Below are 522,119 nucleotides of genomic sequence, written 5' to 3' on the forward strand. Positions count from 1 at the left end.
CCACCATTCAGCAGAGTCCTGATGGGAGGGGGAGAGACAGGCCAGCTGCCCTGCTGCTGCAGTGATGAAACTGTTAAATGTAGCCATGCATCTTCTGTGTATCAAAAAAGCAATAAATAAGTAGCATCAGGCCTTCCTGACCCACATTGCACTTAATGGCCAGAGAAATGTTTGGCGTGTTTGGTCTGCAAATACTTGGCATGGTGTTCAGCCTCTGTACTGCAGCTGTTGTGCTGCATTCGGGAACTTAAATAAAACCAACCTCAAAACTGTTTCATTTGGTTGAGGTTTTGTTTGTTTGTTTGTTTAATTCTGAGATTGCTGTATGAAGAGGTGTTATATGTGAATTGCTGTTTTGTAATCAATAAGCTGGTGCCTTGGACAAACTTTCTGACTTTGGACCAAGTAATTTGCTTGGTTGTGTTTTCCTCAATGTTGGCTTTGAGGGAGACCTCAATAGGTGGAAAAAAATTATCAGGCAGGTTGGTGGAGGGTTCCTGTTGTGGGTGCTGTCTTGCCACTAGAGAGGGTAGTGGGAGGCCGCGACCATATGAGCAGTAAATTTATGTTTGTCTCTTAGATTGTCACAGTAAATCTATTTTCATTGTTACTTTGTAAATCATTATATAGGATTAGGCCTTTTACTGGCATTTAAAAATTCGGCAGTCATTTTAAGGACTTTCACCCTCCCTGGCTCAGGCAAGCAATCCCTATTCTTGCTGGTATTCCTTGCTATTTAAATAATGCTGGGCCTGATTAGGAGGAAATGGTCTCTGGAAGGCAACCGACATTTTCAAAAGCACTGTTACACAAAGGAGACTTTGAACTGTGCTAAGACTTTAAAAGTTAAATAATATTTTGAATGTTATAGTTCTAATGTTTTCCTATTGTCATGGGAGACTTGGATGGAGTCCCAGGACTGTGGTTAACTTTGCACCATCCTAAGGCCTTATTTATTACCACTGTGGAGATGAACTTACAGCTACTTCACCTTTTTTTTTTTTTTTTTTTTATTTTGGTAACTCCTGAGATCTCTTTTTAAAAACAAATTTAAAGTTTGCTTATTTTTTTAACAGAGAGATGATGAAGATAATCCATCTCTTGGGGGGTGGCAGTATCTGTGGCATGGCTGCTGGCTCCTCAGGGCCCCTCACACCCCTCCACCCTGTGTGCTGAGAGTGTGAGGCTCTGCATGGCCACCTTCAGAGTGACAGCTGTGGAGGTAATTTGAAAAGTCATGTGGAAGAATCGGGTGCTGTATGTGGAGGTCAAAATTAGTCCCATGAACATAACAGAGCAGGAGGGCTGTACCCACTTGCCCTCCTGCCAGCAGCAGGGTTTTCACACTGTCCTGGCCAAGGCCTTGATCATGCACACAGCTGGCTGTGGTGATCATTTGTGGGGTGTTTGAGGCTTGGAGTGCCTCTGTCCTGCATGTGCAAATGACCCCTGCATCACTTAATGAATTGACAGAGCTGAAACTTTTAAGCTGCAGTGGGGGCAAGGCCTGGAGGGTCTTCAGAGGGATTTGCCAAGGGGGATGCAGCTCAGCGTCGTTGCTTTCACAGATGAGTTGGTTTTCGTCCAGGGGCCTACTTGAGGCATGATTTAAGGAGCAGTTTTGATGGAACAAGATTTTTTAGGAAATGAAGCTAATACTTTAAGGACATTCATACTTTTACTAAGCTCTCAGAAAGCTATATGAACTATGGTAATAAAGTTCACTATGCTGTTACATGCTGGTCAAATCACAGCCTTCATTGTGAGGTTTTTCCTGTCATCATCCCTCCCCCTTATCCCAGGATTTATTTGATGTAAGGTATGATTTATTTGACATCACATAATCTGCATGTGGTAGTCATGAACCCTTGCTTTGAGGACATGGGGTCCAGGGCTGCTTTTGGTCTTTTGGTCATTTGGTCTCCCAGGGCCTATCTTCTATTAGTATGTACTTCCTGCTTGTTCCCAGGAGCCTAATTATTAATATAATAATATGTAATAATGGCTTATCAGACCAGATTACGTTAGTCTAACTTGTTTTTACAATAAGTCAGTGTGTTTGTTGGTTTAAGTTGAAAGCTGGGTATGATCTCTGCTAAATAAATGTTCCTTTCCAGCTTCCAAAAGGACAAAAATCCCTTTCTACTTAACAATGTTTAGTGCCTGCTAAAGGCAAAACGAAGGTGGCTTCATAGCTGCATTTTTGGCCCAGGTGAAAATGTAATAAATAAAGCATGAGGCAGAGGAAAGGGAAGAACCTAATCAGATGCTGGAGGGACTTCATGAATATTAAGTAATTTCCACTTAAGCAGTCTTTTTAATAATCCAAAACATTAATAGGTGGATGACTGCCTGCAACTATACCAGCTGTATCAGAGAGATAAAAGTCCCAGTTTAACATGATTTTTATCAGCTTGCTTATGCTAGTGTTCAACTTACAGAAGTTGTCAATTTGCATGTTGGAAAACAGCTTTCTAACAAACAGCATCGGTTGTATGTGGAAATAAACAGTGTAAGTGTCACTTGGCTCTTGATCTAGGGAATAATGGAGTAACTGATGGTAATTTAAATAGTTTGGCTTTTTTGATATTCTTCTCCCCCTTCCACTCCCTTCCCCCTTCCTGTTCTGTGTCCCCCCCCAGGTATTTAATCTAGAGTTGTACTTGGTGATTCAATAATAAACCTGTAAATGCATATTGAATATTTTCTAGTAACTGCTTACAGGACCAATTGTTCCCAAGTTAATGAATTCCCTGTTGGAGTTGCCTGCATTCAGTCCTGTTATGTGTACTGCAAAATAATGATTGTGATGTTTTGAGTTGTTTTTTTAACGTGTGTTATGAATATGTCAGTAAAGTAAAAAAGGTGTGGTTGTGACTGTTCCCTAAACAGTCTGTGGATATTAAATTTAAGCTTGTTGCCATCAGAAAGATAATTGGAAAAATCTGCTTCCTCAAACGGTTCTGTTTTCCTTCTTGGTTTGCTTGTTCTTTTGGATACCCCAAAAGGCAATGCTGATGAAGTAGCTGTTACATTTGATGCCAGATAAAAGCATGGGTGAAAGTTCTATACGTGTTTGAGTGGATAACTAGGTCTGTTTGAAAACAAAACCCCCACACCAGCAACAAAAATCCAACGCACACTAAACCTCCCGCTTTGGGCTTGTCTGTTGAATTTCCTGCTCAGAAGGGCTGGTCTGCTCTGCCCCTTCCTCCATTTCTGCTCCTGTTCTGGAGCTGCTGAACTGTTTGCTGTACTGAAGTGAACCAGGACCCATTTTGTTTGCCCTTTGTGTTTGCAGGCTGTGATCTGTAAGGGATTAATATGAGCTAAATTGTCCTTCAGGCATGTGGCAGGTGGGCAGTCTGGAGCAGGATTTTGCCTCTGAACTTGTGAATCAGAGCACATTTCAGACTGGGATCCATTTTAGATGGTACAGTAATTAATACAGGCACTTCTGTCCAGATGTGTTTGCTATTTGCTTGGAGAGCAGAGCTTGGGAGTAGGATACCTGCATTTAAAGCCCACTTCATGTGTGTTCCTCAAAGGTGAATATGTTGCCTCTGAATTAGTGGACTACAGGAAAGCAAGAAAGGAAAACAGAACAGCATTTCCTGCCACTTATTTGTGTAAGATCTGGGCTGTATTGCACATCTGGAAGCAGCTTGCTACTCTCAGTGCATTCGCTAGTGATTAACTTTTTTCTCTCTGGTGCATGTAATTTGAGATCCTGCTGTGGAGTTAGGGAGGAGTTTCTATAGAAGCAGATACAGGACTTTCTTCTTTAAAGCAGTCATACTTTTCAGTTTGAAAATCTGTGTAATAACTCAAATTAATTTCTTAGAAAACTCAAAACCAATGAGTTGCTGTTGTCAAGTAAAAAAACAAGTAAATGGGAAATTATTTCACGCTACTTATGCGGCAGTTCTTTTTTCCATTTTTCCTCTTGTTGCTATGTTGCAGACCTTGTGTGTCAAAATAAATGAGTAAACCACGGTTAATACAAGTGCTTTAAAATACTTTGCTTACAACCTTTGGAAAAGTTGAAGTTAAGAGATGAAACACAGAGAAGAACTGCATTTTTCTCCTGCTTTTTTGTGGGGGAAATAGGGAACCTGAAAAGGTGGAGCATTACTTTTTTTCACTTTCAAACCTAAAGACTGCCAAAAATAATTCTCTGCTAGGTGTCATTACCAGGCTTACTGAAAGGAAAAACAAAAAGATGTAGTAACTTTGGGGACTGATGGGAATAGTTGCTGGATATTTCATGGAGATCTTTTCCCAGCTGATACCACAAATGTCATCTTAACCAAGTATTTCAAATACATATGTATGATTCAAAAAAGTTTGATTTGTTGTATTGCATTTGTATGTCTAGTTGGAGGCCTGTATCTAGTGGAGTCCCTCAGGGGTCAGTACTGGTACCAGTGCTGTTCAATATATTCATCAATGATCTGGATGAGGGCACTGAACACACTGTCAGCAAATTTGAGGATGACCCAAAACTGGGTGGAGTGGCTGACACACCAGAGGGTTGTGCTGCTGTTCAGTGGGACTTGGACTGGCTGGAGAGTTGGGCAGGGAGAAATTTAATGAAGTTCAACATGGGCAAGTGTGGAGTCTTGCACCTGGGAAAGAGCAACCCCATGTACCAGTATGGGTTGGGGACTGACTTGCTGGAGAGCAGTGACAGGAAAAAGGAGCTGAGAGTCCTAGTGGATGGAAGGTTGACCATGAGCCAGCAGTGTGCTCTTGTGGCCAAGAAGACCAATGGTATCCTGGGTTGTATTAGAAGGAATGTGGTCAGTAGGTCAAGAGAGGTTCTCCTTCCTGTCTGCTCTGCCCTGGTAAGGCCACATCTGGAATAGTGTCCAGGTCTGGGCCCCTCAGTTCAAGAAGGACAGGGAGCTGTTTGAAAGAGTCCAGTGCAGAGCCCCAGAAATTATTAAGGGAGTGGAACATCTTCCTTATGAGGAGAGACTGAGGGAGCTGAGGCTCTTCAGCTTGGAGAAGAGGCGACTAAGTGGTGACCCCTTAGTAAATATGTAAAAGGTAAGTACCAAGAGGATGGAGCCAGGCTCTTCTTGGTGATGTCTGATGACAGGACAAGGGGCAATGGGTAGAAGTTGAGGCATAGGAAGTTCCATGGAAACAGGAGGAAGAATTATTTCACTGTGAGGGTGACAGAACACTGGAATGGGCTGCCCAGGAGGGTTGTGGAGTCTTCCTGTCTGGAGATATTCAAGACCCGCCTGGATGAGTTCTTGTGTGATCAGGTATAGGTGATGCTGCTCTGGCAGCGGGGTTGGACTGGATGATCTCTTGAGGTCCCTTCCAGCCCCTAACATTCTGTTAAAGTAGACTATTTGCTGCAAAGAAAATGTGTACTCTATGGTACTTGTGGAAATAAATTTCAGTCTGTATGGCCATGTATTTTAAAGCTGCCTTCTCCCTTCCTCTCAGGTGATTCTTACCTGATGTCAGTAGCAGGGATTTATAAGACCTTGGGAAAACTGCTTTTTGGGGGGAGCTAAAGACATCACATGTCTGTCTGTGGTTTTCTTGGACAAATCAGTGAATATTAGTGGTACACTGTTCATTGTACCATAATATGTAAGCTTTTTTTAGTTATGGACCAATAACTCATGGGTTACACAGTGGTGTCTGAGTAATTTGAAGCTCTCCTGGAGGCAGAATGGAATGGCATGAAGCTGTGGTAACCATATTTTTCCCTAGAATTTTGTGTGTCAGCTGTGTACTGATTTTAGTTATTGCTAAAATTTGTGATAGGAAGCTGCCTGAAATGAAATGTGAGGAACTCTGTATAATAATAAAATCAATTGGACTGTTTCCCCGGTAATTCTAGAGACTGATGCATCATTAATGTTGGTAATACAGTGGCTGTCAGATCACAAACTTCTCAATAAATGTGCAGCTGGCAGGCTTTGATGGAAATTGGAGGCAAGCAGAGAATGAGATTTAGGGCTTTGATATATGGGGTGTCAGCCATGTGATGAAGTTTTTATCAATTTCTGTCACTGCTGTCTCTTACGCTCACTACATATGTGGTCTTCCTTGCAGTTTTTGGTGGTGGCTGAAATGAGAACTGCACCTTTTTAATGTTTAGTTAATAGGAACAGAGGTAAAAAGAAGAGCTAATTTCACTCTTAAATACATTGTTCTGTGTTTGGTAGCTTCATATCAGAAATGTAATGCCGTGATTGACTGTTACACAGCTTGTGATTTATTATCCATTATAATAATTCTGATGGAAACTGGAAGCAGAATTAGACATCAAGGAACTCACACAAATACAGCAGCAAGGCCGTTGTTTAATATCCTAATTAAAAACCTGTGTTGGGAAGGCATTAGCTTTTGCAGTCCTTCTGACTCTGTATTTCACATTTGCATTTTAAACTGCGTAGTAAATCAGGATTTGTCCATATCTTTATATTAACCCATTTGAAAGACTTCCTAGACCTAGAGCAGTTACTCAGGTATCAAATGGGTATGTTGCAAATCCCTGACAGTGTTGATTTAGGTCAGAATTACATAAACAGCTGGAAAGTGGCACAAATATCTGCAACAGGAAGGAAAAATGAACAAACTAGTTTGATAAGAGTAAATATTGATAAGGACATTTGAATTTGAGCACAGTCTACTTCTGTGCTGTGAGGATGTACTGTGGTTTTGTGATGGTCCACGCTGATTTGCATGGTCATTAAGTTGGAATGTGAGTTTTTCTTTCTTTTACACTCTTCCAACAAAATGAAATCTCCAGAAAGACAAAGGAAGCCCTTGCCTATTATAGGGATAAGTTAGTAACTTTGTCACATTAGCAATAGCTTTTTGTGGCTCTGGGCCAGAGTTGACTAGTTTCCCGATTTTAATGCCTTGCTAGCAGTGTAGGACAAGTGTGTGCACTTTGAGCTGTGCTGTTGCAGGGGAGTGCATGCCCTCTTGCAGAGAGATGTTGGGTTTTGATCTTGGCAGACTTTGGGAGAAAATGTTTTTCTTGATGTGAAAAAAAAGTGAGCATGCAGATGTTTTATACATAAACCTCTAAAGCCTAATTATTTCTCGTTTGTCCTACCTCCACATAGTCTTCCAGGGAGACTGTAACTAGTACTTCTCATTCCTGAAACCCCATGGAAATTATTAGTAATGTAATCCTGCATAAAATATATTACAAGAGTTTAGTTAAAAGAAATACACCTTAAAAAATGGATAGGCTGATTCTCTATGGGTGGATATTAGACTTAAAGAGGAATTTTTGTACAGTGTAACCCATCACTTTTTCAGTAGTTCAGAGCTGCCTAATGCCTTATCCACATTCCTGGATTTGCTGCCATTTTAGCTGTGATGATTTCTGAGCTGTGATCAACTGGGAAAAGTTGGAGATAAAGATCTCTGGCCCATTGTGCCCCCTTGGGATTGCTTGCAATTGTACAAAAGCAGTTTTGGGTTCTGAGCACCTGCAGAGAAGGCAACATAACACGTCTGCTGATGCACTGATGCCCAGTGTAGCTTAGTTGTGTTCATGTAGGTTGTGACTACTTAAGAATGTTTGGGCATGACAACAGTTTTGGGCAGGGTGAACAGAGGATTAGATTCTCAGCAATAACAGGAGTTGGTGCATCTCTGAGTTGTGGGTTGAATTACTCAAAAGTAATTTAGGTGTCCTGGGAATTTGCAGTGCTAAGCACCCCACAACAGTGTAAAATGAAGGACTGTGGTCCATGGACCACAGTAAACCTCCCCTCTCCCACGCATAAGATTTTTTTAATGTTATTTTTTCTCTAACTACTTTATGAAAGCAGTGATACTTGGCAAATAAAGTTGTTTGTTTCCTTGATTACAGGCCAAGTACACAAGAATCAGAGCAAATTTCCTGGGAAGATGTTAATTCCAGTGTGTCTTTAACTCCTGTGATCCTGAATCCATCTGTTCACCTCTCATCTGTTCTTGCTTTCCTTGAAGCCCTAAATCAGGAAGCTATGTTTAGAAAGCAAACTGCAACGCAGGACCAAACTTTTCTTGCAAATGCATGCATGTGTCTGATTTGCTACTTGGTTTTTAGACACCATTGCTGCTTTAAATGCAGGTGATTCCCCTTTTCTACTCTTTGATGACTATCTTTTCCCTTAATTTAGGAAAATTGGACACATAAATAGATGTGTGTGTATATATTTGATACTTCTCATGCCCTCTCTGTATTTGAGTTTCTTGAAATGATTCTGTCAGAGCTTTTTGGGAGGGTGTGATTTTAAATTCTTTCCCCTTTTTCTTTATCTCTGACCTTTCAATTCCTCTCTATACTTCATTCCCTGCAGAGGGTCAGCATTTAAGGCTTTCGTTCTGTGAATTTGATTAAAGGTCTGTAAGTACAGGTTTTATATTTTAATATGAGCAGAATTGCCTAAATAGAGCTCATTGCACATTAACCTTTTAGAAGGCTGGTTTGAACTAGCCGTGTATGCTAGTTTCCAAAGTTAGAGGTTTTGCTTATTTGTTTGTTGGTTTTGTTTGTTTGCTTTTGTTTCTTTTTTGGGGTGTAGAAAGTGAAACTTGCCTTTTATGGGTTAAACAGTGGTATTTGTGTAGGGGTAGACAATATTCATTTTACTGAAAAGCCTCTGCATCTGGCACATAGTCTCACAGGCAGATGAAATCACTAGGAAGAGCTGGTAATGTCAAGTACAATAGATGATACAATTATTAAATTATGTAGCATTGTCTAATCTGCACACACAGCTTTGCCTGTTACCAGTGACAAACTAATATGCCATCTAACTCGACAGCCCTCTTAGTTTATTGTAGAAACTTGACACAAACTGTCATTCATGTGCTCCAGAAGTGATGTTTTTCGGATAACAGGAAATGCATTCCTCTGGCACCTTATAAAACCCTACAGCTGGCTAAGTGTTACATGAAAGAAACCATGGAGTCCAGTTCATAATAAGAAATTCAGCTTAGACTGAATGCATGTACCTGTCCTCTTGCTTTTCCTTTCATGGAACCATTCGGGTCCTTATATGTACTCTGTTGTAGAGGTCTAGACCCAGAGCATGTGAAGTTATGCTTCAGCACAGTGCAATAATTTCAGTGTACAGTACTTGAATATTTTCATAAGGTTCAAGGCATGATGGGGCAGAGCAGTAAACAGGAGCCCAGGTTTCAACAGCTGTAATAGTTGTATGCAAGTTTGAGTTTCTTATTGTGTGGTAGGAAGGATGGGATGAACATCATCCCTTTGAGACAAGTCTAATGAGAGGTGATGCAGAACATGTATTTCTATTGCCTTGGCCTGTGTTCCTTCATCTGGTTACTTCTGTCCATATTAATATGCCTGGCATACTTCCTGGAAATATTGCAGGTGGTGCCAAGCCTTTTGGTGGTTTTGTAATGGGACTGATGAACATGTGACTGTTCAGCTGTCTTCCTCCAGTCACATCTTGGGAAGAAACTTTTCTTCAGAGGCAAAGTGATTTGCCTCTGTACTGACCCTTTGATATGCTGAGATAATACCAATCAGTTGAGAACATCCTTGCATCTTAAAATGTATCCAATTCAAATTTCTTAGACTAGAGTAAATTTGAAGCTCCTTTTCATGTAGTTGCTGATGATAGAAGCTGAGAGTATATGTGGAGTACAAAGTTTTGTATCTCATTGGCTTGAATACATTTTCTGCCAGCGAGATAGCTGCAATGGCTGAAATATCAAGAAAACCAAACTTACTCCAACAGGACACCTGTCTGATGCTCTTAATCTGCCGGTGCTATTCTGTAAACCACAACTAATTAGAAACCAGGTGTAAGAGTAAAGAGGGTCTCTGTTCTGTTTATGTAGTTCCTGAGTGCAGCATTTAAGAAAAAACTATTAAACAGTTTTGCATTGATACATATTTATCTCCTTTTCTAAGGTTAAAAACCAGCCTGTGCGCAGGACTCTGAAAGGACTTCTCTTTTGGGAAGAAGGCTTCTACACCTTGAATAAACTCAGCTGTTTTGTATGCATCTATTTGCTCTTGGGTGCGTTGTCACAAGATGATCTGATATTTGAAATTTCTTGCCCCCATACTACTTGTAATAAACTTTTTCTAGATGTGCTGACCCAGATTAGCAAGAACATGACACATCCATGAAGTATCCGACACAGTAAAAATTAGTTTTAACACATACGATCAAGGCCATTAAGTTTCCAAATTAATCAGAGACTGAATTAGCCTTGAATTACAACTTATTCTCTTACCTTTTTGAGATGGAAAGACAAAGTAGTAAAAAAGCAAAGAGACATAGCTTTTAAAACTTCCATTTTCTCTGAGAAATGGCTGGAATAAGTTGCCTTTGTCTTCCTTCTCTTTTGAAAATACATCATTTAATCATTGTTGTAACCTAGCTGTAGTTTTCTCTGGGTGTTTCAGCGATGAGAAATGCTGCTAAATGATCATTCTTGATAAGCAGAATATAAAACTTAGGTGTCTAAATTGTTTCACTGAGCTTTCTGGAACTGCAAAATGATGCTGTTGCCCTCCAGCCACCACATACTTTCATACAGTGTTTTAAAAGAGCCTATATGTGCATGTGTCTGAACTGTATTTCCAGATGTTTTGGAGGAGTGCATTAAGGGTATTTCAGTTACAGGCATCAGAAGATACATTGGGTGAAACTTTGCATTTATTTCTTCAATAAGGTTTACTGCGATTGTTAAACCAGTAAAGCTTACCTAGATTCTCTTAAAACTGCTTAGAATAATTTACTTGGTTGATTGAATTTGTTTCCTGTGGAAGAAATTTCTCACAGATTGTAGCCTTTGTGCTGGGTGGGAAGAATGAAGTGAGTATTGTTGCCTTTGAGCCATATGCTTGGAGATAAATCCTCAGTATGGGATTGTCTGGGGTGTGTGTGTGCTTCTCTTCAAAAACATTTTTACATTAAATCAGCAGGGGAAGTTGTTGAATGTCGATGGCGGTTACCTATAAAAAGACAGGAGAAGCTGTTTTTCTTACTCTAAAAACTGAGTAGGTAGAAAGAGCTGGAGTGTATTAAAATCTAGTTTGTGTGACTATTAACTCAGCCAGTTTTGAGTCAAGGTTCCAGTCTGTTGGAGCTCAAGTTCAATGAAGCACATGTTAATTTTGTCCTTACTGAGAAAAGGTCTTACATTGACCGTATGCTTAAATATCATCAGCTGCTGGATGAAACTCCAAAATCCCTCAGGTGTTCTGCTGGCTTGCCTTTATTGCAGTCTCTGTACCTCCTAACAGGAGGTTGGTATACAAGTATCTTCAGTGGCATAAGAATTTTAGAAGCAGATCAGAAAAGCACCCTCGGCAAGTTTGCCAATTACACCAATCTGTGTGGTGTGGTTAACTTGCTGAAGGGAAGGGATGCCATCCAGAGGGACATTGATAGGCTTGAGAGGTGGGCCAGTGCCAACTTCATGAAATCCAACAAAGCCAAGTTAATGGTCCTGCACCTGGATCAGGACTGTCCCAAGTACAAATACAGGCTGGGTGGAGAATGGATAGAGAGTAGTCCTGAGGAGAAGGACTTGGGTATGCTGGTTAATCAGAAGCTCAACATGAGCCAGCAATGTACACTGGCAGCCCAGAAGGCCAGCTGTATCTTGAGCTGCAAAAGATGTGTGGCCAGCAGGCTGAGAGATGTGATTCTCCCTCTGTGCTCTGCTCTTGTGAGACCCCACCTCGAATACTGGGCTCTGGAACCCACAGCACAAGAAGGACATGGAACTGTTAGAGCAGGTCCAGAAGAGGACCATGAAAATGGTCAGAGGTGCTGGAGCACTTCCACTGTGAAGACTGGTTGAGAGAATTTGGGTTCAACCTGGAGAAGAGAAGGCTCCAGGGAGACCTTATAGTGGCCTTCCAGTAGTTGGTGGGGAGGCTGCAGGATAGCTGGAGTGGGACTTTTTACAAAAGTAATGACAGCATGAGGGATAATGACTTGAAATGGGAAAAAGCTAGGTTTAGATTAGACATTACGAAGAAATTTGTCCCCAAGAGGGTGATGAGGCACTGGCACAGGCTTCCCAGAGACATTGTGGAGGCTCCAACCCTGGAATTTTTCAAGGCCAGGTTGATTGGGCCCTTGAGCAACCAGGTCCTGTAGAAGGTGTCCCCTGACTATGGCAGGGGACTTGGAACTAGGTGATCTGTCAGGTCTGTTCCAACCCAAACCATTCTGTGAATCTGTGATATCATGCTGTCTTGTTCGGGGCTTAAGGGAAGTCAGGGAATTTGATCTGCAGCTCTGCATTCTTCATGTAATGACTTAATTAGTGATATAAATATCAGGTCACTCTACAGTTCAATATTGAAGTTTTAAAGAGCACTATACAAAACTATTCTTTCTTTCTAAAGGTGCCACTTGCTATACTTTTCCTCAGATATTTGAATAGCTCTTCTTTGGAAGATCACAGAATCACAGAATGTTAGGGGTTGGGAAGGGACCTTGAAAGATCATCTAGTCCAACCTCCCTGCCAGAGCAGGATCACCTATACCAAATCACACAGGAATGCATTCAGGTGGGTTTTGACTATCTCCAGGGAGAGAGACTCCACAAGATCCAAAGGGTTAAATCGTAATTGAAAGCTCTTTCCATTTTTTTTTTCAGTTTTAAGAAGGCTTCAGTGTGTTGTACACTGCAAATGCTTTATTTTCCTCTGACCTGTTCAAGTTCTACCTGTTATTAATAAATTGTTATTTACATTTTTTAGCTTGACACAGTTTTGTCTTGGAACTTAAGTATGAGAATAGAAAGGAAGCTAGAATATTAGTTTTGTTATCTTAGCCAAATGTAAGATTAAGGTGCAAAAAAGCTAAGTGCCAACAGCTGCTCAGCATGACAAGGGGTACTTGGTGAATGCTGTTTTAATGATGTTCAAGTTAGAAAATATGTTGATGAGTATCTTGAACAAGATTAATTTATGTAACTTGTAACTTGCAAGAGGGCTTGAGATTTATATCTAATAAATATTGATGGTTCGTAACTGAGTTTGTTGTGCAGATAAATACCATCTGACAATTATTGTGAAGCTTGTTCTAACTTTTAGGAGAGAAATACACCGCAAAAGGTCTCTGGCAGAAAGTCAAGGACTGGAATTAGGTGGTCTACTTACAACTGCTACTTGTAAAAAAGATTGACAGTGTGGGGTATTTTATGTTTGTTTAGGGTTTGTTTGTTAGTTTCTTTTAACATATATAATCCTTCAGCTATTGATCCACACAGCAGAGCTTTCCAGTGAATGTTAAATTCTGCAGCTATCCCTTAATTTCAGGGAATACCATTGTGGCAAAGCACTGTTTTGGTTTGTTTTTTAAATCCAGAGCCATCTGAAACAGTATATAGTCCTACTTAAATAAGCTAGCTTTTCTTGGGGACCCTCAACCTGTTTACTGGTGCTACAGTGCTCTAAGATAACATTCGTGGAAGTTTCTGAGCAGGGTTAAAAAGTCTTCTGAAAAGTATGTTCTTTTAATATACTGCAGTGTTTTCGTGAGTGCAGGGTAGGGACATACGTCTGTATTAAAAAGTGTATGGAGAGCACACAGGTGGTACAAAATTTATCCTGGAGCCACCCTTCTTGCTTCAGTTATGGTTATCTGAGAATCTGCTTTCAGGAGAATCTGAAAAGCAGTAAAGGTTACCTGAAATGTGGGTTATGTGCACCAAAATGCTGTGTTCAAATCCAAGAGATTATTACGTTCTGTCCAGGAAAGTGTAAAATATAGTGCTGGATTCTGACAGCCATTAATATGTATGATACTATTAACATTGCACAGATGAGTGCAATATGAAGGGAAGCAGTGTGGGCAGGACAGTAAGGTGTGTGCTTGGTTCTGCGTGCTTACTTCTGGGGTGGCTGTTGCTAATCATGGTGATTAGATCTCTGCATCTTTCTTGTGCCTCCCTTTCAGATGAAAACTCTTCAAGAAAGATGCAGTTGCTTGATGGATTGTTGAACACTGTGAATTAAGCCTTTATAAAAATATAGGCTGACCCACTTTAATCAATTGGAATTACATGTAGTCACAATTAGACTTTTCAGAAAGTATTTTCTGATATGACCATTAGATGAACATTTTCACTGTTAGAATCAACAGTTTGTGTTTTCTCTTAAAGTCATGAATGTCAGGGCATCTTACTTGTGCTTTAAAAGAGTAGTATAAGAAAAAAACAAACCAAAAACAGAGGCCTTGAGAACTATTGATCTGATGCAGCCAAAGCTTGCAATGTGGGTTCTGGTGGTCAGTGCCAAAAAGGTGATTTGCTCCATTACAGCGGGGATTTTGCTTGTGATGTGATACGTTAATTTAAGTGTCTGTGTATTCAACAGTGTCGACAGAGTTTCCTTGTAAGGACAGTGAAGCTTGTTTGCAGTTGTTAAGTTGTATTTTTGATTAAAGGTTTTCTCAGGAGCTTAAAATCTTAATCATTTAAAAGCGAAACCCCTTAAACTTGGGAAATCATGGTAAAAGCTTCAAGGTCATCATTAGGCTCACATTTTCGAAGTTATGAATTCTGAAATTATTTTGTTAGGGTTGCTAGTCCGGTTACCTTCTGTCTGTTGAGCGAAGCTTACTTTCCTCACTTTCATGGATGTGTGGTTACGAAGTTTAGCTTCTATATAGACACTGTGCTTTGGCTTTAGCATTCTTGCACTAAGATGCTGTGTCAGAGTTATGAGCTTGGCTTTTCTTTGACATATGTGAGGCTTTTAGGTTGGAAACATCACACAACGAACACCCAATCTACTAAATGGTTAATTTAAAAAAATAAAATATTTTAAAAGTGTGATTGCAAAATCAGCTTTTGTACTTTCAGCATGAAATAGGAAGGAAAGGCTTAAGAGTTGTGAGAAACTATATTGTTTCTTAAATCTTCTCTATTTTAACCAACCTAATGCTTGCAGAATCTGGTTAGGAACTCTTGATTACTTTAATTACATATAACAACAAAACTAAAGGCCCTTGGAGGAACCCAAGGCGATTTCCAGTGGTGTTTGTGGATGAACTAATTATTTTAATACATTGGACTAATGACTCTTAGCTTTTCTTTTGTTTTTCTTCAGCATTGCTGTAAACAAAAACTTTCCTTGCAAATGACTTAATTGGTTGCAATTTGCTGGACAGATAGAAGCTGGGAAACAGACAACAGAGCTTTGTTGCATACAAGTTCTTTGTGGTTTTGATTTATTTAGGTGTTTCAGTCTTTCTCACAGGGTGTTGCTAAAGTTTCATCTTCTGAAATTTTGGTCAAGGAAACAGTCCTATATCTGGGTTTAAAATAATAACTAAAAAAGCTGGAGCAAGACCATTTCTCTTAGGGGACTGAGAACACTTCTAGAGACATGAATCCTTTAGAGAGATACCATTGCCTACTCCATCTGTGCAGCCAGAGTTGCAAGAAGTAGAGATAGCTTGTGAGGCCTCAGGACTGATGGATTAATGGACAGCTGTTAGCTTTTGAGGTGCTGGGAGCTGACACAATGGAAAAATACTGTTGACTTTCTATTACTAGGTTATTACCTCTAGCAATTTCCATTACAAGTTCCCCTTTCTTTTATTTCTGTGTACATGAACAAAATGTAAATTGCTGATAACTCCTCTGGTCAATATAATGATTATACAGACTGACATTGGTGGTGTTAGAATGAGTAAAAAAGGCCTTTTTTTCCTGATTGCAGCTGATGGAACCATAGTACTTAGATATGCATATACACGGAATCACTGTATTCATAATGCTGTGACACCTGTCACATCTTACCAAATCAATGCACTTGGGTTCTTTTCATCACTGATCTTTGACCTAGTGTTTGAACCTTAGATTTTGTGCAAGGATCCTTAAGAAATGGCCAAATACAAAGCTAAAACACAAAATCAACAAGGGCAATCTAGTAATATAAATTGATTGATGGTAACAGGAGTGAGGATGCCAGCTAGAAGTAGTGTCTTGTCAGCAATTTTAATACTCTTCCGAATAAGGTCATATAAGATACAAGTAAAAATGTTCTGCTAGAACTCAAGTCTTAGAACTAGAGAGATTAAATAAATAAATAAAATTTCAGAACTAAGTATCAGCCAAATTTGTATTGGCTCTGCTGGTTCATGTAGAAACAAAATTTCTAATGTCTTTATTAACTGTAGAAAGAGTACATCAACATAGTAGGTTGACAATGTCATCTCATTTTTGGGGAGATAAAAAGTGAGTTTAGTAGTCTACAGTTTGAATTCCTATTCCTTTTAGTTATCTGCAAGTGTTCTTATTTGAACCCCCTAAGCAAAACTCTGCCCATGTTTGCCAGAAGGTTCCACTGCCATTCAGGCAAGTCCTTGCAAGTGGTTTTTTTTGACAGAGTTTTGGTTGAAATTCAGGTATTTGCACAGTAAGCACAAAAGGAAACTTCACTGTGTGCACCCATATGTACCTTCAAAAAAAAGTTGTAACCATAATTTGACATAGCTCCAGTCATTACCTACTGCTCATCAGCTCTAATCTGTGCATAGCAGATTTCTTCTTGTTTCTTCTATTCTCTTGAGGTTAAACTTGCAGGGGAATGTGTTAACATTTGAGATCAGAAGGCTTCCAGAGACTTGCTCAGCAGAGCTGCTGGCGTGAAAAGGCACGCAATCTGGGTCTAGAGGACAGATGGTTTAAATGTGGGTACAGAGATTGAAACTGCTTTGTTTGCATTCTTTTACCACCTTTGCTGATCTAGAAAATACTTTATTTGGTCATTTGGAAAGATAAAAGCTGTCGTGAGAATGGGCTTTGTCGGTTGAGGCTTCTCCCTTGGCTCCACAGAGACCTGGGTCAGGAAAAGGCTGAGGAAGTGCATGGATGGCTTTGGCAAAAGGTCCAAACTGCAGGTGGGCTGCTGTTGTGAGATGGCAGCAGTTGCACGTGCGGAAGCAAGCACAGCCTTCCCAGTGCTTGTGAGTGGTGAATACAGCTAGAAAGCTGGAGAGTGGCTCTACCTTCTGAGATGTGATTGGCAAGCCTGGAACATAACTCATTACAGAAGCAGCAGAAGATTGGGAAAGATTTGTTTATGCCAATTCAAATTACTCTGGTCCCTAGAGACTTTGCACTTTGATTCACCACTATGAAATATTCAGGTTTTAATCATCATTGCTTAGTGCAAAAACTGTAAACTTGGTAGTTTTTAAAATATTGAGCTTTATTTCTGCATAAACAAGTGTGACTATATGTAAATGTATATGGAAAATGCATGTGAATAGGTACAAAGTATAGCTATATATGAAACTTTTAAAAGCATGGCTATATATAAAATGTACATGCATTTATATTCACTTGTCTTCAGGCTTAAAAAGGAGTGACTTGTCTGCTGGGAATGGTTTCTGTATGCTTTGGTGGTTGAAGAGTAAGGCACAGAAATGAGCATTGGGTCTGTTAGCAGACTAGCAGTGGCTCAGCATAAAGGATTTAACATCTCATAATATATTCTTCTCAGTAACTTAAATATGTATCTGACTTGCTCTTAAGATTTATTTAAAACAAAAGAAAACAAATCCTAGTTTTGTGACTGTATCAAACTTTGCTGGGTCAGAGGGTGAATTTCTGTGAAAGTTGGTATTTCTTTCAGTTTGCCCAGCTGTTCCTGTTTGCCATACCTAGTGCTGCAGAGCAGTATACTGCAGTAGATCACCCTTTTCCTTCAATTATTTTCTGGGAATCCCAAACCCTAGTGTTCTTCCTTCTGTATCTGGCTACTCCTACAGCCTGAAGTCATATGCTTCCTGTTATCCGAACAAGCTGTCCTCTGATAAACACTGACAGACCTTTCTGGTCTACTGCATTGTTACATCATCCCTTTTCTACCCTATCATCCAAGTGTGCAACACCCCTGGAAACACTGTCTTCCTGGCTCTCCCCTTCCACCTAGTCAGTGTGGCTTGCTCCTAGTTTATTCTCTTTGAGTGAGGGTTTGGTCATTCTTGTACAGCTGTGCCAAGAATTACTTAGTAATTGCAATAGGATTTGGAATGACGTTTTTAATAGAGAACAAACCAAATTTGAATACTTTCTCCTCCTTAAAGACAGATGAGTGAGGGCTCACAGCGTTGTTAGAACACGGGTTGAATGTATGGTTTTAACAGATGCCAGGGGCCCTCTGTTCTGCTTGATGGTCTTGAGGTCTCTGTTTTAATGCAGTACCAAAGAATACAATTGCATGAATGAGACATGGACTTTAGCTGAACAAAAAGATGTGTTAAAAACCTAAGCTAAGTAACATTTTTTCTGTGGGATTTTGGCTGTGTTGGGTGTTTTGGTTTTGGTTTGGTTGGGGTTTTTTTGTTTTATTTGTTTGTTTTCCCCCTAAGAACACCAAAGGTGGGGGGTTTTTTTGTAAGTTATTAAAGTTTTGGTACTACACTTTCCCCATGTAGAGTGTCATAGCTCTGTAATTCATATATCTTAAGAATATCTGAACTCACTGTGAAAGATAAGAATAATAGGAAAAACAAATCCTTCATGATAGTAATCCAAAAATTGTGTGTGTTTTGCTTTAAAATGCATTGCTCTTACTTGAATCCCTCTCCTCTATATTCATGTTAAGGTATTTTATGCACAGCTGAAGTGTGAAGTACAAACTACGTATTAAGACCCAAGTTGTTTGTACATATGTATTTTTCTTCCCAGAGTTTCATTGCAAAGGTGAACTTTGTGTTTTGGCATTTGGAAAGAAGAATAGGGTGCATTTTAAATCCCGGATAAGACTGATTTTCCAAAACTGTGGTGTCTGAGGGGTCTGTGTTGGACCACAAAACCTCAGAGTCTGGCTTGCTGCAGCAGGAAGGATTCAAATGCTGTCTGATTTTTCTTACAAGGCTTTAGCTTGTTGATTAGTATTGATTGTTGAAGGAATTGGCCACTTGAGTAGATGCTGAATCAAATAATCCCCAGTTCTTGCTTCGTAAATCCATTGTCGTGGAACAAGCTGCTGAGAAGCTTTGCATGCATTCTACAGTGTGATGGGAAATTCTCTAACAGTCCAACTAGTAAAAATGGCACTTTTTTTTTTCTTTTTCTTTTTAAAGTGCTATTGACAAGTGATATTTGTGCAGAGATTTTAGGGTAATAGTTTGTAGTTACTTCTAATAGAATTACAGCAAAAGGCCAGGAATAACTTTTTTAAAAGTGTATCTAAATGATTTAGTCATAGTGAGATTTAGCTTTCCAAACCACATAGGTAGTGTTGAAAAATTTCCCCATGTCTTGTGTCTAAAAACTCTTTACCACCAATTTGTCTCCTGACATGCAGACAGCATAAACAGAGCATCTGTAGCTAATGCAGCTTTTAAATGTGGTATTTGAGACTGATCTTAGAGATGTTGGTGACAAAGCCATCAACTCTCCCTGCACCACCTGCCTGAGACCTTTGCAACAGTGTGGGGTGTGTGGCAGGTATGTTGGAATGCTGGCTGAGGAAGCCAGGACCAGGTTGATAGAAAATAGCCAGGGATTTTGTTTGTAAGTTTCAGTGAAATGTAGTGGTTCAGTCTTGTGTTTTGGAGTTCTTAGGGTATAAATTCAGGGTGATATTTGTAAGACATTACTGCTGATGTGTGAAAATAAGGATGGACCAAATAGGAGATGCAGGATCTGCCATGTAAGCCTTGTTACTGTAACTGACTTGTATGAAGCCCAGAGAAATCAAGGATTCCTACTGTGGTTGCCATTTACAGCCTCTGGCTGAAAGACAGTTGGCTACCTGTTATGCACTTTGGGGTCTCACTGTTATGTTGGTTACTCATTTCTGTCCTTGATCCTGAATTTCCTTTGTGACCACTGCATTTTTGTTTATTCACAGAAAAAGCTCACTTGAAGTCTTCTTACTGGGATCCTAGTTCTGTTTTACATTAACAAATAGCTATAGCTACTGTGAAAATACTTAACTAGTTAAGTAGTTGTGAAATTACAAACTAAACCAAGTTCTTCTCACTCAACTTACTCATATTCTATTTTAAAGTACTTAATGTTTCGTTATTTGAGAAGGAAATAATTCACATGGCAATTAGGAGCTGTGGAAAAGGCTCTGAACTTGGTGGAACAAGGAAGTATTTACTGTAACTCATTAATTGTGTCAGGCATCCACATAGTGAAGCTATACTTTTGTGTTAGGAATAGCAGGATTGTAAGTAATAAGAATTTCTTTCAGGAGGTGATACTTGTAAAGGCTCCTTTGGAGACAGCTTGTCCTCTGCTTTGGTTTCTGATTAAGTTCCTGAGGATGAATTTCTTGTAATAATAAACTAGCTCTTGGATGAATTTTCAGAGGAAAAGTATTGATTAAGAGCAGTTTGTGACCACATGAGCTTTGGGACAAGCAGAGGTGTTAGAGGTGGGAAATACAGCCACATATATATGCACATCAAAATTATGGTTCGTTGATCTTTATTCTACTTCTGGGAGACTAGTATTCAGAGTCTCAGCAACTGACCACTGATAACAGGAGCCTATCACAAAGAAATACCAGAACTGTTGATCAGAACAATAGATTGGTTTTTTAAATATTAAAGTACCAGAAGCAGTTAAAATGTAGATTATTACAAAATAATATGAAGCATTAATGTAATAAACACTGGAAAATACATATACAATATAGAAAACTATAATCCTTAGCACTCTTTGAACATGGTGCATGAAAAATTTTCAGTAGATTATGTCTTCTATTTTTGATGTCTATGAATTTGATAGACCCTTTGGTTCATTAGCAGGTGTTCTGAAAATTATAGACATTACTTTCCTAGCAGAAGCAGCAAGTTGATACCCACTGCTAATGCTCTATTCTCTTTCTTGTGCCTACAATGTGCTGGTTCAGGGGCAAGTGGATGACCACCTGAAACTGGATGTCTTTAGCTTATTTTGCAAACCTACAACTAATCCATTGTCTTTAAACAGCTCTTCTGTCCCACATGTGCAATTCTTTGAATTCATAGTGCCACTGCATAAGTCTTGTAGTGATACTGTTGCCAAATGATCTCTGCATATTGATAATGAATTTTCGGTGTTATGCATGTAACTTTCCCTGATTTATGAGATGGAAACCTGTTTGAAAGCTCATTTTAGTAGTGCTTGAACAGTTTGGCATTGTTATTTTAAGTTAATTTTATCATAGGATCTGGTTGTAAGAAAAAAAGGGGAGGTGGTGGTGGTGTGAGTGGGGAGTATGCAGATCCTGCTGTATGAGACCCAAACATCCAATACAGAAAGGTCCTGTCTCTGAAAGTAACAGAAGTCAAATAGCTGAGCTATAAGTGTAGGTCTGTGATAGTTCAGTTAAATGTGCAATACTGTACTAGAAGATGTCTCTTTTTTCTCTGAGTCTTTGACAGGCTTTAACTACTAGTGCAGAGTTGCTTTCTATTAGACTTAGCTGCAGTTTTCATGAGACTTATATTTTGAGCATCTGAGAAAATTTATTTTGCAGCCTTTGCTTATGTCAGCTTATAACAAGCCTTGCTTTTGGTTAGGAAGAGGAAATACTAGGTATTTGTACACTCCCACCTCATCTTTAGATAGAGATTCAGATTGTGTTGTCAAAATAAAAAGTACAGATAATTTATTGGAAGGCCAATGTGCTTTACAGCCTGAGCAGAATTTAATAGCAATGGTAGCTTCTTGAAGTATGCATTCCTGGTGGGGGATGGGGAGGAGATGAGAATTTGAGCAGTTTAAAAAATAATGGATTAAATACTTTAAAAAAAAAAGGGGGTGTGGGGGGGGACACTTGTCAAAAAGGATGTGTTACAGGCAATTAAAAAGAAAAGGTAATTTCCATCAGATTCTGCAGGGAAGGTGCTTAAAACCAGTGTCAGAACTTCATGGACTTTCCATAAATGAATCTTGAGGAATGAAGAGCACAAATGAAAGCAGACCATTTTCCTTGATGCTGGTGCCTGGACCTGTGTAAAAGCTGATAGTGGCTGTGTGTTACATTGGTAATACAGACTATTACTCTTAGAATTCTGTATATAGATAAGGAGTAATATTACACTGAAATGATGGTGAATTACTTTGTTGATATACCATGAAATCAATTCTGTGATATACTAGCTTTTGTATTATTATTTAAAATACTCTACTTCCTTCTATTATTTAAAATACTTCCTTGGGACTCAGGATAATGAGATACAAACATGTCTTAAATGATTTTATTTAACATATGATATAGATTTGCATTAATGATGGTTGGAAATAGATATCTTTGTATTTTAAAACACTATTGTCTATAAACAGTCTAGAAAATGTTTTCCAGTGACAGCAACTTTTCCTGGCTACTTTTTCATCAACATTTGGCATTACCTAGTTACTCAGCTCAGTGCTGCCTTAAGTCATTTTCAGGAAGCAAAATGCTCCATAGGACTTAGATTTTGGGAGCAGACAGATTCTTCCTGTACTTTTTCCCTAGATATTTAACATTCAGAAGCTTGTTACATAAACAGAAATGTTCTTTTAAGGAATTTATGACATTGTGGGGAGAGGAACACTTTGATTATGAGGAGTTTTTCCTGCAAGTACTTTTGAAGTGGGCTCTGGGTGTGTGTATGCCTGTCTAGCACAATTCTTGGTATTGTGTTTGGCTTTGAATGTGTCTGCACTGTGCTTCAGAGCTATTACTGCAGCTCATTTAAACAAATGCAAGGTAGTTTAAAACAAATTAATTTGGGTTCCAGTGGGAGGGCTGCTGCAAGGCTAAGGTTTCACTGACTGAACATGGGACTAGAGCTGGTGTTTCAGTATTCCATGTTGATGCTTTTATGGCTATGGCTCAACTTCAGCCTCAGCTGAAGTTATACCTTAGCTGCTCTAAAGGTAGGTCAGATAGGTCTTTGCACGTTGCAATCATACCTGGTTTGTTGCTGAAGATTGTGTTCCCTCTTTGCTGCAATAAAATTGCAGGGGATGAAAGTTGAGAGAGCAGCTTTGTAAGGTTCGTCTTCTGTCTGTGCATAAAATGGACAAAAAAGGGATCTTACTTCCTTTCACTGGTAGCTGGCATATCACAGCCAGGCAAGGTGCCACCAACTGGCATCTGTCTCCAGATACCCCATATTGACATGAGTCAATCAGAGATGATAAAAACATTATGTCTAGTCATAATTTGCCCCAGTAAAGGTTCACAATAGCTTCAAGAGACTTTCTCAGTCTCTGTCGTTTTTCTGAGCTGACACTGTCAGTTTGACAGTTGGATTTTTCTACACATTATCTGTTTTACTGGCTCGCAAGCTGGTAAGCAGCTCAGAGTGAAATCTTCATCTTGCTCAAGCTGCTGGATGCTTTACTATTGACCTCAATGCTCCTTCCCCTCCTCACCCCCCGATGCCATTGAATTAACCTATATTTCAAATATATCAAATTTGTAAACACCATTGGGGGGGACTGGAACTGCTTTAAGCTTCTGCGTGTTGAAGGTAGTTGGCAGTATTGTAACTGGCCCTTACAGGAGATAAGAGGAAGTGGATGAGCCTTGGTCCGTAAAATTGCTACTCCCTTGCATTGCTACCTGTTTACTACAAAACACAGAAGCCTCCTTTCAGCCATTCTGCTTCATGTTTTAGCCTCTCTCCTGCTGCCAAGAATATTTTTACTCTGTGTCAAAAGAAAATGAATTCATGCCTTCCAGATTTCTGCTCTTTGCTCTGTGTTACATGATAGCAACCCAGTGAGATGCACAAGTAGAAACTTTATTAGTGATTGATAAAAGCTGAGAGCTGTTTAAATTTTTTCCTGTTTAATGACTTTCAATACTTTAATGCATTTATTGTATGTTTTTAAGAAATAACACCCGTATTACAGGCTTGGGTTTAATAGGCTGAATGATTCAAGCTTCAAAAAATTACAGATTTCAGACATGAAGTGTGTGCTTTTTTTAATTAAGACAAAAATATGAAATCAAGCTTGTGAGATGGAGATAGTTCTTGTGAAAAAAATGTTTCTGCATGCCCCCTCCCCAAAGCTTCTATCCTTTGGGCTGTTGTCTTGTCAGTACATGGCTCACCCACCGTGACATGTAGGAGCCTACTCTACCACTCCGGATGGGAGGCTCCTGAGGATGTTGCTCATGAGCATGCACCCTTATTATGTTCTAGATCCCAAATCCCACCATAACACTGCTGTTTTAATTAGTTTATTAGTATTGTGTCACATAAGTCATTTGGAGCAGTTTGAAGAGTGTGACTTTTGGAGAAAGAATTGCTTCCTTCTTGTTTCTTGGGAAGGCACCACATTTTAAGTGATGAGCATCTTCCATTGTGCTTGGGTGCACTGGATTTGATCTTCAAGGCTTTGCATATAAAATAATGAGGAATAAATTCTTACTTAGACTAGGTATGTGCATTTTTTGGTGATTAAGAGAAAATGTAATTTTTTTTTCATTATTGGTGGCTGTTGCATTTAAACTGGTAAGTAAGCATGCTGCATAGGTTGGTATGTTTTAATAAGCATATTATCTAAATGCATCAGTATGAATAGTGCTCCTGTAAACTTGGATTTTCACATGGACAAATGCCAGTTTGTGAAGAACTTTTTTCAGGGTCCAGGGAAAGCAGATGGGGAAAACAGACAGGCATAGCATTTAAGCTGCAGAAAAGAATTGTGCAAGCACCTCTAAATAAAGGTACAGAAATACAATGCATTTGAATTAAAGGTAGTTCAAATTAATAAAAAATATGCATCTTGTTTAAAAGTTGTTGATTAGGTGGTGTTGGATGATGGGTTGGACACGATCTTGAAGGTCTCTTCCAACCTGGTCTATTCTATTCTATTCTATTCTATTCTATTCTATTCTATTCTATTCTATTCTATTCTATTCTACCTTTCATGTAGGTAAAGCACAGAGTGTTGTAGTTAGACATTTGTTGATGGGTAGATCACATGACTTCACTAAGGTGTGGGTAAATCAAAGGCAAATTTATTTAGGAGATCTGTTTTCATTCACTCTTTACCCTTTGCACTTCTGCAACACTATCTTGATAACTTTTTTGGCTATTTGTAATAGATACTTGAGAAGAGCTTCCTATCTTTGTGCTGATATGGTTCTGGGAAAACAGTATCACAGTATCACCAAGGTTGGAAGAGACCTCAAAGATCATCGAGTCCAACCTGTCACCACAGACCTCATGACTAGAACATGGCACCAAGTGCCATGTCCAGTCCCCTCTTGAACACCTCCAGGGATGGTGACTCCACCACCTCCCTGGGCAGCACATTCCAATGACGAATGACTCTCTGTGAAGAACTTTCTCCTCACCTCGAGCCTAAACTTCCCCTAGTGCAGCTTGAGACTATGTCCCCTTGTTCTGGTGCTGGTTGCCTCTGAGAGGAGACCAACCCCTTCCTGGCTACAACCACCTTTCAGGTAGTTGTAGAGAGCAATGAAGTCTCCCCTGAGCCTCCTCTTCTCCAGGCTAAACAACCCCAGCTCCCTCAGCCTCTCCTCATAGGGCTTGTGCTCAAGGCCTGTCACCAGCCTTGTTGCCCTTCTCTGGACACATTCAAGTGTCTCGATGTCCTTCCTGAACTGAGGGGCCCAGAACTGGACACAGGACTCAAGGTGTGGCCTAACCAATGCAGAGTACAGGGGCACAATGACTTCCCTGCTCCTGCTGGCCATACTATTCCTGATGCAGGCCAGGATGCCATTGGCCTTATTTACATTTGGAGAAGTTTGTTCACAAATAACTTCAGTACAGTTGTTTGTGGTGGAAGTGCTTACCCTGTGGCAGAGGGAGGTGAGGTTCCTGGCTTTAAAACACAGGATTTAGAGTCCTGCCCTGAGAGTTAAGGGAGGGTGCCAAAAATGTGCAGGAGGTGCCACTGCTGTTACTGGTAGAGAGACTATAATATATTTTACTAAGGTATGCAAAAGATACTTCTGGTACTGTTCTGAGAAATGTTTTAACTACAGGTAGTACGAGAATGTACACGGAAAATGGTCTCCTTTTCCCAGTTTCATGATGATGGTTAAGAGCATGTTATTTTTTCACTGTGATATAAAGTTGACCTAATTCTATCAGTGGACAAAAGTGAACATATAATTCCCCTGAAGGAAAGTACATGTTTGTTAAAAGTAGATTGAAGAACTTTTCCCCTCTAAATTGTGTGAGGTTGTAATGAAGTACTGCCCCCCTCTTTAAGCCCTATTTTGCCTAACGTTATAAACATGTTTTGGCAAATAATCTAATACTTGCAGCAGTGCTTTGATCACATTCCTTTCTCTAGCTCTTGTTGTAATAGAAGTAATTAACGTCATAGGGATAGAAAATCCAGTAATCTAGAAATGCTTGCAGGCTGGTTGTGTATAATGGAGGCTTCCTTTAACAAAAGGAGATCCCCAAAGTGTTGATGGGGGCTTCTGGCAGGGGTTACTTTTCTAAAACTTGGTATTTCCTGAACTTAAAATTGTCTCTGGATCAATGAAATTAAGAACTAGATCCTGCAAAATGACATGCAGGATCTTTGCATGTAACCATCGAAAGTGGGTTAGATTTGGGTAATATCTGGGAAATTTATTTTCATTATGTAGCAGCAGGAATAAACCTGGCACTGATCATTCAGAAAGAAAAGTTAATTTTTAGTCAAAATCACATTTCAGAAGCCCTGGTCCAAGTATCTGTCTTCAGCTCAGGTACTGTCCAGAACCGTCGTGCATAGTGTGAGATTTAGTGAAAACCCAGATCTGGCTGGTGAAATAGAAAATTATTTTTATTAAGCTTGATGTATGAAAGCACCTCTGCTAAATCCAATGCAGAAGTTGACTCACACACCATCTGAGGATGTTTGTCTTATGCCTCTTCATTTATCTAATGTTGATGTCAACAATGTGTTGGGTTTCCATACAGTATTTATTTAGCAGCTTTCTGTTTGTTTCCTTCCTGTAGTGGCTGTATAGCCAAAACATTTTGACATTTTTCTTCTACAAATTATTTCTGGCTCTGCCAGAAATTTAGTCAGTTCTTTTGGTGTACTAAGTCATTTTGCTAGGTTTCTCCAATTACAATCTGACTTTTTTTAGTAATGCATTATTTAATTTTATTTTATGTTGGTGTGTTGTTTTTGCTTTTTTGGTGTTGTTTTTTTCCCCCCCCTGGGAATTTGAGAATGGGGCAATCTCACCTTTCATGGTGAAAGTGATGTTGAGTCAAAGCTACATCCGTAAGTCATGCTTCTGAGAGATTTTTCTCTTCCCGAGAATGATGTTAAATTTTTTTGTGTTTTGCACTTGGCCTTTTTTGCCACCTCTTGATTTTGTGTTTGATTTAAAAATATACTTCCTTCAAATCTTGTACACCTGATTTAAATTCTTTCTCCTATCAGTAAAAGGATGAAAACGTAAAATTGTTATGCACTTGAAATGTAACCATTATATCAAATTCTTAGCAGACTTCACCTGACATTTGTGGGGAGTGTCTCTTAACAGGAAGAAAAATGACACTTAAAGCATCCTTTTGATTTAATGAAAAGAAAAGCAGATAATGCATTTGATTTAGGGACACAAAACTAGTTTTGTGTGTGTAGGTTTTTGCAACCCTGTGTTGAGCTGTTCAGTAAGTATTGATTAGCACATAGCCTTGGGATGTACACGTGTCAGGAGCAATTCACTAAGGCTCATTTCTTCTCCCATCCCCACAGTTTCCCTCTTAAAGAAATATAACAATTTGAGTGCTCCAGCTGTTGGCTTAAGTTTCTTCGCATCAGTTTAGTACAAGAGGGCTGAAATCTGACAGAAAGCAGAAATGTGACTGAGTGGTGTAAGAGAAAGTTGAATTAAACAGTTCAGGAGGGTTTGCTGTTGGGGGAGGCAGATTTTTTGATCAGGTACCTTTTTGTGTCTGGATCCATTCTTTTGCATTGTCAGATTACTGCTAGGCCTATTTACAGGTAAACATAACAAGCCAGAAGAGATTTCTTTCTCTCTGTAGTGCACATTTCCTTTGTGTCTTCTTCTGTGATCTTTATTTAGTTTTTCATTGTTTATTTGCACTGCCACTGTTACTTCATGAATTCTTTAAATCATTGCCTATCCAGAAGGGAATCTGGACAGAATTATTCTTGCAGCTTTAAATCTTGCTGACAGGGTGGAGAGAAGAAGAGAGCTTTTGTCCCCTAGGGAAATGCAGGAACTGTGGCCATTTAGAATTGGACAGACGTGGTTGGCTTTGAGGGAGATGCTGCAATGGAAGTGCTACCTTTTATGTTGTTCCTAGCTGTTGGAGCCTCTTGTATAAAATCTCTTTAGGGAGACTAGGATCCATATGCAGTTGCATGCTGTTAGCATGCAATTATCTTTCTGAGAGATGGTAGAGGTGTGTGGGGAAATGTAAGGTAGCATAGACTTTTTTATCCTTGAGAATTTGCATTCAGCTTTTAAATGGGACAGAAAAGGGTAGAGATTTTTTTGGCTTCCACTCATAGAGAAAAGTGATGGAGAACAGACTGGACGTGTTTTCCTTTGCTCATTCCCCATGGAAAACCTTGATTGCCATTTCCTCAAATATGTTAATGTCTTGAATGCACCCTTTAAAATAATTTTCTACTTGATTTTCCTGCCTTTCATCAGAGGCAGGTACTGTGGAGGTAGGGAGGGCCCCATTATATCTGGATGTCTCAAAGTCTCTTTAAATTCATTTTAGGAGTAGGGCAGAGAGACATGCATGGTCTGAGGTAAGGGATTATGGTTTCATGGGTGTGAAGCTGGATTTCTAAATGGTATCTTTAGTCACAAGAAAGACCTTTTGGTTCCATTCCATTCATTCTGATACTTTTTTCTACTGTTATTACTGAAAGATTCAATATACCCAGAATAGGTTGTCTTAAGAAAAAAAAAAAGCTGTCTTAAATTGAAATTATGGTTAGTTGTATATGCCTCATAATTCTAAGTATGATCCTTGCAGGGAAGAGTACTTAAGCACTTGAATGCCAGAATATACCTGTATGTTCAGTATGCATGTTGGAGTTTGCTTTCTGCCAACTATTTTGATAGTAAATGTGGCTCATTTGAATTTTTGCAGAAGTGGGTGTGAGCTTGGCTGAAGCATATTTAGTTAATAGAATGAGTGCTTGAATATATTTTAGAGTGGGACTTCATCCTGTTCTAGCATGGGGCTTTATCCCATTCTGACATGAATCCATCTTTGTCTTTCTTAGTAGTATGTGACTTGATCATATTCCATTTTTTGATAAGGTAATAATAGAAGAAGAAATTACAGGACAGGTCAGGTTGGTACCTTGGAACAGGAGAAGAAGAGGTAGTTCTTGCAAGGAGTTGTAATCTGTACCCTCTTCAAAAAACTAAGAAAGCTAATACTTGTTTCTTTTGTTTCCACCCCTTAGGAAATTCTGTTGTGCTGAGGAGGAAAACAACTTCCTGCTCCTTCCCCCCACCCCCTGCACACCCCCTCCCCCTTCTTCTTGCCTGAATTGGAAGCTCCAGGAATGTGCTAATTGGCGGCGGCCTCTTCAGAAAGGTAAGAGGTAATTGTTATCTTCTTTCTGAGGTGTCTTGCCTGCTCAACTCCTTCTGGAAAGGAGGTTGATGTTAGAACAAGCTTGTCTACCTAGAGTTGAGGCAAGTCTTCTGGTTAACATGGATTAAGTGTGATGCAGACGAAAGCTTCGTGTGCTTCTTGCTCTACATGTGGCAATTCTTCACCCCTCCAGTCCTTTTTTAGTTTTGGACAGAAGCTCAAAATGTGGTAGGTGAGAGTTTAAATGCTGTGCCTTTTTTGTAATATTTCTAAGCAATTAGATACTGTAGTTTTCTTGTGATGTGTTCCACATGTAATCCATGGCTGTCTTCATGCTTCGAGACATTCAATTTAAGTGTCAGGATGTATAAAGTACAAAAAAATTAGTGCTGTGATTCATAGAGCATCCTGAGCTGCATGAGTAGACTCAAGTCAGTTGCTAGACGAATTGCATGTATATTTTAGTGACAAAACTTAATGTTTAGATTTGTATTTGCTTAGGAACTGGCTGCGGTGCTTTGAGATGTCATTTCTCATTCCGTCTTTGTGATAGACATTCATGCACCTTGTAGTGGAGGCAATATGTAATGTCCAGACCTCAGCCATTCCACTTCACAGTTGATGTCTTAAACCAGGACTGGGAAGGGGTTTGTGCTAAATTGTAGGCTCTGAAGGCTATGAGGCTAATGTGCAATACAAATTTTTTTGCTAGATTTGCTCTGTGGCACTAACCTTTGTGAAGGGTTTGGGAAGACATTGCGCTGTAATAATGTCTTAAATTACCCCAGTGAGATTTGTCAGAGTTCGATTGTCAGACTCCTCAGATTGACTAAGTATGGTAACTTATCAAGGATAGTCTGCAGACAGGTAATGTGCCTTCTCTTTCTCTGTCTCCATCTCATTCTTGATGGTGGGGAGGCAAGCTAAGTCTTTATGGAAACAGCCCCTACCAGCTGCCTGGCTACCTTCTGCAATAAAGCTAATGACCCAATAGGCAAGTGTTTCTTGGAAACTTTCAGCTGAAGCAGAGACAAGAAAAAACATACAGACCAGCTAAGGGGTTCTCAAGGAGTTTGCAATTTCCCCAGGGCTCCTTCTGTGTAATTACCTGTCTATCTCTTTGTCTCCTGTCTTTTAATGCAGGAGGAGTGTCAGACTCCAGGCGGCTAATCTTTGTTACTATGGAAAGGCTGGTTACACTCCTCTTCTTGCACTTCAAAAATGGCAATCGCTGGTCCCCAGCTGGTTCCCTGTATCTAACTTTAAAATAGATGATAGCTTTTCTCTTTGGTGCCAGACTAAATAATGCAGCTGCCTGTGTTGTTGCAGGCAGGCATTGCCTCTGCCACTGACGCTGTGGCGTGCTGAGAGGGCCCCACAGAAGGCCTCTGAACCTGTTTTCTCCCAGACAAATGAAGGCTCTAAAATTTCTTTGAAACACAGAATTTTGGGGCACACTGAGACATGGGAGGCTTGGCTGAGCTGCAGGTGTGGAGGAAAGCTGCTATTAAGATTCATAGCTCCAGCCGAGTTATTGTACAGTTTCTGAATGCCTTCGAACTCTCTAGGTTGGGGGCTTGAGGGAAGCACAAGCTTTGCAAGCTGGTTTGCAGGATCATGGACATCAATTATTGTTATTGTCTCCCTCCCAGCACACATCTTAGACAGTGATGTGCAGTGGAGACAAGTGCCTTGGGTCAATTCATAGGGTCAACTGATAGACTGTGCACAACCCACCACCATGTCCTTCTTGCTAGATGCATCCGTTTATCCCTTTTTCATGGCACTGGAAATTTGGAGGGGATTCTTTGCCTGCTTTTCCCTTCCTCCTTCCTCTGCATGTGCTTCCTGAGTTGCAGCACGTCAGAGGGACTGTCCTTCCAAAGCTGTGGTTTGGGAACAGCTCCAGCGCAAAACACTTGTCTCTATGCACTTCTGTCTGTCCTTGGGAGCAGAGGGATACTGTTGCTCTGTTGGACAGGGTCCCTTTCCAACTGCTGCAGTGACCTGTGCACCCAGGAAATCCATGTTGTTACACTCTTTTATGGTACCTTTGTAAAACATGCTTTAACTGTCTGCAAATGTATGGTATTTAAGCAGCAGAGTCTGTGTTATCAAATGCAGTCATACAGACAGTGTTCCTCAGGGTGAAAAGCTTTGGGAGGAGAGGCTGGATGCAATAGTGAAATTTGAGAAGCAAAGCAAAAGGAAATTCCTGCCCATGTGTGGGACTAAAACTGGTTCAGGAAAGGTGGAGGGAAAAGCGTATACTCTTTCCCAGACTGGAAATGTTGCAGGGGGACAGAAAGGAGGGCAATGGCAGGGCCGGGCCAAGGCAACAAAAGATCAGGCTGGCTTAGTGACCCACAGTTTGTTGTATTTTGTCTTCTGACTTCAATGCTGCACTTTCCTCCACAATTTCCTCTAAGTTTGGGCAAAAACAATGCCTTTTTTGGTGTGTGTTGTTTTGTTGTTGTTATTTGTTTGTTTGTGAGGATTTGGGTTGTGGAGTTTTTTGTTTGGCTAGCTGGTTTTGGTTGTGTTTGTGTGTGTGAGGACTGTGATTTGGTTTGGTGGGTGTTTATTTGTTTGGTGGGGTTTTGGGCTTTTTGTTTCATTTTCTTTCTTTTCTTTTTGCTTTGTTCTTTGAAAGAGCGAACATACATCTGTTCAGATTCTTTCAGAAGCTGTGTTTCTTGCCAGTGCATCTAGAATGGTGAAATTAGAACTTTTTTTCCCCCCTCATTATTTCCCCCTATTTTCCTCTGCCTTATTTGCACCAACCTGAACCATCTCCAAGGGAGAGGTTATACTGCTGCTAGCTAAGACTTCAGGTACATGACACTGTGTATGTTAAGCAGCATGCCTGTAATGACTTGTCAGTGGAAAGCTTACCCTGTTTGTAATTCTCTTTTCATATATAAATCAAGTTCATAGCTCCTTGTAGAGCATTTCTAGAGCATTTCAGCAAGGTGTTTGCTTCAAGTCTTGGAGGGTTTTTTCCCTACATGTCTGTTGAGATGAATTTGGGGTTAGGATTTCGCATTCACTGACTGCGTTCAATAATACAAAGTGTCTGTCAAAGCTGTATTACACCTCATGCGAGGGTGGAAGGTTCTGCAAGAGCCCTCAGTTTGCAAAGCTGTAACCATTTCAGTTTAAATCAGGTCTCTACCTCTGCTTAAGGCCTGAAAGTACTTAATTAACTTGATGTTAGCAATAAGCCCATGCTCCCTTGTACTTTAATGAAACTTTTGATACTTTTCTGATTGTCATTCCATGGAGGTTACAGGTTTAAATATTTTATTCCAATATTGTGAAGATTTAAATCTCAAAAACTTTGTTGGAGAAGAAAAACAATTTCCATCCCAGCAGTGCATTTTCCAGATAAATTTATGTTTAGAATCTGTTCACTATGCAGTGTTGAAAAATAAAATGAAAATAATTAGAAATCTAAATGCTTATGTTGTACATCCAAAAGGATGGCTTGGAACATTTGTTACAGTTTTAAATGCACAGTAAGCAGAGAATTCAGAGCTGAAATTAACTTCTTAAATCACTTATTTCATATACAAGGTCTGAAAAGCAGAGTAAAAATCTGGCATATCTAGGCACAATTAGTTAGGTTAAAATAGTAAGAACTGTGATTTTCTTATCCTTTCAGTTGTCTGGGGCAGTCCTTTTCTGAGGGCAGACTTGAAGTGTTTAAGTGATAAGGGTTGTGGGGATAGGTGATGAAAAGTCTGCAAGGGCTTGCCTCAGGCTATCTGTTTGTATGGAGGGCCAGAAGGTACTGTCATTCCCTGGTAGTGAAGCTGTAGCTGTGGCAATGACCATTTGTTGTTAAAACTCATCAGTTCTTCAGTGTTAGTACAACTATCTCTGGGTCACTTGGCTTTTCTTTCAGCATTTATGGTCTTCCTGGCTTAGCTGTCCTTAATGCAGTGGAGTTTTCATGGTCTCTGTGTTTAAGGTTTACAGACCTACTTATGAATATAAAACAGAATTTACTAATTTAAAAGTCCTGTGTGGAGTGTTCCCTGGTACTGGAGCCCTGCTTCACAGCCCTAGTGAACTGCAGTTAGGTCATTGGTCGACTCCTCTTTGCATTCACTCCCAGGGGTTGAAGGGATGCTTCTGGAGGCCAGATGTCTGTGCGCCATCACTCCTGGTGTGTAAGTAATTGCCCTGAGCATTGAATTGTCTTATGCTCTCTGGAGCTTTGCAGGCATGTTAGGAGGAACTCTGCCTTAAGTGACTTGTGGTGACTGATAAAGAGCACTGGGAGTACAAACCGACAGTCTGCAGTAAGGAGTTTTTGGCTTATTAGTGTAAGTGGCAGGTTTTGGTATTTTGCTTTTGCTTATACTACCCATCTGTCAGGAATAAAGCTAGAAGGCCCAGATCGAATTTGAAAGTTCTTGTTGAAGTTAGCAATGGAAAACGATCTGGTTTGTTGCCTGATATCCTTACAAGTGATGACTGTCCTCTTCTGCAAGGGAATGACCCATCCAGGTACATACTATCTCTCCATCAGCTATGCAAAGATGCCTGTGAATTCGTTGCAGGCTTCAACAATTTCTCCCTTCAAAAAAATTAATAACCAAAATTAAACCTAAACTTTCTCCTAAAACAAGTATTTTGTATTAGAAACTAAACATTATGAGTTGATGTTTCAAAAGCTTGTTTCCTCGCTTTGTTTCTCTTCTGCTGTGTCTGGTATACTTGTGGTTTAAAGTCTAGAAAATGTGGTGCTGCCTGGGTTGTTGAGAGGACTGAGTCCTACTTAGCTCAGGTGGCAGTGGCAGGGATCCTGCCTGTCTCACGCCTTTTAGCCTTACCCTATGGGAAAACTCCTGTTCAGTTAGCCCAGGTTATAGCAGGGAGCTCCACTAACATCTCAGCTGCAGAACAAAATATATTTGATCCTTCAGGGAGCCTTGTGTTATAAAGACATTTAGTCTAGAAAATAATGTGCAGATTTCTGTTGGCTGTTTATACTGGCAAGTGCTTGGTGGCATACAGTCTGAAACATGTTTGATACGGTGCTGATGACCTTACAAGCTAGATGAAGTGCATCAGTGGTTCATGGTCACTTACTGCCCTGCTGTGTGATGTAAAACAGATCTTCCCTTGGTGCTTTCCTATATACAGCCTTGACTGGCTGGACTGTGCATTTCAGTCTTGTGCTTATAGTCTTAAGTCTTGTGCTCTTCTCCTGAACGAAACATCTTAAATTGCTTGTAACATAAATACAATTTCCAGTCACTTGGTAATAATCTGCCAGTGGTCTCCCACAATTGAACAGGAATTTAGACTTAAATGTTAGGATGACCCAAGAACTTTTATTTCCTGTTCTTCTCACCTTTTTCTCTTCCATTCCTCCGTCAAATGATGAATTTGTTAGACTTTTAAGTCTAATGATCTTTCTGTGTGTGGGTGTTACAGCAAAAGAAGGGGTGCTTAACTTTTCAGAGAAGATAAAGGAAGAATAAAGGAAAGTGGGTGTTTTGGGGTTTTGTGTTGTTTGTATTTTGGTGTGGGGTTTTTTGTTTGTTTGTTTTGTATGTGTGGTTTTTAATGTTGTTGGTGATATTTTTCTTATTTCCTGGACACCTTTGTGTATTTGTGACATTCATCAAGTCTGTTGATTAGAGATTAAAATTTGGTATATGAAGTGAAACACTGTTTGCCAGCAAAATGAGCAGCTAGGATATATTTCAGTCTTCATATGCTTGGCTAAAGAATGGCAACATACGTCTTTTGCTGCTAGAAACTGAGATTTTGGCAGTAATGTGCAACTGTGAAATCTGTAGGCATATACTGTAGCAGAAGCTGTCTTTATTCATATACAGCACATGGTATTTGGCTTGAGAGAAAGTTCCTTGCTCTCTAAGTCAGGTTTTTGATGGAGCTGATTGCTGTTTGTGCTTCATATTTAAAATAATTTTATTCTGGAAAGACAAATGAATTGTATTTATTAATGGTACAGTTTTCCCACATCCCCTGCCTGTTCCAAGCAAGCTAGTGTATTTCCCTGGCTTCCTCTTCTTTCCATGCCATTTCTTTCCAAGCTTGTGATTGTAACTACAGCAAGTAGTAGATTATATCCATCTGTATATTCCAACAGAGAAATTGAGTCTTGGGTGAGTTTTGGACTGTGGAACCTTTCCTTTCTCAGCCTCTCTCTAGAAAAGTGTTTATGGTGTGCACAAAGAGTACTGGAGGTGTCAATTCATATGGCCTCATAAGACAAATGTTGGTATGGAGTTGGTGGAGAATAAAAGAAAAAGGATGGAATTATACAAGTGGTGGTTCATGGATGTCACATTAATAGAATCCTCAAATCAAGTCCTCATTCATTTTAAACAGAGGTTAATTAATCAGAGTGAGTAGATAAAATGATAAGCTGCTTTTAATGAAGTGAATCAGCTTTATTAGCAGTAAGCAAAATGCAAAATATTTGGTCTCCAGCACATGTGGTTTTCATGGGGACTGTGGTTTGCCGCTGGCTTTGGAGAGTGCTAGCCTTTTCCTTGCTGCACTCTGCAGGCCATGCTCACTGTGTGTGGCCAATTCAGAATGCAGGAGAACAAATCAGAAACCCCAACAGCATTTTAAAAACAGAAAAAAATGTTCTTTATAGATCTTTCTCTATGCCAGAGACTAGCGTTTGCCAACTTTTTTACTTAGGATGCTATTATTTTTTGTTTGGAGATAGGTGGCTTTATGCTTACATGACAAGCAAGCAAACAAAAACCTTGTTTGGATTTGCAAGTGTGTGACGCTGTTTGAAAGGCAGCAATACAGTACTGCCTGGTAACTGCTGACTTAGCCGGAAACCAGTCAGTAGTTATCTACCAGTTTGAAACTGAGGAACAGAAATGCATCAGGGAGGTGCTACTTGTGTAAATGTTTAGGTGGAAGGCCAAAGCCAGCATGTCACTGGCTATTAAACTGGAGTAGATTTTGTTACTCTTTTCAAATACAGTGTCTTTCTTGAAAAACTGTAGAAGAAATCAGATGTGTTATGATGTGCATGGCAATGCAGGGTTGTAATAGGAAATACCTAAAAAGTCATAGATTAAGTGAATGACAAAGAATGCACATGTAAAAAGAGGGAAGCTTTGTGGAATGATGAAATCACTTACTCTGGGCTAACTCAAATAATTGTGAACATCCACATTTAGGCTTGAAATTACTTTCACTTATGATCGTATATAAAGATCCATTTAGAGGTAAACTCAAATTGCTACTTCGGTCATAAAAGTCACCTCACAACAAACTCCTTACAAACTAGTGATATGATAACGTTAGTGTAGTTTTGTGAACTGCAGAAGCTAATCTGGTAGATGAACGTGATTTGAGAATAGGATGCTGGCAAGTAAATCGTCCCCCCCACCAGCCTTTCCTTGAAAGACTCTGCTTCCCACCGCCATTCAAATGTAAATCTCTTTGCAACAAAGGGGAGGCTGGCAGCTCCACCGGTTCAAGAGTATAAGTGATCTCGTATGCTTCAGTTGAAAGGTTGAATCCCTGAAACAGAATGCGGCTGTAGAGGGAAACTCTCAAAAGGCTGGTGAGAATGGTGAGGGGGGATAAAGCTGTCGAGATCCTTGAAAGCGCAGTTTGTGTCTTTACCGTAAAATGACCTACAGACAAGTTTCACAAAGGGAAAGCTGATGTTCAGGTGAGGTTCGAATAGCTCTAGGAGCTTGATTTTACTTACTGTACACCTTAACAACACTCATGCTGCTCCACTTGCCAGCACTGTATATGGTGCCAATATTTTGTCTACGGTATGTGCTGAGTCCCTCTTAGTTTTCCTGTTGAGATTTTTCGTTTTAACAACGTTGTGTTGCAAGTCTCAAAGCCTCAGTATTGTAACTTCTAGGTATACAAAGCAGAGAATGAAATTTTGGACTTTGTCTTTATTCTGAAATGGTGAGAATAATCTAGCCCTTGTAAATATTTGACTGGATGTGCAACACAGCTGAACTGGTTGAGTTAATGCTTAATGGGAGAGCAGTCCTGAAGTGCGTGGTTTAGGTGGTGGGCTGAGGGTCATGGGGTGAGCAGTAATTTCCTATGAAGACATCTGTACTCGCTTCTCCCCATCCTCTGAGGGCAGCCACACACCAAGATCTGCAGGCAGGAGGAGGTGTGAAATATCTCTGTCCACTCCAGGCAGAGAGAGCTGGGTGTGTTCAGGTGCTGTGAAATTGGTGTGTGCTGTCGGGTGTGACACTCTGTGCAATGATACTTTTGCTGGTCAAGCAACAGTGTGGTGATCTCTGATTTTCAAGTGAGGGGAGCATCTGAGGCTCTAATCTGAGACTTTCTACAACTATATCTGAATTTGGAAGAAGGTTTTTACGCATACATAAAAATAGCAGCAGCAGGCAGTTGTTAGTAACTGGTCACTGGAGTGGAGTAGCCTGGAGATCAGTGATAAATCTGGACACAAGCATGTTAGAAATGTAAGAAATTGTAGTTTCTAATAGCTGTCACATCTTGATGGTTTGAAAGTACTCTCTTCTTGTATTGTTGCAGTATTCTGGATGTAATGCTTTGTAGTGTTGGGGAGTTCACACAAAGATTACATGGCAAAATGTTTGCAGCTTTATGAACAAGTTGTTCATAAAGTTTATGTGACTAAGTTGTTCTTTATGTGAACTAATGAGTGTGAGACAGATCTTGCTTTTCTGACGTAAAGATTGCTCATTTGTAACATCGTATCATCTCAGTCCTTCCAAGTGGCAAGAACCTTAAATGTCAGTGCAGATGGGAAAAGATCCTTCCAGAGAACCTCAGTATCATAATAGAGCCAAAGCATCATTTAAAAGTAAGTAGGGGTTTTTGTTTTGTTTTGTTTTGTTCTGGTTTTTATTTTAGATTAGCTACTGATTGTTTAAATGTAATGACCATACCATATAGTATTTGTTGGTTAAGGATCCCTGCAATCTATTAGCAATTGCATAAAGAAGTAGCACTGCCCCACCTACTGCTCCATGAGATGGAAAGGAGATTAAGTTTGATTATTGAAAAAACCCCATCTTTTTACATGGGATTAAAATATATGGCCTTTACATAGCTGAGGAAGTTTTTAACTATTGTTTAGAAAATATCCATTTGTTAATTTCTGGCAATAATTTAGTAGGGACTGTACTTATTTAATTTACCCAATCTAGGCAGCTACAGAGGCTTTCAAAATACCCACAACCTATTTCCAGAAGAACTGCTCATGAGCATTGGCATTGGTAATACAGAAAGGAAGAAAAAAGCATGTAGCTATTTCCAGAGCAAGTACAGTGGATGATTAATGTATCTGAATGGCATAATTGAGAGTGATGGTATCTGGTTGTGTGACATTGTGCTTTTTTTTTGGTGGCTGCTCAAATGTTTTTTTGGCTCTTGGGGTTTCTTCAGTGTCTCACTTTAGGCCTGGCACAGAAGACTATGCATCTGTGGTTAGGAATCGAATTTAAGTTGATGCAGTCTTACAGAAGTCCCCAAGTTCTTGGTTGAAAGTAAATGACGATAATTACATATGGTGCTTTCAGAATCTGATTTTAATCATTATTCTCCCCCCAGCCCCCCTTTTCTATAAGGAATCTGAATAAAATATTTTCTTTTGGATGTCATTGGTCTCCATACACTTAGTGCACCTTAATTAATTTTGGCTACTTTATGTCTATTACTTGGTAGCAAATGTCTTTTAATTGTTTGTAAAATCATTTTGCCTTAGTATGACCTGCCTAATAACAGATTTTCAAGAGGTAAGTCTGCATATGGATAGTATTTGAAGACTAAACAAGTGCCACTGGAATAGTAGTGATGATGTGCAGATGGCTTTGGTGGTTAATCTCGATTTTTTAAACTGTTCCTTGTACACAGTGTGTATGGGCCTTCATTGATTTCTTTTATTACTACTTTTTTTTTACTTGCTGAGAAGTTACTTTGTGTATTCACTCACAGAGAGTTTGCTAGCCTCCATTTTCTTGTCAGCAGAGCAAAAAGTTCTGATGTTTTTGTGGCAGATACCTTCTGATTCCTGAAGATAAATGTTGAAAATAAAATATTATTGTCTTTTATGTCATTTAACAAAAAACTCTTGGGAAAAAATGAGAGTTCAGGAAGGCACTTGTGTTAGAAATCTGCTCCACCTTAGATCTTAGTAAGGAAGTTTGCCCTCATGCAAAAGGGACATTCAGGAAATGCATTTGACACCCATGCTTCTAATCCAAACAAGACATAATAATGGATGGCACTAGAGATTATAAAGTTTAAGGAAATGACATTTTCTCCAGATGTTATGTTACCTGTGATCAGAGCACCTCAAGACATAAGATCTGCTAGTGAGTAGACATCTTAGTGGGCACTGACCGCAGCTCCAGCTGACAGGTGTTTAGGTCCTTTTATAGCAAGACACAGTGCTGGAAAAGAACATAATTCTTTACAACCTGTTATCAGATGGGTAATTGAGATCGAAGCAGCGGTTCTTCTGAAGGACCATGGCTTATAATGAGTTCAACCGAGATTCAAGCAAAGCATTTGCTTCCTGAAAGTGTTCAGCAAATACCAATGTAAAATGAGAAAGTCTGTTGGGGCACTACAAATGTCAACCCTGTATTTCTATCTGAACACATGGATGCACCGAAAAGCAAAGTTATTTCCTTGCAGTCCCCTGGCAAGTAAATGACATAGCTAGAAACAGAGATTTCCGTGTGTCCATTCCCCTCTTATAATTGCCAAAGAGCACTTTATTCATCTTCATTGTAAACATGAATCAAGCCACATGAATCAAGGCATGCACAATTAGCTGCTTTTCCAGCTAAGCTGAGGGGGGAAGAGGAAAGGAAGAGGGGAGCAGAGCAATGATGGGGGAGGGGAAAGTCATTCAGGGACAACTATACCTGCTGCAGGCACAATTTAATAAGCACACAGAGTGGAAGGAGCAGCCTGTGCTGCAGATGCATTGTTATCTGCTGAGTCCCTGATCGGGGAGACTGCTGCAAAAGGTTTAATGCAAATCTGAGACCTCTGCCATTGTGTGAGACAGATTAGGGCTCATTTGCATTCTTTCTCCTATAATAATTACCTAGCAAGGAGTGACTGTTACCATTAGCTTCATTCTGTTTCCCTCTGATAATGCCATCAGCAATCTCTTCTCCACAGATTATGGACACTGTGAGGAAGGGCAGTGGGCCAAAAAAAAAAAAAAAAAAGGTAAATCTTTTGGAGAAAGTAGTAAAAAAATGTGAATGTTGAAAATTTAAAATGCAGATAATTGTAGTAATAACCTTAAGTACAGCTGGAGAAATAATGCCAGCTGAAGAGTAGAAGTCAATAGTAATCCATAATATCAATGAGGTGTAGGGTTTCAAATATCAGTTGAGAAAAGCCAGCAGAGGTTTTGAGCTGAGCTTTACCTATGGTGCTTTAGTAGTTTTGTTCTGTTTTCAGAATTGGTTCAAATTGTTCTAAAATTAGCACAGCTGGAGATCAGTGTTATCAGGATATGATGTTAACAATCTACAAATTATATGATACATTAGAAATTCTGCTAAAACTTATTCAGCAACCTTAGTGCAACTTTGGGTCCTGGAACTCAAGCAGATTGGTTTCTCTGATTTACAAGTAAGGGCAGATATTTGTGTTTTGTTGTGTTGGTTTGGGGTTGTTTGTTTTCTCCTGTGGGGTTGTTTGTGATGAGAGGAGTTAAGTAGGAGAAAAGGAATTCAACTAAATGTGTAAGACCAAAAGCATTAAAATCAAATGTTTTATCTACACGCTAATTGCATATAGAAAGAACACAAAGTCCTTGTGACCAGCAGTTGATGTTCTTATCATTCACTCTCCTCTTAGTTTCTGCCCTCTGCATCCTGCCAAAGAAGCCACTAGGGTCACTTGGAGATGGAGAACCCTGAAATGCCCCACCCATCTCTGATTCCTTGTGGCATCTCAGCTATATCAGCCAGGCTCCTACCTTGAAGCCACAACCTTGAGTCCTTAATGTGGCAGTTGATTGCAGATGCTTGGGATAGACCTGATGACCAATTTCAGGGCATTCTCAACTCACCACAGCGTGTGACACCATGGAAGGTCCTTTTTTGATGCTGATAGCACAAGGTCAAGGAGGGGCTCTATTTGGAAGAAGAAAACATGCCTGATACTCCACACACGCATGAACCTCAGAGGTTGCTTGAGCAACCTCCATTTTGGTGCAGATACCCCCTGCTGGTAATTTTAGAGTGAGATAATTCCATCTTTCAAGGTAGAAGCAGGAAGTTAAATCAAAGCAATGCTGGCTTTAATCTGCAAGCAGCCATCATACATATATTTAAGTAAATTTAAACTTATTTCTGATCTGGAGTAGGCTATCAAAATGATGTCATTTAGTTGGGTGTTTTTGGTTTTTTAAAGTGATCTTTTGAGGGCATGCTACCATATTTACTTTATCTTCAGTGTGGAAGCAGCAACAGCAGAACAGGGATGCAGCCTGAAAAGTTTGTCGTGGCTCTGTGGAGGTAAGGGTGTGAGGTTGTAGGGGGTTGTGTTGGTGAGCTATTGGGCAGGTAGTGAACTACCAGGGAAAGGCTTTAGTTGCTGTGGCTGTCACCACTTCTGACTGTTAAGGATTTGGGAGCATACTGTGTTGCCTGTCAAATGTGACACAACTCTGAAGAGTGTAGAGATCCTTGTGTGTGAGCATACTTAGTATCCAACCGAATTTTCTGGCATTTGTGCCTTGCTGCTGGATTTACATTTTAAAGATAAACATTCTCTCGTCTTCCCCCACCTTTTTCTGCATCATGATAGGAATACTTTGTTTCTTAATGAGAAAATAAAGGATAGTTACTTCTCTGTGAAATCCTGAACGCTTGAAACGCGAAGCTAGGAAAGTCCTTTACGTTATACAGTTATCCTGCCCGTCATTTCTGGCAGTGGGCTCCATGTAATAAATGTGTGTTGAATAACAAAGGAAAATATTCAAGGATTAGCAAGACTGACATTATGCGTGTACTCAGACCCTTCCCAGCTAGTGTTGGATTGCAAATGGAGGTGCAGGTCTGCAAATGAGAACCAGTATGGTCTTCATGAAATCAGTTTTGCCTGCTTGGTACTTTTTGGTGTTCTTTTTCTTTTCAGATTTGGGGATTTTCTTTAGCTGTGGTAGCAGGAAGAGAAATTTGGCAACACTTGGAACTGTCAAAATACATGTACTAGGGCTAAGTGCTGCCTTCAATGATATCAATAGATGTTTAGTGTTAACTTGAAGTTACATCACTCTAAATGATTAGAGGGAATGACAGGGAATGGGAGATGTTGACATATTTCTTAAGTCTGAATTCCCCCCCCCCCCCCTTTTTGTTTTCCTCACTATAATAATGATAAAGATCACAAACATGACAGGTACACAAACATAAAGGGAAATGAAATTTAAAAGAAAAAGTTGAAGAGCACATATTTCTTAAAGAAAACAGATACTTGTAAATTCTAAATACAAACTGAAGGATAACAGGATGTTTTACATAAAAGCTGCAGTTTAAATCTTGTTCGTCTTCAGACCTTTTTCAGACAATTTGGCACACGGTTAGCTGTATATAAATCATTGACAAGTTACGTAGGAATAAAACTACAGTTGATGTAATTGGAAAAGTCTAATGTATAGAATGTGTGGAGTAGGACAGGAAAGTTTTGAAGTGCTATCATGGAATAAAATCATAGAATGGTTTGGGTTGAAAGGCACCCCCAAGGTCATCTAGCCCAACTGCCCTGCAGTCAGAAGGGACAATTTCCACTAGATCAGGTTGCTCAGAGCCTGTTCCAGTGTTCCACAGTGTCCTCATGGTAAAAAACTTGTTTCTAACATTCAGTCTAAATCTACTCTTAATTTCAAACCATTGCCCCTTGTCCTATTACTACAGGCCTTCAGAAACAGTCCCTCTCCAGCCTTCTGTAGGCCCACTTCAGGTACTGGAAGGCAGCTATTAGATCTTCCTGGAGCCTTCTCTTCTCCAGGCTGAAGAACCCCAGCTCCCTCAGCCTGTATTATTCCTACAAATTATTTTTCTATAGTCCTTCTTTAATAATTAGTGTAATCACTGTATGTGTTTTCAGTCTTGTACTTTGATTCTCTAATGCTGCATTCTAAACATTTGTATTCTAAGCGGTATTTAACTTTTCTTTCTTTCTGTCTTTAACACACCATATATGTTACCGTTAGGGTATGTTACGGATACCAAGGCCTTCATAATATGTGAAAAATGCATCAGAAATTATTTTAAAATCCCTTTCTTTACTTCTGGTTGAACATGGGCATTGGAACCCTTTGTTAAAGATCCCCATAAAGGCAGGGAAATGTCACCACATTCAGTTCATTTTCAAGTGAAGACATGCTGAAAGCTTCTGCACTGTACGACCTCAGCAGAGCCCAGGGTGCTGTTGCTCATCCTCCTTAATTGGAGGCAGTGGCCAGTCACACCCAGGAGCGAGGAGGCATTCCTTTGCTTGGGCTGCTTCTGCTGAGCTATACAAGTTGGTCTGAGCTGTTTTCCAGTACTGCTGCATTTGAATGTAAATTTAAGCTTCCGTTACTGTTTTGGTGAAATGCATGTCCTCTACCCCTGGAACAGAAATTCAAATATCCATTTGGAGGAAGGTGAGCATTGTTGGGCAGATAAAGCCACTCTAGGAAACGGACATCTCAGCTTGGAAACATGCTGTATCTGAGATGAGTGTGTTTCCAAAAGAGTAATTAAAAAACCACCCAAATACAAAAGAAAGTAGGGGGGCTTTTTAGTACCATACACTGCATTCGCAAACAAAAGACTCACAGATTCTTACTATCACACATAAATGAATCAAAGGAAAACAGTTGTTTGCTCTTCAGTATCTTTAGATTGTCTATGACTGATTGGTGAGGCAATCCTTCCTGCTGTAGCAGAGTCCAGATGTGAACTACTTCATAGAAAAGGCAAGCAAAGTTAGCTTTCTGAATCATTATAAGCAAGGATGCATAGATCTCAACTGTACATTCATGCTTCCCATCTTCTTCCTCTCTCTTCAGCTAGTTTAATAGTATGAGGGTACTAGCTGAAAAACTGGCTTCGTTCAGTTTTACTTTAAAAGATTTCACAAGCTTTACACAATATGGCATGGTGATATTTTTTGTAAATATTGAAACAAAATGTGCACAGAAAGCATAGATATCCACGAAAGCATACTTAAACATATGCTTATAGAGTAATGTGGATACCTAAACTTACATAAGCGTAACCATACACCCACGCAACTTACAAGACTAGACTTATTTTCAGCTGCGTTAGTATCAAAATAACAATTTATATAATACAAATTATGTCAGTTCAAGAAATCTATGAAGGAAAATTCCCAAATTGTTTTAACTCTTCTTTATTTGCAGTGTGTTTCCATCTTCGTATCCACTTAGTATCCTCTTGAAGGGTTGTGCCTGTGAAAGTCTGGATACCTAAAGCAAAGCAGCACAGTGTGGTAGGCACAAGGCTCAGCCCTCCTGAATTTAAACCCCACAAATGTCAGTTTTCTGGGTGGAGCACTGTGCAGACTGCAAACATTAATCTCTTCATGTGGTTTTTTTAACTCAGATTTATTTCTTAATTTGTTTATAGCTCTGTTAGGCAAAAACACAGTGTTGCTGCACGTGGGTGTACATGTTCTTGGCTCAGTCTCTTCGTGGAAGACAGATGCACAGGAGCTGGGACTTGGGGGGTGTTGTGTTTGAGTGATACAGGCAAGCCTTAATCTGCTTTGGGTTAACTGCGATAGTAATTTTTTTAAGTTGCTATGTCCTCCCCCTGCTTAGTCCTAACTAAGGAGTTTGTGTTCAGTCCTTGTGACAGGAGTGGTCTTTGGTCAAAGATCATGCTCTTACTAGGTGGGTTACAACTCTAGCTGAATAAAGTGTGCTGTCTTCCCTTGTTCCAGCAGTGTGAAGTTAGCTGGGTATTTGAGTAGAAAGGAGTTCACCATTATGAAAGCAGGCAGACTGAGGGAGAATGAGGAAGCTGAACACAAGCCTACGAGCACAGCTTGTGTACATATTTGTTGAAAGCTAATTGGCAACACTGTTGCCTTTCAGAGTTGTTCTTTCACCTATCAGTAGAGCACAACTCTGGTACTTAATGTACTGTAGATTACGTAAACGCTACCCTGAAATATTTGTGCAGGCAATTAACTCTTGTTTTTGCATTACTTTGAGTTACAAATGGAATCCTGCTGTAGAGCTTGGAATATTTGTTATGAGATATATCCCATAATTAGATGAAATAATACTTTTGTCAAACTGGGTAGCATTAAGATCAGAAAAACAAAGGATTGATTACCCTGTGAGTAACTGACAGTCTTTTAAAATTCAGTTTCTAAAAATCCAGATACTGTGTTTGTACCACACTGTGGAGGAAAAACAAACAAGAGTTTTGTCTGTAACAAATGTATCTGTTCTTGGTTATTTGAAAACTGCAAATGCTTTTATCAGTAACAGTGGTATGGTGGTTTGGTTTTTTTGTGGCAATACAGCGTGGCATCACTGTTGCCACAATGACATCACCATCTAATGCGGTACTGATGATTCCAAGGGTACTTATATAGATGCATATTTATTTTTCTCCCTCTTGCTCTTTTCACACCTCTCTTACAAACATTTTGTTCCTGATGAAATTAAGTCACAGCTCTACAATTCAAACTGAATAATAAATCTATGAAAATGTAACCAATTGGTAACAACAGTCTTAAAGCCAGTCCTCCATCCTCTAGAGTTTATCCACAAGGACTTGACCTAATGCAATCATGAATTTAAATAAAATGTAATAGATTTTATTGCAATGGATAGTGTGACTAGCTGCCATGATAATAAAACAACATTTGTAATATCAGTGGCTCTAGTATTCAGGTGCTCATCAAACTGCCTTGTGCCTTTGCTTAACAGAAGTGTAGATAATATGTTCCCTAAAAGAGTAGCAAGGGACTAGTTAAATGAGTTCAGCACTATTTTACATATCATCAAACAGGCTAAAAGAGGTAGAAAATAACACTAATTAAATAAAAATCCTTCATACCTTTTGTGTATTGAAATCACAACTGGATTAGATTGTAGCAAATTAAAAAGTAGCTTCTTCAGAAATAGGAGAGTGTAACGTAGTAGAGTAGTGCAAAAATTTGTGCTAATATTGAAATGCATAATTGATACATATTGACTTCTTTTGTGGATGGGGAGAACTAGACTTGACCAGCATTTCCATTTTGAAGGCAGCTGATCATTTGCAGGTTTTGGATTTGTTCTCTAGATGGTCCATATTAATTGCTTCTGTAGCCAGATATCCATCTGCTTTTTCATGCATTTCCTTTCCCTTTGCCTAATTGTTTCTCCCAGAAAGAGAATTAATTATAAAAGCAGGAAATTTCCAACAATTTACCTGGCTTTTTCTTAGTATTTTGTAGATTGTTTTAGTAGCTTTTACATCCCCAGCTCCCTAGCAAAATGTCCTTGACACAGTTTGGCCTTTTTCTGTATCCTTTCATTTACTTAAGACTTTTTCAGCTTTATCCAGCTCTTACACACACAGAGACTAGTTATCTAGAGGGAAGGGGTAGGTAATGTGAAATGATCTTTGAAATTCCTGACATCTTGTACAACCACTCTTCCTATGTGACAGAGCATGCTAATGGTATGTATAGATGAAAGCAGAAGAGTGTTGCAATTATTGATGATTTTCAGTAGTGTCTACAAGTTTTTCATGGATTCCTTTAAAATCCCCTGTGGCTATAGGATATTAAAGATGTTTGAAACACTACACTCTTGCCATATAAAATGAAACAGGAGCAGATGTAATGGCTCCATCCAGTTGTTGTCTTCTTTTGGGGGCTATACTTGTTCATTAAAGTAATGATGGAAAAAAATCAGAAATAAATCACCTCAAGAAACAAATTTGGGTTTATGTTTCTCTACTTTAGAAATTTAAAACTAGTACTTAGTGGAGAAATGAATAGACAGAAGCATTTCTGTTTAATTGGCAGGACAATGTTTGTAGGTAGAGAGGTTTTAATTACATCAGCTGGTATGATTGGAAAATGAAACTTCTGTGGACGTGACCATTTCTTCAGATTTACATTAAATGTTTTGATGGATAAACTACATGTTGTTCATTTCAGGTTGACAGCCTAACCTATCTCACTTAGATTTCTCAATCCACAGTCAGGAGTCATTGGTTCTTAATGAGTGTTGCAATGTGTAAAATAAGCCAGATGGCTTGTTATCTGTTATTTGTGACTAACTAGAAAGGAGGTGTAACTTTGAAAGAAGTAAAAGCCTATTTTTGAATAAAGAAATGTGATTGCATCATTGTCCAAAATACAAGGGTTTTTTTTACATGTATTTTAATTTGATGTATTATTTAATCATGGTTTCTTGTGAAAATGTTGGCTCTTCTTGTAGGTTCAGTTCTTCCTTTCTGCAATATGCATGTCCCTCCATGGACAGTTGGTGCTGCCTGGCTACACTAACTTAATGCTTTCCTCTTAGCCTTTCTACTAGTCTGTGTTAGGGGCTTGGTAAACTACTGTTATTTGAACTTGTAAACAAATTGGTGTGAATTAACTGAAACTCTGATTGTTTATTATGACCCTGAACCTAATTTTAGTTTATCCATTTGGGGTTTTCTTCAGCAAATTTTACTGACTCTCACGTTAGAGGATCTTTTTGTTGGTTTTTGTAATGACTGTAGTAGAAATGGGTGACATTTGGTGCAGTATTAGCTCATGCAACAGGCAAATAACAGTAGCAAATTTTTATCTTGCAGACTTTTCACTGCCTAGCTTCCTGTTACTGGTGTCACTAATTCTTATTCTCTCATTTCCCTTACTTGTCACAAACTATTTGAGCAAGCAGTGAGGCCTATATGGAGTACTGTCTGGATAAAAGAATAAAACAGGTTTTGTGTTTGACCCATTCATCTCCTAACCAAGTGATTGCAAGAGTCTTAAACAGTATCTGTGGCAAGACCTGCATATTTTATGCCCATTTTCTGTGCTATCACTGTGCTAAGGGACTTGTTTGTAATAATTAGCAGACTTCATACATCAGAGACTCTCTGTTAATTATTCTTCTTACTCTTCACAGGGTATAGCTTCCATTAAGCTATAAGAGTTGCCTAAATTAATGCTTTTGGAGCTGTAGATGCATGGTTGGTTGTTTGGTTGTTTTTCATACTAATAATTTTGTAGTACATACCTACAAATGAAGGGTTAAAGGTGTTAACTTTTGGAAAAGCTTTTCCCTTTGTTTTTCCTATGGAGACAAAATATCTAAAGCATGTTAAGGTATGGTGGATTTCAAAACCAGGTAAACTCTAGGGCTCTGTCCCTGCTCCTGTTTTCTCCACCCCCACATCCAGAGAAAGTAACCTAGTATCTGAAGAATGCAAGTTATGCAGATGTTCAAAAGGCCAAATAAAACAAATAGATGGGCTACAGCTGCTAGAGCAGCACAAAGCAAGGAATATTTGACGCCATGATGGGAGTGCAGTATTTTAACATGTCACTAGCTTTTGCCTGCTAGAGGAAAACAGCATGGTGAATTAGTTGAACTAGGTTTTATCTTGCTTTGATGTAAATTGTGATTGTTTTCATAATTATTGAGATTTCAAAACCATCCCAGCCTTTCTCTTAATGAGGAGTCAAGAGAGTAAGAAGCAGTGATACGCTTTCATAGTAAGAGGAGGGGAGTTCTACAGAAGTACAAATGATGTGTTTTGTTCCTACTCTTTTGGTGAGGGATGACAGAATTTTAAGGAAACATCACAGGAGAAAAATAAAATCCCACAATTGGGAGAAGTTAGTATGTTGAAGATACTCTGAAATTAAAATGGGAGACCAGACACCCTGCAGTACAATTAAAATCAACTTTTCATCAGAAGTTTTGGGACTGGGGGAACTGAGTAAGTTTCACTGCTCAATATATTCTTCCAAACTGAATGGCATTTGGAGATAAAAAAGGTTAAAAAAACGATACCAGACTTGATGGAACCAAAACACTTCTAAGATTGAGTAAATCATTGATATGCAGATGAGTGAACTTGTTCAGCAGTTAGTTGATCTGCTATTTTAGAGCATTCCTAAGCAACATTCCTAAGTGCCATAGAGAGATGCCCAAGCAAATACTACCCTCCTCTGGTATATTCACATAGCACAACCTTTTGCAGAAACATTAGTATTGTCCCGGGAGGAACATGAGCATGTCACAATGGTGTAGCCTTATACGTAGCATCTACAGGAGGAGAACTTAACTTGGCTTCTGCCAGTATTTGGTGGTATTGCTACTTCTGCTCTCATAGCATGGGTAAACACACTTACCTAATGAGGAAGATAGTATATAGAACAACCTTTGTCCTGGTTTCACCTGTGGAATTGCATAGAGCTTGCTACCTACCCCTCTCCTGGTCAGAGATCCTGCTTAGGGTTTCCCATATCTTAAATGCTGCAAAATCCAATCTGACAAGTAGTTTCACTTCTCAAATAAAAGACAAGGTCATGATTTCAAGCATTTGTGTTCATAGTTTGAACTTGTTGCATACATGTGTGGCAAATATATAATTCAATAGCATTGTCAGCTTCTGTGTATTTGGGAATTTGGTTTTAGGAAGAAGTTGTGTACATGTATAGGGAGCAAACAGGACCCTGAACCACCCAGAGCTTTGAGTTGGATGTGCTTAGATCTTTCCCTTTAGTGAGCTCTTCCAAAAAAAGACTCAAAAGTGAGGTTTTATTTTAATTAGTACTGGAATAAGGAACTTCTTAAAATAAATTAAAAAAAAAAAAAAAAAAGGCAAAGCAGCTAGATAATAGAAGTGGAAATAAAAGGCTTGTGAGCAACTTGTGGTTTTCTTTTGTGTTTCCCGTTGACCTGGGAGCAGATTTTATCCAACTTGGTGAATTTCTGAGTTGCATAAAACTCTGTGCAGTCCTGTCTGTCCCTAAGAAACTCCTTCTATTTCCTCTGAGGCTCAGTTATGTTTTGCACTCTGTTCCTCATTATAGTTTGTTCTTGAGCTGTAGGCACCAAGCTGCTTGCTGTGACTCTTTACCTGCTGCAAGTACAGTATTTAAACCTTCTTTTTCTTAAGTATGCTTAAAAGCTCTCCATGAAAATTAATTTTCTTGCATAGGGGTCCAGTACTCCAATCACTTATGAAACAATGTGTAACATGGAAATTAAATAGTCTTGCATGTTTGTAACTTCTTTTGTTCCTGAACTTCTTGACCTAAGAGGCTATATGATATGTTTTGTGTATTTGTGAGTACATGTGTACGTATGTGCTTGTACCAATGAAGATGGTCTTCATAGAACACAAATTCCTCTCTTTTTATGAAGAAATGTACTGCAGCATGATTATTTCAACAGGCCACTAGTATCTTGTGGATACAGAAATATTCTCACTAAAGTATAATTAATGTTTAAAAAGAAATTAGCAATGGGACATCACAGAACACTTTTGCCCACTTAAAATTGTGTTGAGTCATACCATTATGGCTTTTACCTTGCTTATTTGCATTGCAAACTTGTTATGAAGTCTATAATTTTCTCTTGTGGAAGTATCTCTTGGGGAAATTGAACACCCTTCTTCACTTGATGACATTTGCATGGTATGTTCCTCATGTTTGGAGACTGGTGGGTGTGATTTTTGACCTTTACTAATGTGGTAATAGGAGGGAAAAATTACTGTAAAGCAAACCATTATGGTGGGCTTGGTCACTTTGTGACTGAGAAATGCTCTGAATCTCCTTATTTCATGGTAGTGAAGGCAAAGCTTGTGGAATGAGGTCATTTAATCTAATGAAACTGGACGGGTTTTGGTGTTGTTTTGTTTGTTTTTAACTTTTGTTGTGTAAGTAATAACTCATTATTTAACTGTAACACAGTATCTTCTTATGTAGTAAAGTTTCTACTGCTTCAGGTTAGGATTTGGGAGATCTAGTAATATAGTTAGTGTAAGAGGGTAAAATGGTATTTGATTCTTGTGTGATGATTTTTTTTTATAGATGTGTCTGGACTTGTACTTGTTTTTTTCTGTGAGGTGGATACATAGATGCCATTCAGATGCATGCTGTGTCTGTTAGTCGCATGCAGTAAATTGATGTGTGTGCTGTCTTGCTTCCAAATGGTGGAATGTGTCTGTACTCTTAGTGTCTGCTGTTTAACTGCCCTATAAATACATACACTAAAAGCCATGGAGTTCCACTACCAATGTGTTGTTTCCCTCAAAGAGCTGGAACCTGAGTACTCTTCTGTATGAAGGACAGATCAGAGGTCTAGTGCTTTAGATGACAAGCCAAATGACAAAACACCCATAGCGTTCATTCGTTACAGGTGGTATAACAACAGTGTTTAATCTTTGCCAGAGGGTAGACCCCCACTACGGTAATCTGCTTCTTCAAAGCAGCAGGCAGGCCGTTGCCCCAAAACTTCATAGTTTGAGTCAGCACTTGTGGAAGGAGAAATGGACACTTGGTAAGAGACATGATTTGTCCCAAGACATGCCAAAAACAAGATGCATCAATGATAGAAATATCTCTCAAGTCCTGCTCCAGTGCTTTGTCCATTGCTGGTGCATCCAATGAACCCACTAAGGAGCTTGCTCTAGGGTAGGTATCTTTTAGGATGAGCTACTTAACCAGTAGTTGTGAGTTAAAACGACAGCCAGCTTTTTTGTGCCTGTCTTTTCCATATTCCCGTTAGACTGTCTTTTCTATATTTAGTGTTTGAGATTTTATGGAAATATTGCTAGTAAAGAGCAACTTGTGAGAAGGTGAAATGAGGACAAAACACAGGGGACATGTCAGAATCTTTAATCTTTGCTGCTGCATGTAGTTTATAAAATGTATTAATCTGGTTTCATTCATTTAGTGAACCGTTCTGCACTCCGTGTCTTTGCTGCTTTGCCTTAATTTTAACTGGTCTGAAGCCAATTTTGTTTAATGAAAATACTTATTTACTTAGCATAGCAACAAGGTTTAGTCCTGGTATCTTTTTGTCTGAGCTCTTGAGGGTCTGTCCCCTAAAGTTGCAGGGGAGGCTAAGTAGACTTAAACTGGTGTTAGACTGAAACAAATCAATTTTGTGGCAGAGCTTTCCTTGTCATAATGATCAGTTTGCAGCACAAATCTCATTGATTTTTTTTTTTTTTTTAATGGCCCCATGGAAGGAAAAAACCCATACTGATGAATAGCACTGGGAGAGACTCAGAAGACACTAATTTCGTAGCTAGTGAGAGTAGCTGTGGCTGTTCCCCCACCTTTCTTGCTGTCTTCTGTAAGCCTTTTCCATTAAAGCTGGCCTTTAGTTAGAAACAGCCTGGAAATTTAGTGGTACACAAGAGAGGCTGTGAGCTCTTGAGAAGACAGAGAAAGTGCAGCACTCACTGTGATAGAATAATCTGTCTGGGGTCAGCAGTGCCCCATCAGCCAGGGCATTGTTGTCACCAGGTTTGCCAAAGAGCCCTGCTCTGGGTGCAAGTGCTGGTGCAAAAGCAGGGCTGTCTGTGCTCCTGCTCACAGCCCAACCCCATGGCTTACCTTTTGGAAACTCAGAATCAAAATGATTGGTGCATTACTGACTGCCTTCATTTTTATTTTTTTTTGTTCTATTTCCTACCCTGCTACAGATTTTTATAGCTCTTACCAGTGCCAGAGGTGGGAGAAATGAACTACATAGGTTTCTAGAAAAGTCAAAAAACCCACAGGCATTGGAAAAGCAAGAATTCTCTCTGTACTTCGGCTTCAAGCTGTCGGCTGTACTTTTACATTCTGATTCAGACAGTATTATCCCTGTACTGACCCCTTTTGGTCTACTCTTACGCAAAGTGTATCTAAATAGCTGGCTGGCAAATCTGGTTCTGGAAGACTTCCCACCTTGTCTGCCATTCCCCTTGATATTACCATTTGTGGGTGGCTTTTTTGGTTGTTTGGGTTTTTTTAGCCAATGTGGAGAGTTGCTGCAGTGGCACTGCGGCTGCTGTGTGCCTTCTGGCAACAACCTGTGCTGCTTTGGGACATTACTTGCTATCCACTATCGATTACCCACATATGTCAAACTTTTTTCTACGTGTTGAGTTTTTTATGTGCTCCATTTTCTGAGTCTGACTATATTTTTGAAGCCTGGTGCAGCTGTACCAGAAGCTACATACAGACAATTTGTCACTGGCAATAAGACTTGCAGTATTGTATGTTGTACAAGGAAAAGCTGTAATTGTGGAAGTACAGGAACATTAACAGTGGACTGTTGAAATGGGTAGTTGTTCTCAATTAAGTATTTGTTGGAATACCACACGACTTAAAAAATCATTATACTGCCTGTTAGAATGTCACCTTTTATTAAGTATTTTAAGAATTAACGTGAGGATTTGGCAGGAGAATTCTGTTCAATCCCACTTTGCAGTTTGAATATCCCAAAAAGAAAACCGTGCAGCGATTAACAGGAGTCAAACATTTAAGCAAAGAAAGTGGACAGAATTTGACATAGTTTGCAAACTGCAGGTTAGATGGCTTTATCTATTCTAAGTTATTGGTGTAAAGAAGAGTTAGTTAAAATAACTGCAAAAGAACATAATAATGGTGGGAAAAATATTGTCTGTTTTATTGTCAGTAATTTTTTTTTCTGACTGAAGGTGGGATACAAATGTGCAAGGTTATATATAAATACCTTACTCAGTGTTCTAATGCAGATCTGTGCTTTGAGGAGAGCTAAGGGCAGCAAACCTACATCCTTTCAGTTTTTATTTGTGTTTTGGAAGTACTTCAGGGCCAAGGAAAGATTTGTAGGATGATGATCTCCTAACATTAATGAGTGAAGGTTTTTAAGATAAGTGAAGCAATATAACGTTACCACCCGCAGAAGTGAGGATTAAACTCCTGTGTTTCCCACTGTATCCCTTGAGTAGGTTCAGCTCTCTTAGTTGGGAAAGGATTTAGCTACCCGCACTTAACTCCTACTGGGTAGGTATTTAGCTGAATCAGCTCACTGACCTGTTAGGAAACCCCAGCCTACTGAGTTGGTTCTTTGCTGAGATAAAGTCAATAGGTTTCTGTAGTCTGTCAAGTAGCAGAGCCAACACAAGAGCAGCAGAGTAGCATGGCCGGCAGTGTGATCAGCTTCTAGAACAGCAGTGAGGTATTCAACTGTCTCATCTGTGAAACCTCGCTCTTGTAGCTGGGTTTTGCATGCAGTCTTCAGAATAAGAGCTTCACGGTATCCTTTCTCTGCATTTTCCCATATATGTCGTGGTCTTCCAAGATGAGGTTAGCTGTATCACAAAGTGAGGACTTGCAGGAGAGCGAAGCACAGATGAGGACATGGAGAAACTCACTTTGCACACCAATCTTCACCTTCCCTCCAGTCTGCCTGTGGCAGGAATCCTCTGAATGCTCTCAAATCCCTTCCAGAGACAGGCAGGTTATTTTAAGCTGCTAGCAGAGATCACTGAGTTTGTCTGATTTTGCATGTCTGGCTCAGTACTTGGGTTTTTTTCTTCCCACAGAAGAGTGGAGAGTCAGTGATCACTGATCTCTAGCTGATGACTTGCATTAACTAGGGGTAGCACCACTTTCAACCAGCTGAGCTACACACTGCTGAAGATGGTAGTGTGAGCCCTGTGGAGGCATGCGCAGGGTTATCATCACTTGCAGTCTGGAGCGCATAAGGTCTGCTTGGGGATGTTAGATATCTGCTGAGTGTCTGGAGAGTCCTGGATTGCTGTTTCTGCACCTGCAGACGGAAAACTGGTTTTGCCATCTGCTGGAGGCATGAGGAGGCCTCCAGGAGTAGGATTACCTGATCCAAGTGCATCTGAGAGATCTCTTGATTTTTCCTTTGTATAGTTTGAGGGAGAAGGCAAGTCCTGTGCAGTGCCATCTAATGCTGCCTTGTTGTGTGAAGGAAACCTCCCTGCATGTTTGCAGCTGCTGCCGGGCTCTCCTGCGATGTGGCAGTGGTGTCTGTAAGAAAAGGCGGACTTGGGATCTGCAGAAGAGGGTTATTCCTGCCTTTGTGTTGTCAGGCTGGAAGGAGCACTGAGCAGTTTCTTGTTAAGGCCAGCCAGCAGGTTGAGAATCAGCCCCATACAGGGATCTTTTCTGTCCATCTGCTACGACCTGTGCTCTTCACAGCCTGGGTTTGGGAAGGAGCCCCCATCACTGGAGGTCTTCATGTGCAGCCAGGCCCTAGACCAGCAGCTGCCCTTCCCCAGCCTGCTTTGGTACAGAAATGGCACTAGCCAGTGGTAAAGGACTACATGTATGTGCCCTTTTTGTGTGTATGGCTGAGGATATATTTGGAAGTGAACTTGATTTAGAAATGAAGAGATGGAAATAAAGTGTCTGGTTTGGCAAGGATAATGTGAAGATGTGGTATCAATGTCTGTGCCTTTCATAGGCTGGAACTAATTGCTGCAAAAAAACCCTCTCAGGGCCTCAGTCTGTTTAAATAAAGAGCAGACATGTTAATCCGTGTTATTCCCTGCATCTCTTTAATTACTTTCTCCCACTAAATGTAAAGGATTTGAAATACACTGTGAGGGTATAGCTTTTGGAGACATGAAAGCATATGCATTGGTGATGGCTCTTTTTCTTTCACAAGCCAAGCATGCATTTCAGAGGATTACAAAATCTGAGGCGATAATGCACTTTGGCAATGTTGCCATGTCAAAAAAGCTACTAGTTCCATAGTAACTATTAATTGTCGGATTTCAAATGGCAGGGAGGTTTGAACACCATATGTGATTGCACGTGGTGAGCTCTGCTGCTGCTGGGGTAGGCGGATGTCAGCCGCTTTTGAAAAGAAGTTCATATTTGGGAATGACTTTGCCATTTGCATAGTCTCCCTTCTTAGTTTTGTATGTTAAGAATCAAATTTCTGCTCCTGTTAAGATGCTGCAGGAATTTTGCCACTGGCTTCAGTCCGTCAGTGATTTCAGTAACAAACTAAACACCCAAAAGAAAACGCAGTCTGTCCCTCCTGTGGAACTGATGGGAGATGCGTAATAGATGTGAAGTAAATGAGATGAGAAAGGTAGCAGATATTCTGGTTGTGTATGTGTTTCACTCTTCTGTTGCAAAGAGAAGAAAACTTTCTCAATATTCAGTGTGCATTTTATTCCTTCACAGTTTTTGGATTTCATGTGACTGTTGAGGAACCCTGTAGTTTTAACTTTGTAATTGGAATAAAATGAGGATATTAAGAAATACGCTGTGACATGAAATGTTATTGCAGAAATTCTCAATGTTTAAATTTCTCTTCACTCTTTTATACTATCTAACAGTACTATGATACAATTTGTGATTTACAGTGGTATTGAATAGAAATTCTTTTTATTAAGAAATATCAAAATGTTAATGAACACTATTACTTCTGATCAGCTGTGTGTATATACAGATATCTAAAATGCAATGTAAAATGTATCTAAAATGTAGTTTTAACACCATCTGTATGTATATCTTTTTACTGATTTTTTTTGTGATAAGAGGAGCAAAATTTTAAATTTTTATTATTCTGTTATATCACAAATTCCTGTTTTCTGATTCAGGTCACTGACAACAGTAATGAATATTGTGATTTGAAATTAGGGTCTAATTTAACACCTTACAATAAAATACAATTATTTCATACCTTTACAAACTGCCTCCAGTTAGAAACAGAGATTAGACTTAATCTAGAAGGCAATAAGGCCTCTCTCTGAGGTATTTTTGATGTAAATAATGAAAGTTTCATGCTGTGGTTTATATTCCAGTATCTTCAGGATGCAAGTACCTGGGAGTAGGTTGCCTTTGCCTGGAATGTTTGCTATCAAAATAAATTGGGAAGAATATTTAATGATTTATTGTTTTTTTGCAGGTGAATACTGCAGCTGCAAAAGAACACTGTAAATTATGTTATAATGTATGACAGCACTAGAGCCTGACACCCCTGTTTCCTGCATCAAAACAATTCACTAACTTACCTTTAAATTTTTTCTTGGAGGTGGGGGGAGGGGAGGGGGGGAGAAGGGAGAAATTCAAACCCTGAACACATCAGTTCCATCAATCCATGCACCAAAGCTGTTCTTCCTCTATCCAAAATTTCTATATGGATCTGCAACCCTCAGATGAGCATGAAGTGATATAATCACTTGAGCAAATGTCTACATCCTGCTCATCAGATAAATCAGCATCTTCTACATAGCTGTAGCTTGTGAAGTAATGTGTCCACTGTTGTTTGATGTGTCTAGAAGTTTCAAAAATACTCTATTTTTTTGGTAAAAATAAATGGCATGAAGAAAGTCTGATTTGAAATCTGTAAGCAATCTGCTCTCCCTTGATGAGAATTTAGTCATTATTCCTTCAGCCATAAACTTACTAAGACTGTTTCTATATCCTCTAGGAGTGTTTTTGATGTCTAAGATAGTTTCTGTTATTCAGGTTTTAAAGTAAGATTATAAACTATGTTTAGTTGGGCTATACAGGTACATAAATGTCTTGTGTCTTGTAAATACATACTGTCTAATACGTTTGTGGCATATCTTTTTGTACATGTTAGTGAAAACCTGTGCTTCTGCATTTTGGCTTTCTGAACACATTTCAGTCTGTTATTAAATAAATGGTAGCTGCCAAAATATTTTCTGATAATTTGGCATTGTTAAAGTTCCGTTGAAGTGCTTTCTGTATCAAATGAAGGCAAAAAATGATGGCTTTTATAGATACCATGCTTCCACATTTTAATCAAAATCAGAATTAGTCCTGTGTTTTTTCAGTATGCTTGGTATTTGTGTACAGGAGGGGTGTCAGTGACTTTTATTCTCTGTCAGGGTGAAACCGGTTTCAACAACTTTATTAACTGTGTAACAGTAAATTGCTGCTGTAAGTAGTGTTTTCTCCTTGGTTTGCTAAGAATGCATTCATGCTTATGCTTACCTTTATGCGCTGCTAGGCAGATCCTCCTCAGAGAGCTGTGCTGAGTTGCACCTTTTCTGGTGCATCAAGTTTGTGTTGGTTATACATGCAGTTCTTCACAGGAGTCTCTTTTCATGTTAATACATTTTTCCCACCCCTCAGAATAACATCATCCTCTCAGCTCTGTTATACATTTACAAAGAAATCTTCAAAGGCAAATGGTTTGTTCTGTTTCTGTTGTATTTCTAAGGGGGTACTTTAGCCCCTTGTAATGAAAATTCCAGTTGGGGCAAACTCTGTAATGCCCTCAGAAAGAGTAGAGGATTGTATGTTGTGACTCAGCGCTGGTCGTGAAACACAGCGTGGTTATTGTATGACTGTAGTGTGTTTGGTCCACTATCATGCAATAAATGTATCTGATGATACCAATATAACCATGCTTCGGGCATGGTTATTCCATGTTGCATCCTGGGATATGCTCTCCTGGTTGAGTGCTGGGAGTAGGTTGCATATGCCATTCATGGGATGGCAATCACTTCCGTTCAGATAGCAAGAGAAAGGGTTTGGGACATTGGGAGAGGTCCAAAGTAACTGGCCTGTCCTGTGGCAGAGTCTCTGTTGCAGGAAGTAGGTGTGAAAACTAAATCAGTTCTGGTAGGCCAAGTCTAGATTCTCAAAAGACAGAGCTTTACAACTAGGGAAATAAAAAGATTTTTGAAAAATAGACATCTAAAGCTTTGGTATAAGTCCTACAGCATACTATTCTGTGTACAGAATGTGGTTTTCAGTCCAGGAATTAGGCTGACAGTGAAATAAGTGTCTCCTGCATCTCACTAAATAATCAGTTATCTCTTTCTGTCCGGTTTGTTAAAAAAGCAGATGACTTCATGTCATAGCATAGCTGAAATACATTCTCTTTCCTGCCTCCTCTCCCATTTGAGGTTGTTACTAAGTCAAAAAGAGGAATATTAAAAAGTGATGCTTTATATGTTACAGAAAGTTCCTATGACTGTGCTGTTTTTTCCTCTCTTGCTTTTAAAAGGCATTGTGTCAAAAATCCAAGGTGCTGTAGTGCTTGTGGAACTGATTTGCCTATCCCAGTACACACCTGTGGGGAGCAGAGAGTTTTGGGAGTGGTAATGTCTCATGCTCTGGTAGAGAATTTGTGGAGAGCTAAACAGTGCTTGCCTACAAAATTAATGTTGGCGGCGTGACCCTTGTTCATTCTTGCTTTAACAGCTGCTTGTGCTGCTTGTACCTCTGGAACCAGGACAAAGTCAGCAATAGCTGCATGTTGAAATTGGTGAAAATTCACAAGAATTACATGGGTTAAAGTTTCCTCCCTTAAGTGATTTGATTTATCTTTTAAATACAATTAGGTTATGAGAAAGAGCATCCCTACAAGAAGTGGCTTTTTTTTTTTCTATGTCATGTCTTGCACTGCAATTTGTGTGCTCTCAGTTCACCCTGGGGTCTGCACAGTTGGTGGGGTTGTGGTGGTGATTAGGTTCTGCTCTCAGCACAGCATGCATGCCTGGAGGGATTAGCTGGTACCTGAGGCAGTTCTTCCCCGTGCTTCTGAGAGCTGTCCAGGTTTCTCCCTCAGGAAAGGATAGATCTTTAAATGCCGACAGCTGTTCTTTGGAAGCAAAAGTTTGTTGGTATTAGCAGGGGCCTAAGCAGGAATGCTGCTGCAGAATCTGCATTGTACTGGAATTCAAGTGTAGAGATTAGAGCAGAGGGAACTAGATGAAGTTGATTTCCAGGTTGTGGCAGAGGGTCTTGTGAAGTTTCGTAACCACCCTGAGCTCTCACTCTGTGTAGTGACTCTGCCAGGTTTTTTGGGGCCTGCCAGGTCATTTAGTACCTGATTGAACACTCACAGAAAGTTCTAGGAGAGATTTTCTACCGAGGAGCTGTCCTTTACCCCCACCAGCTGTGGGGCAAACAGAACCTGTGTGTACAGCCTGGAGCCAAGGCTATTGCCCTTGCTGTCCTGAGTCAGGCAAGTGTGGGTGACAGCAGGTGAGGGGCTACAGACTTCACTTGGCCTATTTGTTTCCTTTCCTGGTGGCTCTGACTGCCAGTCCTTGCAGAGTGACAGCTATAAAACTAGATAATCAGTTAATTACTGGTAAATTAGCCTTCTGTCTTTGTGGAGAACAAATACACTATTTATGTAAAAGTTGTTAGGAGGTGTTTGTTTTTTGGTGTTTTTTTTTTTTTTTTAATTAGCAAAAATAGATGCAAAATGAATGATGATTAGGCAGCTGATGAATTCAGTAGTACAATTATGCCTAAAGCTATGCCCCGGTACTTAATGATGGATGCTATAGGCAACCAAAGCAGCACATTTATATAATCTATTAAAAAGTTAGAAATAAAACAAGGCTGTGTATATTACAAGCATATCAGCTTCGTGCCTAAAAATGTTCTTCAAATATTTTGTTTCATTTAAAAAGAAGAAAACAAAACAAAAAAGACGACCAGAATTGCTACTGTAGTAACCCCTAACTTACAGGTTTATATGAAAGGCTGTTCTATAAAAATAGCTAATCAAATCCTGAGCATTCACTATAAATGAGTAAGAATTCTCCATGACCTAGGAATCATAAAAGTGAATGTCTTTTTTTTTTTTCTTTCCTCCTTTTGGGGCAGTCTGAGCTGGAGGAGAGGAGGAAATTACAGAGGCCTGGGTGTCTGTGGGAGGCTGTAAGAAAATGCAAGTCATGATGAGCAGCTGCCTCCTATGCAGCCAGTTGGGAGGCTAAACTGATTAGTCTGTAAACACTAGGAGCTGGTAAGTGTTGGTGTCAAAGGGACTGTGACAGTCATCAGATTGTGGTTTATCTCAGGCTGTCGTTTGAATGATGGCTCTCCCACACAGAAGCAGTTTTATGGCTTTGCAGAGGTATAATCTGAGCCTGGGCTGACAGATCCAGCTCTGCTCTAAGCAGCTTCCCGGTTTGCTCTTTTGCACTACCAACCCTGGGCTTTTCACGTACAAGCCTGTTATTTTCTTTTCACCAACCAGGCATTACAAACATAAAATTTACTAGTCCTGACAGAGTGAAAATTGGCACTTGCCCATTTGCAGAAGTGTAATAGCAACAAAGAGTCCTTTTGGGGGAGAGTGTGGGGGCTGCTCACAAAAGCAGCAAGCAGGCATTTCCTCTCCCTGTTTGCCTGGTGTGGTAGCAAGGTTACAATTCACCCTTTGTGCACAGAGATGGGTCACAGGAAAAGGCAGTCCTGTAAACAGATGGACTTCTAACCTACCGCAGACCTGGACAAAAGCATGAAGTGATTGTTTCTGCTCTAGCTCAGTGGTGCTCTCAGGAGGGGATGTGACGTGGTCAGTGAGCACGGCAGTTGGGTAGTGGGTACAGTCACCTCTGTACTGGGTTCATGGCAGGTGTTCTTCAGGGAGGCAGCTGAGGGCATATGCAGCCATGCAGGCAGGAACTATAGCTCTTCTCTGATAAAAATTCAGGAGCTGCACTGCAGTTGTATATCAAATCTGTGCTTAATTTGTTCAACACTATAGAGAGGAAAGAAGCTCCCATTCTATATGGACTTCTTGACTATTGTAAGTTGGGGGGGAGTTAGCACCTGTTGATGTAGTCATTGCTGTCTGTGCCAATAGGAAGTAGAAGAGATTTACTTGCAGAGGACTTCCAGCAGTCTCATACTTCCCAGTAAGGGCTGCCATTTTCCACAACAGATACCCTCTATTCTGAGTGATGAGTGAGGCCTACTTGCTAAAGCTGTTCAGGCAGCCTCTGAGGCACTATCACCTGGACACTAAATTATTATTTTGCTAAGGGTCAGGGGGAAGAGTCTGAAGCTCTGAAAGCCACTCATGGTGGAGCATCTCCATGCAATCCCCACAGCTGCAGACAAATCGGGATGGGGATTAGGGCAGCAGACCAGTTTCAGATGCTACCCACTAGGAGACCCAGCATAGGAGCATAAAGAGTAAATGTAGATAAGTTAGAGAAGGTAAAAAAAAAAAAAGCTGTTAACCCCTTCATAGCACAGACAATTTTTAAACCAAGCAAAAATGAAATTGAAAAGTGTAAAGAGGCTAAGGCAATATATAGATGTTACTAAAAGGGTTATTTTGCTTGTGGAGATTCTGTACTAAATGAGGAAACAGTTGCAAGTTTGCTGGGTTTTGTGTGGTTGGGTTGTTTTGTTTGCTTTGGATTGTTTAAATTAGAAAACAAAACAAAACAAAACACAACAAAAAACACCTTATAGTGAACCTGGCTGGAGACTGCAGTTTGGATGATTCAGCAGAGGACTAATAGAGAAAGAAAGGGAGTTTATGAGGAAAGCAATGAGATATATAGAGTACCATGGGTTTTTTTTTCATGTCTTAATTATAGGTGTGTTGTCTTTTCTGCTTTTTCTTCCTCTTCCCGCCTCCCCCCCCATGAGAGTTAAATAATTGTTGTATTTAAAAATGACACATAAATGTGCAGCACCTTTCACAGCTGGTCCTCTATATATTGTATATAGAACAGTAATTTTTGCTGCTGCCCTTTGAATTGTGTAAGAGTGTCTTTCTCTTACTTCCAGTTCTCTTGATAGTAAACCTTCTCTAGCATTTCCTGATGAGAGAATTTAAAATGCATATATCCCTGGTATGAGCTGTTTCTTGAATGAGGGCCCATAATAATTCCTTCTTACTTGCCCAGTGGAAAAGCATATTTAAGGACAGAGGATTTGATTTAAAAACTGTTTGGAGCTGCCTTGAAATAGGCATATTTAACTCTGTTTTCCTAGCTGAAAATTTGTATGAAATGTGACAAGTAAGAAGCCAGTTTTCCTGTTCGGGATGCAGTAGGCAGCACTAGTTGATCTGCAAGCTGGAAAGGTGGTGACATTGGCCTACTCATTTGCAAGGATAAGAGAATATCGATTTCTGGTGAATACATTATGATGTAAGGCAAACATTCATAAAAGCCATGGAGAGAGTGTAATAATACCCACCAGTGGAAATAACAAACGCAATTGATTTACCATGCTGTCCTAAAGTAGCACTCCTCCCTTTGCTTTCTCACTCCTGGTATCAGGCTCTTCCACACTGCTGCACCTCTACCCAGGGGCCCACCAGAGAGCCCAGGGTGCTGCTGACTCTAATTGCCTGCAGTTTGGCAGCCCAGAGAGGATGCTACTTGCCTTGGCCTGCCTCAGCTTGCAGCTATGCTGTCCAAGGCTGGCCTCAGTGTAGTAAACCCATCTGGCTGGAGAAAGCCAAGCTGTCCTCCCCATTCACAAATGCCCCCTTCCAGCTCTATTCCCTTGCCCCCCAGACCACGTGCACCTACTGCATCCTCCATTGCTCTGGGGAGGTCAGCAAGAAAATGCATCTTCTGCTGAGGCTAATGTTTCCTTCCATCCAGCTTGTGCAACTGGAAAAAATGAAATCAGGATTATTTTTTTCTTACTGGCTTGCATGAAAATTAAGGCATTGCTAGCAGCTGCTTGGTGTGTGATATTTATTTTTAAATTCAATTCCATGACTACTTCTTAAGGTGCAAGGCAAGGCGGGCAGTGTTTTGCCAGTGGGATGCTGTTTCAGTTTGCTTTTTGTATACCGACTCAGGAGGACTTTCTCTTCCACTTCCAGAAGGTGAAGATCAGTGTTGCAGGATTTTGTGGATGATGGATACAGTTTTCAGGGTTTTAAATAATTAAGTGCTAGGCTTAATGGGAAGGAAAGGACATAGTTTTTTCAGCTTGTCAATGAAAACACAGAAGCAAATGGATCTGGATATAACTTTGTAAGCTCAGAAGGTCAAAATTCGAAATTCTTACACTAGAGGTTGGGAGGCAATAGGTTTTTCCATCTTTTTGCATCCCTGGGTCTGCAGGGCTGTGCCTTTTAATGGCACAGGCTTTTTTAAAGAGTAAGTATTGATGCAAACATTTTCTTTTTGTCCCCCCCCTTTTAATAAGCAATCCAGCTTTTTGTGGTCTGTCCCATAGCAGTCCCTCAATCTGCTTCATCTCATGTGGCATTTCTGTCAATTCTGGTTTGTCAGCCTGACCTAAAGATTAGAGATGGCGAAACCAGGATATTATGGGATAAATAGCCCCTTCTTCTGTTGCAGCTAAGACTTACTATATCATGATGGTGCTCTGTTGCAATACACTTACGTAGTAATGCCTCTTAAGAGATTTTTGGCTCAGTCTGAGTTTTTATTCAGACTGCAGTTGTGGTGTTGCCTTAGCTAGCTGTATAACTGTTTTGCAACCTCAGTTCTAATTTATCTCATAACTGGAAATTATTCAGCTTTTCAACCAGATTTCATTTTGACTTGAGTACTAGATGATGTTAGATTTGGAATTTCTGAGCTTTGCTTTTTCTTTTTTTTTAAACAACCAACCCCAGCCAAACAGAAAAATAAACCCACCCAAAAAAAAACCCAAATACAAGAAAATTATCTAAAAAAAGTGTATGCACTGGCTAAAATATTGTATGGCTTCCACTGCACCTTGTTAAAGTGTGTGCAGTGTTATGGTTTGCAGGTAATTAATATTGTGGAAATACTCCTTAAGTAAATTATTGCTGAAGTTTTAATCTGTTGAAATACAAAACTGTAAAGAATTTAATGGGGCCTTTGTGTATGAAATTAAGTATAATTATTAGATTTGTAGAACACCTTTTGAATTAGCTCACATGTACTAACTCATAATCTCACTTCTCAAGGACTACTGAGTTGCTGTTATTTCCAGTAAGCCTGCTTAAAGTGGGAAGAGGTTTCTCCCACACCATTAACACATATTTTTCTGCTTAAGGGTTGTCTGAAGGAAATCCACACACGGTATGCATGCACTCATGTGCATAAATGCACACAGAGTATCAGTAAAAAAATGTTTCAAAACTAATTCTCACTGAGCAAAGAACTTAATGGCATGTGAGAGGACAGTTTTGGAGGTGATTGTTGGTTTGTGATGGTGAAACAGCAAATCTTTGTAGGCTCAACTAAAAATACTGGCCTCTCCCTCTTACAGTGACTAGCAGCTTCAAAGATGACAGATTACTCTTTGGTTTTCTTGCATGGAATTGAGCAAGTGAGTTCAATCAGTTTTCCTCAAGTTATGAAAAATTCTTAGCTGTGCAAGACATTAAATGATGCAGCTTGTGTGCACAGAAAAAGAGGTAGATCTGTGTCTTCTGAAGAAGCATTTTTTTGGGTTTTGTCATCACTTCTAACCTATAACTTCTCTTTTTTATAAAAATCCTTTTTTGTACATATGAGCAATTTGCTGTGTAAGATCAGTTCTTGATTGTTTTGCCAACAGTCTGGCAAGTGACTCAAACAGGTAGCATATTTCTAAATGCTGTGTGGTCAAAAAGTAAAGCCTTCTTTCTCTTCCTAGGAAAAAATTGCAAAATCACTTGTTTTTCACTTTTATTTATGTTCTGGTTTTCCACCTAGATTGTGTTTGTGGCTGCCATGACTGCTGTGTTGCAGCAGTATTGCTGAGCTCTTGGATTGCAAGGAAGAAAGAGCATTTGCTCTACACCAAGCATGGCCATGATTCAGGCCAGAGCCCCATTGTTGTAGTCAGGGTCTGTTTGAGGAGGAACTTTAGTCTTCAATTTCTGGTGTGCTTTTGTAAAGCTTAGTTTTGCCTTCAGATGTCTGGCTTGAAAAGACAGCTGTATTTAGGTGAGAGCTGGTGCTCACCTTGCCATTTACAGAATACAGAATTAACCAGGTTGGAAAAGACCTTTGAGATCATCAAGTCCAACCTATCACCCAACACCATCTAATCAACTAAACCATGGCACTTCCCCTGGTGCAACTTGAGACTGTGTCCTCTTGTTCTGTCACAGATTGCCTGGGAGAAGAGATTGACCCCCACCTGTTTACAACCTCCCTTCAGGTAGTTGTAGAGAGCAATAAGATCTCCCCTGAGCCTCCTCTTCTCCAGGCTAAGTAACCCCAGCTCCCCCAGCCGCTCCTCATAGGGCTTGTGCTCCAGCTTTGTTGCCCTTCTCTGGACATGTTTGAGCAACTCACCATCTTTCTTGAATTGTGGGGCCCAGAACTGGACACAGTACTAAAGGTGTGGCCTAACCAGTGCTGAGTACAGGGGCACAATGACTTCCCTGCTCCTGCTGGCCTTCTCGGCCACCTAGGCACAGTGCTGGCTCATGTTCAGACAGCTGTCAACCAGTAGCCCCAGGTCCCTCTCTGCCTGGCCACTCTTCAGCCACTCTATCCCCATCCTCTAGTGCTGCATGGGGTTGTTGTGGCCCATGTGTAGAACCCAGCACTTGGATTTGTTAAATCTCATGCCACTGAACTCTGCCCATTTGTCCAGCCTGTCAAGATCTCTCTGCAGAGCCTTCCTACCCACTTAACAGATCAACACCTGCTCCCAGGTTGGTGTCTGCAGATTTACAGATGATGCGCTCTATCCTCTCGTCCAGATCATCAATAAAGATACTGAACAGTATCACTAGTGTACTTGTGGAACTAGTTGCAAGGTGGCATCTGCAAAGAATTTTGACTGGATAAAGTGCTGTTTGCAGTGATGAGAACTAATTGTATGAGCCCAAGGTGGATGGGGAACGGATACACGACCAATATTCTGTGGACCCTGGCCACTACAGAGGCCTGACGAATTCCTCTGAAATTCTCTGGAATTGGTTGGTGTTGACTTAGCACATGGCTGGAGGTCCTCACTATTTTGAGCTGAATGGAGTAAATTGACAGCAGCAATACTCAGCCTCAGGAGGAGCCCAGGACTTGTATGGTGCACTTTATATTCTGGATTCTTCCCAGTTCACTGGATGAGACCTTTACATTTTATTTTGCATTTCTGTTATCTTCTCTAGGAATTAGCAGTAGTGGCTAGTGCTGTACTGCTGCAGGTCTAGCTACACTGCAACCTCATGTAGAAGTGCTGCTATCCCTGTCCTCATTTCAGATAGGCCATCTTTAAAACAAGCAAACAAGTGCTAAGAGTCTTCCTGGATGTAATAAATTTCCTGTGTGCCCAGGTCACTTCTGCTGTGTGGCCTTCTTGGGTATATTGGGGTTGTAGATCGTTCCAGGCTGCAGAGTTCATGTGTAGATGTTCATGCTAGGAGGTTTTCTCCCAGTCTGAAGAGGATAGAAAGCCAAAGTTTTGTAACATTTGTGCCAAAATTAAGTTTGGGGCGCATTTGGCTTCTGTTAGTTGAGTTCACCATGAGGGTGGTGAGGCACTGGAACAGATTGCCCGGGGAGGTGGTGGAAGCCCCATCCCTGGAGGTTTTTAAGGGCAGGCTGGATGTGGCTCTGGGCAACCTGATCTAGTGTGAGGTGTCCCTGCCCATGGCAAGGGGGTTGGAACTAGATGATCCTTGAGGTCCTTTCCAACCCTAGCAATCTATGATTCTATGAGTTTGTTGGTCTTATCTGGAAAATAGAACCTCCAGTGAAATTTGGAACTGAATTTCCATTGTCCTCACTGAGAAACAAGAGTTACCTTGAGTAAGGTCACCTCAAGGAGGGTAGCAGTTGTAGGATCTAGCCCATAGTGTCCTTCTGTTCATTTGTTCCAGAAAGCAGTTGTATAATTCTTCTCTCTCCTTAATCAGTTTGATTTGGAATGGCTTTAAGAACCAAGTGTGCTTTGTGTGGGTTGCTCAAATTCAGAAATGTAAAATTTACAATAGGACATTTAAGATGTGGGAAAACAATGTATCTTTGCAAATACAGCTGAGCTGGTTTGGTGTGAACAAATCCAGCTTTAGAAGTAACATGTGCTGTGGTACAGAAACTGTCTTGACACCTTACAAGCTTTATCCAGTGGTTAATGTTGGTGTACACCACAGCTATTCTGTTTTCAGATCAAAGGTAATGGTTTTACTGCAGTTTTTTGCAGGCCAGCATGGCACACCCTTTAAAAGGGGAGAAGGGGATGCACCTTCATTGTGGGCAGGCATTTTAGCTTTTGAGAAGCTTTTCATGCCATGTCCATGACATTACTCACATTTCTTCAGTTTCAAACAGCATAAGAACAATTAATTTGATAGATCTCATCCAAAGAAAAATATAAAGCTTGCAAGAACTTTACTGAGACTCATCTGTTGGTATATTCAAGGCATTCATATTTTTTAAGTAGCCTTAAAAATGCTCTTGGCCCTCTCTCTTTCTTTCTTGCATCACAAGTTTTTCATGTTCACGTTTTTATGGTGTGAAGTGCAATGGACTTGCAATCTTGGCTAGACCTGTAGACTGCATCACAATGTTATGTATGTATTTATTTGTTTTCATCACAAGCCCTAGTTACATCCTTTTGCCCCAAAATCCAGCATCCCCTTTAAATTACATATTCTCCTCAGGGTACAGCATAAGGCTGCCATAGAAAAGGCTTTTAAAAATGCATGCCTCCTCTGTGTCCTCTGTGATTAGTCTCTCTGACCTGGGTTGATAATGCAAGTGAGCTGCTTCTCTTGTGTATAAATACACCACGTTAAAAAAGGAAAAGTGCAGCTTGCTTTCTGGTGTGTCAATGCTCTTCTTGGAACTGATGGGGTAATTCCTTTCTCCTGAGCTCATTGCTTCTGGGCGAGCCTCCTCCCACCCTTCTCTGCCAGTTGGAGCAATCCAGCCTTGGCACAACAAGCTGAGCCCATGGGAGGGATCTATTCCACCAGGAGATTCTAGTGAGGTTTGTCATGTACCTTACAGCCTGACTTACCATCTACTTAGAGAGATTTGGGGCCTTCTCCATCTCACCTTTAAAGGAATTTTGTGATGCTATCTGCAGTTTGGCGTAACAGCAGAATGAGTGCAGATCTCAAGATGTGGGAAGGAAGATGACCATAAGTCGTTCAATATAATGGAAAAACTGGGATATGCATGCTGCAGGGTTGGTTGGGGTTTTTTTAATGTAACAATTTGCATTAAATATTTTAGATCTGGAAGTTATGTGCAGCCTTTAGCAGAGGAGCAACATACGATGACAGTTGTTAGAATAACGTCATTCATCGTTTTTCCCCAATAGCTGCTAGAGTTAAGGTGATGGGGTTCTTTTTCAGCTAGTTCTCTTATCTTTATGGTATTTTATTTGAGGTTGCTTTTCATTACAGTTAGCATAGGCTAGCATGTATCATCAGCTTTGTAGGCCAGCCATCTCCTTTCTACTCTGAAAAACCCATGTGGGGTAGATGACATTGGTATTCGTGGGCTTAGGCAAAGTAGAGTTGTTATGGCGTGTTTTGCCTTTTATTTGTTTGTTTGCTTGCTGTTGTTTTTGTTTGGGCAGTTTTTCCCCCTCTGTTTTTATTATGATTGTTATTATTATGTCTTTGGGCTTTTTAATGAAAATACCACAAACGGAGAAAAATACAGTTTTAGAACTTGAGGGTTTTTTAACAGAAAAGGTAACACTGCCATGATTTACAAGTGTTCAACAAATGCTAACTGCCTATTTTTCATCAAACAAAAGAAGATTAATCTCTCTCCATTCTTTTACTGCCATTCAGCAGCCAAAACAGGATGAAACACATTTGCTTGTTTTCTTTCTGTCTGACTTAAGAACCAAAAGAAACTCAATTTGATAAGAAAATATATCTCAGAAACTTACACTGTTCACATTTTTTTCTTTTTAGCAGTGTACAAAAATACTGTTCCCTAAAACACAGATCCCCAAAACTGGGGAGTGTGTGTGTGTAGACAATCTCTCAATGAATGCAGTAGACCTGCAATAAGCCTACAGTCCTTGTTTCTCATGTTTCAGAAGAGGTCCTTATTCTCCAGGATAGTCTGCAAGCATCTCCTTTGATTCCTACTGTTAGGGCTTGAGTTTAGGACACTTTGGGAAATGAATCACTTGGCTTATAGCAATTTCACTTAAGTCATTTTATATAAGCTAGAAACATGTCAACCAGAGAAATCTCTTTGCTCTGAATATCCTTAATTAAGGATATACGTTAATACCTTAATTAAGGTAGCATCAATTTCAACATCATAGTTTCATACTATTCAGTGTTCCTTTTCACTTGCAGTGCTCTGATGTCTGTCATTCAAAGACACAGAACTAAACTTGCTTGAGTTGGTTTTACTTTGTTTTACTAGATACTATTTTATAGTACCCAAAGCACACAATAGTTGCATGTGTGAAATGTATAAAAATACTTGTGTTGGGTCCAAAGGTTCAGGAGAATAAATTATTGTTTCTTTTTTATTTTTTGGGGGGGGGGGGGGAAGTGGGGCATGTCTTAATTATTTTTTTTTCAGAGTCACTGTTGCCTGGGATGGATGTTTTCAGTACAGAGAGGGAGAGATAGTAGCCAGCTGCCATCGAAGTGTTGAAAACCTAAATTAGTTAGAAGTTGCAATGAGAGTCTGCCTGCACCTGAAGGCAGCTTAATCCTTTTTTCAAAATATGGACTTTTATAATTTTGTTTGAAAAAGTAAAACCATGGAAAGAATACAGTATAAACTTCTCCATTGGTTATATGATGTGGATTTAAGCTTTGTTTTGGGTGATTGGAGGAGGTGACTGGATTTTTACTTTTTTTTAATAAAAGATGACCAAGCAGAGTTGTTGCCACAAGCCTGTTAAACTTTTAACAGAAAACTTTAAGCACAATACCTTCTTTAAGAAAGGAAACTTCAGGAAAAACAGAAATCCTGGTTCTGCTGAAATTGGACTGTGTGTTCACATGAAGTCAGAAGTCCCACGCTGAATGGGTAGCCCGGGGCTGGGTACTGGAGTTTTCGATGTAGTCAATTTATTACAAGAAGTCGTAGAGCATGGACCTGTGCTGAGTCTCATGGCTATAACCCACATGTGGTATTGCCAAAGACTGTTTGTGCAGAAATCTTAGTGATATGTGCAGAAATCTTAGTGATAGCAGCATCTCTTAGCAGCCATTGGAAACTGCTGTTACTAAAAACTCTATGCTTCTTGTTAGAACAGCTCATGTACAATAGAGATTACTAATGAAATGCATTTTTATTGGTTTCTCTGAATACTTCCAGCCTTAACTTAATTTGCAGCGTTATGTAAATTCTGTTTAACTTCAATCAAGTTTTTAATTATGTTTTTACCACAGTAATTCCCAGTTCATTTGTCATCTCCTGTTAGGTATTTAACATTGCACAGGGTTATTTTAATTTTTTTTTTTAATCTTAAATTTTTAAAAATTATTATTTTCCACCCCTTTTCTTCCCCTCCCCTCTAAGTTAGTCATTGATGTCATTGGGAATAGAGCTTCACTGTAAAGCTGGCTGACTGACTTCCTTTCATTCAGGTATGGTTTAATGAAGAATTACACAAAACCAATATTGGGAATACTTTACTGTTATAGAATAGAATAGAATACAATACAATACAATTAACCAGGTTGGAAGAGACCTTTGAGATCATCATGTCCAACCTATCATCCGACACCACCTAATCAACTAAACCATACAACCAAGCATCCTGTCAAGCCTAGCCCTGAACACCCCCAGCGACGGCGACCCTACCACCTCCTCAGGCAGCCCATTCCAATGGGCAATCACTCTCTCTGTGTAAAACTTCCTCCTAACCTCCAGCCTAAACCTCCCCTGACGCAGCCTGTTGTGGTTAGCAGGAATAAAATTAACCAGATAGAATGGCCAGTGAAAAGTAGTCCAGCTATTTCATTTGCTTCTTTCCTTCACCTTTCAGTTGCTCCAGTTCAGTGAACCTTTGATGCTGACAGCCCTTGGATTTCATTTAAAATGTCAGTTGCTGTTTAACACCTGATGACCACTCACTCTGTGGCTGCCTTTCCTAGATACCAGTTGTCCCTACAAATGTTTGCTTGCACACTGAGCAGATAAATGGACCCTTTTTTGGCAGATTGTCATCACATTAATCACTTAAGAGACAGGACTTGTTGGGCATCATCTCAGCTCTAGATAGATGTATTTCAAATATTTTTCTGAAGAAGTGAAGTGGAAATAGTTGGAGTCTGTCTTCAGAGGTCATGGCAAAAAGCCTTTTCCAAAAAAATTGTATGACATTTTATGCATTTATGTAGAAATCTTCTTATATACATGTGAAAAGATGGGGATTGTTTTGTACAACAGTGCTTTTCAGGTTTGTGTGTTGTTTGTTTGGTGTTGGGGTTTTTTGTTTGTTTGGGCTATTTTAATTAAAATACACAGTCTCTCTGTTTTCTCCCCCCCACCCCCGCCGAAATCAGGATTTCCTTGAACTCAGTAATGATTTTTGCGCAATGGTTGTTCATGCCCAAGTAGAATCTGTGTAAAGGATTTGTGGCCCATTTTAAATTCAGATACCCTTGAAGTAGCCCAGTGGATGCTCAAAATTAGCAGCAACATTTGAAGTCTTTGCCTTGGGAACATACTGTAAATATAAATTAATTGCTATCTTAAATTACTTTCAGGATGCTCACATGTTGGCAAATGTGTTTCTGGAGGTTGAGATTACAGAGAACAATAACTAACTGTCCGATTTCAGGCACTCACTGTGTTTATTGAAAAATATGGTTTGGAGTAATTTTCCAAAATACTGTTTATTCATGGTATGCTTGTATACTTTTCATCCCCGGTTCATGCTAGTTTTCCAGACCTGCTCTGATAATACCATGAATTTGCCCGGTCTCCTGTAGAAATGAAAGGGGAAGGAATAATCAGTTTTCACTCCTCAAAAATCACCTTTTATATGTAACTATTACAAAGGATTTGATTGAGATGGGAATTGTGTTAGTTTCTCATGGGAGTTGTTTGAATTCCCACTGTTTAAAGATCAATTCAACTTGATGAGTGGTGGATTCAAGCAGTGGAACCCATTAGGATGATTTCATATCACCAGTTGCACCCTATTTAATCTTTCTGTTGGGAGGTAATTAAACTGAACTCATTAATTTGCACAGATGCTAAGTGTTTCCAGCTAACTTGCCTTTCTCCACCCTCACCTGGCCTTTCTGCTTAGGTGCATTGCACTGCCAGCATCCCAAATGGGGTGATGCACAGGTGACTCTGATCTCCTTGCATGGGGTATAAATTCTTCCTGCAGACAAAGCCAAAAGGGAATCTGAGGCTCTGAGTTTTGTGTAAGGCTGACAGGCATAAAGATGACATGTTTTTCTAAGTGCGTAAACTAGAATGGCTCAGCCTCTAATGGCATGCTTATATATGGTAGTACTCTTTAAAGCCACATAGAGGGGAGTTGGTTTTGATTTGTTTTTCTGTAAACCCTTGACCTGCTAGATTTCTACAGGCTCTGAATATGTTTGGTACTTTATCAGTATGTCGGCAAAGAGATGCTTGCTTTTGGTAAGTAATTTTTCTTGGATTGCTTTTGATCTTTGGGTTTAATTTCCTTTGAAGCAATGATGCTTTCACAAGAGAATTTGAAGCTAGTAAAAAGCCCTAGTGTCCAGAGCTGACTGTATGTGTGTATATATATGTATATATATGTGTGTGTATATATATATATATATGTTTTCTTTTACATCTACAAAAGCCTACAAAAACAATAGTCCTCACTAGATCTAAAATGATGCTGGTTGTGAGAAGGTGCTTTCTGTTGGCCGTCTAGACTTTTCAGGAGAATGTACAGAAGTCTCTGATACACTCTTAAGTGCCTGATAGCCCTGAGTGTTGGATCAGTGATGCCAGTGGTGTGAGCTCTTCTGTGCATTGGACACAGAAGAGTGCATTTCAGTAAAAATCTCCGGTATTTCTGTGCCTTGTTAGTCTGTTTCATCTCCCTTCTTGTTGGCTGGTAAAAGAATGGTGTGTATTTTGCTGAATTTGCCTATTTTCTAATACTCAGGTGCCATAGCCAAATCACAAATAAACCTTTCTTTTCTTAGTCTATCAAAAAATTTGTTCCAGTTTAGAATCTGAAACTGAAATCTAGGTCCATGCTTAGATGATGACATCCAGAATTTACAAAATAATGCTCCCAGAACCTCCTAATTTTTTTTTGTCTGTTTGTTGTTGTTGGGTGTTGGGTTGGTTGTTTTTGGATGGCATTGAGTAAATTCTGTTGCAGAGACATGTAACCACTTGGAGAAGAAAGGTCTTTCAGCTGGTATTTTTAGCTTTTAATATCTTACTTGGTTGCATGGGTGCTCTAAGGAAGGAACTGAAGTGATAGGGGTGCTGGATCTGCCATATTATACTGGTATTGCAGCATAGTAAAATATGTTTTTCTTCCCTTAAAATTAATGTGAGATCTGTAAAATGAGGAGGCATCCCAGCACCATGGCATACCTCTGCTGGACTGGTACATCATTTCTAATTCACATTCTTGTGCTTGAAATTGTTCTAAGGCATTTCAAGTGTAAAAGAAGTGCACAAAATGCATGTAGTACCTCACCAAACTAGTTTCTCCAGTAAAATGTCTTCTCGTGGTCATGATAGGTAAAAACATTCCTCTGCTAGTATTTTCACATTATGATATTAATTGTTGCTATATGGGAGATGTAAATGCTATTTATTTCCTACACATTTTCCTTTGAAAAAGACCTTCATATGGAAAGGAAATAAAAAATTGCCACCACTTTTTACTACTGCAGAAATAAGAGATGCTTGGGTTCTTGCCATATGATCCAAGTTTTCTTGAATCCTTTCCAAAGTAAGTGCAATCTTGGCTAGTTGTGTGGCTGTTTTTCCTAAGTGAGTGGCTCAGTCTATGTGGAGCTGGAAGTGCCTGAATTTTTAAGCTCTTGTGTGAAGTGGAGAGATGAGGCCAAGCAGAAGGGAATGCCATTAGCACACAGTGACACCAACAGCAGAGCTATTTAGACAGCTGCACGTGTCATATCGTGTACTTGTGTCTCAGTCATGTTGCTATTTCTGTCTCGTTAGCACAAATCATAGCATCTAGTTTTTGTGTGTGTGCTCCTTTGCTTATCAAGGTGCACTTCCTTATTTGAGCAAGAGTTTTAAAAGGATGCTGAAAACTCAAAGTCCAGTAATGAGCTGTTTGTTTTACTGCACAGCTCAAGGCAGTGCCACCAAGCATACAGCTGGCCAGGAATTGGACACCCTGCCCCATTGTAGACATTTTGAAACACTACCTTGGTTCTTGTCTCAAGTTGGAGAGGCAGCATTCCTTGGCCCAAGAGTATTACCGATAGAAGATGCTTGTGTATTACAAGTCAAGCTATTGATTTTTTTTTTTTTTTTCAAGAAAGGTGTCTAAAGGAAAATCCTGTCTGCTGGCTGTTGTGACTTCAGTGGGCACATATTATACTCTCTGTAAATAGAAAAGCTTAAAATGTGCCTCTAAGACTGAAAGAGTGAAAAGAGTGGTTTTCAGATAACCACTAAACTCCAGGAAATGTAAACGTTGTTTACAGAGAAACTCATGGTGAAATGATACATTTGGTATGATAATTCAAAGCAACTGGAACTCATACTGTGCTGAATTAAGGAGCTTCAAGAATGATAATACAGGGGGGTTGGGAGTTTTTGGGTTTGTGAAAGGTTTGTTGGGGTTTTTGTTGGATTTAAAAAAAAAAAAAATTGTGCTTAGCCATCTTGGGTTTTGTACTCTGACTATATTCTCTGACACTGAACTGGATTGTCATTATTTTCCAAAAAGTCCATGTTTTCAGTACAGGAGGCATATACTATATTGCATAAATAGTGCTATGGAAGTATAAAGACAATGTATCTGTTTTAAACTTGTATTTTAATTAGGGTATTACCTGCCTAGCTGCCAACACTCCACTCTTCGTATGACACGTTCATTTCAAGACTTGTTGAATTCAGCCTGTTGTTGCTAACACTATCCTGTGTCTGTGAGCATGTGTATTTGTGTACATGTGGAAAAATCAGTCTTTCTGAACTGAGAGTTCATGTTGCCCAGAAATACCTCCCCAGGATTTTTAAATGCTTTTTACAAACATGTATTTCTTGGTTCATGACTTTGCTACATGTTTACTGTTGGAAGAATAATGCATAAGTTTACTTATTTCAAAAGTGACACAGTTGTAGGATACAATTTTAACAAAGTATGAGGCTCATAAAAGGACATAAGCCAATCATATTCAGTGTATTGATTTAATGTTTCACTTCATTCAAAATGAAGGAAATTGGAGTTCAAGTTTGTCTGTCCCTGGCCATCTGTCTTGTGTTCTGCAGGAGTACATGTCCTACTTAATTTGTGTTCCATCTTTTTGCATTGGTATAAGTTCTTGTGATTTATTATTTTCTCAATAAAGACAAGAAACAGGAGAAGTTGGGTTTTTGGTTTTTTGTTTTTCTGGTTTTTGGGGTTTTTTTAATGAGATAAGATAGAGCATGCCAGTGAATTGCAAGAGAAGCCTTAGAAGGAGACTAATTGATGTGGTCATCACAAAGACAGTTGGTGTTGCTGGTCTCCAGGCTTCAGCTGTCTATAGCAGTGTATGTGAATTGTTGACGCAATAGTGAATCCTACATCTGTTGTCACGCTGCCTTTGGGCATCCTAGTTGACTGATCCTAAAGGTGTCTGTTTAGCTCTCCCGGAATATTTGACAGTGATTTAATCTAGGAAACAGATACTTGGTAATGATCTCTTTTTTGATGACATAGTCAAATCATAATATGTGCTTTGAACCATGACTTCCCTTAATTCAATATTTGAAATTTTTTCATGCAGCAGCAGTATTGATGGACCAAAGTTGTGTATAGCATGTGTTGTGTTTACAGAGTGAGCTATGGGTTAAGATGGTTTGGAAGGAATTTAAAATTTGCAAAGTGAACTAGGCTGATGTCTTTTGATGTTGCTACCTTTACTACTGCAACAGTGATGTCACCTGCAGCCTATAAATGCAAGCTTATAGTGGGTCTTTTGCAGGGATGTGTGTGTGTATATGGATGTCTTGGCTAGCAAGTCACTGGCAGCCTCAGTGGAAAGGACTGGTAGCCAGACTCCTTGTGCTCTGTTCATACCCATTGTTTAATGAGACTAAACAGGAATCCAGCTCCTGTGCTCCATCTGCAAACAAGCAGCAGAGTAGCTGTGCCTTAGTCACAGGAAGGATAGTGGAAACATTCATAGTTGTTCTATGTAAGTGATAGAGTGGCAATGTGCAGAAGAGTCCTTTCTATGGAAATGGTAGTTTTTATGTTTCTGTCTTGGAAACCCCTGAAGCTTCCAGCAGGTATTGCGTTTCAGTCTTGCTACTCGCTGTGCAAGCAGGCAGTAAGAGCTAGTCTTAGTGCTGTTCAGCTGTGATTCATTGTGTCTTTGCCATTCCATGTCTAATATTGAATAGATTCGAAATCTTTGATACATCTTCCTTTGTTAGTTTGTATCCACAACTTGCTTATTCCCATCAATTTCCAGGGCTGTAGGGGTCTCTGGTTTTATGCTGCTGATGCTGGGCCTGAACATGCACGCAAGCATGCAGCCAGTTATGTCTCTGCCTGCCCTTCTGCACGAGTGTGCAACTAGCTCTGTCTTCTCGCCCCTGCCAGAATTACAGAGGTTCATTAAGGTCTCATACATGTGTGGTATTTTAGCTCAAATGGGCTATAATAGATTTCATTTGAATAAGCAGTGCCTTTTATATGTCATAAATTTTGCCTTTTCCTGTCCCCACTAATACATTTCCCCCCTTACCATTCCAGTTATATATTGATGAAATCCTCGACATTTAAATACTACTGCAGCAGGGTTAGGGTGGAGAAGTGGGTCACACAGAGCTATCAAGAGAACCATGACTTTTATAACTGCCTGAATAGGGAGCTCCCTGCTACTCAGATTTCTGGGAGGATGACTGGCAGCACTGAAAGGAGAGAAATAAAGCATGCTGTTGTCCTGAAAACACTTTGCACACATGAGTTATCCTATTCAGTGCTGTGGTGTGAAGTGGGGTAAATGTTATTACTTCAGGTAGGGAAACTGAGGCCGGAGGCCTGTGTGTCCTGTTATCCTGCATGGCTGTGGCTGGGTGCCGCCTGTGGGCTTTGCAGTGCCTTCCTGCCGAGCTTGGGCTCACAGCACAGCTGCTTAGTTACCTGATGTGATACTGCCAAGTCCAAGATCCTGTCAGCATAAAACTCCAAGTGTTACTGCATGGTGATTGGAGCTAGTTAAGTTAGGTTGTGTCTCAAGTTACCTGTGTGGGAGGGGGTAGGGTGTCCCGTCCCCCCACCCCCCCCGCCTTTTTCCTTCCCCCAGTTGTTGGCCCAAAATAGTTCTACTTGCTGGAAAAACAAACATACAAATAAAAACCAACCCAAACCCCAACCAAACAAAAAACAACACCAACCAGATTAATTTGATTCACAGTCCTCCAGTCACAATGTTTTCACTAGAAAAAGCAAGTACTTTCATGATGTAAAAGAGAGCAAAAATACTGTATTTTCTATTCCCTGGCCCCATCTTAGTAGGCTTCTCATTGCCTATATTATGCATATACTTAATATCTGTAACAATCTTATCAAATATATGCTGTATAATCCAAGAGTGACCCTACTGCACTATAGCTTAGATTCCTGTAATAATGACTGATTGTTAGAGTGGAAAAGTCCATCTGGAGGACTGCTGTTGTAATTTTTTGGGGTTCTTGAAATGCATTCAAGTATTTTATATGCATGCACTTTGGTTTTGTTTGGAGATTATTCTCTGATTTATCCGTAGAGTGCCTTTGTGCTTTGTGCAAATTCGGCTTGTTTATAAAGATACTTTGCATAGATCATTCCTCCATTTGAAATAATGGCACTTTAAAAAGTGCATGTGATCATTACAGGACTTTCTTACTTAATTTTGCATGGTAAAGGGAAGCTGTAAAGGTCATTTGGTGAGCAATTTTATCTAGGATTTTCTCCCACTAGCTGAGATCACATGGTGTTAACTATTTACATAATCCCTAAAAACCGGTAGTCCAATTTTGTGCACTTGGAAACACAAAAGTCAGTGTAAACAGGCCAGTTGATGTATCCTGAGGTGTGTGTGTGTTTTGACTGTAAAGCTGTGAAACAGAAGGCTGGGAAAAGGCAAAATTCCTCTGCATTCCTTTTGACTTAAGGAGCTGGTGAATTGAGAGTCCTAGGAAATGGATTTCTGTTACTCTGAGTGAGTCTGTAAAAACCCTTGCAATTGCTGTCTTTTGGCTGTTTGCCAGGAAGCTTAGTAAACAAGCTGGATTGATTAGCTAAACCAGTTATTTTTTATGTTAAAGTTGGATTTGTGATACATAGTGCCACATAACTCCCCTTCATATTTTTGAAGTTCATTCCTGTAAGCTGTATCTGTGACCTAGAGGTAAAGCAAACATAGTTAACAATAAGAATGTATGCTGGCATCTTCAAGCAGAAAATAAGCCAGTATAGTGCCTTCCATGAAACCCTAGTTTGTCCTTCAGCAGAGGTCCTGAAAATAAGCAACCAACAAGCAAGTATCATGCATGCTTTTTTTTTTGTTTGTACAGATGGTATTGAAAGTACAGCAAGTATTGAACTGTATTTCCGTTGCTGAGAAGGGAGATGTGCTTTTCTAGCCAGTGCCTAACCAGAGGAAAGCCTGGTTTGGAACAGGTGGCTGCTCAGATTGATAGCATATAGCTTAGTTTTTGAGGCAAAACCTCCGATACTGTAAGATCCCAGCCAAGTATAAAATGGTCAGAGAGGATTCCTTTTAGAATGAGGGAAAAGAACATTGTTGCCTCTTGCTGAAGTAGACAGTTAAGAAAGCGAACAGCAGCATAAAGATGGTGGTTGGGGGAGAAGTTTGTCTAGTTAGCCACTGTACTGATGCTTCTGGCTGTGGACCTGGCTGAAATATCAATCTGATTTATAACACTTCTGTGTTTCCTGCTAATGACAAGCAATGTCAGTGGAGGGTTGTAAGCTGTATAACTGTTACTTTGATGAGCAATGTATGCTGAAAAGGGATTGAGTAGTAGCAATGCATGTGAAAATAACAGTGGGGTCAATTCCCAAAGCTGGCTTTTGGCCTTGTGATTGTAACTGTATTTAAAACCTTGCCTTCTGGAACCAGCTTGATTGTCTAAATCAAATAGATAGAGTTGTTTTCTATCCCTAAAGTTCCTAGCAATATTAAATCCATAAGAAAGATGGAAAATGTAATTTATCAGAAGTTTAAAGAACAAGTAACATTATTCCATGGTTCTTGTGGCAGTTTAAATGGTTGAGCGATCATTGTTGACCATCTGTAGTTTCAAACACAAATAGCTAGTTATACTTGCTTGGTTTTAACTTACAGAACTTAAAAATAGTAGGAAATTACTATTGAAGGTTGTTTTCCCACCTACCATGCCATTTGAGAGTAACGTATAGAGCCTAGTAACAAAAGACAGAAAAATATATCGTGCTACTGCCTCATTGTATTATTTGCTGTATAAACATCATGACACTTGTACATTGCTGCCCTCTGCTTTTTTCACATTATGCATTTAATTTTTAAACCACTGTCTGTCTCCTTGCAATACCATGGTATTTTCAGGTTGCTGCAGAAAACAAATTTTAATTGTCTTTGTAATTAATTGGAGTGTTTTCTTTCCTCCTACATAGCAAACATGTTAGTTTATTTGGGCTTCTTTTTACTTAGATACTTTACAGGTTGGTTTAAAACAAAACAAATTTGAAAATGAAAATAAGAAAACCCAACAACTTCCCCCCCCCAAGCCCAAACCAACCTACCACAGGTGTTTACTGGGTACGAGTTGTACAATGACCTGAAAACAAAACTAGCTTCAGTATCTGACAACACTACCTTACAGCTTTTGGCAAATAACTTGACTTCTGTTGACCAAGTTAGCAGCCAGAATGTGTGAAGCTGAATCCTCCCAGGCCTGCAGAAGTGCATCAGGTTATTCTAGTCTTTGACTGACTCCTGGAGATAATAATTTTTTTTTGTGTGTCTAAAATGGGGATGGTAACACTTTTCTGCCAGTCTCAGTGTGATCTGTGAGGATTAGTTATGTTTCTACAGCAGCACATGTAAGTGGTAAGCATGATTATAAAGAACAAGATGTGCAATTACACTGGAGGGGCAGCAAGCTGCGAGTGTCTTGTTATACTTACATGGCAGAGCAGCTGGCTGATGAGCTGTCCTGACCTCTGCAGTCAAACCAGATTTCAGCACAGTTGGCCCATATGCAGACTACTCTGATTTCTCACATAGGGACCTCTGTTTTCTTAAGGTGGTACCAGGTTGGGAAATACAGATGACAGCTACTCACTGGAGCTGTGTACTATTCTTTCACTTGCCAGAGCAATCTGGGCGCAGCGGCTGTGAGCACTTGTAGGTGACCATGCTTGCCAGAAGGCTGTTTTTTCAGCAGTGTGAGGCTTAATGCTCTGGCCACCTGCTTCTCCCGTTGCAGTCTTCACACCTTTGCTGGCACCGTTTTGTGGACATCGGACATGCTTCTTTGTAAGATGTCCCTTTCCCTGCTTGCTCTGCTCAAATCCTGCCCAACAACTCAATACTTGTACAGTGTTTAGAAGAAGTCAGTCATAAATAACTTTTATTTATTTTCTTTCATGGGCTTCTGAGTAGACCCTATGTATTCAATTTTGCTTAGACTGTGAGCTCTTGAGTGCACAGCTTCCTGGGTCTTGTCTCCTGTGAGCTGCTGCTGCAGTCTTAGTGTCTTACCAGTATTAACCCCTGCTGGCATTGTGACAGCTCTATCTTGAAATGTATGGAAGTCTTGTTTTTAGAGTTAGCCTAAATTTGTTCAATGAGCAAGATCTCCTTCATTTGTACTCGGTGGTTTTTAAAGCCCTTTAAGCGGTTAAGTAATATAGTGGCTGCTAAAATTAATAGGTGATAAGAACGAGGATTTGCTTGTGCTTCTGTTAAGATCTATTAAGACTAATATAATCAAACGGGATCAAAATATTATCACTTTCTGAGGGATATTGTCAGTGAATGTAACAAAGTGATTATTCCAGTGTCTTGCCCTAGGGAAAATCACAGTGACTGGAAAAAAAGAAAAAAGGGTAAGAGGTGTGATGCAATGATTTTAGGTGTGTAACACTTGTTAATTTGAAATGGATGTTAAACAGTTTTTGTTCCTGTCAAACAACTGTGTGCTTTCATTTCGAAGCATTAAAAAGGAACTGTGGTGGACATAAAGGGCTAATATTTTCAATAAAAATAATGATAATTATTAATAATAGTAAACTGTGGGTGGTTGGTTTGCTTGGGTTTGTTTGGTGGTGGTTGTTGTAGTTTATGTTAAAAGTACAGGAAATAGTTACTCCAGGTTTAGGTGCTGATTTTTGAATTTATTCATTTACATCTCTTAAAAGCTTGATTTTTCAAAACCAAGGTGCTGTACCCTTTCTGAAAGACAGATATTAATGGCATTTGAAGTTGTAATCACTGCAACAAACATACTCTTGGGTGTAAATTGTCCTGTGGAATGTTTATGGACTCAACACTGCGCGTATGAACAGAGTGAAGTAAGTGGGAATCTAAACAGTTGAATACTGTAGCACAATTTCAGTCAAAAACAGTAGAGATGTTCATTAAAATTACTCTCTTCAGAAAAAAACGTTGAGATATATCTTTGTCCTTACTGGTGCTCTGTTCTGCCAGTATCTCTCATAAGCAACACTATCAGTCAGTGCTGGCAGGATGAAGCCCTTAAGGATATTGGAACAGCATGATTTTTATCTTGACTTTGTCCTGTATGATGAGATCCACTGCTTCGGACTAAACTGTCCTGCAACACTGTGACTTGATTCATGTTCCTGAAGTTTTGCACAAGGATTAACATCTCCTGAAATCTCATGCACATTGACCTGGGAATATACTCCATAGTTAAAGAAGACATAGTTAAAGTGACAAAGTATAGACTTAGAGTTGTCTATTTTAAAGCTGTGAATTACGGTGTTTTTCTGTTGAGCAAGAATTAAGCTACTTGTCCTGTCATTTGTCTGGTGTACTTTGGTTGTCCTTTTACATGTATTGAGTCTTCCACATTTTAAGGAATATTTTTAGAGTGAAGATGAGGGAAAAGTTTTCCAAAATATTATGTAAATGAATGCTGTCAAGGAAGAAACAAAACAAAATTTGACATCCCCATCATAAGAGGGACACAGAGCTGTTGGAACAGGTCCAGAGGAGGGCCTCAAAGATGATCTAAGGGCTGGAACACCTCTGTTATAAGGGTAGGCTGAGGCAGCTAGGATTGCTCAACCTAGAGAAGACTCTAGGGAGACCTTATAGCTGCATTCCAATACTTGAAGGGGTCCTACAGGAAAGCTGGAGAGGGACTTTTCATAAGGATGTCTAGTGACACAACACAGGGGAATGGTTTTAAGCTGAGGGAGAGTAGGTTTAGGTTGGATGTTAAGAAGAATTTTTCAATACAAGGGTGGTGAGACTCTGGAATACATTGCCCAGGGAGGTTGTGGATACCTCATCCCTGGGGGTGTTCAAGGCTAGGTTGGATGAGGCCTTGAGCAGCTGCATGTAGTTGTGAGGCATGCCTGCCCGTGGTGGGAAGGTTGGAGTAGATGATCTCCAAGGTCCCCTCCAACCTGAGCCATTCTATGAAAATCTCATTTCCTTTCTGTGATAATAGGGTTAAGTTTTTTGGCATGCTCATTTCTACAAAACTTAAGTACCCAAGTATTTTAAATGTGCGGATGACCTATAAAATCAGTACAAGTTCTAAATTATTAGCTGTAGTGGAGTAAGTGCTTAAAGTGTATGATCTCTGCATATTTCTTCCCTTTAATGTGCAATTATACAAAAGAACTTGAGCTCTATGGGCAGGGAAGGGAGAAACCAGTCTGTAAAACTTTGAAACTAAAATGTTAAATTACACTTTCTTGGTAACTTTAATACATCCATTAGGTAAATTTATTGTTGTTTATGTATTATAGTGGAAAATCATATTTGGTCTCTCAAGATCCCAAATGAAGATCAGGCTAAAGTTTAGGATTTCTTAGCTGCATCTGTGAAATAAGTAACAATTGTACCCTAACACTTTGTGCCTCAAATCTCATTTGTTTTTCTGGTAACATTCAGTGATTGAGGTCCTGATTTACTGTGTATATCAATCAGGTTTTTCCATCCATAAAATGAAATTGGTTTTTCACCTTTTCCTTAAAATGTTATGTTGTGATATGGCTAAAACAAGGGCTACTTAGAACAAGTCTGCTCTCTGTTTCTGTCGATAATAATGCTAGACACCTCTGGTAAATGGGGGCAGGAATGAGTAGTAGCTTAACCATTGTCATTAAGAGTCCTTCCTTTCATATGTTCACTACTGCCAGTCAGTCATGGTGGGTTCTTGGCAGGAAAATATCTACAATCTTTCAGGTTGATCATGAGGCTAATCTAAAACATGTGAATGTGTCTGATCCCTCTCATTTGTAAAGATGATTCCAGACCATCTTCTTTCCTGTTTTTCTTTTTTTTCCAACATACTTTTTTTTAATTTATGGAGGAGGATCAGGGTCTGATTTTGAGACATGGGAAGAAGCTATTATAATACTGATCTTCTGAGAAGCATCACATCACATCCAAGGATACTGTGACCCCTGGGAAAATGGCCTGATGATTGATAAAGCCTCGGTTTTGCTCCAGGTTTCACTTGGCCCTTGTTGGTTTGCTGCTGATGGCTCAGGATACTCCTGTCAAAGTTCCAATGCAGGAAGTGTCAAGGAAGTTTGTTAGCTACTGTAAATAATAAGCAGTAGTAGAAAAATAATTATAATATTGCTTAAGTATAATTAATTCTTCTAATAAAACTATGAATAATTAATTGGAAAATTAAGAACTCAGATCTGGGGTTTTCTGTCTATAAGAATCAAAAGGCATTTTTGCGCTCATATTTCATTATCAGTTTCTGAAGGAACGTATATTCATGATGTAGAATTACCTCGTATGTAGACTCCCTTGATTGAGTACTTGAAAACAAACATGGCTTTGTAGTAACTTGGGTTTTTTTCTGAAGAATTCGTGTGCCCTTTCTTGCACTCGGCATTGTACTGCTTCATGTGGTTTTGTCTTTGGTATACAACCCACTGTGATCCAGCTCCACACTTGATTAAATGGCATTATGAACTCACTAATTATAATACTTTCACTTTACTACACTTGAAAGGATTTGCTTTGGTGGAAGGTAGTATGAACAGTGTGTCATGTCAATGCACTGTTTTAGTCTCCTTTTTTTGTGTTATTAATGTATGCACTGTGATCGTACCTTCTGATCACCATCATGGAGTTAAATATGATCATGGCCCTATGCATAATGAAGCAATGGTGCCTTTCAGAAATGCTTTACTATCCAACTAATAGTTTTTAGTTTTATTACCGTGACAAAGTCTGTGCTGAAATAGGTGCATCTTACATGAATGCAATGTCCAAAATATGAATTAAAGAGCTGGTTTGGGGGCTTTGGGTGGATGTGAAGCAACCATTAAGGCATAGGTTTTTGAAGCCAGATTTTGTTAGGGAAGAAAAGTAGATAATAAGATGGTGTGGCTTTTGTAGCTAATCTGGAGTCTGGAGCCACAACAAGGATGTTTGGTGTAGTGTTGGAAGCCTGTCTTTGGTTTTACTTCCCTTCAGCTTAATTAACTGCTTGTACAGTAGTGAAGTTGCTGCATGGTCATTTGTGTCCGTGGATTTGCCACTTACGTACAAATTCTTCAACAGGAAATTGCAGAGGTCATCAATAGGGGTTCACTTCCTTGGTGGTGATGTTAAAGTCTATAAAACTGTTCACATGATGCTATCTTCAGACAAGGATTGCATCATTTCTAGTAGTATATAGCAATAAGGAGGGTTTATGTCCCTTATTGACTAAGGCTATCTTAGTTTCAGTCAAGAAAGTTTGATCAAGAAAGGAAAAGAACAAGAATCTGCAGAAACCAGACTAAGATGAAGGGTATAGTTTAGAGACAGAGGAACAATAAGAAAAAGTCCAACCTGTGGTGAAGAAGATGTTGAGAAGGAAATAGTGTATTGTAATGGAGATCCATAGAATGTAGAAAAAAAGAAGGAAAGAAGCCTAAGAATTGGAATATATGAGTATGCTCAGTAGAGGAGTGGGATAAAAGTGGATGAAGTGCTGAAGAAAATGCATAATAAGGAATCGCTGTACCCAAAAGCATGTAGTAGTTGCTCCAGCTGCAGGAGCAGTGTGGTCTCCTGCTTCTTGAAGGCAAAGAGCATTCTTTCCATTACTCTGCACAGATGCTCTTGCCTTTCTTTGAGCACACTCCTTTGGTAGTCTAATTGCAGGTGATGTGATTGCTCCTCCTGACACTGGTTATATCTAGTGTTCATGCAGCTGAGCTCTGGAAGAGTCAAATCTTCTTGTCACTTTCCCAGAGGTGGCAGTGAGCTGAAATGGAATATACATCCCAGGTATGCTGAGGCATTCTTCTGGGACAGCCAGCATGGGCTTGTGGCCTGCATCTGTACAGATGTTGCATGAGTTAAATGCTTTGCATTATCTTAAAACTGAAACAATGTCATTGTGGCACCCCAAAGTATAAAACAAAACTGAGAAACCTGAATGGCAAAACCCAAGCCATTGAGTTTATTTAGCCTTTCGTTCAGCCTGGTCAATGAAGTATCATCTTAAAGGATATTTGTCCTGCGAGTCAGAATTGCAGGCTGCTGTTTTGTGTGTTTCCACCAGTGATTTTTGTGGTAGGCTGGCACTGGCAGAGTGTCTGGGTTGAAACCAAGCGCTAGTGGGAGGCAGCTGTGGCAGCCAGCATGTGTAAGTGCAGTTGGGTATAAAGTGCATGCTGAGAAGACTTGAGACTATAAGTTTGAAGCTGTTGAAACTGTCCTTTGCCTTTGAGTTTGAAGAAATACAATTTGTTTTAAAACTAAGTTCAATATCTAGTTCAAGGGCTTTAGCACAGCTCGATGTATATAGGATGTTGTAGGAGGCACAGGGGGAGGTAGTTTTGGAGCAAAGCAGATCATTGGCAAATTGAGCATTATGTACCTGTGTACCAAGTTATTCCTAGAACAAGTGGAGTCCAGTCAAAAGGCTTCTGTCTTGGGTGATAGTCTACTGTATTTTAAACTAATGCTGTGCATAATTTGCATTAATTAAGGGGGAAATGTAGTGCTGTTTGCTTACATCATGCATGGTAAAATTAGTGACCAAATTAATAACAACTCAGGCACAGACTGGAAGCCAGTTGCATGGCAGTACTGTACAGGGAAGAACCAGCCAGCTTAGTTTTTATATTGTGCTCGTTAATGTTTTCCTCCTTCTTCTATCCTTTATGTTGACATTAATGTTAATTAGTTACTTGCAGCAACCAAAAGAGTATTGATAAACGCCTGCAAACTCGATGTGCTTTTGTAAAATTAGTTTCCTCCTTAAGCAGATATTTCTCTAGTAATTGACACAAACCAGCCTCAGATGGGAAGGCAAAGGCAAGCTGGCTGTATGATTAATTCACCACATTCTGTGGTTATTTCATGTTAATGGTAAAGAGAAGACTGTAAATATGGGGCCAGATGCTCCACCTGTGTCCTCCTCTGAAGATCTGGCCTGAATAATTTATTAAGATGCTATCATTTACATTCTCTTCAACTAGAGGTTTTACCATAAAACCAATATAATTAAAAAATGTTTCCCTTCTCTACTTTTACACTTGTTAAAATACTGGAACATTACATGCAATACTGATACTGGTGGGAAACACAAACCACCTGTGCTAATGCTACAGGATGTATATTGCAATATGGGGAAAATAACTGTTTCTTTGGAACTGTGTTCTCTTAAGTGTTTACTAATCTCAGGTGTTACAAAGGGGCTCATCATGTGTCCTTTTAAGGACACATTAAAGTGGTTTATTTGTTGCTTTTTTTTTTTTTTAAAGATTTGTAAATCTTGTTATTCCAGATAATTTAGAGGTAAGAAAATAACTTCAAATAAGAGCCATTGCCCAATAACATTCTCTCTTTGAGGGGGAAAAATAGTTACCTGATGCCAACCTTGTATCCTCAGTGTGATCTCCCAAATGGCACAGAAGTTTATTCATTAAAATACTGACTTTGAAACAGCTAATACTCCCTTCTGTCTTACAGAGTAGCTAATCCTCCTGATTTTCCCTCTGTTTTGTTTTCTGATTTTCCTTTTTGTGTAGGAATGTCTAAATATTATAAAAGGTCAGGTTGTTTCTGTATAAGTAATGGATTGGTTCAGGCCTTAAAAATGATGCCTATTTATGGTCCTGCCATCTGCAGGAGCAGCAGCCTATCATAAAGTTATTGTATTGATCTGTCACTAGTGCTGTCTTGTCTGCCAAATAAAAAATGGCTTAAACTCATAACCTGGGCCAGTGGTTTTCTTACTGTAAGTCAGACAAAAATGCTATTGATCTTCTCTGCTGAAGTATTCTTTTCACAGCTTGCTAGCATCAACACACTGTTGTCCTTACTTAGGGCTAATTAGCTAATAATTTAATGCAGCTGAGACAGCAGTCTCAGTTCAACTTAGCAGCAAGGGAATATGCTGTAACTTTTAAAAGTACGGGACCTTCATAAAGCGTGGTCATGATTGCAGTGCTTGTCTCAAATGTTATGCTCTGAATTCAAATATCATTTTCTCTGTACTAAAGAATAATGGCCTAGTTAGATTGAGGTGTCCTGTCACTTCAGGATTTGTAGGAAACAAAATCCAAAAGCAATGTTGGTACATGTGGTCATGTATAGGGCTCCTAGTTATGCTCTTGCACTTAAGCTTAATGAATGTGTCTTGAGTGAAGTCAAATAGTTCATTGAATTAACGGACTAGACAGATTCAGTCATGTCTGAGAAACAGGTAATTATACACTTTTTGTCAGGTAATTTTTTGGTAAAACATCACCCAAACCAAAAATACACTCTTACATTGTTTTATATGATGAATTCTTCTTCCTAAGAAATATGTTTTCTTAATCCTCTTACTGCTCAGGAGGACAGAAAGTTGCAAGGAAATTCAGCTTTGAGGCATGGGAAAGATGTTATATGCTCACACCTGTTGAAAACTCATCGGAGTCTTCCACAAGGTTTTTGAATCTTTTTTAATTCAAGCATTTGGGTAATTATGTGCATGAATGGAGATTGCCTCCTTCCAGTCCCTAGCTACACATAAGATGTGATTGACTACAACTTTAGATAGGAAGATAGCTTTAATGTCATTCAACCCATGTTTAATTTTTTGGAGGTTCTTCCACTGTGTCTCATACTCTTGTGGTGGTGAAAGGTACAGCCTGTACAGTGTTTCTTTTAGAATAAGCAGTAATGAAACCTTCTGAAACACAGTTATAGGCATTTTGCCAAAAACAGATGGCAGACATGATCTCTCAGTTTCCAGCTGTTATATAGTTGGGGTTTTTTTAAGTGCCTGACCAAAGACGGCTTCTTCTGTGTTCTTTGACCAGCTAGAATAGGCCATGTCTTACTTTGTATTTTAGAATTATGTGCGATTCAAGTTGTATCTTTGTTTTCTGTTTCACTTTGCTGAGCACGGCATGAGGCAGAGTACACAGGAGGCAGAACAAAACAGATTATCCTCAGGGAAGGATTCTTTAAATTTCACACATTAATTTCTCTGGAGTGTAGGTGCATATGTTAATTTCATATATGAAAAAGGCATTTAGTCTCTGAGAACACTTAAAATTTGCTTGAAATAAGGGAATTTTTTCATCTCTGAAAGCATCCCCAAAGTGCAATTAAGTATTCTGGTGTCCTGATGACTCAACAGATGCTTGTATAAACTAGAACACATCTGTCAGATTACAGAACTGATATGCCACTATATGTGATTTAAAATGACTGCCTATAAATGCACATATTGTGATAAATATCATATAGATGGCAAGGATGTTCATCTTTTTGATAGCCTTGTAATAACATTTTACAAAGCACTATTCATTGTCACTCTCTGGAGATTGCAACAGTCATGTGAAATGTCCAACTCTTCCTTCATATTCCTGTTAACTTGTTTGGGATTTTATGCATCTTCCTGGCTCCTTTTTAATCCCTGCAGGCTGTTGAGTGGTATTTTTAATAGAACAGTAGAACTAAAGATTTTTCTAAACCTTTCTGAAGATTCCCAGTAGCCAATTCAACTGATTTGAGACTGCACTCCATCTGCCTAGGAAAGAAAGAAAATACATTAGTAGTCCATACATGAGCAGCTTATTAGTTCATTTAGTGTGTGCAGTACAGTGATTCAGGACTGATCTAAAATATTCATCCACAATTACTGGCAAAGCACAGTTCTAAGTGCTTCAATTCTGTGGGTTTGACTGAGAAATTTAAGGAAAATAGCTGTAAATTGATTCTGTATGTAATTAATGAAACATTTCATTCTTATGTAAATATTAAATGCTTGGGTATTTTCTCCCCTTTTCTTTTTGCTTTTTCTCTTGCAGACCTCCCCCTCCCTCCATTTTATATTTGTTTGTTTTATAGGATGGTGGGTGGGCTGGCATGGGGGCATATTCTCTTGGGAGGAAAAATTAATAGCTGAGTCCTGTGACTCATTCATGGAGCAAACAGCTGTTCTCCCTCTAATTCACCCCTCCTCAGATGTCCATCCCACCCTCAGAGAGGAGCTGCCAGAAGACAATGTTTCCCTCTGCCTCAGTTGTTGGAATTCCCTGCCCGCTGTCTTAATGAAAATGCCCTTTCCTTGTCCGAGCCCCCTGCGCACTTGTGCTGCGGAGGCGTGGATGGAGCCCACTGGCCAGCTCTGCCGCGGAGAGCCCCCTCTTCCTGAGGGACACAGCGGGGTCTCTCTGGCAGCCGCATCTCAGAGCGTCTGAGCAAGATTTTCCAGCGCTCGCTTCTTACAGGAGTGGCTTTGCCACAGCAGTGCCTGTTTGGAGTCGGGGCTAGATGCTAGTGGATTGAATATGGGTTAAAAAGTTTCGGTGTGTTGGAGAGAAAGGGCTTTTGAGGACAAGAGAGAAGTGAGTGGATGTTTATGCAGATACAAGGAGTGAGGTCGGTGAGGCAGTGCTGGGGTTTTGTTTAGGAGGGATCTCTCCCTCCCGCTCTCAGTGTCACAGAAAATTAGTCCACGTTTTACAAATGCTATCAGTGAAAGAGTTTAGAAACAGCCTACAGTGAAACTTGAAAATCCTGAGGCAACTTCAGCTTGTTTTGAAATGACTGTCTTTCCAGCTCAAATGTCCACACAGAACACAAATTGTGCAACGTTGCCTGTTCTTGGCTGCCTCCCCGAGCTGCCGGTAACCTCAAGTTTCAGCGTGTGCTGCCTGGCAGGGATTGGCAGGAGGAGAGGCCTTGGCCCCTGCCCTGCAGCCCTTCAGGGGAACAGAAAACCAGGATCCAGGGATACCAGTTTGGAGTACTTGCATAACAGCTTGTGTGATAGCAAGGAGCACTTCTCTGTTGTGACCGGATGATTTAAAGGGAGGATGGGGGGGAAAGACTGCTTCTAGCTATTGAATCCCAAGATATGATTATTCTTCTGAGGCATCTGTGCAGTTATTCTTTTCAGTTCTTTTTGTTTCTGCGACATTAATTTGCATAAAAGGCTTGGATCCCTCAAATGGTGTTTGTCTGCATCTTACTTGGCTTGTGGTGTTGCAGCTTTTCTGCTGTTCTCTCCCCTGATTTTAGGGCTGGGTGTTTGTTTTTTTTCCATGCCACCAGCAAAAATAATGTAGATGCACTACATGCAGCTCTAAGATGCTTGCTCTGGTACTTTGCTTAAGTAGTAATGCCATAAAGATCTAAAAGAAATATTCTCCTGTCAAATGTATGACACTTGTTAGTCTCAGAGTTGATGGCTTAATTTTTAGTATTCCATGGTATTTTATGTCTTGACATTTCTTATGACCTACAATTAAAATTACTTTGGTGAAATCTCAACTTATATCCACACTGCTGAGCATGGTTGAGTGCCTCCGGGGAGAACCTTGAACTGCTCACTAAATCAGTTTGTTCTTTTCTCAAAACAGATTAAATATATTTTTACCACTTTAAATGAAAAAATAGCCTCATATAACATAACTGCTATATGTAAAATTAAAAATGCACACTGTGCGTTTTGAAGGGTAGTAATTTTTATGCCAATGCTGTGCTGATAGTATTCCACCAGAGAGAGAAATGAATAGTTAAAAACCAAGCATGTCTAATCCTGTTTTGCTATTCTGCTAGTCTCATTTGAGAATTAAGTTGATGGCACACTATCTGGGTGGGTGCTAACTGCTAGTTGTGGCAATAATGTCCTTTAGCAGAACCTGAGACATTCTGCTTCCACTGCAATGCCTGCCTGGAGGGAGATGATTTTTTTTTATTTTTTAATAAATACATCTTGTTTATGCATGCTGCTTACTTTTCAGGTCAGCCTTCTCATACCTGTTCCTTTAGCAAGGTTAGTTGCAGAACTTGCTTGTGACTCACCTCTACCCTTAGTTGATACTTGAAGTAAAATAAATTGTAGGCAGGAGGAGTCTACTAAAATTATGTGTCCAACATCCAGGAGAAGCGGAGAGGAAATCACTGGCTTCTGCTGCACTGTGGATCTGTGGAGAATATGGAGGCAGCTGTACATAGGGAGAGTCAGATGCACTGGCTATGTCAGAAGCAGTCTTTGTTCCTTTGAACCACTTCCATGGCTGTGCTTGAGTGGGTTATTGTTTAAGGCTGTGTCAGACATAAGACATAAGGGAAAGGCAAGGGGAAAACCTTTCTAAAACAAACTGGAAAAGTTGCCATGGAAAGAGAGGGCAAATGGTCACTAATAATGGAATTTTACAGAAGATGTCCAATTTCCAGAACAATGCTTCAGTTTAAGCCAAGGTTAGCAGTGTTCATTACTCTGTGCCTGAGAGTTGGCAACTCAGTCCTCTTGAGTCCTCCAGGAGGACTGGATGTAGTAACAATGTAATACAGCAACCACAGTTTTGAGGGCATGTCGAAGCAGCTACAGTGTTCAGCACAGCGAGCTTTGCCATCACAGCCCCCTGAGATCCACCCTGGGAAAACCTGCTCCTCTTCTGGAAGCAGACACCTATAGCATAAGGGTGCTGGCCAAGGGTTTGCCTGGGAGTTTCAGGGGGTCTGAAGAACCCAGGTGAGATGCAGGCAGGGTGCTGACGCCAAGGCTTATGAGGGCAGGGAGGATGCATTTGGTGGTGCCAGCTGAACACCTTGGGTTCCAGCACAGTACAGCCACTTTCTGGGGGTTTCTGCTGCTTGTGTCTGGAAGGAATGTTCATCCTTTCTATCATATTCATGTTCTCAGCCATGTGGCTGCTGCATTTTGATGTGATGTTTGTGTACTTTATGGTTCTTGTTTTAATAAGAATTACTGAGGACCTAGTCTAGGTGTAAGCAAAGCTGAATGTTTGAAGCTGCAGTCTCTTTGCCCACACCTCTTCCTTCACCTTCCATCTCTAGATCTTTGCTCTCCTTTGTTACCTCATCTCTGCCTACAAAAGATCTGCTTTGACCTTAGTCTCTCTCTCTCCCCCCCCCTATTTTGCAGTCTTTATTTTAGCAACAGTTTGCCTCCCTTTCATATATAAAGCTAACAGACTACTCCTTTTTCAGTAGATGATAGTATCTGATGCTCATCAGGCATACACTCAGTGTTGATTTGTGTTGCTTTAGAATTTCAAGAAAGCTCAAGTGTTTAAAAACAAGAACTGCAGGTAATATTTAAGCACTCAGTAGAAGCTTGTAAATTTTCCCATATAGAAGTATGCTTATTGACTGGTAAACTTACTTCAGAAGTGCAGCATTTTGTGTTCTTCACTTACTACCCAGTTGCAGCCCTGGATAAATGACGTTAGGGTTGCTGACATGCTGTGAGTGTACAGGAATTTTGATTTTGAACATATGCTGCAGTTCAAGGATAATAATACTGGAAAGTGGAAATAACTTGTAAAAGTAGAAGTGAAATGCACCTGCATTATGTATTTCTGTAAGAAGATTGTACTGCACACTTAACTATCTTTGGTCTTCCTGTTTTCCAAGAATTTTTGTATGTGTGTTTAGTATTTGCTATCTCTTAATTTTCGTTTGGGTATGTAGAGGCCAGGTGGTATTTTGTGTATGGAAACTGAGGTGTTTGCCCTTGGTTACCCTTAGAACTTTGGGTTTTTTACAGTTATTTCAGTCCAGCACAGGCTGAGTGCTGAGATGCTGTGGTCTCTCTTGCTTTTCTCAGAGGATAAGGCTGAGTAGGAGACATGGGAGTCCAGGAAGACCTACCATAGTCCAGGAAGATCTATAATAAATTAATCTGTAAGAACTGAAAGCCAACAGGTGGGGGATGATGTGATGAGAAAGCAGGGAAAGTTGTTTGTGCTTGACCCAAGTCTATTGCAATGATACTGCTGGGACTTAGGAGGCCTAGGGCTGAGCTCTGTGCTGTGTTGCTTCCCTGTTGGATTTGTTCCAGTTTGCCCCTTCATCTTTCTTGTATGCTTTAATTTTAAGACTTGCTGTGATGCACAGTTTGCTCTGGATGTTTCCCTTATGTATATTGACCTTTTCCATTGATTCATCTTGGCAAAAATCTCTAAGAACCAGAGCACTGTGCTAAAAGAAAAATGTTGCAGCTGTGTGGTATATTCTGCCTAAATTGCTGTGTTTGGTGGCAGGGGCTGCACAGTGTGAGGCATTGCCAGGGCTGCCCTTCAGGAATGTATCTGAGAAACTGACTGCCCCAGACTAGAGTTAGGACACCCTTGAAGGACAGGAATCAGTGGAGGAGTCCAGGCTAGGACTGGGGAGATCAGGTGAAGCAGCAAGGAGCAGTGGAAGGACAAATGAGAAGTGGGGAGGAGCAGATGGAAATCATTGCACATACAGCCCACAGCCTCCTATACTGCCTGCCACCTCACCAAAGGCATTGGGCCCAACTGAGGCATGGTGGAAGCAAGGGAAGTTAGGCTAGGAAAGGGAGGGAGAGACGGAGCTTGACTTAAGTTGAACTTTGGGAAAAGGGAGGAAAAGGGTTTCCTTGAGTGTTTGCTGAACTACTCAGTATTTTTTTTTACCTTAGCTCCTGAAAGAAGAATTAGAAGTGTATTAATCAGCAATACACAAAATAAATTTAAATTTGCTGAGTTCAGGTTATTTTGCCCAAAATGTTCAGACAACAAATTTGAAGGATTCTTTTACTACTGTTCCAGTTGTTGAGTCTTTGTAGTTCACCTTAATCACCCTTACAACTTCACTTTTGAACTTGGGAAGCCTAGAGATATATTCTTGGAAACTAACAATCTGAAAGCTGAAATCTTCGATGATGAGACTTTGGACAGCTGGCTTCAGGGAAAATTCCTGGTATTGCAGGAGAGATGATAATGTGGCCAGAGTTTGCAGCCCTGCTGTGAGGCCTCCTTCCTCCACTCAACTTCCACAGCCTTCCCTGCTCCTGCTGGTGGCTTCCGTCACCCTATTGATTGTTAGGGTGTTAATGTGCTTGGAGCAAGGGCTTTGTCTGTCATATGCTTGTAATGCACCACACATGCGCTGCTGTAGAAATAACTTTGTAGGAAGTGCTGGAGCCGTGGGGAGCCTCAAAAGCTTGGCCCAAAAAGGGACGTTTTTGTGCTCCCTCTGCTGGACCCGGCAGGGCAGGAAGTGAGCCCTGGCCCCAGTGTGACCCTTTCCCAGCTCAATCCCAGCAGCCCCCCTGCCGGGCACCAGTGGGTGTTTGCGGGAAGGGCATGGCACATTACAGTGTCTGCTCCGGCAGCTGAACTGGGGATGAATGTGAAAATGGTAGAGATTGTGTGGCATTGACCAGTGACACAGCAGGGCCATGGTTTGACACCTGGAAAGGGTGGCTGATTCTGGAGTTAAGATGTTTCCAGTTCCACTTATATTTTCCCATTTTCTGGTGTAGCCCACCACTCCCGAACTGTGACAGACTGTTTTGGGTATCTTCCTAGAAATAAGATTAGAGAACACATCCGTCTTCATTGAAAAGCTAATTTGAGAGCTGGCTTGAGGGTATGGGATCAGCTTAGGGCATCACTGGGGGAAGATGGTAGAGCCCCTGAGCAGGTTGCTTGGTGAAAGCAGGGAGCAGATGCTGGTGGGGACAGTGCCAGTGCCATTAGAATAATCTTGGATCTGGTTTGTGAAAGGAGTGGGTGGTCTGCAGTGTGAATTCACAAAAATGTTAATGGGATAGCCCTTTTAAGAGGTGCTTTATAAAACAAAGTGGGAATTGTGGTGCCAGTTTCACAGATGAGCAGAGCTAAAGCACAGAGGAGAACGAAGTGTTTGCTCGGTGTGTTGCAGCAGTGCAGTTTTAGCTGGTTTTAGCAGGTTTTAGCAGCCTCTGTTCCTACCCTTTGCCATCATGGCTGATCGATCCTGTATTGTGTTGGCACAGCTGTTTAGGAGGCAACACGCTGAAGGAAATTAGTTTCCCGGATCTGGCTAGCCATGAAGCTGCACAAATGCAGGGTTGGAAGCAAGCATCCTGGAGAGAGAAGCCAGAGGTAAAGTTTAAGCTGCCAAGTAAATGCTACAGCTTGATTAGCCAAAGTCTTATCCCATCACATGTGGAATGGTACCTAGCTCCAGAGGCAGACAGAACTTACCCTTTGGAGGAGCAAACTTAGAAGTTGGATAACTAACTAATTCCAACTTCATTAAAGATACAGTCTGCATTAGATGAGAAAGTTATGTTAGCACACACTACATCTGCATCAATTAGCATGTTTTTGCTGGCTTGTATAAGCAGAACAAAAGCCCTGGGAAAAAACCCTGAATGAGAATAAATATGTTCTGAGGGAAAATATTCACTATTCAATGAGGCCTTAAAAGCCAATCATTCACCCAGGGTGCCTGTCAATAAGTAACTTCTCTAAAGTTGCCATTTGTTTTGAGACCAGACCAGCAGAGTTCTGTCTGAAGCAGTTGATCTGTACGTGTTGGAGTAGGGTGACTACTTCTAACATACTGGTTTTAGACATGTATTTATTCCTTGTGAATTATCAGTGAACAGAATAAATATGACTGCAGAACAAATATTGAATGTGACTGGAAAGTTATGAGCAATAACTTGAGGTTTTTCCTTCTTCATTTGTTAAGTCACGTGTGACATACACATCATATGAGTTGTTATGAAAGTGTCTGCTTCCACAGCTGGTCTCTGGAGAGGAAACTGGACTGCCTGAAAATGGTGTGCTTTGTTTTTTTCCATAATACTTGCCTTTTTGTGTTTTATGGGATTTTTTTCCCCCTCACAAAATTTATCTGGAAGTTAGTCAAAAGAGAAGCAGAATGTAGTCATCATGTTCCTTTCTTCAAGATTTGCTGAATTTTGAAGCCTAGTAGTATAAGGCTGTAGAAATACCTTGCCTCTTCCTGCTGAAATGGTCTGTGACAAAACGCATACTGCTCATAAACATTCCCCTGTCTCCTTTGCAGTCTTTCTTTATAATTGAAGAGCATTTCCTAGAAGTTGCGGTGCTGTGCTAATGCAGTCCATAAACTTGCTTTGTTTTGCTACAGGCAGGATTGGGGGGGGTTGAGATATTTTGACATACTTGCTTAAGCAGAGTTTGGAGGTTGGTGTCTTTTTTTAATGGCACTTAGCTCACAACGGTCAACAGGTACCCTTTATAAAAAGATTAAAAGACATTTCAGCAAGACCTTTAACTGAAAAAAAGTATACTGTTTGACTCAGGAAATGTTGATATAAATCTCAACAGAGTCCTTACTATCTTTCCCTCATCTCATTGTTACAGGCAAGAAAACCTGTAAGACTTTAAACTGCTGAGTCTCAAAAGCTTCAGGGTGGAAAAGCTTGGGCTGAAACTGTGACCCAGCCTCAGATCTGATCCTTCAGGCTTGGTCTTGGGACTCCTGAATGCTCTTCATTCATTTTAAGTCTGTTCACTGAGCTTCAAATGCTGTTGTTGTATGCAGGAGAAAGGAAGTGTGATGTGTCTTTATTTTTATTGCAGGAAAATGGATCTTGTTATGTGAGGGCATTGAGGAAACAGTCCCCAGCTACTGAGAGGAAGAAAGGCCAGTGGGAGCTACTCGGGTAGGAAAACTTTATGCACTATCAGGCAGTAAAAACACTCGTGGTCTGTCAGTCTCTTTCCAGATGCTGGATCATGTTTTATGCTTTAATGGTTAATCTGGTCACTATCAAAGTTTATTTGCTGTTTTAAGAAGCAGTCCTGTTTGGTCAATTGATTGCAACAACAAAATGCTGCAAGCAAAGCCCTGAGCATAAACATTCCTTGGGCTATCCCTGGTGCAATATTGATCCTGATACAGAACACAAACAAATTACTCTTTGCATGAGCCATTCAAGCTATAAAACAGAGCAATAATATGTTCTCCTTGCTGCCAATAGCTGTGTGTTTATAATAAACAAAGTAGAAATCCCTGAGTACAAATGGACAGTAGTTTCAGTAATGTGTTCAGTAGCTCATGTACAGCTGTTGTACAGAATCTTTAAGAAAATCCACACACAGAGGGCACTCCAGGGTTTCTGTTGCCTCCCCACCTTAAGAAAAAGCATCTTTGCAAACTTCTTGGTGCTTTTGCATGGGTTTGGGGCGGGTTTTAAGATGGTTTAAGTATTTGATAAAGCAATTAATAGTGCAGTCCACACCTTAATATTCTTGGGTTGTCTCCACTTTCTTTCCTTGTCATTTTCTTATATTGGGAAACAGCATTAAAGGCACTTCAACGTGTTGGTAATGGTTTTGACTGCTGCTGAAATTAGGGGGGAGGAGGGGGAGGATTTAGTACTCTTGTATCCATCACTACCAAGGGTGTGTGGATGATAATGTAAGCCAAAGGAAAAAGGTTTATCATCATGAGAATGCAGATTTATTATTTTTTCTTTCAATTTGCTTTACCACCCTCTCATAATCCTCCCTCTCATCCATATTTTCAATGCTATGCTTCGATGAGCTACAGACAGCTGACCTGGAGGCTTTTCTTGATGGACATTTCTGTCTGATCTCAGTCTTGAAAAACTCAACCTTTTCAAGAGCTGTATGGGAGAAAAATGTGTAAGACTAATAGTTACAGGCTGAAAGAGAGGTTTGAGGAAACACTAAAGTGTAAAACTTGCTTCCAGCAGAAATGCCATCCCTTTTTTACCTCTGATAATTAGAAACATTTCTGACATGGCTACAAAACTTAAGTTAGTGCTGTGTGCCTGACCTTTGCTGTGCTTTTGTGCTGCAGGACTGTTTTCCTGTTTGTATGGTGGTGGTTTCTTCTGTTTTGTTTTAATACAAAACACAAATTTCAACTGATACTCAACTGTTGCAGTATGATTCATCCATACTCCTACATTTTAATTGATTGTTTGCAAGTATTTACACACAATGGCTTGTTATTCGTGTTCACATTTTCAGTACTTTTCCCACAATGTTTAGCAAAGCTCATGTGTATAAACCCTTTCATTAGTAGTTCTAATTGAAATCATACTGGAAGACTAGAAGGTGAGGTTTTAACTGTGGCCATTTTTTCCATTAAAAGGTCTTGGCTATATTAAAAAATAAAATAGTACTGATTGTAACTCTAATAGGAGTTCTAGAGGACATCACAGATAGTTTTTAGTAGTGCCTTAAAGAGTGTGCTGATTTTGTGCTCCCTAAATATAGGTCTAAGACTTTGATCTTTTCTTCTAAAAAGGATGTGTACAGACATAGAAATCAGCAAATTTTTTAAACACTGCCCTCCCCTCAAAACAAAACCACAAACTGCCACCAGCAGGAAAAAAACAACAAACACAACCAAACCCCTCCCCACACACACATGAAAGCAACCACCCTGTTTTAAAACTGTTCTTGGAAAATTTCCTGGAGATTCCCCTAGATTTGGATCCTGGTTTAAAGAATTAAAATCACTTTTCTGTTCTGTGAAGAAACTTGGGAAAGAAGTTCCTTGCTGTGCCTATGGGTCACATGGCCTCACTGCTGTAGAGCTGGAATGTTTGCAGTGGTATTTCCGGAGGCTTCATAAACACACAGAAAAAACAAGGGAGGCTACAAGTTTGTTTGGTGGTTGGTTTTTGTTTTGTTTTTTTTAAATCATTATTATTTTGGAATTATAATATTCTCTTCCCCACCAGCCCCTCCTTTTTGTTGTTGTGGGTTTGGGGTTTTTTGTTTTGTTTTCTGGGGTGTTTGGTTGGTTGTTTTGATATTTATTTATTTTTTTTGGTGGCAGCCTAAATTAATTGCATTTTAGATTTGGTTATTTTTGGGAATTCAGTTGAGTTTTTAATCTAATCAGTCCAATGAATTTTAAGAAGTCTTTTTTTTTTTTTTTTTTTTTTTTTTAAAGAAAACTGTTAAAATATATTTGGCACTTTTAAAATGGCTGAATTTGTCTGGAATTATACCTTACTTAATGTAATACCTGGCAACCTACATATTAAGCCAAATTCTACCAGTTAGATGGTCTTAATGGTTTTCTTTTGGCATGTGTCACCATGAGTGTCATTCAGTAATCTGACTTGATAGCTGTCATCTTGTAAGCTAGAGTAATGCAAACAAAAAATGAATACTCAAACAAGGTTACAGTGAAGAGCCATTTCTTAAGTCCTTCTGTGGTGATGTAGAATCCCCAAGTCAAATCAGAAAAGCTTGGAATTAGTTCTGGCTCCTGGGATGTGAGGGTTAAGATTATGCAGACCTCTTCTTTCTAACTGTATGAACGGCATGTGCTCCTTTTGAGACTTTGCAAACACCAGCTCAAACTAGGGTTGTGAGGACCTCTGGCTTAGTCTGTAATGTCATTGTGTGTTATGTCCTAGTGGCAGAGTGGACTGAAGGAGATTTTGCAATATGTTTTACATTCCTGGGCTGGCAGAGTTGCATCTTCTCCTCCTCCTCCCTCCCTCTTCCAGCTGAGCTGACCTGCCTTTTGAACAAGGACAGAGGACTGATCTGTTTTAAAAATAACCTGGTAAAAATGAAGAGGGAAGGGGAGGATGAACAAACCACTTTTAGTTCAATGAACTCCATTTGATACACAGTACCAGGAGGGTTGGGGAGAGGACAGTGAAAGGGGAACTGATGACATGCAGCCAGAGGTAAGAACTGCTTGTTCCAGCTTTACCACTGCAAAAATTCACTCCATCGTTGTGACTATGTCCATGAGGCCATTCAGACCATCGTGAGTTGTGGTGTGTTGAAATTTCCCCCCATCGTTAACTTTGCCATACTAACTCGGTTGGAAACAAATGGAAGCTGTATTTGCAAGCAAAATGCAATCTACAATGCAATGCAATGAATATGTACAAAAATATACAATATTTACAGGCTCAAAATCATATCAAGGTGGGCTTGCTTGGAGAGTTAGATTATCAATTACATCAGAAGTTACAAAAAGGCTGCGTATTTTGTTTTGGAGTTTTCCTTTGAAGTATGAAACAGTAATTTTCCCAAATTCAGGCATTGAATTGGTATATTGAGAAGGAGCATGGGTAAAGCTGAAACTGAGCAAGGGCATGAGTTCTGCACATTGACAGGGCTTCTTTGCTCCTTCCTCCTCTCCCCTATCAAACTTTTTGAAGGCCATCTTTAAGTGTGACTTAAATAGCATTCTCCTTGTGTGGAAGTGTAGCATGATTTTTTTCATTAAAGACTTATGTTTGGATTCAGTAAAATATGTAATATCTGACCACCTCAGGTGCCATAATGTCTGGCTCCTGCGAGTACACCCATGCACTGTGTGGGCACAGCAACACAAATGTTGGACAAAAGAATGGAAAGAAGGCGGAGCAGCAGACTTGTGAATTGAATAGCTGGGAAGATCTTAGGGCAGGAAGAATAAGGCAAAGGCACAGCAGGAGAAAAAGATGGAGGTTTCAGGAAGGAAAATTGTCCCGTGCAAAATTAGCTTTGTTGACAGAGCTAGATATAAGAAAATATGGGCATCTTTCCATCTAAAAGCAGATGGGAAGATAGGGTTTAGGTGGCTGTATTGATAACGCTGTAAGCGCTCCCATGCTGTAGGGGTGGGCATATGGAGTACAGTACTTGGTGTCTTTTGTTCACATTTCTGCAGTTTCCAATCCATAAAGTGGAGTTGAATCATGCTTTGACTCTGGAGGTAACAAGCTCAACAGGTAACACTCCCACTTTTTTGGGGGTGCTCTGCCCCTTGTCATGTCAGTATTGGGGTGAGGACCAGAGAATGGAGATTCCTTTTTTCTCTCTGCTTGCCTCAGTAGGTATTGGTAGAAAATTTTTTGATCCTGTGACAGAAAATACATGCTATGATAATTGTTTTTTTGGATTTTGTAGACTAGAATGCTGTTACCTAACGGTAGAGCAGTTGATTGAGTGTGAATAGTATGGAGCTAAAAAGTAGTCCTGAAGCTGTTGGGCAGCTATATGTGGAGAAGAACATACTGTTCCAACAATTAGCTTAAATACTAATACTCTAGTATTTATAAGTTCTTTGTAAGTAAGCCATGGTTCAAAGGCAAATTGTGTTTTATGTTGAGGATTATCTGCTTGTATGTTTTTTTTGCCAAGTGAATGTGTAGATATGTAAAGAAATACCCAAGAAATCTTGCACAGTGTAACTGAGTAAAATGTTGGTAGCTTCTTAATTGATTTGTCTTCAGTGCTGTGCTTTTTGGTAAAATATTGTAGCACCTTCAATCTGAGCTGAAAAAGGGACACAAATCCTTCTTTAGGTAGTGGAAACAGTGTACAAGAGCTTCTTTTCTTTGCAGATTTTCCAGTGTTCTGTCTTCCTTAATATGTCTCACTGATGTGTAGCTTCTGTGCTTCTATGAGAATGCGTGAAGACTTTTTACAGTTAATTTTACAATGATCATATATGTATTTGCACAATACTTTTCATACCAGTTGGATTTGCCCCTTGCTGCCTAAGACTGCCCTGGCCTTTTTAAGGGAACTTTGTTTAGGCAAGCCAACAGGAATTATGGTTGAAACTTGTTCTCAAAAGCTCTGTGTTCCTAATTGCCTTTGACAGTGCTTGGGAGAGAGGTCACTTTAGCACAGTGAAAAACTACCCCCAAAATCATACTGTTAATGAAAGATTTTCTACCTGGATGAATCAATATTGTCAGGACAGTGCTGGTTAAAAATAGGACCTTCTGCAGACATATCACAGTTTATCCTGGTTTTATTTTGTTTAAATAAAGTAGTGTATATGTGCTGAGTGTAGACAGACCTTTTAGTCTGAGGTGTTCCCTTTGGCAGATAGCTTCTGCTTCTGACTTTTATTTTTTTTAATCTGTTTGTGGGGTTGTTGTTTAGTTGGGTTTTTTAAGTATGGCTTTCAAGGGAGACCAAATAGAATCAGTGCTCACATATGCTGTTTATCATGTGACTGCATGGGAGATTGCTGTATCTTGTCCATACCACTGTAAAATAGGTTTAGTACAAGATCCCTACAGCCTTATAAAGGATGTTGGTGTGTATTTCTCTGTGCAAAGAACTATTTCCAAAAGAAATAACAAGATTATTGAATGGTTTTTTTATTCAATACAAAAGTATTTGCTGCTAACTGCAAATACTTTACTTTTCTGCCCTCCTTCTTCTCCTTAATCATCTTGGTATTTTCTTCCAACCGTTAGAAATGTGTTCTTCTAGGATATTTAAATCAGCAAATGTAAAGAAAGGGATTAAATGGTTGATTTTACTTGTATAGCTTATGTATGCTGTATATGTTCAATGTGTTTTAGATATATTGGATACTACTAGATATAAGTTGAGATCTTGTTTCAGAACAGTGTCTACCAAAGGTTGACAATAAGATATATTTTTAAATGACTGACAGACTTTAAATAAGGTTATATTCACCTCCAATAGCAATACTGTTGAGGATTTTAAAATACCTTTCATATTAAACAGTATTTAACTGAATTCCCCTATTTAATCTTACTGAAGTTTGAAAATTCAAGGAACAATAGGGAGGCTTTTTTCACACATTTTGTTTTGTCTTGTTTCAGATAGCATAGCTTTGTCAAGCCTTCAAGTGGAAAAGAGAGAAATTTATTTCCTTCTCAAGACAAAAGAACAATGCAAGTGTAATCTCAGCACTCAATTTTTCTTTTGTCTATAGCTAAGTCCATCTCTTAACCTGGTATGACTAATCCAATTTGATTTGTTCATGTTTTCAGAAGTTTATAAAGGACAAGGAAAAGGGAGGGAAAAAAATTCCTTTGTAGCACCTGCCAGTGGTTCAAATGTTGCCTTGAATCATAAAGATATGTATGACTGAGACCTATGTTTTCAGAGTGCAGGAAATAGTGTGAAATGCCAGCTGGTGTATAGCCTGAACTGATGATCAGGACAAGGTATTTAAGCTAATTGTACTGTGCTGAAAACCTATAGTCTGTACCACAGATAAAACTAGAGTTCTTCAAAGAAAACATTTTTATCTAACAAATTGTGGGAAACCTCCACATACACAAATGTGTGTGAAAATAAACCTACTTGAGCTGCAGAATGTGAATGTGTGGAGGGGCATGCTTGCAGCACTGCATGGAGTCTGTTCTCTCACTTGCATGTACCTGTCCTGTATAGCATGTAAAGCTCTGATAACTAAAAACTAAAAGTACTACTTTATAAACAGAGTAAGAAGAAAAAGAAAACAGACATGAATACCCTTTGTTAAAGGATGATGTTTTCTACAGCAGCAGTCTGGTGGCAGAGAACTTGACTAAACTGCATGTTGAACAGAATGTGTTTCCTTTTGGAGCCTTTGAATGGGGTACTATTTAATTTAATGGAATTTTGTCTTGCTCATGTGATCTCTTACTGGGTGGGCAGAAGCTCAGTAACTTCTGTAAGCTGGTTTCTGTTTAACACAGTTTAGCATTGACCATTCTGTTACCATTTTTTGAAATTTAAACATTCCCAGTCTCTTTAGGTGCTTTTCTCACAACATGATTCCCACCACACCACACACACACCGCACTAACAATTTCCATTGCTTCCCTTTGAATTTTGTGTCATTTTGCTTTGAATCCATAAGCTCTTCTTGCACCCTGTTACCAACTACTAGATTATCACTGCTTCTTTAATATAAACTATGGCATCAGAGGAGTGTTGTTTTCTCAGGTCCCAATTTGATAACAGAGTTCATTCTCTGAACACATTCTCTTTTGGACTGTTCAAGTGTCCACCAAATGCAGAGAATTCTTCATTGGTTGGACTTCTTGTGGGGACAAATATGCATCCCACCATTTAACATCTACTGTATTGTAATGTAGGGTTTGTAGGTCATTCTTACTGTGGACCTAATAAAAGCTGAGAAGCTAGAGGTAGAGTGCTCTTAATCAGTTCATAAGTCTTTTGTAGTACTTTGTGTTGCCTATGACTCATACCATTTGCAGTGCCTTTCTCCTGCCTGGTGCCTTTTTTCTCCTACTGTCTCTGAAGGTCTCACCTGGAGACCCCATTCCCTCCATCTGCTCACAACCCTCAGGGTCCTATTGGTTTGCAGTGAGAGCAATTTGGAAGCTCATGTAGAGGGAAACAAATAGTCCTTTTATTAGAGAAGTGTATTCCAAGAGAACATTTACCCTATCTCGTGGGCAGGCACAACCTTGATCTGCTCATCTTCAACTGGCCCCATTCTGTATGGAGCCAGACCAGAAGCCCCATATCCATCATTAACATTGTGTCGAGCTTATTAGCTTGAGCTCAGTCTCTTGGCAGGATGTGTTAGATCAGGCTTACTGCTGTGCTAATTGTGCTTACACAGCTTCCAGTTTGGAGCTGGCTCATTTACAGCTGGCTTGGATGGTGGCCAAGAAGGCTCGCCTCTGCCTGTGGTATGCCATGTAGACATACAGGGATCCAGCACTTGAACATGTCTGTCAATAGCAGGAAATTATATTCAGAGAAGGAGAAAATCCTTGGCCTGGCTGCAGCCATAAACAAGGACAATATTAATGAATGAGGAAGTCAGTAACAGTTTTAATAAAGAGAAGAATTGATTATTCCAAATGTAGACTAACTACCACAAGTTGGTTTTGGTCCCTATATTTGGCCCCATCTTGGTCCTTGTTTGCCACTAGTTTTATGTCTGTCTGTTGTGAGGGGTTTTTAAAACTGTATTTCTTGAGAATGTTTCCCAGATTTAAGCAACTTCATTGTAGGAGTAAACTGCTGCATATTTTCCTTGAGAAACTAATCTAAACACAAAGTTAAAAATGGGCAAAATTTCAGAGGGGAAAAGGTTGTCTTTAAAATTAGCCCATCCTTTGTTTTGTTTTCCCTTACTTCATATGCTAGCAAATCAGTTTCTATATAGGTTGTAATATACTGTACATCATACTGTTGAAGTGCTATAGTTGTACAGTTGTACAAAATACTCATTACGGTAATTACATAGGAAGAAGAAAGTGATAGCTGTAGAAAGCTGAACTTTGTTTATTTAGGTTCTGAAAAATGAGCACAGAAGGAGTAGAAAGCCACATCCTCAGATGGCATACACTGGTTTAAACAGTTACCACCAGTTGTGTTATTTGCTCCCCTCAAATACTAAGTCTTATGTCTGTGGAGTGTGATGGTGGACAGGAACATGTACCTGTATAAATACGGAGGAAACTGGCCTACTCTCCTTTGTTGTTGTTTTTTTAGTTGTAAAATAGTACAATGATTCATCAGCCTATCACTATGAGCTCTTTTAATATTTGAGCCCATTTTTCTCAAACTATTTTTTTGGTCACAAACATCCATGGACCACTGCATTAATTTCCTTGACAGTTTAGAGGCCGCTTTTGATGGAGGAGTCTCAAAGAGACAGTACCAACCTTTTAGTTTTAAAATCCCTGTTACTAAAACAACCGGGGGAATGTAGCTCTGTAAAGGCAGAGTTGAATAATCATTTAGTTCCCAGAATTAATTTGAAGTTTCAGCAGCACTAAGTAATATTTTAGTGACAGTATAATCCTGTACATTAGATATTAAGTCTGCAGACTGCACTGCTAGTGGAAGAACCCTGAAGTATTTAAATGACAGTGTAACACTATGGTATTATAGTTAGGTCATTAGGGGGCATTTTACATGATTGAAGTTATCTGGCAGAATGTCAAGGATAAATCATATAATCTGTTTCTTTGCCTCTCTAAATATGTAGATTAGGGTTTTATAAAAACAATAGTTGAGCCAAACTCCCTGTTGCAGCCCACTGTATCACCTGCGTGCCACTCGCACTGTTGACAAATGCTGAAAGCATATCTGAAGGGGAGTAATGGCTATGAATGGATCAAATGGCAATGATCTAAGTGAAGAAAAGTGTGTACAGAGGGTAGGGCTTTTTCTGTATGAATCAGAGCAACTGATAGCTATGTCAGCATAAACTCAAGTATTTGGCTTTTATGACAACTGTCAGTGGGTGTGCAGTGATGGAAAACAGAGCCTATGAGTGTTTTCCAGAGCAGCTTACCTTCTGAAGAGGTGGGGACACTCTTGCAATTTAATGTACCAAAGGAGTTGGACACATCTTTCCACTTTGTGGCTTAGAAATTCCTCCTAAATTAATGTGCGTGGCCCATCACAATTATTTTGATGCCTCTTTTTGAATGTATTCATCGTTCAGACACCTACTGCAGAATTCAGAGAGAGATACTAGGCTGTGAAAAGCATGTGTTCTAGCAGTTTATTGCTGCCTCTGGCAGAAGTTACTGCCATTCAGATCTGCTAGCTAGATAATTCACATGATTATTCTGTGCACCATTAGAGACAAACTGAGCTAGGTTAGTTTAGACATGTAAATGGTAGCTTTGGATTATGCTTTCTGCAAGAAACAGATAATCCTCACAGAAGTAGCCCAGATGGCTGATAGGTAGTGAGTTTCATCATGTGACTCTTCCTTTGTATTTTCTTCACTGAGTTTTGACTACAGCTTTTGGAGTTATGTGAACACTTTGGGGGGGGGGACACCCAAAACAATGGTAATAATTAACTACTAATTTTCTTTTTTAAAAATTATTTAAGACAAATGAACTTGGGGTCTGACTGCCAATTATGGCATACTGGTTGGTAAACTTTTCAACCAGCAGTGCCCATCACAGGGATAGGACACATAGCTGTACCTTCTCTGTTCTCAAAGCATTTGAGAAGGAAGCCCAACAGCAGTTTGCTTATGAGCCAAGTTCCTGCATGGTCGTTCCTGTTTTCTTCTTGCTGCAGTCTGTGTAATAGGAAATTCATAGAAAAGTCTGAGGGGCAAGAGGTGTGTTTGGCTGCTGCATACAAAAAATCCCAATCCCCTTAACTTCTTAGGGAATGGTGCGAGACCCATATTTGTAGGTGAGCATTTGCTGTACAAACGGGAGAACTGCCTTACTTGATGACCTGCTGCTGTGGAAGGTTGTGGAGCAGATCAGCAGGTAAAACACAGCTACAGACAAGTCCACGAACAAACTCCCAGAGGGATTATGTTTCCTCTATCATCTGACTGTATGCTAGGGAGTCAAGGCAATAAACTACAGATAATGGCTGGGCTCATGTACCCTGCCTTCATGGTATCTTCTGCTGTAATCCTTAGAGACAGAATACTGAGCTAGATGGATTCACCGAAAGTGGCATGTCTTCTGTTCCTGCTGCATTTAGGGGCATAACGTATTCTTCCATTTTCTACTTCTTTTAACATAAGAAAAGACTAAACTTTGATGTTAATACTTCTGTGGGTTTTATATAGCCTATAGAAAATAAAGTTTTGGGTTAGATTCTGAGAACTGTGATATCTTGATGTTGCTTTGGCTGTCACTAGCTTTTGTTTTAAATTGGACAGCAGTGAGCCACTTCTGCCATACTGTTACTGTTGGGTGTTTTTCCAAGTTAAAGGTAGGGGGCTTGCCTGAAAAATATCCATAGAAAACTCTCCAGACTGGGTTTCTGCTCATCTGTGCAGTTAGCAATTACTCCTGTAAGCTGTTATTTTAAAGTAAAAATAGAAAATGTAAAATATTGATTACATATGCAGGTACAAGAAATGTATATCTGTATACCAGCTCTCCAGAAGATAGTAAATAAATTTAAATGACATTTTCCTTCTAATATGGCACAGTAAATAATATTTTTGCACTTGAAAAAGTATGTATGAACCCATAAGGCTATGAGCTTGTGGCAAGAGCTTTATTCCAGTTGCACTGTTAAGCAAAGTAATATTAGAAATCTTCTGGGACTCCTTTTTCTAAATAAGGGATGTGTGCTTGTTATCATGGCACAGCAGCAAGCAACAGTATGAAGTTCAAGATGGGTGAGATCTTTGTTCTTTACCAAATACATACAGTATAGCACTGTTATGATTTTAGTGCCAGCCCCTCCCCTTTCTCCCTCCTACCTCCTCCCTCCCCTCTTTCCAAGGGGATAAGACAGGGAGAGGGGAAAAAAAAGGTAGGGAGAGTTTTCTAGTTGACTTACACAGAATATTTTACTTCTCCACTAAAAGAGACCAAATTACATCAGTGTGTATATATGAAACAGAAAGAAAGGGAAAGAGAAAATACGCTCCAGAACCCGAAAACAAGTGAAAAACGCACCCGCGTGCTCAGGACCTGGAAAGCGAGAGACCAACCCAGAATCCCCTGTCCAGGATGGTAACACCCTACAGTTGTAAGATGTTGTAAATTAAAGATTTCTGATAGTGGGGAATATTAGTCTTTTTTTCAAACCACTGCAAGCAGTCTGTACACACTGGCAATATGGTCTGGCCCTTAATGTTACTATGCCACTTGTACTATGTTGTCAATCTATTTTCTGAAGCCGTTAACACTCTTTTGCACTAAGGTTTAGATGATTCAGCATTTGCCTTTCTCAGCTGAAATAACCATGCTGCTCTCACCGGTGCTACATAGCTAAAGCTCGCTGAAGGTACAATTCGGAAGTAAAGGCTTCACTGTCCTTGGCTATTGCATCCATTCTGACTTTTTTGGATGTAATTAGTTTGAGCCATTGCCAGCTATGGTTTTAGTCCAGAAATGTGTCAAACCAACTTGTGACTACCTTCTTGCAAGGACTGGTCAGGGAGATATGAAGATGGTAGGACAATCTGCATTATCTTATGAGATGATGTGTATATAATAAGCTGTGAATAATTACACAATTAAGTAATCATCCAGCAAATTATTATGTTCCTCAGTAGGGAACCTCAATAATAGGTCTGGCATAAATAGAACTTTCCTTTTACAGTCATTGTCAAATGGCCTCAAATATTAGCAGTGTTTGTCTGAAGTTGAACAGATACCAGGTTCACTTTCCCGTTCTTTGTACAATGAAGGGGTTTTTGGTTAGAAAAACCCTTAATAATAAATTAAGGATGTTTTAGAAATAGTCTGCTGTGAAGTTTCATTTCAGTGTTTGTTCCCTTCCTCCGCAATGTGGTGCAGAATTGTAGGTGTTAGTCTCAAATTATGCCTTATTCAAGATAATGAGCAACCAATAACTACTCAGGTTCTTAATTTGATGTCATTATGAGTTCATACCCAATCCCAGGCAGTTGACAACATTTTCTCATTTTGTTGCAGAAAGATAGGTGGACTTCTGCAAACAGTTTTGTGGATTAGTCAAAAGTATAGCTGTGACACACCCATAATTTCTCGAAAGGTTTTGCTTTCATCTTCTGTAGCTGGTAATTTTATTTCTTTGGATCAAAATACGTGTAAACCCAATTTTCTACTTGTAACATGAACGTACTATGCAAGCTACTAGAACTGTGGTATTTGTAGATGTTGTGTTCTTTGATGGAGGTGCTGTACTTTGCAGTATGTCTGCTTTTTACTCAAGCTTACAGTTGATTTTCCATTTTTGTGGCAATGTGCATGTATGCCTGTGTGCACATAGAGCATTATCAGCTTGGATCTTCAGGCTAAATGTGTGAGTCTAGGTGTCACATTTCTAATGCCCTTTGTATGAAATGCGAAATAATTGCTCAAGAGTAGAAGCTGTACACATGTTTATGACATGTGAAGTACATGTGCAGTCTATGATGCTAAGTGTCTTACGAAAATGTTTGTGGTAAGGCCATGCTGTCTTCAACACAAAATTTTCATGTTCTTGAACTTTAGACTTCTCCATCTTTAAAAGAGGAGTGAATGGCAGAATGGCTTAAATACCTTTGTATGTGTTTATATTTAGTAGCTGTGAAACCACTTACAGCAAGCTAACTTGCTGCAAAGGAGAAACCTCTGCTGAACTAATTTACATGAAGTAGGTGGTTCTCTAAGTTTCTGCGCTGTGAAACCGTGGCCTTGCAGCTAAGAGGGTGAGAAACATGAGAGTATAGTAGTCTGTTGAATAAATGAATCAAATGAATTGTGGGTAAATAAACATGAGTGACAATAAGATGAGAGAGAGAGCACAAAACGCACTCATACGCTAATGATAGAATAGAATAGAATAGACCAGGTTGGAAGAGACCTTCAAGATCATCGCATCCAACCTATCAACCAATCCAACCCACCTAATCAACTAACCCATGGCACCAAGCACCCCATCAAGTCTCCTCCTGAACACCTCCAATGATGGTGATTTCACCACCTCCCCAGGCAGCCCATTCCAATGGGCAGTCACTCTCTGTATAGAACTTCTTCCTAACCTCCAGCCTAAACCTCCCCTGGTGCAGCCTGAGACTGTATCCTCTTGTTCTGCATGCATGCATGATGCCTATCTCTCAGTCATGGTCCCAAACCCCTAGAAGAATCTAAGGCCTCATCCTTAGTGGTGAGATTGAAAGAAGGTTGAGTTCAAAACTAGCTTTGGGTCAGAAAGGACTCAGAGAGAGGATAGTCACTAAGATGAATAATATCAGATAATGTTTGTGTGTCTGGGATGTTATTGAGAGAACTGCTACTTAGGAAGGGGCCTGCCTTAGCTTATATTTTCAGTATAGAACCATGAGAAATCAATACCTGAAACAGGCTGCTCTAGGTGCAGGTTGTCATTATAACCTATTTACAGTTTTCTATTGATCCTCTTCTTCTGTGTGCATGATGTTGGAACTTCTGGGGCTGCGTGCCCTGGTTGCCTTGTGGCAATAAGTCAAAGCTATTCTATAAATCTTTCCTAATGAATTCTGTAGGAAGAAAGCTGTTGTATTCCTTAACTGGTTAAGACTTTTAGTAGGACAGTGAAGCCTTTTGTATAATGTAACCCTTGTACTCACCCTCAACTGTGCCCTCAAAAAGCTACAAATTGATGTGTATGCTGAATGTATATTCTAATCCTTATCACCACTGTATCACATTGAAGTAATGAATGAACTTCTTTTGGTAATGCATGAATACAAAAGATGTCAAGGCAAATTGTACAAAATACTGAAGTTTTTCTATTAGAAAAACTTGTTTTGACTAAAACTTCTGGAAATACGGCTGTGCCAGTACTATTGCAAACATTTACGCTGTTTCTCTGTGTTACCGATTTCTCTGACCTAGGAATAAAGCCTGAGTCAGTGTGACAGCTCTTGGGACTAGATGTTCTGTCAGGTCTGGGTTGCGTTTGTGGTTTTGTGGGTTTGGTTTGTTTATGTTTTGTTGTTGATTTTGTGTGTTGGGTTTTTTGTTTGTTTTGGTGGTGGTGGTTTTCTTGAAAGAACATGACCATCTAGGAAACTTTTGTTTGTTTGTTTTTCCTTCTGTGTGTTACTATTAATTATTCAGTGCTGGTCTGCAAACTTGCTACTTGGGAGTAAGATTTTTGTGCCATTATTGTTGACTTCCTCGTTCTGCTTGCTAGAAAGAGTGCCAGTGTAGTCACACCAAGTCTAGTTGGAGGCCAGTAATTGTCAGTGTAACTCAGGTTTCAGTACTGACACACTATTCAGCATCTCCATTAGTGGTCTGGATGACAGAGCAGTATGTACCCTCAGCAGGCTTGCAGATAACAGAAAACTGGGAGGAGTGGCTGACAACAACAGAGGGTCATGCTGCCATCCAGTAGGACCTGGACAGGTTGAGAGGAATCTGATGAAGTTTATCAAAGGGAAAAGCAAAGTCTTTCACCTGAGAAGCGGAGCAACTCCAGTCACTGATGTTGGCTGCTGGAAAGCAGTTTTGCAGAAAAGGACCAAGGTGGACACCAAGCAGAATGTGAGCCAGCCATATGCCCTTGCTGTGAAGAGGGCTAATAATATCCTGTGGTGCATCAGGCAGAACATTGTGAACAGGTCATGGGAGGTGATCCTTCTCTGCTTAGTGCTAGTGAGGCCACACCTGGAGTGCTGTGGCCTCCTGGAGTTCTGGGCTCCTCAGTGCAAGTGAGATGTAGACATATTGGAGAGAGTTCAATGAAGGGCCATGAAGCTAAATAGGGGACTAGAGCACTTTGCATACAAGGAAAGGCTGACAGAGCTGGAATTATTCGGCCTGAAAGAGAGAAAGCTCACGTGGAATCTTATCAATGTATATAAATACCTGAAAGGAGGGTACAAAGATGGAGCCATGTTTTCAGCAAGGTGATTTCTCATGCACCAGGACCTAGACTGAGATAAACAACTGATTTTTGTTTTAGCTACATAGAACTGATAGTGAAATTGAATTTGTTAATTTCAGTGATTATCACAGAATGAAATCTGAAGGAAATTGTAAAGTGGACATCATGAGACAATTAATTTAGCTGTGAAATATGTGGCCTTGTTAGTAGTGGGACCTGAAGATGTGGGATTTGGTGGCAAGAAGTGGTTTGGTGTTGCTGAGGGTCTTTTTCTATATGCATTAAAAATAAGTGGCAATGGCCTTAATTTCAAACACATGTACAAGTGCCTTGACTAGATACACTCTGAATTTAGAAGCAAGGTAGGATCTAATATGCCAAGGAGAAAGGGTTTATTTAATAATTTTTAAAAGTAAACTTTTTTAACAGGTTGAGTTCCTGATAATAGTAGCAGCAGATACCTTCAGTTAAATGTTGAGGTCTTCTGCAAGCATCTAGTGTTTTAAAAAAGAAAAAGCGAGGCATAATGTTATCAAATGAGAAAGATGTGTCTGAAACCCCCTTCTAAATGAACCCATACATCAGTTCTTTGGGAAAGTGATGTTATATCAAAAGCTGTTTCTTTAGAGAGCAATCACTAGATTAGCTTCCTAAAAATGAATGCAAAATTTACACAGTGAGAGAAAGCTGTATCTGCTTAGAACAGTGCTGGTTTTGTATTCAGAGTTCTGGGCTTATCTTGAAAGGGATTCTGATACACAACAAAACTGCTGAAAACCCTTCTATCCAGTAGTACTTTCTTCTGACCTTAAGCATTTCTTGGTTTGGGTACACAAGATTAATTCAAAGATGATTTAATATTTTCTTTTTGGTGTTCATTTGTTTTGTTTGTTTGGGGTTTGGTTTTGTTTGGGGTTTGGTTTTTTTTTGTGGCTTGTGGTTTGGTGTTTGTTTTTCTTGGGGGGGTGTGTATGCTGTTTGGTGGTTTGGGGGTTTTTTTGGAGTGTTTTTGTGGGTTGGGGGCGGTGGGTTGCTGTTGGTGGTGGTGTGTGGATTTTTGGGGGTTTGGGTTTTGTTTTTTAAATGGCCAAATGTACTGGATGAAAACAGGTCCTGCAGTTAAAAGATAAGATACTAAACTGAAGCACATCCTTCCACACCAGAATAAAACATGAATTTATGTCGTTGTTTCTATTAAATCTTTGTGTACAATGCATAGAAGCCTGCCTTTCTAGTGGTGGCGGTGTTTTTTTTCTTTTAGAATAGCTGAATATTTTCTTCCATTAGTCTCTTCTGTGGCTAATCTGGAAGTCTTTGCCATGACTGCAAGGTACGTTTGATCCATTTATGGGTTGTTTAAAACAAATTTTAGCTCTTGAAAATGAGCATTCATAGGTTGCTTCTGTTAAACTAGAAGCTGCTGTTGCAAAGGGTGCTTTTCATTCCTAGGGATGCTTGTAAAGTGAGGCCTGTTGCTGTCCCATTTAGTGGGACACTAGACCTCTGGGGTCTTTGTGGACACAGAACTGCTGAACTCAAAAAATGACCCAGAAAACCTGAAAGCTTTGTGAAGCTCATGTTTTGAGATGTGGGTAAATGTTGCTTAGTCAGTCAGTGGTTTTGTGATTTTCAGTGCCTTTGGGACAATCTTGTATTTAGTATGGTGAGTAGCTTAAATGGGCATTGCTTGCCTGCCTCCAGTTGCTGCTCGGGTGACCCAATATGTAAGTGAGCTGATTTTTGCACTGAGCTGTGTTTTCACAAACTGGCATTGTTCCATTTTCATATCTATCTCATAAAATGAGTGCTCGTCAGTGTTTGCACATGATATCTTGGAGTCATTCATTATTTATCTTCACGACTGCATGTGTGTGAGAAGGGATTTGGTTATCCCTGTTTTACAGACAGTGCATGAATTGACTTGTAGACTGTGCCTACACCATTGCAGAGTGTGCCACAGAGTGTATCTCTTAAAGCTTTTCAAAAGCTGCAAGGAAGGGTGTTTCTCATTATGCTGTGCTTTACTTTTAGAAGATTCAAGAGCGAACTGCTGCATTCACCAGACTGGAAAGAGTATTGCCTCTGCTTAGTTTTTGATCTCTAAAGGTCCTTATCAAAAATTGTTAGTGTGTCAGAGTCTCATAATGGTTTAAGAGACTTATGTCTCGTGAAGGGAGCCCAAACCAGCTCAATTGTTTCCTTTGAGAGCAAGGTGCAGTGTGTTGTTTGTGCGGCCAGTCTTGGCAATGCCTTCCCCTCCCTAAGTTCTTTTGTCCCTCTTCCCTTCCCCCGCCTCCCCAATTATTTTTTCAGAGACCTTGGCTTGCTGCTTCTGGGGCAGCAGCAGCAGCTGCTAGTGCTGTCCTGTAATTCTTCCATCTCGGTCACAGGGGACTGGAAGGGAAAAGACGGTCTGTCTCAGCAGCAGTCCACCAGCTGCTGCTACAATCCATAATGCGTAAATTTGCAAAATACAGCTTTTAATTTTGCTTTGCAGTCAGAATGAAAAACTAGAGCGCACCACCACTGCCATCATTGATTGATTAATAGAAATTTATGTTCCCTGCTCCCCAGTTCAGACCCAAACAAAAAAATACTTGGGAGTGGCTAAAAATACAAGGTAAGAATCAACAGACTTTCACACTGATGAAATAATTAGCAATGCAATGTTATATATATGTATATTCTTGAAAATACACTCTAGAGAAAAGCTGTTGAGAAACACAAAAATAATTGACTAAATTAGAGTATAAAATAATGCTTGGGGTCATAATACTTTCTGAAGTACATGGATAAGCAGGGCTTCTTTGTTACGGTGTCGGTGAATGAGGAAGTTCTACAGATTCTAGCATATTTTGGGATTTGAAGCTTTTTTGAGGGAGACAGAAGGGAGGGTGAAGGAGAATAGGCAGCATACTTACTGTTCTTTCTCTGATGGCTGTGAAGTTAGCCAAGCAGTACTGCTTGGTTAGTGTCCAGTCATACACCTTGAATAAGGAAATACCACACAAGGTAAGCAATAGCCAAACTGCCATTGGAAATGGAGTCATAACATCTTCATTGTGTATTTATGAATGACAAGTCTTTATATTGGACTATTCAAGAAGAACCAGCCAAAGCATGGCTGGAATCTGTGAAAAATCTTGTGTGCACTAAATAGTTTGACTCAGTGGATATTTCAGAAGACTTGAACTATAAAACACTGTTCATCCATAAAAATAATATGCGTGTTTGTGGTATACATTGTTGGCCAAAGTAAAAGTGTTATGTGCATAGCTGAGAACTGATTTTATCATCAGTTGTTGTAGTTGACGTCCCTAGATATCTTTGTTTTTCTCTAAATGCCTTGAAGTCCTTTGTTGTCTAAGGTGCAGGAGAATGATAGTGCTTGAAGGCTAGGACTGAAACCTTTGTACACCAAGTCAGTATGGGGACCATGAGGTGGTCTCCTGGAGGAAGAGCTTATGGCAGCTGGCTATCTGTTTTCTTCAGTTGGTTTCAGTGGGGCAAGGGACTTGAAGAAACGTTCTGCCATGTTGGTGTTCCTGCTTAGGGGCTGTACTCAAGGGACATTAGTGATGGTGTCAGCTGCAGACTGCTGTCGTCCTGCATGCACTGCAGGTTCTGCATATTGGCCACAGCAACCCCATGCAGTGCTACAGGCTGGGGTCAGAGTGGCTGGAGAGCGGCCAGGCAGAGAGGGATCTGGGGGTACTGGTCAATGGTAGGCTGAACATGAGCCTGCAGTGTGCCCAGGCAGCCAAGAGGGCCAATGGCATCCTGAGCTGTATCAGGAACAGGGTGGCCAGCAGGAGCAGGGAGGTCATTCTGCCCCTGTACACTGCACTGGTTAGGCCACACCTTGAGTCCTGTGTCCAGTGCTGGGCCCCTCAGTTTAGGAAGGATGTTGACTTGCTGGAACGTGTCCAGAGAAGGGCAACAAAGCTGGTGAGGGGTTTGGAACACAAGCCCTATGAGGAGAGGCTGAGGGAGCTGGTATTGCTTAGCCTGGAGGAGGCTCAGGGGAGACCTTATTGCTCTCTACAACTACCTGAAGGGAGGTTGTAGACAGATGGAGGTTGGTCTCTTCTGCCAGGCAACCAGCACCAGAACAAGAGGACACAGTCTCAAGCTGCACCAGGGGAGGTTTAGGCTGGATGTTAGGAAGAAGTTCTACATGGAGAGAGTGATTGCCCATTGGAATGGGCTGCCTGGGGAGGTGGTGGAGTCACCATCATTGGAAGTGTTTAGGAGACTTAATAGGGTGCTTGGTTGCATGGTTTAGTTGATTAGGTGGTGTTGGATGATAGGTTGGACACAATGATCTTGAAGGTCTCTTCCAACCAGGTTTGTTCTATTCTATTCTGTTCTACTAATATCTTTATTTTAACATTTGACCAGTCAAACTTCCAAGCACAGCTTCTTTCATACAGAAATGGTTATCTTGGCTCTACAAGCAAGACCACTACTAGATACTGGTACTTTACAGCACGGGCTGTTTTACATCCATTCTGTAAGTACTGATTTTTAATGAGAGCAACATTAAATTCTCCATGAGAACCAACCTTTACTCATTTCTTTCCTTGTGGGTATTTGATCAGTCTCTGCAGCTTCCTGCTTAGACATTGTGTGGAAGAGATGCCACTTGTGGAGGCAAAGCTAACTTGGGAATAGTTGAAAGAGTGGTTTTGAGGAAATACTTCGAAATTTTCCAGTAGCTGCAGTCTCATTGCGTGTCTCCCATGCAGCTGTCAATATCAAAGTTACAAGCTGGCCCTTACCATTGTATCCTGTCTGTGAAACTTTGGTTATGCTCCAAGACCATAGTTACTCTGTTGATCCATTCTGGTGCTTAGAATAAAACATTTTGAGATTAGGATAATAGGAAATTGACATTAAAAGAGGATGCTTTAGAAAAATTACCTAAAAGCACACTCCCTGAAAGAATGTTGTATCTCAGCAAAGGGAAACTTCATTTCTTAATTCCTCAGCCAGAAAACTCTTTGGTAGTCAAACCTGTTAAAAATCCCTATTCCCCCAAACCTTTTCAAGAGAGAGAAAAAGAAAGAGGTAGAACAGAATAGGAATTCTAAGCTTGCCTAACACGTCGGTTGGGATAACATCACTTCTGTTTGTTTGTAGTAAACACAATGCCAGATCAGGAGCCAGAGGATAATCTTGCACTGTAAATTGTTTTCCTGTAATATCTGAGGCTGCACAGTATAAAATCAAGAATGGAGAAGGCTATTGTGAGTCGCCTTCTTTGCCTGCTGATACAAGCATGATTTCATTATACAAACATTTACTACATTAATTGTGATTATTCCTAATCCTCCTTTTTGCTTAATGGCAAAACATTTCACTGGAGGAAAATAATTAGATTAAAGGAAAGACTTTCAGACAGCAGAGGCTACTAATTGAAACCTGCAAGGGATACCCCCATCATGGAAATTCAAAATCACAGAAGTTATTAGTGAGATAACTGGAAAAGTGATTCCTGAATGTCTTCAGACATTCACTTTCGATTAAGCATCTGTATGGTTTTGGTGGTTGAAGTTTCCCCCCAGCATCAGCTTTGCCAGACCAACTCAGTTAGAACCAAATGAATCTGTATTTACAAGGCAAATCTACACTCTATGATGGAATGCAATGAATATGTACAAAATATACAGTATTTGCAATATTATACAGATATTTACAATTAGCAAACAACACAAAAACTTACCCCTGGTCACAGACCAGGGAAGCCATTCCACTTCCCTCCCCTATCCCCCTGTCCCAAGGCTGAAAGGAATGGAGAGAGAAGCAGTAGGCTAGACGTAGCTGAGGCCAGCCAAAGCACGTTATCTCTCCCAAGTGAAGCAAAACAGCTGAGATCAGAAGAGAAGAAGGGGAAAATTGTTATGGCACAGCTCGTCATCTTCTACATATTTATCCAATGAATTTCTTTAGAATAAGCTTTTGTTTTTCTTTTTCCACCCAGTAGTGATTTTTTTATATTTTTCTACTTTTCTGCTCAAAATCTGTAACTAAATTTTAAAGGCATAGCCTAAAACCACCACAGTGGTTTAATTCACTATTATTTTTTCTTGCTCTGTAAACCTAAGAGCATAGCTTTTATAAACACGCACATATATGATACGTGTGTATGTTTGTACTGTGTGGATTATTTTGGTCTCTTGTTGGAAAGTAGAGGAATTGGTTGTGCATGTGTACCGTTGTGGATCTCTAAAAGGAGATAAGTCACAGATAGGGACACTAACATATTTTGATTCTGTTTCTCTCTGCTCCTTCCTTGTGGTATTATTTTACTTCCAAACTTTGCACTGAGGTGTTTGAATAAAATATTTTCCCCTGTCCAAAGCTTGTGAGGGTGTGCATTTCAGGTTTTTCCTCCATGGGCTGTGGTATACATCAATGTAGAAGCCTTGCAGTTTTTGTTCTCTTAGGTTGGCAATGCTTTAACCAAAGGAAAACTGGGCCATGTGGAGGTTTCCTTACTCTCTTTCCCTCCTCCAGCTCCTGCAGGAAATGAGTGGTGAGCTGCTCCCAGAGCTCCTTTCCTATATGATAAACCCTCAGCTTGCAAGCATACAGATGGGTGTTGGGTGCATAAAAATACAAATGTTGATGCTTATCTGAGAAAGTCAGCAACATTGTGTGCCTTCACTGGGTGTCTGTACATTAGTGGGATGGCATTTCATAAATGGATTTTGAGGTTACACAGTATTTATAAGACTTTCAAAAAGAAGAGAAAATGGATTTAAAAGACAAAGCCTCCAAATATTTGCCAACAGTTCCTGCTGTTCTGAGGAGTTTAAATACTATATAGTTCTGAATCTTTGGATTACTTCTTGGTTTGTTGATTTAACACATTTTTGGATGCATAGTGTAGCACATAGGTGATATGTGTCATTAAGGAACCCCAGTAAAATATAAATTCATGGAGATAAAATTACTTTCCCTGAAATGATCTATTCTCTGTCTTGCATCTCCCTGCATTCCCCCACTCTGAAGTCCATTAGGCATAAGTTGGATAAGCTCAGTGACTCTTACCAGACTTCTTTTTCCTGTTACCCTCAGATAAATTTATGTGACTTGGAGTGAACTCCAGGCATAACCTTATTCCTGCTGGGGACAGGAGCTGCATTTGCTGAAGCTCTGTCTTGGTGAATAGTACCCCACTGTGATCTATATGGGAAAGTGTGTGGGTGGCAATTTACATGGTAAACAATGGCAAGCAGAAAAGGAAGATAGTTAAGCTTATGTTTTTAGTGCTTGAGACCTCCTTAAAATGTGTCTGTTGAAAATTAGTAGCAACAAATAGCACAGAAGGAAGATGGCTGTACATTCTGCTATTTCTAAGAATTAATCTTTAAGTAAAAGGATTTTCACATATGTTTCTGTAAAATTTATGATCTAAAATTACATTTATTAACATAATTTGTCCTGATTATGTTGCAATAGCAAATAGAGACCATACCTGCAACTATTCCCTCTCAAGATAAATGGAAACCTTTTATTTCATCTGCAGAATGTGCTCATAGTTGTCTGTGGGATCATCCCCCCCTGCTCCTGCCACCTTAAATAGGTTCTATGCTTGTTTGCCGCCAAAGGTGTAGGGAGGGAATGGGAATTAGATGGCAAGAGACTTGAGAGAGTGTCAGGAAGTATTGACATCCTTATTTGTGCCATGTTATCTACTGCGTGACCTTGGACAAGTCTCTTCACCTATGCCATATCCTGTTATTAGATTATAAATCTCTGCTGAGAGAATGCTTGTCACCGTTTGCTTTTGTATCTGGCGAAGGGTGTTATAGATAATATTGTAAAACAAATAATAGAAATAAGGGTAGGTTGTTGTTTGTTTTTTTTCCAGAACACTGACCTTCGATGGGGATATGGTTTTCTTTTTAACCTTGCTCTCCAATCTTGTGCCTAACTGAGCTGTGAAAAGGTTCCTTCACTGTATTGACTTCCTAGTCTGATTCCTGCTAGCAAAAAAAAAAAAAAGAAAAAGTCCCTAAGTCCCTAGCTTGAAATTTGCTATTTATTCAGAAACATAAATGGTGTGAGTTATTGCATAGACCTTGAAAACTTGCAAATGCATTCCAAATTACAAAAAACAACATAGGATTATTCACAGTATTTTCTCCTAGGCCAAACCAGTGATTTTTCTGTGGCATTGGTGTAAAAATTGTGTATTTAAATTGCAATCCCAATATGTGTTTTTTCTTGGGGGAAGGGTTGTCACTCAGAAGAAGCTGATCAATGTGCAAAGCGTTACCCACGTACATGCTAACAGGCGCAGCTCGTGCTGCTTCGGGAAGTAACTGGCCTTATTCCGTGTGACGAAACTCTTGTTCTAGTTCACCTCTTGTTTTGAACTGATATCCTTCATGCTTGTGTTGACACTGGAAAGGAACTTCACATGGGAGACTCTCCCTTCCAGTTCATTGACTTGCATCCAGGCCACTTGCTGATGCTGCCATGTGGAGAAGCTGCTGGTCCGCCTGGAAGGAGAGCTTGTTGTGTAACGTGGCGTGTCACAAGGGTTTTGCCAGTGCAGCTGGCCACAAACTGAGCTCTTTCCCTGTGCTGAGTGTCATCAGCAGTGTGGTTGATTGTGGGGATTCAGGTCTGTCTTTTGCACTGTTTGCCACTAGAAGTTTCATGGTATTGGAATGGAAAGCTTACAAAAGATTTCAACTCTCAGGTTTTCTCTGGAAGAGCCTACACATGGGGAGGAATAAATGGAGTAGTAGTTGTTGTTGTTGTTGTTTTGTTTGGCTGGTTTTCTAGAAGAGAGGTTTTGATTTTGGGTTGGTGGGGTTTGGGGTTTTTTGCTTTTATGTTGTTCATGAGGGATTTTGCTACTAAAGCACTAGCAAGTTTTAATGAGAGAAATGAAATCTCCAGGTGATAGACACTTAATTCTAGGCCTTGACTCTTTAATTACAAAATAACACTTTAATTCAAAATAACATAGGAAAGATTACTTTGTTTTATCATGTCAGGAAAGATAAATATGTCTGTCTAATCTATGTTCCTGCATAGAACTAAGAGTCTGCTTTGCAATAATATTTCTATCAAGCTGGTTAATTTGTTGAAGCTTTTAAAAGATGTCATGTGATGCAGTAATTTAAAAACTAAAAAATGAAAATGCTAGAAAGAGAACATGCCTGACACAAATACACCGTGATGTTCAAGTGGTTGGAATTGCTTTGTGCAATATTCCTGTGCTGTCCATGCTTGTTCCTTGGATGTGACTTTGCTAATAGCAGTCAGGGTATTCACTAAGGTCTTTGCTGATAATTACTTCTTAAGTACAATTAGGAGTCAAGGTGGCACTAGCAAGATGCTAATTGGCTTACTAACAAATTTGGGACTTTCCCCATTCCTAGATTAGAGCATTTAGAGCAGCAGTTCTTCAGCAGGTGATGCTGCCAGTTAGATTACTGAAGCCAGCAAACAGGGTGTCCTGGTGGACACTGGGCCTTTGTGCTTAAGCCACTAGTGAAGTACTGCTTCAAAAGTAAGTTACTTGGTCCCACTGTCTTAGAGAGGAGTGATTACACCACCTTTGTTTCTTGTCTTTTTAGATCATAAGCATAGGTAAGGTGGAGTTTTTTTTAATATTTTTGAAGAAAAAGTTGGTGGTTAGCTTACAATGTTGTTGAGATACAAGCAGGTGACTTAGAGAAAGGTACACAAGAGACTCAGGAAGTTTCTTGTATTATGCTTCTATTTCAGCGCTGGACACAGGTAGAATCATTTCAAAAGGCCTGTGTGTCTTCAGAGAGTTTGGGGCAAACTTTTATACAGAAAGTTATCTGTGGTATGTCAATACTTAACAGAAAAATCCAGATGCCTCCTATCTATACAAAGGTTATCTATCTAAAAACAGCAGAAGTATACATATCACCCAGGTGTCCTTTATCTAATGCAAAAGACCCTCTTGTCCAAGGCTAACAGAAGTAAATCACTGAAAAATCCTGCTATTCCTTATCTATGCAGAGGCTGTCTGCCAACTCCTCTCCTCCTCCCTGCATTCCAGCATTCAGCTAACAAGGAAAATTCTTATCTACTTGGTTATTCTGTTAATGAGAATTTTCTGTTCATCAGTTCCCCCCTTTCTTACAGCCAAGAGTATATTCCTATACTATATTTTCTTAAAATAATGTCCTGTTTCCAGCTCATGCCCGAGTTTATCATTTTTGTACTTCTGGTAGGATTCTACACTACTCTTTCCAGCACACATAATGATCTTAACCAAAACTAACAATAATATTATTAATAAAATAATCATTACAATTCCCAGCAACAGCTGTTTAAGCCAGAGAATATTGGGCATCCATGAGGTTAACTCTTCCCAGAGATCTGATAATCCATATGACGTATCATCCTTGCTCACCTCATGTAATACTTTCCCCTGTTCCCATATATTCTGTACATCAGTTTTAAGCCATCCTACCTTATTTTCACTATTTTCATTACTTTCTACAAAAAGGGTTCGTGAAGGATCTACAATTAATAAGTCAAACTTTGGACCCAGGCTTTCTGAGCTATCTTTCCCATGCTGACAATTGTGGAAGTTACTCTCAGATGTAGTCACCCAGTCTGATGGCCCCCAAGTCCAATTCATTGAGGCTACCCCAAATAAAGGGGTCCTCATTTGGCCTCGAGGAAGTTCAGTGCATATCCAACAGTTAGAGAGATTAGTTTGCAAAGCCAATTCTTGACTAACATTTAAGTACATATTTCCTTCCCATCCCTTAATAGTATCAATCAACAAACAAATCACAATTATCGATACAACTTGAGCTTCAGGGGCCCCTGGGATTCGAGTTTCCATTCTCTCGCTGAGGTCTTCTTGACTCTGGTGTGGTGAATCCAAGCAGCTTGCTCCTTGATTTTGATGGCTGTGAAGGATGTCAGTAACACCTGGTATGGTCCAGTCCACTTGGGCTCCAGAGGGTTCTCTGAAAGAGATCTGATATAGACATAATCTCCAGGTTCCACATCATGGACTGGTCTGTCTAACCCTCTCACATTGGTTCCAATCACCTGTTTGTTGACAATGCTCAGGTTCTTATATATTTGCTGAACATACTTGGTCAACATTTCCTCTCTAAATTGCCCTGGTTCAGAAGGGTCCATAGTGCCTACTACGTAAGGTCTTCCAAACAGGATTTCAAATGGGCTCAACCCTTCCTTTATTCTTTGCTTAGTTCGAATTCGCAACAGGGCAATTGGTAATGCTTGTGGCCAAGGCAGGTTTGCTTCCTGTCCAATTTTTACTATCTGATTTTTGATTAAGTGGTTCATTTTCTCCACTTGCCCACTCGAATGTGGATTGTAGGGGGTGTGGAGTTGCCAATCAATCCCTAAAATTTTGCTCACCTGCTGTACCACCTTGGCCACAAAATGAGGTCCCCTGTCTGAGGAAATAGCAGCAGGTACCCCAAAACGAGGTATTATCTCTTGTAACACTGCCTTAGTAACCTCTCGTGCTTTGTTTGTGCGGCAGGGAAATGCTTCTGGCCAACCAGAGAAGGTGTCAGTGAGTACCAACAGGTACCTGTATCCCCCCTTTCTTGGGAGTTCAGTAAAATCAATTTGCCATTGTTGTCCTGGATAATTTCCTTTGCTAATTTGTCCCAGTCTAACTCCTCTTCTTACTTTGGGGTTAGCCTTAAGACACACCTCACAGTGCCGGGTTACCTGTTCTACTGTGGTGTATAACTTCCGTGCTATACACTCCTGAACCAATTTTCGATACAGGGCTTCTGCTCCCCAGTGAGTCTTTGCATGTTCCATCTGAACAAAAGCCCAGAGAAGGTTAGTGGGAATGATTAATCTCCCATCCGGTGTCCTGGCCCAGCCCTTTCCTATCCTATTCCCCAAAAGGTCTTTGATTAATTTCTGATCCTCTGTGCTGTACACAGGTTCTGGCTCTTTTTGCTCAATTGACAGTTTACCATCTGGGATCAAAACAAACTCTGACACCTTCCTCCCCTTCCTGGCCACCCTTTTTGCTGTTTCATCTGCCAGTCTGTTGCCTCTTTCTTGATCAGTATTCCCTTTTTGGTGTGCTTTGCAGTGCATTATGGCTACTTTGCTTGGCTTCTGCACTGCTTCTAGCAGCCTCAGTATTTCTTCTGCATGCTTAATACCTTTTCCTTGAGATGTCAACAGTCCTCTTTCCTTCCAAATGGCTCCATGGGCATGTACCACCCCAAAGGCATACTTGGAGTCAATCCATATGTTTGCACTTTTCCCTTGGGAAAGCTCAAGGGCTCTGGTGAGTGCTATTATCTCTGCCTTTTGAGCGGAGGTGTTACTTGGTAGGGCTTCTGCCTCTATTACCTCTTCTGCTGTAGTTACAGCGTACCCAGCTTTTCTTTCTCCCTGAGTCACAAAACTGCTTCCATCAGTGTACCAGTTATGGTCTGCCTTTTCCAGGGGTTCTTCCTTCAGGTCAGGTCTGCTGGAATAAGTGGCCTCAATTGTTTCCAAACAATCGTGAATAACTGGTTCTCCATCACCACCCTGGAGGAAAGAGGCTGGATTGACAAAGTTAGCAACTTTAATTTCTACATCATCCTGCTCCACTAGGATGGCTTGGTATTTAAGAAATCGTTGTGGAGACAGCCAGTGTCCTCCCTTGGCTTCTAGAACAGCAGAGATGGTGTGTGATACCAGGACCGTGATCTTCTGCCCCATTGTGAATTTGCGAGACTCTTGAATGTTAATTGCAACTGCTGCCACAGCCCTCAGGCATCCTGGCCATCCCTTGCTTACCTCATCCAGTTGTTTAGAGAGGTATGCCACTGCCCTTCGGTAGGGTCCTAAGGTTTGTGCTAGGACTCCGAGTGCTATCCCTTGGCTTTCATGGGAATACAATAAAAAAGGTTTAGTGACATCAGGTAGGCCTAGTGCTGGTGCCCTCATCAATTCCTTCTTTAAGGTATGGAAAGCTTGTTCAGCTTCCCCATTCCATTGCAAGTCCTTATCAGTCTCTTTCAATAATTCATAGAGGGGTTTCACAAGCAGGCCATAATTATAAATCCACAACCGGCACCACCCTGTCATTCCCAAAAAGGTTCGGAGTGCCTTTACTGTGTTTGGCAGGGGGATAGAACAGATGGCCTCCTTTCTTTCGGGGCCCAGCACTCGTTGTCCTGCTGTTAATTCATATCCCAAGTAGGTTACTTGCTGCTGTACTATTTGGGCCTTCTGTGGGGAAACTCGATACCCATTCAGTCCCAGGAAATTCAGCATACTCACAGTCCACCTTTCACAATCCGTCCTGGTATTGGTGGCCAGCAGGATGTCATCTACATACTGTAGCAGAACTCCATTGCCTTCTGGCTTGTTCCACTTTTCTAATTCTTTTGCAAGCTGATTTCCAAAGATAGTAGGACTGTTCTTAAATCCTTGGGGCAAGACTGTCCAAGTTAATTGACACTTTCGGTTAGTTTCTGGGTTCTCCCATTCAAAGGCAAACAGTGGCTGGCTCTCGGGGGCCAGGGGTAAACAGAAAAAGGCATCTTTTAGATCCAAGACGGTAAACCATTCTAGTTCTGTTCTTAATTGAGTCAAGAGGGTGTATGGGTTTGCCACCACAGGATGGATATCCTTTGTTATTTTATTTATAGCCCTTAGGTCCTGCACTAACCGATACCCTCCAGCTGGTTTCCTTACAGGTAAAATTGGAGTATTGTAAGCTGATTCACACTCTGTTAGCAGCCCATACTTTAAGAATTTTTCTACAATAGGCAAAACTCCTTCCCTATCTTCTTTCCTTAAAGGATATTGTTTTAATCTAACTGGTTGAGCTCCAGGCTTAAGATCTATTATCACAGGTAGGGCATTTTTAGCCCTTCCAGGCTGCTCAGTGTCCCAGACTCCAGGATATACTTGATCTTTTATGCTTTCTCTTATTCTGTTTTTCTCTTGTTGAGGGCTCATTAATGCAAGACTTAAAACCTCAATCAACTGTTCCTCCCTTACTCTGAATTCTACCTTCCCCTTATTAAATTTAATTTCAGCTCCCAATGCTTCCAACAAATCCCTCCCCAGCAATGACTTTGGGGCATTTGGCATATATAAAAATTTATGTAAGCCCCATGTTTTACCATATTTATATTTAAGAGGTTTAAAAAAATATGCCTTCTCAGTTTGGCCTGTAGCCCCTATCACAGAAACATAGCTCTCATCCAAAGGCAGCAGTGCTTGATTTAAGACTGAAAAGGTTGCTCCGGTGTCCACTAAAAATTCCAGTTTATTTTCTTGTTCCCCTAGCTTCATTATAACCAGAGGATCTGCTAGGGTATTTATAGTCTCCTCCGGTCCTCCCTAGTCATCCTCTTCTAATTGTGCCTGAATTCTATTTTTCCTTTTCCTCTCTGGACATTCTCTTTTCCAGTGTCCCTTCTTTTTGCAGATCGCACACTGATCTTTTTCCAACCGTACTCTGTTAGTCCCTTTAGTCTCCTTACTTTCCTGTAACGCTGCTACCAACATTCTCTTCTCTTTTCTCCTATTTTCTTCTTCCCTGTTAGAGAATACTCTCCATGCTACATCCAAAAGCGCCTCTAAATCCCTTCCCTGCGGGGGTGACAACTTTTGCAACTTCTTTCTGATATCACTAGCAGATTGCCCAATAAATAGTGATACCAGTTGTTGTATACCTACTTCTGATCCAGGGTCAAGAGAGGTGTTTTTCCTCATGACTTCCCTCAGCTTATCTAAGAATTCCGAGGGTGATTCACTAGGTCCTTGTCTGACCGAGTATAACACAGACCAGTTAATTGTTTTCGGAATGGCTTTTTCTATTCCCCTGGCTACGAACTCCCGGTATTCCTCCAATCTAGCCCTTTGCAGGGCATTGTTCGTATTCCATTCCGGATTTTGGAGTGGGAATACATCTCCAATGTTTGCCCCCCCTCCCCGGGTTTGAATTCTTTCTGTTGCTAGCTCCAATCCATGTTTTTCAACTAACTGTTTCTCTGTTTCAGTCATTTGTTCTAATAGTAACTGGATATCGTCCCAGTCTGGATTGTGCTGCCTGATCATGAATCGAAAATGTGTAGCCGTGCCTGTGGGATCGTGACGATAATTTTTAGCCTTTTCTCTCCAACTATCCAAATCATGACTTGTAAAAGGCACCTTAATCCAAACTGGGTCCCCCTCAGGCCCTACTGCTTGTCGCAGGGGGGCTTGAATGAGTGCCTGGGAAGCCGGGGCATTTGCTTGCTGTCCTCGGGTCCTTCTTGCCACTGGGCTTCCCTGAGCATAGCTCTGGGAACTGACTCCGGTGTCACTGTCTGAATTGCTGCCACTCCCAGAACTTCCTGCATTATTTTCTGAACTCTCTGTCACTACCCCTTGCAATTTTCCTGGAGATTGATAAAATTCAGGCAGGTCCTTTAATTCCTCAAGTTTAAGACACCTCTGCCCTATGCTACACGCAGAGCAACACCTTTTCAATTTTGTCTGCCTCTTATTCTTGGCCTTGTACTCTTTTTCCAGGGCCAAAACCATTGGATCAGAGGGAGCTCTGATACCACAGTCCCTTTGAAACTCCGGATGCTCTCGGAGATAGAAAAACATGTCAGCATATATTGCCTCATCCCATTTCTTTTCTCTTCTTAAAAACAACATCAATTGCAGTAAAGTCTCATACTCCAGACTCCCATTTCCAGGCCATTTCTCTCCACCGTCTAATTTATATAATGGCCACCACCGGGTACAATATTTAATTAGAGTCTTTTGATTTGTTGACCCTCCTGGGGGGCCTCCAATTTCCCCCCAGTGGGCAATTATACAACCAAGTGGGCTATGTCTTGGGATCTCACTGCTTTGTCTCCCTCCCATTTTACACAATACAACACAGTACTGTCTTTTTACAGCACACAGAACACAAAACAAATACAATTACAACAATAATGACCGGTCCTTAGCACACAGTTATTGGCCACACACACTCAGCCACACATTCAAAACCTAAACAGTATTTCTAATACTTTGTTCTTTAGGGACCCTCTTGGCCCCTCGCACACTTAAACGATACTTATAGTTACCTTTGGGACCCCCCTGGTCCCACACTACAAACAATGTTCATAATATATAAACAATGCTTATAGTTCCCTTTGGGACCCCCCTGGTCCCAACCCAAGAGCTCTTTTCCCTAGGGGTGCAATAAATGCCTCTCTCCCGCGCAGGGCGTCCCCTCGCGCCTTACGGAGTTACCCCTTTCATAGAAGCATACCTTCTCTTAGCTGGCAGTCTTGTCTGTTCCTGCAGCGATCTGGTGAGCAGCGGAGCTCTCCTCGAGAATTTCTCGGCGGGCCCTGAGAGGTCCGGCTCCTCAGCAGGTCCTGCAGCCAAACAGAGTCGTCCTGCCGCGGTCGCCAAAATTGACTTAGAGAAAGGTACACAAGAGACTCAGGAAGTTTCTTGTATTATGCTTCTATTTCAGCGCTGGACACAGGTAGAATCATTTCAAAAGGCCTGTGTGTCTTCAGAGAGTTTGGGGCAAACTTTTATACAGAAAGTTATCTGTGGTATGTCAATACTTAACAGAAAAATCCAGATGCCTCCTATCTATACAAAGGTTATCTATCTAAAAACAGCAGAAGTATACATATCACCCAGGTGTCCTTTATCTAATGCAAAAGACCCTCTTGTCCAAGGCTAACAGAAGTAAATCACTGAAAAATCCTGCTATTCCTTATCTATGCAGAGGCTGTCTGCCAACTCCTCTCCTCCTCCCTGCATTCCAGCATTCAGCTAACAAGGAAAATTCTTATCTACTTGGTTATTCTGTTAATGAGAATTTTCTGTTCATCACAGGTTTAATGTGTTTGCCATCACACAAGACCTTCACCGTGGGTTGTCTGTTATTAGCAGGGATATGCCATATTGCTGTTACAGCTACTATCAGCTGTCTGGAAAGGTCTCAGATGCCAGCTAGACAGCCGACCTTATCCTTCCAAAAGCAAAAGCTTTCATGGAAGCAGCAAGTGTAATTTTCAAAAGCAGACTGGCATGGAAGCACTGTGAGACCTGAAAGACAAAAGGAAATGGAGGCTTTAATGAGCACCTTTGTAAAAGTTAGCACACAGCTGGCCCCTAGCAAAGCACACTGCTGCTCAAATATGCGCTGTTTGTGTTATGTAAGTGTGACTAATAGCTGTGATTCATGAGGAAGCATGGCTTGTCTTGGGATGGCTGAGCTGGTTTCACCTCAAGCTGTCTGGTCCCTCTCTCAGCTTGCTCTGCTGCAGCAGGTTTGGCAGAGCTGCTCACCAAGCAGCTGATGACCTGCTATGAATGACAAGCTGACATAGGAAGGTAAACCAAAAACCATTGCTGCTGATAGAATAGGCTTTGTAGTAGTGGTCTGTTGATCATACCCATTAGGCATTAAGCCTTGGACTGCTACACAGGGTGGTGATACAGTGATGGTTTTCAGTAGGAATGTGTTTCAGCAAAGTCTGAAATCACTAGAGTCTGCCAAGGAGTACTTGTGAATGGTTTAGGGGTAAAAAAATGTGAGTCATTGACAGCAAAAACCTCTAAATTTTTTTAAAGCAGTGTGGGTTTTTTGTTGAAATTTCCTGCCTTAAAACTCTTGGATTATTGCTGTTTTGTTGTAAGGTCAGAAAAAGTTCCTGTAATTTCTTAAATACAAGGCAGCCTGCATTTGAGGCCAAGCGTAGGACCATACAGACATATATTCAGCATGTATGTCTGCTGAAATCAGTTGCAATATAGTGATAATTTTTTTCCTCCCCCTGGCCTTGGTATTTTAAACCAGTTTGTTGGCCTTACTTAGAGTTTTTCAGATCTTTACATTTACCCTGTAACTGGTCTCAAGCTGATAGTTATCAAAGTTTCATTATATAAATCTGTTTCAGTCTTGGGAAGGTAATACATCCTTGTGCAAAACCTGCTTCTTGCAGAAATCAATGAACAGCAAGGCCCAGCAGCTTGCAGGGCAGTGGTGGTGGTGTGAGGCTATCACAAGGTTAAAGGCACAAATTGGCTATTGGCTCCAATAACTCCTATGAGGGAAATACAGAAAGATATAGCTTTTTCTGTAAGTAAGATAGCATGGCAGGTAACTCTGCTAGATTTTGACCTTTGCTGTATGAAGTGTCAGTGCAAGAAGATTTTCTGACTGTAGGAAGGGGATATTTAGTTGCTCCCATTTGGGCTGTAATGGGAGGCAAACTTTTGCAAATAGCATTCGTAATGCTTGTCATGGGTTACCCTTGTGTATCCTGCTGCAAAAACTGAACTTTTATCCAAAATTTTGATCCTTTTTAGGTGGTTGAGGAAGGGACAAGAGACATTTTGCAGCATTTTTCACATGCCTCTGAACTGCTGGGTTTATTTGGAAGAGGAAAGAGAAATACCACAGAAAAAGGCTATTCTTGAAATGTTTGTGAGCATTTGGTAACCAAGCAAGAATTGAAACTCTTCCAGGATTTCTAGACCGAAGAGATGCTGGTAAGTATATCAACTTCTGGAAGCCAGCCCAAACCTCTGACAATTTGGAGGTTTGCACCATGCTAGTGGCAATTAATGGGAAAAAAATATATGCACACTTTGAGTTTTGAAAAAGGAAAACTTGCTGTGATGTATAAAACATAACCCATTTTAAAGTGTTTTGTGAACTGAAGAATGACTTCAGCTTCTTCTGCCCTTTCCATTTCTATTCCAAATAAACCTCCAACACAAAAATAAATGTTCTACCTGTTGCACCATGTTTCACAGTCACTCTTTATTTGTTTATTATTTTTAAGCTCAAACCATTGAGAGGTAGTATGCTTCTACAAATTAGCTTGTACGGAGTTGTATTAGCTTATATGGAATTTGCATTTGAAAGCAAACAGATTACAGCTCAAGAAGAGCCAAGCCTGTCTTCCCTTTTGTTCTGTTAGCATTTGTTCTCCTTTTAAGGGGGAGAATAAACTGCAGTTTTGGAAAGTGCTGTTGTGTAATGCTTAGTGATAAAATGGCTGTAAGTTCTGGCCCCATCTGCATTACCTAAAGTTATGATATTGGAATTGTGTTCATCCCAGGACTAGAACAAAGAAATTGTTCTGGTTTTATGTAAAATAACTAAATTTTATGCATTGAAATAATGGTGACTGAAACAATAGGGATTAAAAGAGCTGGCCAAACATTTGAGATTTTGTGAGCTATAAAAGTATTTACTCATGTGTCACCATTAAGGTTAAAGTTTAGAACAATGCATAAACATGTTTAACTTTAGTCTTGACGTTATTTTGTGGGGTACTTAGTGTGAACCTAGTTACATTTTATTACAGAGTTATGATGTTAATCAAATAACTAAAAAAGAACTAGTTATGCCATGGAGATGAAGCCAGCTCCAGGAACTCTTAAGTATTGGAGACTTCTAAATCAAAGTCAAAGATCTTTATAAACTTCTCTTTTATGTCAAGAGCTAGAAGCAGTTATTTTTGTGATTGATTAGCCTACTCTGACCAGGATATGTAGGTTCGGTTTTGGTTCTGTCAGACTCACCTGTGTGTTTTTCGGTAAATCACCAAACCTGTCTGTGACTTAATATTTGTCCCACCAACAGAGGTGAAACTCCTCTCTCTCTTGCCAGTTGATAAGCTTAAAATTAAAGCTGAGGCCTGTAAAGGCTCTTACATATGTCTGAGCATTATTCACATGTGGTATTCCAGCATTGTTGTAATACAGGAAAGACTCTGTTATGCTTTGTTTCTTGGATGCCAAAAAAGAGCTAGTTCCTCTGATCCCAACTAGCCTGTTGTTGGCAATGATGCTGTTTCATCAAAGCTGAAGAGCTGCTTGTGTTGGGACAGGCACCACAGACTGCACACCTTTTCTCTTCTGAGAGAAGGTATTTCGTAAGGCAGTACATTTTCAGTGAGAAGGTTTGTTGCAGTCTCCTTAAAAAAAGGAAAGCAAACCTCCTGGAGTATCCAAGTTGAAAAAGCTACAATATGTGGCACTACTCTGTGTGCTTTTTTTATCACACTGGGCAACAACCCAAGAATGCCACTTTACCATCGCAATCAGCCATTGACTTAAGTAGAGTTTAATCCTGATGAGGATGTAGTGCAACATCCAATAAGGGTACTGAAAGTTACCTTTTTGTCACTTTCAGCTCCTTCAAGGTAAGAACTCCTTTCCCCAAAGGATACTTTGTAAAGTTGGAAATCACAACTCAATAGTGTTTTTTCCCCTCTGTCCCCACTGTTTTTTCTTAAACTGAAAGTTGTTTTTGTTTCCCAGCTAGTCCAAACCCCCTCTTGAGGCTGAGAGCAGCTGCAGGTGCTATCCATTAAGATCAACTTCACCTGTTTAGCCTTGGAGATTAAAGAAATCTACCCTTCCTCCCTCCCTGCAACAGTGATTGCCTTTTGTAAACCTGCTTCAAAACCTTCTTGTGCTGAAGAACATAGCATGGGATGGAGGAAGGATGGAAGAAAATGCATGAGGGAGGATAGCAGGCGGGAAATAAAACTGATTCAGTGTCTGATTGTAGAAACATTTCTCCAGGTACTGTGCAAAGCTTTAGATCTTTACAGGCTTCCTCCCAGTTGCCTTTGTTCTTTGTGTAGCTCACTTGCAAACCTGGCATGTGGAGTTGTTTTATTCAACTTTACTGAAAGACAGGATATACCTTAGAAATATGACAGGTTATCAGCTGCTTCCCCAAATTCCATCAGATCTCTATAGTTCTTAATAGATGAACTGACAGGTTATTAACCAGATGGTACAACAGGAGCTTCAGTCTGTTGTAAAGTTTCTAAACATGTTGTTCTAACAGGTGTGCAATTTATCTCCACCTCCTCTTCTTTGGGAATAAGAATTGAGTAAGAAAAACAATGCTCACCACCTAATTTCTGGCAATATCAATAAAGAATTTGAGTTATGTGTAAAGTTAAGATTTGATATTCTGCAGTAATACTGTCAGGCACTGAGAAATAATTTTGCTGCCCAGGATTAAGTGAAGACTTGGAGTATTGAAGAAGTTTAATGTTTGTTTTGTGATCCCTGGTAAACAAACTCTAACAGCAAAAAATTATCTTAATTTAGTTGGGGAAGCCACTGGATCTTAAATTAAGTCTCAGCCAAATAGAGGTCTTAGACCTTTTCATCACTAAATGATGCACTTGGTAAAATCAATCAGAGGATAAATAAATCAGTAATAAGTGAATGCTGTATATAGTTACACAAAATTGTATTTATCTTCTTCAAGTTGTGGTAAACTGTTAACATCATGGAAATTACTATCAAGAATGACTCCTTTATTTATCTTTTCACTTGAAAGGTCAGATATGAGTCAAGAGAATTAAGGGTTGCAGTGTTTTATCAGCCCACTACACAGCTGAAAACTCTACATGTGATTCTCAGAGAACTGGGAATAAATTGAGCTGGACTGGAAAGTGTTTCACATTTCATTGAAGGTACTAATCCATCCAGGCACACCAAGGGGGAAATGCCTATCCCAAATACAATGTTGTCTGTTGAGTTTTTTCCTGTGAGAAACCATGGAATACTTCATGAGTGAGATTTGAACTCTTGAGTGTGGTGGTCCCCAAACAATGTTTCTGTTACTGGAAAATTAGGAAGTGAAGCCTGGCTATGGCTTCTGTGCCTGGGCTGTTCAGCATGGTGCTGTGGGGGGCCTGGCCTGCTGTGCCAGGCAATGGGCAGTATGGGCACTTCCTCAAGCAGGATGCAGCCATCCATGCTGCCTAAGAAGTTACTGGGCTGACTGGCAGTGTTAGTTTGCATTGTAGTAAGCTGCCAGGGGATTAATAACCTACCCATGTGCACAGTTTATATTGAGCTTCATTGATATTTCTGTTGCGTTCCAAGTGTCTGTCATCTCTGGCCAGTCTTCACTGAAGCTACCACTAAACTATTCTTTGGGTGTTGCCAATCCATATAACCAAAATCTTTTCTGGGTGGTATGCGTATGGCAAATTTTCTACCTTGCTGCTTTAGATAGGTACCACCTTTATCAGAACCTAGCTGCTAGTGATAGCTCAGGTAACTTGCTTTGCTCCAAAAAGCATAGGAAGTTATCAGCTTCCTTCCAGCTGTACCTGGCTCTAGCTGGGAATAAAGCCATGTGAGAACTGAAGTGCTCTAAGAATGTGTGTGAGTGACAAAAACCAAAGTTTTTGTCTGGCTGTACACACTTAGGCAGTGCATCCAAGGGCTTTCTCTTAGGTGATTGAAATGACTGTGCTGGCATGTATCCTTCCAACATCTTGCTCTGGGGAAGCCTGCTGAGCCCTGGGTTATTCCCAGTGACCACAGTGCCAACCAGCTAGTAAATACACTTTGCTATCTAGAGTTTGAGTTGCCTTGGAGAGAGTCAGAAAGCTGCGAAATGGGGTTTGATGCCTTTCTTGACATTTGAGTCTGGTTTTAGTTTGTTAGGAGACAACTGTTAAGTATGTGTTGGTTTCCTTAAAGTTGCCATAGTGGAAAATAAGTGACATATACCTTGGGGAAAACAATAGTAGGCTGAATTACCTTTTTTTTTTTTAATTAATTTCTTCTTGTTTTTCAAGGCAGCTGTCTCCTTGCACAGTTGTTGGCAAAGCTGAATGTTAAACAGATTACTTTTGGATTGGGAGTCATGACTGATGGAGATCTTTAGATGCTGAGATGGAGAGGTTTTGCTGTAGAGATAAGAGACAGAGAAAGAGCAAGACTCATTTACCACAGTCAGCTGATGCAGGTTTTTATATTATTACTTCCCCTACACCAAAACATTATTTTCAATAGAAACATTCCGAGTTTCATGTTGAGACTCTCTGCTGCTATCCATATGTTTTGCCTTTAGTAGTAAGCGGGTTTATCCTAAGCAAAGCTCTCTTCTGCCCCTCCTTCATCTCTCCCTTTGGAAATTTACATCAAGACGTGAATCATTCCAGCATGTGCAGGCTCTAGTATAGTTCTTGAGCCTGACCCCGTGCCTAACTCCATGTGGTAATGTGCATTGCTATTGCATCCTTAAAGTTTTGTGCTAAAGTGCTGATTGCTTCAAGTAGTTACTTCATTGCATATGAATTTCTTCAAGAACCTTTGTAGTGTTCAACTGACAAGCAAAATCCTTTGTAAATGAAGTTAATTTTCATAAGAAATTTAGTATTATTTTTTCCAACAATAGTAGAAATAGTATTTTTAAATGTGATTTCTCCCACCAGAGCTTTGGACTGCGTCCCAAATGCTGGTCCTTTGACATGGTCCAAACCGAGTTCATGCATTTCTTAGGAAAAACTAAGAAATTAAGCATTATTTTTTTTTCACTGTGTTAAGTTAGTGATTCCATTTATTATACAGGGACAGTCACACAGATGTCCAAATTGTAATGTAAATTCATAATTACGTGTATAATAGTAATGTAGATTAAGGGTGGATGGAGTGGACAAATGGGGAGCACAAGAGAAAACACACACTAGTCATTATATACACTAGGAAAAATTATTACAAATTTAAATATTCCATAAACATATCTTTGAAAATGGAAATTAAAATCTAAACTAGCTTTTTTTTTTTTTTTAACCAGAGAAAGTTGTTTTCTGTGTAGGAGAACAAATGAATCACCATAATTTGGTCAATACTGTTAATTAGAAGAGGCTGAAATTTTTTTTTTTTCCCCTTCAAAAATGTTATGTAAACATTTTCCTGTTTTGAGAATAAGCCTGGGTATTGGACTATGAAAATAATGACTATACTTTATGCTATGGCAATAATAATATATATAGGAGAAATTACTATTGATTCTGAGTTACTAATCAATGACAAGGGTTGAGTATTGCATAGGAGTAATATAATTTTATTTTTTTTTCTTCTTTATAACCTTTTAATGTCCTTTCCTAACATTTGGTGGATGATAGCGAAGAAAATCACTTGAGTGACAGCATATGTTAAAGAGAGTAAAAACAAAAATGAAACTCTTGAGCACTTAGTTCAGTTAAAGTATAAATTTATTCCCTTTTGTGTCAGCAACAATTAGTTCTCACTAATTGATAAGTTCCTTTCCATGTTCATGTTCCATGCAAACCTATTATTCAGTGCTTTCAGATGGGATTTTGGTTCAAGGATCTCAGAAATATCTTTCAAGCGTTTCTAATAGAAAATATTCCACCCACAAGAAAACAAGGCCACTTACCTAGGGATGTGTTATGAGTGAGTGCAACAAACAGGTTTTGAGCTCACTAGTTCTTGAATAAAGAAATAATAATATAATCATTTTAAAATAATAATAATAAATGCTCTGAATTATCTTGTCCTCTACGACATAGCTGTCAGTTGGACAAGCTTTTTCTGATAGACCTCAAACCTTTTAAACCTGAGTTTTCTTTAAGTACATGAAAAACATTACATAAAAACTGTGTAAACAGTTTTCTTCTTGCTATGTGGGTTGAATGAGTATAAACATTTTTGTAGTGGATGAGTATGCTAGTAATACATACGCTTTACTAACCCTGATCTTAGTCTTTTAATTGGAGATGGCTGGATGGCTGGATTCAAACCCAATTTTTAGCTGGATGGGCTAGCAAATTCCTACTGAATCCTTCTGGAATTGGCAACAAGAGAATATGAACTCGAATGTTGGCAGTTAAGGTCTCTATTTACATGCTTATCCAGATATTTTGAGACATACATACTTCAGGCACCTCTTAGCCAGAGAGAGTTAGCCTTTACATTTTATAGTGGTGTAGCACAAACATATTTTCTGTTTATATTAAACCCCCCTCATTTAGATACATATCGGCCGGGATGGGGGGGAGAGAAGTTATAAGGAAGCTGTGTAAATATCCTTAATGGAAATTTCAACAGGGAGAACTTTCAATTTAAAAATGCTTCTCTGCATTCCACACTAACTGCAGAAATTCACAGAGCTTTTGTGTGTATTTGTTGGTAAATATCCATGTGGGCATTTTTTCAGAAAAGCAGAACACGCAGTGTTTTGTTAGACTTGCAAGAAATATCTTGGATCAGAAAACAGATTTTAAAAAGATAATATCTTTTACTGTTAGATCTGGGTATACACCTTTCTTGGAGTTCCTTGCAGATCTTGAACAGTATTTTAATGTAACAGGTGCACTTAAAGCAATTACAAACTCTTCACTAATATGGGTAACAGTCTGTAAAAATCAGATTTATTAAGTCCTGAAGCAAAACCAAAGTGTATGAAATGGAGTAGAAAGGGTTAAGGTAAGCTTTTTTCCCCAAACATAATCACTACAGGGAACCTACTTAGCCCAGCTTTATTATGCCTATTAAAATCTTAACCCCAAAATTTTAATAGGAAAAAAGATACATATTTAGTGCAACAGAACTTTTGTGGTGCTTCATAACAGGGCTAAATAGCATGTATTGCCATATAGGGGATGTTTACCTGTCTTGTGGTAACCAGCCCTAAGAGTCACCAGTTCAAAACAGCTGGTTTTCAGAAGTCACTGATGTGCAGCTATTTCAAAATTTAACATCCCTCCCATGAGAGATTCTATATTAAATACATTGTGATGAAAGATACTCCAGTGAATTAATTGTTTGGAAAACGATATTCAAAATTCTTTTTAAGCATTTATGGGTTTTTAATAATGTTTTACCCTTTTTTTGAGGTAATTTATTTGTTAAGATGCAGTGAAAAAATACTGCACAACTTCTTTTTTTAAAAAAGAGATTGAAGGTAAGACATTTTAACTTAGTTTTACTATATGTATGAGTGAAAACTACAGTAGAATCTTTCTGAGCAGGTGTGGTCATCTAATGTCACTGAAGACTAATAAGGGTGTATTTTATCTGATAATTTGTATATTACTATTACCTTACACTTTTGGTGTCCAAATCCCTGGCTAAGAATTTGACTTTTAATAGTCACTCATGAAATTTAAGATTTATGTGCTGTTGCCTGTCTCCATGAAGGAAGCATGCCTGTCACCATGTTGAAGGAGGTACGTCCTGCATGTGAACCGAGTATAGGCTGCTTGTTTTAATCAGCGCAAGCTTTTCTGATGGCTTCTGCTTATGCTGAAAAGATAAACAGTGCAACAGATAGCAAAATGTCTAGCTTTTCTTTGAATTAGTCTTTTGTAATGTAAGTAAATTATCCAGAAGGTACTCATCCACAACACTTTGATAATACAGGTGTTTAAATGGTAATAGCTATTGGAATTGGAATGGGAGTGAAACAATAAAGTCATTAGGGTGTTACAACATGAAATTAAGCTATCACTATTACCGAGCAATATTATTATCCTAAAGTCTGCAACTCACAGAGCAAATGAAAACAATGTAATACCACTCTAACAGTAGTTTACATTAGGATTTAGTTTAGCCATGATGTTTGCTAGTGTTGTAATATCTATATTAGACAGCACTTGTGAGCTGGTGTGCTGTGTTGTTACACAGAAGGAAAACAGAGAGCGCTACTGAATACCTACTAAACCCCATCCCCTACAAAAAAATTACCTGTTGCTCAAAATTATCATTATAATGGTGACTGTCATCTAGCAAGAATGTTGAATATTAAGAACCTTATGCTTAATACTGAAATTACTTAATTACCTACTGAAGACTTAGATACTGCTTACTTCTGTAGGAATTATATATTTTAAAAATGAAAATTCTTGCTGTTTCAATGAAAAATCTCAGCTTCCTATTTGTTTAGTAATTATTCCTGAGATGAGGAAGAACTTAAAATATGAAAATTACATCCATGTTTATGAATATGATGGAAAAAGTAATGCTAATTAATTTTCTTGAATGTGTTATATTTTGAATGACTGCTCAGGAGGACAATCTAGTGGTTCATTCTAACAAAGCCAGTGCAGGGCAAGTCCAATCATTTAAGAGCTAATCAAATTGCTTAGCGACAGTCAAAACTTCTTAAATGAAAATTCTAATTTTTGTCTGAATTTAAAATTTCCCTGGAAATTTAGCAGACATAATTTTGTAAACAGTGAATCGTCAAATGTATGCTGCTGCATCTGTTGTTGCTGCCATTCATTAGTGAAAGGAAAAAAATGCCTTTTCACTGTTCAGACTGTTTATGCTGAAACAATACTTCCAGTTATTTACGATATTACTAGGAGGCACCCCACCTACAACCTACCTGCAGTTTGCTAGCCACTATACATGCACAGATGATAAAAGCAAAAATAATTTGTAAACTACAAAGAAAATGTTTTCTTTTTCAAGAACCCACAGTGTTTCAGCACAGATTAAAAAAACTACTGCTACTTTGAGACAGATCATGAGACAATACACATTCTCACAGTGTCACAGAAGTAGCTGAAACAAGGGCATTAAACATCAGCTGATAAATTACTTCCTTTTGTTTGTATAAACAGGAAGTCTTCGGTTTCAGTATCATCCACACCAGGAATTCCTGGCATTTTTTTGAGGGGTTCGCTTCCACTTTTCTATCTAAGCAGCTCTCCATGTTTCCATGTTGCTCTGTGCCTGCCTCAGCTGCAAGGGACTTGAACGGCTTATTCAGATCCTGTGTTTCTGTTTCTTTGCTTCCCACTGCCAGCCTTGGAAAAAAAATTAGGAAGCATAAAAGAAGTTGGGAATCTAAAACATCTCCAAGAGCAGCAACCCAACTCTGCCCCATCTTGCATTGATTCCACTTCCCCTGCAGGGCATAAGGTGATAAGCTCAGAAGATCTTACTGGCATTTGTTTCTCTGTTCCTCACCTACTGGCAGTGCAGCATGGGGAGCTCTCCCTGGTGCAGAAGCCCAACCTGCTAACTTTGGCTCAGCAGCTATGCTGCATGCCCCAGAGTCCTCAGTTGGCAGAAGGAGGGGTACTCTGCATACGAGGATGTATGAATTAATTTAGACTTGCTTGCACTTAAACTAACCCAAACAGGGGAAATGTTAACGTTCCTGGCAGAAGGCTGGTGCCATCCCTGTGTCACATGGCTGAATATGCACACATTGTGTTACAGGCTGCAGAGCCACTTTATCCTTTCCCCCACCTTGCGTACAAAGACTGAGATGGCTGAACCATGGAGAATAATCCCTTGATGCTTGTGGAATTATTCACATTTACAGTCAAGGCCCCTGCAGCACCTCCTGTGCTGGTATGTTGGTCTGTGCTGAGAGCCTTGAGATGCCAGTGTGGTACAAACACTGACAGGCAATACTGAAGTACACCACAGATTTGTGGCTGAATCTTGTTGAAATTGCCTTTGTTTCTGAGAGAGTAATGTATGCTGCTGCTGTCTTGTCTGTGTGGATTAACTGAGACATTGTGGGTCTAGAAAAAACCAGCAAATTTTCCCTTTTGAACCCTCTACTGTTTCAAGCTATGCTCTTTTACAGCTCTGCCCCACTACAGTAGTTCTGTCTTTGGAGGAGAGAGGAGGAAAGAAAACAAATGAGTCCTTTAGTGAATAGTTTGACCTGAATGTTAGTGTACAGTTTATCTCTAATGCTTCAAAGGCTTCAGCATAACTTCATTTGCCAGTGCAGTTACTCAGCAATACAGTTCTTTGTGCGGACTCTGAAATTTAAAAGCTGGTTGTGGTTTTGTACCTTGTAGAGAATAGAAACATTTTTGTAAGAATGGGTGTTATTTCTTACAGTATTTTTAAGAAAGCTGTGTTACTGGACTTGAACAAAACCACCCTTTGAACTGACACTACAAAATGCTTGTGTCCATCGTTTTATCTGGGCAATTGTAACCTTGACTCTTAACTTGGCTGGCAGCAGCCATACAGCTACGTCTCAAGGTCTGAAGTGACAATGAATCTACATTTAAGTACTCCTGAGCTTGTCTTGATTTATATTGCTGTCTTCTTGCATAAATGATGTCTGCTTTTTTGGTATTCTGATGTGAGATCAGTGCAATAGCTAGTTGTTTGAAATCAGAAGACAAAAATGTGTGTGTGTCACTGCATGTACAACTTATTTGTTGCCATGCCTTAAAATTTGGTCTTTTCTTGGAGCCCAGTCAGGTTTTGTGACTGTATTTTTTTGATCAAGGCACAGACACACAAAAACCCCAAACCAAACAACCCACCCCACAAACAAACAAAACAACAACCCACGAAACAACCACCAAAACCAAACACAATAAACACCCACAACAACAAAAAGCCAACATTTTGAAACAAAGGTGGGGGGAGTGGAGGGAGAGAGTAAAGGGGTAGAGGGGAAGAATGAGAAAAGGCATGCCAGCTACTGCAGCTGCAGGTTTTGAACTTTGTAGAAAATGAAGCAAGGCTGTAGTCTGTCAGCACAAGTGAAGTGCCAGAAAAGATCTGACAGACATAAACATGACTGTTTTCTTCAGCTGTAGAAGTGCAGAGGAAGAAACACAGATCTTGATGTACATCTTCCTCCTCTGTAGACAGCATTACGTACTATATGGGTAGTCCGAAATTTTATAACCCATCAAGCACAGCTCACTTGGTAACAGAGTACCTGTGTAAGCCTTCTATTTGGAAGATAATTAGGAATATCAGATACGTTACTGTGGATATCTATGTGAAGAGTTTTATGTTTTGTTTTCAGAAATTTTAAGCAAATTGGTGGCACAGCTATTCAAAATTGTATGCTGGTTTCAATGTTGCAGCTGAATGTGCACAATTTCAGAAATTACTGTTATGCAAAGGCTGAAATCACCAAGAAGCCCCAGGATTTATCGACTTTGATTCCACAAGCTTTGCATGTGCAAAGAGAGCCTTCTGTGTGTTAAAACACGCTATCTCCTTACTTCTGGAAATATTAACTTCAACAATGCTTAAAAAAATTATGAAGGCAGATAAATGCAGGTCCAGCTTGATATTAGTCATATTAGTCTTTATTTTTGCCATTTACAAAAATGACATAAATGTGATTCCATGAAGAAAACTTAGTTCCAAAACCACACATGTACTCGGAGTGAGATAAAGAGAGAATCTTTTTAAACGAAGGACATGTCAGCTGAGAACGTGATGTTTCCTGTTTGAAGAATTTTAAAACATTGGGCTTACTTGAGTTTGGAAAACTGGCTTTCCCTTCAGGAAGTGTTTGCTCCCTGCTGCTCTGCAAACACAGTGGAAAAGAGAAATCTTTTCAAGTCACTGTTTCCAGTATAAATAGAAGAACTTATAATGCCTAGTTTCCATTTTCCTCTTTGTTGTTGTTATTGGTGGGTATCTCAAAAATCCCCTCTCCCTCCCTCTTCCCTCCCCCCTCCCCGCCCCCCAGCAAATTCCGCAAGGGAACCAGATAAAAAGTTACCTAAAAGCTTGGGACGGGGGGGAGACCCAGAGAGAAAAGAAGAGGAATAGAGAGGCCAGACTTAAAGGATCAAAGGAGTAAACAAGTTGTTGTGGCATATGTTTTTTGGAAACGTTTGTGCTTGTAAGACTCTTTCCCTGTTCAGTCATGGCCCTCGGTGACGATGCATAGCAGTAATTGCATGGCAAAGCCCAGTGGGTGAGAGGAGCAACCTTTCCCTGTTCATCTGCTTTCCAGAGGTCAGAGCCCTTTCCACTTCCTTTCTGCTGACACATGCGTAGTTACTGAGGCAGGAAAACTAAAGGCATAGATGAAAAATTTGAATCATATCTGTACTGAAAGAACCTTTTAATATCTCCGTTACTCTTTTTTGCAAGGAGTATGGATCTGCAGTACCACTGTAGAGGGACCCTCTCTGCCTGGCAGGTGTGGCCAGTACCCAGCAGATAACAGGAGACAGAGAAAGTTTTGCATTGATAATTCTGCCTGTCAGTGTTTATGAAAGCTTACTTTGAAAGCACAATGAAGATGTGGGGCTATGCACTTGGTTTTAAAGTATGCTTTTGCCTAAAGAAGCAGAGAAAGAGAGAAGGAAGCTTTTAGAAGTTTTATTAGCAGGTCAGTAGTGTCCAAGTTGCCACTTTGCTAGGAAGACCGATGAGCAAAAGACTTATTTCCAAATTATTATTGGTGTAGAAGGTCTTAAAGAGTAAAGAAATGCAGTCACACTATTAATTAATTTCCCCAGTGCTGTAATTATTGTGAAATAACGTAACTTTCCCTCTTTCAGTTGCACATCATGGTTTTACTGGTACTACAGAACCCCTGATTATATTACCCTGGCATTCTCAGGGACTGTTAAGCAGGAGTCTTCTCTCTTTTGCTCTAAAACTCATCTAAATGGAAAACACATTGCCTTCATTATATGCCAGTGTTGAATGAACAGAGTTGCCATAGCAACAGCCATCTGAGGCCTTGCTGATTTCAGGCCAGTGAATGGGGTAGACAAACAAAGTACCTTCAAAACCAGAAGGGAACAATTGCTATTCATTCAAGCCAGGTTTAAGATCAGCAAATGTCTTTAGCAAAAGAAATGCAGATAAGAAAGTATCAGACATGGCTAGAGAAGAATAACAGAAAATTATCATAATCTTAAACTTTTCTGCCTGGTGATTTAGCATGAAAGATGGGGGGAAAAAAATAGAGCTGAAGAGATAGACCACAATTTGCCCACAGCCTAGCGTGGTAGTATTATTTTAGGGAGTTGATGTGCAGAGCCTTCGCTGTGCTGGCAGTCGTGCTGTTGAACAAGCCAAAGGATGGGTCAGCATGAGAAGGGCAGGTGGAACAAGAGTGCCGAAGGGTGAAGGTGGCAGTGTCCCTCTTCAGGAGGCAGGCTTTACTGTAGCAGCTCACAATGAGGGGTAAAGAATGTTGTGCATGTCCAAGGTTATTATTGAAGAGCTAAATGGCATGATTTTGGTTGTGAGCCCCCACAGATTACTCAACAGTGCTTGAAGAGAGTCAGGAGCCCCTATATTTTTGTTTCACCATTTTGTTGTTCCTGAAAGGCTGTGATATGCAGCTTTACGTATGACAGGGTTGACATACTCAACATAAAACCCGGTTAGACTTAATTTATATTCACATAAAATGCCAAGAAACTGACTGTGAAATGTTTGCCTTGAGTTGGAGATCAGGCGTGTGTATGTGTGTGTGTCTGATATGTGTAACTGTATTTTCTTTTTCCTTAGTCCTACACAAAAATTTAAATACTAATTTATGACTGAACTACTCTTTCTGATTTTAGTATTGTCTAATGTGTAGAGCCACCAAGAGGCAGAGGCAAGAAAATGAGCACACACAGGTCACATACTGTGTTGGCAGTGTGATTATAAGGTTTCTTCTGAGAGTGGTGGGAAGATGAAAGGCTCCCTCTTGGCCCCTGCATCGGATTTGACAATAGCAGTCACGTGTAGCCAACACAGAAATGCAAGGAAAAGAGCAGGGGCAGGTTCAGAATGGGCTTGCTTATGGGAGGCTGCGTCATCTTTTACCTAAGTGAGCACTCTGGGTTGGAGGTTACCTCAGGTGATCAGCTGAATCCCTCTCTGGGAGGTCCTGGAGAAATACTTCTGTGTATTTCTTTTTGTGTGTTAGTTAGCTCAAAAAAAGGGAAGTTGCAACAACATGTAAGATGCACAACTTGCTATTGCCTAGGCCCATTAGGCGGTGTGATAATATAAACGGTGTGCTGTACCAGCTGGGGAGTTGGAGCCAAGGTGCCCAAGGTCAAACCCCTTGCTAATAGTAGGAAAATTGTTATCCTGGGAACCTAGTCTTGAAGATGAAGTCTGTTAAACTTCACCTGGTCTTGCTACTATATATTTTATATAGCATGTGCATGTGATGGAAGCGTTGTAATAGTCATTAGTTGCAAATCTCAAGGGGAACTCTTTAACAGTATTGTAATACTATCAATATGTATCACTGATACTACAGCATATTTTCAGACTGTTCACAACAACATATTCCTATGTTGATCATTCTTAAAAATAGGAATGGTGTAACAAAATGAAGTTCTCACCAGTAAAGCTGGCTATTTTTTTTCCAGAATGGGGAAAAATACTTAAAAGTGTAAGTCTGTTGCACCTAGAACGTACATGAATTTGGATTGAGGAAATACTTGGAGGATGGTGCTGAAAGCAATAGAAGATGAAACAGATCACCTCACCTTGAATAAAAAATTGTTTTCTAGTTGGTTATGAGTACACAAGATAGACAAGATTTAAATCCTAACAACAAAATTACTAGTCAGAAGGATGAAGAGAAAATAAAGACTGATGTATTGAGTCTCCCTCTCTGTAGTTATTCAAAACCCACCTGGATGAGTTCCTGTGTGATCTGGTATAGGTGGTCCTGCTCTGTCAGGGGAGTTGGACTAGATGATTTTTCAAGGTCCCTTCTAGCCCCTAACATTCTGTGATTCTGTGAGTTTAGAAGACAACTACATGGGAGTGTGTCAGGGAATATGAAGTAAGGAATAGTATGGAGGTGAATCAAGTATCTTTTAGTCTCTCTTCAAGGCATAAGAACAAAGATCAGTTTGCTGAAACTGTGAGGCAAACACATTTAACACAAGTGATGCATAACACAGAATGCTGTCATTGCAAGGCCAAGATGCTAAGCAAGTTCAGAAAATTGCAATCAATTTTATTTGTGTGGATATGTATGTCTGTATGTTATATATACACGCAAATCTAAGCTTCTACATGATCTTCATTAATGAAATTTGACTTCTTAGTAAAGCACAATTATTAATGAAGTTATGTCTAAATTGTAGATAGCAAAAACTTCTCATTTCTATAGTAGAAGCTACTGGTGGATCATTTGCTGTAGCCTTCAGTAGCTGTAGCTCTGATTACTCTGAAGATACCATGCTGCTTCTGTTTTTGAAAGTTGCCAAGAGGCACACACAAAGGAAAGCTTTTATTTTCTTGTTGATGATGCTATTATTATTCCTTGAAAGCACAGCACATTCTACAGGTTTGGACCCCCTCTTGTTTTATCTAATGCCACAGAGAGTGATCCATAGGTATCTGTGCAACACTACAAACAGACCAGTGTATGCTCTGTCTTTACAATATTATCTGTTAGCAGTCGGATGAGCATTATGCCTCATGGGATGTTTTGGAGGCTCATAGTGGGCGGCTTCGACGCGTACTTCAAGCTGTATTTTCTGAGAAGTTTGAAGGGATTTAATGGGCTTGTTGAAAATCATAGATGTAACGCAGAAATTTGTACACTTATCTTATTTAGACTGTGATTAACAGCATCTTTCTCTTCTACTTCCAAGGAATTTATAATTATGCTGAAAAAGCTGTTTTTCAACGTTAATGGGTTACTAGCAGGTTCTAGGAACAAGGTATGTAAGTTGGCGCATACAGGATTGTGGTTCTGTCCTGTCGCGGTAACTGGACCAGGGTTATAACTTTAAGGTATTTCTAGCACAACTGTAGGGTTTCTTGCTGGCCTCTCTCCACATCTCTTTCATAAAGAATTGCTCCTATGACAACCCTGCACTGAGAATCAGTGTGTACCTAATCCCTTTCATCATCATTTGTGCATCCTGGGAGACGTCATGCATTTAGTCTGTGAAAGAGAATTAGTTATGCATTTACTCTGTGGCAGGAAATTAAGGTACCAGATTCTAGCATGTTTTAGTGCTTTGGGTAATGAGCAGCAAGAATAGTCTTTAAAAAAAAAAAAAAAAAGAGTTAACTTGGAGCTGTTCTAGACACTAGAAGTTTCTCCTTCTGCTACATACGGCGAGAAGGATTAAGTCAGTGATTCTTTTTAGCAAGGCATGCTGAGTATGTTCGAAGAGACACAGCAAGCAAAAACAAAAAAAAAAATCCAAAACATTGCAGCAAGATCACTTTCATTTAGGTCAGACATCCTGTCTCATTTGCTTGCCTTATTGCTTCAGTAGGGTTTGGTAGTTTCCATGTTACTTTCCAGTGTGCTCCATTTCAAGGACACTCGGGAAGAGTGTTTAGAGAGAAGCTGTTTATGAAGAAGCATAATTGTCAAACTTCTTGGGGTGAAGGAGAAGAAAGTTGTTCCTGTCCCTTCAAAACAGATTCACAGGTTGCATTGATTGAAAGGGACCCTTAAAAAATCATCTTGTCCAACCTCCCTGCAGTGTGCAAGGACACCTCCAACTAGATCAGGCTGCCCAGGGCCACATTGAGTCTTATCTTGAATGTCTCCAGGGACGGGTCCTCAGCCACATGCCTGGGCAGCTTTTTCCAGTGTTTTACCACTCTAATTGCAAAGAACTTCCTCGTTATGTCTAACCTAAATCTACCCTGCTCCAGTTTAAAACTGTTGCTCCTCATCCTATTGCTACAACCCTTCAAAACAGCCTTTCTTCAGCCTTCCTGTAGGATCCCTTCCAAAATTGAAATGTAGCTGTGTCCAGTCTCCAAGAACTTGTGATAGGAAGGGATAATCCGGAAAATTGAAATTAGCTTTCTGCAGAAATCAGAAGCCGTATCTTAAGCATCAGGGGATTTACTTTATGTATTGTACTTGGGAGCCAGCAAACTGTTGTTATCACTGTATGATAACAGCACTTGTGGTTTCACAGATTCTGAGAGGTGCCACTGATGACATTAACCTGCAGGAACTTTTCAGTTCTCTTCACATATTGTCCCATTAATTTATGAGCATATTTTCTAATACAACAATTAATAGAGAACCTCAGGCTAGGTTTTATGTGTAGAACACAGTAGGTTTCAGAAAAGGTTATGGCTACATTGTGTCTGACAGTCTTGAAATACCAGATTGTTCCTCTTTCCAAAAGGGCAGTCTGAAGAGACCAGGTATGGCACTAAAATAAAAGGGTATCTCCAGGGTCTTATTGTAGCCTGGAGATGAAGGTGGAAGCATATCATGTCCATTCAACTGTAGTGAACGTGAATAACTTGGAGGCAATAATTTGTTAGGAAGCTGCTCGATATGTATGTTGTATCACAGAAGATGAAGAGTAAAGGGATGGGAATTCCTTTCTAATGGAAAAGAAGCTTTTCAGTAAGGCAAAACAAAATTACATGGTGGCTAAGTGATAAGCATGGCCTGGGCATAAATGATAATATGCTGTTATTCCACAGCTGACCTATTGATGGTTATCGTGACAAGCCATGAGTGGTCAGTTTTCTTGGAACAACCCATTTCATCCTGGAGCATGATGCTATCAGAATTAAGATGTTGCCCGTTACTGCAGCTACTCAGTTTTCTTTAGAATGTGGATAGTAATTGGTGAGAAATACTTGTCCAAAATATTTTCTTATTTGCTGGGACCTCTTCTAATTTAATGTATGGACTTCACCCTTCGATGCACTTGCACGTATGCTGTGCCAAACACAGGTAAAATCTATGAAGGACAGTTAATTCCCAGGAATTGCATTGCCACCTTCAATTGCCATGAAAGAGAAGAATTTCTTTCTTCCCTAAGAAAATATAGTTTACTCGAGTGTGTGTCAGTGTTGGGTGAGAACTACATAAGGTGTAATTTATTGTAACTTCATAAAGAGATTGACAAGTTCCTGCATCCTTCTCTTGTTATTTCTTTGTTGGGTGTTTTCAAGATGCTTTTTAATAATAATTTTTGGTTTGCTTTTTGTTTTAAATATTCATCTTTAATAATGTTAATGTTTATTCAATATTTCATTCTTCATATGAATTATGGAAAGCATCCAAAAGCATGCTCCAAATAAAATAAAAGTGAGAAACAGTGGGAGTTGCAGGGTAGAAGAGAGCAATCTCATGTTTCTCAAAGTGATGTTGAAAGCTGTTGTTGTATACTGTGGCAAGGAGAAATACATGATTGGTGAAAAGCAGAGCTTCACAACAGTTGTAGTACATGAACTGTTGGGCAAGTTTCAGTCAGCTTCTCCTCCTTGTGCTCATGTCGGTGTTCCCAAAGATACGTATGTGTGTACATGTTCTAAGCTGCAGAGCTCAGATTACTTCTCTTGGCAGGAAGGAGAGCCAAGTTACTATCTGTCCAGAATTTTAAAAAAATGCTTCATGTGATCATCTCTGGGCATCTGCATCTTCCTTGTACTGTGCTGACTCCAGCAAAACACTTACTGTGAGAATCAACACAAGGTAACTATCATCTGATTTCAGAGGGTCTAAGCAGAATTAAAAAACACCTATATGTATAATGGAAAGAAAAATATTTTGGCCTAAGTATATAAAGTCTTCATGTTTTGAGGGACTGTTAGCAATAGAAGTGTACATAAATGATTTTAAAGTAGGCATCAGAATAAAAGCTAAGGAGTGTTTCTTGTCAGTATCAATATAAAGAATTTAGTTAAGATAGTTGTACTGAGACTTTTTATTTGGAAATACCAAGTTCTGCAAGAACAGGGGAAAAAAATGGATTCTCTGTTTATAATATCAGTAGAAAACAGTGCACCTTCCCAGCACTGTCACTGCTGATCTCAAAACTTAAAAGCCTGCTTGATTTCACGAGCCTAATGCATGAAATGCACTAGCAATGTGTCAAATAGCCGTGGAGTGGGTGTAGCCACCTCTGCTATCTGCCAAGCAGGAAGAACTGGACCCCTCTGAACATTCAGAAGGCTACTGATATTTAGCAGTGCAGTTGTATAAGCCCAAGATACACATACATTTCTGTATATGTCCAGCTGATGCTAAAGAAAATGGGAACCAGCCTAATAGCTAAATTTAAATCCAATTATAAATAATTTTATTCAATTCTGTTTCCATTTAAAAATTAATTTGATTCAGTGATAGACATGCGACTGCAAGCCCTGAAGACTAAAATGCTTTTTATGTACACAGCAAGCACACAACTGCCTTGACTCTTATCTGGAGGGACTCTTTAATCTATTAATTCAGGTTTTATGTGCATTCAGTTCTTGACCTCTCTGATTCAGCTTCCAGTTAGTGACACTCATGATTGTTGTTTCTGTGATGGAGACACCTGCCTATTAACAATGGAACTGAACTGAACAACCTTTCTCTTTTCATCTAGGCTGCTAAACAGGCAGATGGTGGCACCACTTGGTCACCACTGATTGGGCTTGCGTTCGAACTCTTGACATAAAGGTGAAGGCCACTGCATCCTATTAGGCATATGAATCATCAAATTTAGTTTTAGTTGTGATACCTAGCCTGGGATATGCGGGAAGTCAAGCACTTCACAGATATGTGAGGGAAAGGAAGACATTTGTCCTCCATCTGTCCTTTCCTTTATTGTTATAGTTAGCTCTGTCAACTCTTCATGTTAGCAGCCTCTTCCATATAGTGTGTCTTGTGTTAGTGAAAATTAACTGTTTAGAAAATAGCCTGAGGCTTATGCTGCAAGCATTGCTACCAGGCACACTACAAGATTCAGAGTTGCTCTAAGTCTGATGGATCAGCAGTTTTTATAGTACAAACCAACAGGAGACACAATGTCTCAATCTGCCTGTTTTATCACGTGGGCTGCATTTTGTCTGCTTAGGTGATGTCTGGACCTGTTCATTTAGGTATTATTTCCAATTTTAGTAGTTTTATAAATATGAAAACAGAATAAAGCAGGTTGAAAGGCTAGAGATGAGCATTTCAAAGCATATAATAAGAGGGCAACTATGGTTAGATGAGTTTGGTTTGATGTCTGTTTATGAAACTTGTACTCATGTTAACTAATCCTGAGTCTGAGCCCAGGCATTCCCCGCTACTAAGCAAATAGCCCTTCTGTAGCACTACAGTGTATATGTGATGGGACTTTCTGCAATTGTGTTAGTCCTGGGGTTTCCCTAACCAGCCAGTCAGTGCCAGTTCCATGGCCTATCAGTGTTCCATATAGCCACAGACTGCTCTTGCTTTCTCATATTTGATGCTGCATTATGGGAAGCACATTATGGTAATTACACTCTCAACAGATCAGACCACCTTTGAAGATAAAGAAGCCCTAGATAACAAATGTTAGCCAGACTTGCTCCCTGTGGAATCTCACTAGAGGGCACTCCTGGTTTTAGCATTGAAAAGACTCTCCTATGAACTTTATTTTCTTTTCTGGTACTGGGACAAGCTACTGAAGTGTCTTCAGAGACTGTGGAAATGGATAAACATTTGAAAGAAAATTGTCTGACAAAAAAGAAAGTATTGGGAATTGTTTTGTTAGGAAGAAGTTAATTATCTTGAAAGATATGAGTGTAAATGTGTTGAGACATCCTAAGCTGGAGGATTTGGATATGGTATTTTGTGATTCAACTTTTATTTTAAATCAAGATCTGGAGTTACTAACTATACTTGTGATACAGATGCCTGTAGGGGAAGTGGTAAGGAAATTTTGGCTGACTTATCACACAGAGCATGCTGTCTGAATTGTTACATGTGCATTAAGGAAGGATGCAGCCTTACTACTTGGTAATTGTTACACACAGTTGAGTGACAACAGGAGCAACCGAAGCTGGGTCGTAGTGGGCAGAAATTATGTTTGGTGAGGAACCTAATACAAGAAGACCAAACTGCTAAATTCTGAAGGTGCAAGCCTGGCTTTGTTGATCATCTTAAATTGTGACTAAGGGGAAATGGGTTTAAGAGCACCATGGGTAGATATATGATTTCTCCAATTTGGAAACAAACTTTGAGCTTTCATATTCACTAGGACCTGCTAAACAATGGAACCTTCTTTTGTTTAATAACACAGCTCATCCAGATGTCAGTAATTAGGTAAAACAGTCTATTGTCTTGATTGCCCGGTAGTTGGTAATCAGCACAGAGCTGAAGACTGCTTTGTAAACAGCAGTTGGTGTATAGAAGGCTGCCTTTGCAGGAGCTGTGCACTATTTGAAGAGAAAACATGCACCAGGACAGGTAAACAGCCATCCAGCAGCAAATGAGAAGTGCAGGCATTATGTTAGCATAGGTGCGATGAGGTGATGGCCTGTCTGTTTCTGGGAATTCATTACATGCCTACATGTCCCGAGAAAGGTGATAAGGAAGATAAGTGGGAGAGATTTGCAATTCTGTTTACTTTCAAAGTTGTAAATCAGTAGCACTCTCCTCTATTAAGGTTATAGGGGGCAAGAATGTGCTAATGGTCTTACCCAAAGTGCTATGTTCTTCATGCTTTTGTCAAAAATTTGCACTAGAATAAACTCTCCGATAAGGACAAAAAGCCTAAGGAATCTCAGAGTCTTGCAATTTGTTTATTTTTCAATATCTAAAGGTCGTAATACATCTTATTGGACTCTGGGTTTGTTTTCTTTCAGGATATTCTTCTCAGTGAGCCTTTGTCATTTTGTTTTGTGCATAACTTAGACATATTTAAAGAAAGCACTTCTGTTTCAATATACTTAATTTAGATATTTTTGTTACTTGTGTGATTGTGCTAATTAAGTAGTTCATAATTTTTATGTATCCTCATAACAACCTGGGAGAGTTCATTCTCCCTACTACAGTACTGTTAAGTGCATAGGAAGACCCTATGTCTTGCCCAGGCTTCCATGGGAGGAATGACAGGCATTGAAGGGAGCTTCCTGGATCCCTTGACTAAGGCTCCATTTTATTTTATATGTGAAAACTATGAAATTTTGCATGTTAATATAGAGAATTAGGCTTACATAAACTACTGAATGTTACATAAAACATCCATATTGTACAAAACTCAAGCCCCTGGAAAGGTCTCTAGACCATATTTGTAGACATTTTTGGAAGTGAGTTTACTCATGTTTTCCAAATCAGCAAATAGAATGTACAGTGGCATATTTACATACAACTTACCACAAAATAGTTTTTATTGATTATGTAAGAAACACTTTAATACTTTTGTAGTGAGAAACCAACTCATGTAATAATTAAGGACTCTCTTTTTGGATACTTATAAAAGATAGGTGAATAAAAATTAATGCACTTTGTAACATTAGCACACAATTTCAGAAGAGTCGTGACTCATGGACTAGAGTCCGCATCATCCTCCAAGTCAGTGAAGACTCTGGTTTCTTAAGAAATAATCTAGACAGTGGACCAAAATAGTTATTGTGCCACCCAATTTGAGGTCTGTCATAGCAAGGGACAAACTGCTCTCTCAAAGTACTGCTGTCCATTCACTATTGATGGAACCTGGGATATTAGCTTAAGCTGAAGCCTCTCTGTGAGACAGCTCACATTAAGAATCCATACCTAAGTAATTTCTGAAAATGTGAAAGTTGGTCATTTTGCTAAGTCAGGCTGTCACTAATCAAACCAAAAATTTCTTTTTCTGTGAGGAAATCTCTAAAATACCTTAAAGGATGACTCAACCATTTAATATTCTATTAAAATACATTAATTCTCCTTTTTTTTATTAAAAAAAAAAAAAAAGAGCTTTATTTGTTCTTAAAATGTTTTTTACACCACCAGAAATGGAAGACTAACACTTTCTACCACAGGATTGAGTAGAATTTGAGCTGGGTTTTGTTTTTGGATTTTTGGGTTGTATTATCATATATCAGAAAACCAAAATGACAACAACAACAAAAGCTTTTTGGATTCTGTAAAACACAGAATGTAGGGATCTAGTCCATACTGTATAGTTTATAACAATACATGTGCTAGGTACCTGTTCCAAAAAAGAAGCCAAAACTGACAGCAGATCTGGATGATCTGTAACCCATTCCCTGCAGACCTAAATCAGTTACACAGCTCAGCAAGTACTAACTTTACATACCAAGTTAAATGTCTTGTGACTCTTTCTGAAGGGGGAGCAAATGCTTTCATTTTTATTAGCTGTTGTGGTACTTGTATATAAATTTGAAAGTAAAATTATTTTTTTTCACTGATTTGTCTTTTTCCTTTCATATTGGACGAAATATTTACTGTTTCCTTTTTCTAGTAAAGCTTGAAATTTAGTTTTGTAACTATGTTTCTTATTGCAAAATCCATGACCACAGCACTCAAGGAAAGAAAACTGGCTTATTTGTAGCTGAACCTACAGAGCACATAAAGGCTTGTATACAGATTTAAATTTAAAAAACCCAAACCAATCCAAAACAAACAAACAAAAAACCCACACAGAAAAGCCCCAAACCACCACAAAAAACCCAAAACAAACCCACAAACCACCCCAGTGGTGCATGTGCATTTTGTTCAGTCGTTATTTTTGAAAGTTTAAGGAACCAGCTCAAACCTATATATAGTTACATATATAATGCTCAATTTGCAGTAATATGAAACAGTATGCTCTTTTGCTGTGTTTAAATTTGCAGTAGTATCATATCATTAATTTGATTATACACACACACACCGAGGGAGCATTAAAGGTCCATATGATGTTTTACCAGCAAAGCTTTAAAAATTTGAAGGAGTGAAAAGCTTTTAGTAGTTTGACTGTCATAATTCACCTGTAAAATACAGATTCTTTATTTTTCTCAAGCAGCTACAAAGTGAAACTCGCTTAGCCCATGAGACAGAATTATGGGGCTGCTAAAAACTCAGTCATGGATTTGGTAATATATTGATACTTTCCTGGAGAGTTAGGGCTTCTTTTTGTTGATGCAGTCTGCCTGATCATAAAGGTTATGCGGTCAAAACACTGTGCAACATTTCACAATTGCTCATGATACAAGTCTTGATTGATTGATTGACTTTTTTTCAGTTATCAATCATTAAAGTAGCCTTGGTTTTTTGTTTGTTTGTTTGTAAGGGAAAATAGCTCCAAGGTACAGTATGTGCTGAAAAAAACAGACCCTTTGCATAGTTATTTTTCTATCTGTAATTTTATTTTAAGTGATTGAGCTGCCTTTTCCTTTTATCATGGGTTTTTAAAGTGCTCTTTATCATGGGTTTTATGGTGTTAGTTTTAGGAGCAGGTACTCCTACCTCTGACTTCTAATGTTACACAAAGAGCTTCATGTTGCATCTTAGTCATAGCTAGCGGAAGGAAAAAAGATTACAACTTGTGAAGAATTGGTGTTGAAAACCAGCAGTTATTGAAGAACAGTAAGCATTGGAATATTTCAGGGGGAAGGTTTAACAGCTGGAAAAGAATTCTTCATGACTAAGAGCATCTTTGTAAAAATTAGGTTTTGTATTTTTATTGATTGGAGTAAGCTGGGATAGTTCCAAGGATAATTAAACCTGGGACAGTGAGACAGCTTTATGGTGTTATGCTTAGTTCATTTTTCACCAAAACTCATTATCTCAAAAATAAATATTTACCCTTGTGTTCAATACTTCTGTTGGGAAACAGATCTGTAGTAACAGACTTATTTTGACATCTGCACAAACAGGGATCACATTTCCCTGCAAATTTTGGACATAAACCAGAAGTAAATTACCTGAGCATAGGTACTTTATGCAAACTGTCAGTAATGGAGAATTGTAAAAGCCTGTAGCATTTATCTTTGACTGTAGTTTATACTACTTGATGTCTCAGTGTTTAGATTTTTGAGGTGGAACATCTTCAAGAAATCTAATTTCAGAAAGCATTGAGAACCTATTTTTCTTGAGGATAATTCATGTCAAGAAGTATCAAGTTTGGATACTGGAACCCGTTAAGTATTTCTAATATTTTCCCAGGTCTAAGCAAGTAGTTTAGATGTGCACTTGGTTTTAGAGAAAGTACTTTACCTCGCTAATATTGCTACAACTTTTAAGGAGGAAATGTTTAAGCATAATTGTTAGTAGAATCACAATGAGCATTTTTGTAGGCTCCTTTAAGTGCAGATAATGTTTTCTGGTTAATATTCTGAATATTTGTTGTGAAAACGTAAATTAATAAAATACTCAGCATCAGGTCTTCCATTTAGCATTATCCTTTCACACTTTGGAGTAAACTAATGAATTACAGCATGATTACATAGCACATAATTAACTTTGTAATTAATATGCAACTGCCACTTAAACTAAAGTACTGCTTATAAAGATGTACGACAACAGTAAATCACAGGTCAGAAGTAGCACTTTGGAGTTTTCAAAAAAAATGAGAGTAAATGCAGAATCACTTACAGCAGCAGAGTAAGTTAATTAAAAAGCACATTAATTGTGAATGTCCTGTTTAATTTTAAATACCTTTGCTATTTATTTTCCCTGAAGAAAGAACAAGTCTAAAGCCTAACTCATTCATTGTTTTCTTAGATGACATGTTTTAAAATTAGCAATGGTTTAGCTTTAAACTGTCTGTCCTGGTTGTGATTAGGAGTTAGTATTCTTTTCTTGTCTTGCTGTGTAGGAAGGTAGTATAAAACCAGTGGCTTTTTTACTCTGACTTAATTCCAGCTTTCTGCCATGGTCTTGTTTTCACATCAAGTCAGTGAAACAAAGTTAGCCAAACGAACTCCATCCTTTGTCCTGATGATGCATTGTTACAGAAGATGAGGATTTGTGCTGTGCTATCAGAATCAATGAAGAATGAGGTGCGGTTTTGGTTACTTCCAGCTATTTTTTTATCATCTGTCCACAACTGGTAGTATTTCCATCAGTGGTGCTAATGCTCTTAGAGACTTTTGTGCAAACAGACCATGCATTTCCATGAGCACCTAGGGTAAGGCTTTTCTAAAACTGCGTGTCTTGCTGCAGGTTTGCAAAGTAGTAGTTGGAGTCCTGTCCTATCCAACACCTTTTTCCTTTCTGTCTCCATGTGAAGTGTTGTTGACCATGGCAGGGAATTTACATCCCCAGTGTAGGTAGGGCCATACTGTGTTGGTTGTGATTGTGATTGATGGTTGAAAGCATCATTTGATATAATAACAAGCATAGTATGACAAAGGTTTGGGGTTTTTGCAAAGTGTTGGGAATTTTTAAACATCTTCACAATTTGTTTTTGTGAAACAGCATACAGCATTATTACATACTCTTAACAGCCCTGGCGAGTATGTGTATTAAGAACATTAGCATAGAATGAAACCAGATTAGCTTAGTTCCCTGTCTCAGAATGTTTGGGGTTAGAAGGGACCTTTAAAAGTCATTTAGTTCAATGACCCTGCAGTGAGGAGGGACACTTTTAACTAGATCAGTTTGTTCAGAACCCTGTCCAGCCTGACCTTGAATGCTTCCAGGGATGGAGCAGCAACCACCTCTCTGGGCAACCTGTTCCAGTGTTTCACCACTGTGGAGAGGTGTTCCAGTCCTCTGATCATTTTCATGGCCCTTGTTCCAAATCTGTGATCATTTTTATGTCCCTAATATCTTCTTGAGGTGGCATTCACAGGAGGAGTTTTAGATATTGACTGACCTCAAGGTCACTCCTTTCTGTACTATGTGAGTCTAGAAGCAGAAATGGACACACCCTTGAGAGCTCTCAACTCAAAGGCCATGGGAAACTTTTAGAGTTCTTCAACACCTTTCTGATCATTTGAAGGTGATGGAATAGAGGAACTTGACCTTGCAAGTGCATCAGATGCTGTTGTATATCATTCAATACTTAAACATAGTCGCCTTCATTTGCTTGATCTGTTGTTGGTTATATCCTGCATAATGTCTGGTTAAAAGAAATCAAAAAGGATTTCTATTACGATCAGTAGGAAATGCCTGCCCTAAGCCTATAAATACATCTTTAAAAAGCATTAGCATGTCTTGTTAATACCTCTTTTGCAAACTAAACTAATTTTTTATGTTCATCAATACATGGCAAAACAGTTTTAACTTTTAAGTTTCTATGTTTCTGAAACACTTCAATTTGTGTATTCAGTATCCATGGTGCTCAGTATATTCTTGGTTGCTTCATCCACATTATGCTATTCTTTTTCTCCTTAGCTAGCTAGTTGAAACTTCTGACCTGAAACACAGAGTGATAGATTCTTCCCAGTTGCTCTTCATTCTGGATAAATAATGGTGTTGGATGATGGGTTGGACTTGATGATCTCGAAGGTCTTTTCCAACCTGGTTTATTCTATTCTGTTCTAACTCAGGCATAATTATGTGCACCTCTCAGTACTCAAGAATATCTGCTGCCTACTTGAGTAACTGTGAAGGAATATACACTGCCCTTACAAATCCTTCAGAATTGACTTCTGCTTACATTGTGTTTAGAAAACAAACAAACAAAAAACCCCCCCAAACAAATAGTAAAATAACCAATCAACAAAACAAAGTAAGTACAGACATTTTTGTTTTCTGTTTACTGACTTTGTTTTTCTTCGTTGGGACAACTGCTCAACAGGCTAATTACTATGAAAATTGGCATGTAAGAATAAGTATCCCTAATTACTCACCCAAGAATAAAAAAGTTACTGGAAGTAAGTTATGCACCGTAAGTGGAGTCAAACCTAATAGAATTTGAAGGGATTTTTGCCATTTGAGTTTCATGTGTCACTTAATGGGTCATAATAAGAGAAACATGTCACTTTTACAATCAGTGGAATTTTGCTGCAGTGGCAAAGTGGAGGAGTTGCTTTTTTCTGAAAATGATGCACAGTACATTCTTGGAGGTTCAGTTCTAAGCATTATGAACAGATGCATGAAAACTCCTCTCAAATGTCACATTTCATGCATAAACCCTGGGGGATTAACAATATCAGAATACCCTGAAAGTACTCCTGAAGGTTGAGCTTAATACTCTCTCTCAGGGAAGCATCCCACCTACTAACTTGATGAATAAATACTTCCAGGCTTTCCCAAAGGCCTTCTCTCTAATGCTGATCCAAATGAGGCCAAGGGAAAGATGACAAAAGCAATAAATTGCAAAGCAGTGGAGCTTTGAGATGGCAAGTAAAAATCACATGACCTCAAAATTTTGCAGTGGTCTCAACAGAAGTGAAGTCATAAGATTATTTTACATTAAAGATGGAGAGCCATCAACATCTGGTAGGAGAACAATTGCAGCTCCATAATTATGATTGAATTGTAATAGTTGGGGAAAATGCAAATGACTTAAAATACAAAACTTTGTTTCCTGTCTAGCAAACATCCACCTTTATTTTAAATATTTCAGTGACTATTCAGAAAAACTTTTATTTTAGAATAATAATAGTAATAATTTGTTGTCAAATTATAGAGCTGCTTGTAATGGATGCCTCACTGTAACTGTAGAGAAATTGGCAGTATTTTTTTAACATACTAACAATTTTTCTATCACTTGTAATAGATAACCTGCAGGATCAAATATAAAAAAAACAAACAAACAAATCAAAAAACCCCAACAACAAAACCCCACACATAATATTTCGTTGAGCCTCTGTTAGAGTGAGTTCGTGCCTAAAGAGAAGATAAGGGAGGGAGTTTTGCTGCTGTCCCCCTCTGTCTTGTACATGGATTTTTTTGCAATGAGGTTATAATATATGTTAACATAATGCTGACATGGACAGCTCTAGCCAATAGGTTAAAATTGTTAGGTAGTTTGTCTTTTTGACAGATCTTGTCTCCATGTCTAGCAATTTACATGACCTTCCAACTCTGATATTTTCCTTGCCAGTGTGTGTCCTAAATGGCTCCCTTCGATGTATTGGTCGCACTTCATTCTTAGAGACTGACAAGGCAGCCCATGCTTCACTGAACCTGTGAGGAGCCCAGTGGGTCATTGTGGGGGTTAAATTCTACTTTATTCTGTTGAGTGTTAAATTGCTTCTTCAATTCTGGAACATGTTTTGTTAAATTAATGTTTTAAGCCAGGTCAAAAATTAATTTTCTTGCATGCAAGAACATGGGCAATATGATACAAAATATATCTTGTTTCCCACTATTCAAAAAAATCCCACAAACATAGGCAAAGCAAATCATGTTCTGCATGACAGATGAACTAAACTGCAGAATAAAGTCTCTGTTTCTGGAACAAATCTGCTAAATATCACTTGTGTGAACTTTTCCCCTGTGTTCCATAACACTGAGGATTTGTTGTTCTATCTTGCAAGAAAGTGTTTAAATGAGTTTGTATATAGAAATTGTTTCTTCCCCAGCATTTCATCCTGTTATATCTGTGCATGTGTGCTTATGTGCATTTTGGCGTGTGTTAACTTAATCAAAGCCTTACAAATAGCAGTTCAGTTGGTTTTCACAAGGAAAGAGGCACACTCTAAAAAAATTTTATGCGGGTGAATTATTTTTCTCAGGCCAGTAAGAAATATCACAGGATCCTTGCTTCTTAGATCCATCAGGGATTTTCTTTTTATAGTTGCATAATAGCATTGCAGTTGCTCTGCAATCCATTAGTGATTCTCAACTCTAGAACAGGTGTGATGTATAAAAACGTTTGTATTAGATACTGAGGTTTAAAGAAACTTGAGTGGTAGGTAATATGAACCCATCCTTTCTAGAGTTTTGTATAAGTCTCCAGAATCTAAAATGGGGAGGAGAGCAAAGATGGTAGATCTGATATGCTGCATCCGAATGGGTGGCAGCAGTAAACTAACTTAGGCCCTTGGTTATACTGGAGAGATGTGAAAATGAGAGAGTCATACCATGAAACTGTTGTCTAAATTGTTCTAAGACCATTTTAGAGAATGAATCTGTACTCTTAACATCCGCTAGAAAGAGAACAGGACAGCCTACTGGATTTTTGTAACATTCTTTTTCATGTGAAAGACAAGAAACAAAAGACTGAGGTGTTAGCATACCATCTGGTGCTTGCATGAATAGTTCAAAATTACCTGTGTTGTTACCTTGGACAAGTCACTTAGAGAATATGCTGCTGGGCTCCTGCGATGCATCTCTGCTGTAGAACAGATGGGAGTATCACAAGTGTGGTAAACAGCAAGTTTGGCTCCCTAGACTAAAGTCAGCCTTTCAGTGAAACACCTTCTCACTTACCAGTTTTGAAAACCATGTAATTTTGTTGCTCAGCAGTGGAAATAAGTCACAGCATTGCTATATGATGTCAAACTCCTTTCCTTTAATTTTTTTCAAGCCTTTTGAAGGCAGTTTAAAAAATAATGGTGCAACTTTGAGCCCTCATCATGGAAAGCAAAATGTGAAGAAGCTTGTTCAACTATAGTTGAAACTGTAGTTAGTCAGCTATTTAGCCAGCCTGTTCAGTGGATTTGTGATACTTGCAGGTGGTAGCAGATTTCTCTGAAGCCAGGATCCACAGACTTTTGACTGTTATCTGTAGCATTATGGGATATTTTCAGGGACTGAATCAATCTTACAGGGAACTAATACATAGTATTTTTACAGTTACAGCATTGGCATTTTAGGTTTTCCATTTATCTGTTTCTTTGTTTATTGTCAATAAGCTTAAGAATGAATTAGGGTAGATGATTAATAAACACAGATTTCTACAAAAAATCTTGCAAAGATCTTTTCTTTGCAATCATTAAAGCATTATAAAGTGATTAGCTATGCTTAACTTACACTCTACAAGCTTTGTGGCAGGGCTGCTTTTGTCATTGTTATTTTTTTTTCCCTTGCTTGCTGATACAAACTATTTTCAACCCATGTCTTTTTGTTTTTCTGGGCTGGCCCAGGTCCCAAATTCTTCAGGTTAGGGTTCCATCTATGTATAATTAGCTTATTTCTTGCATGTGCATACAGGTTCCATTCTTGAACAGAACCTTCTGGAGACAGGAAAGGGTTTATGCCCTGATTCTGTCTTGCCACGCAGATGGTCATAATACCTAGTATTACAGTAGTACCTCTGATTTTAGCTGGTAAGAAAGAGGGAATGTTTTAAAGCTTGATTTATGTCAAGAGAAGCAAAATCAGAAAAGAATGAAAAGTCTAATGTCTGATACTAACTGTCTGAATTGATTCCCTTGTCCCAGATGGGACAGGAGTGAATGGGCTGCTACCACAGCATGGTGGGTTTTGTGCCAGACTGCCCTTTACTTCTATATCCCTGCTTGGGTCAGCCATGCAGTAGACAGGAGTCTTTTAACCCTGTGATATGGCATAGTGGGCAGCTAGGCTTTTAAAAAAAACCAAATCTTTCAAAAGCTAGGCCTCCAGATTTCAGATTTTATGAACTTCGCTTACTCAGGGAAATAACTGCCAAAATGTAGCCACTTGAGGATGACAAAAATCAAGAGCAAAGAATGAGAAGAAGACAGATAGAAGTAGTTTTATTCTCTTCAAGGTTTGAAATTGTCATACCTATCTTTGAATTCATCAGAACCTTTTCAAAGCAGATACTTATTTCTTTTGAGGGGAGCCGTGCATTGTTTCAAGTAAGACATTACTCTTACTCCTGCCTGCTGCAGGCTTTGCTGCATGGCTGCTCTGCCAGCTTTTTATGCTTGTCGCCAGCACGTCACATTCGATCAGAGTGAAAGTCGCTCCAGAGTATGTCTAATCAGGCAGGGCTTCAGAAAAACTTGAAGGCTATAAAGCTGACCTCCAGAGTCTGTAGTGTTGCTGTTGGGGACAAGGAAGAAAAGTGTGTAGCTTTTTGAGGTCTGTTACACTATGTCCTAATAACCATTGAAACAAAAAATAAGAAAGGAAGGCTATGAGTAGGAGAAAATAAAATGCTTTCTAGACTTAAACTGTTTTTATCCAGGTGCCATCTGGATGCACATTATACGTTTATCAGGTTAATTTCATTCCATATTTGGAAGTCTGAATGTTGGAAATTTTGTTCTGAAATTGCAGAAAGGCTAATAATTAGGTGGTTTATCCTTGAGTTGCAATAGTACATGCATTATATATCTTTTCATTGTTTGTATTAAACTAGCATGTAGTAGCCCCAGTCTGAAGTGTAATTTGTGTTAAGCACTTCACCTATACTTGGTGAAGATAGTATCTACCCAGAGGAGGTCTTGATGTAATTGGAAAGCCAAAGGAGCTGAAGAAGTGAAGTGTTTAGTGGTTCATCACGAGAAGAGCTCAGGTCTCTGTTCACTGTGTGGATTTTGCCCTGCAGTTATAGCAAAAAGCTTCTAGGCGGGCAGGTACTTTGTAATAATGGCAGTGGTGTGAAAAACACAAGACAGTCTAGGTGTCTTAATTTATGGCCCACACTGTAAATAATTCATTAGCCATAGTGTATCTGTTTACATTGTCAGTAATAAAAATGGGAAGTCTGCCTGCTTCAGTTTATAAGACAGTTTTCACTCATAAATTGTCAGGCTTGCTTATAGCCTGTACCAGTTGAAACAGCAGTGGTGATGGAAGTTGTGCTCTCCACTTCTTAATGGGGGGTTACCACATGGATTCCTAGTCCTTCCTATCATGGTAGCTTTTGTTCACGCCCAGTTTAGCATTGTATAGTTGCTGCTTTCAAATACTTCAAAGGATTTAAAAACACCTGCTTGATGTCTGTGTTGCATTCTGCCAAATGCCATTTCAGCTTTGCTTGTGCTATCACCTGACGGTGAGAGACCCTGTGGAGGTGCAGCTAACAAAGATCCATGCTCTCAGAAGAAATGCTGTTCCTGATTATCCCAAGAGGTTTGTGAACTGAGCAGATGAGAGATCTTTAACCACAGAATTCATCAATCCTTTGGGAAATGAATTGTCTGTTAAGACGCTTGGTAAAATGGAACTTACTTTATAGGATAAAGTGTAAAATTCTCTTTGTTTGCCTGTAAAGTAGGTCTGTGACACTGACAGTTCTCAGACACAAGTTTCTAGATATATAGAGGTCCTCTCAAGTGATAAGATAATGAGAAAACAGAATGGGGTGGTGCAGATGATCACTGATGTTTCAGTTAAAATCTTTTTTGAAGGCAGCAGACTTTGCTGTCTAAAAGTCCTGAAGTGTTTTGTAATTTATGTTTACAGGATTTCCACATTACTGGAATTATGGGCACTTAGAAAACAGGAAGAGCAAGGACCCCATTATAGACAGTGAAGCAGTAGGGATGTATGTAGCTTTGACTTTATCAGAATGATAGCACTGCAGCTGGAACATGGTTTTAGATGACAATATTTTCAAAATGAACTATAGGACATAAATATTTCTGGGCTGCTTCATAAGGTTTCAGTAGCAATGGATCTGGCACTTCGGTTGTGTTTCAGGTATTTGTTGAGACTAACAGAAATAGCAGTCACATTTCAAGCCTCCCAGTGCATTGTGCTTACAAAATGTTTCACTGCCTATGTACAAAAAAAGTTTTCCTTGAGGCATACACAGTCATTTGGTTTGCTTTTCCAGTTCTGGGTCATTTTACCTAGACTGTAAGCAACTTCTCTTATAATTTAGGATTTGGTGGCAACTTGAAATATCAGACATTTGTCTGCAGGACAGTTAAAGAAAACCAAATGCCTGGGGTTTTAATGTGTATTCTACAGGTGTGGAATGATTAATATGGATGGATCTCCAATCAGCTTCTTTAAAATAAAGATTGATAAAATAGTGTATAGAGCTCACCAAAAGTGTAGTTTTGTTGTGTCTAGGTGTCCAATATCTTTAGTTTTATTTTGTAGAAATGACAATCTCCAGCACTAAATTGTCGTAATTCAAAATAAGTGCAGAGTTTAAGAGAAGCCACATTTGAGTAGCACTGAAAGCACTGCAGAAAATACAGTTTGTCCGACAGCGACTGTGTTTCTCTGGATACAAAAATGCATAGCCATGTAATTTCTACTGTATTACTTCAGCTATATTAAACCTGTACAGGTTTTACTGATCCTCTTGGAATTTAACTTGTGTCCATTCTGAGAAGTTTGGTAAATCTTTAATTAAAGTTCATCAGAACATGTCAGGATAATGGCAGATACCAAAGTTTTCAGAGCTGTTCAGTTGTTTTGCTCTTTAAAGAATTTATTGACATAGGTATGCTGCTTTTCTTCCACTCCCTGAGTGATTTTTCTCCAAAGGAGTATCTTACCAGAAGTCATTGATGATGGGAGCAGTTTCAAAGTTCTCATAGGGTGAAAGAAAAGATAAATAAATCTTATGTTTACAGACCATAAAGATAAATTGCTATTGACTGTATATGCCTTCTTCACAATGCTCAATTCACTGAAAAAGAGGAGTCCACATGTATCCTCATTCCCTTACTGGGTGCTGTATAGTTTGGAGATAGATGAGTATTGTGTTCTTTCAGTTTCCACTCACTAATGAAGAATGTAAGCTGTGATGATACAGTATCACAAGAAGAAAGCAACAGACTATTTCTTTCAAATGGTGCAGTTCAACTTCCAAAAGATGCCTAGGTAGTTTCATCAGGTAAGAGGGCATTCAATGTCAGAATGCAAATCCTTCTCATTTCTAATTCATAGTGGGTTTGAGATGTTGCTTGCTGGGAGCATTTGTTTTGGCTGGCCCAAAAGGTTTTGGCCTCTGTTTGTTATATAGTAGGCTGTCTTGTTGAAGAGAGATGTTATTGGAGCATAGCAAATAAAAACTAGCACCATCACTTTTTGATAGGTTATTGTTAAATTATTAAAAATATTTGCTGCTAGTGCCATCTCTCTATCTTTCTCCTGCTTTTGAGACCCTCTTTGTAGAGACTGAGTGTTACTGTTTCCTCTGGACCTTCAGGAAATGTTTCTATTAGGTTATCTATTCTGGGTTGTCTTTCACATTTTAAGCAAATAACATGGATGAGTATGCCCAAACCAGTTGGCTTTCTTTAGTATCTGATAAATGTCTATCAAGAGTAGAAAAAAGTTGACAGTTTATGTACTTTTTTTTGTTGTTGTGGTAGCAACTCTGTAGGCTTACTTTACATCTTACCACAGAACCTCTGAAAGAAATGATCTTTCATTAGGTAAATAAGTGAGCATCACGTGCCAGAATGCAAATCCTTTTCAGTTCTTATGCTCACCTGATTTCCACTTCAATCCTCCCACTGAGCCTGAAAGGTGGGAAGAGGTGCTGGATTCTGTATCAGTGTAGGAATATGCAAGTTATGAGGGATTTTTACAGCACTGTTGTGTTGAGTGATCAGGGACACTGGTTATGACATGATTTGGGTTTAACCCTGCAAGCTTTTAGGGATGGCTCATTTGCTTGTAGCTGTCCTGATGAGGATTAGCATTTCTTACCTGCAAGCTGCAGTACATTTAATGAACCACTGGATCAGTGGATTCTGCTGTGGAGCTGTCAATGTTTGTTCTTGTAGATCTATCTACATTGCAGTGTGCAAAGCCTCTGAAAGCACTACAGCGAGTCTGTCAGCCCTGGCTCCTCAGGAACACACTTAGTGAACTTTTGCCTTTAATTTTGTGTTATTATCTCTTGCTGTTTTAAACTGCAGTGTCCTTTTCCCTCCTTGCTGTCCCTAAAGATAACAAGCTGAGAGAGCTCATGACACTAGGAGCTGGGTGGAATGCAGGGAAACCAACCTTGTAATACAAGCATGCAGCAGGGCAATTACCCGAAACTGGGCTGTGCATCTGCTGCTCTCGGTCTGAGGAAACCAGTCATTTCAGCTGGCGGGCTGGAGGTGAGGGCTGCCAGTGCAGGAGGCAGTTCACGTGCTTTATGGTTAGTGCTGGCTGGTGACCAACTTGTTCAGCTCAAAGGAGCACTCTCTCCAGCTTGAGATGTGATTTTTTACGTGCCTGCAATACCCCTCTTTTACGGTAGAAGGTTTTTTTAATATTTTTATGCCTATACTTTAAGCACAGGTCATATCCCAGTGCCGTGTGTGCACTTCCAGCTAGCCCTACCACCTTCGCTTTTGTAATCAGGCTGCAGATGTGCTTCATGATTGAACAACTTCTGCACACGGCTGCTCCTCCTCCCAGAGGAGTCCAGCAGGCTTGCTTATGCAAGCTGTCATGCTGTCTTTTTTTCAAAAGCATGTGTGGGTTTGCTTTTGTGTGTATCCGGCTGGCTGTTCATGCCTGCATGTAATAGGCTCTGTATATAAAAACCTTCCCAAGCACACGGCTGCAGAAACAGCTTCCTTAAACCCGACAAAGCTCCCAGCTCTTGCAGCTCAAGCCACCATCAATTACAAGAACCTGCTCCCACCTCACTGAAGCCCTGCCTGCCGACAGCCCACACACACACGCACGCTCGCTTTTCCTCTCTCGCAGTCAAAAATGATAGAAAGTCTTCTGGGGATTACTGCACATTTGTAGAGCAACAATGGAAAGCAGCACAGCACAAATATCTATTCTTCCTCACTCAGCATAACAAATGCTGCTTTGTCTCACATCTGGCCCTTTTTAATAGCTCAAAGCCAACAATAGTAGCTATTTAGCAGCTTATGGTAAATAAAGCTTTATTAAAACAACACCCTTTTTCAAATGTTTAATGATTAAAATGGCTTTTCACGTGGTATTTTATACATTTTGTTGTGTTTTTTTTAGTGCCATATCTAGCAGGACAAATAAAATAGTTGCCATTATTAAACTTTTTCCAGAAAATCATCTTTAATTACATCTTTGAATTTTTCTTTTTTATTGAAAAGCAGACTCAGACTTAAAAGACCTTTTTCTATTGTGTGAGCCCCCTAATTGTGCATCTGTGCCTCCATCAATGCTTATTTGCTGAGCTGCTTCGTACCTTTGCATTTTGAGGTCTAGCTGCAGGTCTGCATGTTTTGGGTTTACTGAAGAGAGAACTAGTGCAATCATATGCCATTATATTAGTATAGTATTAATCTATGCATACGCAGAGAGGTATGTTATAACAGTTCAAGGAACAACTTTTAGAAATATATTTAATATTAAGGAAAACGTCAGTTGTAATTAGATGGGTTTTGTTTCCGACTACCTCGTTTTACTGCCAGGACCGGGCGCCGAGTGAGCTGATGTTTCTTAATTTATCATTGGCGGTGACAGGCTTCCGAGTGCTGCTGGGCTATTTCTGACCCGTCTCCTCGGGGATCCGTGCTTGCAGGCGACGGAACGCGGCTTTAACGCCCCGCGGCCTCCCTAGCGCCGGGTAGCCGCCCGCACCCCGCCTCCCTCAGGGCTGCTCCGGCCGGGCCTAGGGCCCAGCGGCGGGCGTGCGGTGGCGCGGCCCTGCGGCGCCCTCTGCTGGTGCGGTGGGGAGCATGCTCCTCGGCCCCGTCTACCCTGCCCGAGCCACAGAACCCGGCGCTTGCCCGCGTCCTCGCTTGGTGCTTCCTGCCCTGCGGGCGGCAGCACTGCCGCAGGCGCTGGGCCTCCCTGCCCCGCACTCCCCCGCATTCCTTAAACCAGCGCAGTCTTCTGCCATTGCTGTAGCTTGGCTTGTCCCTCGGTCACAGTCACTTACTACATAAAAGTGGTCTGCCCTCTTGTACGGCCCTCAACACACTGGAGACGTGCAGAAAATTACTTGTCTTAGCTGACTGAAACAACGATATTAACCAACTTCCCTACTGTGGTGGGATGGGCCTGGGAGAAGACGGATGTTTAAAAGGTGCTATGTTGAATTCCTGCATAGGGAACAGTTATCCTCTTCTCATAGCTTCATGTAAGTAATCTTAAAAAAAGAGATTTCTTGACTGATAAGGGAGTTTCCTTTGCCCACCCCCCGTGTTCTTCCATTGGTGGTTCCAAGCAGGTCTAAATTAGATCTTGTTAATTATAGCAGCCGCAGTTCCCCAAAGGGTGACCATCAGTGCGCTGGTCCTCTGTGGAAGCAGAAATCCAGCATAACTGGTGCTGCTGGCTCCCTGAGCAGGTTTCCATGGTCCATTGTCCCAGGGTGGCAGAGCTCTTGCTGTGGATGGCAACCCTGGCTGTGAGGAGAGCTTATTTCAGGGCAGAGCTGAAACCACAGTTGCTTTCAAACTGCAGAACATTTGTAGGTACGTCACTGTTTTGAAGCAGTGCTGAAATGTTTGTTGGGTGGGGGTTTTTTAGGAGGCTGTTTAGGCTGCCTTAGGAACTGGTAGGGACTTCGTTTAACTAAATTGCTCTTAAATGCTTTACTGGAAGTCCAATTTCTGATAGAATAATTGCAAACTCCTAATGTGAACTTTCATCCAAAACAGAATGTAGCAGAAGAATGTGGAAATTGTGTTTTTTATATCTGCTACATAATTTCATTCTTTTTCAACAGTGAAGAGAATTTTGTAGCAATGGTTTAAGAAAAAAGATTCAAGTTTTTTTTAGGGTTTATAAAAGTCTAACAGGTTGATACATCTGTGCCTTTAAAAAACACATTCTCTATTTTGGAGACATCATAAATATGTAAATGAAGGCTCTTTAATTACTGCCTAGGGCTATAAACTCACATGCTAGAGGGGAGGGAAGAAGCAAGGCAAAGAATAATTCATATAATTTTTAAGTTATTATTATTTTTAAAGAGAGAGAGAGAGATTGTGTCTTTACCTCAGAAAAGACAGCAGAAGAATGGAGTTTTTTGTTGCTGAATTACCAGAAGGTGCTGGGAACACTGGGGATTTTTTTGTTTATCCCTTTGGATGGAGATAGCATACAAAGCACTAGCATGCAACCTTTCTGGCTGAGGTGACCACCAAACAGAGAGGATTTGTTACAAAGCACCGGGTAAAGTTCCCTTCTCTTTCCTACACTTCCAGCACCCCTAATCCCGATCAGCACCATTATGCCCTGCTGTCTCTCGAGCTGCTCTCAACGCCTGAATCTTAGCATGGCTTCTCCTGCAGGTAGGCCAGAGGACAGGGATGGACCCTGCAAAGCCATTTTCACTTGTGACCTAATAAGCACTTGGCACTTAACCAAGCAGAAGTCTGTTCTTATTCACCCCTGCCGGCCTCTTTGTGTCTTAAGCACCATTATTTTCAAGTAAGGTGATCTTGCTGCTATTTTTAAGTCGGCATGAGATTGACAGAAAGGGCGGGGGGGGGGGGGGGGGGGGGGGGGGGGGGCGGGGTGTTAAGTTTGAGGATGTGGATGTGCACGTGGGGAACCAGACCAGTGCTCCAGGGGAAGTTTAGGCTCAAGATGAGGAGAAAGTTCTTCACAGATAGAGTTGTTAGCCATCGGAATGTGCTGCCCAGGGAGGTGGTGGAGTCACCATCCCTGGAGGTGTTCAAGAGGGGATTGGACGTGGCACTTGATGCATTGGTTTAGTAGTCATGAGGTCTTGGGTGACAGGTTGGACTTGATGATCTTTGAGGTCTCTTCCAACCTTATCGATTCTATCATTCTGTGCTTCTAAGAATAATTTCCAGACAATAAATCCCACTAATGAGCTCTGCTTTTTTTAATAGCAGAAATGACTTAGAGCCAGTGTGCTTATTTTAAAAAAATCATTCTGTTTGATGCTCTTATGATGTGTCTGAGAGAAAGGTTTAAAAAATGAAGCCTTATGGGGGTGAGGCAGCACATTTTAAGTACAAAGTGTTAATGTCAGTGTATGTGGTGTGGCTTCATATGTACAATTTTGACTGTTCAGTTCATGCAGTGTTTGCTGCCTGGGGGAGTTAGTGGACTGAGGGGCTTTTATTGACCAGAAGAGAGTGGCAGTGGTGAAGGGCTGGTAGGTGTCTGTCCAAGCAGTGAAGGAGAAGAGGTGGAAGGAGCCTGCCAGGGCAAAGACTGTTTAAGCAGAGGGCACTAGAGGTATGACAACAAGTGGAGTTGAGGATGGAAGAGAAAATACTTCCAGCTTTTAGGGACAGGGTGAGAGCCAGAGAGCACTTTTCCATGGGAGCCATTGGGTGTTAGTAGCAGAACTATTTTGAGACAAAATTTGATTAGTTTATGACAGAACTTGTATAGCATGTCTGTGTAAGAGAACAGAGGAATGCGCCCTCCCAGGCCTGCCCCCAAGAGCTCTGTCAGGCTCCTGCTCAGTCATACAAGTTAGTTCTGTGCCTTCTGCTTTTCCAAGCAGGCTTTGAGAAGCTACGCTGTGTGTGTGAGTGGACAATTTGGACAAATACAATAGTAAGCTATGGTTCAGGTAGCCAATAGCAGCCTTCAGTTTTGTTTGTGATTAACTGGAAGGCAGAGAATTGGGTTGGATTTTATATGTACAGTTCATAAATCAATCATTCAGAACAGTTTGTTGGCATGAGTGATAGTACATGAATTCTAGTCATTGTCACTGTCTCTCTTAAATCTCTCTGCGGTCTCCCAGCCCCGATGAAGTATATTGCCAGTGACACAAGAGGCAGCTCCTGATGCCACTAGCCATGAGCTAGTGGTGAGTACTGGTGTATCTGGCTGTGCTTGAAAAATTATGTTTCTGGCAGTATAGAGTATGTCTAAGCATGTGTTGCTGAGATAGGCACTCTTTTCAGCTCATCTCCCAGATCCTCTCTGTGGCTGTATGGCACTGAGGAGGTTAAATAGGTAATGCCAAAACAGACAGGAATTATGTTACAAAGTTAACCAGAAACATGGTATTTTGCTTAGTGGTTCATTAAGCAAAAATGTCCTGACTTAAGTAAAAAATTAACAAAAAACATACCTTGTTTTGCTTTTCTTCAACTATTTCAACAAAAATCTGAGTATACATTTGTATTTGTTTTCAGCATGCCCTTCTCTATCTGTTCTGATACTCAATTAAAATGCAGATAATGTGTCCCAGCTTGTAAGATGGATCACTGCTGAAGTTGTGTCATGTCTGGGATAGCTTATCTCTTGATAAATGCCTCTGCTGTTCATTGAGAGATTAAGCTTCATGACTGCTGAGGTCTGTCTGGGGGTCTTACAGGCAGATAAGACTGTGTTACTCTTTTAATAAAATATATAATTTACATTTACTGAAGGACCTTTGGATGGCATTTGCTGTTGAGAAGGTGGCAGCAGCATACTTGTATATGAAACTGGCTTTTCCATTTACTGTTACTTTGTTTACAGGAGTGCTTTATTGAACTCTATTGTGTCTTGAGTTTGGAGATGATGAGCTTGAGCTGTTGTTCTAAGACTTCATTTAACTGTCTAGCAGAAAATACTTCTTTCCCTGAGACTTATCTGGCGAGAGCCATGGAAGAACATTATCAGCTAGGTACAGAAATCTTAGACCACTTGAGTATGTAGGACAGACATGGGTGCTGTGGCCTGGAGTCTGTCTTGCCATGACAGCTGTGCAGTCAGGTTCCCACCATGGGGAACAGTCATCTGGGATTTGAATATGTACAGTGCTGTATTGGTAGAGGAGCTTCTCTAACCAAATTGTTACCTGAAAATTTTGCTGTCTCTTCTATGTATGTACGGAGTGGAAAAGAGTTTTGTCATGGACAGCTCTCTGAGTAGCAAACATCTGAGTGCCACTGAAGAGATTCATGAGGGAGAATTTTCTGTGCAAGTTCAGGACCTCAATTATGCTGGTATAAAGTTTTATATAAATAAAGCATTGGGGTATTATTCTGCTGCTCTGCCACTATAGGAAAACTATAAGGGGTAACGGGTGGAAGGGGTGCAGTGAAATACAAACCAGTGCGCACAGCAGGGCATGCACTTCTGCTTACTTGTGCTTTTAATGTCTTGCTTTTGGTCCACATTTGAGTGGCATTTTGGCCATTCCTGCCGTTCAGATCAGGAGAGCTGTTTGTGCTGTGCTTACGTCAGTCTGGACACAGGGATAAGGGAAAAGTAAACAGCAAATTCAGCATGACATGTTCTTCCCCTCTTGCAGGCATTGTTCGTGATTCCAAATACATCCATTATCTTGACAAGGAGCCACTTACATGTGATCATGGAGTATGATGTAAAGCATGGCTCTCAAAGTGTTAACAAATAACTCACTGGACATGAGGAAGAAGTTCTTCACTGTGAGAGTGGTGAAGCCCTGGAATGGGTTGTCCAGGGAGGTGGTTGAGGCCCCATCCCTGGAAGTGTTTAAGACCAGGCTGGATGAGGCTCTGGCCAGCCTGATCTAGTGTGAGGTGTCCATGCCCATGGCAGGGGGGTTGTAACTAGATGATCCTTGTGGTCCCTTCCAACCCTGACTGATTCTATGAAATACATGAAGCAGAGCTCATGCTCATGTTGATGTCTTCAGTGGATACCAGGCTCTATCCACAAATAAAACTAACCATGATAAGCATCAGTGGTGGGCTTAGGACACTACAGGTTTGCTGTTTAGAACATTATAACTTGTCACCAGTTTCAGTTTGATGATCTTATACAGCTGTAGCAACATGAATTAAAACTCCTCATACTACTCCAAGCCTTCATTTACATTTTCTGTGGTTTTCTTTACTTTTTCTTGTTTTGTTGTTTTTTTTGGGGGGGTTGGTTTGTTTTTTAAGACTCAGAGAAGTAACACAGTTTTTAGAGATGAGTCTAAGGAGTGCAGTACATGCTTTTAGTAGATTTTTCAGTTATAGATATCTTAAAGAGCCAAATTTTTCTAGAGGGCAGAAACTTCTCAGCCATTTAATCTAAACATAATTCTTTGTCTATATATGCTAGATTATCGCTAGTCATTCTGAAAGTCTTTGTTGAGTCATGAATCCCAGTAATCTACTTGTTGGTGTCTTGTCTATTTCAAGGGCTCATTAAATAGATCTGCTAGTTGGAGGAGAGTTCATGGTTTACCTGTTGCTTTTATTTTCAATACAAAAATCCAGAGTCTTCATAACACATTTTGTTATTGTTGGCCATATAACACTTTGCCATATCTGAATAATTTAATATTTCTGGGAGATACTTACTTTTAGAGGATGACTACAGAGAATCCCCATACCCTTGGCCTTGTAAAAAACAGACCACCAGTGTTATTTGGGTTATTATTATTATTACACCTTGCAGAGTTGTCAAGGGATTCTTCGTTGTTTTGGCAGCAGAAGTGCATACACTATGCTCAGTGATTTTTTTCCTGTTGTTTCTCTCTTGCAGATCGAGGGATTTTAATGGCTTTCAGGTAGAAGAAAGTGGAGACAATCAAAATGAATTCTATGGACAGGCACATACAGCAGACCAATGACCGGTTGCAGTGCATAAAACAGGTAAGCTGAAGGTGGAGATCATAGCTGCTAGATGAGCACTGCATATTGTGTGGCAGATTGTGTTGTGTTGTGGGTAATGGTTAGCTCTTGTCGCTTAATGAATATTCTTGCCTCTTAGGGGGTAGGAGAGAGTTATGAATAGAAACATTGTAATCTCATTGAAGAGAAGAATATCTGCTCTGGGAGCTGGTGTATAAACCTCAAAAGCCAAACTTTCACCTTTCTAAGAAATGTTCAGCCTGGAAACAAAACAAATCTGTCTCAGCTGAAAGCAAAGTGGTGCCAGCTCTGCCCTGAAGGTGTCACGGCAGACAGCCATCATATTTGTGCTGTGAGACAGTAATACAAAGTTTTGGGCCAGATTTGATTGTAATCCAGTGTCTGACGTGAGACATGAACTGCCTGGAGACTCATACCTGGATGGTACTTGAGTGAATCGGTTTGCTTGAAGATTTAAAAACTTTTGTATGCAAGGTAAAATTTTCAGAAACATCTGTGTGAAAACGAAGGGCCTTTATGATTCACTCAAAGGCAGTGGGATCTAAGCCTTATTTACAGATTTCCCCACTGAACTGTGAAATGCCTTTATAACCAAGGGAAACTGCAAAAGCAAGGACGGAATGAACAGATGCCATATTCCCTAATTCACCCTTCTTATTGGACTTTGCTCTCTGGCATTGCAGGCAGCTTAATGGTCTCCCCTCACATAGGCTGTTCTATGCATACAGGAATCATTACAGAAAATTCATAGCAATGATCCTTTGTGAGAGTGGGTGAGCAAGAGAATGACTTCTCATGATGATGTTTCCTATTTCAATCTCTAAACCCATGAATGCAGCAAACAGGTGTGTAATTGCAAATTGCAGACAGATATTTTAAAGATTGGTTATCCCAGACAGATCATTGAGGTGAGTTCCAAAATTCAGCTCTTCAGCACCGGCTGAAATTTTCTGGGTTAGGCTGGAAAACCAGAAAGACATAATTCTGTGGAATAATGTCCCCAAATAATTTTTGCCAGTCCTGTAAGCCATTTTGTCTGTTAGTTCAGGCCACAATATGTTCAGAGGCCAGTGTCCTGCTGTTTCAGTTTTATATTTGTATTAACTGAGTTAAAAACCTACCTGCCTGCTTTTGCCTGCTGCTCTAGGGAGTGCAGCGTTTCTCTGTTCATAGACTTCTTTGTGTTGTAGACACAAGCACTTGAAATTAAAAAAAAAAAAAAAAAAGATAAAAAATAAGCATGAGGATGATACTGGATCAGTCTAGATTTTTAAACTTGTTTTATTTTGTCTACTATTTCCTTAATGGGTGCTGGTATCCCTCTGGTGACCAGTGATAGAACACAAGGAAATGGAATAAAGTTGTGTCAGAGGAGGTTCAGGCTGGAGACTAGGAGGAAGGCTCTTCACTGAAAGGCTGGTCAGTCACTGGAGCAAGTTCCCCGGGCAGTGGTTCCAGCAGTAAGCCTATTAAAGTTCTAGATTCATCTGGATGACACACTTAATCATATAACTTAGTTTTAGGTAGCCCTGCAGAGCAGGGAGTTGGACTTGATGATCCTTAAGGGTCCCTTCCAACTTGAGACATTCTACAATTCAAGGATTATCTGTTTCTATTCTCTTAGTTTCAGCAGTCTTCATAATGTTTTGGCATGTTTGCCTACGTATTAGTAGAAGTTTATATTTTCTAGAATGTGTTGTAATGCAGAGAACAGAAAATGTGTGTTTATTTGTAGGTCTGACCATGCAGATGCTTTGAGAGATTTAAAAACAAAATAAAATTATACCTAAACCAGCTGCTTCCTTTGTTAGAGAAGATTTCAGAATAAATCAAACACTGCTAGTTTGTAGGTCAAGGAGCAGAAATAGGAATGTGTCCCTGCAGAATTGCTGGTCATAATCCCACCTTGGTCTGTAGTGGCTTGCTCTTTCTTTCATCACTCTGTGGTGAAAGTTAATGCATCTCTTGGAGCAGTAGAAGCCTTAGGGAAATATGAATTGCAGGATTTCATCCCAGTTTCTTATTAACAACTATCTGGTCCAGAAAAAAACATGCCCTGGCACAAATTGGTGTCCTTTTTGTACCCCCCCTAGCCCATAGCATAAAGAAGTGACTTGCAGCACAATTTAACCTTTCATCTGCAAAAATAGACTTTTGGAACAAATGGACACAAATGGAGGATGCTGCTCTGTTCATTTTTTGAGAGCTGTTGGTTTCTCTACCTAGAGAATTTGTATTATTCCAATTAGATAAAAGAATATCAAATTACTCTTCTCACAGCATTAAAGAGGTATTTTTGCCTATGTAATAGGTACTCTGTCAGTTATACCACTAACTTTATCTATACTGCTGTTTTGTGTATGCAGCTAAGCTATTTCTTAGAAATGAAAGCCAAGGGGAAAATCAGACTTATCAGCCGTTTGTGGAGCATTTTTGGTTTTGCTTGACCCTGACTAGAAGAAAGAACGGATTTTCTGGTGGGCAGGGACATGCTTGCATAGTTGCTCTATTTTGTGAGATGGCAAAGGATGCCTGAAAAGGGAGATATCCTACTTCTGCATGATTGTGAATTCATGGTCTCTGCATTCTGTATAGACTCTAATGAGACCATAGAATCATAGCATCAATAAGGTTAGAAAAGACCTCAGAGATCATCAAGTCCAACCTGTCACCCAACACCTCCTGACTAACTAAACCATGACTTAAGTGCCACATGCAATCCCCTCTTGAACACCTCCAGGGATGGTGACTCCACCACCTCCCTGGGCAGCACATTCCAATGGCTAACAACTCTCTCTGTGAAGAACTTTCTCCTCACCTCGAGCCTAAACTTCCCCTGGTGCAGCTTGAGCCTGTGTCCCCTTGTTCAGGTGCTGGTTACCTGGGAGAAGAGACCAACCCCCTCCTGGCTACAGCCACCCTTCAGGTAGTTGTAGAGAGCAATAAGGTCTCCTCTGAGCCTCCTCTTCTCCAGGCTAAACAACCCCAGCTCCCTCAGCCTCTCCTCATAGGGCTTGTGCTTGAGACCTCTCATCAGCCTTGTTGCCCTTCTCTGGACACGTTCAAGAGTCTCAATATCCTTCTTAAATTGAGGGACCCGGAACTGGACACAGGACTCAAGGTGTGGCCTAACCAGTGCTGAGTACAGGGGCACAATGACTTCCCTGCTCCTGATGGCCACACTATTTCTGATAAAGGCTAGGATGCCATTGGCCTTCTTGGCCACCTGGGCACACTGCTGGCTTGTGTTCAGCCAGCTGTCAATCAGTACCTCCAGTTCCCTTTCTGCCTGGATGCTCTCCAATGGCTCTGTCCCCAGCCTGTAGCACTGCATGGGGTTGTGGCCAAAAAGCAGCACCCAGCACTTGGACTTGTTAAATGTCATCATGTAGGACTCTGCCCATCTGTCCAGCCTGTCAAGGTCCTTCTGCAGAGCCCTTCTACCCTCTTATGGATCAACACCTGCTCCCAACTTGGTGTTGTCTGCATATTTACTAATGGTGGACTCGATCCATTCATCCAGATCATCAGTAAAGATATTGAACAGGATGGGGCCAGGAACTGATCCCTGGGGGATGCCAGTGGTGACTGGATGCCAGCTGGTTGTGGCACCATTCACCACCACTCTCTGCGCTTGTCCCTCCAGCCAGTTCCTAACCCAGCGCAGAGTGCTGCTGTCCAAGCCATGGGATGACAGCTTGGCCAGGAGTTTGCTGTGGGGGATGGTGTCAAAAGCCTTGCTGAAGTCCAGGCAGGCTACATCCACAGCCTTCCCCACATCCACCAGGCAGTCACCTGATCATAGAAAGAGATCAGGTTGGTCAGGCAGGACCTGCCCTTCCTAAATCCATGCTGGCTGGGTCTGATCCCTTGGTCATAGTGCAGGTATGCTTTGATTGCCCTCAAGATGATCTGCTTCATAATCTTTCCTGGCACTGAGGTCAGGCTGACAGGCCTGTAGTTTGCAGGTTCCTCCATCCAGCCCTTCTTGTGGATGGGCATCACACTGGCCTATTTCCAGTCATGTGCTCTTTAACATCTTTTATTGATGATCTGGACGAGGGCATTGAGTCCATCATCAGTAAATTTGCTGACGACACCAAGCTGGGGCAGGAATTGATCTGCTGGAGGGTAGAGTGGCTCTGCAGAGGGACTTTGACAGGCTGGACAGATGGGCAGAGTCCAACAGCATGAGATTGAACACATCCAAGTGCCGGGTTCTGCACATTGGCCACAGCAACCCCATGCAGTGCTACAGGCTGGGGTTAGACTGGCTGGAGAGCTCCCAAACAGAGAGGGACCTGGAGGTACTGGTCAATGGTAGGCTGAACATGAGCCTGCAGTGTGCCCAGGCAGCCAAGAGGGCCAATGGCATCCTGGCCTGCATCAAGAACAGTGTGGCCAGCAGGAGCCAGGGAGGTCATTCTGCCCCTGTACACTGCACTGGTTAGGCCGCACCTCGAGTACTGTGTCCAGTTCTGGGCCCCTCAGTTTAGGAAGGAGGTTGACTTGCTGGAACGAGTCCAGAGAAGGGCAACGAAGTTGGTGAGGGGTTTGGAACACAAGCCCTATGAGGAGAGGCTGAGGGAGCTGGGGTTGCTTAGCCTGGAGAAGAGGAGACTCAGGGGTGACCTTATCACTCTCTACAACTACCTGAAGGGAGGTTGTAGACAGATGGATGTTGGTCTCTTCTCCCAGGCAGCCAGTACCAGAACAAGAGGACACAGTCTCAAGCTGCACCAGGGGAGGTTTAGGTTGGATGTTAGGAAAAAGTTCTATACAGAAAGAGTGATTGCCCATTGGAATGGGCTGCCTGGGGAGGTGGTGGAGTCGCTGTCATTGGAGGTTTTCAGGAGGAGACTTGATGGGGTGCTGGGTGCCATGGGTTAGTTGTTTGGGTGGTGTTGGATTGGTTGATGGGTTGGACACGATGATCTTGAAGGTCTCTTCCAACCTGGTTTATTCTATTCTATTCTATCTGGGACCTCTCTGGTGAGCCAGGACTGGTAGTAAATGATGGAGAGCAGCTTGGCCAGCTCACCTGCCAGCTCTCTCAGCACCCTAGGATGGATCCCATCTGGTCCCATGGACTTGTGAGTATCCAAGTGGCCACCTCTCCTCCTCCCTTGCCTGTCTCTCCTAAAGAGCTTGTAATCATCCAGTGCCATACTCCAACTGTGTGAACCATCCCACCATGTTTCTGTAATGGAAACTACATCACAGTTTTCCTAGTGGACCAAGACTTCCAGTTCTTCTTGTTTGTTACCCATAATGCATACATTGGTGTACATGCACTTGAGCTGGGCTGCTGATTTCTCATCTAACTCTAGTTTATGTCCCTCTCTCTCCTCTCCTCACCACTCACCCCCTTCAGACCTAGTTTATAGCCCTCCTGATAAGCCCTGCCAACTCTAGTGCTAGAGCCCTCTTGCCCTTTCTAGACAGATTCACCCCATCTAGGTCAGCAGGTCAGGTGCAGTAAAAGTTGCCTCTTGATCAAAGAACCCAAAATTCTGCTGCTGGCACCATCCCTTGAGCCAATTGTTGATGGCATGGGTTCTGCTGTTCCTTTCAGTGTATACCCCTGCCACTGAGGGAACTGAGCAGAACACCACTTGAGCTCCTGCCCCATCAATCAGTTGTCTGAGGGCCTTGAATTCCTTTTTGATTGTCCTGGTGCCCTTCTTATCAATTTCATTGCTTCCAGCTTGGATTACCAACAATGGGTGATAGTCAGAGGGCTGGATTAGCTTTGGTGGTCTCCTGGTGATGTCCCTTACCTGGGCCCCAGATAGGCAGCAAACTTCCCTGTGGGATGGGTCAGGATGACATATAGGATGCTTTGTTCCCCTCAGGAGAGAGTCACCAACAACAATTACCCTCCCATTTTCCTTATGGCACTAGTCCTGATGGTTGATGGGGACTGATTTGCTTTAGGAATCCCCTTAGAAGGTTCCTCTTCTGCCTTCTCATCCACATTGCCCTCAACCTGCAGGGCCTGATACTTGTTATGCAAGGACAGCGGGGGAGGCAAAGATGGCCAGGATGGATTCCCCATGCTTCTCCTAACAGGGACCTGTACCCATCCCCCTGTTTCTGGGGTCGCCTCCCTCAAATGAGGGGAGGTCTGTAAAACCTGCTCCCACATATCTGACTCCCTTCTGCATTCCCTTATAGTCCTGAGTCTTGATACTTCATCCTTTAGCTCAGATACCAGATTAAGAAGATAATTCACTTGGTCACACCTCACACAGGTGTTGTCTCCTTTACCCTCCATTCCAAGTGCCAGGCTCTGGCACTCTCTGCAGCTAGCAGCCTGGACACCTGCATGCTTGTGCACCAGCTCTGCCTTTGGCTGATTTGTTCCTATGGCTGGATCTCTTCAGGCAGGTGAAATTAAGTTTAAGGGGTTTGATGGTTGTTTTTTAATATGTATGTTCCACTTTATTACTATATTTTGCCCAAGCTACCACAGAGGCTTCTGCACTCTGTCAGCTGACCCGGCACACACCACTGGCTGCAATCCAGCCAGAAGGCTCTCTAGCCAAATGGCGATCGCACGGCTTAGCTCTGCCTCGTTTGAATGTCCCGCGGCCGACATCACTCTCTCGAACAGGCATGTGAGAAGATGACCTGCCTGTCCTCGCTGTCTGCTGATGTCATCCCACCCCTAAAAGCCCCCAAAAGAAACCAAAATAGAGCACCTCTCAGCTCGAGCATGCTGGTCCTGGTCCCGAGCAGCTCTCTTGACAAATGATAATAGGGACACTTGTTTTCAGCTCATGAAAAAGTGTAGTTAACTAGGACCGGAAGAAATTCTATACTGTGAGTATAGCAAGACACTGGAACAGGTTGACAAGAGAGCTTGTGGATGCCTCCTTCCTGGAAGTGTTCAAGGATGGGTTGGATGGGGCTTTGAGCAACCCAATCCTAATGGAAGGTGTCCCTACCCCTGACAGGGAATGCATCTAGATGATCTTTAAGGTCCCTTTCAACCTAAACCATTCTATGATTTTATAAACTTAGCATAGCTATTGCTGTTGCTTTTTCTAGTTCCAGAATCTTGTGCTGTTACCTTTGCCATAGTGGAGAAATGGACTCTGACTAGTTTTTTGAAATAGAATCAGCTCTCTGTCACAGGGTTGTACATTTTCAGGTTGGAGACATTTACCCTGTTCTTTTGAGACAAGCCATTAACTGGCAAAATCACCATCATGCTACAGAGTCATTTCCATAGAGAACTGGACCGCACACTGTTACATGCGTGTCAGCTTTGCGAGCAAAGCAGTATGGCTGTTGCTATGTGTGGCCATATCAACATTACCTTCACCATTTTGGGGGATCAGACAAAATTCTGCCTGCCTTCACTAGTTTCCAGCCTTTTATACTTATTCCCAGGCTATGAACAGTTTTGCTGTTCTCCAGAAGAGATGTGTGCTTTCAGGGTGATTAACACAGCATTGGCATGGAAGGTGCTCTGCAACAAGGGGAGAAAAACATCCTTCCTTGGCTCCCAGCATCTCTGTTTTATAACTTTGCTGGCAGCTAGTGCTCATGCAGCCAGACCGGGAACTGTCTGCCGTCTGCCACCCTCCTTGCCCCTCACCCCAGCTCCTGAGAAACACTAAAAATGGTAATCCATGTGCCTCTTTAACTAGATCAAGTTTCAACACAGGGTCAGGACAGACTTCTTTTTTCCCAGCTCTGTGGCTTGTTAGACACCCACAATATCCTTGCTGACTTCTGTTCCAGGATCAAAGTTGTGTTTTACCTTCATCTTTTTTTACACTGTAGAGCTACAAACCCCAAACTTGTATATGATCAGCTAGTTAGGAAATCAAGTGTGTGTGTGTGTTTGTGTGTGTGTGTTAAGAAGTGTTTCAGAACAGATGAAAGGGCAAACTGAAGAGGTGGCTGTGTGTTTACGCTTTAAAAAATCCCAGACTTCTGTGGAAGGCTGGAACAGCTTGTGTGGTCTCTTTGTAGCTGATTCCCTCAGTATTTTTAAGTGTATGTGCTTTAAAATCAAACATAATTTTTTTTATATACACTGGAAAAAGCAAAAGTAACAGGCTTCCCTTTACACATGCAGTTAGTTTGACATGACATGGGAGACTCTTCAGAGTGCATTCAAGAAGGCTGGATCTTCAGGGTGCAGACTTCTTTTCTGTAATTCTTTGTCCATACAAACAAAACCACTAAACAAACAAAACCACAAAATTACTTTGTGCTCAGCGTAGGTCTGATAGGCCCTGAGAACTGCCCTATTGGAGGATGTAGTAATAATCTGTCTGATAAGTACTCATGGCTCAGGTGACTGTTGCACCATGCACTGTGGAGCAGAGGGCTGCTGGAGCTGGTTTGAGTGGGCACAGATTGAAATTTTGGGGGTCTGCTAGTGCCTAGGGCACAGGCACAGCCTTCTAAACGACCCAGGAAGTCTTTAACAGAGAACTGATTGGTTTTCTTAAGCTGTTCTTCATAATATTCAAGAGATATATCTTTAATCAAACACCATCCATTATTTTCCTTAAACGACACAAGCAAATACTAGGCAAAAATCCATGGGCTACATGACATCTCTACTCTCGCTCTGATGGGTCCATTTACAAAAAAAACTTAGAGCTATTTTAAATCTGGGGACTTCTCATTCTTTGTTGTTTCTGTTTATTGCCAGTCAGACTTTGTTACAGTTTCCTTACATCGCTTCTGAAATTCTTGTAAAGAGGAAGACGGAGAAAAATCTTTCTATATCTAAGTTACAAGGAAGTCACCCCTTTCAGAATAGGTGGTGCTGTCTTCCTGCTGTGCTGAGGATGGTTGTCATGATGCATCGTAAAGCTACGATGAAATTTTAGTAAGAGGTTAAAGGGGAAAACATGAAAAGGCTCTCTGATGTCAAAAATATTTGGTCATAGTGAGAACAGAGAAGATTGTTTCTGCTGCTTCTGTCACAGGGTTTATCATGACACACTGAGCAGTATCATCAAATGATGATGGATCACTCGGGGAACCCCACTTGATTTGAGACACACATCAAATAGTTGATTCCTAGAAAGACGTGTGCATTTCTTCTCTCTTTCCTTCAAGGAAGCTTGCTGAATTGCTGCAGTTGCAGAGCTGTAAAATGCTTGGCTGGCCATTCAGGGAGATATGCTAAAAGTTGTAATTGCTGTGTGTTTTGGTGGGTTTTGGTCCCTTGCAATTCAGAGGAAAATAGATTTCTTTGTATGTTTACATAACTGTTAACATTTAAGCCCTGAAATCTTTGAACTTGCTCTTCAGTGTTACTGTTGTAGGCTCATGTAAGTGCTCAGCAATCCTAAACATGTAATTTCAAATATATTTTGGACTGATTAATATGGACTAATGTGAAATTACAGCCAAAAGGGTTTTAATAAAGCTTCATAAAATGTTTTTTTTCTGGAAGAACTGAAAATGAGAAATATTCTTACAAAGGGCACATTTGTTTAGAATCCATATTTTTTGGTTGTAGTCCATGTAAGCAGCACAGAGTTTCTAGCAGCTAAATTTGAAGTAGCATATAGCAGTAAGCTAATGGTGAAAAAGATCTTTCGTCTCCATAAAAAGACATTCAGTAGGCCTGAAGTGTTCCAGCTTATTGGTTGAATGGTCCATCAGTGCTGTCTTAGTAGATATATTTTCTTCTTCTTTCTTATTTTTTTTTCTTTTTTTTTTCCCCTGAGACTCATAGCTGCAAATTCTTTGCTTTTGTGCTCAGTCTGTTAGACTCTGCTAGAGTTAAGTATGTTTAGGAAAAACTGACAGCACACCAACTTTCCTGGCTCCTCTAGTCCATTTAGAGACTTGTCAATCAACAGTCCTGCCCTCTTAGATCCTGCATCCTGGTAGAGCCTTCTCTGGCTCAGGCAGTGAAGCTGCAAGGGAATGAAGAGGCAAAGTGTTAGAAGCACTTCTTGAGGAGATGGGGAAGAAAATGCCTTCTTTATGTTTGCAATACTTGGCTGCTTTGTTTCTCTGGTGAAATTTCAGTAGGTGGAATATAACCCATCATCTTTTGAGGTGGGCTGGTAAAGTTGGTGTGGGTACACTTCTCCCCTTTGTTCCCAGTTCTGCTGCTTGTTTTGTTGCAGCACCTGTCCTTAAAGGCTGAGGCATTAGTTCTGATAACTGTTTTGAAATGGAAAATAAATGTGTTTTAAACTTAGAATTTCTAGTATCCATAGTAATTAGAATAATTGTGTTATTTCCCATGCAAATAACTAATCTGGCCTGAAACTGTCACAATGATAAAGATGAACATTTAAGAATTCTAGAAATCTGTAAGTTGCTCCATGGTGTTGCCTCAGTGTCAGAGGGGCATAGGATGTCATCTTTAGCAACAGCTGGGTCAAACTCTGCAGTGAACGTGTGACATAGCTGGTAACATGCTTTGAGCTTCTCTTATGCTATTTCTAGCTCTTCCTTCTTACCTATGCACCTGGTATTGAGTTCTTTCTGTTGTGTGCATTGACACAACAGCAAATCCGTAGCAGATATGACTTACAAAGTGTTTGCACAGAAAGACTATTTTACTTGTTTGTAAAATAAGGTGGTGTTTTTAAACAAAGATGGAGGGCTGACAGTACTGTCAATACCAAGAGCCTTCGGCTGTGCAGACCTCTACCATCGTCTACTGAAGGAAAATCTCACTGATGGTGTTTGCTCATAGTTTCTGTACACTATGTAAGAGCAGTTTACATTGTAGGCAGGTCATAAAGTACATGCTGCAGGCAGTTTTGTAAGCACACAGAAACGAAAAGATGTACAAGGGAGCATTTTGCCCTTTGACTTTGAAATATCTCAGTAATGTCTAGCTAATTGGTAGGACCCATGAGAATAGGTCATGTGAATTTTCTGTCTTCTGCAGTGGTATCAGTTCACACAGTGGTCATTTTAAATAGGCACCTTGAGGTATTTTTCTCTGCATAGATTTAGAGATTAAAATAATAAGGATTTAGTCAGTTGATTAAATGTCCTATAAAAAGCACAATCAACAAGGAAGTAAATTACTCAGATGAGTAAAAAACTTAATTGGGAAACAAAATGTGTCCAACAAATGTGGTGCTGTTTGGGTATTCTGAGGGCTGTTGATTATTTTCAAAATCAGTGCATTTGTTCTCCTGAAATTCAGAAAACTAATAAATGTATTTGTTTTCATTGTGGTTTCTAAAGTTGCTTGGGTACACAAGTCAGAGGAATTTAAACAGGTGTGCCTTTTTTTTTTTTCCCCTCCCTTGCCATCAACTCCCTTTTATTCTTGGGTAGCGTTTGTTTTTAAAGGATGCACTACAGACGATAATCTTCCTGTAAAGAGTTGCTGTAATACTTCATTAAGGTCTTTAAAACACCTCAATGTGATAAGAACAGCATCCAAACACCAGCCCAAACTTTTTGAAACACTGTGATATGTATCTCAAATTATTAAATGGTTCCAAACACAGAATTGTTTATGTAGATGTCCCACTTTGCCTGTCCTGTATCCTTCACCTAATCTTCTACTAACAGTCCTTTGAATTTCAGCTTTTTTCAGTTGTTTCTTAGGAATTTTTCTGTTTGGTTTTTTGTTTGTTTCTTTTTGTTGACATAAAGAAGTCAGGTAAACAAGTTGGGAACAGACAAGCCTATTTTCATCAATAGAAAATATTGACAAGTATTTACATTGTTATTCTAATAGTGTAATAATATTCTAAGGGGAAGAGCATGGCCACTGCTTTCAGATAATTAACTCCTTGATATGTTGAGATATTGAGGACTGAAACTACTGGCTGAAAATCACAGTGGCATTGCAGAAGAAAGTTCCTGTATCCTTAGGTTGTCTATTGCAATAATAAAGTTGAAGAAGCTCAGAGAGACATCTTATGCTAGTGTGTTACAGTAAGGAGGTACTGGTAGAAGATGACTTGTTTCAGTTGACAAGGACAGTGAATGAACTGGTTAGGCAAACTGATTTCATAATTCAGTTAAGCTGTAATTGCAATTTTAAAGATAGATTGGAACCTTGCATCACTGACCATGGCTTAAGAGGAAGAACAGACAGCTGTATCTCTGTTTCTTGACTTCTTTTTCCCATGAAACCTCACTTTGTGAGTGAATAAGGAAATAACTATTCACAGCCCAGTGATTATTTTGAGTCTTTTGTAAAAAAAAATGTCATTCTCAGCTGGCATAACAGCAGTCCAGATGCTGGTGGTAAGAAGGGTACGAAGACTGGACTGGGCACTGTTATTCCATCCATCAATGGATTAGCAATAAGGCGTATTGCCACCAATGTGCCCCATTTTCATCTTCAGTCAGATCTGGATCACAGACTTTAGGCTCCTAAGTCATAGTTTTATCTTAGGTGGGACAGGAGTAGGTGGCTTTATGACAGAAGTTCCAATTTGCTGCATATTCCCCTATGTAACACAAAGGTGTCTCGAAGTATGTCATAAACATACTGCGGTTATGTAGATAGGACAGGTACAGAGGAGGAAGGTAATGATGTAATTCTGATCAGCAGAGTTAGGGAGTAATTATTGGTTTAGTTCCTCTAGCTATGGTGTTTGGCGATCAGGATATTGAATTCAATTCTTAACACTTTATAGAACTTCTGGACAAGCCAAGGTTGCAGTATCTTTCCTTTCTACCAGCACATTCACATAGATGTGCAGTCTTCCTCCCAAAACTCATGGTACAGGAGATGCAGGGAGCAGAACGAGGCTATTCAGTTACCAGACATTCACCTTTTCTCGAACCAGTACTGATTTATACACACATTTTATGCTAAAAGTGTACAAGAAGCATCTATGGAAATCTGCAGTAGTACAGGTCTTGTTCTCTTAAGCTCACCGCTGGGCAACTTGCTTTATGGCAGCTCAGTAACCCTTGTAGTTTTTACTTGTTCTTTTTCATGTTTGTTTAGTCTGTGATCTTCTGTCTTTAGTGTTGACTCCCCTACTCATCTTACCCAGTATTTACATGTAGTTAAAATACCTGATACAGAGGTGATGGTCCTTTGCTCTTTTCCTTTGAAAAAGAATCTGCAGTGGCCAAATGGGGCAAAGGTGACTCCCTTTCATTCTGTTTTGGGTTTTTGTTTTTAATAAGTAGACATGGCTAACATGGTCTAAATCTCTCTCTGTGTATCTAGTGCGTCTCAAAATGGGAGCATAATAAAATATTTATAAAGCCTCCGATGGAGTGAGCCATGTAAGTGCAAGATAATTCTATTAATTAGGGATCTCTCAATCTCACAAACACTAAATTGGGAAGGGAGGATTATCTGAATACAAAATGCACAGCCTGTTCCTTTTAATTTTTTGATAAATAAAACAATCTTTGATATTGAGGGGGACTATAGAGAATTGAACTATATAAAACCTTATCCAGATAAACAAAAATCACATTCCCAAAAGACAGAAAATGGCTCAATACTCCCCTCTATCCTCTTGAAAAAGAAAAGGGTGATTTGTTTTGAATCTTCACTTGCAGATAAGTGTTTTAGTATAGCTGCATGTGGGTAAGGCACATGCAGCTATATGTCTGTAGAAAAGCAATGGAGAAACCACCTACTTCTGATTACAGCATTGTCTACATTTAAAGTGTATCCTTGGTTAATGTCCTGTATTTTTGTAACTCCACTTGAGCTCTGTTGCAAGCAGGGAGAGTGAGAAATCTTGGTGTATGGTGATCTGAAGTAGAGGCATGTGTATAGGAGAGGGAGAAGGGGTCCTGGTTGGGCTCACTTATAGAGCCTGCTCAGTTTTTCAATCCATAAAGGCTCTACTAATGTATTAACACCAAATGACCCTTGGTGCTTTGCAGGTCCTGCAAATTAGCTTGCTTATGGTGCCGAGTCAGCTATCAAATTTACATCTAGTGGGAAACGTACTTGTGTGCTGACTAGTAACAGAGACCAGCCTTGTCTCCCCCTGCTAATGCTGTGTCAAGGGTGTCTGACCAGGAATCCTGTTTACATTCTTTAGATAGGTGATTAGCTTTCCTCTGGGAGTTGAACACCCTTTGCCCAATATACAGGACCACAGTTATTCTGCTCCTGGGTTGTTTATTTGAAGGATATGTAATCTCTTTCTGTTATCCCTGGCTATTAACTTCACAGATTCCTTTGTTTTCTAGTCCTCTTTGCCCTGCTTCAGTTCAACAGTGCATTTTCATTACATGTGATTGCAGACATGTCTGGATTAATATTAAGATAGAAATAAAAGAAGTCTAAATTACCTGACAGAATCTGCCAGAGCACCTGGACAGAAAATCCTGTCCCTCAAGGATCAGAGTGGGCATGCATCAGAGTTAGAAGAGTCATGAAGGTGCAGAGCAAAGTGGGTCAGCTCCTTCCACAGCCCCTATCAAATTCAATAACTACTGTATGTTTTCTTTCACTTTTAAGTCCCTAGATTTTACAAACATATGAGCCTTTAGCTTCCATTGTTGTGGAGAAAGGCTAGAAAACCTGGGTGCCAGTGGCTGAAGATAGCAAGCAGATCATGTGAACCTTAGAGCTGTATGCTTGCATTTCAAACGTCACAAGCTCTAAGCAAAATTTATGGTATACTGAATATCTGGTGCATCAATTGGTACCGAGATTTGTATCAGTTGAAATTCTGGACCTGTTGCAAGGTTTTGCAGAACTCATAGATGAATCTGTGGTCTAAACTAGTAATAACTTGGCTGAAGTCTGAGGATTAATTAATATGTACAGTATCAGAAGACTAAAAGCATGATTTCTTTTTGGCACCTTTCTTTGTGTGTAATATTAATAACAACAACAACAAATTCTGGAGGTTTAAGTAATCAAAAGCACCATTATTTTTAAAAGAGAGTGTGTTCTGATGCAGGACACACTTGGTTTCCTCTTATATTGATGGTATAGCTCCACCTTCAGGAGAAGTTTCGTGGCGCGTTTAATCTGCTCAGAGCAGTGTCCTGGTACATTCCCAGCCCTACTTTTTTTTTGCTGTGACCTTCTGCCATGAGACTAAGTATATGAAGAAAATGTATTCTTAGTTTTAGGTCATCTTCAGTCTAATACTGGCATGAAAAGATGACATGCTGTAACCCATGACCATTCCCATGAGCTCCTGAAGTGGCATGCTGCTGGAGTGGCACACTGCTGTCTCCCCTGCTATCACTAATGTTCAAGGAGCTACATTACATGACATTTTGAAGAGCCAATGCAGCTGAAATCTGCAGTATAGGCTGAGGCTAGTTGACCATGCAGCCATGTGTCCTCTTGTGCTGTGCAGGAGAGCAGGCAGGAGAAGGCAGAGCTGTGGGAGGCAGGAGCCTTCCAGGGCTGACAGCCACCAGTGCTTGCGTTAGCTGGCAGTGCTTGTGGAACAGCAGTCGTAACTTTCTGCCTTGCAGGAGAGCAGCTGCCTCCTGGATTTAATTTCCCCAGCTGGATCACCAGATTTGCCAAGCTGGTGTGTAGGAACAGGTTTGCCACATGGTGTGTAGGAAGGGGTTAATTTCAGAGTGAAGTGAAGGCTTCCTGCCATCTAGCTGTGTTTTCTTTTTCTGTGCAGTGAAAAGCTCCCTGTGATGCTCATGCATTCTATTGCTAATGTAAAATTCCCAGACTCCTTGATTAGTGAAGTTAGACAGTAGACAAGGGTACAAGTGGCTAACCATGTGAGAAATTCAGTGACTGTAGGCTACTGTTAATTAACCTAGAATCTAGCAACATGGCATAGTGTCTGTGTGATAAGTTGTATTATCTTCAGCAGCTCAATTAAATCAAGGAGTGAGACACAGAGCAGACGTAGCTCAGCAAAATAAACAGACAACTTGAGTCAGCCTTCATAATTTGGTGTGACATCACGTAAATAAATGCAATAACTTGTTTAGCATAGTTAAGCAGTTTGCTGCTCAAAAACTTATTTGTATGACATCTCATTTTGAATAGGTTAAATTGTGGCAAATTAGGTCTGTGCCTTCAGTCTGATGTATTCCAAAGAAAAACTCATCCACCAGAGATATGCAATTTGTAAATTGAAGTTCTACATTTGCTTTCTATAGCAACAAACTGGAACATATGGAGTCCATGTTTAAATTACTCACTTTCCATACCACTGCTAGCATGTTAGCATTTCTTGATGTGTGTGTGGGATAATGTTAGCCCTCTGTAATTGCTGTTAATTTTTATTGATATTCTTCCGTTAGTTACTACACTGTTCTGTCTAAGATACATGAGTGTACATCTGGGTTGCAGTGACAGGCTCACAGGATGTTAGGGGTTGGAAGGGATTTCCAAAGATCATCAGACTCTTCTGTATTTAGAGGAGTTAAAGCTGTTGTCCTTGCCATATTTCTATGTTGATAATTGGTTTCTGCTTCTAAAATCATATTGAGTCTCTGGTTAAGGGAAGTGGTTTGTACCCACTTTGTCATGGACATGTAGACCAAAAATACTCAGTTGTGCTTTAATATTCTTTTAAAAAGTAAGGTCTTTGTTACATATGCCTATTTCACTCATAGGGGCCAGCATGCATGTGTGGGATGAAGCTTATGCTTTTGGTTCCATGTAGAGTTTTGCATATTGAGTTCTTTTTATCACTGGCTAATTGAGCGGGAGTAACAATTTGAAGTGGCCATATTTTTAAATCTTTGCAACAATTGCCACATATCAGCTGTTGTGTGTAACTTTGCATGTGACTGTTGTTCCTCTCCCTCTGGGTAAGTACAAAGCATTAAGCCATGGAACAGGCACGCAGACAGTTGCTGTAAAAGCTAATGAACTTGGGTCTTAGTGTACCTGCATCTTCTCTCATGTGTCCAGTCTAATTTACAAAGATAGTCTGCTCTTACATAAATACAACATTTAAGATAGCAGTGGCCATGAGCATCAGGTAAATGTTCCTTTTTCCCTTGGAATCCAGCCCAAATGTCAGCCCAGTCTTCAGAATGGGTCTTTGCTGGTACAAGTCACTTATTGGACATAGTAAAATAGAGAGCAACGTCCTTCACTGTTTTCCCCATCCACCTACACCAGACTGTCAGTTGAAGTGATACAAAGAACACAAGATTCCTTCCAAGACCAAAAATATATCACTCTGAGAGACTGTCTCTTCAAATCACCACCTGGTGATCCCTGCAATAATGATACACTCACTTGCATCAAGTATTTCTGTGATTTGCTCCATTCAGGCTAAGGAAATATTAGGTTTTTGATTGCACTGATTTTGATTACCTTAGGTTGATGATTACACTGTAAATTTTCTTAGGTTTAGAAATAATACAAATTGTCATGTTTCACTAATGGCCTTCTAAAATGCAGATGATACTGAAAGCAATCTGGTAAATAACCCATTTATTCAGTTCATTGGCTTTGTGCATCTCTGCTTCAGACTCTATTCATACAAATGCTCTCCACTTGTTAAAAATACCGTTGCTTGCAAGCACGGTGGTGTTACGTGGACTTTTATTAGTAGCTTTGAAGATACACCAAAGTATGTCATAGCTGGATCTGGTTCATTTTCACTTTTTTCCTATACCCTCTAGGATTGAGGTGATTTTATGTTATTTTTTCCCTCTTGTTTACATAAAGCATATTATCACAGTATAACTAAGGTTGGAAGAGACCCCAAGGATCATTGAGTCCAACCTGTCTCGGTAGACCTCACGACTAGACCATGGCACCAAGTGCCACATCAAATCTCCCCTTGAACACCTCCAGGGACGGTGACTCCACCACCTCCCTGGGCAGCCCATTCCAATGACGAACGACTCGCTCAGTGAAGAACTTTCTCCTCACTTCGAGTCTAAACCTCCCCTGGCACAGCTTGAGACTGTGTCCCCTTGTTCTGGTGCTGGTTGCCTGGGAGAAGAGACCAACCCCTTCCTGGCTACAACCACCTTTCAGGTAGTTGTAGAGGGCAATGAGGTCACCCCTGATCCTTCTCTTCTCCAGGCTAAACAATCCCAGCTCCCTCAGCCTCTCCTCATAGGGCTTGTGCTCAAGGCCTCTCCCCAGCCTTGTTGCCCTTATTACATGTCTTGCTTCTATCAAAATACTGCCAATAATTAGAGGATGGAAGTATGAATGGGAAATACTTCACAACAAAGCTGATGGATGGATCTGGTATAAGCTTTGTACTTCTGTCTTTAACTGAGAGCGAAGAAAATCTCTTTATTTCTTGTTTGATGAATATAGTAGATGTAATATTCCTATGAAGCAAGCTTTTTGTTATGAGGATGTGAAAGTCATTGGAGCTTTTTACTGTGAGTGCAGTGTTTAAGCTGTTAATAAATTAGAAATCACAGCAGGCATCTGGAATGTCGTCTTGTCTAGCTGAGGGAAGGAGCTGCACCTGCCTTCACACTTTGGTTCATGCTTGATCTTCTCTTTGTTTTCCACAAAAATGACCTTGCCCTCTGTAATCTGATAAAGAAGAATTGGAGAGCCTTAAGTTAAGGATGTTAAGAAAGTCAGAAAACTGTAAGAAATATGCCCCAGACAGAACTGCAGGTGACATTGCAAGAAGTTTCCCTGTCGGACCCGCTTTATTCTCATCCCAGAAACTGCTCAAATCCACTCCACAGAGGTGGAAACCACTGGTATTCTGGCAACTTCTCTTACGGTTTGTTTGGGGCTTTTTAGCCTATAATAGAACTAATAGAAATGTTTATCTTGCTCAGGGAGTTTCTAAAAGAGTTTCAGTTGCATAGTTGCATTTAAGAATTCAGCATCCTTTCTGTATTGAAGAAGTGGGCTATGATTGTGTGCCTCAGCACTCAGTCCTGATGCAGTGAACTCAATGGAGAGTTATAGAACAAACAAGTCATTGATGTCAGCCATGCTTTGACACAAGAAAGTAGAAAGAGCCTTTTCTTCTAGAGAGAAGTGTGAATTTAATATATGTTGGATCTTTAGGAAAGGGATACTGCCTTTCACTGGTGTTGGGGTAAGTAGAAACTGGCATTTTGTGGCACTAAACTGGAAACTTAGCATATGGCTAAGGCCCTGCTCTGCTTTTGTTTGTTTGTTTGCTGGGGTTTTATTTGGTTAGTTGTTTGTTTGTTTGGTTTGTTTTGTTAGCCCAAACCTCTAAAAATTGTTCTGAATCAGATATATTGTCTGTTTCTTAAAGGGGAAATTTCAGTGTAAGTGTTAGCAGATGATGTCTTGCATAGCTGGCAAAAGGCAACACTGGAGAAAATAAATAGTATCTATCTCTTGTTTAGGGCATTTCATCAACAAATCTCAATTAATTTCACAAAGGTACAGATTATTAAATGACTGTTTCAAGTAGAGAACCTAGCAGCTTTTAGTGAGTTTTTCTGTATGTTGTTTCAGTGTGGGAGGTGGTTTTGTGTGTTTGTTTTTCCCTACTGAGAGATCTGTGACCGGTGTCCTCCCCAGTGCAGTGTGTGTTCAGTATGGTGCAATTTGTTCTCCAGCTTGCACGCCTTTCTTGCCTTCTGGAAATGCCTGTCTGCTTTTAAAATTCTGCTATTGTTTCAAAAATCCATGCCCCATGTGTCAGTCATCTCTTGTAAAAGAAGGCCTCTGACCAAGCGTCTTCATTGAATTAGAATTACAGTAACGTGATCCAAAAGCTTACAGACTGGGAACTCCTCCGAACCTGGCACGGGAGGAATCTTTTTTCTTTCATTTGTGTAGCGTTAATATATGCAGCTTCTCAGACATGAGGAGACAAGGGGAGAAAAAAATTGCTTAGAAATGAGCAGTCCTGTTTTCCCAAATTATGCTACTGATTCAAAATCACTGATCTTTTGTTTTTTAAAAAATGATGTATTTGGATATTGTGCCTTCCAGAAGAAATGCTCATCTTATTGCCACATTTTTCTCAGCTAAGGCTGGTGTTTTTAAAAGTACCGGTAATTCCTAAATGCACTCCTTTATTCTTGTTTCTGGAGATTTCATTGAAACATCTAGCATTACCAGAACTGGAAAATTTACTAGCAAGATTATTAATGTAAATTTAATTCCTTCCTTCCTGTGCCTTCCCTTTGCTCCTGCTAAAATGTTGGAATACTTTGGCAATGTAGCACACTGAGGGATAGAACAGAGTAGAATAAACCAGGTTGGAATAGACCTTCAAGATCATCGCATCCAACCTATCAACCAATCCAACCCACCTAAACAACTAAACCATGGCACCAAGCACCCCATCAAGTCGCCTCCTGAACACCTCCAATGATGGTGACTCCACCACCTCCCCAGGCAGCCCCTTCCAATGGGCAATCACTCTCTCTGTAGAAAATACTCAGTAAACTTACCTGATACTGTCTCTGAAAGCAGAAGTAGAGTTTGTCTGGTACAAAGGCAGAGATTAATGTAACAGTTACAAAATGGCATTGGCCATGCAAATTTCAAAACAAAACCAGATTTTCCCCTCAAAATTGTGCTAGCTTCATTAGGGGGAAAAAGGGATTCTGCTCTGAGCTTTTTACATGCTTCTGTGCATGTGAAAACATTTTAATCATGACTCACTACCGGCAAGAAATAATCCCCTGCTTTTCATCATCCCAAAGTTGATCACCTGAACTGCTCATGATACATCATGGTGAACAAAACCAAAAAATTCTAGAATTGGCCAGTATAGTAAATGTGCTTTGCTCCCTCACTGGTGTTTTCTGAGACTGTTGTGTTTGCTTCCTGGCTGGCAGGCAAAGATCAAAATCTTCATTGTTGGAAGGCATGGCTGGGCTGACGTGTCCCAGTAATGGGGCATAGGCCCAAGGCAAAGACTTTGAAGATAAGACTGAAATTTCCCACAAGTTGGGCTTTGACAATCCATTAGAATTTGCAGGTGGGAGAGGTCATGTTATAGAGGAAAGAATTCAGGGGAACTCTGGTATGTCAGCTACAGCTTGCCTCCAATGAACAGCTTCATAGCAGAAAATTAAAAAATCTGCATAAGTCTTAGGAAGACTAAAGTGGGATTTTCTGCCTTCGCTGTACAATGTAAGGTACTGCTTCTGAATGATACATTGTTCCTAGTTTCCAAACTTGCATAATGTGATGCAGAAAACACTGTTAGCCCTTGTGTATGTTATTTACCATGTTGCTTTATCTTTCTTTTTCAGCACTTACAGAACCCTGCAAACTTCCATAATGCAGCAACAGAGCTCCTGGACTGGTGTGGAGACCCCAGAGCCTTCCAGAGACCATTTGAGCAGAGCCTGATGGGTTGTTTGACGGTATGTCTGCTTCTGCTCTAGCAGTGGTTCCTATCCTCTGTTTATACCATGTGCTGTCTGTCAAAGTTTATACCATGTGCTGTCTGTCAAAGCCAAGGGAACTTGGTTTTCAAAATCTGCATTTTAAGGGGGGGTTCATAATTCTGTCTTAAGCATGTGAAGGTAGATTCCAACAACTGTTCACTTGACTCCATTGCTTTACAGGAAGCAAAATGCAGTAGCAAGAAGTTAAATCATAAAAAGGAAAAACATTTACAGTAAGATTTCTTACAAATGCACATGTTTGGTTACTTGACACACATGTACAGTATTTATTTTCATGGTTTGAAATTGCTAAGTGAGCTGTGTACGTGTGGATATAATGGCTTTTTCAGGCATTTATTTTCCTTTGCTCATTTTTGGCAGGACTGGGGGAGTACTTTTGTTTTATCCTAAATATACTGTACTTTCAGCCAAACAATGTTTATGATATGCCTGTTTTTCTTCCTTTGTTACCTGTGTTGACTGCAGGTCTAATCCTGACATAGTGGTTATTGACTTCAGTGCTTTTGTTTCCTCTCCATCTTTATGAAGACCACTGTAGTTCCTAAAGCAATGTAGTGAAATTTATTTTTATTAGTGTGTACATGAGAGCATTTTTATTTTGAAAGTTTTATTTCCCATGCACCCAGCAGCAGGATCCAGCCCAAAATTGTTATGTGGAGTCAAGACTTGAGAATAATTAAATTCTGACTGGAGTGTTCAAAAACTTCACTGCAATCCAGAGAACAAACTGATAAATAGTCACAGAAGAGAGAAAAATGATTAACGAAGAGACCGTCATCATCTTTGTTGAAGAGGCAGAAGTGCATGGGTTATTTTCATGCACTATGTAGCTGATACACATACAAAACAGGCATGAAGACTGAAATTTGGTTGCCAGAAATCTAAATGTTAAGGAATGGCTCCATCTTAATGTGCTCAAGTGTATAGCATCCCTCAGATTTCTATGTCAAAAAATTAGAATAATTTTTATGATGAAAGGGTGCCCACAGCATTCTTCTAAGCAGAAGAGGGGAAAAAATAAAAAAGAAAAAAAGTGCAAGTAGAGTCCAAAGATGTTTGTTTGAGTAATAAGTTATACAGGACCTCAATCACAAGGAAGTGTACATAGGATCTGGTATGACCGTAAACATAAGTTATTTGTGCTTCTAAAAAACTTTGATAGCCTTTTCAGGTTAGTGTTTGGCAAAGGGGATGTTCAGCTCAAGTATAATTAGGCAGCCTGTGCATGGTACTTCTGTGTGGACCTATGCTCATTGTTAATTTGACCTACAACTTCCTTGCTGTTTCAACCTTCTCTTTCTACATAAGCAGATTTGCTGCCTTGCCTGGGTGAGAAACAAGGTCTGATTGTGAAAGCAAGGAAATACTCCTTGACAAATAGTGAGGTAAAACACATAATACCTAGTTATCAGTTTCTTAAAATGAAAGTACTTTCTTTCAAAGATTTATAGAATGGTTGTGGTTAGAAGGTACCTTAAAGATCATCTAGTTCCAACCCTCCTGCCATGGCTAGGGAGATCTTCCACCAGACCAGGTTGCTCAACACCACATCCAGCCTGGTTTTGAACACTTCCAGGGAGAGCGCATCAACACCATGCGCAGCCCATTCCAAGAGAAAGAAAAAAGTCCTTGTTAAGATGTGAAGAACTTATATTGCTTTTCTTCATAGCACTCCCTGAAATCTGAACAGAATGGCATGAAAACCCCCTGTCCCAGGCTTGTTATGGGAGAGCACGCACTTGCTAATGCAGCAGCATCTTTATCATCCATTGTAATCTCATATTTCAAACAACAGAAACACACAAGAACTTGAGCAGTTGGCTTATTGTGTGTTAGATAAATACACAGGATTTGCAGAATGCATGTAAACTGCAATGCATTAATGTTTCTTGTCCCTAATTTATAAATTCTTCTAAGGAAGGTATTCTTTAATTTCTCATTTGTGTATGTCCTTCTTCCTGCTTCCCAGGTTTAACTACATGCTTGTACCCCAGGAGGTCAATGTATGTTTCGAATACATGTCAGTACAGTGGGCAAGGTCTCCTTCTTTTCTTTGCTCTTTACAAAAATTATTTCTACCTGAGTTTGCTCATATATAGCTTTTTTTCCTAAGTAATATTTTACATAGAATACATAGAATACATAGAATAAACCAGGTTGGAAGAGACCTTCAAGATCATCGCGTCCAACCCATCAACCAATCCAACACCGCCCAAACAACTAACCCACGGCACCAAGCACCCTGTCAAGTCTTCTCCTAAAAACCTCCAGTGATGGCGACTCCACCACCTCCCCAGGTTTAGCAAAAGCATATGTTGAAACTTCAGCCCATTTCCAGGAAAGTAATTCAGAAAGCTGCAAATAAGTGAAAAGCAGCTGAAATACGTGAATATCATGAGTAAATGTAACATTAACTTGCTTAACTACATGCTCTGTACTGTCAGAAACCAATGTTTCTTAATGTCCACAATGTTTATCAATGTTCTTCTTGGTGAGGATTATGCTAAAAGAAAAATGAAAAAAGAGTACAAAAAACTCTTCAACTACTAAAACAGGATTATTGTTTTATTTTGTTAGTCTTTAAAATGGTCTACAAAAACAATATCCTTTAAAATTTCCACAGGTTTGCTTCTGCTTTTTAAAGCAGGTAGTCTCTATCATCACTACAACATTCGAGCTCTGTGGATTCCTAAAGTTGAGTGCACTTAATCCAAAAATGCTTGTGTGCTTCTAAGGCTCCTCCTCTGTAGTGTACAGAAGAATTTTTTTTCTTCTGTGACATTCTGTTCTGTTAACTAGGGAAAATTTTGTACATTAAACTGTTCTGGAAACCATCAAGGGATATGAAATCATAGTGCATAGCACAGTATATACTAATCCAAATTGAAACATACTAAAGTGTCATGACTGCAGAAGGGCAAGCTCTCTCAGGAATGAGGAGAATGTTCGTTCAAACACTGCAAACTTTAAATGCATCAGATGTCATGACAGAGTGTCAAAACAGATCTATTGTATTATAAACTTCAAATTTAATGGCACCTCTGTTAGAACAGATAACTATTATAGATAACTATAACATTTTTGCGAAAGCTAACATATTATATTTGATCCTGTTAACAAATGGGGAGGGAAATGCCCAAAATCTTGAAATTTGTCTTTAAACGTAAGAAGATCTTAGAAAGTAGTTCTGTTTATCCTACATAACATCTGCATATTGGCACTGTCAGTAATGCCTGGTTCACTTTATAACACCTGTTGCCAGTCTAACAGACCCTGAATGGGTACAGAATGGTCTTAGAAATATTCTGCTTGGGCATCAGCAGATAAGTTTCCAGTTTCACCTGTGGAGTCGCTGGTTTTGACTGTTACAGAAGGTTTTCTGTTCTTGAAATGTAATGCCATCCCTTACAAAAATCTCGATAACTTGAAAATTTCATGAGTTAGCTAGACAGCATGTTTTGAACATCAACACATTCCTAGTGTTTATTTTTCCTCAGTGATTTTTTTTCCTTCTCTTTTAGAATAATAGATATGCACAGTACACGTACTGGCTACTAGCAGTAGATTTTTACATATCAGCAGGAGATACTGGAGATACATTTGCTAGTACAGGCTCCAATAGCATTGTACGCAGGATCATAGGAGTGGTTTTCTTAGATCTCTCAGGATTTAGTTACAACAGCTGAAATTTTACCAGAGGGGTTTCTAATAAGGCATGTAAACAGAAGCTGTTTAGCTAGTTAAATACTTTATGTTGGTTCTACAGGATCCTTTAAATTTTAGATTGCTCTCTTAGAGGTGAAATAGCTTCCTTTTATGATAAGAACTTCAGCTGATGCTTTTAAGGCCTCTGAATAAAACTGGAACAATTCTGTTTAGTGCAAACAGTCCAAGAGAAAAAAGTTAAGGTACACAGGTAAACCTGTGCCTTGTGCTATAAAAAGAAAATATTTTTTCTTGAACTAAGTCCCAAAAGCTGTGCCTCTTTATGCAAAAATGTGTGTGACTGCACGTGTGTTGCCATTGTGTTTAAAAGTGTCTGGCTGATACTGATTCCAAAGTTTGCTTTTTTGTGCGCATCCATTACAGAAAATCATAAAAATGAGTGAGTAATAAAAGTTTATGAAGAAAACACATTTTAAAGTCACAGAGGGCCAGGCAACCTTTAAACCTGTTTTCTTCCTTGCAGGCTACGGGAAGATTTCTTTACATGGAACTTGTGCAAACCAATTGTCATCTTTCTCAGAGACAAACTCTCTTCTAACTTGCCAAGGAAAGCTAGGTAGAATTGTCTGTAGGGTAGAAATGGAATTATAAATAAAATGATTGATTCTATAAATTATTTAAATTGCAATGGCCAGTGTTCTTTGGTATGTAATGTTATTTCTTGCAGAGCTTTATGGAGAGCTGATTACAATAACCTCCCCTTTCTGCAGACCACACATATGTTTTTATTATGATTGAAACGGTTTCTGATGCTAGTGTTCATAGTTTATAAAGCAGTTTGGGATGAGATTGTTACAGTAAGGTGTCTTGATTTTGGCTAAGATAGAGTTAATTTTCTTCCTAGTTGGTTGCATAGTGCTGTGTTTGGGGTTTAGGATGAGAATAATGTTGATAAAACACTCATGGTTTGGTTTTTGCTAAGCAGTGTTTACACTTAGACAAAGACTTTTCAGCTTCTCATACTGCCCTGCCAGCAAGGAGGCTGGGGGTGCCCAAGAAGCAGGGTGGAGATACAGCCAGGACAGCTGACCCAAGCTGCCCAAAGGGATATTCCATACCATATCATGTCATGCTGAACCACAAAAGAGATGGCAGCCTGCTGCTCAGGGCCTGGTTGGTCAATGGTCAGTGAGTGGTGAGCGTTTGTATTGTTACTTTCCCTTAGTTTTCTGTCCTGTTAAACTGTCTTCATCTCAACCCATTAGTTTTATTTTTTTTTCCTAGTTCTCTCCCCCATCCCACTGAATGGGAGTAAATGAACAGCTTTGTGGTATTTAGCTGCCTCCTGGGTTAAACTGCAACGTAACACTTGATAAATTTAAGAATATAATTATCTAAAAATATACCATATCTGGCATTACCCTACTGTCTTCTGACAGAAACAACTTTGGTCATTATGCAGCAATTAAAAACAAACCAAAACAAACCAAAGAAAGAAAAAACAGCCTGTAGTTTGACTGGACAAAGGTGTCTCATTCTTTTCTGCCTTGTCTCAAATCCACTCTGGTCTCATCCCTTATGTCTGCTCTTGTTCGGCAGTTTAATGTGTACTGAGGGCATTGGCTATCTTTTGTGTTGGCACTGCAGCAAAAATGGAAACAACAGGACAGCTGAGGGCAAAATGGACAGATTTACATACTTGTTTTCAGTGAAAGACAGCAAAGGCACTACTTTGTTCTCTTACTGTGCTTCAGTGTTTCAGACACCAACTTCATCATTCTTCAGGGCTCTTCAGTGTGTCCAAAACCACAATAAAATGGTATGAGAGAAGCACAGCTCTGCAACTGTACCTAGAGTTTTAGTCTAAGGAGTTAAAATCCAGCACCAAAACGGTTTTGGACAGTAGGAGGAGCTGAGCGTATTTACCTGATCTGGCTCTTGGCCAAAGCCAATGTAACAGAGCTTCCCTAGTGAAAACTGGGTTCTCTGAGTACTGTGCTTAGGACTTGTGTTTCTCTTTCCATCCAAAGGATGTCACTTCCTAACCAAATTTGTCCAGAAAAAGCTATACTTAAATAGTCATTAAAAAATGCCTTTTTGCCTTCACTATCTTCATGTTCTAGATTTCCTCTCCAAATGTTAGGTCTACCTGAGTCATCAGATGTGGGAAACTCACCCATGTGTGTTCAGCAAATGTTTCTCTTTGAAGGAATAACAGCACACAAAGCTGTAGTCCTAGGTGTACCATATCCGAAGATGAAGGATCTCATTTCAGTCTTGTAGCTCATACTAGATCTCTGTACTGCTGAAGAGAGTTACTGAAATAACAAGCATCTGTGTTAAACTGATGGAAGTATCTCCTGTAGATTCATGTTTTAGTGATACTGATCCATGATACAATTTTTTGAATTGCATTTCTCTTGGAAAATCCTGGAATTGAGGCAGAGATTTTTCAGGTCATTTTAAGGGGAGGGGAAAAAAAAGAACAATCCAATATGTAATGATGAATATAATTGATTTTTAAAAAACACATATATAAGAAAGAGAAAAACAGTATCTTTGAATAATACCAGTTTGGCCAACTATCTGCTGCTACATTGATTTCATCCTGGCTGGGTTCATTCTGTGTAATGCAGAAAAATATGTAATCAAAAATCAACATGTGACACTCAGAAGTCAGATTTCAAATCAGGTTAGGATCTGAATGTGACTAATCACAGATGGATGAGTTGGTTCAGCATATATATACCCAGAAAATGGTAGAATGTCCATTAAACGCTCGAGATGTTGCATTTAGTATCTGAGACCAGAGAAAAAGTTCACATGGAAGGCATTGTGTTTTCATCATCCTCTCCAGGAGTTTGTTTATCACACAGTTTTATGTGTTTGCAGTGCATCACAGCGCTCCAGGGCTGTGTACGTGCTGTACCATCAGAGTACAGCCAGCAGGCACAGAACACTCTGCCTCAGAGCAGTTCATAATGCTACCAAATAACTCAGTATTACTGGCTGTCACATGACCTCATGGTGACCTTTTTTAACTTAATTTCATTAGTCAGGACATGGACCATTTTACAACTTCAAAACATTTCTTTGAGATCTGTTGCTGTCAAAATGCTTTTGGAATGCCTTCATCACTTTGTTCATATGATGTCTGTATATTTAATCCATATCATTGCTCAAAGGCTGCCAGGACTCAGGTGGCAATAGTACTGCAGTGACCCACTGATCAGCTGGCTTAATTAAAGCACAGTCCCTGGATCATCCCCTTGGAGGAAAAATTTCAGATAGAGGGAACTGAGTATAGTGATCTTTTGTGTTTACGGTTGTTAGAGACATGCAGAGGAGATGAAGAGGATGTAAAGGAGGAGATAGCCATATTCTATATGGCTTGCTTCACTGTTGCAGTAAGGGTCAAGAAAAGTAGTAGATGGCAGGGATACTGATTTATTTTGTTTTGAAAATACATTCCTTATCCACCTAATGGGCTGGGAAATACATTTTAAGGAGATCCTAGTTTGAACACAAGGGCTCTCTAGAGTATCTTACATTTGCAAAACCTACTTAATGTCTGTTTTCTAGTATCAAAGGCAAGAAACTAGTTAATGATACATAACTTTGCTCACCTGCTTTGTCTGTGTCGTTGAGGCAAACATTCTGCTGCTGGAGTGTAGGAGTCTCAATAGGTTTTGACTTCAGATCACAAAGATTTTTTCCTTCCCTTACTCCCCCAGTTTGGTTTGGTTTTAGGTTTGTTTGGCTGGGGGGTGGAGGGGGTTGTGTTGGATTTTTGGGGTTTGGGGGGGGGGGTTGTTCTGTTTAAGGCAGATTACTATTCATGTTTCAAAATTCCTCAATTTGCTTCCTGTTTATCTGATCATTGTGTGTTACTGAGGGGGGAAAAATTACCATCTACATTGCAGAATTCTAATTACAAAATTTCTGCTGTAGTCTTCAAACTGCATTCAGATAATTTCAAGTACGCACAAGTGGCTGAACATAGAGCTGTCTGAACTAGCAATCAGCTGGCATTTTTAGTTTTGAGCAGCCAGCAAATTGAATTGGTAAAATTCATTCTAATTGCAGCAGGGGGGGGTGCTCTTGACTGCTGCTAGTTAAGAGATTCGTTGAAAGTGCAACATAATGGGAACCAAGTTTTGTAATATGCAGTCATATAACTCTCTTGATTAACAGGCCTGTTAGGTTAAGAGGTGCATTGTTCCAGTACTTTGCGGCATGATGGCAAGAAGGGTGCAAAGTGGAGCTTGCCATAGTGTATAGTTCTTTAGACTTGCAAAAGCAAAAAGTGGGGGGGGGGGGGGGGGGGAAGAGAGAAAAGAACAGCCAAAAATAAAAACCCTGCAGTTAAATTGAGCAAAGTGAAAAGAGGTAGTAAAATTTATTTGTTTTTCATGTTATTAAAAGCTCATTCTCATCATTTTCCCCTCACTGTCAGTGGCTCTGAGAATTCAGGCATCTTGAACTGTACAGTGCTGTCACAGGCAGTAAATGCAATGTCTCTGTTACAAATGCAGTATTAGTCAAAGATTTAAAAGATTTGATGTGATACATGACAATAGTATTTGTTTGTGAATAAGGTCAAGTGTTCCTTTAAAGCCACGATTTGAAATAGTTGTAAGCACCATATCTAAGCTAAAATAAAAGCTAGGTGTATAAGCATATGTAGGAAACAGGCTAGTATTTATAAGGTCTAACGTGACTCAGCTGTTACTGTAAAGCAACATAGAGGAATACTTTGTGTTGGACCTTGGGCTGACCAGGCTTCTTTCTTAACCATGACAAAGGATGATGATCTCAATTTGTGATTGTGGCATCCCTAGCAAGTGTGTCTGGGCTTTTTTTTTTTTTTTTAAAGCATCACTTTTCAACAGAGTTATGACATGTATTTTTAGGTCAGCTAAGACACGTGTACAATATTGCAGAGTGAAGTCACGCTTGAACACATGGTGTCGCCTGCATATTATTGTCTGTATTTTGGCCAGTGTTTTGAATTGGCAACTTGAATTGGTGACTAGAGAAAGCCTGAGTATGTTTAGACTAGAATACATAGAATAGAATACATAGAATAAACCAGGTTGGGAGAGACCTTCAAGATCATCGCGTCCAACCCATCAACCAATCCAACACCACCTAAACAACTAACCCATGTTTGCAAGTGTTACCATATCCGTGTAACCATAACACTGAATGGATAACTGAAACTGCATTTTGTCAGTCCAATCTGACCAGCACTGTTACCTTAGTAAGTCTGAAATCACAGAAGATTTCAGACTTCAGAGAGTTCCTGGGACAGAGTTCAGATTGAGCTGTGTGGCTCCAGTCAGCAGCAGGTGTCTAGAATTGCTGAGGTTCAGCTTGTGGTGAACTTAGGGGAGCATGGAGTCCACAAGTTGGGATGTCATACAGATACTGTCTGGTCTACTGTAAATCCTCTTTCCCCCAAATGCCAAGGCTAGAGTGGTAGCCTGCTTCAATGCTTGATGAATTTTAATACTTAGAACTTTTTCCAGGATGTGTCCTTAGTCACCTGAGCAAAGGAATTCTGCTGTGTGTTCCTAATTGTCTATTTGGGCATTCAGTTTTTCTTTCCCATCTATAGTATTTCACATGTGTCTTTGGCCTTTTGGAACATTTTCCCCATTTATAAAGAGCATTTTAAAGCTTTATCCTGTCCTTCTAAGTGTTTGCAAACACTTCTGCCTGTTAGCATCCAGAAGTTTTCCGTTTACTCTGTTTCTTTGCCCAAGTCATGACTGAATAAATAGGAATTACCTGTATCCAGGACAGATTATAATTTGGCAGAGGACTATTAATTAATAATCTGAGTAAAATTTATACTACTGTCATGTAGACTATGTTTCTCTGTTATGATAGCATCATACAAGACAATGCCAAAAGGCATCTTAGAGTTGAGATATATTAGGTCCATTTTCTTCCATACATGTACAAGTCCAGGTAAGTCACCCAAGAAGAAAACTGCAATATGTTGACATACTCCTGATAATGTTCTTTCTGTATGACTCATCTAATGTTTATTTAGTAATCTGTTTTTTTATATGTCTGGGTACATGTAATTTCTGAGATTCACTTTTTTGCCATCTTAAAACCAGTGGTTTCATGTGCCTCCAAGGTCTCTGTCTTGAATGAGCTCCTAGAGATAATCAGGCACAGTTACAAGGTTTGCCTGGACTAGTTCCTTTGAGGCACTCTAAGGTAAATTTCTACAGGGGCTGCTGACCTGAATGTGTTAAACTTACCAAATGTTTTGTAGTTACTTCTTTGTGCTTGCTGGATCGTATTCCTATGATGCATTCATCATCTTGTTTCTGAGAAATCTCCATGTTTCTTTAAAAGTCCAGGAAGTTCCTTGCATACAGGTTCACTGGAAGAAAGCCTTCCAAGTACTGAGTGAGTGATATCTGACTTCCATTGTAGACAGCCTGAAACAGGGTCTTTGGAGGATATATGACCTCTTCAACTTTGATTTTGAAATAGAAGTAAGTCCTTAGCTGTCACAGCTGAAAGAAAAGCTTTGAAATACAGTTAATGCAAAAATTTACAGTAGTAGGCGAGTAGTCAAGCCTATTAAGAAACTGGAAGTAAAAAGTGAACTTCCATACACGTGCTGACCAAGGGTATCACTGAAGAATGGTGTACAAAGGCCAAGGGCTGGGGGAGAAGAGCCCAGCCAGAGAAAGCCTTCTTGATCACACTTCAACCAGTTTGTTTCACAGAGTCTTTGTGCATTTAATGGAGTGCACAGAAGTAAAATTTGGAAGATTACTTCTGACAAAAATGGAAATTGTATTAATAATGTCTATTTTCTATTAAGTAGCCGAGGGGTTTGTTGCTTTTTGAGAGGAAGAAGGCAAGTTTGTGCAATTTGTCAGTGAAAGCACTTTCTTCCAAATTTAGATTATTACTTATTTTTTACCAAAAATTAATTTGTAGTTTGTTTTCCCCTCACATTTTTTAATTAAAATCTTGAGCAGTATGTAGGGCTTTGACTGGCTTTTCTAGATTTGTAAGTTCAAATTCTGCTTTCTTATGCTTAGTCTTCTGCTTGCAGTGCTTGCTTGCTAAGATATAGCTTCACCCACTTTGAGGTCAGCTTTAGCAGGATGATGCTATGGCCATCAAGGTGCAGTCACTGTTGAGGCTGCACGCTCTGTTACCTGGAGGCTTCTGCTTTTGACCATAAGAGAGAGAGCAGTGTGAAGAAGTTAAGAAAATAAAACTAATGTAAAATGATAGTCACAGGTTATGCCTCAGCCTGTTGATAGAATCTGAATGGACCCAGACTTTGCAATCCATTCAGTAAAGATATTGCAATCATAGATTGGCTTTCATAGGCTTCATATTTTATAATTCTCTGTATTTCTTGAGTTACCTTGTAGAATGTTTCCTGTAGTTATTAAGATGCCTTTTGAAGATGCCGGTGATTTGGCCTCTGGCCAGGGGGGGTCTCAGTATTTGTACCTTAGTCTTTAAAAATGAACAAAGCACATAAGTAGGCAATGCATTTCTTAAGTTGCCCTGTGCTCACTGGTAAGCAGGTGTATCTGCCTGCCTTCTTGTGCAGTTTCAAAATAGTTCTTTTACTGTTTTTTTCAAAACAGATAGTGGGAAGACTCATTTATTTTACAGAGCTGATTAGCACTCTGAAATGCTTTCTTCTGTGATGATGCCTAACGGACTTTCATTAGTGTTACACATTAATGAGATGATACCCTCAGGAGCCTTCAACAAGATGTGGTGGGTTTTTTTTTTTGAAGGAGTCTACTGCCTACTGATCTGATCCCTTCTCTAAGCCACCTGTCAGTGGCTTGAGCTGTGGTAATGCTGGAAGTAGGAACGGAGCAGTTAGATTTCCAAATGTATGTCTTCTGTACCTTGTATCAGACCACTTCACTTTATTGCTAACTCAGCATGGAATATGAGATACTTTGTTGTTCTGATATTGTTCTTTTGTTTGTACTTTTTCTATTACATAATTTTTGCAGGTTTTGACCTAGAATCTTAGCCAGGATATTAACAACAATCAGATGCTTAAATGTAATGTGATCTACCTAGTAGGAAATGGGGTTTTATTTATTTTTTTAAATTGCTTTTTTTTAATCACAAAATATTCCTTTTTTTTCTTCTCTAAAACTTGTAACAGAAACAGAAGATAAAATGGAAGGTGTGTTCTAGGGTTGTGTATGACTGTACTGATTAGTTCAGTTTTTCATTTCATTTTCCTGAAGCTCTCTACTCAATGCTTAGATTGAGAGAGTTAAAATAAACGTCAGGGAGAGGACACTCCCACTTAATTCAAAACATGTGAATCTGAAATTTCTAAATTAATAGGAACAATAGAAACAACAAAAAAACAACTTGGGGACTTCATTAAGGCTAATTCTTCCTTAAGAAGGTGATTCAGTTCTTTCTCATTCATTATGGAAAGTGGATATTGGAAGAAGTTCAGAATAGTAAGATTCATGTGGTAGTTTTGAGTTAGTGTGGCAGAGTAATGCATTTATTTACCATTTGTAGGTTATCACATATGTTGTTTTTTCACTTTGTCCTGTATTGCTCCTTTTTGTGAGGAAGCAGCCCAGGACGCAGGTAGTTGCAGTGTCATAATTTTGGAAAGAAGCTTTCAGATGGAAATAGGGATGGGAAAATGATGTTTTCTTGTATTGTAAGCTATTTAGGATAGGAACTTTTTTTTTGCTTCACGTAAAGAAACAATGTTCTGTTTCTTGTGGAGGTCCTTTGCATTGTTTCAATACAAAGCAATAATGGCAATATTAAGAAGAATCTATTTTACCGGTGTCTCTGAGTCCTAAATCAGCCTGTACTGCTAGAAGGCAATATCAAAGCTCTGCTGTACATAATTTCAGCCCAGTTTGCCAGAATAATCAGTGTTGTGTTTATATTATGCTGATTTTCACAAGGATACATTCTTGTCTGAAAACTGTGTTACTGACCTGGAGAACTTGTTGACTTCTTTTCATTCCTTGATCACAATCTTTGATTGCCTAGTTTTGCTAAGTCCTTCTAGGGCAGTCAAAAAAAAAAAAAAAAATCATCTCTCCCTATTTAATGTATTTGGTAAATACTTCTCATGCAGGCTTATTGATTCTAATTCCGCAGAAAACGCGCTTCCCAGTACAGTATTGTTGAAATGCAGCAACTGTGACGCTGATCACAGCGTAGTAGAACACTGCCCGTCAGTATGGAGGAGGGCATTTTAACCTGAAGACTTGGGCACTGCTCTTGAGAACAGGGCCAGAAACTGCTTGTGACACAGAGAACAGAGACTTAGAGACATCTCATCCTGAAGTCTGAACTATAGTAAAATGCATTGTGTATGCTCTTTGCCTACATTTCCCTAGCATTATTTCTTCTGGAAAGCACTGTCTCTCAACTTCCTTTCTTCTGGCGAGTAGTCAATTAACCAGATCACCAGAAGACTCGTATTTTCAGCTTGTTATGTTTGTGCTGGAAACTGTTGGAGGGCAATTGTCTTATACCATGTTTGTACTGTGGCTATCACAGCAGATTCAGTTTCCTAACATTAGTGCTCATAAGCAGGTTAATGTAACTTTGCAAAGTGCTCAAGTAACCCCTAATGAAGTTTTCTCTCTTTCCCTTTGCAGGTGGTCAGTCGTGTGGCAGCTCAGCAAGGATTTGACTTGGATCTGGGATACAGGCTACTGGCAGTATGTGCAGCCAACAGGGACAAATTCACTCCAAAATCAGCTGGTAGGAAAAGTCTTTTGTTGGTGTATTACTGATTCTTGGATGGCTGTATTCTGAATAAATGCTACCTGCGACTGTCTGGCATGCTTTAAAACCCAAAACTATATTTGGTGGTAAAAGTGCTGCTGCTGTTAGCATTTCAATGTCATGCTGTTTTGGGGATACATGACTTCAGAAATCTGTATTTTCTGCAACTAGTGCTATTCATTGCCTTGTTTGATGTTGTGGATGAAATGTTACTTCCAGAAGCACGGATGTTCAGTAATTTCATGCTGGGAATGAACACACTCAGGCCCCTCCATCTTGGTAAATGATTGATTTTCTATCATGTGTCAACCACTAAATCTTTCACATTCATTCTGCAGACCTTGATAGATCTATTGCAAAGTTTTTATTCCTTGACTGCATGTGTCTCTGCAAACAAGTACCACAGTTCCTTGTACATCTAGTTGTTAGCTTTACGATTTTGAGCCAAGACTAGGTGGCAATGTTGTCGGCATAGTATTAAGTACCAGAACAAGAGGACACAGTCTCAGGCTGCACCAGGGGAGGTTTAGGCTGGAGGTTAGGAGGAAGTTTTAAAGAGAGAGAGTGATTGCCCACTGGAATGGGCTGACCAAGGAGGTGGTGGGGTTGCCGTCGCTGGGGGTGTTCAGGATGAGGCTTGACAAGATGCTTGGATGCATGGTTTAGTTGATTAGGTGGTGTTGGATGATAGGGTGGACACGATGATCTTGAAGGTCTCTTCCAACCTGGTTTATTCTATTCTAAGTAGCCAGTTTTCCAGCATTTTGCAGCAGTAATCTGTTACAAGGCTCTGATCAAGTAGCAACATTTGATCATGATGCACGGACATTGTTTCTCTGTATAGCAAAAGCAGAAAATGCACTTCAGGGGCTTTCTGCTTCTCATGTGTTTGATTTAACTGGAGCATTTAATTCTGGTTCTCCTTTTCTTAGCTGATGAATGTCAACATAATGTGCACTGGCTTGGAAAACAGGCAGATAACTGTTCTAATCCAGACTAGGCGTGGATAACGTTTCTGTTTAGTTCTAAACTGGTATGCAGTCCCCTTTTAGAATATCGGAAAAGGTTATCGTCTTCCAAACCAATAATTTGTAGTCAACTGTTTGGGTGTTAAAAATTCTTTTCCTGTTCCTTTTCAGGTGTTATTAGCTCCAAGCTTCTTTAGTTATGCCTATGTTTTGTCCCAAGTGCTCTAAGCAGTTCCTCCTGCAGAAATGGCTTTCACACCAAGGCATATTCACCAGACTTACTGCTTTATCTGTTGTATGGGAAGGGATGGTCAATTTCACTAAATGTTGAACAAAGCATCCCGTTTTCATCTGGGAAAACTACAGGGAAGATAAAACATTCCATTGATCACAGACAATCTTTTTTTTTTTCTGAATTTCTAGTAGGTTTCTCTAATAGTTAGCTATCATATCTCTTCTTGCTTTCTTTTGTTTGCTTGTTTTTTGTTTTATTTTGTTTTTAAAGAGGATTTCCAGCTATGTGTGCATTAAGTGAGACATGAAAATTTCATTTCCTTCAAAAAGATACCTATTAAAAATAGTCATACCCTCTTTCTTTTCAATTCTTCCTGAGCTATGGCTTTATCAGTGTGTTGGTGAAGGGGAGGTTGTGAGTCTTAGGAACTGTAGCACTTTTCCTTTAGGGCTTGAATGAGAGGGTAGTCTTGAAAAACTGCTGATCTGTCGTCTTGTCCTAGAAAAGCCCAGTGTCAGTGTATGATTTCTACCAGAAATTATTTTGGGGGAATATATGCCTTTTTTTACAACTCATTACTCTAGCAATCTGTTTTCAGTCTTTGCATTGTTAATTGATACAATACCTGGAAAGCTGGGAATGAGAATATGTGCTCTTCTCTCAGTGTGTTCTATAAACTTCTCAGTCCTTTGCTCTGCTTTGTATTTCCCAGTTGCATATACAACAAATTTATTTCCAGTGATTTTAAATATTTGGGATTAGTACTACTTTAGTTTTATCATGTATACAGTTGTTTCACCAGTTATTCCAGGGAGTTCATCATGTCCATCCACACTGTATTTTGTAGCGTTCTTATTGTCTCTGCTAAATACTTAGACTTGGGGCATACCATAACATATTTGTGGAAATGAAATAAGGATATCACATTCACATATGAAGTGTGAAAGCTGCGTTGTTGAATGGGCAACCTGAAAGACTGACTAGCTGGGATTAACTATGTGATGTCATTCCAGACCATCCTGACTGGTTTTGAAAGGATTAATTTCCACATCTGAGTGCAGTAACGTTTTCTGATTTCAAAAGCAACAGTGGCTCTGCTCCCTCATTCAGTTTTTATAAAAATGTTGAGATTGTCCTTTGCTTCTTTTTTTTTCCTGTTACATCTATTGAAAGACACTTTCAACACTTTTTCCAGTCATGCTGCTACAGAAGTCCCCTGATATAAATCTCAAATGGCATTATTTTAATGAATAAATGTTTATTTTCCCCTTCCTCCTGGCTTAAGGGGAATTTACAGTGGTTTGAATTTGTTCTTCCAAGTATGATTTTAATGCTACCATAGGGATTGCTCTGGAAACCATTTTAATACATTTTGTTTAGGGTCTGACATTGAGATGGAAGAAATATAAATTAAAACACATTTAAGTAGGCAAACACTGAGAAAAACATTTGCACAAAATCCTTTCAAGGGTCATCCACTATTGGTACCTCTACAGCTTAGTACAAGGTTTGTTGACTGATGTTCCGCAGGCTGAAATGCCTGGCGTGGCCTGGCAGTAGTGGCTGGCAGGCTTTGCAGCTCTGCTGTATGGAGCAGGTGCACCACCCCAGTCTGATGTGCCTCTGGTCTGTTGGTTTGCAGAAGCAACTGAACCAGTACAACTGGTAGTCCAGCTCCTGTTCACTGGCAATTCCCATCCTGAGCTTGCTCAAGGACCTATACTGTCAGAAGAGGTTTTGCTTGGACAACTTGTTTTTTGCAACTGGCCCCACACTATTTCAACCCAGTTGGTTTAAAACGTTTTGGTGGTAGCTCCCTGCTAAGTTGAAGAGATTGAGGAATGATTACAAGAGCTGCAGATGGCAGATCAGAGTACAGTTAAGAGTGAGGGGGGAAGTAGGGAGAGATCAGAGGCTGGAGCCAGGTGTGACAGTAGCCTTCACCGGCAGCACAACCTCAGCTCAGGGAAAGCAGGGGAACATACCCCAAGAGCTGTTAGCTCCTTAGCATTGCCCATCCAGGACCTTTGGTGTTGCTGAGACAGTGTTGGATGCCCTGCTTTTTTGTTTTGTTTTATTTGACCACTAAGGCAGTTAGCTAATACAAATTGTTTTGGAGAATGCCTTGAAGGGAGACCTGTGTGCCCTGAAACGTATTTAAAAGTTGTCACGTGGGCTTTAAAATAGTAAAGAAGATTTAATGACTATGCTTTTTGTCTTAGCTTTCTGGTGTTTGTACCTGAAATAATAGCTGTGCCCCTTTTATTCTTCTAGCCCATGCTGCTGCATCTGGGTTGCTGCCTCAGGAGAAGTTCAAATACAGTGTTTCCCACACTGAAGACAAATGACAAAGCCTTTAAAAGTGTTTGTGTCTCTTTCGGTGACAGCTACTCCCCAAACCTTCCACGGCAAATTCCTTTGCCTTGTTGTGACACCTATAGGGAACGGCCCAGCAGGTTAGCTGATGGCTCATTTGCTTTGAAACTGCAGCAACCTCAGTAGCTCTTACTGTATGAGCACAGGGGTGTTTGCATGTGCCTGTTTCATTTCTTTAAGCCTGAAAAATACCTTCTTTCTGAACAGTGCTTTCTTGGACCTATTCTGAGCATATTAACAGCTTTTGTCCTTCACATTCTGAGTGAGTTGGTAGCTTTGTTTTAAGGTCAAGTGAAACAGTTCACCAATCAGAGTATTTATTTAAAAAAAGGAAGATTTTTCTGTTCTAAAATCCGGGTAGGGGGAGGAAGAAGGGGAGGTGTTGGGAGTAAAATACTTTATTGAGCTATTGAACTTCATTGCTCTTGTAGATACTTTTGCTTTTGTCAGGAGGCCAAGCTGAGGCCTGACAAGGAGACATCAGGATGAGATCATACAGGGAGCTTTGTCAGAAAAGGACATTGTTTGGTGTCTCTGTAAAGAGAGAGAGGGAAAGAGCCTGAGGGCAGAACTGTGCAGAAGAGGTGCTTTAGCAGTCACTGAGAAACTACAGCAAGCAAATGCTGTGATAGCTTGGATGGGCAGCTAAGTGTTAGATGTTTGATAGCAGAGACAGCAACCCCTTTCTGATATTGCTTTGTTTCCAGTACCTTAGGCTCTGGCTGATAAGCTTTTGATTTTGCTTCTCAAGAGCAGTATTACTTAATAATCTTAACTTTATATGAAATGTTCTGATATTTAAGGGTTTTACATTAGGTTTTGTCTTTAGCTTTCATCATTGTAATGTTAACTGTAAAATAATGACTGTTCATAGTGGATATTATACCAAAGCTGTGAGTAAATTGGATCTTAGGGTAACAAAGGTGTTTGCAGTGAGAGTACCGGCAAACAATGATGTTAAAACATCACTAGGCAAGATACTGAGACCTACAGCAGGACCTGATCAGGGTATGTAATCTGTCATGGTTTACTGCCTTGTTTCAAGCAATATTATAGATTAAGCAAAGTGTAGTTTCATGTATTATCAAATCAAACTTACAGAAATTACAGAAGAGGAAAAACCAAGGCTGCAGTATGAAAATGAGGAAGAAGGTAGAAAATAAGGATAACATCTAGATTACGGAGGTCTGTAAGACTAGATGAACATTTTGCCTTCATTTCTAGTAATAATGTTCACATTATCTGTGGAGACATGGCAGAGAGAGGCAGCTAAAAGAATTACAAGCACAGAATGGAATTTACTGCAGCCAAAGCTTATGGCATCCCTCCAGCTTGAAGGGACTAAATGATCGACATGCCTGGATTTGGAAAGAAATAGCATATGAATTGTCAGTCTCATGTCTCTCACCAAAGATTTTCAGAAAGTCAGTCAAGTCAAAATGGTCTCATACCGAGGGGAGAAGAAATACAAATAGTGCACACAGACTTAGGAAGGTGGCTGATAAGAATGAGTAGACAGCTGTAAGAAAGCAGAGTAGAAGAGCTTGGCTTGGGTTGTGCACAAAATGAAATCTGAGCAGAGTTCTAAAATGTGTGTAAATACTAAAAAATACAAAAACTTTAACCAAGAAGAGCAATGAGTCCACAGAAAGTGATGGCACAAAAATATACAGGTGTGAATTGAATAAGTCATCAAAAATAAATGGGAAATTCTGAACTATTAGGGCAGCTGCATTTGGAAAAGGTTTTCAATTAGAATGACTGCAGAGAGGGAGCGAATGGAGGAAAGGAAAACAGAAAAATTAAACTGCCTTTTTAAGGAGAAAAATAAACATATGGAAGTGACTGCATAATGTGGTTCTTGATTAGTTGGAAGCTAGTTACAAACCTTTTGTATGTGTAGTCCTATATTCTTGCTACCTTGCTATGCTTGGTGCTGTGACCTCATTTTCTTTTAGCTGTTACCTTCTGAGACACCTTTTGATGCAGAAGATGACTACATTCCAGGTGATCTGTAGGTTTACTTTCCAGCTCTTAGCACAGGTTCTGACTGTGTGCTGTCCTACACTTTGCTCTCTGTTTTTTGTAGTATTCTATTTTTGAACCAAGGGTGATATACACCTTCCATCTCTCTTTTGCTTGTCTGGTTTAATTAAATTCAACATTATGCAGGACAGAAGCTACCTCTTCCTCTGTAGCACAGGGAAACCATGGTTTTTGCTGGGACACTTATGCTTAGTTATTGTGTGTATAAAATAATTCTTTATGGAACATATATTGGCAAGATGTGCCTTTATTGCAACTAAGACTCTCTTTCCTAAATATTTATTACTATTATGATTGATACTATTATGATAATTATGATAATTGCTATTATTACTATTATTTATTATTATGATGATTGTTACTTCATTCAGATTATGGGGTTAGTTTCGTTTGTTTCTGTTTCCCTTGACCAAAGAGGAAGCACAGTCAGTACTGTTGCTTAGTGGCAAGCACACTAATGCATGTCTGTAGTGTGTAACAGCCACATTCACATTGACTACCAAAAAGGGAATCCCACAGAAGACACAGTGGACTTTGGCCATTCGTCTTGCCTGTGAGTTTACTCAGAACAAAACTGTAAATGACCTGCAGTTTGGGAAATTATGTCCTGTATTGTGAGCCTCTGTGAGGTTGGCTTGGCACATGTCAGACGTGTCAGGAGTCAGCTCTCAAACAAGGTGGAGCATATAAAGAGCCCTCAGAATGAGAGATCTCTTCCCCACTGGGGCTTACTTGTTTTGAGCTGCTTTGTTCGCTTCCTGGGAGATGTCTGCTGGCTTATGCATTTGGTCTTCCTTCTACTCTTAGAAGAAACATAATTATACTTGTGTTAGACCGCCATTACTTTCCAGTTGAGAATTCCTCTTCATCTTTAATGTGAGTTTTAGGGCCTCATGTCTATGTATTATTTTGCTGGAATGGAAATTGACTGAAGTTTTGGCATTCACTTCTCTGTTGTGCTTTTCAGTACTGATCTTTGTAAGAGAGGTTGCACAGCTGAGCTGCTGCTTCTTTATTCTGTACAACCAGACTATCACATGGTTTATCAGTCCTGTTTTCTGATATTTGACAGGTCCTTGTTACCATGGTACTGATTCTGACTTTAACAGATGTAGCAATAAAACTCTGTTGCCAGGTTGGCACCTGTTTGCACTAATGCCTATACTGTAGCAGTCAGGAAAATTGCAGATTTACAGCAGCAAGCTAGCTCTGCTGCTTTCTTAGTCTGTGGCTTGGATTTTCACGAGGCTGGTACTTACCCAAATGCCTACTGTGCTGTGGATTTGAGGTGTAAAGTGAATTCACTCATCATGCAGTTCCTGGCCAATATATTTTCCTAGTGTATACAACACACTTTCACTTGGACTGAAAATATCATTCTCCAGACATTTCTTTTGATTTCTATTGTTGTTTCCTGTCTTCTGCTTCAAGGATCCTATATGTGCTGAGAGCAACTGAAATTTGGTGATACAGACAGAGGTGGAGATAGAGCTTCATCTCAGTATGAACGTTGAAGGTTGTTTTTCTTGTTGTTGTTTTGAGTAATGTATCTGTCCCTCTGAACACGAGGTAAGTCACAGATGGAAAGGAAAAAGGGAGGCAGCTATGAAAGCATACATATATTCATGGGAGAGAAGAAAGCAAACTCTTCAGAATGGCATTTGCCCTTTCCAGGTTACCTTTTCTCAGCTTACAGCATGCAGTCCTGAATGTGTTACCTTTTGAGCTGCAGTGCATCCAAATGTACCTTCCTGTCACTGCTCCTTTATCAGCCTGTGTGTCTTGGAGGCATTCAAAGAAGTTCACAAGGAGTCCAACTACGAGAACAATAACAAAACAACTTTCATGGGGATGGGTAGCTTTTTTTTGCTGCTGGAGGGCTGAACAACTGAAAGCATAGATTGTGTGAACAGATCAGATCATCACACTCCAGGACAGCAAGTTCACTTCATAAATTCAATTGAGATTCCACTGGCCAAAATTTCAGATCCATTCTAATTCCTGCAGGTTCATTTGGGGCATGGAGTCCACCCTTCAAGCATAGTTCTTGCTCTGAGTACTCTAGAGATGACACTCTGTGAAACACACTACTTAGTAGACAAGATGTTATATGTAGTTTTTCTCTTTAAAAAGAGAGATTTCCATACTGAGAAGCCTTACAAAGTTTTGTCTTTTCTAAAGCTTATGTTCAAGTACACTTGTTAAGGTATGCCAAAAGTAAGGTATTTACGTAAGCAATTAAAATTTAACTATCAGTTGAAGAATAATCAATAAATCATAGAGATTCATCATCATAGGTTACTATAATTTATATTAGTCTTTGTGCTTCTTCATGAGAGGGAATTCAAGGAGAAAGATCAGAAAGTACCATAAAATGAATTTAAAGAGAGTTGTTAAGTGATGTGTTCCCAAAACAAACGCAGTATTGTTCCTTATAATGTGTGTTATTTTTCTGAGCCGTTCAGTAGAGGTTACTATGCTCATGTTTGATAAGGCTCCTAGATTGTTTCCATTTTATGTGTTCTTTTTGTCTCAATTTACGTTTCAATAACATGTGTAAAGCAAACCATCAACTTGACTTTCCTCTGCTGGTTTTATTTTTGCATAGTCTAATTGGAACTGCAAGGATATTTGTGTTATTATGAATCTTTATGAATATCCTAATAAATATATACTTTCTTTGTGTGACACATCTGGATATGCTAAATCATGCTTTGTAGCAGTTGCCAATAGCACATGACTTAACAAATAAATGGAAGAAATTTCTCAAAAAAAAAATCCACACCATCAAATGTCTTGAAGTTCAGTAGCTTAGTTATTGCAGAAAGGTGTGAATATGAGACTAGAAGCTTCAGTTGTTTTGAATCTTGTTTCTGTGAGTTAAACCAGAGTTTTGAGAAAGTCTGGATGTCCAAGAAACAAGTCAATGATGGTGAACACGTCTCTGCTTCTGTAAGATGTCTCCATTGATGCTGTTGGGGCTGGGGCTCATGGTGTGCTGGGAGGAAAAAATTGTCAAGTATTAGGATGCCTGGATGTTTTGCAGTCCTAAAGAAATCTTGACTCTTTTATCTGCCTGTATAGTAGGTATCTCTGTTGTAGCTGTGCTTTGTTGTTGTGAATATCTGCTTTATTCTGTGCACTCTTACAAAGAGCCAGTGTTTCTTTGTATTTTGTATAAACAGAGTATCTGCTTGACTTGAGAGATTCACTGTCATCAAAACTTAAAGTAGTAGCATTTCATATAGAAAGTTAGCTTCTGCAGAATATGTAATCAAACCAGTAGTTAAATGCAACCCTCTTCAATATATTCCTTAGTTCTTTGAAACATGCCTGCATTTGACATGTGCTAGGATAACTTTTAGTGGGCAGGACAAGTTAGATACTTTTAAATACTGTCTGTGTGGTTTCCCAAAGCCCTGTTTAGGGGCCCTGTAGATTCAAACCTTCAGCCACAGACACCAATCCCTAGTTTCTGGTTCCTAGCCTGGTTTAAAATCTACAGACTCAAATGATGTTAATCTTGTTCACTCTGGAAGATACTGTCTTTCTATCATAGGGGGAAAATCAAATTATTTAGTGTATTTACTACAGGAGCAATTTCAATTAAGGCAAAGAAGTAGAGAGACTTCTAAGTTCTCAGTGTGAAAAATGACTTACAGCTGGTCTAAAATGAGACTGGGAGATGTAAATTGTTGGAAATTTAGAACAGTTGCTGTCTTCCACTGGGAATCCTGGAGTGGTCCTAGTGGTCCTTGAAAAGCCAGATACTATTGCAAGCAGTAAGGGAGTTTTGCATTAGAGGTCTTCTAGTATTACAGCCAAATGTTCATTTTAAATAATTAGCAGTAACTACATAACTGTGAATTGACCAAAAAACCAAGAAGATACTGGAGTTGCGTCACCGTTGTGCTGTCTTGAGAGCAAATGCAAAGACTTAAGGTAGATTTTCATTAGAACCAAAATTGTATGAGCCTCCTTTCTCTGTTCTGTTGCAACACCTAGTATGCTTTACAGGGCAGTGAATTGTTTTTAAATTCTGATTTTAAATTTTGTTCAAGACAAAACTTTCTTAAAGAAAAGAGAGACTGTTTTGTCTTTGTTCAGAATGTGGAAAAATCAGTTGGTAAAGATGGAGGCTTTAGAGGAAATTCTGTGTTCATTTGATTCTTTGCAGCCATTTGCCTCTATCACTGTGGGCTGGGAGCAACAAAGCAGTGGCAGTATTGTATGATAGCTGCCACTCAAGGAGTCCCCTTCCTCTGCGCTGCTCTCAGTAATATCAAGACAATTGTGTGAAATTGTGTGCTAGGCTTGGGATCTGGAAACTGATCTGCATTTTACCTGTTTTGTATACAATTTTCCCTTATGTTCACGTGGAACCTTCCCTGCTCCAGCATATGGGTTACTGTGGGACAGCCTGAATCTTAGGGTAAACCCAACATTTTTCAGATGAAAAATCTAGGTGTGTCCAGGGAAACCCAGTCATATGGTAATGCAAACTCCAAAGTAATGGGAATGGGATAATGAAGTTTTATGAGGTCTGCAGTTAATAATGTGGCATGTGCAAGTTAATAAGCAAATAGTAGTTTCACAAATAAAACCACTAGCTAGGTGTATTTTTTCCTACATCTCTTTCAACCCCATATGTCAGCCTGTCTTAGCAAACTAAACACCTTGAAAAGAATTGTTTTAGTTCTGTCACTTAAAGCATATTGCTTTAATAATTCAACTGTTACATTCTAATTCTGTTCTTGGGTCTCCAAATGCACTCATTAAGTAGATGGACAGTTGATTGCTTTGTATCATCAGCTTTCTCTTCAGTGTAATTTGAGACTGGATATTTTAATTTTTTTTCCCAATATTCTTTTGAAAGCAGAACTTCACATGTGTACCAACAGTTCTTGATTAAAGAAGGCTGGGGAGGGCCTTCTCAGGATATCAGGTAGTGATAGGACTAGGGGGAATGGAATGAAGCTGGAGGTGGGGAGATTCAGGCTGGATGTGAAGAGGAGGTTCTTTGCCATGAGAGTGGTGAAGCCCTGGAATGGGTTGTCCAGGGAGGTGGTTGAGCCCCCATCCCTGGAGGTGTTTAAGAGCAGGCTGGATGAGGCTCTGGCCAGCCTGATCTAGTGTGGGGTGTCCCTGCCCGTGGCAGGGGGGCTGGAACTAGATGATCCTTGTGGTCCCTTTCAACCCTGACTGATACTATGAAATGGAGGACTAGCCAGCTCATCACATGCACACAGTGGTAAACGGGGTTTCTGAAAAATTGAATCAATGAGGATTTCATACTTTTTTCAGACATGTTGGTATTTTGGCTATGTCTTTGCCAGTACAATTAGTGCAAACTGCATAACAAATCCATTGCTGTTCCAACTGCTTTGGATGCAGCTTAGGCACCTGGCAGCCATTCTGTAAGTGGTGAACCCTGGTGCTGTGAAATTGTCCCACCCTGTGTTACAGGGTCAGGAAACCCTGCAGCGAGCTTTGTAGGTGAGGATTGTGATAGACAGGAGAGGGTATTTAGAAAAAGTACACTTTGGGGTTCCTTGTTTATTTCAAGTAATTCTTTCTGTAGTGTATTCTATAGCAAATTCACTTCATGGTTTTCCTTCTATTTTCCATGTCCACTTTTGTGTCCTTTCAAATCCACCCATAGCTGTGCCTGCAATTAATAATGGCTGTCATGTATTCCATGTTTTCAAAGACCATAAACGCCAAAGAATGGTCATATTCAAGATGCTATCTGTGTGCTGAATACAATTGCATGGGCATGTTAAAAGACATGAGATTTTTCCCTAAAGGTATTTAGCTGAGCAGCCTGGAAGGATTTGGGGCTTTGATCTTGTGGTTTTGCTCTGCTGTGGAGGTACCTAGCTGCCTTTTGACCTCTAGGATTTGAACTGTTATTTCTGTTGTCTGGATCAGTGGTGTTCATGTTCTCTTCATTCTTCATGTCATTGTCTTTTTTCTTTCTTTTCTTTTTTTTTTTTTCTTTTCACCTAATGCTTTATTATTTTATGTTTGTTTTTACATGACTTTAAAATACCACAAATATTGGACTTAAATGCCATCATTTAAATGAACAAGTAAAATACAGCAGGCTCCTTCATACTGAAAGAACTAATAACAGTGAAAACCAATGCCTCTATAAAATTAATTTCTCTATGAAGTAGCTGGTTCCTTGTAAATTTTCATGTATAATATGTGGAGCACAACGTTTTGCTCTTTATTTACATAAATGGATTTTTTTTTTAATGTGACTTAGAAAAACTAGACCACCCAATTTACAGTACAAGTGAAATAACTCTACTCTTTCATTGTGCTTCAGTAATGAAATTGCCATTATTCAGGAAAGCACTTAAGTCCATGCTTATTTTTTGAGATGTGCTTAGCCTCTTTTTGCATATTGTGACTGAAGATGAGTTGTTCAAGTGCATTCCTGAATCAGAACCTTAGCACTAATCTTTCAGTCACTCCAAAGAATAAATGAGGGGCAAAGACAAAGGGCCAAATTAAAGTCAACGAGATTCTATTCAGATGGGCTCTGCTTCAGCAAGCACATATCTAATTATAAGCACACAAGTAGTCTCACTGACGTCAAAGTTAATTAAACTGCTTAAATTTAGGCACATGCTTAAATTCTTTGCTGAATCAGTATTTTTCAGTCAATGAATAATAGGAGAGCATTATTGGTCTAAAGCATGAGTTTTTGGATGGGAAGAAGTTTAAACCCCTCCTTTCCTCCATCAGTTCTTCTGAGGTCTGCCTGCTGGCATTTTTAGTCTCAACGGTGAATGGTTGTGTCAGTGTATTAAAAGTTTCTTTGGTAACAGTACCTCGAACATGACAGTTGGATCTCTGGTATTTTTAAGGCACCTTTCTTTCATGCTGTATGCCATGCAGTATGGCAAGACTGTACTCAATGCAGTAATCTTTTCAGCTTCCTTTTTCCTGATGCCACTATTAAAAAATTGATCCTTCTGTCCAGTCTCCAAAAGCCAAGTTAGTAATTCAATCTGGTAACAAAATCAGAAATAAAGAAAGTACATAGAAGTGTTACATGAGGAATGCCTGTCATACAGAAGAAGCTTTAATTCCTTTGATTTCATGTGTTATTTTGATTTTTTTGTCATAACTAAATGACCCCTTATTTGTTGGCCTTGAATCATTAAGAGCCTAATAAGAATTTCCCCTGTAGAAATACAAAGGACGTGATACTTCTTACACAGAAACACACATGTGGGAATTTCAGCCACATTTCATAAATGAGCTGGGTCTGGTTGTGAGCTTCTAACTATTCTTCTTGCCTAAATAACAGTAAATCTGCCTTGATTTACTAACAAGGGATTAATCAGGGAGGTGTGTTGCAAAAGATCAGGTTTCTTCCACTTGGTAAAATTCAGGCCATGGGGACTTAGGGGCTACAAAGGAAGTTAATAAAGTTATCAAAAGCATTAAGTTCAAAAAAGAAAACCAAGTAAGAGAGCTAAATAAATCTAGGCTTATCTATTAAAAGGTACAATTTTGTTCATATATACATCATCTACTAATTGCAATTCTCTAGTAATTGCCTAAGTCTAAAGCTTAAATTTAATCATATTCCTGTAGATACCAGAAAATGAGATGTATTCATTTATATATTCATATCCTTGTGGGTTTTTAAAAAAACAAACAAATTACCTTCCATCCTGCTGGCTTCTACATCAGTTTCCCCAGTTGTTGCTTTTGGAGAAGTGCTTCATTACTCGTGCAGCCTGCCTCCATAGACAATGGGTAACCTTGTAATCAGGCTTTGTCTGTGTCATGTAATGTATTTTATGCCAGTTAGCAGCTATATTCACAGTCCAAAGCAGTATGGTCTAACAGGTGGCTTGTAACTGACATCAGAGCTTTGGGTTTATTTGGTTCCCTTTGGTAGGTAAGGTAGAAGAGAAGGAGCAGCTCTTTGAACAGTGAATGAGGGGCAGTTCTCTAAGAAGAGAGCTGGGATACTGTCAGAGACAAAGCATCAGCATTCCTCTGTTGTGATCTCCCACGTTATACTCCTTTCTTCCATAGAAGCTCATCATCCTGCTACAGCTCAAGAGTGTAACCTGTAGAGAGTCAGAACAGCTACTGCAGCTGCTCAAGTCTGTGGACTTAGAGGAAGGAACTCACTCCTCCTGTATCTGAAATGCTCATCATGATAACAGAAGGATCAAAGTGGGGGCATAGTCATTTTATACATAGAAGCTGTCTAAATAAATAACAAATTACAGTGGAAACTGTAATAAAATCACCTTAGGTGGGCAGATTTAGTTGTGATTAAAGCATGCAACCTGAGGTCATCTTGAGTTACAACGGGGGTTTCAGTAAAGACTTGTCTGGATTTTTTTGTTTGTTTGTTTCTACATCTAGCTAACTGAATTTTCATTCTTAGTTACCCTAGATGTTTCAAAGGGCTAGCTGGGGGCTGTTAGAGCCATCATGCAGTCTCTTGTTTGCATGAAGACTTTGAAATCTTTGTTTGGAAGCATCTCAAAAATAAATACTTGAGAGTATATGAAAACAGTCAGTTGAAGAGAGAAAACAGTCATCTGCTGACAGTTCTTTGAGGAGCAAATCCATTTCCCACTCTCCATTCTTTTCCTTTTATCGTTTTTCTTTTTCTGGGCTTGCTGTTAAGGGACAGTTAAGAACAAGTGGTATGATCTGTATTTCATACATCGCAGACGGCAAGAACATGAGGCACATTGCAGACTCTTTAAGAAACAACACAAATTTCACCTTAAGTGCTTGTGGCAAACAACCATCCAAAGTGCCTGGATATGCAGAGTCTGTGCAGTTTGAAGTACACCCATGATCACTAAATAACTTTCTCATTCAAAAGACTAATCACACATTCTTATTAGAGAAGCTGAAGTGAAGTATCTCCAGAAGACATTGCTTTCTGACCTTTAGAGCTGTTACCTCCAGGGCAGAGTGAAGCAGGGTATGTGCCTCACTACTGAGTGTGACATTCTTGTCCCTAAAATAGATCACTACAGTCACTCTCTGGTTCAGAATAGCACCCTCCAGGGGTATATAATATTCACTCAGGTCCTGATTTCCAGAGGTTTTCAGTAGCTGGATATGCCAGATGGAATGCTAAATCCCCTAAATTGGGCTAATAAAGGGGGGGGGGGGGGGAAGAGGAAGGGAAGTACCTCACTGTGTTTTCATTTACTGTAGTACAGGAAATGTTTCTTGTGGAAAACTTAGTCTGGGCATGTTGAGATCAGAGATGATTAATCCACTTAGTGGATCCCTCATCAATGCAAAGTGGCTGCACAGATCTATGTAAACTAAGGGAACTTTTCTACCTCTTCAGTTTACATACTTAGGAGTTACTGTGTTCTTAGCCTCAAGTATATGGGGTTCATTCTGCACCATAACAAATGTTGTACCTTAATAGCGTTCATTATCAGTATTTTAATAATCTAATATAGGCATTTACTCATAGTATTTATATTCTTTGGATGTCTTCTATACTTTACATGTACTATTAATTATACTTAATTTTTTATTTTTGTGTGTGCTTTGTATGGAGAAATCAAGCATTTTTATCAATGTATTCCATTTCTTGCTAGTTTAGATGAATATGAAAGCACTAAGTGTGAATTTGCACTGCACTGCTTGAAAAAATGTTAATAAAAATAAAATCATAATGCCTTTTATGTATTTACCAACAGTGTAGTCATTGAAGGCCATGCAAACAAAAGGGCTGACCCCGTTTTGCCAAATGCATGCTGACCTTCATGGAATTGAGTTGTTCCTTTGCTATTGGTATTAAATGATAACATATGTGAGTTACTGATCATGGGAATACTGAGTGTCTTTAAAGTAGAAAAACCTCTCTTACAGTGGGACATTCAGCTTGGTCAAGTTGACATGGTTACATAGAGATCTCACTAAATCCTTTTACCTGCGTACTTCTTGGATCACATCTTAAGCCATTTGAGGTCTTGATAAGTCTTGCAGTGTTTTTAAGAAGACTGTGTTAGCTTTTGATGTCAAGGAAGACATGTTTGCCTTCATGTTTCCATTGCAAAGAACTGACACAGTATTTCAGCTTAAAGCAGCACAGAGCCATCTGAGATCCCTTTAGAAGTGCTAAGAAGACACAGTGGGAAGTGGAAACTGTAACAGTACAGTTCTTCAAGGAAGATGAAGATGGTATAGGGGAGTAGTAATGCATGTCTGAGGCAGGAGAACACAAGCGCTTGTGTTGATCACAGTCATCTGCACAGAGAACACTTTTAGTAGAAGGTCTATTCGAATTAGCTGTGGGACTAACCTTTTCTGTTTGCTTATCACCTCAGAGAACTGTTTGCTCTTCTTTTGGGGATGCAGAGAAGGGAAAAGAAATCACTGTGTTACAGAGAAGACAATGCTCACCTACTGCTGCTTCTACCCTACTGACCTTTTAGTACTACAAGAAATTCATGGAAAGTGTAACTTTTGAGCTGAGGAAACACATTCTTCACATTAATAAGCAATTTTCCACAACAAATAGCAATGGAAACTTTTGGGTTCTTCTATTGAAATGATACTAATTGTTTTGCCATAATAAAATGGCTAATAAGAGCTCCTTCCCCATATCCCCCTTTTTTCAGGTCAATTTGGCACATTCCAATTTGTGTTTGCTTCAAGGCACAGGAGGAATCCCTTATGGAGGGGAGGGCTTTTTTATTGTGCTGGAGTGCACAAGCAGTAAGCCTTTTGCTTTCTTCAAATATCTGAGTTTCAGAGTAGTCGGGAGGACTCTGGGTTTCCCCCTCTGCACTCCAAAAATGTTTTTCCACCACAAATGAACTGAAACCTATAATCTCTGTACTGAGCAGAAGTGATTAAAATAGTATGGAACAGATGGTTTAAAATCTGCCAAAGATTGAATCTTTTGCTGTTTTGTTTCTTCTGAAACAACGACACTAATTCCTGAGTCAGCTTTGAGTGGACCATCATAACTCATCGGAGATAAGAGTTTCTCTGTCTTTGGCTGTTTGTTAATGGCAATTAATTCATTGGTTTGGATGGTGGGAATGTTTACTTTTTAAAAAAATAATAATTAAAAAAAGGTCTGTGTATGCTACAAATAGAGGTAATGCATAATTTCTGGGCAGCTCTGGCCAGCCTGATCTAGTGTGGGGTGACCCTGCCCATGGCAGGGTGGGTTGGAACTACATGATCCTTGTGGTCCCTTCCAACCCTGACTGATACTACGATACCACTGTGATACTCTGATTTCCATGGAGGACAAAAATAGAAGTTTTTCACTGCGGTTTTAACAATTACTATTTTTTTCTTGGAAAGTTTACTACTTGTGTTTGGGTTTGTTCCTTGGAGTTGAAGACCATGTTTCAGTTGTAGTACTAAGAGAATAAAGGTACCACAGTACTTTGAAATGGTATGTGCAAGCTTGGCAGTCTATACACATTGACTTGTACAGAGAAGTTTCTATACAATCTCATAAAGCTGGCAGCATCAGGTGCGCTGTTCCTGTAGTTCCAGACAAGCAGATGCCTTCCATAGAAAGCTTAAGACCAGGGGACTTGCAAACAGTATGGCATGTTGTGAAGCACCTTCTTCCTCTTTCAAACTAACTTTATTTTGTGGTGGTTTTATTAGTAGGTTTTTTCCTCTTTTCCTCAGCCATAGTCTATAGTTTGGATCAAAGGAAGATTTGTACTATCAAGCCAAAGCATGTCAGCTATATAAGTGGATGTATGATGACAGAACACCACCATATTGCTCACCAGTATTTCATTTCTGACATTGGGCCACTCTGGCAGTTTTTTTTACAGTTTTAGAGATTGGTTTTGTCAATTTAGAAAAATATTTATTGGTCACTTACAATTTTCATGAAACTTCTGATTTTTCTCTTGCTGTGCAAACCTTGCATGAACTAAGTCATGTCTATCTTGTTGTCTTGATACTAATTAAACTTAAAATTTTCAAATAATAAACTCTCTAGTGAAATAATGTTTAATTTTATGCATTTGATAATGCAAAAAGTTTATGTTCAAGCTGGGCAATAGAATTCTACCTGTGTATAGCACACTAATAAACGACTTCTAAAAAGAGGGGTATCAAAACCAAGCTGCATTTTTATTTGTATTGAAGTATTCTCTTAATTTTGCTAAGGTTTGCAGTCTAAAATTACGATTTTGACATTTATTAACTCTCTGATTTCTTAGATGATGCTCTGTTTAAGCAAAGCAGTTTTGAAAATTGCAATGGAATTACCATCTTCTGTTTTCCTCTCCCACTGTAGCAGCTACCCAAGTAGAAAATGCTTAGCTAAATACTCTTATGTAGGCTCTTCTGTGAAGTGAAGAACCTGGCCTTTGAAAGATGTAGCTAGAAATAACAAGGTAGCCCAGTTGTTGAAGTGTGGGGAGTAACACCAGCAATACTGTCCCTTGGCTCTTCTAGGTGGATGACTTGTGCTGTTGTATGTGCTGCAGGTGTATTCATTAAACCTAAGTTACTGCAATACACTTGAGACCCACTGGGACTGAGTAATGTTTCATCTTCTAAATATTTGCTTTGTTTTGCTTTGTTTCCATAAGACTTGAAAATAAATTGGTTCTTATTCTCATATTTTTTTCCTTTGGGGGCATTCAATGTCTCTTACGGGCCAAACCTTGGTTACTAGGTTAATGGACTTTATATCTGCTGAAGTACCAGTTTTTTTCTTCTAAGGCAGAAGGCACCATATAAGGACAGAGGAAGGATTTTGAAGCTTCTCTATTGAAACTTACAGTTTTATTTCTTTTTAAAATTCTCCTAAATACACACTCTAGGAAGTGACATAATTGCATACACTTTTAATTTCCTCAAGGCTCTGTGTGGTCTTCATCTGACTTCTCAGATGCTGGCTACAGATGTTTAAAAACATTCCCTCCCAATTAAACATCTGCTCTGAAGTGACAAAGCATAAGACCACATATGTCTGAAAGGCCAATATATGCACAAACATTTTTTGCTGGTAGATATAGCAGAAACTTTTTCCCTTCCCTTGGCTTTTAGTGCACAGACAGTGAGAAATTGCTCTGTTTATTCAACTCTATGGGGGAGACTGAGTGCCAGTTTTAAGTACACATTTTAAAATGTGCTGCTGCTTGTTAATCTTCTGTGTAAATCTTTTAGATGCCTCTTACTCAAGGATGTCACTTGCTCTACTATCTAAGGGTTATTTGCTGTCCCACTTGGGTTCTTATTAGATCAAAAGTAGCAATGTGAGCTGATCTGGTGACTTTACTGTTTAGTTGGGGGGAACATGAAAAAATTCTAATTGTTTTAAAGCATGATGCAGTTTGGCTGTCCTACCAAATGAGGATTCACACTGCCAGTCTCATCCTTTGATCACTCAGTGTCTAGAGGTCTTTGCCTGGAATAGCAGTGCAACAGATATATGCGAGAGGAAAAGTGTCTATGAATAATGGTATAATAGTACTACATTTGGGAGAAGAATGGAGAAAATGGTATAATTATTCTTTTTGCATGACAGAGGTAGAATATTTAATATTGACAATGTTAGGTAAAGGTACCGAAATACTTAAATTAGTTTCTGAGGATGTCAGAATTTCTGAAGATGTTTTCTTGGGTTTATTCCATGAGTGAGAAACCAGCAAAAAGGAAACAGTGGCAAACAAGCAAAAAAACCCAAACACACACACAAAAAAACCCAACCCCCCTAGAAAACCCTCCTTTGGTGATGGAAATTCAGGTGTTTAAGATAGAAGTATAATATATATTGCAAATTAACTTGAATTTAAATACATATGGAGAGAGATTGTGTGTGTATATTGTTGGTACGCTGTGGTATTAGATAATATTCTACAGTATACTGTTTCTTTTGTTCTGTGCTTCCATGATGAAGACCTTAGTCTGCAGAAGTGAAAATGGATCATAAAAGTATGATGTGCTTTGCTGCATTGCTGCTGCTAAGTCACTATTTTAAGATTTTTTTTAGTGGGGGAGAAAAAGACTAAATGAGAAACATTCCAAATTAAAGGTAAGGGATAATGTTTCAAGGATGCAGCCTACTGATTAAGAGCTTATTAAGCATTAGATGACAGATGTAAAGTGAAGTTTTAAAAAAATGTCACACTTCTCAGCGCAGAATCCCTAGGTATGAAATTCTCTTTTAACTGTGGACAGTTGCAACATTTAAAAAGCAAACTTTAAAAAGTGATGCAAGTCTGCACAAACTAACCAGAAAGTATCTGTTTTAAGTCCTTTACTTCTTAATCACAACAGGTTTCAGAGAGGTTGAATTCAAGTGACAAATTTGACTGTGTAGGCAGGTGAGCTGAACTGAGACCAGTACACTCATTTTGTATATGCTGCTGAACAGCTTCTGATGGTAACAAGATAACCCAGCCCATAATGCAACCCCAAACCATAGCAAAAGTCCACCTAACCAAGTCAACAAAATCTGGTATTCAGTTGTTATAGTCACACCCATGATTATAATGATTCATATTTTTGAAATTAAAGAGAAATTTAATCCCTAACCTTCTTAAAATATAAATTTTCCTTTTTAAACAAGATGTTAAAAAACTTGGTTCCTGCCTTAATCTATTCATTAGCTAGCTAAACATTTGTTGTACCAAATACTGGCTGTAGTCAAAGTACTCTCTCCTAAGAAAGTAGTTTCATTTGCTGCAGTCACCAAAGTATAATGTGCAGAAGTTTTCAAAGGATCTAATGTATGTTTTTTTTCTGATGCCCTATGCAATGTTGCTTGGTTGTGGTGTTGATTTTACTCACTCAGGCTCTCAAAGCTGCCATATGAGATCAAGGCCACTTGCACTAAGCAACTCTGCACACTGTTTGAAGGTCCTTCCTTTGAAGAAGTCGGAACTGAGATAGACAAGAGGGTAAAGGAAAGCAGGGGTTGGAAAAGAAGAGGTGGGAACTGAGTTAACCCTGTTACAGTGCTGGGAGCTGCTGTCTCAAGTCTCCCGACTGCCTTGATCACACCGTTATTTTCTTGCTGCTGCTACTTTGGAGAGAGAGGATAAAGAATTTGTGGTAGTCCTGCGGTTTCATCCTGGTTTTCACATAATCTTCTTAAAAGCGAGGAACCTCCTGTGCAAATGAACAGTGTTAACTCAATTGCAAGAGCTTTTGGACTAGTTGCAGTTTACCACTGAAAGTTCTTGTCTGAAGCCAAATTTAACCAAGAGGGCAGAAAACAAATTTAACCAAATATTTCAGTTTAACCGTCGTGGTTTTATGAGACTTAGTTGGAAGCAATGCAGTCAGTGACAGAAGGAAGCCAGTCTTTCCACAGGTGAGTGAGGGCTCTGTATCAGTAGCCAACACTGTGCCCCTCAGAGCAAGGTGATCCCTCTCCTCCTGCCTACAGGGTATACCAACAGCCCTCATGACGATTATTCCCTCAAGTGAGGACAGCTGACAAGCAGTGGATTTGCTGTTATGCACTCATACAATCAATTACATAAATGTGTTTAATTCCTCCCAAAAGAGCTCAAAATAGTGACTTGTTCCCTTTTTTTTTTTTTTTTTTTTCTTTTCTGCTTTGTAAGTATCACCAATTGTATTGGGAGTTGGGTACTGCTTTTATTTCCTAAGTTCTGGACAGCAGTGCCTTCTTTTCTGTCTCTGTTTCGTTTACTAACACAGAATGGAAAGCATGCCAGGTTACAGAATTCCCAGTGTGGCTGCTTCCCCAAAGCACGCCTCAGTTTTTAAAGCTTTTCCTTCCCTGTGCTACCGCCTCTCAGCTCTGCCCAGCTAGAGGGCAGCAGCCGTGGTGGCTGCTTCCCCTGTCTTAGTTGCTTCTTTCACGGGTGCTCTGGCAGTTAAATGCAACAGTTAAAAGAATGCGTGGATTTTCCTTCAGATTTGCTGTCCCTGTTTGAGCTTACTTGCTAGGTAGTTGATTGACATAGTCATCTTCAGTAATGTTAACCACGGTATAGAAGTGTTGTTTTCATGCATCTTTTGTTCTTACCTTTACAGTCCTCTGCCTGCAGGATGACTACCCTCAAAGAGCATTGTTACTTAAATATCAGCTCTTTAATCTGATATAATTATTTAGAGAGTGTTTTCATGTTTTTGACAAAATCGAATCTCTCAGTCAATACTTTGTCTGAAAGTAACATAAATATTTTATAAGAATCATGTAAATTATGTTCCACATTTTAGTAGGTTCAGGGTTATTACTTGCCTTCCTGTGGTGTGCTGTAGGGATTTGTGCTTTTGTGTTTTTTTTCTTCCTGGATGCCCATAAATCATTGTTTCTGTTATATGAGGCATTGTCAAAGTCTTAAGAACTTAGTTGTATTTTTAAAGCTGAAAGTTAACAAATAGTACTATTCTCTGGGCAATAGTGATGAGCCATAGTAGTATTAATTACATTGGACCTGTACGTCTTCAGCCTGTCTAATGTCTCCTGATGGCAGTGGTGATACCTAAGGCAAGACAAAATTTTTTCTCATCATAAATGGATGGGATTTGCACACTCACTCCCAAACTGCAGAAACTACTTGTATGTGCTCTCTTGTCTTGTTTTTAAGTAACTCCAAATGTGAAGGCATTTTAATTTTTGCTGATTGATCTCTTATGTTATTTTGGAAACCACATTCAGTAACGTAAATTAAGTTGCAACAGAAAAACAAGAATGTGTGTCTGTAGGTGTCCGGTTTCTCTCCTACTGAAGACAGTGGAGAAATCACCGATCAATAGAGACGAACTAGCTCAGAAGTATTGTTATATATGGCTTTCTCTGGACACCGATAAAAAAATTGAAGCAAGAGTCATCACCTACTCCCATCCTTCCCAAAATCTTTTCTGTAGAAGAATTGCTACCAAAAAGGAGGAAAAACTGCCGTAAATCCTGGTTGCTTTCATGGATAACCAAAGAAAAAGTTTTCTTCTTGTGTGAAAAAAAATGCAAATTGTATTGTTTACTTGAAGTAGTTTGCTTATAGTGTACCTTGAGACAGTTTGCAGTTAGAGGCGTGTGTCTGGCATGTGAGTAGAGCACAGAAATTATGAGTTACTGAGAAACTAGGATTCTCTCTCTCTCTCATCCTTCCTTTTCCACTAATGTAAAAATTAAGTGAGTGAAACAAGTTTGTATTTTCCCGTCTTTCTCCCCCATACTCCTGGGAGCATGAGTTCATTTCCAACAGCATTAGATGACTGCTTGCTGAAGCAATCATTTCTGTATTCTAAACAATGAAGCTGTTAAGGAACAGTATTGAAGGGTACTCAATTTTTCTGTTATGGTTTTGTAAAGCTGGCTTCCACTTTCCCCAGAGGGCAGGCCCCTCTTACTCTGTTTTGATTGAAGTGAGGAGACTTAGTTCACTGAATTTTGCTCCTTCAGCAGGGGTAAGAACTACCATCAAAGCCGGAAAGAGATGGCAGATTGGAATGGAGATGTTACTAGAATGTAAGATCTATTTTTATTTGGGCTATAAATACTAAAATTGTAGGCCTTCACCCAGAAGAATGTCTTCAAAGAAGGTAATGGTGATTCAAAGCAAGCAAAATGCAATTTGGAGAGGACCGCCCTAAGTTAGTGTGAGAGAAAAGAAATGGTTTAGATGACACCTGAGGCACTTTGGGATCTTTGTCTTTCCTTCTCGGAAGTACCTGCCTGCTGAAGATTTAGTATCTCTAATTTCTCACCACAGAAACTGTCTTTAAGGTAGGTTCTTCCTTATGTTGACATACATTTCTGTAAATATGTCTACTATTCACTTTCCCAAAGTAAAAAGAAATGTTACTTTTGTAACTTTATTTCTCCTACCTTTGGCGAGAGCAGTTTGCTTTGAATCTACTAATTTTTCTTTGCATATATGAAAGTATAGTACATCTTTTTCAGAATGATTTTGATGTGAGTCATTTTAAAGCCTACACAGCATATTCTGGGCAGCAGTCCTCCAGGCCAAGATAAGTGGCCTGCAGAGTAACACTAACATGTATTAAGCCTCATTTAAATATCCTTTTTAATCTAAAGTGTTGAAAGGTGCAGTAGTCAGTAAATACTTGACAGTGACTTCTTTGGTCAAAAGTTAAGAGCAGACTAATGACTTGTGGTCCCTCAGCTCTTGAATACTCAATGGGAAGTATGTTAAAAATGCCTAACTTTGAGCTGCAGGAGACTGAGCACTTCCAGTAAGTTGGCCAAATCTCTGAAGTTGAAGTGTCCAAAATTTAAATTTGAGTGTCTTCTTCAGATGGTACTTACCTCATTTTAGTTTGTCTCACTACACCTGAACTTTCACTTCAGGTGTTGCATTTAAAGGGGAGGTACCTTGGTATGTATTCTCAAAGTACTTTAAGAAATTAAAATAAGTGATGAAAAATCTTGATTTCTGGTTACGCTTCCAAAGAATATGTCCAACTATATAGTTTGCTTAGCAGTAGGTTTAAATATAAAACAAAAAGGAAAACATTTATAGCTTATGGGAAGGTGCAGAATTCTTCTGGTTTTACTTTGAAGCCTTTTGTTAAAAATAGGTCGTCATCAAACCTCCCATCCTAGAGCTTTTGCCCTGAGCTGCTTGATTCACAATGCTGTGGACAATCAGCTCACCAAGGTAGTGTGTTGTATACAGTGGACAGAAAGACTATCTGATGCATATTGTTTGAAAAGAGGGCAGTTCCTGTCATTCACAGTGGAAGTGGAAGGATTCTTGACTTGATCAATCTATTTCAAAGTGTCTCTTACGGATAAAATTCCTTTTTGGTGCCTGTACATCATTAAAACACTACTTTTGAGAAACTCTCTATCCAGTGTTGCAGGAGAGAAGTAAGAAGTAGTGTTAAACACCAATGGATAGTTTTGAGGTTATGTAAATGTATGTTTTCATATCTGTATTATTGCTGCATATTCTAACAGAATGTAAATTATTTAACAGATGGTCGAAGGCATTAAAAAATCTTGATGTGTGAACTTCAGTGTTTCTCTGTATTCAGATATAGAAAAAGGGTGCTTTAAGGGTGAGGGTGGAGGTTAAAGCCCCTAATACACTTCTTTGCTGTTTTGTGTATGCAGAAATTCACTACATTAAAGAATAGAAACTTCTTAGGTCTTTCGTCAAATTCCCCATGTAGGATTGTTCCTTATGTTAGATTTGCTATGCTGTCCATAGCATATTTTTAGTCACATCAGGGAATGGGGGTAATTTTCAGTAGTTACAATAAGCATGGTTTCATTTCAGAGAAATAATTGATAATTTCATCTCCTACATTGTCTAGTTATTGAGAAGTTTGCAGTATCTGAAATTGTTGGAAATACACTGCTCTTCCATTTGATCACTGCACTCGGAATTAAGGACTATATTTTAGGTTGTAGTCATTTCCTTGGATAAGTGTTCTGAGCTACTGTATTTTCGATATTGTATTTGATAAGAGACAGTTGCTATCTGTATATGGAAGGTGCTTCTTAAATCTAAATAACAGGTGGTGAAGGGTTAAAAATCTGAGGCCCTGTTAATGTAGGGCAGTGCTGACATAAGGTCTTCAGTCCTTTTCCTGACAGAACACCCATCTTTAATTTGCTCCTCTCTTTACCCATATAACATTGTACATCTGTCCTTGAAAACAGCTCTTGCAGCATGAGCCTGTAGCCAGTGAAGTCAATTTAGCGAAGGTTGCTGTCTGTGTCCTAGCAATGCAGGCAGACAGCCTGGAGCTATGACTTATAATCAGCTAAACAGGTATATGAATAATTACTAAAGACAGAAGTCTGTGTTAATTGCTAGTTTCAATCTTGTTCTCATAAGTTGTAACGGAATTATCCGTGTCCTCCCCCCCCCCCTCCCTCCCCCCCCCCCCCCCCCCCCCCCCCCCCCCCCCCCCCCCCCCCCCAATAAGTATTTTTCTCAAATTCAAAGTAATCCAGTGGATTTTGGAACATTTTTAGTTTTAAGATCATCATTGTTAATATTTAAACATACACATAGTCCCTGAGACTTAGATCCACTTCAAAGCTTTTCCACTGCCAACACGGTAGAAGGAAACATGGCACTGAAAAGCATGAGGCCTCAAGTATTTGGAGTTGACTAGGACCAGAGTTTGCCAGTTTCTGAAAGCAAAAACTAATACTAAGCTTTTGTTTCTCTTAAAGTGATTGTCTGCCAATATATTTCCTTGACAAATCTGAGCACAACTACTTTCTTCTTGGGCCATTTTCTTTCTTCTGCAATCACTTTATATTTGATTATCAAAACGGACAACATGATAAAGATCCCTCTAGTTCTGTCTGTTTGTTGCTAATGCAGACATCCTGCACAGTAAATGGGAAAAATTAAGGGATGCTCTTAGAGATTGATTTGTGTATAGGGGCAAGAGTGATGCTGACTGCATTTGGTCTTCACCAAGAACATTTTGCCTTATTAGGCTACTTTGCAAGCTAAACTGTAGTTTATCTCACAATCTGCTAAAAATAACTCTATAGGGGTTTCTAGCAGATTGATCTAAAAAGAGTACGATGATGGTACATGGATTTGTTTAAATACAAAGCTGGAAGCCTGAGCTGGCCACCAAATGATGAATATCTTTGTCTTTGAGAATGGAAGCTTTCCAAGACAATGATGAGTAGATACCAATTTGTAACTTCTCTGTTAATTTGTAACTTTGGGCTTTTATCTCTTTGTTTATTTATATAACCCCTCATCTGTTAGATGTAGCATCATTAAACATCTGCATGCACTTTTAGTGGTTTTCTAGACTGTGCTGTTGTCTTAGAGGAAGTTCAGTGTCATTTTCGTAGATTTGGGAAATTTTTTTAATTGAAAAAAAAAATACTCTGCATCTCAGCTTTCACATTTGAATGCTCTCACAGTTCACTTGCAGAAAACAGGCTCTGAAATTTACACTCTATACATAGGAAAGTTAATGAAGGACATAGCTTCTCTTTATGTCTTTTCTTATTTCGTAGATGTCCCACACAGAGTATTTGTATCACATATTCCTTCTCCCTGCTGATACCTTCTATATTTTAGTGTGTTGGTTTGAAAAAGTAATAATAAAGAAAAGGATAGAAGTAAATAGCCTGGTTTTCCTCTCAAACCCACTTTTGGATTAGGGGCAGCTCAGTGATATGGGGCCAATAGGATTGTGCAGGGGGGAGGACAACTTAAATTGAGCTTCTCCCCAGAAGGCCAAAGCAGCCCAGCTCACAGCACTGCTTCAAGGATAGGGCTGAAATAAAGACATGTGTCAGCTGAAGAGGAATGCATATATAACCTAGAAGGAAAAACTGAAGGAAAATAGTCACTGCAATTGAGAATTTTCATGGAGGGCTTATTCGAATGGAATGGAATGGAATGGAATGGAATGGAATGGAATGGAATGGACCGGACCTCTGAGATAATCAAGTCCAACCTATCCCCCAACACCATCTAATCAACTAAACCATAGCACCAAGTGCCTCATCCAGTCTCTTCTTAAACACTTCCAGTGATGGCGAGTCCACCACCTCCCTGCGCAGCCCATTCCAATGGCCAATCACTCTTTCTGTGAAGAACTTCCTAACATCCAGCCTAAACCTCCCCTGGCTTTTGAGATCTTAGTGCAGAATATTTGTGCAATTTATATTTCTGAAGAATATTGCTAACAATCAAAGCAGCACAAACTGGATTTACAATGCCAAGAAAACTCCAGGAGCCCTAGCAAGGCTTTGACTTTCCAGTCTTCAGTTTCATTTACTCTTTTTCATCCCTTTGGTCCTGCACAGCCTCACAAGCTGCTGTTCCGATCGTTCTCTGCTTGCTTTCAGTTCGACCTGATTAGGTTGCTGCCTTCAGAACTGCCTCCTTATCCCCTTGAACTGTTAAGCAGGGAGAGAGGAAACTTAGCTGTAATTACCCCACAGTTTGCCAGAGATGGGGCTTCAGCTACAAATGGCTACATGCTCGATAAAAGCAAATATTGTGAGTGAGAATATAATCTTGAGCATTTTTAAAAGCAGCAGAAAAATGTTTTATATGAGTGCATAGTAAACTTTCTTAGAGAAGCGATATTCCTCATTGCATTTTAAAGTCTTGCTTCATGTATAACAAAGTTTTTAGTCCTTTGCAGAACATGTGAATGCTAAAAGATTAGGTTGAAATGTAAAGAAACATTTGATCAGATATTCTCCCAAAGTGGTAGCAAGCTAAAAATGTCTAAACTTTCTGAAGAAAATGGGGAAGTTTGAAAGACATGGTATCAGAAATAATCAAGAGTTAGTGAAAAAAGGAATATTTTTACATTCACTTCATCATGCTGAACATTTTGATTTAGTGGAGAAAGTGCTTCCCTTAATTTCCATTTCTGTCTAATTTGCTAGATGTCATGCACTCTAGCCCAGGTGCCAAAAGAGGCACTGAAAGTGGAGATGAACACTGAAGACATTTGTACCACACTCCAGTTTAAAGAGAGAGTTTGAATAGTAGTATCTAAAAGTTAAGACATATTTAAAATTTGGGGGAAAATTGCTTTACTGACAGATTGGGTTGGGAGGGGGCAGCTGCTGTAGTTCTGTTGCAAGTGAAATACTGCTGGAGACAATTCTGACATGATGCCATCATTATACAGTGATTGTTTTATAGTTTTATTTTAGATTTGAAAAGCCTCTCCTGACTGTCATCCTGGCTCACAGATGTGGGTTTTCCTTAGTGCACCTCATTATTTATATCTGCATGGTTTGGTTACTCGTGCTTCTCAGTTTTCTGTAAAAGTATAGCTATGAACATGATGAATGTGTGGCTTCACTCTTTAATTCTGAGGGGTTTTCCCCCATGTTTCATTGTAATTTTATAGATATTTTTGGTTTTCTGCATGTGGTAAAGACATTTAGTCAAAAGGAGGATAAAAGAAACTAGATATGAGAAAATTCCAACTTTGCATCTTATTAGATGGATTTAGGTTGACCTCCTTTTCCAAAGATTGTGGCAATTGACAGAGGTATTTCTCATTGCAGTGCCTACAAGTTATCTAGAGACTCCATAGGTTTTGAGGGAAAATATTTCATAAGGGGTAACAAGTACACAAGCATTTCCATGGTCTTAAAGTTAAATAGGCTGTAACCTTTCTTCAGAAGGTTTTGAGTGTTTTGGTCTGATAGTTGTGTGCATCCAAAACAACACTCAGTGTTTCTGGGCGTTTAGTACAGTTCAGAGGGTCCATCAAAATATTTACCTGCTAAGGGCACAGGCAAACAAGTGGTCATGGGTAGCAGGAGAAAAGGAAATGCTGACCTGTTATATTTTGTAACTATCCTATCTTTGTTTCATGAAGCTTGACAAATGGAGACCAAAGCCTAAGTACTTTAGTCATAGTAATCTCTGCAATGTAGTAATCTTTGACTTAAGAAGACAGGACTAAACCACATAAAAGCCTTTTTTAGTTTGCTTTTTACAGTGGGTTTTCCTCTCTCTGGATGGAGTTGGTTTGATTCCAGGGAAAATGGGTTATGCATGAAAAATACAATGCAGCGTCAAAAGATTTCCCCTCCCTCCCTCAAAGGGACATGGTGGGCTTCTGACTGGGATGCAGCTCTGTGATTTGTAACAGCTTTGACTGACTCAATCTACTGTGAAACATGAGGAAAAAATTCACAAGGTCACTGATCCACGCATTCTGTGTATTTCAACTACATAATTGTGAGCCTTCTGAAGAGTTTTTTTAATCTTTTGAATCAATAGTAAAATATATACATATCCATATATCCATATTGGGCAAATAACCTGCTTTAGACAAATGTTGTAAGGAACTACCCTGCTGTGTGCAGCAGTGCAGCAAAACTGATGAATAAAGATTGGTCCCCAAGTAAACTTTCAAATCTTTGGTCATAGAAAATTTGCATTGCCAAAGGGGTTATATTGTGACTCAATGGGCAATAATTAGTATTATAGCTAATTGAAGAGAATTTCCCTACCCTTACATTTTCCTTCCCTAAACAACTTTCCTGCTCTTTCCTCTGTGCACCTCTCATAATGAAATTACAGTGGAATATGATTATGTCACCTCTTGTACAATCTCAGTACTGAGGCATCCAAATGGGAGATTTGATCTCTGCCACTCTGCAGTATTTCATTCTTTTCCTCTTGGTGATCTGGATCTTTATTACAGGTGTTCATGTATTTGGTTCACTTTTGCAATATCACCAGAGAGGGGCAAGGAAAGGAGACAAGCAAAATTACACCTAAAGACCACCTTACTAATTGAAGATAAGCATCATGCCATGTATGTTAAGCAATTAAGGGCACCTGAACATAGAAATCTGTCCACATCATTATCTTGTTCACCATAAAAACTGTTGCTCCATGGGCATGCAGGTCTGTTGGACCATCATGACTGAAGGACAGACTTCTTACTTTTTAAGAAGAACACTTCTTGAGAGAGAAATGTCTTGGCATGGAAAGAAAAGAGCAGTACCATACGGATGTGCTGGTGGTAATTTGTTTCTATGCCAAGCAGTGACTGACAGGATTAAGATTTGTGAGGATTCGGATCAGTAATACATTAAACAAACACGGCCTCCTGTTTCAAGGTGAATGGGATTTCTTTGAAAATCTTTCAAGTCCTTCTCTTAATCAGTGAGAGGTGTCCCAAATAAGCATCTCCTCTTTCCTGCCCACAGAACTGAATGATGCCCCGAGCCCCTGTCTCCCCATCCCTGTGGGGCTGAGCTTCTCACTGGCCTTGTGGGAGAGCAGCCACCCAGAATGGGAGCGGGCAGGCACAGTACCAGACAGTTGGGATCCCTGGGGCCTTCACAGAGCTGCACTAAGCACATCCAAACAGTCTGCTTTCCTACCTCTGCATTTAAAAGGTGCTTCCTGGTACGGACATGCTTCTCCCAGTAGTAGATGTCTACAGTGAGTCTTAAGAGTTATCACTGCCTGAGATAACCTTCCCTGTGATGTAATTTGACATACTGCTGTCAGTGGGGCTTAAACACAGTAATCTTTAAGAATTATTGGGAATTTGCCCTAGAGAAAAAACTGTTACGATTAATTTCTGCAAATGATAAGCCACTCCTCCTTCAAAATAGTGCATGCTATGAAGTGTAATTTAATCCATTTAACTACAGAGCCTGATGCTTCTGACAACTGTGACTCAAATGTCATCACAGAAAGTGATATTTCAAGTGGCAGGGTGGGATTAGAAACCTGCTGAAGATTTGTCAAAGGAGAAGTAAGTACATAATTTTTAGATAAGTGATTTGTCGCTCTAAACCACTTCCGCTGAAAAGACAGGCAGCTTAAAAGAGAAACTTACACTGTTAAGACTAGAAAGAACATTTAATTGCAGAGGAAGGGGGGAAAGGCAGTCCTTTATCATGGTAGTTCTAAGAAAAAACAGAATAGTGGGGAATATGAGTTTTCTGTACACAAATTAAATTACCTTTTGGTTTTTTCCCTCAGAAAATAACATCTTGTTGGGGCTTGTATGAGGAAGGAGCCAGTCTCAGTATTTGGGACCTCACAACTGCCTGATTTGTTGTTGTTGCTTTGTGTGTTATATTGAAATACAAAGTAACACCATGATTACAAACTGTGCATTTTGCAAATGCAGTCAAACCTGAAGTTAGAAATTTCATTCACATGCACCAAGTCTGAACTCCATGCAGTTGTGTTAGTAGAGAATTTGGTCCCTGTTTGGGATTCTTAACATACTTCTCTTAGTGCTTTGCCAGTCCTCTCAAACTTGTGCTTGTTGTGATCAATTTACAGCTCCTTAAAGCATCCATCCACACTGAAAAAAACCCAACAAAAACAGCCATATGAGAATCTCTTCGTTTGTGTGACTGAATCCTAAATTTGATGAACTTCTGTGGAAACTTAATTTTGTGTAAGAGTTTGTGCCAGCAGCCGTGTGGGTCCACTGCAATCTCTGAGGACCTAGCTGAAGGCTTGACCATGCTGTAAGGACTGTCTGCTATGGATGCCCGCCCAGCACTGTGTTTTGTACCACCTGTAGCAGCCATGTTGTTAAGAAGTCTTCTTTTAGACAGTCTTTCACAGCTCTGATGTTGCAGAAGAATTACAGAGGGTTTGTTTTGCAGTACTGCTTAGTCTGATGGCTGAGAAGAGGAAGGCATAACCCTGTCTGACAGGCTGACCTTGAGCTCCATCAGGAGTGGAGGTTAGGTGGAAAGTACACCATACCTTTTACTTGTTTGAAGTGGATTTCCCTGGGGGAGGGGTGAGGGGGCGGGGGGAAAGAAGCATGAAATCTGACAATGCTTTTTTGTGGAATCGTTTTTCAGAGAAGAGCTGCTCTTTGATATCTGTGATAGTTTGCTGCTCCGATCTGTCATGTTGCAGACTCTCTCTGCTAAGGTGTTTACAAAGCACAGTTAAGTGGCTGTAAGCATGGCAAGGAAAGCTGAGGCCATTTTTTTTCACTGGAAGGAATTTTGCTGGAGACAGTTTTTGGGGTTTTTTTGTGTTTTTTTTTCAAGTTCTCCTTTATTGTTGTTTCTATTCTGTTTGTTTTTCGCAGGACCCTGCAGGCCAGCTTCACTGCAGAAGGGCCGGGTGCGCCTTTAAGAGGTGGAGGTGGCTTTGTGCAGGTTGTGCCGGGGAAGGAAGTGGCTCCGCACCGCAGGAGGCTGGCAGGAAAAGGCTGGTGCTCGGCTGGCCACAACTTAAACTGCCACTTTTCTCTCTGAGGGGGAGCAAGAAATTTGTCACATTAGCTTCCCGTTTGGTTGGTTGTTTTTATTTTTCCCTGAGGCTCCGCTCTCCACCCCCGGCTGCGCTGTGCCTGGCTGATCTCAGAAACTTGCTCCTTGGTGGGCAGCGCTGGATGCGCAGCGGCGTGGGAACAGGGGATGCGGTTGCGAGCAAAGGGCGGCTGACTGCGGTCAAGGTCTGAGCTCTTAAAAAACCCAACCTGGGCAAAGGGCCCAGGCCAGGCTGTACCACTGGTGGCAGTGACTGTTGCCGGCAGCCCGCAGCGCCCCGCCTACGTGCCTCAGTTTCCCCGCGCGGCGGAGGGACGGTGCCTGCGGCTCGGCTAAGCGGGAGCGCCGCGCTGGCGCGGACTGGGCGACGGACGCTGATCCCCCTCGGGCCGGTAGCCAGCACCTCCCCTCCCGTTGCAGGCCTGGCCCACCCCACCGCATCCCCGCCGGTACCTCCGGCCCCGGCGCGGGGCGGCGCCGGTCCGGAAGGAAACTCCCGGCCGCGGGGGCCGCCCGCCCCGGGCGCTGCTCCGCCGCGGAGGCTGCTCTGGCCGCTAATTAGCCTGAGTAGTTTGATGGATTTAGTCAACAGCATTCAGCAAACAGGGTAGTGGGGGAAACAACTGTATAAGATTTCCCAAATCTAAAGACTTTTCAGCCTTGGTGCCCTTAATGGTTTGTGATGCGGACTGGAACAAGTGTTGCTTCCAATTAATTGATCGAGGGGATTTATTTTAGTATTTTGGCTGGATGCCAGAGACAGGGTCTTTGTCCTAGCGTTTTAAGCACCACCCCTCCTTGCAAGTTTGAAATGTGAGCTGCCTGGTGGGTTGTTGTTTTTTTTTTTCTTCCCTCTCTCTTTCTCTTCCTTCTGGCAAAGTGTGGCTGCGTGTGTGTGTGTGCGTGCGCGTGTGCGTGCGTGCTTGAGTATGAGAGAAGGAGAGAGGTGTAATGGGAAAGCAAGAGATGGATCACTAGAGGCAGAAAAGAAAACCATCAATATCAGTAACATGCAGCTGAGGTGAGATTTTTCTGAGTGTTTGATTTTCGTAAAACCCTTTCAGAAGATTTAAAGCAGCCTTCTGCCATGCTGTGCGCTGAAGACGTACTCCTAAGCAATGTCATAGGGATGCTTACATGTATATTGCTGTTTTAGGTCTGTTCGCGTACGTGTGAAGTTTTAAAGCTTAACCTGATTCTCTTTATTGTCTCTAGAGGGTTGTAGCTTGAGCACAAATAGCCTGTTGGCAAGTACGGCATGAGCCCATTAGCAAGACTCCATCTGTGATTGGTTTTGCCTGGAAACCGGGAGACAAGCAATGAATAATTGATGTGTGTTGTGCAGTAGCTGGACAGGCAAAGAGGAGAGAGAGGGAGAAACAGAGCAGGGTGCCCTCAGAGGGGGGAGAGCGAACAAGCTTGGAAATAGCTACTGGCTGCCTTGTGCTGAGATGAAGGCAACCCCGGCTGTCTTTGTTCTGCACTGGCTGGTTTCTGCCTAGAAGTGTTTGCAGACATATGTGGCCTTTTTCTGCAGCAGCAGAGAGGCAGGCGAGCGGAGGAGGGGGAGCAGAGGAAGACTAGGCTTTTTGAATGAAACGTAACTTGTGGGTAAGTTGGTTCCTTGGGGGGGGTAAGGGAAAGTGACGGTGTGTAAGTGGGAACGTGCGTGTCTGTGCTCGCCTCAGCCCGCCCGGGAGTGCGTGTGTGCGAGGGTGTGCGTGTGGTGTGAGTGTGTGCGTGTGCGTGTGTGTGTGCCAGCGGCAGGGTGGGTGCATTGTGGGTAAGGCGCTGCTGCATCTTGTCAGAGGGGATGGCAGCCAGGCTCCACCGGCAAACTGCAACGGGTTTGCCTACAGCCACCTTTGCCCCTTAAGAGATTTGGGGACGCGTTAAGGAAATTCTCAGCTTGCTAATTTAGCTGGACTTTTACCATCTGTCTATTTTAGGGGTGAACCGTTTGCATTTTACAAGAATCTTGCTTATTGTATCTGCAGTCGTAAAGCCAAAAGGCAACAGCAATTATCAGTGGCATTTTCTCCAACTTCAGTCTGTCTGGCACTGTCAAAACGTGATGAACTGTTCTGTGAACAGCAGTTGACAATACTGCTGCCACCATTTCATTCTTTCTGTCTTTATAAGGACCTTGCCATGAAGAACTCACATCTGTAGAAGTGATTTCAAAGATGATACCAAAGAAGTATTAGCATTAGTGTCAGTCTAGGGTATTCAAGTTTCAATCTTTTTGCCCCTTGTGTTGAGTACTAACAAGTGTCTTGTTTATCTCTGCCTGTCTAAAAATTAAAAAGATAATTTAATTTGCATGTGACTTATGGACTTTTCAGAAAGTTTCAAAGTAGGGATGCCAGACAAGAATTTGGGATATTGATTTATTTTTTGTTTTAGTTACTTGGATTAAAGCACATAATGTAAAACTGAATAAAACAGCATAAATTGATGTACAGTAAAAATTAAATGCAAGAAATCTGTACAGTTTCAGCATTTGCAACTCGGACATTGACAGCATGGTTTATTGGGTGAAGAGACTTGCCATTGTAAGATAGCAACTCTTAACCGGTAAAATTGCAGATTAAGGTGAAACAGATTTTTCCTAAAGTAGTGTCAGTGATCCTGTAACCACTGAAGTTGTTCAAACAAGTGTTGACTTCTCTCGTACAAGCTACTTCTGAGTTCAGATGAGCCCACAATAAAATCCAGCTGAAAATCCTGCAGTGTATGTCAACTTTTGATGAAATAAATGCTCTCTCTAGACAGAAATGAAGGGCTTACCTGGCCAGTTTGAACCTCCATTTATGACAACAGCTTTTCTTGGCTCATAAAACTACAAATGATTATTTTTGTTCTGTAGATCTATAGATTCTGGAGAGAAAAGTTACTTCAGAGACAGATATTTTTTTCAAAAAGTCATGTCTCAATCAAGTTAAGCTAACCAGGTCATTAGACTGGTCTGACCTAAGAAAAACAATTAGCTTGTCTGAAACACTACCTGGAAGTTGAAGTACATACAATTAAGATCCAACTAAAATTGCTCTAAGTTACCTAATAATTCCTTATATTTTTTTCCTCACTAACATTAGAACTTTGTTACAGTTGTACTGGTAAAGGAAGTGATTTATCAGCAGGTAATCACACATAAGAGTAAAAGCTCTTCTCAGTGGAGCAAAAGCATATTTCCTCCATGCTGTCACTGATCTGCTTAGTGGGATTTTGTTCCTCTTTTGCTCAGCACTTAAATCAAGATGCCAGTTAAAGTACAATAGAAGTTACAAACAAAAGTTTGGGTTTGTGTAAACTTGCTTCAGAAAAACTCAGTCAGTAACACTTCAGTTTGAGTTCAAGCAGATAGAAGAATGTTAACCAAAGGCTTGGGTTTGAATTTGTGTTAAAATTTTCTGTTAAAAAAAATTGCTTAACATTAGTTTGATTCCCACCTGCCCAACTTTCATCCTTTTTTTGGAGAAGCCTTCAGAAAATGTCTGAGGAAATATGTCCACAATGCAGTGAAATTTTGCTAGGAAAGAAGTCATTTGTACATGCAAGATACAGTTTCATGGTAGCAATTGAAAATACTGATTGTGAGGTTTGAAACTTAGTCTTAAGCTCTTAATCTTGTGTAGACTGTAGTAGCTTGGGCAAAAATGTAAAATCTATGTGTTGGTGTGTCTGTGGTCCTGATAGAAATGTTGCTGTGTTTATACTTAAGTGAAATAGAGGCGCTCTTACTGGAACTGCTTGTGGAAAAAGCAGCATTTCATCCTGGAGCCCTTATGCTGGATACTCCAGGAACACCCAAGTTTGTTCCCGTGTAGTGCAGAGGGGCAGCTATTGGTTACAAAGCAAAGAGCAACATTCAAACTATCAATGAGAGAATAGTAGAGGATACTTAAGACTCAGTAAACAATTTGCATACAGTACCTGTAATAATAGGTACTCTATTAATTGCAGTGATTTATTTAGAGAGATTGGTCTGGCAGAACAGGCCTCCTGTTGCCATACAGGTTTGTATAACAATTAGATTGAGAGTCTCTGAATCCAAAGCCCCCAGATTACAAGATGTGTAGCTGAGACAAGAGAGTAGTGTTCTTATGTATCACAAGGTAAGCTGAGGTCATGGAAGTTCCCATGGTATCCTCAGTGGTCTCTGGGGCTGTAACAATGCAAGTCTGCTTCATGACCAGGACATGAGTAAAATTAATGTTACTGCTCAGTAGCAACAAGAAATCTTACTAGAGTGCAGCCAACAGGAAACTGTCTCTCTGTAGGATTTTACAGTTTAAATTATTTTTCTCTCACAACAAAAGAAAAGACAGAACATTGCATTAAACAGCAAAAGAGCTAATAAGGGAAGAAGCTAACCAGGGGAGAGCAAATAAACCCAAAACTGTACCATGTGGAACGTTGCTAAAACGATGTTCCAGAGATCTCAGTGAATCTTCTGTCTGGTTTTGTTACCCTCAGTTTGAGAATAGAGACTGCCACAGGAAATATGTTCCTCTGAAGCTGCTCCTGGAAGTGGAACTTCTGTTTTGTCTTGGGTGGAACAAGCAGAAAAGGCTGCTGTTAACAAACCACCATGAAGCTGTTTGTGTAAGCAGTGGGACAGCAAGATTTTTCACTTGGGGGGTGTGGGGGTAGAAAGTGGAGAAGAGTGGCTTCTTCCCAGCACTGCTCAGCTATTACTGTGTTGTAGTTCAGAGCCACCCAAGATAGAGCTGGGTAATCTGAGTATCAGAAACCTAGCTGGGTTGTGTGTATAGCTGTGCAGGCTGAGTGGATAGTTTACTACCTCTTGATACCTTGCAGTGTAGAGCATATGGTAGAGAGATCCTGGGGGTTTAAAAAAATGTTACTGTAACAAATGACCATGTTGCCTGTCCTCTGTTTACTCTAAGCAGTGGTTTTCCTTGTACTGCCTTTCAGGAAGAAACCAGAAAGTTCTGTCAAAAAACCACTAGGCATGGCCTCAGTTTGACTGTAGTGTGGGGGTTAATGATCATTTCTTTGGAGTGACCAAAACAAACATCCTTATAAAAATAGCTAAAAGTTAACATACTGGGAAAAAAAACCCCTACGTTGTGTATTCTCTTGTTCACTTTTCTAATGGCAGGATGGGAACAAAGTATGGGAACAAGTATGCCTGCTTCTAATACACCTTATCAAAAGGATGTTAAGGTGTATATATTGGAACAATTTGAAGTCACTGAGCAAAACCTTTTTAAACCAGAATGTAAAAGGATGAGCTAACCTTCAAATGAAATGGATGTCTCAGTAATTGTCAGAGGTACACCAGTGAACAATAAAGCCAAGCTGTAATAGCTTTCAAGGCATGGTGAAGAGTGTGTACCCGTTCGTCATCCACGAGAAAGCAGCCAGCCAGTCTGGCACGTACATAGGCTCTTTCACTGAGGATTCAGTAAGGAGACAAGAAGTCCAGAAAGAACATTAGTTATTTTTCCTGTTTTTTTAACTAGAGGTTCCCTGAAGAATCTTCTCCTTAAAATTAAGACAAGGCATAGTTATGAAATAAAATGAGTGACACTGGGACAGTAATTACTTCAGCAGTGTGGCAGGCCTACCTATAATAAATATACATTTCTCCAGTTCTTGACCTGAATCATTCTCCAAATGTCTTGAATTCTCTGGAGTGTGTTACTAATCCTGATTCTTAGCTTCTGTTGACACAGAGCAGCCAATGACAGTTTTACCTATTCCGGAGAGGACCAGAAAAAAAAATCCAGTTTAATTTTGTTCTCAGTTGTCTTTATTACTGCCGATAAAATGTTCACACACTCAGCTAGGCTCCTAATTATTGTTTATAATATTATAAACTGAGGTACAGCTCTCAGCAGCTGCATGAATAAACTTTAAAGTTTTCTACTCCTAATCCTGACGGTGTTTTCTTCTAGGTACTTTGCTGCATTCTTTGGGCACCTCTTAAGCACCTCAGTGCCCCTTACATCTTTTAAATCCCTTAAATTTCAGGAGGTAGGCAAGCTGAACTCTTGTCTGCATTGACATTCTGGAAGCGGACAAAACCCTAAAATCACTGGTAAATACAAGGCCGTTAGAATGCTGTTTGGGTTTAATGCCAAAGTACCTGGATGGGCTCCTTCTTTCATGTACTTACTAAAACTGTTTTTACTGGATTTTCAAAATAATTCTGACCTAACTTAGTGACAAATTAAGTGAGTATGGCTTCAGCAAAAGCAGAACTAGGGCAACCAGAGATACTCGTAAAAATCACTTCTTATTTGTGGACATCTTTTCTTACTCAAGCCCAAGAAGGTAACGGAGAGAGCTCATAGAAGACTATCATATGACTTTTTTTCAGTACTGAGGTCTGCTAACCATTTTTACTGACCTGTTGTTTAATGGTTTAATATATTTGACATTTTATTAACTACTTTATTTCTGGTTTAGTAAGTACTAGGAAAAGAAAAAAGAATACTATGTTTATTTTGCCACTTACTTATCTGTATTCTAGCCAGACTTAAAGAAGGGTGTTAACAGTACTTTTACTTTTCAGTCTCATCTACTGACACTATCCAACTATTCAAAAAAGTTGAGTTTTTCAAACATCACCCTAACACTGCAGTTTTCAGAGAAGCCTGGCATGATTTACTTATTCATACAAATTGCAGTGGCTTACGTAGTCTTATCCTGCTTGATCTGCCAGCAGTATTTGCTTCCATTGATCACAGGCTGTTATTTGACTGCCTTGAGCAGCTTCCAGGTCTTCCTGGTTCTGTTAATGGGGTCCACTGCGGGTATTTCTCAACGTGCTCATTTTGTTGCTCTTGGTAAGTTTTAACTCCAACCCTCCTGCTCAGACAGATGTGCCACAGTGTTGTGACACCCTTTGTAGGTTTTGATGTCTGACAGTACCTTTAGTGAGCTTTGATGCCATAACTGGGGTTTTGTCCAGATAGGGCTGTTGGATCCGATTTATGATGCATGTTTGACAGTGTGCTTGGCCCTGATATTGGTTGTCTCAATAGGGCAATTGAGAGGTTAGTCTGGAAGAAACTTCTAAACCATGTCATCTTCTTGCACATAGACGAGAACTGTTAAATTTTCCTCTTCCAGTCAGCTTTCCAATGGTTGTATAAGTTTTCTAACTATTCCTCAGGGTGGGAATACTGCAGTTCCTTAATTGGCTAGTTTATCTGAAAGGTGCTTAAAGTGACTAACTAAAGTAATTTGTGGCTGTCAAGAAACAGGCTTCATTAGACAAAGCTGCATTGGAAACAGTTTAAAACCAGAAATGTTCATGTAAGCTTTTATAAGGTTCTAGTCCATTAGAAGGCAGATGATTTTAATCTTTTTCCTAAATAACTGTATGTCTTGTGAATACAGTTCTAAGCTCTTTGGAAAATAGACGTATAGATGGTCTTTGTGTATTGTGTTTCTGGTTTTAATATGAAGATGGCCTTCTTTTGAACATGCAGTTAAGCTTTTGTCTGTTATTATTTGTGGCTACTTGTATCATTTTTATAGTAAAACAGCTCAGCAGATGGCATTTGAGCAGAAAGAGGAGATAGGCAGTGGCTGGCTTTTTGAAGAAGCGTTTGAGAGGGAGAATTATAAGGACTGAGTGATTTTACTTGTGAGGAACATGTTTTGTATATGATGCACTCTTTTCACCCTTCCATATAGACACTTTTATTAAGACTAGAATGTAGGATCTCTGGCTTTCTTGACATTCAGCAAGATGTTTCTTTGTCTATACATCTATCAAAAAATATCACATAGGGATTTATTCTTTTGTAGAGTTTTGGACCTGAAGAGTTAGTTGATCATTAGTATGCAATACCCCAAACTTGGATTACGTATTTTGCAATAAGCAGAAAAGAAGATAAAGTGTGTCATTTCTGTTAAAAGTAGGTTATAAGAGATGAGGAAAAGAAATTTTTTAAGTCTTATGGGTTGATGTAAAATGCCTCACTTGAAGCACTCAATAATCATGTTGCAAAAATGTCCTTCTTGTTAAATGTCTTCAATATAAAATGTTAGAGAGAGCTAAATGATTTATTGATGTCTGTTTCTGAGGCATTTACCTGCACCTGTAGCCAGCCCATTCCATTTATTTTGGCTTGGTGACAAATTAACAGGCTATTTGTATGTCAGGTTTGGTCAGTAGTCAACTCCCTTCCCCTTACATATTGAACAGCTTTTAATTTAATTGTTTGTGCTGTTGGCAATTTATTATCCAGATAGATGTCACTCAGAGGAGCTCTGTTAGAAAAGAAAAACCTAAAGATGTATTTGTGAATATCTTCATAGTGCCTTGTAGAGGAGAGTATGCAGAGCAGATTTCAAGCCTTTGCCACACACACAAGCAATGATTTGTGTGATGCCTTCCTTTCTGTTAGTTTGAAATGTGAAATACTAGGGTTTTTATCTAATGAATGGAATGTTAACTCTGATTATGGCCATTGTCATTGTATCTAGGCACCCTTAAGGAATAAGCAATCAAAATTACACGTTGGTGTTGTAGCTGCATAAATGTGTTGCATAAATACTCTCAGGCAGAGTTGAAGCGTGTTACCACCTGCAGCAATTATGGTGCTGTTCTTGAGTAACTTTTCCAGGGGATTTAAGGCTAAGTAATTGTGTCATTGTTTTAACTGTTGTCTTTGGAGCTCATCATAGTGAGGATCTGAATGCTGCTTTTCAAAGTCAAAATGCTATACTGTTATACACAGGTAAGTCCTGGTTGCCTGATCTTAGTTGCCAGGATGTCTCCTGCCTTGTTACTCCTTTGTGGCAGTCCCACTGCTACTGGCTGCACAGCAGCTGCTGATGTTTTCCAGTTGCAGAGGACTGGTGAAATCCATTGTATAGGTCTGTTTGCATAATGTCAATTAACCTGATCTTGCACTTCATAGATTTTAACATAGGAAATTTTGGATAGCAAAGAGGATTTTCTTGTCATGTGAGCATGCCTTGTGCTGGCCCTACCTTGCCACCTGATTCTGCTAGGGCTCCCTGGGACTACAGTTGATGGGAAGACCCACCTGTATTTTTCATCCTCTCAAACAGCACTGTGCTTGCCTAGTTAACATTGTTGGCACATTGTTTTATGGTCTTACATCTTGCTTAACCTTTAATGTTTTTTGCAGCATCTATCATGACCTGGTGGCCTATGGTTAGTAAAATGCGCCCTTGCAGGCTGCTAGATACTGTAATGGAATTAGGTCTTCAACATTATCAGACCTGTCAAAGGTGCTTATAATACTGTGAGAACTTAAAGTGGTTTCTTACCTCCACTTGAATGCTCATTTGACCTGGTTGAAATGTTTTTTCATGCTTATTTTGTTTTTACTTCCTGTTAATACTTTAGAAACTGAGGAGAAAAAAAAAATGTTTCCTTGGTATCTTTATGAGGAATCTCTTCAGTTCTGTCCCAGATGTCATCTTTTGGCTTCTTTTTTTTTCTCTTGCACTTGTAGATTAATCTCACAGAGAGTTCAGTGGGAATTTGTTCCCTTAAGTGGAATAATTTTGTTACTTGGATTAATCAGTCAGTGTATACAATGGGCTGACACAAGTCAGGAGAGAATGTCAGGCTTATTTTGGGGGGAGATTGGATTTAACATAGTGCTTACAGGAAGTGCTGAACTGGCACAAATGTCCTTTGCAGAGTGAGTGTGGGAAAGGCACTTGAGATGCAAGATGGTTTACCTTTTGCTAGTTAATTTTCAGTTAACTGTGGAAATGTAGAAAGTAATTTTGCAGTACTTTGGTGGTCTACCTGTGATCATAGCATGGTGGCTAGTGGTCAAAAACACCATGAATGATTCTGCAGTGTTTCTAAACTGAGAGAGATTGTGTCATATACAACAGAAAATGAGATATGTGCTAGAGGAGGTACAGAGAGGGACCTGGGGATGCTGATTGACAGCCACCTAAACATGAGCCAGCAGTGTGCCCAGGTGGCCAAGAAGGCCAATGGCATCCTGGGCTGCATTAGGAATAGTGTGAACAGCAGGAGCAGGGAAGTCATTGTGCCCCTGTGCTCTGCATTGAGTCCTGTGTCCAGTTCTGGGCCCCTCAGTTTAGGAAGGACATCGAGACACTTGAACATGTCCAGAGAAGGGCAACAAGGCTGGTGAGAGGCCTTGAGCACAAGCCTATGAGGAGAGGCTGAGGGAGCTGGGATTGTTTAGCCTGGAAAAGAGGAGGCTCAGGGGAGACCTCATTGCTCTCTACAACTACCTGAAAGGTGGTTGTGGCCAGGAAGGGGTTGGTCTCTTCTCTCTAGCAACCAGCACCAGAACAAGAGGACACAGTCTCAAGCTGCACCGGGGGAAGTTTAGGCTCGAGGTGAGGAGAAAGTTCTTCACGGAGAGTCATTCGTCATTGGAATGTGCTGCCCAGGGAGGTGGTGGAGTCACCATCCCTGGAGGTGTTCAGGAGGGGATTGGATGTGGCACTTGGTGCCATGGTCTAGTCATGAGGTCTGTGGTGACAGGTTGGACTTGATGATCTTTGAGGTCTCTTCCAACCTTGGTGATACTGTGATACTGTGATTTGACCATGTCATGCACAGCCTGTAGCTGGGTTTGGCAAGTCCCTTTATCTGAGCCTGTTTCCCAACTCCTGCTTCAGAGCAGTTTTCTGTCTTTGTGAGGATATTGCATCTGAACTGTTTGCTTCAAATTATTTCGATGTTGTTAATACTGCTTTTTTTAGGTGGTGTGACTTTAGCTTCTGTAAAGTAGTGCCATGCTGACTCAGTGTTTCATGGTTTAACCCCATCCAGCAACCAAGCTCCACACAGCTGCTCCCTAACTCCCCACTGGTAGGATGGGGAAAAGAATCAGAAAGCGAAACATGAGAAAGCTGGTGAGTTGTGATAAATCCAGTTTAATAGGTAAAGCAAAAGCTATACAGGCAAGCAAAGCTAAACAAGGAATTCATTTACCCATTCCCATTGGCAGTCAGGTGTTCATCCATCTCCAGGAAAACAGGGCTCCATCATACACTAACAGTTTCTTGTGAAGACAAATGCCACCGCTCTGAACATACCCTCCCTTCTTCCTTATTCCCTCCAGCTTTATATGTTGAGCATGATGCCATATGGTATGGGATATCCCTTTGGTGAGTTGGGCTGTGAGCTGTCTCAGCTGCGTCCTCTCTCAGCTTCTTGTGCTATCCCAATCTATTCACTGGTAGCATTGTGTGAGATGCAGAAAAGGCCTAGACTCTGTAAGCGCTGCTCAACAGTAATGAAGACATCCCTGTATTACCAACACCATTTCCAGCACAGACCCAAAACAGCCCATACCAGCTACTAGGAAGAAAACTAATGGTGTCCCAGCCAAAACCAGCATACTCAGCTTCTTACCACCAGCAAGGTGATGAAAGGTGAGGAAAGCGACTAAAACTAATAAAATGCTGCTGTTGGAAAATGTAGCTAATTTGAGCCCTTACACGTAAGTGATAGAGGGAAATGCACTGCAGCCATTTCATTAGCAAAAAGACCTTCTGTTACAGAGAGATTTTTTTACTATGCCTCCATTGTTCTCATGTAGTCAGTCAAGCAAGGTAAGAGAAATGTGGTACCTGCTACTAGACTGTGTGTAGGCATTAGTCCCATAAACAAAATTAAAAAAAAAAAAGAAAAAAGAAAGAGTTGTCTGTCCTATTAGTTGGAATAGATGCTGAACAAATTTCCCTCTGAGCAGGAATGACAAATATCCATCCTTCAGGAAAAGTAACTCCTGTTTAATTTTGCTACATTCAAAACTAAATCCTGAGCTGGAGTGCTTCAAAATCATGACCCTCCTACAATTACAGGTGTGCTTCTCTTTTCTTCGGCATAAAAATCTCAAGAATCCCCCAGGGCCCCCACTGCATTAAGCAAGAAGGGATGGAGATAGAGGAATGAAATCAGTTTTCAGGAAGTCCTGGAGAGTGTCGTGAGACGGGCTGTCCCTTCTGATCCAAGACCTTGAGTATATTGACAGCTAGTATTTTTACTTCATGACAGACTAGCGAATGATCCATCAGCTGTTGCTAGCAGATGCAAAAATGATGAGCTTGTGGTAGCAAGACAGACATTACACTGTTTTCTGCACTTGTCTTGGGATACAAGTGACAGACGTGTCATTGACAGTTTGCTTTTTGAATAAAATTGTCTCCAGCATTTTGGAAGGGTTCAAAGTAGCTTAGAATTAATTGCTCAGTGGAGGGAAAGGACTCATCCCAGGCAGTGGCTGCCTGTTGGTGAAAATCTGAGATTCTTTCTGGCTCCTGGGAAATGGATGTTCTAAAGGTTGTAGAGCTATCTTTAAAAAAAAAAAAAAAAAAAGTGCCTAAACTGTTGCTATTTCTACTTTAATGGTGAAAATGTGATAACAGCTTGGAAAATACGTGGAGCAATGCTTGTCATCTTTCACTATTTACTATTGTTTGTTTAGCTGCATCACATAGTAGGCCTTTATTAAACAGCAAGGAAAAGGCAGGTTTGCAGTCAGGCAAGTAGCTTTCCACAGTGGTCAGAATCATCAGTTCTGATTCTCTGCTGTGTTCTTACTGTCAAGTCAAGCAAAGCTGATGTGTATCACTGGAAAATGGGACATCTGACAATGTTCAGGAATTTAATCCTCAATGTGGGTTCTCAGTTGTGATGTTTTCTGTAACCACTACATTTACTTTGAGTTTCCTACTTCTCAATTCTAACTCTCTCTCCTGTAGTCGGAGCACACACCATAACTGCATGAACACTCAGAATTTACCTAAGTCATCTGAAGCAGTGACAGAGAGTTTACTTGAAATACGCATTTCATTTTCCAGCCATTTAATCAAATTAAGGCTGTACAAATTGCAAGGGTGTCAGGGTGACCCAAAGCAGTTTGAAATGAGAGACTTTATTTGAATGAAGGGGGGCTGATCATAAAATAATACTGTATGCAAGTTAGACATTTCTTGGTTTAGTGAAGTCCTAAGTAGGAGGTTCAGTATTTCCTTTACAATTCAATTCTGCTACTTTCAGCTCTGTCTTTAATATATAATGGGATTTTCTCCTAACACTGTCTCACTTTTTACTTCTCTACCTGCATTTGTGCAGTATCCTGACTGTCAAAATTTCCGTGCGACAGCAATGTGAAAATTTGTCATAGTGAGAGAGTAATATTTATTATTCATTGTCTTTATACTGTATTTGTTGATATTCTTAAAACATGTCAAACAGCTGACAATTTTTTGAAAGTCCCATTATAAACAATGCTTGTTGCCTTAAACTGAAGGCTAATTGGAGCTCTTGGTTTTCTATCAGTGACATCACCAAAAGCTACCCCTCTAGTTTATGCCATTTCAAACAGCGGTATGGTTTCACTCGCAGTGTTCAGCAAAATTTTCAAAGTCTTCTTTAGAGTTACATAGTTAACAGACTAGGGCATTTGAAGTTTATTTTACCAGTTATCACCATCTAAAACTGGTGTCTACAGCCTAATCTGATTTGAGATCAGTTTTGCATGAATCAAGGACCTGGCGGCGGGGCAGGGGGGGAGAAAAGAAAAAACTAAGTGGCTCTCTCCAGAAGCTTCTGCCACAGATTTCATTGATGATTAAGATATTTCTGGCCTGTCCTTAACTCCCCTCTTTCTTCCTAATAACACTAGAGATTGAAGATTGTATTACATGCTGCATGAGTATTAATATCTACATACACCAGTATTGACTCAAGCAGCAAAATAATCAATAATTAGATTTCCTCCAGTGATGGTAATTTCTCTCTTAAAAGCTGGAAATGTGTAGGAAAAACAATAGATCTGTGTTCTGGTTTGACAATACTGTAAGGAAGGAAGAGAAAAGAGAAGAAAGAGGGAAAGAAAAGGTTACCAAACAAACAATTATTTTGTTATTTTGGAATTATTAGTGGTTTGAAATTAAAGTTTGACTGCTATGAAATAGGCATCAGACTAGAAACTTCTGCCTACCTTGTACAACCCCTTCACCTTTTCTCACAGCTGCAAATGCTTTTATTGTAATCTGAGCTCTGAAAATATGAGCACTGAACTTCAATTTTACATGGTGTGAAAGGCATGCTTCTTTTGGGGGATGGTATATTACTTGGATTCCATGATTTATCTGAAACATGGAAGAAAGGCATTAAGCTAAGGAGTTTTGTGGAGTGAGGATGAGATCACCTGACATGAAATCTACATGTAGAATCATAGAATTATTTTGATTGGAAAAGACCTTTAAGATCTTCTGAGTCCAACTGTCAATCTGACACCACCATTGCCATTAAACCATATCCCAAAGTGCCATGTCTGCACATTTTTGTAACACCTCCAGAGACCATGACTCCACCATCTCCCTGGGCAACCTATTCCAATGCCTGACCACCCTTTCAGTAAAAAAAGATAAACTCCTGATATCCAATCTAAATCTCTCCTGGTACAGCTTGAGGCCGTTTTCTCTTGTTCTGTCACTTGATAGTAGAGAGAAGAGACCAACACCTACCTCACTACAACCTACTTTCAGCCCCTCTTCTCCAAACTAGACAATCCCAATTCCTTCAGCCACTCCTCATAAGACTTGTTCCCCAGACCCTTCACCAGCTTCATTGCCCTTCTCTGGATATGCTTCAGCACCTTAACATCCTTGTTGTAGTGAGAAGCCCAAAACTGAACACAGTGTTCAAGGTGCAGCCTCACCTGTGCTGAGTACCAGGACACAATCACTCCCCTGCTCCTGGTGGTCACACTATTCCTGATGCAGGCCAGGATGCTGTTGGCGTGGCCAACTGTGTGAAACTTGAGTGAGTGTGGAAGTGTTGTTAAGGTCTGTGCTTATTTACAACTCTCAATGTAGGCAGAAGTGCTAGGGTGAGTATAGTTATACAGCAAAAATGACCTTTTGCTGATGCACCTTGCTTCACTCGGAGTTAGCATAAGCTATAAAATAGCAAGATCCCTGTGCTGATACAAACTGGATTTGCAATAGGCATGTATATCAAACTTTTCGGAGGTGGTTGTGCTGGCAGGATATCTATTGAAATGGTTGCAAGAAATGGAAAAGGCAAGAAACATACTCCTGGAAAGAGCTACATCTTGTACTGCTTATGTCAACTTCCCAAAATTTTCACTAACTGCAGTTTTCTGGATAACACTCTGTTGTGTTCTCATACTGCATATTCAAATTCAGGTTGTGCCTTTAGTTAGTCATAGTATGAAAACGTATTGGTAGCTTATGATGTTAGTTAAGGTGCTTTGTTTCCAAATACTCTCTCATGGATATTCTTCAATAGCTCTCTCTGAAACAGTTCTCTTCTCTGTAGCATCATTTTCCTTTGTGCCATGGCTAGCAGTAGAAATGTCTAGTCTGTAAATTCTGTAGGGAAAAAAATGCTAGGTTTTGGAGATTGCTAAGCAGCTGAACTACACCAAGATGTTATACACTCAGTCATGGCACTCTTCTTGGCATTATGGAAATGCATAAATAAAGCTTTACTCCTTGAGAGATGTTTTTAGGATAAGTTTGATGTAGACCTTCATGTAATTTGGAGGTTTCCCTCTGGAAGGGCTTGATACTACCCTAAATTTCCTTTTGAGTTTCGGGTTCAAAGAAGACATTATGAATTCAGTTTGAGTAAGATTATAGTAACAGCAACATCTTCCATATTTTTCACTGAATTTGCAGTTGCCCAAAGTTGACCAAAATGCATCTCAACTCCTCTTGCTCTTTCAGCAACCTCAGCTGTGTTTCCTTCAATAATTTCCTGAAGAAGCAGTTCAGCCTGGTTTCAGTATAAAAATACACATCTCTACTCTGAGTGAAAACTGTTGTTCATGTATTCCCAAGGCTGCTTGGTTATTTTTTGCTCTTCCATGCAGTGACCTACCCTTTGGAAAAAAACTGGAACTTGCCAGAGCAAGGCATATTTGCAACTTTTAACATCTCTTCTCTAAAACACATCTGTGAGCTTTTAGTAAGTGAATTAAAATGCAGTTTTTCCTTTTACACCAAAATGGATGTGTTTCTTTTTTCCAGCCAAGTAGTCTTTAACTGTATTTGGGAGATCTGTTGTAAGGTAAATTTTGTCGTTGGTCTTCTTTTTCCAGTTTTATTTGCTTCTGTAGAAAAGTGATCTTTTTGGGGTTTGATTGGTTTTTAGGTTTTGACAAATAAACCTGTATTTGGTCACATGACAGTAACACAGGACAACCTATTTTCATATTGTGGCAATTTAAGTGTAATAATTATTTCTAGCATTTGAAAATTGCTTGTCTGGAACACCATGTTTACCCCATTTAAGTATCTTGTTAATCCAGCATTAATGGACTGTTGATGTTACAATTAAGTGAACGCAACCCATAAAGTGATAATCCAGTGTGGTGGATATGTGACTGACATACCCAGTGCTCAAGATGAGGCTAGAATTCTTCCTCATGAGGAGCCAGTTTGCAGGGTAGTGTACTTTCCTTAGCTGGAGAGAAAGCCTGTGCTGAACTCATAAATGTAACATTTGCCGCTTCTGACCTATTGTATGCACTGAGAGCAGGCAAGGCAGGGAGCTACAAGTGAAGTTACTTTGGTTATTTTGCTGTAGGTAGTTGTTCCATTTGAAAATGAATTGTGCTTTCATCTGCATGCTGGTCACTTGAAATAACAGTTCAGAGTAAAAGCAAATCAGTAATTTGTTTTGGGTTTAGTTACTATATAATTCAGTTGTTTATCATAAACTTAATACTTTAATTTCCATTAACGACAATTAAAAGTTTCTGTTACAATGAAAACAGAGAAACTGGGAGAATGTAAGTTCAGGCAAAACCTTAAAGCTGTAGCCTTACAAAACACTCAGGTTAGGGGAAACGTGCTCAGAACTGGGACCTGCTCTGTGGGAGTAATGAGCACAGTGGTCCTCATCTGCACACAGAGCTTCACTGAAACAACACTCTCCCTCCCTCTCTCCATAAAGTCTTTTCTGTCTGTCAAGAGGCTGGGTCTGTCAGCAGGAAACAGGTGAAGTGGTCTCTTCAGGCTGCATAACTAAAGGTGCTGTTAGTAATCTAATTTCAGAATAAAGACAGCTAAATAAACAGTTATAACACCCAAAACATTAAGCAGGGTAATTGAAGTCCATGAACATAGGAAACCCAAAATGCCAATACACAAATCCTGGTAGGAAACACACCTGAATTTGATGTCAGTCAGGGTGAGCAAGAAGCCCCTAAAGCCAAGTTCAGATGTGCTTTTTGCTTTACAAGCTTATACTTTGCAACAGTGTTTATGACTTTGAAAAGTTCAGCTAACAAAAGCATTGCAGAAATGAAGTATAAAGTGATACCAAAATTTTGTCTCAAGTTTGAGAACAGGTTTCCAAGATCTTTCTTACTCAGGAAAGGGGCTGGCCAATGTTGGTCTGTGAGGCCTGAGTATGGTTGGTCTGCATGAGTAGGTAAATAGGCACATGTACCTGCCTGACTTGCCTGCATGACAGCTGTACCCATTAGTCTGCATCTGTTTTCTCAGTATCTCTAGTGCCATATGTTCTTTTTCTTTAAGTAAACAGGTATGTGGTAGTAAAGACAGGTGTCAATAGCAAAATGGCCTAAGCAGAGGAATGATTTGGAACAAGACTGAAATGATTAATCTTGACACCAGTAGTCTTAACCAATGTATGACAGAACTGAATTAGTATGTGCTGTACAATTTGTTTCACTGTCCCTGTCAATGGAAGGGTATCTTTAATCAACTTGTCGTTTTAGTTTCTGTCTGCTTATGACTCATTAGTGTTTGCAGTTCCATCCTTTTTGAGCTTAGTGGCATGTACATTGCTTACTAATATGCTTCAAGGAGTGTTGCATATTCGTTTGTAGATGGTCTGTACAGCAGAGTAGTTCATTCAACTCTTTTGATTTAATTTCACCAACACAGTCTCAAGGAGGTAAATACTTTTCTGAAACTCCTTAGAAAACAATGGTATTAAAAGAATCAAATATAAACATGAAGGAATTACCATTAAATTACAGTGAAACAGCAGCTGGAAATGTAATCATGTAGGCAGCTACTTTATAGCAAGAAATCCCAAAGCAGTTACAGGATATATTGCTGGGTTAACACAGATTTTATTCAAGATACCAGGAGTGTGTCAGAAGATGGAAAAGGGTGGAACGTCCCTCTTCGTGTGTGCAGTGGAGGAGTGTAGTTTCTTCTGTCAGGGAGGAGTTATTTTCTTTCAATTTTATTCTCAATTCTGAAGTCTAGAAGGTTATTTTTCCTTTGGAGAAGCACATTTTTGAAAGTCTACTATTATGAATCTGATCTTTTTCTTCCCTTTCCTTTTCTGCTATTTTTACCACATCTAGTTACAAACAAATGCAGCTCTAAACTGTTAATGGAATTTTCATTATTTGCTACCTGGGCTTGATTTCTCCTTGCTAATTGGCATTAATTCACAATAGTGTCCCATTTTCATTATGGCTTTTGGAATGGACAAGATTAAGGAGGATAAATGAGGAACCTTAAAAAGACCTTGATAAGTTTGATTCTCACATTGATAGCATAAGGTAAGGATTTACAACACACACACACAGTTCTACCCTATGATCTCCAACACTGGTTTTAACCTGATTTGTTGCTGTTGCTTGTGTATTTACACTTCTCCTCTAGGTATTAGGAGGAAATAGCGTATTGTAAGACATCAGAAGGCAATTTAGTATGCACTTTAGCATCTGTTGCTGGGAAGACAGAAAATAGTTCCACTGACCTAATTCAACACTATTTTGTAAGAGCAATACTGTGCAAGTTCCCTGGGAGACTGTGACAAATCCCAGATGAGCAGAGGAAACTCTTGAGCAAATTTACTGCGGGATTCTCTCCTTAATAACCCACTTGTATTTCCAGGGTGAAGCACAGGGATAAGCTCTGTACCTTGGTTGGTATATCCTCCTCGATGAGCTGCTGTGATTAAGTTAAGTCCTCATGCCCACTGTAGGAAGCATACTCATGTGGAACTGGGGGTGCAGAGCAATGCTGAAAGTCTGACACAAATGTCTGTACTTCTAGTCCGCCCAGAAGCCAAAGAGTTGCTTTGTAATAAAGAGAGAAGCATCAGCATTCTTGACCCTAGAAAAGTAGTTAGAATCCTACCTAGCAGATAAAAATCCCAATCCTTGCTGTAGTTGATGTAGTTTTTGCTGTTCTTCTGAGTATGCTCAAGACCTTGCAAGAGGAGCTCATTTTCCTGTACTTGTTTCTCCCATTCCCCATAAATGAAAGAGAAGCTATTGAATAAATTCTCTCTTCAATTCATGTGCATTTTAGTTTTGACATGATAGCTAACAACCTTGATGCACGTTTTATAATTCAACCTTTAAGTTCAAAATGCTGCCTCAGATGTGAAAATGAACGAAGCGTATTATCAATGAGACCTGTGCATACCTCTTGTCTTTTGGACATATAATTTCTATGCATCATCATGTTTCCTTCTTCACATTCTATTAATTTTTTATGAGCTTCATCAGAACTGTAAAGCATAAGCTGTTTTCATGTAGATGGTTTTTATGATGACTAAACATTGGAGAAGGAAAACAAATAATTGTCCCAATATACAGATTGCCTGGGAAGAACAGATTGATTTAAAATGCACTGCTCCAGTGCTTTGTATAGGCAGCAGGCATATATGATTCACTTCTTTTTTTCTGGCCTTCAATTTGCTAATCCTGATTTTTTTTAGCTTCCTTTTTTTTTTTTTTTTTTTGAGCTAAGTGTGTTGCCTTTCTAATTAACACAATAAGTTTATACATGTTGCTTTTATTATGGAGAAGAGAGTTGACTAGAATCATTAGGTAAGAACTGCTGGGTCTTTTTTGAAGTTAGTGTCCTACCTTTCAGAAAATCACTGGGGTTTTTTTTTTCCACTTTTGATCTTAGATGTCACGTGTGACAAATACATGAAACTTGCTATACTTCTAAGAAATAGAGATAATGTTTCATGTCCATTTATGTCATTTATCTTTTCTAATGTCGGGGAGCAGATGTACATATAACTGCTTAATTTTATTTTGAGTTCCACTCTGTTCTTGGCTTCATAAATACTTTGTAATAAGGATTTCAATTACCTTGACTGAGTTGTGTGAAGGAGAAAACTAGCAGTAGTAAAAAACATGTATTCATTTCTGAATACTACTAACATAATTTTGAAGCCTTTCTGACAAGTATATCTTTTCTATGAAGCTTGGTGTATTGTATTTTTATTTGTATCAATAACACAGATTTTTACTCTTTAGTAATTCAGGTGTCTGTGTTTCTTCAGTCTTGTTTGCTGAATCTTTTAACAGTTTGCTTATCTTTTTAAGGCATGGAAATCAAAACAATATACTATATTTCATTGCACAGTGAGCCTTTCATTTAAGTAGCAATAATTAAAGTATTATTACCATTTCCTTTTTATGTCCCATCTTTCTAGTCTTAAATTGATAATTTAATCTAGTTTTTTTACAGTGCCATGTCCTTATCCTGAAAGTGTGTACAGGTTTAGAAGCCACTCATGTTTTAAAATGGTGCAAATAGTCATATTCATTAAAACAAAACACTTGACCATTCACTTTTTTTTTTCTTCCTCATCTTGTCTTTTTCTAACTGAGAAATACAGCATCTGCAAATGTTGGCATTTTACTTTCAAAGTCTTTTTCCAGAGATTGGGTGAAATCAGTAAACACCTTTAATTTTTGGTGTGGTTTTGATTCCACTAACCTTAATTGTTTGATATAGTAAGAATTGTTGATTCTTTTTATCTTTCTGTGAAGAAGTTCCAAGAGGATGTTGACACTGTTTGCTGCAGATTCCAGTACTACTGAGTTTGTTGAAGGTTTATTGCCAGGGGCTTTGTCCAAACCCCTTCAAAAGGGCAGCTGAGTTACATGAACAAGCATCAATTCAGGCATGTTGTCACTGACATCTTGAAAGAATCATACAGGTTTACCTCCATCATGTGTTCAATTACATATTTCTGGGCATTAATTAAGGTTAACTGATCTGAAATCCTTTAAACTGGTGGCTTGGCATGCATCAGATGTTTCGCTGTTGAAGCAATAAGATTAAATGGCCAGCTAACTGTGCACTGTGAAGGTGGACAAGTACTTGTTACCCTTGCTTGCCTTGTTGCCAATGGAGAATATAAATAATTTGTATCCTCTGTAATTGTAAGGGATATGATAAAGTGAATTCTTGGAGCTCTTAACTGGTGCTGTAAAGCCCATAATAGCAAATACTAATTGGTACATCTCTCTTTGAACCAACTTTTCAGATGTCATGTTCATAAGACTCAGGTTTCATGTCAGCAATAAAAGCTTTGCAGGTAAAGTAAAAGCAGGGACTTTGCTGACATTCTGGTGCAAGTCAGCTGTCTGCCCCTGCACTCTGTTTTTGTAAATACGGCGCACAGCCTCAGGATCTAGCAGATCAACAAGGTCAGCTTGAGAAAGCAGATGTAGGAGACACTATTGTCTGCCTGCTGTTTGCACCACGGTGGATAGATCAAATCTAATCATGTTCTGTGTTGGACACTTTTTTCTTAATTCATCATGCTTTACTGTAGTCATTTGTACAAAGGATGCTTTTAAATGAGTAATGAGTGCCTTCCTGTTTGGCAATTGGTTAAACTGAACTTTGTGTCACAGCTCTTTATGATTCACTCATACAAGACCTAAAATATTCAAGACAGCAGGCAGGCAAAAAGCTCTGTCTAGCTTGTGCTGTTTCTAGGAAAAGGGAACTTTGGAGGGGTGAAAAACCTTGCAAAGGCCTACAAATTATGCAGCGTTCTTTCTGTCTGTGAATAGTTTCTCTTGTGAGTGAATAAGGCTTTATTTTAGGACTTGCAAACAAAGCAACTTTTGCTATAACTGGCTTTTCTCCAAAGCAAAGCACACTTTCTGTGCTCATTGTATTTATTTTTATTATTTTAAATATGTAATCACAGGGTGAAAGTCATCCAAGGGCCTGAGTCAAATGTCCAGTGTCTGGCTAGTCCTGTAGTACTTCAGATCATCTTCCTGGGCATCAAGGCTCCACTGAGCCTCTCGGGAAGAGAGCCTCTCTGTTCTCCTACTCATGCTTTCACAGAAAGTAAAAAAGCTGTATCAAATTCAGATTACAGATTGCTATTCTTTATCTTTTGCTGCACCTTGTAAATAATGGTATAAAATTGCACAGTTTCATCCTGAATTACGATGGTTAATGTAATAAACACATTCAGCTCCTTCGAGTATGTGGCATCCTGTGACCTCCGGACCTAATTCGAAAGGTCTATTTGAAATATGTTAATTTTAACTTCTGAACCTTTTGAAATCTGGTATAGAGTACCAGCTTGCTTGACCTCAACTGTATTTCATCCTACTACTTCTTCTAGGTATGAATTCATACCTTTGTGGTTTAGCCTACCTGACTTCCATGTGGGAATGAAACTGTTTTGTGGCAGGTTTTGTGAGAATTTGTTATTTCTAACTTTAAAAAAGCATGTGCAGCAAAATCTAGTAAGATGACAAATTTTGCTGCCCTTTATACAGAATACTTCTGATGTCATCTGTTTTTAACTACAGGGTGTTCTCCAACTACAGGTGGCTATTAAAACAAGTGCGTGTGTGTGTATCAATTACAGTATGGTTTTTACAAGCTTTGGCAATCATTTCTCAGCACCTGCATTGCCAAGTTCAGTTTCCTGAGCTGTAAAAATTAAAAGATGTCTCATGTATAATTAAAATAATTTGTTAGAAATGAAAATTGCAATCCGACAAGTTGAGGCAACTTTTAAAAAAATACATTTTATTACAATTAAAGGACACATTTTGCACTGTAGTTCAAGAACCAGCTCTTTGGTAGCATCACTAACAGAAGGGAAACAAGGGAAAAAAAGTCTAGTCGTTTGGTCTCTTTGCAGTTATACTGGTGATGAAGGTGAGAGCAAGTGGCAGGAGAAGCAGAATACTGAAAGGCTGCTATTAAAAGTGCTTATGAAATTACGTTCTTTACCAGATGGATACTTAATATGGGCCCACCCCTGTGTCACTTGTAAGGTATGGAGAGAAGTTCAGTAGTGGACTAACAGTACAAAGGCTTCACATGCAGGTGCTCCTTGACTTGGGGCAGCTGGTTGAAATGTACTTTCAAATGAGACACTGACCTTGTTCCTGTGGGCAGTGGATGGGGTGTATGGCTTTCACTTGACAGTATGTAACATCTGGGAACCATTGCTGGTGCACAGGTAAGGGGACTGGGCTTCAGTGGATATGAAGACCCTTAATGTTTTCAGCATTGTTGGTTTCTGTGAACTAGACTAATGGATTAGTGATCACATAAAGCAGGAGAAGCCTGTGAGGGGAAGGCTAATTTGTTCATATTTGTTTGTGAGCTTTCCTTCAGTTAAACAAAGGTTCTCATGCCAAAGAACAGCATTTCTGTCACTATCATGAGTTCCTAAACTTTCTTTTGGGTTTGGGTTTTTTTTGAATAAAATATTGAAATAAAATCAGTGTGGTTTTTTGCATGCTGGTAGGAATGTTACCATATGTAACATCACTGCCAGAACTGACGAAATACCTTCTGGGACTCTATGAATTGTAGTTACAGCATACACCATAATGGTTCATAACAGCTGTGAAGGAAACAGGAAAAAGGAGTTTGAAATAAATTCCTTGAAGGATACCCATCCTTCAGTGGCTGAGTTTCATTACTTAGGAATTGTAACTAGGGAAAGTTGCTTTGTGGAAGGTTTTTTTGTTTTGTTTCAAATTAATTGGAGTCAAAGAGAAGCCAACCTGACTAAGGATAGACTAAAATAAATAGCCAGGCAGGAACCTTTATCAAGGTTTTATGCCATATGCTCTAAGCAGTATTGTAGTATCAAAATTATTTCAGCAGTTACAGAGATAATTTCACCACTTGGTCTTTGTGGATTTAAAGTGGTTGTCAGAACATTTTTTAATTAGTCTTACATGGGCAGGTGATAACATTGAAGTTCAGTTTTAGATGTATTTCTAATAAAGGCAGGATTGTTAGAGCTCGTCCCTCCCATCATAAGACTGTTTTTAGGTCCTAGTCCTTTTGCTGAGTTTTAACAATGCAGGCTGAAATTTAATGAAGTAGGTGTCTCTATCTGAAGGGGAGAAAGAGAGGGAAAGGGGGGGGGGGGAGGGGAAGTAAAAGAAGAGGAAGAGAGAGAGATAAAACTAGATATGTATTTCAGTGAACAGGCTAGGCCATTCTTTATGGAAAAAAATTCTATTGACCTTTCCCTTCTAGATAGTGTGTTTCCCATTTGGCAAGATACTAGTCTTTGAGTAGCGAAGTTGTCAGGGTTTTTTTTTTTTGCCATTTAAAAGAAAAACATCTACCCACAGTTGGCTAAGTTGATCACAGCTGAATAACTGTGGTTTGCAAGTGCCCACAAGGGACCTCCTTGGCTTTAGAAGAGAAAATCTCTGAAGACCTCCTTGTGGCTGACCATGTTTGAACTGCTCACGGCTTTGTGTTCAGACATTAGCCTGATTTACCAGCTGAGCAGTCATATCCAGGCAGCACCAGTCAGTTCAGACCTCTTTGATAGCTATTACAAATGACACCTTAAACAGAAATAGTTGATATTATCACTATCTAGTTATAATAGATATGAGCCTGAAATCTAAACTATCACAAAAAATACAGCATTCATACTAGCAGCTGCATTGTCCTGTGGAGCTTGTCAGGACATTTGCATGTTCTGCTATCAAATGTATGAGAGAGTTCCTACCTGAAACAATGTGAAACTGAGAGATTGCTGAGGTGGACCATTTTGTTGAACTGACATAATTATAAATTGAATGCAGCTTACTTTATTGTAACTGTGCCAAATGGAATACTAATTTCCAAGTAGTGGACTAATACCCATCTTAAGTGTTCAGAGAAATGATTTTTTTTTTTCTTCAGATTTAATTTTTCTAGTACATGCAAACTGTAAAACCTGAAACCATTTTGAATACAGCAAAGATGTTGAAATGTATTTGAATAATGTGAAGCAACATCTACATTTTTCAAAAATGTGTAGTGCTGTTTATTCCATCAGTTACTTCTCCACTTCTTCAGGTAGCTGGTTAGAAGTGTGCACACAGAGGGATGCACACTTTCAGTTGCTGAAATGTCACTTTATTCTAATCTAGATGCTTTCTGAACCACAGTTACTGCTTAGAATGAGGCAGAATATGTCATTGAACTTTGGCCCAATATCCGAAGTGTTTGTGTGTTTTCAGTCTTCTCAAGTTCAGTCGCCACCAGTCACACTTGAATTTGTTAGTAACTGAAAATCTGGATTAATTGTAAATCCTCAAAAATATAAATGCAATTACTCTTTGTAGGAAGAGATCAACATAGAGAACTTCTACACATACTAAAAATACCATGGGCTAATGAAAACAAAATCCTTAGGGTTGGGCAGTTAATGTGTGGGTTGTTACTTTCACTCCTGAGTTGACCCCAGCCTTTTTGCAGCCTGCTGTAGGGGTTAGCATTGCAGGACCCTGTATGTCCTCTCATGCCAGGGCCTGTTGGGAGACTTCTGGTCCCTGGTGGACAACACGTTCTGGAATCAGGGCATGCCATGTGTGCACAGAGGTAATAGGAGAGCTCATGAAACTGTTACAGTTTCCACTGCCCACCCCCGTTTGTCTCTCCTGGTTTTCCTCCTCTTTTCTCCTGATCTCCCCAGTGAACATCTGCAGGTCTGTCTTGTGTGCTGTTTTCAAACACAAGTTAAGACAGTGCTCTCCTATGTAGGTTTTAAAGACATTCTGGGATGATGACTAAACCACTTCCCTGGGCAGCCTGTTCCAATGCCTGACAACCCTTTCAGTGAAAAAATTTTCGTAGTGTCCAGTCTAAAGCACCCCTTGTGCTGCTTGAGGCCATTGCCTTTCACTAATAACTTGAAAGAAGAGATCAACACCCACCTCGTTACAGCCTCCCTCTGTTCTCCTTGAGCCCATTCCTGTCTGAGCTTTTAGTGTGTGGGAATCATGCCTTCACCTACTCTGTGTGTCCTTTCTCCTGTTTACTTTTATGTTTCTTCTACATTCTTTTTGGTTAAGTCTTTGGCTTACCCAGTTGTGTTTGGAGTGTCTTAAGTAAGGTAACAAGAGCTAATGTTCTTCTTGCAGCCAATGTCACTGGTTTTGCCTGTCTTGCTCTGACTGTGAAATACCCAAAGCATTCCTTAATACGGAGTTTTAAACTAAACAAAGTAAACCGAGAACTGCTGCTTCCCCATGGTCCAAGTCGTGAGCCAGCACACAACAACATAGTATTTGGGACTTTTTTAATAGCAATTTTGAATGCTATGTGATTTTTCCAGATTTAGGCACTATCACTCTTACTAATTCACTGGCCAGGTCTTTTTTAATGATCCTAATTTCTTCTGCCATTAAAAAGTGCCAGTCACAGATGTGCTGTTTTATTGACGACAAGGCATTTGTGCTTTTTAGTTACTAAGATTGGTGAGTGCTCATACCCAAATCATAATGCCTGCTGTGCTACAGACTGTACACACACATTTGAAGAGCCTGTGTCTGCTCCAAAGAGTCCAGGTTGTAGGTTTTGCTGGTTGCTTTTTTAATCAGTGTCTATCTGTAGAAACTTGCTAGTCAAGAACCTGTCTGATAGAAGGTTGTAATTTGTTTCATCATGATACTGTAAGTAATGTTTGCTATAGATCATGTAACATTCTTCCAGTCTTCCCTTATGAAGTCTTTATATCTTTTTAAATGCATCTGTTTTATCTTCCAAAGCTGTTCACATTGGCTTACCCATGTTGTGTTCTGCTGTCATTTTTGATTCCTAGATTTTTCTGGGATGAAATAAAATTCTGTTTGACAAGGCTTCCTTAAACATACCTCCTCTATTAGTTTATTCCAGTCTGTAATAGCAGGGGCTTAGTCTGTACTCCATGAAAGCTTTGAGATACTACCTTTTATAAATACTGCAGTGAACTAGACTGTTTCACTTTAAAGCTTTGATTGCTTGATCCTAGACTTCAGCTTTGAACCCTCTTTCCTCTATTTAAAGTTCTGGCTCAAGTTGCTGGGCTGGTGCAGTCATTGCTTTAGGTGTCAAACAGGCTGCAGAGTTGAGTAGTTTCCCAGCACATACATGTGTTTGGAAATACACCTAGGAAGGAAGATTATTAGCCTTTGCCACTTTGGTATTATTTATTCTCCAGCGTTCAGTGGCATATTTGCTTGGGCAAGAATTTGCAAAGAGGTTTTGGATTCCCCATTTTATTTTCTGCAACATGAATCTGGGGGGGGGGGGTGGGGTGTTTCAGCTGCCTTGCAGGAACTCCTTCTGTCAGATTAGCATGGTCTAGTGGTCTGCATCCAGGCTAGGAAAAGAGCTTCTGAGCTCTAATCCCATATTTGATGTTAAGTACATTGATCCTCTCCTCTTCAGGATGCTATGGATGACTGTGAAAGCATGTCCTTAATGATTGGCATTATCTTACTTCAGAGCAGTTCCTCTCTCCTTTCAAGACCCTGCTCTATAGATGTGGAAATCCTATTTCTATGTTGATGTCAAAACCCATTCTCCCCTTGCTGACCTTTTTGTCTACAGTTACTCAAATGGTCTCTCAGGGAGTGGGGATAGTCTTGGCAGCAGAAATGTGTCAGAAATGGACAGAAATTTTCACATTGGCCTACCAGTCAGTAGCCCGGCAGCGACTAGATGTGATTTCAGTGTACATTTAGACAATAACTAGTCTCTCTGGCATTCTAACCTAAGTATTTTCCCCAAAGGATTAGTTCACTACCTTAACCTCCCTTTGTGAAACTAGGATGATGTTATCTTCACAGGATTAGGTGAGGATTAGCTAGTGTTTATCAGCGACTGGCAGATAAAAGCAATGCTTTGTTTACAATGTATATCTCTTAACTGCATGGTCTTGATCACATGGTGGTGCTCAACTCTGCCTGTGAAAAAGGTCTGATTTAGGATATTGTTACAAAATAATTGCTACAGACAGTTATTAAGATGTGCATATTTTAGAACTGAGTCTTGCTTTCCAAAAACGGAAGCATTTTGCAATTTGAAAACACTCTGCACTGTGGTGGTTGTTTTTTAGTTCGTAGTTCCTTTACCTTTTTTTAAAAAACATTGGTGTTCATACATAGGGTTTGTGTGGTCATGCTGGAAATACTAATAACGTTTCTGACCTAATGGCTGCAAGTACTGTGTAAAAGTAGAAGGAACTACAATGCCATCCTTCAGGAATTATCTTGCTAGACCAATAGGTGAACAACGCCTGCTCTTACCTTGCCGCACCAAATACCTCTGGTTCATGAATTAAAGTGTCTGGAAACTGAAATTCAGTGTCTTTTCTGACTCTTTTATCATTTGTGAAAACAAAGGCTTTGCAGCAGCCAGAATCAGCTAACAGTGTTGTTGAAACTACCTCTTCTTCTGTAGTGATATTGGCTCTGTGGGGCTTTTTGAGTAACATGAACAGATATGACTCAGAAGGAGTCAGAGGGAGAACATCTATCCTGTGTAGGAGGTTAAAAAACAGGGGAGGGATTACCAGTGCTTCGGCCAACAACACAGTCAAGCTGCACTGCCTACGTCCCCACCCACCCTTTTTTTTTAACCCTTCATGACAACCTTTGGAGCTGGTGTCCTGAACTGATCTTAACAATCACTGTGAAATCCAAGAGAAAACAAACCAGATGTTTTCATCATTCATTTTTTTTTCTTTCAAGAGTTGTGCTAATAATGAAGTAGAAAGATGCTCTATGTGTGTAGAATATGAGCAGGAGCAATTCCAGTGGAGATTATCTCCAATGTCAATTAGATGATCAAAAGGTGAAATTTTGAAATGCTGTAATCTGTAGTTTTCATAGCACCAAACTGGAGTTTGCTAGTGCAGATTGATTGGTGTTGCAATACACAAGATACGGAGTACTGCATGAAGATACTATTTAAATTTGGCCAAAGTAGGACAATTTGTATTTGGGGAGACCTTTATTTATGGAAAAGTATATATTTGGGCTCTAAGCAGGAAGAAAATTTAGCAGAAATTTGTTCTCAAAGTGAAATACAGGAGCAAAAGTATGTGAGGTGGGAAAAAAACTAAAACTCACACCTACTTGGAGCCCACCTAATTAGCCATTCTTCTTCTCATTAAACAGTCAGCCAGCAGCCTCAACTCTGTTCCTTGTTCCCTCCATCCTTGCCCCTTGGGTGCCTATTGCTCTTAAGGGTCTTCCTCTTCTCTTCCTTCACCCTTGTATTTTCAAAAATGACTTCAGTCTTATTCCCCTTAGAGAAAATTTCCTAATACTTGGCTGCAAAGCCCTTGTTTCTTTCAAGCCCTTCAAGTAACCAGCTGCTTCCAGAAAACACTCCAGTGTTAATTTCCCTGAGAAATTTTTGTTCATGCCATCTTGGTTTTGAACTTTTACAGAATTTCTTTCAAGTTTCTTATGGAAGGAGACAGTTCTTACATGTTTGTGAAAGGCCATTTATATTGCTCCCAGACAGTAAGTAGCCAGACACAGTTTGTAGGTAATAAATACATCTAACCTTTCAGAAACTTTATCATTCTTTAATGTATTATCTTTTGCTCTCATTTTTCTTGGGTCCCTCTGTTCTAACTACTTTCCCACATAATCTCTTAGTTTATGTTGCTAAAATTCTCATCTGCTATGCTAACATTAGTCGTTATCAATGTATACAAGAGAAGCTGGATTTTGTAAAGTTACACTTAAAATTATGTGCTTAAAAACAAAGGATCTCCTTGTTAGAGGTTGTGTAAATGTAACTTTCTGCTACTAAAATTGTTTATGGTGTTTTCCACCAGAGTATGAGCAGGAGCTAATCCCAAATGGTTCTGAAATAGAGAATTTTGTTTACTATCTGCTTGGATAGCATCTTACTGTGTGTTTTACAGTAATATTTGGTATTCTCATGTCCATTTTGAGTCTTCTTACGCAGATGAACATGAAATAGACATGGTTGCTATTTAGATAGGATGTTTGCTCAGTGCTGGTATAAACTGCTGCTTTTCTACGGGCTGTGAAACAGAAACACTGTCCCTGTGAAAAGCTCTGCAGAATTAACGGGCCTTGAAGTCTCGGGAAATCCTCTGGGTCCCTCACTAACCTTCCTTCTCCTTTCTCCTTTCCTCCTCAGTACATGTTCTCTTCAGTTTTAGCTTCCGAAGATGAAAATCTTATCCTGATAATGTCTTGTGGGTACTATAGCCGTGGATAAACAACACTATTTTTTTAGGCTCTATTGGTCATGTCAGGTTGTACTCTGGTCATTTTCCCAGAAAATGTCCTGAGGAGTCTCATACAACTCATCCGAAATGGTTTCCTGTTTGTTTGTTACTAATGCTGTGGGATTGTTTAAGTATTTGAATTGCTACTTCTTTTAATCATCCTTTTGCACTGCTCTAACTGATCTGCTTGTAGAAAATTGATGACAAAACCTGGTTCCGTGTGCTATTAGTATTATTTTCTCTTGTCATCCCAGTCCTATGCCTGAAACATTCACAGGAGGCTGGGAAGGCTCATGCTGCAGTTCGGCGCAGGATCGGAAAACTGTTCCAGCGTGTGGCATCCATGCTGTGCTGTCTGTCTGGCTTTCTCACCCGCCCACCCCTCCCCACGCTGCCTCGCTCGGGCCCATTCGCCTTTTCAGTGGCTGAGATAAGATGTCAATGAGATGGGAGGGAGGGTTAGCTGAGCTGCCAGAGGAATTGATTCTTGTCTCCCGCTCCAAGCAGTCTGTCTGCGCAGCAGCATGATACGGTTTTGCACAATACCTCACTAATACCCTAGTCAGCAGCTTCTTGGGGAAGGACAGTATTGGGGGCAGGGGGAACCAACAACAAAACAATCCTCTGCGAGCTGCAGAGTGCATGGACCAGAGCTAAATTTGGAAAGTGAAATCTTATTTTATGCAAAATTATTAGAATTGTTTGGGTTTCCAAATGTACCCATGTGTATTGCTGGCCAGCTTTTCTATGTGACTTGGCTAGATCCAAACACAGTTCTTATGTATAGATGGCAAAAGCAGTGATGGCATTATCTTAGAGAACTCTAGTCCTGCAATTACAGCACTTGTGTGCAAGGGGAGGGGGCCAGATGCCCTTGGTGAGAATTTAGGTAGACTGCCCTGGAAATGTCGATAGCATGAGATAGTCACAAATAACCCTTTCCCTTTTTCTCATTTCTTTTTTACTTTCAGACAGAAAAGAAAGGTACTGAGAAATCAGTGTGGGCTGTAATTTCTACTGACTTCTTCCCTAGATGGATGTAAAAAATTAGCTCTGTTATTTTTTAAATTTTTTTTTTACTTCTCTCCTATTCCATAGATAACCTATTGCTACCTGTATAAAACCATAAATATTCCCCTGAAGATAAGGAAACAGCAATTTCTAATCTAAAACTAATGTTCATAGTTGGGTTTTTTAATAACACAGCCTCCTGTTCGAAACTGCCATGTGCTTGTAGCTCAGCTCATTGAATGGAGGCATAAAACACTTGTGCTCGATACAGCCTTGTCTTTGAATGCTGCATGTGCAGAGAAACAGCTGCTTTATTTCCACCTCTGCAGAGTGCTGTAGCCTTGATGCTGTGGCCAGGCTCTGAGCCACAGCAGGGAATTCATCGAACTGGGGGAAAAACACAAAACAAAACCAAATAAATGTCAGGGGCAGGGGGAAATAAATTAAAAACCCACCCTCTCAGATCAGAATCCTGGTCAAGTTCACAGAGTGGTGATGCAAAGAGATGCTTCAGCACAGCCGGGAGCGTGCAAGCCACAGTAGAGCATGGGCACAGACAGCAGAAGACAGGTGTACCTGAAGACAGTATTGTTGCTGAGCACTTTGTATCATGAAAATACAATCAAAATTATTGGAAGATCAGGGTAGGGTTATTTACATATTTCTTATTTTACACCACCCTGAGTTATCTGCATGGCCCTAATCATAACAGAGCATGGATGATTTGCTGGTTTTGTTTTGTTGGTAATAAACAAAATAAACATCACACATATTTTGTCTTAAAGGACTTCAGAATGCCTTAACAAGGGCATCCATAGGTCACAAAGTCTGCTTCTTTAATACAATAGTTTGAGGTGAGAAAGAGCCAACAGATAGAGGTAGAAGAAATTAAATTGGAGGGTACGGAAGCCCTTCTCTGGCTCAAATTAGTTATGAAGTTCCCAGTGCAACATGGGAACAATTACTTGGCATTTAACTTTGGTGTGTTAATTGAATGTTAATTAATTAGGCAGTTCTCAGGAAAAGGTGATTGGTACCAAAGGAGCAGAGCATGTTGCTAGTAAAGGGAAGATGACAGGGTTTGTGGGGTGAGTAGGACACAGAGGGAAAAAGAGAGGTAATGACTTTGGTAGAAAATGCCACACACTAACAGAGCAGTGAGATGGGAAACGTCACTGCCTTGAAATTGCAGTGTGTGCACATATCTGTCTGCTCTATGATGTTCAAACAGAAATATATAATTTTAAAACTCCTGTAGGCTGCGTTTCTCTCTGCTGATGTCCTTAACTGTTTGCATGTTCAACACACAGAGATTGTGACATAGCTGGAATTTTTCTTTCAGAATTAGAAACAAGATGCAAGGATAGGGTCTAAACACTTCCAAGTTTATTTCAGTTCAAGTATAGTGTGAAAAATGGTCCCTCAACCTTCAACTTTGAAAACTAACATCTTTGTCCCTTCAGCATTTAGAGAAGTTGGCAAAAGTTGTATTACACTAATTGTACAAAAATTTTTACATTCTGAGGACACCTGATAAAACATTCTTTTTTCTTTCTTTTTTTTTTTTCCCCATAAAAATGTAAAATAATGTCAATTAAAGAGTGAAACTGCAGAACCAATAACTAAAAGTTCATAAAATTGCTTGTGGTCCTTCTCAGAAGTTCTGGCTGTGCAATGTTAACTTTGGAAACATGTTTCTGCTATAAATTTTGGTTGTGTGGGTTTTGTAATTTTTTTTCCTCCTTGAAAGACTGTACAGATGTTTTACAGTTGTTTGAAAATGTTCCATGGCAGGCACAGAGACTGGGGGCATAGAGCAGTAACCCCTTGATGTGGTGGTTGTGGTTTTTCCTTGCAAAGGGAGGAAGGTGTATGATTCTCTCTGTTCTGGGATTCATTCTGTCACAAATGGTGTGACCTTCAGCTCCTCACCTGCTTTTGGTTTCTTTCATCTTTAAAACTTAGCCAGCAAGCCATGTACTCAAGTGGCCACTTCAGCATTCTCTGCAGGAACCCCCCACTCTATAACAGAGATGTTAAGTACTTTTTATATTTCTTGTAATTTGGGAATAATGATAAATGCAAGCCAGACTTAAGTATTTTTCCAGTAGAGGCTGTTTGGTTGAAATTCCTGTGTTCACAATCATAGATTTATTTGATTGTAAAATACTTCAAAAAGTCATCTATGCCATGCCCCCCTTGCCTTGAAGAATCCCTAATATCATTATTGCTGGATGTTTATCTGACCTTTCTTAAGCATCTCCATTTATGGAAAGTCTTCCACTTACCCCTTAAGGTTTCTGGTGTCTTTTCTGTCTCTTTGTAAGTTATATTTTGGTGTTTCTGCTGTGGGTATGGATAACACTTGGTTACTAACTGCAGTGGCATACTGCTGTCAGTCTTCCCTCTCCAAAAAATACTCAAACCAAACTCACCAAAAGTTCTAATTCATGCAATCTTTTCTTGCAGATTATATTGATAGGTTTTTTTCCTAATAATTCTGATGACTTTTTCTCCACTTCCTGGCTGCACATTGTGGTGGGGTAGAAGGAAAGGAGAAGTGTGCATCCTTCAGAATTTACTTCCACTCATGCAGCTGAGGAGGCTAGCTGAGTTTGCTGTGGCAGCACAGCATGGCTCAGCCTCTGCCCAGCTATTGCCTTCAACTCCACTTCCAAGAATTCCTGCCTTTGGAGATGGCTCTCACCCTGTTGTCAGAAGGATGTGCAGTATCATACTTCGTATTTGTCCCTGTGGGACATAGTTTCACACTATTTCTCCAGACTTTCAAGATGATTTCAACACCAAATTTCTGCGGTGAACTGATGCCTTTTTCCAGCTTGTACCATCTGTAAATTGACCCAGAATATGTTCTAGGCCTTTACCCGTGTGCTATGGATATCCATAAATGAAGCATTCAGTAATTTCAGACTCCTGCAAAAACTCATCCAGTAATGCTGTTTCTATTACTGACCATTTGTTTAATCGTTCTGTAAGCTTACGTTTCCAGTCATTTTCTGCTGTGTTCAGCTGGACCTTAGTTCCCTTGTTTATTTGTAAGAATGTCACATAAAGCAGCACTGAACCCTCACTAAAGGCAGACTAATCTATACTAAAGGTCTCTTGTGTTCTAGTGTAAAGAACGTACAGAAGTGTGCATGATTTGTTCCTGACAAACCCATTTTGATTGTTGCTCATTCTTTACTTTATTCTTGGCCCATTGGAGTAGTTTGGATTATTTTTCCCCATCAGGAAACTGGACCTCCAATTCTGCAGTTACTCGTTTTTGTTGTTGTTTTTAAGATACCCGCTAGATTTTTGCTTTTCCAGACCTTGAGCAGCATATCAATTGTGCCTGGATTCCCTGTATTCAGACTCTGGTTAAATGGCTCTGGTATTTTTTTAACTAGCTCTTTTGGGTGTTAGTGGTAGCATTAGCTTGGGAGTTTCTGCAGGAATAATTGGCAGGCTCAGGATGGATTAAGGGAAACTGAGCCTCTCACCTACAGGTCAACAGTTTGAATTCAGTTAAAGATGGGTTAAAGTGAGTCACTTCCATTTTTCAGATGCCTGTATTATACGTGAAGTCTGTTGATGACTGGAACTGGCATTACAAAATAAAAGCATACAGCAGTAATGAAAGACACTGTTGTTTGAAGCCTAAGCAATGAAACCAGCAATTGGATGAGTAAGAGAACAAGCAGTCTTAATGCTATTGGAGTGCATTTCCTTTGGAAAGCCATATCCAAGATTCACTTGTTGGTGGCCTTTCACCAGTTTTGTCTTCTCTTTATAATGTGGTATGTTTTCAGATGTAGCAGTGTGGGTACAGCTAAGCCTAAATGAGATGCTTACGTATTTTATCTGGATCCATGCAGAGTATTTTGTGCTTGCCAAATTGAGCCTTTGTTGCTGTGTTTTGTAGTGTATTACTTCAAAGTTAATGTACTGAATCTGGTAAAATGCTCTGCCAAGTTTTGGCAAGTGTAGAAGGAAATTGGGGGATCCCAGTTCCACTGAAGTCATGGGATAAGGATAGCATTTAAATCTCTGTCTCCAGTATGTAGTATTCCAATTGGCAAGAGCTTGTGGGGAAGCATATATATGTGTGTGCTGAGAGGTGCTTGTGAAGACTGGAAGATATGCCTAGGCAAGTTGGACCCATACTCAGGAGCAGACTTGTACATGCTGTCGCATCTAGCAGCCTTGAAAGCACGTGCTAGATAACTCAGGTTTACAGTAAGAGTTTTATTAAATAAACCCTCTGTTAATTACTTTGGTATCAATTCATTTTAATTAGGCATTCCCTGTGTTACCTATTTTGCAACAAACCTGTACAGTGTTTGATTTTGTAATGTTAATGCATAACCATATTATAAGTCCTACCGCAGGGCAAAGCTGGTTATTTCTGCAGGGCACAGCTGTAGCTATGGTAATGGGGGAGATGTTGGTGATAAAGGACATTACTTGGGTATTAGTGGTAGAAACACGTGTCATAACCTGTTTCATAATGCTGAACTATGACTGTTGACTTGGTGTTCCTGTTGTGATCAGCAGGGCAGTTCATGCCTTGCAAAGCAGGGTTTGAGCCAGCTGCCAATTTTGCTTTGATGGGGAAGTCAGTTCCACGCCATTTGCTGTACGGTCACTGGGACTAGTACAGACTAGTAGGACCAAAGATACAACCTGCTCTCCTCACTACAGAATAACTGGAAAAGCAGATTTGTGTTGGAACTTTTAACTTCAGATAAAATCAGTTTAATCTGACTTGTTTACTTGGATGGTTTAAGCTAACATTAATGATTTTGCGTGGTGGAGAACAGCAAGTACAGTCCTCAGCTGCTTCAGAAAAGCAGCCAGCTTGGGGTGTAAGCCTCCTGGGATGAGGTGGGAGCAAATACATGGGAGCAAGCACTGGCATTTTGCCAGGGACCACTGTATGTAGAGTGGGCACGTGCCAGCAGGCAGAGAGGTAGGTCTGGGAGGACTCCCTGGGAACTGCTGTGAGTCCGTGTTGGACAGCCAGACTTCTGAGAAATTGCTACAAGTGCTTTGTAATTGGTATTATAAATATGTCTTCTGGGTTCAACATTGAGGCAGATACAGAGCAGAGGCCTGTGTAGAGTTTGTCTGTTATAGGGCTGGGACATGTGGTGGTGCCTCGAAAGAACAGAAGAGAAAAGACAAACAGATCCTCTGACTCTCTTCTATGGACAGTTACATCCCGTTTCCTTTGCGGCCTTGCTTTCCTGCCTTGACTGGCTGTCTGACAGTTTAGCCGCTGCCAGGCTCTGCTAGGGTGCATGAGGAGAGCTTCAGGAAAAGCAATCCTTGAAATAGGTCGGGATGCCCGGTTTCTCCCTCTCTCTCTCTTCATTTCCCAGCTCCTTAAAAGCAAACTGGCTTTTAAAATGTGAGGAAAACATTTTATTTACTCCTTCCCAATATTGTGGACAAAAATTCCATCCTTCTAATTCAATTGTAGTTATTTTTCTAATACTACAACATATTGAGCATTAGGTAGTTAACATTTTAAATATATTTTTCCAAACAGTATACAGTGTCAGATTTTCTGTATAAAAAGAACAACATTTTTAAATAACCAAGAAAGTAGTTTTTCCACCCCTCTCCTCCTCTTCTCTTTGCTGCTTCTCTTCCCACCCCACCAAATTATCTCACTGAATGGCATATACAAACTGTATTTAGATCACACTCTCTACAGAAGAGGATAGAAAGCCCGCAGTAGCTCTATATTCCACTTATCTGGAATACTCTGTGTAAAAAATAGGAATGTGGTTTTAAGAGCAATATAAAATTAATGGGTATGGTCTGTGAAAAAATGCTGTGTTTTCTTCCTTATACTGTAAATATCTTTTCAGCTAAATGTGTTTCCTTCTGAGACACAAAACCAAACTAGCAAAATGGTGCTGATCAGATAGTTCTCTGTATCAAACTCCTCCTTTTTTTCCTAATGTTTTCATTGCAGTGAGTAAGAAATACAGGTCTGACAGTCTGCCTATTGAACTATCTACTGCAGCTTAACTGCAGCAAGGAAGCAGTAATCCTATTGTGCTCCTTCAGCAGTCTCCCGGGAGCAGAAGGCATTGAAATTACTGAGCTGTTGTCCTATCTCCTCCTCACCTGTCTTTGTGGCTGTAAATATAGCGTCTGCCAGTAAATAACAGTTTGCTGTACCTTTAAGCACATTCCCTAACAAGAGGCAGCGATTTACTGAGGTGATAAGCTGTAACTAATACTAGGGTATCATAATAGGTAAATAGATTAGCACCGTGCTTCTCTGTATTTTGCTTTCTAGGGAGCCCACTGACTCATTCACTCAGAGATGCTTACTATGGCACTTCGCACTGCGCGGAGTTAAATCAGTCAGTTACAGGATTGCAGCTATCGGTGCCGGTGTGGTGGCAGATAATGAAATACATTAGCAAATCTATGGGGTAGCATTGATCGCTTAGCCTGTTTCCCTTCCCTTTTCCGTTCCCTGGCCCAAAAGGGATCGTAATGGTCTGTACCATATTCGGTGCTATGGCTATAAGCTGTGTCATCAGCATCCATCACTTAATTTTTGCAAGTATGCCAGCATCATTTGTTGTCAGGAAGTAAGAAATGGTGCAGGCAGCCTGGGCATGATCCATGGCTTCCCCCTGCTCGAGCTCCTTGGTTTTCATAACATAAGGGCCTGGCATTTCCAAAGTGTCTATGATGTTTCTGCTGGATGATGGGTATGCACAGCTCTGGGGGACAAGAAGGTACCATGGAGTGGGCAGCAGAAGCCTTTGTTTCCTTACTGCCTGGCAGGTTTTCAGCACAAAAGGGCACCCGCAGGAAAGGAACAGTAACAGAGGATGTGGCTGGTCTCAGTAATTGTGTCGCAAATCTTGTGATATTCGGCACGTTCTTAAAGACCTGGCTCCTAGAGGGCAAGGGATTAAATAACAATTGCTTCCTTTCTCTTTCAAGCAAGGCTTAGATCTGTGGTTGCAGAGAAATGCTTGAAATGTGACTCAGGCTGAAGGGAAAAAAATAAATCTTTGCCTTCCAACCCACTTCCCTCTCCTTGTCCCCAGGATCCCAGTGTGGATACGTTGCAATGTCTTACGATTTTTTCAATGAAACTATTGGTGCCATCTAGAAGGACATAAAGTGCAGCCAGCTCTGGGTGTGTGGGAGTATTTATGAGTATTTTAAGGAGAGGTCGGTCATGTTCTGTGCTGAGACACACTCTTGCGACGTCTGGTCCTCTTTAGAGAATGGAGAAGCAAAAATGGGACTGAGTAGAAGCAAGCCGAATATCTCCGAGTGGGATTTTTCTCTTGCTTCCTTAGGGAAGCCCCTTGGGCTACTTGTGATTGGAATTTCTCTTCTAAATTTTTCTGGGTTTCTGTGTTTCACAAATACAAAAGCTGAGGCTGCTCATGTCCGTGTTGGTTTCTGAGCACAGTCGTCGTTAGGAAATCAGTATTGATTTATTCCTGTGAAAATGCATCAACGCTTACAGTGAAACACAATCCCATTAAGAATGATACAGGTTTTGCAAATGGAGAAAAGTAGGTCAAATACTGCACCAATCATCCCAGAGCATGTCCCTTTAAGCCAAACAAATGTGTGAATACACTTAAACTGTCAGCATGTCATTTGATTGCCATTATTATGCATCTTTTGGCATGAGTTGGCAGAGCCCTCAGTGACTGAACAGGAGTTGAAAACACCCATTCTGGTGTGTTAATTAGGTTGTATTTTACACCTGGGCTGTGTATGGGGGCATAGAGGGCTGTGCATATATGGATTTTTCCTTTTCCCCTATTGCAACAGTTGACTTCAGCATAAGGAAAGCCACATCATTATATGCAAGAGACATTGTAGCAATGCAGCACAGGATCACGATTCAAATCTGATCATTAAGCTGCTGCTGCAGGGCGCTGCAAGAGACAGTGTGGATGGTCCATCTGCAAAATCTGTGTTCCTGTTGTACAAGGAGGAGGGGCAGAGGGGGGAGAAAAAGCAGCTGCTTGGCTGCGCTATGAGAGGGAGAGACTGACTGTTGGCACCATCTGTAGCTGTCCTTTGTGCTTGCTGCTTTATCTGTTCATTATAGTATGATACTGAATTTCTCGTGCTTTGAGTGTAAATGAGTTGAGATGTGCCTAATACTGTCGGCATAAAAAGCAGTAACTAAGTACACTGAAGATGAATAGTGTAATCTCTAAATTCATTTTGAGTTTGTTTTATCTTGCTTGAATAGCCCAGGAAGTGATGTTCTTCAGAAAGCAGCTGTACCAGATGTGTCTGTGTATATATATGTCTGTGGGTATATATTCATCTTAGCAAGTGGAGAGCAGAGCAGCGGAGGTAGATGGGGTAGAGGAGAAGAGAGGTTGCCCCAGCGTTTTCAGCAGAGGAGAGCAGAGTCCTTGAAAGGATTCTTGCTCCTGCTGAGCAGCACAGAGGGTGACTGGTACCTCCTAAGGTGGCTGGAAACATCTCTGTATTCACTCCATGCACAAACACTGACACAGGGAAGAGAGTGATCATTATACGTGGTACATGAATAGAAATGTCCCGAGAGGGGGGGAAGGTTAAACCTCTCGATAATGAGTGCTCTGATAGGGATGAGTAAATTCGCTGTGTTTCACACCAGAAATCTCGTAGTTTCTAAACATATAAGCCCTCTCCAGGTAACTTGTAGAATGAAACAGTTTAGCTTATCTTGAGGATCTCTTTGTTCTTTGGTGTTTTACATCTCACCTTTATAAATGTGCACGTTGGATATCGGTAATAACAATTCATGGAAGTATTTTCCTATCTTCACCCCACCAAAGCAATGCTATCTCTTTTGGCATATTCATTTTCCAGGAGTTACTATGGGTTTTTTCCAAGCAGATTTGGCTTTTGTTTGCAGATTTGTGCCCTCAGACCCATTTGGGTTGTTGCCTTTTATCTTATTTTTTCAAGTGCTTATAGGTGTGCAGAAGGAGCAGCTCCCTCCTCCTGTCAAAGCTTCATTTAAGATGGACGATTTCCATTTGATGCCATAGTAATTACACTCAGCTGTGGAAATGCTCTGCATCCACTATTACCCTGTGATGGCCGCATTTAGCATTCAGCAGAACACTTTGTTCATGTTTCTCAGAGCTCAAGTGCCCATGGTGCATGGGAAGAAACCCTGTGAGGCAGGGATTTCTATCTCCAGGCTTGAAAAGGGGGAGGGGGCCTTTGTCACTGGCACATTAATAATGATATGCCAGGGATAAAAGGTGAGCATAATTTGATCAAATGCTTGTTGACAGATTCCTTGGCTAATAGAGAAGCAGCTTAGACTGACACTCGTTGCTGGAACATTTCACAGAGCTCAGGGGAATGCTTTCTGTAGGCTACATGTGAGGCTGAGAATTTCCAAGTGACCGTATTTAGTTACATAAAGAAGTGGTGTCCCTTTTTTGTCACAGCAGAGCTCTAAAATGCCTCCCTAAACACCACTCTTGACTTTCTGCTTGATAAATGCAGTTAAATTACTACCTCTTCTTTGTCCAAATGTGTGGCTAATTTCCAGGAATGGCTGGGGCCTCTTTTCTTGTGTGCCAGTTAAACATGAGAAATTCCAGTTGTTTCTTGTACTGAAAAACCATGTTTGTGTCAGTGCTTGGCAAAGCAGGTTCTCTTTATTCCCCTACAAATACAGCTTTACAATTAGTCTCTTTGGAATTTGTTCTAAGTATGCGTTAACAGTACCTGTGAGTAGCTACTGGATTAAGAAGGTGGTGTACCCTGAAATGATAGTTTGCTGCTGTTTATAATAATGTTATTTGGTGGAAAAGCAACTATTAGAAAAATAAGAAATGAAAATAAAAGTGGTGGGTTGAAGTTTCCCCCCCAGGATTAACTTTGCCAGACCAACTCAGTTAGATGCAAATGAAGCTGTATTTGCAAGCAAGAACTACACTCTACAATGCAATGCAATGAATATGTTCAAAATATACAGTATTTACAATATTATATAGATATTTACAATTAGCAAACAACACAACAACCCCCCTGGTCAGAGACCAGGGAAGTTGTTCCACTGCCCCCACCCCCCCCCCCATCCCCAGAGAGAAAAGGAGTGGAGAGAAAGCAGTGGGTTAGACTTAACAGCTCAGCCAAGGCCAGCCGACAAACAGGTTAATCTCTCCCAAGCCAAGCAAATCAGCAGAGATTAGGAAAGAAGAGAAAGAACTGGTATGGTACAGCCCATCTTATTCTAGATATTGAGCCAACATGAGGACACAGTCTCATGCTGCGTCAGGGGAGGTTTAGGCTGGAGGTTAGGAGGAAGTTTTACACAGAGAGAGTGATTGCCCACTGGAATGGGCTGCCTGAGGAGGTGGTGGGGTCGCCGTTGCTGGGGGTGTTCAGGGTGAGGCTTGACAGGATGCTTGGTTGTATGGTTTAGTTGATTAGGTGGTGTCGGATGATAGGTTGGACATGATGATCTCAAAGGTCTCTTCCAACCTGGTTAATTCTATTCTATTCTATTCTATGAATTTGTTTAGAATAATCTTTTGTTTTCCTTTTTGCACCCAATAGTGATTTATTTTTATTTTTCTACTTTTCTGCTTAAAATCTGTAACTAAATTTTAAAGGCACAGCCTAAAACCACCAAAATCCACCCTTTTTAAACAATTTCATTGGCTGCTAATACTATCCATCTAATCTAAAACAATATCTACAATAATGAGTAAATAAAGTTCATAGTCCATTCTGGCTATCTGGCTATGTAGCTGTTTCAGAAGTCCGAAAACAGAAAACAATTTGTCTCTCCACAGACGAGGCGAAGAAAAGGAATAGGGACTTTCAGGTGACTCAGGGCTCTCAGGGTTCTTAGGGTTTGTGCACAGTAGATTCCCCATGGATTCTTCCTTTGGGCATGATGTTGTATTTGTACAACACTCTGAATTTAAACTCTCTCAGATGAAGTTCGACTTCTTTGTGGAATATGCTGAATTTCCCCATTCTCTTGCATTACCCAGTAAGTGTGATCAGGACCTTCAGCTGAAACCATCCCTTGAACAGGTTTAGCCGCTCCTGAAGCAGAAAATACCCGAACAGTTTTGCCCAACAGATTCTTTTCTTTAACAACAGGAACTCTATCACCTTCTACCTTTTGTAGCAAATCTGAGTCTGCAGGTCCAGCTCAATTTACTGAATCTCTACTATTTACCAGCCAGGTTGCTTGTGCTAGATGTTTCTGCCTGTTTTTCAAAGATCCACCCCCCATGGCTTTGAGAGTGGTCTTCAGCAAACCGTTGTAGCATTCAATCTTCCCTTCAGCTGGTGCATAGTAGGGAATGTGGAATATCCACTCAATGCAGTGCTCTTTGGCCCAGTTTTTCACAAGATTGTTTTTGAAATGAGTTCTGTTGTCTGACTCAGTCCTCTCTGGAGTTCCGTGTCTCCACAGGGTTTGTCTTTCCAGACCAAGAATGGTGTTATGTGCAGTTGCATGTGGAACTGGATAAGTTTCCAACCATCCAGTGTTTGCCTCTACCTATGCCTCAATTTTAGAGCATTCCGTGCTTGTCTCTTTTAAACCAGCAAGCCTAAAATTACATGTAAAGCCCTTCTACTCTAAACCAAACCACTGTGGCAACTTGGGGTTTGAGTAGACTTCTCATTCATACCTCCTTGTGCAATCTGTTGATTTATGTTCTGTTCATAACACCTCAGGAAAGCATTTAGTTAAAAATTAAATACAATGGATTTTCTTGTTCTGAGGGTTTTGTAAAGCATACGTTAAAGAAGGAAAAGCCCAAAGCACTTCCACTTGAGAACCATTTCTTCAACTGCAGAATTTTGCAATTAGTCTGCACTTCATTCCAGTGAAACTCTTCACTGTGTCATACCTTGGTGACTTTTTACTGGAGCCACTTCTGGTGCTGGAATTAAATAGGCAGCTTTGAGACTCAGTCAGGTGTTGCTGGAGGCTTCAGTGGGGTGTCTTGGTTGAGTGCACTGATAGGAGCCAGATTTTTCCCTCCCAGTCACTTTCTGAGCCTCTGCTTACTGCAGAGTAGGTGATTTCTGTTGTGGGCTGGCCTTTTCTGAGTGCGAGTGCGTAAGGGAGAGGCCACATTTTCAGAGGCAATGACCCCTTTCATGTCATCAGAGGGACAAAAAGCTTGCAACTCCCTCTAGGAAATCTCTGCATCTTCATAAGAGTGATTTTCCGGTAAGCATGGAATTACCCTCATTGACCAGAAGATTAGGCACATAATGGAAATGCACGTTTAGGGGTTGTGCTGGGTCAAATATAGATTCAAGTGCTTATCTTTATCCATGCATAAGTGTGACTATACTCTTTTGTGTATCTGTTCAAGACTGGTATCTGGTAACAGTTTTGGAAATTAACTTCCACACATGGGTTTCTCTTCATGCCTCTCCAATTAATCTTTTGCACAAAAATAGCCAAACAGAAAAGAGATCTTTTTCTTTGTTCCCTTCTGTGAATGATGTCTTCTGTATGTTTTGCTTACATTTTATTAGCATTAAACAAATTCTTCTGCATCTTTTTTCACTCACAGCAATTATCCCACATCCTTGCACTTCATCCATTCTTCATCTCTGTTCTGCTCAGCCTCGACAAGTTCTCTTATGCCTCCTGGGCTGTGCAGGAATTTTAACTTGTTTGTAACTTGTGTAAAAACATTCTAATGATGTGGTGGTTCATGGAGAAGCTTTTCAGTCCTGGGGTTTGCCTGCCTGTAGCTCCTGTTACAGTAGCTTGCATCTGGGCTTGGCTATGATGGCTCTTCAGTTATGTTCTTAGTGTCATTGTGTTCTGTTTGCACAGCACTGCTTTCATCGTGGTGTGAGGAGCTGGGACGGCTCTTGCTGCTTCGCCACCAGAAAAGCCGGCAAAACGATCCTCCAGGGAAGCTACCCATGCAACCGCCCATGAACTCCATGAGCTCCATGAAACCCACCCTTTCTCATAGGTGAGTCTCAGCCTAGTACATAGAAGTGGCAGTGTGTACAGGTGTACCACATGACAGATCTGTTAATTTAAACAGTTCTTACCATTGACACAGAGGTAACTACAGCGTTTCATGCACTACGGACAGCACTGGAAGTACAAAATAAACGCAGGGTTTGTCTTCACTGTTGCACTGTTGCATGGTGAAGTATTGCTTCCATCTTCAAATCTGTGCTTAGATCAAGTGGGCTTGCTTTCAAACTTCAGGTTATACCCTAGAGATAAACTTCTACAATGTATCTCTCACCAGACATTTTTCTACTGTTTATTTAAACACCACTGGCTTTTCTCGAAGTCGAAAACATTTCAACTGTTGTTCTGTTTAGTAAGTGCCTTTGGAAATATATTGGATACAAAGCAGTTACATAGTGTGTGTCGCCATAGATGGTAGAATATCCTATACCACCCCCTATCAGGTGAGTGTCACAAAGAATTTACGTTAATTTAGAGAAAACATGAGCATTAAAAGATGCTAGAAGAAGCTGTAGATGTGAAGCCTTTGATTACCAGTTTACAGGGAAGAATGGTATTTGTATTTCTTGTCTGCAGAGCCTAGGTCAAGGCAAAAGATGAAGAGTAAGGGAAGACAAGATTAAACACTGATTTCATGCTTCTGGGATGTTCTTTTCCAGGGCTTTCTTTCCCTCAGCATCACATTACAAAAAAAATCAAAATGGTATAAATTGTTCTTAGCATAGGGCATATTGGTTGGTAGTGTGAGGATGAGGCTAAATCCCTTGTACCTAGATTCCATGGTAGCATAAGTGTGGTGGGTTGAAATTTCCCCCGCAGCATTGACTTTGCCAGACCAGCTCGGTTAGAAGCAAATGAAGCTGTATTTACAAGCAAAACTACACTCTACGATAGAATGCAATGAATATGTACAAAATATACAGTATTTACAATATTATACAGATAATTACAACTAGCAATTAACACAAACCCCGCCCCCTCCCCCCCAGCCCCGGACAGAGAGACCAGGAAAGCCATTCCACTGCCTTCACTCCCACTGTCCCAAGAAAGAAAAGGAGCAGAGAGAAAGCAAGAGTTAGACTTAACTAAAACAACTCAGCCAAGGCCAGCCAAAAAGCTGGTTAATCTCTGCCGAGTGAGGCAGGCAGAGAAAAGAGAAAGAATTGTTTTGGTACAGCTGGTCTTATAGCAGATATTTCTCCAATGAATTTGTTTACAATAATCTTTGGCTTTCCTTTTTACACCCAATTGTGATTTATTTATATTTTTCTACTTTTCTCCTCAAAATCTGTAACTGATTTTAAAGGCATAGCCTAAAACCACCACAATGAGTAATTTGAACTTTTGTGTCAGAGCAGAGCTTAGGGACATCTTTGTACCAGTGCATTTGCCTGTGTGAATTTACCCAGAAACACTTCTGGTTTGGGGTTGGGTCTTTTTTTCAAACTTTCTTCTTGTTCAGGCAAACACTATGCTTTTTTTGTAGCCCTTGAGAAGAATATTTTTCTTTTTGTGTAGTATAACTAATATAGTGTCTCTGGCTTCTCAGAATATCTGGATTGCCTTTCTCTTTCAGTTGCTTATGAAAAGATCAATTGTAAGCACAGTTCAAGAAAATGCAGAAAACCTTCTGTTCTAAAGCAACTTATTTGTGCCCCCAGACAGAAGCTTTCTGAAGCCAAGGTGAAATTTAGTGGCCAGTGTGCAGAGAAAGCGTGGTGCAGTGTATACACTCTCATACGTGTAGTTTTCAGATGCTTGATTCTCATCTGACCTTTTAGCCTCTGATACCCTAGAGTCTATAAAGTAAGGATGAAAGCAACAGTCTATCTTACAGGGGCTCTGTGCTATGTTACTAGATAAGACAGGCACAATTCTTTTCTTTTATGGCAGTTTTTGCACTGAAACTCTGTCACGTGTCCAAAACCAAATACTTCTGCTAAACTTGAACACCAACATGTCTGGGATTACCAGGTGCCCAAGATTCTGCCTAATAGTAGGACATTCTGCCCAATACCAAACAGTCCCTAGAAATTTCTCTTGAGTATTGCCCTTGAAACGCTTCACTGAGGAGGACACTGGGGCTCTAAATTACTGCACTTTACCTTTGAGATGCCCCTCTGGAAACATAATTTCTGTGGCATAATTTACCTGCTTTAGCAGCCTCTTATGGATTTGGAATAAACTCCATCACTGCTTCAAGTTGTGTGCTGTTGTCTGGTCTGTAATTCAGCCATAACCATGACTGCTCAAAATCTCTCAGGTGGTAGATTAGAATGAGACACCTTGTGGCTTTCCTACTGGAACTACTTATTTTCATGGATGTTTTGTAATCAGTCTATAAGACAATAGTGAGTATAAGGTGAAGAACACTTGGGTTTCCCATTTGTTCAGATTAAAAGCCATTCAGTATAATCCCAGGGGTCAAACTGCTGATGAAGCAACATTTGTATTTGCATTAGATTACATTTGGTCGAAAGCTTAGTATTAAAGTTCACCTTATCTTATCTGTAATTCACAAGGGGGTTTTGTGAATTCAAGCCCAAAAAAGGTATACTTTGCATTTCTACAAGAAATTAATGTAACCAGCTACTTCAAGTTTTGCAATACAGATTAGATACCAAGTTAGAACAACCAAGAGTATTCAGGAACCTGATTTACCTTAACAGAGGGGATGTGGGATATATGTCAGCTGCTGTGTATTACTGGACAAAAAAAACCCAATCTTCCCCTGTCAGCAGAATATCTTGAGTACTTCACACAGAGCTTTTTCTGCTGTCACTTTTACTAGCAACAAAATGACACAGAACTTTATCCAGGGACTGGAATCCAAATGTACCTGGCACTACAGAAACACAGCTGCTTAGGCTCAAAGTTGAAGCAGGGCTTGGCTATTTAAAATAAATTCTGGCTCATGAGTGTAGCACAAGGATCTAAATGTAACATTTAAGAAAAATTTGGCACTGGAGGGAATTCAGGGCTGGCCCTTTTTTAGGGACAGCCTTTTATTTTTAAAAAAAAATAATTGAATTGTGGGAGAAAACTGAAGTAGACAGATCAAGGAGGCCTTTGATAGTGATGGCGTTGGTCAAATGCACTTATGGAGAGCAGAATATAAGTCATACAAGGATGTGCACACATGCAACAAATGCTTTCAGAGTGTGGATTCTAATCATTCTAATTTCTTTCTAAATTTAGTTTTTCATTAACAAAATGATTGTTGCATGCAGAGAAAAAATTCAGCTAAATGCCTGTTTTGTAATGTAAGGTAGTTGGTTGGACTACAAACTCCTGTGCTTTCTGAGCAGCATGAGCACTGATCCCCCTCAAAAAGCCTTCTACACTGTTTTTTTAAAGTCGGTGCAGTGAAATCATGCTTAGGTCAAACTTGAATGGGAAATTGATTTTTTTTTTTTTCCCTTCACTTATTTATTATATTTTTAGACTTTATTACTGATTCATGTGAGTAAAAGTCACTCCTATACTGGAGGACCAGTATGAGACCTATCCACCTCCTTAATCTTGTGTAATTTCTAATTTAAGTCCTACTTAAAGGATTTATGGATGTCTTAAGAGAACTGGAAGTGTTTGGGCTGGCCCTTCTGCATAGGAGAGAAATGTTAGGCTTTCTCACTTCAGGGAATAATGTAACTTCTTTGTCTTGCAGTTTCCAGTCTGAGGTAAAACCTGCAATAGCAGATACTGTTCAAGGTGGCTGCCTTTTTTTTTTTTTTACTTTTAAATGAATTTAAGGTTTTTCATTTAAGCCAGATGCTGTTAAGTACAAAGTATTGTCATTGTACACCTTCCTTTGCTTTGATGAAGTTCCTGCTTAACATTTCATTCATTCAGTAGTGGACCTTTACCTGTAGGTGGAATCTTGGTTTGAAATGGGTACAGTTTCCATCAGTCCCAGCAGGAGCTTCACTCTTGTTTAGATTAAGGTGGATCTGACCCATGCAAACTGCAGGGGGCTTCTCATTTCTTACATAGTTTATAGTAAAGCTTACTTTGTGAACAAAACACCTGAACTTAGACAGCTGTTGGTTGGAGTTTGGTATGTTGTTAGGAGTGTTCGTCAGCTTCTTGCTGCCTTCTCTCTTTTTCCACATTTTGTCCTCTGTATTAATTGCCAGCTGTAATGCAGTTAGTGACCAAAAGGGAGAAATGTCTGTATGGGGCAGTCAAGATTGACGAAAAATATGAAGATAAAATTATTTTTTAGCACAAATTACTTAGTGCTAGAGGTTTTGAGCAAATGAAACTGTAGATTAAGTAGTAACTCAATATTAAGGTAGGTGCTTTATTTATTATCATTACTGTTTTATGTTCAGGCAATCACTATAAGTACCTTTTATTGGTTAGACTTGCTTTACAAGGGTGCCTATTTTTAGTGTTTGTTTTGTATTTTTTCTACTCATTTAAAGTTTACTAAGAGCTGAACTTTCCAAGAGCTCCTACTTACGTGGAAAAGAATGGCAATTCTGTGTCTGCATTTTTACTGGGTGGCTGTTTTATTAAGAATCAGGAGTGATCTGGTTATAACATACTAGTAGAAATGGTGCCAGAGTTGCTGCAAAGGTTGCTGCATTTCTGATTTTGCCATCATAGATGGTTTTGACAGCGACAATCACTTAAAAAATAGCTAGATGAGCGAAATGGTTAAAGTGAAAGGTCAGGTGTAGCGTATTCACTTCTATGAAAAGGAGCACATGGTGCATATTTTATACATAATTTTGAAGTTGGGGATCACTTTGTTACTGCATATGTCTGTGGCATACAGGAACAATCTTTGTGAAAGAACCCAAAACTTTTTAAGTGAAAGATAAGATTGTTTCAAAGCCTTTTCATCTTTGTGGTTTTGAAGTTGTGAAATAAGTATAACTAGGAACTGAACAGATGGTAAATCCTGATATAAGAGAATATGCCCATTAAAGCAACCTATATTACTCCCCATTCTACAAAAGCAGCACTCTTTTTCTTCTGTCTTCCTTTCTGTCAATAAATGTTAAAACCCACCATCAGGAGAAAATAATGGAAAAGTTCAGAATCCACAAATGCTTCTGCAGAAGTTCTGTTTCTTAAAGAAGGAAAAACCACAGGCAAACAAACCAAACAATCAACAAAACCTCAAGATTTGTTCAGAACAGTACTTAGTTAGGGCCCTGGTGCTCTAAGTTTGTAAAGACAGTACTAATTGCTTGGCAGTACTGTCCCAACATTTGCTTGCCCACTTGTAAGTGAAACTGCTAATACTAGTTTTAGCACATAGACTTTTACTTTTTACAGGGAGGAGATGGAAGAAACCTTGAAAGCACATCAAAGCTAAAAGCAAACTATTAGGATTCCCTAGCTGAACACTGATGATGTGTAACCATTAGCTTTTAATAATGTAAACCTGTAATATTTTCATGTGGAAAATCTGCATTTCATTTTAGGTGAGATAAATTTGTGGCCAGTTCTTGTGGAGGGGCTGAGAGACACGTGTGATCTCTGACAACAGTGGGCAGCTTAACTTCTCTTGAGATGTGTTCTTCACATTATAGGATAAGGACAATCTTTTATTGCGTCATCAGCACCCTGCACAGATGTGAGAACAGGGCTTCTGTATTAATCACTCAAAGCGAGAGCTGGTGAAGTAAGAGTAGTATGTAGCAGCACAACTACACGAGTACATTGAAGTGTTATGTACCCACATTTTTTTCCTCTAAGCATTGTATATAGTAGAGGAAAAGTTTTATTTTTAAAAAATATTTTTATTTTTTTAACTAAAAAGTGTCAGCTGGTAATTTTTTTAGAACCTGATAAAGAGTAGTCAAATACTATTTAAGGTATCTGCTGACTGAGGCAAAGTCTGAGCTCCTCAGACATGTCTATGCTGATTTTTAAAATACTGTAACTAACATCTTTGAAAAGACAGGTATCATTCTCATGTTTGGGCCATACTGAGCATCCAGTTCCTATAAATGTCAGATTGATTACTGTTTGGTGATAATCCCAGTAGTATTATGCTCTTTACATGAGGGCTGCTCTCAAAACCATATGGTTTGTGCTCAGTCTAGGTAATTTTCTTCTTCCATTGTGTTGGGAAGGTTCACTCTGTCATTTGTTCTCAGTGAAACTAACTCATTTCTGATGGCACTGAAGCTCAATGATTCAGCTTGACAACACCTCTAGTTTTCACTAGTTTTGACTGTCAGAATGATAACTGCATCGTGACACTGAAAGCTATGCTTTGCCTAGCTCTGATGCAAAACTCATTAAAATCATGGGGAGTCTTTTAACTGGATTGAGTACCTTTGGATAGGGAACATCAGAACTAAGTCAGTGGTCACTGCAGCATGAGGTCTACGTGAGAGGTGTAGCAGTGCTTTCTACACACAGAAAGGCTGGAGGAGACAGCCTGTGATTCACACCAGTGAGTTCAGTGTGAGTAGTTGTTCAGTGGGTACCTCTGCTGCCAGCATCGGGCTCCTGCCTGCCAGGAGGTGACATGGCTTCTAAGCAGGGAGGGAGTTCTACAGTCTGACAGTGTTTCAGTGGAGAAAAAAGGGAAGTGATGGCACAAATTACAGCAGATACATTTTGTTTTTAAAAGATTTTTGGGTTGTTTTGGATAATTTGGTAATGGGAACAAACATGTGTTTTGTCTAAAACCTGGTATTTTCCTTGATGCCTCCTCTTTGCTGGTATCTGTCATTCGTTCACACAGATAAAAATGTGACCCTCCAGGATTTCCCTATACATAGATTACAAAATGAGTGAAGTCCTATTATCCAATTTTGTAATTATTTGTTTATCCCCGTTATTCCCATACAGTTGGGTTCTCAAGTCTCTCGAGTATCACAAGGGGAAGAAAAGGCAATAGTCATTACTGTTTGCAGTGATGGAAAGGTTTTATAATGGTTCCCCTAAAATAAAATAGGTTAGACATTCTTGCTAAAAAAAAATCCCTGACTGGTTTTCTCCGGAGATGACAACAAAGCCTGCTCAATAGACGGAGGACATCGACAACCTTAGCAGGAATGAGTGGTTCCTTCCCGTGAAAGGGCTGTTCCACGAATGAGGAATAGCAGACCAGCCGGGGCGTCTTCTTGAATGTCCTCATCTCCACTCAGACCGAGAACGCGGGGAAGGTACCACAGTCTGTTTATGCTCTCCGTTCCCACTTACCACGTCAGGGGAGATAGGATGTGATGGGTTTTTTTCCCATGTCCCTGTGTCAGCAGCACCATTTTCGAACAACTTTGAGTGTCGGAGGCGGCTCGGGGAGGCGTTTCTCAGACCTGCCCCGTAGGTGCCCGAGGCGCAGCCGTTCCTCACTGGCCAACTCGTTTGGCCGGGACCTCTGCCCGGCCTGGCCCGGCTCGGCCCCAGAGCTCAGCTCCGGGCGCTGCTCGGGTCTGCTGCCCGCAGCCGGCTCCGTTCCGCCGCCTTCAGCCCGGCCGCGCCGCGAGACCTGCTGTCGCCCTCGTCTAGGCGGCTGCCCGCGGCAAGTTGCTGGCCGGCGGCGGGGCTCAGCAGGGCTTGCCCTGGTGCCCTGCTCCCCGCTTCTCGGGCAGCCCCCAGCCCCCAGTCCGCCTCGCTTCCAGCAAGTGGCGGTGGTGCGGTGCTGCCCCCTCCCTTCCTCCCTCCCTCTCTTCCCGCCGCGCCTCTTGAAGAACGCGGGTTTCTCTGTTGTCGGGAGCGTAAATCAGCTTCATCTAAAATCTCGGAAGTGCAAGTCCATCAAATCTTCCTCCTAGCTGCCTGCTACACCTTGCGTGAGTCAGACTGCAGAGCTCCCGGTGCCCTTCTCGCTGTGCGGGGCTGCTCGTGTTTCCCCTGTCTCTGAGGCAAAAGCAGAAGTGGAATCTGCTCACGCTTTCAGCGGTTCCTTCCCTGGTTGTTGTAGCAGTCGCTGACCTCCAGGCACTATGAATAAACAGCAAAGCTGGGAACAAAAGGAGTCTTCTGGCTGCCATTATCTCACATTAACATAGCAGACGCGCTGCGGTGTGAACAATGCGAGTCTCATTCGCCGATAATCAGCGAGTACCCAGGCATTTGGATTACCAAGGCAACAGGCAATGGTAGAATACTGGGTGGGTGTGTTTTTTATTGTAAAGGAGCAGTCGGATATGGAAACCCAGGTATATTGATAAAGCAGAGCAGAAGGAATGCCTGGTGACAGGGGGGGACTGAGGGCTCGGGGTTGCATTCCGACACACGTCAGATAAATAAGACATGGATGAAGCAGGTCTGTGCTGTGAGATGCAATAAAGATTAAACTGCATTTGTCAAGCTGAAAGAGATCATAAGATAATTTCAGCATTTTGAAAAAAGTAACAGGTGGCATGTTAATCACAGGGCTGTTACCGGTGGATTTTGTAACTGTAATCCGGGCTGTAGTAATGCATTGCATGGTCTACTTGTGTGACAATAGAACTGAGTGTGATGCTTTAATCTTTCTTCCTTTGATCAGATGGATGCTGTAGTCCCTTAATGTCAGATGATGGTAACCCCTTCTGCTTCTTCTGAGGCAGGAGGAGCCTCTATCGTTTTTCTTTCTTACCTGCATAGCTCCGGTGGTTTGGATTTTTTTTTTTCCACATGGACAGAAACAAGTTGCATTATCTCTGTATCTTTGTGTATGCATGCACACACATGTGCATGGACATGTATGAAATTATAATGTAGCAGGACTGTGTGTGCATTCAGGTTCAGAAATTTCTGAATTAATTTAATTATTTGGCCTGATAGCATTTTTCTTATTTCAGGGTATAGATTTAGATACACTAACTCTTGCTGAGAAACGTGGTACTTTGCAGGCATGGCTCTCTGGCTGATGAGATTGTGTGTAGAGTCAGGCGCCAGGAAGCAGCAGCATGTCACAGCCTGACCTGTGGCAACCCAATGTGAAAGGGAAGGCAGCGTTTGTACCTCATGCAGTCATAAGTCATCCAGGCCTCACAGGCCTTGTCAGAGCTATAGAGAAAGATTTAAGGGCTTGTGAGTTTCCAGAGGTACTTTGCATTACCTGCTGAACTGCCAGCTTGATTTTGCTGTCTCAGTCGCCACACAAATGGCTGTATTGTACATATGCATGTGGCTGCATGAGTGGTTTCTGTAAATGTGTTGATATTTAAAAGAGCAGAGGCAGGAGAGGATAGCCACCTGCTAGCTTCAGGTGCTATCTGAGCTGATAAATGGCTTGCTGCCTTCACCTTTTGACTGCTTCACCTGCATCTGCTCATCTAGAACAGGTTCAGAATGTTTCTGTTTGCAGTTTCCCAGAAACCAGCCTTCCTTCTTTTTAGAGTGAATTATGAAATTTCTAACCACTTTCAGTCTTCCTTTTCAATTTACATTGTACATAGCCCAATGCAGGCAACATCCAGTACTGAAACAACACTTGAGGTAATCCTTGCTTGATAGCAAAGGACTAGATATAGATCCTCTGTGCATTTGGAGTTGGGAGAATCAAAGCTTTCTAAAGGGTTAGAGAAGGTATTCATCTAGTTAGAAAGAGTGGAAGGAAGCAACAGACTTGAGAAATTGTTGGGGAATAATTTTTGGAGCTGTGTGTAATCTATATAAGATCTGAACATTTGGAGTCACTCTGTTAAGAAGTAGAGGGAAATAAAGTCTTGCAGAATGCTTCCAGATAGGTGTTTTTCATTTTTGTATTACACAGAGATGCTCACTGATTTGGATGAGACTGTCTTATGTGTTTGTTTAGTGAAATATATGATGGAGCCTTAACTTAAGACAATTCAATGTGAACTTCTTCAAATAATATTTCTAAATAGAGAAATGTATTTGAGGAAGGTATGCATCGTAGAGCCAGCATCAGTCAAAAATAAATTACTGCTAGCCATCCAAAGCCAGTATTAGTATACAAATTTATTACCCTATCTTCTTTTTCCTCCCCCTCATCTTTAATGTAAACACCTTAGGATACCTGCACCTTTTAGTTTGCTTTTTGTCACTGTGTGATTTGCAGAGGCAGTTAGTCTTTGTTTTCTTTACAGTATGTCTTCATATTTCTTTGCTGACTGTAAGTGGCCTTCATGTCCTTTCTACATGGGTGCCTCCTTGCTCTGCCATATTCTTTCATATGAACAGAGGACATACTGTGTAGAGTGGTTTCTGCAGCGTGTGGAAGATACAGCACGAAATATCAAGGGATAACTTGGTTAAGTTTTGCATCATGATTTATTTTAATAGTAATGTGTTTTAATGTTTAACCAGGCTAAAAAAGTAATTTTAAGTGGTTTGAGTTGAAATATTTTGGTCCAGCACTTCAGCCATATCAAGATGGTGCATGCTGGTGAGGCATTGGTCTTGTTCCACTGAAAAATCTCAGTCAAAAATGAGAAGTCAGTTGTCCCCTACTACCTGCCCAAGGTTTTAAAAAAGAAAACAAAAGCAGGTCCCTGACACATTTTTGTTGTGGAAACAAATTTTGTTTTTCAGGTGTCACATTGTTTTCTTCAAGTTAGTAGTCAAGGCCAAGAATATTTTCAGTGGAAATTTGACCAGAAATAAAACAAATGTAAAAATTCATTTGGTCTATTATTTGGTCTGCTATTTATGAATAGATTGTCAGGGATTCCCAGCTTATCAAATTGGGAAAAAATTAGTTGAAGTCCTTTCTGGAGCATTTTAGTCTTGCAGGAAACTGCTAGTAGTATTCTATCTGTTCTGGAGATTTTATTTTTTAAAGAAGTTGTTAGGTTTTGATTATACTGATATGAAAATGCTAAAAATGTCGTGAACTTTATGCCTCTTCTGTAACATGAACACATCAAAAAGGCAGTTCAAATTAAGTATTTGTACTGCACCATGCACAACAGTCTTTTTCTTAAGTAACAGTATGCTTAAAATAAGTTTATGGTGGTGCCTTAATCAAGAAGGTTTGCTTACTGAATCTGTACTAATAATTAAAGCTACTCAAGTGGTGTGCATGCAAGAAATCCAAGTAAAACAAAACTAAAGCTGAATGAAAGAAGCTAAGCCACCTAACTTGTGAGACAACATGGGCATGAAGCACATGTATTGGTGTTGCATGTATTCAGGGCTTTGTTTCCTGTTCTGGTTGTGGGATGAATGGGTTGTTCTGGATGAGGTTTGAGAGGGAAAAGAGGGGTGAGGCAGGAGCAAGGAGCCTTGTTTGGAAAAAATTGTGGTTTAGTTTATATTAGTGTCACCTAGAGGCTTCAACCAACAATACAGCCGAGGGGTGCTGAGCATACAACTGGCCAGAGATAGATGCAGAGGCAGAGCAAGGTATGGACATAAAGAGGTGTTGGAGGGTGAGAACAGATCAGGCCCCCAGGTCAGGACTGTACTTGGACCATTCTGATTTTTGGCCATGTGTAACTGTACAGGAGTGTTTGGCCTGGGTAGATCTCTGACACCTCGCTCCTTGTCAGATGCTTTCCTCTCTAGATGTCCATGAGTGACAAAGGAAGATGTGGAAGCAATAAGTCATTGTTACACTGGCAATTGCCTACTCATACAAACATCAGCTGAAATTATGATAGAGTCAGTAGATTTAAAGAACTGTGTGGACTCTGTGTGTCAGCTTCCAGTCAGATAGCATGACTGTGCTTCAGAAATGTTAAAGACTCCTGTAAAGCTGACAGTAAGCAATAGAAACTAGCTACTGAAAGCCGAGTTATGGAAAACTTAATGCCAATGCTTGGAGTGAAAAAGTGCCTTTTTACAGTAGTTGATAAATTTTCGGTGTTTAAAACAGACAGATGCTTCGTAAAGGTAGTGGTTTAGGCCTTCCCAACAAGCAACATAGAAAATCATCAGGAAAGTGTAATTTCAGGTTTTACCCTCCTCCACAACGTGTCAAGTACCAATGCTCTAGGGACGCATACTTCACTAAACCATCTGAATCTCTTCTTCCTCAATCAATGAAGACACATAAACAGAATATCAAATACACATACAATTGCTTTAATGACAACATAAACATATTTAAAATGCATCCTTTTCAAATAACACCACAAATCATGTATAAATTACAGTAGTTCACTATTATTAATTTACTATATGGAGTTACCTTTTTATTGAGGAACTTTTACTAGAACTAACAGTATGTATTTCATATGAAGTCTGTAACTATTCCAAAGAGACTGGGTATCTGCCTGGCTCTGTTTTCCTAGTACTGGGTTAAGAGAAGCTATTTAGAGCCAAGTACCAATGTAGCTGTCCCATATGACTGTTGTATTACCGCTGTTTTCAGTACATTTGCTAGCAGCTAAGAAATTCTTCCTCCTTATTCCTTAATTGCAGTTTCACTAGATCATAGTTTGAGAAGTAATTTCCCTCCATGCCTTTGCTCTATGGCTTCCTCTGCTGTTTGGCCTTTAATGCTGACCAGTAGTATGTATAGGTTCATTAACGCTACTATAAATTTAGTCAATACTCTTTTAGTGGACTCCAGCTGAGCCCAAACTGACTCACTGCCCTCCAGGGTGTAGTGAGAGACTTAATTACCCTTGTACCATTCAACAGGAACGATGTCATGGGCAGCATTTAGCTGTAGTTGGAGAGGTTGAAGCTTCTTTCTCTATCGGCTGCCATTTTCAAGTTCAAAGAAAGGGATTTCAGGATCGTTTACAGCTCTGTATAATAACAGCAGAAAGCCAGTGCTCTTTTGCAAATGAGAATTGGATTGGTCACGTTTCATTATGGTAGTTACATGGATTTTCTTTTGATGATGGGAGTATTCCTTTGGGTTGTCTAAGGACAGAAATGCAAGCTAAAAGAGCTAAGTGGAGGAACAAGTAATCCCTAGTTGAGTGGCACGTGTTTCAGCATCTCCTATTGCTTGAAACTGAAAAAGCCTTCACACAATGGAGGATGGGTGGGTGTTGTATCCAGTATGGTAGAAGCCATACTCCTTAGACATGTGGTTTGTGATGGATCAGAGTATCGTGCTGGGGAATGAAAAACCATGGAAATGCTGTCTATTGGGTAGCTGAAGTGAAGTTTGAGTGAAGTCCAGCACACTAAGTGTATATTAGGGTGCATAAGCTGCTGAAGGCACATCTATCACTATTTTAGTGTTTAGTGTTGCCATAATTTCTGAATATAAATGTCTTCAATGTAGAGCCAGGTCATGTGTCGGATAACATGCTAGTCAGTGTGCACAATTAATACTTCTCAGCAAATCTGCACCTGGTAATTTTTTCTGGCTTTCTTGTGTTATGCTGGGCCCTGTGCTAAAAGGCTTTTACTATGTGTCAAGAGTATGGTTTTTGAGGTGTCATCCATTTTAACTGTAATACAGTAGGAATTGATTTATTCTTCTTTGTAATATGAAGTGCTTCCACTAAACAAATGCTTTGAATTTACCATGGGAAAGTTTGGAGGAATAGTATATGAAATCTGTGTACTGTAAAAGGAGAAAAATGAGTAAGAGAAACATGCTTTGGAGGCAAAGAAAGTTAAGAAATAGTTCTAACTTCTTCACAGCAGGCTAAGGCATTGCTAGCTCAAAGTCCAAGTACAAACTGTACAGTGTATTTACATTCGAAGAACTGTCAGTATCTCTGTGCATTGATTCCTGCCCTTCATTACCCTTGTTGTTTACTCACACACTTGCAAAATATTTGCCTTGTCCCTCAGGTTTTATTACCTGTCCACAGCACATCAGTGGGGAATAGAAATGAATGGCTGCAGTGGGTCCTTTCACTGCTTATGTCATGGAGAGAGATGCTTTGCAGTCATTCAAGTATACAAACACTCATATGTGCCATAAATATCCAAACAAATCACAGAGCAGACATCATCAGAAACAGTCAGAGAAGGAAGTAAAGTAGGAGGCATCATTCAGAGCAAGAAAAAAGAGGAAGGCTTCATTGCAGTCACAAATTCTGGGTTAGTCATCATTTGTCTCCATGCTGATGGAAGGGACTTGCTGAACCATTGCGTCACTAGCAAATATTAGTCACTGAAGCTATTGTCTGAGCCTCTGACTGAGAGGGGCAAGATTTTCAGCCTTCTAAGATGGAATATTTTAAAGAAAAATGAGCTAGGAGAACTTACTGATTGCAAGGTATTAAATATGCCCTTATTCACACATCATTTTATATGGACACTGTTAGCATAAACATTACATGTCAAGTGTCTCATTGAGAATTACTAGTTTTCAGTAATTTTCCCTAACTATTTCTATGGGGAAATTATTCTTCTCCTTAATTCAGTTATTTTTATTTTTGTGTGTGTGATTTTATGGCTTAACCCAGTTTGGGTATTTTGAAATAAGGAGGTCAGTTCAAATTCACAATTATGTTCTAATATAGTGCTGTTGTGCTGACACAGTATTAGGGAATTCGTTTGAAATTTCCTAGTTGCTTGTAAAATAAATTCAGTGTTTCATTTTACCTTACACAGCTGGTATTGCTGTTACTAGAGTATCGGTTACTTGGGACATAGTTTCTAACGTCTGCACACCTACTCGTGCAATGCAATTCCTGTTCTTAAATGCCCAGAAGGCAAATCATATCCTAGGCTGCATCAAAAAGAGTGTGGCCAGCAGATCAAGAGAGGTGATTCTGCCCCTTAACTCTGCTCTTGTGAGACCCCACCTCAAATAACTGCATCCAGTTCTGATGTCCCCATTGCAAGAAGGACACGTTCTTGTTGGAGCAAGTCCAGAGGATGGCCACAAAGATGATCCAAGGGCTTGAACATCTCTGCTGAGGGCAGGCTGAGGGAACTGGGGTTGTTCAGCCTAGAGGAGACTCTGGGGGGACCTTATAGCTTCCTTACAATACTTGAAGGGATCCTACAGGAAGGCTGGAAAGAGACTTTTCATAAGGGTGTCTAGCAATAGGACAAGGGGGAATGGTTTTCAGTCGAGGGAGAGTAGGTTTAGACTGGATCTTAGGTAGAAGTGCTTCAGTACAAGGGTTGTGGGACTCTACAATAGGCTGCTCAGGGAGGTTGTGGATGCCTCCTCCATTGAGGGTGTTCAAGGCCAGATTGGATGTGGCCTTGATCAGCTGAGTCTAGTTTTGAGGCATCCTTTCCAATGGCAGGTTCCTTCCAACTTGAGCCATTCAGTGATTTTATGATGATTTACATTAGGTGTTTTGAACATCCTAAAGAATGAACACACAGATAGTCTTGGTTAGATAGATTTTGGTTCACAGCACCAAGGGAGGCAGATGTGGTCTAAGCCTGGAATAGTGTCTGTGGACATGAGAGAGTCAGAGAGTCAAGTCCCTGGTCTGCCACAGAGCCCTTTGTAGGACTTTGGCAGATTGTCATCTCACTGTGTCTCATATGGGTTAATTGTGTGGCACTTCACGGTGCTGGTTCTGAAGCACATGGATAAAGCCTTCAGTAGAGCCTGTATGGATTCTCTAGGTAAGGCCTGTATAGAATTTCAGTGATAGCTAGTAGTCCAGGCAAAAATGCAGTTATGTAAAATACAAACCAATGGCATGTGAAAATGAAAGAGCAATGGGTATGTGTATTAAATGGTACATATCGAGATGAGGAAAGATCATGTGTCTGTATGTGTACAGATAAGCAAATATAAATCTAATTACAAGTTAGTAGTATGAGACTGAGCACATTTCAAGTGGAATATATTTTACAGTTATGGGATTAATAGCTATTTTCACTGCATTTAACATATTTTGTTAATTACACTAGATGCATACTTACAGTGTGTTCATTTTTAAACCAACAATGTTTTCATATGAAAAGAACTGTAAGAAATGTTTGCTTGCATCTGTGGACAAAGCTAATGGAAAAACCCAATCCTCTCATCCACATATTTATCTGAAAGGTGTGTGGTATATCTGCAGTTGATTTTCTGGAATGCTGATTAGCTAATACTGTTTTTGGCATGCTGCTTATCCATCGTGTGGGAGAACACTATCTGAATTTCAATTTACTTTTCACAATGATGTTGAACTGTGATGCCTTTAAAGGCTTTTCTGGCCATTTGGGGACCTAGTGCAGGCAGCAGAGCTGAAGTCTGGTCTCAAAATCTAATTGAATTGATGTGAGGCAGCTGAAGCAGTGATTGTTGAAGAGCTTGAGATGGATTGCAAAAAATAAGTGTTTCTGAGCAACCTGCTTAGTGTCCTTGTTTGAAACTGCCCCTGAGTTTATTTTTGCTTTCATTGGTAACAGACCTTTATGGTAAAAGCCTTGTGCTTCACTGTAGTTAAGGAGTTCATTGGTTCTCTGTGGTTTTGATATAATCACATTGCTATTAAAGAAACAATGCCTCTGAGAGTACTGAGCTAATAATGGAAGGAGGAGTGGAGAGTTAAGGTAGTCAGGTGTTAATCCCTTTGTTCCCACCAACAACTTGCCACTGTTTGCACTTGCAGAATCTCACTTTCCTAAACATTTGTTTTTGCAGTGATGGGTCTTTCCCTTATGATTCTGTTCCCTGGCAGCAAAATACCAACCAACCTCCAGGCTCTTTATCAGTGGTCACCACAGTATGGGGTGTGACTAACACCTCTCAAAGCCAGGTAAGTCTTGTTTTTCATGCTTCCTCCCCTCTCAATAGGAGTTTTCACTGATGTTTGCAAATTGAAAGCTTTTTGTAAAATCCTTGTGGGGTTGATAATGCTGTCTGTGTTCTCTTTGTTGTGCATTTTTTCCCAGTCGTGTTCTTTTTGGTGGCAAAGGAGGTGTCTGAAAGCTTGAGTCAGTAACTCCCTTCACTGCATGCAAATGTCAGGCTTGAGTTTAGCACGTATTTTACACTGTATGGTTTCAACACTGAAAGTGTGATTTTATGTTAGTTCCAAACCTCTTGAGAATTTCAGATTGTATTTGGAGAGTTGTTTTATTAAAAATACAAATTCTAACTAGATCCACCAAATGACAGTTATTGTTGATTTTACCTGGGGTTGTGGGCTGGTGAAATCTAGTGTCAAGTCTGCTCTCATGCTGAGATGCTAACTACCAGCTATAGCCTGTGCTCTTTTTAACCTCTCCTATTAATACTGCCTTACATAGCAGAAAATATTTCAGTATGCATTGGAGCAAAAGAATGAGCTCCCTGCTTTCAGGTGAGAGTCATACTTACTGAATTTTTATTTAGTTCACTCTGCTCTTACCTCTCTTTTTCTTCTGCAATGTATATTGAATTATGCTATACAAAAAGAAGCAGGTTTAGTGAAGTAGACATCAGTTGCTTGTGATTGTGTGCTCTCCTAGAGATGTGGCACAACTTAGGCTCTCAGGCAGTCTGGCCTTTTCTTACACTGTAGATGCTGTAGTCACATCACCATCTTTAATGAATACAAATGGTATGGAAATATAACCTGTCTTTTCTACCTTTTCAAATCAAGTGACATTAGTTTTCATGCAAAATTTTCTGTGGATTTTTTTGGTGTTATTATTTGAATATTGGTCAGAAAATTTAAAACAAATTTTTTGTCGTTTAAGCCATTGGAAAATAAAATTGTTCAAGGGCCAAGTCATACAGACACTCAGATGCCCCTCACTGTGGCAGAATCCTTCTGCAAAAATAGGGGAAAAAACTACAGGAACTATAATATTATTTGTTATTGTCAATTTATTTCTAACACCTTAAAAGAAAAGGTATCCCATGTGGGAGGGAAACACCTGAATAAACATGCAGATCTGTATACTGGCCAGAGAATCGGAATACAGTTTCTTGTGGAAATCTTTCACACTCAAATAGGCAAAAGTTAAAGAAAAAGGAAAAAAAAAAATAAAGAAAAGCCTCTGAGTTTTGATCTGTTGTGAGAACACTGTCATGTTAACTTAAACTCTTCATCATACTTTAGAGGGATGTGCAATAAAAGAAGAAAAGTACTTTGGTAAAAAGAAGAAAATGCTACTTCAGATTCAGTGCAAGGAAAGGATACAACTCTGGAACATGAAGCTGGCTTGAAGCTGTTCAGAGCAGATTGAAATGAATGACTGGGTTTGCCATTCATACTCCCAGAGGGAAAGGAGTGAGCCCAGCTCACCGATTTGCTTTCTCAAACTCTCAAAGCTGATGACTCGATATTCTGTAAAAATTGTAGCCACTAAGTTTCTTTCCAAGTAGGAGACAGATTTCCACGCAGGGGATCCATCAACAGCCATACTTACAAATCTCAATGGAAATCATAGCAATTTGGGTTCCAAAAAAAAATATAAAATCTTCAAACAAGCAAACTAAGTCCTTTTAAAAACAAAAGAGAGGACTCTTCTAAGAAGCAATAAAGACACCCAGCAGACTCCTGTACACTTTAAAGAGCGTTCGACTCAAGAACAGACTAAGCCACTGAAATACACTCTTGTCACAGTTTTTGCATTTGCAGTACCCTTTGCAGTGTGCCGGTGGGACTGAGTATTTGCAACCTACTTCAAAGTCCTACATAAAAAAAAAAAAAGCCACCCTCTCTTAATCAGATACATTTGTCACCTACAGAACATAAATCTAGCAGGTCTTTATGGTAATTTTTTTCTTAAACATGGTCATTTGGGTTCCATCTAGTTAAAACTCTGCTGTCTGTGATAATTAGAGATCAAAAAGTTAAGTTTTTGAAAGTGGCGAAAGGAGAAATCCCCAGGTATGTGCACCTAGACATCAGTGGGGCGAATGCTCATTAGAGATCAGAATATAGGGTGGTTATATTAATTTAGCAGTTGCAGCAAATAATCTTAATTTAATTTGCTTGATGTAGTTCAGGGTACAGCCCCTTATTCTGATGTTTCTGCCTGCAGGTGCTGGGAAATCCAATGGCAAATGCTAACAACCCTATGAACCCAGCAGGAAATCCCATGGCTTCTGGGATGACTACCAGCAACCCTGGAATCAATTCTCCTCAGTTTGCTGGACAGCAGCAACAATTTTCAGCCAAGGCAGGCTCCACTCAGCCGTACATACAGCAGGGCATGTATGGGCGACCCAATTATCCTGGAAGTGGAGGCTTTGGTGGCAGGTAAGAATTACTTGTGTTAAATGAAAAATGGATGTAAATAGTTGAAGGAGCTTGTTTTAATGCCCTGGCAGAAGTTTCATGACTTTATTTAATTATCTAAAGTCACAGTAGCTATTTCTGCTTAACTGAAGTGCATACCACTTTTACAGGTTTGGAAATCAGCTACCCAAACTGCAATGAAATTCATCACAGTAAATGGCAATCGTGTAGGTCAATCAATTAGATCTAATAAACCCCCAAAATAAAGTTTTAATTAAGAGAGATTGTTAAACAGACCACAGGGTTAGGCATGATTAAAATTTAATAAGGCCAGGATGTGAAAAGTATTGATGGTTTAATTTCTACGTGTATATGGAGGCATAAGCTTGAGTATTAGGCAAAGTAGCTTACTTCATAATGGAGTATTTGTGCCCAAAGACTTACTCCACAGCGGGGATTTGAAATGATTTGGGAGTCAAGGTGTTTGTTAAGAAAGGTGGTCAAACTGTGTATTTATTTGAGGAAGTAAATGCTGCATTGGTGAAATAAGCCAAAACTAATAGCCTGAGTTTTGTTAGGTTTTGACTTTCTATGTCTATGCTTTGTAAACAAAGGTGGTAAGTGCACTTAACTGAAACCACTATTTATGGCCCCTCTGCAGAGCCTGCTGAAAAGGTTGTTAGCATAGTCAGTCTAGTGTGAAGAGTATAATCCTGAGACTCGAGGAACTTATCTCTCCTTTGAACTCTGGCACTGTTCCACTGAGTGACCTTGAACAAGTCAGAAAGTTGAGCTTTGTATTAACATCTCTAAAACTGGCACAGTATACTGGCTCATATTTATAAAGATAGTTGATGTTTTGGAGTGGGAAGGGCATGGTTTGGCTTAATATATGATCAATAGGAGAGATGTGTAGAAGCTGAAAAATACCTTGTGTGAGATCCAGTAGAGTTGATTGCATTGGGTCTCTCCTGGCCTTCTTGCTAAGGTTCAGGGAGAAATGTTTTTTACGTCAGGAACTCTTGGCATAATTCACCACTGAGGCAGATGAATGCGCTGGAGTGGAGGAAGCTCTCTGTTCTACAGTGTAACCTGCCCCTGCACTACTGGGAAGTGGAGCAGTTCAACTTCACAGTAAGCTATAGAGCTGCAAAGCAGTTCACTGCACCTGAAACAACTGATAGTGGTGCTGTGCAATCCCAGCGGCAGCCCTATGACTCTTCCACCTGAGCAACACCTGTGTCTCATGTACATACCTAACTCCCTGTCCTGCTGGCTTTCATTAGGCGTTGGTACATGGTTTTGGAACAGTTCCAGATGAGGATCACACCAACATTCGAAACAAAATCCATAAGGCACATCTTAATTATATCTTTTTCTTTCTTGCTTGCCTTTTTTTCTTCCCTGTTAGTTACCCTGGAGGCCCAAATACCCCTGCAGGAATGGGAATCCCCCCACACACGAGACCACCAGCTGATTTCACCCAGCCAGCTGCAGCTGCTGCTGCTGCTGCAGTCGCGGCTGCAGCTGCTACAGCAACAGCTACAGCTACAGCCACTGTGGCAGCCCTTCAGGAAACGCAGAATAAGGACATGAACCAGTATGGACCGGTAAGAGAGTAACCCTTATGTGGTCATACCTGCCTGACCGGGACCATTACAGGGAATTTGGCTGTTCTTCTTACCCTTCTGTTTATTAGGGTACCCACTCTATTTTTTGTGTGCATGAGCATGGTTATAAATGCTTACTGCTGGAATGTGCGTGTGTAGGTACGAGTCAGTCTCTGTGATTTTCCCAATAAATCTTGCCAAACTGTATTTTGTAGTTGGAGACTGCACCTTAAAAAAAAATGGAAGATCAGCCAATGTTATAGCTGAATCTGCTCTAATGCATTATTGCTGCCTTTGCCAGCCCTATGAATCTCTGAACCCAGTGAAATGTTCCAGAATCTTGGAATAGGTTTTGTACTGCTTGGGCAATTGTTTATTTTGCCAACTACAGTTGGTTGCTTGTTTTTTTCCCTTCAAACAAGGAAACTACAGTAGAAAAGAAATCTGCTGTTTTAATATGTTGTCTCTGGGAACAGCCTATGTGAGACATGTATTTCTGGTGATCCATAGCCTCTAGCATGCAATGACTTCATGTAATAACTTTTTTCTTACAATAAACAAGGGTTATCAATGCAGGTTATTTCCTCATCTTCTTTACCTTTCTGGTTTTTTAAGCGTATGGGCCCATATGCCAGGTTATGTAAAGAAACACAATGCCTTTAGGAACTGTATTGTGCTGAATTTGCACAGCCCACTACCTAACATGTTACCTTGCAGTAACAGACAAGCCAATTTAAATTATTTCATTGCTCATTTTAGGCTTATGTCTGTCATCCTTCTGAATTTTTACTATAAATTCCAACTGAATTTGTGTGATAAATAACATCGCTGCCCATCAGATGTTGGAGGACTTTGAAGGACAATGCGGCATAAACCCTGCCCTCCTTCCCTACCCCAAAAGCATGTTCAGCTCCCGCCTCCCATTTGAAATGCATGTCGCATTTTATTCTTTTTTTTGTTTTTCTTCTTCTTCCGTTGAAGGTTTGTTCCTCTTTCCAGATGGGTCCAACACAGGCTTACAACAACCAGTTTATGAACCAGCCTGGTCCTCGTGGCCCTGCTTCTATGCCAGGCAACATGAACCCGGCAAGCATGGGAGCAGGAATGACGCCTTCCAGCATGAGTGGGCCACCCATGGGCATGAACCAGCCTCGGCCTCCTGGAATGAGTCCCTTCAGCACCCATGGGCAGAGGATGCCTCAGCAAGCCTACACAGGCCCTCGGCCCCAGTCCTTGCCTATACAGGGCATAAAGAGACCATACCCAGGAGAGGTAATAAAATACATTATATTTTGTGCAGGCTGTTATATTGACTGAAAGTTGCAGCTTGCCCTTTAAGGCAGGTATGTCTTTTTTCCAGCCTCAGTAGAAACGCTGCTGTTAAAATATGAGTGGCAGCAGCTCTTTGTTTTAACGTCCAAAGTATTCAGGCTGGTGTTTGCTACGTTAGTCAAGATGACAGTCGTGAAAACCAGGAAAGGCCCAAAAACAGCCAAACCCTCAAAACCAGCTAGTATTCCCATGCTGGATGCTGAATTCGTAGACCTTAAGCAGACTTCTTTAACAGAGTGAATTTATTTAATGTGACAACTTAGAAGAGATGTTGAAGGCGAAATGCTTCATTGGAGCCCAGTACATATGTGATCTGCATTTTCCTGGATGGTTTTGTTGTTGGAAAATAATGCAGGGCATATTTTGTATAATAGTAATAACTTTTATTTTTAAGACCAATTGCTTTCCAAACTTCTTGAGGCTTGATTTTCATAGGACTGAGATGAATATAAATTATGTTGAACTCGAATCCCTCTGTGTCAGCATTTATCTAATAGAAGATTATTTGGAGTGTGGTATTTCTGTCTAAGTTCACATGCTGTTAAATGAGATCTGAGTGGCTTTGTAGACAAAATTACATGGACTTGTATTATGACCTTGGGCAAAACACTTAAGAGTCAAAATTTCAAATAAATTCAGACAATCAAAGATGCAGATGGCTGATTTTTTCGATTTTAAAAAGTACTAATGCATTTTACTGTTCAAATTGGTATGAATTAAGCAGCTACTGCTTTTGAGAAGCCCACCAGCTCTCAGCATCTATCAGCACCTGAATGTCTTTACAAATTATCCATCAGATGCTATCTTCAGAGATAATTTCCTGGTGAAATTCTGTATTAAACTGAGACTACAAGAGCTATAACTCCAGGTGTAGGGCTCTCAATATCATGATACTGCACTGACAATAATAATGGTAGTAAGAGTTTATAGAAACCATACTGCAAAGAGTACTGTGGCATGCAGAAAATGCAGCATTTCTTTCCTGATCTGCAAGTTACTTTTTTAATAACAAAATAAGCAGAAATAAAAGCGTGATGTACAGCACCTCCCTGGGCAGCACATTCCGATGGCCAATCACTCTTCCTGTGAAGAGCGTTCTCCTCACCTCGAGCCTAAACTTCCCCTAGTGCAGCTTGAGACTGTGTCCTCTTGTTCTGGTGCTGGTTGCCTGGGAGAAGAGACCAACCCCCATCTGTCTACAACCTCCTTTCAGATAGTTGTGGAGAGCAATAAAGTCTCCCCAAGCCTCCTTTTCTCCAGGCTAAACAATCCCAGCTCCCTCAGCGTCTCCTCATACAGCTTGTGCTCGAGGCCTCTCACCATCCTTGCTGCCCTTCTCTGGACACGTTCAAGAGTCTCAGTGTCCTTCTTAAATTGAGGAGCCCAGAACTGGACACAGTACTCAAGATGTGGCCTAACCAGTACTGAGTACAGGGGCAGAATGACTTCCCTGCTCCTGCTGGCCACGCTATTTCTGATGCAGGCCAGGAGGCCATTGGCCTTCTTAGCCACATGGGCACACTGCTCTGAATACCGACACTTGTTCTACAATTAAGACACAGAATGTGGCTTGTTCACATCATTTTTGTCTTTGTATTTTATATTTTAAGGAAGACTGTAAATGCTTTTTTTCTGCTTCAGAAGCAGGTTTTTAATTGTAAGTGAATGTGATCATGTTCCCAAGAAGTCGGTCCTGAGCAGTGGTCTAAATGTTACATGCTAGCTGATTTGCAGTTCTGCAGATCCTGTGGGTGCTACTTGCTTGTTAATTTTTGAGAGCTTCGTTTATGGTAACTTATTACTAATCAGTTAATTTTCCAAATTGACCTTTTATTACCTTTAAATTTCCCGTTTTCATTACTTGTATTGCAGAACTGCAGCAGAGTACTAGCTAGCACTAGCAGGGTGTTTAAAACTAGTAATTCCTTCTGTTTAGTTGTTAACATATTGGTAAATTCTCCGGCACAGTAGTTGTATTGAGAAGACAGACATGGACAACGCAGCTTCTATTCTCTGCCCATTCCAGGATTCTTTTCTTACATTATTTTTTCTTTTTGTGCTTCTCCATCTGGAAAAGAAGCCCCAGGGTTGGGGCTGGTAGCACTTCTAAAAACACGGAGATTTTGTAAACATTGCATCTGATTGTAATTCTGATTTCTTCAAACACAGTGCCCTTTGGCAGTGCTTCAAGGCTAGGCATAGTGTGTTAAGGTGCAAGTCATTCTTACCCCACTTTAGTGTACAGAACTTAGATGCTCTTGAGTGAGTATTCACTTCATCTGTCAGGGCTGTGGTTTAGGCATGAGTGGCACTAAGTTGAGGAGTATTCACCTGAGTGTTATTTGTTTGAATTCTGCTATTGAATGTATGCTGGTTATCAATTCAAGACAGCTGCCTGCATAAAACAGATCTTTCCTCCTTTCATCTCTGTCGTGACATAGCCGAATTATGGAAACCAGCAGTATGGACCAAATAGCCAGTTTCCAAACCAGCCTGGTCAGTACCCTACTCCCAACCCTCCAAGACCCCTTACATCTCCCAACTATCCTGGTCAGAGGATGCCAAGCCAGCAAAACACAGGGCAGTACCCTCCTCCAACAGTCAACATGGGGCAGTATTATAAGGTAAGAATTTCTCAATGATTTTGTTGCATTCTGATAAACATTTGTGCATGAGGTTACATTAATAACTTCATAGATACTACTTTTACATAATTAGAAAGGTAGAAGAGGGACAGTGTTTTTATGAATGTTTTGATTATCACAGAATCAAGTCAATCAGCCAAGTTGCTCTGTAACTTCAGAGCGGTTCATAAAGAAAACTGAATGTTAGTGCAGCTCATTAGAGGCTTTTACAAGAAAATGTTGGTTTCACTCTAAAAGATAGCATGTCAAAAGAAATACCTAATGGGGTTCATGTGTAGTATTTTCACCTATTTATGGCACCCTGCAAGAATAAAACTTTGGAAATGTGTAATAAACAAGTTCCACATTGCAGCATCCCAATTTCAGACCTACAGTGGTCATTGTTGGAGTAAGTCAGCCTAAGCTTAAAAGCTCTTCCAGCTGTAGAATTCATCTTTGAACTGAAGCGTGGATTATTTTCTCTAACCTCTCCCTCCCCTTTTCCCCTTCTTTTGCCTCTGTGCTGCTTGTTTGGGGCAAGAATTAGAATTGTTAAAATGCTGCCTAGAGCCTGTTTTATGGATACATCTTGAGAACTTTGTATTCTCCAAACCGAGTTTGTACTGAGGGCCTGCTGAGGTTTGAAATCTTTGAAATGTGCACAAAAGTGATCTTTTGCTCACAGATACTCCAGGGACACCTGACCTGGTGTCAAACCATTAGCTGTCGAAGTCTCTATGCTACGTTCGGATTTGGAACGTAGGCTGAAAGAAACTTAAGATGCACATTGGTGTTCAGTTGGAGTTGTTCCAGTGTGATTTACACAGAAAACACCACTGGGGGAAAAAAAAAGAAGAAAAGAAAAAAAAAAAAGGGGGTTTGGGGGGGAACTGTTCTGCATACAACTGAGCTGTCCACTGTGGTAGTGAAAGGGGAATGCCTGTTGCATCATAGCAGCTTTTGCAGTACACCACCAGGAAGAACGTCAGGAGAAGACAGATCTTCAGATCTCACTGGAGACAGACTCCAGTGAAGTCACTTATGCTAAAATAAACAGCAGGAGAACTCTATGAAGTTCTTAAGTGACAGGTTTTTTTAGGGCATATTACATGTGTTTATTTCAAATGGGGTTTAATGTTTTTGTTTACAGCATAGTTCTAAGAGGGAATCTCCCTCCCCTGTTTTGTATTCAAATAGTGATCATTTTGGAAACAATTAGAAAATAAGAGGCCGTATTAAGAAGGGAGATTATCCTGACTGGGACAAAATTCCAGCTTACCAGAGAGAGGACCTGAACCTTTGGATTGTAGTGATTGTGGAGATAGTAACTGCATGTGTTGAAGAAAAAAGCAAAGATGGTTGGAAATGTAAATGCTCAAGATCTCATAATGCAGCTCTCTCTCTTAGGTACTTTAGAGTATCCTAGGCTAGCTGCATAGTGTCAGATACAGGATCAGATCTGAAGTCTTGACACTGCCCATTTGTAAAGATTTTCATCTTTGGATACTCTCAATGTGTATATGCTTACAGGACACAAGCTATTACAAGACAGCGCTATGCAATTGCAGTTTTCTTTATTGTTAGCGTCCTTCACACCACTGTTGTTGGTTTATTCTGTTAGCTGCAGCATCCCCTTAAATCCAAGAAACAAAACTAATGGTGTTTTAGTACTGGAGCTACTGTTTATAGTTAACTATCCTTTTTCTCTTAGTTTGTTTTATTCAGCAGCAAACTAAAACAGAATCAAACTGTAGATACAGAATAAAAGACATTCCTTGACACCCAGAGCTTTCATTATGAGTAGATGAATTCAACAGGGGTGGAAGAAAAGATGAATGGAAGTAAAAGGAACACAGATATAAGATGTCTTTGGATTTTATTTTTCATGTAGACTTTTGTGTAACTGAGGCAATTTTGGAAGAAGCCAGAGATACAATGGGCTGACTGTGATAGGGTGGTGTGGAAAAACTGAAGAGAATGGCTTGGTTTTGGAAAGAACGTTCAGAGGAATATGATAAGCTTCTTGGCAGCCTTGTTTGTCTCTGGTCACTGCCTGAATTAAGCAGACCAGCAGTTTCAGTTCCTGCTTTGCTTGCCTAGTCTGTCTCTTCCCCAGAGGCCTCATGGGATGCCCTGTGATTCCTTGTCCTTCTGGAGGCAAAGGGGCCTCCCTACCTTGTTTGTAGTCTTTGGTGCTTGATAGCAGTGCCATTGACAAGACTTATTTTCATATTGCAATAACAATATGATGTTATTTATTTATTTTCTAGCCATCAAGGCCTGTACCTGTGGCAAATTACCCTCATTCACCTGTTCCAGGAAACCCCACGCCACCTATGACTCCAGGGAGCAATATTCCTCCATACCTGTCACCTAACCAGGATGTCAAACCACCATTCCCACCTGACATTAAACCAAATATCAATGCTTTACCACCACCTCCAAGTGAGTAGCAAATAGAACACCCCCACAGACATTTATTGTCCCTCTCTTCTCTACCACATACATTTCAGAGTCTGAAAACCAACTCCGGATTGTACTCCTGAGGCATTCCTTTGATATGCTTCCTGATTTTGGGTTGTGTTAGGTATGCTTGGTAGGCTTGTTTATTGTATGAGCTTTCATTGCAGTCTGTTTTGTTCAAGGGCAAAGCCATTCATTGAACAGCACTGCAGAATAGCGTAGAATGTGAATATTTATAGCAGTGTCTCTATTGTGATCCATACAGACTTCTTAAGAATATTCAGTAGCATGCCAAAAATTGATATATGTTCCTTTCAAAGCCACTCAACGTCACAGCTACATTTGGCTGGGAACATGGCAGGAGTAACAAGATCTCTCTGGCTGCATACTAGCAGAAGACATTTGAGGTTCTGAAGTGACTGATGAACAATAGGAGATATCTTTTATTAGGAAACTGGGAGAACCTTTATGTTTTCTGTAAAATAGCTGCTGCTGCATTAGCACTTTTCAACTATTGTCTGGAGTTCAGGGTAGCTGAAAAATTGTCAAAGGTGGCCTGCAGTATTATTTGGGCAGGAATACAGTGCTTAAAGGCATTTGGACTTGATAAATTAGCTGTAAGTAACCAAAAAACTTTGTTTTATGAGATCAGATTGTAACTGAATACCTGTGTGTTTGGTCACTGGATAGTTTCAGCTAATGTAACCGTTGGAAGTAAATGGATAATGTTGATCCCAGTTCGAAGTGGGGAAAATAAACATTATCACCATTGGCTATAATTAAGTGACTTGTTCTCAGTCTTCCGCCAGCAGCATAAGCTTGGAGACAGAACCTATCCAGCAATAAAACCCAGAAATTCTTGCCATGCTTGATTTCTGGTTTTGGCCAGACTACGAAGGCTGCTAATGTTGAGCATAGGGGAATAGAAGACGACTTTGGTTTGCCATTGTTGTTGATCTAAGCTGTGTCACTTGTATTGGTTAGGTGATGGGGTTACTTGTGATTTTCTTTTTTTGTGTGTATGACCCTGATAAATTAGACCCAGTAGCAAATCACTGTGCCATTTGTTACTGTTCTGTATAAATATACACATTATTATTGCACTGCAGATGCTAAAGGGAAAGTTCACACTTTCTCTCCCTCTTCGATCCCAGCCAACCACAACGATGAGCTGCGCCTGACGTTCCCTGTGAGAGATGGGGTTGTACTGGAGCCCTTCCGGCTGGAGCACAACCTGGCAGTCAGTAACCATGTCTTTCACTTACGGCCAACTGTTCATCAGACGCTGATGTGGAGGTAAGATCAGCCCTTCTGCAAGCAATTCCTGCAACTAGTGATGGAGGATTGGCAGGCCAGATGAATTTTGTTTAGGTTTGCTGTGAATTCTGTTTTAAAAATTGTGGCCTGCATAGGAAAAATGCTCTTAAAACTCATGGATACTCTCACCTGTCTCTTTCCAGAGACAACACTTTCTAAAATGCTCTTGATCTGTGTGGCATCTCCTTGCTAATAGCATATCACATACAGTGTTTGAAAAATCACTGCAGTGTTCCCTCCTTTCTGCCCTGGGTGGAATGCTTGTGGGATGTGTACGAATGACACCAGTAACGACTTCCATTTGGGGACTTTGGAAACTTTGTAGCCTCTGAAATCTTAGTTGCGGTAATAACTGTGCAGGGCTGCTACAGTTTATGCTTAAATTAATTGGTGCAGAATAGTTGATAATGAAAAATAACACACTAATGAAGGGCCTGATTTGGAGGCTTGGTAAAATCACTTGGAAAGACAATGGCTTAAATCCTCCGAACTTGAGAAACTAACTTCCTAAAATCCCCTTCTCCTATGACTCCATAAGTAAGGACATGTTCAGAAGTACTGGAGCATAGCTTTCCACATGCAAAGACTTGTGGTTTTCACTTGCAGCATAGAGGAAGAGTTTTCCTAAGTTGTACACATAAAGTGATTCCAGCTTATGTCCCAATTTCATCCTGCTCATGGAAGGGCTTTAGATCAAATGACAGCCAGAGCCTTAATTTTGTGTTTGTTTGTTTGTTTTTAAATACCATGAAATAATTTTGTCCCCTCCTCCTGTTTTTCTCAGAAAGTATTTCAGTGTTTGCCCTGGATGTTTGAGCCTGTGTCTGTGCGCTGTAGAGGCTGGTTAGTCGTTCAGGATTTTGTGTGTTGTTTCACAGGTATAGCAGCTGAGGTGTCAAAAAGCAATAGCTTAAGCACATTTTCCATCATGCCTGACCTCAACAGGAGTGATAACTTGCAGCTTCAGCTTTTTTCTCCTGTGAGGAGTTTCTTCCCATTCGCTGAAATCCACTTGAGATTTATGTTGTCATGGTATGGAAGACATAAGCTGGGCAGAGGTGTACTTAGTGCTCTGCCCCAGGAACAGGCACTGGCTCTAAAGCTGAGGCTTAATGTGGGATGCAGGAATCCTTACTGTCATGGTGCCCTCCTACCCTGAGGTAGCCTGGGGGTTGAAAGGGAGGGAAACTGCAGGCAGACCACATCCAGTAATTAACACCTAGCTTTGAGGTCAGTTATTGCTTACTTGCATTTCATTATCATGGAGTACTCGCAGCAGAGGGAGTTTTGGCAGTTACTTGCCAGTTCTTATTAATAAGTAATCACTACTGGGGATTGTGCTGGCTCATTCAGTAGATTTATAGTGCTGCACTGAGGCATGAGGCTGTTTCTTAATATCTGTTCTTTCTTCCTTAGCTCACCAAACATATAGCCTTTATTTAAACTTATTTTAATGAAGACTCACAGGTAAACTTTGCTCAGGTCTGCTGTTTTGAAAAGCTTGTTAATAGTGGGGAGAATGGATGGTCCTGTAATGAAGTCATTTTACATATAACTAAGGGCTGGATGAACTCCAAAAAAATGGATTAGTCACATGTGTGGATGGATTTTGGTTTTATAGAGAATGGTGGAATCAAGCCAATTCTGAGTATTTGTCTGCCAGTTAAAATATTCAGCAAACCTCTCACGTGTACTCGCATAATGAATAGCAATGCAACTATTTTTCTCCCTCATGGGAACTTCTCGTGGTTACGAGAAACAGAAAGGTTGGAGGTGGGGAAAATGTCGCCTTGAAGCTGGTTCAGTCTTAGCACTGCTCAGTTAATAGCGTCCCACTGCATGCTAAGAACATGAGGGTCTTCTGAGCTCTGTCACCACTCTGTGACATTCAGCAGGCCTGTTTGGGGCCCTCAGGAACACACTTCATCTGCTTGGGTTATATATCAGAGGGACCAAGACTTTCTTCCTTCTGGGTGAAGGTGGTGTATTCTCAAGAGATTTTCCAGTGCTTCTTGTGAGAAAATGTTCAGAAAATTGCTGCTAAAATACTGGGGGGGGGATCCAAAAACAACCACCAAAAACCCCAAAAGTGCTAGAAGATCTTTAGCGTTCCAGATGGTTTGGTGATTCTGTAATATAGATGGATTATGTTGAAAGGTCAGGTAATTTGTATTCTCTACCATTTTTATTAAAAATAAAATTGATTTTGGAAATCCAGAAAATAACAATGTGCAGTTTTGGATAGGAAAAATGGCAGTTGAGTTGATGATTTCCTGAATGAGCTGTTCCTTGTGGCAATCTTCCTTTAGGCAGGATGAAGAAATGAGCACCTAGATTTTTCAAGCATAAATGATAAACATTCAGTTGTCTATTGCTGTCATGAACAGCATAATCCTGACGCTTCAGTTCTTTATAGTCTTTCAAATTTCTTGTTCAGGTTACTCATTCCTAAAACAAGGTTCACCTCCATGTATGAAACTGAAGTCGTAGGCACCACCCACTCAGCTTCTTCCTTATTTGGAGGTGTTATTTAACTAATATTTGAGGAGCTAAATAGCGTGTGGAAGTTATTGTTGGAGAGGTGGGAAGAGTTTTTGCTCTGAAAGAAGCTCTGAATTGGGTAGATGTAATTCACAGTTGTGTTAATTTGGAATCACAGACAGAGATAGGGTGAGATACAGTGGTCATTTTATCTTAGTTGATATATCTGTTCCAAGGCCAGATGAGCTGTACCTGTATTTTATCTGTCAGGCATTTATTCAAATGCCTGTTAAAATGCTCTGAAGTAGTGAAGAATCCACAGTCTTCCAATACAACCCACTGCAGCATATGATTTTCTTGTTCTTAACTCCTAACACACAGGAAGGACCTACCAGACGTTAACATTTTTCATACTGCAGGATCACTACATGGTCTAGTTTTGCAAAGTAGTTTGGGATGTTCCCCTGGAAAGTCCTTTATAAGTGTAAATCATTAACAGTTTTGTGGCATTCTTGCACCAGCTCATCATAAATTGCTTCTGTTAAGGGTTTTTATGAAGAGAGTGTATTATATCCTTTACTGGCAATAATTCTAGGAAAATAGTATGACTGATAAAGAGAAGGCATTCAAACCATCACAGCAAATTCCCTCTGCAATGTGAAAGCAAAGTTTAAAGGAAGATTTATTGGTTGTACAGGTCTGACTTGGAATTGCAGTTCAAGTGCTATCACCATGAAGACAGACAAATGAACACAAACTGGCCAGCTTCGGTCCAGGTCAGCGTTAATGCAACCCCACTTACCATCGAACGTGGCGACAACAAGACATCTCATAAACCTCTGCACCTAAAGCATGTCTGCCAGCCAGGAAGAAACACGATTCAAATTACAGTCACAGCATGTTGTTGTGTAAGTACACTGAGCTCATGGCTGCAGCTGCCGATGCTGAGTTTGCGATTTAGTACAGTCTGCAGTGTTGCCTTAGCTGGAAAAGCCTTACTCTCGTATTTTTCAATGCATTTTTCTGGTGAGGTTTTTGGTTGATGATGTTGACACAGTCAGAATGCTAATATGGAAATCTTTGGCACTGAATTATTACAGAATGCAGTGACGTCCTTCCAATGTCTCTGAAAAGGCTTGTGGTCTGGAGGAGGGAAGGGAGTTGGAGCTCCTGCCTATTTAGTGTGTGCACATGTAATAAGGTGGCTGAAGTGTATTAACATAGAAGTAGATCATTGTGATGTAAACTGTTGGTCAGTGCCAGTTTCATTTGTTTTCATTTGTGTTTGTTTTGGCATGAGAAGACCAACACCATAATCATTGGTGATGATTTTTCCAATAGCTTTTCAGATGAAAAACTCACAATCCGTAATACAATCTGGACTATGCAACTTTCCACTTTCTCTTTTTCCATGGTTTAGTTACTCTCAGGGAGGAATACTGTATTTTTAATGCAGACTGGCACACACGTACAGTCGGAGCTTTTGACTGGTCTTTTGTCACTGACAAGAAAGCAAGCTGCTGCCTCTCCTAAGGTTGCAGTGCGAGGCACTTTGACAGGAAGCCATCCACCTGTTTTGCTTTACTTCACACTGATGTTTTTCCACATATAATTTCTCTGGTGGCTAAGAGTAGGGGCAGCATCCCGTGAATCCACAGTGAGCTCTGTATTGGGGAATAAGATTCAGTTAGTTCCAGACCCATCAGTAGCAAATTGGTTTTGCAACTTATAACAGTCTGAGGACAGGTAGGCTAGACTGTCAAAGAATCCAGGGTTTGAAAAATAAACCCTGATGTCAGAGATTAATATGTCAGCTCTCTGTAGTCTCAATAGTAAGGAGGGGAAAAATGCAGAAAATCTTTGCTTTTTTTAAAGATATGCACCTGGAGCACACAACAACATACTGCACAGCATGGAGTGTCCCTAGAGGAGTGCATGTGAGCAGTAGAGTGGAACCACCTTTCGTATTTAAGCATCAGACTCCTAGGGAAGCCACGTGTCCCAGGGAAGAATGCAGCACTGTTCAGCAGTGTATTTACCATGACTGTTTGGTTCTCTTGGTAACAAAACGTGTTTTCTTTCAGTCGCACTTGTTCGTGTTGCAGTTAGTACATCGGCCATCAGTTCGTTCAGTGCTTCAAGGTCTACTAAAGAAACGCCTCCTCCCAGCAGAACATTGTATCACTAAGAGTGAGTTTTCATTTTGTGTGGGTGATAACTTTTCAGAATGCCCGTGTTCAGTTGTGGTATTTCTACTCAAGGTTTACTTGCTTATTGAATACTTAAAGCATTTGTTAAGAGTTTCCAGCACATCATGTGCATATATTAAATCTTTGGTGTCCTCAATGTTGAGGGCTATTTGGGTGGGGGAAACAAAGTATCAAGGAGACAAGCTTAGTTTCTAATAAGGACCCTCTGAGTCCAGGAAAATCTCTCTGCCTTTTTCCCCATATTTGCTGACTTACCTAAAAGCTCCTTGTAGAAAGATTAATTTACTCAAGGCTGGTTAAAGTGCTTGTATGGCACTTCTTTGGTTGAAGGTATAGCTGATATGCATGTGTGTGATGGTTTGTCTCTTCAGGAGAATGTTTTAAATTACAAAGAATTACACCTGTGTGGGTAAATTGCCCATTAAATTGTCCCTTAAAGGTTGAAGTGGTGGTCTTTCAGATTTATATGTTGGAATTGACAGTGCAAGATGTACAAGTTTTGTTTTCTCACACATGCACATACTTTCATCCTGCACAGTAAAGAGGAACTTCAGTAGCGTAGCAGCTTCCTCTGGCAACGCGACACTAAACGGGGAAGATGGAGTAGAGCAAACTGCCATTAAAGTCTCTCTGAAGTGTCCAATCACATTCCGGAGGATTCAGCTCCCAGCAAGGGGTCACGATTGCAAGCATGTACAAGTGAGTAGATGCTGGTGGCCCAGCAGTATTTTCTCAGCCATGTGTTACAGTACCTTTAGCTTGGTTACCATATGGGAGAGCCTCATGAAATGGATTTCTATGTGTGTATCAATTAATTATTTATATTCTCTGTGTGTGTGTGTGTGTGTGTGTGTGTGTGTGTGTGTGTATGTATGCTTAGTGTTGAGGGAGAAAGTAAACTGTTTAGTTTTCAGGCTTTTTTCTTGGCAGTTTTACTTTTGTCCAACTGATTTGGTTAATACAGTATCGTATAGTACTTTTCCTTGATTTAATTTTAATACTCTCTTTTGGTTTGTTTTTCTTCTTCCTCTCTGCTTCTCCCTGATACTTAGTGCTTTGATCTGGAATCTTACTTGCAACTGAACTGTGAGAGAGGAACTTGGAGGTGTCCAGTATGCAAGTAAGTGCAACTGTACTACATGGAATGCAGTTTAATACAAATTCAGTTTGACCAAATTCAGGTCATATTTAAGGTTATGGAGGGGAGAAGATGGAAATAAGGTGCATGCATTGCATTTGCCTAATGGCATAAAGTCCAACAAGAATCCTTGCACTATTTCATAAACTGGGGGAACACCCTGAGTTATTAGAAATTTAGAAAGAGACAACACATGATATTTGTTCACAAAATATATAATCCGTGAGCTTGTTACAGGCTATCAGCAGGTTGTGTAGAGTTCAAAATAAGCTCAAGTATGTACATTGGTAAGACAGGTATCCACTAGAACTGGGAATCTGTCTTCCCCTAAATTATGAAGTACAAGCAATTACCAGGCAACAACATGACATGGCAAAAGAATGGATAGTCTATTCTAGAGTTATTTTTGTATCATTTTAATGTTGTAATGACAAATTACTGAGCTTCAAAAATGTAGATACTAAAATGTACAGCATCTGGCCTGGACATCAAATAAGGAAGCCAAATAATTGTCTTGTGTACTGTGCTTTGGGTCACATAGATAGGTAGTTAATGGCAGTGTTCAAGGAGAAGGGAAAATTTTGGAGACTGCACCATTTCTCAGTAATTAGGTAGGAAATTAAGTTGGATTCTCCAAAGTTCAAGTTAACAAGTGCAAATTAAAGTGAGAGCTGAAGGCAGAGAAGATTTTAGTCCAGAATAAGACTGATTTTAAAAAAAGCAAAAGATTTCTGAGAAGCAAAAGTTAGGAGTGGTTGCTTGAAGGAAAAGAGGGATACTTTGGCATACTTTCAACCTTATGTTTTGACCAGGGGGTTAGTATACTGTAGAAGAAATGGAACAAAAACCTTTGAAGTGGCTACAGACTGTCCATTCTTAACATTTAACTGAGCAGAAAAAAATCACAGAATGCCTGCACACCAGTTCAGTGTCTGTAACCCGCTGTGCTCAGTCCACAGGATTGCAAGTTTATTCCAGCCTCAGCTGAGGAGCCAGAGCTCTTTAGCTCAAGCAGCTGCAGCTGTAGCAATTTGTACTTTATCTCTGCAAGTCTCTAGTTGTGCACCAGCCAGTGCTAGCTATAAACAGGAGTGGCGACTGACCATTCTGTCTGCTTCTGGGGACACTGCAGGCTTGAGATGAGCTTGTTCTGATGACTCTTCATGATTGATCTGTCTCCTCATATGCAGGTGCTTCCTCTATAACCCCTGAATCTTTTTGGTCTTCTAAGTCAGGCTGAAAGTATCACAAGAATTGGATGTCTTGCATCTTAATTTATGTAATCATACATCCAGGACAAAATTTTTGTCCTGTTTCTCTGAGCCTGAGCACCTGCATTCAGATCTAAATACCTACATATGAAATAATTTCTGGTCTTGTTTTGTTCTGTCCCCATCTGTTCTATCTTAAGTAAATAGCTATAATACGTAGTTACTTTGAAGCCATATTGCTGTGCAGCCCCTCTAAAAAGGTCCAGTTTGAAAAATAAAGGTGCTAACTGATGTTCATAGGAGAGCTCTGCTGTGTTTGAAAAGCATTTAAATTCACATTGCATTTCACTTAAAAAAAATTTAAAGGATATGAACAGCTTGTGGATGCACACAAGTACATGTACCTTTTCTACTTCATGTAGAGTGCTGCTATCCTGGTAATGCAGATGCAGAACTAAAATTGTTTGCCCCAAATAATTCCTTAATTATGTGTTACAGATCATAAGTTGATGGATCCCAATCTGCTGATTTCATCACTAACCTTCTTCCATCCCTCTTTTACACATGTGGCATTATTCTCACATCAGCTTTGTTTTTTTTTCTTTTATAGTAAAACTGCTCTGCTGGAGGGCTTAGAGGTTGACCAGTATATGTGGGGTATTCTGAATGCTATACAAAAGTAAGTGAACTTACTCATTTTTGATATCCGAAACTAAGCAACTAGGAGATATGTTAATTAATGAGTACTGAAATTGTCACACCAAAGTAGGCCTTGAGCTTGGATGCTAGATTTCATGGCTCTCTGGGGGAGCTAGCGATGCAGTGAATCAGTTTCCATCTACTTAATAGATCTTCTGTGGGTTATCTCATGATGGCAGCCTCACCAATGAAGCAGAGTGAGAATGGAGAATTAAATACTGTGTTGTATTTACAAGTAGTCCCTCTGATTCACATGTGGTAGACCACATAGATATGTTAGGTTTTCATTGTGTGGATAAACACAGAAATGTGCTCTCACAGTTGCTTTTAAAAAAACTTGCTTCCAGCACACACTTGAGGAGTGAAAGATCTTGAGTTTGTATTACACTAGAGCACTTCAGAACATCTGTTACCATGCAGACTCTTACAGAAACTTCATCAGAATTGGTTAAAAAAAAAAACCAAACCAAACAAGTAAGTCAATGAATGTACAAAAATTTTCATGTTATTTTACAGCTCGGAGTTTGAAGAAGTTACCATTGACCCGACGTGCAGTTGGAGGCCGGTCCCTATAAAGTCAGATATTCACATCAAAGATGACCCAGATGGCATTCCCTCAAAAAGATTTAAGACCATGAGTCCAAGCCAGATGATCATGCCAAATGTGATGGAGATGATTGCAGCTTTGGGTCCTGGCCCATCACCTTACCCTTCCTTACCCCCTCCTCCAGGAGGCAACAACTCCACTGAATATGGTAACCAAGGTTAGTTTTACAGATCTTTGCACCCAGGTGCCTAGAAGTCAGTGGTTTGCTCAGCTTTGTGATTCAGGTATGTCAGTTCATCTTCTCATAAATGCATAAGGAAAGCAAATTATATGGCTGAAATTCTGCAGAGAACCTGATGCCACGCAGCCCTCCCCGAATCAACAAACCACAATATACATATATCCTCATTTCTTCTGTCCATTTTTCTTCTGTTCCACTCTCATTCAAATGAAGGCTTCTTGTGCTGCAGGAGTTACAAAGTAGGGAACCTGACTCATTAACACTGCCACTTGGGCCACTACCTTTAATTTGTGGCTTGGTGGGTGACATTTGGCAGGCTATCAAGAAAGTGGATAATTTTTCATGTGCTTGAACTGCTTTGCAAACACCTTTTCATTAGAAATCTACTTTTGAGTTTCTCTACTCGTATGCTACCAGACTGAGAAACAGGCAACTAAATACAAGCAGTGGAGATATATTTTCAAAGGTATCTTGTGAATAACTCAATTATAGTGACAATTCTGAAAGTATGAAACCAAAGATCATTCTGCATGTAATACAATATGACTCAGTTCAGCTCTGGGAAAAGACCAACTGTTCACACCATCAGAATCTCCAAATTGATTACAAGGTGATATATGTGCTTTTTTCAGGCGTTTGAAGGAAAGGATAGATTGCATGCAAAATATGGTTAATTTGCTCCAATAACTGCAAAACTGATGACAGATGATGAAGCTTTTTAGGTTTTCAAACAGATGAATGATTACAGTAACAAAGCCAAGAGCACTGAATCACAAATTTTTCACTCCTGTTGTAGGAGTGAAGTGCAGTCAGAGCATGAGATCAGAGCCATCTATTCTTCATCATATTTCTAATTCATAATCAGGAATGGAGAGAGTAGTCATGTAAAGTGGGGTTTAGGGTTTGTGTGACAGTTGCTGCCTAGACTGTTATTTCCCTGTCTATAGCAGAGCTAGTCATTGTTTCTTGGAGCCCTGACTCATCAAGGGCCGGTGAAAAACCCACACTATTTTCTCTGTGATAGGCATGTCAATGCAAAGCACCAGATTATTCTAAATGCCTTTATAGGTTTGTCCCTCAGCATGTGGCATACCTCTTTCCCCAGAGAAGGGCATGCTGCTGAATGACCGTAACTCCCTGGGCTGCCTTGAGTCTTCATTGATGGAGATGTCAATATGTGCACTGAGACTTAGTATATAGAATTAGGTAATGCTGTCTGATGAACAGTACTCTAGAGCAAAGTAGCAGTAGTAGTGTGGTTTATATTTGTTTATTTGGGTTTGACAATAGTATACTGAAGTTTAATTTGCAAATATAACAAGCACTCAATAATACAAGACTATATACCAACTCCCTGCTATTAAATCTTTCCTGAGAAGCAAGAAAAAACCCAACTATATTCTGTGACACTCATCCAGTTTGCAAATTAACAAAATGAGAATTAGTAAGGCTCTGCAGTCTTTATGCGATAGATGAAAGTCTTGACTTCTTTGAGGAATATTCTTACATGGCTAATGACTTCTATTCCTCTGAGATTAAAGTTCTGCTTGTGAAGCTGTGCTAAAGACCAAATGATGCAGCTACTTCAGTTTGTCAGACATCCTTCTTGACTTGAACATTTAAAGCTGCTGTACTTCATCTGTCAAACAGCTCTCCGAGCAAGCTCCAAAGCTTTTATTTCAGAGCTTTATTTCAGAGCTCAGTATCGTCCAGTTCAGATGCTTATATGAAATAGCCAAGTGCCTTAAGTGCAATTTTTGCAGTTCACAGCAAATAAGACAGCAGAGTTGGTATCTCAGTTGAAAGCATTAAGAAGGATCTGGACAAAAAAATACGGGGAGTAAAACTCCTGTATTGGGATCCACGCTTGCTTTAGAGTTCAAGTAAATGTCACTGGCCTGAGGTGGGACAATCAAAACATACTGTCACTGGTCATACAAGAGCAGACCAGTAGGGACCTCTGGCTTGTTGCTAGATGGTAGAAGTGGTGGGGCAGGGGAATCCAGAAGATTTACTAGAGACGGTCAAGTGAATTTTATTAGGTTTTGTTGGAAAAGAGAGAATAACACCAGAAATCCCAATTAGACATGAAGGCCTCTCCTGCACTGTCTGAATAAAAGTTGTCTCTTTATGCTGCCAAAGAAGAGGTAAAATAGGTGCTGTGCTACGGATTGGTGCTGTGGCATCTTGCTGATACAGTTCTGTTAATTGGCTTAATCCTGAACTGAAGCAGTGCTACAGTTTTACAGAGCACACAAAAGCACAGATGTAGATAACACAGGTGTCCTGTAAATAAATTTGGACCTGAGCAGTCAGTTTTGGTTGCACTGACAATATTCCATAGAATTTAATGTCCCTTTTGCTTCTCAACTTGGTTAAATTTGCCTGGTGATGTGACAGTAGTTTTTCAGAACCTCAGCAGTTTTCAGTTAGCTACAGTATGTACATGAATTCTTACAGCAGCCACTATTTGAAGGCTGGGTGCCATTTTTTCCTTCCCTATTCATCCAGCTAGCTCCAGCAACAGAGTGGGAAGGAAGTACAGCGTTGTCACGTTCAGCGCTGCAGTTGCCCTGTGCTGGGCAGGGAGGACGCCATGCCACACAGCCTTTACAAGATACTCATGACAGATCAATACTGGGGGAAAAAAAATTCATATCACATCTGTTTCTCTTTTAGGTAACAGTTACCAAGGTCATGGCAATTTTGACTTCCCACACGGGAATCCCGGTGGCACGTCTATGAATGACTTCATGCATGGGCCACAGCTTTCGCATCCCCCAGACATGCCAAGCAGCATGGCAGCTCTCGACAAACCTCTCAGTCACCCCATGCAGGAATCTGTAAGTAATGGTGCTGTGGATATAGATTTTCCTTTGTAGGGGTAAGGAGCTCTCATCCAGCTAATGGACTTGCCTTGTGAACTGCTTTTAGTTTTTGTGGATTCTTCACTTTGGAAGTTTGTGAAATAGAGTAGTCCTGAGACATGCCAAAAATGCTATTCTTAGTTTCTGGTCTTTTACAATTTTTTGGAAAAGTATTTCTGAGCTTTTTGAATAGTCATTTAAGCTTTTTTATCTGAAATAGACAAACTGGCTCAGTGTGCTTGCGTTAATCATTATGCTTTGCTCAGGCACCTGAAAAAAAGTAGACTGCATTCCCTAGGCCAGCAGCGTCTGTGAATATCCATCTTCAGCAGACATCTTGTCATAGCAAGACACTGACTGACTTGAAATCAGGTATAATATCTTCCCTGGATTTGTCCCCAAGGGCAAAATTGGCATCAACATGTTTTGAGGGGAAATTCTACCCAGGTAGCATGAAAGATGCCTTCAAGCTGGTGGGAATAGAGCAAGCCTGTAGATTTCAAGGCAAGACGTTGCTGCTGATTTGGGAGTGTGTCAGTATAAGAGACTGAAAAATGAAGGCTCCTCAGGTCTCAGATGGAGAGGTAGAACTGTGCACTGAAAAAGTAGCTTGCTTAGAGCACTGAGTTTTATATACAAAACTTACATATCTCCAGAAAATGCGGCACTGCAGCAGCTAGGTGATAGAAAAGCTACCAGCAGCATTCAGCTCTTAGGCATGGCCAGTCATCTGTTCTAACAGTGTGGAGTATGTGTGTATACATCCTTTTATGCTCATTTAAGTTACAGGGCAGGGGCTTTACAGTGTGCTGTTACTGCACAGGAAGGATGTTTAACTTGGCAAGTCATCTGTGCCGTGTCTTGAGTGAACACTAGAAAGTACAATTTCAGACTGTAATGAAGAAATGTGGTAGCAGATGCTCAGGAAAAGCCTACTCAGTCAATGTCTCCTCTGTCTGGCAGTAGGTATTCCAAGGGGAATGGTGAGAAATAGGAAGAGTGGAGAGTTCATTCTTAGTATAGCTTGGAGAGAGCCCAAGTAACAAGACTGTCTGCAAAGGAAGGGTCCAGAAACTGTGGTGACTTTACCACTTTACAGGCTAATGCTGGACAGAACAGACTGTAAAATCAACTTTACATTGGCAAATTCCACATACCCAATTTAAAGAGCAGGCTGAAGTATCTGTATCAGACCTACATTATTAGAATGTAGTAGTGAGGGGAAGTACTATCAGCCTAAACAACTCACAGCTGCTTTCCTTTGCATCAAAGCCACAAAGAATTATTCTCTGCCTCCCATTAGCTTGACTTGGTTGGTTAACTCTTACAACATTGCTATAGTAGTTGTCCCAGTGAAATTTCTGAAGTGGTAGGGTAGTGAAGTAATGGGCCAGGTTCCCCAGAGATGTGGTGGAGGCCCTATCCCTGGAGACATTCAAGGCCAAACTTGGGGGTTGGACAAGATGACCTTTGGGGGTCCCTTCTGACATGATGCATTCTGTGCTTCTGTTCTAAGTGGTTGAATATGAAAGTGGAGAATCTGTGGCTTTCTGAAAATGGAACTGCTTACATGTGATAGCAAAGGTGAAAGTTGTTCAAGGCTATGCATGTTCTAGAGCTGTAAGAGAGGGTATTTAGGCAAATGCTAATGGATTTTTGGTTCAAAGGGCTAGCCTGTAGCAAATCCGGTACTTGCTTATGGTAGCTGACAATTACAGTAAACCCTTGCCTCAGCTCTCCCTCATTTCTCATGATATACAAACTACACTGCTCCACAATGGGAAGCAGCACTAAAGCAAGTTCCATCTAGTTTATGTCAATGGCTCATTTCCTCCGACAAGGATCAGTGTTCAGGTCTGCTAGCAAAAGGGAATTAGATTGACCCTGTCAATGTAGCCATGTAGTCTTCAGGCCACATTTGAGGACTGTTAGTGGTCCCACACATTTTTGTCAGTATGAGGTCTCTGCTTTCCTCTTTATCTTCTTTCTTTCTTCTCTCTCAGAAACAAACTATTTGTCTGTAGCAGGCACTTAGGAAAGGCAGCTTTAGAATTACTGCTTTTAGAGAAATGCATGCCATTAGCATTGATAAATACTGCAGCTGAATGTCTTTGGACAGACATCTCTATATGAAAATTACTACAAATCACACTGCATAATTGAACTACAGTTTTAAGATGTTGCCTGTGCACTCTTGTCTGGCATTCTGTCTTTCCTTTTACACTTTTAAGATGTATTTTGCTTTCATCTACTATTCACTTTGACCATTTTATGTTTACAAAGTGAGTCAGGATCAGATGTTTGTTCCTATCAGATCCAAGGTCTCTCTCTTAACTGGAGCTGAATGCTGCTGAGGAAGTTCCTGGTGTTCCTATTATGAATATTTATATTGTGGCTCTTATATAGTGGTAGGCAGAGAAAGTTGATACTTGTAGAAATAGTCTGTAGGTTACTCTGGAAAACGCAGATGTCTTTGCCCATTATAGGCAGGACTGGGTAACCAGGGCTGGATCATCAGAACTACCTCTTGTCAATACTGCTGTTCCTCTCCTGTGGAAAAAACCAAAAAGCAAGACCTGTGGCCAGAAGTAATACCTCTTCCCAGTGTAAAGGGTTGTGAGAATTGTAGAACAGATGCTTCTATGTCACTGCAAGATTGCTACAAAATAGCTGCAAAAAATCACATCATGTTTGTTTTCAGAAATTCTAAACAAGTTTTAGACCAGGCTGAATTCAGCATTAGCTTCAGTTTAGTCACAGCAGCTGAGAAGTGATCTGCATCTGGGTACTAATGTGACTGAAAACTAATTCAGGGGAGGGGAAGTATAGCTTTGATTCATGTCAGTTCCCCAGTTGAGTTCATTGCATGTCTGCAAGGATTCACCCACTGACAAAGGCATGGATGGGAAAACTGACCCATGCGATCAGCAGGGCAGGATGACATCTTTCAGTGGTTATGCCAGCTAACTTAGCAAAGAGTTGGTAAAACTATGACCCCATAGCAGATAGAGATGTAAACCATCAACTTAATCTGCTAATTTTTTTTTCCTTTTTCTTTTTTTTCCCCTTCATTATCATTTTCTCCTGAGATGAAAGGAATATTGTTCTGCAGCCAGCAGGTCCCCTTATTCTGCAGCTATACCTCTTGGTATTCCTAGAGGTCACTGTCGGGCTCTATAAAGAGTTGTGCTGCTAAGCTGGAGATGTAGTTGTGTCTGCTGTAAGCTTTTCTTTTATGGATTGTAATGTTTTAAGAGTGCCAAAGTTTATGCTCCTAAAAACAACTGTGAAATTACTTTGCCATGTAAGCAAATGCAGCTTTGTTTCCTAGTGTGGGCTGGTGTTTTTAAAATACAAGGATGGGTGTTGCAGAAGAAAGTGAAATATACACAAGTGTATTGCTAAAATGTTTTTGCACCATGACAAACTTACCGCTAGTCAGCTGAATGTAAACAGAAAAACCTTCAAGTTCTGAGCATTTTACTTTCTTACAGGTAGGCTGGTGGAGTCTGTGGCCTAGAAAGGATGGATTTTGAACCTCTGATGGCCTTTTAAGACTATGGTGGCCCTCAGTCTAACAGTGAACAATTGCTCTATCCAACGGTTATCTCAGGGCTCAAGACACTGCCTTATCAACTAAGCAATTATATATATAAAATTCTTGCCTATAGAAACATAATGTAGTATTTCTAACCTGCTTATTTGTTTTGAAATATGTCTGAGAACACAGGAATGTCTCTTGGTTTAAATAATTACTGATACCAGCACACCAGTATGACTCTTACTTTGTGCATTCAGGGATAGATTTAAGAGACTGTTGACAATAAATCCTATTTTGTTTTGGTTTGTTTCTGGAGACTACTTTGCCATGTGAGCAACATTGTCATACATAAATTGCTTTTTATTATTAAGCTTTCTTAATTTCCACATTTCCTGTTGCAAATGCCCTCAATGAATGAAGAAGGAAACAGTACTATTTGGAAAGACATCTGCTTTCACTTGGACTTTTGCAGACTACTTAGGCTGCAGATTCATTTACATTCAGGTGTGGTCTGTGGGCAGACTGTACAAGTTTACCCCTAAGGTAACAATAACATTGCAGAATACTTTCAAAGTAGTCAAACTGTGACCCTAATGGAGTGAGTATCAGTGATCTTTAACAATTACTTGAAACTCCAGTGTGTGAAAGAGGCTCAAATGCAGTGTTGCAGATAGAATCATGTTCATTTCCACCAACCTTCGTACCATCAAAGTATTGAAAAGGACCTCCATATAGCTGAGTATAACTGTCCCAATGGCCAGTATGGAGCAGTATTCAGGTTTCAGTTTTCATAAGTGGTGAAATGTATTTTTTTAAAAGCTTGTTTCTGTAATTTATTTTTTTTTTTAATTCTGTGGGAATGTTTTAATTAAGCCCTGTAATAATCTCCCCTTTTGTTTTCCAAAACTGAAGACAAAGGTTAACATAACCTTGCAGTTCACTGTGATATGGAAGGGTCAATGCTGACATAGCATTTTGCTGGTTTCTGTTGGCTTGGCTGGATTAATTTCATTCTGTTGTTGTATGTATCTGTGTTTTGTTTGGGTTTTTTTCAGCTCCACTTTGTGGCAATACGTAGCATTCCTCAAAAAATGTTTACATTTTTTGCTTCTCCATATACCCAATTAACATGAAACTTATGATTCTGAAGCATTCAGACATTTCTCTCTCATGGCCTCAAGGTCAAGCCCCAAAGAATCCACTAGCATTAAATGTGGCATGCAGCAGAAGGAAGAATTGGACTTGTGTATTTTTTGTTGCTTCTCTGTCATGTGAGAAAGACTTCTCCACATTCTTCCACAATAGAGTTTGGAAGGTGCCTGTGGTTTGGTATTTTGTATCCCATGGAAAACAAAGAATACTAAACTTTTGCTAGAGAATTTATCCATGAATACAAACCAGAAGTGTTATCATTAGCTTAGTTTCAGCTAATGCATTGTACTTTGCAGTCAGCTGATATGCAACCACCTGCAAGAGCTCCACAGATGGATGGGAGCTCATTTGCTAGGCCAGCTTGTTCGTTCGTCAACCATCAGTGCTGACAAATATCAGTAAAGAAAATCTTCAGCCCCTTTTTCAAAAGGGGTGTTGTCTTGCATTCTGGAAAGAAAGAGAGGGGAGGAGTGGGGAACGGCCAGTATTTGCAAGATATTTGTAATGAGCTGAAATACAAAGAGGCAGTGGTGTCAGGAAGCTGCCCAATAAGGGAGCTGAGCAGAACAGATTTTCTTGTTTAATCGGTCTCCTGGCATAGGTATTGTTAGTCAACAAATTTTCTGTTCATTCAGGGAACTTTTAAGGGCAAAAGCATGCCTTGCTAATGCTGAGCAGCACCCGTAAGCCTTCTTCCCTTCTCTTTGGGGTTTGTAATCTGCATCTTCCAAGTGCAGTTTCCCACATCACAAGGAAGCAAACCAACAGCACAAATCCAATGTGTTTATCTCCCCTTTGAGATAACCTTCAGAAAACCAAAAGACTTTGTCTGACATTGGGATATGGAGTTTTCTTGTCTCATTGAGCCCTTTTTGTTTTGTTGGTTGGTTAGCTGTTGGTTTTTTGTTGTTATGTTTGGGGTTGTTTTGTTGTGTGTGTCTTTTTTAAATTTATTTAAGTAGTTTCTTTTTTGTGACTTGCGGTTACAGAGTCAGGCACCATGAGCACTGTACCTTGTGGCCTCACTTTCTTTTCCTGCTTTTTTCCTCCTCCGCAGATCCCTCATCCCGGCAGCACTGATCAGTCCCATACTTCCATGCAGCAAGGTTTGCACGTCCCTCACCCCAGCAGCCAGTCAGGGCAGCCATTACATCACAGCGGGCCTCCTACCCAGCAGTCCCGGCAGCCACCCCCGGCCACTTCTAGCAACCATCCACACAGTGACCTGACCTTTAATCCCTCCTCAGCCTTAGAGGGTCAGGCTGGTGGACAGGGAGCACCTGACATGCCGGAGCCCTCGCTGGATGTAAGTCTGTGTCATACTATCATCTGCCTGCCATAGTGTGTGCTTTGCATTGCAGCGGGAGGGCGGGGAGAGTGTGGGATGGGGAGCCGCTTCCACAGCACATGCCATCCTTTCATGCTTTGGTACATGGGTGCAGCTGCTGCAGCTGAGGTGACAGGGTGCTCCTGGCCTGCTGGAGGGATGGTTCTGGTTTAAGCAGCTGTGTGGCACGTGAGCCATGTCCTCTTCCCAGCACCAATGCAGCTATGTCTTCAGATGGCAGTTCAGGCACCAAGCTGAGATACATCTCATCCTTTCCCCCTCATTTCTGGACAGGGGCTCCTGTTTGCTCTTCTGGACCCTGAAGCTATCACAGTGCCTGAATAAGAGGAAGGGTTCAGTGTATGAGGTTGTGATTGTGGGGCAGCTGTGTTAAGTGAGCTAAAGGCTGAGCCTTGCAGCATGCCCTGGGAGAGGGATCTGTGCTGCCCTACCCCATGGCTCTGTCCCTGTGGCCAAAAGCAGTCTGTGCCCATCCATACTTGCTCACGTAGGTAGCTCAGCAGTACATCGTCCTCCTGGTGTGCCACACAAGAAAGAAACAAGGATATCTTCTGCCTCCTTGGCCACTATGGGAGGCAGCTCTCAACTGAACAAAAATAAAGCCTAGTTTTAAGGCCCCAAGTAATCTGTCTCTTCGCATCCTTTCAGTGGAGTCAGAAGTGAGTTATCTGAGGTATCTCTCTGTTTAACTACCTGCCTCCCAAAACAGAAATTCCTTAGCACTAGGATTGGATTTTCATTTGAGTCATGTATTCTTCTATGCATATCTTCTGTCCATTCCAGAGTCTGCTGCTGCACAGTGTAATTTTTTCTGTGCCTTGGATTTATATCTGTTCTTACTGTTGCTGTGTACTTACATCTTCCCTGTTATGCATGAGCAGTGTGCCAGCAGGTAGTCTCACAGAGGGGAGGGAATGGGTTAGTGTGGAGGGATAGATGCTCCATTTACAGGAACAATGCTCAGTGGACTAACTTCTATCTGAACCAGATGGCTGTGTTTCACACAACACAGTCACATGTGCATCCTTTGGGAATGGTAGTTCATGTGGCAGTTAGAGGTCAGAACCTTTAAGGACCCCATATGAGCAGTAGTAATAGGTGAAATAAAAATGGGGTATTTTTTCTTCAAATATTTAAACAACATAAAGTATGCTATTATGGGTCAGGCCCTCATTCCTCAGTGAAAGGCAAAGTAGAAAAACCCATTTGTTTATCACAGTAGTGTGGTTATCACTGATGGAGGCATGCAGGATTCTTAGAGGCTAAAATCATCTTGGCTAAATGAGAAGGCAGTTGCTGTACAGTGTGGGGAATATAGTTTGTGAGGACTATCTGTGAGCTCAGTCATGATCAGATGCATTATTTTAATGGGTTTAACTTTCTGTGTGCTAGAACTAGGCTGAATAAAGTCACATGCAGTAAAACAAGCAGGGGACTGCACCATGGGCAACTTAGTCCACTCCCTACTGACACAATCATATTAATTCTTTAGGACTTCACTGTGATACAGTTTGAAGTTTAACCTAAGTTGAAGGATATACCTGATGTAGGTATAGATATAGGTGATTGGAATTTGTACCTCAGACAGCAGAGGCACAAGAATCAAAAGGTCCTGGTATTCACTTCAGGACAACTGAGTGCACTCCTCCAAATTCTGCCCCTAAGTCTATCATGTTCCCATAGCTTCTGCTTCTGCCCTCCTTCCCCCTCTCCTTCCTGGGGTCTCTAGTTTTCACAACAGCTGGGCAGGAGGCAGGCTGTGCTGCCTGGCCCCTCTGGCCCAAGACAAGCCCAGGTCATCCTCAAAATGTAGAAAACTTCCTCTCGAGAGATACTGAGAAACTTTACCTTTGAAAAAATCTTTTTTTTTTTCAACAATCCTCTGTATACCAGAATGCATTTCAGGGGCATTACGATAAAATGTTAAGAATTGAGTTGTAAAATTGTAGGACTTGCTCAGGAATTTTTTACTTTCTACACGTTTGGTGGGGCCACTGTTTTCTTTTGGTCTTGTGTACTCGATATTCACAAAAGCCCTTACGTCTGTCGTCCAGTACTATGACAGTAGTGTTTGTAGCATGAATGAAAGGAGGGAGTCTTGGAAGCAAAGTGTTCCTTCTGGGAGAACATGCTCCTGTAAAGGTGACAGTGCGTTTTTTTCAAAACACTTAGAAAGTAATAAACTTCTTTCCGTGATTCATGTTTAGCTTATTGAAAAATGTATTCATTCCTATGACATTAGAAGACGAAGCTGCATTTGCACAGGAGTAATAGAAGCATATTACATTTGCATGCTAAATGTGACGCAGTCAAGCTTTTATAGCATTTGAAAACACAGAACAACTTAAAATTAATTTCTCATACCTACTATTTAGTTTGTTAAGGCAGTTCATATTTTTATGGTTGTGCTTTAACACGACACTGAATATAAAGGGAGTTTATTATAAACTCTTCCCTGCTGTTTTTTATGTATGTGACACTTTTAATTTTGGCTTGGTGTGGTGACATGCAGAATAAAGCAGAAAACATTGCCTGGTATACAACCCAGGAGTTAAAATTTGCTTGTTACCTGTCATTAAAAAGACTATGAGTGATGGTTGCAAACCCAAAATGTTCTATTTCAAACACAGTAGCAATAAAATATAAATAAAGCCCCTACAACTTTTCCTTTTGATACTTTAAAACCTTGTGAAGATTAGTGCATCTTCAGTTGGATAGAGTGTTACACCCCTGACATTTTAAAATGACTGGAATTGCGTGTAATGTTATAGTTAATACTTCCAGCCACTGTAAACTCCCCGCCAGGGGAAGGACAGAACTCACCCACCTGCCTTTCCACTGCTCTCTCCTTACTCATCAGTTGGTTGGGAGGGGTTTTTTCTCTTTTTTTTTTCTTTTTTACTTTTCTTCCTGGGCTAGTTTTATTCCTGGGTACTCCAGCTCACTGCCCCAGAGCTTACATCAGTACAGAGAGGCATTAGGGTACGGCTGAGGGGTAAGCAAAGGACAGGGCTACCTCTTCTTTAGGGATGCAGGACTTAGGTGGATGTCACAATGACATGAGAGTCAGACCAGTCTCTCTTGAGCGACCTTAAAGCTCAAGGATGTATTACTGAAACTGCTTGTTAAGTTTTGTTCGGTGGCTTACGTGAAACTAACATACGTAACAAACCTGTATCAAGAAGCTTTTGTCAGCATCACTTGCCAGGAAATACACTTAATTTACTGATGAACTTTGTGATGGGGAGGTTGGTTGAGAAACCCTCACTGAGATGGTAATGTAATACACAGGTGAAAACCGAGTACAGGCTTTTCACAAAACAAGTGGATACCGCGACATCTTAGTGTGTTAAGATTATGTCGCTGCCTTCCAATTTATTTGGACCTCTACACGTGAAGGCCAGTTTCCAGGAACATGTAGTGTTTAATTCCATTTTTCACAATTGTTTTCCTGTTACCTGTAATTTTCCTTTTATTTTTATATTTTATAGCTACTTCCAGAACTCACAAATCCGGATGAGCTGCTTTCGTACCTGGATCCTCCTGATTTGCCAAGCAATAGCAATGATGACCTTCTGTCTCTCTTTGAGAACAACTGAAACCATGTGTATTCTCCCATCCCTTTCACTTGTTCACACGTGTGTGGCTGCATAGCAAGGAATCTTAACACTCCTTTTCCACAAGAGAAGAAACAAAAACCCAAAAAACTCACAACTTGATCCAATGGTGCACTCCCTGCTTTCTTCATCTCAGAACTGCTTTTGTCAGCTTCAAAAACTGCGAAAGTGACGGGAGAAAAAAACAAACAAAAAAATAAGCAAATGCAGTAATCTCTGAGTCTGCCGTGCTACACGTGACAAACAAGCATAGACAGTTGTGCAGCTATTGGAAACCCCATTTGTTGTTCATCCTCTAGAGAGAGAGTTCTGTGATAAAAATAGTGTGAAGTATCTTGGCAAAATCGAATCTTGGCAAGGGAAGAAAAGGCAACAAAATGGAACTGTCTTTAATTGGCCCATCTCAGAGTGTCCTTCCAACCCGTGTTCTTCCATTTTTTTGAAACTGTATCTCCCTCCACCCCACTTTCCCTCTGACCCCCTCCAACCATAGGTTTGCGTTGGAGCGATTGTCCTGGCCACACACAAAAACAAAAACACGTACAAAGCTCAAAAGCACAAATCCTACAGTCAAGTGGCAAAGATAGGGCAGATGTACAGGCCTGTCAGAGGGAGCTGGCAGTTTAGCTCGTGTGATTTCAGTGATGGAGTCCTGAGAATTTCCAGGCTGCAGCCTTGGGTGTTGCTATTTCTGCAAGTGCAGGAATTTTAATCACCTCTTTGCAGAGGATTCCTCTGGCCAAACATACAGATTGGAAACCCCCCCCAAAAAAAATTTAAAAGCAATGTTTGCAATGTTTAGGGATTATTTTTTTAATTGTTATTATTTTGGTTTCAAATGAGTACTGTTTGTGGCTGCATTAACATCCAGCTGTTAAGATTGCTGTAACAGATCTTTTTGCCATGTATGAGATACGGAATGGAAAAGAGAGGGAGGGGGGATGCAACCAAACTATTCCTGATTATTACCTGCAGCCTTTGGTACCCCGAGCATGTGTGTCACTGTACTGCACAATACATAGCAGGACAGGCTGGGTTGAAGGCAGCCAGGAAATCATTGCAGGATGGAGGGAGAGTAACATCTGCATAATTACTTTTAATAATTGGCTTTAGAAAGGGGCATTGACTTTGGTCAGAAATCTTACAGCTTCATTTCTGTTTGGCTTTGTGTTTGGTTTTTGTGACTGTTACAGGTAATTCAGCCTTTTTCTTTCCTTCTCCTTCAGTTTCTTTTGTTAAACTTTGGCTGCCGGGATGAGCTCTTTCTCCTGAAGGACGGGGCATGGGGAGAATAAGTAACTGTTGGTAGATTGCTACTGCCCTCAAGAGACCCTGCTGCCACAATCACTGTTTTGCCCCTGTGGTCTGTGCTTCTCGTGTGGTTGCTGCTCCTGCATGAGCTTCCTGTTGCTTCTGTGCCCATTTCTGTGCTCTTTGTCTCTCTCTCTCTTGCGCTCTCTTATAAATTTTGTACAGTAGCTGTGTAAGAAGTGCATGTGTGCCAACTTTGCCCTTGTGGTGCAACATTTCAGCTTTTGCCCACTGTACAGTTATTGGTTTTGTTTCTTTTTGTTACTAAAGAGAATCCAACCCTACTCTTTTCCTTATCCCGAACGCAGTCAAACACCCCTCGTTTGCTCGCCACAATACATTTTAAACTGAAGTGCCAGGCAGAATCCTGTTTGTTCCAGTCAGTTTGACTAGATAGCTTCCTAGCCCTCTGTGTTTAGTTTGCAGTGCTGTAAATGGCATGCTCTGTGCTTACGACTCTGGATTTGCTTCCCTCACCAAAGTCATATTTGTAAATTCTTTGCAATTTTTGTTTAGTTTTGCTCTTCTTGTTAACGTTTCCCACTACTGCTGTACATGCCTCGTGATATATATATGCTAGTCAGCAGCACCTTGCTGTAGATATTAAAGGAAATGGCGGTTTAGTTCTTTTATTTTCCAGTAGGAGTATGGAATCTGTCAAACATACTATGTAGAGATGGTCCCACACTTATATTTTTCCTGTTTCAAGTTTTTTTAAGAAAGGCGCTGTTCATTATGCAAAATCAATTATTTTAAGAATTGCTATTGTAAATATATTTGTGAATATTTTAGTATTGTCTTTGATAATATTCAACATTTTCATGATCTGGTTATACTTTTGCTGGTGTTTTTAAAAACCTTGTCTGAAGAAAAATATGGGTCCTTTTTAAGAAAAAAAAAAAAAAAAGAAAATTGAGGGTTCTTTAACAGAATAAGGGAGTTGGATTGGTTGTTTTTTTCTCCTCCCCCCCTACCCCCCACCCCCTGTTTTCTTTTGATAAATTAGCCCAAATTCCATATCCGTTTATGTGACGAATAAATTGATACATCAAGCAGTACCTGGACAATCAGGGCCCAGCTCTGTCATGGAGACATAATAATAAGTGAATGCCTAGGGCAAAAAAAAATCAACTGATGTTCATTGACTGTGGGTGACTGTGGGCTGGTAGTGGCAGAGGCTTTTGTTTATTTGCCCAAGTGAGCAGAACACCTAGGACCAGCTGTCTGAACAGGTAAAGACACACTAAGGCAAGCAGCAGGTATGTAAGGTACCATATTTGTATCACTATACTGGTGCTCTGGTCTCTGAAACTGGGGGACAGTAACACATAGGGATGCTGGTGGGTGGGGGAGGGAAACAGTATAGTGTATTTTATTCTGCTTAGAAGTGTCTTTTTTCTTATGTAGGTTTGACAACCTGTAGAGGATCTCTGCAGAATATTAAAGCAACTTTGCTGTAATACATGGTAATATGGTTGTGGTGTGGTGCTGCTATCACACAATGCCTAGGAAAGACCATTCTTCAGTTACAGATGTGTTTTGTAGCCATTTTACTGTAGTAGTTTCCCCCCTGTAATTTTGCTGCATTGTTTGTATAGGTATTGATGTCATTTGCAGGGGTGGCTAAGGATAAACTGACTTAATGCCCTTAGAGTTTGGGGGTTTTGTTTGGGGGGAAGTTTCTTAAGCCATAGGTTTGGGAATAAAGATTTCTCATTATTAGTTGGAACTGGTTGCTCAGATTTATTTTTTTTTAAATATAAATTCTATTTAATGTTCCACCCACATTGACTCCTGAGCAGCTCAATTAGTCACCTGAAATTATTTTTCTCTTGAACATAACGTTAGTATTTTAAACCAGGTATGTTAAGGATTGACCTTTTGCTAACTGGTTGTATTTAAAGTGTATCATTTAAAAGTACCTGTTGGAAAGCATAAAGGGAAAAAAAAGCCCCATAGGTATTAGCAGTATGTTTGGAGCAGGGATTGCATCTGCTTTGTACAGTAACAGAGAATTAAAGTGGATGGTTGACATTTTAAACGTACAGAAACATTTGGTTTCTAAGCAGAAATTAAGAGAGAAAATACTAATTTTACCCATCACCCAAATGTTGGACATTTGAGACAGTTTTAAAAGTTTCCTGTCAGCTACAATCAGGTACTGTATAGTGGAGTCAGTATGAAAAAACCTTCTAAATGAAAATTTAGTTATTTTTTTATCTGTTCACTGCCGTATTAAATTTTAGAGAAGAAAAAAACCTAGCAAATAGGGTAATCACAGTCATTTCTTTTAAAGCTTAATTATTATATTAAATTCAAGTAGTATTTTTATTCTTCTTTTACTCTTTTTTTTACTTTTTAATTGTTTCCCTATGGAAGTTCATCTGGGAAAGAACCCACAGAGATCTACAGTTCTGCTGCCAAGACATTAATATAGGACTGACAGATACACACCAATGTCTGCAGCGGAGACTCAAGGGACAGCTGTACATATGTAAATGACAAATAGAGACATGTTAACAGAAATGCATTCATTTTCCTTGGAATGTGCATTGTTTTTATTTTGCAGGAAAAAAAAAAAAAAAAGCTTGAAGCTCCATCTTATGTGGAAAATGAATCCTGTTTGTTAGCGTTTGTGGAGTCTCAGCATTTGTTTCATTTTCACTTCTGTAATATACTCTGATCCTTTGTTTTGTTTTGTTTTATCTACATGTAATATTTAGCTTATGTGTACTAGTCTATCACCTGTGTATTTTTAGGGTGCTACAGAAAAAAATGAATTAAAATAAGGGGGATTGAAAAAAAAAGTAAATTGTAACCAAATTCGTACTTTCTACAATTTTTGATAACATGATCAGAGGAGAATTAAAACACACAAAAAAAGTACAATCTGAAGCAACATACAAAAATGGCCATTGTCTTTGTTTGTACATTGTATGTACAGTACAATGCAATCATTTCATACTTTAAATTGGTCAGAAAAAATAATTGTGATTTTTAGTCTTGCAAAACTGTATGTAGTTAGATGATGTGACAACCTAATATTTATCTAATAAATATGTATTCAGATGAAACCTGTATATTAGGTGTTCATGTGGTTATTTTGTATTTAAAGATCAAATTATTTGACTATTGCTAGACATTTATATACTCTGTTGTAACACTGAAGTATTCTCATTTGCTCATGTTAATTTTTTTTTTTCCTAAATAAATTTGCAAAATTAAGGTCTGGCTAATTAGCAGCTGCTTTGTAAATTTTGAGTTGCATTTCGAAACAACCAACTTCCCCTTTGTCCTACCTGGTCTGTGTTAGTGTGGAAGCTGGTTGTGCAGGATGTACTTCTTCAGGGAGTAGGACTTGCTGCAGAAAGAGAAAGCTGTGAGCCGCCCTGAAAGAGTCACAAAATAAAAGATTATGGAGGTAAATTTACTGATAGTGTGGGATCACATAGGAAAAAGGTCCCTGCCTAGTCTCTGGTGTCAGCACACGTGGAGGGATTACACATCCAACAGAGGAGTTGTTTAGCTTTGATGTTGTTGAAAAATTCTCATGAGCTTGATACTTTTGTTTCAGTTGGAGCCTGTCATTGTGAAATCAGTGACCACGGAAGATGACTGAAAGGAGATGTATTTTTTTTAATGCATGCCCATCATAAAGGTGAAGGGCTTGGTTTCAGGCAGCCTTTGAGTTACCAAGTCTGGTTAATTTATCTGCCTGTTTTAACTGTAAGTAGACTGAACCGTGACACAGGGAATACACACAGGGTTGTACCAGCACCACCCATGATGCACGCAGGTTCTTTCTCAGTGGAGTTCAACACCCATACTTTGTCACAGCCACAGATGACAGTCACTTTGCATCTGAGAACTTTTTTACCAGGGATTACTGAGTAGTTCTGTATTTGCATATGGCATTTGTGGAAGCATTAAGTTTAAACCCACCTTTCACATGCACTCAAATATGAAGGAACAGCCTAACCCTTTCAGAATATGAGTATCTATACAGGTATGTTACTGAGATCTAGCAATTACTCCACAGATCCACAAGGACACAAGTCTTTATTGTTGACTGAGAAACACAAGTAAGTAGGTAGGTAGGTAGACAGATCTAGACTAGGAATTTATTTTCTCAAAAGGTAGGTAGGTAGATAGATCTAGACTAGGGATTTATTTTCTCAAAATACAGAGGCTTGTCTCTGGTCTCTTCTCCCAGGTAATTAGTGATAGAACAAGAGGGAACTGCCTCCAGCTGCAACTGGGTAGATTTAGACTGGACATTAGGAAAAAATTTTCTATGGAAAAAGTGGTCAGGCATTGGAATGGGCTGCCCAGGGAGGTGGTTGAGTCGGCAACCCTGGATGTGTTTAAGGGTTGCCTGGATGTGGTGCTTGGGGACATGGTTTAGGGGTGAACCTTGTAGAATTCTTGGTTGGACTTGGTGTTCCTGAGGGTCTTTTCCAACCTGAATGTATCTGTGATTCTGTGAAAATTGGGGAAAATAGCTTGTTTCTAACTCTCGGCTTCTGCCTTCCTTGCTGGCCCTACAAATTACAACGGGCTTTTAGGATAATGTAATAAAACTGAAACAGAAAAAATATTTACCCATTCAAACAATAATTAATGGATATTTTGGTTTTGGTGTTTTGTTTTCCTGGAAGCTCACAAGAAACCTCAGCAAGACATTGTGCAAAGCCTCTTTGGCACTGTACAGATGGAGAAAAGTATGAAGAGCTCAAGTGATGTCCCTGAGCACTGTATATTTTTCAAGCTTACTTTGAAGCCTGAGGATGGTATGACAATTCTGGAAGTGGAGTTTCTCTCAGATGTCACCTGAGGATGAAGGATAGGTATGATGTGTGTATCCAGTTGATGCCAGCATCTCCCATTACAGTTGTGCACTCCACATGTGCTTCCAGGCAACCACCTATGTGAATATCTATGACTTCCCTGCTTGCCAACTGTTGAACAACTTCAGAACACTCTTACCTCCCTGCATTTTTCCTCTACTCTTCCTAGTTGGTCTGGATCTCTGAAACACATTATTTTGATTGTGCACCTTGTACTCTGTTGCTATGCACTTCATTATGCCTTTTACAGGAGCAAAAGACTGAAAACAATTAGAAACATGGAAAAAGGGACTCCCTGTTCATTTTCTGCTTGGACTATGGGGATGGCACTGCTGGGTGTAAATAGAGCTGCTTCCTTTCCTTTCAAAAAGCAAACTAGACAGCAAACAAAACAGTCCTAAAACTCTCACCTGATACGCTATGTCTAATGCTCTCATTTGTTATCCTCTGTTTCCTCTTAGAACTAATTAACATATTTTGTGTACCTAGTCTTTTATTTCTATGTATAATTAACCAAAACCTACATTCTCTTGCCTGCCTAAATTCCAAGGCTGTACAAACCTTACTATATTGTGAACTTGTAGCCATGAACTATTACCTTTCTTTTTTACATACTATGTTATTACCAGCATGTCACCTTATTACAGGTTTCTACTTTCTGTGCCACTGAAATCCTACCAGCTTTATGTGGGATATCACTCTAATGTCTGTCATTGTGTCAATGCACTATTCACATTTGTTCTGAAAGGAACACAGGATTTTTCTTGTGTCAGACCTCCACAACCTTCTGCTGAGGTATCGTGTCTCCATCAGTCTACAAAATTTTTCAGTGGAACATAAAAGTACCCCAAAAGGAATCTATTCATTATACAGTTTCATTTATAATGCAAGCAGACATGAATTCTGTCACAACTCCTGCAGGTGTTAGCATACTGGTTTGTTTGCTATGTAGTTCATCTACGTTTCCCAACTCATAATTCTGTTGTTTAAGACTATCCTTCGGTTAGGAGTGTTCTGCATTATAAATGTGTGGACTAGGTGACGTTAGCCTTTTTACCCTGTATAATGTCTTGAATTTATCTGCTTGATTTGTCCAGTATCTTTCCAGTTACTGAAATCATGATAGTTTTTGATAGATCCAGCTACACACAATAATCTAGACCACCAGCATCTACCACTTTTAGGCTGGTCTCTTTTTTGTCTTTTTTTAGACATTTTAAGAGATTTAGGATTACCAGTTCTGATTTTTTTTGCTAGGTCAGAGCGTCCTGGTTTGGGGCCAGGCAGATCCTCTCTTGCCCCTGAAAGGGGCAAAAGAATGACACTCACACAAATGGATTGCAAAAGTGATGGAAAGTTCAAATGGGAAAGCAATTAGTGTTTTACAGAAGGTACAAAGTATAGTGACGAAAGAATCCCAAAGCATACAAAATCCCCTATAGCACACCCAAAAGCCTCCCAACACTTCCCTTCTCCCCATGTGAGGGTATACCCAAACCCCCAGGGCTCTTTCTTACCCCCCCACTACTGCTAGGCTGGTCTCAGGCTGGCCAGGTCTGAGACTAACCCCCACTTCTCATGGCTTTAGGCCTAGCCAGGCCTAAGAGGCCTTGAGATACTCCCACACCATTACCCAATAGGGAACATCTCCCATGGGAGCAGAGAAGGAAGAAAGAGGAAGAGAATGACTTTGCAGATGGATTTACAGGGTGCAGGACATTATGGGTATGAAATACGCTGTTTCCTGTGTCCACCTACTGGACACTCTGGACACCGGAGGTGTAACTTATGTGGCAGGAACAGGAGGCACCCAGCCTAAACTGCCTCACAAAGTTTTGACCAATTACATTTTTAATTGACTCTTACAATCTAGACTTCCCTGTTTGTCCATAGCTGTTTCATGATGTCAGTGTTTTGGATTTTGGTGAAGTATTCTGGAACATTTTGTTTCATTTGCCACCTCATGGACATTGATCATCATCAACATGGAGACAAATTGTTCAATGTAATAAATTTTAACTAGTCAAACACTAGAAAAATGGAAATGTTTTTCAAAATATTCAGACTGCTGTTAGGGTTCTAGTCTTTTGTTTGATTCTTTTCTTCATTTGGTTTACAAATACTATTGAAATACCTCCCAATTATTTAATGAAATGCTGGAGTTGAAGTCTTGCTGGGGTTCTAATGCATATTTAAATTTATTCTAATGTTCACCAACTATTATTTTCAAATTTGAAGCTCATTTTTTCTTTATTAATTGCTTCTGTATTACTCAAGACATGCAAAATCAGTGAATTCTGGACAGAACCCATGCACCTATCCAAACAGCTGTCCTAGTTAGTGACTGTGGAAAATACCCAGTTCATGTAGTTATGCAGAATATGTTGCTTTGCAAGAGTCCTATTTGGCTAGCAGTTTTCTGAATTATGAATGGTAGTCCCTCTGGGAAGAAGCATTACTTTCATGTTGCCACTATCAAACTGATGGCAGAACGTGCAGAAGTGACACTGAGACAGAATCAAAAGTTAAGGAACCCTAGCCGCCTCACTCTTCAGAATGCTAATAGAACTTAATAGCAATTCTTACCCTGAGCTTTTAAGTATTTCATCAAACATTTCATTATCCAAAAATTACATTCTTCAATTGTAAATGTGACACAGTAATTTGCATCTGACAAGTCGTTAGTGCAGTTGGTGGGACACTGTGTATTCAGATAAGTGTCATGTGCAATTATGTCATGTAAGTATGTCATACTGTCCCATGCTAGCTAATGTGGTAATGCTGTTCTCTGCTGATGGTGAGCAATCCTTTCTATAGGGAAACTTCAAAAAAGCAGAAGGGAATCAGATTCTGCCTTGTGAAGCTGGTTGGATCAGATTTGTTTATTAGAAACACTGGTGACAATTTTTTAAGTCTTGTTACATCTATGAAGCATTTTTTGGGGTGATTCTTGTTCAAACTGATGCTACTTGGCCATTTTTAAGCTTCCAACTCCTGTTTATGAAATTGTACACCCGAAAAACATAGAACTATGATTATTGCTGGAATTAGTTCAGTGCAGAGAGGATAATTTACCTTGTACAAGGTACAGAGGCACCTGTTACCTCAAAGCATCATTGTTCAGATTTACACACAAGACAAATTCAAGAGAAAGCCAAGGCTTTACCAGGGAGCCAATTAAAGCAGTGCTTTAGAGAAACAGTGTAGAGAACACAGGTCATGAAGACATGACAATGTAAAGAAAATAACTGTAAAAAGCTGCTAAATATTGGGGAGGGGGAAACATCAGAAAAGGGATCAAATTGAACCAGAGACCCACGTGAGAAGAATTTTTAAAACCAAATACTATAGCAGGGATGGAGAGTGAAAAGCATTCTGTTGGGAATCTGAGGTGCTGCTGCTGGTGTGCTGCATGGGACCACGGGTCCCACATGGCCCTGTGCCTCTATGCACACTGCAACCATTTCCCACTTGAGTTGCAAGTAAAATTAACTTCTAAAATGCACTTGACCCTAGAATGTCATATTATTACCTTGTCAGTCTTAAAATGCTAAATGTATGATGTTCTTCCCCTTTCTTTCTTTCCCTCTGACTGCATTTTCTAGTGTTTGTGACAGTGATTATAAGCAGTGTGGGTATGCCCCTTGTTTGGGTTTTATCAGCTGTGGATTTGTTGTATCACAGAAATAAGACCTGGCCAATGGAGTTACACAGCCAGAGAAAAGACAGGGCACAACAGGAGATAGTAGTGGTGAGAAAACAGATGTAGTTTTCCATGCAAGTGGGTTTTGTGATAACCTCTGAGGAGGGGGACTGGGGACAATATGGTGCTGACTTCTACTTCCCAGGAAGGATCTGCTAAGAATTTCTTCTGAGTAATTTATGGCCAATTGCATTTTCAGTGAGATCATCCCAAGCTCAGAACCATCTTATACAAGATGAGGTAGCATAACTAGTCCTAAAAGCATTTCTGATACTATTATCTTAGAATTTGTTCCTCAGACCAGAGGTGATACTTCACAGGTAAATAAACCAAACTGATCACTATAGGTGTTAAGTTCTGTTATAAATGACATTTCTGTGGTTCAGACAATAGAAGGGTTCCCATAACTTTTGTTCCATCTTAATACTATTTTATAAGTATGCAAAGCATTTCCCTACCCACAGACAAACCACCTATCTAGAAGTCTCGAAGCTTTGTGAGTCTGTTGGGAGTAACAGCTGCCTTTTTCTTGTAGCCTACAACTATGCATTTAAAACATCCTACATGCTTTGCCAGGCTGCTGTGATCTATCAAGAAGTGTTCATGGATCATCTGTAGTGCTGCATGGACAATCTTCTGGGAAGCTATGGGCAGCTGCAAGGTGCTCTGAGCACTGCATAAAGGCACAGTGTAATCTGAGATATTAGCAGCGAGTTTCCATGCATTATGCAGGGAGACTGAGTAATGAATTCCGAGCAAGCAATGTCACCCAGAACTTCTGAAACGAAAATGCTAATCACAGCTGTAAGGAGCATGAGTGGATTGAGGTTTTTCTTGTATGACTATTTGTAGATAATTAGTATGAAGTCATATGGGGAAACTCCTCCTTTATGTATGGTGTGTGCTGGAGAGAAGGTTCACAGTGTGAGCTGGGTTACTGCAAGTTCCTAAGAGGAAATCTTGATCAGGGGAATATTTATTACCATCTTTTCTTTTTATCTGTAAATGTACCTGTGTGGCTACTCTATGCCCTTTGAGCTCTTGTATGATTTAATTTCACACTGCAATCACTTAGTATAATGGAAGGGTCTTTCACCATCTCCCCTACACTAGTCCCCATTCATAAATAAATGCATGTCAGAGACATATCACAGAAATCCTTTCCAGCTCTCAAGCCATCTTCTAGCTTAGCCAAAACCTTGAAGAAAATATTATGCTGTGTTTTGAAGTGCAGCACATCCAGGCTTTGCAGGTGGAGGGTGGGAATACCCACTGCAAACTCCTGCTCTCCACACTCAAAATCAAGCTGAGTCCCCTCTACTAACAGTCCAATCAGCAGCATCCTTGAGATAACTAGGTCCCAGACATGCAGGGATTCTTAAAGTCACTGTTAAAATCAATACTGTGGGAATTCCCTCTATCACAGTATCAAGTGATGTTTATGCAAAATCCACTTAGGCATAGATTGCTGCAGTCAATACTTGAGTTTTTCTTGCCCCATGAGGATCATACCAAAGTCTGCCATAGACAAACATGAGTTGCATGTAGTTGCGTTTTTGCAGATGATAGGTTGCAAAACATGATCTTACCACACCTTTCAAGATCGATCCAACAGCAGCAATCCAAGTTTGAATTCATACAGTTGATCCTGCTCTGGCAGGCGGGTTGGACTAGATCATCTTTCAAGGTCCTTTCCAACCCCTAATATTCTGTGATTAACCCAGGTTCCTCTGTCACAAACAAGTGGGCATGCAGTCAGATGGCTGGAATCAAGAAAGACATCACCTTTGTACCAGTGAAATGTCTGTCTTCTTGGGGGGTTGGGGGAGGGTGTGTAACACCATTACTTCAAGCCCTTTGAAATCAAAATCCCCAAATTTAGGTCATGTTTCAAGCATTTATTCCTTCTGTTTCTTTAGAAGACTCGCTTAACCATTACTGTTGTTTGGTATCCATCTTGGCACAATGGTGGGAATATTTACTCCGTTACTTCATAGTTCTGTTTGTGAAGTCTTTTAAGTTGCAAGCAGTGTATCAATATGAAATGTCATTGTATCATTTAAGGTTCTTTTTCCTATGCAGGAATTCCTCAGCTAGGACATAGTAAGTTTTCTTTCATAGAAAAATACCTACTTAGAAAACTGTATCAAAATGTTCCTCCTTGTTTATTTATCTGTAACTTCTATACTATCTATTGAGTCTGAGGGGAGCAAAAGTGAATGATGAAATCTGTAGGGCAGATACCCAGCTCAATGGCTCTGCTGAAGTATCTGTCTGGATTTTAGTCTGTGCCACCACATTCTGTTGCCTATCTTGCACAGCACGGGCACCAGGTGCTCGTGTTTTCCTGCCAAATGTACTTATCTCCTAGCCAGATCTTGTAGAAAGTCAGTGATGGTCATTATCTTCAAAGAGATGTGTTCAAAGCCCCTCTAAAATCATTTGAGTTTGCAGATCTAGCTCTAAGCCTCCTTTGGTAGTCATTAGGGTGATCCTTGACAGAGTTTTTAGAACATTTTTCCTGGTTTTCTTGTATACTGATCTCTGTAAGTCACAACTACCTAGTCATACTCTCTGCATGAGTTTCAATTCATGTGATTTGTTCAAGAGCTACTAATTCAAGAGTGAATTAGTAGCTTCACTGCATAAGCCCGGAGACAATAATTCAGTCCATATTCCCAGACAAAAATAAACCACCATGAAATCAAGCAAGTTGTTTTGCCTTCTTGCTGAGGCCTGCAAATGAGGAAAACTGCTTTGTTTGCTCTACCAAAGACACCTGTGAACCCTTAGCAAAACAGTTCAAAGCTGTTTTGCTCATGTTTATAAATGTGAAATCAGAGAGCATTTTGCTCACTGTTCACTCCTAGCTTGGATACTGTGCAAAGATCCCCTCATCTCAAAAAGATCCATAAAAGTGGAAAAAGCTTTGAGAAGGTCAATAAAGATGATTCTAAAGATAGGAAACAGCTTTCTTATAAATGATAATTGAGTTGGCTGTGACTTTTCAGTCTTGAAATGACCAAGACAAGAAAAGACACAGGTTTAAATCATGCATAGTATGACAAAGATGGTCATCAGCCAGCTTTTCACTTCCAGTACAAGAAATAGGGCACATGAGCTGAAGCTAATAGGAGCAGTATTCAAAACAGATCCTTGATGCGCTGTGCAGCAGGCTTGTGGAAGGGCAGCTTACAGTTACAGTGCCTTACAGCTTACAGTCAAGGAAGCTGATGGTGCTAAGAGTTAAGACAGATCCAGTGAGTGGATAAGTACACAGGAAAAAAAACCAAAACAGACTACATACCAAAGTCACATCCAGCTCAGGAAGTTCTGTGAAGTGAAAGCAGTAGGAGGTGGAAAGCGCACTGGCCTGTAACAAGCACCTTATGCTATTGTTTCACTCTTAGGCATTCCTTGTAAAAGGGTTTGAGACAAGATGGACCCTTTAGCATAGCCTAAAATAGCTATGTAGTTATAAGGCATGATACATGCTACAGCCACCCCTACAATGCCACCAGCTGTTGAATTGACATCTCAAAACTCTTAACTTGCTAAATTTATCCTTGATATCCTTCCACTTAATAGGCACGAAGTATAGGAGTCTCTGTAGTGTGTACCTGGGAAATGATATTCATCTAGGATTTCTCAGTTACCTGTAATTGTATGTTGTAGTTCTGCTCTGAACTCTGTGGTCTGAGCAATGCCTTGATTGACACCTTTCTGATGATTCAGTAAATGTCACTGATAAAGTCACTTTTAGCAGCTTGACAACAAAGAATGTAGACAAATTGAAACTTTACTATTCCCCACTTAGGGGCTGTTGTGTGATTCTGTTATACTTTATTACATGGCTGTGTTACTCTAACCTTCATTAGAGTAACTTAATTTATAATTCAAGGAACGTGAACATTATAGATCCATAACTACTACCCTTGTTTTTCTTTTATTAAGAATCACTTTAGGAGCTGTTTTCCCACATTCAAGGGCTATAATTTTTAACGAGACTAGCACATAGTACTGTAACTAAATTATATTTAGTTTGGGGGACTTAATGCCTTAAAATAATATGTGTAAAACCAGTTATGTTTTTTTGGAAATGCCTTAATAGAAACAGTATTTCCATCTGGGAAGCTGAAAGAGCAGAGCAAGCAGACAGAACATCATCTATCTACAGAACCAATTTTGCAGAGACTCAGTGGTCCAGTTGTATTCCATTAACTGCAAGGGCCTGGGTGGCCTTTGTTTTAGGTGTGATGCGGCAGAACTGTATTAAATATAGCACACTTGCATGAGCTTGTCATGGAGAGCAGAAGTTCTTTTCGTGATTGTTTTAAATAATATAAAAAAGGGGGGGTGAGGGGGAGGGCTTGCATTTGTGTTATGATTTCTGGTCGAAGAAGTGCTGTTACAGTAATGGTAGGGTGTGCTTCACCTAGCACTATGAAGCTGCACCATTAGTTATTTGGATGCAATAAAATCTGTATTGGAATAGTTTTTTAGAGACAACATATACTGTCTTATGAGACGAGTTATCTTGCTGCTGTTATACTGATGGAAGAGCTTTCTTTGACCTCACAGAACAGGACCAAACCACACATTTTAAAAGTTCTTGTATATGGAATCAGCATGGCAACTAGAGAGAATTTCAAAATGCCTGAATATGACTAAGCCGTATACCAAGTGTTGTGATCCAAGTTCAGAAAAATAAAATGTTAGTGTTTTCATATAAAACATGAATGATATTTCCCCATTACTACTCACTTTTCTAATTCCTCAGGCAGGTTTCCTGGCAAAACCGAAGTCAGGCTATGAAACAATGCCCTGGGCACCCCAGGGGGTCAGTGATGCCACGGTGACACAACAGGTACTTGCTCAGGTGCACCTATTTCATCACGTGTCGTTATGCAACTCCGTGGGTGGTGTTGGTGAGTGACACTGTTTCAGGCAGCCCACCACTCCCATGTTTCCACTGCACCCGATGATCCCACGCCTGCGATGGTCGCAGCCCAGCCCTTCCCGCGAAGGTGCTCGCTGGGGCCTGCGGGACAAACCCTAATGGGCTGCGTGCAGTTACAAAATTTTAGAGGCTTCCCATCACACTGTTGATCTCTGGGGTCAGGGTCTATGAGGAAATGTTCAAAAATAAACCCAAACCATAAAAGAAGCAAACAAAAGAATCCTCCCAACAGCCCCGGAAAATGGTTGAGAAAATGGCCGGCAGCAGGAGGGCGCGAGTCCTCCGCGCGGGCAGCGGCAGCTCGCGGCAGCTTCCTCTTCCCAGCCCGCCCGGAACCAGCCGCCAGGCCCCGCAGCCGAATCTGCGCCGCGGCTGGCGCACACCCACAACTCCGCCATGTCAGCGCCCCTTCCCCCACATTGCCCCACAACCCCCTCGCCGCCATTTTTCCCCGCGCGCCGCCCCCAGGGGGCGCTGTGGCGGAACCCATAAAAGGCCGCGGCGGCGCCAAGCGCCTGTAACCTGTGTGTGCGTATCGCTGCGTCCTTGTCTGCCCGCCTGCACGCTAAGCTTGTCCGGCTGTGGCATGCTGGCGCTGAGCGCCGCCCGCCGCCTGCTTCGCCCGCCCGGGGACCTGCTACAGCCGCTGAGGATCGGCTGTGTTGAGGTGACCGGTGCCCGTGGTTGTGCGGCCGGTACGCCGAACCCAGTGGTGTACTTGGACGTAGGCGCCGATAACCAGCCGCTGGGACGCGTCGTGTTGGAGGTAGGGGCACCTAGGCTGCCTAGGGAGCGGAGGCTGCCGACAGCTTGCCTGGCGCCGGGGCCTAGGGGACGGTGCCTGGGGAGCTGCGGGCGGCGGGGCACCCGGCCATGGCGGCTGGTGAGCGGCAAGGTCAGGACAAGCCCGCGGGGACGCCGGCTGGCACAGCGACTGGGTCCGGCTCTTAGGGTCGCAGGAAAGGCACAGTTGCCCCCATTGCAGGCGTCAGAGGGGCCTAAGGGTGAAGGTCTCACCGAGTACGTGGAACCCGAGTGAGAGAACGGTGAGGTGGCTCTCTCCCAAGTGGGTGGCGAGCAGGGGTCAGAAGGGGGCTGGAGTGGGGCACCAGGTGTGTGGCAGTAAGGTTTGCCTGTGTCAGCAGTCAGTAATCAAAGTCATCCTTGTGCGACCGGTCGGTGGGGCTTGCAGCTCGGGAGCGGCTGCGGCTTCTGAGGTGCAGATTGGGCCATACAGTGGCAGGGAGCCTCAGGGAGGAAAAAATAAATAAAGAATTGATCCATAGTACTAGAACCGAAATGCTAAGCAAAAGTAAACTTACTTACTGAAGGGTACTGTTGGATAGAGAGAAATAAGCATGGTTCCAGCAGTGGGAAAGTACCCGAAGCCCCAGCGCTGCTCAGGGGACCCTGTGCTGTCAGCGAAGAGCTGGACCCTCGTGTGGCTGCCTAGCACTCAGGGGTTGGCCTGCCCTTTGGCCAGCACACCTATAGAGCATTACAGCCACTCTTCCAAATTCGTCTTGTTTTTTGTTGTTGGTTTTGGGGTGTTTTGGTTTTTTTTCCCCTTCCTTTCTTTATTTCTTTTTCTGGGTAATTGTTTGGGTATTAGTCTTTGGGTTTTTGAGGTACTGCCACTTTGAGCTTCCTGCTTCGTATACGTTGAAGGGTTTGCACAGCTGTTTGAGCTGGCAGCTAGAAATCAACTTTATGATTAAGAGTTTGGTCTCTGAGGTACTTAGCTGTTTGAATAAAGCCTGACAGGAAAACTGTGGTAGAGGCCAGTCTCGGGAAAAGCCCAATAAGCACCAAGACTGGAGTTCTGGTATATATCCTTAAGGCTTGGCACATGCCTCTAGATAAATGTATTGTGTATGGGAAAGAATGGGGGGGGGGGTGGTGTTCCATAAGCTTGTATTGGAGAGAATATGCTGCTCTTCTGAATTGCTACCTACTGATGGAATTCAGTGTGGCTTTTTGCCACCAGTACCCAAGTTCTGTGTCGATTGATTTCTTTAAATGTAATTCATGAGGCTTTTCTCTAAAAGGCTTTTCCTTAAGGCTAAAGCTCAGTTAATTTATCTTCATTGAAAGCATGCAAATCATTGGCCACTGCCAGCTCTCTTGTTCTCAGGAGGTAACGTTTGAAGGGGTCATAGGTAAAAGTATTGCTGGGCAAGTTCATTATTGATCAATGAGATGTAGTAAATAGCTGGATGGTAATGTAGAAAATAGCATTAACGTCAGTGTTTCTCGAAGTAGCATTTAATTTCCAGGTTGGCAATTTTCAGTGTGCCCTGTTTACAGAAAATCTGACTGTATTGCTGCTGGCTGCTGTCATGATACGTAACTAAATATGCTGGAGAGACTTTGAACTCTCTGGCTGTATTGGATGGATGTTTGGGTCCATCATAAAGATACCTTTTACTTATTGCTGGATTATCATGCTGATCAATGAATTCAGTAGACTGTGCTCAAGTTGTCCTTTATTAACTAGCTAAAAGTTACATTGAGGAGATATTTTCAATTTCTAGGCAAATGGTTAGAAAGTCTTAAAATGTCCTTGGAACTTTGGGTGGCTTGTGATTACAGGTAGCTCATCACCTTGGAAAGAAGGTTCAATTGTACCAGTCTCCCAGGTAGAAGTTTTTCTATATATGTGTGAAAAAGCTGACTTAGTAATTCGTTTATTTTTCATTAACAGCTGAAAGCTGATGTGGTTCCAAAGACAGCAGGTAAGGCAGCATCTCCAGAATTCCATAATTTTTAAGGTCCAGAATGTGATTTGCAGGAACAAGAATATCCATGTAGACACGATTTCCGTGTTCCATCCCCTTTCACTGAACAGAGCAATATGAGAAGAGCTTCGTCCAAACAGTACTAGTGAAGAGTTAAAATTTGTTGATGTGTTCCAAATAGTTTAATTTTATAATTTGTGCCAAGACAGTACAGTCCATAACTTGGGTGATCAGTGATGAGTAAATATGTCTAAGAACACATTATATCAAGCTCAAACCCCCAAACAAGTGGAAAAGGGTGAACCAAAGGCATCATGTCTCGTAGTTTCCAGAGAGCACATGAAGTTTTGTTTTCCTGGTCACTAGCTGATTAGTGAACTGATTTCTAGTTATATCACATGCTTCCTTTCTCATCTGCTTATTTAGTGTTTCTGAAAGCTTGATTTTTATCTTTCAGTTCCCAGTAGATGAATATCTTGACAACCCCCCTTCCCAAAGCGAAAAACCCAGCAAACAGACAAAACCAAACCAAAAAACCCCAAACAAAGCAAAGCAAGCACAAACCCCCCCACCCAAACAAACAAACACCCAACCAAAAAACTCCCACAAAAATAAAGAGGGGTATCGTGTTCACAATTGCTATAGAGAAGCTCCAGAGTGGTGGGTTTGAGGAAGTAAGTATCTTGCAGTTAAGACATAACAGCAAAATAAAAGGATCAAAAGATGGAAGAGAATTCTCTGTACTCTGTTCTGAGGTTAAACAGGCTTTGTTTCCTTAGCTTTGTAACAGAGGAGCTTTTGAGGCATGGAAACAACTAACACATTGATAACACTCTAAAGACACTATAAATTTTTTGAAGTGTGAGCTTGGGACATGGCTAATCTGCTTGTGTTTGATTCTATTGTGTCATGTATGGCAGTGTAATACTTCATGATTTGTTTTCACAGAAAACTTCAGAGCTCTTTGTACTGGTGAAAAAGGATTTGGGTATAAAGGATCCACTTTCCACAGAGTGATTCCTTCATTTATGTGCCAGGTAATTTTGTTTGTTTGTTTACTATATGTAGACTATCTTAAACAGCCTAAACAGCTTTCTGCTTTTGTACAGCAGCATACTTGGCAAAACTGCACTTGCTTGGGAGAAGCATTTGTGGGTAGAATGACAATCAGCTTTATGTCCTAAGTGAGCTATTAAAAACATGTCCATTCTCTATCCCTAGTAGAGTAATCTGTTTACAGTAAGAGAATGTGAGTTGTTTTAAAAATAAGCTTTCTTCAAATGTTTCCCTGATGTGTGGAGAGAAGGAGGGAACCAAAAGGGTTGATTTGGGTCAGTTTTTGGGATTAGAATGGATTTTGTTTGATTTAAAAGATGAATGTTTCAAAATTCTGAATTGAGTTGAAGTCCACACAGGTTAGCAATTTTTCTTGAACAGTTACAACTACCATAACAAAACTATGAAAACAGCCTTCTTGAATGCCTTTTTCCTACTGTCCTTGGCAGGTGAGCAGGATTTTAGCTGCTGTAGTGTGTTTATTAACTGATGACTCTGATGGCCTTCCCTCCACCTTTTTTCAGAGCTAAAGAATACAGCTGTCAGACCTGTTCTCTTGCCTTTGAAATGTAAACTAAGGTTTTGTGAAACTGACAAAAGTGGCATAATTTAGGCATCTTTATGGGGCCAGAAATATATAAATAAGAAAAATAGAAATCTTGCTCTCAGTTCTAACACTGATTTGTGTCTGTTCTCCCTGCCTCCCTGTTTTGTCCCCAGAAATAGACCTGAAATGAGACTACTAGGTGGTTGACTCCATGGTACCATGAGATTGTGAATTGATGGCTAGGAATTAGTTGGTACTTGTTACCAAAGTGGAAATACTGTCATAGGTTTCAAATATCTTCCAGTAAGAGAAAACAGTAGAAACCATCTCACTTGTTGAGATGGATTGTTAATATGATTCAGGCAGTTGGTATAGCCTAATTGAAGGTTATCATACCCAGGACTTGGCAATTCAGGTGCCTCCACATGACATGCAGCATGCAGAGCATACTTCTGGGACTGCGTAACAGTAGCTGTAACATCTCTTGTGATAGATTGCTCAAGGTGAGCAAGTTCACAAGTTCTTAGCATCATGGGTTGTGTCACTTCTGGGAGAGGAGATGGCATGTTGCTGGAGGGCAGTGTTTAGTAGCTGCCTTTGCGAGTCGCTGTGGCTAGTGGTTTTATTTTCTTCAGTTTTGAGTGTCTAACCTGAGACAGGTGATCACATCTATCGCAGCAAGCAACATGTAGCTGAAGGAAGTTTAAAATAACTCAGAGTGCTTAAAAAAACAAAGCCTAGAAATAACAGATAGTAATAATGAAGATTCTGACCAGTATGTATACTTGTTGGGAGAAAAGAATAGTTTTGAGATCTTGCCTGTGGTAGTGAATTTGGGTGATTTTGTTTCTTAAAATTACTGCTCTGTTGTATTACATTTGGGAGCAACGCTGGTACCACAGGAAGTTGGTTGTTAGAATTACAGATGCCATTGTCAGCAATACCTGGAGCAGAAATTTACATTTAGTTTGATTGTATCTTCATCTAGTTGTGTGGCTTTAAATCCTTGTGTGACCATACTCATTCTTAACTTGAAGAAAATGTACTGATTTTATTACTTTTAAATTGGAGCAAGTGAGTATATTATCAGTAGTATAACTTCTGATGTAAAGTCTGCCAGTGAAGTTAACAGCTATTTCTGTTTCAGGGTGGTGACTTCACAAATCATAATGGAACTGGTGGAAAATCCATTTATGGCAGTAGATTTCCAGATGAAAATTTCATACTTAAGCATGTAGGACCTGGTAAAGAAACACTGTTTCTACCTTCTGATGATGATAAGCTATAATGAAACATTGTTTACAAAGTTTTATTTAAAAAGAAAGGGGGGGAGGGGGTTGGATGTGTGGGGAGCTTGGTAGTTAGGAAGTTCAACAATGCATGTGTTTCTTGTGCAGACTGCTGTACAAATACAGTCAGCCTGGGAAGGGTGACATTGCTGCTCTTATTATAAAAAGGACTGTGCAAAATAAAGTTTTGTATACTACTTAGAAATTCTGACCAGGTCAGATTATTGCTCATTCATAAGTCATAGACTTACTCAGATGATTTCTGCAGAAGTGAACCAAAGTGTTCTGGGGTTTCTTATTTATTAAGAAACACAGTCACATCTTTTTATGATCAAGTTAAATCTGGAAAAAGTAAAGGAAAAGCCATACAGGAGAACTTCCTCACCACAGGAAACTACTGCGCTGTTGTACCACAGTAGAGGTTACCTGATGTTAATCACATTCAGGATGTGTACAACTAATTACATTGCTAACATTCTTGCTGTGGAGAGAAGGGAGGTTAGGCTGGAGGTAATTGTCAAAGACATGAAGTTGGTATTAGAAATCATTTGGAGATGATGTGACACTATCGTGTCTTCAGTCTGTCCAGCTTTTAGACTAAATGTGCAGAGAATTGTCTTTTCCACTCCATACTTGTTACACCAATCTAACAAGCTGCTGCTCTTGTAGGTGTGCTTTCGATGGCCAATGCAGGACCCAATACAAATGGATCTCAGTTCTTCATTTGCACTGCAAAAACTGACTGGTAAGATCTCAGCCCTGCCTGTTAACCTGATGAATTGATGCCTGGATCCAGATGGTTTGAGGTGGACCTTTGATTGTGGGTTGATGGTTTTTTTTAAATTTCCAAATCACTTGACTCGTGATGGAAAAGGAGTTGTTCTGTGCTTAGTTGAGGGAGGGGAGGGCTGGGAGAGTAATGAGGCCACTATCCTTCAGAATGCTTCTAAGGTCCAAAACCAAAAGTATTTCATGGCACCTGTAGAGCAGTTGTGCCTTTGACATACAGTTGATGAGCAGGGGAGAGCTATGAAGATCTTCTGACATCCCTTCACTGAGCTCAGCTTGGTTTGGTCTTTATGTTGTTTTAAATAAAACTGCCTTTGTTTATTTGTTTTACAGGCTGGATGGAAAACACGTTGTTTTTGGGCATGTGAAGGAAGGAATGGATGTTGTGAAAAAAATTGAGAGCTTTGGTTCCAAGACTGGAAAGACCTCCAAAAAGATTGTCATTACTGACTGTGGACAGTTGTCCTAGCCTTTTGCCCTACCATTCAGGACAATTTTAATGCTGTGAAAAATTAATCATAAAAAACCCCAAACATTTCTGGTCCCATGAGTAGCACCTATGGAACTATATTTTCTATTTAACTTGGTCCAACTTTTATACTTATTTTAACAATGTTGATTAAAAACATAAACCAGTAACTGAAATGTTCGGACTGATCTACCTTGGTAGTCACACTGATGTGGCAGAGTCCCATGGCATTCTGAAAGAAGTGGTATAGTCATCCAGAGCACATTTGACTGCAGTGCTGAGGCTGTTCTTAGTGTTTGGATGTTTCGGGTGTTAGTGGTGGAGTTTGCAACTAAGTGCTCTGTGATGGGGGCTTCGGCATAAATTAAGAAATACTTTGTTTCCTTTGGTACTAATAACCACCTCTTCTGCATCTTGTTTTGAAAAAATAATGCTAACAAGAGCTTTCAAGGTTGTCTGCAACATGACTGTCAGGCATTTTTTCCCCTATTTTCTATTTCATCCAATAGAATTTATGTGAAATTGTGGGCTTTGAAAAAATAATTCTGCTTTAACTTTTGTTTGCTTTTTTGTTTCACTTTGGGGTTTTTTTGGTAGTTTCAGACCACTGTTTAAACTGTACTGTTGTGACACACTACCACAACTGTGCTTCAATTGAGTGATTTGAAGGGTTCAGTAAATGGCTTTAGTTTGAGTTACCCTACTACTAGAGCTCTGCCTGGGCAGTAAGACCACAAATCAGCCAAAAGATCATGGGATGTTTTTATTATGCAACTGTGAAATTACTTGAAGTTCAGTTCTGCTCTGAGATCTGATTTTTGTAAGGAATGTAGCAGGTCTCAACAGCCTATTTTTGCACCTTGAGGATATAGTGAGCTTGTTTGAGAAGAAGGTTTCATTCTTTTTTTTGTCCTGTTGATTCTGTGTAATCAGCCCACATTGGGTATTACTTGAATTATACATCATCATCGTAAGTCAAAATTGGTCACCGTGAAATCACGAGGCTTAACTGGTGCAGCAAAACCATTATTGTGGAGTTTGATGCACAAGAAGGAAATAATTCAGCTGATCAGGTAAACACATTCAGTTTGTATCAACCAGTACGTTTTATGCGGAGTGCCTGAGCAGTAACGAATGTTGGAACCTCACAACCTTTAGAATCACTAAAGCTGTAAAATATTAAAGCTTGTGGGAAAAAAACACTTGACTGATTTTGTTCAGTAATCTTGTGACTGAAAAGAAAGTGTGATGGCTCTCTTCAGATGTGAATTTCCTCTGATAATGTGTGGGTTTAAAAATGGTTTTGCACTGGATTTGTTTTTTTCCACTGAGGGCTGCATTTGTGTGTACAAGGTAGTATTCAGAGTGTAATTTGGTAAAATAGAACTGAAAAGCTTTTTCTTCCCACTGTTGCATCTTTCTTAGTAGTATTTAAAAAAAAAATGCTACAAATTTGTGCTGGTTTGGCTTATTTCAGTTTGATAGAACATTTTGTGTGTGTGTATGTTTCCTTAACCTGTGTATGAAAAAGAATTAAAAATTTAAATGCAATTCTACCACGAATAAAAAAAATCTGTTCCTTTCCTAAATATGACTGCACAGTTACTTGCTGGAACCTGTTGTGTTTACTGGTGCTGGTTTGTTCTATCCACTTTGCAGTGGGTCTGATTCAGTGGTGGTCAGAGGCTGTCATTCAGAGATGCAGCCAGCAAGAGACAGGGTATTGGTGCCAACTTTGCCTTTCACTAGTGAATGTGAAATACCTGCTATTTGGACAGTGGTTCAGGTTCTGAGACTTATTTTGTCTGATTCATTCCATCAGTTCATAGAGTGGGCAAAGTGTAAATTTATTGGGAGTTTTTTTTAATTCCTGATTTCAGTTTTGAAAAGTTGGTAGACAATTGAGGAAAAGTTCCTTTTTGCTGTGTGATTTAGTGGCATTTTAGACTGGAAGGCCCAATTAAAGATGCTTTGCTACAAACCACTCCATTTTCTCAGAACTGTGTTGAGCTTTAAACAAGTCAGTGTTACACATGGTATAGTGATGTGTTACATGCAGCTGTGGCTTTTAAAGGCACCTTTGTGCCCTAACTTCTGAAATGCAGAAGCCAACATTTTCTATCAAAGCCTACAGATAAATATTAAGCTCTGCAGCGTCACTGTGATCAGTAATACTGGCTTCAGGGTCTCAGTGGGGTGGTTTTGGTTTCCAGGTACCAGTCCTCTGCATACTTTCCTCTGCTGGAAGCAAGTTTGTTGTCTGGGTGCTCAGAGTGCTGTGCATGAGTCTTAACGTTTTGACAAACTAAACAGGTCAGTCACTTAATGATCTTCACATAAAAGTATCTTTCTAAAAATGGGTTTTCTGGGTTTTGTTCTTTTCAGGTTTTCTTTCCTTTTCCTTCCCTTCTTCCTTCAAAATGAAAGGCACAGAGCAATATTTCAGTGTAAGTGTTGTGCCCTGCAGCATTGCAAGAGCATTCCTATACTGAAAACTACAGCTTGTTGTAAGTACGCCAGGTCTAATTTTAAGAGGTAGGTGTGGTGCCATAGGACCACACAGGAAAGGGTTGCAGGACCTCAGCATTCTGGATGGCTTGCCATAGCCACCTGTGGTCCTGTGACTATCAGTCTTAGGTAGCTTTACCACTTTCCTATGCAACCTGAAGTCAGGATTGCAGTTCATGGTAATGGAGTTTGTGGTATGTGCACAGAAGTGGGTCTTTGCTAGTGCTGCTCTGCCAGGGCCTAGTTTTCTATGGTTAAGTGCCTGTCTCTCCTATTAGGCCTCCAGTATCAGGCACAGCTACTAGAAAAGAGTTCTTTTGCAGTCCTGCTTGATGATTTTGTCATCTTCAAAATTAGGCTAGAAATGGAGGTTAGGCAGTGCCACCACTTGTGACTTCCTTATTCAGGACTTTGTTCCATTTTATAGCACAACTGTATGTTATAACAACAATAAACTCTGCCTCATGTCTCTTGTGCATAGAAAATTACTTGGACTTATCCAATTAATCCAGTTGAACTGTGAAATAGGAAACTGCCCAAAATGATTGGTTTACAGATGTTTAGATGTTAACTGGACACTCTTTTTGACCAATGCTGGTAAAAAGCATTGAGCTTAAAGCAGTTCAGTACATGGTTCATTTTAAAGCAGCTGGGTGATCTCAGGTAACTGATACTACCTGTGTAGATATTAAATGTGGGAAAATTGTCATCTGAATTGAAGTATAGTGTGGTTTTTTCATCCCCCTGCCTGGTAGTGTGTTACCTCAGTACTGCTCAGGCAGAGCTGCCGTGCTGGCTCTTGGCTGAGGTGTCCTGACGTGCTGTGGAGTCCCTGCTTTCAGTGGAGCTGATGATTCCATCAAATCTTACCTTTTCTGATGCAAGAATTGTTTGGGTTCCTCCCCCACCCCCGTATGTTAATTGTCCAGTTTGCCTTGATCCTTGGCTACTGTCACTGGTCACAGACCGGGCCTGGACTCGAATACTTTGGTGGCAGTTCCAGCAATCTGATTCTCTCTGGCAGCTTGCAGACGTTAATGATCCGTTCCCGCCGAGTTCCCCTGTCCGCTAGTGGCCTGCTCGCTGAGCGCCAGTGGCGGCCCGGCTCCGTCACAGTCGCCGTTGTCCCGCTGCCCGCCAGGTGGCAGCACAGGACGCCGCATTGTCCTGGCGCCAGCGTCCCCTTTGCCTTAACAGCCACAGCGGAGGAGCCGGAGATCGCGAAGCTTCGCCATTTTCAGGTGAGAAACAGGTGCAGCAGTGTTGGTAACAAACTGTCCTGTCGCTTCCTTGCAGTTACCCTGAATGCGATGAGTTGCGTTTAGTTACTCTCTGAAATACCCTGAGCTGCCGCTGCTTACCTGGCTGGGTGTCAACCCTGCCAGCGCTGGAGGACCTGCTTCAGTTCCTGTGAGTTGAGGGACGAATTAGCGAAGTGCCGTCTTTCCTAACCACAGCCACACGTTGCCGTGATCTGTGGCTTTCTGAGGTGCAACAGAAGATGTTAAAATGGAGTGATTTTTGAGGGAGACTACTGTTTAGAAAGCCTGCACAACTCGAATAGGTGACAGAAGAGACAGAAAGGTGTTCTCTATGAAGCTGTGGTTTAAAGATGAGCTGAGGTATGGCAAATGTACTACTGCAACACTTAGACGTTTAGAATGAAGAGACGTTGGCACATCCAGGCTGCCTCTGGGATGGGACATGGGCACGTCAGGAAACAACCTGCAGAGGGAGCTCCTCGGTAGCCACCACTGATGTACTTCCAAGTGCAAGACATGCAAGAAATAATACTTTCAGAGGGCACCCTTAGGTAAACTGCAAATGTACACAGAAAAAAAGAAGAGTTTATACTTCAAAGCTGTTTCAACAAACACACAAACGTTTTTGTTTAGTCTCATGTTTTAATTATTTGTTCCAAACTCGTGCTTACATAAATGGCTTCCTTCAGTGCTAGACGGAGGCAATGTCTTTTTGTTTATAAAGTTTAAATGCTTTGAAGTCAAGACATTGGAGGTACAAAATGGTGCTCTTTTGTAATGCAGTATCCTCTGCTGGTAGCAATATATCAACAATCGAAACCTCAAAGAAGTGAATTACTTAGAGTACAAATAATTTTACACGACATTTCAAGGACAGTCTGGATGTCCTGCTGCTAGTGGAGAGTTTGTAGTTGGGTAGACATTTTCTACCCAATTTAGAAGTAAAGAGGCTAAAAAGACATTGATCTTCAAGTGGGAAAACCTCAAATCTTGAAGTGCAGGTTTTTGCATTGAGTTTGACTCCGTTTAAAGACATTGTATGAACCAGCTGATCACAGGTGAATTTTGACCCAGAATTTTCACAGCTCAAAACATGTGTGTGTTGGACTGTCAGAACTGAAAATTGAACATTGGCAACAATTGTCCTGAGCTTTGATGTTCCTTCTACAGTTATCAGCTTTCTGTTTTTTCCACTAGAGCTCTGGATATACCTTTTCCATGCTTTCCTGCCTCCTCTGCAGTCCCTGTGGCTGCCAGGGTCTACTGCATGGGATGCCGCAGCCACTCAGAGCCTGCATCCTGTAGTAGCCATGGGTCAACTGTCAGAATGTGGGCAAGAAAAGAGCCACAGCACTGTGAAAGTACCAGCACCTTTCCCATGTAACCTCTTTCCCTTGGCACTGATTGAGCCTGCAAGCTCCGTATCAGGGCCAGGCTGTGCCATCCACAGGCTGGCTGTACCTGCCTCACTCCCTGGACATGATTTCCATCCTGGCAGGAGGGATCTGCATACAGTTTGCTTCATGTGAGCAAAAGTGTTTTCCCAGCAGTACTGACTCAGCTGCGTGAGGGCAGACAGAGAGGCAGATGGAGATTAGCGGTGTTGGGGTTTTTTTCTCTTTTTTTCTTCTCCCCAAAATCTCCAAGAGAGAGAGAGCTTCCACTCATGCACAAGGTCATCCATTGTGACCTGGCACATTAGAGAGGTGTGACTGGAGAAGCTGTAGGACAGAAAGGCTACACCTTGGGGAAACAGATGGCTTACTACTTTGGAACGCAACAAGGAGCAAAGAAGTGAGTTTTCTTGTAGAGCTGAGGTAGAATATGAAGGGTCTTGGAGTCATCTGCCTACAGAGAAGGTTGCTGCAGAACACTCTGTATCTGCTGCCTGTTCTCAGTGGTGAAAGAGATGTCCTGGGATGTCTGGAAATAAAATATTGCTGGTCTTTTTAAACTTTGAGTTCAGTGCACTCATACCAGGGGCTAATGGTGACTCCCTAACTTTTGGTCTTCAGTGAGACTGAAGAAGTTTGAGAAGAATGGAGGAAAACTTACTCAGCAGCACAGCTCATCATCTCTCTGGAATTCAGCAAAACATTCAGGTCCCAAAGGCCCTGGAAAAGAGCAGCACAAGTGAACAGGTAAGCAGCTCTAAAATTGCTACTCCGGTCTACCTATCCCCATTGAGTGGACAATTCTTCCCCTGCTTTGATAGCATGCACTGCATTTTGCTTGATGTTAGACCATGCTCACTATGCATATATATTATGTTTCTGAAGATTAAAACATAGGTTAGAGCTAGTGTGTAAATGTCAGCACACCTCCAACCTAACAGCATCCTGTTCTGTGAGTGCCACAACACGTGTGTGTTTCAGCACAGCACCTGCATAACCGCAGCGCTCACAGAGAGTTTCTCTAGTTGCCCTCCCCCCATCCTCTCTAAAGGTGGTCACTGCAGCTGTGAGTTGAGTGAATGTAGGGTGAGGAGACAGACATCACAACTGCCCCATGCTGCTGCTGCACTGGCCCACATCTACACAGGAGCAGGGCACTGCTGAGGTCCACCACAGCACATACCAGAATGAAACCATCCTTAGCTGGCTTCATGGCATTTATTATTTATGAGGAAGTTGTATTTCTTTTCATATCCACATCCCAGACCTGGAAGCCTGAGGTGAGCAGGTCCATCCATGTGAGCTGGAGTGTAGGGCTAGAACAAGGGTGCTGGTGTGACTCAGTCCTCCTGCAATGGGTCACTATTTTTAACTATCCTTGAGAAATGTTGGTATGATTTTCCATTTCTTTTTACCAGCCAGGACAAAATCCACGTAACTGGAGAAAATAACTGTATCTTTAAGATGGGGTCAGAGAGAAGTTAAGAATGTGCAGATACATAAGTTTGGGTGGGGGGAACTCTGTCACTGTTCTCATTTTCACTTACCTCCTACTTAAAATTCATCCAGGAAGGTAGGCAGAGGAACACCGCTGCTAAAATTACTAGGTGGAAATAATTTTTAGCAGGCACAAGCATCTTGTGGTTTTCCTGCTTGCTCTCTCCCTCTTCACTCCTGCCTTGTTGCTGGCTGATGGCCTTTTCCTTTGGGGAGGCATTGGCCTGTGTCACTAGCGTCTCTCTCACCACAGCGGCTGTCACGGCCGAGCCAAAGGCAGGCTGCTAGCAACATGTGGCAGCTGCCTCTGCCGGGTCACCGGCGTGAGGAGCAGCCCTGGGCTGGCCCGGCTCTCAGGGGCTTGCTCTGGCCGCACCACTGGCACAGCTGACAGAAGGTGGTCCTCAGAGATGCAGGGGAGTGTGAGGAGGAGGAGGAGGAGGCAGCAGCTGCTAGTGTTTAGGCTTTGCCTGAGCAATGAATTTCTTGTAAGTACTAAACACTGCACGTTCCAAATGATGCAGTGTCTTAGGGTGATTTTTTCCCTGCCAAAAGTCAGTGTTTGGTTAGAATTTTTTTTTTCTTTTTTTTGGAAGCAGTCTTGCTGTTAACTTGATGGTTGCCAAGGCCAAACAAAGTGCAAACTGTCCTTGGAGAAAGCTGTGCAATTCTGTACATTAAAAATGGGGAGATGCCAGCACGCAGTCTCAGCTTCACTGCCTGTCACATGCTGTGCTTATGTTGCCAGGATCCTATAAACGCTTTTGCTGCATTTTTTAAGAGAGTGTTTCCTTGCTTAAACAGCAGAAGCTCAAGCTTTGCATTTTTAGGGCTGATTCTTTTCTGTTACAGTGCTGTACAGCTCATGGGAGGGGTGTGCAGGGAAGCCAAGGCAGGCTGGGCAGGGGTGACAGGGTTATAGCCTGGGGCCAGCACACAGTTACGCCCAAATGCAGAGCTGCAGTTGGTGTCCCCCACCCTGAGCACAGCATGACGTTAGGTGGCTGTTAACCCACTAACCCTTGGCCCCTTGACTCCTTGGCGTATGCATGCAAACAATAGGCTAGGCCTGTGCAGTGGGGAAACAATGCTGATTGCTGTCCTGATGGGTGCTGCCAGCACTAATTATCCAGGCTGACAAGGTAGGTCTTTAAGATTGCTGATGGATCTTTGGCAGCACCTGGGATCAAGAACTGGGGCTGACTTTGCAGGGCATGACATATGTACAGGTCAAACAGCTCCTGGCCCAAAGCCACCTGAAAAACAGGGCCCTTGGGCTCAGATGCCTCCCTTCTTGCTCTTGCCATTACCTGCCCTTCTCTGTGCATAGTTGGTGATGCCAAAGGAAGAGAGTTCAGAGCAAGGGAGCTGTAGAGAAGAAGTCTTCCCTGGCTCCTGACAAGAAGCTGTGGAGCTCAGCCCCCTGTGATACTGATTTCCTTCACCCCACGGAGGAAACCTGAAGGAAGCTGTGGTTTAGCCCACTGCCAGGAGATGTGGCTGTAACTATGGCACCCTTGGGTCAGCAGGGTGCAGGCAGAGCTTTGTCATGCCCTGTGAGGAAGGAGCATGCTAAACCCCTGTGTGGCAGAACTCCCAGTGCACAGTGTGCTCCTGAGGGTGGCATCTGCTTTCAGCCTAATCTGCTCTCATCTGCCCATGCAGAGCAGAGGGTCTCCTGGCATGGTTGCAGCTCTCAGGCTTTTGTCACAGCCTTGGCTCTGAGAAGAGCTTCCACACCACTTTGGGTTGCAAGCTCAACCCTCTGTAGGAAATCTGGCCTGTCTGGATGAAAGCATCAATCCCAAATCTCGGCTATGAAGCTCTGAATCCTGAGAAAAGTAGAGGAAGAAGCAAGTGTGGGTGGAGCTGGGGGCTGATTACCTTTTTCCTGTGTGTAGCACAGCTGCATTTCCCCTGCTGCTGGTATTATTTTGCCATTTAATTACTGCCCCAGTTAATTAGGTTTATATCATCTCCTTCCATAGATGTTTCAGAGAGTGTCTGAGGGAGCAGGATGGCAGAGGGCACCTCCACCTGCCAGCACTGGAGGGACAGATGTCCTTTGCCACCACTGTCACACTTGAGGTGTGACAACAGCGTTCTGTATCATGGGGGCAGAATCAGATATTTCCTCCACTTTCTATTTTCTTTGCTGTCTAAACTCCACATACATGTGGAAGCGCAAGGGTGCAAGACTGAAGAGTAACAAAGCCACGGTAATGTGCAGCAAAGTGCCAGGTGATTCAGTGAAACAGAAACAACTCTGAAACCAAATGGCTCAGCTTGGATGCAGCATACTAGAATGCAAAAGAAAAGAAGATTTGATGTCTATGGGACAGGAACAAGTACTGAAAAAAATAATAATTGAGGGAAACCAATGTATTTTGGGAGACCTGAAACTGAAAATATGAGAGCAGTGATATGTTAGCTGAGAATTTAGCTATGTATCTGAGCTTGCAGCTGGGAAAGATATGAGCAAAGCATGCTGCTACCTGCAACTGCTGCATGGCTTCAAAGCTTCCCGTCCCCATGTCCCCATTTGCCCTGCCAGTGCTAGTTTAGGGGTTTCTTCACAATGCTTGAATCTGAGCCTGAGCCAATCTCTCTTGCCTGCAGCGAGAGGCTCTGCAGGCCTGGCAGGTCCCTCCTGTGTGGCTGGAACTGGGACAAAGCCACAGGGATAAGGACTTCTCAGCAGGGCTGGGGGTTGCCCTGGGAGCTGGACTGGTGATTACCATCCAGCTGACAGGCTTCTGCAGAAATAGCCTTAAACTTAAAACATAAGGGCTCTGCCTTGCTTTCAGGGGGACTTTGCAGCTGCAGTCAATGTTATCCCACCTAAGAGAATTCAGTTTCTTTTTTTCTTCTTTTTATGACATTTGGAGCATGGCCCATGCCACCTTTGTCTGCCCAGAAGCTGTCTCAGTTCCTCAGGAATGAAGCTGACAGCTTTTCAGTGGCTGCTCACAGCCTGCAGATGACATAGATTTGCTCCCTGTTGGTTTTCAAGAACAGGGCCCCTCAAAATGCAGACTGAACTCTTTATCAAGGAGTCAAAGGGTTAAAATAATATTGCCCCCTTGTGTCATTGCTGACTAAGCTTCTAGGCTTAACAAGACCCCAAATTGTTCCTGTTCCACTGATGTAATTTGTTATCCTGAATTTCCCCCTGTTTTATTATTTCAATTCTCTTGTCTCTTAAGTCATAGCTTCAACATGTATTCTTCAGTCACTTTCTCAAAATGTGGCAGAAATATGAACCTGGAGAGGTGATTCCCTGCTGGTCAGGATGCTGAGGCCGATTCTGTCCCCAGCCTGGTGTCTCTGGCTCATTCCCTGCTCTTCAGTCACATGTGGGAAGTATTGGGAAATAGTTGTGGTCCCAAAGAGGCAAAACCCACCACTTTTTCCATGTGGTGCAGTCTTCAAGCTGATATAGATCCTCAATAATCAGTGACATTTTTACCCTCTTCTAATCCAGTATAATTTATTAGGACAAGACTCTTGGAAGGGTGGTTGTGGCCTGGAGGGGGTTGGTCTCTTCTTCCAGGCAACCAGCACCAGAACAAGAGGACAGTCTCAAGCTGCACCAGGGGAAGTTTAGGCTTGAGGTGAGGAGAAAGTTCTTCACTGAGAGAGAGTTGTTAGCCATTGGAATGGGCTGCCTAGGGAGGTGGTGGAGTCACCATCCCTGGAGGTGTTCAAGAGGGGATTGGACGTGGCACTTGGTGCCATGGTTTAGTCATGAGGTCTGTGATGATGGGTTGGACTCGATCTTTGAGGTCTCTTCCAACCTTGGTGATTCTGGGGAAACAATTTCTTATTTTTTAGCCTTTTTTTGTAGCCTTATATTTGGGAGATCTCAGTATTAGGGTCCCAGTGATGAGGTGGCGTTGTTGTTACCAGCAGACCATCAGCATAAATGAGGACAGACAGTATTTTACACATATTTTGTACTAGATGTCACAGAACAATAGAAGGCTGGAAAAGAACAAAACCCACAGACTATAGAGCAGAATGAATAGAACGAACGAAAAAAGCTAGGTCCTTTATTTTTGGAAACTCTCCAACAACCTCTAATATGCATTAGTGAGATATCAACTTTCTGCCTTGCAGGATGAACTATAAAATATTATATCTCAACCCTGCACATTTTCAAGTTCTTTACCCTTTATTACAGGTTTATTGAAACTGGAAGTAGACCTAGGCCAAATCTCTGCCTATGTCTGAAGGGCTGCATCCCAATCCTGTACCTTTTGAAAACAGACCTCTAATGTTTAAAACAATACCGAGCCCAAACAACTTCTCATTCCTCCTTCCTTAGTTCCCTACCTACACAAAAGTCCTCACACCTGTACATACAAAGTGTTAGGTTCATGGGGTAACTCCTTGTCCACTAATTTTAGAGGCAAAATGCCCAGTGTGGTTACCAGTGTCTGAGGATTAAAACGCAATCCCACTTGAGACTCTTCCCAAGTATATATGATCAATTATGAGTTTGAAAGTACATATTTTTTTCAAGTCTATTGATGTGATTTGTTCTGTTTATCAGACTTAACTGCCAGGAAAAGGTATTAGTTGCCTATCACTTTATTCCAAGTTGTCCTTCTCTTGTCCTTGTATTTTATGGCCTCCATTAAGGAATGTTGTCCTCTTGATAATTTTTTTTGGCTTTGTGTTTTAATAATCAGCATTCCTGCTTAATACAGCATTTTTTTGGTAACAAAATTAATAGCTTAAAAAACCCAAAGCAGCCCCTTTTTCCCTTGGACAGATTTGAAATGTGATTACTTTTATAAGTTATAAATAAAAGCCTGGTAGTTGATGTTTAGTGGGAAACTCTCCCAGTATATTTCGGAGCCCTGTTTTTCAGTATCCTCTGATAAAAATACTGCTGACTTTGCCTTTGGGGAAGCTGTTTTTTTCTGCTTTGTGCTCCTACTGTAGCTGCCAGAGGTTAACAAACCTCCAGGCTCAACATGGGCAAACCAGAGCTGTCTGTGCCACTGTGCTCCTTGCCAAGTTTTGCCCATGAGCTGCTGCATCAAGACAAGCTTTGGACCATGAGACTGCTGTCTCCAGGGTCTTGCTCTTGATGTCACCTCCACCAAGTCCTGGGAGGGTGTTTGTGGCAGCTCTTACCCCAACCTGAGCATCCACTCATACAAGCCTGTTGTAGTTTATCCTCGCTATTAGGTTAGAGATGGTCATCTGGGACAGCACACAAGGATGGGCTCAGAGAATGCAGCCCTGGGGTGAGCAGGGGCTGGCCAGCCTTTCCTGCCTTCATTGCTCACACAGGCAATGGGTGTGGCCATAGTTTGTGGAGAGATAGGAATCTCTGGAGGTAAACAGAAGGCTTCAACTAAAAGCAGCTACTGACAGATAGGGATGAATTACAGCACGGGTTTTATAAAGCCAAGGGAAGCATTTACAGTGATTAAAATGACACCTATAACCTTTGATTTGCAATAACTATGTTTTCTCTTGGCCTCAGCGAGATCCTTTTGTGTCAAAGATGAAGCAAAGAGGTTCCCAGAGGTTTCCTGAAGGGTTCATAATTTGGTAAATGTGTCTCTAAATGGCCTGGCAGTAATGCTTGGTTTTAAGGAAAAGGGGCTGGTCTGTTGTTGGGGTTCCCTGGCAGCCTTTACTAGAGAAGTCTACTTAGTTTTATCTTCAGATTGTGGTCAGACTAAAATAAAGTTTAACCACTTTAAATTATGCTTTCCCTCAAACACCATTAGGTTTTAGAAGCTTTCCTTGGAGAAGTGAGAAGCCAGTTCATTTGTCTTAGAGCACATAGCACTGCTGGACTTTGTCTTAGTGGAGGAGGAAGGCTGGATGTAGCTGCAGTCACTCCTAATGAACTCATACTTGTCACATATCCAGGGCATGTCTGCCCTTCACATTCATCCAAAATATAGCTGTGTCACAGGGAACTGACCTCCACCCTAGGCCTCACAAACACTAGGCGATGCTGAGGTACGCACAGGCTGATGCATCCCTGCCCAGGGTCTGCTGGGACATATGGCTCTGGTACCACTGCCAGAAAGAGATACGGAACAGCAGAAACAGCTCAGCTTTCCTATCTCACAATCCCAAAGGTGCAAGAGACTGCAGTTGCACTGGGAGTGCCATTCCCCAGGTGGAGCAGGCAGCAGGTGGGGAAGGAACTTGTGACAGGATTCCAAAGACAGGACTTTTGTCTCCAATAGTTGACATAGTCGTGCAAATAGCATTTAAGGTGAATTAGAAGAGCTTATTAATGTCAGAAGTATGACAAAATGGCCAAAAGTGTACCTTAGAGCATGATTTATTTGCCTACAATGTCAGTGCCTTCAGCAATATCCTGTTCAGGCTGGCTGAGCAATGCTGGAGCTGTGGAAGGCAGTCCTTTGAGAGAGGGGTCTTTGATTTACCTGTGAGATGTGAAAATTCCACTAGCTATCATGTCTAGGCAGTCCTGGTGTGCACAGAAGATGTGTAGTGAGGCCCTCACATCAGAAGTGGCAAATGCTGTGCAGGCCAGCCTGGCTCCTGAGCTCTCCCTTCCATACTGCCTTGTGGCACCTGAAACTTGGGGAATGTGGGCTGTTGTCTGGGAAGAGATTATAAATTTCGCTAATAAAACCGAGGCTCTGACATAATGTGCTTCACCTTCTGTACCACATGCAACTTAGGTTGTCATGGGCTCTCTGATTCAAGAAAAAAATAATCATAACATTAATAAAGCACCTGAGAGATGAATGGGGGTTTGATACCTGATACTAATCCTGAAGCGGTCACCAAATGGGCACAGTGGTGGTGGAATTGTAGTCAGTGGCATTTCACAAGGACTGTTCTAGTTCTAAACAGATTCCTGATCAATCCTTTTCATCAATACCAATGTAAAATCTCTGCTGTTAAAGCTTATGGACAGAATGGTGCTAAACAGGTACAGATGGTATCATGAAAGTCAGGTGCAGTGATGGGAGTGACTCGATAGGTTCATGTCTGCAGAAGTGGTTTTTATTAGCCACCTACAAAGCTGTGCTTCTGAGGACATGGAGGCAGCATGCATAGATTGCATCCTAAAACTTGCATATTTGAAGGCATTGAGGGCTGCCATGGATGAAAAGCCCAGTATGAGCTTCCATTACTGTGCTGTGGCCAAAGAGCCACTGTGATTGCTGGGGGGTAGGAAGCAAAAGAAGGGGAAACTCTGTCTTTACAAAGAAGAAGGAAAAAAAGGCATGCTCTGCATGGTTCAGGGACCATTTTCAGAAAGATGTGGAAAACCCAGACAAGTTGCAGTACAGAACCACAGAAATAATTCGAACTACATTTCCTTATAAAAAGAGAGATTTTAGCTTAAAGGAAAATAAGAAAGGGGAGGAGAAGAAGAAGGAAAGGGCTGAGAATGACTTTATTACACTACATAAGTGGAATGTGGGGGGAAAATACCAGGTACTCAATTTATCATATGAAAGCATAAAAAGACACAATACCTGGAGTCTGAGACATGCAAAGTAAGAATAGAAAATTAAAATCAACATTTGACCAGTGAGGATGATTAGCTTTGGACCAAGACATCAACTGATGCAAGTCTTCCAGTCAAGATGAAATGCATCTCTTCAAAGACATGCCAGAAGAGTTATTAGGCTCAATAAAAGAGTAACTGGCTGAGATTTAATGACTTGTGGCATATGGGCTGTCAGAATAGATGCTTTAATGCTCCCTTTTGGCCTCCAACTGCATTAAAACCCCCTTTTCCTGATGTGAATCTTGGTTTGCCAGCCCTCCTTGTCATTTCTTTCTACTCTTGTTCTCAGTCTGTTCTTGGAGGAGTTACTGTCTCTCTTGATGCTTTTATTATGCCACTGCAGACAAAAACTGGGGGGAGGGGGGGTTTGAAGGTCCTAGAGGGAGTTAAAATCCCAACTTCCTCTGAATTCAGAGGGAACTGGGTGCCAAATGCAAACCTTGTGAACGCCTCAAACCAGAGACCTGAAATTTAGTGTATCTTTGAAAATCTGCTAAAAAGAAAGCTTCTTAAAGGTTGTGGGCTTTTTGGTGGTGTTTGGTGGTGTTTTTTCCCCTTCATCTTAGGCATTTTTCTGATGGGATTCCTACACGATGATGACTAGAAATGAGATTATGTGTCTGTCACACACAAATTTTCTGTGAGGAAAATCACCACTGTTATTTTACTGTCTGGTTATCTCAAAGCAGCAAGTATCCAGATGGTTGTCTCAAACTGTTCTTATTAAATTCAGCAGGAAATCCATCCTATCCAAAAGAATTATTAGTTTCCATTGCTCTTGGAGATGTCCAGAGATGTTAAGTTGTGCGTGTTTGTGTTGCACAAGTAGCCAGCCAGTGAGCAGGGCCATGGCTTGGTCTCATCCCTGAGCTCTGGGAGCTGGGTGACAGATGCAAAACTGATTTCTATGGCTAGGCCAGGGGGTTATTTATGAAGGCAAGTCTTTCCAGAACACCCCAATTGCTCCAACTATAAATATGTTTCACATCACGCAGGCAGCATTTGAAATTAGTAGTTTAACCTCTCAAAGTGAGGCCCTGATGCCATTAGCAGCAGATTTTTTTTCTGTGAAGTTATTTGTCAGCTATTTCAGCCCAGAGGTGTGTGAGATACCACAGTTTCCCCTTTTCCTCAGAAAAAATATCTGCGGTAGCAATCTGGTCTTTGTCAGTGCTGTAGATGTTTAACCACAAAGCACTGGTCACTTATTTATACCATGAAGTTTGTAAGGGGTGGGAATCATTTGCTAAAGGGATATGAACCATGACAGGGGAGATTTTGCTTTGGCCGATTGCCTGGAGCAGGGTCCCCTCTTACCAGCCTCACCTCCATGCTGGCAAGGAGGAACCACCCTGGAGACCTGAACCTTCGCTATCTGGGGACCCAAGCTGCAGCAACCCTGGTGGCTTCCACTGCTGCTGGGGAAGGCCTTTCCTGCTGCCAGGGATGCTGTGCTTCCAGCCACTCTTACTGCTGCCTTGACCACCAGGAAGGTGACCAGATGGCAAGATGACCATTAAAGGTAATTCCCAATGCTTTGTCAGTCTCCAGCATACAGGTTTCCCTCTTTCTCTCTGCAGCACAGGAGGTCTTGGACATATATAACCTCTGACTGCCCCACTGGACCTCTGTCCAGCAGACAGATGATGGGATGGAGAAACTGGTATGCTCAGCCTCGGCCTGACCTCACGCTGCAGCATTACATCTGTGGTTGTCTTGGCTGTACGGAAATGATAGATGTTATCCTGGAGCAAGCCTGAAAGCCTGGCAGTGTAATTGCAGTACTCAGCCACCAGCCCCCCTCACTTGTTTTTCAGAAAGAAAAGCTCTAACATGTTTATAAAAGTTCAAAGTTGTCTTTAAAACTCTCATTCAGATTGAAAATCATTGCATTCCTGTCAGACTAAATAGATAACTGTTTTTAGGGGGATGTCTGCATCAGGTCTCCATTTAGCTCTCAGTAACACCACAGCCACGTATAGCTATCTGGCAAAAGTCTTCTAGAGAAACATGACAGCACAGAAACAATCTGCTGCAGCCTTGAGAAAACAGCCATGCAGCATGGACATTTTTCAGATGTTTGATTTTATAAAAGATACTTCTGCACAAGCCTGAGACAGCACATACATGTGTAGCAGGGCTCACGGTTGGTGCTGCAGTGTTATGCACGCTCTAGTGTTACGCATGCTGCAGTGAATGAATGCTGCGGTCTCTGGTGCAAGATGTCCCTTGGCACTGGTGGCTGGAACAAGGCTGAGGAAGGCAGCTAGCCAGGGAGTGCCACAGCTCCCTGGCACCAGCACAAGCTGCTGGCACAGTCCTAGGGTCCAGGGTGGGAGTGAGAAGCTGGGGGGTTTAGGACTTGAGGGAATTTCTCTGGGTGTATGCCAGTGAGTTGCACCTAAGACAGAAGGTGAATCCCTGGACTGACCACAGAGACAGCAGGCAGAATTTTTCAGAAGTCGTCAGCATTTCATTGTGTCCTTTCCATCGTGTCCTAGGAGCATGACAGTATACCTAAGGAGCAGTCAGCCTGGCTGGGCTCACCCTGATGTCAGTGAAACCTGCACAACCTCCTTTCCAGCATAGGACCAGTCTTCAGGGCTCAAAAATAGGGGCTGTACTTGCTCCCCTTCACCTAGGGAAAACAGCGGATGGTCATCTTGATGAATGGAGGTTTTAGCTGCACTGAAGCTTACCATCTCACTTATTTTAAGTAATAGTTCCAAAATACATGTGTAACCATGGAAGGGCAGTGGGTTGTTGGGCTGCAGTCAGCCCCACACTTGTTTCATAAATCATTAATAAATACATGACAAACCCTGCAAGGCTTTGGGTTTCACCTGTTGCGTTTTACTGTCACCCCTTCTTATGGCCAGGATGCTTGTGTCAGCCAAGGAGCACTCCTCCAAAGGCTGGCAAAGTCTCTCCTTTGGTTCTTCTGCAGATGGTCAGGGCATATTCCCAGGCACTGCCTAAATAACCTCACAGTCACTAGAGCTGTCTGTATGTCTTGCTTTTCTCTGTACTATACTGTCAGGCAAACAGGGCTGGCACTGAAAATAAACAAATGGTTATTCAGTAAACCTCCAGGTCAAGATTTTTCTGGAAAATAGATATAGAGGAATACAGATATAGAAAATAAAGCACAACCCCCCAAATTTTTATTATCTACAGTAGATTTCTTTCCCCTCTTACCCAAGTACAGTTTCTCCAGCTTAGCACCCCAGAAATCCGTAGTTCAAAGGCTCACTCCCTCGCTTCCCTACTTCCTGAGGATGTTTGTGAATTCCAGCAAAAATCACACTAATTTAGGTTTCAGAACTTCTCCATCTGTTGACTTTCTCTTTTCCCTCTTCTCTAGCTCTGAACAGGTAGCTTGGGTACCTGAGAGTTTCACACACAGCCAGTTGGTCCATGTGACAAATGTAAATGCCAGCAGTGGCAGTGTGTTGTACTCTCCTTCTTTCCTTCAGCTCACGTGTGGTTAGGTGGGAAAGCAAGCTCCTAGGTCAGCTCTTCTACCTGCTCCAGTTAGTTTGCCCTGCATTCACAAAGCTTTCCATGGATTTATATGCTTCATATATAGAACATTACTTGCCAAATGAATGAACTCTGGTATATTTGCAAATTCTCAGGGAGAAAGTAAAATAAGAAAGAGGGTTTGCTGTCCAGCTGTGTCTGGGGCAGTGTGCCCTTTCTGCCTCCTGCCACTCTGGGAACTTCATGCCACGTGCAATCTGCATCATGGTCCCTGCAAATGGCAGTTAATAACGAGCCTGAAATACAGCCATTCAAGAGAGCAGCACTAAACCCACACATAGGAGCTAAAACCACTTTTGCACTGATGAGTTCAAGACGGGTAAAACTCTTTACATGTTTCAGGGCTCTGTACAAGTAATAGTTTGAAGCATCGACCCTTAACATTTCCTATCTTTCAGGTGCTGTGTTTTACTACCTAATGGTTTACTGCTGACAACTCTTGATTATCTGGGTGATTGAGATGAACAAGACAAAGTAAAAAGAAAGACAATACAAAGCATATGACAATTAAATAGTAAGAAAATAAAATAAGAGCACTGTGGAAGGCTGAGTAGTACTAATCTGGGCAGGGGTGGACATAGAGGATTGTTTGATGGGAAAGGGCTGCAGTTCATCCAAGTCCTATTGCAACTCACTTTGCGCTCCCTGTGTTCCCAGGATGATTAATGTACAGTCTGGGTAATCAGCCCATGAGTGACTGAGGGCTGTTTTATTTTCCCACATGGCCATATAATTCCAATAAAGCATTTTGCACTGGTGGTGGAGCAAAGTGAGATCAGCACAGAGGAGTGGTGAGCATTTCAAACCAATGACCACCCCTGCTTTCCACACTGCAGATCTCTGTAAACCACACTTGGGTCGGAATAGGCAAACCTCACTGTTTGTGACGTTCTTGCAGTCCTAGAGCTGGATGGGCACCACAGGCTGGCTTTCCACAGCAAACTGGCTGCAAATAGGGTTCAATACAGGTGTATGTGAGGCAATGATTTGGGTGGGAATCATTCCCAGATGTTGTAAAATGTCTGTATTTCCCAGCCAAGCTGTTGGGGGCTTTCAAAACAGCTTACCACTAGCTAGAAAATGTTAATGGAGGGTGGCAAAACCCCAGAACATTTACTCACATTTGATTCCTAAGCATGAGTCTGGATCCCTTCCTAGGGCTCCAGGTATTTGAACAGATTTGCTGTAGGGAAGATGTGCAAAGCCATATCAGGCAGCTCATTCAGGAGTGCTCATGGCTTTCTCAGAACGCCTTTCTGAGCGGCATTTTTCCAAAGTAACCATCCTCAGTCTCTCCCTCTGGTGCTGTGACCCTGGAACAAATGTATCACAATTTTGGCATGTCTGGGACATGCTACTGCAGTACAGCAATATTATGTGGCAAACACAACAGAAGTTTTGGAAGAGAGTTCAGTTTATTTTAGCTGCTCCAAATTTACTTGACCTGTTTAATCCAGCTTTCACACTACATAATCTCAATCACTGGGCTTGCTTTTAGGCTGGGCCCCACACGATATGTGCAGCCAGTTGATCTTTCATCTGTATGATTAATTGGCCAAAATTATTTCCATGTGATTAATATAAAACACAAACACCTATGATAGGCCAGGTCACTCCATCCTCCACGTTGTATTTGGCAAGTGCAGGGTCTAACCCACTGAGAAAGGAATAGTGTGAACATGGTGTGCTAGGGAGCCTAGACAGCTTCCTAGCTGTGTGCTGCCTGATTGCTGCCCACCTAGGCCAGGTGTAAGTTAATTGTAACTCAACCCCCTACAGGAAATCAATGGGGGGCAAAGCCCATGGTATGGGCAACCCCATCCTGCTCTGGATGCTGAGCTCTGTGTGGCTCTTTGCCGCTTTGCATATGGAAACAGCAGCTTGGGCTAGTTCTGGTACGGGAGCCTCTGCCACACACAGTGGTACACAGGCGCGCCTCTCCTTTTAGGACTTGCTTCTCCTAACATCTGCTGCAGTGGAAGAAGCAGTGGGCAGAGGCTGAAGTGCAGCAGGCGAGGGTGTGAGTGCCAGGTAAATCCCAGTGCTGCTGCGGGTGATCTCTGGCACACACTAAGTTGGGGGATGGGATAGCTGACCATGCCCGGTTTACAGATCACACCAGGACAAATGACACAAGCTTCCTCAAGGGATGAACAGCCACAATGGCTGCTGGCTGGTGCACTTCTGCTGTATCTCTTCGTCAGTTTTCTGTCGTGCAGGGACTTCGTACCCTGAGAGAATTTCACACCCCATACAAAACGAGATGGTTACTGTCAGCATAGTTTCTTTAAAAGAGAGCTGCTCAGTCCTCTCTCCTCCCCCCTCGTTTCTCCTGCCAACAGCAATAACCACCACTTCTGCTTGTCAGCCGCTCCCCTGCCAGCCAACTGAATCGTACTGGAGATGGGAGGCTCTTTTGGGTACTAAAACTTTACAAGGCAAAGATTTACAGGATACACCCATATGCCCTGCCTGGAAACTGGCTCCCACCTCTGCAGAAAAAGCCAGGCAGGCTCAATTAGGCATTCATGGAAAGTGGGGACAAGCTGGGGCTGGAGCCAGAGGCTGCAAAAATTTCCACATTTGCCAGCATGGATCTTGCAGATCTGTCTGCTAACTCCATCTTGGGCTCCTTCACACTAGGCAAGTAAATGTGCTAAAAGGAGAAATCAAGAAGATAATTTTCACACCTGGTTTACTGTGTTCAGGATATTTTATTTTTTTTTTTTTGCTTCATTACAAAACCATTGAACCATGTCCCTTGTCTCCCTTAAAGTTCAGGGGAGCAAAGTACTCCCCTAAGCAATGTGCTTTCCACCCTGAAGACCTATTCATTGGTTTCAGCTGGGCTAGCCAGTGAAAAGGGCTTCAAACAGGCCATTCATGGGGTAGAAGAAAAACAGACTCATCTCTGAATGGAAGACCTTCCAGAGCTACTGGGCTGTGTGAGGAGTGACAGAAGGAGCCCTGGGAAGAAGTTAAAAAAAAGGGATTATTTGGCTGCAACACAGCTGCAAATGGTCATGCTTGGGAACTAAGAGGGCAACCAGGAACTCAGCTCCTGCCCCTTGCAAAGTAGTGTTGCCTCATATGTGACATTTTTGGTTCCCTGTGGAGCCAGTGACCAGGACTGTGTGAGAAAGACCAGGAACCACAATCACTACAGGACCTCACTTTGCTTCCTGCAGAGCAGTGAAGTAGCCAGGGTTACACACCTGCTAATCTAGATGTGGCCAGGGTTCAGTGCTGGTTGAAGTCTGAGTAGTTGGGCTAGCTATTTCTCCATGTCTTTCTAACAAACTTACTGCCCTTTCAGTACTTCCTAAAGAAATGCTTCTCATTTAAATTAAAAAAAAAAAAAAAAGAAAAAAAAAGAAGAATTGCTCCATAGTGTAGAACAAGTGATTTCCTTTGAAGTACTACTGGCAGCAGAGACCACAAGGGCATTTGCCTATGCTGCAGGTGGTGTGGGGCAGGGGCTGGTTGAGATGCATGTGAGAACACCAGTAAGGAGGTGGGGGAAGGGACAGCATGTTACTGTAATACAAATACTGCTTCTGAAAAACCAGGGCTGGGGCAAAGGGTGTAATATAACTTCAGGCTTGAAATAAAGAGGCCACAGAAGACCAAGAGCAGTGAAATGCAGGCAGTAGTTGAGAGAGGCAAGACAAACCAATGAGGTGGGAGTGATCTAGGGACTTGAAGTTTATGGCTCCAGTTATTTCATGCACAATCATGCACAAACTAAATCTATAGATGATGGGGCCTATGCTGAAATTTATAATCTAAACATACCTGACTCATTCCAATCACTGAAAAGATTTCAACCATCTGGGTTATTAGGACTGTGGGGGTTTTTTTTCCCCCTTAGGTCACTCTGAAAGTGATTGTTGACATGTTAGAGATCGGGCAGCACCTGGGTTAAAAGAAAAGCAGTTAATCTTAAGAAAACAAGAATATCTGCCAGTAGTGAAAATGAGATTCATATACCTGCTCCTGTAATGTTAAACACTTTTGTGTAGGCATTGCCTACCTTTACAAAAAGAACTCAGGTGACAAATTTCCCCAACTTTTCAAGCTGTTTGAGATCTGGAAATCTGTCTGCTGGTAATGTGTGAAACAGAAGATCAGGTTTGTGAAACGTATTAAATTCTCATTAAAAAACCTAAATTGTCTAAACTGTATTTCACTTGCACAGTCCTTGAGGAAGCAAGCTACACATACCTTAGACTGAACTTCACCTTTCCTGGGACTGTAAAGCCCAGGATCCTCTATTTCTCCTCCTGTTCTTTCAAGGAGGTGCACAGGGTTCAGTGTAGGAAGGAAGCTGAAGGAGAAAAAGTTCACTTTCTTCTCTTGGCTACATTAATTTCACATAAGCCTCCAAATAGTCAGCCTTTGGTCTGACTATTTCTAACAGGCTCAGACTGACATTTCCTTCCCTCATAGAGAGATGGGCAGAAATAATCATGGCATTAAACTGTATTTCTCCATCCAGCTCTGCATGTATCATGCTTTCCTCAAAGCTTCTGTGTGTTTGTACTCATACAAGAGCACCTCAGGACTCTGAACAGCATGAGGGGCACTCTGGCTGTGAAACTGTACCTCTGGAGTTAAAGACATCATTTAAGATCAGTAGATGGGGAAATGAGCACAGGCTAACCGACCTCCACATTAATTTGGGATATCCTTGGCTGTAGGTTGATGCTGGTCAGAAGGGCATAGTGTAGCATGGCTGAACTATTTCATGGAAGCTCATCATGGTTTGGCTACATGTGGTTGTGGCAGGGCACGTGGCTCAGCTAGAACCTACAAGCTCATCCTTATGAGCCTCATTTACTGGACAAGTAGGATGTGAGGAGGTGCTTAAATACCTCTTAGAAATTTTACTTGATTCAGTAAATTCCTTTGTGACCCTAGAACACCATATGGTGAGGCTGAACCCTGTCCTGCCATTTGGAGAGCAAGAGTGGGTGGCATGGCCCAGCAAGCAGGAAGGCAGTACATGGATGCAATTAAAATAATTTTAAACACAGCTAATTATGAGCAGAGTTTCAACAAAGTATCCTCAATTAATTAAAAAAGAAAGAAAGAAAGAAAGAAAAAAGATATCTAATTAGCTACAGTGGTGTAATATTCAGTTGTAGACTAAATTATGGTGGTGTTTCAATTAGTTTCCTGCCAATTGGCCCAACTGAGTGTGAGTGTAGGCGAGTCTCAAGGTTGTTTTCCAATGCATGAATTCCAAGGAACTAACGGGTATTTCCCTGGTTATGTCTATCTGAGCCTACCCTGAGAGCCATCAGGTGCCTGCTGGATGCTGTACAAGTGTTTTCTTACATACTGGGCCCAAAGTACATTTACATTCATATATTGCAGCTCCTACTGTCACACAAACCCCAGCCTTCTCAGACCAACCCAACAATCAGCCTAGCACCTACCCCCCTATCTTCTTTACTATGACAACTTACTGAGGGAAAAGATATTAAACATAAGCAATCAGCTTCTGCTGGCATTGTCTCTTGCTGCTGGCTACTTCTGTGCTTTGGGACTTCCTGAGCCAGGGTTACAGCTTTGTGGTTAATAATCCTGACAGGATTTTTTTTTTCTTTTAATGTGGCTTTTATCTCGTTTATACATTTGACAGCTAGAATATCCTGTGACTTTCACTCTGCTGTGTGAAATACTTGACTATGTTACCTCAGACAATTTTATTCAAGATTCCCTGCTTCTAGAAGGAAAGCATCGTAGAAGCAATTAATATTTCCTCCCTTATTCATGTAATTTATTTTGTTATAGACCACTATCACATCTGCTCTCAGTGATGTCTTCCACAGGAGATGGAAGCCCAGTGCACAAAGTCTTGTTTCACAGAGAAACTCTCTCTGTCCTTTCAACATTTCTTTCTTTTTTGACTTCTGTTTTATATTTTTTGAATGACAAGGATGATATGAAGACATTTTAATTTTGGTTTCCTGTCTCTACTTCCAAATCCAATATTTGCTCTTTTTTTGTTCTTTTTCTGTTTAGCTATTATTATCACCGAGTTGTATTATCCAAAATAACCCTGTGTGCTTATTCCTGACTGTTGCTAACTAGTTTCATAGAATCATAGAATAGACTGGGTTGGAAAGGACCTTTAGAGGTCATCTGATCTAGAGGGCATCCCCAACTAGATAAGGTTGCTTGGAGCCCCAGCAAATTTGATCTTGAATGTTTACATATGGGGCCTCCACCACCTCCCTCAGCAACCTTTTCCAGTGTTCCACCACCCTCGTAGTAAAGAACCTCTTCCTAATGTCCAATCTAAATCTACCTGTCTCCCACTTGTCCTAGTGCTACAGGTCTTTTGTAAACAGGTGTTGGAACTGGAAGGCCACTATAAGGTCCCCCCAGAGCCTCCTGTTCTCCAGGCTGAAAAATGCTAACTCTCTTGGCCTTTCTTCATAGGAGAGGTGCGACAGCCCTCTCGTCATTTTTGTGCCCCAAATCTACTACTGAATATATACCATTTGGGGTGTCTTTCACTGAGTACCTGAGAGTGCAGCTGCCAGTGCACACCTCTGGTTTTGCTTATCTTCCTCTGAATCAGGGAATTGCTGTTCACTTCCCTATGAAAGACTAACTTAATGAAGTAGGTTCAATTCATTTAAATTCTGAAAGATGCTGGTGCTATTGGGTACTGGTTTTCTTTATTTAACTCAGTCACTTTTACCTCAGTGTAATTAAAGCAATGCAAACACATGGGGTAGTCAAGTGGCCAGAGAAATAACCACACCTTAGACCAAGCTGTGCAAGGTATTCCTTGATGTGTGCAAATACTGTGTATTGAAAAACCATCCAAGACATTCTGAAACTTTAGCACAGTACATTGGAAAGCAGCTTGGATCTGTTCATTATCTGTGTTATTCTAGTTTCTGTCCAGCAGAACTTGCTTTTGTGTATCTCCTCAATGAAACTTCTACAGCTGCCTGAGACTTAACAGTGTTGAGATGTCAATTACTGTGAACATTAAAAGGAGAATTATCCTCTTTCCTAGATGTGAATGGAATTCTCCCTTGGCTCTCAGATGTCCACAAGTATTTCTGTCAGTAAAATCTCTAGCAGGCTAGAGTACAAAATTAAAGAAAATCTTTGGTTTTCATCTTACTCCACTCAAAACATCCATAAAGTTTTTGGCTATGATTTGCTTTTCCTGTAGGCATGGGCTTTGGATGGGTTAGCTGGGCATGTAAGGTCCATTTTTACCTTTTATTTAAGAAAAAAAACCATCAACAATTACTGTATTTTATTTATCTAAGTTCATGGCATAGAAGCAAAGTCTCCAAAGAATGCCCAGGCTTGCTGCTCTGATTTCCTCATTGGCCACAGCTGTATGCATGGGCAGTGCTTTTAAATGGGGATGGCTAACAGGGTAGTGGTGGTTGTCTGCTTGTCTGGGCTGCAGATCAGAGGTACTCTTAAGTTCTCATGGATGTGGTTTCCTGAACTTCAGTTTTGGGTCGTCAGAAAAAGACCAAGTAAGTGCCTACTGAGGAAAGTGTTCTTCAGCATGTTCAGTTACTGAAAGTTTCTCCTGAAGTTTGTATAAGGATTGTGAGAGGTATTTATCAGTGTTGCTTGGTAGGTTCTATCAGGACAAATTTTCTAGGATTTATTATGGTCTGAAGTGTTTTTGAGATACAGGTGGTGAGGAAGAGCAATTACTGCAATTATTAGTGAGTTGGTGTGGGCCCAATAGCTGGTGTTGCCAAGACAAGAGTTTGCAAATGTTCTATTTCTCTAAATTCAGGAGGTGAATGCTGGAGAAAAGCAAGGGTGAGTGCATGTACAAACTATGTACTACATGCTTCTTGAGAACAAGCATTTTGTGTGTTATTCCAGTTAGGAGGTTTCTTTGGCTCTTGATTTCTTAGTTCATGGTAGAAAGATGTATCAGTATTCAGCCCCTGGTGTTTCAGTTTCTTTGCTTGCCCACATCTTTTTTTGTGCATCCTTTCTCAGAGGGATATGGAGAAAGGAAAAGCCTTTATAACTTGACTTGTGTTATATGGCAGTGAATTATCCATGTATGGGCGTCTTAAGCAAGGCTGCACAAGTGTGACGTGGATTGTTTGTCCTTTCTAGTTGGGATTTAAGGTCTGATTCACATGCCTGCTGATATACTGGATCTGAAACTGGGGTTTTGATGTGATGTGACTAACTTTAAAAATAGTAACCTCGATGTAGTGTTTAAATTATGTTTCTGTGAAGAATGATGAAATAGTTTTTTTACTTTGAAGTATCAATGTTCTATGAAACTCCAAACATCAAATATGCATCATGCTTGTAGAGCAGATGGGGCATGGCAGAAAGGTGTTCTGGTGTGTCTGTTTGCTTTAAGTAAAGGGGATCTCTCATGTTAAGAGGCAGGACACCTAAAATACAATGTTAATTTTATGATGTGCAATCACAACAGTATTGGAAGTCTAAATAGAAAAACTGTTTGCCACTGAATTTTCACAGGGCACGTGAGAAGACCGTTGCAAACATGCAACAAGCACTTAGTAGGCCTAGTTCTTGCTGTTTCCTAGTGTTTGTGAAGAATGAATTAAATCCAAACCCCTAAATTCTAAGTGCATTTAAATGATCTAAAAGTGACATATGTTATTTTTCATTATAGCAAGTCTCTGGCACCTAAGCTTTCCTATCCAACTGTTAAGAGTAGAAGTGTACTTGTTGTACTCTAGGATTGTTTTTTTCAGAAGAATGCTACCGGGCTGTTAAAAACTAAGAGCTAGCACCATTAATCCAAGTTGGTCCACCATCAAAGGAGACAGGATGAAGCACTCTCATTTAGGATGCAATCAGGGTTGTTGCAGTTTAGGGACTTGGCTGCAGTGGAGAATCTGTTCGTGTGCTCTGGGTCAAGGTTATGCTGGGGCAGGTTTACACCATAAACACCAGGTTGTGGCTGGCGAATCCATAGCCATGAACCCAATGCAGCTGGCAGTAAGACTTCAAAGGAAGGAAAGTTCAAGAAAACCATACCACACTCTTGCTGTTTTTGTTGGATATTTTCTTTCCCAATACTTTAATACAGCATTAAAATGCTAGAATACTAGAGAAAAGCTGTATACTATCCAGCAAATAAGGCACATGACGGAATGCCATTTTATGGACAATTCACAACAGAGGTTTTACAGCCCCTTTAGCAGCACAGTCACCAGATGAGCAAGCTGTTGTCTTGATTGCTGAAGCAGAACTGGTGCCTCTGAAGCCTTTGTCCATAGGTTTTGTTTGTTTTAGCTGTACAGGTTTATTAACAGTTACAGAAAAAGAAATTATACAAATTGCCAACTGAATTTGACAAGGTCAGTGAGTACAGCTAAACAAATGTAATAATAATTAGGTTATTTTTTTTAAAGCTGAAAAAATTAGTAAGAGACAGTGTTAGTTTTAGCACTAGTACACAGCGCAGTGAGTGCTGTACTAAATAACCTTTTAAAGAAAACAAGAATCCAGTATAGGGTTGGGCAGACCTCCCACATTAGCATGGTAAAATCTCAAACTAAAATCCCGATCCTTCATAATATAATCAAACTACATGAAATGTAAAGTGTAAAAATGCTTCCAATACGTGCACATGCATATTCTATATTGCTATGAGTTCTATTCAAAATAAACATAAATCCCTACGATAATCTACTTCAGTCCTTTTCTCTTGCATCCTTTGATTGATATTATTGCTGTAGCCAATACTGCATAGCTGAGCTCACAGTCTGCAAAGAGTTGTGAAAGTCAAGTTGTCAAACAGTGTCCCAAACAACTCTCTTCCCCTCTGGTTATGGGAAGGGGAAGAACCACCATTTGAAACCCAACGCTTGTGCTTTGGAGAGTCTGAAAGCCAAGTCTTCAGAGTGCTTTCAGCATCCTCCGTGTCTCTCACAAGGTCATAAAGTGACAGTATACTGTTAATTGCTTCTCACTTGCTATATGTCTAGTGATAGGTTTTCCTAGCAATCCTTCCCCAAATACACATAAATAAACTGTATAAGCATTTTCATATAAGTCTAAGCACTCGAATAATACATTGGTTACTTAATACTGATATTTTCATCCAAGGATTACAAAAACAATATGGCTTAAAGAATTGCAAGGGGTTTTTTTGTCAGGATTATGTACCAACTTTCATATAATATTTTATGTAGACAATATTTCCTTCTTAATGTAGTTCTGTTGCATACTTTATACAGACAAAAGCATTGTAAAAAAAAAAAAAAAGTAAATTACTTCCATAAATATTTTCTTGAGGATACATCCTTAACTCTGCAAAATACTTAAGAAAACTCTTACCTCTGTTAGTATCCTAGTTGAGAGGAAGGCCCTTCTGAAAGCTTCCAAATTGTAAAAACTTTTTCCCCAAAAGCAAACAATACTTTTTTTTTTTTTTAAAAAAAGGCCCTCAAATATATACAAAAAAAACCTACTGCAAAGAATTTCCAGATAACAATTCAGTATTACAAGAAATATTTGTAACCATTCAAAAATTTTAACATCTAAAAAGGTTTCCAAAATACACACATAGTATTAAAAAAAAAAAAATTGAAAGAAACTCTATGTCAAGTATAACTCAAGATAAATACACATCTGCAAGTAAAACTGTAAAATACTTCATACAGGGGTAAACATTTATATCAGTCATCTATAGCTAGTAACTGCACACGATTGTCCCTTTGAAATTCATCCCAGAAACACAAGCCATCATCCCTATATCTAAGATCTCAAATGGCCCTCTGAGCACTTCAGCAATATAGCAAACTGAATGGACAGCAGTGGTTTTGTGGATAGGAAAGAGGTTACAGGTTGAAGCCCAATCAGGAGTGGAGTGATATCTTACAGAATGATTTTTGTATGGGGATAGTTCCATTACAGCTTAAAATGTTGGCAAAGGCAAGTGGAAAATGTACGTCAATTCACTGAACTTGAAAAACACATGTTGTTGATTTATTGCATACTATTCTGTGGACAACTCTTGGGTTCCATACTAGGGGGAAAAAAATATTCTATATAACTACAGGACAAAGAGCTAATCTAGGAAGTCTGATGTTTCCAAAAGCCCTTAACTTTTAATTTTCTAAGTAGTTTTTGTTTCTGGACTCACTGCTAGAGCATCACAGGTACGCAACCCATGTATAGTCTAGATTTCATGTTATGCATAAAGGTAAAATGCTGAGAATACTTCTCAGTATAAGGCTTCTCTCAGACATACATAACTTCACATTTTTAGTTTACAGACTAAGTCCCATATAATGGGGAACTTCAAAATACACCTATTTTCAGAAATAATATATACTCTTGTGTATTTATCTGACATTAAAAAGTAACTTTGAGACTAAAAAAGGCCTCCAGCTTTGCTTGTGTGGCATCATTTTATGTTTGCGGTAGCAGCAGTAGAACCTGGATAAAATGGGGCTGTTCTTTTAACTGGAGGGACTTTTCTTCATCACCATTAAATGAAGTATTTGTAACAACTTCACTGGAGCTGCATCAAGTTAAAGCAACTAAAAACCTACACCACACGTTTTAAATCACTGATACTTTTCTCCAGAGCAGTGCCAATGCCAAGGACAAATTCTATGTGAAATGTTCTGGCTGACTGAAGAAACAAATTGTGTTTAGGTTGTGCTTTTTGAAATGAAATAAATTGAAATTTAAAAATCTCTGAAGAAGAGGGGGGGGCGGAAAGAGAGTAGTGTGTTGCTGGATGGATTGGTAGAAAAGTAACAGAAAGCATCTGTGGTTAAAAATTCAGTCTGCCAAATAAATGTACAGATCTAAATTTCTTTTCAGTACACTCCTAAAGAATACTGAGTTTAGAGAGGCCTGTATTGATTTAGAACTCTTTTTATTAATGCTTGCTTTGTTTCTTGTAAGGCTGCCTAAAAATGCTTTCAAGGATTACTAGCCCATGTTCTAAATGTAGAGCCGGTTAAAGAGAACATCAGAAAACAGCCAAAAGAAAAAAATCTAAGAGGCACATCAACTCCTACTCTTTCCTGTAAAAAATCTGAATTTTAAAATTTGGGTTTCTATTTGGAAAGAGTTAGTTAGGTCTATAGGAGAATTACCTTGCAGCGGTGCGGTGGTGTAGGGCGAGAAGAAATCTACAATTTATTTAGATAAAAATTGAGAATTTCCCCTTCTGTAATGTGAACTAAAAGCCAATGATTGTAAGCTATTGTACCTTGCTTCTGCACATGTGTTTTTCCAGCAACTTACAAAAGTATGGATGAGTGTGGAGCAAATACACAGGGCCAATTGTTACAATCCTGTGAGCTAAACTGATGCAGGGAGGGACAAAGGAACACTCCCCTTGTGTGTGCTTGGTACTGATGTTCCCCAGGCACCAGCTCCCTAGGGACACAGGTTTCAGTCCTGTGTAGCGAGAATGAAAAACAAGGGGATGTCCTCATGCAGCTGGTGGGAAGCTAGAGTTCAGCCCCATGGCTGCAGAGGGAGGATGGTGGCTGCTCTCCAGGGGCCCCAAGTCACTCTCTCTCCTGGCCCCACTTTTGGCAGGGATGGCAAGGCAAGCAGGTTTATTCCAGCCCTGGGGTGCCCAGGGCATTGTTTGTATCTGCATCCTGTATTGGGATGATCTGCAGTCTGTGAGTTAGGCAGTACAAAGTATGGCAGTTTTGCTTCTTGCTTCTCCTCATGCTTTGCTCTTCATCAGATTTTCCCCTGCACTTGTGCTGGGGAAAAGCAGTTTTCCTCTTTATTTCAAATATGCTAAATGTTACTTAAACACTTTATAAGTCTGCTGCCTAGGAAAATATCAGTGATATAAATACTGAACTCGCATAAGTATGCTCTTAAGAATTATTATTCTACACCTATAGATATTGTGTTAAAGTTGTTCATGTGTACTTGTCATGAACACCTACAAGTTCAAACTAAAGGCATTGCCACGCTGTGTTGAATTTGGATAAAAAAAAATTTAACAGGGCACTGTCATGAAAATAGCAACAGCTACATATAATGGTACCTTTTAGTTGGCCTTTTCAGAACCTGGTGGTGTGCTGTATATTGACGTAGCTCTGTCAAGGTGTGCTGTTTTGCTGATCTAGTGGTTATCACAAGATAGATACAATTTCAACACAGAAAAAAAATGGCTGATAGCAACATTTAGTTTTAGGGAGAAAATGACATTTTCCCCTTCATCTAAGGAGGTTTCTCTACCTGCTTGATGTTGACTTTGTTTTCTGGTGGTGGTATTTATGTTTGGGTGTTTTTGGTTGGTCTTTTTATTTATTTTTCGCTTTGCTTTTCCCCCGATGTACTACTAAGTGCTGAAGATGGAAAAAATAGATACGGTTTAGCATGTGGCTCTTTCAAACTTATTTGAAACAAGCTATTGAGATTAATACTAGAGGTCATGCTTTGAAAATCCACCTCTAGATTTGCTGGTGTATATTCTTATTCTTACTTGTATTGGAGGATTTAATATCTTTGTTTAGAGACTTTGTCCTTAAAGTAATTTTTGAGTCAGTGCAAAAGAATTCATTTCCTTTAGAAAATGCTGAAACTGCTTCTTCACTGAGGCAACCAAACTCTTTTTAAGAGTTAACTTTCAAGAACATTAGCTATTTTAGTTGATGGGCTGGTCAACCAGGCAAAACCAGTTACAAAATGATTAATTTAGTTAACACTATTTTAGCATTACATAGCACTTTTCATCCAGTGATATCAAAACTCTTTAGATCTTAAGTAAGCCACACAGCTCCCCTGTGAGGCAGGTATACTAAAGTAGTATTAATCCCATTTTGCAGTTGGGAAAACTGAGGTGTGAAAGGGTCTTGTGACTTGCCCAAAACCAGGCAGCTAATCAAAGAGCTGTGCTCAGAAGCCAGCATCCCCATCTTCATGAATTGCTCCAGAAGTCATCCAGAAGGCTGGATCACCTGGGCTACCCATAAACAATGAAGTCTGGGAGACACATACATGGCACTACTGCCAGAATGAGCAGAATTTTGCCTTGCTTATAAGAAAGCAGGGAAATGACAAAAGTTTCACTGTGAAAAGCTTCACATTTCCTGTATGAACGCTGACTGTAAGCTTTCAATTTGCTTTATATGAACTTGACTGTACATACTGGTAATGTCCTGTTATCACTTGGCATAAAACCTCCTCTGTCTCAGGTAATGGAGGTCATCCTCAAACCACATTTAATTCACATCAAGTTATTTAGGATTTGAAGTATTTCCACTAAGTATCATTCACACAAACCAATCTCTCTAAAGGAAACTCCATAAAAATAGAAATTGTGTAAAATACCCCTCCAAACAAACATTATCCCTGTGACTTTTTTTTTTTTCCTTCAGTGAATGCTTCAAGTGAATTGCTGCTTGTGTCCTTTTGCCAATATATACTTCTGTAGACATACAAACAGGATACTGTCTCGAGGTACTTTCAGTTGATATTTCCCAATCCCTGATGAGATACTTCTTTGCAGCAGGATTCCCCTGTACAAAGCTCTACCTGAAATGGGACAATGAAATATAACTCCTACATTACTCCTCAGGTCTGTAGGTGTTTCAGGAAGACATAAAGAGGGAAGGTTATAGAGAGTGCTCTCCATGCTGCAAAACACCCCTATGGCTAACAAGTTTTATAACAAATTTGTACAGTAGAAAACAGGACACAGAAATATTTCCAGAAAGTGGCTTTAAAACTATTATAAATAGTACGTTTGGCTAATCTTTCAATCTAGGGTTTTGGGGACAGTTTTAAGTATTCTTATCACCCCTTGTTCACAGTAATGTGCTTGTGGCCTAATGACTACCCCATACACATACAGGGACCATTTCAGTGGGATTATATGACAAGAGAAAGATCTATTAGTTGCACAATCAAGCCAATTTTGTCTCCTCCAAAAACCTCTTGGAATCTCTCATGATGCTCTGGGTCTCATTATGGCATTCCCTTTCTAACCAACCCACACCCTCAAACAATTATTCACTTTTTTTGCTACATCCTGCAAAAATGATTTTGCCTAAGCCTTGCCCAAGTGACGGTAACAAAAAGTCCAAGAAATCAGCAGCACAAAACTCTCAGACTTTCTGAAACTGGAAAAACAATTTTCTTCCTTTTATGCTGTGGCTTGTTTCATCTTCCTTTGTCTTGTCATATAATAGGAATAACGTTCATGCTGTGGGTGAGTGCTTGCAATTAGTGCCCCCACAGTTATTTAACCTCTGCAAAAGCCATGCATATAACATACACTCCCTGTGAATACTATACCTTGCCTATTAAATAGCACTTCATTTCACCTGGCCATGACAATAAGATTTGTGTAAACAATCTGCAGAACCTGTGGCCATGGTTCTGTTGTGAACGCTATCAGTAACGCTTTATATATGTGTGTGTACATATATATATAAATTTACATATATATGTATGCATACAAATCATAGTCCTGTAAATACCTGTGCGTGCACAGGAGAAATGTTACATTCTATTAATGGTAAGGCATATTATTAGATAGGCAGTATTGGCAATTGTTTTAGCTTTTCCCTCGGTTTGTTGTGTTGCTGTTGATCGCATGCTGCCAGAGGATCTTCAAGGATGATGGGGACGGGAAGGCCACTTTCAAGGTTTATTGCACACGGCGACAGTAGTAGCCCAAAACTTTGCACTTCTCACACAGATGCTGGGGATGTTCTTTGCTCTGATCCGAAACATCCAGGCCATCCGGCTTTTCCAGGGGTCTCTGTAATGAAGGGAAGGAAATGAGATTAAATCCACATTTTTGTCACTATTCCTCTGTTACGCACGTGAAGCCTGGTTTTATGCCTAGCTGAACTTTCTCCTAATAATTACAAAGATACTGTATTTCTTTCCTGAAGGGATTAAATGTATTTTTCAGGTCTGCATTGGTTCAGAGTGGCCTTGCAGCTTAATGCCACTCTTCTTCCTAAAGGTGGTGGTAACTGAAGAAATTAATTGAGGACTGTATTTATGAAAGGAGTGACATAAGAGTTGATTCTTTTGTCTCTAGTACCTGAAGTGGACCAAAGATGTCAGTCTCAAGCATGGGAATCCCACCACCCAACAATGCCAGCAGGGGTTACCAATGTTAGGATTAGCTGCTATGACAAGAAAACTGTCTTAACCATGCACTGAGATTACACAGCCAAATTAAGTATTCCTCATATTTCTGAGGTTTCAGTTTTTGAAGTAGAGCAGCTGTAAAGCCATTAATAAAAACATCCAACAAACACAAACGACACAACCTCACAACACAACCTTTTGGCCTGAATCTGAGTAACAGATTGACTCTCTTATTTTTTTTTACAGTAATATTTGTGAAATTGCAGGGGTAGAGGTGTATTTGGCTAAATGAGGGAACGAAACTGCTTTATTCTTAGTAGATCTTTATTCTTTAATTTCACATCATATGTAAAGGGTTTCACAATCATTCTGAAAACAAAATACTCAAATATTGCTGAGGTTAAGTGTTTAGAAAGTCTAATAAGCAGAGCTACTGCAGATGTGAGATAAAACATCATAAAGTGCCCCATTTGTTTGAAAAACCAAACAAAATTCCTTAACCCATAATTTCATTTTTTTCCCCCACTGTGTGAAATGTACCTGACACGCTACTTCACTGCCTTCCCTTGAAGACAGCAGTTGTGCTATGGGATTGGGCTATAGACACAGGATGTGGTATAAAACCTGAAAACAAGCCATAAACTTCTCACCATTTTCACATGGATACTAGGCTCTTGCTTATCTCTTACAAAATAAGCTTCCCAGAGCAGGAGCTAAATAAATACAAGTTAGAAAATTGACTACTTTTGTTTTCACTTCTTTCTTAAATCCTGAAGAATTTCCTTTATGTGTAAAATCTGAAAGTACGCTAGACCATCTAAATCTTAATTTCTAAGTTCTTTATTTGAAAGCTACCCACCTGGGGCCCTGTGGACAGGAAGGACAGAGACATTCAAATCTTGCTTTTTTGGGGGGGGGGGGGAGGGGGGCTATGTAATACTGAAAGAAAAGCTCATAATCCAGGGAACAGAAGAGTTTCTCAGCTCTCTGAATAGCTAAAATGAGACAAAATACATTCTATTATCCTGAGCAAGAGATGTCTGCAAATACTTGGTTGTATTAGATAAGGGCAACATTTGTATTGCTTTTACTAGCTGTGCAATACAATAAATGGGACTAAATGGTGATTGACAATAGCTTGCTACTGGTTCCATGTTCTTACCATTGATACTGTCTGGCATTTTGTCTGTCCTGTCCATGTACTATGTCTTTGAGTTTAACTTCATTTACAAATGGGATTCCCCATATCAAGTAGAGGATAAGAAAACTAGATGGACTCCTCATTTCCTTCAAATCCTTTAACTTCCCCCTGCAATTCCACTGAGCTTTGAATGAATTGTTGGAAGTTGTCAGTATGTTAGGATTTGAGTTCAGAAGCAGCAGTCTGGTTTCTAGGCTTGCAACCCAACCACTGGTGCGGGCAGTGCTTCTGCCAGAACACAGAAAAGTTGAGTATGTTTATTTGGTCAGGAAAACCACCCTTCTACCTTTTCTATCGCTTACGCCCACAAACTTTCTTCAAAAATTTGCTTTAGGTAGGTGAAGTCAAAAATGATGCTCAGCTTCAGGAGTCCTAGGAGTTAATTTATGCTCTTCAGTTGAGAATTTGAGAGTTTTGAAATAGTGCTCTTAAAACAGGCTATTTGACTCGGCTCTGATTGCTTCTACATGCTAGCTGTGCTCTGATTAAAGAGAAAAAATACAGCAGTTATCATGTTTATTGATATAAGCCAGATTTTCTTTCTTTTTTTTTTTTTTTTTTAATATGCAAGGTCTTGGGAATCATTTTTCCTGGAAATAGTGCAAAGGACATTGGGAATGCCTTGAAGTGCCAAGAGTTTTTGGACAGTTTTCAGAAACAATAGCTCTCTGTGGTTTGCTTTCCCCCTGCGTTGATTGAGCTCAGCTTTTTGGCCTGCAAAGCATTTTGATTTCAGAAATGTTATTGTTAACAGTGTGTTACGACACAGAGGCTGGGGAGAGAGGGGTTATGAACACAGGAAAGCAGGTTGCCAAGGGCCAGCTGGAAGAAGCAGAGATGAGCAGAGTCTGGGCCATGTTTCTGTGGGGATTGTGGGGGGCTGCTGCAACTTTGATTCTGGTGGCATGATTGTGTGGTTTGTGTCCCCAAAAATTTTCAATCCCTTTTTTTTGCATAAAATGAAACTCCATCTTATATCAGTTTGCTCTTTTCTCTTTATGGGTTTCTTGTAGGGGGAAAAACCCAATCCTTCAAACATCCTGAGAAGCAACTGTTCTTGTCCTGCTGCTATTTGTCTGTTACTGATTGTGAAAGACTTCAATAACTTTACACCCTTGCAGCCTTTATTACACCATGCTAAAAGGGCAGGATATTAGACAGCTAAAGAGCTGCATGTCTGTCAAGGTTGGACTTCCTTGGCCCAGACTGACCTTGGTAAATTCTCACCAGCTTTGGCATGGCAGAAGCAGAGAGGAAGGAGAACATGCTGGTGCAAGTGAGGTGTGGCAGAGTGGGACTCTTGCATGCTGCATATTAGTTCTGGGGTTTGCCTGAATTATGCAGAAGTTCCAAATAGCTGAGGAGGCTGCAAGAGTTCTGTGCTGCTACTGAGAGGCTGGTAGCGTGAAGCTCAACTGTGCATTTGCAGAGGATGTGGAGAAGGGGGCAGACTGTTTGGCTGACTAAGTAATTCCTTTCCTTAGAGGTGAGATGGAGCTTGTAAAATAACAGAAAATCCTGCTCATATTTCTCTTGCAAAGATATCCACTTTATTTTTTTTGGTCTCCATTAAATGAAGAGTTTAAATATACTTAAATTTTTATCATCTTTTTTAAAATGCAAAAATCCAGGATTTGGCAGTCTGTATTGTCAGTAAAAAGGACAGGGATGGGCACTCTTACGTTCTTCATTTTTGTACATCTTTCTCTAATTTTCTCCTGGTAGTTACTGAGTGGAAATAATCTTGTGCAGCTCCACCAGGAAAACATTTGGTGGTAGTGACTGAAGCTGCTGCCTGAAGGGAATAAAGCTGAAATAAATTTAAATAGCAATTCCTGTTCTGCAAATTAACTTTTGATTGCAAACTATTGCTGTCCAAGTCTGCAAGTACCAAATGAACTCTGCGCTCCCCACAAGACAGTTAAAAATCCAATACTCTCAAAACAAAAACCTCACTTATGAAGTGTTAGGTGTCAGAGAAAACATCACTATAGGACATCCTTGAAGAAAACTATCTCTACTAAGAAGTATAATGGAGTGATGTGGCTACTTACATTTGTATTTAGAAGGTGGAATTGTTTTGGGATGGTTTTTAGTTTTGCTGTAGAATGTAACAATTTGCAATACTGATAGCTGAAGGATAATGTAAAATTCAAATGTAAGAAAACACTCAATTGTCTGGATTTGTTAGTCAAGTCTTGAGCAAATTGAAATGAGTGAATGGCAGATGAGATCTGTGAATAAAAATGGGTTCTGCAACTATAACTAGCAGGATAGTTGCTGGAGAGCCATGACTCCTTAAGACTGTTAACCGATGCTTCCCTCAAGACACTCATGCTATAATTTAGCCTACTAAAAAAATTACACACTAGGGGAAAAGGGATGCACAGTGCATCCTTGAGCAGCAGACCCTCTGCTTTTCTATGTGCTCAGAGTGAACAGGAGCATTAATGAGGCCCTCAGTTGTAACAGGCAGTGATAAGGCTGCAGATCAGAGGTGTGATGCTCAAAGCAAGCAGCCTCTGTCAACAGCATACATGTAGGACAGGCTGGTGAGGAATGAATGACAATTACATGAGCTCAATAGTGAAAATCTCCTTAGATTTGAGACAAGCAGCAGACAGGAGTGATCAGTATTTCTACTGTCAGACCACACAAAAATGGGCATGCTGGGCAGGCTTTATTAAACCTGGAGTCAAAAGAGCATTTGCATAGAGTTCAAACTGCTGAAAAGTTTTTTGGGTTTGACCAATCAGACCCCTCCCACCCCATTTTGAGGAAGGGAGGTGATTGTGGATGCATTTGCCCATAGAAGTAATAGCTTGGATATCATGAAAAAAATGTATTTACATACCAAATTATTTCCAGTCCAACAGTAAATCCCTGACAGCTGGAAGAAAATAGTGTCCAAGAGGACAAGTCGGTCACCAGATGGCTGGTTCTGCACCAGTGCAACAGCTGTCATCACAAACAGCACTGGAGTTAGCCACAAAGTCAGAGAAGGAGCCTTGATAAGAAGCCAGCCAGGAAGCAACCACAGGCACAGATGTTGCTGCTATAGTAGGCAGGGGAAGAAAATAAGAATCCAAAGCTTGGCATCCGGGTAATTACAGTGCCAAGAATACTGGTGAATGGCTGTAAAGACTGCCTTCATTTCTGGAGCAGGGTAAGAAGGAGCAAAAACAAACACAACTACAAAATCCAAATTCCTTGGAAGGTAGGAAGGAACCTTGGTAGGTTTAAGTCCCATCTGAGATGTATGTTTATGTGTGGAGTTGCTAAAGTAACTACTTGGAAAACTCCCTTTGGAATAGCCATAGAGCAGCCTTTTCAGGGTAATTCTTTGGTCTTTTACTCCTCAATAAGGCTTAAGCTTGCAACTCCAGTCTTTGCCCCATGTCCTATGAACTCCTGCAAGCACTCCCACAGGGAGGTTTACTACTTCAGAGATGTGATGGTAATGCAGTTTCCAAATGAGGAACACAACTGAGTTATGAGAATAGAAATCCTTGCAGAGCTTCTTTGGGATGAGGAGTTCTGCAATTCAAGTGTGAGAGCAACCTGATTCCCTGTTCTATAGATGAATTGGGGAATGAATGGCAGCACAAGAGCTGTAAGGCTCTTATGTTACTTTTCACACATGCTTCAGTATCTCTCTTAAATACAGAAATTCAGAGCTTTATTTATAGAGCACTCTGAAGTACATACACAGCTGTAAAATAGCTGAGAAGCCTTTTCCTGCCCCAGAGAGATTAAAGGCTCATTCTCACAGATAGAGTATGTGGAATTAGGAGCATAGGGCTGAATTAAGGCATTCCTTGTGGAGAGTTGGCACAGGATTGTTTCCTGGAGTGAAACAAGCCTCCAGGAACAAAGAGCAGGTGGCAGGGAAGTATAACTGCTCTCCTCTCCAGGGACCCACTAATGAAAGGTATGCACAGGAAATCAAGATTTGAGCAGAGATGCACAAGCCCTTCACAGAACGAGCACATGTGCTTGAATGGCTACCCCAGAGCTATCCCAGAGTGGAGATTATCATCTTCAGTGTTCTATTATTGCCTAAGCCAGTTACACATGAGTACTCATGCACAAACCACCCTTTGTGTGACAACATGGACAAGCCTACAGGACTGAGAAGTCTATAGGTTTGAGGAAAGCACATGGGGAATATGAAATGCAGAGATGGAGATGAGGGCTGAAGTAAAAGGCAAGCCTAGATTTTGAGAATAAACTCCTAATTCACTACAATAAATATCAAGTAAATCTGAAATTAAAGTTTCTTTTTTTCCCCTTTTCTTTTTTCTCCTCCTAAATTGGATAAAAGCATCCTAATCTCCAACATTGAGGGTGATGAAGTGAGGCCTGGAGGCCCTTGTGGTGGTTGTATTTTGGCTATCAAACAGACTCTTGGGAGGTTGGCCTGTTTGGCAAGAAACAGGAAACTGGGCTTCTCCCAGGCAACCAGCACCAGAACAAGAGGACACAGTCCCAACCTTGACAGGGGAAGTTTAGGCTCAAGGTGAGGAGAAAGTTCTTCACTGAGAGAGTCATTAGCTGCTGGAATGGGGTGCCCAGGGAGGTGGTGGAGTCACCATCCCTGGAGATGTTCAAGAGGGGATTGGATGTGGCACTTGGTGCCATGGTTTAGTCATGAGGTCTGTGGTGGCAGGTTGGATTTGATGATCTTTGAGGTCTCTTCTAACCTTGGTGATTCTGTGAAATGCAGAGATACCTGTTTGGCCATAGCAGAGGATGGGAGTTTGCTGTGTCTGTATCTGCACCTTTGTGTAAGTGTCCCCTGCTGCCCAGGATCACATGTAGAACAGGGTAGGTCAATCTGATCTAAGTTTTCATGCTGTATATACTGCTGTGAATAGAGACTCTTTAGAATATGCTTTCATAAGGGAAATGTGACCCTGACTGGTTTCAGATATGGTGTGAGCTGTCTGCAGTTAAGTAATTTTTCTAGTTTTGGAGGTGCATGTAACTTGACATAAAGATAGCTAATTTTGAGAAACTAACAGTGATTTTCATCTGCTGATAAAATGACTAATTTTTTAATAATGTGCAAGACACCTTTTTATCTGTTAGGACACAATGTGTTCACCAAATGGTAGGGCAAGAATAACGAAAGGAGGTGATGAATTTCAACACATTGCAGAGAAGAAATGTCAACAAGATTGTTTAGAAGTAGAAATCACTTATTTCACTAGAGATAAATGTTGTCCTCTCTGGCCAGTTCATCTGAGTTTACTTAAATAGAAGGAAAAAAGAAAATCTATTTAAGGATTACCTGCACTGTGATCACATCACACAACAGTGCATTGAAAGAATAGATGGTACAGAATAATGACAAGGGTTTTCTTTAATGGAGTTAAAATGGCACAAGAAAAACATGGCTTCTAGGGAGAGGCAGCATCTGTTCTTAGATGAGTTATTTAACATGGAAAAACTGTCTAATGGAAGATTCAGAAGAGTGTGGAAAATACCCTGATACTACATAAAAAAATGAAGTAGGAGCACATAATTATCTGAAGACATCCACTAATGCACTCGGGGAGGGAGACAGAAAGCGATTGCTAAAATTTGCTAGAAATGAGCAGGAATTCAAACAAGGCTGAGGACTCTCCTGTGGTTGGTGCCAACAAAGCAATCAATCTAAAGAAAATATATACAGAAAATGTTAAGGTGGTGTAGTAGTGCTGATTGAAAAAACCTACTACAACAATCTTAGGTGCACAGTAAGATCTATTTTTTTAATTACTTTTATTTGTTGTGTGTTAACTCTGAAACTAGAAATGCTGGATTTTTAAGTATCTTTCACTGCTTTTACAAACTCCAGTCATTACTGTAAAAGTACTGGTGACTGGGTAGAGCATGTTTTCCAAAATGGTACAGAGTAACACCACACAGATAAATGCTAATAAATGTTTACAGAATCTGGTGTGAAGCTGGAAGCTTGCATAAAAAGCATTGTATGGGTGAGCAAACACTAGGCTCTGTCAAGAAGCAGTGCTGACCTCATGCAGCCTGTTAGCTCTCCTTTGCTGCTGGCTCTGTGCATGAACTAATGTTGTTTTCTTTATCTTCTGGCCACTGCTGGTATGTTTAATCAGATGCAACAGAGGCTATAGAATAGAATAAACCCGGTTGGAAGAGATCTTCAAGATCATTGTCTAACCCATCATCCAACACCACCTAACAACTAAACCATGGCACCAAGCACCCCATCAAGTCTCTTCCTAAACACCTCCAATGACGGCGACTCCACCACCTCCCCGGGCAGCCCATTCCAATGGGCAATCACTCTCTCTATGAAGAATTTCTTCCTAACATCCAGTCTAAACCTCCCCTGGCACGGCTTGAGACTGTGTACCTCTGGAAGAATGAAAAAGACTAGAAAAAATGAGGATATTGACTCTGAGAAACAAAAAGACAGAGGCAGTGACAACCTCAGGATGTAAAATCTTTCATCTCATGGTTTTAAGTTCAAGTGTTGGGGAAAAAGCATTGCTGACTGGCTGCAAGTTTTATGTCTTGAAGCCTAGCTTGAATGCATTCTTGTCTTGAAGACCTTGAATAGCTTCAATACTTGTTGGTGAGACATGAATGCAAGACAAGCAAAGCTATTCCACATCTTGAGTTACTGTCCTTTGGAAATGCCATGGGAACACAGCAACAGAGGTCAGCAGTGGAAACTTGCACTGCAAATTCTGTGATTATTTCCTGGAAAGTAACAGGAATATGGCTTCAAGGCAAGCACACCTTGGGGAAGAACAGTATGCTGCAACCCTTCCACAGTGTGTCTTAGTCTTTAGTACTATTATGTAGATTAGACTCCTTTAGCCCTGCCATGAGGGGCAACTCCGCCCAAGAGATTACTTAAAACCTTTCTTACCACAAAACACGTGTATTCCCAGGTCTATAATATCTCTTGTATAGTGTGGATTTCTTGTGACCCTTTGAACAGTAACATAAATGATGGAGAGAATTCAGAAGAACAAGATAAATATTTATAAGCTTGTGTTACAAATCAATGATCATGTAATTTCTCTCACCCTCAAGAGTCTACTTCCATGCATGTGATGAATTACTTCAGTGCTCAGCCTGGATTTTGATGCAGCTGTCTAAACAGAGGCAAGGAATGAGAGACCTTGGAAGCGTCGAGATTGTCTCATGTAAGATAGTAAAGGAATCGCAGAATGATAGGGGTTAGAAGGGATCTCTAGAAATCGAGATTAACCCTCCAGTCAGAGCAGGCTCACCTAGAGCAGGTTGCACAGGACAGTGTCCAGATGGGCTTTGAATAACTCCTTAGATGGAGACTCCATCACCTCTCTGGGCAGCCTGTTCCAGTGCTCCACCACCCTTGGTGTAAAGTAGTTCCTCCTCATGTTCAGATGGAACCTCCTATGTTCAAGTTTGTGCCCATTACCTCTTGTCTGTTACCCATTTCTGGAACCACTGAAAACAGACTGGCCTCATCCTCCTTAGTCCTGCCCTTTAAGTATTTTTAAGCATTGATAAGATTCTTCCAGTTCTGTTTTCTCTTCTCCAGGCTAAAAACCTCCAAGACCCTCAGCCTTTCTTCATAAGACAGCTGTTACAGTCCCCTAATCATCTTGTAGCCTTTTGCTGTACCTTCTCAAGCAGTTTCCTGTTGTCCTTGAACTGGGGAGCCTGACACTGGACACAGTACTCCAGATGAGGCCTCCCCAGGGCAGTAGAGGGGGAGAAGAACTTCCCTCAACCTGCTTGCCACTCTTTTTGATATGTCTTAGGATACCATTTGCTTTCTCTGCCACAGGGCTACATTGCTGCCTCATGGTCATCCAGCTGTCCAGGACTTGCAGGATTTTTTCCTCAGAGATGCTTTCTAGCAGGTCAGCTCCTAACTTGCACTGATGTATGAGGTTATTCCTCCTTAAGGGCAGTACTTTACACTTGCCCTTATTGAACTTCAGGAGGTTAGTCTCTGCCCAGCTCTCCAGCCTGTCCGGGTCACACTGGATGGCAGCACAGCCACCCCTCCTAGTTTTGTCAACAGCAATCTTGCTCAGGGTACACTTCCTTCATCCAGAGAGCTGATAAACATACTGAACAGGACTGGACCCAGTACTGATCCCTGGGGGACACCACTTGTTATGGACCTCCAAAGAGACTCTGACCACAATCCTCTGCTTTTTCAGCAAGCTTTCATCTAACCCACACTTCCTAAGCTTGTCTATGAGAATGCTGTGGAAGATTGTGTTGAAAGCCTTGCTGAAGTAAAGATTAGACAATGTCCACTGCCCTCTCTTCATCTATCCATCCAGTCATGCCCTTGTAGAAGGCTATCAGATTAGTCAGACATAAATTCCCCTTGGTGAATCCATGTTGACTACTTCTGATAACCCCTTTTTCTTCCACAAGGACTGAGATGACATCCAGAACAAGCTTTTCTATCATGTTTTCAGGAATACAGATGAGGCTGACTGGTATGTAGTTTTCTGGGTCTTCCTTCTTGCTGTTTTTGAATACTGGAGCAACATTAATTTTCCTCCAATCCTTGGGCACCTTGCCTGTTCTCCATCTTTGAAAGGTGGAGAGTGGTCCCAGCAATTTCTTCCTTCAGCTGCCACAGCACTCGCCAAGCTTAGCTTTCTTTCCATAGATATATTTCTGGGAAAAAAGAGCTCCTTGCTTTTTCTCATTGCAATATAGACTCCAGTCTCAGTTTTGTCAGTGGAATTAGACTACAAGGTCTAAAGATGGTTTTCAGGTTTAGAATCATAGTGGCATTAGCCCAGAGAAAGGATCATATCTCAACTGGCCCACAGAAACAAAGATATTCACAAGATATTAGGGAACTCTAAATATTCATTGTACAGTTAAAAAAAAAAGGGGGGGGGGGGGGGGGGGGGGGGGGGGCGGGCACAGGGAGGGAAGATTCTCTTGTAGTGAAGTGTGCAAAGTTTACTTCAAAGCCTCTGCCACAAACGTGGCTGGCTATAAATGCTACATTTTAACTGCAATTCTTAATTATATCTCATCTGCCTGCTTGTTGCAATGAATTTCAATATTCCTTTCTACAGTAATAAAGCCTTCGGATTTTTGTTTACTCTGATTCTCTCCCCCCAAAATCTCATTGAAATGATAGGAAGTCTTCACAGTATCACTAAGGTTGGAAGAGACCCCAGGGATCATTGAGACCAACCTGTCTCCACAGACCTCATGACTAGACCATGGCACCAAGTGCCACGTCCAGTCTCCTCTTGAACACCTCCAGGGACGGTGACTCCACCACCTCCCTGGGCAGCCCATTCCAATGACGAACAACTCGCTCAGTGAAGAACTTTCTCTTCACCTTAAGTCTAAACCTCCCCTGGTGCAGCTTGAGACTGTGTCCCCTTGTTCTGGTGCTGGCTGCCTGGGAGAAGAGACCAACCCCTTCCTGGCTACAACCACCTTTCAGGTAGTTGTAGAGGGCAATGAGGTCACCCCTGAGCCTCCTCTTCTCCAGGCTAAACAATCCCAGCTCCCTCAGCCTCTCCTCGTAGGGCTTGTGCTCAAGGCCTCTCACCTGCCTTGTTGCCCTTCTCTGGACATGTTCAAGTGTCTCGATGTCCTTCTTAAACTGAGGGGCTCAGAACTGGACACAGTACTCAAGGTGTGGCCTAACCAATGCAGAGTACAGGGGCACAATGACTTCCCTGCTCCTGATGGCCACACTATTGCTAATGCAGTCTTCCTTATAATACCCATGGAAAAAGGTTTTCATAAGAATTCTGCAAGCACTTTGGCAATTGTGACACCCAAGGCTTGTGATGGAGTCTCCTTGGCATCTATTACATGTACATCCAAATGATCTATGGTTTGAGCAGTCTCTGACTGGGCAGCAGGTAATACAACACATGCAGGGCTCTATTTATTACTGAGATGCAGCTAGGATATATTACACCTCAGGCAAATCACACCTCCAGACTCTCTTAAAATAATCCTCCCCTTTTCCATGTACAACAATTTTCTGCATTTTGAAATTCCCCTCAAGCTTTTCCCTGATGGATAAATTTATTTCTCATGGGGTTATCAAAACTGACTTTCCTCATGAGATTTCACGTTTGACAAACAGTCTGTAGCCTGGTTTGTCAGGAAAACAAGGGCTATGAGTTCATGCAGTTGATTTGGTCTCTCACTAAAGACTGCTGAATTGGTTGACTGCTTGTGACTAGTTCTGTTGGGATAGAAGCAGGAACTGACAGTTTTACCATTGTGAGCTTGGAAATGCAGGAAATTACCTCAAGGGACAGATGCAACTGTGGTCTGCAGGGATCACAAAAGAAAGGTCTGTGTACCATATGAGCAATGGCTGGCAGGATGGCAGTTACAGCTTTCCTAGCAGAGCTGCTGCTTAGACATGACCCTTTTAGCTTAAAAGGCTTTCTCTTGAAGTTCTTAGCCTGGGCATCACTTGGTATTATGGAAACTGAGAAACCTCTCAAGGTGTCTTGATTTAATGTCATTAATAAAAGAATTCTGTAGGCAGGAGTCATCTTAATATTGTTATATCACAAATCTTCATAAATAGATGTAGCAGTGTGTAATGGTCTGAATCAGAACAAAAAGGTCAAACTGCACCAGCAGGTTGTTGTCTATCAGTTATATTGTTGTCTCTCAGTTATAGTCTATCAGAAGGCACGTGTCACGTCTTAATTGGTTATTTTCTGCTGGCATGCATGTAATTAAGGCATACAACAGGCTAAAATAACAAAACAATATTTTAACACATCCAACCAAATTCTGCCCAATTTCTTCCTTCAGTCACAAGATGTTTATGTTCTTTTCTGAGTCAAAGACTAAACATAACTTTCTCTAATTCGAGCAAAGGCAAATCTTCCCCATAGCCTTCTGAAGCTGTCCGAAAACAGCGCTTCTCCTACAGCAGGTTAACCTGGATATTTTCTCAACACAAGTGAGGGAAAGGTAATACGTAAAAACTTGGAATTGAGACCAAAAAAAAGGTGAGATAAGAATAGAGTTTACTGATCAAAATCAGAAAAAACACAGTACAAAACACATAATTACCTTAGTCTATTTGTGGAACAAGGATGGCAGCAAGTAGAAGCAAGAGAGCCAAAAGCCCAAGGCAGAAAACTACTCCCTCATCCCTCCTTGTCCTGCTGTCATCCCAGTGGAAAAAACCAACACCCAGAGAACTCAGAAGACAGAAGCAGCAACTGGAACAGGAAGCCTCCCATGTGGTAATCTGAACTTCAAGGCTCAGTCAGCAATTTGATTTTTTGAAGCTGGCATGACTGCAGCATGGTATGAATAACAGCAGCAGGTTCAGCTCAATCCATGACACTGTGAGGCCACATCCAGGTGTTTCATCAGGTAAAAGAAGTAGTATGCATGGGACATAACTCCACTGACACCAATACAATGAAAATTAAATTGGTGGAAATATGAAGAGAATCAGAATAACTAGGAGGCCTGTTGCTACTGCTGAACTTGTTTTATTCCATCTGTGATTATAACACCCCACATTTTGTTTCTCTAATAATGACAGGTTATGGTTTTGTTTTGGAGGTATTTTTACTGAAAGAATTTTGTAACTCTAACACCAGCCCAGATTTCTAGGACTGAGAGCAGCAGCTTTTCTGAGAATCAGTTTTTGTGGCATGTTGTAGTCCATGTCAAGTTCCTCTTTAAGTCTTACCCATGCTTTACAAATTCAAGAGCATTCCTAGTTCTAAGCATGTATGCCAGCATGTCTGTACTTTTCTTACCTGTTTGTGAGGATAAACATTAATGTGGCACTTGATACATTCTTGTCCCATATTAGCCCAGGAGTTTCCACTCATCCATTTTCTCTTGCATTTGGGGCATTTATATTCACCAAAGCAGCGTTTCTTGCCCTGGTACGGAGTCAGGCCTTCTCCTTTTGGACGAGCCTGTAAAACAAAGGGAAGAGGCAATAAATCACCAAAAAGGAGAGTGCGAGAGTAGCAGGGATCACAGGATGTTAAGGGTTGGAAGGGACCTCTGGAGATCTTTGAGTCCAAGCCCCCTGCCAGAGCAGGACCACGTAATCTAGTGCATGGGAATGCATCCAGATGGGTCTTGAAAGTCTCCAGAGAAGGACACTCCCCAGCCTCTCTGGGGAGCCTGTTCCAGTGCTCTGTGACCCTTACAGTAAAGAATATTTTCCTCATGTTGAGGTAGAACTTCCTGTGCTGCAGTTTATATCCATTGCCCCTTGTTTTATCACAGGGCACAAGTGAGAAGAGGCTGTCCCTTCCTTCTTGACACCCAGCCCTCATATATTTGTATGCATTTATTAGATCCTATCTGTCTTCTCTTCAGACTAAAAAGCCCCAGGTCTCTCAGTCTTTCCTCATAAGGCAGTGCTCCAGTCCCTTAATCATCCTTGTAGTCCTCTGTTGGACTTTCTCAAGTAGATCCCTGTCCCTCTTGAACTGGGCAGCCCAAAATTTGACACAGTATTCCAGGTGGGGCCCCTCTAAGGGCAGCACTTCCCTTGATCTGCTGGACACAGTCCTCTTAATGCACCCCAGGATTCCTTTTGGCCCTCTCGGCCACAAGAGTACATTGCTGTCCCATGGATAACTTATTATCCACCAGGACTCCCAGGTCCTTCTGAGAAAGACTGCTCTCTAGCAGATCACCTCCTAACCTGTACTGGTGCAGTTTATTATTCCTTCCCAGTTGCAGGACTCTGCACTTATCCTTGTTGAACCTCATTAGGTTCTTTTCTGCTCTCCAGTCCAGCCATTCAGCAAGGCCTAGACACATAGCCTTCAGGTGTATCAGCCAAGCCTCCCAGTTTGGTATCATCATCAAATTTGCTGAGTAGACACTCTGTCCCCTCATCAATGTCATTGATGGAGATGTTGAACAGGCCTGGACCCACCACTGATCCCTAGATGACTCCACCAGTTACAGCTCTCCAGCTGGACTTGGCATCATTGATCACAACTCTTCAGACTCTATTTTGTAACCAGTTCCTAATCCATCTCACTGTCTGTTTTTCTATCCTACATTTTCTGAGCTTACTCACAAGGATGTTATGGAAGACAGTGTCAAAAGCCTTTTGAATGTCAAGGCAGAGGAAACTAAGGGTCTTACAACTGAGATACTTCGGGCAAAAGACACTATAGACAGGCATGAAGGTCATACCACTTTAATGAAGAATTCATATGTTGAAGCCAGAGTTTAACAGTTCTGAGTGTAACTTCTGTAAGAAGTATTCAAAAGTTCTGACTTGTAACACTTGTGACAGTGAACATGGTATTTAGAAATGTGCCCATGTGCTTTTTGCAGTTAATAGCTTTAATATCCATTCTATTATGATAAAATAATCTCTGAGTACATATTGCTAGTATTATACACAGCATCCAACCAGCAGCAGAACAGGACACAGTCTCAAGCTGTGCTGGGGAAGTTTAGGCTTGAGGTGAGGAGAAAGTTCTTCACAGAAAGAGTTGTTGGCCATTGGAATGTCCTGTCCAGGGAGGTGGCGGAGTCACCATCCCTGGAGGTGTTCAAGAGGGGATTGGACGTGGCACTTGAAGCCATGGCTTAGTTAATCATGAGGTGTTGGGTGACAGGTTGGACTTGAAGATCTCTGAAGCCTTCTCTAACCTTATTGATTCTATGATCTAGAGAAACAGCTCACTACTGAAGGATTATATTTTTGAATTAGACCCTTGCCCATTACCTTAGAACCTATCATCCAGAAAACTTTTTATAATTCAGCATTGCACAGCCTTTAAACAATGAAATATTGGCAAATCATGAGTATGTGGATATGCACTATTATATGGGAGTGCACAAACAGGGACTGAGTGCAAAGGAAAGACATAGTTTTGATTAGTGAAAATAACTAATTTCATTAACTTCATTGGGTTTCTTGCTTTTGGTAAATGTAAAACTTAGTGAAACCATTTTGAAGGAAATGGGAAGGTATTCCTGAATGGACTGTAGTGGATTAGACAATGCCATTATCCAAATATTTTTACTTTTTCTAAATGCACTCACTAAAATGGTGCTGTAATTTACAAAAAATAAAAAAAAGGCAAGATACATAATATGCCAATATGTTAAGGTGAAGGTGAGAGTATTCTATATAGCTGTCCTAAAGGCAGCTGTAAAGGTGAAGCTGTTTTTCAAGAGTCTTTAAACAGCTGATGAAATACTGCCCGTATTTGTGCTGTATTTTGTTTATTCTTGTCTAGTGGATGTTACTTTGCTTTTGTCATGACTCTGTTGTTTTGGGGGTTGGTTTGTTTGTTTTGTTTTTGTGGTTGTTTGGTGGGGTTTTATCATGTTCTCAGATGAAGTTTACAGATGTTAAATGTTTCATTATGCTGTGAAAGGGTCTTTCTTTGTTTTAGGCGCTTGTGTAATTCCTTAGTGTAGATCCAAATTCTTTTCTATGTGAGCACATGGGTTGAAAAAGCAGGTGGTTGGCAAAAGACCTGAGCCTAGAAGAAACTTTGAGAGTAGAGCTCCCATAGCTGCTGGAGGTGGTGTATACTGTGGTTCCTTCAAGGCTGCACATGGGAGATAGGAAAAAGGAACATTGAATGTGTCACCCCTCACCTGTCCCATACTGGAGAGTGGATGAGGAGTAGGGGGCCCACAAACCTACTCTGGCTTCTTTTCTTCTCTGCCCCCCCCCATTCCCCCCCCCCCCCCCCCCCCCCCCCGTGATTTCAGTAAACAACATGCTCTATTTTTCATGTTATCCCTTACCATAACAATCTTCTCAATCAGATGCAGCAGCAACTTCTATTACAAAGAGGCAAACACCTATAATGTGCTTCATGACACACAATCTCACAAGCCACTGTAAATATTCTGGCTCATGCAAAGATGAAGCTGACACTAATACATGTGTATTTACAGAACTGTTGTTTAGAAGAGGGGAAAAAAAAAGAAGTTCATTGGTGTAATAAAAAGACTTGGACTTCTACATATAAATGAGCGCTGGCAAGCAGCCAGTGTGATCCTCTGATCCATGATGTCCCTTCATAAGGATAGGAGATTGTAATTGAATGTAGGGCAGGAAAATGTTAATTTATCGAGACATCCTTATTCTGAACACTTAATTTGGCTCTGTCTCTGAGGAATTTGTGGTACAATTCAAGTCAGTGTGAGCAGAAGCTACACGCTCATTTCACTTAGAAATTCTCATGGAATTGAATAGGAACCCTGGGTACAGAGAGCTTCCATGATGGAGAGACATTTCAACTGGGGTTGTGTCATTGAACAGAAGACAAGTTATTCTTGATTCTCAATTTCAGTCCCACTATACTTACACTACCTCCTGCAGTTAGACCTGGAAATGAAGCTTCATTGCCTTTAGCAAGAAGCAGTCCTTTCAGAAAATGTGCTGGTCACAGAGTACATTATTTCCAAAAGTAACATCACTGACATTGGGAGACAGTAGTCTGAGAAGTCTTGAAAATGTTTACAAATAGTATTTAAACATAACACTCCCGCTGCAGAATGTTATGCCAGCCATAAAGAGCATTTAAGCATTTAGACTCCCACAGCAATATGTTGTGCAAACTACAATTTGCAAGCAGGGGAAACTTTCAGGCATGGCCATTTTGAGCAGGCTGATAACTGTAGGTTGGGCAGCTCACTTCGAACACCAATGCCCTGAAATGCTCTGCCCTCACAAGTGCACAAGAGGGCACCGAAGATACTAGCTGGTGAAGCCCTTTGTGATACAGTTGGGCATTCAGAAATGGAGACTTTACAGATTAGGAGCTACTTTTAAAACTTGGCGTGCTCCAATTTGCTCAGTAAATCGGAAACAGAACCAGGAAAAGAACATAGGAGCCCTGACTCTGGCAGTCATTTCCTGTTATAATTACTAGATGAAACTTCTGATTTATTTTAACTATTTGGCTGTCATAGTTCCCTCCTCAGCTGGTGAATTTAATTAGTTTCCTGGCAAAGCTACAACATTCTCTGTAGGTGTTTCACTATTCTGCTGCATGGATGTTTATACTTCACCCTGACAGACATTAGTTTCCTTCCCATATCTTCAGTTTCCCAAACTGAGCCCCACAGGGAATTTGAATTCTCAAACAAACAAGCTCATTTTCTCTAGTGAGGAACATCATATAGGAAGCACTGACAGCAGCAAAGGCAACCCTCCAACTCCCTCCACCCTTCAGGTCCAAACAAAACAGAAACTTATCAGTATTTGATGGAAGGCAAAAACCTGAGTGAGATACATTAATGGCCTGAGAGCTCTGAGGTTGGCTGTCTTCTATGTTGCTTTTTTCAAAATTTATTTTTATTTTTCCTCATGTCTGTGGATTCAGCAGCAGCATAGTTGAATTACATAAACATTTCCAAGGAACAGCCTGCTCCTTGGCACAGAAGCAGCCAGCCCTGCCTGGCAGGGTGCTCAAGCACCCGGTTGCTCTGTGACAGAGGCGTCTTAGTGTTCATCCAGCTGGAGGGCAAGAACTGTTTTCATCAAAGGTTTTTCTTAACTAAGTGCCAAAAAAAGAGTGAGAAGCCACATTTTGTCTTTTGATATTAACCTAACGACTCTTATATTACAAAATGTGAGATTTATCTTTTTTAAAGATTCCTTTCCTAACCTGGCTTGATCTGAATGGTGTTTAATAATAACCGTTAGTTGAGATTTAGGTCCTGTAATTTTCTCACTGAGCTCTATCTTTTACCCTTTCTGAAGACAGGGATTTATTTATGTTCCAAGTTAGCATGGCAAAGTTATGCCCCTATTCATAATGGCAAAATACTTTGTTGTTACCGTGTTAACACATGTTGTCCCATTGCCTTTAAGATTGGCTCTTTTTTCCTCCTTGGTCTGGTTTCCAGCCTTAGCTGCAGAAGGTTAGGGGGACCTCCATGATAGTATGTTTTGAAATAATATTTGAACCAGGTTACAAACTGCAATGCAAACAAAATTTTTGTTTTCAGCAATGTCTGGGAGCTGAGAATTTTGTGCTGTAAATACTGATTCAACAGGCTTACTGTCAAGGACCAGAAGCTAGCCATTATTTGACGTATGTCTCAATGTCATATTTTAGGATTTTCTCTGGCTATGTGACAGAATGGGCTATGGTTCTCCAACACCTGTATGTATCTTCAGTCCTATGTTTCAAAGATCATTTAATGCAACCAGAGCAGGTAGGCCTTTGGGGATGACCAAAACCAAACAGATTTTTCTAGGACCAGAAAGCAGCCATTACCTGAAGTATGTCTGGTAGTCCAGTTATAGGCCTATGCAACAGATTCCTTGTGCTGCTTTGACTTCAGAAACCAGCAGGGAATTTGCAGCAGGGAGAGCCTTCCTTCCTTGAGGTACCCCTGGGGTGGGAGCTGTGGTGGTCTAGAGCCCCTTTTCTCCTCATGACCTTCAAGCACAAACTGAAACTGGTCTTGGACTGGTGTTTTTAGCACAGAGGCTGAAGGGGGCTCCCTCTGGCCTGGGTCCTCTGGCCACTAGCAGTTAGCCAAATGAAAAGACCTTGCCTTATGACTCATGAGACAGCAATACGTAACCTTGGTCTTCCAGACAAACAAAATAATCTTTGCAGATCTACCTAGCCAGTGCACATATTTGACTTAACTATAGCAAATTTATGGTTTTGGTGTTTGGTTTGGTTTGTTTTTTCATGGCACAACAATGAAAACAGTGCTGATACTCCACTGACACCCAGCTGCCTCTAATTTTTGTCCTCCTTCTTTCTTCAGCCAAAACCACAAATTTGCCATTATAAGATTTTAAATGTATTTAAGTTGATCTTTTCGGCTGCTAACTGGCCAGCCAAGCTCTCTCTCAACCTAGTGGATTGTACATCTCGGGGAGGAATCTGCCAAATCACTTGGCAGTGATGAACATAATAAAGGACTCTTTGCTTTCCCTAGACAATTCTCTCAAAGTATCTGTTTGCAGAGTCAGCAAAACCAAAACAAATCCCCTCACAGGCACTGCTTAAAACTAGATTCATTATAAACAAGGGCCAGAGAGTTCCCTCAAACTGAAATGCAGAGAAACAATTTCTTTAACATTCTTCCCTCCATCCTCCCCTGAGTTTGTATTGCACATCTGTAAGAATTACAGCACAAGGGGGAGATAAAGTCAGCATGACACTGACAGGAAGATGCCCTTCCTATAAGGTGCTTCAATAAAGCAGAAAAACAATAATAGCGAAGAGCTTGATAAAGCTGACCATCTCCCAAATGGTTTGCAGGAATGAGAGGACCAGAACTGTATTCTGAAATGTGAGCTGTCCAATGCCCTCAATTACAAGTCAGCACAACTAGGAGATGGCATAAACACCAACCCACCCCCCCACCCCCCACCCCTCCCCAGACTCTTATTTGGTGCTACTGTACATGCATAGTTTTGAGAAAGATGAAATGCTGATAAAGCATACACAAAATGTTCAATTAGAAAAGGAAAAAGAAAGTATTGGCATAGTGGATGTCCTGGCATTCTAGTCCTGACTGTGTAGCAAGTTGTAGTCCTGGGAAATTCACTGAACTCCTCTGACCTTTTTCAGTTCTCTGTCGGCTATGTGGAGAATGAGGACACACTTGCACACTTACTTCAAAATGGCCTGTAAAAGGGAATCCTTAGTTTGGTCAACGTTTTTCCCTTGTCCTTCCTGACTTTTGTATACATTTAAATCTGAGTATCAACAGAATATGCAGACACATAGAAAAGTTGTTTAGCAAATGAATTCCAATATAGCTGGTCTTGTTTTCCTTGTTGCATGTAGTCCATGCTACTGGTGTATGGTATTGCTAATCTGTGACACTGAAAACTTCTGAGGTGTTTAAATGCAATATTGCTAAATCTTTAAGTAGTACGTGCAATATAGGAAGAACGTTTAGTTAATGCAGAAAAGAAATTAAAGCTGTGTTACAGCTTTCTTGTCTCTAGTATAATTTCTGCATTAGTGATGGGAAGAAAAATCTTACTTGATACGAAGCAGGTAAGACTGCTTAGGCTCTCTGTGTTTTGGTTGCTGCTCCAGGAGTCAACATATTCTGCTCTTGCTAGTAGTATATTGTTGCCTTATATGGACAATAATTTCACAGACAAATGTATACAGAAGCTTGCCCCTACACACATTTCTTCTTCATTTCATCTTCATACACTGACCTCTACTGAACATAAATACAGTCCTCTCCTTTCTTGGTCCTGCAGTTACTGTCTTTCTAGCAGGGTGGTCTTCAGAATGGACGACAGTTCTCCAGGAGCGGAACATTTAAACAAATCATGCAAGTTTGTGTAGTGCATACTATCCACAATAATATTAATCTTTTAATTTTGCTTGAACAAATACCCTATTTCTGCTATTACAAACACTTTCATTCTCCAAGTCTTACTCTTTGGGGAATCACATCAATTAAGCCATGTCAATGAACCTTTACAGGTAAATTCTGAAATAGTGGAATACCACGTTTCTGTTGGTTATTTTAATATAAGACTATATATCTCTTGATTGCTTTGAAAAACCAGTGTTGTCAACATATTGTATGTTAAATGTGATTTTGATGTCATTTCCACAATGGTAAACCAAGAGTAAAATTTGGCAGTTGTTTGTTACTAATAACATGCACATGGTTTCTGATAATGATTACAGCAATAGGCATGGTTGTCACGGACGTGCTGATCAAAGTCTCGAAATCCAAGAAGCTGGCTCGGCAAACATTCTAATATTTAAATAAAAATCTGGTTTTGCAGGGTTTTTTGAATCCTAGCCATGCGTTTTGGAACAAAGGTTTTTCTTGTGCTACAAAATGCTGAGTTGACCTGATCACTCGAACCACCACAGATACATAATATTTCTGTGCTAAGTCAGTTTAAAACATAGTATTTGCAGAATTGCCAGGTATTAGTTACTATCTGACGTGTTAATCGCTAAACACTGAATGCTTTAAGAAGTCAATAGTGCAGGTTTCCTTCTTTGCAAATCCTAGTCAGCACTCCACACAGCAACAGAAAATATAAAAAAACCAAAACAAAAAAACCCAAACAACCAAACCCAAACATTTAAAAGCTCAATACCATACAGTACTGTGAAAACAACTGTATTAAATCACAGAATCACCAAGGTTGGAAGAGACCTCAAAGATCATTAAGTAATAGCAAGCTGTTTTCAAAGGCCTTTGTCCTAATAAAAAATTACTTGGAGGCTTTTACACAAGTAAGCAGTGTAATAGGGAATGATTTGGGAAAGAGAGTGATGCGATTATAAGCTGGTGTTGGACTTTGAATACCTGGATGAAGTATGAAGCCTTAAGAGATGTCCTGCCTAATCTTGATCAATTCATGTAATTGGACTGTAGCATTTGTAGCAAGGAGAGTTCCTTTTGCTGTTCCCTGCCATTTCTGTGTTTTTTGTGACACTGTATTATCACTTCGGATTACATACCATGATGTAGGTTGTGTAGTGTAACCTTGAATTTCATCTGGGCCATCTAAGCACTGTTATAACATACTAAGTAAATAACACTCAAATTTCAATTGTTTTCATAGAAGAAAATGTGTGCATAGTGTATGGCACAGAAATGCGTTCTCTCAAGATGAAGCTTGTTAGTGGAGTCTTAATAGGAGGTGAAATTCCCCTTGCATTTATAATTCTAACAAACTTCATATTTTATTTTGTTTTCTGAGTGTTGGCATGAGTTTTCCAGGTTTTAGAATTTCAAACAATATGCTTATACATTCAGTTATACCCTGTATTACATACAGGGAAAGAGGCAATGATCAATTGTTTAAGATGTTTGGTAGACTTTCAGAGCCACAGAACTCGCCTAATCCGAACTCAATCTCCTGTTGAAGAAAGTTGTAAATAATTATCTTGGTTAATTCTACTTCAAGGACTTATTTTACCTGTGCATGCAACTCCTTGCATGTTGAATGACTGTGAAAGATAGTTTGTTTGGGAGCTCTACAGTTTTGGCCAATCACAGCTTTAACAGGTTTGTTCCCATAGGACCTTCAAAACAATAGAATTACTTGAGCATGCAAACAGCTATCTAATGAATCTTCTTTGGAAAGTATTGCATAACCTAGCCTAACCCAGAACCTAAAATTTCAAGAACAGGGAAAGAATAGTCTCTGGTTCTTACACATGTGAAGGTAACTGTCAAAATGTAAACCAAATGTTAATTTGTACAACAAAGCAAGCATATTGAAAAATATCCCCCCTTAGGAGGATTGTGTAGAGAAAACTGTTTTCAATGTATTATTTAATAAATATGATAGGGCTATAAGTGGGGATGGATAGTGCCTAAATGAACTTGAATCTCCGCTGTATAAGTATTGTATGTCATACAGAAAACAGGGATTTGCGTATCAAATTAGGCATGTGGAAGAGTTAAAATTATGCTCTCCTGCTAGGGTGCAGTGAGGCACTTCTTTTCAGTGCTATAAGACCATATTCTTCCAAACACCCTGAGATAAAAGGAAGTAGTTGAAATCTTTTTCCCCTTCTCTGATATAAAATTGGCCATGCTGAATTAATTATGAAGAAACTAGGAATGTATTCATTTTAATAGTTTCCTCATGTGTGGACTTTTTTGTCCCTCTTCATCTGTTGCTTGAAAACACAGAATGACAATACTCCCTCCTCTCTCCCTCCCCCTTCTTCTCTGGTAGAACACTACAGTAAATATGTTGGCATTTTCCTCAGTAGGTAGAATTGGAGGTTTGGAGCAGTAAGGGTCATGCCCTTGCTATAATCAAATGTTACTTATTCCAAGCTGAGCTCAAGACTCGTGTTTTTTGACCTGTTTAATTGCTCCGCCTCAGATGGCTTCATGTGGATTTCAGATTTCTCTTAGGACTAATGTGGGCACTGATTTAGTGATGCACTGTCAGGCTTAAATGATGATCTTCTACCCTTTAAAAAGCAGTGCAATAGCTCTGCTAGCAAACCTGGCTTCCCATTGGTTTGTGACCTTTCTAGAGGCAAAATACATTGGGAGGTAGACAGATGTCACTGGAGGTCATTTTATTCCAACTTTGAGTGTCAGGCGCTTTTGAAGCCCCATTCAAAATGTAGGATGTTGCCTTCTGCTTTATGGCTGTTTTTAGATGTGCTTATGTGAAGTTTCTACCTGAAGAGATCTGGATTGAATTATGGTGGTGATACTGTGATGGTATTTCTTTCCTTATTAAGTGTCCAGGTAAAGAAACTGCACACAGAGTAAGTGTTGTGTATTACTTGAACTATTCGTGAAAGCTGTGTAGGAGCTATAATTGCAGACATGGCAATTTGCAAAACATTTAGTACTGAACTCTTCATGAACCATAATAGCTTAACCTTACACTGAGTGCAGCTTCATATAATTTTGGTCTGGATTTACAGAGGGGAAGAGAGAGAGGATCTGTATTAAATAGGATTGTAGGTGCTGATGGGAAATAGCTTCCTCTGCTGCTCAAGTGGCTTTGTAAAATCCTGCTCTATGATTATCTATGTGTTTTGGTGCCTTTATTCTTTTATAAGGCTGGACCTGTTGTGGCTGTCCTCCTCGTCATATTTGCTGGGCTACACTTGCTGAAAGTACTTTTGGGAGAGACTTGAATATCCCCGTTATCTCAAGAAGCAACATTAACTTGGGAATCTGCTACTTTTGCTTGTTAATTAGAAACACAGTCTGATATTCAGGAATATCAGAAGAGACCACTGCTTTATGACATGGTATTTTTTCCTCCAAAGCAGAGGTGTTTGAAGGACTTAGTGAGGAAATTACAATAAATAATATCATCCAATTATTTAATTAGAAGTTTTGACACCATTCATTCATATATGTAAAAAATATTAACTTGCCTAGTGTCCCAATGAAACTGTGTCATCCCAAAGCATCATCTATTTTTCTTCTAACAATCTGTAGCCCCCATCAAGGTCAACCCGATACAGCAGATATTTTAATATCCTTAACTGAGTAAAAAATTTAAGAAACATACCACTTTCCTATGCTGATTACTGAATAGGCTCTCATGGTGGCCAAAGGACAAGTTCTTTGCTCTTGCAGGCTGGACAGGGAGGTGGTGGAGTCACCATCACTGGAAGTGTTTAAAAAGAGACTGGATGAGGCACTTAGTACCATGGTTTAGCTGATTAGATGGTGTTGGGTGATAGGTTGGACGTGATGGTCTCGAAGGTCTTTTCCAACCTGGTTAGTCCTGTATTCTGTATGCAGGGGAAGGTATAACATTGAGAGACTGAGAATGTATGAGCTGGGGAGGAAGAGAAGGTAGCGAAGCAATGACTATTTAAATTCAACTGCACAATGTAGTATGACGTGTATCTTTAGCAATGTTACACCACTGACAAAATGGCTTGTTTTGCTCTGATTTGACTGTTCACAGCTTGTTGCACTCTCTGGACTGAAACACTGTTTTTTTTGTCCCCTTCATATGTGTATGAATCATAACCGCAATGTATTTCTTCTAGTCTGAACTAGAAAAGCTTTTGCTCTTGTAAAGGTTTATCTCTTCAAAACAGCTCTTGGAAAGCAAAAGAAATGTTAGGATAATAAAAGTGAGTTTCAGGAGAAAGGATGTTTCTAGAACTCCTCAGCCTTCTTCCTTCCTTCTGCTTTGAAAGGGGCACGATCGCTTACAACTGCCTACTAAATCTCAAGGATGCAAGAGCTGGTTCACAGCATATCCTGTGTACTGTATAAGAACATGTATAACTACAATAAGGAAAATCCAACTGCAGATTGCACATCATGAGGGGAATGTGATTGTGTAGTTAAGGCACCAGACTGGGCCTCTGCAAGGATAGGCTTTTCTGACTTGACTGCAGCCTCTTTCTTTGAGTTTGTGGATGAGTTACTTGATCTTGCTTTGCTTCAATTATTCATCTGGAGTACAGGCAGTACTAGTGTACCTCACATTCTGGGAGTATAATTAATGTTTGTTTCTACAAAAGTGAGCAGTATGCATGAATCTTGAGTTATACAGTCCTCAGATAAGGATTTAGAACAAAAACTACTTCAAGACCTGTTATTGGTGACCCTGACCTCACCTTTTGAGCCATTTTTTTTAAAGGCTCTGCTTAAAAGATGTTTTTTTTTTCTTCTACACAGTGTTTTCCTTACAACCCGGCTGGTTTAAGATAGTCAAAAGCGTACTTTTCCATTAACTGTTTGTAATGTCTCCACTGATTTTGAAAAGTAAACAAAAAACACATGGCAGAAGGTAAGGCTAGGAAATTCTTTATGTAAAAGAGAAAGCATGAGACCTCTTTAGAAATTCTCTTGTTGTAACAAAAAGCAATACAAGGACTACCCAAACCCCCTCTAATCTCTCCACTCGAAAACAGAATGGTTGTGGAGGTTCCCAGGATGCTAGTACATGGAACAGGCTGTGATCTGTCCTCCCCCAAAATTAAATACCACAATAAGAGTGTCATTGCTTCTAGCTGGAATGGGCCTTTGCTCAAACTATTAAGAAACAGGGAAAGGAAATAAAGACCAGATGAACAACTGCCCTCCCTTTCTCCACCTCAGCCTCCTTCCCTCCTCCAACTCCTCCTCTCCCCCCAAGATGACATACAAAAACATCAACTGAGTCTGTCAGCCTGCATTATATTACAGCATTCTTTTTGAGTCTGGAAAAAGACATGCTATGCATAGCCCAAAAATGAAGCATGACTTCAGCTGCTGATCTCAAAACAGCATAAATGTTTATTATGCTTAATAATGTGAAAGGGTGTTGTTTCTTTCTGGTCCCATTATTCTTTCCTCTAGAAATATTCTGCCAGGTTACACAAGTGTAATGCATAGAATAAAAACTGTCTCTTTCTGCCTAGAAGGGTCACGTGCAAGTCCATTCACCTCAAGAGCCCTCAAATCCCAGCTACCTGATTTAGTTCATGCGCATGACATTACCCAAATGCTCTTCACTTGCTTTGGACCCCTGTGTATGCGCAGGTGCTGGGTAGCAGCTCGTTGCTAGTTTTCTTCTACTGTAGGGTCAGTGGCATTATTATGAAAGAACAGGTTTTTAACATCTTAACTGAAGAGCATCACAAACATCTCACTGTTTTAGACATAACCATGGTTTGCAGTGAAAACTTATAGGCATATAGACCTATATTTTAGAGGACTCAGACAACCAAGGTGCAAGGTTTGTGATAATATGAATAAACACCTCTCACCTCTTCTCTGCTTCCCTCCTTTCTTAATCCATCTTGTTCCCATAGCTGTACTTGCATTTTCCAACATGCTTCTTTTACTGTTTTTTTTTTTTTTTTTTCTCCCCACCACGCACAAAGCCAACTGGAATCAAAAAATGCTGGTGTCATGCCACCAAAAGAGCATCATCAGCTGCCCAGCTTTGCAAACATTTTTGTGACATTAATGGTTGATACTTAATAACATTACAAGAACTTTGAACTTTTTGCTGAAACTCTTATGAAAAGAAACAGAGGCAAACTGGTTCCCTCTGTAATATTTTTCTTGCTCACATACAGAAATATTGCAGTGCCTTGAAGGTGAGGAAGGGTGGACTGTAATCAATATGTAGAGAGTAGGAATGTTAATGGGTATCTGAAAAGTGAGAGCACAATCTACCCAAAATATTGGAATGAGGAGGATTTCTCATATCAGAATTATGTCTAAACTGAAAGGAAAAAAGGACTGATGCACAGAAAAGATGTTATAGCCTTTTCAGTGATTCAAATTCTGCCAAGAAGTTTAACTGACTCATTTTTTCTTCATTGCTAGTTATTATTTTTATTTCCCTAATCTGTCACAAAACAAGCCAGCAGAATGATTGGCTGAAACATGTTAGGAAACTGAAAGATCATAGGATGAATCAGGCCTTGGTTGTTGTGTGTCTTGGTCCGTAACTGTGGCTTTTGAGAGAAACAAAATCTCTTGTATGTTGAAATAGGAAACTCCTATCTGAACTCATCAGGCTGCCTGGCCATACTGTAAGAAATTAAGTCTCTTGGACACCTGTGTTTTAGGCTTGTTTTATACAGCTGTGTAGCAGGAACTTTGAGATTAAGGTAATTACAGCTATTTAACATTTTTAATGTAAACTGTTTTGACCAGAATGTAATTGGAAAAGTGAAACAAAATGGTAACTGTCTGAACAAGTAAATAATGCAAGTAGGTGACATTTCTATTCATTTTTTTTTTAAAATTATCTATGTGCTTATTCCTTCTGAAGGCAAAACTACTCAACTATTTGCAACCTATACAATATGCTTGTACAGTGTGGCCCCATAACAGCATTTCCTATATTTAAGGATTTTATTATTGAAGACACACATAACATTTCCATATCATGGATACCTAAAATCTCACTTCCTGAAAGTCACTACTTTCCTGCCTGTGTACAGAGAAGTAGCTGTCACCATAGCAGTCTCACACTGGGATGCTCTGAGCACATGATATTGGCCGTACCCCCGATGTGTTGCTAACAGCTGACCTAAAAGGGAGGAGTAGCTTGAGGTTAACTGATAGTTCCATATTCTTTGACATATACTGAACTAAGTGTGTCAGGAGATGAAGAGGCCTTACAGAGCAAACAATCTTTCTCTCCGAAGGATGAAATTTTTTTTCAAGAAGAAAAAAAATCCAAACAAAACCCACCAAACACAACAGACCAAAAGCCACCACCAAATTTGGTATCTTTGGGACAGATATGGTGCTCAGCTATGGTACATGTCTTGGAGCACATTTCTCATAGAATCAGAGAACAGTCCAGGACAGAAGGGACCTCCAAAGGTCATCCAGTCTGACCTCCCTGCAGTCAGCAGGGACATCCCCAACTATATTCACTCACTGTGAATATCTCCAGGGAAGGGGCCTCAACCACCTCCCTTGGCAGCCTGTTCCAGTGTTCCACCAACCTCATAGTGAAGCACTTCTTCCTGATATCCAATCTAAACCTGCCCTTCTCTAGTTTGAAGCCATTCCCCCTTGTCCTGTCACTGCAGGCCCTTGTAAACAGTCTCTCCCCATCCTTCTTGTAGGCCTCCTTCAGGTACTGGAAGGCTGCTATCAGGTCTCCCCAGAGCCTCCTTCAGGCTGAACAACCCCAGCTCCCTCAGCCTGTCCTTGTAGCAGAGGTGGTCTAACCCTCTGATCATTTTTGTGGCCCTCTTCTGGACCATCTCCATCAGGTCCATGCCCTACGTTGAGGGCTCCAGACATGTACACAGTACTCCAGGTGAGGTCTCACCAGAGCAGAGTAAAGTGGTAGAATCAACTCTCTGGATCTGCTGGCAGTGCATCTTTTGATGCAGCCCAGGATATGATTGGCCTTCTGGGCTGTGAGCACACACTGCCTGCTCATGTCCAGCTTATCATCCATCAGCACCCCCCACATTCTTTTCCACAGGGCTGCTTTCTAGCACCTCATCCTCCAGTCTGTATTTTCAGTGAGGACTGTTTCCTAAAGTGTTAATTCTGGTTTAGATTATACCTATCACCCCATTCAAAATGTCTGATTTCACTTTTGTCCTGGCAAACAGTTTCAGTACCCATAGGCAAATAAAGCAAAAAGCTCATTATCAAACAACAGAAAGGATGAATACATGCTCTAATAGAAATCTCATGAGAGCAGACGATGCACCAAGGGGCTATGTGGCACAGAAGGAATGACAAGGATTTGTGCTATATTCAGTACTTTTCATGGGAACATGTTTGTGACCAAAGCCATCTTCAGCTTTTCTGAAGTCTAAGGTAGTCTTCCTGATGCAGACAGTGAACAGGCCACTGCAAAACGGCTTTACTAGATGCAGCCCCTGTTTGCTCAAGGCTAAAAATGATGTTTATTTTTGAAAGGGTATTATACAAGAAGCATCTGGAAAAAATGCTTGCTATGATGTTTGCTGTGGATAGGATTAAGATTTGGGGAAGTGTGCAGTTCTTTATCCTTTTTGCTATTGTTTCCCTTTTTCTCTTTCACCCTGATACTCTTTCCATTAAGAGATGCTTGTCTAAGGATAGATTCATGACTGCTCAGCTTGCAGAGATACACAGTAGGAGTCAATTTACTTTGATCTTTGAGGGGAAGGAAAAATCCCAAACTATTGAGAACCTTATCAGGACTCTCTGATGTTTTTTCTATTAAGGTACTCCTCTCTGTTGCACAGGAGTATTTCAGATGTGTTATTGATTTAGGGGGGGGGAATCGATATGGAATGATAAAATCAGAGAGGAGTAAGTCTGTCACACCTGACATACTATAACGTTCTGAGTCTAAGGGTGTTATTTTCCCAAATCAAGGAGTACTATCAAGGCTGTGCTGTTTTGGTAAGACTCTTCTGTGGATGTTGGCACAGCAGCAAACATCTTCTAGCCCCTTGATTTATTTTTTTCCAGCATTTCCAAGGACTGGTTAACTTTATCCGCTCTGCATTTCAGGGGGATGTGCAGTTCAGTGTGTGCCTGGTGAGAGGCTCATTATTCTCCACAGGCTGAACACAAACCCTTGATTTAAAAAAGATGACAAAAGAGGCGGCTGCTCTGGGTTTCCGGTCTCTCTGGCTGAGCCAGTGAGATGGGCTCAGCGTCCTCAGTGCAGCTGCCCCTTTGTGAGCTTGGGCATAATGAATTGGGCTTGGGAGGAAGCTGACACAGGTGTGCCACAGGGCCAAGGACTTGGCCATGACACTGCCTCGAGTGTGTGTGCACGTCTCCCCACACACAGATCTTGTGTTTGGTCTTGGCCGCGGCCTTCAAGGGCCTCCTTGTCGCAGCACAAACAATGGCCGTGTGCTGCCTCCCGGACAGTGCTAACCAGAATAATCCCCTTTCTCAGCCTTAACACCACTGCAGAAATGCCATCCTTATTCGGTAACGCTGGCATTTGTCTGCTTGGTGGGAACAAAGAGAGCATTCATTGAGAGGAAGATAGGCGGAGGGCCTCAGGAAAAGCCCTTTGAGGGGGCAGCAGAAGTTCTTCATTCAAACTTTGCAGTCCACCAGAGCTGCGGTTACTCTTCAGGTCTGACCAGACTGAAGACAGAGGGCTGCCTTGGAGGGACATCTTTATAGAATCAGTAAGGTTGGAAAAGACCTCAGAGACCATCAAGTCCAACCTGTCACCCAACCCCTCATGACTAACTAAACCATGGCTTCAAGTGCCACATCCAATCCTTTCTTGAACATCTCCAGGGATGGTGACTCCACCACCTCCCTGGGCAGCACATTCCAATGGCTAATGAATCTTGGTGAAGAACTTTCTCCTCACTTCGAGCCTAAACCTCCCCTGGTGCAGCTTGAGACTGTGTCCTCTTGTTCTGGTGCTGGTTGCCTGGGAGAAGAGACCAACCCCCTTCCTGGCTACAACCTCCTCTCAGGTTGTTGTGGAGAGCAATAAGGTCTCCCCTGAGCCTCCTCTTCTCCAGGCTAAACAACCCCAGCTCCCTCAGCCTCTCCTCATAGGGCTTGTGCTCGAGGCCTCTCATCAGCCTCGTTGCCCTTCTCTGGACACGTTAAGTGTCTCAATGTTCTTCTTAAATTGAGGGGCCCAGAACTGGACACAGTACTCAAGGTGCGGCCTAACCAGTACTGAGTACAGAGGCACAATGACTTCCCTGCTCCTGCTGGCCACACTATTTCTGATGCAGGCCAGGATTCTATTGGCCTTCTTGGCCACCTGGGCCCACTGCTGGCTCATGTTCAGCCTGGGTTGCAGGGAGAATTCAGGTTTATTTTTTTGGGTGACTGACTACCAACAACTGACCTTTCTTCTGGAGCAGCCCCAGCTTCAATAATTGTACAGGTCTACTGCTCAGCCGACTTCACTTTTGCTTCACAAAATTAAACCTAAAATAAATGCATTTATTTCATGCTTACTTTATACACAGGTGCATTTTTTTCTACTGTTGGAGACTAGTATCTCATGCCCAACACTTAGCAATACAAGACCCTTTCTGTCATTGAAGGACAGTTTGAGCTCTATCAAAAGTAAGTGTGAGAGGCAGAAAGACAAAGCAGGGGAAATGTGCACTTCCTTAGACATCCTAGTAAGCCCTGTAGGATGCTGTGGGACAGTAGATAGTTCCACTGGATGCAAATATATCAACAGCAACCTACAGAAAAGACTAAGCTCTTATAGCAGTTTGCTCAATGAGTCAGCAGATGACTCCTCACAAACAGCATTGTGTCCTCATGCCCTTGCTTGTTGAAGTAGATGGTTCTGTATAGCACCATATAACCAATATTCCTCTCTATGGAAAATAGATCCAGTCATTTCCTAACTATCATATTATCTACTGGCTAAGCACAAGCTCACTAGGGAATCTCTAATCATGGTGATGAGTAGAAGTGGTTGAGGTGGTTAATCCTAGGATATTTGTGTTATGAAGACTGTTTCAATGGAGATCTGGGAAAGCTTAAGAATGTCAAACAATCTTATATTTCTATTTTAAATTGTCCTTTAGTAATACTGTGTTAAAACTTTATCATACATCACTGATGATATTTCTGTGTTTCAGTGGAAAGTTAAATGAATTTTGTGGGCTGTTTCCCACTTGCTCCCACTCCAGAGCACACAAAACCATGCAGAGTATATTTGCTGGTACAGAAATGCAGCTACCTTTGAAATGGAGAGTGGTGTCAGTCTGTGTTGCATATTGCTAACTGTTCACAGTAATAAGTCTTCTGTCTAAGAGTATTGGGGTATGCTCATTATGAATGGGTAATAAAATGCAGGGCTTTGTTAATGACAATAGGATTTGAATCAGTTTTGAGAAGCTGAAACAATTTAATCATAACATGTAATTAGTCTAAGATTAATAAGCAGCTATAAGTAAAATATCTAGAAAGATGTATTAATTAGGCATTTAACTTGCATGGATAAATGGAAGCAAATGTAGTGTTGTGTACATTTTACCATGAGATATGCAACTTACTCAGCAAATGTAGGAAATTTTCCCTAAAATGGTGAATGTTAACAGTTCAATAACATTATTGCTAGATGGATCATCAGTAAAGCTGTAATTCAGTGTCTCTATGCTAAATTTTGAGAGCTGATGGAAATGGACAGAGAAGACTCTGGGATGGGTAGGATGGTGCCTCAGATGACCCCTTCCTGAAGGCTGGCATAAGCCAAGCCAGCTCAAGAGGAATTGTATTCTAAGCCATTTCAGTCCCTTCTTGAAGATAAAAGGAAGAAATGTGTCAAGAATGTCACTGTTAATCTGTTCTGATGGTTGTGGGGAGTGCTTTGATTGTAAAACATGCTACAGCTGTCAGACTGGCCTGTGGGCAGTGCAGTCTCTGTTGCCAGGATGTGCTCAGGGAAATGTGCAAGAAATCATTTTAGAGACTGCCCATCATCTGTTTCTTTTTAAGGACATAGTTCTTCAGATGAAATTGGGATATAAGCAGGAAAAACATCCTCCTCCTTCTTATCTACATATGCAGAAGAATCCAGAGTGTCTTCACTTCCCTAAAGCATCCACAGTTTGACTTATCCATAATTCAGGATCGGGGTTTAAACAGCATGAACTGAAGTCGCATCCTCAATATCAGGCAAAGTAATTGTTAAAAATCTCTCCCCTTTACCTGTCCTGTATTTCCCATTGGCTATAAAACAGCTGAATAGGTAGTTTCTTTTTCTGAGTAGAAATACAGAAAGAAGAGTAAGGAAAACTCTTCAAAGTTCATAGATAGGGAATTAAAGGACTACAAACAATCTGTAGTGAATTCAATAGAGCTGATTAAAATAGCAACATGTTATGAAGAGTGAGATGGAAGAAAAAGGTGTGGAATCATAATATTCAGTGTAATTTGCAGTGTAGCAAGGAAGTGAAGCATTAATACCAAACAAACTTGCACAGAGATAGATGCACCCATTGGTCAGAAGTGAGTATCTGTGTTCTCTCAGCAGCTCTGCAGTGTTACCAGCTCTTCTATGGCTTTTATTTTTCCAGTGGGCTCTATTCCTAAAATATTAGATACTAAAGCAGTGCTTTTCTTTAGACGAAAGAGTAGGATAATGACTGCCCAATGTCTTAAATGTTTCAAGGTGAAAATAATAGTTGCAATGTCTATGTATATAGTTTTAATTCTCTGTGCTTCAGCTTCATTTGTGAAATGGCAAAAATAAAAAATATCCAGTGCTCTGGAGCACCTATTAGCAATTTTAAATGCATTAAAGCTTTCTAAAAAGCTGTAAGACTAGCCTCCAGAATTTACTTAATTTGCCATAAATGATAATATACTTATCAGTTTTTTTCCTCCTGTAGATACTTGTTAGTCTATTTAGGTTTATGATCCAATATCTTATTCAGCATATCCCAGAATGTTAGGGGTTGGAAGAGAGCTACAGAGATTGAGTCCAACCCCCCTGCCAAAGCAAAATCACCTAGGGTGGGTTGCACGGGAATGCATCCAGGCAAGTTTTAAAAAGTGTCCAGAGAAGGAGACTCCACAACTCCTCTGGGCAGCCTGTTGTAGTGATTCATCATGTTCACTATAAAGTGGTGTCTCCTCATGTTGAGGTGGAACCTCCTGCATTTTAGCTTGTACCCCTTGTTCCTGGTCCTGTCACTGGACACCACCAGAAAGAGCCTGTCACCTTCATCTTGACACCCACCCCTCAGACATTTATGGACATTGATAAGCTCCCCTCTTAGCTTTCTCTTCTCAGGACTAAACAGCCCCAGGTCTTCCAGTCTCTCCTCACAGGAGAAATATTTCAGTCCTGCAGTTGTCCTTGTTGCTCTCTGCTGGACTCTTCCCCAGCAGATCCCTGTCTTTCTTGAACTGGGGAGCCCAAAACTGCACACAGTATTCCAGGTGTGTTCACACTTTTCTTAATGCACCCCAAGATGCCATTGGCTGCAAGGGCACATTGCTGTCCTGGGATGGAACTTACTTCTTACTATGTCTGCCTTTGTGGTTGTTTGGTTGTTTTTTTTCCCTTCAGGCTTTATACAGGTTAACATAAAACATTGCTCTCTTCTATAAAACTTGCACAACTTAAAACGTGTAAATATTTTCTATAAGCAAGGGTAGATAGGGTAATAAAAAAAGAACTTAACCAAATTGTTTAATGCCAAATTTGGTCTCCAAGTTGGGGTTGTCCCCTAATTAGCTTGTATCTGTGACACCCTGTAATTAGTGCCAGTTGAGTGATCTATTATGACTAAATCTGTCAAAGCAGCAGTGTTTATTTTTGCGGGGGGACAACAGAAAAAAACAGCTTTTGATGCCAGAAAATTGTAGTCACACAAGGATTGTCTTTCAGTTCTCTTAAGAAGTAGATATTTAATGACTTCATATAGAGGAAACAGACCAGGTGATTACTTCAGACTTGCCTGAAAGTGTGAGTGTTTTGATCTCAGTCAATGATTTTTGAGTAGTGTTTTAGAAATGCAGAGTTTGACTTAGGAAAGAGGCAGTGTTAAATAACCAGCTTGGAGTGGTACTGGGCAAGAAGTTTGTGATGACAGTATATTTCTGAAGGCACTGTGAAACAAAGAAGTGTTCCAAAAAAGGAGATAATGCACAACAAATTCCAGGGCAGGAGAACAGCTGCAGAAGTATTTTCTGCCTTTGTTAGATCTCTGATTTTAAACTTAGCTGCTTTATTTCACAGTGCTTGCAAGAAAATGGATTGCTTCTAATGGCACTTGTCATACCTGTTGATCAAAAAGTTGGAGCTATTTGCAGCCTTCTCTGTGTGTAGACAGAGCTGTCTGTAACAGGACTTTTTAACCAAGAAGAAGTATTTAAAATGATCAGTTCAGATATTTGTTGTGATGTCTGCAGACTGCATAGCCACCAACTATTAGCGGGCATCACTGTTTTGCAGGGAGGGTGCAGAAAGGTTTGCGTTTCTGCTTGGTGCGTAAGGTAAGGACATGGGAGCAGTGCTGTTTGGTGTCCATACATGTGCCACTGGGATAACTTGTGGAGAGCTGCCTGCCTAGACCGCACATAGAGGAGCAGAAAGACACCCCTCCTTTTGGTGCTGTTGTCCTGCAGCCAGACCAGGTATGCAGACAGCAGGAGGCACCTTGCTTATGATGATGATGATGTTTGCACCCTCTGCTCAGGTGACTGGGGTGGGCCATAGCAGCCCTCCCACCATAAGAGATGGGTGGTCTGTCCTGGCTAATATGTACACAATTTTTTAGCATTTTGCATAGGCTGTTCCTTGGGAAAATCTCTGTGTTCACTGGAAACTGTTTGGGGACTTTGTAGGACACGTTCAACGCTGTATAAGGCGAACTGTGCTGAAAATTTAAGGCAGCACTGCTACAGCAAAGTCAGTTTTGTAAACTTGCAGAAGAAATTGCTTTCAACCACAACTTAACAATAGTCTGTTGAAATGTGTGGGGCCAGTTTAGCATTTGCACTCCCTCTTCTCTCAAACAATTAGCTCAGCTGAAAGTGGGTTATACTACAAGTGTTTGACCAAGAGAAAAATAGTATCTCTTCTGTTAACTAGCATTATGGAATTATGCAGAACACAAGTAAAACTGCACATGAAATTCTTGCCTGACAGTGAGAGCTTTTCAAACTACAGTTCAAAACTTCTCCCTAGAAAAGCAGTGATCAAGATTGCCTGGATTCGAGCCTGCAGTGCTTGTATTGTGCACAGTAACAGATGCTGGATCCTGGCTGGGAACAGGACTGGCAGAAGCATGGGGACAGTGTGGGGCTTCCAGCAGCTGGGGGTAGGTAATTTTAATATTTACACCAATTAATCGGAAAGAGAAAGGGAAGAGCTGGACCTTGGTAGTAAAAGGGTATATAATTAAAGGATGCAGAATCTTTCTTCTGTACAAGAAATAAAGGCTAACTATTCACAAACATGTTAACTACAGTAAATAAAAGCCTTATTGCCCAGAGTTTTGCACTTATTTTAATATGGTTATTATCTTGATAGAGATTAATATCCCCATAAGCCAAAGAGAAAATAATTCCCTTAAATGGAGAAAGCCAAACAGTCTCTTACAAGAAAAGATTGAGTTTGCAGAAGGAATTAAGCACCTAAGGCCTTATGACTTCCTATGACTGCCTTGAAATTCCTGGACTAATCATGTACTATCATGGCAAGATATTTAATAGGAGGAAAGGGCTTGTGACCATTCTGGACAGAGTGAAAATGAACAACTTTGCAGCATCTGCACTATTTGTACATTTCCTTTCCATAAGCCAAGCACTTTGTCATGTAAACACGTTTCTGAAAATAAGCCCAGATGCTAGCTGAACCAGAATGAAATGAAGGTCATTCAGGCTGCACTATCTAAACCAAGACCCTAAACCTCAGTACATTCTGGTACCTGACTATCAGAAGCAGAAAAATGAACACTGTTTGCTCCCGTATTGTGTGTAATATGTTAGTCCCCCATAGTATTTTTGGTCCTTTCTCAGTACAAATTGATATGTGAAGGCAATACTCTTGAGACCTTGTGTGCCACAAAATGTACACTTTTATCTGGTGCAAGATTTGGTCAGTTAAATGGAAATAATTAAAGGGTTTGTATTACGTCTGAGGGAGAAACAGAGCTGTCCAAAATTCTGACTAGCATTAAAGGCAGGTATGACTGTGGTGCCCCTGTCTCCCCTCAGCAGAAACAGCATGAGCAATACAATTGGCTCTTTCAGCCTTGCCTACATGTGCATCCCTCTCAATGGTCAGCTGCCTGAAATTGGTTCTCTTCCAGAAAACTGAAGAGTAAATGAGGTGAAATGACCACCAAATTGTCTGCCCTTATTAGTAATTAATTAAGAGTTCTCTACTGTTTTTTCTTTCCTGCTATGACTTTCATGCTCTTCCTTATTCTTTTCTTCTTTCCTTCTCTTTTCAGGATTAGTGTTGTTAGAGTTCAAAAACTTCAACAATGGAGTCAAAATATAAAGTATGTGTAAAATCTATAAGTCATTCATCCCTGCATAAAAGCAGTGCTCTGTGTCATCTACAAATGAAGCTTTCTTTTCAGTTACACCTCCTTCCCCACAGCACTATCCTCCATGATGACTACTTGCTCATTTTAGTCACATTATGATAAACAGAATTCCCTCTGTGGGGCTTGGTGGTTAGTAATAACTCAGCCCCACAAGGCAGAAATATAACATTATAGTCTATGTGATCTATCAGAAGTGGTGATATGTAGGACTGTACTTTAAGTAGTTGCAGGAAATGCAGCTTGCAGACCTATTTATTAAAATCTATTGTAGAAACAGACATACAAACTGTAGCAATTAATGAAAAAGTCACAGAAATGTGACTGTATATGACTTGGAAATTATTTTTAAACACAATTGTACCAGTAAACTGTTTTCAATTAGTGATTTACCAGTTCTGTTCCAAACTGAGCAGGAGATTCCATCTGAGTATAGAAACTGTAGTAGATGGGGAAATATTACATATTGGGTTTGAGATCTTCTGAATTTCAAACTAAAAATGTGTAGGTGACAATTCATTATTTTTTTTTTTTTTAATAATGATAATGACTTCCTGGAATCTTGAAAATTTACCTTTTAATCTCTTTTACATCATCAAAATCGCAATCACTTTCCCAGACTTGACTGGTAATAAAAAAATGCTCCTGACTGATGGAAAATAAATGTTAAACATGGAGCAATTAACTAAATTGTATTAAACATATTACTAATACTTGTAAAGAGACAACAAGCTGAAGTGTTCTGCATGCTGTGCTGGTTCAAAATAAGCAGGAAGATAAGTATTCCTTAGGTGCATAGAAAGATGGAAGAAAACATCCTAGAGAGTTTTTGGGTTATTTTATCCAGCATTAAGGCTAAAGCACTTCCACACAGTATGTTGCATCATCATATTATCACAGAATCACAGGGGCTGGAAGGGACCTTGAAAGACCATCTAGTCCAACCCCCCTGCCAGAGCAGGATCACCTATACCCTACACACAGATTACACAGGAACGCATCCAGGAGAGTTTTGAGTATCTCCAGAGGGGGGGAATTCACAACCTCCCTGGACAGCCCGCTCCAGTGCCCTGTCACAGTGAAAAAATCTCTTCTCATATTCATGTGAAACTTCCTATGCCTCAGCTTCCACCCATTGCCCCTTGTCCTGTCATTGGGCACTCCCAAGAAGAGCCTGGCTCCATCCTCTCAGGACAATTATTTGGCAATCCCTCCCACCCTTCTTTAGTGCAGTGGAAATGTTGTTCCAGACAGGAGTTTTCATTTTAAAATATATTGTAAAAAACGTATTTAAATGCATACTTACTAGAAGACAGACTCGAAAGATGAACATCATAGAGTGGTTTGTTGTGAACCTTAATCCTGAGTGCCCTTATTCCTGAAGCTACAACCTCCCCATTAGAAAAGGTTGCTGTTTGTGGGGACAAATGATAATGAAATTGTTGGTGATCCTAATAGGGAAACTGTAGGTACCCCTAAGTAATATGGCTTAGCTCATGAAGCAACTCAGATGAGGATCATATGGACCACATAATCAAAGATGTTTAGACTATCCCATGAACGCAGTGAAAATGTCTGCAGTACCTCAGCATGTGATCCAGTCTGTATTGTTTTGTGACAAGCTGTAGAAAACAAGCTGACCCTTGAATTGCTAAGAACACATGTGGACTATCTTTGAATGCCCTTGGCTTCCTAAGAGGTGTGGGCATTGTATTCAGGTATCCAGTACTGCACTCAAATAGAGGTGAGGAAGAAGCGAGTAAAGCAGGCTACATAATTTCCTTGCAAAGTACTAAACTGCACTATTTGGAGAGGGGAAGGAAAACATTTCCTGATGATTGTGACAAGTTAGTCTCAGTGAGTAATACTATAGTACTCCTACAAGAGTGACTAAATTTGACCAATCTTGAGATTGCACTAGCTCTAAAACGTTTTCTGAAGCTTTCTTGTCTGGCTGCCAGCATCAACTCTGTTCAGCTTCAAGCAGCTGTTTTTCATACATGATTTCATTTCATCCTACTGAACATGGGCTCACTATGTAGATGTGATATGGTTGCAGGCAGTGTAAACTAGCTAATGCTATGTGTGCCACATGTATACATATTGCTGGCATTTAAATTCAACTATGCAGATACTATTAAGAGACCCGAGGGAAAACCCTGAGATGCCACAAAACTGAGCCAATGAAGAGGGACAATTATTGGAAGTGCTGTTCCTGTTGAAAAAGAATGAAGCTACCTTAACACATTACTTTGGTTGTCTGCCACCTCTTCTTGGTGCAGCAGCTGTATCTTGTGGCCAGTAGCGTCAAATGCTAAAGAGGTGCAGGATGAAGAGAATGGATGTGTTCTTTCTTCATTGCCAGAATGAGGTCATCTGTCAGTGCCATTATAGTGGTTTCATTTGTGTTTTGGCCTGCATCCAAGCTGTGTTGGGACTGCTTCAGTTAGGTAGGGCAGACTCCCTTAATTCCTGTAAGACATATATTTCTTGCCACGGGCAAAGCATTCTTTCAAAGAACTGTATTCTTATCTATACTTTTGTGAGTATCTGCTAGCCAGACAAAAAGCTGTTCAAAATGTTCACACACAGAAATAGTGGATTGATTTTAAAGTATACCATCCAATTAACCAACTCTTTCATAAATATTAAATACTAAGTATGACTGTGCTGTTTAAGTTGCTACTGCATTGTCTTAACCCTCCCCTTCCCCTTGCTTCTGCCCTGTGCTAATTAATTGTGCAGACATTCAGGATCAAAAACTACTGGATGAAAGGTGGGGGGATGGGGGGGAAATCTTCTAGTACTGCCACTGAACTAAAGGGTGGATCTGAGATTTAAAAGCAAAACCCAAACACACACACCACAAACAAAAACCCTGAAAACCTACTGGCCACAAAATGGCTTCATCTTGCAGTAGGAGTTCCTTCAGCAAACCTATTTAACGGTTCATCTTAATTTCTCTTAGAAGAAATATAAAATTGTACACAAAATACATGTTGCACTTCACTGAAAGAGGGGAACAAGATCCCACCAATTTCAAAGAGCCATGTCATTAGTCTTAGGCTTAGCAGCCTATCATTAACTAGCTTGCAGATAATATTTTAAAGCATTCCCTGCTTCTTCAGCCTACCTGAGCAGTAGTGCCCTGGTTTGTCTGCCTTTAAGTTTAAATTTGTTAACTTTTGTGATTACAGCTGGTGTTTGTAACTCACCTGTATATTCATATACAGATTACAGTATATAATTAGTATATATATTTTACATAGATATGTATGTATATATATATAATGTATATAATTATTTTGTTTCATTTTGTATTAGCTGGGTCACCTTTTAATGTGAAGTCATTACCGTGGTGAAGTCCTATGTGTAAATCCAAAGAGGGTGGGGCGAAAAAAATATCTCCACTACTTACTGGAAATGCAAATAAATTTCCACAGATTTTTTGTAATATTAATAGAAATCAGGTGGTACAGCTCAACGTAGCACCCTGGAAGTAACTGAAGTATGCTCAGTCCTTAATGAAGATGTTAGGGCTTCAACAGCTAACGCCTAGAAAAAAAGTATTCCTCTAGGCAGGGCAAGGCTGGCTTTGCCAATCAACCTGTGGAGATAGGTTGGGCCAAGTCAGTGCAATAGCCTTTTCACACCAGAACACAGATCTGATCAAAATCTGTACTGTGCATCTACTTGCCTTGAACAAGTCTCCTGACCATACTGTTGCCAGCTCCCTTACCTTTACAAACTGACATAGCTGTCTTTGCTCAGCAGATAAGCAATCACCCATTTGAGGTCATAAGTTGATGAAGCTGAGTGATAAAATGTACATAAGACCGATCCAGCTGCATGACATATCCTTGTTTTATTCCTGTCTTCTAGCTGTAGCCTTACATACACACCTTTCTTCCAGAAATAATTTATATGTAAAATGCCAGCTGATTTTCTTCAGCACATGCTAGGAATGTTCACCAACTTTTAGGACTTCATCTTTAATCTCTCACACAATTCCATTCAGCATCCCCACTCCTTGGAGGAAGTTAAGTAAAACACACAGAATAAAACAAATTATCTAAATGTAGTATAGAAGTCTAGACTTGTGTGTGGCCGGTATCACTGGACTGTTCCATGTGGTTCAAATATCGTCTTTTGAAACAAAAGCCTACAGAGAACAAAAACCTGTCATCTCTCCTCCCTGCTCATAACCTCCAGCTCCAGTCCTGGAGCTAGCACAGTTAATCCAGAGCAGTTTATTTCACAGCGCTGAAATGTACAGCACCCCTCAACAGTCTGTGGTTTTGAGATTACTTTAGTTATTTGCAGTTGCCAATATAGCACCTGCACCAAGAACAAACTTTAAAAAGTAGGTCACAACGGCATGTACATTTATTGATTGCACAAAACAAGCAGGCTATAAAAGTGTCCTGCTGTATCTGCTTTAAGTGCTGGCACGCAATGTCAGGAAACTCAGAAAACACAGGACCACCTGTGGAGTCCTCATAGCAGTAAGATCCTGTTAAGCTAATACTCTTGGGCCTCTCTGCACACTAATACAGGCAAACATTATAGCCAGACAGGATCTTAATATGCAGGACACTTTTAAATTTTAATTTTTTAATTTTTATTTTTTTTAACCTAGAGCATATGGCAACCCTAAGCTTGCTGTGGAAAGCAAGCACAAAAGTAAGCAAGAGGTTAAAAAAGAAAACGTCTGGCTTTTTCAACAGCTGGGTTCCATTGTGAAAGGGTCATGTGGTGCCAAGGAAAACAGAAAATAGGAAGGCACACAGATTTGTTAGTTTGAAGTAATTGACCACATGGTGTCCAATGGTTTGTGTTCTCATGTTCTCCAGAGTGAGGTCCCATGGGAGCTGAGGCAGGGGTTCCAGTTCCTAGCACTCTATTGTTTACCCTGATGGTTTCCAGATGCTGGAGACAAGGACAGTGAAATCTTTGGGAAGCTGCCAAAGAATGAAAAAGACTAAAGAAAATACTGAGGGTATTTTTTAATTTTATTTTTAAAGAGACAGTACTTCTTTTCACTAAGGCCACCTTCGTTTACAGCTCCCCTGCTCTCTCAAAAACATGTGTGCACTGCTTTTCACTCCTTTTGCCCTTCCCTCCACCCCAAGATTCCAACTTCTGTTTCTCTCTCTTTTAAATTCTCTAATGCAACTGAGGGAAAGCAATGTAGGGTGTGTTTTTTTTAATCCCCTTGGCAACCATAGCTCATTTAGCTGTAATACAGTGGATGTACAAAAATGGTCAGAAAACCCCAGCAAAAACTTCATAGCAGGCAGATCACCAAGAGAGTGTCAGCATTGATGGGAAAGCCTCAGAAGGCTGTTGAGTTCGGATTTGCTTTGGCATATCTGGAAGAAGTTTGCAGAATTCTACAAAGCATTTCCAAACATCTGAACCACAGAAATCAGGGAAGGGGAGCAAGAATGGGAGAGCTATAGGCATTTTCACTGGCAAATCCAGAAAGCAGTGAAGGGCAAGGATATGTAAATTAATGAAAAATCACCAAATTTTTTGTGGTAATTAATTCTCAGCTTCCAGAAGGATGCTGTCTAAGAGCTTGACTTCAGTGTATGGTGATCTGTATTCTAGTCAAGTTTAGCTGCCACCGCTCTAAGTCAGCATAAGTTTCTTCATTGCACCTACGTATGCGTACATACGGAATTGAGGTTGGGCAGAAACTGAAACACGTGGAAGAACTCTTGTTGTTGCTTTCAAAAGGTGATGGATGAGAAAATTGTCCTGTTAACTCATTAGATATATTGGGTTGCATCTTCCCTTTTGTTTTATTGAAAGATATCTGCTATAGTCATGTTTTCGCTGCACTCTTCACATCATCTGAGTGGTAAGTGCATGGGAAAGGGTATTTTACAGGAAAAAACTCCCCATAAGTAGTCTTTGTAAGGAGTTTAATTTGCCAAAGTAAAACTTAATCATTCAAAAATAAATAGAACTTTGAAATCATCTATGAGCTTGATTCTAGAGTTACTAGTAAGTGTAAAAATCCACTCATATTTGTTAAACCTCATCTATACTTGAAACTGTAGGCAGACTGCTGGCCAGATTTCAGATTTCTTGATACTACCATCCTCTGCTTATTCAGCTTCTTCCAAAGAACCTCTTACAAAACCTGAAGATGCTGAAACCTGATGTTCTTTCTGGGCTTAAGGTACCTTTTTCTCCTTGTCTGCTGCACAGGCTGAAAGGGTCCTTACATCTCTTCCCTTTGTGATTTGGTAGTCTTTGTGCATACAGCTGATAAAAATGCCTCATTCAGAAATAAGTATTGGTAGGTTTGTTTCTATTCTACATTTCATATATTTTTTTCATGTCAAATGTGCTCCTTTTTTTTTTTCCTTATTGTGTGTATTAACATTAATACAGAGGAGTTGAATCCTGATAGCATTGAAATAAAAAAAGGGTTTTAAGAGAGTGATTTCTCATAGATGCTGTAAACAGGACTTTTCAGTGTGAGCCAGTACTCTAGAAACCAAGACTGGGGGTATGTTTGTACACTGAACTGTACACACCTAGATATTCTGTGTGTCAGACAAGCAATGAGCTGTGCTGACACACATCTCAATGCACTCACTTGGAAGGCATGTGAAGAGTAAGTTTACTTACGTGTGTGACGACATGCTAAAATCATGAACTGTCTTATTTTCTCTAAGAATTGTGCTACTTTCCAACTCTAAAACTAGATTAGGCCCATAATACCTAAACTGTATTTGAAAATAATAGGTTCCTCGTGATTTTCTAATTAACCTCTTTCATTGTTACCAAATAATATATGTAACAAATAAGCTGCAAGCCTATTTCCCTCTCCACAAACCAGGAAGTGTTTCTAAGGTTGTTATTACCTAGTATTTGAATCACATCTTGAACAGTGCCTGTTATCAGCAACCAGTCAGATAGTTCTGTGTAAAGATTTTGTTTTACAGTATAGCATGCATAATACCTCTTTTTTGTGTGTGTGTCAATATAGATCTAATGGTAGCTATGATAACTGTATCATCATATCTGAGTTGGACTTTTTTTCTGTTTTGACTGTAACTAAAGGCAGTTATCTTCTTCGTAGCTTCATTTTGTATAGGCACATATGTGCCAGAATTGCTGTACTAGGCCAGACAAAGGTGGTAATCCACTTTGCAGCAGAGCCAATAGTGGATGTCACAGGACAGTGAAAAACCAAGCTAAGCAGAAACAATATTTATACTCTTCAGGGCTCCACCAACTTGTAATTGCACCAGAGGTGGTATCTTTTTTCAAAGCCTATTCTGACTGTGCTTCTCAGATACATAATCTGAGAGTACTGATAGAGCATAGATGATAAATGAATGAATGAACAACTGTGTCATTAATGAGCTAACCATGTGGCAGTGATGGAACATAATTCACTTCCACTGAAAAAAAAGCCTAAGTGACTAAATGTTCCGTATTTCTTAATTTGGTTGGAGATAATGAACACTGACTGTGACACACTCTGTGACAATCCTTATGCTCCCCACACTTTGCTTTCTAACTTGAAAGATGCAGATAGAATCAAAATTAGTTAGCATTAAAAAAAAATATTTTTTTTTTCTTAGGCTTGCACTTTAGAGGTGCAAATGATAGCAAGTTAGATTAGTAAGAATGTTTTTATAAAAGGCTCTGTTTACTCAAGGTGTCTTGGTTTAAACATTCTGCTTCTGTCAGTGACTTAAGACATGCTTTTCGATCCAGTTCCTGAAACACAAACTCCTGCAGATAAAAGCTATTACCAAAGCTTGCTCTCTTCCTGTGCACTGATCTTACAAAGGCAGAAAGAGGATTGCAGGCAATGCTGGCAAGTCTGCACTGGTTCCTCCAAGACCTGGGCTAATCTGTGAGGGAAAGTACGAATGTGGTACTGCCATGGAGATGGTACAGTCTCTGCAGACAAGCAGGGGAGCTTTCCCTAGGGACCATCAAAGGAAAACTTTAACCTCAAGCAATTTTTGATACTGTTAGTATGATGGAAACAGTATGAAATAGAAAATGTAGATCTTGCTTAAATTAATGCACTAAATTTGTTTATTCCCTTATTAAATTTATTCAAAGACTGTTTACTGCAAAAGCACAGAAACAGAGTCCTGTAGGACTGCATCAGTTTCTGAGTGTACCTTATCTCCTTAATGTTTTGTCTTAGCAGACTTGAAATTAATAGGCCCATAATTTAAATTAGATTTTAGTATACATGGAAAGAATAAAATGTATTGAGTGACAGAGGATGAAGTGGACAGAGCTTAAAAGGGTGTTTAATATGTGATGATTTCTCCTTTTTTTTTTTTTCTTCTCCGTAACACTAGATTTAGTGAAGAAGGTTGATGATACATCTTTAGTCTAAATAGATATATATGGGTAAATGCAGCTTGATGGCTTTATAGCAGCTGTGAATCCAGGTCCTAGCATTTCTTTTTTAAACTCTATTATAGAAGTGAACTATATGGAAGCATATTTACTGTGATGTCCTAAATAATAGTGCTCTGATTTTGCCTGGATTTTAGGTACTTCTTGAGGGGTATTTTACTAATTCCCTCATACCTTCTGCTTTTTCAGGCACCTGAATGAGAGTTCCAAAAGCCTGACAAATTAGTACATTTGGGACTGCAGGTCTTTGCCAAAGCAGTATGAGTATCTAGCACATTGTGTTAAAGCTTCGCAGCAACATGGAAACCTTTCAATTCCATTGCACTTTCAGCTGCTGCCAACCTGGCACTCCAATGTGCAAGTTTTCAATCAAGCCTGGTGTATTTTTTTCCAGATAGATTTTTCCCTTACTGTAAAAACTGACTGCTCTATTTCAGAGTAACATTTCATTTATGGTATGTAAAAAGTGGCTTGAAGGAGCTCTAGGACAGGTCTTTGGAGGCTTAAAAATAAGAAATAATTTTTTACTAAATATGTTTTTCATTCTTTATCTGTATACATGTTGTTATTGGAGAAATAAGCATGAATCTGGGTATTTATTTGCTGTTCTTGTGTGTGTGCTACTGAAACAGCTACAGAAATGTTTCAAATAAATATAAGAAAGGGCAACAAGTGCTTCATAAGCAGCTAGTGCTTTGGAGAAGCTTTGGATTTGAATGTTCAGTTTCAAAAACCAAGAAAGGTTTTCACTTCACAAAACACAGGTCATCAATCTGTTTTTCAGGTATTCAACACACTAAAATAGTATTTTATTTTTTTTGTATCTTTGCTTCTGTGATTCCTTCCCCCCCCACCCTGAGAATTAGTACATGCAATACAATTCAAATTCAGTATGTAAAGGTAAAAGTGAAGTGTGGTATTTTGTTTTGTATTGTTTTCTCTATAATTATAGCTTGCAATTCAAACATTTCAGTTTGAAATCATAATCTAATGATCATCTTTGGCACTGGAGATGGACATATGGATATATATGGATATAAGTATTTCTTCAAGAGACAGAAAAAGAGAGAGATACCTTCAACATTTGTCTATGACTCCTTTGTGCTACTAATGTGCTGGCTGCAAACAGCTGATTCTCTTCAAGAACATCTGACCTAGCAGATGTCTTAAAGTTAGGGAGCTATGACCTCAAGCACTGGCTTATGGAGAGGCTGACTTCCAAAGAGGAGCTCCCAAAGAGAGAAGAGAAAATAGGAATGAAAAATGGTTTTATTTGTTGCATCCGGCTAACTGGTAACAAAACAAACAGAAAAACATGCACAATTATATCCTGTATTTCAAGAGCTTCAATTCCAGACTTTGTTTGACCTGGTTACTCTGGGCTAGCTTTAGAAAAAGAAATGTTGACTTGCCTCCTGTGCCTGAAAACTGTTTCCTGTCTGGGATTTATGGTCAGTGATGGACCTCAAAGGACTGTATAATGTTCAGTATCATAGGAAGTGAAGCAGATTTAGCTGTGAATGCAGAACTGAAAAGGGGATTATCATCAGGTTTTTGCCTTTCTTGTGTTGATCATGTGTAGCAGACTCCAAGGAGTTTTCTCTCCTCTTCTGGCTTGTTTATACTCAGTAAATTGTGTGTCTGGGGATTGTAGGCTGTGGTCAAGGTGTCATCAGTTAAAATGTCAACAGTTTAAGGAGGGTTATGTTGCTCTAAAATATTCTACATTGAGATACTATCTTGTTCCCATACAAAATATGGACAGTGGCTGTATTTGCTGCATCTGCTTAATGCCTTTTTTTTTCTGACATTTGAGTCTAAAATAGTGATTTATATTATATGCCCTTTGAGTTGTGTATTGTCTTGTCAGAATTTGAGAATAGATTATAGTATAGGCAAGCCATGATGCTTGTAATCCATTGGGAAATCAGATAGCAGAGCGCTGAATGTCCTGTGTGGTTTCAAACTGGGCTTCACTGATGGCAGCGGCAGTTGTGCTGTAGAAATTAGCAGGCATAAGGTACAGCTGTTGTCGGGATAAACGTAAATAGAGGGGCAATAATATTTTCTGTCTTGCAATTGATATCTAGTTTGAGGAGAACGGAATATAAAGTGGTAAGACACTAGGTGTTCTCAACACTTTGGTTGCCTCTTTCTTTTATATGTATGTATTCTTTCTCTTTTCTAGTAAGCCACTATTGTTTCTCAGTTTACCATAAAACAAAAGCCAGAACTCCTACTCAGAAAAAATGCATCTATGCAAAGTACTAAGTAGACATAACTTTCTGCTTTGCACATTAGGCCTGTTTTTGAATTAAAGCACAAAATATGGCTCAAGGAGAACCTGTGTTAAGGAAAACACCTTTTACAGAGCTAGAACAGGACTTGGAGTGAAGTTTGTTTACTTCCATGACATGGTTAGCATTAGTATTAACCAGGTTGGGAAAAGACCTTCGAGATCAAGTCTAACCTATCATCCAACACCATCTAATCAACTAAATCATCAGTATCACTAAGGTTGGAAGAGACCTCAAAGATCATCGAGTCCAACCTGTCACCACAGACCTCATGACTAGAGTAGGGAAGACACTAGTGCCCACTGCAGGCTTGAACTCACGTGGCACCAAGCACCCCATCAAGTCTCTTGCTAAACACCTCCAGTCATAGTGACTCCACCACCTCCCTGGGTAGCCCATTCCAATGGCCAGTCACACTTTCTGTGAAGAACTTCTGCTTAACATCCAGCCTAAACCTTCCCTGGTACAGCTTGGGGCTGTGTCTTCTTGTTCTGGTGCTGGTTGCCTGGGAGTAGAGACCATCCCCCACCTGGCTACAACCTCCCTTCAGGTAGTTGTAGAGAGTAATAAGGTCTCCCTCTGAGCCTCCTCTTCTCCAGTCTAAGCAACCCCAGCTCCCTCAGCCTTTTCGCATAGGGCTTGTGCTCCAAACCCCTCACCAGCTTTGTTGCCCGTCTCTGGACCCATTCCAGCAAGTCAACATCTTTCCTAAACTGAGCGGCCCAGAACTGGACACAGTACTCGAGGTGTGGCCTAACCAGTGCTGAGTACAAGGGCACAATGACTTCCCTGCTCCTGCTGGCCACACTATTCCTAATGCAGGCCAGGATGCCATTGGCCTTCTTGGCCACCTGGGCACACTGCTGGCTCTATCTAGCCTACTATCAACCAGTACCTTCAGGTCCCTCTCTGCATGGCCATTTTCCACCCACCCTAACCCCAGCCTGTAGCGCTGCATGGGGTTGTTGTGGCCAATGTATAGAACCCAGCACTTAGATGTGCTAAATCTCATGCTGTTGGATTCTGTCCATCTGTCCAGCCTGTCAAGGTCCCTCTGCACAGCCCTCCTACCCTCTAACAGATCAGCACCTGCCCCCAGCTTGATGTCATCTGCAAATTTACTGATGATGGACTCAATCCCCTCACACAGATCATCAATAAAGATATTGAATAGGATAGGGCCCAGCACCGATCCCTGGAGGACACCACTAGTGACTGGCTGCCAGTTGGATGTGGCACCATTCACCTCCACTCTCTGGGCTTGGGCCTCCAGCCAACTCCTTTGACAGTTTGGCCAGGAGTTTGCTATGGGGAGATGGTATCAAAGGCCTTGCTGAAGTCCAGGCAGACTACATCCACAGCCTTCCCCACATCCACCAGGCAGGTCACCTGATCATAGAAGGAGATCAGGTCGGTCAGGCAAGACCTGCCCTTCCTAAATCCATGCTGGCTGGGCCTGATCCCTTGACCATCCTGTAAGTGCTGTGTGATTGCACTCAAGATGACCTATTCCATAATCTTGCCTGGCACTGAGGTCAGGCTGACAGGTCTGTAATTCCCTGGTTCATCTATCCAGCCGTTCTTGTGGATGGGCATCATGTTGGCCAGCTTCCAGTCATCTGGGACCTCTCCAGTGAGCCAGAACTGATGAAAAATGGAGTGGCTTGGCCAGCTCATCTGCCAGCTCTCTCAGCACCCTAGGATGGATCCCATCCGGTCCCACAGAGTTGTGGGATCCAAGCAGCTAAGCAGATCTCTAACTGCTTCCTCCTGGATCACAGGGGAACTATACTGTTCTCTGACTCCATCTGCCAGCTCAGGAGGCCAGTTGTCCGGAAGACAACCTATCCTGCTATTAAAAATTGAGGCAAAGAAGGTGTTAAGTACCTCTGCCTTTTCCTCATCTTTAGTTACTATATTCCCCTCCATGTCCACTAAGGAGTGGAGGTTGTCCCTGTCCCTTCTCTTGCTTTTAATATATTTGTAGAAGGACTTTTTGTTGTCCTTCACAGTAGTGACCAGTCTAAGCTCTAAATGGGCTTCTGCCTCTCTAATTTTTTTCCTGCATGACCTAGCAACATCCTTAAACATTTCATGGGTTACCTCACCTTCCTTCCAAAGATGATACACCCTCTTTTTATCCCTTAATTCACTCAGAAGTTCATTGTCCATCTAGGCCGGTCATCTACCCTGGTGGCTCATCTTCTGGCACATGGGCACAGGCTGTCCCTGCACCTTCAAGAATTCTTTCTTGAAGTAGGTCCAAGTTGTTGTTGCCTTTCTTATTCCTCACACTTCCCCATGGACTACTAGTTACTTCTGTCTTAATAGGTATGTGGTAAGGCAAACTTAGTAATTTTAGACTTTTTATAGCAATGTGGGTCAAACAGAATAAGAAGACTGCAAGAACACAAATAAGAGGAAAACCAGATTAACTTCTGAACAAAAAATGCTCCCTTTGAATTTAAGGATTAAGGACTCCAGAACATGGCAAAATATTTGAGAATATAAAGGCTGTGTCTTTGGAACTTGATACCTAAAGCTGTATGGATGAGAGCCAAGATACACGTGTTTGTGTGTATCTTCTGTCACAAGCATAATCATTCAAGCAAGCAAGTCTTAAAATACATATATACCTTTGAAAGTACATGGAAAAACTATACTAAAATCAGGTAAATCTTATTGGATTGTGGTCTTATGACTCCAATAGTAAACTTAATTTGATGGCACCTGAATTTAAACTGTGTGGGTGTTTGGGGTTTCTTTGTTGCTTTGGTTGGCTTGTTTGTTTTAAGAGGAAAAAAAAATTACTCATTTATCAACCCAATTTCATTCCTGTGTGTGAGTGGTGTTATTTGGGGAAAAGTTCAGTGCTTGTTACTCTTCCTAACACTGACCATTTTAGAGCAGACAAAGGAGAAAAGAGCCATTGCTGAATGAGACTCTGTTTCCACTGCTTAAGATGGCTCTCATCTTGCTGTAGAAATACGTGTGAAAGCAAAAGAGACAGCTGTGCCAAAGAGCCCAGTAACCCAGAAATTTCCTGTCCAATTCTTTCCTATGGAGAAAGCAGGGATTTGGGAGCTCTCTCAAGACAAACTTGCATCTATGCTCCCACATAAAACAACAGTACAGCTGCCAAGATTGCAGGATGCCACAGAGTCTGTAATTGTTTGAGACAAACTGTGAAAGAAATGAATAATCTTACTTTTTATTTGTATATAAAAATATATTTTTTTTGCAGTTCCATTAGGTTATTCATTTAAGTCAAATGGATGCTAGGGTAAATAAACATAAAAATGGCTAATTCCTGGGCTGTATGGCTATTTCATTGAGGCTGAGATTTTGTGACTTTTTTGCTGTAGTGCTTCATAATACTGGTGCATGTGCACCAGAAACATCATGACAAAAGAAAGGGTGATTGGTGAGGGTGGTTGTCTTTTTCTTCTTGTGATGAGCATACACATTTACACAAACCTGTGTAAAGAGCTGTGCATCACAACATGTATGGCAATTGGGGAAAGAAGTAAAGAAATAAAGGAATACAAGATCAAGGAAGCTGGTACGATCAGACTCACAGTGACCACTTTTTCCCGTTGTATGTAAAATCCACGCATTATAAAATGTTGAAAGTGTGGGTCTGTAAATGTGCTTGCTGACTGCATTGATGTAAACTGAGTTTGTTGTTACCAGTTGCTGCCATTTCTTCATGATAGTACTCCATCACTAGCAGGGACTAGTTCAGCAACCAGTTCTGATCAGAGAAAGCAGTGCCTTAAATATCACCTTATGAATATCTTGTGCTCGCCTTCATAGGTGCTTGTTTGGTTGGTTGGTTTTTTGTTTGTTTGTTTTCCTTGGCAATATATCTGCAGTGTTCTGATTTCTGCAAACATACATATTGTTTGTCGAAGAGCACTTAAATTCTGTAATGGAATTGCACTCTCTCTTTCAGAAATTAAAACCAGCTAGATTTTTTGTGTGGCAAGAAACAATAGTTTTAGGTTCCCATCTTGCAATTGGATTCACACAGGCCGCCATGGTTTCCATACAGCTGGAAATTCCCCTGAACTTTAGGTAAAATCTTCGTAAAGATCTGACTGTAAATCCATGACCTTGAAAATGTGTGTTTTGTCACTTATTGTAAGACCAGAGCTGCAGCCATGTCTTGATATTTGAAAGGGAATATATTGAAAATTCAGCCAATGAATGGTTGAATAACTCTTTCTTTGGAATTAAATATCAGCTTTTCCTCTTAAGTACTAAGACAAACACATGTGCCAGAAAGATCTGGTCTTCCAGTATGAGGCTAAAAGGATCAAGGAATTTGCTTTATATTGGCTTGGGATCATCTGTATTAGTTGAAGTACAATAACAAAAAAATCTCCTTTTCAAGAACCAGACATGCATCCCATAAAGACATCTGTGACTGGAAAAATGTGCTATGTTCTGGCCAACCTGTCTCTGCAGAGTAAAATATGGAGTAAGTGAAAGTAGTGCCCTGGAAAAGCAAGTAGTAGTAAATCTATACCAATATGAGCAAGGCTTCTCTTCTGCTCAGTGATACCTCCTGCTCGTGTAGGCCAGTGGAAGACAGGAGAGGAGATGAAACACTCAGGGAAGAAAGTTGATTTTCTTCTCTCTCCTTATTTTCCTATCAAGTGAGTGACTGCAGAAAACACTTTGAAAACAAGACCAAAAATAATGTTTCTTCAGCATTCTGGTTTTCTTCTTATATTTCTCAACTGTAACACACTGCTGAGTTGTCCTGATATGTCAGCCAGCCACTTAGCACCCACTCCTGGAGTAAGCTAGCTGACATTGCATTTTAGGAATGGCTGAGGTGAGAATGCTGTCTGTATGCAGTCCATTCATACTACAAGCTAAACAAATGTAATTAGTATTTCTTCAGATTTATGACTGATTTCTCTCTATTTTGGCAATATATTTCTAACTCCTCCTGAGAAGGCTAAAATCTGCATTGGTTATTCTGCTTGTTGTACCTTACGCCTGTAGAGACCCTGCTATCCTTTTTGGTTTGGGCTGTGATGACATCCCAGGTTTGACCTGGGCAAATAAAGGCTGGTCAGCCACCCTTTGGTCCCTTGCAAAGCCATGGGGCACATCCTCTTGGAAGCCACTTCTAGGTACATGAAAGGAGGTCATCAGGAGCAGTCAGCATGGATTTACCAAGGGAAAAATCATGCCTGATTGACTTCTATGATAAAATAACAGGATTTGTAGATAGGAGGAGAGCAGTGAGTATCAAGAACTTGATTTGAGGCAATCTGTAGACAGGTAGCAATAAAGTGTGGAGATTCGGAAGACTGTTGTGCAGACCAAATGAAACACTAGGACTGTTTGCACATAGTAAGTGAATGAGTAAGTGACAGAAGGGCAGAGTGGTAAAAAGCGGGAAGTTATCGTAGCTCTTCTGCAGAGGAAGATGTTAAACTTAATTAGAAAATAGTACACTGAAAAGTTTTAAATGACATATGCATTATACAGTGTCTAGCTCCAATCTCTGGCATTCACTGAGACTGAGAACTGCAGGGCTATTTACTGGAAATCTAGCCTGAAAATGCATTCCTTGGGTAACACTCTAAGTAGGAAGCTGCCCCAAAGGATGTGTATTACCAGATACTGTGACTTGCTGATGTAGAACATAAACCCAAACAAAACAGGATTCTCAAAAGCCTATAGCTAAATATTTATTTCAGAGTCAATTTAAAAACAGAATTTTCATCCAGCAAGAGGTCACAGAAATCCTGAAGGTCTAACTTGGCTCTGCTGTTTGCTCATGCTGTGTTCCCAGCCCAGACAGATTTTAAATGTTCAAAGACTTATGGTCTGCAGTGGGGTGAGTCCTGTCTGTGCCAGGTAATGGAACGGGCACTTTTCACAGTGCTTAACAGTACAACACCTATTTAATACACATTATGGAAACTAACAGTAACTACAACCCAAGTCTATTAGAAAAATTGTATTGAACAGACATGACTTATTAAACATCTGTGTAAATCCAATATAAATTGTAAGTAAAATAAGTACCATTTAATTTTTCAACCAACCTCAAATTAAGATTCTCTGGAACTCACCCAGAAGTCATGTGACAAACTTACCTTTCCTGTATTCAAACAAGCTTCTTACCACAAATTGATTTGTTGCTGACATACAAATTATTAAACATTAGGATTTCTTTCAGGAAGTTTTGTAGACATTCATTCCTCTCACTGAATACTTTTTCATCCATGAATAACCACAAAAACACAAATGCAATTATTTTGTAAGCACATGGTCCTTCTGAATGAATAAATGTCGCATTTGTTCTTAGCTATGGGTATCTGTAGAACTGTAGTCCCTCCATTTATTTATTTACTTAAATACCTTATAAGCTGTGTGTTAACTAAAATGCTATGGTAGCCTTAACAGTGGAATTGAAGTACTAGGGTAGCAAAATAAGGAACAGCTGTGCACGCTTTTGTTTGTGTAAACTGGCATTTACACACATGGTGGGTTTTTTGGCAGAGCAGTTCAAGGATGTGCAGGTTCTATGAATTTAACTGCAGAAACACTTTGTCAGTTTTCTATGTCAAAACAAAAGGAAGCAATAGAATAGCATAGCATAGAATAGAATAAACCAGGTTGGAAGAGACCTTAGAGATCGTGTCCAACCCATCATCCAACACTATCTAATCAACTAAACCATGGCACCAAGCACCCCATCAAGTCTCCTCCTAAACACCTCCAGTGATAGTGACTCCACCACCTCCCATGGCAGCCCATTCCAATGGCAAATCACACTCTCTACGAAGAATTTCTTCCTAACATCCAGCCTAAATGTCCCCTGGTACATCTTGGGACTGTGTCCTCTTGTTCTAGTGCTGGTTGCCTGGGTGAAGAGACCAGCCCCCTCCTGGCTACAACCTCCCTTCAGGTAGTTGTAGAGAGCAATAAGGTCTCCTCTGAGCCTCCTCCTCTCCAGGCTAAACAACCGCAGCTCCCTCAGCCTCTCCTCATAGGACTTATGCTCGAGGCCTCTCATCAGCCTCGTTGCCCTTCTCTGGACATGTTCAAGTGTCTCAGTGTTCTTCTTAAATTGAGGGGCCCAGAACTGGACACAGTACTCAAGGTGTGGCCTAACCAGTGCTGAGTACAGAGGCACAATGACTTCCCTGCTCCTGCTGGCCACACTATTTCTGATGCAGGCCAGGATGCCATTGGCCTTCTTGGCCACCTGGGTACACTGCTGGCTTGTGCTCCAAACCCCTCACCAGCTTTGTTGCCCTTCTCTGGACCCATTCCAGCAAGTCAACATCTTTCCTAAACTGAGGGGCCCAGAACTGTACACAGTACTCAAGGTGTGGATCACAGTGAGTTCCCCAAGACTGATTATGAGGTTTTTGGTCTCATGACTAATGTGTTAAGTCAGCTGTAGGTGGCACAGTTGGTAGATGCCAATGGTTTTGATTCTAAAGAAAGGCTTTTATAAGATATGGCTGATAGACTGGTGAACGGAAAAGGTTTTTTGATTAGTCTTATCATAATGAGCTGGCACAGACCCAGGGGCTGCTTTACAGAGGTGTATGTCATGATCCCCATTTTACAGAGGATGGAGGGATGGATGGAGGGAAAAGGTGTTCAGGGTGGGAGCAAGGCTGAGAGAACTCAAGTGTCCTGGCTCTGAGCACAGTTCCTAATTTCAGGCATTGTATATTTCCTTTTAACAGATAGACATCCAAACATCTGTCCTGACAAACTCTTGCTGTATATGTGATCATTATTAATGCAACCCCAAGGCAGGGCAATTTACTGCAAAACTTAGGTTTCTCTAAGTTGGGGGAGGGTGGCTGAAAAGCTACCCAGTAGAGAAGGATCTGGTTCTGTTGATTGACAGCCAGCTGAATATGAGACAGCAATATGCCCAGGTGGCAAAGGCAGCCAACAGCACCCAGTCCTGGATCAGCAATAGAGTGACCATCAGGACCAGGAAAGGGACTGTCCTTGTGTACTCAGCACTGGTGAGGCCACACCTTGGGTACTGGACTCAGTTTTGGGCTCCTCCAGGAAAGACAGTGAGGTGCTGGATCAGCTCCAGAGAAGGGCAATGAAGCTAGTGAAGGGTCTGGAGAACAGCTCTTGCCAGGAACAGCTGAGAGAATTGGGGTTGTTCAGCCTGGAGAAAAGGAGGTTGAAGGGAGACCTGGCTCCCTGAAAAAAGGGTGGAGCCACATGGAGGGGAAGTCTCTTCTCCTTAGTAACAAGGGATAGGACAAGATGAAATGGCCTCAAGTTGCACCAGAGGAGGTTTAGATTGGATATTAGAAGAAACTTCTTTACAGAAAGGGTTCTTGAATGCTGGAATAGGCTCCCCAAGGAGGTGGTTGAACCACCATCCCTGGAGGTGTTTAAAAGCACAGATGTGGTGCTGAGGGACATGGTTTAGCACCAGACTTAGTCGAGTTATGTAATGGTTGGACTCAATATTAAAGGTTCTTCCAGCCAAAAGGTTTCTCCAATTCTATAGATAAGGGGTCATTTAGGGTGTGAACATCTCAATCTACCTTACTTCTTAAGAGCTCTGCAGATTGCTGTCATACTCTCTGGAACTACAAGGTTCAGACATAGAATCAGCAGCAACGGCAAAAGTGCACGTACCTTTTTGCTTTCTAGTAAGTAGTGGGGCACTACAAGAAAACAGATTTATTGCTTGAGCACAAGGAATAAGACACAGATGTGACATGCCTCTAAGACAAAAGAATTGCAAGCTGAAAGCAAGACAATTATGGGAAATGGTGGGACTCAAGTGTCCAGTTCCCTAAGGTTCTTTGAGATATTTTAGTGAAGTATGGAAAGTATACTGCGTGTAACATAATTCTGATACCAGCATCTTTTGGAGGCTTTGTGGAGAATAAGAAGTGCTCAGCTGTCTAAAAATTAAGAGCTCAGGATTTAGATTAGGATCTGCTTTCAGTCTTGTTCTCTACAGAAAAAAAGGAAGAGCCACAAACCACCTCACTACCAACCTCAAAAAATGTCTGCAGGTGAATTTTCCTCTGGAAGCTTGATCCTGAGCCATTAATTAGTATGACTTCCTGCTCAGAAATCCTTATTAAGAAACCACAAAGCAGAGCCCAACCAGAAAAAGAAAGGCTATTTTAGCTACTTTAGGGTTTGGATTTCCACTAGGGAAGTGGACATTTCCAGAGAAATGCTTTGAGGGGAAACAAACAAACAAAAAAAAAGCCTCAACATGAAGAACCCCCAACTCATTTGGATTCTCCATCCATTGGATGCAAGGCTCTTCTGTTCTCATCCCATCATGCTAAGCATCCATTTCTGTTTTAAAGTCCTTGAGTCACCAAGTGGCCAGACTACAAGACCTTCCACATATAGTCTTCTGCTTTACTTGCTCCCCTTTTGTTCCACTGGGATAAAGGATTACAATTTTGCTGAGCGGGAATAATGTCAAATGATTATGCACAAGATGAATGCAGAATCTCCTTAGTGGAGGTGCACACCTTAAAGATAAACATCCTGTAATTGTAAGTGCCAGAGCTGCCTTTTGTTGTTTTTTTGGTTGTGGGTTTTTTTGGGCCTGCACTTGGAATTTGTGGAAGAAATCTCTGGGTGCTCTGATCCAGATTCATTACTCATGGCTTTGCTTGGTAAACATTACAAATATTTAATAGCATCCCAACATTATAAATGAGTGCACATAAGGAAAAATCCACCAAAAGATTCAGAGATGTATAAATGATTAGGAGAGCACTTGGGATTTAAAAAAAAAAATAAAAATCTAGAAATCCAGGTCCACAGTTTGGATTCTGTTCTTTTTATAACTGCAAATTCAGATTTGGGCTAGGCTCAGACACTAGACGGTTTGCTGAGGCAGCTTCAAAGATTCTCTGATTTGGAGCTGAGGATCCAAATTATTTCCAAGAATAACTTGCATTTACTTTTTTTTTTCCTTTGTCCTCCAGGGGCAAGCTATATTGCTCTTGGCTTATGAATGTACACGGACATCAAAGAGGACCTTTTATAGTAAGACAATGTGTATCAGACCCTACACAACAACAGAAGAAAAAAGTCCTTTGTATGTTTGTAAATTATCTAATTTTTAGAGTGAATTCTCTGAATATCACAAACTGGTGCTGCTTGATGCTCTGCACTGCAATAAGGAGTGCGTATCAAGTTATATTATCCCTGCCCTTATTTATCGTATTTCATGGGTTTCAAACATTATTTCCTGAAGCTAGAAATCTAGCACAAAAGCAGGACAAAATCCAGAAGCAACAGTGAAGTTATCAGCCATAGCTTTCTCTCAATGTGCCTGTACTACTTTGTCCTTTGTTCTAATTTTTAGCTTAGCCAGGCTCAGGTGATAGTGGTGAAGTGTAGTAGACCACAGAATTACTTTTCTTAGCTGCTAAGATATGGTGGCTATGTTAGGCAGAATATATATATACTTCCAGGCATGTCTCAAAGGGTCTGCTCATTGAAATGCTTACCTGGAAACCACAACTCCCCGAGGAAAACAAAATTAGGGAGGAAAATTTCTGTCCACTTGCTAGAATTTGCTATAACTAGTAACACCAGTCTATGTTCCAAAAGAGATGTTTTTTTGTTTGTTTGTTTTGTTTTGTTTTTAATGATGCATTAGAAGCTGGGGTAAGCCATGCATTGAAAGCATAGTCTGCTAGCCAGTTTTTCAGCTTCAGGAGAAGAGAGTTCTATTGGAATATATCAAATATAACTGTACTCCTATGGAGTGTGTCTAATTGAAAGAAGCTACACAATGGAGGTACTAAAAAAATACTCCAGTGAAGATGCATTTTAGCCAAAGATGCCAGCCACCCCACTGATAGAATCAAGGGCTATGCAGCTGTCTAAAGATGGTTTGTTTAGGTATTTTTGTACAAGACAGACCTGAAAAGTCATCCATCCTAGTTAGTTTTTTCATACTGTGGAAAGAAAGGAAATGAGAGAGAGGAAATCTCTTTTTCTTCCTTTTCTAGATGATATGTGCGGGATGAAACAGTTCTCTCTGGAACCACTAGGAAAACACACTCAGGAGACATTCTTGGGAAGCTCCTGGATTTTAGGGAAGTAGAAAGGCCTCAGACATCTAATACCTCCCCAACCCTACAAATGAAATGGCCAACAGAAGAGGAAATAAGAGATTGAGAAAAAAACCACATGCTGCTGGAAGAACTCTGGCATGATGGCAGTGATAGTAACTTCAAAGAGTGAGCAGCAACTGGCTTGATTGCAGTTACAGGAGGGCTGCACACATTATAACAGCTGACATTTTGGAACATGGCCTACAAAATACACTAAAATGGTGAGTCACCTCAAATTTCACTCAGACATTATGTGTCTGTGTGCATTCATGGCAGGTTGTTTGCCAGCTCTCATTTCTCCCCCTGCTACAAAACCAGAGCCCAGTTCAATTTACCTTACTACTAAATTCACATATTTTCACATCCAAAATAATGGAAAAAGGTTAACAGTCTACTGCAAAAGCAGAACTAAACTGAGATTTTTCTCCCAAGGACTCAACAAACACAATGGGAACAGTACAGTTCACCACTGCTTAGACTGCTAATCTTCCAGGACTCTGAAACCTGAGACTCAGTAAGCTACAGCAACTTAGAGTACGTGTCTTGAACATGGCTTAGCTTCAGTAGAATGACCTGCACTTCTGAAGCTGATTCCTTCTCTCATGGTTTTAGTATGTTCTCAGTTCCATTTACAAATAGAGCACCCTTTTTCATCTTGTCAGGTTCTTCCCCTTGGCACACAGATCAGTTTTACTTCTTAAAACCTGGGAGTACACAGGCATATCTATTTCTCTAGATGGATGGGAAAGAAAAGATCCAAGTAACAAATCCCAGATCCGGCCTGAAAGCTCAATTTCAAGCAAACCAGTGGTTTAGCCTTTTGTAAGGAAATCTTAATTTGGAAAATTTAAATCAAAATGAGATACATTGTTCCAATTTTGTAAGAACTTATAAAAATAACTTGAGTGGAGGCTCCATGCTTGCAGACACTTTTAAAATCATTTAAGAAGAAAAGATCAGTAAGTGTAACCAAAATATTGATAAGAGAGCAATCTTTACATGGAGAGGAATAAACTTGCTCTCAGCATGCAGAACTGGGTCCTCAATTTTTATCTGGCTGATTGAATCATTGTAATAAAAAAGACAACCCCAAAAATTCCTCATTGTATGAAAGAAATATTGTGGAGTTCTGTTTCCTGGAGCTAGCTTTAAACCAGAATCTCTTGTGTGGGTGAAACTTTAAGAATTCCTTTAAACATGACTTGATTCACAAGGCATCTGCAGAGCATTACTGCTCTGGACCATCACTTCTGTGTATGGATAGCTTCAATGAATGTAATGGCTTTTTCATTATTTCCCCCACACCCTGATTTTACGTTCTACCATCTTCTTTTCTCCAATGGAGTGTGGTTTCTTTATTTGTGATGTGGTAGCTTTTACCAGTTTTGGATGTTCCAGCTTGAAAAAAAAAGTCCATCAGCATCTACAACATGTTGTTATAATTATGCCTGAACCAAAAATTGCTTGCTTTATCTAGTCAAAATGTCTACTCTGATTTGTAACTGAACTTGGCATCCTGACTGCCCTGCACTTTCGCATTGCTTTTTTATGCTAAGAACTTCTAGGGGAAAATAAAAGCTACCTGCCATGGGATAAACGTTGACAGAGCTGGCTGCATGTAAATAGGTATTAGTAATTTATTTAAATGCATTTTCAGACCTGACTTGGCCCTAGAAAATAGGAGACATTAAGTTGCTCATACCACCACCATGTTCATCTGCCTGTTTGCAAGCAAGCTTCCTTTCCCAGGGCAGCTGCATGAGCTATGGAAAGAATTCCCTCATTGGCAGGAGCCTGGAAGGCAGCAGGCAAACACAGACCAGAGCAGCTCTTGGCTGTGCGGCCCCTGCGAGGCCCACTCGGCACAGAGATAAAGTTCAGTGCTGTGAGGTTTCGCAACTGGGTTCACTGTGGGGACTGCTGCTGTTTACTTTAGGGGAAGATGGAGGCCTGCAAGGGAGAAAGGAGTCACTCCACCATGTGCTGCCAACTGCTCGACACCCCGCTGCAGTCCTGTTCATAATGATTTATGCAGCTGCTGGATGGGGTCTGGTTTCAGGGGATGTGAGCTGCAGGAGCAGGTGGGACTCCCAGGCAAGGACGCCAGACCTGGGACAAAACAGAAAGAGAAATCTGTCCTCTTTCCAGGGTGGTGAGGGGGTCTGACAAGGAAGTATTTTGTGAGCTTAACTTTTCCCCATAATGCCAGCCCCAAGGAGCCCTGAAAAGCCACCTGCCACTTCCAGGGTAATAGGAGCCAGTGTAAAAACGCAGGAGAACTATTCTGAAGTATAAGAGCAAATGTTATTGTGCTGTACCACATCTAAGGCAATCACTGCAGTCATTTTTGTTTGCTGGGAGTTCTTTGTTTGGGTCTCTCTCTGTGCATATCTTTTCAGCTTATCAACTCTAACACACAGCACTTGCCAGGCTAGGATTTTGTATCACCTCCCACATTAACTGTGACATAAAGAGGAACAGGATGCTCTTTATTTACTGCCATTCTGGGGATTCTTCTCCGGTGCTTGCTATCAATGTTTTTACAATTTCAAGTGATTTGTAATTTAAAGCCACAATACCCAGGCCAAGGATAACAACAGTTCTTCTGTTGAAGTTCACATTCCCCTCTTTGTTTTTCCCCTTTTCCCCTGCCTGCGCTTGATGCATTTTGCTGGTAGGCTGGTAGCAGATGTAATTCTTAAAGAACAGCAGCTCCTGTGATGTTAATCTCAAGTGCTGGTTTTGCAGTGTGCACAGGGAAAATCATTCTGGTAAAAGCTTTGTGGTTGATAATGGGGCTGGGAAGGGCTGCCTTCCTGGGAAATGCTTGGGACTGTACCTGACTTCTCAGTTCACTCCTTACTCCTCTGTGTGTAATTTAACAGCCTGTGTTAGACAATGCACTGCCTGCCTCAGGCAGGGACTGGGAAGGAGTTAGTGCAAATGGAAAGCCCTATGCCTCAGTTCAGTTGGAGTTAGTGGGACCCTCTGTCTTGCTTTGAGGCCAGGCACATACTCTCTTACCCCCTGAGAGGGGCAAAAGAATGACACTCACACAAATGGGTTGCAAAAGTGATGGAAAGTTTAAATGGAAAAGCAGTAAGTGTTTTACAGAAACTGCAAGCATAGTGACAAAAGAATCCCAAAGCATAGAGTCCCCTATAGCACACCCAAAAGCCTCCCAACACTTCCCATCTCCCCACCTGAGGGTATACCCAAACCCCCCAGGGCTCTTTCATCCTCTCCCACTGCTAGGCTAGTCTCAGGCTGGCCAGGTCTGAGACTGCCCACACCCCAGCCCCCCACCTTCTCCTCCTGGCATTAGACCTAACCAGGCCTAAGAGGCCTTGAGATACTCCCCCACTGTTACCCGATAGGGAGCATCTCCCATGGGAGCAGAGAGGGAAGAAAGAGGAAGGGAATGACTTTGCAGATGGATTTATAGGGTGCAGGACATTATGGGTATGAAATACGCTGTTTCCTGTGTCCACCTACTGGACACTCTGGACACCAGAGGTGTCACTTACGTGGCAGGAACAGGAGGCACCCAGCCTAAACTGTCTCACACACATTTTGGGCTTTGTGACCTTAGGATTATAATTAAGGATTTGTTCATATCAAATTAATCTCTTTTTTTAAAACCCTATTATTACTCAGTTGTCAGTTGGGCTGCAGACCTTCATGTATGATACACTCCTTAAAACCTGGAGGTTTTTACTATTTCTTTTGGAAGATGATGCTATTGGAAGGAATTCTGAGCACATAAGGAGATGTAGAGGGGTGGGGGGAAAGCATTTAGGTCACAATTTCAAAGTGACCTCATTAACTCCTCTAATTGAGTTGTGGCAATGATAGACTGTAGGACACTACTACATGTCAGGCCTTCCTGGACTCCTGTGTGTTGTACATAATTTTCCCATAGCCTTCTCTGCACCATGGATAAGCCAAGATTTGTGTTTGGGAGAAGCTCTCAAGACAACTGGGGTCTCTTTTTGTATAGCTCTGATCTGCCCTTTGCTCTGTTAGTTTTGCTGATATAGATACTGAGAGAAAAGCTGGTGTGAAGGTTGCTGAATGAAACTTGTAAAAGGAATGGGGGACACTGAGCAATCTTCATCTGTGCAAATACAAAATTTATAGCTCCTATGCCTTCATGTATGCCGAGAACATAGAGAAAGCCTTACGTATTGAGTTTTCTCACCTACATGAAGAAGTATAGGTTTACCACAACCATTTTGAAGAACTGAAATTCCTTTCCTCTCTGGGGTGAGGAACACCTGGTGACTGGTCCCTATTACTCTTACAGAACTGTAACGATGCTGAAAATAATTTACTACGTGTACAGATTATTCTGTTTTATCACTCCCTACTGGTACCCTGCCCTCTTAGCTGCTCTCTAGCAAAAGGGATAGGATGTTTGCAGCAGAGCCTGCAAAGCTGTGCTGTCAGCCTGGGCTGTCTACAGGCATCTACATACTCCCATCTACACCTTTCCTTGTTCAGATGGGGAAACAGCTGGAACACAGAGAGCAGAAAAATCATCCCTCTGCCTTCAAATAGTCAAATTTTGCATCATATCAGTTTCTGAAAACTAAAAATTCCCTCTGCATTAGTTATTTTCAATGGGATCTTTGGTTCCTTTTTGTACAAGTGTACTAACTCCTGTTCTCTTGTGGATGATACCCCAAAGAACTTCGTGCATAAGATGACCTGGAGGGAATGTGACCGGGCTTTTTTTTTTCCCCTTCCTCAAAATAAGAAATTCCTTATGGAAACTCAGCTCTGTGTTTGAATGCATCCACATCATGATTCTTGCCCTTCACCAGGCAATTCCATTATAAACAGAAAGCAGAAATTCTTTGCAGATATCTTCCATGTGACTGGCAATTGGGCTGATGAGTTGTGAATCAGTTATTTGGATGCATCTGGATTTCCTAGTAGAACACTGATATCCAGCTTGTGTATTTTGGAAAGGGGATATATATTAACAGTCACTTAAGAGTTATTTCAATGAGCTAAGCACTTAACTTACAAAAATCTAAGCTACAAGGTGTGTAAGTAAATAGCTTTGAGATGCTATTTCTAAACAGGCTTAGCAGCACTTAAGCCTGGACACTGAAAATGTTCTTGGTCTTGTTCAAGGACCCTCAACAGTGAGTTTTGCCATACTGGTCTGTATGGTGATGACCTTTATCTCCTAACTTTGCAGTCCTTAGCAGTCAGTTTGAAGAGACAGAAATACCTATTTATAGAACAGCTTTATCAAACCCAGAAATTAAAGCAAATAGAGAATTGTAAATATCTGAAGGATTTCATGCTTGGACTTTTTTCATGCCCTGCTTGATTCCTATTTCTAAATGTGCACTGTCTGAAACACCATTTGAAAATTTAAGAATTTTACTTCATGAGAATTTCAAGGATAATATCCTTACTGAACACCCTGGAAAATAAAGACTTACTTTCTATCTTAATTATTTTTCAGTTTTCCTGGCAAGAAATATGCAATTCTGTTTTGCAATTCTGTTTTGCTTGTCAGGAAGAAAACAAGTTTAGTGCCTCACCTTTCTACTACTCGTGTGTTTCCACGTAGCACAAGCTATTTGAACCTCTCTGATCACTAATAGAAAATAAGTGCAAGATTAATCCCAGAGCATCACTGTTTGGATTAATACATACTTCTCTTTTTACGTCCATCCACTGGCCAGACTGCTCTCTGGTGCCTGCTCTGCACATCAAATGGTGCAGAGAGCATTTGGCATGGCACTGACCTGGGCAGGCAGGGAGGAACCTACTACTGGAGGATAAAGCTGTGTTTTTATTTTTTTCATTGTTTTTAAGTACATGCAAAGTCACAATTAATAAGGGTTTAATTCTTTCTTTTGCTATGATCTGCATATAGCAGTGAACTTGTACCCTTGTGGTGGTTTTTGCTTTCTGTCTCTTAACATATACTTGATTTATGCAGTTAGATCATCTGCACATCACAAGATATGCATAGCTCAGGAGAACATGAGACCTCTTCATGCTAACTATGTGTATTTCAGGATTTTTCTCAAAGATAAAAAGCAAAAAGCAAGGACTCCTGCCTCCTGTATGTTCTGCAGCTGGACTTGTTCTTGCTATTACTTGCTTAGACCAGTATGCACAGCACAGCCAATGCTTTTCACTGTAGCTGAAGCCAAAGTATAGGCAGAATGAATATTTTCAAGCTTCCTGAGATTACTAGATAAACAATATGACCAATTGGATCATTCCTACATAGGCGATTTCCCATTTTTTATTGCTTTTTGCTATTTTCCTTTTCCACCACAACAGAAATTTTGATCTTTTTTGCCAAGCTTCAAACAAACGCAGAGAGGTAAAACTTAAGAGGATGGTGTTGGGTTAAAAGTATTTAGATTATTACTGTTAGTAGGAATGTCCAGCCATGATGAGGAGACTGTGCCCTAGTGCTAAAAGGGGGCCCATAACAATAGAATATAAATGTCAGCACTCACTAGTTCAGCTGGCAACCAAAACCATAGCTCTCCTTTACTTTTCCTTTGACATTCAGCAAACAGTATGAATATAGGACACAAACAACAGTACGAATATGAGTAAGAGTAATAGCTATAAACAGGAAGTGTTTTAGCTGAGGGCCAAACTCAAGGCTCACATGGCAAACACAGCTTCAGAAGCACAAGCCAAAGTTCAGGAATAATGTCTTAGACTATATAACATCTTGTCACTCAGCTGAGGCTTCAGATCCAACTCTGAATTGAAAACATTTAGCTGTGATACCTATACATGAGCATCGAGGCTGACATGTGTCAAGACAAAGACTTGGCACACTTGTTCTTCACTTGTTCACTATGCTGGCACTGCAGCCTTCGAAAAGTGTTTTTAGGAAATGTGCGTTGTGGCTCTTTCAGCTCACCAGAAATGCATGCAAGCGGTTTTGTGTACATTGAGGGGGAGAAACAGCGAGCAAGGCAGAATCTCTGTTACAAAGGCAATTTCTGCTTTATCCGCAGCATTTATATTTTATGCTAACTGACTTTATTTGAATAAAAATTCATGTTAGACTCAGGGATGATATCAAGGTCATGCCATTTAAAGAAAAGGAAAATGCTTCTAATACTTCTTAATTCCTCTAGATAACTGCAGCATAATCCTATATTCACCTAGCATCATTTGCATAGTATAGTTGTTAGATAGTACCTAATTTAACATTAAGAGATAAACTCTTCCAAAATTAAGTGCTGAAGATGACTCACTTTATTTATAGGAAGGTCATTTCTCCTGTCTTTTAATGAGCTTTGTGGCTTGTCTGGGGTATCTGCTCTGAACAAGTACAAAATTCAAGCCTTAAGGATGTTCTTTTTTCAATGTGTCTAAAATGATAGATTTGCAAGTGCAAACATGGAGCTTAGAGTATTTGAACACAATCTTTTAATTCTTGCTACACTGTCCATCAGAGTATGATTGTATTATAATGAGCACATGTGAAAAATATATCAATTCAATATATCTGATCCATCCACACTCATTTCAAAAGCTTGCTGGAAGTCAGTGGACTTTCCATTATTCTCAGCCAGGCTTTGGATTATTCCTTACTGGTCATTCAGTGGCGTATGTGGCTAATCTTGTATGAGGGGGAAGAAGTAACCTCCAGGGGTCTTAATTTTTAATCATGAACCAATGCATTTATGATACTAGGATATGGATTACATTCTTAAGGGCAAGTGAGCAGTACACATCCTGATTTATATATTCTGTTGGAGTAGGTCTTGGCTAAAAATATTAATAGCCTCAATCCTTCTAGGTGGCACATTTTCCTTTCTTCTGAAAAAGACTGATAGCTGCTAACCCCTTCCTGCTTAGTCTCACTTGTGTAATTTATTCCTGAAGTCCAGATGGGGCTGCTGCAGCCTGGCAAAGCTGACAGCGCCAACTGGGCTGGTTTCTGCAGACATGGCCTGCCACAAACCCTGAGAGTCTGTCTTGCAGCAGCCTCTCCCCATCCAGACATCTTCTGATGGGTTTTCACATGTGCTGAGCAGCAAAGCCCAGTGGCTGACCCCTTTCTTTTTGTAGGAAAAGTAAATAGGGAAGGCTCTACATGTGCTTTCAGGTCATGCTTCTATAACTTCACTAGATCAGTATCAACATCAGAAGAAACAGGGAGTCAAATCTCATACACTACTAATACTGTCCTTGAAATGGAATTACAGATAAGGTGGAAACATAGGTGCAAATAAAGATGCTCCAAAGAACCAAAAGTTGAAACTGTAAGTTTCTCACAGACTCTAGTTTGGGGTTTTTGTTGATTGTGTGTTGTTTTTTCCCCCCTTTCTAATTTGTTGTGTACAAATTAAAGAAATATCTGGACATGGTCCTGAGGCCTGTAGTGTTTGCATTCATGATTCAAGGACTTTCTTTGCTTGATCATGCCAGGAAAGGAAGCTCTGTCTTACTCCCCAGCTATGATGTCACAAATCACATCACTAGATTTAGAAAACAAGTTGTTGAGCTGTATGCAGTAAAGGTCTACCATGTTAGAACTACAAACAGCTGCACTGGGTTTTCATGGTCATGGGAGCTCAGAGGTTTTTGTGCAACAGTACACAAGAGCATGTCCAGTCTGATGGCAACAGCTCTCTCAGTAGAACTATCCATACCTCCGACTTCTGGCAGATGGAAAGGCCAGACTCGGCCATGGTTTTCCTTAAAAGTGACATAGACACAGGAATGGTTTTGTGACAAGATGGCAAAAAAACAAATCCCCCCATAAAAGAACAACAATGAAAGGCCATAAGGGGGGAAAAAGTATTCCAGAGTGGGCTGATGTGCTTATGCAAGACAATTTACACAATCACAGCATTGTACAAAGAAACAAAGATATGGCCTTGGGGAAGCCACTGCCATTTTGTAAGTAATAGTTAAAAAATGCTTGCACTGACTGTACCAAGAAATGCCTGTAGAGGCAGGGGCCCTAATAGGGAGCAGCAGGCAGAACCCTAGCGGATAAACAATAAGGCATGCCTCCCAGAGCAAAAGACTGGCCCCTCGTAAACACAAAAGGCTTTATGCAGAGTCGCATGCTCTGGCTGTATCTCTGAGCCATGCAGCCTCACACTGGCCTTTGCATAAATGCTTCTAGGCTGGATATATTCTTAGAGATGCACAGGGACAAGAGTTTTCACAGCAAGAGCTTCCATCCTCACTTTATATTATTGTTTGCGTCTCCGGTGCATTGGGAACTCAGCATGCTCAGCTGTGTTTTTAAAGCAAGTTCCTCTAGCACGGCTTCTTTGTTCCTGTCCTGCTCCAATCTGCTTGTATTTAGGCTTCCCCAGCAGGGTGGAAAAGCTCCACAAGTGTCAGTAAAATATTAAGTTTTGTTTCCTTCTTTCAAGCTCAGAATCTAACAAACGATAAAAAAGAGCTTTGGCAATCAAATGTTGTGGGGGAAACGTGTTTTGTAGCTAGGAATACAAATTATTGGTGACTGATTTGGGAATTTTGGTAGCTGACATTTAAAACAAGCAGTAGTTCCCTAAGGTGACTGAAGCAGAATTCCTGACTAGATGAGATAGCTTTAAGAGTGTTGCACTGTGTTTCCAAAATATTAGTGATTAGGATCATAGTTTGATATGGCAAGATCCGTCATTGCTCAGAATTTATTTCTTTTCTATTAGCCTTAATGCATCAAGTACTCAGCTACAGGGGAGTGCAGTAGGATTTGATGGTAAAATCCCTGGAAGACATTTTGCTAATATATAAGTATATATTTTGTCAATTTCAGAAGTAGAATAATACTTCTGCAGATCTATCAAACACAGATACCAAAGAAGTAAAGAATTATTGTGGACAGTTCTAAATGAAGAGTGTAAGGCTACCATGAAGTACATGGTGGTAGGTGGTGGTCTTTTTACTATATGTGAGGCTTCAGTTTAAAGGTCTAAGAAGAAAATTCACAATGCCAAAGTACAACTGTCTGTGTAGGAAATGGCAGACAGGCTACTCTTTCAGATATTTGAAGTCATACTGCATAAAGTACTTCAAAATATAGTGTCTAAAACAGAGCAGCATCAGTTGAGAAAATGGCAAGGCAAACTCAATGGGCTGTTTCATTTTGGGTTGTGAGTGTTGCTTCCTCCAAGCCTCCAACAGTATCCTTCCTTTCCATCCTGCTCACACTTTTACTTGAACTGTGCAAAATCTTTTACAGTGAAACAATAATGTCAAATTTTAGCATGTCTCTTCTTTCTGATTTCCTCCAATCTCCATCATCTTCAGATTCTTTTGTGCTTCTGTATATCCTGCAAATATACACTACAACCTCACCCTTGGAAACATTTCTTCTCCTCTACTGTGTTTTTCAAATAATTTGATAAACATATTTTCCTGTATGCATCTCTGACATTATGTCAATTTGTTATTATACTGCCTGATAAGATACTCCAAGCATCAGGCAGTTGTACTAGTAACCAGTCATTACACATGGTTGTTTTATTTCAGTTTGGTTTTCATTTGAATGTAAATTGCCTAGGATAAAAGGGCTCTATAATCAGGAAGAAGTTATGAAAAAAGTGTTTCCATCTCTTGCTGCCATGTGCCTTAAGGCTAAAAATGCAGTTCTCTTTCAACCATGAAAAGAAATAATAATGAAAAAGCAGACCATTAATTAGAATGTGGAAATTACTTCAACGTGAAGCATGGAAGTTTCATCACCAAGTCATTTAAAATGAGACAGCAAGAAGGGGAAAATCCTGTGTTAGGGAAAGACTGCACCAAATTAGATGACTAAGCAGGTGTTCTCTGGCAGGATTTCTAGGGGTCTGCTGCACAGCAGATCAGCTACAAACCCAGGAGCCTGTTATACAAGTTGACACATCAGTGAGGGCCATGAATATGTTGAAACAGAGTATGTTCTCTGGAAAGAGCCTTTTTGGGGGATTGTCATTGTTTATGTTAGTAATTCTGTAATGGGAATTTTAGGTTTGCATATAAACAACGGGAAAAGTAACTGAAGCAACACGAACTAGTATTTAACTTTTGCAAAACTTGGTGTTTACTTGATAGTTGGTACTGTCCTAATGCCAGAAGACATTGAAAAGAAACGTCCTGTGTTGTCATTTACACCCCAGGAAAAGATATTTCATAACTTAGAAAGATTTCTTTATTTCTCTAGTAACTTGTTTCTAATGTAAGCTTGCTGTCTTTATATTCTGGTCATGTACAGAGCCAAGCAAAAGCAGCCCTGAGGAAAAAAAAAAGGGGTGGGGGTGGGGGTGTTTAAAACAAAAAGATAAATTGTTAGGGCCAAATCCATTCTAACGTAGCTTCACTGCAGTTAGTGGAGTTAAGCCAGGAGAGAATTTGTCCCGAATACTTTGGAACAACAATGAAGTATTAAAAAGAAGCCTAATGGAGCATTAGAGCAAACAGGAGTAACAGGAACTTATGTGCAATTAACTTTCACTCAAAATATAAAGCAAAATGGTAAAAGAAAAACTTTCCAAAGCTGTAATAAGTATGCATAACCTGTCTTCTCTGAGACAGAAGACGGACGTTCCCATAGGTTTCCATAAACATATCTCACTATAAGTACACTCTGCTATCTCCTGGTTTTGATCATCTCACTTGTCCAGTTAGGTCCACGCAACTGCTAACTTTTAAAACTGAGTCCTTTACAAAGGTATCTATGCTCTCAAAGTAAAACAAAACGTTGCATATGCTAGGGGGAAGGAGGCAGGGGAAGGCATGTTGCTGATTAAGACAATGACCTACTAGGACAGATGCATGCCCCATCACATCATAAATACATCATTTCTGCATATGGTATGACATCACAGGTGTGCCTGAATGCACTTGATGATTTAGCACCTATTGCTGTGAGATAAAGCTGTGCCAGATTAAGGCAGAAAGCAATCCAGGCAGCTGGACTATGAAATGTTTTCACAAAGACCATAAATAAGTAATTTAATGAAGTGTTCTGTTCTTTTCAATATTGCACATTTAATACGAAAGGATGACAGGTGCTTCATGATCAAAGATATTCAGTTAGAAAGATGTGTAGGATATAGAGGCAAGACTCTTCAGTGGTGGGGTTGTTTTGTTTTGTTTGGAGGTTTTGTTTGGTTTTCCCCCTGTGTTTTATTGTAGATTCTATCTAGTAGCTCTGGGCATTTTGTATAATCCAACATAATCCAAGCAATTTGCATCTCTAGAATAACAATTCAAGAAGCTTTTGTTTAGGATTATACAGGGACAATATTTAACCTGATAACTCTTTATTTAAATCTTGGCTGCATTATTTCTCTTTTCTAATCCTATTTGATAACAGCAGAATTCACAGAGGTTCAGATAAATCAAAGTTTACATTCCTACCAAAAACTTTCTAGGTCTGCTAAAGTGAATTTGATGTATCTAAATGAAGGACTTTTAGTACCACCTGTACCCTTGTTGTTTGGAATAATTTCGTAATAATTTTTCCTGTGCTACACATCATATCTGTTTCCTGTTCCTCTACAATTCATCTTAGCAAAGGTCTACAAACATGCAACTCGTTCAGAGCTCCATAAAAGGTAAACTGGGATCTGCTTCACTACAGACTTTTGTAAATTGTAATATTTTACCTGATTCAATGAAATCAACTGTTTCTAATCCTTGAGTGTTCTCCCTTCTGACCTGAAAACAGTAACCTCTTGTGCTGCTTCCACTGTCAGCGCCTAATGATGCACAAAACCAGCACAAGCTGTTGATTAGGTCACTAGTCAATTTTGAGGCATGTAACTGCAAGATTACTTGAGCATCCCTAGCTTGCCTCACGTTCTTTCCTAAATTCTGAATTGCTGCTGTTGTCCTCCAATGACCTCTAAAAAGAGTAACACCTATACTAATTAGAGATATTTGAGACAAAATACTGTATTGCCACTGAAACGAAAACCCACTTGAATCTCAGCTTCAATATCTTCTTTTGAAGGTATTATCGCAGGGTTTCTAAAATAATATGAAAATACTTATAAGGATAACTTCTGTAGGAGGGAAATTCATCAGTACTGGAACTAATAGGACTCTGTGTAGAATGTTTGCCTCTGTCTGCTCTGAGGTATTCTTTAGACTGGGTTCATCACTCTCTGCCCAGGCTTAGCACTCTTGTTAAAGAACTACGTTTCCCAGTACCAAACTATGGAACTTCTGTCTATCCTATTCCTTTCCAGTTCTGCCCATTATGAACTTGACTCTGATTGTGTGGAATTTCTTTTTTTCCTCACTTGGTACAGTAATTTGAGAGAAGTACAGACCTTGAGAACTGTACCACTTGGAACAGAATAGTACAGTGAACGTGACTGCTTTGGTGAGTCTATCTGAAGTCTAACACAGTGACCACTGTTGTGTCATAGCTGATGCCCAGATCCGATTCCAGTCCTTAACTACTCCTTTGGTGTAGGGACAGTGATGCAGAACATGCAGTGCTATTTTGTGTTTGTCACAGGCACAACCAAGGACCAACTGTTGACTTCCACTTGGGTTAATGGTTTTTGTCGTGGCATGTAGCCTTCTACTAATAGACACTTAAATTCAGGGACTGAGAACTGCAGTCTAGTGTTCTACCAACTGCAATTTGCAATCTTTAGGAAAGGTTCTATCGGCGGCGGAGATTGGAATCAATACAGCTGATCAGTATGATCTAGTATCGTTCCTTTATTGTTCCAGTATTGCAGGCCTATGGCACGGGCCTATGGAAAGAGTACAGCACAGTAAAGTATAGCATGGAAGAAGAAGGGATAGGAAAGGCAAAAGTGCATAGCAAGGGAACTGCTACAACTTATATAAACTCAGAGTGCCTTGTTGGCATGGACTCATTGGTTCCCTATGAGTGACCACACATCACACTATTATAAAGTATTGGTCCAGCTACTGATGACACGCGAGGTTTGTTGATGCAGGTGCATGTCCTGTTGTCCCAAGATAACTTGCTGTGTTTATAGCTACCAGTGCCTTGCTTTAGTTACAGTGCTGCAAGACAGCACTGTTTTGCTACACTGCTAGCTGGCTCTGCACTTATGCTGAGCATGGCCTACCACCATGTCAGGCTCTAGGCCTGCGCTGCCAGATTGCTCACACTGCTCACGCTGCTCACTGCATTGCCACAAGGTTCCACAGGAGGCTTGAAGGCTCGGGAACTACCTGTTTCTTGCGTGTTCGTTTTCCCCTCCACTTCCCCACAATTCTGCTAGAAACAAAATTTTGTTTCACTCTTCCCTCCTTCTGGATCATATGGATCGGAAGAGGATCTAATCATGCACCTTTTTTTAACCAAAATAGGCAGAGATAGCACTAGCACAGGAGCTATCTGAGAAACAGCTGTAGTTAAAGCAATAAATAAATTGCAGACTAAATGAAATTTCAGTGGTGCAGAGTATGGTTATCACCTGTCTCCAGAATGTGGTCTGAGAACATATGTGATAGGCCCTAATATGCATTACGTGTGTTATGGAGTGAGAATATTTAGGTGAAGACAATGCTCTGTGCTATTCTGAAAAAAGACTGAACAGAACAGTCTATTTATCTCCTACTTCCTTCTACTCCCTTCTTCAAAACAAACCCCACAAGGTTTCTTACTATAAATCCCTCAAGCTCTAACTTTTGGTTTTGGCAGATGTCTGCAGTGAACAAGTGTTTGCAGATAAACAGGGTGAGAGAGAAATCAGGCAGGCATGCTGGCAAAAATGTCACTGTGTTTAGAGAATGCTGCAAATAGCCATAAGCAGGTTAGATAAGAAGTCTACGGGAATGGTGTCATCAGAAGATTTCTAGAGAGCGGAAGTGTGATCTTAACTCCTCTTTTTTTTTTTTTTATGATTGCTAAGCATAGTCAAGACATCTTCTTTGTTAGAGGTAAGATGCAGAGACTTATTGTTCATCAGGGCATAAGAAAAGCTTCCTAGTAAGAGGGCCAAAGGTCCTTTCCTATTAAACCCTGTGCATTCTATGATTTGCTACATTACATGGAGGGTAAAAGCTCCAAAAGACAAAAGTCTGGTGTTCCCTATTTGTGAGAAGGTGCCTGTCATGTTAGACCTGATAGGAACTCATGGATAGAGGCAGTCCCAGCCCAAATGAGTTTATTCTCTAAACAATGACATAGACTAAGGATCACGAAATCCTGTAGGATTACTTTTGTTTTCAGGATGTGTGGAGTGCATGGTATCAGCTCTGCTCAAGGATTGTCCATGCTCAAATCAGTCACAGTGTTCTGGCAATAAGTAGGGAAGTTCTTGGGTAAAGCAGAATATTTTATGGTAGTTTCTGTTCCAAGGATTTATGGATAGCACATTTTTCTCCTTAATTCAAATTCGTATCTTTTGAGACTTCATTTTATGCTTTCAGTTTCTTCCTGTGAAAAGGGATTAAGCTGCATGTGAGGCTGCAAGTTTACAGCAGCAAATCAAGGAGATGTGAGTTACAAAACATTTAGACCTGCAAATAACACCTGGGCACAGATGAAGTATGAGAGAGAACAAGAATCTTTCAGGCTGTAGCTGAAGATCAAACACGTTGAGAGAAGTTGCTTTTTCCATTAGTGTTTTCACTTGGTCCGGCCTCCAGGCTTCAGGCAAGACCAGAAGCAAAAGTGCCAGAATATCATGAGAAAACTACTCTTGCAAAACTTCTGGCCTGACCAGAAATAGGAAAATGTCATGACAGAAAATTCTTGTCTGCTTTCCATCCCTGCTCGGCATGTCCAAAAGGCTAAGCCAGGTTCCACTTGGAAGTTTTGGATTATACTTGATTTCTTTGGTTTCTCATGTTTTTTGTAAATAGTACCTGTCAGCTGTGCTAACTTAATACCCTTATTCCTTGACCTGTGTGGACCAGCAGTGATGAAGTACTTTTCAACCTTTGCCTATATATCACTTACCACTAAGCAGAGATCCTGCGTCTGTTGCAGGAGGAGTTGTACAAAACCGTGCAAACACACTTTGGCCATAAAAGCTCAGACTCTAAAGGTAAAATAGAATTTTGCTGCAGCTCTTAATCTAAAAACCATGTATAGACAGTATCACTAACCCAAGTGCATACAACTAGTCAACATTCAACCCAGATTTTCTGAATCCCAGTCCAGAGCTTAAACCATAAGACCATTCTCTCACACCCAGATGAATGTGCTACACATTACAAGAAGTTTAAATGCAAACAAAAAATATGTGAAATGCTGCTTGTGCAGAAAACTAGCTGGGATTCAGCTAGGCCTCAGTGAGTTCACTGCCAGCCTAACTCACTAAAACCACACAAATTTCTATGTTCTGTTGTTGTGCTTGTGGCAGACAGTAAGCAGAACTGATTCAGAAGTCAATAGGCACAATGTCTATGCTTACTAAGAGACAAAAAAAATTCTAACTCCCAGGTTTTGCAACTGGTGACCTGCAGAAGAAAAATATATGTTTTTGAGACTACATGATTATACAGTTGGGTGCCTCAACCACCAAAGAAATAAAAGAAAGGTGGAGAAGCTTGCTGACTCTGCAGATCTCCATGGAAATCTGATTCTTCAGGAATTTCTCCATGACTTCCGTGTTAGTTACTGAAAGCTGTGCTATTTTGCTGTCTTCAGGGCACGTTCTTTTAGTTTCCATAATTGCTGTAATTGAAGCAGGAACATGATTTCTATTAAACAATTCCCTTCCTCAATGCAATAAGCAATAATAATTGACTTCAATGAACTACAGACACATAGTCCAGTCACTCTTTACGTTAAAGAAAAACCATAAAACCCCATATACCATTTCCAACTTGTATTCTACAGATACAAACATGTAGCTCATAGCAATATGCTAGACTGAAGGTCCAGGGACACACATATTTACTGAGGAGGACCGAGCTATGAATTTCAAAAGCACAAATTCCCTGGGGAGAATGTGTAGGGTACTACAGTGCCTTGGGGCAAACTGGTAGAGGCCAAGGAATATAATTCTGACCATGTTAGAAAGATGCCCCATGCAAAGTACATCGGGCAGAACAAACACAGCTCTGTTTTATGTGATGTTAATCGATTCTAAGGGCACATTACTCCATGCTTATAAAAAAGGATCTTCTTTGTGACTGAAATTCCAGAGCATACTGCACACTGCAGCTAAACTGGGGAGGTCTGCACACAATCACTCTGTGGTATTTCTGCAGTGAATATGTGGTACTGCAAAAGACAATAGCAGATAGGGTTGTCCTCACTGAACAGTGAATGGGATTATCTTTATTCAGGCTTCTAATATTTTCATAATTTACTGAGAACTGAACTGTCTAGGCTTTATATAGGAGGCAATATCAAAGAGCAAGTTCTAGACCAAAAGCATTTTAAAGTAGACCACAGTTTGGCCTAAAGGTACTGTGCTCCATACTGATGCAGTACAAAGGCAAAGTGCTGCTAGTGGATCTTGTATGCAGGGTGCTATGAGAAAGACCAGTCTGTCACAGAAAACTAGAGATATTTTAGGAAGGTTTCTAACTTTTATCTTCCTTTTTTTCTTTTGTATAAAGACAGTGTCTCCTCCACTGTTGACATTTCCCATCCCTGTGGGACTAGGGACTTTTGTAACTATGTAGAACAACAACATCTGGCACAGTAAATCTAAGATAAGTGACAATATTCTAAATTACTAATAGTCTCGAAGAGACAAATAAAATACTCTACAGGCATCTCCGAGAAGTCTCACAATTGCCCTTGTTCTTGTAGTGGACTTCAACTTCCCTAATGTCTGCTGGAAATACAGCACAGCAGAGAGGAAGCAGTTCTGGAGGTTCCTAGAGCATGTGAAGGTTAACAGCTGGAGAGGGAGCTAGATATGTAAGGGACCCTTCTGGACCTGCTGTTTGTGAAAAGAGAAGGATTTGTGAGGAATGTCATGCTTGGGGGCCATCTTGAGTGCAACAACCACAAAATGATAGCGTTCTTGATTGTTGGAGAAGTAAAAAGAGAGATGTAAGTCCCTTGGGAAGCAGTCCTGAAAGACCAAAGAGTCCAGGAAGGCTGGACATCCCTCAGGAAGGAAATTTTAAAGATGCAAGAACATGCTGTCCCCACATGCCAAACGATGAGTCCTTGGGGAAGAAGGGCAGCTTGGGTGAATGGTGACATTTGTTTGCAACTCAGGGACAAAAAGAGAGTCTATGGTTGTTGGAAGAAGGGGCAGGCCACTCAAGAGGATAATGAAGTTGTCATGAAGCTATGCAGGGAGAAAATTAGAAAAGCTAAAGCCCAACTAGAAATTTACCTGGCTTCAGCTTATAAACATAACTAAAAATGATTCTATTAGCAACAAAAAGAGGACTGAAGACAATCTCTGTCCTTTATTGGATACAGGGGGAACATAGTGGTCAAGGATGAGGAAAAGGCTAAGGTACTCAATAACTCCTTTGCAGTCTTTAGTAGTAAGAGCAGTTCAATGGATACCCAGTCCTTGAGCTGGAAGGTAGGGAAGGTAAAGCTCCCATAACCCAAGAGGACCACTTAGATATACACAAGTTTATGGGGCCACTCAACTTTGTGTTTACTTGATCCATGCCAGGTCCTGATCCTACTGGCCAAAAATCATACGAGATTTATGGCAATTTGTAGGGATTATGAGGGAAGAGCACTATTTTTGCTGTTTGTAAATAAGAAAGCATGTAATTGGAGACAGGTAATCAGAGTATAATCTGCCTTTTAGTTTTGTTTTCTTGTTGATAATACAAGCATAATACTGATTAAATAGAAATTTTAGTTGGATTTGAGTTCCAGATTTGCTAAATGCTGTGAACTGCTACAGAGTACCAAATCTTTTACTAACTCCACACACCAGGAGGGACATGGACATAGTGTAAGAAAAAAAAAAAAAGACTGATAAAGCCATTTAGTACCAAAAGTGAAAGCTGTCAATGCAGCTTTTCAAAGTGTCCCTAGTAGAGGTGTAAAACAGAACCTGCAATATGCTTTTACCTCCTCTACAGCAAGCCATTAAGGTATTTCCGACTACATTTCAGCAGAGCTATACAGTTATTTTCTCTATGCAGGCAAAGTACTTCTGATTTTTCTTGCTGCTATCTTCCCTTCTCCATCTTCTTGTTCACTTGGAAGCATTCGCTTGGTTCCTCCTTCAGGAAGCACGAGATCAGCCAACTGCTCATGTTCGCAAGAATTCACACTGCAATCATTGCTTTGCACAAACAAAGCATGCAGGCCCTGATCAGTTTGGTCTCAGAGAAAGATCTAAGGAAAAAATACTACTTCCATAATATTTCCCTGTGGACAGAGGGAACTGAGTAGGAATAGAAAATTATACTAGAGGAAGATGTCTATTGCACCCAGCTTTGCATGACATCTGGAAAATGCTATTGCAATATGGTAAAATGCAGAAGGTTGAGGTTTTGGTGAGAAACAGAATTTTAAAGCACATGAGAATACTGCTGCTTTGTAACAGTGTGCTCCTTGTTTGTTCTTCAGCCAGCATCCTATGCATGGTGTTGCTAAGATTGTCATATATAACTGAGATGCAGTACAGAAAAAAGGATTATCATGAGCTTTGCAAATGCTAACAGAAGCTACTCACCTTCCAAAAAGATGGAAGGCATTCACCCAGACACCTAGGCAGAAGCACATTGATACCTGTTCTTTTATTGACACATAGAAATGCTAGAACCTGTAATATCCAAAAGGTGGATCTCTGCAAGATAGCTGAGTATTTGAAGGAGGTGGATGGGGAAAACGTGCTTTGACACTGAGTAGCGTATCCAGCCTGGGATTTTTATAAGTGGACTTCCATTTTGAGATGAATGTCTTTAAATGATACTGCAGAAAATAATAATCCAGAAGTGAATGCTCAGCTTGTCTGTTGAAGGCATTCCCTCGCTATTGATGATGACAGTGGTGAAAAGTGTCTTCTAAAGAGGAAAGACTGTGAGAATCAGATGCATGGTAAAATATGAGCAAACTTGTGACATTGACTTGAATGAGCAGTAAAAGTACCAAGATCAATGGGCACAAGAAAGCAGCCTTTATTCAGACTGCTATTCCTGTAGCCTGTAATAGGTTTGTTGTAGTCCTGCAGTCCATCAAGTTATTTGTTTTCCCTTGAATTTTGGCAGAACACTGGTGTATTTGCTGTATGTTTTTTTAACTTCTGCAGTAGCCTTCTCCAGAGTGAAACACCATTAGTAAAGATAAAATAAAAGACAAAAATACTCTCATAAATGGCTCTGGAAGGAATACCCACCATGATATAACTCTTTCACTACAAAGATGCACCAAAAATACAGATGATTTGTGCAACTGCTTCTTACTCCTTTCTGGCTCTTAGTTCCTGTACATCTTGACTGGTTTAAGCCACAGCTCTTGAAAATACAAAGTTGAAAGAGAAATCACCATGGATTTAATTTAATAGAGAGAAATTAGAACAGTGACAACTTCTGATGTTTAGAAACCATTCTTTTGAGTGATGATATATACTTATGGGTGTAAAATGTGTTCAGGATTGATATGTAGGACTTAAAAATGAGACCTTGGCCTTAGCGTAAGCCCACAAAGTGTGACTGAAAGTATAAGAATTAAATGAGGGAGAAAAAATATTTCAGAGCAAGTTTTGCACCAGAACAGCAAAATGACTGGCATCACAAATTCAAACACCATTGGGTGATCATAAAAAACCAGTTTTTCCCCAGAAAATAATATTTGAGTTTATTTCTAAATGTTCCATTAGTTTGATAAAATGAACACTATGTTGTTTCAAGCCTAAATCAGATTAGTTACTTTTGCTGTTTTCATTATAGCAAGAAAATCTTATGAATTTTCATCAAATGCACCTTTGAAGCGCTTTTCATCTCAAACTCTTTTTGCAGAGGTTTTCTGGGATCTTTATTTACTAGTCTTCATAGTTAGATATTTAAGACATTATATTGCCTGCTTGTGATTCCACAATATTTCCATAAGACAGAAGACCATATGCAGAATTTTAACTATACTAATACAAACAATTATATACATCTGGTTCAAAGCCAAACATCCTAAGTTAAAATGCTTTTTATATTTTGGAAAAATACTAGACCAGTTTTGACTCTTACTCATAGTGATGACTAGTAATTCAGCCTCTGCAGTTTTGTTGATTCTGTGATTTAAGACTCCAGAGTCAGTCTGTTCTGAAGAGTATCAGGGAAAATAAAAGTGGTATGCAGTATGAACAGTGGGGAAGTTTGCAAACATCAGGGGAGGGCTTACAAGAAAAATCTCCTCCAAGAAGATTTGTCTTCCAGAGATGTACAATACGATGCTCATTACAGTGTCCAAATTCAGTTATTCAACCCAGCAAGAAGTTCCTTAAATGAGAAGGAATTGGGAATGATGTTTTTTAAGACACAGTATGGAATAAATCAATTTTACAAGGAAACAGTGAATGTTTACTGCTGGATAGTCAACTGCTGGCTGACAGTCTGACTTAACAGAGTCCTACTAAAACCTGCTATTGGCTTTTTCAAGAACTTCAGTTTATTTTCCATAGATCTAAATCTCCAGATGTAACTCTCGGGGCTCACTGCACTTTGGTGATGTTCCTTGCTGTAATGTGGACACCCAAGGTATGCTAAAAATATCCAAAGATGAAACCACTGTCTTAACTTGCAAGATGTGCTAAGCAGATAAACACGTTTTCTAGGGTGATTAATAAAATGACAGTGATAAATGAAATGACAGCCAATGGAGATTAAAAGACAAAAATATCAGAATAGAGGCTGAGTTTGGAAAAGCTAGGTAAGGCTCACGTCTCTGGGAACTGCATATAAGGAATACAGAAGTTGTGCTTTCCATTCTCCTTTCTGTCTGTTTGGCTGCAACAAATATCCATTCTTCAGCCTTTACTCCTACATCAATGCAAGGCACCTTGAAAAGACCCCACTTGAATTGGCCAAAGTATTGATCTTAGACATTCTGGAAAAGGAATGAGGGATTAAACTGTAGCAGATGGATGAGGATATGATTGAGAAAGAATTTCAAGAATGAAGGTGAGATAAAGAGAAGGTATGACAGGATGCAGAACATGGGGTTAGCAGGGTCAGACCCTCTGTACGTGCTCCAGCAATTCTGCTGGAGTCTCTGAAAGCTGACCATCCAAATTTGTTTGTCTGTCTTCAGCTCCTTCCAAAACAAGTAGGTCTCTTCCACAGACATGAATGGGAGTTAGACTAAGTCCTTACTGGACTCACCTTAGGGTCATGCTGTACAATGCCCTCTCCAATTAGTTTTCAACAGTTGGTAGTCTTTAGGCAACAGCTGTCTTCTCACTTCTCACACCTCCCTGGCTCTTATCTCTACTGGCTTCTGCTTTTGGCCCTTAACAGCCATGAAATGAATTGTCTTGTAACAGAGAAGACTATGGGGTAGAGAGAGAAGACTATGGAGTAGAGAGAAAAGACATTATATAATAAGAAATGTTTATGAAGAGTGATACTTTCATAAGATCCTACCCTTCCTCCTGAGAACGATGGGTAAGGTCCAAGGCAGTGGCCTATTACTGCTCTGCCAGTGGTCACTACTGTGGCTTCTGTGTATAACCACCAGATCAACCAGCTGAAACAAAGCAGGCTCTAATGCAGTCTGCAGACTGCACTCAACTCTTACCATTCATCATCACAAATGATCATCAATGTGAAGTAGGGTTCAGATAAGACCAGCTCATAAATAACGAACAGCTTGATAACCTGGGCCAAACACATGGCAGTGAACAAGTACTTTGAAGTGCCTGTAGCTACAGAGCGTTTTCCCACATAAGAGGTCTGTTCAGTCTTACAGCAGAGAACCCTGGAGTCTATGCAGATGCTAACCACCACTAAGAAGCATCCATGAGTAATTGTGCCATTTCCTGATGGTCCAAAGATTTATTCCCATCATAATAGGTGTAACTACAGTACTCCATGGGAAATGGCAAAAGATTCACAGATACAAAGCTGTGGCATTTGAAAACCCCAAATCTACAGAATGTTGTATTGTAGGCAAAAGGGAGCTTTTCTAGGTTACAAACTGAGTGGAGACCATATTACATAGTCTCACAGGAACTAAGGCTCACCAGGAACTTCTATTCTAAGTGCAAGGTACATATACCCAACCTAATTTTTCTGATGTTTAAGGATAACAGTTACTGAATAGAAACACTCTATTACATGTGCAAGACTGACTCTGGGAAAAGACTAGGAGAGTAAACCACAAGTATGTGTCTTGAAAACACTTGGAAGCTAGATTATAATAAAGGCCAAGGTGACTGAGAGAGAACTTTCCTTCATGGTGAGGCCATCAGCCCACCATCCACAGATCAGGAAAGTGCTTGTGTAGAAGAGAAGCCTGCTGTCACAACAGAGTTGGCAAAGCAACCTATGAAACTTTTCTTCGTCTTGCCGATCTTGAAGAGTGTGGAAACACAGACGCAGAAGTAGCATAAAAGCTGCTGTGGCCTGTTTTAAGTCAAAGATGGTTGAAATAAGGGAAGCTTGTAACACCACATAATCTGTGCCTATGGAAAAACACCTCTCGGTGTCAAAGCAAACCCAGACACACCCCAACGTTATTGGAAGTGCACAAGGCATCACTTTTATTTCAATTATTCACTTGACTAAAAATTACTGGAACATTCTTTTGAATTGGTCACATAAAAAGCTCAAGTAAATTTGATTTTTGTTAAGTATTTCTTCTGAAAATGAAATATATTTCTTTTTCCAATTGGCTGCTTGGCTCAAATGTTTTGATAGAGAAATTTCTAACCCTTTTTTCTAGGCCTCAGGTATAATACACTTAAAGGATTAATTTATCTTCCAGAAATGAAAAATAGTATAGAGAAAGAAAAATGCAAAGCTTCAGCTGTAGGAAAGACTGTACTGTTTTGTCTAAGCTTAGGTTTAGGGTTGAAAGAAGCAGAAAGCCTAAAGCTACAGTTTGATTTGGGCTGGAAAGAGGCTGCCAAAGAAGTTGAGGGTTGTGAAAAAACTTTTTCACTCAGGTCAAGTCTTGGTCTTGGAAAGGCCTTGGGCACCTTATGCAGGCTCAATGGAGAACTGGGGTTAGGTGATGGGTTGAAATATAGGAAGCCTGGAGTCATAGCTGTGAGAAACTGCAAATAACCCTCCAAAGTTTACAGGGGATGAAGTTAAAACTTCAGAAATAGCAAAGCCAAGGAATGAAACAATTTAATAATTTATATCACATGAATTTTTTTTTTTAATCTGTGATTTGGAACTTAGTGTCATTTTTCAGCAGCAGCACTGAATTTGGGATATACTAGGTCCGTTTAGGGCTTGGAGTAAACTGATAACACTGATAACCAGTCAATTTCTTCTTGATTTTCCACCAAGAATCTTGAATTGCTGTCAGTTTTACTTCCAAACTATACCCCTGCTGCTCTCTGGAAACACACAGAAATCTAAAGTTTCAGACATTCTAGGAATCTTTCCTGATTCTTTTTTTTCCAGGAGAAACCTGATCCACCAGATGGGTGGGAGACCTTATTGTTTTCTCGTCTGACATCTGGATTTCATTAGCAGACTCATGCATGCTGAATCAGGAATGGGAACTCAGAAGAAAGCAGATGAGAGCTAAAATGATGTTAATGGTTAAAAAAAAGTCCTGTTCTCCTCTCCAACTTTACAAACAAACATAAAATGTGAGTCATGCTGTAAGCTCAGCATAAACAGTACAGCCCCTATTAGCTGTACCCACTTATGCTAATATTGGATATATTTTGCTTCCAGAAGCTATAGAGGAGAAAACTTTACAACCCACCTTATCCATCCTCTCTCTCCCTAGCACACAAGAACCCCTGGCTCTTGGGCTGAGTGCCATGCTATTTAGTCAGAGATCACTGCCTTCTAAAAGCACTCAGCAGAGATGAGGAGACTCATTTGTGACTGGGTTACACTGAGAAAGAGGGATAAACAAGAAGCTTTTCATCATGTTTTAGAGGATCAGATAAGTCTAGGATATGGAATCAAACAGAATTATGAAATGGTGAAAAGCTGAGAGGGCAGAGTGATTACAATTATGAGAGAATAGATGAACATGGAAGTTAGACCTTTATATCTACTCAGCAAACCACCTCAAGAAAACGTCATACTTTATTGAAACAGGCTTCTGTTCCCTCTCCAGAACTTCAGCCTACACATTTGATGTCCCCATCACATCACATAGGTTACAACCATGTACTATAGTTAGATTATCAGAGATCTGATAGAAACTTCAATCACTAATGCAAAAATGGCAAGGACAATGTAAATCAGATGGAGACAGCAGTGCAGAGCTAATCTGTTATGGAATTTACACAAACCTGGTTTAAGTAGCACAGCTCTAACTTGCATTAAAAAATTCAAAATGCCAGTCTAGAATGACTACTACTAAGTTTTGGTTTTTTAAAGCTATTTAAACCAAACCCACCATTCTACTTTAATAATGAACCACCTTTGATCTTCTAGTAATGCCTGTCTTTGAAAAGAACCTTTCTGTCCTACAGTTTTTGCTCTTCTAATTTCCTCAACTGTGTAATCAGGTGTTTAGGACTAAGAGTAGCATGACTGCTATATAAAACCATTTCAGAGGTTATCTCTGCTCTTCTGAAGCCTTTGTGGGGGCTCTCCTTTCTTCATCCATGTAAGATGCATAGGGCAGCATTTGGAAGGGCTGAGTATGCACTTGAGCTGGGTGTTCTTGGCTGTCAGGTGGTGAGGGTAGGCTGGCTCAGGTGGAAGTATTGATTTGTCTGGGCTGTTGCAGAGTTTTATCTATAGTTGCACACCTGCAATGTTGGTTAAAATTAGAAATTTACTTGAAACCAGTACTTTCTATAAGAAACCCTTGAACCTGGAAAATGTTCAATGTCAGTCTGAAATCATGTCCAAAATTACAGCCTGAGACCACATCTAAATCTAGTTGAAATGTGCTCTTTCTTTGCAGAATGAAAAAGGAGTTGTTTACAGGGCTCAATAATGCAAAAGATCTCAAAAGGTGTTGGATGCTGTACTCCTATGCATGTTTCTGCAGAGTCAGGGAATGAGTTAGAAACAAAGAGTAGCAAGTATCTTGAAGAAAATCAGACACAGATCTGAGGATGAACTAGTAATCAAGATTATATAATTTCTCAAACGCCTGCTGTTGGTACTAAAATATACAAATATTGCCATGTAAGTGTCTATGGGCTTTATTGCCTTAGCTAGCCATTTGGCACTGAAACTAAAAGCTTTATCTTTGTCTTCTCTAATTACTATACAAACCTTTAGCTTTTCTGCCCCATGAAGGGCTACCATGTCTCCTTAAATGACAATCTTCTGTCAATAATATGACAGTTAATTTCTGGTGTTAAATAGATGATGTTAAGGAACAAAATTTAGAGTAATCCTATCCCAAGCCTGATGTCCATGAGGCACAGCCATGTATCAGTGTGCCCAAAGACTTGTACTCCTGATCCTTCCTTCCTCCAACTTCTGACAGAACTGCCTCAGCCAGTCTGAAGGATATATAAAATCCCACAAGGCATAGATGGGCATTAATTACCTGAGAAATGCTGTTCACACCTCATAGGAGACCTTTTATAGCTAGTAAAAGGGCTGTATCAAAATATACAAGGCTCCTTTTACGTTTCTTAAGTCAGATACAGCAGAATTACACCAATACGTGGACTATACCAAGACAATGAAAGAGGCAATATTTTCTATTTAGTATCTTCATTTCTTGAAGGAAGTGGAGCAGGAGCAAAAGGCACATCTGAGGGGCCATTTGGGTTGGACTTGTATCCTCACAATCTATAGACTGTTCTAGGTCAATGAGAAAATCAAGGAGAAGCTGAGCTGCTGCTGCTAGCTGTCGCCAGCAGAAATTGCTGCTCTGCCTTTAGAGATTTGCTCTCATTCTTCACTACTTTGCTATTTGTCAGCTTCATCCTTTGTACAGTAAGATAGAAGGAAAAGCGAAGAAGATACAAGGGAGTTCACTCCTCTGACAGTCACTTTCTCCTCAACAGCCAAAGCGTGCCTCATTTATCTGACAGCAACCCAGCCTACATTCAGATCTTGTACACCTTCTTTTATTCAGCATGGCATTTATCAGAAAGCACATTTTTAAAGAACAGGGAAACAAGGTTGTGTTAAAATTGAGAAGGAGAGTTGAAATATTGACACATTTGAAAGATGTGAAAATTTGCACAATTTCTATTTGGAAATGCCAAGATATAAATGTTCATTTGGGTATATGAAGCTTCTGCAACATTGCAAAACAAATTTTAACAATTCAAAAGTGGTTTCTACCACTTCAGATGTTGAATTTAACAGTTTAATGGCTTTGGAGGTTTGTTGTTGTTGTTTTTTGGTGGTGTTTTTTTCAGCTGAACACCTTATTGAAAGAGACATTTTCCTAGAGGAAATTCCTTTTGAAAAAAAGTTATTTGATTGACTTCCTAAACAGAGATTAAATAAAGCTACAGTTTTACAGGAAGTGTTTGTGCATGGGCATTTTGACAGGTGTTATTTCTAAGGTTTAGGATCTTTTGCTTTCTGTATTTGTTGTCGTAATAAATGCCTGTTTGCTCCAACTTTCATCTTTGAGCAGGATTGTATTTTGCAATGTTTAAAAGCACGGTGAAGAAGGACTGTGGTAGACATTAGCTCTGGGAGATACAGAGATTTTGATGAACAACCAATGATCTCTTGTTACAGGGTGTGAAAATTTAGTTAATCACCACAGAATCATAGTACTGCTAATTTGGGTGGTCACCAAGTCCAACCTCCTGCTCAAAGCAGGACCAACATTAACTTGAGGTCAGGTTTCCTAGGGCTTTGCGAAGTCAGATCTGGAGGCACAGATGGAGATTCCACAACCTGTATTTCACACTAAACCAAAATACTTTCACAAAGTGGGAAAACATAATTCACTTAATCTTTCATTACTCCTTTCTTATCAGTGTGAATGATGAATTGATAAATTAGTGTGGTTTAGACCTCTCTCTACCTTATTTATAAATCAGCCTGTGGAGGGCTGGAAACCAGACCTTACTTTCCATCTCAAGAGGCATGTTCACAGAGCTCACTTCCAAGTTAAGCACTTAATTATGGTTTATCAGGAGTTTTACTGCAAACTAAGAGAACACCAAATTGTAAGTAAACAGAGCTCAGATTTAGACCACCACAATAACTATGTTCAGCCTACTTGAAACAAGTTTATAAAAGTCTCTCAGTGACTTTCATAGGATTTGGATCTAGTATGCTGTGCATGGTTTTTATGTATATGTTCTGTGTATTTAAGATAATAGGCGGTATTATTAGTACACAGGTATATGATAGTAGAAACATAAGATTGGAAGATGCTTTGGGATGTTCTTTCACTTGTCCATGGAAAGGATCACCTGTGAAAATCCTGATCTATCTTCATCTACAGTGTCCTGAAAATCTTCCAATGATCAACAGCCTTCCCAGGTGCCCTGTTTCAATGCCTCACAATTAGAAAGAGCAGCTAGTTGGTAAGTCCAGTACTCTGGACTTGTTAGTTGTACATCTGGAAAACAAACTGTGCCCTTTGTACGTGACTTTCTACATATTTGAATTACTGAAGTGTCTTTTTTTGGGGAATGAACAACACTGGTTCTATAGGCTTTCAGAAGAGGTCATGTTTCAGAAATCCCAAATTAATTTGTCACCTCTCCAGTCTTCCCCTCATTACTGTGCTCATCTTGGACCCAGATGAGGCTTTACCACTGCTGAAGTCTTACTCAGTTTAAATGCCAGGTATCCATAAGGGTTTACATTTAAATAGACTTTCCTTGATATCTACCTTGTTGCCAGCGAACAACTGGCTTGAAATTATCTGGGTAGTAAATGTGCAAATGAGATAGGAAAGTAAATAAAAGGAAGTGGAGAAAACATCAGTGAAATGAAATCAAATTCTCTGGTAGGTGATCCCCCAACACCTGCCATACAGTCCATTGGTAACCATGACACAGGATGTGCAATTCCACTCCAAGGTTGCTGCAAAGACCAAGCAACTATGTCCTCTTGCAGGCTTTGCCTTTAGCACATCTATTTACATTGCATTTCCCATGGGGGAAGAAAAAAAAACAACCAACAAAAACCAGTTTGAATTTGCATCAGTAATAAAGTCTGAACTGCAGTAATAATGGCTTAGTGATGGTGCTGGAGGAGGAGTTTGGTGTTGGCTGATCTTCCAGACTTTTGGGAATTGTGTGCTAGACAAGAAAGGGGCACAGACACAGTTCACTAGGTATTTCTGCTTTCTTTTTCACTATCTAACTGCTCTTGTTCTGGTATGTTAGGGTTTAGTATCTTCTTTCCAAGCACATGGTTTATCAAATAACTGAACGTAAATGACAGATATTATAGTCACAGTTTTAAAACTAGCACTTTGGGAGCATGGTTTCAAAGCAGGGCTGTTTTGATTCCCTGTACTGAGTTTTGTCTGTCTAATGTATGGTTTAAATCCATCATATGCACAGCTTATTCAGAACTTCCAAAACTGTGTGCAGTGGGTATTTTCTGATGGTTCAGACTCTGAAACAGCTTACATTTCCAGAGATAAAACAGATGTGACAAAATTACAGTTCACCATACTTCTATTACAAGACTTTTTAAAGTCTTAACAATAAAAGTAGAAATTATCTGAGAAAAATACGTTCAGCTTATCTCAGAAACCAACAAACCTGCAATAAATTCTGTAGTACATTTGATACCATGGAGTTGTCAAAGCAGCTACACGTGCTAAAAAAAATAATTTACAGTATCTTATCCAAGTCTAAATCATCTAAAATGATTTTATGCAGGTTCTGAGTAGAAAAATATGAATAAATGAAAGCAGCATTTTGTATAAAAACAAGACTTTTGAGAGGCTCTAATTGCTCTAGTATGCTGTAAAGTGGACGCTTAGTATATGCATAGGTATTTACAGACAGAACATCTAAGAATTACAGTTTCTTACACAGATATATTTAAATGAAGAAATATGTGCTGTTTGAAATGGGTTAATGTATCAAACTGTATTTCAAATCTAAAGAACTAAGGGGCTGGATATAGAGATACTTTTCTTCTGGAGTGCCACATGCAATTTGAAAACACATATAGCAGAGATAAATAGCATGAACAGCTTTTTCATCCTTGTCATAGAACTATACAAGTTATCTCTGTACTGGTCTTACTAAAATCAGTGTTACTGCACCAGGGATTAGTTTAGCTGTTTTTTTCTTTTATTATGGGTCCCTATTTTCATCTTCACCTCTGTAATAAGAATAGCAGTATTGGTGATTCAGATACCATGCATATCAGGGATTCCACCATGACTCCTGTAATCTCTCCCTCAGCCAACAGAATTGAAGCACAAACAAGAGAGACCTATACAGCAGCAGATCAAATGCCAGCAAGTATACTCTGGTCAAAAGCTATGGTGGCACTGGCAAAATTGAGCCAGACAGTTTCAGCTTCCTGAGAGACTGGTGAGACTTCTACAACTGAATAACAACACTGATATTTCATTCAGTTCAGCGGAGAAAATATGTGTTTACTTGAAAGCCATCACCCAGTATCTAAATTACTACTACAAAATATAGCAACTGTCCAAAATTATTATTTTCAGTGTGAATGTTAAGATTTTTAAGTCTACTATGTCCCTTAATGTTTAGAGCTCTCGGAAACATCATCTTCCATTTAAAAAGAAAAACTACATTTCAATAGGTTTGTGTTTGTTTTGCATTTTTTAAAAAGATAAGATTCTAAGCTAAAAAATAGAAAGGTTAAATCTTTCCACCTTTTGTTAAGATGGCAGCTTGTTCCTCATTGCCATCTTAGCCAGCCTTTGGAACCTGGAGAAAGCACAGCTGTTGACTCCTTGAACATAGCAGACATTTGAGATCCTTGCACAACCATAAGGCAGAAGACAAATCAAATTTCAAACATAAGAGTTGCTGCAATCTTGCAGCCAAATAGCTGCCTGCTGAGCCAACTCTACTGCCAAAGATCCACTATATCTGACCGCAGAGAGGGACAGCTTCAGGGCAGCATGATCTGGCAGACCAAGCTATGGACTAAGAAAAAAAGGCTAAACTCAGCTTGACACTGATTTCTTCCACATCCTGTTTGAAACCACAAAAACAAATCTATGCAAACTCAAGCAGCCACAGTAATTACCCACTACTCTCATTGACGTTGAATTTGTGTTCTCAAGGCACTTTAGATTTACAGGATCTGCTCTAAAGATCAGTGTTGGCAATTGGAAAGACTCCCACTGTTGGCCTCATTAATATGGATCATGCCAAACATACATTTCATTCACAGACTTTAAAAGCAGTGCAAAATGAGGGTAATACAGTTTCCCATTGTGTATACATCTGTTGGTGGTATGCTTGTATGCATTTTGCTCTATGAGTACAGTGCAAAATCATGAAATACACTGGATTGAATAGTTACAGTGCACCAGGGATTTCACTGCAAATTGGTAATATTCTCCACTCCCCCCCCCTTTTTTCCTTTTCCCACCAAGTCTCCATGATGTGAGCATTCCCTGTTTGTGTAGAATTTACAGGAATTGTCAGGAAGATTTTTCTCAGAGAGCCTGGCACCCTGGCACAGGGATCAGAGCAGTCTCCTTGTTCAGCATTCAGAAAAACATAGCTGGAACCACATATTTTTTGAGTGACTAGGCCTGCACATATTTTCACAGAAGGGTTTGACAACACTTGAACAAAGTTAGGACACAGAGACCAGCAAATAGAACTGGTGCTTGGCAGGAACACAAGGTAGAACAGTTTGGAAACTCTGAACACACATGCTTTGCTGGAGCATTGAGCTTGGACCTCTACAAGTACAAACTTCTTTGCTGCCTTTGATGTTAATCTATGACTGCCCAAATTAATGAGGAATTATAAATGTAGTAAATGAGGTAAATCTGTGACTATGAAAAAGGGTTGGTCACTACTTTCTGTATATTTACCCTATATGATATGTCCGAGTTTAGACTGACATCACAGAAGGGTGCTAATGTCAACAAACCCCGTATAGCTGCAGAGTAACGAGATTAATTTTATGTATCCATGCATTATATAATGTTTATATTTTGTTGGGTACAAAAATATAAACTACAGTGGTAATGGGTGAAAAGAGACAACATAACTTTTCAGAAAAGGTCTTCTATGAGTTTCTGCTAGATAAATAAATGTTATAAAGAATCATACATCTTAACAATTACTGGCCCAGAGCTCTCATTATTTGTTCTGGCAAAGGAAAGAACCTATAGTAGTCATGCATATATAAGACATACATTGGTAAAGTACATTTGAGTACACAAATAAGTAAACAAACTTTTTAATAAACATATATATATATATGTCAGTCAACCAATCACTAGTAAACCAGGTAGGAAAAGTACTCTCATTCCTCATCTTCCTTGCTATTTAAAGAGAATATTTTCTGTATTTGATGGCACTGCCAATGACAATTTAAGAGCACCACTATATGAAGAGCACTGCTTACAGCCTTGATTCTCTAGATATTTTTCAGTTCATGCAAGTCATTGAGAGTTCTGCATGTGAGAGAACATCACATAAGTACCAGTGACATGTTTCTAAACTACTGAAACACAAAAATTAGTTCAGATAAAATGTAGGTATGCTATAAAGATGACACTGCAAAAAGTAGTGCTGTGATTTTTACAGATGTAGTAATTGTAACAAAGGTTCTTTGCAAATGTGGGCAAATTGGAAATGATGGATTGGAGTCATAACACTGATTTCTGGTAGTTTCTAAGATGGAAAACACACTTTCTATCACTGTAGATCACATAAATTGTGTTCTAAAATAATAGATGTTTGCTAAATCCCACTTTAGTTTCCAAACAGACCATTATGGAGAGCATATTGGACAAACTGTAGATATATGAGGTACTCAAATATTGAAGCTGGCCCCTTTCTTTACAATTATTTAACCTCCTAAAGTATGATCATCATTTAACATATAAATCTGAACTAAGGATATTTTCATTAGTATATCATCAACTTTGACAGCAACACAAAAAGAACATGCATCTTTACAGTGTTTATAGCAAGCAGAATTAAGAGAGGATATAAAGTCTCAAAGTTGTTACACAATTTCTTTCTCATGCAGAAAAAAAACTCCATAAAAAAAAAATCGCATTTCAAAATCTGTTTCTTATTAGACAGTTCCATAAAATGAAAATAAAAATACCATATGATTTAGTGATGTGCATTTTGTCCAAATCAGATTAGTTTACCTCTTTTCTCTACCCAAATGTAAGTACTTTACAAATGCATAGCTACAGTTCTTTTTTGACAGCACTAGCAAAACTAAGCATCAAAATCTAAGCTATTAAGTAGTGCACACAATGTGCAAATTAAGAAACCAGTTATTGTCAAAATCAATGGTAACAAATGGGGTCTTTCTGACTAAGGCCCGATCCTGCCATTGGAGCTCAATTCTTGTGCATGTTTTCAGCACTTTGAATGCAACTCATGCAAACAAGGTCACCAGATTTAGATAATGTAAGGGAAGTGCTGAAGTTTCTGTGAATGCTTAAGTCTGCTCTTTTTCAGGACAGCACTTACATGCTGACTAGACTATAAAACACTTGCTTATGTTAGAAATCTCCAGTAAAGCACAACTAATTTCATATCACCTGTTCTCTAACATAAACTTTGATCTATAGAAACAGATACATGCACGCATGGCAAAAGGCACTGATGAGATCTGTTCTGGGATTCCATAGTCATGCACATGCAAGGAGAAGAGAAGGACAAGAGAACAACCAGGAGAAAGACTAGAAAGCAGAGACTTGGTCTGCTTTTTGTGAGGAGATTGAGAAAAATTGTCTCATTAGTCCTAAAGAATAAATGCTGATGGGTGGTGTGATTGCAGTTTGCTAACACATCCTGAGAATAAATACCAGGGAGGAAGAAGAGCTGTTTCACTGGACGGCAATATTGGCAAAAGGACAAATGACCATAAAGTAGCCATGAGTTACACTTGTTCTAGAAACTGGAAGATTTCTAATGAGGGGAGAACCAAGGCTCTGGAGCAGCTTCTCACATCAGCAGTAGCAAGGGAGAAATACCAAAGTAGTTCCCAACTAAAACTTGATCAGTTTACAAAAGGAGCTGTGTGATATGGCTGACTGTAACTGTAGAAGACTACATGCCGTGAGCAAACATGAACCTGTGTTCCTTCCCTCGTTACTTACTGGCTCACAGGCCATCCACAGAGTACAGTCTGTAAGAAGTCTTTTCTTCCTTCATTTCCAGAGAAATTGAAGACTTTACTAGTGAAATCCTAACAGGATGTGCAATTCAAGTTAAACTAAGAAACTCTTCATTTGTTTGCATTTCCTGGATTTCTGTGGGTATGTCTTCAATTTCATTAACTGTTCTTTAATCCCTAGTGCCTCAAACTGTAAAAACACCTAAGAAATAAATGATACTTTACTGCTCCAACACTGCACTTGGGACCATCTGTGCAAGCTGCAGCTTGCACGTATTGATTGTCAAGAGACCTGTTGTATTCATCTGGTTTCTTATGCAGCATGACACAGCCAGCTCCCCCCAACTCAGCACTCTCTCACTCTGACACATATTTGGTAGCTGTAGATTTAATCCCCTTGTTAAGTAAAGTATGCCATTATATGGTCCTACCTCTACATTTTGCTGAAACATGCTAAGCTAAGTACATTAAACACAGAAGTAAACAAACTAGAGTATTTTTGATCTCCTGGCAAAGAAAATTTCAGTCTTTTGGTGTTGGGTTTGTTTTTGTTGTTTTGTTGTTTGTTTTTTTGTAAAGAACACTGTTTTAGTCAATGTATATTGAAATAATATTAAGTCCCAGACCCAACACTAAAAAGGTATTTTTAATTCCACAGATTTTGTTAGAATTAATGAAAGATATACAGTTAAAGTCCACCAACAAAAAAAATTTAGTCTACACATTAGGGCAGGAGGAATATACTCATCTGACATTAGACTTGATTTTGTGCTGACCTTGCTCAGCTGGCAGATGCTTTTCTGCTTGTGTTTTGGCTTATATATGTCTGACAACCTCAGCTGTGGATTAACTGCAGTTAATTTTATGCAGATTAATTTTGCTGAAAGTCACACATTAAGAGAATAAAGTCATAGTGAAATGGATGCCGATAATGTCCACATCTGTATTCCTGAGTATTGGCAGCAGTTTAATTTGGGATTCTACATAGAATATCATTGAAGTTGTGATAGTTTAAGCCAGTAACATTCAGCTAGAATTTGAGAAGATGGAGAAACCTTACACACTGTGGCTGGGAGCCTCAGGGGGGGAAAAAATGGCAGATTGGTGAGTGGTTTTAGTGCACACTGGTTTATACCTCGTTTTTAAGGAAATAAATATTGCCAGCTTTGCCACTACAAAAACGTTCAAGGAGTCCAAGACCATCAGAGCTTGCCAAGTACAGCAAACCTCTTCTATGAGATGAAAGACATTTTGCACCAGAAAGACTTGGAACTTGTGTTACTGCAACACTTACAGAGAGTTCTCATCCAGTGAAACAGTTTCTTCTCCTTTAGCATATGTATCTTGTTATATTTTTATTAAGTGCCGTTCCCAAACTGACTACATAGTGTGCTGCTTGAAAATGTATTTTACACAATCTCTGTGATAGAAAATGACGTAGTAGGCACTTTTAAAGTTTCCAAAGTCTACTTATTCATGTGCCTAGATTAATATAATTTGTAATGCTTACTGGGCAAATGAAATAGCATATTTTTTCCATCAGCATTGTGATAAAGAGTAGATTAAAAGAACACATGGCTAGGTTGGCATTTTGTCAAGATATTTCTTCAGTGCTATTCACTCTAAAAAGAGCATTTCAGTCAAATTCTGTGTTACTAAATGAAGGAATGGTGAAAACGTTGACAAAGATTTTTCCAGAATATTGTATATACCTTACCTGTGGGCAGTCTTTGATGTAATGTCCCTTGTTAAAGCAGAGGTGGCACAGGTAGTTGGGAGGTGGCCTCTTGCTGGGTTTTCTGGCTTCTGAAGAAAGGGATAGGTCAGAGAAATGCTCAGTGAGGGAGCTTAACCCATCCACAATGTTATTAAGAGAGCCGTAAGGTGATGTACTCTTGTACAGACTGCTGCTCAGGGCCTGTAAAAGAAAAGAAAAAATAGTCACATGGAACACATTATTAAGGATTGTTCTGAGACTGATCTGAGGAGGGCTAAGAATAGCAGAAAAATATTGGGGGGTTAATTATTTTTTTCATTAAGAACATGGCTGCATATTCAAGGAGAGCAACACACAGGCTATTAATAATGAGGTTTCACAAAGGCAGTGCAATGGAGCTGGTCACCATACTGCTGAGGAAACTATTGAGATTACTGTGGTTCAATTACTCCAACCTTTCCACTAAGCAGTGATTGCTTTCTTGTGTTTGATCATACCACATTTATGGTATGGTTAGAATATGCAGGCAGAAAAGCTGAAAAAGCAAACCACAGAAGGGAATGTCTTTGTGTCCAAAACTACTTATATGAACAATACTGAAGTCAGGGAAAGGCAAATAATGCCAAGAAAAACTTGAAGTAATCTTTAATTTCAAATCTAATTAATGAGACATTCAATTCAGAGTCACATGCTCAAACAGTAACAAGAAACATTCATGTCCTGGATTTTCTAAGTGGAAATCTGATGTGATTTAAATGCTTCCTGATAAACAATAAATACCCAGTTTCTCTACTTCACCTCAATAGGATATTCATTCTCTCCATCTGCAAATCAAAATCAGGAGCTGCTAATTTACTATTCAGTTGTTTTTAGGAGAGCAGGAAACCCATAATCACCTAAATAGCTAATCTCTCTACTGGCGATAACAAGGATTCATTCCCTTAACCGTGCTAAGGCTCAAAAAGACCTGTGTAGTCAGAATTTCAGAAGTAAAAAATAACTTTTAAAAAAAAAATTAACATGGTAATGTGTCACTGTAGAAACAGGACCAACTAGTGGCAGTCCTCTCCACCCTGAAATGATGGGACACATTCCCCAGAGTGTCTATGAGGTCTGATATATCTCTCAGTAATACTATGCTCATTGTCATTCTCCCTTCATCAGAGAATTACTGCTGGCTTATGGAAAAGTGAGGTCCAATCTGTGACTCTGCAGAGACCTTGTTTTTCAGTGCCATTAAAGCAAAATATTTCATTGGAGTCTTATTATATATATTATATACATATTGAAGACATACATTGAAATTGATTTAGAGAGACTGTGAAATAAATCTGAAATGGAATTACATTTATCTTAGAGATCTCAAACATCCAGTATGTCTGCACAGTGAGTGCATTATCTGGGTGACAGTCATATGCTAAAAGAATCATGTTGGCACAATTACCTGAATGAGTCCCAGCTATCACTGAATCTTATCCCACTGCAGATGGCGTAGACTGTGTATAAAAATTGAGCTACATGTCAGGCCACTGCTAGATAATCCTCTTCACCCAGCCTCACTATAGTCAAACAGAACATGCTTGCAAAGCTGAAGGTGGTGCACAGCAGCAGGGTCGATTCAAAGGGCCACAGAATAGAGTATGATCTCACAGGGGACTTCACATGAATAGAATAGAATAGAATAGAATAGAATAGAATAGAATAGAATAGAATAGAATAGAATAGAATAGAATAGAATAGAATAGAATAGAATAGAATTAACCAGGTTGGAAGAGACCTTCGAGATCATCGTGTCCAACCCATCATCCGACACCACCTAATCAACTAAACCATACAACCAAGCATCCTGTCAAGCCTCGCCCTGAACACCCCCAGCGTCGGTGACCCCACCACCTCCTCAGGCAGCCCATTCCAATGGGCAATCACTCTCTCTGTGTAAAACTTCCTCCTAACCTCCAGCCTAAACCTCCCCTGACGCAGCCTGAGACTGTGTCCTCTTGTTCTGGTACTGGTTGCCTGGGAGAAGAGACCAACCTCTGCCTGTCTACAACCCCCCCTCAGGTAGTTGTAGAGAGCAATAAGGTCACCCCTGAGTCTCCTCTTCTCCAGACTAAGCAACCCCAGCTCCCTCAATCTCTCCTCATAGGGCTTGTGCTGCAATGCGCTGGCACTGAACTGCCCATCATTCCCTCTTCAGCTCAGCACAGTTCTATGCTGGTGCAAATTGTTCTGGCTGCAGAGAGGAGAATCAGCTACTTTGTTTCAGGGGTTAAATTCTAACATTTTACAAGGAAAAGCTATTTGAAAAACTAATGAAAAGCTTTTAGCTGCTTTAGCCATCAAGCAACCAAACATATCTCCAGTGGTCACTGGGATTTATTTTCCAGGATTTATTAGACACTATTGGAATGAGAAATTTTTGGCAACAAATTGTTAAAAGGAAGGGGAAGTGCTATTGATGCCAAAATAGGATTAATTAAGGGCCTTCAAGAAGTTCTTGTCTCCCTAGGAGCCACTTTCTTTTACATACACTTGGAATAATACAAAATATTTCTTCTTCTTAAGAGCCACTCTTGCCAAGAGATTCTTAAAGTACTTCATATGCATTATAACCATCAGTAGCTTTGCAAATTCCCTATTATCTGATTTTTATAGTAGGGTGGGTGTATGGACACACAGAATGTGAAATCCCCAGTTCTTCACCCATTGCTGAAATCTGGCACATCCCTAGGGGATGTAGGTATACAACTCCTGCCCTTCAGGAGGCTGTTATTTCTGCCCCCAGGCTAACCTAGTGACAAAGCAAAACATATCTATCTGCTGCCTTCAGTAGGCTTTGATTTGGACATATGCTTACAATGGTGACTATTTTTGTTTTCTACACATCTTTACAATGAGCTATTACCCACATTATAAAGGAGAAATTTGGCACTGCAACTGGCTATTACATAATTTACTCCTTCAACAACTCTTCTTGGCATGTTTCAGGACATTACGTAGGAGATCAAAAGTAAAGGTTGCCCACTCTGTCAGAAAACCTTTGCAAACTTCTGTTTCTATCTCAGCATCCAAAAGCCTTGTCAAAGGCCAGGATCCCATCAGACTACTGTCTGTACTGACACTAAGTAATAATCTTAGCAGCTGCTGATGGCTCTGAAAGTGGCTACCAGGTTCAGCTGGAAGGGCATTTGTGTAATACATGGCAGAGCTGGACACACCAAAAGATTCAATCTGCAAGTGCCACCATGAAACACTTCCCTATAATCATGTTGAGGCCCAGTGTCAAAAAAGGGAAAAGACACAAATACAACATCCAGGAAGATGACCACAAAGGAGAAGATGGACATTGCCTACATCACTGGTACTTCAAAGAACAATGACTCATTAAAGAAAATTCCAAAATTATTCCAAAATGCAGTCCATCCTTCCTGGTATAGGGTCAGGCAAGGTGGTTCAGCAGTTCTTGCCAATATGACCTGGAAAATGGTCTTAATCAGTTTAATTCTGAGTCAAAGTGAAAAGCACATCAATCTGGCACTTGAAAGATACTATAAAGAGCACCAGCACAAATGGTGTTACATCCCGTTGCTAGCCTCCAATTCTTCAGAAGGAGATGAGGAAAAAAGCCAGTCCAAAAAGCCAGGTTACATAATAAGGGTGGTAGTGGGAAAGTTCAAACTTGCCTCTAGAATAAAATAGCAAAAGCTCAGGAACAACTAATGAATGTGAAGAAAGCAAATGGTGATTTAGGCCACTTTGTAGATGTTTGGTTTTGTTTTGTTTTTGTCTGGGGCACTTAATTGAGGAAATTAGCAATTCTGCCCTTACTAAGTGCTTGCACTGCTACAAACCAGATTTTTAAGAAGGGTTTTGAAAAAAATCTGTGAATTAGCTTCACAAAGGGGATGTCCAGGGAATGATCAGAGTGACAGGGATAGACAATGTCTCAGATAGACAACAGTAGAAAGGAAAACAGAGGAAGAGGGAAATGCATTCTGACTCATTCTGGTCTCCAGTGTATTAGTACAGATCTGGGAGGTGGCAGGGAGACTGCTCCTCTGATGAATTCCACCAAAAGCAATGACTGTTTTGTGTTCAGTGTGGCACTAGCAAAGCCAACACATTTCTTTAAAAAGCAGAGAAAAAATAATAACTCTCAAACGAAGTTTCATTTTTAGCTGTAACAGTATAGAAAGTATTTGGCAGTGAAAGAGTTAGTGTTCTCAAGAAGCTGGAAGACCACACTGCATGTCCTAATTACAAGGCTCATCAGGCCAGCTGCAATGAATTCAGGATTTCCTTATCTTGCTGAACTGGGAGGAGGGGGAGACCTGATGGTAAAACTTAGAAACTGGCTTGCTAGGAAGTTGGAGTTGATAATGTTGATTTGTTTATTTTTTTTTCTTCCTATGAAACTTGTTGACTTGGTTGAATGTGAAGCAAACTTAAAATGCGGTGTTGCACTTCCCAAAGGTAAGCTCTCTGCTCAGTAATCTTTAAACTGTTGGTGGTATTGGGAAGTAAGGCTTCCTTTGTTATTTGTTTTCTCAGCGTTTCCAGTTACAGGGCACATAATCTGTAAGGCTGCAGTGCAGTCCTTTGTTAAAGAGGCAGCTATTGTCTGCTATAGCTTCCTTACTCTGATTTCCAGTTGGGTAACATATGTGACAGATTCAAAAGCACCAGCCTTTAACCCACCTTTATGAATTCCTAGTTAAATGAATGATCTGACAAATGCTCGATTGCCTTGGCTGGTCGCTGCCCTTCAGAGACAGTTTTTGGGGCTGATGTGCCAAGAGCAGATAAGGAAACACTGAAATAGAATTTCTCTCTTCAGCTTCATTTTTAGCAATAGTATAATGTTTAAAACAAAGACAGAGTACAGTTAGGAACCTGCAACAAAATAGTTGAACAAATATATGTCAGGTGAAAATTTTTGAAAGTATGGCTACTGCTTCAGCTGTGTAGGTTATTTTTTTAAAGGGGAGTATGACAATATCTCAATTAGGATAACATTTCATTCTGCCCAAAAGCAATAGATTCATATAGTCTAGAACAACTGATAATGAAAAGCAATGGTAACCTGTTTATGTGGGAATGGCATTATTGGGACTTTATTAGAGTTAAGAAGCAAAGCTTTTAGGCATGAGACTAGAAATATATAGGAGTATCAGGAAAATTACATTCCTGGCATAAATTCCATTTGTGGCTGCTGGACATGTAAAGCAGTGATAAAGGGGCATTAGATCCACCAGTTACCTGAAGCTAGAATAAGCTGTGTTGATTTAGTGTTTGACAGGGTGTATCTGGCCAGTGCATTTGTTTGGTAATCTTAGGGTTGATTGTTGTGGGGTTTTTTCCAGTTGTTATTGTTAACTTAAAAGCTACACTTTAAAAAAAAAACACCACACACTGCCTTTCCCCACAAACAAAAAAAAAATCCCAAACCAGACAGCTACAGTGCTACCCCTACACAATATTTCACCAGTTAAAATAGATGAGAGAAAGAAGTATTCCAACTGGTCAAATGAGCATGTTGCCCTCATTGAAGTTATCTGCTGTTTAAGTGCAGTAGCTGGATAGGAGAAGCCACATAATGATCCCAAACTGCTGGACTCTGTGCATAGTATTCCTTTATCACATATGTCCTTCTTTGTTTCTGCTAGTTTTAAGCAATTCAACATTGAAATTGGCAGAGATGACTACTCCACCTTAGCAGGATAATTTCTTTTTGACCTGCTGTGTGGACCTGGCACTTAGGAACATGGTTTAGTGTTGACCCTTCAGTACTGGGTCAAAGGCTGGACTGGATATCATCAAGGTCTCTTCAACCAGATATATTCTGTGTGACCATTATTGTGACTATTCCACTTGAAATCCAGTGAGCTAACATCACAAAAATCAAAACCAACCAACCACATCCTCCCCCAACAGTCTGGTACTGAAAGATTATTCCTTATTTACAGCTGTTTAAAAATACCTCTAAAAGGCTTGTGGAAGAACCTGCTTAAGCTATAAGTTAGTATGATTTGTGCTATTGGTTCCCTCCATATTCATTTAATTGCACCTTTGGATGTGAGGTCTTGTAGCATTTCAGTATTCCTATAACGTAGTCCAGTCATCAATTCTTCCACTACATGAAATAGTCTGTAATTGAAAAGCAATGAGCAAAGAATTTTTGATGACTTATTTTTGCTTTAGTATATTGCCAACCTAATAAAGCAAACAACAATAAAGCAGTCTTCCAGAATTAAGTTTAAGTCAGCAGGCACTATGGTTGTTTGAAGTTTGTTGGAAAAGGGAGTTGGTTTGGCCTATCATTAGTGTGGAAAAAGTAAGGTTTTCATATACTGTAAACTACAAACATTCTCCAAAATGGTTACCAGACTTGCCATGCTAATTGTTATGTCCAAAGGTGCTTAAGTTACTAACTTAGGTTTTTATGAAGAACTGAGTATGTCCCCATGCTGTGTCATGGATAAAAAAGCACGACAAACAAGTTATTTCCTTCACTCAGTTGCTATTTTCATGTTGGAGGAAATGGAAATCTGAAGTGACTCAAACAGTAACTCAGCGGCCTGCACATCCTAATATCCAAAACCTAAACCAAGGATCTATGTCTGTTTTCTCTGCTAGTGCTCCAAGGCTTGCTTGCAATGTGTGAAAGCACAACAGCTGCACCTAAAACAATTGTGTGGAGAAGAGCACTTCAAGTCTGTGACTTTTCTATGCTTTAGCTCTTTGTAAGTGGTCAAAACAGCTCCCTAGTTTTGTCCCCAAAGAAAATAACCATTTCAATGTTTATAGCCAAACCCAAAGGCTTCTGAAAATAGAGGGATTAACTGAAAATACTATCATACATTTAGTTGTATTTATTTGAGCCAGAAGGACTAGGTAAATTTAATTATGAAGGCTGAACTGGAAAACCTCAAAACTGCTCCTGTATGGCTTACGTCTGCTTTAGCTCCACTGATAAATAATAGATTCTTTTAAAGAAAACAGTTTAAGAGTTTGCTTAGTAACGTTTTATCATTGGACATCTATAAGCATAGCTCATCATTCAGTGAAGAAATTATTTGCCTGGAGGAAGAAGACAACTCAGGCTTCTGCTTGCTTCTTAAGTCAATGGTCAAGTTAGCTGTCAAAAAATATCTGGTCTTTGGTCTGGCTTCAGTAAAATGTGTATTACTCTAATATATAGATTATATGCCTGGCTAGATAGATTAGTCAAGTATATCTTAATTCATCCTTCTTCTGTAGGGAGTTTTAGATAAATACATGCTTATATTAAAACTACAAACGCTAATGCCCACTTCTAAATATTTTCAGATAGATGCCACTAGGGCATTCTTTTGCAGAAACAGTATCTTAAGCAGGCAAATATAAATGCAGCATGACTTGCCAGTAGTTGTGAAGTGAGTCAATGGTAGGATGATGACTCTTTAATCCAGTGGATAGATCTGCCTAATCTAGGTATTCCAGATCTGACAGCTTGGCTGGTTGTGATGTCTCCTGTTGTACCTGCAAGAACAATGAGTGGGTGCAACACACTCCTTGGTGTATGACTGTTGTAACTTCAATTTACTGCAAGGTTGAAGAGGAAGGCATGCCACCATCTCATCTTGCTTTAAATCTGCTGATTTAACATTTTGATCTAAAGCTTTCAATGAGTTTCACAGATGCTTAGATCTTAGAAAAAAATGCTGCTCCCTGTCTACTATACAGTGGTATGGAAGCAACAAAACACGGAGAGTGAAGTCACTGAACCTCAGGTAGGCTTCTCAGCAGTAGAGAAATAAGCTCTCATTATTTCAGCCTCAGCAGAAGGTTTGCTGTGTCTGTTAGTGAAAACTATGTGAACGGACCTCACAAAAAGCCTTTAATAGCAGATGTGGAAAGGTAGAAAAGGACAGGATAGAGATTTCCTCCGATCAGAGGTACACAGTCTTAGAGGAACTTTCTAAAACTTGCACCAAGCTCTGCAGGGAACCTTTTCATTGGCTGAATGCCAAACAACTGTCCACTTACGTTAAAGAGACACCCTAGCAAATGAGCACCACATTAGGGACAAGGGAGACCATTCACATTGCAGATTACTTTAACACATCCCTGCAGGAACTTTCATTTCTCAGCCTGCCCCTCATTGCCTGCAGCTGAGCTTTCTCCAGGCTGCAGACCGCCAACTTCCCTGACCCTTCTGAGAGAGGACCATGGGGAGGGCCTCTGCCAGATACCTCAATCCCCTCCATCGGATACTTTGACCTCACTGCCTCCTTACATTATCAGAAAACAAGCCTAGTTCGTTGAGACAACGTTCTTGGAGAAAGACGGATTTATGAAGGTTATATAGCAAAAAGTGAGGGGAGAAACGGATGGACATGTTTTGACCCCTACACTTTCTGTTAACATCTCTGTTTCCTGCAGGAAATCTTGTCTCAATCTGACCTGCAGTTTGAAAAACAAGAGTCAGGTTTCCTCTCATTTGGTGGGTCTCTTGACACTCCAAACATAAGAAAAATAACACCCGGAAATAGATATGTGTCTGTTCAAGACACACTTAGGAAGGCATTTACCTCCTGTGCAACTCTTGCATGATGAAAGGTTTTGCTAAGAAATGTCCATTTTGGGTTACATAGAGCTTAAAGTCTGAGACAGTTTTGCTTATATCATTTGCATCCAGTAATGTCTTCTTGGCACAGAAACCTCTGTGATGGCTGCCAAAGCTTCAAAAAGGCAAAGCTAAGGTCGCTGTCAGAGGTAGAAACAATACATCATCTGCCCAGAACGGGCCCCTCACAAGGCACTTAGGGCCTCAATTCCTGCTCTTTTGGGAAGACAAAAACTTGTATTAAACTGAATATAGTGATGAAAATAAATTATTTCCATCTACTGAGTGACAGTCTGGAATTTCATTTTGTGGCTCTAGATGGTTTTATCAACATTTGAAGCCACTTTCTTAATCAGTTGTGATACAGCACAGCCTGAAGTGTCATCTGAGCAAGTAAACCTAAATCTTCACAATCTGCTTCAGATAAACTATAAAATAACAATTGAGTACTCTAGTTTTCAAGTAGGTGTGAGGATTTTTTTTTCCAGATTGGGTGTACTAGAAAAACAAACTTATTAATTCTACTAATTTCAGCTGGAACAAGATGGTTATAAGAATACCTATGTATTTCAAGGACCACTGATACTCAAACCCTCTGAAGATTTCTAACTGCCATTTTCAGAATGCAATGACTGTACAATAGCTCCTTTGCTTTCTGTTCAACCACAGATATCCACAGCCTTAATGATTATGCACAAATACTTGTCTAGCAGTCTGCCTCAGTGTGAAGAAACACAGGCTCCAACTTCCCTGCTACAATCACAACCAAGTTTAGAAAACTGGAGTCCCTAAGTTGGCAAAGAGAAGCCTATGGGAGCAAGATGACCCCTTTAAAGAGTCTACTTGGTTGGCAGTTAGCTGGATGAGATATAGATTTCCAGATTCCAGCAATCCTTCTAGAGTATTGCACTTGTATTCATTCAAAAGAGACACCAAATCCTCCCATGTGCAGAGGGTAGATGCAGACAGTCATTTAATACAACAGGAACATATTTCTACTTTGGATATGACAGCAAGTGTCCCATGAGGGAAGTTCCTTATCTTCACACTAAAATCTGTAGAAACACAAAATATATTTCCTAAGATGCAGTTTTGGAAGACCACACAACAGGTCTATCAGCAGCAGCTGAAAGAACTAAGAACAAGAACCTATAAGAGGCTCCTTAAAATTCATCTTAGTCAAAGCACTGGACTTTGTGAGTATTTGCTTACACCAAAACATGTGACAGAAAGTAATGGGCTGGGTTTGTGGGACGTTTAAAACCACCAAACAGCTGCACTGGCCTGGCTAGAAAATGAGGGACACAAAGCCCAGGGCTTGTAACCTGCATTTATTCTGCATTCCTCAAGTGAATCTGTCTATCATTTTAAGTTCTGCTTCTGGCAAATTTAATGTTGTGGGGGAAATTTCAACCCACCACAAGCAGATTGCAGATTGCTTGTAATCTTTCTGAGAATAAAAAGCAATCTGCAGGGGAAAAAAAAGTGATCTAAGTTATGACACTTACATGAAATACTGTCTGAATTATGCCAACATCACTGTAAGATTTGAATGGCTTTGTAAAACTTAATTGGTTATTTGATCTGTTATACCTTCTCTGGCACTCAGACAGAATCTAAGGAAAATTGCCACGAAGCAAGATGTATTTTTCCCATTTAATGTAACCATTTTATTGTGGCTTTCTAGAAGAGAAAGAAGGGCAGTTCAGGAGAATGGCAAAATGGGCATCATTTATCAGTATTGTATGGTTTAGCTTTGTAATATCTGTGCCTGAACCTTTCTGCAGCTGCACTGTGTTATTGTTTTTCATGCTTCTTAAAGAAGCAAAGTTCCAAGTGATTTAAAAGGTTTGTTTTGGTTTGGGGTTTTTTTTTAACCTGCCCAAAAGAAATCAATAGTAAAGCATAAAGCTCACATCCCTCTTCTGGATGACATTATTTAGGTTCAGTAATGAATATTTTAGCTCTCACCAATTTTGAAGTCTCTGATGTGATACCAAGTAGCTGCACTATTGTCCACTATGGTTGGTAATATTTTTGTTGCCAGTCAGTGAACTGCTGAGCCAAAGCAGTATTTGCTTCAGGTGTGGGGAGGGTTTGGAATCATAGAATCAGTAAGGTTGGAAAAGACCTCAGAGATCATCAAGTCCAACCTGTCACCCAACACCTCATGACTAACTAGGCCATAGCTTCAAGTGCCACATCCAATCCCCTCTTTAACACCTCCAGGGACAGTGACTCCACCACCTCCCTGGGCAGGACATTCCAATAGCAACATGAGATGCTCTGGCTGTTAGACTAACTTGAGCACATCTTCAGTACTTCTTATTTCTGGGAGCTTTCTGCTATTCTTACTCAGGTAAGGAAGCCTGAGTGAAACAAACAACAGTTTTTAGCATACTTCCTTAAGACAAGCAAATTTGGCTCATGTGTTCCCTTCGGCAATCAAATTGCTATTGGGTTGCTCAGCCTCAGTATGAAGAACAAGAAGAGTTATCTACCGTATGTGCTTAATTTAAAAAGGAACAAAAATGAATCCTGGAGAATAGAGAAATCTAAAGCCATGGGTAGAGGATACCATGAAGAGTGTAATCTGAATGATAACTTGAGTTTCCCACTTCTTATACAAAATACAGATCTTATTCAGACTCTACTTCCTATAGTATATTCATGCATGTTGTTCTTCCCTGGCAAAGACAGTGCTTTCCAAAGACAGAAGTAGCAGAGCAGGAGGCCATGGCTGCATAAATAAGAACAGAGTAAAAAAAAAAAAACCAAAAAAACAAACAACAACAACAAAAAAAAAAACAAACCACCAACCAAACGCCACCACCAAATAACAAAACAACCTTAAAAAAACTTTCAAAATACTTAAAAACCTACTTTTTTGCATTTTAAATCACACATCCAAGTAGAATTGTTAACAGAGTAGTCATTAGTTCAAATACCTGTAATAGGATCTGGTACTTTAAATTCAGAATAGAGAGTGGGCTGTGAAAGCTGCATTTTGTGTCCTGAGACACTATCATCAAAAGGGCTCTAGAGTCAGCTTTGTGGGAGGACTTGAGGAGGCTGATGCCACCAAAATCCCCAAATGTGTATTGTCTTCTGACTAACAGAGTCAGGTCCTTGGAATCTCTTACAAGGACCAATGCAAGAGTTGACATTTAACTCCTTGAAAAGCAGTTTGAAAAGCTTTGGCTGCTTCTTTAAGTAGCCACAAAATATGTGTAAAAAGTGATGACTTTTTAGTGATGACTGAGGTAGAGTACAAGTTCCTCCAACACAGGAATTGTTGAGCTATAGCCTTTTCAGTAACATTTGTAGGATAAGGGCACTGAAGTGTTAATACAGAAAGAACAGTGAGGAAAAAAAATTATGAGGAAATTATTCAAATAATCACTATTATTAAAAGATACCTTCATGTACTGCAGACAGTCTGTACTCTGTACACTGCACTATTCCATCAGTAATTATGCTTAAATAAGAGATAATACTGTGATTGTTTAGTCTGCAAGTGCAAAGCAAGTAACTAGTGACTGCAGTGCTGAGCACATTAAGCACTCTGTGTATCAGAAATATGCTCCGTATTAGAATAATATTCCACCAAAGGAAGAGAATTGGAAATGTTTTAGAGCACATAGCAATTCCTACCAAACTGCATCTCTGTTGTATTTGCCCCCAGACCTCACAACTATTGGTTGTGAACAACCTCTGACAAGGTGTTTTGCCCTCTTTTAAACCTTTTAATTATGTCTGTTCTGAGAGATACTACAATTTAGTGAGCCAATAGCCTGATCTATTATGACAATCCATGCATGCATTCTTCTGATACTATGAGAATGGTGGCTTTTAAAAATCTTATAATCATCCTCCAAATTAATTCATCTAGGCTAAATAGCCAGTCGTTCTTCATGAAGTACCAAGCTACTGTGTATTCATCCAATTCTGTGAAAGATGGAAAACAAGTTTGTCTGATGTAGTTTTCTGTATAAATGCCAACTTCCTTCCACACATTTTTGTTCTTGACAGTGTTTCATGGGATTCTGTTGTTGTTATTAATATATGAATGTTACTATCATACTAACTTTGCTTCTTTGGGAAGCTGCCCAATAAACAGTATTATCCCAAAGCTACAGGTCTGCTTCCATTTCACAGGTAACTGGATGTTATTTTCCACAGAACACTGTCTAATTTTTTTTTTCAATTCCATAAATTTTCTGAGTGAGTGATCTGTACCTTACTGTAGCAAACTCTCATTCCCAGTTAGCTCCCCTCTTGCCTATAAGGACTGGATTTGGAAGTCCCTAAGTTAGAAACATGAACTCCTTTTTGAAAAAAAAAGGGATTATTTTCTAATCTAGTATACAGAGTTATATGTGCTTAGAACTATTTTAGATCCAGAAAGTGGCTGCCACAGAGGTTTCTAGAAGGAATTGCCATCTTGAAAAAACATAAGAGTATTGAACATGGGCAAAAAAATTAATGAGGACACAGGCTCCTTCTCATGTGTAAATATTGGCTTGTGTCAGAATTAGCACTCTAGGTTCAAAGAAATGTGTTTGGTAATAATATGGTAATTTCCAGTTACTGGTTGATGTCTCTCCTTGACTGAAGTCAGTATTGAGGTGGTAGCATGCCTACTGCAAGCACAGGAAAATACCATGACTCTCTTACACCCTTATTCTAGGTTTCTCATTTACACCATTCAGTGACACAAAGCCACTGTTACCTGGCTGTGTCTCAATCACATTAAATCCCATGTAACCAGCCCCACAACAAAACCTCAAATACTTGGCTCGGATGGATGGTGTTATAATGAGGGTGGAGCTCAGTTCAATAGCGAGTTTAATGCATCTTAATGCTCTAACATGCTTTCATTTCGTATCTAGGACAATAAACACTGCAATAAAGGTTTTCCTTAAAGCAGGTCTGTTTTGCAAAATGAGTCCTGCATATGGAACAAAACACTCATTGTTGGTTTACTGTTTAAACCTTTATTATTACTTTTTTTTTCCCCTGGTACAATGGGCTTTTATGCACCAAACAGCTGTGTTCATCATGTTTATTTAGAAGGCATCCATTGTAGTGGAAAAAGTCTGGAGGACAAAAATCTTGAAGTGCAGGACTACTCTGTGGGTGATGGCACTTCTATTTATTTTTTTTTTCTGTCCAGTTCCTTTGGTTAGCGTGCAAGTCACATACACAGGCACTGCCATGCGGCCTTGTGAAAAGTTGCTATTATATGGGGTTTGCAAGTGCTGTCTCTTATTCCAAGCACTCCTCCAGAAATTTTCAATTGCAAGGCAATATACAGGACATGTGACTATTTTATACCCTATGATCCTATCGTTTCTCAATCTGCTGCTATTCTGGCCCCTCATTAGGTCATTTTCCAAATGTTGTGTACAGCTATGTGTCAATCATTGTCACAGCTCAGCTCCAAGCTAAGCCAACGCAGGACAAAACTGGGAGTTAAAAAAAAAAAAGCCAACCAAAGCATGCACTGTGTAGAAAACAGTCAACAGTTTAACTGTCGAAAGCTATGTGTCGTTCCACAGATAGCATAAACTCACTTGAAGCAAAAGCAGCATACAGTACTAATGCTCCCCAAAATAATTTTACACAGTTAAAATATGTAGTGTATACCCAATGGCACTGGCAAATAAACAGATGTTAGAATCTCAAGAATTAAGAGCATGACATTGTGGGAGACTCTTGGGTGACTGCTGCCAAAAAAGCAGTCGTTTCCAGCTTCTGGAAAGAATGGAGCATGAAACGTATCGACAGAACTTTTTTCCCTTTTCTTGCACAGCAGTATCTCTAACACCATCTAAAACCTTGAATGAAAGCTGCTGCACAAGCAGGCAGCATTAACCTGGGGAATTAAAGGGGTTCCCTACTTTCTTCAGGGTATATCTAACAGGGCAAATGCAGTTGTGCCCCTTTCACTCTTTTCAGGTTACCATGTATTAACATGTCATTCTGGGAAAGACCATAGAAGTGTCTATCAGCTATGCAGTCAGTGCTACTGTTGTCACAGGCTGGAAAATGAACTGGAACAAATGAACATGCTTTATCTTTTGAAAATATTAAAATATGTATAGACTGAAATAGCTCCTTATTTCCTGAATTCTCTAGGCTTTCTATAGAGCTGGTGTTCTCAGTTGTTGTCATTCATCTGCCTCAGTAAACTGTAATGAGGTTAAAACCAGCAGAATGAAGTTGCATCAATACAGATCATGGATGATAGGAATCCATGCAGAAATGCAGCTAAGGTTGTTACCTGGGCACCACAAAGCTTGTAGGACAAGCAGAAAAGCGTAAAATTCAGTTTGTAACCAACAGATAGATAGCTGGGAGTTCAAATTACACTGCTTGCTAGTCTTTTTGCAGAATTACTGTACTTATTAAGTCTGCATGTTTTTAAACTAGGTATGTTATATTGTGCTTGATGAATCTGGATACATTGGACTGAATGGATTTTTAACTACATAGCTGCAAAAATAGTGCCTGGGTGTTTTTTTGAGATTAGTTGTACTTTTGAAATTAAGGAAGAAAGAACTTGTAACTAAGGAAAAGAAAATTTAACAGCTTTTAACAGTGCAGTTGGGGAGTTTGTTTTTCATTAACAACCTCATACCTGGGCTGACAGAACAAGTAAGTGCATTTTGACTGAGACTACTTTTAAAACCAATGTTTTAATGCACATGGCACTAAGAGGACTCTGTGATTGTGGGTAGTGACAGAGCAAGCTGGATGCATAGTCAGTCCATCTAACTCTCATCAAACGGAGCCACCGTGGAATGCCTCCAAGAGTCCCATGGCAGGGAGTAAAACTGTAACTGGATCGTTTCTGGAGACGCTGTGAGCTGTAGTGTGAGAGGTGCCACCTTGCAGTATCTCCACACATGTGAAATCCCTCCAATGCAGAAGTGCTTGACCTCAACAACTTCCTGTGACGGGGAGTTCCACAGTGAATTGTCTTTGCATACCCCAGTTTTTTTGTTTCCTTCCCTTGGCTTTCATTTAGTCTTGCTCTTGTGTTATGAAACGTATGCAAAACTTTTTCGGTTTTTGTCACAGACCTGTTTATACCTCTTCCTTTCGGATAATGCTGGCCTCTGATCTCCCCTAAGCTATAAATATTCTTTATAGTAATACTTTTTAAAAATTTTGATTTTAAAAAAACAGTGGGGTTTTTGCATGTTGTTACGGATGTGGCACTTTTTTTGTGCCGTCCCCGTCCCTCTGGCACAGTCCGGGCTGCACAAGGGAAATCAGTGTAACCATTTACCAGACTGTCAACACGGGCGCCCCTGGCCGCTCGCAGGCGGCGGGAGGAGGCGACGGCGGCTTCGCCAATGCCACGGCGGCGCCTCGCCCCGGCCCGGCCGCCGACCCGTTAGCGGGACGGCCGGCGCAAGGAGGGAGGCAGCGCACTGAGCGGTGTAGAAGTCTGGAGGCGGGAAGGGATTGGGGTGGTGAAGGAGCCTGCGCGCCCAGCCGAGCCTCCCATCCGCCGCCGCTGCCCGTCCAGCCTGGAGACTCTGTACTTGCTCAGGGGAGCGGGGGTAAGGCTGGCAAAGGCATCATGGCGGTAGTGGACCGGGGGGCTGTCCAGGGGCAGCAGGCAGGGGGGCGGCGCGCCGGGGGCGGCGGCGCGAACTCACCTCGCTGCGCTGGAGCTGGAAGAAACTGTTGAGATAGCTGGAGCTGAGCGAAGAGCCCAGCTCCGGGGTGCTCTTGGTGTAGCCGAGATCAGGGTGCTGGGACGAGGAGGGCTCAGGTCTGAAGGCATCGAAGGCGCTGGCCTGGTGCGTGTCTTGCAGCGAAAGATAGACCCAGTTGAGGAGCTGGGCGGGCTGGTAGACGGACGCGGCGCTGGTGTCGATGGCTGACAACAAGCTCATCTTTCCCCCTGGGCTCTGCTGGCGGCGGCGGCTGTCCCCGCGGTGTCGCTCCCTCTCCCTGCGCTCCGGCCGTTGCCGCTTTCCCGTCCCTGCCCAGAGTTCTTCTCCCTCGCCGCCCGGAGGAGAGGACGGGCCGGGCCGGGGAGTCGCTGCCGGGCCCCGCGCCGCTCTCTCTCCCCCTAAGGCCGCCGGCGCCCGCCCAGCCCCAGCGTTCTGCGCAGCACGGGCATCGCTGCTGCCGCCCGCGGGCTCCACAGGAAACTTTCTGCGCTCTCCCTCCCCGCCCGGCCGGTGCCTGCCCCGCTATCTGTCTTTATTCCCACTCCCGCAGGCAGCGGCGGGGAGGGGCTGCCAGCGCTTCGGCCGCGGCGCCGCGCCCCCATAGGCCTCCCGCCCGTCGGGGGGTGCGGCGGGCGGCCGCGCCGCTGGATCGGCCCGGCGCCGCTCCGCCCCCGCCCGGCCCGGCTGCCTGCTTGCTAGCCTCTGTGTGTGCGTACCCGCGGAGGTCCTGGGACCGCGGGCGACTTGCCGACCTGGTTCGCGCCGGCCCGCTCGCTCCCTGGCCTTTCTTTTTCTCCTTCCTGAGGATTTTTACGCCAAACACACACAAAGCTCTTCCGAGAGCTCTTTGCCGGGCCGTTTCGGCGTTGTCTTCAACTCTGCGAGTTTCTCTCGGGATCTCACAGCCTCCCCTCTTTTTTCTCTCTTATTTATGTTTCTTAGCTGTGCTGGGAACTCATCGTAATCTGGGGTTCCTTCTCATTAAATCTTTGTCAGAGCTTCAGGTTTAAAAAGGCTTACTCGGTTACCGAGGTTGTGCCAAGCCTTTCAGAGTTAGGGTTTCCCAAATAAGGCAGGGAAGCGGTGCGATGTTCCCTTTGAAATCCATCTAGGTATCCCTGGCGCAGGCCCTTGGGGAGCCTGGTTCGGTGGGATATACTGGAGTTAAAGCTGAGTAGGCCTTTTAAGGAGTCGGTAGCACAAAAGAGGATGATGAATGGTTCTCCTTTTAGGAAGGAGCCTGAGTGGGTAAGCTGGTAATTACAGTTCTTAAACTCTTCCCCACTGCCTTCCCTGAGATGAGCATAGTGGAGCAGGGAAGCTATTTCTTGCCTCGGTATGAACACTGTAGCAATCTAACTAGGAGTTTTCTTTGTAAAACCGAGGAATTCCCAGGAGGTAACTTTAAAACTCAAGCAGAGCTCCCTGTGCGCTTCTTGAGTGACAGGAGGCTAAAAAGGAATGTGTCATCTTAGTATGGTCTTGTGGGTAGGGGGGAAATGAAAAAAGTCTTCCTTAGATAAGAGAAAAAACCTTTGAAACATCAAAGTTGGCATCTAGGTTTACTGTAAGTAGTCATACATCTCTGTCAAGACTGAAGAATAATCTCTGTTCTAAAAAGGCAGAGTTACAAGCAATAGAAAATGCAGGTTAGCATACACACAGTAGAAAACTACTAAATTGACAGCTGCAAACACCAAAAATGGATGCATTTTACTTGTGAGAGCAAGTAGCACGGCAGCACAGCTATCTGCTCGCAGTAATTTAAGTGTAGGTGAAGATTGTAACTTCCCAGAACTGCAAGATGAGGTGAAGTTTGGAACATCTGAAACAAACAGAACTATTTTAGCAGTGATAATATTTAGGATGCCTTAGTTTGCAAGACATTTGGAACACATCTAAACATGTACATATTTGCATTAGCAGTAACAAACTATGCCATTGTAAAGGCTCTAAGTCTGTAACAGTCTACAGCTTAGATGATGATAACAGAAGAATTAAATCAAATTGCATCTCAAACTCACACAGCTGCACAATGTTTTAAAGAAGCAAAAAGGTGAATGAAGCTTAGTGACTTAATAAATTGTGGAGGAGGATTTTCCAGGATCTGCTGGTAAATGGAAAAAGGACAAGAAATACAGATCACATCTGAGGAACTTGCCCTTCTGGCAGATGGTGAAAGTCAAGTCCGGATATTGTAGAAAGTCTAGGAGGGGGAACTAGGCTGAAGCTACTTGTTTTGTTTTGTGGAGTTTTTTTGTAGGCATGTTAATTCCTTCCTTAAACATAATTCCTATTCTTATCACTTCCCTTTTATATTTGTTAAATTAAAGCAAAATGCATGCGGTTTTATTTGACAGTTCCACTGTTTGCTCTGTTTAGTAAGATGCTGTGCAAATTCTGAACAAACAGAAAAGATAACGTAACATGCTTCTTGTAATAGTAGAGGTCAAAATGTGGAGTGGCTGAAGTGATACAATGTTTTGAATGGAGAGGTTTTGGTATATTTTGATACTTTCTTTTCCAAACTGAATATAACCCTCATTGTGGTTGGTTGGTGTGATTGCTTTAGTTAGACAGAATGGAACAGAACATACTGCATCCAGGCAAGAGGAGGTAGAGTGCATTTATTATAGCAGCTGCAGTGAGAGATGCATCAGCCTTCTGTGATGTTAGGGACACCATACATTTCACCAGATGCATTTGAACATTGAAAGGGTTTGGCTGTAATCTCCTCTTGATGTTAGCCCCGGTGGCTTCTGCTAACCACACAGAGGAATGACTGATTTGAATAGATGCTTTATTTAGCATATCAAGAAGGGGAAAGGTTGCAAATACCTCTGCTATGAATAGCTTAACTAAAGAGCGCCCACACTTTGAGATTCAGTTGTTATCCTGGTCTTCTACTGCAGTTTCTTTTGTTAAATGATTTCTAGGCAGTTCCTGTCCCTTTATAGACTTAATGCTGCTCATGGCTTAGCAAAATGCTGCACCATATTTGCTTCAGTCCTGTTATGTTCAAGGTAGCAATCTTTTTCATTGTAAATATCTTCTTTCTTCATCCCTAGAAGTTATACATTAATAAGGAGAAAATTGGTACAAATGGTCGATTTAGCAGATGCATGGCTATAGCTACACACACACAAAGTAATTTGCTTTTGTTGTCCTGCAAAATATTCCAGTCAAAGCTGTCTGATGAGACTATCCAATGGCTGAAAGATATCTTCAGAATATATGCACAGTTCCTACTGATTACTTTGGGATGGAATATAAACAACATCAACTATAGGGGTTGGGTTATGCATCAGCCTTATGGTGCTGAAATATTTTTTTCATTTATCCTCCTGTTTTTTTTCACAAACAGTGCTAATGAAGTAAAAAACCCCACAATGAACACTGTAACATGAACCTTTGAATAATCTGAATGGCTTAAGAGACCTGGAAAATAGAAGCCTTGAAACAGGTCAAAGGCAAGCACAGAGATAGGATTCTTCAGTCTGAGAGCCTAAGTAGTGAGTAACCATGTATTTTATTCAAAATAACTTAAAAACTGCTCACTGAGCCTGTTGTCTTAGTGAGCTGGACTGCTTGCAGCTGCTGTCTTCTCTGCAAGAGTGAGGAACATAATTTTCCACTTCTGGCCAGGGTTACTTTTTTCATAATGTAAGAATAGAATAGAATAGAATAGACCAGGTTGGAAGAGACCTTCGAGATTACCGTGTCCAACCTATCATCCAATACCACCTAATCAACTAAACCAAGCACCCTATCAAGTCTCCTCCTAAACATCTCCAATGATGGTGACTCCACCACCTCCCTGGGCAGCTCATTCTAATGGGCGATCACTTTCTCTGTGTAGAATTTCTTCCTAACCTCCAGCCTAAACCTCCCCTGGCACAGCTTGAGACTGTGTTCTTGATTTCAGTGTTCATAACTTTAGATTACATCAGCCTTTAAACTACATATGCAATTTTAAATTTTTTTTAATGGCATTTCATATTTTAAAAGTCAACATTGTCCTAATAGCAAATATCCTGAATTCTAGTGTTTTAAAGGTGTATTGATCTGAATTGCTATTGTTTTAATCTTCTTCTAGATTACATGGCACTCCAAAAGGAAAGTAGAATGAGTACCCAAAACTGCAGGTAAGACTAAACAGGTAACTCAAACCCATCATTGTATCCTCTGGTTTCTGTAATTGGGATATACGTAACGCAACGGACCACTCAGCTTCAGTGTAGCTGGGATATTCCAAGACAGTGTTTTTCATATGGTGCATAGAGATTCTTATCTTATCATGAAATAATTTAGCTATGCAGTGGAAACTGTGTAAGCACTCTTCAAATTATGGGAAGACATTTCAGCAGATTTGTAAACTGAAGAAGTACACCTGCATGTAGCATTTCAAAGTTATGGATGTTACAGCCACTTGTGCATGCTGGGTAACTGTAATAGTTCTGCTGCCAACAATGAAACATAACATAAAGCAAAGTTTGTGAAATCAAGTCTAGGAAATGCATGTGCTTGGTGTAAGCAACACCATATATTTTTTCACCTATCTAAAGGCTCAGCTGCAACGTAGTTATCAGGTACAAAAGTCAAAACTCCAGTTTACTTCATTTAGGCTACTCTTCCTCCTATAGACTTCACATTAAAAGTTCTGAAAATGGATGAATATGCATTTATAGCTCATGCAGAATTTTGGCAAATCCATACCATATACAGTAATGGTTTGCTGTGGGTAATGTGTGAAGCACAGTTCCTGCAAGACTGTTTCAACCCATCAAATGGGTAATTGGTGTAACAGATCCCCCTGAAGTACAAGAGTTTGTACCTGGACAGATTATAGTTTCAGATCTTGAGGCCTCCTCACTTGCTATATATTAATGATGTCAGTGCATTGCTGAGTAATTGCATAAAAGATGCCCTGGATGTGAGTAGCTGTGTGAGAAATACTGTTTTGATTTTTTTTCATTGTTTTGCAACCTTTCTGCAAACTCTTCAGCTGCGGTACAGGCTTCTGAAGGGTTCTGTATTTTAGTTTGAAAAGGCAATAGCTCTTTGTCTCTAGTACTGATCTATCCCTATCCAAAAGAGTAGCTGAGGCATCTCATCCTTTTTACTTAGCCAGTCCTAGTCCCCTTCTATTGCCTGACCCAGGAATCCAAGAAAGGAAGTCAAAGGAAGAGGGCTGAGCAGAGTGATAGAAGTTAGCAAGAGGAGCAGGTGCAGGAGCAGCCAATCTGCCTTACCACTAAGTGTCTGCCTTGGAAGTGCTGTAGATGCTGGCTTCAGCAGCTGGAGAAATGGCAGATGAGCATAACCTGCTTTATGCTGGAGGAGACCCTTTATGAGGGCATTTTTTAAATGTCTTCAGTGCTTTGTAACTGGCTATCAGCTGAAGAGGACAGGTGGTGTCTATGGAGCTCCTTTAAACACCTTGGTATTAAAGCATGCAATAAAAATACTCAGAGAAGTGCCTGAGAAGGGGAAGGATGACTTTTTATTGGAATTTTTTTTTTTTTTAATGTGTGGAGATTTTCATTTGTACCTTTTTGTATGTATCTTTACTGCATGTAGTATCTTTGCCCATCTGCTTCTCTCATTAAATCTGTGGTACAGCATGCTCCAGTAGCCAGATACAGCCCATAATTGTTTGCTTCCCCAGGATCTTCAGCAGATTCTTACTTCTAATAATTATAAACTCACTTGAGTTTACTTGCTGAGTGTGACCACCACACTGAGGTAGAACAAAATTTTGTGATAATAAGAGGGCAAATTGCAGCAGACAAAAGAGAGTGACAGAGATAAAGATAAATGAAATGATGGTTAGTGGATGCCACAGGTCATAGTGGTTAAAAGGAAATGAGTCTGGTGGGACCTGTGAAAAGAGTGGCTGTGGTGATTTGTATCTATGACTGGCTTTTGATTAATGGGTTATTTCTCTGGGTTTTTTTTTGTGGAAGTACTGACTGTCCTTAAGTCAGCTCAGGTCTAGAAGCAGTATTTTGTTCACAGTGTAGGAATCTGCTTGTACCACAGAGAATATCACTTCCATCTGCTTCAGTATTCCACTCTCACTGATTTCTTCTTAATGCTTTCTTTACTTACCCACAGACAATTCTGGGTTTGCCTTTTCTGTTTTATCCTCACTTTCCATTAGGCTTGATAACAGAATGACTATTTCATTTGTTCAGGAATCTTATCCATTCTGAGTTACCACCGTCACTCTAGAGCAGGCATTTCTTTGTTAACACTGTTGCACAAAAGTTTGTTTCTTAGTTACTGTAAGTTGACACAGTATTTATTGTATTATATTTGTATCCTCTCCAAGGAGATTTTGGACAGGTCTTTACATGAAAGGAATGAACTAGAGATTTTGAAGACAAAAGATTTTTATTTTCATGGCCTGAAACTTGGACCTCTGACTCGCATATGGCTCAGTCCTTGCACGGCTCACCTGCTTACAAAATCCTTCAGGATCATCTAGAACTTTCATTGTGTATCATCTTTTTTTGAGTTGTGCAATGGAGTGACAGTAAGTACTGGAGTTACAGTAAGAGCCACTTACAGCTCAGAATAGTAAGAAGCCATCACCTAGTACCATCCTATAAAGAATCTAAAGTCATCAGCTTTTATAAAAACATGGTGTACAGATTCAGGATCAGAATTACTGCATCAGTTCTCATATATAGTTTCATGAGAACAATAGTATTGGTGCAGGCATAAATAAAGACTAAGCTACTCTAGTAAAAAAAAAAATCCCTTTGCCATTGAAGGACATTTATCAATTATAGATAAAAACCAGTGATACTACATAAATTTGCACTGCTAATAGACCAGTAGGACTTCTACTTAAAAATGTTAAAATCTGTCCTTTTCCTTTTTAAGACAGGTTGTTTTTCATCTCAATTAATACAATTGACAGACATAATTCTTTCTCATATTTTGTTAGTAAAAGCACTGTAGCCCAATCATTCACCAAGAAAAAGAAAAGGTTCACAAGGGAAAAAAGTGGTGTTCCAAAGCCTTTGTAAAGAGAGTTCTCAGTATAGAGTTGCTTGTCCCTGATCAAATTCACCTTTATGTTAGCCCTGTTTAATTCAACCAAGGGCAAACCTATGAATTTTTAGAAAGACATATTTACTTTGTTTCTTCAATACAATCCTGAATAACAAAGATGAAATTGTACTGGAGATTATAGTACTCATGTTTTATGTGTAAAAGTGGAATTATTTTAAATTATTTAACATGTAAAACATTTTGGTGTAAAAATAGGGTATTTTAAGTTAAGACTTGTACCAGCCCACAGACAACAGACCTGACCTTTTCCCTTTTAGTAAGGCAAGTAGCTTCTTCTCATATAAAGAGCTGAACAACCCTACTAGTATCTCCATCTTAGACATAGCTGCTAACCTGGTCCTGTGAGGATGGGATTAGCCAAAAGTATTCAACAACACTAATAAGTTGTTGAATGAAAAGTAAAACTGAAGGCTGAGAAAGTCTGCAAGGGTGTAATTTCTCCAAAATCAACTTTCCAGTGTTTCTGCTTTGTGGAATGTTGTATTTGCTAGCAAATATGAAGAGTCAGTGAACAGATAATATATTTTTGACAAATTAGAGAAAAAATGCATGGATTTTATTTACCCACTTTTAATATTGAGTGCACCTCATTTTCTTTCCCTTATCTCAGCTCAAGGTGTATTGCACCACCAGCTACAGAGCATGTATGTCAATACGTAGCTACAGAAACACAGTATCTGGCTGACACATCCCCCTCACTGTTTTTTGCCACAATATCCCTCTCACTCTAAATGTCTGTGTGAAAAACATTCATCTCCATCAAGCTTTAGAGACACTCCTTAAAAGTATATGAAAACTAAATTGCTAGGTAAATAAGGACATCAAGAAGTGGGTCAATGTCCCAGTATAATGCTAATGCTCACCTTACAAACTATAGCAAAAGGTCTTGCATATTTTTACATTGAAAATCTAAAGCATAGAAAATCACCGTTTCATGATGGCTTCCTTCTACACTGGTTGCCTTTTATGCCTTCAGGTGGAACATCTTTCAGAAAAGGGGCTTCAGGTCATGAGCACAAATGGCACAGCAGTGATGTCAAAGGTACTTGCCTGTTCCTGCCGTTGCCAAATTCCAGCTTTGTTAATGGCACGGTTATCTAGTGCGTTCACCAAAAATATTTTTCTTATCCCTGAGCAAAGATATACTGAAATTTTGTTCAGCAAAAATTTATCCAGTTCTGGGGAGAAATACAACAGTACTTGAGCAACCTCAACTATTGTTGATTTGGCTTGTTTCTTTGTTTTTTGTGGTTGGTTGGTTGTTTTCATTGATGAAAATTCTCATACAAAATATTCTCTTTTTCTTGACAATATTTGGGCATAAAAACTTGAACTAATATCAAACATGTTGAGTCTCTGAGTCCCAAAAACCTGATAGATTAAAAAGAAAAAAAAAGGAAGATATAATGAGTGTTTATTTATTTAACATGTCTGGAATATGCAATTTGTTTGATACTAATTCTGGTACTTAGGAAATTATTGAACATTCTCTCTGCATCTGTAATTTGTTTTTATTTAGTTACTGATGTATTTTGAATGAAGAACATGATGGTGAGTGGGAGTTCAAGTGCTGTTAAATAGTCTGTGTTCATCTCCCCTTTCTTGGATCATAGAAAAGAAGAACTATTTTTTGATGAAAAGAAACCCCAACAACAACAACAAAAACCAACACAAAACCCCCAAAATAATCCCAAACCAACCAAGCAAAAGCTTGAAAAGGGGGTTTATCTTCTATTTAAGAATTAGGACACTGTCAAGCGCAGATTACATCTGAACAAACAGATCAAATTGTTTTGTCTAGTCTGAAAGTAAAGGTGCAGGTTGTTGTCCCTTGATAGTGAGAACTAGAGGAGTCCAGAGCAACTGTAGGTTCTGTAGAAAAAAGTTCATGTTCTGCTTTGTTGCTGATGTAACGTTATAAATGATAGTAATTTTGCCTCTGGTGTGAGTACCTGTATCTTGGCTGTATTTATATCAGAATATAGAAAAGTGGGGATGACAAACACTAACGTCCATGCTAACGCACAGCACAAGAAAGGATCATGCTTTTCAACCAGATTCTTTCTAGGTCATGAATGACTTGAATGAAGATGTCACTATCCTGCATCTGTTTCCCTATCTTGCTAAATGTCTTGAGATAAGAAAAGATTCATGCAGCTAGAAAGAAAACCACTTATCTGTGTTATGTCTTTTGTGAGTCAGCAGGAGAGTATCAGGCAACTGAATGCCACCTAAAAATTATGCTTGGCTTAAGTGTATGAATATTTAATAAGGAATATAATATTATAAGTAATATCCTTTGTTTAACTTCTTTTTTTTTTTTTTTTTATCCCTCTTGAACTGAAAATTTGACTGTGCTGCAGATGACAGGGTGCTTGGTGCTGTGGGTTAGTTGCTTGGGCGGTGTTGGATTGGTGATGGGTTGGACGCGATGATCTTGAAGGTCTCTTCCAACCTGGTTTATTCTATGTATTCTATTCTATGTATTCTATGTGGACAAAATTATGATTCTCTGAATAGTATTTTGAGATGAACTGACAATGACAACTAATATCCTCAACACAATGTTGCAGTTTGGCTTTGCTTTGTGATTAACTGTGGCTGAGGTGTCAGCTGGAGTTGCAGTTTGCAGAACTTCCAAGGTAATTAATTTTCAGTTGTAGTTTGACAGTTTGCACTGGGTTCAGATTTGATATGATTCACTATTTTAGAATACCCTTACCTTGTATCATTTCTGCATTTCAAAGTTTCTCTTATTCTGTCCACTGTCATAATCATGTGATTATAATACTTTCATAAATAATGGCTCTAGAAGAAAATTAGTAAATAATTCATGCTATACCCCCTAAAGACTGGCTTTCTGGGTAGCTCAAAAACTGTAGGTTAGGAGGAGGCTTGGGTTACATTGGGACATTTTTAAGCTGACACTTACAATATGAATAATTGTTTTTGATCATAATAGCAGCCAGTCTGCAAAGACTAATAAATTCCACTGAGTTACCCAGAGATACAGCTCAGTCTCCTTGGAATCTATAATGCATTTTTAATCAGACTGTTATGGCTCCGTGGTACCTGCATACTCCATTGAAAGCATGAAAACCATTTAGTTACAACTCAGTAAAAATTGAAAGAATCATGTATCCTGCCTGGGTTTCTTAAAACTTGTATTTTTTGCTTGTAATAATTCCCAGAGATCAGGGAAAAGGCCTCATTGTTTTCAACCTCTTTCTTGAATCATCCACTTTCCCTTACTGAATTCTTCTTTATTGATAGAGTCTTTGTTCCCTCTTTCTTGGCCTGTAACAGTTTGGGTGCTTATTGTTTTAAAAATCTCTTTGGGGAAGTAAAAGTTCAGCCCAAGTGGTGGACAGCACATAGGGCTATGTTCTTTTTGTGGCTTTTCATTGTTGTTGCTAATCAGTAGATCTGGCATCCACATTCCACTCATTTCAGGTTTTTTTCTCTCTAGGACAAGCTGTAGTCTTGCTATCTAGACTAAATGCCCTTCACCACTCAGAGCATGTTTTGGCACAGATTTGTGTTTAAGGCACACTGTATGTACTCTGAAATGTAAATAAAAAGAGGATGAGGGAGATTAACCACAATATTTATGGTAGGAGCATGCTCCTGATCTGAACTAAAATGTCAACATTGGTGTTCTTTAAGTGAGCCCTACCTGAGACCATGAGCTAGATTGTTCCTCTGGCTTTCCCCCTTGGTCTTGAGAGATGATGTAGTATACCTCTATTTCTGTTATGCTGGTCCTGAGACCGAAGGCCTTTACCAGCTCCCATCTAACTAGGACTGATTATAGCAGTTATTCCTCTTGTGTGGTATTTGAGGTTTTACCAGTTACATAGCTTTTTATGTTTTCTCCTCTGTGGATGTATAAAAGAAAGCTCTATCTGGTAGCAAGAGTTTCAAAATAGTAGGATGGTTGTCCTGTGTTTCTGGAGGGCACAAAATATTATTTGAAAGCTTCCCATATTGGCATTTCAGTGATCACAAAATGTTTTCATGTCTTCACTTTACTTCTTATACTTCTATATAAATATATATATATGTATTTCATCTATTATATAGCTTATTTGTCCTTTCTGTGAGGCTTACAGAAGGACTGATGTCACATACAGTGGCCATTGTTGTTCTGGTGATCATTTAATTGCTGGGAACAAAATCGAGGCTATGGAAACTAAACAGCCATCAAGTCAAGATTGTATTGGTGGTGTGGGCCAAGTTTCAATGAACAAGGAAAGAATAAAGTGTCCCTGTATCATTCTGTTCAGGCTCTAAAAAGACTGTTTTTCTTTAATGACTTTCAGTTGAATGGTACTTTAGAATTACTAAGTAGATTATTGACACTAAATAAGGCTGCATACATCCCTTTGGTGTTATTAAAACCACTTCTGTAGATATGTAAGCTTGGATGAACTAAACAACTTAACTGTGGATAAATGTTAGCCCCTGGCAGGCAGAGCCAGCCAAAGCTGTGACCTCACATTTCCTACTCCACCCACTAACACACATAGAAAAAAGATTATCTGCATTTGGGATGCAAAGTCCTATCCTACATTTTCCTCTGAGATGAGAACAGTTTTCAGTGACAAAAAATATAATCCTGGTCAGCTAGCCTCCTTCTGAGATTTATCTGTCCTGCTGAATTTTGTCCTCTTTAAAAGGCTGACTAAAATCTGGACAGATAAAGAGTATTTCTCCTTTATTCCATTGTTATGTTTACCTTTGAGCTAGTTTCTGCATTTTTTCTAATGAGCTGACTTGGCTGCTAAAGCTGCTGGCATCCCTTAGGGCCCAGGAGCAAGGCGGTCATCTGAACCCTTCCCTTTACCCTGCTTTTCAATGTGAATTTCAGAGGAATGGTTTCCACTATTTATTGGAGCTGGGATTAAAAGTGACTGTGTTTTGAGTGACAGACACTTCTGGAGAACTGTAAAAGCCTTCATTTCACTTATTCCTTTCTTTTCACAGAACCCACACAATGTTGTAAAGTTGCACCACTCTTAAGAGTGCGAAACAGCCCCACTGCAAGGCAACTACTTTAAAGACCCCAGCTGTCTTTTGGCATTTAGCCATTCAGGCTGGGATAGGCTTAAAAGCTTAAGGCCACTCATTGCCTCTGGAATACTTGTGGAAAACAAAAATAATGCTTTTCCTGTTCTTCCCAGGACCAGCTATATCTGTTACAGTCACTGCACAATGTCATCTAACACTGATATTCCTTCAAGCTAAACTGATTACCTCAAATTTTCAGCAGAGGCTTTGTATCTCTGTGTTTATCTCCGTTTGTTTGGCCACATGTGTGTTTGTGGCTTTTAAGTGTCTGCCCAGGCCTTATAGTTTGTCATAAATTACTAGCTTATGCATGAAACTTTGCATTTTAATTTTTTTTTTTTACTTAAAAGTCTACTGTCTAACTTCTGCTCATGCAGCAACGTAAACACGGGCTAAAGTGGGATATTGGTATTTCTGGAGAATATTGTTTAGCATTAAAACAAAACCACACACAAAAAACCCCAGCTCCATTTTTTCCACTGGCTGGTCATGACGGATTCCCAGCACTAAGCCACCCTTTCTTCTAACAAGAGGAAGGTTCTGAGTCTGCCATAATTGCTCCTAGCATCCTGGCTCTACCTGGAGTGAGTCCATCTCCTGGAAGGAATCCAGCATCTGCTCTGGGAACCACAGTGCATAGCTTTGATTGTTAAAAATACTGGAGATTTACTTTCTCAAGTATATCTGTATAAGAGTTCAAGGCATAACAGTTCTTACTGGCAACTAAAGCAGAGTTATTTAGTTTTGATTTTACACTTCATGATCATTAACTTTTTGATTAAGAAATTATATTTTGCAATAATTTCTTTAGTAACCCTAAGTTCTGTCTTTTTGCATAGTAGCATGGTAAATATTTATAGTGTATTCCGATACATGGCAACACAGAATGTTCTTTTCCTCTTGATCCTCCTTGTTCTTCTGCTTCCCTTTAGATGAGAGTTACTTTGTATATTTAGTCTGAAAGATTTGATGTAAGTATTTCCAGATTTGTAGTTTGCAATTTATTTTATGTTTTGGTTTTTAATAGCAATAACAAATTTGAAATCCCAAGCAATAATTGCTGTGTAGTTGAAAAGCTTGTTATAGTTCTATAGCAGAGAAAAACTGCCTTTTTTTGTCTAAGACCAGAAGTGTGCAAAATGTGAACATATGACTTATGAAAGGTATTAGATTCATTGCCTCCATAATCAGCATACATCTGTGGGGCTAACGAAGGTACAGCAGGTCTGGCTTCTGTCCTGAGGGGTCTCTGCTGACAATGCTGCAATCTTCTCCATCTCAACGCTCTTTATCCTCCTTACTTTTAGTAAACTCTCTAGACTTGGAATAACACTGTACATCCAAGCATGGGTAAAGGTTTCAGGCACTTTGTCTCATCATTTCCTTCTCTGAAAGATAACAGATAACTCTGAGAACATAGTATGTCTTTATAACCAGTTGCAGGCTGGATGTGCCCCAATAGCCTGGCTCACAACCTCAGAGGAATTGGTCCAATTAAATATGGTTGTGGTTGGCTTTTTGTTATTTTTTTTCAAACGGTACAGATCAAAAAACAAACAAGCAAACCAAAACCAAACAAACCCCACAGAATTTAGTTATTGCTTACATGCTGTTTCAGTAAAGTCAAACTATTAAAATTTTAACATTTACTCTTTTCCATATATCTACTGACTGCTATGCTGTCATCAGCATATTCATCACTGTAGGAGAATTTTGACTGCATCGCACATGCAGTGTAGCTGATGAAGGCTGATCATGCAGAGCACTTCTGTAGAGAGAAGCTGCCTGCCTGCACTGGCCATCCCTGATATTTTTCTGACAGCTGCATGTAAGTCATGGCTTGCATGTAGTTACTGCTGAGAAGCCTTGGGAAGGAGAGAGTGGAACTGAAGCACGCTTTTTGGTGGTACCCCACGTATTTGTGTGAACATCTGCATACCCATAAAAACACCCCGTGATTTACATTGCCAACAAAGCCAGCTGTATAGAATGAGCAGCCAACCCTTGTAGTGTACTCCTTCCATATGATCTACAGCGTAAAAATCATTTATAGCAAGGACTTGGCAAATAATTTTTGCAAAATGAATAATTTGCAAAAAATTAAGATCAGATTACAGCGTTTCACTTTGGAAATCTATCCTTCAGAAAGCCTCCATTTCAGGACTTTCTTGTGCTGCTTTCCAATAATTGTATCAATAGTGCAATTCATAAATATAAATGAGGGGGTTCTAGTATTTATCTTGATTAATCTGTAGAACAGTAGATTTTTGTTTTAGATTATTTCTCCCTCTATGTCTCTGGTGACATGCACATGAGTTCTCAGTTATTTGTTTTCCTTATTAGTACTTGTGAACTAACTCTTCACAATGCCTTGTGAAGAAAACTAGCTTTATTGTTCCCTATTCTGTTAACTTATTAGTGTAGTCAAATTGCTGAGGGAGGGAACAGATTTTCTTTAATGAAGCCACACTGTTTTCACTGTGCAGTTGATGCTTTTTAGTACAGTGTTGGAGTATGGCATACTTAGTAACTTTTCACTAGTTTCCCACTAAAATGTTTATGATTATTATAAATAAATTATTTATTATAGATGACAATTAAGTTGTAGAATTTTCAAGTGTCGTATGCTAGAAATCTTTGAAGTGATTGAAGGTGCAACCAGCACCAGAATGAGAGGACGCAGTCTCAAGCTGCACCAGGGGAGGATTAGGCTCGAGGTGAGGAGAAAGTTCTTCACCGAGAGAGTCGTTCGTCATTGGAATGTGCTGCCCAGGGAGGTGGTGGAGTCACCGTCCCTGGAGGGGTTCAAGAGGGGATTGGACGTGGCACTTGGTGCCATGGTCTAGTCATGATGTCTGTGGCAACAGGTTGGACTTGATGATCTTTGAGGTCTTTTCCAACCTTGGTGATACTGTGATACTGTGATATACTCTGAAAACTTTTCCCAAATAGATATTTTCCTACATCTTTTTTTTCACTTTTTACAACACAAATCACAAAAGCCTTAGAACAAGCATTGAGAAATAAGACTCGTGATAAAAAAAATTGGTCTTAATTATTCTAAAAGTAACAAACCCAAAAATATAGGATGCCACCATTTCTTTCATGATGCTTCATGAAACAATTTAGTAATGAAAATTCTCAAACATCTTCTCTGTTTTAATGTGAGTTATTAGGACAGACTTAGTTTCTAAAAAGATTATTATTTCCTTTCTCTGGAAACTTACAAAGTATTTTCTTCTGCTTTGAAGCAGTATATTTTGAAATACTTTAATTTGCTACCTCCTGCTTCAGGCTGTACTTGACTTAAGGATAAGATGAGAATCATTCAGGCTTTATCCAACAGCACTTATTATCGTTAGCAATTGCCAATTTCTTTTCTTTTTTTTTTTTTTTTTTTTCAGGCTTAAGAAGTGGCTATTGAAATGTTGCCTTCCAGCTGTTTTGACCACTGGTTACCTAAGACTCAGTGATTCCGTTGCTTGCACTACACAATAGTGAGTGAGTTTCTTGGAAGGCTTTTAATGATGGTTGTCAGCATGTAATGCAGCTAATTCCTTCCCACTTTTCACCCAATATGAAATATGGTATGTTTTATGAAAGAATTATGTACATATATGACCTGGGGGAAAAAAAATACATCTGCTTTTTAATTTTTAACAGAAAAAGAACATTTTACCGTGAACTAAATGTCTTTCATATTGTTCTTTGACTGTCTTGCCCAATATCTGATACATCATATTACATTTTTGAGATTTAACTGAAGCTAGATTGTCTTGCAGATTTTGTCCAAAACTCCTTGCATTTGCTGCTAACTTGGGGGTCTCCAGGGACACAGAAGGGAATTCATTATTCAGATAACTCTGCATGACCTCTTTTTCCCCCCCCTGCATGTCTTGTGCTATTCTTTTGAAAATAGTCACTAGTTAAATCTCAGTGCTACAAAAGCCTGAAATTGTATCTATTGATTTGCAATACTGCTAAACTGTGTAGCTGTTATAATGGAGTTAGTTTACTTTAGCCTCGCGAGTGTACTTCTCCAGTGTGAAGAGAAAACCATGCCTACCAGCATTTGTTGCACAGTATATGTACAGCTGTATGAGAGTACCAAACCAATACTTGGGCACTTGTGTTTTTAAGTTCTGACCACTTTCTATTCTTAAAATATCAATTCATAACCCAAGCTACAGTAGCAAATAGTCCATGAATATCCACATTTAAATAGTTAGGCAAAAAATACTGCATCTATTCCTATACACCTATTAGACATTGTCTGTAAAATGTTTGATAATGCAGTATAATCCTCATGTAAATTATGTATTAAGACTTGCTGATTAGGACTTTCTCTGAGAAAGAAGAAATTCCTTTCTTACTTTTTACTTTGCTGTAGAAGTATGAATTACTTATATTCATAAGCAAATCCAGGATGAGTATAGATCAGTAGTTTCATGATGTACAGAACTGAACTTTGGTGTCACTACTATATACAGTGGGCCTCTGATAAATGATTGGTAGTGTTCCTATACTGTTGTGTTGAAAAAAAAAAATAAATTAAAATCCCCTTGGTGCTCTGTGGGATTTTTAAAGCTTTGTGTTGTTAGTTAAGCCTCCTATTTTGAAAGAGTTTCCTATCAGCACCAGAAAATATTTTAACTGACCATGTTAGTTTTGCAGCAAAATTTGGCTTTGGGAATATTATCTTTTTTGCACATTTAGTCTGCAGGGACTATTGTTACTTGTCTCAGAAGATTGTTATAACTCTCAATATTTTACTGTCTGTAAAGAGATGTGAGACCTTGGAGGAACATTCTCTAGAAGTCTGAATTTTCACAACTCATGTTATGGCCATCTTTCCACTTTCTATTCAGTGCCCAAATCTCTCCCTTCCTTTGGGGAATTTGTTTTAAGTGCTGCACCTGCCAGTCTTTTCTTCTTCTCCAAAAACATGTTGATAAATGAAGACATTTTAAACCTTGTAGTTGCTGAAGTGTCTTCTTGGAAATGAAACTTTGAAAAAGTATGTTACTGCTTGGGTTAAGAAGGGCTGCATTGTTTCTTAGAGAGCTCCCATAAATGCTGGCTTGAAGAATCTTAAAAGGAACAATGGATACTGGGAAGGAAATTAACAGTGATCCATTGATTTCTTGCTACATTTCTGAACTGCTTGTCTGTTTTCAGCTTCTAAACAGTGAATCAATACACAGTAGTCTTGATCTTGAAGAATAATTGCTGGTATGCAGCAGGACATTTTGTAGTTAGCACCATAGATGGAGCTTAGGAAGAGCTGTATTCCTATTCTTGTTCAGCCACTGAACTATCCTTAGGAAAAGCCATTCACTTCTTTCTTTTCACTTACTTTGTCCATTTGGGAGTTTTTTGGTTGTGTTGTTGTTTGGGTTGGGGTTTTTTTTAGATTTATCAAGGGACTATCCCTTGTTCTCATTTTTTGCCAAGCTCGGTACAAGGCCTGGCTGGACAGTGCAGTCACATCTATGTAAATTCATCTATTGTATCCAGTACTGTAGTCCTACAGGTCAGTTTTTCAATCAGAAATTATCAAGCCATGTAATTTTGTGTTGGAAAGATATATAAAGTTCACCATACTCTTTCTTGCCTTGAACTGTAGCTATTTCATTCTCTTGCACTTTGCTTTATGATAAAGAGTAAAGTTTAAACTAGTGCCTAGTTCAAGTTTTCCTCCCTACCTTGAGGCTGGATACAAGGGGTTCAAACAAGATTAGATGTTTGGGGAGAGTATGCATAAAATATACCACTGAGAACATTCCAGTTTTAAATCAACTTAATATCCACTGTGCTTGAAAGTCATGCAAAATGCTGTTGTGCATTATCAGGTACACTGACAGAAGTCAAACTGGATAGATTTGGAGTGAAGTAGGGTGTCGTTGTGGTACTCAGCTTCAGGTCAGAGTTGTTATCCAGCTATGCTATGTGGACTGCAAGTAATTGTTTTTAAAAGGAACCAACTTAACTAGGGGTGTCTTCTCATCTGCAGTGCACGCAGCACGTATTTCCTAGAGGGATCACAGTTAGGAAAAACTATGACATGAAAAGCAGGGTAATAACTTTCCTTTACTGTTATGTTGATTTTTAGTGTAAAGGAATAGAAGGGGAAAATTAATTGCTCTTTTAAAAATGTTCAGATTAATTCCTTGGCTTAACAAATGTTAAGGAGGTTAATTTACCACATTTAGAGGTTAAGCTTATCACTTGTTGACATCTTTGATTAGTGATGCCTTCATGACAGTGACTGTCATTTTCCTGCAACAGCACAGTCGTCAAGGAGTAAGGAAGCCTGCCTGGTCCTGTGTGATGGACACAATATAGACAACCCCACTCTTGCTTTGTTTATGCTCCTGTTACCCAAAACAGACAACTCACTTGATATATATTGCTGAAGTATTTTCATGCTCTTTGAAAAACACAGTCCCTGGTGAAGAGTACAACAAAGTAAAAGGTACTCCTTGGAAAAGACAACCAAATAAAACCCAACAACCCAACACAAACAAAAAAGCCCTGAAATAATCAATTCTTTATCCTGTCTAATTATGAAGACCATGGAGTATAAATCTGATTCTGACCTGGAATGTGCCAGGGTTTGACCTGGCTGGTTTTTCTGAAACAAGTAGAAAAACGAAGGTCAGAAATAACCAACCTGAAAAATATGGTGATCAAACGTAAAAGGGAATGCTGTGCAACCTATGACACCTAGAAAACACACTTTTTGCCTTTTGGTAGTCAAATGTTGATGATCAGGAGGTTGCCTTCACACACAGATCTCTTTATTTCCACTCATTTGGCTCTTAAATTACTTAGATAAAAGCTTTCAAACATGGGAAGATATTTCATGATGGAACCCTAGGCATTTTCAAGCTCAAATACATTCTCCCCCTCACAGCCAAAGTCTGCAGTATTGTGTAGCTTTGTGCAAGCACAGAAGACTTGTAGATTAGTGTGTTTTCTCATTAGCATTTTCCAGTGTATTTTATTGATTTGTGGGTTTATTGCCTTTCAGTGCACTCAGGATTTCTCTTAGAAAGGAATAGAGGGAAAAAAAAAAAAAAAAGTATCTGTTGTATGTCTCTGTCCATTGTCTACAAAAAGACTTACCTAATTAATTGACCACTCAGCCCGGCAGACATGGCTGGAATATGGTTCAGTTCCCTTGGGCTCGCATTTTAGCACTGGGTTTAACTGTTTCATTGTGTGTGCTCATGTTTCTTACCTTCTTCTGCTGTGAAGTAGCCACCTTCTTAAAAATAAACTTGATGTTACTAGATACCTTAGTGGATAATGGGATTTCATGTAGAAAAGTGAATCAGAAGCTTCACCTCAAAATGCTAGGAGGATTGTCTA

The 522,119-nt window shown here is 40.3% G+C and overlaps 3 protein-coding genes across 16 annotated transcripts; 2 read left to right on the forward strand and 1 right to left on the reverse strand.

Annotated features, from left to right (window-relative positions):
• Positions 1-29,443: 29,443 nt before the first annotated feature.
• ZMIZ1 (zinc finger MIZ-type containing 1) lies at positions 29,444-336,171 on the forward strand. 14 transcript variants are annotated; one of them, XM_054163777.1, is made up of 24 exons: positions 29,452-29,516; positions 96,776-96,884; positions 98,358-98,440; positions 132,135-132,317; positions 175,120-175,229; positions 196,305-196,418; positions 209,795-209,900; positions 286,380-286,524; positions 302,923-303,037; positions 305,256-305,473; positions 306,864-307,062; positions 308,044-308,334; positions 310,836-311,018; positions 313,289-313,463; positions 314,591-314,777; positions 317,977-318,187; positions 319,364-319,469; positions 320,028-320,188; positions 320,542-320,609; positions 322,449-322,517; positions 323,054-323,301; positions 326,005-326,168; positions 331,943-332,191; positions 335,725-336,171. In XM_054163777.1, exons 5-24 carry the CDS (start codon positions 175,170-175,172, stop codon positions 335,830-335,832), a joined length of 3,177 nt encoding a protein of 1,058 aa, XP_054019752.1. In that variant the 5' UTR covers positions 29,452-29,516; positions 96,776-96,884; positions 98,358-98,440; positions 132,135-132,317; positions 175,120-175,169; the 3' UTR covers positions 335,833-336,171. The 14 variants fall into 14 exon arrangements, with proteins under 14 accessions (XP_054019753.1, XP_054019751.1, XP_054019752.1 ...); XM_054163778.1 differs by lacking the exon at positions 96,776-96,884 and having other exon boundaries at positions 29,444-29,516; XM_054163775.1 differs by lacking the exon at positions 132,135-132,317.
• A 15,058-nt stretch (positions 336,172-351,229) lies between these two features.
• Positions 351,230-358,828, forward strand: PPIF (peptidylprolyl isomerase F). Its single transcript, XM_054163676.1, has 6 exons — positions 351,230-351,437; positions 353,376-353,406; positions 354,358-354,446; positions 356,160-356,256; positions 356,971-357,046; positions 357,424-358,828. The coding sequence occupies exons 1-6, from the start codon at positions 351,258-351,260 to the stop codon at positions 357,557-357,559; spliced, it is 609 nt and encodes a 202-aa protein (XP_054019651.1). The 5' UTR covers positions 351,230-351,257; the 3' UTR covers positions 357,560-358,828.
• A 30,093-nt stretch (positions 358,829-388,921) lies between these two features.
• ZCCHC24 (zinc finger CCHC-type containing 24) lies at positions 388,922-503,160 on the reverse strand. Its single transcript, XM_054163586.1, has 4 exons — positions 502,572-503,160; positions 486,291-486,491; positions 404,356-404,520; positions 388,922-391,045 (listed from the first exon to the last, which is right to left on the reverse strand). Exons 1-4 carry the CDS (start codon positions 502,809-502,811, stop codon positions 390,932-390,934), a joined length of 720 nt encoding a protein of 239 aa, XP_054019561.1. The 5' UTR covers positions 502,812-503,160; the 3' UTR covers positions 388,922-390,931.
• Positions 503,161-522,119: the final 18,959 nt, after the last annotated feature.

The sequence above is a fragment of the Dryobates pubescens genome, chromosome 8 (genome assembly GCF_014839835.1).
Source record: "Dryobates pubescens isolate bDryPub1 chromosome 8, bDryPub1.pri, whole genome shotgun sequence".
Classification (NCBI taxonomy): domain Eukaryota; kingdom Metazoa; phylum Chordata; class Aves; order Piciformes; family Picidae; genus Dryobates; species Dryobates pubescens.

What these genes read in the sequence shown, in the direction of transcription:
- ZMIZ1 (XM_054163778.1), top strand. Translation starts at nt 175,170, where the DNA reads ATGAATTCTATGGACAGGCACATACAGCAGACCAATGACCGGTTGCAG. An exon ending in GGTTGCAGTGCATAAAACAG is followed by an intron (nt 175,230 to 196,304) that starts GTAAGCTGAAGG and finishes TTTCTTTTTCAG; the next exon opens with CACTTACAGAACCCTGCAAA. An exon ending in AAACCCACCCTTTCTCATAG is followed by an intron (nt 286,525 to 302,922) that starts GTGAGTCTCAGC and finishes TTGTTTTTGCAG; the next exon opens with TGATGGGTCTTTCCCTTATG.
- PPIF (XM_054163676.1), top strand. Translation starts at nt 351,258, where the DNA reads ATGCTGGCGCTGAGCGCCGCCCGCCGCCTGCTTCGCCCGCCCGGGGAC. An exon ending in TTCCTTCATTTATGTGCCAG is followed by an intron (nt 354,447 to 356,159) that starts GTAATTTTGTTT and finishes TTTCTGTTTCAG; the next exon opens with GGTGGTGACTTCACAAATCA. An exon ending in TGCACTGCAAAAACTGACTG is followed by an intron (nt 357,047 to 357,423) that starts GTAAGATCTCAG and finishes TTTGTTTTACAG; the next exon opens with GCTGGATGGAAAACACGTTG.
- ZCCHC24 (XM_054163586.1), bottom strand. Translation starts at nt 502,811, where the DNA reads ATGAGCTTGTTGTCAGCCATCGACACCAGCGCCGCGTCCGTCTACCAG. An exon ending in TCCAGCTCCAGCGCAGCGAG is followed by an intron (nt 486,492 to 502,571) that starts GTGAGTTCGCGC and finishes TTTCTTTTACAG; the next exon opens with GCCCTGAGCAGCAGTCTGTA. An exon ending in ATGTTTATCCTCACAAACAG is followed by an intron (nt 391,046 to 404,355) that starts GTAAGAAAAGTA and finishes CCTTCATTACAG; the next exon opens with AGACCCCTGGAAAAGCCGGA.